The sequence below is a fragment of the Mangifera indica genome, chromosome 8 (assembly GCF_011075055.1).
Source record: "Mangifera indica cultivar Alphonso chromosome 8, CATAS_Mindica_2.1, whole genome shotgun sequence".
NCBI classification, from domain to species: domain Eukaryota; kingdom Viridiplantae; phylum Streptophyta; class Magnoliopsida; order Sapindales; family Anacardiaceae; genus Mangifera; species Mangifera indica.
In genome coordinates, this window is record NC_058144.1 from 93,957 (window position 1) to 610,771 (window position 516,815).

The 516,815-nt window shown below is 34.1% G+C and overlaps 79 protein-coding genes, 4 long non-coding RNA genes, 1 other non-coding gene and 6 pseudogenes across 153 annotated transcripts in view; 45 read left to right on the top strand and 45 right to left on the bottom strand.

Moving 5' to 3' along the window:
- The window catches only part of LOC123224056 (phragmoplastin DRP1E-like), a 4,001-nt gene extending 381 nt beyond the window's left edge, over positions 1–3,620 (bottom strand). The window contains 14 exon segments of the mRNA XM_044647560.1: positions 1–327; positions 425–475; positions 600–825; positions 1,280–1,350; positions 1,427–1,546; positions 1,626–1,820; positions 2,005–2,069; positions 2,195–2,285; positions 2,389–2,450; positions 2,546–2,596; positions 2,697–2,798; positions 2,919–3,026; positions 3,115–3,298; positions 3,301–3,620. The exon segment at positions 1–327 is cut by the window's left edge and continues 42 nt beyond it. Coding sequence (XP_044503495.1) covers positions 1–327; positions 425–475; positions 600–825; positions 1,280–1,350; positions 1,427–1,546; positions 1,626–1,820; positions 2,005–2,069; positions 2,195–2,285; positions 2,389–2,450; positions 2,546–2,596; positions 2,697–2,798; positions 2,919–3,026; positions 3,115–3,298; positions 3,301–3,327 — 1,680 coding nt within the window. The 5' untranslated portion in view covers positions 3,328–3,620.
- Positions 3,621–4,875: 1,255 nt separating this feature from the next.
- On the top strand, positions 4,876–6,191 carry LOC123224060. Its single transcript, XM_044647566.1, has one exon. It carries the CDS (start codon positions 5,142–5,144, stop codon positions 6,021–6,023), a length of 882 nt encoding a protein of 293 aa, XP_044503501.1. The 5' UTR covers positions 4,876–5,141; the 3' UTR covers positions 6,024–6,191.
- A 1,596-nt stretch (positions 6,192–7,787) lies between these two features.
- On the bottom strand, positions 7,788–10,304 carry LOC123224058 (probable purine permease 11). Of its 4 annotated transcripts, none has more exons than XM_044647563.1 (3): positions 10,189–10,304; positions 9,881–10,113; positions 7,788–9,022 (listed from the first exon to the last, which is right to left on the bottom strand). In XM_044647563.1, the coding sequence occupies exons 2-3, from the start codon at positions 9,885–9,887 to the stop codon at positions 7,926–7,928; spliced, it is 1,104 nt and encodes a 367-aa protein (XP_044503498.1). In that variant the 5' UTR covers positions 9,888–10,113; positions 10,189–10,304; the 3' UTR covers positions 7,788–7,925. The 4 variants fall into 4 exon arrangements, with proteins under 4 accessions (XP_044503498.1, XP_044503499.1, XP_044503500.1 ...); XM_044647564.1 differs by having other exon boundaries at positions 10,225–10,275; XM_044647565.1 differs by having other exon boundaries at positions 10,216–10,250.
- Positions 10,305–10,755: 451 nt separating this feature from the next.
- LOC123224061 (ras-related protein RABH1b-like) lies at positions 10,756–14,208 on the bottom strand. 2 transcript variants are annotated; one of them, XM_044647567.1, is made up of 6 exons: positions 13,927–14,208; positions 13,149–13,219; positions 12,808–12,896; positions 12,473–12,620; positions 11,826–11,916; positions 10,756–11,084 (listed from the first exon to the last, which is right to left on the bottom strand). In XM_044647567.1, the coding sequence occupies exons 1-6, from the start codon at positions 14,041–14,043 to the stop codon at positions 10,938–10,940; spliced, it is 663 nt and encodes a 220-aa protein (XP_044503502.1). In that variant the 5' UTR covers positions 14,044–14,208; the 3' UTR covers positions 10,756–10,937. The 2 variants fall into 2 exon arrangements, with proteins under 2 accessions (XP_044503502.1, XP_044503503.1); XM_044647568.1 differs by having other exon boundaries at positions 12,473–12,584; positions 13,927–14,202.
- Positions 14,209–18,017: 3,809 nt separating this feature from the next.
- Positions 18,018–20,262, top strand: LOC123222308 (acyl carrier protein 1, mitochondrial-like). 5 transcript variants are annotated; one of them, XM_044644995.1, is made up of 3 exons: positions 18,018–18,315; positions 19,343–19,527; positions 19,824–20,262. In XM_044644995.1, the coding sequence occupies exons 1-2, from the start codon at positions 18,127–18,129 to the stop codon at positions 19,517–19,519; spliced, it is 366 nt and encodes a 121-aa protein (XP_044500930.1). In that variant the 5' UTR covers positions 18,018–18,126; the 3' UTR covers positions 19,520–19,527; positions 19,824–20,262. The 5 variants fall into 5 exon arrangements, with proteins under 5 accessions (XP_044500930.1, XP_044500931.1, XP_044500929.1 ...); XM_044644996.1 differs by having other exon boundaries at positions 19,852–20,262; XM_044644994.1 differs by having other exon boundaries at positions 19,890–20,262.
- Positions 20,263–20,388: 126 nt separating this feature from the next.
- LOC123222307 (putative invertase inhibitor) lies at positions 20,389–21,128 on the bottom strand. The gene has a single exon (XM_044644991.1). The coding sequence runs from the start codon at positions 21,045–21,047 to the stop codon at positions 20,499–20,501; it is 549 nt and encodes a 182-aa protein (XP_044500926.1). The 5' UTR covers positions 21,048–21,128; the 3' UTR covers positions 20,389–20,498.
- Positions 21,129–22,604: 1,476 nt separating this feature from the next.
- LOC123223781 (protein TRIGALACTOSYLDIACYLGLYCEROL 4, chloroplastic) lies at positions 22,605–25,255 on the top strand. Its single transcript, XM_044647141.1, has 5 exons — positions 22,605–22,984; positions 23,093–23,342; positions 23,599–23,980; positions 24,279–24,592; positions 24,888–25,255. The coding sequence occupies exons 1-5, from the start codon at positions 22,710–22,712 to the stop codon at positions 25,083–25,085; spliced, it is 1,419 nt and encodes a 472-aa protein (XP_044503076.1). The 5' UTR covers positions 22,605–22,709; the 3' UTR covers positions 25,086–25,255.
- A 1,056-nt stretch (positions 25,256–26,311) lies between these two features.
- LOC123223782 (10 kDa chaperonin 1, chloroplastic-like) lies at positions 26,312–28,325 on the bottom strand. Its single transcript, XM_044647142.1, has 7 exons — positions 28,155–28,325; positions 27,999–28,057; positions 27,791–27,841; positions 27,034–27,099; positions 26,904–26,951; positions 26,756–26,785; positions 26,312–26,544 (listed from the first exon to the last, which is right to left on the bottom strand). The coding sequence occupies exons 1-7, from the start codon at positions 28,240–28,242 to the stop codon at positions 26,476–26,478; spliced, it is 411 nt and encodes a 136-aa protein (XP_044503077.1). The 5' UTR covers positions 28,243–28,325; the 3' UTR covers positions 26,312–26,475.
- A 7,190-nt stretch (positions 28,326–35,515) lies between these two features.
- Positions 35,516–37,281, bottom strand: LOC123222607 (E3 ubiquitin-protein ligase ATL4-like). Its single transcript, XM_044645459.1, has one exon. It carries the CDS (start codon positions 37,188–37,190, stop codon positions 36,111–36,113), a length of 1,080 nt encoding a protein of 359 aa, XP_044501394.1. The 5' UTR covers positions 37,191–37,281; the 3' UTR covers positions 35,516–36,110.
- Positions 37,282–37,743: 462 nt separating this feature from the next.
- Positions 37,744–38,762, bottom strand: LOC123223292 (annotated as a pseudogene).
- A 303-nt stretch (positions 38,763–39,065) lies between these two features.
- Positions 39,066–41,891, bottom strand: LOC123222608 (protein CLP1 homolog). 6 transcript variants are annotated; one of them, XM_044645463.1, is made up of 4 exons: positions 41,637–41,891; positions 40,639–40,713; positions 39,811–39,987; positions 39,066–39,362 (listed from the first exon to the last, which is right to left on the bottom strand). In XM_044645463.1, exons 2-4 carry the CDS (start codon positions 40,662–40,664, stop codon positions 39,200–39,202), a joined length of 366 nt encoding a protein of 121 aa, XP_044501398.1. In that variant the 5' UTR covers positions 40,665–40,713; positions 41,637–41,891; the 3' UTR covers positions 39,066–39,199. The 6 variants fall into 6 exon arrangements, with proteins under 6 accessions (XP_044501398.1, XP_044501397.1, XP_044501396.1 ...); XM_044645462.1 differs by having other exon boundaries at positions 41,601–41,891; XM_044645461.1 differs by having other exon boundaries at positions 41,562–41,891.
- A 6,882-nt stretch (positions 41,892–48,773) lies between these two features.
- LOC123222849 (probable serine/threonine-protein kinase PBL19) lies at positions 48,774–51,304 on the bottom strand. Its single transcript, XM_044645835.1, has 4 exons — positions 50,343–51,304; positions 49,769–50,029; positions 49,554–49,676; positions 48,774–49,452 (listed from the first exon to the last, which is right to left on the bottom strand). The coding sequence occupies exons 1-4, from the start codon at positions 50,697–50,699 to the stop codon at positions 48,856–48,858; spliced, it is 1,338 nt and encodes a 445-aa protein (XP_044501770.1). The 5' UTR covers positions 50,700–51,304; the 3' UTR covers positions 48,774–48,855.
- A 2,037-nt stretch (positions 51,305–53,341) lies between these two features.
- On the top strand, positions 53,342–61,158 carry LOC123222847 (eukaryotic translation initiation factor 4G-like). 4 transcript variants are annotated; one of them, XM_044645833.1, is made up of 11 exons: positions 53,342–53,588; positions 53,784–54,009; positions 54,109–54,236; positions 54,361–54,510; positions 54,670–54,725; positions 54,818–54,874; positions 55,081–56,161; positions 56,291–56,412; positions 56,508–59,563; positions 60,323–60,517; positions 60,594–61,158. In XM_044645833.1, exons 2-11 carry the CDS (start codon positions 53,834–53,836, stop codon positions 60,922–60,924), a joined length of 5,352 nt encoding a protein of 1,783 aa, XP_044501768.1. In that variant the 5' UTR covers positions 53,342–53,588; positions 53,784–53,833; the 3' UTR covers positions 60,925–61,158. The 4 variants fall into 4 exon arrangements, with proteins under 4 accessions (XP_044501768.1, XP_044501765.1, XP_044501767.1 ...); XM_044645830.1 differs by having other exon boundaries at positions 55,081–56,412; XM_044645832.1 differs by having other exon boundaries at positions 53,790–54,009; positions 55,081–56,412.
- A 1,439-nt stretch (positions 61,159–62,597) lies between these two features.
- Positions 62,598–64,131, top strand: LOC123222851 (60S ribosomal protein L37a). Its single transcript, XM_044645838.1, has 5 exons — positions 62,598–62,752; positions 63,197–63,236; positions 63,550–63,638; positions 63,753–63,835; positions 63,922–64,131. Exons 1-5 carry the CDS (start codon positions 62,750–62,752, stop codon positions 63,983–63,985), a joined length of 279 nt encoding a protein of 92 aa, XP_044501773.1. The 5' UTR covers positions 62,598–62,749; the 3' UTR covers positions 63,986–64,131.
- A 507-nt stretch (positions 64,132–64,638) lies between these two features.
- On the bottom strand, positions 64,639–67,700 carry LOC123222848 (alsin homolog). Its single transcript, XM_044645834.1, has 3 exons — positions 66,485–67,700; positions 65,567–65,828; positions 64,639–65,247 (listed from the first exon to the last, which is right to left on the bottom strand). The coding sequence occupies exons 1-3, from the start codon at positions 67,507–67,509 to the stop codon at positions 65,068–65,070; spliced, it is 1,467 nt and encodes a 488-aa protein (XP_044501769.1). The 5' UTR covers positions 67,510–67,700; the 3' UTR covers positions 64,639–65,067.
- A 2,566-nt stretch (positions 67,701–70,266) lies between these two features.
- On the bottom strand, positions 70,267–73,800 carry LOC123222850 (putative casein kinase II subunit beta-4). Its single transcript, XM_044645836.1, has 5 exons — positions 73,275–73,800; positions 72,167–72,385; positions 71,503–71,612; positions 71,248–71,413; positions 70,267–70,994 (listed from the first exon to the last, which is right to left on the bottom strand). The coding sequence occupies exons 1-5, from the start codon at positions 73,510–73,512 to the stop codon at positions 70,864–70,866; spliced, it is 864 nt and encodes a 287-aa protein (XP_044501771.1). The 5' UTR covers positions 73,513–73,800; the 3' UTR covers positions 70,267–70,863.
- A 2,314-nt stretch (positions 73,801–76,114) lies between these two features.
- LOC123223297 (uncharacterized protein At1g28695-like) lies at positions 76,115–77,891 on the top strand. The gene is made up of 3 exons (XM_044646436.1): positions 76,115–76,261; positions 76,340–76,732; positions 77,246–77,891. Exons 1-3 carry the CDS (start codon positions 76,115–76,117, stop codon positions 77,780–77,782), a joined length of 1,077 nt encoding a protein of 358 aa, XP_044502371.1. The 3' UTR covers positions 77,783–77,891.
- A 1,049-nt stretch (positions 77,892–78,940) lies between these two features.
- LOC123223025 lies at positions 78,941–84,201 on the top strand (annotated as a pseudogene).
- A 2,511-nt stretch (positions 84,202–86,712) lies between these two features.
- On the top strand, positions 86,713–87,382 carry LOC123223026. Its single transcript, XR_006503739.1, has 2 exons — positions 86,713–86,916; positions 87,026–87,382. It is a non-coding gene; the product is annotated as an uncharacterized LOC123223026 (long non-coding RNA).
- A 517-nt stretch (positions 87,383–87,899) lies between these two features.
- LOC123223196 (trihelix transcription factor ASIL2) lies at positions 87,900–89,799 on the bottom strand. Its single transcript, XM_044646291.1, has one exon. The coding sequence runs from the start codon at positions 89,192–89,194 to the stop codon at positions 88,160–88,162; it is 1,035 nt and encodes a 344-aa protein (XP_044502226.1). The 5' UTR covers positions 89,195–89,799; the 3' UTR covers positions 87,900–88,159.
- Positions 89,782–89,855, bottom strand: TRNAN-GUU. Its single transcript has one exon. It is a non-coding gene; the product is annotated as a tRNA-Asn (tRNA).
- A 2,583-nt stretch (positions 89,856–92,438) lies between these two features.
- Positions 92,439–95,911, top strand: LOC123223197 (pentatricopeptide repeat-containing protein At1g02150-like). 3 transcript variants are annotated; one of them, XR_006503768.1, is made up of 3 exons: positions 92,439–92,968; positions 93,599–95,036; positions 95,184–95,911. XR_006503768.1 is itself a non-coding variant. In XM_044646292.1 (2 exons), the coding sequence occupies exons 1-2, from the start codon at positions 92,600–92,602 to the stop codon at positions 94,844–94,846; spliced, it is 1,617 nt and encodes a 538-aa protein (XP_044502227.1). In that variant the 5' UTR covers positions 92,439–92,599; the 3' UTR covers positions 94,847–95,911. The 3 variants fall into 3 exon arrangements, 1 of the variants encoding a protein (XP_044502227.1); XR_006503769.1 differs by having other exon boundaries at positions 93,599–94,987; XM_044646292.1 differs by having other exon boundaries at positions 93,599–95,911.
- A 1,578-nt stretch (positions 95,912–97,489) lies between these two features.
- LOC123223198 (cyclin-U4-1-like) lies at positions 97,490–99,087 on the top strand. Its single transcript, XM_044646293.1, has 2 exons — positions 97,490–97,858; positions 98,529–99,087. The coding sequence occupies exons 1-2, from the start codon at positions 97,524–97,526 to the stop codon at positions 98,812–98,814; spliced, it is 621 nt and encodes a 206-aa protein (XP_044502228.1). The 5' UTR covers positions 97,490–97,523; the 3' UTR covers positions 98,815–99,087.
- Positions 99,088–100,657: 1,570 nt separating this feature from the next.
- LOC123223298 lies at positions 100,658–101,640 on the bottom strand. The gene is made up of 2 exons (XM_044646437.1): positions 100,946–101,640; positions 100,658–100,799 (listed from the first exon to the last, which is right to left on the bottom strand). Exons 1-2 carry the CDS (start codon positions 101,638–101,640, stop codon positions 100,658–100,660), a joined length of 837 nt encoding a protein of 278 aa, XP_044502372.1.
- Positions 101,641–103,264: 1,624 nt separating this feature from the next.
- Positions 103,265–103,867, bottom strand: LOC123223299 (ankyrin repeat-containing protein BDA1-like). Its single transcript, XM_044646439.1, has one exon. It carries the CDS (start codon positions 103,865–103,867, stop codon positions 103,265–103,267), a length of 603 nt encoding a protein of 200 aa, XP_044502374.1.
- A 5,671-nt stretch (positions 103,868–109,538) lies between these two features.
- On the bottom strand, positions 109,539–111,820 carry LOC123224337 (probable WRKY transcription factor 12). Its single transcript, XM_044647973.1, has 4 exons — positions 111,318–111,820; positions 111,149–111,216; positions 110,787–110,948; positions 109,539–109,756 (listed from the first exon to the last, which is right to left on the bottom strand). The coding sequence occupies exons 1-4, from the start codon at positions 111,537–111,539 to the stop codon at positions 109,585–109,587; spliced, it is 624 nt and encodes a 207-aa protein (XP_044503908.1). The 5' UTR covers positions 111,540–111,820; the 3' UTR covers positions 109,539–109,584.
- A 1,325-nt stretch (positions 111,821–113,145) lies between these two features.
- Positions 113,146–114,400, top strand: LOC123223936 (nucleoside diphosphate kinase 1). The gene is made up of 4 exons (XM_044647436.1): positions 113,146–113,314; positions 113,426–113,474; positions 113,798–114,029; positions 114,120–114,400. Exons 1-4 carry the CDS (start codon positions 113,264–113,266, stop codon positions 114,232–114,234), a joined length of 447 nt encoding a protein of 148 aa, XP_044503371.1. The 5' UTR covers positions 113,146–113,263; the 3' UTR covers positions 114,235–114,400.
- Positions 114,401–114,506: 106 nt separating this feature from the next.
- LOC123223935 (ELMO domain-containing protein A-like) lies at positions 114,507–119,621 on the bottom strand. Of its 6 annotated transcripts, XM_044647433.1 has the most exons (11): positions 119,454–119,621; positions 119,304–119,346; positions 119,056–119,207; positions 118,373–118,482; positions 117,641–117,709; positions 117,305–117,420; positions 117,149–117,203; positions 116,528–116,648; positions 115,173–115,220; positions 114,961–115,055; positions 114,507–114,851 (listed from the first exon to the last, which is right to left on the bottom strand). In XM_044647433.1, the coding sequence occupies exons 3-11, from the start codon at positions 119,138–119,140 to the stop codon at positions 114,738–114,740; spliced, it is 813 nt and encodes a 270-aa protein (XP_044503368.1). In that variant the 5' UTR covers positions 119,141–119,207; positions 119,304–119,346; positions 119,454–119,621; the 3' UTR covers positions 114,507–114,737. The 6 variants fall into 6 exon arrangements, with proteins under 6 accessions (XP_044503368.1, XP_044503369.1, XP_044503366.1 ...); XM_044647434.1 differs by lacking the exon at positions 119,304–119,346; XM_044647431.1 differs by having other exon boundaries at positions 119,056–119,346.
- Positions 119,622–121,651: 2,030 nt separating this feature from the next.
- LOC123223300 lies at positions 121,652–123,394 on the top strand. The gene is made up of 5 exons (XM_044646440.1): positions 121,652–121,957; positions 122,053–122,193; positions 122,278–122,733; positions 122,812–123,171; positions 123,260–123,394. Exons 1-5 carry the CDS (start codon positions 121,652–121,654, stop codon positions 123,392–123,394), a joined length of 1,398 nt encoding a protein of 465 aa, XP_044502375.1.
- A 7-nt stretch (positions 123,395–123,401) lies between these two features.
- LOC123223301 (ubiquitin-like-specific protease 1) lies at positions 123,402–123,979 on the top strand. The gene is made up of 2 exons (XM_044646441.1): positions 123,402–123,493; positions 123,581–123,979. The coding sequence occupies exons 1-2, from the start codon at positions 123,461–123,463 to the stop codon at positions 123,977–123,979; spliced, it is 432 nt and encodes a 143-aa protein (XP_044502376.1). The 5' UTR covers positions 123,402–123,460.
- Positions 123,980–125,110: 1,131 nt separating this feature from the next.
- LOC123224437 lies at positions 125,111–125,636 on the bottom strand. The gene is made up of 2 exons (XR_006503970.1): positions 125,399–125,636; positions 125,111–125,305 (listed from the first exon to the last, which is right to left on the bottom strand). It is a non-coding gene; the product is annotated as an uncharacterized LOC123224437 (long non-coding RNA).
- Positions 125,637–141,651: 16,015 nt separating this feature from the next.
- LOC123222554 lies at positions 141,652–144,168 on the top strand. Its single transcript, XM_044645397.1, has 5 exons — positions 141,652–142,199; positions 142,388–142,807; positions 143,037–143,129; positions 143,420–143,559; positions 143,647–144,168. Exons 1-5 carry the CDS (start codon positions 141,804–141,806, stop codon positions 144,089–144,091), a joined length of 1,494 nt encoding a protein of 497 aa, XP_044501332.1. The 5' UTR covers positions 141,652–141,803; the 3' UTR covers positions 144,092–144,168.
- Positions 144,169–144,752: 584 nt separating this feature from the next.
- LOC123222647 (protein mago nashi homolog) lies at positions 144,753–146,478 on the bottom strand. The gene is made up of 3 exons (XM_044645525.1): positions 146,205–146,478; positions 145,909–146,085; positions 144,753–145,003 (listed from the first exon to the last, which is right to left on the bottom strand). The coding sequence occupies exons 1-3, from the start codon at positions 146,418–146,420 to the stop codon at positions 144,944–144,946; spliced, it is 453 nt and encodes a 150-aa protein (XP_044501460.1). The 5' UTR covers positions 146,421–146,478; the 3' UTR covers positions 144,753–144,943.
- A 302-nt stretch (positions 146,479–146,780) lies between these two features.
- On the top strand, positions 146,781–149,860 carry LOC123222429 (ras-related protein RABD2a-like). The gene is made up of 8 exons (XM_044645192.1): positions 146,781–146,946; positions 147,462–147,534; positions 147,976–148,023; positions 148,116–148,163; positions 148,474–148,545; positions 148,645–148,800; positions 148,920–149,023; positions 149,591–149,860. Exons 1-8 carry the CDS (start codon positions 146,933–146,935, stop codon positions 149,685–149,687), a joined length of 612 nt encoding a protein of 203 aa, XP_044501127.1. The 5' UTR covers positions 146,781–146,932; the 3' UTR covers positions 149,688–149,860.
- A 534-nt stretch (positions 149,861–150,394) lies between these two features.
- LOC123224156 (RGG repeats nuclear RNA binding protein A-like) lies at positions 150,395–153,711 on the bottom strand. Of its 2 annotated transcripts, XM_044647719.1 has the most exons (8): positions 153,620–153,711; positions 153,167–153,523; positions 152,128–152,446; positions 151,967–152,032; positions 151,631–151,763; positions 151,092–151,247; positions 150,932–150,988; positions 150,395–150,822 (listed from the first exon to the last, which is right to left on the bottom strand). In XM_044647719.1, the coding sequence occupies exons 2-8, from the start codon at positions 153,360–153,362 to the stop codon at positions 150,640–150,642; spliced, it is 1,110 nt and encodes a 369-aa protein (XP_044503654.1). In that variant the 5' UTR covers positions 153,363–153,523; positions 153,620–153,711; the 3' UTR covers positions 150,395–150,639. The 2 variants fall into 2 exon arrangements, with proteins under 2 accessions (XP_044503654.1, XP_044503653.1); XM_044647718.1 differs by lacking the exon at positions 153,620–153,711 and having other exon boundaries at positions 153,167–153,613.
- Positions 153,712–157,375: 3,664 nt separating this feature from the next.
- LOC123222818 (nitrate regulatory gene2 protein-like) lies at positions 157,376–161,473 on the top strand. Of its 2 annotated transcripts, XM_044645789.1 has the most exons (5): positions 157,376–158,585; positions 158,666–158,850; positions 159,156–159,379; positions 160,381–161,137; positions 161,244–161,473. In XM_044645789.1, exons 1-5 carry the CDS (start codon positions 157,472–157,474, stop codon positions 161,445–161,447), a joined length of 2,484 nt encoding a protein of 827 aa, XP_044501724.1. In that variant the 5' UTR covers positions 157,376–157,471; the 3' UTR covers positions 161,448–161,473. The 2 variants fall into 2 exon arrangements, with proteins under 2 accessions (XP_044501724.1, XP_044501725.1); XM_044645790.1 differs by having other exon boundaries at positions 157,378–158,585; positions 160,381–161,473.
- A 1,172-nt stretch (positions 161,474–162,645) lies between these two features.
- LOC123222819 (serine/threonine-protein kinase D6PK) lies at positions 162,646–167,681 on the bottom strand. Of its 2 annotated transcripts, XR_006503719.1 has the most exons (4): positions 167,303–167,681; positions 165,060–166,393; positions 163,256–164,288; positions 162,646–163,087 (listed from the first exon to the last, which is right to left on the bottom strand). XR_006503719.1 is itself a non-coding variant. In XM_044645792.1 (3 exons), the coding sequence occupies exons 2-3, from the start codon at positions 166,340–166,342 to the stop codon at positions 163,403–163,405; spliced, it is 2,169 nt and encodes a 722-aa protein (XP_044501727.1). In that variant the 5' UTR covers positions 166,343–166,393; positions 167,303–167,681; the 3' UTR covers positions 163,095–163,402. The 2 variants fall into 2 exon arrangements, 1 of the variants encoding a protein (XP_044501727.1); XM_044645792.1 differs by lacking the exon at positions 162,646–163,087 and having other exon boundaries at positions 163,095–164,288.
- Positions 167,682–177,332: 9,651 nt separating this feature from the next.
- LOC123223768 (protein VASCULAR ASSOCIATED DEATH 1, chloroplastic-like) lies at positions 177,333–185,647 on the top strand. Of its 3 annotated transcripts, none has more exons than XM_044647128.1 (18): positions 177,333–177,656; positions 178,366–178,425; positions 178,631–178,681; positions 178,911–178,976; positions 179,075–179,170; positions 179,265–179,366; positions 179,803–179,903; positions 180,017–180,198; positions 181,300–181,340; positions 181,466–181,553; positions 181,684–181,770; positions 181,892–181,946; positions 183,503–183,569; positions 184,173–184,272; positions 184,471–184,532; positions 184,632–184,674; positions 184,771–185,072; positions 185,207–185,647. In XM_044647128.1, the coding sequence occupies exons 4-18, from the start codon at positions 178,917–178,919 to the stop codon at positions 185,450–185,452; spliced, it is 1,632 nt and encodes a 543-aa protein (XP_044503063.1). In that variant the 5' UTR covers positions 177,333–177,656; positions 178,366–178,425; positions 178,631–178,681; positions 178,911–178,916; the 3' UTR covers positions 185,453–185,647. The 3 variants fall into 3 exon arrangements, with proteins under 3 accessions (XP_044503063.1, XP_044503061.1, XP_044503062.1); XM_044647126.1 differs by having other exon boundaries at positions 177,342–177,808; XM_044647127.1 differs by having other exon boundaries at positions 177,347–177,808; positions 178,301–178,425.
- A 1,787-nt stretch (positions 185,648–187,434) lies between these two features.
- LOC123224545 (phospholipase A(1) DAD1, chloroplastic-like) lies at positions 187,435–189,123 on the bottom strand. Its single transcript, XM_044648268.1, has one exon. It carries the CDS (start codon positions 188,781–188,783, stop codon positions 187,518–187,520), a length of 1,266 nt encoding a protein of 421 aa, XP_044504203.1. The 5' UTR covers positions 188,784–189,123; the 3' UTR covers positions 187,435–187,517.
- Positions 189,124–199,864: 10,741 nt separating this feature from the next.
- On the bottom strand, positions 199,865–201,326 carry LOC123224527 (phospholipase A(1) DAD1, chloroplastic-like). Its single transcript, XM_044648230.1, has one exon. The coding sequence runs from the start codon at positions 201,275–201,277 to the stop codon at positions 199,979–199,981; it is 1,299 nt and encodes a 432-aa protein (XP_044504165.1). The 5' UTR covers positions 201,278–201,326; the 3' UTR covers positions 199,865–199,978.
- A 7,749-nt stretch (positions 201,327–209,075) lies between these two features.
- Positions 209,076–213,335, top strand: LOC123223256 (COP9 signalosome complex subunit 7-like). 4 transcript variants are annotated; one of them, XM_044646387.1, is made up of 9 exons: positions 209,076–209,405; positions 209,529–209,604; positions 210,613–210,701; positions 211,187–211,276; positions 211,515–211,559; positions 211,645–211,715; positions 212,136–212,274; positions 212,786–212,874; positions 212,961–213,335. In XM_044646387.1, exons 1-9 carry the CDS (start codon positions 209,247–209,249, stop codon positions 212,986–212,988), a joined length of 786 nt encoding a protein of 261 aa, XP_044502322.1. In that variant the 5' UTR covers positions 209,076–209,246; the 3' UTR covers positions 212,989–213,335. The 4 variants fall into 4 exon arrangements, with proteins under 4 accessions (XP_044502322.1, XP_044502323.1, XP_044502324.1 ...); XM_044646388.1 differs by having other exon boundaries at positions 212,967–213,335; XM_044646389.1 differs by having other exon boundaries at positions 209,077–209,405; positions 212,766–212,874.
- Positions 213,336–213,627: 292 nt separating this feature from the next.
- On the bottom strand, positions 213,628–214,165 carry LOC123223257 (ethylene-responsive transcription factor 13-like). Its single transcript, XM_044646392.1, has one exon. It carries the CDS (start codon positions 214,122–214,124, stop codon positions 213,684–213,686), a length of 441 nt encoding a protein of 146 aa, XP_044502327.1. The 5' UTR covers positions 214,125–214,165; the 3' UTR covers positions 213,628–213,683.
- On the top strand, positions 213,968–215,524 carry LOC123223258 (ethylene-responsive transcription factor 13-like). The gene is made up of 2 exons (XM_044646393.1): positions 213,968–214,104; positions 215,010–215,524. Exons 1-2 carry the CDS (start codon positions 214,090–214,092, stop codon positions 215,400–215,402), a joined length of 408 nt encoding a protein of 135 aa, XP_044502328.1. The 5' UTR covers positions 213,968–214,089; the 3' UTR covers positions 215,403–215,524.
- Positions 215,525–215,660: 136 nt separating this feature from the next.
- Positions 215,661–217,214, top strand: LOC123223253 (UPF0565 protein C2orf69 homolog). The gene is made up of 3 exons (XM_044646384.1): positions 215,661–216,008; positions 216,094–216,384; positions 216,590–217,214. The coding sequence occupies exons 1-3, from the start codon at positions 215,751–215,753 to the stop codon at positions 217,148–217,150; spliced, it is 1,110 nt and encodes a 369-aa protein (XP_044502319.1). The 5' UTR covers positions 215,661–215,750; the 3' UTR covers positions 217,151–217,214.
- Positions 217,215–217,467: 253 nt separating this feature from the next.
- Positions 217,468–223,252, top strand: LOC123223254 (palmitoyl-protein thioesterase 1-like). Its single transcript, XM_044646386.1, has 12 exons — positions 217,468–218,775; positions 219,610–219,694; positions 220,047–220,098; positions 220,196–220,216; positions 220,303–220,356; positions 220,752–220,802; positions 221,432–221,494; positions 221,574–221,639; positions 221,908–221,946; positions 222,172–222,294; positions 222,396–222,488; positions 222,803–223,252. Exons 1-12 carry the CDS (start codon positions 218,667–218,669, stop codon positions 223,085–223,087), a joined length of 1,041 nt encoding a protein of 346 aa, XP_044502321.1. The 5' UTR covers positions 217,468–218,666; the 3' UTR covers positions 223,088–223,252.
- Positions 223,253–223,734: 482 nt separating this feature from the next.
- On the bottom strand, positions 223,735–229,935 carry LOC123223252 (protein ARABIDILLO 1-like). 2 transcript variants are annotated; one of them, XM_044646382.1, is made up of 12 exons: positions 227,891–229,933; positions 227,449–227,607; positions 227,278–227,358; positions 227,022–227,153; positions 226,721–226,848; positions 226,397–226,484; positions 225,886–225,980; positions 225,497–225,560; positions 225,204–225,379; positions 224,863–225,084; positions 224,380–224,464; positions 223,735–224,244 (listed from the first exon to the last, which is right to left on the bottom strand). In XM_044646382.1, the coding sequence occupies exons 1-12, from the start codon at positions 229,235–229,237 to the stop codon at positions 224,062–224,064; spliced, it is 2,760 nt and encodes a 919-aa protein (XP_044502317.1). In that variant the 5' UTR covers positions 229,238–229,933; the 3' UTR covers positions 223,735–224,061. The 2 variants fall into 2 exon arrangements, with proteins under 2 accessions (XP_044502317.1, XP_044502318.1); XM_044646383.1 differs by lacking the exon at positions 227,278–227,358 and having other exon boundaries at positions 227,891–229,935.
- Positions 229,936–232,438: 2,503 nt separating this feature from the next.
- LOC123224332 (cationic amino acid transporter 9, chloroplastic) lies at positions 232,439–236,320 on the top strand. The gene is made up of 8 exons (XM_044647966.1): positions 232,439–232,747; positions 233,399–233,811; positions 234,029–234,205; positions 234,353–234,577; positions 234,657–234,833; positions 235,136–235,372; positions 235,782–235,871; positions 235,982–236,320. The coding sequence occupies exons 1-8, from the start codon at positions 232,498–232,500 to the stop codon at positions 236,120–236,122; spliced, it is 1,710 nt and encodes a 569-aa protein (XP_044503901.1). The 5' UTR covers positions 232,439–232,497; the 3' UTR covers positions 236,123–236,320.
- Positions 236,321–236,901: 581 nt separating this feature from the next.
- LOC123223792 lies at positions 236,902–237,481 on the bottom strand. Its single transcript, XR_006503865.1, has 2 exons — positions 237,214–237,481; positions 236,902–237,056 (listed from the first exon to the last, which is right to left on the bottom strand). It is a non-coding gene; the product is annotated as an uncharacterized LOC123223792 (long non-coding RNA).
- Positions 237,482–238,569: 1,088 nt separating this feature from the next.
- Positions 238,570–243,733, bottom strand: LOC123223790. 4 transcript variants are annotated; one of them, XM_044647155.1, is made up of 4 exons: positions 241,553–243,733; positions 240,163–241,449; positions 239,351–239,653; positions 238,570–239,243 (listed from the first exon to the last, which is right to left on the bottom strand). In XM_044647155.1, exons 1-2 carry the CDS (start codon positions 243,604–243,606, stop codon positions 241,380–241,382), a joined length of 2,124 nt encoding a protein of 707 aa, XP_044503090.1. In that variant the 5' UTR covers positions 243,607–243,733; the 3' UTR covers positions 238,570–239,243; positions 239,351–239,653; positions 240,163–241,379. The 4 variants fall into 4 exon arrangements, with proteins under 4 accessions (XP_044503090.1, XP_044503089.1, XP_044503091.1 ...); XM_044647154.1 differs by adding an exon at positions 239,855–239,942 and having other exon boundaries at positions 238,570–239,653; XM_044647156.1 differs by lacking the exon at positions 239,351–239,653.
- Positions 243,734–245,278: 1,545 nt separating this feature from the next.
- LOC123222878 (homeobox-leucine zipper protein HAT3) lies at positions 245,279–247,790 on the bottom strand. The gene is made up of 4 exons (XM_044645890.1): positions 247,369–247,790; positions 246,839–247,146; positions 246,670–246,749; positions 245,279–245,870 (listed from the first exon to the last, which is right to left on the bottom strand). Exons 1-4 carry the CDS (start codon positions 247,535–247,537, stop codon positions 245,534–245,536), a joined length of 894 nt encoding a protein of 297 aa, XP_044501825.1. The 5' UTR covers positions 247,538–247,790; the 3' UTR covers positions 245,279–245,533.
- Positions 247,791–260,528: 12,738 nt separating this feature from the next.
- On the bottom strand, positions 260,529–261,679 carry LOC123223302 (poly(rC)-binding protein 1-like). The gene is made up of 5 exons (XM_044646442.1): positions 261,655–261,679; positions 261,523–261,572; positions 261,259–261,432; positions 260,945–261,046; positions 260,529–260,741 (listed from the first exon to the last, which is right to left on the bottom strand). Exons 1-5 carry the CDS (start codon positions 261,677–261,679, stop codon positions 260,529–260,531), a joined length of 564 nt encoding a protein of 187 aa, XP_044502377.1.
- A 21-nt stretch (positions 261,680–261,700) lies between these two features.
- On the top strand, positions 261,701–263,948 carry LOC123223875 (transcription termination factor MTEF18, mitochondrial). The gene has a single exon (XM_044647331.1). It carries the CDS (start codon positions 261,761–261,763, stop codon positions 263,459–263,461), a length of 1,701 nt encoding a protein of 566 aa, XP_044503266.1. The 5' UTR covers positions 261,701–261,760; the 3' UTR covers positions 263,462–263,948.
- Positions 263,949–264,533: 585 nt separating this feature from the next.
- On the bottom strand, positions 264,534–266,140 carry LOC123222993 (28S ribosomal protein S33, mitochondrial-like). The gene is made up of 2 exons (XM_044646036.1): positions 265,962–266,140; positions 264,534–265,204 (listed from the first exon to the last, which is right to left on the bottom strand). Exon 2 carries the CDS (start codon positions 265,142–265,144, stop codon positions 264,836–264,838), a length of 309 nt encoding a protein of 102 aa, XP_044501971.1. The 5' UTR covers positions 265,145–265,204; positions 265,962–266,140; the 3' UTR covers positions 264,534–264,835.
- A 3,981-nt stretch (positions 266,141–270,121) lies between these two features.
- On the top strand, positions 270,122–273,636 carry LOC123223685. Of its 6 annotated transcripts, XR_006503831.1 has the most exons (7): positions 270,122–271,129; positions 271,240–271,311; positions 271,403–271,488; positions 272,257–272,332; positions 272,472–272,573; positions 272,989–273,044; positions 273,129–273,636. XR_006503831.1 is itself a non-coding variant. In XM_044646995.1 (3 exons), the coding sequence occupies exons 1-3, from the start codon at positions 270,362–270,364 to the stop codon at positions 271,406–271,408; spliced, it is 846 nt and encodes a 281-aa protein (XP_044502930.1). In that variant the 5' UTR covers positions 270,123–270,361; the 3' UTR covers positions 271,409–271,683. The 6 variants fall into 6 exon arrangements, 1 of the variants encoding a protein (XP_044502930.1); XR_006503830.1 differs by having other exon boundaries at positions 272,257–272,573; XR_006503834.1 differs by having other exon boundaries at positions 272,257–272,573; positions 273,136–273,636.
- Positions 273,637–277,596: 3,960 nt separating this feature from the next.
- On the top strand, positions 277,597–280,063 carry LOC123222638 (UPF0481 protein At3g47200-like). Of its 2 annotated transcripts, none has more exons than XM_044645505.1 (3): positions 277,597–277,754; positions 278,324–279,803; positions 279,897–280,063. In XM_044645505.1, the coding sequence occupies exon 2, from the start codon at positions 278,380–278,382 to the stop codon at positions 279,760–279,762; it is 1,383 nt and encodes a 460-aa protein (XP_044501440.1). In that variant the 5' UTR covers positions 277,597–277,754; positions 278,324–278,379; the 3' UTR covers positions 279,763–279,803; positions 279,897–280,063. The 2 variants fall into 2 exon arrangements, with proteins under 2 accessions (XP_044501440.1, XP_044501442.1); XM_044645507.1 differs by having other exon boundaries at positions 277,609–277,754; positions 278,374–279,803.
- Positions 279,724–289,224, bottom strand: LOC123222640 (probable mitochondrial import inner membrane translocase subunit TIM21). Of its 11 annotated transcripts, none has more exons than XR_006503682.1 (7): positions 288,767–289,020; positions 288,532–288,550; positions 288,084–288,247; positions 287,653–288,007; positions 287,040–287,123; positions 286,171–286,930; positions 279,724–279,833 (listed from the first exon to the last, which is right to left on the bottom strand). XR_006503682.1 is itself a non-coding variant. In XM_044645511.1 (7 exons), the coding sequence occupies exons 4-7, from the start codon at positions 287,719–287,721 to the stop codon at positions 282,025–282,027; spliced, it is 486 nt and encodes a 161-aa protein (XP_044501446.1). In that variant the 5' UTR covers positions 287,722–287,749; positions 288,137–288,247; positions 288,532–288,550; positions 288,767–289,188; the 3' UTR covers positions 281,664–282,024. The 11 variants fall into 11 exon arrangements, 7 of the variants coding, with proteins under 7 accessions (XP_044501446.1, XP_044501445.1, XP_044501444.1 ...); XM_044645511.1 differs by lacking the exons at positions 279,724–279,833; positions 286,171–286,930 and adding exons at positions 281,664–282,201; positions 282,690–282,809 and having other exon boundaries at positions 287,004–287,123; positions 287,653–287,749; positions 288,137–288,247; positions 288,767–289,188; XM_044645510.1 differs by lacking the exons at positions 279,724–279,833; positions 286,171–286,930 and adding exons at positions 281,664–282,201; positions 282,690–282,809 and having other exon boundaries at positions 287,004–287,123; positions 288,137–288,247.
- On the top strand, positions 280,366–281,265 carry LOC123222642. 2 transcript variants are annotated; one of them, XM_044645517.1, is made up of 3 exons: positions 280,367–280,677; positions 280,759–280,776; positions 280,884–281,265. In XM_044645517.1, the coding sequence occupies exons 1-3, from the start codon at positions 280,447–280,449 to the stop codon at positions 280,908–280,910; spliced, it is 276 nt and encodes a 91-aa protein (XP_044501452.1). In that variant the 5' UTR covers positions 280,367–280,446; the 3' UTR covers positions 280,911–281,265. The 2 variants fall into 2 exon arrangements, with proteins under 2 accessions (XP_044501451.1, XP_044501452.1); XM_044645516.1 differs by having other exon boundaries at positions 280,366–280,677; positions 280,759–281,265.
- On the top strand, positions 283,937–286,430 carry LOC123222639 (UPF0481 protein At3g47200-like). Its single transcript, XM_044645508.1, has 3 exons — positions 283,937–284,110; positions 284,666–286,142; positions 286,264–286,430. Exon 2 carries the CDS (start codon positions 284,722–284,724, stop codon positions 286,099–286,101), a length of 1,380 nt encoding a protein of 459 aa, XP_044501443.1. The 5' UTR covers positions 283,937–284,110; positions 284,666–284,721; the 3' UTR covers positions 286,102–286,142; positions 286,264–286,430.
- Positions 289,225–289,512: 288 nt separating the features above from the next.
- Positions 289,513–290,867, top strand: LOC123224328 (transcription factor DUO1-like). Its single transcript, XM_044647962.1, has 2 exons — positions 289,513–290,151; positions 290,242–290,867. The coding sequence occupies exons 1-2, from the start codon at positions 289,804–289,806 to the stop codon at positions 290,683–290,685; spliced, it is 792 nt and encodes a 263-aa protein (XP_044503897.1). The 5' UTR covers positions 289,513–289,803; the 3' UTR covers positions 290,686–290,867.
- Positions 290,868–292,084: 1,217 nt separating this feature from the next.
- LOC123223303 lies at positions 292,085–292,838 on the bottom strand. The gene is made up of 2 exons (XM_044646443.1): positions 292,583–292,838; positions 292,085–292,433 (listed from the first exon to the last, which is right to left on the bottom strand). The coding sequence occupies exons 1-2, from the start codon at positions 292,786–292,788 to the stop codon at positions 292,205–292,207; spliced, it is 435 nt and encodes a 144-aa protein (XP_044502378.1). The 5' UTR covers positions 292,789–292,838; the 3' UTR covers positions 292,085–292,204.
- Positions 292,839–293,715: 877 nt separating this feature from the next.
- On the top strand, positions 293,716–297,847 carry LOC123223330 (chaperone protein dnaJ A6-like). Of its 5 annotated transcripts, none has more exons than XM_044646477.1 (8): positions 293,716–293,872; positions 294,543–294,713; positions 295,094–295,259; positions 295,348–295,489; positions 296,086–296,219; positions 296,310–296,452; positions 297,014–297,212; positions 297,307–297,847. In XM_044646477.1, the coding sequence occupies exons 2-8, from the start codon at positions 294,564–294,566 to the stop codon at positions 297,630–297,632; spliced, it is 1,260 nt and encodes a 419-aa protein (XP_044502412.1). In that variant the 5' UTR covers positions 293,716–293,872; positions 294,543–294,563; the 3' UTR covers positions 297,633–297,847. The 5 variants fall into 5 exon arrangements, with proteins under 5 accessions (XP_044502412.1, XP_044502415.1, XP_044502414.1 ...); XM_044646480.1 differs by having other exon boundaries at positions 295,094–295,256; XM_044646479.1 differs by having other exon boundaries at positions 293,716–293,867.
- Positions 297,848–299,819: 1,972 nt separating this feature from the next.
- LOC123223331 (ethylene-responsive transcription factor ERF039-like) lies at positions 299,820–300,798 on the top strand. Its single transcript, XM_044646482.1, has one exon. The coding sequence runs from the start codon at positions 299,907–299,909 to the stop codon at positions 300,663–300,665; it is 759 nt and encodes a 252-aa protein (XP_044502417.1). The 5' UTR covers positions 299,820–299,906; the 3' UTR covers positions 300,666–300,798.
- Positions 300,799–303,668: 2,870 nt separating this feature from the next.
- LOC123223332 (E3 ubiquitin-protein ligase BRE1-like 1) lies at positions 303,669–313,250 on the bottom strand. Its single transcript, XM_044646483.1, has 19 exons — positions 312,741–313,250; positions 311,838–311,999; positions 311,557–311,641; positions 311,242–311,469; positions 310,980–311,141; positions 310,320–310,510; positions 310,161–310,244; positions 309,932–310,051; positions 309,649–309,835; positions 309,390–309,550; positions 309,237–309,308; positions 307,739–307,815; positions 307,128–307,322; positions 306,959–307,031; positions 306,786–306,872; positions 305,821–305,958; positions 305,541–305,743; positions 305,300–305,465; positions 303,669–304,461 (listed from the first exon to the last, which is right to left on the bottom strand). The coding sequence occupies exons 1-19, from the start codon at positions 312,846–312,848 to the stop codon at positions 304,330–304,332; spliced, it is 2,631 nt and encodes an 876-aa protein (XP_044502418.1). The 5' UTR covers positions 312,849–313,250; the 3' UTR covers positions 303,669–304,329.
- An 815-nt stretch (positions 313,251–314,065) lies between these two features.
- On the bottom strand, positions 314,066–318,147 carry LOC123223333 (annotated as a pseudogene).
- Positions 318,148–319,883: 1,736 nt separating this feature from the next.
- LOC123223334 lies at positions 319,884–321,325 on the bottom strand (annotated as a pseudogene).
- Positions 321,326–322,791: 1,466 nt separating this feature from the next.
- LOC123223335 (cell number regulator 6-like) lies at positions 322,792–325,329 on the top strand. The gene is made up of 4 exons (XM_044646485.1): positions 322,792–323,080; positions 323,493–323,607; positions 324,026–324,291; positions 324,797–325,329. The coding sequence occupies exons 1-4, from the start codon at positions 322,973–322,975 to the stop codon at positions 325,028–325,030; spliced, it is 723 nt and encodes a 240-aa protein (XP_044502420.1). The 5' UTR covers positions 322,792–322,972; the 3' UTR covers positions 325,031–325,329.
- A 403-nt stretch (positions 325,330–325,732) lies between these two features.
- LOC123223336 lies at positions 325,733–330,607 on the top strand. 2 transcript variants are annotated; one of them, XM_044646488.1, is made up of 6 exons: positions 325,733–326,027; positions 326,187–326,219; positions 326,547–326,656; positions 327,202–327,469; positions 328,560–328,704; positions 330,214–330,607. In XM_044646488.1, exons 3-6 carry the CDS (start codon positions 326,573–326,575, stop codon positions 330,230–330,232), a joined length of 516 nt encoding a protein of 171 aa, XP_044502423.1. In that variant the 5' UTR covers positions 325,733–326,027; positions 326,187–326,219; positions 326,547–326,572; the 3' UTR covers positions 330,233–330,607. The 2 variants fall into 2 exon arrangements, with proteins under 2 accessions (XP_044502423.1, XP_044502422.1); XM_044646487.1 differs by lacking the exon at positions 326,187–326,219 and having other exon boundaries at positions 325,735–326,027.
- Positions 330,608–335,776: 5,169 nt separating this feature from the next.
- LOC123222797 (squamosa promoter-binding-like protein 8) lies at positions 335,777–337,702 on the top strand. Its single transcript, XM_044645762.1, is given in 5 exon segments — positions 335,777–336,044; positions 336,152–336,813; positions 337,066–337,168; positions 337,171–337,234; positions 337,348–337,702. Coding segments are annotated over 4 exon segments (921 nt in total). The 5' UTR covers positions 335,777–336,044; positions 336,152–336,220; the 3' UTR covers positions 337,509–337,702.
- Positions 337,703–349,709: 12,007 nt separating this feature from the next.
- On the bottom strand, positions 349,710–351,112 carry LOC123223143. The gene is made up of 3 exons (XM_044646237.1): positions 350,995–351,112; positions 350,307–350,475; positions 349,710–350,095 (listed from the first exon to the last, which is right to left on the bottom strand). The coding sequence occupies exons 2-3, from the start codon at positions 350,402–350,404 to the stop codon at positions 349,822–349,824; spliced, it is 372 nt and encodes a 123-aa protein (XP_044502172.1). The 5' UTR covers positions 350,405–350,475; positions 350,995–351,112; the 3' UTR covers positions 349,710–349,821.
- A 2,567-nt stretch (positions 351,113–353,679) lies between these two features.
- On the bottom strand, positions 353,680–356,435 carry LOC123224535 (probable plastid-lipid-associated protein 11, chloroplastic). Of its 5 annotated transcripts, none has more exons than XR_006503987.1 (5): positions 355,864–356,435; positions 355,665–355,730; positions 355,314–355,428; positions 354,097–354,197; positions 353,680–353,974 (listed from the first exon to the last, which is right to left on the bottom strand). XR_006503987.1 is itself a non-coding variant. In XM_044648250.1 (4 exons), the coding sequence occupies exons 1-4, from the start codon at positions 356,361–356,363 to the stop codon at positions 354,192–354,194; spliced, it is 687 nt and encodes a 228-aa protein (XP_044504185.1). In that variant the 5' UTR covers positions 356,364–356,435; the 3' UTR covers positions 353,680–354,191. The 5 variants fall into 5 exon arrangements, 2 of the variants coding, with proteins under 2 accessions (XP_044504185.1, XP_044504187.1); XR_006503989.1 differs by having other exon boundaries at positions 355,314–355,466; positions 355,864–356,434; XM_044648250.1 differs by having other exon boundaries at positions 353,680–354,197.
- Positions 356,436–357,524: 1,089 nt separating this feature from the next.
- Positions 357,525–363,478, top strand: LOC123222794 (annotated as a pseudogene).
- Positions 363,479–363,807: 329 nt separating this feature from the next.
- LOC123222512 (RGS1-HXK1-interacting protein 1) lies at positions 363,808–367,508 on the bottom strand. The gene is made up of 9 exons (XM_044645333.1): positions 367,174–367,508; positions 366,814–366,880; positions 366,633–366,710; positions 366,328–366,380; positions 365,303–365,386; positions 364,619–364,671; positions 364,466–364,530; positions 364,332–364,390; positions 363,808–364,140 (listed from the first exon to the last, which is right to left on the bottom strand). Exons 1-9 carry the CDS (start codon positions 367,408–367,410, stop codon positions 364,051–364,053), a joined length of 786 nt encoding a protein of 261 aa, XP_044501268.1. The 5' UTR covers positions 367,411–367,508; the 3' UTR covers positions 363,808–364,050.
- Positions 367,509–370,005: 2,497 nt separating this feature from the next.
- LOC123223085 (CCR4-NOT transcription complex subunit 1-like) lies at positions 370,006–388,951 on the top strand. Of its 2 annotated transcripts, XR_006503749.1 has the most exons (52): positions 370,006–370,232; positions 371,506–371,803; positions 371,895–372,123; positions 372,248–372,587; positions 372,680–372,793; positions 372,882–373,010; positions 373,094–373,285; positions 373,382–373,576; positions 373,834–373,971; positions 374,100–374,222; positions 374,316–374,569; positions 375,141–375,244; positions 375,901–375,995; positions 376,068–376,307; positions 376,913–377,104; positions 377,189–377,270; positions 377,356–377,423; positions 378,103–378,248; positions 378,361–378,469; positions 378,555–378,701; positions 378,840–378,887; positions 378,965–379,093; positions 379,215–379,454; positions 379,551–379,691; positions 379,774–379,859; positions 379,954–380,059; positions 380,469–380,564; positions 380,695–380,847; positions 381,398–381,580; positions 381,669–381,901; positions 381,980–382,118; positions 382,206–382,334; positions 382,716–382,760; positions 382,867–382,944; positions 383,103–383,219; positions 383,314–383,440; positions 383,519–383,619; positions 383,700–383,819; positions 383,891–383,956; positions 384,425–384,571; positions 384,647–384,754; positions 384,849–384,899; positions 384,980–385,123; positions 385,196–385,257; positions 386,492–386,645; positions 386,734–386,925; positions 386,993–387,097; positions 387,259–387,393; positions 387,473–387,547; positions 387,627–387,709; positions 388,453–388,554; positions 388,673–388,814. XR_006503749.1 is itself a non-coding variant. In XM_044646152.1 (51 exons), exons 1-51 carry the CDS (start codon positions 370,134–370,136, stop codon positions 388,820–388,822), a joined length of 7,218 nt encoding a protein of 2,405 aa, XP_044502087.1. In that variant the 5' UTR covers positions 370,008–370,133; the 3' UTR covers positions 388,823–388,951. The 2 variants fall into 2 exon arrangements, 1 of the variants encoding a protein (XP_044502087.1); XM_044646152.1 differs by having other exon boundaries at positions 370,008–370,232; positions 387,473–387,709; positions 388,673–388,951.
- A 1,864-nt stretch (positions 388,952–390,815) lies between these two features.
- LOC123222336 (transcription factor UNE10-like) lies at positions 390,816–394,504 on the top strand. 2 transcript variants are annotated; one of them, XM_044645035.1, is made up of 6 exons: positions 390,816–391,258; positions 391,361–392,072; positions 392,223–392,324; positions 392,523–392,588; positions 393,674–394,030; positions 394,109–394,504. In XM_044645035.1, exons 1-6 carry the CDS (start codon positions 391,158–391,160, stop codon positions 394,196–394,198), a joined length of 1,428 nt encoding a protein of 475 aa, XP_044500970.1. In that variant the 5' UTR covers positions 390,816–391,157; the 3' UTR covers positions 394,199–394,504. The 2 variants fall into 2 exon arrangements, with proteins under 2 accessions (XP_044500970.1, XP_044500971.1); XM_044645036.1 differs by having other exon boundaries at positions 390,832–391,246.
- A 4,938-nt stretch (positions 394,505–399,442) lies between these two features.
- On the top strand, positions 399,443–400,499 carry LOC123224214 (cyclin-U2-1-like). The gene is made up of 2 exons (XM_044647817.1): positions 399,443–400,034; positions 400,115–400,499. The coding sequence occupies exons 1-2, from the start codon at positions 399,478–399,480 to the stop codon at positions 400,377–400,379; spliced, it is 822 nt and encodes a 273-aa protein (XP_044503752.1). The 5' UTR covers positions 399,443–399,477; the 3' UTR covers positions 400,380–400,499.
- A 5,739-nt stretch (positions 400,500–406,238) lies between these two features.
- On the top strand, positions 406,239–408,045 carry LOC123224354 (zinc finger protein ZAT1-like). Its single transcript, XM_044647992.1, has one exon. The coding sequence runs from the start codon at positions 406,565–406,567 to the stop codon at positions 407,903–407,905; it is 1,341 nt and encodes a 446-aa protein (XP_044503927.1). The 5' UTR covers positions 406,239–406,564; the 3' UTR covers positions 407,906–408,045.
- A 5,807-nt stretch (positions 408,046–413,852) lies between these two features.
- LOC123223081 (zinc finger protein ZAT4-like) lies at positions 413,853–415,934 on the top strand. The gene is made up of 2 exons (XM_044646148.1): positions 413,853–415,086; positions 415,513–415,934. The coding sequence occupies exon 1, from the start codon at positions 413,954–413,956 to the stop codon at positions 415,061–415,063; it is 1,110 nt and encodes a 369-aa protein (XP_044502083.1). The 5' UTR covers positions 413,853–413,953; the 3' UTR covers positions 415,064–415,086; positions 415,513–415,934.
- A 7,893-nt stretch (positions 415,935–423,827) lies between these two features.
- Positions 423,828–427,310, top strand: LOC123223694 (vesicle-associated protein 1-2-like). Its single transcript, XM_044647015.1, has 8 exons — positions 423,828–424,075; positions 424,168–424,238; positions 424,410–424,491; positions 424,575–424,690; positions 424,809–424,973; positions 425,127–425,177; positions 425,783–425,857; positions 426,935–427,310. Exons 1-8 carry the CDS (start codon positions 424,024–424,026, stop codon positions 427,043–427,045), a joined length of 723 nt encoding a protein of 240 aa, XP_044502950.1. The 5' UTR covers positions 423,828–424,023; the 3' UTR covers positions 427,046–427,310.
- A 258-nt stretch (positions 427,311–427,568) lies between these two features.
- Positions 427,569–430,135, bottom strand: LOC123223693 (uncharacterized protein DDB_G0283697). 2 transcript variants are annotated; one of them, XM_044647013.1, is made up of 6 exons: positions 429,635–430,135; positions 428,872–428,961; positions 428,656–428,769; positions 428,503–428,566; positions 428,222–428,346; positions 427,569–427,883 (listed from the first exon to the last, which is right to left on the bottom strand). In XM_044647013.1, the coding sequence occupies exons 1-6, from the start codon at positions 429,968–429,970 to the stop codon at positions 427,815–427,817; spliced, it is 798 nt and encodes a 265-aa protein (XP_044502948.1). In that variant the 5' UTR covers positions 429,971–430,135; the 3' UTR covers positions 427,569–427,814. The 2 variants fall into 2 exon arrangements, with proteins under 2 accessions (XP_044502948.1, XP_044502949.1); XM_044647014.1 differs by having other exon boundaries at positions 428,503–428,563; positions 429,635–430,132.
- Positions 430,136–430,835: 700 nt separating this feature from the next.
- Positions 430,836–434,822, top strand: LOC123224261 (phosphatidate cytidylyltransferase 4, chloroplastic-like). Of its 2 annotated transcripts, none has more exons than XM_044647876.1 (7): positions 430,836–431,236; positions 431,468–431,769; positions 432,402–432,592; positions 432,947–433,080; positions 433,446–433,579; positions 433,957–434,072; positions 434,292–434,822. In XM_044647876.1, the coding sequence occupies exons 1-7, from the start codon at positions 430,973–430,975 to the stop codon at positions 434,381–434,383; spliced, it is 1,233 nt and encodes a 410-aa protein (XP_044503811.1). In that variant the 5' UTR covers positions 430,836–430,972; the 3' UTR covers positions 434,384–434,822. The 2 variants fall into 2 exon arrangements, with proteins under 2 accessions (XP_044503811.1, XP_044503812.1); XM_044647877.1 differs by having other exon boundaries at positions 430,837–431,236; positions 432,956–433,080.
- A 5,745-nt stretch (positions 434,823–440,567) lies between these two features.
- LOC123224145 (scarecrow-like protein 6) lies at positions 440,568–443,241 on the bottom strand. Its single transcript, XM_044647698.1, has one exon. It carries the CDS (start codon positions 442,926–442,928, stop codon positions 440,772–440,774), a length of 2,157 nt encoding a protein of 718 aa, XP_044503633.1. The 5' UTR covers positions 442,929–443,241; the 3' UTR covers positions 440,568–440,771.
- A 6,442-nt stretch (positions 443,242–449,683) lies between these two features.
- On the top strand, positions 449,684–452,780 carry LOC123222576 (autophagy-related protein 8f-like). 2 transcript variants are annotated; one of them, XM_044645422.1, is made up of 6 exons: positions 449,684–450,217; positions 450,385–450,449; positions 450,548–450,603; positions 451,982–452,034; positions 452,187–452,305; positions 452,452–452,780. In XM_044645422.1, the coding sequence occupies exons 2-6, from the start codon at positions 450,413–450,415 to the stop codon at positions 452,541–452,543; spliced, it is 357 nt and encodes a 118-aa protein (XP_044501357.1). In that variant the 5' UTR covers positions 449,684–450,217; positions 450,385–450,412; the 3' UTR covers positions 452,544–452,780. The 2 variants fall into 2 exon arrangements, with proteins under 2 accessions (XP_044501357.1, XP_044501356.1); XM_044645421.1 differs by having other exon boundaries at positions 449,686–450,217; positions 450,363–450,449.
- Positions 452,781–456,192: 3,412 nt separating this feature from the next.
- LOC123224258 (spindle and kinetochore-associated protein 1 homolog) lies at positions 456,193–459,172 on the top strand. 2 transcript variants are annotated; one of them, XM_044647872.1, is made up of 9 exons: positions 456,195–456,388; positions 456,496–456,620; positions 457,037–457,149; positions 457,427–457,502; positions 457,608–457,675; positions 458,195–458,300; positions 458,387–458,416; positions 458,603–458,716; positions 458,905–459,172. In XM_044647872.1, the coding sequence occupies exons 1-9, from the start codon at positions 456,292–456,294 to the stop codon at positions 458,980–458,982; spliced, it is 807 nt and encodes a 268-aa protein (XP_044503807.1). In that variant the 5' UTR covers positions 456,195–456,291; the 3' UTR covers positions 458,983–459,172. The 2 variants fall into 2 exon arrangements, with proteins under 2 accessions (XP_044503808.1, XP_044503807.1); XM_044647873.1 differs by lacking the exon at positions 458,387–458,416 and having other exon boundaries at positions 456,193–456,388.
- A 1,655-nt stretch (positions 459,173–460,827) lies between these two features.
- On the bottom strand, positions 460,828–465,883 carry LOC123222375. Of its 2 annotated transcripts, XR_006503621.1 has the most exons (6): positions 464,406–465,883; positions 463,954–464,035; positions 463,798–463,879; positions 463,321–463,418; positions 461,748–462,863; positions 460,828–461,450 (listed from the first exon to the last, which is right to left on the bottom strand). It is a non-coding gene; the product is annotated as an uncharacterized LOC123222375 (long non-coding RNA). The 2 variants fall into 2 exon arrangements; XR_006503620.1 differs by having other exon boundaries at positions 461,748–463,418; positions 464,406–465,881.
- A 2,548-nt stretch (positions 465,884–468,431) lies between these two features.
- Positions 468,432–470,124, bottom strand: LOC123224284 (protein RGF1 INDUCIBLE TRANSCRIPTION FACTOR 1-like). Its single transcript, XM_044647901.1, has 5 exons — positions 469,752–470,124; positions 469,494–469,670; positions 469,306–469,380; positions 469,075–469,212; positions 468,432–468,974 (listed from the first exon to the last, which is right to left on the bottom strand). Exons 1-5 carry the CDS (start codon positions 469,752–469,754, stop codon positions 468,639–468,641), a joined length of 729 nt encoding a protein of 242 aa, XP_044503836.1. The 5' UTR covers positions 469,755–470,124; the 3' UTR covers positions 468,432–468,638.
- A 9,168-nt stretch (positions 470,125–479,292) lies between these two features.
- LOC123224087 (axial regulator YABBY 1-like) lies at positions 479,293–481,783 on the bottom strand. Of its 2 annotated transcripts, none has more exons than XM_044647615.1 (7): positions 481,491–481,783; positions 481,190–481,345; positions 480,969–481,095; positions 480,222–480,270; positions 480,016–480,091; positions 479,793–479,870; positions 479,293–479,630 (listed from the first exon to the last, which is right to left on the bottom strand). In XM_044647615.1, the coding sequence occupies exons 1-7, from the start codon at positions 481,581–481,583 to the stop codon at positions 479,559–479,561; spliced, it is 651 nt and encodes a 216-aa protein (XP_044503550.1). In that variant the 5' UTR covers positions 481,584–481,783; the 3' UTR covers positions 479,293–479,558. The 2 variants fall into 2 exon arrangements, with proteins under 2 accessions (XP_044503550.1, XP_044503551.1); XM_044647616.1 differs by having other exon boundaries at positions 481,466–481,590.
- Positions 481,784–487,886: 6,103 nt separating this feature from the next.
- LOC123224088 (Golgi SNAP receptor complex member 1-2-like) lies at positions 487,887–490,923 on the bottom strand. Its single transcript, XM_044647617.1, has 6 exons — positions 490,507–490,923; positions 489,622–489,818; positions 488,948–489,037; positions 488,776–488,847; positions 488,181–488,310; positions 487,887–488,104 (listed from the first exon to the last, which is right to left on the bottom strand). The coding sequence occupies exons 1-6, from the start codon at positions 490,637–490,639 to the stop codon at positions 488,007–488,009; spliced, it is 720 nt and encodes a 239-aa protein (XP_044503552.1). The 5' UTR covers positions 490,640–490,923; the 3' UTR covers positions 487,887–488,006.
- Positions 490,924–503,977: 13,054 nt separating this feature from the next.
- LOC123222898 (auxin-responsive protein SAUR36-like) lies at positions 503,978–505,100 on the top strand. Its single transcript, XM_044645919.1, has one exon. It carries the CDS (start codon positions 504,421–504,423, stop codon positions 504,922–504,924), a length of 504 nt encoding a protein of 167 aa, XP_044501854.1. The 5' UTR covers positions 503,978–504,420; the 3' UTR covers positions 504,925–505,100.
- Positions 505,101–506,660: 1,560 nt separating this feature from the next.
- LOC123223308 lies at positions 506,661–507,152 on the top strand (annotated as a pseudogene).
- A 4,020-nt stretch (positions 507,153–511,172) lies between these two features.
- On the bottom strand, positions 511,173–514,047 carry LOC123223309 (pectinesterase 2-like). The gene is made up of 2 exons (XM_044646449.1): positions 513,186–514,047; positions 511,173–511,957 (listed from the first exon to the last, which is right to left on the bottom strand). The coding sequence occupies exons 1-2, from the start codon at positions 514,045–514,047 to the stop codon at positions 511,269–511,271; spliced, it is 1,551 nt and encodes a 516-aa protein (XP_044502384.1). The 3' UTR covers positions 511,173–511,268.
- Between the last annotated feature and the right edge of the window lie 2,768 nt (positions 514,048–516,815).

Consider the following 516,815-nt stretch of genomic DNA (forward strand, 5'->3'; position numbering starts at 1 on the left):
TTGTCTGGCCTCCCTTACTTGACAATACACAACAGCCTTTGGAATTGTGTTTCTAAGCGTCTCTGACACCATACCCACGTAAGAAGATACATTTGACGCTATCCTCCTCAAGTGCCCTTCTGTATACCGATCCATGGTTGAGGTAGCAGGATTTCCTCCTTTATCCACTTCCTGCGGAAGCCTCCTAAAGAAATCAACTGTTAAGTATGAAGATTCCATATCCACCAGACGGATCACCGTCCTCTTGCTCTCATCAAGAAACCTCTCTAAGGCCTGATTTGAAGCAGCTGCTATCTCAGCTTGCAGAGTTGGATAGCGCTTCAGCTCCTGTTCGTCAAACAATCAGTAAAGACATAAATCCTTTTTCCTCTTTTATTGGTGTGATTTGCTAGACAAACACTCGCTCAACTTCTGGAAAATTCACCTGAGTTTCTCCTATTGACTTCCTCACAAGCTCTTTCAAGACAAAGTGAACCTGCATCATAATTTACCATTCTGTAAAGAACTTCTGATAATTCCATTAATGTTTCACAGCTTCCAGATAAACTGGAACATTCTTTCAGAGACTCCTAATTCTACACACGGCAAGACCAACTTACAGCATCTACTGAAGCTTCGGCTGGACCTCTAAAAAAATTTAGTGACCCGTCAATCAGGCATCTGTAACCTTGCTCTGGAGCAATCAAGTGAGGTTGATAACCATCTGCCTCTGATACCACTATCCTTACGTTTTGAAGAGAAAGATGCCTATCAAATGGAAGCTTCCTCAAAGCAGCTGGAAGTTGGTTGTCAAAGACTCCGTAAATACAATCACCTCCTGGCCGCCTGAGATGTTATATAATCAATTCCAAGCAAGCTATTAAGCATTAAATTCTATATATGCGATCAATGTTAAAGACATCAACCACATTTGGGCTGTACCAATAACTACAACAGATTGCTAAATAACTTTTTAAGCTGTAAATTTAAAAAAACCAAATCCAATTTTTCCCAGCAAGAACCTATCTCTTTGAACAGCATCACAAAATTTGTGTTATTATATCGGTGAGTGGCTAGAATAAAAAGCAAATGAAAAAAATTACCATACAAAGAATTTCAGTACATGAAATCAACTCAAAAGTGCATGACTTACAACTGCTCAAGCCAAAAATCATGTGAGAGATTAAAAGAAATGGAAAAGAAAAAGGGATGCGTTAACCAGCAGAATTAATCTTCTAAAAAACTCAAGCATTCAAAAAAATCACTAAGAGGGAAAGCATTAAAGATGATCGCAATTTACCCTCCATCCAGATGCTCCTTGAATATACGATCAAATGCTCGGCATAGTTCCAAGATAGTGTATAGTTGAGCCTACAATATATTATAAAAATAAAGCATAAACATACAAGTAAGTTAATAAAATAATTATGAGGTTTAAGCCACTCACCCCAGCATCAACAGCAATAGGCCGACCAAGATGGTCCATCTCCAATTCAACTTCTTCGATGCTTTTATTTATCAAGGAAATGATACTTGGTATCCGAGTCCTAATCACAGATTCCAAATGCTGAAAACAGAGCACATAATCATGACGATATTCAGGAAAACAAAGACTATCTCCAACTACTGGATGCTCTAAATCAAACCTTTGAGAGAAGCTTGGCAAGATACTCTGAACCCATTTTGCCGGCCAAGTGTCCATAGTCTGGACTTGTAGCAAAGTATTCACGCTCCTTGAGTCTAGCAACAATCATATCGACATTTCTATTTATATCCGCTTGTGAGCGATTAACAATTCCAACCCAAGGATGTTGCAGTTGATAAGATCTTCCTTCAAGCACCTTAGGACGGAACAGAGGGTAATACTCAAATAAGTTTCCAACATTTAAGTGGTTAAAACATAAAAAGAGAGACAAACCTGAAAATGTAATGACTCAGGTGATAATATAAAGTATCTCTGATTATATTCAATAGACCAAATATCACCAAAGACTCATCTCAACTACAGAGAACTTTAGAGCTTACATCTAATGCATTTGTTCCTTTGTCCATCAAATCTAGCTTTGTTAGCACCCCAAGCGTACGTTCACCTGGGCTAGTCATGTAATGTATTAGAATATTGAGGATCAAACTGCAAGAAAAAGTTTCTGCAAAAAAAAAAAATATATATATATATATATATTACTCAGATACTGAAACATTAATGGCTGCATACCAGTTGGATCAACATCCCTTGCCAGTTTGATAGCATCAGAAGTTGCTATATCTTGATTAGCTGGAGATATAGCTAGTATTATGCAATTAGGCTACAAAAAATAGCAAATGTTATACCATAAAACATTTATACACAAGAACCCACTAGAGAGAAATCACATAAGACAATATAAAGTAACAATGAAGCAGTGTTACCTTCTCAACATATGTTCGGACCATAGCCTCAATGTCTTGAACGATACTTTCAGGCTGCCCCTCTGCAAAGAATAACATGCGTGCTTAAACTGTCAGTAAAGTATAAAAATGCAGAAAGTGAAACTCATAGTGGATAATAAATAATTAGAAAGCATACCAACTGCAACTTTAGTGAGACCAGGTAAATCAATCAGGGTTAAGTTGACAACTGAAATCTAAGGAGTGGTGTTAGCAAGAAACACGTAAAAAATGATATATCGTAAAGATAGTGAAAAGTTTAAACTTTAAACATAATAATAATAACAGACCATTGGGAGAGTAGATACTAAGATGAATAGGAACGGGAGATATCTGTTTGGTCGTCCCTGTCATTCTATCTGTTTCCTTCTGAATTTCATTTCGAACCGCAGCTGTACCCAACAATAAAATAAAACAAGTGTGGATATTCACATGCTTTGGAAAACAAAACCAAAAAAAAAAAAAAAAAAGATTTTAATTAAATACGAGTAAAGAGATTAGATTAGACATACAGAAATCCATAAATCTCTTCTTAGGCAAGTGAAGAAACTCAGCGTACTCCTGTGAACCATCTTTTGTCTTGTGGAGCTGCAGAACAAGAGGCCGTCTAGTAACAATTCCTGCCATTAAATAAATAATTTTTTTACAATTAGTTAAACAGTCAGATATAAAAGCAGCGGACAAGAAATATAAAGAAAGAAAAAGAACCGGATCCTCTGGGAAGAAAGTCTCGGCCCACTATGCTTTCAAGCACCGAAGATTTTCCGGAACTCTGGCCGCCAACGACGGCGACAGAAGGAAGAGCTTCCCAAAGAGAAGAAAAAGCGTTATCAGCAACAGCTCCGTAATCTCCGAGCATAGTACATGCTCTCTGAATTCTATTGACCAGACCAGACCAATCAAGCTCTCCATCGTCGTCATCTTGAACTCCAATTAAGCCGTAAGATCAGATGACCTTGTGTGATAGTGGATATTGAGATTTTTACAATGAAACCCCTAGAAGAAGAAAAGGCTTTGACTGGAGGAAGTGATAGCATAGGACATAAGTCTTAGAGTCAGAGAAATATTGCCCGCGTGTGTCTTAGGCCGGTGAAAGATGAGTCAGCCTGCCCGGAATGGTATGGTATGGTCAGTCGATGTCCGCTGCCTGCAACTTGGAAGCAAATTAGTGGCTGGCGTATGGATTTTTATTTTTTATTTTTTTATTTTTTTTATAAATGTATAAACGGGAATTTGACTTTAACGAGTTCGAATTTTGAATTTTTAAAAAGTGGACCCCTGGAGATAACTTAAAACTCACATGTCATACTCATTATGGACGACTGTAAGCGTAAGCGACCCAAAAGGAATGTTTCAACGGTCTAAAAGTCTTGTTGTTCTGTTCTATTTCATCTACACACATACATACATACACTAGAATATTTGTCTGTTATCATGTTCAAATCTTCTGTTGTTGGGCAACTCTATTTTGAGAGGATATTTGGTCGTGGGAATTAAATAATTCTTCCTGGAAACCAAACCAATGTCGGGGCCTGGGTATTCAGGAAGAAGAAGAAAAATGATTGGATCTAGTCTAGTGTAAGGCCGACAAAGAATAACAAATTCGGCATATACAAAAATATCCATCCAATAGAAGCTAGCTAATTCAGAGAGAAGAGAACAAATGAGAATATATACCACTCTACTGCAGCCTGTAGCTAGCTAGCATGTTATTTCCCAAAATGATATGACCATTTCATTTCCTGCAAGACTCAACATACTAACCCTAAATATATAGTGGTTGGTTTGGTTAGCAAAGCTCTTAAAGTCATAAACATTTATGAGCACTTGAGGCTTCCGTTACCGCAAAAGGGCAGAGGGGGCAGCCTCTGTGTCTGTGATAAGACCCACCCTAATGATGGGTGATAATGTGGTGGATAGTCAATATAATAAACTTCTTCACAGTCGGTGGTGTTGTTAGTGGCGCATTAGAGATAGAGAAAGCAATGAAGAAGGGCAAGGAAGGCAACATGATATGTTGTTTGACCTCAAACAAATAAATAATAATATATACAGTTACAGTACAGATGATGTAACCCAAAATCAAATCACTCTTTCTGCAGCTGCAACCTGCAACCTGCAAATGCTTCACGCTGGAGCTGGATGTCACTAATACATGTATATTTGTGTACCTACGCTACACTTGACTAATAAACTCATTGCCCACCCAAGCCCAACACCAAGCCCAGTACACTAAATCCCTATCCACAACCACAAACAGGATATGTGTGAATATAAATAAATAAATAAATAATAAGCTCAATGTAATGTTGAAGAAGAATTCTCAAGAAAAGCAAGCAAGCAAGCAAGCAAAGATTAAATTACATTCATTCTCCCACCTAATACACACTTTTACAAAAAGGAAAAGGAAACAAATCTGGATTTTGATTTTGATTTTGATTGTAACCTAATCATTAATAACATCCATCCACCTCAATTAACATAAAATCACCATACATCTCTCAACTCAACTTTTAATATTTATATCTATATATGTCTACATAATACACATTCCTCATCTCCTCTCTCTTCTCTCTGTTTCTCAGAAACTTCAACTGGACAACAAAACACACACCCCCCTTCCTTCCCTTTTACTTCTTCATCAAAACTCACCAATGGACTACCTCTCCCTTCACTTCCACAATTTCATTCACACTTAATTATTTATTTTTCCATATTCAGTTTGCTCTAAGTAAATGAGGTGTAAAAAACATCAATCCGACCTCACTAGCAGCGTCGGCGTCTGCGCCTCTTGTCTCCGAGAACGTCTCTTTGCTCTTATAGCTGCACACGCCCAAGCTCAAGCTCAAGCTCAACGCGCCACCTTAGAACAAGATACCCGGAAACAACACGACCCTCCTCCTCTTATATTCCCTCGTTCCGTTTCTCCTTACGTCACTCGTCGAAAATCTGACGACACCACCACTCCATGGTCCTACCACAACCCTTTTTACAGTACTCCTCAAGTGGGTCCCACCTCCACAACATCTACTTTCTCTGCTAAGAAGAAATACGGCAAGTTGTCTATATTTTCCAATCTATTCAGGTCCAGATCCGAAAATTTCAATTCGGATCCTTCTGTTCCTTATACGGATTCCTGCGACTCTTCCTCCTCCTCGTTCCTTTCATCGATATTTCGTTCTCGCCGGAAAAAGCAATCGACTTTCTGTTATCCAGAAGAATCTACAGCCGGTGGCCAGAGAGATTCTCGAGTGTCAAATCGCGGAATGTCCCCGGCGAGAGGAGTAGATTATGACGAAGACTGCGTTCGGTCGCCGTGGGGTAGTTGGGAATCGTCGGAAGAGTGGCGAAAAACGCCGATGACAGCACCAGCTGCAGTCAGACGGACGCGAACGGGACAAAACAGGAACGTGTCTGGATTGGCGTTTTGTTTGAGTCCGTTGGTAAGGGCCAGTCCATGTCGGCAGTGGAACCAGAAGGGTGGTTTGCCACCAGACATTGGATTCTCGGGCGAGATAAGGGGTACGGTAAAGCCACAACTATCAACTGCGGCGTCGTTTTGTGCAAATCGATCGAGGAAGCTTGCTGATTTTGGGAGAGTGAATCAGAAGCGTTGAGTGTTGTGCACGTTGACATTCACCCATCCACCATGGTTGTGATAACGTGTTAATAAAATGTACGGTTCTTTTACCCTTTACTCCTTTGCTGTATTAAGATTTTATTATTTTTTTACTTATTGACATGGTTTATAAATGAAAAATACAAATCAAATCCAGTGAAAAGAAGAAGATTTGTTTGTTTAATGTATAAATACATTGATTTTTTTGGGTGCATTTGAGTGAGTTGTTGTTAGTTTTAGTATTCATCTGTAATGAAACAGTAGTGGATGATGATGAAGAGGAAGGAGAAGAAGAGCAGGTGGGTGGGTGGTGGTGGTGGGATCCGTTTGCCATTGATAATATATAAAGATATTAAAGGCAGGCATTGATTTTTAATGGCCGAGAGTGAAGAGTTACTATACACCTTTCCTCGAATTCAGTTTAAGATCACAATTCTAGCCGAGCAAGGGTCAGTTCAAACTCGGCAAAAGGCTGAAATGGTTAGCTCAAATTTGAGTTTTGGTCAACTTAAATGATGAATAATAATATCATATAAAAGAAAAAACAAAGGGTCTGATGGAGAGAAATAAGAATCATCAATTTAAAAAAAATATAAAAAAAAGCTCTGATGCAACAACGCCAAAGTTAAATTGTCAAATTGAAATTCAATTTGAGTTTACCTATTATAAGCCAATGGCTCTAATCCACCCCAAACAAAACTAATGCTTCTTTCACTCATTTATTACTCTTTCCTTTGGCCTTTTTTTTTTTTGTTTTAACGGTTATACAAATTCATATTATACAAGATAAGACTTAAACTTTTTTTTCCTTTTATTCATGTAGAAGTAGCGCCATTGATTCAAAATGTTGAAAACTGAAAAGAGCAAGAGAATAAATGTGGTTGTTGTAGTTTTAAATTTAAATTGACTGACTTTCCCCATGTGGAGGCTTGGACTAAGAAAAGAGTTAATAATAGAGCTTACTTTTTGGGTGGTTGAAATTTATGTTATAACTTTACAATGCCACTATTAACCCACTGGGGCCTAAAATTTAAGTATACGGTTGGCAAGATGTGACATACACACTAAGATGCATTCATTTCATTCATATCACCTTCACACATGGATGCCTTTCCTAGAGGATACATAACACTCAGTCAACAACAATTTCACATTTCAAAACATTGTTCAAAGCAAACATTCCGAAGCTTCAAACCTTAAAGCATTATGTACAAAACCGGGAACAGTTACCCAGTTATATTGAAGATTGTGGCTTCACTTGGTTAGTAGCAAATTAGGCGAATGAGAAGGGCAAGGTTGATACCAGCTCAACGCACACTCCAAGTCAATAGTCATAGAAAGAACAATAAACCCTTCTTTGTAAAACACATTTAATAGGACTGCTTTGAGGAACTAGATGGATACATGTATCTTCTAATATAAACAATAAATTTAGATTTTGGGGCTGACATCTTTGAGTATGTATATTAATCTATTTATTGTATCAACTAAGGCTGTTGGAGCATTTAAAAGATAATAAACCTCAAAGAAGATTTTCTGCAACCTGGAATTTATCAGCCCCATCACTACAACCTATCTTCCAGAAACCTAATTGCAAACTGTAGTGAATACATTGTCTCCAACTCAACTATCTAGAGAGATATTATTAATCACTGCACAACTAACTATTGAATAATCACCTCTACTAAATTCCTGAAACTCCAAATCATTGACATATATCCATCAGATCAGATTGCAACACATTGTTTTAAAGAATGACAACTGTAATGGAATTTTCAGCATTCTTTCTTGCAGTTTTAATTTTTATTCATCCATTGTCTTGTAAAAGAATGGCGTCAATAGCAGTTTTAAAAATACTACAAATTTCTGTGCAGTATTTCCACACTGAATGAAATATGTATCATACTCGGGACTGATCATTACAGGTTTCGCTAACATCACTCTGTAATTTCCTTACCTTAGAATCATCAAGATAATTTTGATAAATATATGTGGCAAAACCCCAAATAGCCATAAGCATAGCAATTACCTTCACACCATTCATCTTGTCATGGAAAAATATCAAAGCAGCAACAGGAGTGACAGCCAAAGCGACTGTGCTCATTACATTGGAGAAGAGAGAAGAAACCAAATAAACCAATCCCACAACACCAATTGAACAAACCTGCCAACACAAAGCTGACCAAACCACAGTCATCACATAAGATAATTTTCCTGTACCAAAAGCCTCCATTTCACCACCTAAACTCTTCCATTCTCCACTGGCAAAAAGACCCACAGTGGCAACACCAGAGGCAACAAGTGAAGTATAAATTTGAAATTCCACAACCACACCAAAGCTTTCTTTTTTCAAAACCTTCTGGAAGGCAAGCTGCATTAGAGAAAGGAAAAGAGAGTAAATTGCAGAAGCTGCAAGGGTACAAATGAATCCAATTGAATATTTCCACCTCGATACTTTAGAGGGTGTATCAGAATCCTCATTGACTGCAATGAGAGATGCGGATAATGAAAGGACAACCACGGAGTTAAAAATTAGAGCAGTGAATTTCTGAGAATTAATGAAGTACGAAAAAACAGCGTTAAAAGCTAATTGGCTCGCACAAATTAAGGAATAAGTAGAGGCAGAAAGGTACAAGAGCCCAACAGAATACAACATGTTGTCACCAGCCAAGATAACTCCAAAACTAAAGTAGACTACAACAAGAACTGCAACAGAAGGATATCTTGAAGAAGATGAAGCCTCCTGAGAAGAAGGAATAAAATAGAGGGGGATGAAAAGGAGTGGGAAGCCAGCAGTTTGGACAAGGGTAGCCAACCATTTACTATTTCCACCCTGGTCATAATAAAATCTCCCCAGCAGAACAGCAGCAGACTGGCCAGCAACAAGGAAGAATATATTGACTGCCACCAAAACCCACCATTGCCACCGCTTGAGTTTAAGAAACGGTAATTGATTGGTTACATCTTCATCCTTGATCAAAATTGGTTCTTGGTTATCTATACAGAGAGGTCTCACAAATGAGACACCAAAGTTAGTTTCACTAGAAGAAAATGGATATAATTTGATCATATAAATTAAAATTAGATAATGCATATGGCGAAAAGAATCATAGAAGAATTAATAAACATTATAAGTTAGCACATCAATTAAAATAACTTTTACTCCAACACCATGATAAAGATTTTAGACGCAAACACCACTACATAATCCAGAACTTAGGACCACCAGAAAATAGTTATAGTTCCTAAAAGTGATACAGTGTACAAGATGAAACATGGAAGCCATTCCATAGTTAAAACATACCTAATAAACTTAGGCGAGACAACGGTTTTATCATAATGACTAATAGAAGACATATTCTTAAGCAATCCATACTTCATCTCCTTAATATCACAGGCCACTCATACGTTTCATGCTTAAGGGACTGACAGAAAACAAACGGTAGCAACTTTATTCAAATTATTGGGACAACAAAATTTTATAAAATATCACTAGTTTTGATATCGAAAATTTTTAATTTTCTATGACAAAGAAATAAGTATTTCCATGACCAAATTACTGATTACAAGTGTTGAGCATAAAAGTAAATACACACAGATGCACAATTCTTAGAAGTCAAACCTGAGAACAAATACAAGAAAGCTAATAGACTTAGAAAATTGATCATCAAATGATCGGTTTATAAGAAACAAAAATATACCAGACAAAAAAAAAGACAAGAAACTAAATCCAGTTTAAGTCGAAGGTAACTGGAGGAGGCTAATAAATGTACAAGTAAAGCCAATAAAAAAAAAACAAAAAGAAACTCAGATTTGTATGTTGAAAAGTAAAGGAATGGAATAGGAGAGAGAAACCTGGCATAGTGGTTGTTGGTGTATAACCAGAAGAACTGAAAGGAGCTTCAGCCCTTGAAAAAAAAGAGGCGAAAGAAATTAGAGCAGAATGGTGGAGTCGAAGACTTGTAGGAGAGATTCAGAGGATGACGTAATCTGTGTTTTGTTTTTTATTTCCAGCTGGTGATTGACTGGTGCTGGTTCAGTTTATAACGGGTTCAGATATCCCGATCCAACCGAGATATGATGTGGATCTGTAAAAAAAAAAAAAAAAAATGCTGAGACTTTCCTATTACTATGATTTAGTTAAGAAATTATAGAAACCAAACCCTAGATCATGAGATTAAGTCACAGACGAGAGAGACCAAATGAAAGAGAAGAAAATTCTGGAAAAATAAGAAAATTGTTGTTATTAGAAAATGAATAGCAGCACAAACCAAATATTTTCACGGGTTTTTATAGTCAAGGGGCACAATTCCGTGTGCCCCTTGGCCATTTACAAATCTACATCAAGGCACAGACACCTTACAAAACTAGCACTTTCACCCTTACATGAACATGACAACATCCTCCCTTAAACTCAACCATCTCTACTTTCCAATAGTACTCCAACACGTGTGGTGCCTTGTTTTTCTGTTACAACCATTTACAATCAATCTTATTTTCTTTTTCCATTAACGTAAATCTTATCTGTACTTATTCTGTCATTGGCTGTATTATTAACATTAATATCTCCATTAAAACACCCTTGCGTTGCGTTTTTGTATGGATTCTGTCACTGATTTTGACATTCAATGGCATGATCAACTTAACCTCACCTACTTTTACTATTTTTCCCACGGCTAAACATACAGCCCTGCTGGACAACACAACAAGAGACAGGCATAATTACCTAATTAAGATGGGAAATTAATTTATTATACATTTCTAAGAGAAAATTAATCTCGAGTCCACAACAAACATATACATCTCACATAGGTTAGGACTAGCCTATCCTTTTCCAATTTTAAGGAGATCACAGAAGCATATTGGGAAATCGTAGCAAAGAAGAAAATGCTTCAGTTGACCATGTATATAATCAACAAGAACATCCTCCAGACTGAGGTTGTGACTGCGATGCATTTGTGTTGGAAGGCTTCAGATTAACATCAACCATGTCTTCTTGCTTTGTCGAAGAAAGTGTTTCCATCCCTGGTAACGCTGCAGCAATTTTCCGGAAGAGTGCCTGAAAGGATAAACCACAAAAATAAATGTACAGGTCACTTTGAAAGAGCAAGAAAATACTGTACTAGATCATTGCACAATTTTTAATGCTAAGACAGTTTATTATTAACCACATCTGAAGAGGCATTACCTATAGGGGAATCTTTAATTATCTTGATAATTAATCTTTTGTTATAATTAGTACGTATTATTGATAAATGCGATAAAAAATATAAAAAAAATCTCATTATTATATTTTCTTTAAACTTTAAAAGATTATTAAGATAATTTTAATTGTATTATAATTTTAATCTTACTAATTAAATTTTTAAGATAAAAATATTTTTATTTTCAATTAAGATAATAGATAATAGGGAGAAAATACAACTTAAAAAGATAATATAATTAATTAATACTATAATTTGACCACATAAAAAAATTCTAATATATTATTAACATTAAAAATATTTTAGAAAATACAACATGATACATGTTTGTTTAGCTTAACCAAACACAATATTAATTTATGTTCATTAGTCTCTTAAGGGCATACAAGTAAAATAATATCTTAATTTTTTTTATTATTGTTAATAAAAAATAATAATTATTTATACATTTCAATTATATCAAATATAATAATAATAATTTCAATTTAATAATTTTTTTATAATAAAATATTATTCAAATCAACCCATCCTTAACATATTAGGTTGGCTAAAATCACTTGCTGTCTAATCAGATAATGGTTCTAGGAAGTGATTACCTTTATATTGAAGCCAGCCTTGGCACTAGTTTCAATAAACATAACATTTAGTTCACGAGCTTTAGCTTCTCCTTCCTCAATTGAAACTTGCCTGTCAAGCAACAAGAACCAAAATGATAAGCCAATCAATATTTAGGGAAAATGTAGTTTCCTCTTGTTTGGTTTCACGTACAAACACACTAAACATGTTATTTCTGCACCACAAGCCATATTCCATGCTTTCGTTTTGCATTTTTCCTAAACAAGAATCCAGCATGTGCCTTTAAAACAATCTTTAAAACAGTGTTGCATCAAATAAATGTAGAGGCTCAATGTTTTCAATCAATGCCTTTCACTGACACTGACAGCTCGCTAAAACATTCTCTAAAAAGATCCAGCATGGACATCTCAAAAAACAGTTTCCATTCTGGCTTTGATTAATTAAACAATTTTTATTTCAATTTAAAACCAAGACTATGAAAGAGTCTTTAAAAAAAATCATCTTCAGAAAATCTACCTCTCACCATGGATTTCTCAACACAACTAAAATTTCCCACTCTACCGTACATCCAATGTCAGGTCATTGAAGATATAAACAAATGAAACATTACAAGCAATCCAGACAAGTTCATTTAATGGTAATTTCTACCAACACAGTAATATATTACCTTTTGTCGACAAGATCTGTTTTGTTCCCAACAAGAACAATGATAACATCACTGCCCCGCTCAGTGCGAACCTCCTCAATCCACTTGGAGGTGTTTAGGAATGACTGTCTGCCTAAACCAAATGCAACCATGAAATTAGACGGCAATTCTATACAAAAAAAAAAAGTTAGCACAGCATATAATTACCATGGAAAAAAAAATTCTAATGATCTACAAACTTTGACAAATATATAGTCTATTTCATCATATAGGTACACATAAAAAGGACATGAAAGAGCGAGCGGATGTCACAACCATAAGTCCCAGATCAGAAATAGAAGTAAAGAAAACCATACTTGCAATGTCGTATACAATCACAGCCACAGAAGAATCCCTGATATAACTAGGAATGAGACTCCTGAACCTTTCTTGTCCTGCGGTATCCCTGTCACATAATCCCAGAAATTTAAATTTCAAACTGGGTACCATAATAAAGAAACCAAGCATATCAATTTAAAAAGAATAATACTACACTTACTAACTTAGCCATATAAACTGTGGTGTATTAATGTGATTGGGTGCGTTAATTATTTACTATATTTCTAATTTAAAATCACTTAATCACATTAAAATATATCAGTTTGTATTTATTCATAGAAAAAACAATTGTAGTCTAGAGAAGGTACAAAAATCTCACCAAAGCTGCAATCGAACTGTTCGGTCCTCAAGATACATTGTCTTTGATAAAAAATCTATACCAATGGTAGCCTGAGCATCAATAATAATTAAGATAAAATAAGTGAGATTATAAAGGATAATTTAGGTGAAGAAAGGAACTAAGAAAAATAAATTGATCAAGGCTACATATCTGAAATCTAAAGGCAGAATAAGAAAAATAGAAAACGATGATTTTGCAGATTCATGCGAAGGAAGAACATTTCGTACAATGGCCCTGTATGTTCACCGTGGTCTAAAAAGAATCAAAATCCTAAAAAAACTCATGATACTTAAAAGAAAAATGTTGCCGATAAGTTCATAAAGCTAATAAAGATGGAGCTATTTACACAATCTATAAACATCAACTAACTGCAAAGTTCAACTACCACTCTATGAATTACTAGGTAATGCAATAGCCATGTCTCTTTTCAACATCAGATCAGCTTACACGACCAAAGACACTGGACAAACTGTCACAAAGTAAAAAGACGGCAACACAGTCGCTTCTTAACATTTTCAAAAATACGACATAGATCAACATATATAACATCCAAACTTGACACTATAATGTAAACACTGATATTCGTAACAAAGCCCCGGCAGATCAAAAAAACAAATGAAGGTTTAACCAACAATAAAGAAAATATCGAGTAAGAATAGCAAGTCAATCAGATCCACACAGAAAAGTAGAAATTAAATTCGAAAATCCAATCTGAAATAAAATAATAGGAGATTGATTGAGTTGAATAAACAAGAACCTGATAGGTGTTGTCGAATTTATCGTACATGAAGCGAGTGATAATACTGGTTTTGCCCACTGATTGATCACCTAAGAAAACTAGCTTATACTTGGCGAGGGCGGAAACCGGAGACATTATTTTGATGAAGTTAAATAAAGGAAGATCGAGATCTCGGCCGGGAATTTTGAGATGTTTTAACCGGAGAGATCGAGATCCGGCAGGCTCGGTCGATTTGAGCTAGCGTGCGTGCACCTACGAGGTTACCATATTTATAGGAGATTAATGACTGGAGTCTAAAGTAGAATTGGGTTGTCTTGGCTTGGCTTTGGCTAATGCTGGGACCAAAGCAAGTTAATTTGGGTTTCAAAATCCGTTTAATTTAATTTAATTTAATTTAATTCAGTTTAAGTTTATTTATTTCAAATATAAACCAAATTTATGTTAAAATATTTGATTTATTTTAAAATCAAATCGAATTTGAGTTAAAGAACGTTTGCCTCAGTTTAGCTTATGAATTAGATAAATGATTCAATTATGTTTCAATTTAACTTGTGACTCAATTCAAATTATATTAAATAATTATTAAACAATGTTATTTTGTTACTAGTTATGAATTCAAACCACGTATTTGAGCTATATATCTGAACTATGAATTTAAATTATAAATTCGAATTAAATTTAATATTGACTCAATAAATTCGAGTTAAACTTGAGACAAGAGATATTCAAACTTGGTTCAATTTATACCTATCCCTAATTTTGGCGTTGGTCTTTTTGCATGTGTCAGTTGTTTTAATTTTTTTGTTGAGTAACCCGAAATCAAATCCACAAGAGGAAATTTGGTGGCTTTGACATACTAAGAGTCAATGATTACTATACTATATTTGATACGCTCAATCACTCAGAGTCTTGCAATGATAAAAGGTGTGATTTTAATGTCACCATGTATGCTAAAAAAGATTGTAACCACCATGACGTCAAACATTGAAATTCACTATACCCACTACAATATCAAACAATGAGACTCTTTCGTTGAATCTTTGTTCTTGTCTTAAGACATGTTTTCCCAATTTTGTCATCTTCAATCACTATCTCTTCAAGTAATCTCAAGGATGAAATCGATAGTTATTCAAATACGTTTAATCATACTCACAAAAAAAAATTCTATTCTCAAACTTAATAAATTAAAAAAAAAATAAATCATTCAAACTTTGTTGATCCATGTGTACTAAAATTTTATACTTTTCTAGCTCTATGTGAAAATGCTATTATAGTTAGTACAATATCCTCTATTTGAGAGAAAGGTCAATTGAAAAGGACTATTATGTTTAAACAGATCGAAGGATGAGAGATTGTATTGATAAAAATATAGATATAATTGAGTAATTGGATTGTGTTTAGTCCTGACAAAGTAAACAAATTAATTATAAATATATGTCATAATTACATATACGAGTTTTGAGTTTTTATACTAGTACCCATTTAAGCTCATACTCAAATAAAACTTATTTATACAGATAGGTCAAACATACCTGTAGATACCCATGGTTTTCAAAATAAATCATTTAAGTAAAAAATAATTTCTTTGGAAAATATAAATTCTTCCACATATTATCTCTTCTTCAACTTCAAATATTAAGAATGTTTTTAAACATAGATTTTCAGATCTACCTTTTTATCCTCATCATCTCATGGTGGTTTTTGAACCTACATTCTACTGTTGATCTTTATCTGCAATGATTGAACTGTTGAAAATATAGTTTTTCTTACGGAGAAGTTTTGTGCAGAGACAAAGAAGAGTTATTTTAGACAAAGGCTTGCGGTAAAACTTGAGAGTTTCTCCACAAATTTTTACTCCGTCAGTATTTTTTTTCTTTTCATTCCCTTATGAAACTCAAATCCAAGTTCTTCTGGACTGATTTATTTAGGGTTTTTTTGAGCCCTCCTACCTATTATTATTGACCATCTGTTATGATAGGAAACTTAGTCAGAAGATTCGAGGCCAAACTTACCAAGAATTATTGAAGAGGTCTAATCTTTTTTGGCCAAGGGCTTCTCAATTAATTTTTTAATTCTTTTGCTGCCTTTTTTTGTCCCCGGATCTCCATGTTTGTATGTTGAAAATGCAAATCTATTTTGTTAATCAAGAAAAAAAGAAGTTAAAATTTCATGGGTATATGCAGGTTTAATGTTAACCATAGGGTTAGATACGGGTATGTATAATCCTTACACATATAAATCGATTCATTTCTTAACTTGTATCCATTTTGATTTAGTTTGTATCCGATCCTATCTATCCATTTACACAGTCTAATTGTGCCCTAGCCAATTCACTTGTGGATTTATAAGTTTAAAAGTTTAAGATTTTAGATTTATAGAATATAAATACAAACAAATTTTATTAATAAATCTTATAATATAATATGTGATTAAGTAATTAATTATTTATTTTTTTATCATTTCAAAATCAACAAATCAAATTAACATAATTATGTATAATTGAATTATTAGATGAAAAAAAAAGGCGAAAAGACCAAAAGACTTATTAGATGAAAAAAAAAAACGACTTACTCCCACCCTAAACCCTAAATCTTAAAAAAAAAGATTTATTTTTCAATTATTATTTCATCTATAATCGAATTATTAGATGAAAAAGAAAAAGCCAAAAGACTTACTCCCACCCAACATTTAGTGTAAACTCAAATTTACGCTCGCTAATATTTGAAAATCTAAATATTCATCCGTTTATTAAATTTTATTGTTACTGTAAGGGTAAAATTATTATTTAAAAATTTTATTTAAACTTATATTTTATGGTCACATTTAAATTTTAAAAATTTTATTTATGCCCCTCTAATATCATATTTTTCAAGTTTTAAAAACTGTTTTCCCCCCTCTCAAGTCTAGGATTGTAAATTCTCATCTTTTTCCTATATATGGTCGTTCCCTTAGCTTTTAAAAAGATATCAGTTTCACCTCTTTTTCTCTCTTAGTTTAAACTCTCTTTATCTATGGCAACTGTTCCCCATCTCTAACCGTTTTCTCTCCCCTTCCTAATCACTCTCCATGCTCTCTTCATTTGTTTTCGTCTGAAACAAAGACTCGTAGTCTGAAGAGGGAAGAGAGAGAAGGTGAGAGGAAGAGAGTTGATAGTCAAAGATTGTGAATGATAACTAGAGAGAAGGAGAGTTTAAACCAATGATTGAGAACTAGCCGATTCAACTTATTATCAAATTATAGTGAATTTTTTAAATAATATCATATTAACCAATAAATTTTATTTAAAAATTTATAAAAAAACAAAATCAATCAAAATATTTAGACCTATAATAATTAAAACATATATTTTATAAGGAATGATAATTATTCACTTGATTTCAATTAAACAATTAAATAAAAAAAATGTCCCCATCTCATGTTACAAAAAAAATATATAATTCTGTTAGTCATTATTTATAAAAAATATTTTAATAGATATAAAATACCTTTTTTCTTATTCTTTTTCATTTTTGAATTTATATTTTCCTTATAGACTTTTATAAATTTATCTAATCTAAAATAATCAAATTACTTAAAAATAATTAAAATTTCTAAAAAAATCCTAAATTTTAGTCAAACCCGATTTTATCGATTTTGATTTGTTTATCCAGTTCACTAAGTTTGATCAATTCAATAAGTAAATCATTTTTCAATATTAATCAAATCAGACTTGGAACATGTTTTTGGTCTAATCGATTAAACTAGTCAGTTTGATCCGATTTTTAAAATAGTGATTTAAATTGACGGACAAAAGGGGTTGAAATTGAAATTTTTTAAAAAAGTGGGGGATAATTGTAATGGGAAAAGGATAATTTGTAACCTTAGATTAAAAGAGAAAAAATCATTTTTTAAATCTAAAAAATATGAGGTTGGGGACATAAATAAAAAATTTTAAAATTTAAGGGTGATTCTAAAATATGAGTTTAAATAAAATTTTTAAGTGATAATTTTATTTGTTACAATAATAACAAAATTTAACAAAATTTAAATTTTTAAAAATTAATAAGTATGAATTCGATTTTTAACTAACGCATATGTGGGATTAAGTCTTTTGCATATATATATATATATATATATATGCAGCAAGTGGGAAATATCCTATCAGCCGTTCTACCCACTTTTCACTTGGAAGTTGGCCTCGCATCCAAAGGGAGTGAGCGTAGATAGGGACCGAGCGAAATGGCATTGAGAGCAGCCGTACTTCACCATTTTCGAATAACCGTTCAAACCCTGACCCTAAACGGATCCAAACAACAGCTATGGAGTCTACGGTTCATGTCATCCCACGACGATCACGTCTCTAAAGAAGAAGTCACTGAGAGAGTCCTCTCTGTGGTCAAGAGCTTCCCCAAAGTCGATCCTGCCCAGGTCACTCTGCCATTCAATTCGCGACAACATCTAATTTTGCTTAACTTATCTTAATCTGCCTAGTATTATCAATTTCAACAATAGGCTGTACTATCCGATTTATTTGAACAGTGCAGGCTGGCAATTTCTTTCGTGTAACCTAGGTTTGGGATTCGTTGAACAATTAGTCTAGTTCAGGATTAGTCAATTAGTTCCTCATTTTGATGCTTTGTTTTGGTTATTGATTAAATGTGGATCTACTTAGCCGCGTGATTTATTTTTGTCAAGCAAACATTTTAGGAATTATGCCTAGCTAAAAGCTTTGAATATATTGTCATTCCCAGGAAATTGAGCTACAGTACCATAATCATCCCCATAGAACAATATTCTATTCTAAGGGCTCCAATCATAATGGATGACCCAGCATTTGCTAGAAGTTAGGAGTTCAACTCGGTTGAATATGAAACACTCCATTAAGATTGTGATGCTTTTGTTTTTCCTGTCAGAAGCCTAGATATTGGATTGTTAATTCCAAGGCACAGCCCTTTATTGGTGCTTTAATCCCATTTCTTAATGCCAGTCTCACCATTGATTCATCCTTTTTTCCCCTACAATTCCTTACTCTTAAAATCCTGTTTATATGCACAAATTTTCTTCTCATTTCTTTTGTTAGTTGAAGCAGAAAATTGAATTACAGGACAGATCTTAGTTCCAAAAAACAGATAGATCTTATTTGTTCTTTGCTTCTTACTGTGTCCATTCTACTTTCGCTGTCAATTGCCCTGATAATACTTCTGTTTTGCTGGCTATTTCTTGCCACATTCATATGCTTTAGCTTCACTGCCTGGTTGCACACTTGTATCTAACTATCTATTAAGAAGACACATTCTCTGCTTTTATGTTTCCTTGTATCTTTAGTAGTCTAGAAATTATTTCCCTGGTGAACTCTCAGTGTTGTAATTATGCTTTTTGATTTGCATGTTTCCTTACAATTTTAATTTGACCAGTTCTTTTATTGAGATATTTTTTTTCCTTTAATTTTCTGCAGGTGACTCCTGAGGTACATTTCCAGAAGGATTTGCGCCTGGATAGCTTGGACAATGTGGAGATTGTAATGGCCCTAGAAGAGGAGTTTAAGCTGGAAATTCCTGACAAGGAAGCTGATAAGATTGATTCATGTAATCTCGCAATTGAATACATGTCTAACCATCCAATGGCTAGTTAATTTGAGAAGTGAGGTTTCACTCTTTGAATTTCATTTGAGAAAATAAATCATCATCCTTTATCCTCATTTTGATTGACTCTTTGGATGCTTGTATGGGCTTGATACATGTAATGTAGATGGCAAAATAATTGAAATCTGTCTGATAAAGAATATAATTTGCAGAACTAGTATCTCTTGGCTTTGTTAGTTTCTACCATAAACAGTTTCAATCCTTCAATTGCAATGACTTTGCTTGGGTGATATTCAAGATGCTTGTTTGTCTGTTTGTTATGTTGATTTCTAATTATGGTTTTGGCATGTGGAGCTGCATGAATTTTGTGTTGGAATCAAAGTGGTGGCCTTATTACATTGAATTTGTTTGAAAATGGAGTGTGTCTATACACAGATTTTGCTGCATCAGCACAGCGACTTGCCCTGGAGTGTTACTGCCGTGATCCAACTGTGTTGGTGTTGGTATTGGTTATAGTTATCATACGTGTAGGTAAATGTATGGTATTTAAGATCCTACTGTTTTGAAATGAAATACCCCTTTCTTACCACCATCTGGATGAAATTAATTTTCCATCATGTATTATGGAATTGTTTTCATATTAAATGAAGGGAGGCATTTTGTCATTCTCATCTGACAGACTCCTTTCCTCAGCTGTATCAGTTCATTGGCAAATTTGTCATGTAAACCATCAAATCATTTTTGGTGAGACTTAATATCATTAGAATCAAGGCTGACCCCATTTCTTATCTCATTAGCAATCTCTGCAAGACTATTTTATGTCAATTAATATTGCGTTTCCACCAATAGAATTGATTTTGTTGGTTTGACCAACCATCTGAAATATTATCTTACGACTTAAGAAGCTGGACAATAGATCTCTGAAAACACAACTGTCGATTATCAAAGAATCACTTTAAAGTTAATGAAAGAGTTATAAATATGAAACCAAATATACATAGCAATAGATGAAAAAAGACAGCAATGAAATCAGTGGAGCATATTTATAATAGAAAGGGCTATGGCAGACAACTGGAAGGTATTGTTATTTCTTTTTGTTAATGGAGAAAACGCATCCTCTTTTTCCTTAAACCCATCTTCACAAGTGGCGGAAGCATCCATGACTGAACTTATTTCAATATTAGCATCCTCATAGTGCTTAAATTTGCAGTCTTTGGTGGCCTGCTGGAGAGTAGGAATAGTGTCAGAGTAAAGTTCAAAACAATCAGTCAAGCATGACCTCATGAATGGATCCAATTTTTTCTTCTTTAAGAGCTCATTAATATACGACTTTGTGTCTGTGACGTTGCTTCGAATTAAGTTGATTGAGATCATACCCAGTTGACGAAGATTTGCACAGTGGCTACTTGGAACTGCTTCAAGAGAAGTTAAACAGAAGTTGTAGTTGAGGTTAGGGTCACCTTGTGCACATTTTTTGCAAGTTTGATTGACCAAGTTGTCGGCAGTTATTTGATAACCAGAGATGAAGAAGAAGAAGATGATGAAGAGAAGCGAAAGCGAAGAGAAGTTAAGCTTCATTGTGCTGTTGTATAGATATAATTCGTTGTTGCCTTGAAGAAATATATGCTTCAAAGGGATGGCTTGTTGGTTGCGGATACATCTTTCCAAAAAAAAAAAATGTCCATTGGAAGACAAAAGAAGAAAGTTGGCGCAGTTAAGTTTACAGAAATGGGCATGGACAATGACAACAACACAAGAAGATAAACTAAAGAAAGTTTTTTAACTTGAAATGGTGATAGATTTCCATCAGAACTAGCTTAAAAATTATGCAAAGATGGGTTTCATTCAGCTGATAAGGACAAATCAAAGGTTCTGGTAATTTAAAAGACACATTTTTAAGGAGTCGTCTGGCAAGCACCGTTGTAGCATCTACTTTCAATTTATATCATCTGAACGGTTTGAAGTGAAAGACAAGGTATCTAGAGTGGAAAGTTGGTATGTAGGCGAGACTTTTAAGTATTTGAAAGTTGACTGAGAACAAATCTTTTGGCCTTTCTTTTTCTCAGAAAATCTGTCATGCATATGCAAATTCAGCTCCACAAATTCCTCAATTCAATACTTGTTTTTCTCTGTCAAGTAGTGATTGGAACATAATTTATGTATATAAAAAAAAAATATATTATTTTAAAAAAATTATCACTTTTTCCCCCACCCTCCGCAGACCTCTACGGACTAATTAAATTTAATCCAAGTACTAAATTAAAGTTAAGGAAGTGATTTATAATGCTCACGTTGCTTTTACAGCAACAACGTCATTTCATTCGTTGAAGACGCAGAAAAGATTTGAGACGTTAACATCAAGCGTCCAAGTAGGCCAAGGGACTATACCCCACCTAAATTCAAGGGCGAGCTTAAAGCCATACTTATAAAATTTAAAAAATTTGAAAACTTATTTACCGATTAACTATAATTAAATTTTTTTATTAAAAATAAAAATAAAATTATTATTTCATTAATAATATTAAAAAAATAAAATTTACTATATTTTTCTCTTTTAAATTTTAAAAACTAATATTTTACATCTCTAAAAATTTTTTAATTTTAAAAAATCATATTCCTCCTAAATCTTCGACTATTTTTTCTGATGATCTGTAAAAGACGACAATGAAGCTTTTTCATCAACAAAGAGATATGAGCTTTGAAAAAATCTTAAACCTCTTTACTCAGATCTCATCAGATTTCTTAATTTTTTAAAAAGAGATTTATTCCAAATTTGTTTACGTATATCAACCAATGGTATAGAAGGGAAGTTGTTGGTGTAGAAAATGATGGCGGGAGAGATGAAGAGAAATTTTGGGAGAAAAATATAACTTTTCAAAGTTAGAAAACTTTAGATAGAAATAAAGTTGTTAGTTTTTAAAAGTTATAGAAGAACATATAATGAATTTTATTTTTTTAATATTATTAGTAAAATAATGATTTTTCTCATATTTCTAACCAAATATTTTCATGATAATTACATTATGGGTAATATTTCAGATTTCTTAAACTCCATGGGTGTAACAAAATTACACCTAAATTAGGGTGGGAAATAATGCTTTGGCCGTGAGTAAAACAAAAGCAGAGATGCCCTAAAACCTCGAAAGCCCCAACGGCAAAACTTGTTTGATTTGAAAACACAAGTAACAACCCCCCAGATAAGGATTCTCAAGCTGAACCACTGCTCATATCCTTTCATAAATGGCGAACTTAAGGACGGCAATGGACTCCGCCTTCTGGGACCAGCCAATCTCCACCCCACTAACCTTAGAAGGCACTGCTAATTCAGTCCCTGGACACCCATTTCCACTAGACGCTTCCCGAGCTAGCCGAGCCCTTAGGATTCAGCAACTCTCTCTTCTGGGATTAGGGTTTCCTTTGGGGCTCATTCCTTCTTACTCTAATATTCCCCAGAAGAAGGAATTGGGTTCTTTCTCAATTCAGTCTCTCTTGCTCAAACCATCCATCTCTAATTGGTAAATTTAACTTAACTATGGTGCTTGCTTGCTTTATAATGAGAATTGTTTTGCAGTATTATTATTATTATTATTATTTATGATTCTGTTTTTGCTGATGTTGTATAGGTGGCTTGGATTGGTAGGACAGTTTCGTCCAAAGAAGCTGATCTCCAATATTAAAAGAGAAATTTCAAATGCTGATGAGTTGGAGGCTTCTTTGTTCAGAGATACAACAAAGCATATCTTCGACAAGTCTCTTTATTCAATTGCTTTATGCTCACAGCTGGCTCTCACTCCCTCTTGTTCCTTGTTGTGGAACGCTGAAAGCCATGGTGAAAGGAAAGGACTTCGCCACAAGTTTATGCTTTATCACAAGGCATGCTTGTTTCTTTTATCTCTTACTTCCTATTTTTCTAAAGGATTTTCCTTTAAAAAAATCAGTTGTTAATATCACAAGCCATGGTGAAATGTGGGATGTAGTTTTCATATATTATGGGGAGATAACTATAATTTTTGCCAAAAAGTATTAAATATATGTGTCTCCGTTATATATTCCAGTCTTGAAGTTCAATTGTGGAGTTTTTCTTTGGTTCAGCTCACATTACGTTCTTCAACACTTTTTGTCACTGCAGCTTCCTAATCATGATATTACATTAGAGGCTGGATGGCCTCAGTTGTTCATTGACCATAGAGGAGAATATTGGGATGTTCCTGAGTCAATATCTTTAAATATGTCATCCATCGCAGCAGATTCTCCGTTGCAATATCGTTTTGGTTTGCACAAGAGCAGTGGTCGCCCCGTAAGTGTCAATACCATAAATGATGAGGCACCTGATGCTCTAATGCCTGGATTATGTGCAAAGGCTGCCTTTTCATATGAGCAGAGTAAAGACATATGGAGAGTAAAGGAGACTAGACAAGATTACTTTCTCAAGACAAAAAGGGGCAACTTTTGGTGTCCAGCATATGATGTCCGTCTTAAAGAACCTCATGCTACTGTTTCTGCAGTTATTGGTAATTTTTCTTGGCTCTGCAGTACACTTGGTGCTAATAGTTAATTTTCTTATTGTCCTAACATATAAATTCTCTATCCCTCTTTCACATATGCAAAACTCATAATTTCAAAAAATAAGGGCTCAGACTTGTATGAAACATTATAATGTTAGAATTGTTGTTTTTCTTACATAAGCCATATCATTTCACATAATGTAATAGGTGTCCTTTCATTTTCCTGTCATTTTTCTGTTTTTGAAGAAAGGCTGCCTATTTGATGAGCAGTGACTTTTATTACCTTTTTAATATAACATGTTAGGGGGCACTTGTGAGGCATGGTTTGGGAGCAGGGAGAACTCAAAGGCAATTGAATCTCAAGATGGAGATACCTCTATGACTGTTAAGAAGAGAAGTCCACTGAATGCTGATTTATTTGGTTCATTATGTTGTAATTTTCAACATGGGAAGTTTAGGAAACTATTTAATGATCTGACCCGGGTAGATGTTCGTCTAGATATATGTTCAGTTTCAGGTTTTGGCAAAAAGTTTCTGAACATTTTCAAGACTTCTTCAGTCAGCAATGCTGATAATTCACTGTCTTCCCCCAGATTAAATTTGATCTTTCAACAGCAGGTATATTACTTTTCCAAATTCTGTAGTTGTGGCTCAAATTTTAGATGCAAACTTTTGTCTATTATCTTCCTACACATGGAACTGGATTCATAAAATAAAAGGTATCAAGTTAGAAAAGCTAGATGAACTCTTTCACAAAAATTGTTCGCAAATGGGAAGAATTGGAAAATCAAAATCATTTTTGCCATCCCTATGCAATTCTACTTCCAGATGCATCTGATTTGTTAGTCCTCAATATGTTAAAGTACATGTGGCACATAGCATTATTACTTGTTACTATCTCTAACTCTTGCAGGTTGCGGGGCCCATTGTCTTTCGTGTTGATTCTCAGTTTTTGGTTTATTCTACATTAGAGAAGCATGCCCCACATATGGAGGATCTAATATACAGCTTGAGTTACTCCTTGAGGCTTCTTCGCTCTGGCAAAGTTGTTGCCTGGTACTCACCAAAAAGAAAGGAAGGGATGGTTGAATTACGGCTATTTGAGTTCTAACTCACATTTCCATTTGTTCTGTAGCTTAAACTAATGTTTTTTTAATGAAACCTCAGCTTTTTCATTAGGAAATTTTACGTCTTAAAGGAACAAGTGATTTTCATTTGTAACCTGGGTGGTCATTACATAAAAGGGCCTACTGATAAATAAGATTCAATTTTGCTAATCAATTATGTTGTAGTTAGGTGTGAGTAAAAGTCCTAGAAGGAAACTAGAAGTGTCAGGTACCTGACGTTTCAGTTTCAATATTGTGGAATCGGTCGGTTCTGATTTTTACTTTGATTTTAGCCCTATGAGAATCCAAAATTTCGGGAATCTGATCTAGTACAAGTTTATGGTATTCTATCAGGTTTTTTAAGATATTCTTTAAGACTTTCACAATGAGGGGAAATTCCTCACAACATGCAATCTGTGTTGTGGGTTTTCCAGAGGAAATAAAGTTGCCATCTTGACCGACCTCTATTAGACCTAGAGCAATCCTTGCCTATTGTTGACAACTGGGAACTTTGTTTTTTGTTTGTGTTGCTCTCACCCATAACATTGGAGCGAGCTCAGTTTGTCTAGGTCTTGTTGATTCTGTCACGCTGAGATGCCTGGTTGTAAGGGGTTTGGTTGGTGCCCCTACCTGAATAAGTTAAACCGGTTTTTTTTTTTCAAAACTTTTCCTTTGTGTTTCTTGAATTAAGGAATGTTTTGATTTTGACTTATGTTTTTCAGTTGTTGAATGGTGGGTACTTTTGTGTATAATGGTGGATGGCTTTATGATTGAGTGTTAATAGTGAAGTGTGTAGTGGGGTTAGTGGTGGCTTACGGTAGGGATTTTTAGGCGTGAGATGGTACCTTCAGTCACCATTAAAAACATGAACCATTGAAATAGCCCATCTATATGGTCCACGATAGGACTAAATTAAAGTTTAGAGCGATTCAATAGATATCGCTTATAGATGTACAAATATATATGCCCTTATATACACATAGTTTTATTGTAAAGTTGTACATTTAAGTTCAATTATGATTACTCCTTTTTCAGTTGTTCCGGCGGGCATTATGCTGAAAGGCGAAATAAGCAGGCTAATTGACAATTCCTACAGTCTAAAATACCAGAAACACATCCACTACACTGCCCAACATTTGATGATTATAGCCTAAATATCAGCACGGATACAACACTAATGCATATCACAGGGAAAATGGTAGAGGTTAAACCTTTGAATATAATCACAACATTGGCCGCATCAAATTTTTTCGTTTCATTATTCTAGAGTTCTCGTAGATTAATAATTAAGGAAAAATATCCCCCCAGATTATTACAATTGAGAACATTGTCACTGCAAAACCAGCCACAAGGGAAGCTAGCAATGGGCAACATCAAAATAAAAGCAATGGAACTTCACTCGACCAAAGCCAGCAAATCACTCTCCTTAACAAAGCAATGCCTGTCTTCTGTTCCCAAATCAACCTGATGCAAGCCCACAAAAATGCATTAGCTTAAGGTAATGATGTTACTGGAAAGATGTTGGTACACGCCTAAGCAATAAACATGCTTGTTATGTCCATGGTCCTAGTCACGGCAGAACCATGATTTTAAGTATCTCAAGAGCACAAGGCCCCAAGGAAAAATATCCAATATGTAAATATGATTAATCTAACTTTAAAGTGATGGTACTTACTTCATAAGCATTTATATCCGAGAAAAGAACCTGCGTAAGGAGGAGCACATAAATCTTTTAGACAACTACAAGGGCAAATGACAAAACTTGGGGCAAAAAATTATAATCAGCCCATGAAAACTGGAGTACATAAATCTCAAGGTATTACCTTCTTTCTGGCTTCCACTTCTCCAACATTGGCACCAACAGAGAGAATCTGAAGAAAGAATAGAGTCATTCATATCAACATCTTGAGAACAATAACACCAAAACATATTAAAAAAGGATTATCTTCTCACCTCCCCCATCAGATATCGCTCAAATTTAACTGCTGCTTTTGGCAGCAAAACACCCCCAGCTGATTTCTGTTATGCAAATAGTCCATCCATCAGAATGAAGTAGCAACATGCTAATTTTCACATAATTTAAGGCACACAAGTTTATCAGTTATGGAATACACTCTTAGCCCATTAATCTAAGATAAAATATTAAACAGCCAATCAAGATCTATCTCTCTTGACAAGGTTGAGTACATTATGATAACATCATATTTTTCACTTTTTTGTATCAGAGAATACTAACAAAATAACGCATGAAAGTGCTAACAATTGCAAAAAAATTAGGTTCATGTCGGGACTCAAGATTATATACAAGTAACAGGCTTCACAAATAGTCTGGGATACAGATAATGGCGTTTATTTTTTTGAAGGTAAATTAATGTGTTTGGCTTACCATTCTACAGGAAAACTACTAGACCTTACCAGAACCGTAAAGCATTATTAACACATTCCCATCCAAACGCTTTATGTCTTCTTCAGTTACAGGATATATAAGGTATATGAAGATTTCAAGTACATATGTGATAAAATAACATGACAATCAATTTCAAACGCAAGAATTGGTTTGCGACCAAATAGAAAAATAATAGCCTAGCGTTACAACAATACAACTTCATGATTCATAATAATTTATTGACCATTATCAAAAGTCTTATATATTTTAAGATAATTAGATATTTCTGAATTCCCAATAAGCAGGTAAAAGAAAGAGGCAAACCTCAGGTAACTGCTCCAGACGGACCAACACTCTATCGGCTTGAGGAACAACCTACAAACCCAAAATTATCACCATAACAATTAACCCCAAAAAAAAAAAAACCCCACCTTTGAAATTAAACACTTAAACTCGTTTACAATCTCAAAATTATCAAGAAGATGTTACCAATAATAATAATAATAATAAAGTTTGAAGAATAGATAGAAACCTTAGTGGGTTCCCATTTCTTAGAAATTGCACTTATTCTCAGAGCATGTGTTCGCAAACCTGTATACAGAAAAAAAAAAAAAAACAGATTAATTATTAGACGAAAAGAAAATAGAAAAAAAAAGAAGTTTATGAGGAAAAAAAAAAAAAGGCTTACTCAGTGGCTTCTGGTTAGAAGGCGTAGGAATGGTTGTTTTGTTAAAAGATAAAAAAGGGTTGGGCAGTGTAGCAAAAGTAGAGGCCATTGATAAGGAAACGAAGCAACTATCGGTGGACTCCAAGACCAGGCTTCAAATCAAGGCTGCGTTCGGTATCAGACATTTTGAAACCCTCGCTATTTAATAATAATACATACGTGTCACGCTCTAGTACTAGAAGCTTCTCTCTTGAACCAAATATGTCACACATATTCAAAATGGGAAATTAATTAAAATGGGAAATATGTCATACATATCTTTTTAAATAAATTATACTTTTTATTTCAAAAATACCCTTCATTTAATTTTTCAACGTTTATCATAGTTTTTTACTGATTAATTGCTTATATTTCAGACAATACACATTAAGATTAAGTTTTCTATGATAAATAAAATTTATAGATGAAAAATAGATTAATTTTTTATAAAATAATGATTTTTATATATTTTTATAAAAAAATACAAACAGATACGGGAAGGGGTGAATGAAAATACAAACGGATGTGTAAAAACACAAATGGATGCGTGAAAATATAAAAGAGTGTGTGAAAATATAAACGGGTGCGTAAAAATACAAACAAGTACGTAAAATATAAAAAGGGTGCGGGAATTATAAAAGATGTGCATGAAAATAATGAACACAAAAAGGTGCATAAAAATACAAACTAGTGCTTGAAAATATGAAAGGGTGCGTAAAAATACAAATGGGTACGTGAAAATACAAACGAGTGCGTAAAATATAAAATAAGTGCGGGAATTATAAAGGGGTGCAGGGGCGGGGGATCTCCCGCACCCCTTTCATAATTATAAAAGGGTGCAGGAGATATGTTTCTCTCGCACCCCCTTTATAATATATATTAATATATAATATATTATAATATTATATATTATAACTCTCGCACCTTTTTTATAATTTCCCCACACCCTTTTTGTTTCTCCCGCACCTCTTTTATAATTTATGCACTCCTTTTATATTTTACACACCCGTTTATAAGTTTACGCACCCCTTCACATCTTCACACACCCGTTTTGTGTTCATTATTTTCACGCACCCATTTTATAATTTTTGCACTCCTTTTATAATTCTCGCACATTTTTTTATATTTTACGCACTCGTTTGTATTTTCATGCATCCGTTTATATTTTCACTCACCCTTTTACATTTTCACGTACCCCTTTCAAGATTCCTACACCCCTTTCCAAATTTCCGCACCCATTCTTGCACTCGCACCCCATTCCAAATTCCTGCACCCGTACCCATTTCCAAATTTTCACACCCATTCCAGCACCCGCACCCCTTTCCAAATTTTTGCACCCATTCTCACACCCGCACCCCTTTTCAGATTCCTGCACCTCATTCTAAATTTCTGCACCCATTCTCACACCCAAACCCCTTTCCAAATTCCTGCATCCCTTTTTGCACCCTTTTTCAAATTTTCACACCCCTTGACATACCCACACCCCTTCACGCAACCTGTTTGAGAAAAAAAACACCGTTTTTGAGAAAACACACCGTTTTGAGAAAAACATACCGTTTTCAATATATCCATTATTTTCGATATATAACAATAAATTATTTTATAAAAAATTAATCTGGTTTTCAATCTATAGATTTTATTCATTATAGATAACTTAATCTTAATGCGTATCATGAAATGTAAGCAATTAATCGACGAAATGCTACGGTAAATATTGAGAAATTAAATGAGAGGTACTTTTGGAATAAAAAATACAATTTGCTTAAAAAGATAAAAAGTAAGAATTACTATCGAAAAACATTTATGCAGGAAAGCGGCTGCCTATTTTAATTAATATCTCATTCAATATATATATATATATATATATATATATATATATATATATATATATATATTATAGTATATTTTATAACATGTTTAGCCCTTTTTATTCATCGTTATACACCATATGGTTAATGATTGCAAGCTAGTCAAGTTGAATTGAGCATTATTAAGCTCGACCAGAAGTTTATTTGAGATGGTATGGGCTATAACAGAGGGAATTTCATCGTTCAAATCTTTTCTAAAAAGATTGTAAAATTAAACTCAAACTTAGAATTATAAACCAAATTTTATTCAAAAAAAATTATATTAAATTTAAAGTTATATATACCTATCCATTATTTTTTTTATATTCAAAGTTTACTATGAAAATATATGTACAAATTTTAAAAAGTGAGGGACCCAGCAATTTAGATATTAAATATAGTTTAGTTAGCTTAAATGTGTTGAGAATATATTGAGTTGATATGTCAAATATTTTAATCGATATGAATTGATATGATTAAATATTTTAATTGATATGGATTGATATAACCAAATATTCTAATGAATATAGATTGATGCAATCAAATATTTAAGTTATCTTATATATACTATAGGACTCCTATTTAATTGTTTAATTATCTTTTTGTATATTTTTTCTTCCTTATTAGAAAATATTTTGGTGGTATATATTCTTACACAATATTAAAACGAGCAATGTTATGTGTACCCATTTTTGATACACAATTTATGTACATAATGATGTGTCATCATGTAATTAAGTGATTTTAAAACATGTGTTATCATATGATAAAGAAACATTCAACCACATGATAATACCTCATCTGTGTATACAAATTGTGTACCAAAAATAGGTACACATAATTTTATTGTATTAAAATACACAAACTGAAAGTTTTATCCAATAGTTTTTTTTCTCATGGTATCAAAGTTTACCACATATAAAACACAAACCAAAATAGTTTTACTCAATATTATTTTTTCTCATAATATCAGAGTCTACCTCATATAAAACACAAACCAAAAGAAGCTATTGTTTTAGCCAACACCATGACAAATGAGATAGATGATTCTTCATACCTTCTCTATCCTTCAGATCATCCAAACGTAATCACTGTACCAATACCTTACAATGATGACAATTTTGCAGCATGGAAGAGTTCAATGGAGATAGTCTTATACGCAAAGGGGAAGGACAACTTCATTGATGGAAGTCTACCTTAACCAAACAATACGTCGAGATATTTTCAACAATGGAAAAAAAACGATGTGATAGTGAAGGTGTAGCTCAGAAATTCCTTGGGAAAAGAAATCCAAGAGAGTGTTTTATATGCGGAAATTGCTTGCGATATATAGAATGAGCTTTGTGAGAGATATGACCAAAACAATGCCCCTCGCCTATACAAAATTTGAAAGGAATTCTCAAATTTGGTCCAAGGAGACAATGAATCATTGACTCAATATTTCACCAAATTTAAAACCTTGTAGGAAGAATTACATATGTGTGATCCTATGCCAATTTGCACTAGTCATGCCGCAAAAGATCATTAACGATGTCTAGAGATAGAAAAAGCACATCAATTTTTGCTAGGATTGAATAATAATTTTGTTCGTCTTCAATCAAATGTTTTATCCATGGAGTCGACACCAACTTTAACCAAGATATTTTCTTTAGCCTCTCAAGAAGAGTAAACAATCACACAAAAACAACAGCTGCAACCCACATTTGAAGATGCAACCTTTACAGCAAAGAATGATCGTTTAAGAGGACAAACCAAACAAATTGGAAATAATTATCAAAAGGTATATGATCATTGTGGAAAGAATGGGCACCTAAAAGATGTGTTTTGAAATTGTAGGTTATCCACCAAATTGGAGGACAAGTCGACCAAAGGGATAACAACATAGACATGGTGCAAGTCCAAATAGCCAACGCACAGGAGTTGGCAATAATATGCAACAAAAACAAGGACACAACGACAGTATAGCTATTGCAGCAGACCAACAAAGCACAAACCTGCAGGGTACATCATTCCAAATTTGGGATTGACGTCAGAAGAGATGTCAAAACTAATAACAATGTTGGATTCTCAACATAACAATGGTAATGAGACCATAGCCAATTTTGCAAGTAAAAGCATTTTTATAATTAATCACTGGATCATTGATAGTGGAGTCTCAGGGCATATGGTTGGTAATGATAAATTATTTGATTGCACTAAACATGTTTCCTCTTATCCCTTTATTAATATACCCCAACGATACAACATTAGAAGTATTACAAATTAGACATGTCTAAGCCACACCTTTGTGGCATCAACGCCTAGACCACTTACATTTCAATAAATTGCATGGTTTACCAAACTTTTCCTTCTCAAATAAAATTGATAACATATGTGATGTTTGTCATAGGGCAAAACAAACTCGATTATCTTTTCTTTTAAGTCTTACATAGAGTATTAAACTTTATGTTCTTATTCATGTGGATATCTGGGGATGATATAATTAACCTTCTTTTAGTAGAGCACATTATTTTTTAACTATTGTTAATGATTTTTCTAGACGCACTTGGGTATTTTTTATGAAATTCAAATCTCAAACTTGTGATTATATGACCATGTTTTATAAGTTTATTGAAACACAATCTGGTACTAAGATACATGTTATTCATAGTGACAATGGTACAAAATTTTTGTCCTAAAATGACTTCCTTACAGAACATGGTGTTGATCATCATACATTTTGCGTTGGTACTTCACAACAAAATGGCCAAGTGGAATGCAAGCATCGTCATATACTTGAGGTAACCTAAGCATTACATTTTCATGTTTATTTGCTTTTGAAATTTTGGGGGGGAATGTGTTTTAACTGCTATTTATCTTGTTAACTTGATGCCTACACCCATTCTTAATAATAAAAGCCCTTATGAAGTTCTTTTTAGTAAGAAGTCTAGTTATGAAAATTTGAGAGTATTTGGATCTCTTTGTTATGTCTATAATAAAACACATGATAAATTCTCACCTCACTCTACAAGATGTATTTTCCTTGGATATCCCCATGGTAGGAAAGGTTTCAAGGTGTATCATTTAGAAAAAAAGAAAATATTTGTGTCAAGAGATGTTATCTTCTATGAAAACCATTTTCCTTTTTAGGCAAAGTCTTTTGTGACAACCTAGGAACCTATCATGACAAATAGTCCAATATCACCAGAAAATTCTGAAGAATTTCTAGTACCCACCATAATAGAAACACAATTTTATGAAGAAGTTCCTTCCCAGATAATTGTTCAACCAAACCATGAAAGCTATGTAGAAACTGCCTTGCATCAACTTGACTTATCGACATCACATAACATAATCAACACCAATTGATTCAAAATAGGTCTATAAGATCAAATATAAGTTAGATGGAATAGTGAAATAGTTCAAAGCACATCTAGTGGCCATAGGTTACCCTCAAGTTGAGGGGATTGATTACCATGATACATTTGCACCTATAGCCAAGATTACAACCTTGCGAGTCCTCTTGTCCCTAGTAGTAATCAGTAATTGGGAATTACATTAGTTAGATGTGAACAATATCTTCTTACATGCCAACTTAGAAGAAGAAGTATACATGAAAGTTCCCTTAGGTTTTGCAAAGCTTAGAGATTATCGAGTGTGTAAATTAAGAAAATCTCTCTATGGATTAAAACAAGCATCCCAAAATTGGTTTCAAAAGTTTGCCACTACTTTTCAAGGAGTTGGTTTCCACCAATCCAAGATTGACATTTATCTTTTTACTTTTATAAGAGGTACCTTCTTCACCACTATTTAGGCTTATGTAGATGATGTGGTTATTGCAGAAAATAATTCAATCACCATTCAAAAGGTTAAAGATCATCTCAATAATGCCTTTAGTATCAAAGATTTAGGAACATTAAAATATTTTCTTGATATAGAAATAGCTAGGAAAAAGAAAGGAATTGTGATAAGTCAACGTAAATATACTTTGAATTTGCTTGATGAAGTCAAACTCTTAGATGCTAAGCCTATAGACTTTCCAATGGAATCCAAACAACATTTAATTGAAGATGCAAAAGATCTAATTGAAGATGTAGGCCAATATTGACAACTTGTAAGGTGATAATTATATCTCACTATCACGAGACCATACATCACTTATCCAATCAAGTACCTAGCGAGTTTATGCATAGTCCTCGGACACCATAATTACAAGCTGCACATCATGTCCTTAGATACTTGAAACGAACATTGGGTCAAGGAATCCTTTTATCCTCATCCAGTTCCTTCCAACTAATTGCCTATAGCGACTTTGATTGGGCTAGTTATCCAAAGACGTATAGGTCCACTACAAGTTATGTCATTTTGCTTAGATATGGTCCAATTTCTTGAAAGTCTAAGAAACAACCCACAGTTTCTCATTATTCTACAGAAACTGAATATTGTACTATGACTAACACTACTAGTGAATTGTTATGGCTTCGGTCCTTATTTTTAGATTTGCAAATTTGATTCTCTCATCTAAAGTCTTTAATTTGTGATAATCAAGTTGTTCTTCATATTGCTGCAAACTTAGTTTTTCATGAACACACCAAACACATTAAGATTGATAGTCATTTCATTCGAAATCGATTGCTCACCAAGGAAATATGCACTGCCCACATTCCTTCTTCTCATCAAGTAGCTAATCTTCTCACCAAAGCATTAGGAAAAGCTGTTTTTCTTCATCTCCTTGGCAAGTTGGGCATTTGAGATCTTCACACTCTAACTTGAAGGGGGAGTGTTGAGAATATACAGTTGATATATTGAGTTGATATGTCAAATATTATAATCGATATAACTAAATATTTTAATTGATATAGTTGATATGAATTGATGCAGTCAAATATTATGGTTATCTTGTATATACTATAGGACCCTATTTAGTTGTTTAATTATCTCTTTGTATTTTTTTTTCTTCTTTATAAGGAGATATTTTGGTTGTATATATTCTTACACAATATTGGAATGCACAAGTTAAAAGTTTTACCCACTATTATTTTTTTCTCAAATTGAAAGATAAATTAAAATTGTAAGTCAAAAATTTTATAAGTCCATTGGTATTATAGAGTTTGTTTAAGCCCAAAAGTTCACTGAATCAAAAAATAAGGAATTCAAACTCAGTTTGATAATAAGTGTAACGAGTAACTTGAAATGACTAAGCTTGTTTGCATCCTAGCACAAGCAAGTACGATTCAGATAAGTTTTAAAAGCCTGCAAATGGACTTTGACAAACGTGATCATTAAGCCAAATTTAATTTTGATTAAGCCATGCGTTGAACCAATTGGTGACTCGGTCCTTGCTTTGAAGTGGAACTAGAATAATCAATGAAGTTGATTTTGAGCTTGTGGTTTGGTCTATGCAGAGATGATGCTTGAATTAAACTCTTGATTATCTAATGAACTAATTTCTTCCAAAAAAAGAAAAAAAACTCCATCTCTCAGACTCAACCAGGTTCTCTCTTGTCTATGATATTAGCATGAAAGCCAAATAAGGCTTGTTACATCAATTTTCTTGAATCATATTTAGTTGAGAGAATGCTCTGATTATGTATGGTTAAAGGAAAAAACAAGAGCTAATATATTGGACTAAAGAAATTGTTGTCTTGTTGAATGTTGTTTAATCTGCAGAAAACACTGCAAATGAGCTTGTTGACATCATTAACAGAAATCCAACATCTCCCACGCCACAACTAAACGACAGTCCTGCTCTCGGGTGCATGGCCTTGCAATATGTTGAATTATGAAAGGGGAACTGCATCTGCAGTGCACACTAGAAGATGATTTTACACAAGTGTTTGCTTCCAACTTTGGTGGCACCAGAACCTTTGAAAACGCTACTAATGGCTCAACATACATGTGAATTAATGGTTCAAATAAGTGATCTGTTTGACAAACAGACAACCATTTTGACTTTGCTTGCTGTATCCACACCCACACCATTCATGATGCTGGCGAATGGTTTGCTTGTGTAATGGAGTGGACGCCGCAAAAAACTTAACAACAGACTGACCCTAGCCAGAGTGAACAAGGCAAAATTAGAAATGCACCTAAACAACACGCATATTTACATTCATACCCCTGACAACCAACGAAACAGTTCGCTGATTTCTTCCCCCGCACGATTGGCTTCCAAGTCAGAATCTCCAACACCGGCCACATCCGTCCGGCGACTGCTTCCGGTATAGAACCTTCCAGAGCTCCTGAACGATAACGTTCGTGATGAAAGGGAAAAAGATAGCCTATCAACGTAGTCCTTGAGCCAGCTCCTTCCCACGGCTACTTCGGATGCTAGATTGGCCTCTGAAGTAGGTGAAACTGAGTCTGCTACAAAAGCAGTGTCCTCTTTATCAGAAATACTTCTCTGATATGTTCGGTCCATCGTGATATCGTAATCCCCCTCAACGATGTAATCAAATGAACCAAGAGAGTACGATCTTGGTTGTAGCTCACCTGATTCTGGAACGGCTTGGCGGCGGCTGATTGAGCCAATCTCAAGACGGAAACTATCAGTATCCCCAACCGCTGCAGAAGAAGCCTGTATACCTTTCAAAACATCAGATTCAGAGGAATGGATCGGCGATCGGCATAGAGGACAAGTTTGGTTGGACTTAAGCCAGATGTCAATGCATAGAGCATGAAACGCATGGCAGCAAAGAGGAAGGAGACGAAGCTGATCCTGTGGCTCAAACTTTGACAAACAAACAGCACAATCTCCTCCGGAAGAGGAAGGACGAGTGACGGAGGAGAAGGTGAAGAGCGGAAGCGAGTCAAGGATAGATAAGGAAGGATTTTCCGGTGAAACACGGCGAGAGTCAGCATTAGTAGAGACAGTAGTAACGGTGGAGAGATGGCGGAGACAGCGACGATTGAGATGACGAAGAAGGAAACAAAGAGAGATAGAACTAAGTAAAGTAATGGCTAGGATTAAAAGGATAACGATAAAACTTGGTTTGAATTTATCAAAAGAATGAGAGTGATGAGTGTTGGTGTTAATATAACTTCCAGTAACATAGAGATAGGGAGGAGGAGGTGGCATTGACATGACGGGCGGGGCGGCTGGGGAGTGAGTAAGAGTTTTATGAAATAAAATGGCGATAGCGGTGGAAATGATGGTGGTTGTGGTGGGGGTAAACAAGTCATTAAAAATCATTAAATCAAACTGCAAAATTCAGATGAAACAAGTAAATGCGGCCAGATTTTAAGAGACGACGACATAGCAAGATGGGTGTAGGTCTGGACTTGAATGAAAGAACCAACGTTGTCTCAAGGTGGGCCAATTCTCTCTGGAGTAGACAGACAGGACGTGGAATGGAATGATGGAAACCAAGAAGCGAGGCGTTCAATTATTCTATAATAATAAGAAAGAAGCATATAACAACCCTTATAAAGTAGTGGCATCATCTCTCACATACACTTGCTTTGCGCCTGCTTGTTTATTCTAATATTTTGCTTGCTTGCTTTCTTTACACTCTTGGCATGCACTGAAAGCTGATCAGGAATATGAAGATTTTGGTTGAAGAAGAAGAAGAAGAAAAAGAAAGTGATGTGGGTCAAGCTTTTGTATTTGGTTAGTAATGAATTAAAAACTCTGATGAAATGACAAGAATGGAACAGGAACAAAATTGGAAAATTTGAATTCTTCAACTAGAAATTGAATAAATGAATGATCCGTATAATAGTATTTTTATAGCAGTAAAAGGAAAACACTAGTTGCCACCTCTCTTCCCTGCTTTCTACTCTTGGCGTGTCCTTCAAAACCGTAACACTTGTAAGTTGAGTTCACAAACGCCTTATGCATGAGCTATTCTACAAAGGAAGAGACTTCTTGATGTGCTTAAATCTTTTTTTTTTTTTTTTTAAATGTTTGTATAAGATGTCGCCCTCATATACAAACATCACACAGGGAATTGAAATCAGGCGAGTTTTAGTCTCCATCTCAGCTGCCAAATCCAAGAATACATTATCCCTACTGAACAATATATTGACATGATCTAGAGGGGTACAAATGGAAGCTTGTTACCAAGAAGATACGGGTGTGGAAACTGACCCCACATCTCAACAACTAAAAGACCAAACAGATATATCTTCCCAATCCACCCAATAACAAATCCAACCTTTCTCAGAAGCACCAGCCTTCAAATTTGATTGAGCAACATTTTTCTTTGCAGCTGCAGTTGCTTTAGCTACTGCATCTTCTGGATGTTTTACAGAAAAACCAAGCCACATTAATACACGGTGCAACATCAACGGAAGAACTTTTATTGGATATTCTTAGGCTTCATGTAGCTGTAGGAATAGTGAGAAACAAGATACTGCATAACATATAAAATATAGCATTCCACCACATTAGCATATAAATTGCTGCTGCATGTAAGAAGTACATAAGCAAATTGCATACCTATAAGCAACATGAAGTAGTGTCTTGCATCCTTCAAACTTTGAGCTGCGACAATAGCAAGGGGAATCTCGAAGTGAAGAGATGCTTTCTCATGTACATGCCACCCAAAAATAAACCGCAAGTGTAGGCATAAGCTATTCATCTAGCCATCATCCCAGGTCTGGGATTCCTCCCACGCTACAACAAATTACATAAAACGTAATAAAAATTTTCGTCTCAAAAAATCAAAAATTTGTCATTGATTGTGCATTGAATTGAGACAATTTTTTCATCCTCAAATGTATAATGAATTAGGGATAAAATTTTTTGTATTTGATTGTGCATTAAATTGGAAACAATTTTTTTAGTCCTTAAATGTGTAATAAATTAGGAACAAAATTTTTCAACTTTAATTGTATAATGAATTTGTGACAAAATTTTTTGTCATTAATTATGTAAAGAATTTTTTTTATCCTTAATTGTGTTATGAATCAAAAACAAAAAATTTTGCCCTTAACTGTATTGTAAATTAAGGTCAAGAATTTTCGTTCTTGTTCATGTTGTGAATTTGATACAAGAATTCGATCATAAATTAAAATTAATAATTATATTAATCCTCAAAATCGAAAATTCAATTAAAAAATATTAATCATATCAAATTATTACTATTACAAATCAACGAATCACATTGTAAATTGTTACTATTACAATTGTATTAAAAAAAATTAATTAACTAATACTAGCAAAATATTGTAAATCTATAAATGTACTCATTAAAACATCTAATTATATAACCATCTTGTGTTACCACAGGAAAATACAGACCTACGCATGTAATTGTGCTTATGAATAGATTCTATGGCCAGCACACTCAGACCAATGTATAATCTAGCCACAGTTTCAGTCAAGGTCTCCTCTCCCATCAGCAATATCATCATGTCCCCACTAGGTAGATATTCCATAATTAATACAAGTAGTCAGCATCTTTAAAGGAATAAAAGTGTTTCACAATGCAGTGACTGCCACATTCAGCAAGCAAATCCCCTTCAGCTCTAACATATTCATCTTGTGGTATATAAGCAATCACACGTTAAGAAGTTCAAACAAAATAATAAAAGGACATGGTAAATTATTCCACTCTTCATATCAGGAAAGTTTGTTTTTACCATTATAGAAGAATCCCAGATCAGATGAGACTAACCATATTATTAACTTTTCTTTTATGCACCAATTCATTGTAGGACTTAGTAATTGCAGAGTAATTATGCACATTATCTCATTATGAACATGGAACAAAAGATAATAGATACCAAAATATTTCTTTCTTATATCCTGGTCAGGGGAATCACTATAATACCTAGAGAGATTTACCATTCCACTATGTAGCAAGTACCTTGAGGGAAGTTGATCAGGTTCTTTGGCATAAGAAATAGCAAGAACTGAATGCAGCAAATCCTGGTCAATATTCACAGGCACTAATCTCAGAGGGTTGGCAACAGGATCTGCACCAACTGGTAGAGCTGATCTAGGTGCCTGTGGTCCGCCACCAATCTTGTAGACAAGCAGATCACTGAAATTTGCAACATTAGCATGTGGGGAGAGATTGTTAGTGAGGCCATAAAAATATTCCTGGTATAAGTAACATTAACATATCAATTTCTGAGGTAGTAACATAAATGTTGAACTGACGACAAAACTCTGTAACAAAACACCCATAGAAACTCAGGAAACGGTGCATCTTCATTTCATGCTTTAAAAAAGTTGCCATGTTCTTCAACAAGGGGAAGAGAGGGAAAAAAAAAAGAGGCCTGAGATTCAAATCAGTTAACATACAATTAGTCAAACAGTAGACCAAGCTTAATTTGATTGCTTTCAAAAATATTTGTTCCTAAAACATTATAAATCAATCACCTAACCTCAAATTCAAAATACTTAGAAAAAGCACATCACCATAAATAATTATTGCAATTTGGTTCAGTGTCTTTAGTTTCAAAGTTCCCTCATAATTTGCTGAAGCAGAGATGTTAAAATCAGAGAAACAGCTTGAAGGTCATGGAATAAATTAAAAACTAAAATGGTAAATTTGAAGTGAGCGATATGACATAAAACACAAACACTAGATTCAACAATGATATTTTGATATACGCCATATATGTTGAAACTGAATAAAAAAGACAAGTTAATTTGTCATAATCAACTCAAGAGAATAATTCAAGCAAACCTTTCTGCATGTTGTAACTGGATCATCAGAATAAGAACTCACCTAAGAATCTTTTGTTGTTTGAAGACCTTATCCCTGCAAAGTAAAATAACAAACAGTGAATTAACATATCGCATTGCTTATCCTAAAAAAATGATATAGCCAGAAACTTTCTCTGGTTGCTGTATGATTGATACGTAAAGGTCAAACCAAAACAAAGATGGCAGATGTCTTAGCCTAAGCAGATAATATTTAACAACTGTTGATATGTCAATTAGATAAACAGAGAGAATTATATGTTGTAACAACACATAATTCAGACCCTTCATTTAACGAAATAATTTTAAAACAATTAATTCAGACCCTTCATTCCATTAGGTACTGCTTAATAAAAATTTTGGGCTACTAATTAGTTCAGTGAAAAAATTCTTTACTTAGCAATTGTTCATAAAAAATGTGAAAGCAATTGGTTGAGACTGACTAAAACTAGTACAAATAATTAAGCATTGAAATCTAGATTGCTCAGACTTCAACTATTAGTGGACACATATGCTGACACTAGATTACTCAGAGCTTAAAGAACAGACTTCAACTATTAGTGGACAGAAATTAAGCATCGAAATCTAGAAGATTTTAGCAGAAACTAAAACAATAAAACACAGAGATGATGACAGGATTTCACATGTAATACAAGCAAGTAATTATTCTAGTATGACAGGTTATACAGAAATCATGGATGAGAATGTGGAGACATTATACATAGAACTACATTTGCAATAATGCAAATTAATGCAATCATGAAGATAAACTAAGATCTATTTAATTAAATTCAAATAAAAAACACATCAAATCACAGAAAACTGAAATTCATAAATACATCCTATAACAGCAGAAATCATACACTAGCGGAAGAAAAAATTTAGAGTTGGTCAAAGAACAAATACCTGACTTAAAAATAACACATCATTTATTCAAATTAGAACCTGGATTTAGGGATCTTGAATCCAATGGAAGCCTACTATTAATCTTCACAGCTATGATTTTCAAAAATTAAAGCAAATAGCCATTCCAGCACTATGTTTTGTAAATGGAAGAGAGGAGAGAACGATCCTGGATTTACGGTTCTTCGGAGGATTGCGTGCAGTTGAGTTGGGAGATTGGGGGGAATTTTAAAAGTGAAAATGTGCTGTTGCTTGGGAGTGGAAGCGCGGTTCCTTGATTTTTATAAGAAGAGAAAGGAATCAAAATGATAGAAGTGCTCGTGTGTTACTAGTTAGAAATTCTTTTAATTCTTTTATGGTTTATGGATAAGATCGATAATATTATTTTACGTAAAAATCAAAATGATACACTAACTAAGCAACAGGTAAGCATAAATACTTTTTAGTTTGAGTTCGTTGTATCAAAATTAACTATATTTTAAGACCGGTTTGAATAAATAATTATTTAATTATAAATTTGAACTAAATCAAGTTAAATATTTGAACCATCAATGTATATTATAAATTTGAATTGAATTGAAAAATCAAATTTAAACTGAATCAAACCACGAATTTAAACTATTAATTTGAGAGTTAAACTGAATCAAATATCCTCTAAAACTACAAATAAATCTTAACTTATTGGAGACGAAATTAAGATTTTATTCCATAAAATAATCATTTTAGGACAAAATTAAGATTTTGTCCTTAAAAATAGTATTTTGGGATAAAATTAAAATCGTCCTTAAAAATAAACTCTATCTTTTTTTTGGGATGAAATTTTCATTTTGTCCTCTAAATTTATGATTTTAGGATAAAAATAAAATTATCCTTAAAAAAATATTTGGGATGAAATAAAAATTATTTCTAAAAATAAATTCTATATTTTTTGGAATGAAATTAAGACTTTGTCCAAAAAAGTAACATTTTGAGACGAAATTAAAATCACCCCTAAAACTAAATCCTATATTTTTGAGATAAAATTATTATCATCCTATGACAAAAATAAAATCGTCTTTAAAAATGACATTCTAACACGAAATTAAAATCGTCCCTATAATTAAATTTTATGTTTTTGATAATGAAATTTTTATTTTGTCCCCTAAAATTATCATTCTGTGATAAAAATAAAATCGTTTCTAAAAGCGATATTCTGAAACGAAATTAAAATCATTTCTAACAATAAATTCTATTTTTTTGGACAAAATTAAGATTTTGTCCATAAAAGTAACATTCAAGAATGCAATGAAATTAGTTTTTAAAAATAAATCTTACATTTGTTGAGACAAATTTTATTTTGTCCCTTAAAATTATCATTTTGTGACAAAAATAAAATCATCCCTAAAAGTAACATTCTAAAATGAAATAAAAATTATCTCTAAAAATAAATTTTATGTTTTTTGAGACGAAATTAAGATTATATCTTTTAAAATTATTATTTTAGAATAAAAATAAAATTATTTCTAAAATTATTATTTTAGGATAACATTAAAAATAAATTTTAACTTATTAGAGGAGAAATTAAAATCGTGCTTAAATATCCTGTCTCTAAATTAAATTTTTGTTGTAGTGCAAGCCTTATCAGACAAGGCAAGCAAAACCATGATGGAGGTTGTTACTGGGGTGAGCTGCCATTTTCATCATACTGTATATACAAAAATAAGTCTCACCAGTACTTGGAATATAAATGTGCAGATATGGCAAAGCATATTTTCTTCCAAACTAAAAAAAAAAAAAAAAAACAGAATTGTATTTCTTCTAGTAATTAAGAAACGAATATACAAGCATTGTCCCACTTGTAGGTCAGAATTTCCAAGCCCAATATAACAAAGCAAACATTGTCCCACCGAATGAGGAGTTTGCAACAAGGTGAACACTCTCCACTCATCAACAAGGGTAATTTTTATATGTCTGGCATCTTCAACAAGTTGATTGTTTATTATTGCCTGGGGAGTTCAGCAAAAGATGATGAATCCCCTACTAGCCTACCAGTGAAAGAAGCTGACGGTGACTGGACGCTGAAGCCTAGTTTCCTGAGAAAGCAAGCACGCCCTCTGTCTAACAGGTTATAGAAAGCCAAAAAATTTTGGAGCCCAGTAAACATCATCACAAAGTCCCCTGCCAAAGGGAAGCAGACGGGGACTTCTTGTATCTGAAAAACAGGAAATGCATGACTCAATTCATATAAAATTCATTCAATTCATTTAAATGTTCTAATAAATAAGAGGCCGAAAGATTTATTCTCATCCAAGGTATAGTGAAATTACAAACTCTAACTCTTCAATTTTTAAAAACTCAAATACCCACCTTTAACCAAATTTCTGTTAAAAATATCCATTAAGATTAGAGGTAAAACCGTTATTTATTAAAAAATTTAAAATTTTATCACATTTTCCTTCTCAGGTTTAAAAAACTTATAATTTCTTTCAATCTAAAGTTTGAAAATTAACAAATATCTCCCAAAGGTTTGTTCATCTTCTCTCTAACGTCAATTTATCGTCTCTGACTGTTGGTCATCCTCCCTCCGGTCACTCTCCCTTCCCTCTCCGATCATCTTCAGTCGAGACAAAGACCTCATTTTCATCTCGACCAAAGATGGTCGGTGAGAGAAGGGAGAGTGATTAGAGGGAGAGATAAGGTGGGAGGGAAGACGGTTGACGGCCGAAGACAACAAATCGACGTCAGAGAGAAGAGGAACAAACCCTAGGAGGGTATTTGTCTATTTCAAACTTTAGGCTTGGAGAAATTAGAAGTTTCTAAACTTGAGAAGGAAAATGTAATAAAACTTTAATTTTTAAATTTTTTTAATAAATAATAGTTTTACCTCTAACTCTAACTGAGATTTTTTACAAAAATTTGGTTATGAGTGAGTAATTGAGTTTTTTAAAGTTAGAGGATGGTAGTTTGAGATTTCACTATACCTTAGGTGGGAATAAGTCTTTTGGCCTAAATAAAAATACTATAACAATTCAAAAGATTGTTAAAATAACAATGTTTTGTTAAGAACACTGGAAAAATTATGTGGAATATGATTTCTACTTTCAAATTATGGTCTTAAGTTAAAAAATTAACTCAGGATTATACTTAGAAGTTGATGGTTTTAGAAAACCACAACAATGTTTTGGACCCTTAATGTTATCAAATCGAATTGGAGGGTTAGCTGGATTGCGCCTAGTAACTCATAGGTAATCAAATGATTCCATCACCTAAATACATAAATCCTCTGTGGCAAATGGAGTGAAGCTATACATATTTAAAAATCAACGCACATTCAGGCTAAAATTTCTCAAATTCCACATTATGATCAAAACTAAAGAAAAAAATTTCAGCCACAAGAAAAGTTAACTTACCTGCCCATGCTACACAAATGGCCCTAAGGCTGGATTCGAGCCGCGCTGAGCTCGGCTTGCAGCCAGCTCAAGCTCGGCTCGGTTCGGTTCATATATGAGCGGCTCGAGTTTGGCTCAAGTTCGATTCGAGCTCAGCTCGGCTCGACTTGTTTTGGGCTCGCGTTCGGCTCGGCTCATTTTTTTTTATCAAAACGACGTCGTTTTTAATATATATTAATCAAAACGATGCCGTTTTGTATAAAAATTTTTTTAAAAAAACTGAAACGAGCTCGGCTTAGCCGAGCTCGTTTCGGGCTCGAACCGAGCCGAGCCGAAACAAGCTCGGCTCAGATCCAACCCTAAATGGCCCATAAGCCCCTCAGGGATAAGACTGGATTCGGACTAAGCCAGTTCGAGTTTGGTTCGGTTGAGCCCAAAATGAGTTGGCTTTAGCCGAGCTCGGGCTACTCGTCAGATTTTCTAATTAAAATTTTTGATACAAAACGATGTCGTTTTGATCAATATATATTAAAACGATATCGTTTTAATAACAAAAAATGAGTTGAACCGAATTCGAGTCTAAAATGAGCCGGTCTTAGCTGAACTCAGTCGAGCTTGAGTCAACTATATATGAATCAAACTGAGCTCGATCTTGACTCGGCTCGACTCTAACCCTAAGCCCCTGCTAAAACCGCCACAACCACCGCACAATCTGTGCCTATTACAGAAAGGCGGCCGAATCCCCTTACCAATCCCTTCCAACAATGATGTCTCAACACATAAACAAAATAAACTGGAGCAGTTACAGCAAACAAGTGGTTGAAACATAACAATACCACAAAAATAAACCCGCCCATCAATTTAACCCGCAATCAAGGCAACTAATCGAGAGAGAAGGAGGAGGGCAAGTCGGCTGACAATAAAAAAGAAATCAATTGTCAGAGAGGAGAGAAAACCTTAAAAGAGAAAATTTACCACTTTTTAAATTTTAAAGGAAAATTTGAAAAAAAAAATTATAAAATTTTTAAATTGAAGGAAAAAATATGATAAAAGTTTAGTTTTTTTCTTATTAAATGATAATTTTATTCTTAATTATAACTGAAATTTTTAATAAAAAATTGTTTATAAATAAGTATTTAAATTTTAAAAAATTAAAGAATAATATCTTAAAATTTTATTATAACTTAGGTGAAAACAAGTCTATTGGCCTTTAAAAAAAACTAACGCTTCTCTTAAACTTTTTGCAAACCCTAAAAAACTTTTCTTCATATGCTTCTTCTACTTCTTTAAATCGTGTCAGACTGTCGACTTTGATTATTTAAATTAAATTTTACCTTTATCTAATCTCATTAACATTTATAAATTCAAACGTGTTGGAAAATCATGGTTGGGTTGTAAAAAATGAGCAATATTATGTGTACCCATTTTTGATACATAATTCATGTACACAGTGATGTGTCATCATGTAATTAAGAGATTTTAAAACATGTGTCATCATATGATAAAAAAATATCCAATCACATGATTACACCTCATCTGTGTATACAAATTGTGTATAACAAATAGGTATACATAATTTTATTGATAAAAAATTATCTAAAATTAATAAAAATGATATATTTTGAGAGGATTTTCATTGAATTTTTGTCCATATTTCCAATTTAAGATAATAAAACAATTAGAAACTGGAGGCACGACATTTGCATTCTTCAAAGTTGCATTTTGCTATGATTTCAAGTCTATAATTTGGTATTGTTGTGTAGCTTTGCATAATTAAGCGGCAGAGGATTTCCCTTTTTTTTGTCGAAGAAATGGTAACCAGGGTTATAAGTAGAAACAAAGTGCGTAGGTGTAGAGATTATGAGGGGTGGTCGTTATCAAAATGAATCAGGTTTCTTTGTGCTTGATACGTGAATGCGTGACTTTCTCCGTGTGGAAATGGCTACGGAGGCAATGGAGATTTTGTGCTGAACGAGGAAAGAGGGAATCAGGCCGAGCTCGTATGCAATTACTACACTTTTCAACTTGTTGCTTAGAGTGTGTGCTTATAACAGTTTGTGGAAGTTGTTTAGGGATATGCTTGGTAAAGAGCCTGGGCTTTCTAAGTATACTTTCAATGTAATGATACTTGGACATTTTAGAAAAGGGTATGTTAGCATTGGCGAGAGTTTGTTTCATACAAATGTGTGTACCAGACATATATGCCTATATCATTCTGATCAATACTTATTGCATTAGGGACAGACTTCAGATTGATGCCTTGTGCAAAGAGGGAGACGCGGTACAAGCAAGAAAGATTTTTTATGGGATTCAAGATGCTTGACTTTCTCCAAATGTGGTAACATATAATACCCTGATCAATGTTTATGTTAAAGCAAGGGACATTGGTCAGTCTAACATGCCTTATGGTGAAATGAAGAGCAAAGGTACAGCTCCTGATGGTGTAACTTAAAATGTTTTGTTTTCCAGGCATTATAAATATGACTGGGAAAAAGATGGGGGCAGGTTGTTAATGGATTTGTGGGTATTTTGGTTGCTTCCACATTGCACATTCTATGATGTTGCAGTTGCATGACTATGTTGGGCGGTCATTTGGATGAGGCCCTAAATTATTTCAAGGATATGTTTGAGAAAGGACTACCTCCAAGTGTTGTTGCTTTCAACTCCATTAGTGCTGCTTATAGCAGGGAAGGTTTAGAAGAAATGCATATGAAGGACATAAAACTATGGATAAGTTTGGTCTGACTCCATCCACGTGCAGTTCTCTGCTCCTTGGCTTGTGCAAGAAGAGGAGACCGAAGAAACCTGGGATCTTTGGCGTATGAAGATAGAGAAAGGTTTTTCCGTCAATAAAGTGGCTTTTACCATGCTTTTGGGTGGGTACTTTAGGATGGGGGATCTAGTGGGAGCCCAAAATCTGTGGAATGATATGGATAGTAGGAAAATGTTTCTTGAGACCACAATTTATGGACATAGATCGGATTGAGTTAGTCCCTGATATAATCACATACATCACTGTGATTGGTGGTTCTTTTAAAGCATTAGACAAGGATACTGCAGATGAGTTTGCAAGAAAAATGTATGCCAATGGTTGAGATCCATATATCACAACCTATAATATACGGATCCATGGTTTCTGCAATATTTGAAAATTGAATCTAGATGCGATTATGCTGGATGAGCTTATTACTGCCACGGTAACATCTGACACTATGATGAATGGTGTTTGCAGTTGCACACTGGGGATGATAATAGCTGCAAGATTGCTTAATATGCTGTCTCACTTCTGCAAGTAGGGCATGCCAGAGGGACTTTATTGTGGAGTCAAAAGCTGAGTGAGATTTCCTTCGATTTGTTGAGACTTCCTATATAATAATGGACAGAGCTTACAGTAACATCCAAAGAAATGCTGAATTTGCTAGAGAAATTTCTACAACAGCCTCTGTTTGGATTTCTTCATGTACATTACATATGATTATTTCTGACTTTCATTCTTTATGCCTCCCTGGTGCACTTGTAATCATGAATTGTGGGAGGTTTGCAGTGACAACAATCTCCACTGTGCATACAGTCAGCTTTCCTGAGCAATCGTAATCATGGGGCTTATCAAAATATCAGCATTTGCCTGTCGCAACCAGAAGGAGACTTTCAGAAGCAAATTGATGATCAGACTTTCAGGAACTACTTCATTCTTCTTTTAAATTTTTGTATACATTATGAGACATTGAAGAAGATTTAATTCAAATTTTATATTTTACCCTAATTTTCATCTGTGACTCAGAAAAATCATGGTTAGAGAAGTGTTATCTGTATATTTCTGCACCTTTGAAACGATAGAAATATTTGGTTCGCTACATGCCACAATTGCAAATTAGGTTAAAATTCTTCCAAATGAAACACTGTCATTACATAGCCTGTACAAGGTACGGTTAGGCGTCTAAATTGACATCTTCGTTTTCCTGCTTAGGGTTTAAAAGCACGTCGGCCCTCTGCATGATCATCAATCTTCTTTTACTTGCTTCATCTACGTGTTCACTCAGTTTAGCTAAGTGAGCCATCCGTCTTTTCCATGATTCAGGAGGTTCAGATTGAGTGGTCTTATTTTCTGTTACTGGGTCATTTTCACTTAGCTCCAAATTCTTATTAGTAGGAGAAGAGTCAACTTCTTCCGACGTTTGCACTATTTGCTTCAACTTCTCCACCACCTGACTCATCTTGGGACGGTCTCTGGCACTCTTGGACAAACAACTGTCAGCTAATCTGGCAATTTTGCGAGCTTCATTGATAATAGAATGATCATTTTCTAGTCGTTGGTCCATTATTAACCCAAACTTTTTACTATCCACTGGATACTGCTTCACCCAGTCCAAAAGATTCTGCTCTGATTTTGGGCGGTTTCTTTCCAGTGACCTCCTTCCTGTAAGAATCTCATACAAGACCACCCCGAAACTCCACACATCACTTTTTGCCGTCAGATGCCCTGTCTCTATGTAATCTGGAGCCGCATATCCATTAGTCCCCACCACCTAATCATCCATAGCCAAAGCTAAGTTATTTATCCATAAAGAAATCTACTATTATTTATGTCTGATAGGAGAAAATACATTGACTACAATAAGTTACTTACTGCTGTTGAAACATGAGTACGCCCAGCCAGAGGTCCTTCCCTTGCAAGCCCAAAGTCTGAAAGCTTGGACAAAAAATTCTCATCCAGTAACACATTGGAAGATTTGAAATCTCGAAATATCACCTTCACCATTAAAATTACCACAGTTGAGATGGATAGAGACAAATCCTGAACACAAAGTAAAGTTGCAAGTGTAATTTATATCTAAAATGAACCTGAACTTCCAATCCTTCATGCAGATAGGCCAATCCTTGAGCTGCCCCGAGTATTATTTGTAATCTTGTTTTCCAAGGAAGAGGTGGCAATGCCCTGCCAAAAAGATGATATTCTAAGCTCCTATTTGGCATAAACTCATAAACAAGTAGACGCTGGATTCCTCTCTCTCCATCCACAGCACAGTATCCTATCAGCTTGACGAGATTCGGGTGTTCCACAACACCAAGGAATTGAACTTCCGCCACCCATTGTTTATGACCCTACATGAGTCACCAATTAAGTCAGCAGCAATACAAAACCATAATGCTTCCTCAGAAAAGCAACTTCAATTTGAATCAAGTAATTTATTTAACCAGTTTCTGAATAAGAAATTTCTTGGACTTAAAACTTTTTCCCCCCTGTGAGAGGTTTTTGTCAAATGCTTGAGTTTTGAGATCACTTTTATCGTTTCTTGGTAGAACAAAACAATAGGAGCTCGACAGTTAATTGGATGGCTACACATGAATAGAATGGAAGAAAAACAGGATTGAATAACTATACTTCCAAATAAAATATGTATAAGTATAACCATACCTGTAATCCATCTCTGTTAAGCTTTTTAATGGCCACAACAATGGAGTCACCTTTCCCGTCGGCAGGCGTAATTGAACCTTTATAGACACTTCCAAATCCGCCCTCACCAATCTTAAGCAGCCTATTGAAATCATGTGTGGCTTGCTTGAGCTCGGAGAAAGAAAATACTCGGAGATTAAGAGCTTTCTCTTCATACAACTCTGGTATGCCACGAGGAGAAGCTTCTGAGCATGAAGACTTAACCACACGGTCACCACCCGAATACTCATAAGATCTTCTTGATTCTTTCAACTCTGGAGCAGATCTTTCTTCCCTAATTCTGAATTTCTTCTCCTTGAAGTAGTGAAAGCACTTCATCTTTTGTTTTCAAGAGGGAAATTAATATTTTCTAAATACACTCAATTTCGTTAAATTTTCATTAGATAACTCCTCAAATTATTTGCTTCTGGAAACAAAAGAATGATGCAAAAAACAAGAAACATATAAATGACTAAACTACTTTGCAATACCCAGATGGGGAAACAGAAATTGTTGAGAAGGCTAATGGTTTGTTTCAACTTAATTAGTAGACCCAAATGAAAGACAGACAAGGAGAGAGAAGTTTGGGAAAGAAGAAAACAGGTAAAATGAAGAGAGAAGAGATTAAATAGTAGTCATTGACCTTGAGTGTGCTTTCCATAAAAGAAGCTCTTGTTTGATAGGTGGCGGCTGGCGAGTAGTTCGGTGGGACTTTAATAGGTTAAATATTTGACTGCAGAGAAAGATGAAGACTTTCTCAACCTTAATCTTTTCCCAGCAGACAAACAAATTCTCAACTCTATTGAATATTTCCAGATTTAATACAAGAAGTTGAACCTTTGATAAAAAGATTTTTGCTTGTAAAAGATTTAGCAGTGAAAGTAAACAGATCTTAATCCTTCTTCCCTGGATCACAACCCCTAAGACTTTCTTCTCTCAACACATCATCTGCTAACATTTCAGACCCAAAATATATATATATATATATATATATATATATATATATATATATATATAAAATTACAGAATAACATAATATTTGACTTGAATTCCCCTTACATATTATAATAATGTTAAATCCAGTTCACGTATCGTTACAAAGCAGCCAGCCACTAATGAAACAAGCCTCCAACCTGGAGTCAAAGTCATGATTATCATCTGTCTCTGTTAAACTTAATAGTGAGTCAGCAGGCAGAGTGGATCCCACTTGAGTTGAGATTTCCATTCAAAAGTAGACCAGTACATGTGATAGTCCATTCCAATGAATGACCTTCTTAAATGCTATTTTCATAAACTCAAGTGAAGTGGCATTAGGTAACTTGTTTAACTTTCTCAAGGACACCGTCCATTGTCACCATCCGATCACGATATAAATTAAAAAATTTAAATTCTTATTTATAAATTAATTATTATCAAAAGTTTTTAAAAATAAAAATAAAATTATCATTTCATTTATAAATTTAAAATCTAAAAAAATTATATTATTTCATCATTTAATTTAGAAAACTCATATTTAACTCCATGATTAAACTTTAAAAATTTAATTTTTTCTTTTTTCAAGTTTCATATCCAGTGGTTTAAAGAATCGATTGACGATCGAAAAGAAACAAAGATTTTCTTCAACAAAGGATGATGAAACATCATCTAGATTAGGAAAACTCGACGAAAAACGATGTTTCGTCACATCGTCTATAAGCGACGATGAAACATTATCCTTTATCGTCGCTTCTAGATGACGTGACAAACGATAATGAAACATTGTCGTTTGTCAAGTTTTCAGACAACAAATGATGACTTGTCGTCTTTCGTTGTCACGTCTAAATAGTTGTCTTTCATAGTTAGATATAAAAGATAAATGGAAAGTGTCGATTATCAGTCAGAATGATAGTGGTCAGAGAAAAAAAAAAACCTTAAAGATGAAATATAAACATTTAAAATTTTGAGAATGTGTTGAAGTTTAGTTTTTAAAACCTAGGGTGGGAATAATATAAATTTCAAAATTTTAGAGTTTAGAGATAAAATGATGATTTTACTTCTACTCTTAACTAAAAATTTGGATAATAATTAGTTTATAAGTAAATATTTAAGTTTTTTATTTGTCGTAAATATGATTTTGAGATTAGAATAAAATGTAAGTGAAAAATAACCCTTTTCCTGTTTTTATAAACAAATATGGTAGAGTATAAGAGTTACTTGTTTTACTATCTCATCTATGAAAATATAACAACAATTTTAAAATTGTATTATTATTATTATTATTATAATATTAAGTAAACCACCCAACTTACGGGATTGCCAGTGAACATGTGATGGAACTGACAAGTAATTTTAAGGATGTAATCTTCAGTCTCCAGTATCAATTGGAAATGTAACTTCAAATCTAATTTTAGGAAACCAAATTGTCATAAGCTGGTTAGGATTGCGAATTTCAAACCTTTTGATTTCCAGGACTTAGTGATGGCTATCCTTGGACCAATCCAATGTCTTCACAAATCACGACGAAATTCAGGGAAACATCTCCTATTGTGACTTTGCTTTGACGAAGAACTTAGTTTCTACCATGCAACTGGATTCCACGTTTAAAAATATAAACTTATGATGTGATATGACTTTAGACTCAATTTTTATGACTCTCTTAAGAGGTGATTCTTCTCTCAAGCTTCCCTAGATAGATGTAATGTATCATGCTTAATTCCCGCATCAAACAAAAAGTATGGTATAAATTCATGAGCCCAAAAATCAATTCATCCATTAATTATTTATTTGAATTGGGTTTGGGCCTCTATAACGCATATTATGGAAATAGGCATATCCCTTTCTTACCAAAAAATTAACCCAATGAATTCAGCCCAACTATCTGAAACAATACGCCAACGAAAAGTGGAATGTCGTTGCGACGGCGCGTGGCTCAGAATACATGTTAAAAAAAAAAGAAAAAGAGGATCCAGATTAGCTTAGTAGTGACTGCCAGTGTAAGGGCAGGTGGGTAAGGCAGTAAAAGTGAAAAACCAAATGCGCGACCCATTCGATTTCGATCTCCTAAAAAACCTACGTTTTGACCACCATTTTCTTGATCAGTTTGTTAATAATTTACCCTCCTCTTTCTCTTCCATTTACCAACAGAACTTGTTTCTCCAATAAATATATATTATTTATTTTCGTTTTGAATTTTTTCATCTTCTCTTCTCTCTTCCCCGCTCCCTCGCCCTCTCTCTGTATCTGAGTACTGTAAGTAATGTTCACCCATTTAAAACCCTAATTCTATCGCTCTTCACTGTTCACTCTAACTGCTCTCCCTCTATGCACACTAACTATTTCTCAATCAAACCCTAAACTTCATTACATATTTATATATTGCTATCTATAATATTTATCATTTAAAAATCTTTCTTTTTGATGTGTGGATCTGTATTGTTTGTTTAGTTGCAGAGGAAAGCTAAACGATTCAAGGAATTATTTGACTGTAGGGATTTATGTCCTTCCATCAATCAAGGTCCGATAGAAGCGAGACACAGTATCGAAAATCAGGACGATCCGCCGGTTCAAATCAGCAGCGGACCTCCTCAGGCTCTTACGGTAAGGGCTCTGGCGGTGGGCCCGCCCCTTCACCGTCTATTTCCTTTTCTCCGTCGCTTTCCTCCAATCGCAGGTACATCTTTTTTTAATCTCGATTTTCGTTCTCCAATTACGGTTTCCATCACTATAATATTAAATTAGGGTTTGATTTTTATGGGATTGTCAATGATAGTTTTAAGAAGTCTCACAATGCACAAGGAGGTCAATCTAGGGTAAACGTGCCAACTGTCAATGCTAGTAGCAATGCTTCTGCATCGCGAAATATTCAGAATGGTGCACCTTTACAACCTCGGTTACGTGGTATGATTCCCATTAAGAAAATAACTATTTTGCTGATCTCTTACATCAGGAATTCTTTTAAATTGTGGATAAGATATACAGAAGTGAAACCATACCTGATTTTCTGAATCCATATTTACTATAGGAACAGCTGATGTACTGGTTGGTAGTGGTGCTGCCAAGCATGTTGAATCGCCCACCACTCAGAGTGGCACCCAAGCTGTTCCAAAGGCTCCAATTTCTCAACCTTCCTCCATGAATTCTGACCATACTGGACCTGCGAATCAATCAAAGGGTATTCTTTTATTTTATTTTTTCACCTGTGTGCTTAGTGTACTAGTTGCTTAAAGTATCAGTTAATAATGAGAGTGCTGCTATCTATTGCAACTTTGTATAATGTGTAACTCCAATGATCTTTCTGAATGTATGCTTACTTGTTCAACTTGTGGCTTAGGTCAGGGAGATGCATCCAAGGAATTCCATTTTCAGTTTGGCTCGATTGGGATGCAGGTAACTTTATATTACTTTTACAACTTATCTAAAGGGAAAACTTCATAGGATCAAATGATTGTTAAATTCAATAATAATTATATTATTTTTAGATTCCAGCTCGAACTAGTTCAGCTCCCCCAAATTTGGATGAGCAGAAATGTGATCAGGTATGTTCATTTTCTTTCTAAAGTGTCATTCAGTTATTTTCGCAATATAATCATAGGTTGAAGGATATTAATTTACTTCTTTTGTGTCTGGATGAGATTTTACCTGCAAATATATCCTGACGTTAATGCTCAGATAGTTATAGTTTATTGGACTTCTTATGTTTGATGCTTGAATCATGAAGTTAATTGTTACATTTGATTTGCAGGCACGCCATGACGCTTGCAGATCAGTGCAAACACAATCTGTCCCTAAGCAGCAGTTACAGAGCAAGGATGCTAGTGCTACCGATCAATCTAGTACTGGGGAAGTTCAACAAGTGATGAAACCCAAAAAGGAAGTACCAGTGTTGCATGCTCCCACTTCAAATCAAACACAGAAGCCTTCTGTTCTTCCTATGCCAATGCCTTCTATGCAAATGCCATTTCACCAACAGCAAGTATCCATGCAGTTTGGTGGGCATAGACCACAAATGCAATCTCAGAATGTAACAGGCACCTCCCTTCAATTGCCACTCCCCATTGCATTACCCATGGGAAGCGGTCAGCAGCATATGTTTGTTCCAGGTCTCCAACCGCATCCAATGCAGCCTCAGGGAATCATGCATCAGGGACAGGGCCTAAATTTCACAGCTCATATGGGTCCTCCCCAGCTAGGCAATATGGGAATTGGCATTACATCACATTACCCCCAACAGCAGGGAGGAAAATATGCTGGTCATCGTAAGACCATAGTGAAGATTACGGATCCGGAGACACATAAGGAGGTCAGACTTGATGAACGAATGGACACTCATACAGATAGTGGGGTTTCAGCCCCTAGGTCTCACACAAACATTCCTCAATCCCAGCCAATTCAAACATTTTCACCTGCTCATCAGATCAATTGTTATTCCAGTTCGTTCAATCATGGTTCCATGTATTTTCCGACTCCAGGTTCTCTACCATTAATGAGTAGCCAGATAACTCCCAATTCTCAGGCACCAAGATATAACTATACTGTTGGCCAGGGTCCCCCTAATGTATCATTCATTAATCCAACAACCATAGGCTCCTTGCCAGTTAGCAAAACTGGGATTCCAATGCCTTCTGTTGTGGAACCACCAAACTCAGATCATTCTCGTGATGAGCATAATATAATTTATTCTGCTCCTTCAGGAACTGTACAGGTGACAGTTAAACCAGCCAAAGTATCTGTTGGAGAAAAGGTTGCTGACTCTTCTCTTTCTGTTATCTCACCCGCTGTTGGAAAGGGTGGTTTGTCAAAACCATCAAGGCCGTCTGGGGAAGGTAGTGGATCATCAGTTTCTACGTCATTGCCGGCAGCTACTAAACAGTCTCTGGCAGTTTCTCCTGCTGCCTCTACTGACAACCTGACAACTAATTCTGTGTCCTCTTGTTCAACTGCTCCATCTGCAGAGCCTGCACCTGTTGCTACCAATGTGGAAGGCAGAACAACGGAAAGCTTGAGTAGGTTGAACTCTAACAAGGATCATCAAAAGAAGCCTGCCAGAAAAGAACTGATTCATTCACAGCAGGAGGTAATGCTGTTGTGTTGCGTTTACTTTTCAAGTACAATTTCTATTATAACCTTGTATGGTGCATTATTCCGTGAATTCTAAATCTATCTTTGCAGGTTGGTGTATCTACTTCAACATCAAGCTTGGTTTTGCGAGCTTCAGAACATGGTATATCTTCCAGCAGTAAAGTTTCTGATTCTGTAAAAACAAAAACAAATCCTATTACAACAACAACTAGTGAAGTTTTGTCAGAACTAACCAGAGAATTGGTTTCAACTTTTGAGGCTCCTGAATCAAAGTCTGAAATTTCTAGTGCTGCAAACAGCGATAATTTCTTGGATGCTGTTCAAAATGCTAATATGAAGCCTGGTGAACGTTCTTCACACGAATACTTGATAACAGAACGAGCAGAAGAGACATTGTCAGAAAGGTCCAAGAAAGATATTAATAGCCTTGATATTTCTCCTGAACCACTTACTTCAAAATCTGCCAATCTTGATGACCAAACTCAACAGGAATCTGTGTTGAAGACAGCGGCTACCAGCAATGAGGTTTCAATGGTTGCAACTGTTGAGGAGAAGTTTGATGAACCTGCAAGTTATTGCACAGAAGGTGGCACTGGCAGGGTATCTGATAACATGTCTATCTCTGGAGCCATGGGTTCAGCAGATGTTGAAAGTTTGCATGTTAATATGACATCAAGTGTGGATACCTTGTCAAGCAGAAGTAGTGCAATAGATGAAAACTCTGCTCACCCTTCAACCACAGAAACTCCAGAAGAAATGATGAGAAATGAAAGGGAAAGTCTTGAGAACAGGGGGGCTGGATTGGTGTCAGTTCCAGCATCTGGTTTCAAGGATAAGCCTGTACTGGAATTAACTGGGTCAAAGAGCACTACTTCTGGAGGAAAGAAGAAGAGGAAAGAAATTCTTCAGAAAGCAGATGCTGCTGGGACAACTTCTGATCTCTACATGGCTTATAAGGGTCCTGAAGAGAAGAAAGAGGTTGGCATTCCTTCAGAAACTGCTGACAACTCTTCTACTGTTATAAATTTAAAGCAGTCGTCTGTGGATGCTGTAGCAAGTGAGAAGATTGTGCAGATCAAAACGGAGCCTGACGATTGGGAAGATGCTGCTGACATCTCCACACCTAAATTAGAACCTTCAGGTGTTGGGGAACAGTCTTCGAGACCGTTGGTGCAAAATGAGGACAATGGAGATGGTAACCTGGGAAAGAAGTACTCCAGAGATTTCCTCCTGAAATTTTCTGAGCATTGTACTGATCTTCCAGAGGGATTTGAGATTGCATCTGATATTGCAGAGGTCATGATGGGTGCTAATATCAGTGTCTCTCATCTTGTTGATCGTGATTCATACCCTAGTCCTGGAAGAACAATGGATAGGCTGACTGGGGGACCTCGAATGGATCGTCGTGGTAGTGTTATTGTTGACGACGACAGGTGGGGTAGAATAACTGGTCCAAGTTTGGCGAGGGATATGCGTCTAGATGTTGGTTATGGAGGTAACGCAGGATTTCGACCTGGCCAAGGAGGCAACTACGGTGTTCTAAGGAATCCACGAGCTCAGATGCCTGTGCAGTATGGTGGAGGGATCTTATCTGGACCAACACAATCCATGGGTCCTCAGGGTGGGATGCAAAGAAATAGTCCTGATGCTGACAGGTGGCAACGTGCTACTAATTTCCAGCAGAAGGGTTTAATTCCTTCTCCAACTCCATTGCAGGTCATGCACAAAGCAGAGAAGAAGTACGAAGTTGGTAAAGTGACCGATGAGGAAGAAGCTAAAAAGCGGCAGTTGAAAGCTATTCTGAACAAACTAACACCTCAGAACTTTGATAAACTTTTTGAGCAAGTAAAAGGTGTAAACATTGACAATGCTGTCACTCTCACTGGTGTCATTTCTCAAATTTTTGATAAAGCTTTAATGGAGCCAACATTCTGTGAGATGTATGCTAACTTTTGCTTTCATCTTGCTGGAGAGTTGCCTGATTTTTGTGAAGACAATGAAAAGATTACTTTTAAGAGATTGTTGCTGAACAAATGCCAAGAGGAATTTGAGAGAGGGGAGAGAGAGCAAGAAGAAGCTAACAAAGCTGACAAAGAAGGTGAGATTAAGCAGTCTGATGAGGAAAGAGAAGAAAAGAGAATTAAGGCTCGAAGAAGGATGCTTGGTAACATTAGGCTGATTGGTGAATTGTACAAGAAGAAAATGTTGACTGAGAGAATAATGCATGAATGTATCCAGAAGTTGCTGGGTCAGTATGAGAGTCCTGATGAGGAAGATGTTGAAGCGTTGTGTAAATTGATGAGCACAATTGGGGAGATGATAGACCATCCCAAAGCCAAAGAGTATATGGATGCATATTTTGACAGGATGGTGAAGTTGTCCAACAATTTGAAGTTATCTTCTAGAGTTAGGTTTATGTTGAAGGATGCAATTGAGTTGAGGAATAATAAGTGGCAGCAAAGGAGGAAGGTTGAAGGGCCAAAAAAGATTGAGGAGGTGCACAGAGATGCTGCTCAAGAAAGGCAAGCTCAAACCAGTAGGCTTTCCAGAGGTTCCAGTATGAATTCTTCATCAAGACGGGCACCTCCAGATTTTGGTCCTAGATCAGCTATGTTGTCTTCCCCAACTTCTCAGATGGGCAGTTTTCGTGGATTGCCCTCTCAAAGTCGTGGTTATGGCGTTCAAGATGTACGAATGGATGATAGACAATCTTATGAGTCTAGGGTGGTAGCTCCCTTGCCTCAAAGACCTATAGGTGATGATTCAATTACTTTGGGGCCCCAAGGTGGTCTTGCCAGACGAATGTCTAGTGTTGGTGAACCTAGAATAACAACTGCTGGTTTGAATGGTTTCAGTTCTTTGTCAGAGCGAACTGCTTATGGTTCTAGGGAGGATCTAATGCCAAGATATCATCCAAATAGATTTGCAGGCCCAACTACTTCTGATCAAATGAGTGCTCAAGAGCATAGCATGAATTATGCTAATCGTGATACAAGGACCCCAGATCAAAGTTTTGAAAGGCCTCTTGCAACTTCGCTGCCCACACTAGGCCAGGGACAAGCTTCAACTGAAAATGCTCCATCCGAAGTGCGGCGAGAAGAATGCCTGAGAGATATGTCCTTGTCAACAATTAAAGAATTTTACAGGTACATCATTATCTATATGCTTGCTTATCTATATATCTGTTGACTGTATCTTTTATGAGCATTAAGTTTATATTGAATATTATGTATACATATCTTTATTAAAGTACTTGATTTCTTTCATGGGAGTCAGAGCTTCACTTATGTTTAGTCAAAGTTAGAAATCTGTCCTTGACTAAATGTGCATGTCAGTAAGTAGGAGTTTTGATAATTGTACTTCATGGTGTCTGATTTAGTGTAAAATTATCCCATTATTATTTTCTTGTGTTTTTACCATATGCTGCTAATCTTGCTGTATAATGAAAAGATAAGATATAGAATGTTATGGTCTCAATTTAGAGCACACATTGGCCGGGAGGCCAGATGGTTTGTTCTGCATCTAGAATGGCTTCCTCTGGGGCATCAGTGATGGGAATTTTGAGTTTTTCTTACTTTCCCATTCACTTGAATTGGAATGGTGTTTTGACCATGTTTCATTTTGATCAAATGAAAGTTTTTTGGCTTGCGTTCTGGTCCTTTTTTATGATTGACCTTTTTGGGATATTTGGCTTACCCTATGTATGGTTCTTTTGTTTGTTTTGTCAAACCTTTTCTTTAGTGGACTGCTAGCAAAGGAAACTAGAATAGCAGAGTCTCAACTTTGAACAGGACTTCCTGATAACTAGTAATTTTACACAGCTGAACAAGAAAATGATTTATGATAATTAGTTGGAATATTTTGGAAAGTCTGTTCACAGTTGCTACTTTTCCTCGATTTTTCAGTGCCAGGGATGAGAAAGAAGTTGCTTTGTGCATTAAAGGTTTGAATTCCCCAAGCTTCCATCCTTCAATGGTCTCTCTCTGGATTACAGACTCTTTTGAGAGGAAGGACATGGAACGGGATCTTTTGGCTAAGCTTCTTGTTGATCTTGCAAAATCTCCAGACAGCATGTTAAGGCCAGTTCAGCTTATGGAAGGGTAGGAAATATTTGTAGTGTTAATCATTCATGCAATGTATTGCAGAAAAATAATTAATTTTATTTCCATTGGGCAGGTTTGAATCTGTTCTCTGTAACTTGGAGGATGCAGTAAATGACGCCCCAAAAGCAGCAGAATTTTTAGGCCGTATTTTTGGGAAAGTCGTTCTTGAAAATGTGATACCCTTGAGAGACATAGGGCGGTTGTTGTATGAAGGAGGAGAGGAGCCAGGACGTCTTCTTCAAATTGGGCTTGCAGGTGATGTTCTTGGTAGCATATTAGAGAGTATTAAATCAGATAAAGGAGAAGCTGTGTTAAACGAGATTCGAATGAGCTCCAATTTGTGGTTGGAGGATTTCCGGCATCCAGACCCTAACAGATCAAAGATATTAGAAAAATTTATTTAGAGATAGTGATGCTGATTGTACCTTGTTAGAAGAAATTAATCTACATTGCTTTTAGGGTACTTATTAATTTGCGAAAATATCTTTCTTATTTGGTGGGGTGGAGTGGGGTGAGGTGGGTGGGATATGTATGGCAGCAATATAGGGTTTTCCTTCTCCATGCCTTAATATTATTTCTTCAAAATATCTACTGCAATTATGAAAAGGGTTCAATTCAGCATCAAAATCATTTGTTGATGTTGCTGTCTATTTTCTTCTGTGATTGAATCTCATTACCTACCTTGTGTGATGATGATCGAACATCAGGTAGTTTTGATATTCTAGGGTATATGGACATTCCTTACTATTACTTTCCCCCATATATTGTAAAGCTGTATGGAATTGGCTGACAAGTTGTGATTAGGAAGACTTTCACGAAGTTTGATTGGCCTATTCAAATAGTATTGGCGTGTGGAATTCAGGTAAAGAATCTGCATGAGTAGCATTAACAGGTATGGTTGGTTGATATCATGTCAATAATACAATATATATAATCTGTCATATGCTGTAACAGTTAGACAGGTTCATACCAATGGCCTTTTTTATCCTTGTGCAGATTGACAGTTGGTGTTTCATACAACCTTCTCTGTTAAAGGTACATCCAAAGCTTTAATATCAAACAAAAACTTGCATCTCTAGTTTCAGTTCAATCAGAAGATCTAAGGCTCTGAAATTTAGCTTAAACACTGTTTCAGTCTTTTGTTAAATTGTGATTGAATGATTTTGGTTATATCTCATGAAAGGCAGGGGCACCATATGTATTGTCAGTGTTGGAATGACATTGTCCAGCAAGTGATGGCACCAGTAGAGGTGATCTTTGACAGAGCCTGATGAATTGAAATGCGTATAACCAATTAACACAAACAAACCATTTCTACAAATAAATTTGTATTAATATTAGATTATGAGAGACTGATATATTGTGCAGTGCACTCCTGTTTCAAACAAGAATGTAAGTAATAATATTGGTAAATCAAGCATCAATAATAGCCTGGAGCTTAACAGAGGTGGCATTCCTCCTATCATCAGCAATCATACCTCAATAGGACATAAAGTTTGATCATATCCATAAGCTTCATCTCCACTGTGATTAAATTGCTGTGAACCATGACCTGAAACCAGAATAGGGAAACAACAGGGAGTCTCCAGTTGTGCAGGTTGAGAACCTTGCACATGCCATTGCCATTTGCCATCCTTATGTTGGAAATTTCCAAGGAAAGAAGAATAATAAAAGCAGAAATAATCATCCACGAGATGACGACTCTGATGAAGGGTCAATTTCTCAACAGATTTAAAGTTCAGCACAAGTTCAGATTGTAATTGATTTATAGTTTTTTAAAATTTTCTATTAAATTTATTTTTCTCATCTAATTATATTAATTTTATTATTATAATAAAAAAATTTTAACATTTGTTATCAGAAAATTAACAAAATGCGAACCCATTTATGGTTAATGATTATTAAAATAATAATTTAAAATTCCAAAAATTATTTTGATTTTTATATCTGATAATTCAAAACATACTATTCAATTAATTCTAATTAATTTTAATTTAATAGTTTGTTACAATTGAGCGGGTTCTAAAGGCCCAGTGTGATACGGGCCAATAGAATTCATAACAAGCCAGAGGATGGGTCGGGTCCTAGGGCAAAATCTGAGTGAAGGTTGAATGTTTTGGTAGTATATATATGTGCGGCGCGATAACGATTCAGATCATTTGGGTGGCCTCTTTGTTCGGCTGAGTGAGATTTCTAGGGTTCTGGTCTGCTTCTCCAAACACATCCAAAATGGTAACCCCTTCTCTCTGTGTTAGTGGAATAAATTCAATCCATCTATGTTGAACTTATGAATTATTTAGGTTCTTTTTTTTTTCATTGCACAAAATTAACTAGGTTTATAATTTGTTATTGCCTTTGAAAGAGTTGTGACATCTCGCATCTCTCTGAATATTAATTTTGATAACTCTACTAGATTCAACTGTGATATTTTGTTGAAAGAAAAAGAAACAAATATATACAATTCAAGTTCTGTTCATGGTCAGAGCTGGTTATTTGTTTTTGGCTAGTATATGTATTTTTGTTGTTTATGTTATATTATTGGAAAACCCCACGAATGGTCGTATTGATTTTTCATTGATAGTATTTTTTCTTCGTTTTTTTTTTAAATGCCTGAAGTTTTTCTTTAAGGTGCTAGTGAATATTGCTAATAGATACTTAATTTTGTATCTCATACAGACTAAGAGAACCAAGAAGGCCGGAATTGTCGGGAAGTATGGTAAGTGTTGAACATAGTTTTACGTTCCTTTTATATGTTTGGAATGTCGATTTAGTGGTGTAGGAAAGATATCAAAATGGTAAATTAAATTCAGTTTGGTTATTTGCCCTTCAAGTATGAGATGATATTATTAAAATTTGTCGTAGTAACTTTGTCAAGAAAGGTGTTTTTGCTAACCCCTTTTCATTTCTTTACCGTGTGGTTGTTGATTCAAGTTTTTAGGTATCTTCTATGTTCTCTTGGTTAAGATGCTTGTCTTTTCTACCTGTGTGACTTTGGGAAATTGGGCTTTTTAAACATTTTCTTATTTCAGGTACCCGTTATGGTGCTAGTCTGCGCAAGCAGATTAAAAAGATGGAGGTCAGTCAACACAGCAAGTACTTCTGCGAGTTCTGTGGGAAGGTAATAATATCGGTACCTTTTCCTCTGCAATCTCATCTCAAACCAGGTTCATAAGTTTTTTTTTCTCTTTCGCTCTTTGATGTGTTTGATCGGATGAACTCTTATTTGTTACAGTATGCAGTGAAGAGGAAGGCTGTTGGAATCTGGGGTTGTAAAGACTGTGGCAAGGTTAAGGCAGGAGGTGCTTACACTTTGAAGTAAGAAATACTCCTACTTTGATACTCAGGTACTTGTATTTACAGGTACAATAGTTCTAATATTTGTTCCTTGTATCTTTGGCCAGCACTGCAAGTGCCGTGACTGTCAGGAGCACCATCCGTAGGCTGAGGGAGCAGACTGAGAGTTAATTTTATTGCTGAATGTTTTGCTTTTGATATGTCATTGGACTCTATTTTTTGGTTCTAGATGTTCTGAACAGAATTCTTACTCCTGGTTATTGGTTTTAGAGCTATGTTGTTTGAATCTAGTTGAATCAAATTTTGGTGTTAGTATACTGCTTCTGGTGTGGTATGGTTAATATAGGACTTATTAATGTGCATCTATATATTTTAGCTAGATGAATGTTAGTTACTGATCGAGGATATTGATTGCAGTGGACTATAGTTTATTAGCTTCCTTAATAATCAAGTTGATGAATGTCTTAATCTGAAAGCTGTAAAGTTTGTCTGTTTTGAGGACATGTTCTGCAATATACGAATGAAGGTTTGGCAAATAATGCGTAAGTCAGATTGGAATCGTTATGCTTGAATAAAAGTGGTAATATGCTTCTGGCTTGACTGGATTGCACAAGTTGTAGGATTTCTGGTCAAAAGTGTACATAGATTATTATACCTCACAGGGTTTTCAAACGCGAATCATACTGGCCAGTTGGAGTTGGATCTGAATCTGGAGGCAAGCCTTTAGTTTGGCCACAATGTGCGTAGGGTATGTGATTAACAGCTCTATAAACACATTTTTATACTAACCTGACTGCATTTCATTGTAAGAGCCAGACATATTATTATATGAACATGACTATATTTCATTGTAAGCGCCAGAACCAATAGTTCAAATACAACAAAAGCTGGGTCGAGGTTCTTTTACCAGGGCTCCAGCATTTACGTTACATCTAACTTTACAAAAATGAAGGAAAGATACAAAAGCAAATATAAACTAGCCATGGTAAACAATTACCTCTGCCCGCTCTCTCTCTCTCTCTCCCTATTTTTGAAGGAATCCAACTTGAGTATACATGACGTTAAAAAGGACTAACTAAGATATGATCCTCTCAAACTGTCTCCCTCCTTAACAAGCAACAAATAATGTAGAACCTCACATTTTCCACCATTTAATAAGCATAAGACTCCGGCAAGAAGAAAATGCGTCAGCCACTGTCCTACTGCTGAAACCTTACCTAACTCTATTCATAATGAAGCCCTTCATGACAGTCTCACACAACTGGAATAGGGTTGTTGTCTTTATTATTATTATGATCCATTTGTTTCTGGACAGCCTTAACAGCTGCCACCCTAGCTGCATTTGCTGCCCTGTTGGCAGCTGCTACTGCCCTATTAACCCTCTCATCTACCTTGGCCACATCATAAGCTCTTTCTGCTGCTCGTCGTGCTTCCTGATTGTTAATCAAAATTTATTAGAAAGAGCTGAATAATTACATATGGGCTGGTAATCCAGTATAAACCAGTAATGTTTAACTCCTGCAATTTTCTTCTAGCAAGCCCAAGGTGCTTTATAAATAAAAAAATTTTAACATATATAATGAATGTCTATCTTCTACCACAATAAAATGCTAAAAGAAAATATAAATGCAAAACTGAAGATATCCAATAGTAGCATCTTAGAAATTTATGAGTTACAATTGTAGCTAACAATGTATGCCCTAACACTAGCAGAAGTATTGAATATTATTTAAGCTATAAAAAGTTAAATACCTGCACTGCATTAAGCACTTTGGAATGATTAACAGCGACAGGACAAACAGGCTGAGTGGTGTTCTGTGTACTTGGAATATCCAGAATTCCATTTTGCCAGTGACCAGATTGGGTTTCCCCATTTCTAAATGTGTACATTCCAAGCCCCTGTCTTCTTCCCTCATGCCATGCCCCTTCATACCGATGCCCATTGGCAAAACGATAAACACCAAACCCATGCATCTTGTCTGCAAAATATTCTCCAGCATATGTGTCTCCATTTCTGTAAAAGAAAATTACATTGTTGGAAGCCAATAAGTCAAGAAAAGAATCAAATAATCTTATGTATTAACATACACAACCACTGTCCATAGCTGCAAATAACATTATGTATTAATATACAATAATTATCCATCCATAACTGCAAATAAGGATAAGCTTCCCATTGTAATACAGGAGAGACAATGGTATTACTCCTAATAACTTAGGCCATGTGGACAAACATAAGTCCATTAGGGTCATAACATGGAAAATGGAAATGCAAAGTAATAATAATTTACAACTCCAGGAAATATAATGACAGCATCATTTTACTAGCCAAATCCCAAAAAACTTAGGAAAGGCTAGATTTGGTAGCAATAATTTGACTATTTCAAATTACAATAGTTAGCTCAAACATCAAAAATCCAATTATTGTTTACCAATGTGTAGGGCGATCAACTATGCGTTTTGAATTAAAAAACACCCCAAAATTCAGTACAAAGTATCCGACAATGCAAATTACTAACCTGCAATACACATTTGAAAGACCAACACATCTAGCACGTACCATTCAAAGAAATCTAATACCTAAGTTTAAAACGAAATAACACAACCAAATCCAAAAATAACAAAATTGCGGCAATTAAAAAGGGTAAAAAACAGAAAGAAGAGTTTAACCTGAAATGGTAATGGCCAAGGCCGTGCTTGACACCCCACTTGAATTCCCCAACATAACGACTTCCATCCTCACAAGTATGAACTCCACAACCATGACTCTGACCATTAGACCACTCTCCTCCATAAACATCTCCAGTATAAAACCTGTACACACCAAATCCATGCCTAAGTCCCTGCCTATATTGGCCCCTATAACGGCTCCCTCTTGCCCAAGTCTCAACTCCATACCCATCATATTTTCCATCAATCCAGTCCCCCTCATATCTCCCACTCATGTAATAATAATACACTCCACTCCCTGAGCATTTCCCCTTGTGATATTCACCCTCATACACGTCTCCGTTGCTATAAACCTGCACCCAGAACCCAGAATTTACCCTTTTGTCCAATTTGGAGCGTGACCCAATTGACCAAAACACAGGTAAAGGGGGTTTAGATATTATAGGAGATGATGCAAGCTTTAAAGGGAAAGAACGAGCGAAGAACAAGCGAATTGAAGGTAATCGAGGGAGTGCGAGATTTAGAGAGAATAACAAGGCTGCTGAAAAGGCAAAAGCCGATAGAAAATCAAGAAAAAACGAATGACTAGGATGCGAAACCAAGAAATAGAAAAAGGGAAGAGACAATAAAAGGATTAAACGGAGATGAACTCTAAGACGACGAAGGTGTTTAAAACGACGAAGAAAACGAAACGCAGCGGATTTGGCAGCAATTGGAAGGGAAATAAAATTTTGATTCTGTGGGTCAGAATTGAATTGAGGATTCAACTGATACAAAGTTGGGGATTTAGAAAGAGACGAAGAATGGTGAGGACGTTTATAAGGAGACGGAGAAGGTGTAATAGGATCATTTTGAATCAAAATCTGAGGAATTCCTTGTAAAGCAGTCGTCGTGGTTTCAGATGAAGATTGATGCTTCTGATGAATATTTGAAGGGAAAACAAATAGAGGGGGAGTAGGGTTAAAATCGGAAGAGACGCCACTGCTTTCTTTTCCGATCTGTACTTCTGATTTCTTCTGATGCATTACATAACCAGACCAAACCCGATACAAACAGACAAACAAACTTTAAATCTCGATCGATGGATAGATGAATCAAGTCAATCAAATCTGTGTTGAAACTCAGAAAGATAATTGAGAGTTTTTGTATATAAATAGAAAGGGGGTTTAGAGTTTAGAAGAGCGAGCGGCCTCTGCGTGGAGTTTATGGTAATCAACAACTCACAATTTTCAAACCACTCTTCTTAACTCTAAACTAGGGATTTCCTTCCTAATCTACCCTTGTTTTTTAATTTTATTTACTTATTCATGCCATTTTCTTTTTTTTTTTAAATATTAATTAACTTTAAAAATTTTATAATTTTATAATTTAAAATTTAGATAGATGTTTTCTTTTTTTTAATTCTGTCAGGGCACTGAATTTTTTTTTTTTTTGAGTAGATTGTAATATCAAAATTTTTATTCAAGAAATTGAAATTTCAATTTAAAAAAAAAGACCAAAATTTTAATATTTTTATTAAAAAACTGAATAAAAATAATTAAAATTACTCGTTTGGTTTTGTTTTTAAAATCAATGTAAACAGTTTGATACTGTTGACCAAAAAAAGTAAAAGTTTAATTTTTTTATATAAAAATTTGAAAATTTAATCTATTTAATTAAAAAAATTTGTAAATTTAATCAATTCACTAAATAAAAAACAAAGTTTCTTCCATTCAATAAAAAAAAAAAATGATACATTAGTTCCTTAAAATGTTATTATCCCTTTAAGGCATTTGCTTGTAATAATAATTCATTTTTTATTATTGTTATTACATGTTTGTCAAATAATAAATAATCTCATATTATAATAATATTAAAAATATATATTGGTAATAAAATGAAATTTTGATATTTTTAATTTAATTGAATAATTTCATAATTTAATAGGATGACAAAAAAACTTCAAATATTATTAACATTAAAAATATTTAAAATAAATACTTAAAACATATTAGTTTAATCAATAATTTCAAAAAGTATCTAAGTAAAATAATATTTTATTTTTTTTACTTATAATTAAACACAATAATTATTTATTCATGTTAAATTTATAAAAAAAAAATCTATATCAAGTAAAATTTCAAATATTTTTTATGATAATATTTATTTTAATAAAATCATATATATAATTTTTATATACAAATAATAATATATTATTATATAATTAGTTTATTTTTTAATAAATGATTACTTTGTAGGACTAAACACAGCCTTAAAAAATTGAATAATTAAATCATGTTATACTACAATGTATTTTACAGAGGCTACAAGTCATACTACAATGTGATGACTAGAGCGAATTTTAATTCAAGGACTATGTAGTTTCCGATTGGCCAAAGGACTATTTTCCAACCAAATTTTAATACAAAGACAAATATATATTTATGAGATTTCAAAAACTTAAATGCTCGTCGATGAATTAACATCTCTTAAATTTTTTTGTTAATAACAAGAGAAATTTGTCATTTTACTTTTTATATTAAAAATATATAATTAATCTCATTTTTCTCTCTAAATTTTGAAAAGTAACACTTCACCCTGACCTCAAACTCTGAAAAAATGATATTTTACCCTCACAAACCCTTGGTGTTCTTGTCTTCTACAACGACAACTACATGGCAAAGGAGACGACCACATTCTCCACCCTTCTCTCTCTACCACGGTTGACGACATCCCACAATAGACGAAGACCAATCAACGACAAAAATTAAAGAGGAAGAAGCCTCGACCAATTTTTAGATTTATCGAATCAGCTCTAGATGAAACTTCTGTTGTGTGATTAGTCTTTGTCTAAAGTTGAATTGACAAAAAACGAAGCCAGTGTTGGAGAATTGAGGCTTCATTGCACTAGTGTTTCTGTCGTTGGAGAATTGAGATTTTATCTTCAATTTTTGTTGTCGGTTAATCTTTGTTTGTTGTGAAATGCCGTCGATTGTGATAGAGAGAGAAAAGAGGAGAATGGTGTTGTCTCCGTCACCATGTAGTTGTCATTTCCAAAGAGAAGAAAACCAAAGATTTAAGAGGGTAAAATATCACTTTTTCAAAATTTAATGTTAAGATAAAATATTACTTTTCAAAACTTAAGAAAAAAATAAGATTTATTATATATTTTTTAATATAAAAAGTAAAATGATAATTTTATCTTTATTTTTAACAAAAAATTTTAACCAATATTAGCCTATTAATTGATGTTTGAATTTTTTAAACTCCATAAATATATATTTATTTTTGCATTAAAACTTAAGTGAAAAACAGTCCTCCGCCTTTTTGAGTTTGTAATCTTATTGTACTTACCCATTAAAAAAAAAAGTAATGGCTGTAATTGTGATGAAAAATGAAGGGTTGTTTATATGGACTTGGGGAGAAGAAAGAAAGACAAAACCAAAGAGATTGACTAAGACTCTTTCAGCAGCAGCAGCATCATTTCCGGTTTAGACATAAGACAACCAAACACAAACAAAGCAATCAATAGAAGAATAATAAATAAGACGAAAATACCCTATTACATAATTCTTTTGATCTAGAATTCCAGATGCCGTCCTTACCACTTTTACACCTGCCCGTCAAATATTTTAATTCCTTTCTTTGAATATCACTATCACTCATAGTAATAATATTTTTATATACTGCATTCAAGATTCAATTCGATTCAAACCATTCAAATTTAAATATCTCAAACTGCCTATTAATTTGAATTAAATCCATATTATCTCGTAATTCTTCAATAAAATTGATATACAATGTAATCAAAATCAACTACTTCATTGGTCACTCCATAACAAGATTTTGTAAACAAAGTTACAGCTTCACTGGTACAATAGTATATAAAAGAATTATAACCTGGGAAAATTTATAGCCACAATACAAAACCGTTCCTATTTCTTTTCCCCTTCATGGACTTCAACTACTGTGCCTGCACATTGCTTCAGAAAAATTACATTCATAAAAGGAACAGTGCAGGCACAGGCACACAAGATTCTACACCCAAGATTTCAAAGTGCTACTGTCAAGGGCGTAACGCATACAAAAACAAAGACAAACAAAAAACAAGAACTACAACGAAAAACACTTCAAACAATCTTCAAAGCAGTGAAGGAAATAAGCTTACAATCACTGTTAAATTCAGGAATAAAATTTAAAGATGGGTATACCGTACCAGTAGGGAATCTAGCATTTTAAACATTTTCACTTTCAAATCAATTGTTGTACTTCCGAAACTACCCCGCTTTACCTCACTTGATTGGCCTTTCATGCTTCAACAGAAGCACGTGATCAATTTGAATGCCACTGCAGATGGACAAGAGGACATCTCAATGCAATTGCACCTGGCAACGCCCAACTCAGGGCTTGTGGAGCTTGAAACCAAAAACTCTTGGGGTATAACTCTGTGTTGCCTTTTGAGGCTTTAAGTGTCCATACGACATAAGAAATAGGTGAGGAAATGTAGTCCCAAAATATGCACCATCAATATCTTAGTGCGTCAAGGAAATTCCACCATGGAAATAAAATGCAAATATTAACAAAAGCATGTGTTATGCAAAGTAATATAACTTCTAACAGAAAGTTATAATAGAAATTTTAAAAATGACAACAGAAAACTACAATTTGAAAAAACTCATTAGCATGAAGAAAGATTCATAGTAAGAAAATTCAAAAGTAAGCATATGCAAGATAAATGAAATTTAACTTCAAAGGTAAAAGCAATTGAAACATTTGAAGGATACTGCCTTGGTATTTTGATCGAGGATAGTATATATCTTCACATTTTGGACAGTATATTTTAACAGTACTTGAACGAGGAATGTCTGATTGACCAACAGGAAGGCATGGTTGTCCACAGCAGTAAACTCTAGGACATCTACCAAAATCATAGTTTTTATACTTCTCTAACTGCAACCCAAAGCAACATTTTAACCACAAAGGGAAAATATGAATGAAGGAAAAAAGCAACATAAAGGCAATCTAACTCAGAAGTTTACCATAGCAGACATTCCCTTGCTGGTCAGTATATATCGGACATGAATGAGACCATACAACATTTCTGCTGCTGATTCCACCAATTCATTCTGTTCTTCAGTGAACATATCACCTGAAGAGTTTCACCACACAATATCCAGAAAGTAAGGATTATAGCAAAAAATAGATCAGTGAAATTTTAAAAGTGGGCTGGGAGAAGAGAGAGAGATAACTATGATACTATAGACACAAAAGAGATTATAAGTGAACACCTTTCATATCCTATATCTGGATCATAAACTACCTCAAATGATCTAAAGCCATTCCACACTAATAATTACAAAAGTCACATTGCACATAACCATGCACAACTGATTGTGCCTATTTATATAATATTCTAGGAATTTCAGGAGTCAGGTACCAAATGAAACATCATCAGAGGTCATAAATGACTGCAACAGCCCAAGAAAAACAGGCCAGATATCAAGAGCATGATGAGGAGAAATGAATAACATTGATTTATTTTGAAACAAACTTTCCACCATAATTTGTCTCTTTAACACATGATTCTTGAACACAGAAGTAAAATATTATGTGGCAGTTAAGAAACCAATGGACAAGGAAGCCCATTTAAAAATTGAACATTATTTTGATACAGAATCAGGGAAACTAAAGGTAAATGCTCACCATGAGAAGATTCAACATCCAATATTAGATCAAGAGCATAATCATAGTATGGAACTTGGCTGCTCAGTCCACAGAGATTAAAATCATCTTGGATGTATTCATCATCTATTTCACAGAAGAATTCGTTTCCTCTTAAATTACAAAACCATGAGATCCATGATGTGTCATCTCCATCTGAACCACTAACATCCGATCCTTCACTGTCTGTTTCAGATTCCTCTGCAGTCAATGCAGAGAAACAAATGATCAGCAGAAACATCAGACAAAGATTTCCAGACGATTAGCAGTAACAAACTAAAATCTGATTATTATAAGTAAAGCATATGTAAGGCAGATGCCAAGTTACATGAATTTTCAGATATGATAAGCATCCAACATGGTAACCCTGGGAAATGTAAATGTTTCCCCTTTTGAATAGATTTTCATGGACATAACCCCTGTAATGCTTGAGGTACAACATCTTAAATTATTACAATTGAACAATTTATTTGATACCAAAATAAACCAAAGATATAGCTGTTAAAAAGTTCCAGAAATAAGAATCACAGCCCGCTAATACAGCTATAATTAATTTCCAAAATAGACATAAGCGTGAGCCAGTACCAATCACCGCTTCATCAATTTACACCATTTAATTAGCTGTAACGGATAACATAGTAGTTAATGGGATTTCAGCAAATTTTCTATAAAGGAAAATTTCCTATTCAATCTAAACATGTTTTCCATAAATGTCAGATTATTCTATCGGCCATTTATCCAAGTAGTAACAGTCAAAACGCTCTATCTAAGGCTCTAGAAAGATATGCCACTCGCACTCTTTAAACTACCAAAAAGCACCCCACCCCCCCCCCCCCCCCCCCCCCCCCGGCCCACAAAAAAAAAAAAAAAAACTGGGACTCAGAACCTCAATCAATCTAAGATGCCATTTTCTACTCTAAAACAAAATCATTCAGATACTCCATGATCCCAGATCCCATGTACAAAATAAACCCCATAAAACAAAACACTAGAGATCAGCGGACGATAAACACAATATTCAAGTAAACAATCCATCCTTAAAAAAGAAATCCAGAAAAGTAAAGTGAGGAGTCAGTATAACTAAACTTACCATCTGAGCACTTGTTCTTGGCAATCGAAGCAGCGCGAGAATCGCGATGATCGAGCTGCGATTTACCGGTGGAAGTAGAGGGTACGGACAATCTGTCCTTATCCCTAGAAGTTAAGGCCCTAGAAGTGGAAGGGGAAGACTTCTCTAGGTGCTTATCCAGCGCATCATTTATACGCTTTCGATCCAAAGATCCACCTACAATCTCCGATTTTGCTCCACCTCCCCGATCTCTATACATAACTCCCCCAATTCTTTTCTTTTAATTTTAAAAACCCTAACTAAAAATTGTCGATATCAAAGATTCAATCTTCGATACTGAACACAATAATTAACCCTAGATTCGTAAACCGAAAATATGGGAATAATTATTTAACGGAAGTAGCGATGGATATGGAAGATGAAGATATGGAAGGAATAGTGAGTTTGCAGAGAGAGAGACGGAGAAAACAAAGGTGTTTGAGAGACTTAGAAAGGGGAAAACATAGACGAGCTCCTCCTAGGTCTCTCCGTTCTCATGTCTGATTTTGTTTCTTTACTCCTTTAATTTTCTTTTCCTTCTTGGGCCCAAAGCTTAGCTTGCCAATTGCCAAGTTCCACGGCCCAGGAAGGTAACAGCGCAACAGTGGCTGCTTCATTATTTGATTCTATCTAATGGTGACATTGACAGACCAAGTATTTAGTACTCAATTGGAAGCATCCAGCTAATATGCATAACAGACATAGAAATGGCCAAGGTCGATCCAAAGATCTTGGGCCTCATCTATTGAAATATTTGCTGCGTCACTCAACAAATGTAATTCGACGGGAGAACAAACACTTTCCTACCTTGGGTCAGTAAGTCAAAACTTGTTTGTAAAGCGAGGTATTAGAGGACCTTCACCTTTTATCTTTCTTCATTGGGAAGAACTCCTGAATTGAAGAATATCCAAGTCCAAGTCCAACTTATATCAGAATAACAAAATAAAGCTGCTCTTTGACTTGCTCATAATTGGCCTCAAATGTCTTCCCATTTGTTGAGAAGTGGACTAATGAATACGGTATGCATAGGCCTTTCTATATCGTTATTTTTCTCTTATTATATTCTAGTATAAGAGATTAGACAATTACCAATATTATTTTGTTTGAAGTGAAATGGCCAATGTTCTTGTATTCAACTGGGAATATTATGCAGATGCTAGGTGTAGCAGATATTGAAATGGTGAAGGAATAGAGCTTGTGCACGTCGTTGTGCTTAGAGAAGCCTTCTTATCCAGGTTCCAATACCAATATCACAGCGAAACCCCGAAGGATTTGCAATGGAATAAGTGATGCTTGCAAGATTCCACAAGCATATATGCCATTTGGTGCATGCAAGATTTTCTTTTCCTTTTCAAGGTTTGATTGTGAGTCTTCTGTGTGAATGCATGCAAATTCTTTTTCTAAATAGCGTTTTTATGCGATAGCAGATTTGAGAGAAGACAGACAGTTTCAGTTGGATTATCCTGGAGCATGTCTATTTCTACAGAACAGATAGGCATGCATGCACTACTAATGTGTTTTTGACTTATATACATTTTTGTGGCACTTGAAAACTTTATGATTTCTGTATTCTTTATTATACTTTGCTTTGACATGGGGGATTTCTTCACATTATATTCTGTCTTACTGATTTACATGTTAACAAGCAACTAATTAATTAAACTTGAAGGGCGTACCTGTGATTATGACACTGTTTCTGGGTCAAAACGCCCATATTCTTCAATTGTTAGTTTCACTGCCTGCTAAATCTTGCATACAGATTTGAAGAAAATGCCCTTTTCACGAGGGTGTTACATACATTGTGTTATAAATTGGGATCTGTATGGTTAAAGTGGGTTGAAAATATGAATAAAATGGCATCATACATACTATTTTGCTTTAGCTTTGGTGGAAATTAAATGGCTTGAACTTGAGCTCCGCTTGTTATTAGCTCGGGACAATTCACTCAACTGCATAATCACGAATATTTTGAATATGTAAAACACTTTTAACCTGCATCTGTTTTTGCTATTTGTCTTTTCACGCTTGTTATATCAAACTTTTTCCATGACAGTAGCATGTTACTGTTCACTGAACGTTTTGGATTCAAGCAAAATTTAAACAAACTTTTATTCCAACTCAGATTGAATCCATTCCTACCTCTTACTCTCTTGGATAATGCCAATGGGACTCTTAATCTTAATCCAACTTATGATCGATCATTATTACCTTATTTTCATGTATAAAACATTCGGTCAATAAGACTTTTATAGATTTACTCTTATCTCTCTCTTATCAAGATAAGAATAAAGCCTTCTTCAATTTATCATTTACAACTCTAAATAAATAAATAAATAAATAATAATTTCCTGCAACTGACCTTAAGCACTCACTGCCGTGTTAATGAGGCAGTCCAGTGGTCCTAAAGTCTTAACTTTCCAACTTCATCGTGACGTTTACGAAATTTGCTTCTGAAAAATTCCAATAGGTTAATCCTTTTACAGTATTCATTTATCTCTTAATCAGAAAATCCTTTTACGTGGCATAATCTGAAACGTCCCTAGAATATGAAAACCTAGTTCATGGCGTATGAAAATTGTGAGATTATTAATCATATATAATATCCAATGTTATTCATGTGGTAGAGGTAGGTGAAGGATAGTATATTTTGTCTCTTCCAAATTTAGACTTTCAGATTCGGAACATCACTCGTTGGCTGCTCGTTCTATGATTTCACCTGCATTGCGTGACCATTCTACTCACCAACATGTTTTAAGTTTTAACCATCATGCATATTTATACAATAAAACCTCCTACATTAAAAACTTATCAATAACCCTCTCATGGATACCTCAAAGAATCCTCTCTATAATTTTGGCATTGTCGCTTTGCTCTGTGCCGGCGTCCTTTATATTTGTATTTGGTCTCCTCCAAATACCAATCCTTTGTTATCCTTTCAGAAATCCTCTTGTTTTCGCTCATCATACTCTGTGAGTCTTCTGTACATTACACTTTTCTTGTTTTACTATCCTGGCTTATAATCTAATTATGTATCTCTTTTGTCGCAGATTAATACAACAGATCTCGTTATAGATGATCTTGAACTGGCTCTGCAGAAAGCTTCAATGCCCAACAAAACAGTGATTATAGCCGTCGTCAATAAAGCGTACGTGGAACAAACCGTGGCAGCTGATACCACAATGCTTGATATATTCTTGGAAAGTTTCTGGTTAGGGGAGGACACCAGAGAATTACTTGATCATCTTCTTATAGTGGCAGTAGATCAGACGGCGTATGATCGGTGCATGTTTAAACGATTACACTGTTACATATTGGTAACGGACGGGGTAGATTTTGCGGGAGAGAAGGTGTACATGTCCAGAGATTTTATTAAGATGATGTGGAGAAGAACCCAGTTCCTGTTAGACGTTCTTAAGCGTGGTTACAACTTCATCTTCACGGTATGCCTTTGTAGATGATACGTAAGTTAGCATTAGGCGTAAATTAGCTTTATTTATTATTATTTTAAGGAAAATGAATTATTCCAGTTATGGAAAAATTAAAATGAATCATACTGGTTGATCAGATCAGATGCATGAAATCTCTCATTCATAAACTGCTAAAGCAACTCCATTGAAGGAACGTTAATAAGTTTTCAGTTCCCTTGAAGTTCGGAAACTGCTATTATAGGCGATTCACTGACACCACTATCACATGAAAAACCAGTTCTCATCTTGGAATCAATAAGGACGACGTGTGGTTGGTTATTGGATATATATTATGAGCATAATCTGGTCATTATCTTGATATAATTACGTGATGATTAATATTGAACAAGAAGACATCTGACATTATGACGTACACTGAATATATATATATATACACACACACAAAAATCTTTATCCCATGTGCTAAATATTATCATGAGAAATTGTATTTTGCCGTTTGTTTTGATTGATTTTTTGACTCTGTAGGATACTGATGTAATATGGCTGAGAAACCCTTTCACAAGATTAAGCGGAAACGAAACTGAAGACCTGCAAATCAGTGTTGATAATTACAATGGCAACCCACGATCCCAGAACAATTTGATTAACACAGGCTTCTACTTTGTCAGATCCAACAACAAAACTATCTCTTTATTTAAGAAATGGTATGGTATGAAAGACAATTCAGCAGGAAAGAAAGAGCAGGATGTGTTATTGGAGCTAATGAGACGTGGTTTGTTCAAGACACTGAGGCTCAATGTACGGTTTTTACCTACATTTTATTTCAGTGGCTTCTGTGAAAACAGCAAGGATATTTGGTCAGTCACAACAATTCATGCCAATTGTTGCCGCCATGTGCATGCAAAAGTGCAAGACTTAAAGGCTGTTCTTCGAGATTGGAAGCGGTTCAGGGAGGATAAAATTAAGAACCCAACAATGGCTCCTAATCGAACCGTGGTGACCGTGTGGTCAGAACACATAGCCTGTTCCAATTCTTGGAAACATAACAATTTGCATAATTAAGCACACCTTACCTTATCCAGGATTTTTTACTGTAACGTTTATGTTGAGTGAGTGAGACTACAACATTGTGAATTCAAGCTCGATCAAATCTCGACCAATCCAATAAATAAATATTTCAATTTAGGTTTGTATAGGCTCACACTAGGCAATTTTTTTTTTTTGGTCAAAACAATTATTATCCAAATGCTAAAATTCATTCCTAATCAATAAAATTGTCATGAGTTTGTATTTAAATAGTTTGACATTATCAAGAATTATACGTTTTTTATACTATATAGTAAGTTTAAAAAAATCATATATTAAAAAATATCAAAACCAAAATCAACACATAATATATACACGCTAGATTTAACTCAAAGTAGAATTCCAATTTAAATGGAATAACTCAAGTTTTTTCTAATTTTGGATATATCCAAATTACAATTTTTTAGTGAGCCGAGTTTAAACTTCAGGTTTTTGATCTTGAATTGAACTTACACTAAGTTTATTCGAATTCAATCTTATATATATTGCATGTTTTAGAATTTAATACTAACATTTTGAAATCACATTGACAATAGTTCAATTAGAACTTATTGATAGGACCAATTTTAAATTGAATATATATCATTAGACCATCAGGTTAAGGTGGTCATATGATTATGCTTTAAACTTGATGTTAACATAACATTTGTGAGTAAAAGATATGGATTAATTTAAGTTTAATGTAAATTATATATAATTAGTTTGAGTATAAACTTATTTAAAAATAGCGTTAAAGATTGTTAATGTATAAATAATGTTGTTAAGATAAAAAAAAGTTGTTGAGATGAACAGGGCTACCAAAAGAGGGTTTGAAGTAACTCCAGTTAAATCACTAAACTAAAATTACAATTAGAATTCAGTTTAAATTAAATCAAATATCTAACCAAACCAAGTTAACTTCTTGGTTCAAATGGAATCCTGTAGGTGGTAAGTCCCGGTTATTAAAACATTAATTAATATTTGAGTAAAATTGAAATATCTAAACTTTTTTTATCGTTAGCAAATAAAAAATCATCGGTTGGCTTGGCGGACTCAATCCTCTGTTTCAACTTTCACGCATCAAACTCCCCAATTAAAACACGTGTTCTGTAACGCCTTTCCGTTTGATACCTATAAATGATCGATCGAGTGTCAGGACAGAATACAATTATGCTGCGCTCTCCTTCCTAATGACACGTAATAACCAATCCCAACTTTTCTCTCATTGTCCACCTTTATAAAATTACTACATTTTCGAATTAGAATCAAATTCTAGGTTTCTGATCAATTAGGTTTTTTTCTTCCTCGTTGAAAGAAAGAATGCCACCACGAACATTGAAGAGAGGAGGACGGGCATCTGGCCCGAAGAGGTCGGCTAAAATGACGGCAGAGTCGACAAAGCTGCAGCTGGAAGTCGTGGAAGAGTCGGCGAAAGAGGTGCCGATTGAGGGAGAGGAAAAGCCGGTCGTTGAGGTTGATAATAAGCCGGTTCCTCTGTAGCCTGAATCAAATTCCAACGTCAACGGTTTGGCTCCTGTCGCGCGAAGTAAGTTCTATTGCTTTACTCCTTTTTTTTCTTAAGAAAAAAATGATTTAGATCTAATGGATTGATTAGGGTTTGGCCAGATAAATCAGGATTCGTGGCTAGTGCATGGCCGAATAATCTTATTTCGCCTACATGTCTTAGTTTGTTACTTTCGAGAATCTTTAGTGCTTAGTTTGTTTCTAGATAGTGGATTGTTCTGATGGATTTTTTATCAGTGTTTTGCATGTGGGGTAGTCTTCGATAATGTTTAAACTGTGGTTTCTTTGCAGGCTTGTTAGTAATTGAATGATCTTGTTTTGGTTTTGGTTTTTTCGCTGAGCTGATCAGCTTTTAAATTACTTATATGCGCTAATGGTGTAAGTGAAGCGCTTGAAGGGCTCTTTTTCTTAGTGAGCGTAAAGGATTGAAATATTGTGCTTGGTAATAATTCATCTGTAGTAGCGTCGGTAGTGCTTAACAGTTAATTTTTATTGTTATGAGTTTTCTAAAGGATGATCAGGAATTTGAGTTGTTCTTGGCTGGTCTAGTCAGCATACATATGTTTTTAATGGCAGAGGAGAATGAGGTGGAGGAGTCTGTAGATGAGTATGAAAAGGATGAGCGTTTAGAGTTGGATGATAACAATGCTGGCTATGAACCTGAAGAGTATGGTGGGGTAGATTATGAACAAGAGGTTGTTCAAGAGGTGGGAGATGAAGAGGAGGAACCTGATGAGGAGAATGTTGTTGAAGAAGAGGGTGATTTGGCAGATGGTGAAATGGAAGCTGTTCTTGAAGAACATGATGAGGGTGAAGAAGATCATAAGCATGCTGGTGAGGAGCCACCTCACCCAGAGATGGTTGATGCAGAGGAAGAGGAGCATCATGAAGTATTTAAGGAGAGGCGCAAACGTAAAGAATTTGAAGTATTTGTTGGTGGTTTAGACAAGGATGTCATTGAGGATGATCTAAAGAAAGTGTTTAGTCAGGTTGGTGAGATCACTGAGGCGAGGCTGATGATGAACCCACAAACAAAGAACACCAAGGGTTTTGCATTCTTGCGTTTTGCAACTGTGGAACAAGCAAAATGAGCTGTTACAGATCTAAAAAACCCTGTGGTAATTTCAGTCATGTAATTTTCTCAATGGGAAATAGTACTGTCATCATATCTAATAAATTAAATTCTTCTTATTACTGCAATTCCAGATAAATGGGAAACAGTGTGGTGTTACTCCCAGTCAAGATAGTGACACTCTATTTCTGGGTAATATTTGTAAGACTTGGACAAAAGAAGCAGTAAGTATTTTATTTCTTAGTGTAACAATCAGTCATCAAGTTTATCTTTCTTACATAATTGGTTATTAGAAGATGTTATGTCCTCACTGTTAGGTCTAGGGCTGGATTCGAGCCAAGCCAAGCTCCAGCTCGGCTCTGTTCAAATATGGGCGGCTCGAGTTCGAGCTCGAGCTCGACCAAGCTCGTCTAAGGCTGGCTTGTTTCGGGCTCGAATTCGGCTCGGCTCATTTTTCGTTATCAAAATGACATCGTTTTTAATATATATTGATCAAAACGAGGTCGTTTTATATGAAAAATTTTAATTAGAAAATCTGCCAAGTAGCTCGAGCTCGATTGAGCTCGGCTAAGCCCGGCTCGTTTCGGGCTCAACCGAGCCGAGCTTGAGCTGGCTCGGCTCGAGTCCAGCCCTAATTAAGTCTCTAACTGTTCTTTCAGTTGAAAGAGAAGCTTAAACATTATGGAGTTGAGAATGTTGAAGATTTGACTTTGGTAGATGATAGTAACAGTGAGGGAATGAATCGGGGCTTTGCCTTTTTAGAATTTTCATCTCGCTCTGATGCCATGGATTCTTTTAAGCTTCTTCAAAAGAGAGATGTTTTATTTGGTGTTGATAGACCTGCAAAGGTTTCTTTTGCTGATTCCTTCATTGACCCTGGTGATGAAATAATGGCACAGGTAATCTTTGGGTAACTCTTATACTTTGCATTGCTTGGATTAGTTTTGATTCTGGTTGGTTTAGCATTTTTTGCTTACCATTTGGCATGCGAGGAGTTGTAAGAATTCTGTTGGTGTGAAGCATGGATACTAATAATTTATATAAGAGTTGGTCCTTTGATGCATCCTATAATTGCAGTGCTAACCAAACTATTAATAATTCTGTTACTTTCCTGGAGTGGAGTTGCTGAAAGAAAGTGGTTGGAATCAGGATATGTGCTCTCTGGCTTTATTTGGTAATTGAACGTGGCTGTATTTTGTGATTACTGCCTATTTGTTTCTTTTTATGTGTGAATCCAGCATAATTGTGAGTAGATGCTTGAGTTTGGTGTGCATTGCTGTCTTGTAGTCCACTTGTGCTCTTCAACCTGACTTTATAACTTTTGCAAAAGATTCCTCTGATTTTATCTTAAATTTTCAGGTTAAGACTGTGTTTGTTGATGGTCTGCCTGCATCGTGGGATGAAGACTGTGTCCAGAAGCTCCTAAATAAATATGGGGAGATTGAAAAGATTGAGCTTGCCCGAAACATGCCATCTGCTAAGAGGAAGGATTTTGGTTTTGTTACATTCAATAGTCATGATGCTGCTGTCACATGTGCAAAAAGCATTAACAATGCCGAATTGGGTGAAGGAGACAACAAGGTTTTATCTTGGCTCTTAATGGCTTTTGCTTCTTTCCTTGTAAAAGCTTTAAATTATTTGAGTTGGTTCCTCATTGTTTGTGTTTTTTTTCTTATTTTCTTAATTAGGCCAAAGTTAGGGCCAGGTTGTCACGACCTCTTCAGAGAGGTAAAGGCAAACATGCTAGTCGTGGTGATTTCCAAACTGGACGAGGGGTGGGAGAGGTTAATAGGGGATCTTGGGGCCATCTGGCTCCTTGTAGCATACCTGGACGGAGTGTAAGAGGAATTGGAAGTCGTCTCCCACCGCCCAGTATGAAGAGGCCTGTTGGACTGTGGGATAGGCGTCCTATTATGTCCATGCCAACTAGACCTAGGCCCATGTTACCACCTCTCCCTAGGTCCTATGATAGAAGAGCCCCTGGTATGCATAATTCTTTTATTGGTTTTATTGGTGTTGTAATTGATAAGCCCATGAGAAATTATACTTATAATGTAATCATATTGTTCCAGTTCCTTCTTACCCAAAGAGTAGCTTGAAGAGAGAGTATAATTGGCAAGATAAGGTTCCTCCTCCAAGGAGCAGAGCTCCAGTAGAATACGGTTCCAGAGTTGTCCCAGACAGACGCCAATCGTTTTGAGATGACTATCCATGTCGGGGCTCTGGCTATATTGACATGCCTAGAAATGCGTCTCGTATTGCCAATACGAGACCTTATGAGGATGATGGCTATGGCCAAAGGTTTGAAAGGCCTCCTCCAAGTTACCGTGAAGGGCGTACCTGTGATTATGACTCTGTTTCTGGGTCAAAACGCCCATATTCTTCAATTGTTAGTTTCACTGCCTGTTAAATCTTGCATTATTCTTAATAAATTTTTCTAGATTTTATTGTGCTCATTAAATGTTAATGGCTCGTTTTTGTATAACATTATTTTTAGGATAATGTTGCTCCACATTATGCTGATGCTGGTGTCCGACATTGGTGGAGTTTCTTCTCAATATGGGGATATGTATGGTGATAGGTTTGTTATACTGTCAACGGTTTGTTACTTTGGATTCATTTAGGTGAAATGTTTGATCAGTAGCTCATAATTTTTTATTATTGTTGTCAGAATTGGGAGATCTAATTTAGGATATGGTGGTAGTAGAAGCTCTATTTCCAGTCAGGATTTGCATGGACTCTATAATAGTTGTCAGGGAATGGGCTATGGAGGAGGTGTGCTTTTCGGCTGCTGAGCTTGATTTGGATCACATGTTAGCATTGAATTATGTTTTACTGTTATTGGTCATCCAGACAGTGTGCTTCAATGTTGCATGGTTTTCAGGTTCTTTTAGTAGCAGTGATGTCGGTGTACTGTACTCATCAAGCTATGGTTGATTATATGTCTCGTGGATCTGACATATGCTTTTGGCCTTCTTTATTTATGTGACAAGTCTTTCTATCAATGTTTTCTATGTTTTGTTTTTTTTTCACATAACAGGTTGGTGGCAGCTCTTACTCATCACTATATCCTAATCGTGGTGCGGGTGGCAACAATTGCATGGGTAGTGGTGGTTCTAGATCATATTATTAATGTAAGTCTAAATCTCTATTTTAGAGCGGGTTCATATTCATGCTCAAATACATTAATCTTTTGCTGCTTAGTTATCTCTTTCCGGAGAGAAAATGGTTACTGAAGACTTTGACATCTCTTTATTTTCCTAAGAGCTATGATGCCAGAGGAAAATTAAAGGAGCTGAATGGTTACAAGTGAATTTTCTATGGAGCAGATTTGACCTGACAAAAAGAGGCTGCACTAGGATGTGGACTATATGAAGCTTTGCATTATGATGCCTACCTTTCTTGGAGAGGAGCATTTTGCTGAGTGTAGTAGCCTCTATTTATTTTATTGGAAGAAGTTACCTAATTAATGTTTTGTAAGTGGAGAAGGGTTGCACTGGTTTAAGCCATTCATGGTTCTACAGAGTGGTTCCTTTGTCAAATCTTTGAGTTTTTGCTGCAAGGAAGCTTCACTCGAATAGAGATGAAAACAAGAAGTGCTTAGTATGTGATATTTATGTTACTTCTTTTATTTTCTTTATATAAGGACTCCACTCGATGGACAATGTGGAGCTATCTGCACCACCAATTTGATGGACAGTATTTGATGAGAGATTGAGGGTTTTCTGTATGTGGTAAGAATTTTTGGATATTTTGCTCTGCTGAATTCATTGGATAAGTTTTGACTAAGAATTATAAGGCATTTAGCTGTCTTGGACTACATACGGATTTTCCTGCTGCGACTAGAAAATATTACAGTGAGTTAACGAGCAACTAATTCATTGCTGTAAGAAGAAATCAACAGGCACAAGTTTGCATGGCCATAACAAGTCTCTCATTTTTTAAAACCTATGGTGCATGGAACCACACATCGAATCTCATAGAAAATTATTGTGAAGCGTTTAGACAACTGCGTGCACCTGGCTATTGGTGTGCTTTTCTTATGGAATTTCAATAAAAGATCCAATAGGAAAAATTGAGCATGAGAAGAATACATGAAAATTGTTGACCCTTGGCCGTTTGCTTACCCAGTGTTTGTTGCTTTTTCAGAGTCCTGAGTTGATATCTTTAGCAATAAAATAAGTTTGCATTTGTTCACTTCTCATCTTCTGGGTTTGAGTAGGCCTTGTGGGTTATATCTGGTGAAAGATTGAAAATGCAATATTTTTTGCTCCTAACAGTAAAATCAACTGCCACAATTGGCTAAAGGACTGTTGTCAAAGTGGATTCTCCTTTTTACCAGACATTGCTATCAGCAACAATTTGTGATTTGCTGTCGAACCTCTTATAATTTGAAGGTCTTACTCCACAAAATAAGGGGACAGGATCTTAAAATGTTGAGTTTAGATGTTTTTGGCCAGTTTAGAAGATAATAACCATTGTTATAGCTTCTATTTTATTGTTTTGCAAATTCTGACTATAATCTTGGGGAATAGGATGGTATTTAGATATGGGCTGTATGATTTCTTGTATTGTACTATGTTAACCTAGATATGGTAGGATGAATTGACAGCCTTAGTAGTTGGTTAGTAAACTTGAAAGAATTCCATGTCTATGATTTCTTACTTATCCATGCTGTCTTGTCGTCTAGGATTTAGCATATGAATGTGTTTCTTTGACGGTGTTGGTTGTATTGTCAGTCTTCATCCTATGAGCTGTTCATATTTTGCATTGGGTTCCATAGATCTACTGTGTTGTGCCTGTTCTCTGCATCTTTTAATTCTTGCTGAATATCATTTATGCTCTAGATATTCGCCTCCTTTGTTTTGGATTTTGTCCTTATATTTTTCAAGTTTTGTTTTTTATTTTTATCTACATTAGTCCATATATCTTTTATGTTCACCTTTACAATGTAATTAGGCTATGTAAACAAAATTTGAGAAGCCAGTAATTTGGTTTTTTTGCAATTTTTTGTTGTCCATTGATAGTGTGTGTCACACGCAAATGTTTGCCTTTTGTGTTGTAAGTTTATCTATATCTACTAGATACTTGACTCCAAGAACATTTTTAATTTTGTCTGAGAAAAGGTACAAAAACTAAGGATTCAATGACAGATAAAGCTGGTTTAACTTGGTTGATTGGCCGGAATTTATTTGGAAAGCAGAGTTTATTGGCAGAATTCAAAAAATAATGTACTCGAAAGGATTTCATCTGAATTATGTTATTCTAAATATTTTATCAACCAAGACTGAGGATAAAACAAAAACGATTTTAACCACAAAGGGCTCCAAGCGTGACTGTCATAGCGGAATTTTCAAATTTAATGTTATCTGGAAGGCTAGAATCGTACGACTCTCTTTTCTAACACTTGCCCATCTCTGGTAACTTTGCCATGGCAGCTAAAGTTCCATGCCGCTTAAAGAGGGAAAAAATATAGTCTTCTGATTTTAAAAAAACTACAAAGCAATTATTGGGTTCTTCAATTCAAATGGGTCGTAGGCAAAACAGCTCAGAACTGGGTCGTTTTGTTCTTTGATCCTCCTCTTCTTCGGTGGTCTCTCATGTTTGTTGGTATATCACGGGTTTTTTGAGACTTATAATTCATCTTTCAATGAAATTGGGGGTGAAGGAGACAAAGAAATCGTGTTGTGGAGGAGTTCAGTAGTTGGAGCTGTAGGGTGAAGCTGTGAAAGTGGGTGGATTCTGAATACAAGGTGAATTTCCCAGAAGAATGTTGCATGGCTTGAAAGGACAGGTTTCGGGGCGTTGATTGGCCTTGTCCCAGTAATTCTTGCGTCTTCTGTAGTTATTAATAAGACTGTGGCTCCAGATTTGGTGTGAGTGACTAATTCTGTTGTTCTTGTATTTATGTTTTGTTTTCTATTCATCTTATCTGATTGAAATTCTGAAAGTTTTCTGGGTTAGGTTTGTGTTAAACATAACTGCAACCAATTTGATATCTGGAAATCGAAAGTTTGGTAGTGGTGTATGAGAAACAAATAATTCATGATTCGTAAAATTCCGTGCTTTAGTGTTGGCTGAAGGAGGAGAATGACCTATTGGATCCTGACCGACGGCATGCAGGCTATCCAGTTATCTACTGATACTTGGTATTATCCTGTGACTGTTGTATCATTCACTACACGTTTTTCTTTTTTCATGGCTGTGAAACTTCAATTGGTATGAGCATGCTATTCACTTTTCAAATCTTTTAATCAATATTATTGTTTTCACTATTTCTTGCAGTGTACCGTTGGACTGGAAATGAACAAGGCAACAGTGTGCTGTAAGTTTAGTCTAACGCTACTTGTGGTACATAGCAGTATGATGCAGTTTTGGGACATTTGATTTTTCGCAGCTTTTACCTGAATCTTCCCCAGTTTCTATTGCTTAATCCTCGAGCTATTGACATTACAACATTGTGCAGGCTGCCAATTTTTTTTGAGCGGAAAACCGAGGAGCCAGTTGGGATTCAAAAGGAAATCACATTGCATATGTTAGTTATCTTGTCACTTTGTACTGGGTTTTGTTGCTTCCAGTGAGTTGTTTTTACTCATTTACTACTGAAAATGAGTTCTGATCCAACTTTTTTTATTTGGAAACAGTAAAAGTTTGTCTTGGAAGATGATGCAAAACAGGGCCCAGGATAACATCATCTAATGCAAGAGTCAATTTGAGTTAGCTTGAATGCATGATGGTCAATTTGAGATTAAACTCAGTTTGTTTGAATCATCAGAGAAGAAAAAGAATCATGAATGAGCTGTTTTTCTGGTGATGTTGGCACAACAACAGGGTTTGAGGTGTAAAGAGTGTAATAATATAAAGACTTGATACCATACTTACTCTGTAGATAGGGTAATAATATTATGACCTGCAATTTTAAGGAGGCTACGCTGAAGGCTTCAAATGAAGATGTATGCATCATTATATTTTACTATAATTAGTTGTCCTTTTTTTAGTAAGGCACATCTTTAGACTTTCTTAATCTGGTGTGCTTATCAGTGAGGCTACCAACTTCCTCATATAATAATAAAGGAAGTTGGCATTCTACTTCTAGCACAAAACCACATGGTGGAGTTTCAGTTGGTGTAAGTTTATTCAAGTAGGAAGCCACAAACATAAACATTGCCCTTTCCAGTCACTCAAAAACTCATTCTATAGAATATGCAAGTATAGCAAATTAATTATTCACACAACGGCAGGCAGCTTACTTGTAAAACACAGAAAGGGGTCAAAAATAGAACCCATGGGAAGCACATAAAAAATAAAATAAACTGATTCGCTTCTCATCAATTCTATTCAAGATTGTTTATTTTATCAGTGATTCACCTTTCTAATAATATTATTTATCTTTCAGTAACATGTAGATTAACTTAAATGAATTCATTCACAATTGATATTATGAATTTGATTCCAGCCGGACCCATGCAAATGAATATTGCCTACAGTAACCCTAAGCCACTCCATATTCATAATTCATAACCATCAATCTCTACCACATGAGACATTGGCTAGATATTAACAAGAAACAACTCAGGTCTATGCCTTGCCCTGATCACAATATGACACCACGGTTATAAATATATATAAACAAAAGCTAATTAAGTTCCACGTTCGTCCCAAAAAAATGAATAAAACCATGAAAACACAACTATAATAATCTAACTTCAAAAAAAAAAAAAAAAAAGCTAGCACTCTTACACCAGAAAAAAATCAAAAACCATTATTGGGATCATCTTCTAAGCCTCGGGGCTGCGCATCCTTTTGGGCTTCTTATTCTTTTCAGAAACAGCCTTAGCAAAAGCCTCCACAATCCGCTGTTGAGATTCCAAAATCATCTGCGTACGCTTCACCTCCATATCCATACGCATAGCTTCAAGCTCTCTTGCCAGTTCCATCTTCATCTCTTCCGTTCTCACAAAACCATCCCCCAACATCTTTATAGCCGCCACCATCTCCGCCAACGGTTCCCTTTCTCTCTTCGCAATTGGCGTCTCTTCACATCCTCCCAAAACCCTTGTCCCATAATTCACCCCTGACCCTCCTGGACCCCCGAAATTTGGTTTAGTGTTATAATTAGGAGAATGGTTAGCATTAGGGTTTACGATCTTTGCATAAATCTTAGGCCCAGGTTGCGCTATACTAACTCCGGTGGGGATTCTGATTCTAAACCCACTACTATTTCCATCGCCACCACTAGCTCCCGTATTAATTCCATTACGATACAAATTATGAACACTCCTCGTGTTAGCTACACCGTCCTTAAAATTAGGCCGTTCCTGATACAAATCTTGATTAATATCATCATCATCTTCGTCATCATTGTCGTCCTCATCTGCGCTGTCAGAATTATAACCCGATTTCGTCGATGGACCTTTCTCCATGGAGTCCATCCTCTTGAAGTGAACCCAAGAAGATGAGAATCGAGAGAGAGGCATGGATCTCGCACGCTGGATCTCAGTACGATATCGTTTCCGCAGCTTCTCCATCTTGTGACGGCACTGGACGGCCGTCTTCGGTGGGGACGAAGCCGGGCATCGTCGACCTACAGCGTCGGCGACCTCTTGCCAGTGGGTGGCCTTGAGGTTACCACGTCGGAGAGCATACCACTTCTCACAGTAAGCATCGATCAAAGCGATGGTCTCGTCGTGTGACCAACAAGGCGGAGGAAGACGGCGGGGATTGACAGAGGGAGGTTGTATCGGCGGCGCAGGTAAAGCAAGAGGAGATGGGCCCTGGGGGATTGGATCTGGGGGTGGAGGAGAGGAGGACATAATGGAAGAGGGCGTAGGTGAAGAAGGGGGAAACTGAAATAAAAGGAGGAAAGAAAGATAAGAAGAATGGGAAAGTGGGTGGGGGTGGGGGTGGTGGTGGTGAAAGTGGGGTTTGGTGACATATTTGATTGGGGGGGAGGTGTGTGCGGCTGATTTTGAGATCTACTAGGATGAGATGAGGCCACCGCTTAGGTGTGAGAGGGGTTGGTATCTAACATGCGCCGTGGGTAATGGGTTGTCCACCAGAGCCAGCTAGGTCCACTTACTGACTTTGTTGTTGGCCAGTATCACAATAAAAAAAATGGGGAAAAAAAAAAAGAAGAAGAAGAGTTACCAAGCAAGCAAACCCGCCGCACTGGGTAGGTAGGTCGGGTTTGTTTAGGCGGTGATTGGGCTGTCATTTTAATTTCGAAGGTTGTGCTGGCTGTGTTTGACTGCGGACAACACATGGCGTTTTTTCTGTGTAGGCATGGAAGAAACTAAAGTGGAGGGTGCAACTTGAAAGCTATTCGATACAAATTTAGTCCGGGTCGCATGTTACTTCGGTGAAAAAAAGCCCAAAAAGGCATAATGGACTTTGAAAACACCGCTAGAAGGAGGGCTTGAACCTCCGACCTTGTGGTTAACAGCCACACGCTCTAACCAACTGAGCTATTCCAGCTTCTGATTGATCATCTCTACTATCAATTTAAGAGATAATATTAATTGACAGAGCAGTAAAATTTTATCCAGCACCAGTCAATCACTTTAATGCTTTATGGTATATAATGAGTTACTTGCCTCTGTAATTATCTTGCATTCTATAGTCTAGGTAGGGCAACTTTCATATTTTTCATGGTGTCTGTCCACTCATAATTATTCCAAGAAGTAATTTATGTTTACACATTTTGGCATATAATTTAACTTCACAAATGAAATATCATTATATGATTGGGTGTTACTTTAATTTCAAATTATTTAATCAAATAATGATATTTTATTTATGTATCTAAATTATATATATATATATATATATATATATATATATATATATATATATATATATATATATATATATATATATACACATAATTTTATTGTATTTGAATTGAGTTTGTTTGAATTGGATCCATTCTTACCTAATATGTGATGGATCCAAATGATATGTTTTTAATAATGGTGTTTTCTCACTCAAAAATTGTTTTAGATGGAAATGTCTTTACTGATTAAACTTCTCATTTGGCGTACACAAGTAGTCGTACAACAACTAAATATATAATCTCAAAAGCCTTTTCTATCCATAAAAATGAAAAAATAAATAAAACTTTTAAAAGTTTAGTAGTCCGGGGAAATTAATTAAAATAGACATCAAATTAGCTGTATAAACTTTTTTTTGATAAAATTTCAATAGTTTTATCTTTTTAAGTAAACTGTACTTTTTATTCTAAGAATACTTTTCATCCTATTTCTTCTTATTTAGGATAATTTTTATTGAAAAATCTTATTTTTAAGAGTATACAGATTAATTTTAGATTGATTTTTCTGTAATTATTAAGATTTATAAATTAAAAACAGGTTAATTTCTTATATAATAGTTGATATTTACATATCTTTACAAATTGATAAACATAACTATCACAGGTGTGAACGGATGTGTGAAAATACAAATGGGTATGCGAACAAATAAACGGATGTGCAAAAATCCAAACGAGTGAAAATATAAATAGATGCGTAAAAATATAAATGGATATATAAAAATGCAAACGAATACATAAAAATACAAACATATATGTAAAAATATATATGAATATGTGAAAATATAAACAAATACATCAAAATATAAACAGATACGTAAAAATATAAATAGATATATAAAAATACAAACAAATATATAAAAATACATACGGGTGTGTATATATATAAAAATGACTTCTTCGCACCCGTTATTTATATAATTATATATATATAAAATAATATAATAAAATATTAATATATTATATATAAATATATATTATATTATATAATATATATACGAAAGGTGCGAAAAATTGCAAAAGATGCGCGCTTCATTTCATCTTTATTTATATATATTTAATAATATAATATAATATATATATATATATATATATATATATATATATATATATATATATATATATAAAGTATATTATATTATATATTATATATATAAATATATATTATAGTATTTTATAATATATATAAGGTGTGAGGAAGCGTGCACCATTTTATATTTGTATGTATCTATTTATATTTTTATGCATTTATTTATATTTTTACGCACTTATATATATTTTTACACACTCGTATATATTTTTACGTACTCGTTTATATTTTCACGCATTTGTTTATATTTTTATATACCTATTTATATTTTCACATACCCGTTTATATTTTGATGCACCTATTTCTTTTTTCACTTACTCGTATGAATTTTTACGTACCTGTTTATATTTTCATGCACCCATTTATATTTTTATTCACCCATTTTTATTTTCACGCACCCATTTATATTTTCATGCACCCTTTCACACCCGTGATAGCTATGTTCATTGTTTTGTAAATATATATAAATATAAACTATTATATAAGAAATTAACCTGTTTTTTATTTGTAAATTTTAATAATTACAGAAAAATTAATATAAAATTAATCTGTATACTCTAAAAAATAAGATTTTCTAATAAAAATTACTTTGAATACGAAGAAATAGGATGAAGGATATTTTTAGAATAAAAAATATAGTTTGCTTAAAAAAGTAAAGTTACTAAAATTTTATCGAAAAAAAGTTTAGGCAACTAATTTGATACATATTTTAATTAATTTCCTATTTTAACCTCTTCACATTCTATTTTTATTTCTTATGAATGTGAGATAATCTAATCATTTCCTATTTTAACGAGACAACATAATTGACAAGTTACATTTAGATATATAGATTCAATATGGTTATTTCATCTTCCTGTCCTATAAATATTATTATTTAAGATTATAAAGAAGGGCAATTTTTACTTACATGTTGCTCTATGACAAAATTTCACTTATAAACTTAATAACATATCAACTTTAGACTCTACCAACCTAAATAAATACCTTGCTTTTGGTCTTAAGTATGCGTACTTGTTCCACAATGGATAATAAGAGGAGAGGAGGGGTTCATTAAACATTCTGCTAAGTATGCGTACTTCTTCTGCAATTGATAATAAGAGGAGAGTTACCTTGAAGTTTCTGCTAACCACAGTGGGTACGTGTAATTCTCCTTTCAAGCAAACGAGCCAAACAAATTGAGGTTATTTCGCTTACTTATCTTGAACAAAAGATCAACCCGTTCTGTGCAATCGAGAAAGAAACTTCTGTTTCTCTTTAACAAACTTCAATCTCCAAAGACAAGACTCGTATCTCAGAAACATGTTTCTTCAACCATCTCTTCACAATCACCACAACATTTCTCTCTCTTCAACCCTCTCTTATTCTCAACTTCTTACATGTAAAGTTCCTCCTTTTACCCTTCTCCACGCTGTAGAGTACCAGAAACTCCCCATCATAAGATGCTCTATTTCGCAAACTCACCACTATGGGACGGCGGACTTTGAGCGAAGACCCATGATCAAATGGAATGCTATTTACAAGAAAATATCCCTAATGGAGAACCCTGAAATGGGTTGTGCTTCTGTGTTGAATCAGTGGGAGAATGGTGGCAGGAAGGTTACAAAATGGGAGCTTTCTAGAGTGATTAAGGAGCTTAGGAAGTTTAGGCGCTACAAGCAAGCTCTGGAGGTATTAAACCAATCAAAAATAATAATTTCGGTGCTTTGTTTAGCGGTTATTTATTATTTTCAGATGAAATGAATTGGTTTTTTTTTATAGATTTGATGCTGCAAGTAAGGTTTTGACTTTTGAGACAAATGAATCTAATCTGGGGTCTTTGTTTAGTTTTATGGGCATTTTTCATTTCAATTAAAGTTGTAAAATCAAACCTCTTTTCAACTGCATAATGAATTTTAACTGTTATGAGCTTTCTGTACATATGAAGTTTACAAACTGTCTCAGTGGAAAGCCTAGTTTAAGCTATTTCTATTAGAAGGGTAGCTAGTGCAGGAGGAAAGAATCAATTTCTGCAGCAATTTTTTGTGAGCTTTTTGGCCCCAGAAAAATTTAGGGACAGAAATAGTAGAACACGTGAAGTAATTTCAATATAAAATATGTTGAAGCGGGTTGTTAGGAATTGTCTCCTAATTTTGAGGAAAGAAGAGAAAATATTTGTCCAAGTCTCAATAGGATACTGACGGCCTCTTTTGTAGAGTCGATTTGAAGAAATTGTGTCCTTTGGTGTTTCCTTGGCTGGGGTCTATTGGAATTTTTGCATCAGAGATTTGAGTTGCTAAGTTATGACTTTATTTTCTGCAGGTGTGTGATTGGATGAACAATAGAGGAGAGAGGTTCAGATTATCTGCTAGTGATGCTGCAATTCAGTTAGACCTAATTGCCAAAGTTCATGGAATATCTACTGCAGAAGATTTTTTCCTACGGCTCCCTGATACTTTAAAGGAGAGGAGAGTATATGGGGCTCTTCTGAATGCCTATGTTCGGGCTAGAATGAGAGAAAATGCCGAAAAATTATATGATAAATTAAGAGATAAGGGTTATGCTATGCACTCGCTTCCATTCAATGTGATGATGACTCTTTATATGAAGCTCAAGAAGTATGATAAAGTTGACTCAATGGTTTCAGAAATGATGGAGAAAGGCGTACGACTAGATGTATATTCATACAACATTTGGCTATCATCTTATGGGTCCCAAGGATCTGCAGAAAAGATGGAACAAGTATATGAACAGATGAAAATGGATAGAGCTGTTAATCCGGACTGGACTACATTCAGCACAATGGCGACAATGTATATTAAGATGGGACAGTTTGAAAAGGCTGAAGAGTGCTTAAGGAGGGTAGAGAGTAGAATGAACGGTCAGTATAGGATACCTTATCATTATCTCTTAAGTCTGTATGGTGGTGTTGGTAATAAAGAGGAGGTATATCGGGTATGGAAGGCTTACAAATCGAATTTTCCTAGTATTCCTAATTTGGGGTACCATGCTATGATCTTGTCTTTGGTTAAGATTGGTGATATTGAAGGGATGGAGAACATATATGAGGAATGGCTGTCAGTTAAGTCGTATTATGACCCTAGAATAGCAAATCTTCTCCTGGGATGTTATATTAACGAAGGAAATTTTGATAAAGCTGAGACTTTCTTCAATCACATGGTTGAAGTAGGAGGAAAGCCAAATTCAACGATGTGGGAGATTCTTGCCAAATGGCATATTGGAGAGAAGAGAATTCTTGATGCTTTGTCTTGCTTAAAGGAAGCTTTTGGAGCTGTGGGAGTTAAGAATTGGAGGCCAAAACCTGTAAATGTGCTTGCCTTCTTTAAACTCTGTGATGAAGAATCCAACATGGTTAGTAAAGAGGTTTTGGTGGGATTATTGAGGCAATCTGGGTATCGTAAAGACAAAGCTTATATTTCAATGATTGGCTTAACCGATGAGACTTTTAATACAAATGTTTTATCAGAGATTGACAGGACTGACTATAACAATGATAGTGGTGAAGATGAAGATCAAACACTTCTTAGCCAACTGCAGAGTAGCCTGTGATTTATCTTCTTTCTCCTTTTACTTCAAATATCACAAAATAGTTTTGTACCTTTTAAAAGTGGATGATTGTGCATGGGGTGAGGTGCTAAAGATTTGAGTTCGGCTCACAGCAACTAGGAGTCAGCTTTGCCGCAATAGAGGGTGCTTGTCATCTCTATTTCACCTGTTTAATATTGCTTTTATCTTTACGGTATTCTTCTGTAGCCTTTGGCTAGTAGAAATTTGGCCTTAGCCTTACAGTTGGTTCAGGGTTTTTTTTTTTTTTTGAGTATTATTAAATGTTTACCACATTTTAATCTGTTAGGTTTTCTTTCTGATGATTAAAGTCTTCCTTCAGGGCATTTGATGGGACTTTTGTTTCAGAATGAATCCTTCAGGGCATTTTCTAGGACCTGTCGGTTTCAGATTGAGCAAAGACATTGCTTTGCCTTGGCTGAAATTGTTTGTGAGTACTGTGGACAAGCTTTGCCCGCATTTTAAGAATAAACAGAAAGAAAATTGAGGACTGATACTTGCGAGGGACCAGGGCTGGATGCAATCTGAGCTGGTTTGAGCTCATTTTATAGTTCGGATTAAACGAGTTGAGTTTGAGCTCGAGCCAAGTTCTAATTGATTTGTACAATTGAGTTCAAATTCAGCCCAAATTGAATTCAAAGTTACTTTCAAGTCAAGTTTGTGTCTGGATATTACAGCTTGAGCTTGCTTTCAAGTCAAGTTTGAGTCTTGATAATACAGCTCTCTCTCAAGTTAAAAGAAGCTCCAGCTCGTCAATTTCAGGTTGATCTCCAGTCTGCTCTTGTTCCAGTTTGGCTTACATCAAATTCTGCCTAGAACTATACAAATAGAAACCTATACTCAGTCATGAGAACTTCCCGCCAATCCGCCCCTTCAAGAAGTAGTTGACTTTTGGGAACTTGATTAAGAACACAAAAGATGAATCTTGGACTTGTTGGATTCCAGTTCAGTCAAATTTGTCACCTTCTGAGAATGAAATTCTGTTTCCATCCTTGATTGAACACACAATGTTAGAATTACCAATAATGCTTTTGTTCCTCTCTTCTTCAACGAAATCTTTAGCTACTGTGGCGTGTTCTTTGCTGTTCAAAGGAGAAGAGATAGTCGGGCAAGGCCAAGTGTTTGTGTTGAAATCTTTCTTTGCGTGGATTTTTTTATTGCACTTGTGTTGGAGCAATTGGAAAGCCTTACCAACTTACCAAAAAAATAAATAAAATAAAATAAAAGCCCAAATGTACAAATCGCATGTGCCCTATCCTATGTTCTGAAAATACAATTTTGATGAAGAAGTGGCCTGACCTCAATGGTAGATCTCCAGTAAAACCTTGGAAAAAGAGATTACTATTGTTGAGGATGGTTGTTGAAGGAGAAAGACCCACTACACTAGCAGGCATTGAATAATGAATGGAAGAGCAAGTGAGGAGGTGTAGTAAAATAAATATAGAATTGGGTACAAAAGTAATGAAGGGAGTATTTTTTGAGGTAGAGAAGAGGAGAAACCACATGGATGGTTTCGGAATACGGTACAGATAAGTTTACATGCAAATGCAATTCAATAGAAATGCTTACTTATTTTGTTTACGAGTTTTACACATTTTACTCTAATTCTAATGCACAGGACAAGACATGCTTTGCTCCTGTTTCACTCCAAGGAAAGAATAACTCAACATGCTTCCAGCTTGGCTACTGTTAATTACAACACAAAGCTGAAAGGATAACTGTGTGCAGATTGCATATGTTATGTAGAACTAATTGCTGTAAAGTCACCTCTTCTCTTCTTTTTGGTTGTATAATAATATACTTTTGAGTTTGTGTAAAGATATGTCATCAATAATGCTCACCATTGCTTCACATAAAATGCCTGTAAATATATATCCCTCCACCTTCAATTCAAGACTTGAGCTGGAAATATTTGTCCAAGCAAGCGTTAATGATATTTTAGAATTGAAATGATGAGTTTTTTCAACCTTAATATTGGATTAGGGTCGGCTTTAGGATTTGCAGACAGATTATGTAGATCCAACCCAAGCGCCAACCGCAAATCGAATTTATTTTGTGTTATGATGGACCAACAACATTACAATTCCATTCATAGGGTGTTTAACTTTCCCACCCCGGATTAGCCTTAAATGATGTAAAACATGCTTTTTCTTCATCTAAAATTTAACTTGCTTAATGAAAATGATTTTCTTTGATACAGTATAAATTACCATATTTTCTTTAACTATTCATTTTTAAATATTAACACATGATGAGAATGGCATGCCATCACCATTCTCACATTTAATCACTTAAATCCCTAAAAAATTTAAGATTCCAATTTATTTTTACCTTTTTTTTTTTTATTTCTTGTATTCATCCCCTTTCTTTTCAAGAAAAAAAAAAACACTCATTAATCCACCATAATACCCAACTTTTGTTCCCTCTTTCACAGGTTAAACTTTGAATTCAATACTCATAAGCCAAAAACCAACTCAAACCCCACCTACTGGGGACATCCAAGTCATAATTCAAACCTTCGGGTTAATTTTTTTTAATTTTATGTAATCAGTCCCACCATTAGTGGCCACCTCACCCTGTTTTAATATTTTTATATGAACATAAAACCTTATATATCTCAACAGTGGCATTTACAAAAGCTAAAAAAGTTATTTGGTCATCAATGGCAGAGTTAGAGAACCCAACTGTGATGACTAATGTTATCACTTTTCTCTCTTGTCAGCTTCAAAGAGTGGCTGAATCCAACGATATTAACTGTCGACTTCAGCCCCAGAAAATTTCTGTTTTTCATGGCTCAACTCGCCCGTCTATCTCAATTCCAAGCTACTTAGAGAGAATTTTCAAGTACGCAAATTGTAGCCCATCTTGCTTCATTGTTGCTTATGTTTATCTTGATCGGTTCGCTCGAAGGCAACCCTCGTTGCCCATCAATTCCTTCAATGTTCATCGTTTGCTTATCACAAGTGTCATGGTTGCTGCAAAGTTCATGGATGATATGTAAGTCATACAAGTTTCTCACTTGTGAATTTTTGGATTTGATTTCTGGGTTATTAGTTTTCTTGAAAATTGATATGTTCTGTTTAGCGTTAAAAATTGGACGGAGCATGGACATTGAACTTGAAGCTTCTTTTAAATTGTTTTTGACTTGGTAAATTACTTTAAGATGCAAATTTTGGATTCTCGAATTCTTTTCGGGGATTTTCTCCAAAGAGATGAAAACTCAAGATCTTCTGGTGTAAAATTGCTGAATATCATTATAACATATATAGTTACTGAACAGTCACCAAAAAAAAAAAAAAAGGAAAAAGTGGTCGGCCAGACAAGCTCCGACACTGGAGCCGAGTTCAATTTTAATGAGCTGATACTTCTTCAGTTCAGTTCGAGCTCAGCTCATTCAAGCCAAACCCAAGTCTAATCTGGCTTGAATCTACACCTACTTGTGATTGCCAAGGAATTTCAAAGCATACAGACTTTCCAGATAATTCATTCTAGTCATGTGAAAGCCAGGTTATCTTTACAGAAAACAAGCCAAAATGCAGACGGTGAAGGAAGATTTTTCAGCCAATATGTTAATAGTTTAAAATCAATAACTCCTTTTGTCACTATACGTAGTCTATAACAAAACTTTAGTACAGTAATTTAGCCTCTTTGACTTTGCAACTGCCAGGTATTACAACAATGCTTACTATGCTAAAGTTGGAGGAATCAGCACAGCAGAGATGAACTTTCTTGAAGTAGATTTTCTTTTTGGATTGGGATTCCACTTAAATGTGACACCCAACACTTTTCACACTTGCTGTTCATATCTTGAGGGAGAGATGATGATGCTACAACCTCAACCACCTCTAAATATATCAGATTCATCTTTAAACGTTGGAAGATTACTAAAAGTCAACTTGTGTTTCAATGAAGATGAAACCTCACACCACCAAAAGCGGCAGTTAGCTGTTTAAGCTTTACTGTAAACTGTTAATTACTCTTTCAACTTTTTCTCTTTTTTTTGGGGTTGGCAAATTAAACTCATAAATTTCTGTACCAAACTTGTCTTGTGCTTTGTAATTTTTTACTTTTTCTGGGTTTTGGATTTTAATGATCTGGTATGTACAGATGGGAGATTGTCCTTTACAGTCTGGCAGCCAAAGTCCATTATGTACTCCTTCCTTAATTGTATTGCTTGATGCGTTCTTATCCATGTTATGATGGGCAATCGAATTATTCCCGTCGAAGTTTTGATGAATTCTTAAAATGAAATTTAAAAAATTTAAAATTTTATTTAAAAGTTAATTATAATTAAAGTTTTTTAATTAGGGTTATAAATAAAATTATTATTTTAATAATATTATTAAAATAATATAAAATTTATTAAATTTTTTTTTAAATTTTAAAAATTAATAATTTTAACTTTATCTAAAATTTTTTAACTTGCAAAAGTAATATTCTCCTCACAAAAGTTAAGATTTATTTTCTAGATACTTTTTAATTACCATCAACGTTTCAACCCACTTGATCTTTACTCTTTGATGTAAGAAGATTTGTTTTCGTCACATCTTTTAAAAGTGTCAGAGAGATGAAGGGTGACTAGAGATTCGTGGGTTGAAACGTTATCTCTAGTGATTAAAGAGTCTTTAAAAAATAAACCCTAAATTTTTTTTTTGCGAAGGGGGAATATTACTTTCGAAAATTAAAAATTTTTTTATATGGGTGAAGTTATTAGTTTTTTAAATTTTAAATGGAAAATATACTGAATTTTATATTTTTTAAATATTATTGATAAAATGATAATTTTACTACCCCTGACATAAAATTTTAATGATAATTGACTTATAGGTGAGATTTTAAATTTTTTTAAATTTTATAAGTGTGACTTTGAAATCTCATTAAAACTTGGGTAGGAATGAGTGGTTTGGCCTCTTCTGATTCCCTGGAGTTCTTGAGGAAGCATTAAAAGTTGAGAAATCAGAGGTGGGAAATGGGGAAAGAAAATGAGTGGTGACAAAAGACTAATAATGTAGAGGGAGTAGTATTTTCTGTTGTGGTTATTCAACAGTTTGTTGCTTTTGACAATTGTACTGATTGTTCAAAACGGGACATGGACATGTGCAATTACAGATAGCAAATTTAGACTTTAGAAAGACAGAAAGGGAAAGATGGCATTCTACCACTCACTCCAACTTGTGATATGGAAAAACTGGCTATGAGTCCCAATTCCAACAGTCTTATAATTACCATACTGACCATTTTAAGCCTATCATCCAAGCACCTGCAGCATATACAGCTCATAAAACACTTGTGTTTATGCCATTAATTCCAAATTGAGAAGAAAGAAGAAACTAAATTTCTCTTCTTTGGTCAGTTAGATTTACCAATAGGTTGACAGAAATGGGTTAGTGTCACGGGTCAAAAATGTTTTAACAGCTCGTGGAGGCGTCAACTACTGATACTTGAGAAATGAATGTGCAGGCAGAAGTCAATGGCTGCCGACTTACAGTAAGAAAACCACCATTAGTCATTAGGGCGGATTAATCGTGGTTGAGCCGGACTAATTACACCCAGTTAATCCAGCCAAACCATTACGGCTACTCAAATCCGTGAACTTAATTCAGCAATGCCAACGTAAAGTGGTGTAATTATCTGACGCCTAGACTTTCATGTCAGATTACATAAACAAATAGGTTAGGGATATTAATCTTCATCCAGGATATAAACAAAAGTGGCTAAGGCTAAGGAGACTGAAGATCATCCTGAATGCCATGCCATTGTCTACCTTGTTACTTGTACACTCGTTACACATCGGGATCAGACACCCAACTCCGAAAGGCACATCAGCCACAAACAAGATGAATCAAAATCCGACACATTCATTAAGCGTAACAGTAAAAACAGCAAAGTTACTATCATTGCACCAGTGGCAACCCATATCTCCAAATGAAAAGGAAACCTAATAATTAAAAAACCATTCAACTTTATTGATACAAAATTAATATTATATTTGGAATAGAAGGATGTAAATCATTTCTCCAACAGCAATTGGTAAATCTCCAGATTCAAATGCTTAAAGGGAGCTGGCTTAATGAGTTTAATTGCCTTTCAGCCACTGTGGAATTGTTCTGATCCCTTCTTCTTCTTGTATTGCACCCACTTGCAAACTTTCTGACCCATCTTGGAATCCATCGAAATAAAAGTGGTAGAAGAAGCGCAATTACTAGTATGACATACTTTCTGGCTCCCGCGGGTTTAACATTGTCCACTGCACAGCCGTACGTAAACATCATTGAATAAATAGCGATTTGAAGCTCTCTCTGGAAAGGGAATCTACTTGTAAGATAAATTATGATACTCAGGGAAGCTGCAAGGCTTAATGTATTTCCAAATACAAACAGATTCGACGTAACTAGAGTCCCTAAATTCCCTGAAACAGCCAGTACGCCAGAGGTAACAAGTGCACCATTTTCGATCGTTACAGTACCAGCCGGAGGAGGAGCAGAATTTGCAGTATTGGTCGTTGTATCCAGAAGAAAGCTGCTTGGAGGGTTCATCCCTGCTTGGAAAGTGACAGTTGCAATCAGTGCGGCTACGACTAACAGTGCATTGCGAGTATCACTTGGTGAGTCCCTTTCCATTTGAAATTGAAAATACTTAATCCAGTCTTTGGAAGGCTTTGGATTGCTTGATAGAGTATGAGGAGGAGTTTCTGTAACAAGGGCTCCTGCACATTGGAGGATTTCCTTTAGTCGATCATCATTCGGATTGTCTATGGGTGTATTATCTAAGAAATCCATTGCGGTCAAACCCCTCGAGTTCCTGGCATTCAGTTCCAGTATGCTGCTGATATTGTTGCTGCTAAGCAGGATCTCTACACACTACATGATGGAAATATCTTGTAAATTTTCAAACAAAACAAAATCATGATGCCCCTTGGAAAGGGATAACTAAGTATTAAATTATCAATTTCACTATTTCCTATTAAATATATCATGATGTCCCTTGCTAGTGAACTATATTTAAGGTGCAAAGAATTTCGAATTAGGGTCTAAAACAGAATTAATATTATTGATCAAATGATATACAATTTATAATATCATAAAATAGTTTGAATATAAATATGAATTTGAATCCTAATATGAGCAAGAATCTGAATCGTATGAGGATTTTGAATCCTGTGAAATAACTAAAATTAATGTACACATACCAACCAAGAGAGGAGATGCACTCCACGACGACATGTAGCAAAGGAGAAAACGCATTGCAGTTATGTTGGACGAAAGTGAACTTGCTGAAGACGACTACTTGGGCAAACGGAGGTGAACTCACCACAGTTGACTACTTGGACTAACAACGACTTAGTTTGTGGCAGATAGGTGACTAGAGATGGAGGGGATGGGGTGGATTTGGGCCGACCCGAGCCTGAACACCTCTCGGCTCTAGTTCGGCTCGCATTAAAAAATAAGTTAAATCTTTCGGTTCGAGTTTGATTTGAATTTTAATCAAACGAATTTGAATCGAGTTAAACTGAACCAAGTCAACTTTCAAGACCGAACCAACTTGGATTATATCCAGACTGTATTGAAAATTAGAGATCATTTTATTTCTGTGTCCAGTTGGAACATTTTAAAAATGACCTCCCTATTTAAAAGATGGTAAAACAAAAATGAAATCTAGAAAATATGAAAAACAAGTTTGAAGATAATTTGATAGAGTTCTTACTGTGGTGACAATTAAGTCTCTTGCAACTAGAGCAAGAGTATTTGCAGAAGAAATTATATCAGGACATTCTTCAATTGAGCTAAATCGAACTGTATACCCTTTGGCTCAAGTTCGACTCTAATTAAAAAACAAGTCAAATCTTTTGGCTCGAGTTTGATTCGAATTTTAATCAAACGAATTTGAACCGAGCTAAATCGAACCGAATCAACTTTTGAAACTGAGCCCATTCAGATCATATCCGGGCCTAGGGATGATGTCGGAAAGTGACAACAATTGGGAAGAGAAGTTTGGGGATTATGTCAGAAATAAATCAAACCCTGGGGTTGGCAAAGAAGAATAAAAAATATGTGGGGTGGGTAAAATTTGCCAAGGAAAACCTTGGATCCTAGGGAAAAAGTATATATATATATGTGGATGTTTTAAACTGATAAATACAGGAGTTTATACTACTGTTTTGATGTCATGAAAAATTTTGAATTAAGATTTTAGAATCGAATGAATATTATTAATTAATTGATAAATAATTTATAATATTATAAGATAATTTAAATATAAATATAAAATTGAATTCTAATATATATATATATATATATATATATATATATATATATATATATATATATATATATATATAAATTTCTAGTCCTATAAAATAAGTAAAATTAATATACACATAAAATAATAAAATAAATATTTTATTTAACCAGGTGAAGCTGAACTTGCCTCGAGTTGTTTTCTAGATACCGCGAGGTGCAAGATTGTGTTTCCATCTTTATCGACCCAATTCACAAGCTCTTCCAAACCAAGCCGTTCCAGCCATCTGATCAAGTTGGTAAAAGCTTCAAGTTTACAGTATTTCAAAGCCAGATGAAGCGCAGTTTCACCGATAGAAGTTACGTCCTTAACACACTCACCACAAGAGTTAAGTAATTCATCAATAATCTCAACCCTTTCATTCATGGTAGCATAATGAAGACACGTCCTTCCTGCTCTTCCCTTGAGACGGCATACATCAAGAGGGCAAGTTTTTATCATCTCTTTAACTATATCTACGTACCCAATTGCAGAAGCAATGTCCAGTGGCCGAAACCCATCCGCGTTTACTTGTCTGGCGAAATCAGGTCTCTGTGCAAGCACTTGTTGCATAAAACCGAGTTGTCCGGCCTTAGCAGCAATGTGTAAGGGGTTCTCCTGGGGAGAGAAGAGCACACAATCAGCTAGAATCAAAGGTTTTTCAAAAAGTAATTGGTGCAATAAGGGAACGTTGCCTGTTCGAGCTGCCTCGAACAATCTTCCATCCATTTCCAATCCTGAAACAGTTCAAACTTCAGAGACAGAACCGCCTTTTATTTTGGTTTTATGAGTGGCATCATTGAAGGGGTTAGGAGAAGCATAAGATACACTGCATGTTGGACTCAGTCTATGGGTCTGCAAAGATTCCTTCTAACAGATCTTTTAGAGAATAAATGTTTCTTATAAGACAAACTAATGAAAGGTGGAAATTTGTATACTATATGAAGGAAAGTCGATTTGTATGCAATAGGAAGGAAACATTTTCTCTTCGTTTTCTTCTATTTAATATTTATTGTTCTTTCGAAGCCGGCTCTTGGAAAGTAGGACGCAGACTAGGTCTTTAGGAGAGCAAAGAACTGTAACGGTACTTGGGTAGTACCACAACTACCACCACCTCCATGTTTCCTTAAAAATAAGTAAAATAAAATGAAACCCAAATACTGCTTCAAAACATGAACAGTTTAAAGCTTCAAAATAGGGGATGAATTTGCAAAGCTTGAATGGTGAACAGTGACCCCAAAATCCTGGAACTCAGAGTTAAATTAGAATTTCAGTTTGAATTTGACTCGGCTCGAAATGTTTTACTTATTTCATATTTCATAATATGAACTCTTTTTTTTTTTTTCAAATTACCAAAAAAAAGTTTTTTTTTTAATCACATCAACAGCATCTGGTTTTTTCTTGCAAATGCATGCAAGTAATTTCTTTCCTATATTATCATGATTGCCTTTCAATTAAAAGCGGCCATAATTCAACCTTAGGTTTTGTTGTATAAAGTGTACAAGGGAATGTTGTAGTTGAAATCCATTTCTGTCAAAAGTAGATGACTGCATAATCAATCGATTGTATTAGTTCCTCTGTTCTTGCTACATGCTAAGACCTTGATATGCTTTCACTTGACAGTATATGAAGAAGGAGGAGAAGAGGATTATGATTAGTGGGAAATACCAGATAAGGCTATTCCATGTCTGACATATCATCTCAACAAGGTTGAGCTGGTCAACATTTCAGGTAGGCGGATTCTTCCTACATCATCTGGCATCTGCAAATTTTGAGCTGACATTCGAGCAGCCTGATTGAGGAGTTGTAATTTTCAATATAATTGATTTTGTTTCAGGTTTTTGCTTTTGAACATAAATAGAATCCAATACTGCTTGTATATCAATATTTTACTATGTCTATACTATTATGATAGAAGGTGGCTTCTCACATGTGAAGGTAGTTTTCCCACCAAGAAATGGGTTGTGAAAATTAATTTCCTTCGGCAGACAATCTTAACTTTGGGTGGCATGCATTAAATAAGCTTGGAAAATGGCTTTATCTCATTGATCGAAGGGCAGTAGAAAATGTGCTTAAATATATTCTCCTCCCTTGCATTTGAAGAACGAAGACATACACCCTTTCTTCGCTTAATAAAAGTCTCACACATCCTTTAAGAAAACTTACTTCCTGTTTTCATTTTTAAAACTTCTAGACTTCCGGTTCTTTAGCTCATATTCATTTATAGTCCTTTTATTTTTAATTCATTTAATTATATTTATAAACATATACAAAGCAATTTAGTGGGGAATTTCATTATAGATGACACAAATATTACATGATGTGATTACCCACCTTAATTAATTTGCTTAATTGTAAATTTTGTTTTGTAATATTTGTCCACTCCTGTGGCCTGGACTCTAAAATGTAGTTGGGCTTATGTCTCCATTAATTTAAAAAAGTTTCGTCTTTTGTGCTACCATCGTGTTGGTGATCACACGCCGTCGCCAGGCAAAATGTTGAGGAGCTTGATCTCAATATGTACTCTTTCACGTCATTTGAGTTGCTTCACTGCCTAGTAACTTGTGAATCTTTGCTTGTTTTGAAGTTAAATTTCGACTTCCATTGTGTTCTAAAGCTCCCAACTTTTGCTGGTTTTAGCCGTCTCAATTCTGTGGAATTTGTCAGGATTAATTTTTCGGATTCTAATTTATTTAGAAACTTCATTTCAAGTTGTCCCCTCCTTGAGAATCTAAGTAGAAGCATGTTTATTCCGTGATTTTTAGATTCTTGATATTTCCAGGGCCAGTTTGAAGAGTCTGACTATAAATAATGGTGCTGAACACAACTTTGATGGTTTAGAAAACTGTCAACTCAAGGTAGCTTGCCCAAATCTTGCCGCTTTCATTTTCATTGGTCCATTAGCGGCTGACTACCTTTTGGAGGGTCTAAAATCTTTAACGAATCTATCCATTTATTTCGAATCCATATTTGAGGCAATTGATTTTATGGAGTACTTTGAAGGTGACTGTAAAATCTTAAAGCTTCTTAAAGGAGTTTGGAAAACAGAAGTTAACTTAGAGGTATAATTCCATGTTCCTTCGTCTTCGAAAATTCAACTTGAATGATTAACGTTTATGTACTTCATTATATTGTCTGAATTCTTTTGGTAATGCTTGTGCTTCAATTGCATTATGGTTTCTAATTTCTCTTGTGCCTACAGTTTGCTTATGAACTTGCTCTGCTGGCTAAATGGTTCCCGGTTTCTTTCGGTAATTTGAAGACTTTAACAATGATGGTGGGCGTTTTTGAGACGCATATTTTCTCCTTGCTATGCAACGCTCACAATCTGGAAACTCTTAAGGTATATTTAGCAGAGGTAAATTCGACTCCTAATTGAAACTATTATTCTTATTGGACGGTTTGTTTCTTTTTTGTTCGATTTTTACAGTATATGCCATTGGTCTAGTTAAGAATTAAAATTTCAAATGTGCAATCTATTGTTGGTATATGAGTTAGAGAAATGTTGTGTGTAGTTGTCTTGCAGTGAATTGGAGTGCTGCTCTTGATTTTAAAGCATCTCTAATCTTGTATGAAGTACCCTGCTCTTTGAGTGCCTTAGATACAACAACTCCGTGTTTTAAGATTTACATATTGAATCCGTGCTACTAAAAATAAAAGGAACTCTTCATCTAAACTCGATTACCCTATTAAAGATACACAATTAGAATGTGTCACAAGAAGGTAATCTAGATGGTTAGATATCTTGCTGTGGATGGTTGGATTGGGATAATATAATAACAATAATCTGCCATCTTGGATTTCTCCCAAAAATCATTGTACACTGATAGTCACACGTTGTTACAACTGTAAAAGTATATGATCAAATGGCTCTTTTTTACGTATACCATATTTGGAATGTCTCTTTGCATAAACATAATTGGTTAGTTGGTTATTCATTTTTTTAGTAAAAGAGAAGATATTGTGTCATTGTTACAAATTACCTTCTATTCTTCTTTGCCTATAAATTTCATTTCTTGTTACTTACCGATAATTGATATGTTTTCACTTGACAGACTGAATATGATAGATGGGAACTGCCAGATGAAGCATATTCATGTTTGACACTTTCTCTCAAGACAGTTGAGGTTTTTGAGGTTGCAGGTTGCAGAAATGAACTTGAGTTATTGAGGTATGGAGGTGTACTGCAGAAAATGAGTATACACTGGGTGAAAGGTTTTGAAATTGCCGAGGAAATAATTTCCAAGATAACCAAGCTTCTGAGATCATCTTCTGCTATTGAATTAACATTCGTAGAGTTTGTGTCCGATGTTTACTTTTATCAGTTATAATTACAAAATAGAAAAAACTAAAAATAAAAGAAAAGCAGTGTGGCTGTTGCTGGATTTTGATAGGTACCTGAACTGCTATTCTTACAACAAGACTCTTGCTGCCGTTCAACAATTTCCACCTGCAGAAATATTCACAACAACACAGCCAAAGCACCGCAACTTCCAACAAAGCAAATACTCCTACCACAACTCAAGAAAATCTCACAACAATCCATCCGGTAGCAAAGCAATAAGAGAATTTAGAAAGTAAACACAGATTTTGGAATTGTAACTTTGTATTGAATCTTCATGTAAGCACACAACATTGACATCAATACAGATGGGTACTGTTTCTAGAAATCAGAAATTGTCTCACACTCCTATTATATAAACAAAGAAGATAACCACAAATTCCTATTACATAAACTAAGAAAAACTAAGAAAAATAGCCAATATGCAAGACATTTGAAAGGTCTGCATTCTTCCTCAATTTTTCCCACTATCTCTGAAATTTTTTGATGTCCCTCTGTCGCTTTTTCCTTCTTTTTTATATACTGCTTTTGTGCTTCTTCCTTTGTTGTCTCCCCTACTGTCCACGTGTCCCTCCTTTCCATAGGTTGCTCGACCTCATCACAAAACTTTAATCCTCTGCCCTTACCCTTATATTTCTTCTTGTACACCATAGGGCCTATCAGATTATTTATATTATTAAGGGTTGTTGCATAATATGAAGCTTTTATATTTTTATATTTTATGTTGAGGACACTGATTTTTCTGTCTCATGTTGACTGAACTTGTTGAGAAATTATTATATGAATATTCTCTACTGGTTGTTAGTAATTACGATGAGGTAGGGTTGACTAGGTTGCATATTACTGCAGAATACAATTACCAAATATTTTCCCTGTGCAAATTAGTAATTGGTCAGGAAACAGAGAGCAGGTGCTTAAACAGAGATACGGTCATAGCAAAGCAACGGCAGTTAATTGCTTGATAACAGGCTTAGATCCGATCTGAAGTAACTCGAACTTGAATTGTTATTTGGCTTGGTTTAAACCCTCATGTCATATTGACCATTCTTCTTTTTTTTAACAATTCTTCTACTTTTTGTTAATAATTTATACAAACTAAACTTAATTTTGAATTGACTATTATAGATTCGAATTGAATTTGAAATGATCCTTATTTAGTTGCTAGTTTCTCAAATTTCAGTAGCATTTATTTTTTAAGGAGTAACGCTAACATTTTAGCTTAATCCAGCCCACTTAGTTTCTCTTGTAATAACACCGCACACACAACGTTGGAGTTGTCTCTTGACCTCCACATTGTGCATTTTGCCGATGTCGATTCCATCACAACTGTGTGTTGAGATGCCCTATCTTCTTTTATTCTGAAAAGAAAAAAAAAACCATGGCTGCGCTCTGAGATTTTGCAAGGGACATATGAGGGGATACAAATATGTGGATATATTGTTGCCTTTGTCAATCGATTTTGTGGAGATGGAGGCAGTTCCTGTTCTCAAGGTCCAAAGGCCAATTTAAGAGAGACATGTGAGGTGGGGTCGGATATGCAGTAAAATGCAAATCAAGTTGTGAGTAGAAATACGGAATAAAGCTGCTGCATTGAGCGTTTATGTAGGATAAATTTTTATATGGTAATTAGAGGCCTTTAGAAGGTGGCAGAAAGAGTAGAGTAACTTTAAAATCTTTGATAAACAGATGTGAATCTTATCCATCTTTCTCCATTCATATCCCCGTTTAGCTGGAGTTTAAGGGCTCACCCACAATTCTTCAATGTAACTTTTATTCATTCTTCTTCTCTTTTTACAACTACTCATCATCTTCTTTATCATTGAATCCACCGGTGTGCGAAAGGCTTTGGTGTTGTCATGTTTCAGCTTCATCATTGGCTTGAGAGAAGGCAAATGTTTTTAATTTCTAGCATGGAACTTTGTATATTATTTTTAATTTCAACTACATACAACGTCATAAATAACTGATGTATTAACAGATGTAGAGTTGTTAATTATAATTAAGAGAATTATTTCTCAGGCATGCATGCAGATGAATGTTATAGCTAGAGAGACAAAATAAGAAGACAATTTAATTATGGAAAATTAATGATCAATTGAATTCATTACAACAACGAAGTGAAGCATTGATGTTGAGATGAATTAGAATCATCATCATCACAAGGAGAGTGATTGTGTCTACCTTCATATGTTGTTATCACCATTCGACAATCCTCTGAAAGTCGTTCAACCCTCTTCTTCACTCGACAGCTATTGTGAGTGCACCGGTAATAACTCCTGTCATTTATAATGAACATGATCATGTAGAAAACAATCACTCAAACATTCTCTAAAATTAATGTTGTTCATGCTGCCTACTTTAAATTTTCGGTCATATCAACTGAAATTCACAAACTGCACTTGGTCGTCTCCACCATCAAATTGGTATAATTCAAACAGATTAGTCTAACTATAAGAGCATATTAGAATTAGATGGTGCTACTTTATGCACTTCAAACTATAGGCAATCTCAAGCCTGGCTCTTCTTACTCTAAATTTGAGATTTCGCATCACTTTTATTAACTGTTTACCCGTGATGGGTCATCACCTGCATGCATGTTGGTAATAAATTTCAGCAAACCAATGAAAACATGCAATAAGAAGATTCAATGGCTTGACCTAAATAAAACATGTTTAGAGAGCGTGCATCCTAAGACAGCAGAAGATGAAACATAATTGACTTGCAATGCAGTTGATAACCGTATCCGTATTCATCATTTTAGAAAATATCTTTGAAATTTTAAAATTTTTTATACTTATTATTTTGTTAAAGATGTTTATTTATTCATATTAATAATATATATAATATCATATAATACAAATATCATATTATATTAATTTTTTATTCATATTAAAATACATATTATTTTTTATATAATTATATCATACAATACATATATCATAGTATTCTCGTAACTATGACAAAGCATTGAATAATATTAATCAAAGAGATTTCTTAGATTTGAAGCAGCCAAGCCAACCTATCTGACATATTCAACCACAACCAACAAAGAAAGAATTGCAAATTTGTGTACATCATATTATGGAACTTTACCTAGCACTCGCATCGTCCTTATATTTCCTAATTTCAATTTTCAATGATTGAAAGAAGCCGAAATGGTAGTGACAGTGTACCATACATAAATATTCTCTTGTGGTTGTGATAATTCCCAAGAAACTTTGATGAATGTTGATCTTGACTATACTATCGATTCTAGTGCATATATTATATACACTGAGAAATCAAAGTAGGTAAGGTATGTATTACCTTGGATGAAGGCTGTTTTTGACAACTTTCTGACCATATTTTCTCCATTTGTAACCATCATCCAGCACATCTACATCACTCCTTGTTTGGAAACAGAACCTTGGTTCTCTAAGCTTCCTTCTAACTTTGACCTTGCCCTTCTCTGAGGATGAGCTCCTCCACCTGCCAAAATTAATCCAACAATGTAACTCTGATGGATCTGTCAAGACTTTGATAGATCAGGTAACTGTTTCTTCAACTAGAGACATGGATACATATCTTCTAGCTTTTTGTTAAAGGATCAAAGAATATTTTCTTTGGCATGGGTTCATCAACAGAAGATTAAACAAAGAAGAAGAAGGGGAAAGGTAATAGAAATATACCATGAACTTTTACCATCACTACCAGTGCAATTCTCGTCATTAACAGCCTTGAGATCTAACGATCCTACCTAAAATTTTAATTACAAAATGAAGCAAATCAACAACCAAAATAATCAAAATACGTAAAACAACAACATAATTATTCAAGAAAAATAAATATATGTATCACCTGGTCCTCATGAGCAAACCCTATGGTGGCAGTAGTAGAGTTGGTAGTATTAAGAGGCTGAGACTGTGATTGTAAGTTGGAAGCTGGGGCCAAGAAACTCGAAACCTGGGTTCCTTCAAACTGAGCAAACCCCATTTCATGGATGGCGTCATGAGGCGTAGAGAAAGAAACTTGTAGGTCGTAGTTTGGTAGCACTGAAGCTGATCTCTCTCCTTCCATCATACTATTTGAAAACCTAATTCAGTGAAGAAGCTGAGTTGGGGTTTTTGAAGGATTTTATTATTATTAATTATTGGGGGAATTTAAAACTGGTGCATGAGAATTGAGATGGTAAACATCCATTTTTTGGTAGTCAACTGGTCACCCTGAAGGAACTTGAGAGGAATGTTTCTTTCTTACTCTCAGTCTCCATCTTCCTTGAGCTTTCTATTTATTCTACCTAGCTACTCTCGGGTTACAAGATGCACACTACCATCGAATTATTGAGGGAATTTGTGGCTATCCACCAAAGATAATGAATGAGCATATATATATATATATATATATATATATATATATATAAAATTCATTTCTAGCTACAAATTTTTGTCTCAATTTTATTTATTTAATTTTTTATATAATTTAATTAATTTCTCTCATATGATTTCCTACGTGACCTATATACGGCTAAGGCTTGGTTACTTGTTATCCACATAATTACGAGTAAATCACGTATGTCAATCATACACTTTGATTTTACATTCTTTCAAAAACGGCTCTCACAAAATTAAGCTTCTTCAATTACTCTCTCTCTCTCTCTAGAGTTTAGTTTACCAACTCAGTAATATATATATATATATATATACACACACACACACACAGTGCATTTGAGAAACGAACACGTTATTATAAGTATGAAAGATGAAGATTTCAATTTCAAATTCAAAAGGAAATTAAAATGTGTATATATAGATAGAAAGTACTTTTTCAGTTCAGTTCAGTTCAATTCATTATACGGGAATTAATGCCAGGGGTTTCATAATGCAAATTGCTCCTCCACGTGAGTGAGAGATGAATTAGAAAGAGCAGATAGATATTATCATTTATATTCCTCCTCAGTTTTCCACTGACACTGATCATCACATTTCCATAATACAATTCCACAGCTGAATCTTGCTTACAATGAAAGAGAGGTCTCTGACTGTGATTGTCACTGTCACTCTGAGTGTGGAGGTCCCATCCCAGGGCTCCATGTGGGAGTGGGAGCCTCACTGAAGATTCCAAAAACATACAATTACAAACATTCAAATAAGAATAATACCAAACAATTCCTAAAACACTTCTACAATGGAGAAAAAGATAAATATACTTTCATTTCCATGATTTCTTTCCAGAATTCAAAGTTCAAAAGTGTAATTATAAATCTGCAAAAATGATTACAATTTGAGGCAATAAGAGAGGGCAGCTGAAGGCAATATACAAGCAAAATTCCATGCTACAATCATGGCCTTACAATCAATTTCTAAAGTCTCTGAATATCATGATGGTAGAGTCATGTATCAGATATTTCATTGATCCCACCATGTCCAGAAACGAAAGCAGGCCTATCCTCAATCCCATAAGTAAATTTTAAAGCCCAAAAACGTCAATATATTGGCCCAATTAGTTTCTCTGGACAATCATTGAGGCCCACAAACGAAAATATCCAGGCCCACGCAAATAGCACTTCTAGACAATAAATGACGACTCCACGTGTTTACGAGTTAACGGTTTTATCACTTTCAGCCAGAAATCGACGGTTCAAAAGCGAATATGCTTTCTGGTGATTAGGGTTAGGTTAACTCAGGACCAATCCCGATATATTCAACATTCCCTATTAACTCGCCGCACTTTACTCTGACTCAAAATCTCAACTCAGCAATTGAGCATCAGGCATAACCAGTAAAGGAAAGGAAAATCGGATCAAAATGGAGCAAACATTCATCATGATAAAGCCCGATGGGGTCCAAAGAGGCCTGGTAAGTCTCTTGAGTCTTTGGGATATCCCTAGTTGATGAGAAATTAGTAATTTTTTGAAAATAAAATGAAACAAATTTGATAGACCAGATGGCGTTTTTGACGTGTTTCAGGTTGGTGAGATAATTGGCAGATTTGAAAAGAAAGGATTCACTTTAAAAGGTAATTCTGGAGAAGATGGCTATTTTGCAGTTTTAGTTTTCTAATTATTGTGCTTGTGGAGAATTAATATTTACAATAATTATGTTTATGGCCGACGTGAGAGTGATTAAATATTAAAGATTCCAAGTTTAGTCCCAGTTTTTTTTTTTTTTTTTGCATACGAATCCTATTTTTAATTTAAATTTAGTATGAGAGATGTATGGTTTGTCATCACTAATGCTTTATGAACAGTGGGTGACTGTGATTGACACTGCAGTTTGTTTGCCCTTGTGAGCACGAGAACAGAAAGAATTATGATTTGGTATGTATTATTATGAATATAGGTTTGAAGCTGATGACTGTGGAGCGCTCTTTTGCTGAGAAGCACTACGAGGACCTGTCTTCAAAGCCCTTCTTTGGCGGGCTTGTTGAGTACATCATCTCCGGCCCTGTTTGCGCAATGGTTTGGGAGGGTAAGAAAGTTGTTACCACTGGCCGCAAGATCATTGGGGCAACCAATCCTCTCGAATCTGCTCCTGGAACCATCCGTGGTGATTATGCCATTGATATTGGCAGGTAACTTTCTCATTAATGGCTGTTCTTTGATTGAGTTTCTATCAAGTAAGCAATTAGATAACATTATGATGTTGATAAATCACTCTGCAGGAATGTCATCCATGGAAGCGATTCAGTTGAGAGTGCAACCAAGGAAATTGCACTATGGTTTCCAGAAGGCCCTGTTAACTGGCAGAGCAGCGTTCACCATTGGGTCTATGAATGAATTAACTTCCGTTTAGCTGTCCTTGGCTGTTCATCTGCTTCCCTGTTAGTGAACCTTCTATCAAGTTTTAAGTTAAATCATGTTTGAACTTGGTTTTGTGGCTACTTTCATATCCAGTCGCACAACATTGCGGATTTAAGTTAATAAAGCTATTTAGTTGCCATAATGGTTGTCGTTGTTGGCTTAATAATTTGATTTTAAACTAGTAAACGTTTTAAGAAATCAAAAGTTGGTCGTAGCATGAAAGCAACCAATCACTTAAAAAACTAGACTCAACCATACAAACTACGTTACCTTCATTTCACGTACAGAAAACATGGAAACTTAAGAACCCTTTCCTGAAAAATCAGAAGGAAATAAAGGGATCACCATATCGTGCACAAAGAACAACTTAGTTTAAAAGCGCTACGAAATAAATGGGAGACAACCAAAAGGAACAGAATATGCCCAATGATTGCGTGCACATCTTGCTCCTGCAAGCCATTTTGTTAACCTTGGAACTGCTAGCTGCTATAGTATCGGCTAAGAAGGCTGTATGATGGTAACTCTTCCAACCGTGTTATGTCATCGATTAGAAGCTCCCTTTCCAGTTGTCGCCGTGTGGATTTCATAACCGTCTGCGAAGTATAAATATTTGAGCTTGGATCACTATATCAATTTTTAAATGTATACATATTGACAAACAGCCAAAATCTACATGAAATTTGCTGGTTGAAGGATACGTACATTGAAGTCCATGTATGATGCACGCATCTCAAGCCATTGATAATCCATTAGTTTGAATGTGATGCAATAGAGAAGGTCAAATGCTGATTCGTTTTCTGTCGGAACAGAAGCAGAAAAAGTTCTATTAGAAAAATATGAGACAGCTCTCCCACCTATTATCTTAGTTTAGTTCCAAGTGAGGAAAAAAATGTTCACAAATAGTCCTAGATTACCTGAAAGAAACCTCAAGAAAGTTGCTCCCACCATTGTTCGTGGTTTGACTGTGAAAATTTAACAGAAGTGAAACACTTACAGTACCACAATGATATGCATAGCACATTCAGACACCTATTCATCGAAACTGAAATAGCTAGAACTGTCAGCAGACACATTGCAACAGCTGTCACTAAAGGATCCTACCCTCACTTTCTGATTTTAATTTCAAAAAGCGATAGTTAGGATTAGATTCGAACCGTATTGATTCAAGCTCATTTGCCAACTCAATTCGAATGAGTTCGGTTTAAGCAAACTAGAACTCAAGCTCAAGTTTGAAAGTGTTTCACTCACCAAGCTCACAAGCTTAGATAAACTCAATTTGAATCAACAAAGCAATATTATTTTGATTAATACTGTTAAAGTTTACAAGGCAGAGATGTTAAAATAAGAGCAAAAGGGTGCGTTTTGAATACATCTCAAAACGCATTGTTTCATTAAACTTTGATTGAAAGTCAAAGAAGGAGAGGAGAGCTCACTGGTGAAGATATTTCTTCTCATTCTAAGGCTTGTGCTTTCTCTGATTAAAAGGGGATCTAAGACTGTGATTTGTTTTCTTCAATCCGGCGTGATTTCAACAACGGTAATGCGATGATCGAGGTAGTATTGACAAAACCATCTACAGTAAGTTTTGTTTAAGCTGTCGTTTTCAATTATTGAATGAACGGTGTAAATTTCTGTTAACAGCCTGGAGTTAGCTGCATTTTTTTTTGTATATAAATGATGATTATTGAAGTTATCAAAGCCATTCAATAAGATCTTGAGGTATTGTTCATGTTCTCACTGTGTTACTTATGTTGCTCATGTTTTGATGATAGAAGTTTGGTTTAGGTTTCTCTTAGTTAGATAAACAAGACATTCAGACTGTAGTTCTTGTAATTTGAAGTATTTTGTTGATTTCTGGAAAAGTGTTCTTGGTGTTTCTTGCCGCTTGTAGTATTGAATTAGGTTCTTGAAGATTTTCTGTTTTAGAATCAGAGCCAGGTGTTTTTGTGTTTTGGGGAAAGTGTTTTGACATCAAAATGATGTTGCTTTGGTCAATTTTGACTCAACTATTGTACCAAATCAAGCCTAATTTGATATTATAGTCGAACTCAAGTCAAACTCTAACTTGACAACCCTCAAATTGAGTCAAGCTCAAACTGGTTTAAAATGAGCATACCAAGCTCGAACTTTACTTTTTCAAGTCAAGTCAAACTCAGGCTGACCCAAACTTGAACATAACTCAGCTCAAATCCAATTCCAGCGGTAATTTGTTGTCCAAAGCACAAGAAATAGGCAGATTTGAACAGTAAATTGAAAAGGAAATACAAACCTGCTTCAAGATCAAGCATCTGAATGAGCATGAATGTAATGTTCACGCCAGCTACAGCAAATGGATATTCCCACACCGAGCGATCACCTTCCTGCTTCCGAAGAAGATCTTGGAAGGACTTCTGAAAAAATTAAAAATATGGTTGGTCACACCCACTCTATCACATGCATAATTTCTTGCATAAGGCTAATACCAACAATCACATTCAAAGCAGCGAAGAGCCATGCTACCCAACGCACCAATCGTTCTTCAATTCATAAACCATTTTGGACTAGCTGTTACATTCATTGTACAAGTTTTTTTTTGTTTTTTTCAAATATAACAGTTGAGAGGCAACATGGTTGCTCAAATACTTTCAACTATTTTCCACATTGTGAACAGCAAACTATTTCATTTTTCCCATTTAATTAATTGTCTTTGCTTCCTGCAAACCTTAATCTGCAAACATATTAAATCAATTTACCACAAAAATCAAATTTTAGAAGCAATCAGAGAAATTTTTCATCAGAAGTTTATATATTTCCCAACATAGAATTTTCTATGAAACCCAAGCATGAAAGATATTTGAAAGAAGAAAACTACATGGGGTGAGGAGAAGAGACAGTAAGAGATAAGAAATACCGGAAAATTCCTAGCAAAGAACAACAAATTCTCCAATGATATGAAACCACCACCCCTACAAGATAAATTCCAAATATGAAACAACAGAAAAGAAAGGAACTTATTGTAAAAGCAATAGAGAACGCAATAAAAGACCATGGAAAACTTCTTATCTACCTAAAATCTGTTGATGGATCCTTTCCTTGCCAACCCATTTCCTTCCACTGCTCAGATATTAAACCACGGAGTTCTTCTTCCGGAAAAGCAACATTCCACAAAGCCCTTAAAGCTTCCTACAGCAAAGCAACAGTACAACACAATGATGAGAAAAAGAGTCCTAATACTCCCACAAACTATCATTTAACTATATAAAAAAATTGTTTATGATGACACAGGGCAAAAAATGATGAAAAATGTGGAACACTGAAATGCATTGCGATATTTTCTAATAATCTTCAAATAAGTATTTTGCACCAAAATTTAGAGTCCATGGAATCTTAGGTATAAACTTACCTGGTGCTCAGGGATTGAACTATCATAGGCAACATCTATACGATTTTGCAGCCTTTGCAAGCATTCCTCCTGACAGCACCGAGGCCAAAATAAAAATATAATGTGTTATGTTTGACTACATAGACACTCAGACAGAAGAAGATAAGACTTAAAAAACATTAAAAATAAAAGTTGGCTTGCTTTTCTAGAGTTGACCAGACTTAAACTGCACAGAAAGTTGCAGAAACATGAGCAAAGACAAAAAGGAGACACAATACTACAATAAAAGTGAAATCCAGACAGTAAACCAAAGAAAATAGAAATTAGGAGAAACTTAGCACACCATAAATTTGTTTAAATAACTGTCACTTATAGGTTCAACCATCTAAAATTGCACCTCTTCATTTTTTTCCCTCCTAATCACTCTTTTTCTAAACCATATATAATAGAGACCAATCTGATCAGACTACTCAAAGCAAACCAAGGCCTTGATACTTCAAGAATGGCCACTAAAGGATATGCAGGATAGCCAATAATGGGCGCTAGGTAAATAAAGAACAATAATGCATACACAATAAAGACAGGAAAGAAAAAATATTTTCATTTCAATCTTGACACATTGAAAGAAATCACTAGCAAAAAATTAAGTTCCTTGTATCTATTTCATAAAAACTTTGTAAGTTAAGGAACCAGGGCAATAAAAAGACAAGAAAACGAATGTCAAACAATTAAACATATGAAGATAAAAGTTACCTGGGCAGGGGTTAGATCAAACGAAGAACGAGGGTCACTCTCTCTCCTTTGTGCACAAACACAAGAAAGACCTCGACCCAGCCATGCAGCTGATCCTGCCACAGCCTCAGCTGTAACAAACAAAGCCATCCAATTATGAAAACAAAGATTTTGAACCTTCCAATGCAAATACACAGTTGCACACACATTTCTAAATTTCAAGCATGTCCACCATGATCACCAAGCACATAAATCTAATACCACAATCATAATTCATCAGTAAACAGACAACTTAGGCAGGCATGGAATTAAAATTTATTCTTATGGTGTAATAAGTAATCACCACCAGTTTGATTTTAAAAAAAAAAAAATGCTGCGCGACTTTTTATTAGCAACAACAAAGTGATTTTCAAATTTATCCTTCTCTCTAAATGTACATACGAAGCTAATAGCAAGGTAAAACTCTAAAGTGAAAAACTGGAGACCAGTATTTACGACAAGCTCACCGACCACAACAAATTTGAATCTCCGTAAACATGCACTTAGCGAGAGTTCTTTGTAAAACTCAAATCAAAGCATACAAAAGTTACCTCCAGATCCAAATTGAGCAAGTCAAAAAACAAGCGCTAACTGTAGTGAGAAAATATAACAAGTTATCGACAAAAACGACGGAAATTTTGATATGCAACAGAAAATATCAACACCTGAAGTTGAATGACACGTATTGCCTCGGTCGAGACCTTGAGAAATCCTCCTTACAGCTACAAATGAACCTCCTCTGTCATCCATTTTTCCACGAAACTATTGTCTAATCACCATCTATGATTTCAAAAACCCCTAACAAGCTCCTCCACAACTGAAAATACGCAGCGAAAAAAATCTAATCAAATTGCATTCAAATTTCTCCAAACGGTAACAAAACCATTGGAAACGCAGTCTCCCTCCAACGAACCGGAAACGAAAATGTAGATACAAGCAACCAAATCCCGTGGAAACTGTATTGAAATCAATGAAAAATCTAGAAATTCAGAAAAAAGGAGAAACTCTACTTCTACTCTTCCCAACGAAAGAAGACGAGATGTATAAAGGCGTAGAAGTGTACGCTAATTTAATGGAGGAGTGTTTCTTGAAAGAATCTTGAGAGCAATTCGTAGAGAATCTTTGAAAGATAAAGGTAGTGTTTCAAGATCTACAACAAGAAGAAGTCCATGAGAAGTTACAGAGACAGCACATACTCTCGCACTCTTTCTCTTGTATTTCTGGATCAGTGGCATTTGGGTCGGGTGGGTGGGGTTTGGTTTTTTGGGATAAAATGTGGGACCGACTCTTTTTGAGAGAAAGAGAGAGAGAGGGAAAGGAGTACGTTGCCTTTTAATTGTTTAATTTAATTGTATAAAAGCCGCTGAGGGGGTTTTTTGTGTGGCAACGGATCCTGAAAATGAATTATGATGGCGGCGATGCATGTGCTTGCGGGAGAAAGTTCGCTTTAATGTTATTGGTTTGGACTTCCTAACTTTGGGGTATTTTTTTGGTAACCTCACACATTAATATTTTAATTTTTGTAACTCGTTGCTATGTTACATGGAGCCAGGCAGGCGTCAACAAGGGCTCAATTGATCTCCTTAAATTTTGATATGAGAAACTCTACTGGATTTGGATTAAATTAATTATATTAGATAAGATAAATTTTAAATTTAATGATCCATATTATAATTATTTAATCAAATAAATTAAAATTTTAATTTTAATATGTCACTAAAAAATTCATATTTTTTCACACATAATTTTTTCACTCAAATTATTTTATTGTTATTTTAGTAAAAAAACCTTTTACATTTCATTCTTGATTTTACTCTGGTTATTTTTAGAAATGAATTCAAATGCATTACTATTAACATAAAAGAAAATGAAAGATTATTAAAAAGAAATTTTCAAATCCAAACCTTTTTTGGTAGGGTTAAGTGTGATATCAAAGTTAACCCGTTGGACTGGACTGGAATTTAAGGGGTAATTAATTAAAATAGGCAAAAAATTTGCCGCTTATACGTTTTTAGGCCAGCTAACAAATGTTTTACCAAAATAAGCAAACCAATATTTTTTTACCTGTTTTACCCTTACGTTAAAAACCCTAGTAAAACATATTTTGAAAGTTTCTTTGCCGAAAACGGAAAAAAGGAGGCCGAAAGCAGCAATCTGAAAATACAGAGCAAAAATCACCGTCACCGGCGAATATTAGAGGAAAAATAGCCAAAATCTGTTCGAAGTGATAAAATATATCAACAATGGCTTCCGAGGTTAGCTACAGTTTATATTTATTTTATTTATTTGGTTGATGTAATCTCCATTGATCGGTTGAAAATAATTTATTGTGGATATTGCTTAATATTGGGATGTTATGTTATTGATTGAATGATTATGAGAATGTGCGTCGATTTACGGTGGATATAAGGGTAGTTATAATGCTTGAGACGGTGGCTAGGGTTTGCACAGTAAAACCTAGTATATTTTTTTTATATATTTGCGTTTGGAATGGTAATAGATGGCTGGAAGTATGGCCGTCGGAAGACGAACGCGACGGAAAGTTGCAGACGACGGAACCGCGCAAACCGCGCAAAGCGCGCAAACCGCGCAAACTGCGCAAAGCGCGCAAACCGCGCAAACCGCGCAAACGCAAAGCCGCGCAGACCGCGCAAACCGCGCAAACGCAAAGCCGCGCAGACCGCGCAACGCAAACTGCGCAAACCGCGCAAACCGCGCAAAATCGCGCAAAATACGTTCTGCACTGCGATTCACCTGTTTAAATTTAAATTTATTGAATCAAACTTATATCATTTCATTTCATTTTTGACGTGTTTTTTTCAGAAATTTCCTATTAATAATCAAGTTGGTGAGAGAAGATTTAATAATGCGCATGATTTTAGAGTTACTATTAATATTCGAAGTCATAAGGATACGGTACAACATATAAGAGCAAAATTAAATTTACAGCAGAAAATATTATTTAGACAATCATGTTTTGGGCATTTTTTGGATCTTGAAGTCCATGGATATAGTTCAACTTTATTACATAGTGTATTATTTCGACAAGTGAATAAGGAAGAGTTGGGAGAAGTATTTTGGTTTCGGTTAAATGGGATTGATTGTAGATTTAGTCCGATTGAGTTTGCTATGATTACTGGATTAAGGTTTAGTAAAGAATTAGATATGATTGATTACATAACTACAGATTCATTGAATTTTAAAAATAAATACTTTCGAAGTGATAAATCGGTGACTTATAAGGATTTAAGTAAAAGTTTCATGTCTAAGGTGTGGGGAAACAATGATGAAGATGCTGTCAAGATGGCTGCATTATATCTGATACATTATGGATTATTAGGAGCAGATAATCGAAAAGTAGTATCAGAACTTATATTACAATTAGTAGATGATTGGGATAGTTTCAATAAATATCCGTGGGGGACTATGGTTTGGACGTTGACTGCAGAATCAATGAGCCGAGCAATAGAGAAACGATATGAAGAAGTTATGAATGATCATCGGGCATACGATCCAAAAATTCCAGTGCAATGTTATGCATTAATGGGATTTACAGTTGCATTTCAGGTATCATTCGTTTTAAATATTATTTATATTATTTTTTCTGTTTTGATGCTTAAGTTATTTATTTTATAAATAAATATCCTTATATTTGGGTGCAGCTATGGATATATGAAACTCTCAATAACTTAGGGGGTTTCGTAGCTTGCAAATCTACAGATAGAATTCCTCGTATGTTGAGATGGAAGACACTTGAGAGACCAGGGTGGGATCTTGTTAACTGCCTATTCGAAACTTCTCAGGTATATTAATATATTTTTTATATTAAAAATTAAGTTAATTTGTTATATATAAAAAATTGATACATTTAGTAAAATATTTATTAGGATGTTGTCACTCCTGTCTTGATTCCATCTATTGAGGAAAAGCAATCTGATTGGTTCAAAGAAGTTATGGATTATATGGGGTACACAGAAGAATCTGATGATGATCGTATGCTTATTCAATCTAGTGATGCAATCCAATCTTCTCACCCTACACGTCAAAGTATATCTGTACATAGTCCAGCAAGGTCTGAATGGACTCCACCACCAGTTACTAGGTCAGAGCATCAATCCACACATCGAACATCAATGTCTCCTCGGCAAACTACAAGGAGATCCCTTGGTGTTACACATGCTGCATCCACATCTTCTACTGGATATGTTCGTATTGAGGAAATGTTACGTGGATTCATGGAAACAGTGGAAGAACGTTTTAGACACTTTGAAGAGCGACAAACATCAATTGAAACAAAAGTTTCTGATATGCAACGTATGTTTTATGCCACCCCCGGAGATGAGGTTAGTAAAAATGCCTAAATGATTTTTTTTATATTTAAAATGAGATGATGATAATTATAATCTTTTATAATAACACAGGATGAGTCAGCTGAGGTCATTTTTGAGGTAGCACAGGATGATGATGTTTGTCCACCTGATTATAATGAGGTAGCTACTGAGTGTAGACCTACGGAAACACCACTTCAACCTCGGTCGAATACCCGAAGGACATTACGTGGAAGAATTATCAAGAAGGGGCGGGCACTACTCAGCCCTTTTACTGATCCTATGAGACCACGCCGGCCACGAGAAGGGAACCAACAAATAAATATTAATTTTGACCAATGGTTTGATAATGCTGACAATAACGACACTGCTTTGACTTATTTGCATGGGCCTTGTAAGAAGCTTGACTGGTGGGACCACATTTGCACTGAAAACAATTGGTTAACGGATGAGGTGCTTAATTCAATATATTTTTATATTTATACGATTTTATTTCTGTAAAATAAAGTAATTATAATTTATGTTTTTGACATTTTTTCAGCATATGGATAATTACTTAGTGATGTTACGTCATTCATATCCCACTGACAATTGGACATGTGTTGACACGTTTTGGGATGGTTGGTTACCACGTATTTTACAAGATCGAGAAGTGGCTGATGTTGACGACTTTTAATGGCCTCGACTATTATTAGATCCTATCGAAGGGAGCTGTCCACAGCTTATACAACAGGAAAGGGATATGAGATACGTTGCATGGGCGAAAGTTGATAAAGTATTTAAAATGTTATATTTTAGAGTATTTAATTTTAATTAAGATTATGTTATGTTATTTACTAGATTTTTGTTATTGTTTTTGCAGGTGTACATTCCTATCAATTATGATTGTCAACATTGGGCATGTGGGGAAATTGATCTCAAAGCGTGGACTTTTACCGTATACGACTCTTCAACTAGCTTCATATCTTCTACGGATAAGTTCATTAATATGATGGCACGATATCAACATCTTCCGGCTATCATTAATGCCACTAGATACTGGGAGGTTAGGGGTGATAACCCTAACTTGGAGCCATTCACGTTGATGCGATGTACTGATGTTCCACAACAAGGCAAAGCCTCTGGTGATTGTGGCGTATTCACACTTTTGATGATAGAGTATTTAGCCACCGGTCGGAAATTTGACTATACATCCTCTGATAGTATTACTTTGCGTAGGATGATCGCGGCTAAGATTTTTGCTCATGGATGCACTTGTTGATATTGTTTCTTCGTTATGTAAATTTATAGATTTTTTTGATTGTATGTGTAAATAGTACATATATTTTTATTATTCTGTTATGTTGTTTAGCATGATAGTAATTTATTGATGTTTCATATTATTCATGCTTTGCGAAAGAGTTACGTTGGATTGATTTTGAAGTGCTATTGAAGTGCATTTTCGGTTGAATTGGATGGATTGTGTGGATTGATTTTGAAGTGATTTTTGGTTAGATTGGTTGGATTGTGTGTATTGATTTTGAAGTGTATTTTTTGTTAGATTGGTTGGATTGGTTAGATTGATATTGAAGTGCAATTTTGGTTCGATTGGTTGGATTGTGTGGATTGATTTTGAAGTGCATTTTTGGTTAGATTGGTTGGATTTGTTAGATTGCTATTGAAGTGAATTTGTTGGTTGGATTGGTTAGATTGAGTTGAGTGATTTTAAAGTGTCTTTTTTGTTGGTTTGGTTAGATTGATTGGATTGATTTTAATGTGGCTTTTTGGTTGAAATGATTGGATTAAAAGTGTATTTTTTTGAATAAAATGTTAACAGGAGGAAGAAGATTTGGATAATGGTAATAATATAAGGGAGATTCTGTCAAAATTTTTTAAAAATTTAACCATTCACTTAATAATTTTAAAATTTTAAAATGGGATGTTGAAAGGTAGATTGTACTTTTTTAATTAAATGGAGTCCACAGTGCTATATATTCTTACAAAGTAAATGTTGTATCCCAGATAGGAATGTCTTTTCACTAGCATCATCAAGGATACTGAATAATTCTTGGGAAGATATAGGAAAGCTGGAAGGCCTAGCTTGAACAATATCCTACAAATATTCCAGGTATGTGGCATCCAAACAATGAGAATAAGTTATGGTGGGTCAAACAAATGGAAATACTAATAGATGCACTAAGTGGCAAAGACCAAATTGGAAAAAATTATATGCCAATATGCGTCATAATACTACCATATCTTAAATGCCCACGTTCAAAGAACATCCTAATGGAAATACTAATAGATGCAGCTGAATACAACCAAGACAAGTATAATTAAATTGTGCCAACTATAGAATTCTATAACAAAGTCATCAAACTCTTATAACAAAAGAAATCAAACTCAAAAAAGATTTTCAAAAACACCTAGTATATCTTCCCTTGGATACAAACAAAGTAAATGTTGCAAAAAATATCATTACACAACAATACAAAATAAAAACAAATCTATTGATACATCCAAACAGAAAAAATAATTTCCCTTAGTTCCCATTATCCTCAAATTGCGCTGTAGTGCCCAGTTTCCTCAAATTGCACATCCTAAACATCTGCAACAAAATAATATAAAATAAAATATTATAGACCCAAAAAAATAAAACAAAAAACCTGAAATGCAAATGTAATATATAGTAATTTGATACCTGGATGTACGCAATTATAAAGGGTTCGCACAAGTAAGTCTAGTATGCCCACGCTCGCGACACCGACTACAAACAGGTTGACGTACTTCCTCCCCCTGCGATGGTCTCCTTCTTTGTTCTGACGGTCGGCCTGAACGACGATTCTGTATTAGAGGTGGCTGGATCTCGGGAAGATTCTCCGGACGTAACCATTCAGAAGGATCTCCTAGTGGTTCAACACTCTCTCGATATACTGCTTGCCAATATTTGGTTGAATAGTATTTACTAACCCATTGATAACAATCCGAAAGATTCTGAAACCTAGCCACGGCTACAACGTGTGTACACGGAATATGTGACAATTGAAATTTCTTACAGCTACACTCCTGCGCACATAGATCCACTATAGCGATCGATTGGGCCACACCGTGGACTTCATATCGGTGCATACTTATTGGTTTGACAACCATGTTAGCTGATTTTAGGATATGACCTGCTATTTTCTCCTCAGCCCACGGAGTGAGTTTATTAGTAGAAGCCTCTGCATGATTATAAAAATATATATTATAAATGTATATTCAAACATCATACCCAAAAATGATAAAATAAAAAATCTATAAACAAACCTGACATAGTGCGCCGAGAGTAAAACCATTTCTGAATGGTAGAACGCAAAAACTCAAGTAGCATCATAACCGGTAATTTTCGTGCGTGTCGTGCTAAGGCATTAAACGACTCAGCAATATTTGTTGTCATTATATTATATCGAATACCTGGGAAATAAGCACGGGCCCAACGTCCATAGTCTATACCCTGTAAATATGCACCTGCTGAAGGATTTTCTTCATTAATCATTCGCATTGCACCCTCAAAATCTGGTAATCGATAAGCTTTCGCTGCTCGCCAAAACAACCCATCTATATGCTTTGTCTGTTTATACTTGCTTCGCATATTACCTTTTATATGGTGGTTACACCAACCGTGGTGTGCATTTGGGAATACTTCTCGCACGGAGTGAATGATAGCATGATGTCTATCTGAAATGATGGCCAAATCTGGAATATCACCTATACACCCATGTAACGCTCTCAAAAAAGGGGTCCAAGTCATTGTTTCTTCCTTTCCCCCTACACCAAAAGCCAAAGGATAAATTTGGTTGTTTCCATCTTTACCCACAGCAACAAACAGTGTACCCCAATAACGTCCTTTTAAAAAGGATCCATCAATACAAATAACAGGACGACAATATTCTCGAAATGCTCTAATTGAGCAACCTAAGGCCATAAAGACAAAACGAAACCGATTATCCATATCAGTGTCAATGTGTGTAATGGTGCCAGGGTTTTTTTGTTCCAAATTGTAACAATATACAGGTAATTGTCTGAACGACTCTTCAGGAGAACCTCTAATCTCATTCAACGCCCAATTCTTAGCACGCCAAGCTTGAGTATAGGAGATATCTATTTTGTATCTATCTGCCACATCCGTTATAATGTCTTTTGGCCTATAGATTCGATTAGAAGCAGTAAACACAGATTGCAATATTTTTCCAAGTGTCCGTTTACCTGCTTGTCTGTGGTGAGGCATTATCACATCCCGAGGACATGTGTGAGCTTCTAACTTTCGTAATACAAAAACATCTGTGTTATGTAATTTAACTCCCCTTGCCTTCCATTTACATTGAGCATGTGCACATTTGATATCCCATCTTTTTTTGTTCGAACTAGTCACCTTGATCTGATAGCCTTTTTCTAAGGCATCCCTATACATCGTATCTATCAACACCTGTTTAGATGTGAACTGATCATTTACTTTGATTCTCCCATCTCGTGGTGGAACTGAATGTAATACAATACCTTCATTTTCTATATCCCTGTAAGGATCTGGAACACCGAAAAAAGGATTTGTAACTTCTACGTTCAAAGGAATAGGTTGGTCATGCATTGTTGAAGTGTTATGAAATAAACTTTCCTCACCTAATCTACTTGGACCAACTCCTGCTTCATGTCCACTCCCATTATGACCTCTGTTTTCATCATTATCATCATCGGCATCACCATATTCCTCATCACCACCATTATCATTATCACTTCCATTATCCCTGAAATCATCACCCCTATTATCCCAATCAGTATAACCACCATATTCTTCCTCATCTGGTTGAAAATTTTCTCTCAGAATAGTATCCATCTCATCACATCTATCTGTTGTACCCCGTAAAGGGCGTTGCTGCCTTCTTATTTCATCATGTATCATAACCTCAACCCCATCACCCTCAGGCATACCCTCTGGCTGTGTCTCAGAATATATATTATCCACAGAGTTTATTGCATCATCCATAGGTTCAGTTCGCTGTTGTTGCATATTAGTTATACCTTCTGTAGGCCTTGTAAACACTGTAAGAAATAACGGATCCCTTTTATGTGTCTTTGATAATCTCATCATAATCCGTATATCAAAATCATCCTTCAACAAATATGGTAAATCACTGTAAGTGGTCAGATTTTGCATGTAAATTTTTACACTATTGCAACTTTGATTAATGGCTAAACGAGAGCATACTGCTTCAACAAATCCATCAAACTTTATTTTTTTACTAACTGATACAAATGTTTGAACTCCACCAACATATTTCAAACTATTATCACCTCGGTTAACCCAATGTCCACCGTATCCAAGCAAATATATTAGATGACCCATATTTCTGCACAAAGAAATTGTAAAAGAGATGAGCAGACATGCAAAACGCAAAACGGAAAGGAAAAAACGCAAATCACGCAAGACGCAAACCGCGCAAACTCAAACCGCGCATATCGCGCAAACCGCGCAAACGCAAACCGCGCAAACCGCGCAAACCGCGCATATCGCGCAAACCGCGCAAACGCAAACCGCGCAACGCAAACCGCCGCAAAACGCATACCACGCAATTAACCAGAAATGTACTGCGATTTCCATTTTTACTTAGATCTGGCTAATAAAACTATAGATTCTATAAATCTGAATATTTATAAAAAGATTTAAGCAGTTTAGAGTTACTGATTACAGTTTTAAACTTTTTATATTTGAGTTTTACAGTTTTCTGGATACAGATATTATTTATGTAAAAAAAAAACGAAAGAAACTTACTTGATATATGATAATGATGAATGCTAGAGAGAAAACACATAAAAATTTGTTGTCGTTGAAGTGTTGATAGAAGAATAACGTTCAGAGAGGAGACGATGGTGAAATAAGATGAAAGCTGCGCAAATTGATTAGTTATGTGAAATGAGAAAAGGGTAAAACAGGTAAAAAAATATTGGTTTGCTTATTTTGGTAAAACATTTGTTAGTTGGCCTAAAAACGTATAAGCGGTAAATTTTTTGCCTATTTTAATTAATTTCCCGGAATTTAAGTGTTATATATAAAGAATGCCAAACAAACTCCCAAAAAAAACTTGCGTGGGTGCACAAGTTACGAAGTGAATTTATAGTGTAATATTCGAGAAGCCCTTTAATCACATTGAATAAAAGTGGTGATGGATAACAAGAAGAGTGAGGGGTGGAGGTGGGATGGCAGCGAAGCCCGCCCAAATATGGACTTGGTTAAAGTAGGATTTGCATTTATTATAGTTACTTTAAATTGAATTTGAGTTGAGCCGGATGAAAACATGGTTGAAAATAAATTGTATTAAAAGTAAAATAAATAATATTATTAAATAAATAAATAAATAATATTATTAGAATAGGAAGAGAATTATGTTAAATTCTAATTGCTCTGATAATTTGAAATTTTAACTAAAATTTAATTCAAATTATTAATTTTAACTGGGTTGACTTTGTTCAAGTCCGTAGGATAGGACAATGACAAAATGAAATTAAAGCTTATTCTGATAAATAACATGCCATCTTTTTAAAAGCAAAACTAGGAAAGCTGTTTGGCATGCCATTGCCATCACTTTTTTGAAGAAGCAGGAAAGTAATTGTTTGGTAAAAGAAAGGAAAAAGATTGAACGATATTGTTAGGTAAAGCAATAGCAATGTATGATTTTATTTCTTTCCAACTAAGCACTCCACTGTGATGGTATAGATTTCGGGTGGGTGGGTGGACAGATTGCTTCTAGACAAAAACATCACGTTCGTTATGACCATGCCACAAGTAACTTCATTGAGATCAATTCTCTATGCCGATTTGTGTGAGTGAATTGTTAACTCTTCCATGCATAAAGCTATTAGTCCATCAAAAAAAAATGGTTTATGAAAATCAACGTTATATTCAAAACCAAATTAATTCAGTATCTAATTTGATTGATTGAAGTTAAGTTCAAACAAAAGTTTGAGTTCACCTCAAGTTAAATTTAAATTTCCTTTCAATGATAATGTTTTTCATACATATAATCTTTTGATTACATTTTTTATTATATTGAATTAATCATTATGAATTCATTATATTTGAGTTTGATTCAGTTCAAATTCAACCTTTATAAAAATATATTATATATGATTTAATTATTTAATTTGATATATAATTTTCATATTTAAATTTAAATTACTTTTTAATTGATCTTAAATTTGATCATACTCAGATCAACTCATATGAAAACAAGCCCTAATTTTAATCATAGAGGGAAGGAAAGATAAATATTATAAGGAAATCAAATCTCACAATGGTATTTTGAGGTGGGTTCGGTTATCAAGTATTAAATTGTTATTGGAACTTGATCATTTTCATATACTTTTGGGTTATGGCTAAAGCGGAGCATTGGTTAAAGTATATCAGAGAGTCAAATATGGATGTACCTACCCAGAATGTCATGTTTATGCCTCTCTACAAACGTATATTTCTATAACGTGGCAACGTGGAACTCTATTTCATCAAGACTTTGGTCCGATCATGAATCCATGAATCTAATCATTTTCAAATCTTAATACATTTATTTATAGATCTTTAATAAAGGTGCATTCAATCTGTTACTAAACATTGGTTAGAGTTTGATCAGAATTAAAATATCTAATTTGAATTCAAGTTAAAGTTCAAATTCGCTTGAACAAGTAATATGTTTGCTAAAAAAAATATAATCCTTTTCAAATCTTAATACATTTATTTATAGATCTTTAATAGAGGTGCATTCAATCTGTTACTAAACATTGGTTAGAGTTTGATCAGAATTAAAAAATCTAATTCAAATTCAAGTTAAAGTTCAAACTCGTTTGAATGAGTAATATTTTTGCTAAAAAAACTATCAAAGATGATGAAAAAATAATAAAAGTTGTCATAAAAATTAAATCTATCAAAGAATTTTCAATGACTCACTAAATTGAAACCGAATAGACTTGAACACATAAACTCAGTTCGAATTTAATTTTATGCAAATTAAACACCAAATCAATTCAGTTTGGATTCAAACCTAATTTTTAATTATTTATGTACAATTATTAAATTTTGAATAATAATGCAATCTAGGATATGAAAGTGGAAGGGAAGATGAAATGTTAAGTGGGTGATTTGGCATGGCCTTGGACAAGAAATGAAAGGTGTTTCGCTTTTTAGGAAACATCCACATTCAAAGAAAGAGAACGGGATTCGAATCTTTACCAAAAACTTTGTTTAGATTTTGCTCCATGAGTTGAAGTTAGGTGGGCTTTCTTCGTTGTAGACCAAACATTTGTAGGTCATGAAAAAAAGGCTTTTGTGTAATTGTGGCTCACAGTGTAGAGTATGACTCAAGTTGATCGGACTCAGATAGCTGGTTTGGCTTCAATTATTTCTTTAGGTTGAGATTGATGTCTTATTAGTTTTGTCACGCAGGAGATTGCTTCTTCTCATTGAGTGATTGTTCTAGTTGTGAATGATTTTTTTTTTTATGATTCATGTTCTTTTCCAATTATTTCTTTTTTTTTATTTTTTAAATAATTAATCATAAAGTTTCATAAATACAATAAAAATTTTAATACCTCATCAATTTCATTTATCTATCTTTTTAAAAGGAAAATGACTATTTCCTACCCAACTTTTGATACGTTCTTAAAATGCTATCCACGGTAGATGGAAATCCACTTTTCCCACCCATGACCAAACTGTCGTCCAATTTTTCAGTTGTCATTTTACTTTTAAAACCTTAAAACTTCAAAATTTTACCGTTTCCCCCCTCCAGGTTTTAAAAATTAATAACTAAGCCATCCTCAAAGTTTGAAAAATTTAGATTTCACCCCTAGGGTTTGCTTCCTTCTCTGGCCACCACCGACGGCCTACTCATTCGACCGATCTCTCATCTCCGACTACAAAGGACGACGAAAGACGACCCTTCATAGCCTAGATCTGGACGACGAAGCGTCGTCCAGATATGGAAAAACAGACGAAGGACGACGCTTTATCGTCCTTCGTAGTCGCGTCTAGATGATGCGACGAGCGACGAAGGACAGCGAAGCATCGTCCTTCATCGTCTGGGTGGAGCCTCTTCGTAACACGGTGGTGCGACGTCTCTTCATCGCATCGTGTGACGAAGAGATCTCCATCTCTTCGTCGCACCGTATGACAAGGAGATGAAGATCTCTTTATCGCACTACCGTCGTTGCACTAGGAGAAGGAGGAGACTAGTGATGACGTCGGAGACGATGTCAGGAGATGAAGTTGAAGAATGAGGGTGAAACTGCTAGTTTTGAAAGTTATGGGGGGGTGGCTGCATTTTGAAAATTATGGAAACCCTAGGTTTGGGGGTGAAAATGTTAGTTTTCAAAGTTTAAAAACTTTAGGTAAGGTGAAATGTTAGTTTCTAAAACTTAAGGGGGGTGAAGGTAAAACCCTCACGTCAATTTTGGGACGAATTTGACAAATTAAATTGAGGGGCATTTTTATCATTTCATCTAATAAGGGTAAAATGGATATTTTACTTTTATGTAAACAAATATCATCCATATTAACGGCTTATGGGTGGGAAAAGTAGATTTTCATCTGCCGTAGGTGACATTTTAAAAACGCATCAAAAGTTGGGTGGGAAATAGTCCTTCTCCCCTTTTTAAAACATATAGTGAATGGGTTAAACAATTTTGAACAGAGTAGTGGTAAGCTTGCCCACCTTACAAACCACCCAAGGTTTGATGTTCTGTCAAATATCCACTATTTAACTATGAAAACACCAAACACCCACCTATGAACAGTTAAAATTAACGGTGATAAAGATAAAATTGTCATTTTCTCTATAATATTAAAAAATAAACTAAAATATAATCTATTTTTACCTCCCTAAACTTTGAAAACTAAAATTTTTCCCCAGCCTAAGTTTTAAAAAATGGTAGTTTCACCCTAGGGTTTCGTTTTAAAATCTCCGGCGACATCTCTGGCTCCATTGCTGACGACCTCTCTCCTCCAAAATATCCTCTCCTTCTGGCGATCTCTTTCCCTCTATTTGGACGTCTGATCGACGTCGGAGAAACCTTGGGAGACAAATAACTTTGTCAGGGAAGACGAAGAGTCTTCCCAGAGGTCTTCTTCTGGGAAGACGATCATCTTCCCAAATGAAGACGAAGAACTTCATCCCCCAAGGCGTCTCTGATGCTGATCAGGTATCCAAATGGGAGGAAAGAGATCACCGAAAGGAGAGAATGCTTTGAGAGAGAGAGGTCATCGGCAATGGAGCCAGAGATGTCGTCGGAGATTTCAAAACTAAACTCTAAGGTGAAACTACTATTTTTTAAAACTTAGATTGGGGGAAAATTTTAGTTTTTAAAGTTTATGAGGGTAAAAAGAGATAAAATTTTCAGGCGTTAGGGTTCTATTAAATTTAACTAGTCATAGGTGGGTATTTGATATTTCCATAATTAAAAGGTAAATATTTGAGAAAATATCAAACCTTGCGTGGGACATAGTCCTTTGGCACAAGTAAATAACCCAAAACCAGCCCACTTTCTAGGCTGGCTTCTGCTGTAGCAGGTTTGGCCAGGACCATCTAGACCAACTCGTTTGTTTTGACTGAGTTGAGGATTCCCAGGGGAAACAAAACTAAATCACATATTTATCTTATATCATGACTTGTTGTTACAGACAGTAATTTTGGTTCAAATTTAAAAATTTACTCATAACAGAAAAGAAATTTTCCAATGAAAGTAAAAAAGAGATAGAGATTAAAAAAAGGGAAATTAAAATAATTGCCCCAAAGATTAAGGGCAAAAACGAAATTACCCCTAAATTTTAACACTAAACGAAAATGCCCCAAAATTGCGAAGAGACGAAAATGCCCCTCCACTCAAAATCGTCCAAAACCACACGCACAACAGCCAAACACACGAAACTGAAAATTTTGAATACACGATTCGCGCACTCGGCAACTCCGATTTCATCCGACGATTTTTTCGACGTTTTCCGGCAACGACGATGGACAAAAAGGTTAGTGAAAGAACCCTTGTCATCTCTTTATGCATTTCGTTTCACAATTTGAGCGATTTGATGTGGAATTTTGGTGTTTTGCGTTAGGGTTTACGGTTTGAAATTTTCGAAGAAAACGCTTGATTTCTTGCTGATTTTGATGAATTTTGTTAGGGCTTTTATGTTAGATTAGGTGTAGAGTTGATTGTTGTTGAAATAGAGTTTGAAAAACGAAGTTTGGAAGGTGAAATGTGGCCACACGAATTCGGCAGTCACCACGCGAATGGCGCAGTGACCACACAAATTCGTGTGGTTAGAATTCGTATGGACGGGGAGGTGTTTTGAACTTTTCAAACTTCGTGGACTACACGTGTTCGTGTGGTTGGGGGTGAAAATGTGCGTTTTCATCGTGTGGTGGGGCATAAAATAAATTGGAAAACTTTGTGGGCTGGCAAAATCGCAGTCAACCCCCCGAATTCGTGCGGTTGACGCGCGAATTCGCGTGGTGGGGCAAATTGCGATTTTCCAGAGTTATCCAACATGCGTTTCCTCTTGTTGGAATCAGGGGGCAGAATGTAATTCTATTAAAATTTACGGCTTTTTTGATATTTTTCATATGGGATCAAATGAAATTTAACCATCTTAAGGTTTTTTGACGTGTAGAATTCGAATTTGATATCTGTTTTTTCGAATAAGGCCTCTATATATAGAATTGAATAATTTATTCTCTAAAATTTATAAAAATTTAATATAATTGTAATTTAATTTTCATACAGGGAGCTGTACAAAAGAGAAAAAGAGACGAAAGCAGAGATGAACTGCGATTCCCTCTCGAAAAGCACTTCAAAGCTCAAGTTACTACACGTGGATATAGAGATGTTGGAGCCGTGATAAAAAAATTATTAACAGAGAGACAATTACAAATGTTTTGACGTACATGTTTCGGACACTTCCTAGAGTTGAAGGATAGTCGATTTAGTGGGGTCCTAATACATTCTTTCATCCTTCGAGCAGTAAATAAGGTGACTTCAGGAGAGGAGTTATGGTTTCGGGTTAATGACGTGGATGTCAGATTCAGTGCATATGAGTTTGCTATTATGACGAGCCTTTGATTCAGTCATTTGGTAGATATCGGCATCTACATTCCATCGAAGGCCACAGATCGGATCCTCCAGACATATTTTCACGGGTGTAAATCAGTTACATATGTTGATCTGAGTCGTGTTTTCCAGCAGAGACCGTGGGGGGAGAATGACACTGATGCAGTTAAGTTAGCATTGTTGTTTTATCTTCACATGGGGTTGTTAGGGAGTGACTTGAGAAAATCAATTTCCCAGAAGATATTACAATTAGCTGATCATTTGGATGGGTTTAATGCATACCCGTGGGGAGTACGAGTGTGGCAGATGACATATCGCTCTATATGCGATAACATCTCCCGAATTTTTATTGATTCCGGTCCGAAAAAGAAAAAGGAAAATCAGCTTAAGCAGTATGGCATTATGGGATTTCCATTAGCGTTTCAGGTAATTATGATATTTATTAATTCAAACAAAAAATGAATATTTAAAATAAAATTAGTTTAATATGATTGTAAATATATACAATAATCGATTTATATTGATATTGCAGTTTTAGATTTACGAGATGCTGAACTCGTTATTTTGATGGGTAGACGAGTCGCCGTATGTTAGAGCTGCCCGGATGTTGAGATGGCACACGAAGGACATTCCGGGATGGGATTCTATCTCAGCTATCTTCACTGGAGATCCAGTAAGTACTAATTTATTAAATATTAACATATACTCTAGATATGACAATAATGAATACTGAAAATAAATATCTTGTAGGATGATGTCAATTTTCCATTAGATTTGTCTCTTGTTGAGAGAGATACGCAGTGGTATGAGGATATCGTCCGATATACAAGGATGTCGGATAGTAGATCTTCTTCAGCGTCAGGAGATGCACCATCGAGTCCTCATGACTTTAGTTCTCCGATCGTTGCTCCTCCTCTTGTTGATGCTTCTGTTCAGCCCCCTCCCACGTGCCCGATTAGCGACCCTATCAAGGAGCTTATATCACCGGGTCCCGGGCCTAGGCCCTCTACCACTGAGCACATATCACCGGATCCCGTGCCTATGCCCCCTACCACTGAGCAGATATCAGATGATCCTCCTACCACTGGATCAGATTTCTTCATTCATCACTTTGATGCTGCATTGGCTCGATGGGGAAATCTTATCTTAGATCGACTTACTAGATTAGAGGCTAGGATAGAGGATAGGTTTAGGGTCATTGAGGGTAGGATGACTCTTATGGAGGATAGATTGAGTCGTATAGTGGATACGACGACTTGTACGGAGGTCGGACACTCTTATCACCACACAGATACTGTCGGACAGGTAAAAAAGTTAATATTTTATAAGATATTTCATCTATTTATATACGCAATCATATGTAATCTTATAATAATTGTAAATTATATTACAGCCTTCTCGGGACGATGGTTACAGACTATCGACAGGGGCTTTTACGTTCCCGTCTCCACCTGTTATCGATGTGAGTGTTAACTGCTTATAGTTTTTTAAGAATATTACTTTTAAAATAAATTTTAATATATTAAAATTATTACAGCGTCGGTTATTTGATGAGAGACCATCCCGAGAAGATATGATATTGACTGTTGATATTAGCGATTATATATCATCGCATGAGGTTTTCTCAATGGCACCTCATACGATGGTTCAGGTAATTAGAACGTCATTTTGAAATAAATGTTATATCTGAATTATTTGATTATACATTTATTAATCCCGTTAAATATAACTTTTCGATTAATTAATATTAATTGCTAATACTGATACAGGATGTTGGCGACGATGGATCACTCCACATGCGGTCTTCTCCGTCGACACCTTCTGTGATTATTCCGGTTAGTCAAACATAGATATACAATATTATATCTCATTTACATATCTGTAATTTGATTTTTTCTAAACTTGTTAATATCGTCCTTTGTGACAGCGACCTGACGTTTTTGTGGCTGCGTCGATTACGGATCCCATTGTGACGTCTGTTTCGACATTAGAGGTACGTACATTGTATAATGAATACTTTGTTATTTTTTTCTTAATAGTTTGATTTACTAATATTAAATGTTAATATTGTCATAGGATATTACTAATGTCGATCGGTCACCACATGCAGATGCTTCGATTACGGATTAGGAGGAGGTTGAGGTGAAGTGCCAGAAATTTCTTTTATCATATGTTACATTTGTTAATTTCAACAGTTGTTTAACCTTTCTATCCTGTTACAATAGGATCTTCGTTTGATCTATCTCAACACTCCAAGCAAAGAAAAACAGGTGATCGATATTGTTTTCCAGGATGATGAGATCACTGATGATGTTGTTGAGATCACTGCACACGAGGACCAGGAGTAAGTAATTGAATTTTCAATAAGTTTAATAACTTATTTTCATTGAAATAATTTATCATTCTATTTAGTCGATTCATGTATTTGAATATAGTCGGTCTCGAAAGAAAATATATTCGATATACCTTCACTTGCGGATTCTCCAACTATGAAACACAATATTTTTTAATCGAAAATGAGAACGAGATGTATAACTTAAAGGTGTTTCTTCCATTATTACAACAAGTCATTTTCTTTTTTATTTAATTTTACATAAATAATATCAAAATTTATTAAATATTGAGAATATTTGCAAGGTATATATATATATAAAAAATGTTGTCAACTTTCAATATATAGCCTTTATTAGGGTTGAATATGCATGTGATTCGATATAAGGAATTGTGAAGCGTAATCGAAGGATCTTTGTAGACTCAAAATAAAAAAATCAATATAAAAAGATAATATTCGCAGTAACAATCACAAATATTAGGTTTACAGAAACAGTTACAAATACAACATTTATATTAAAATTAACATCCATGAATATTAGAGTTACAAAAACAAGTGAAAAAATAACATTTATATTAAAATTAACAAGTACAAATAACAAGTGCATTTATTTCCCATTTTTCTTCTTTCTTCCTGAACTTGATGGTACAGAACTAAGTACTGGAATAGGGCTTCTGCAGTTTTGTCTTGTATGTCTAGGTTGATGACATCGACTACAGATAAGTTGTTCAACAATCTCTCCTTGAGAAGGCCGTCTGTTTTTATTTGCTAGACGTCCTGCACGACGACGATGCACATATGGTGGGTGGATAACAGTTGCCTCCTCCGGATGAAGCCACTCTGACTGATCTCCCAATGGATTGACTGCGTCTGCATAAACTGTTCGATAAAAAGTTGTGTTGTAGTATGAATGCACCCATTGAAGGCAAGTTATAAGCTTCATATATCTGGCTACAACAATAACGTGCATGCAAGGAATCTTTGATAATTGCAATTTTCTACAAGTACATGTATGCTCCGTCAGGTCTACCAGGGCATCATATTGGCATTGGCCACTACCAAGAACCTAATATCGCTCAGTTGTTATAGGACGCACTTCTAAGTTTGAAGACTTCCGTACACGTTTTACGATCTTATCTTCAACCCAAGGTGTGACTGGACTGGTACAAGCATCTGTAAATCATATAAATATAAATTCATCTGGTTAGTAACCAAATATAAGTTTGGTAACACACATTTATAACATAGTATAACAGTGAATATGAACTTACTAGCATGATTTCTTCTTTCATAAAACCATCGCTGCAATGTACCTCTAATGAACTCGATCAGCATAGTAATAGGTAAACCTCGAGCGTGTTTGACCAAGGTATTAAACGACTCAGCAATATTGGTAGTCATTACATTGTACCTATGACCTAGAAAATATGCTCGTGCCCATCGATCAAAACCCACTTCATGCAGGTATGCAGTTGCCTCAGGGTGCAAACGGGACAGTGACTTCATGACCTGTTGGAATTCAAATTCAGTGTACGCCTTGGCTGTTTTCCAGTACATCCATGCGACTTTAGCATTCTTTTTGTACTTGGACCGCATGTTACAATGGAGATGGTGACAACAATAACCGTGATGCACACTAGGGAAAACTTCAGCCAATGCAGAAAATATGCTGACATGTCGATCTGAAATGATGGCCATGTGTCATGATCTTCCCTGGGACCAATCCCAAAAGCAAGTGGATATATTTGATTATTCTCATCTAATGCGACAGCAATAAATAGTTGACCCAGATATCGACCCTTCAAGAAAGCAGCATCAATACAAATAACCGGTCGAATATGTTGCTGAAATGCACGGATACTACAACCGAATGCCATGTAAAAGTATTTAAATCGATCCTCCTCATCCGTTAGTATATGTGTCACCGTCCCCGGATTGCAACGCTCTAAATTGAGGCAATACTCTGGCAGGAACATAAACGACTCTTCTGGTGTGCCCCTCAATGATTGAAACGCCAAATTTCTCGCCCGCCATGCTTGTGCGTATGATATATCAATTTTATATCGATCGGCGATATCAGCAATGATCTCCTTCGATCGATAAATACGATCAACTAAAATGAATTTGGTCCTCAAAATTTGCCCCAAAGCTCGAGCACCTGCTTGCCTATGATGAGGTAATATTTGATTTCTGCAACATGTGTGACAGCTATCCATACGACGTAATTCAAAGCTATCAGTTTCTCCCACCCTAACTGCCTGTGCACCCCATTTACATTCTTTGTTGCGACATTTAAGAACCCATCTAAGCGTGCCTAATTTTTGCACAAAAAATTGATATCCCCTACGAAGCGCGTCTTGAGTTATCACATCAATGACATGTTGTTTACTAGGAAATAATATACCAACTTTTGGAGAATCAGTATCGGTCGATGCTTTAGAGTTTCTAGATGTAGATGGTTGATCAGGAAAAGGTGGTAACCAATGAAATGCATCAGTAAGAACATTCCCACCAGCAGGATTTATTTCTGGAAAATAACTTGTACCTCCAATATCGTTATTACCATAAGTCTTCTCTTCAATCTCTGGTTCTTCGATTGGAATATTTTGTTCAACCTTTCCATTAAATTCACTCCAGTCTGGAAAAGTTGCTTCGTTCCCATGAAGGAATTCTTCTGCGCGATACAATGCATCAACGTTAACTTCATTTATATGTGCAAAATCTTCCTCTAAGAATTCTTGTTTCAGATTGATCTCGATATTTTGAATCTCTTCTACACCAATAGTTTGATTTTCTAGATAACTGCTGGACTCCCCACCTTGAAAATCTTCATGTGCTTGTTGAGTCTCATAACTATCATCAGTAACTGTACTTATAACAAAAACTGGAACACATTCTTTGAAAAGGTTAGATAGACCGTTAAGAACCTCAACATCCTCATCATTCGAAATTTCTATCGGAGCACCGTCGTCGAGATGCCTCGGTTTCATACTCAACTGAATGTTAAATATCCGTCGATCTATATTACACTTGTCGCTCACTATTTCGATTAATTCTTCGAATGATGTGTGTTCTGGAATTTTAATCAATTTCCTATTACCTTCAACATATTTTATAACATTATCACCCTTTTCTATCCAATTTCCCCCATATCTAATTGAAGCATATCCAGCCATTTAGATTAATCCTACAATAAAATATATAATCAACATAAATAATACGACTGAAAATAATATTTACAGATAATTATTACATAATTATACTTATTCCATAATTCAATTATATATTGTGACTACTTAAATATATCATGTTTTGGTATTACCCTTTAAAAAATAATAATTTAGTTTAAAAGGGTAGTTTTGGTATTTAAGATGTTATTTGGGGCATTTTCGTTTAAATACTTTAATATAAGGGTATTTTCACTTAACTCTTAAAATTTGGGGGTAAATTGCATATTGCCTAAATCAAATATATAATCAACATAAATAATACGACTGAAAATATTATTTACAGATATCTATTACACAATTATATCTATTTCATACTTCAATTTGACAAAATAATATTATTAAACATACCCTACTAATTTTTATTATTTTACTTATTACACACAACTATAATTTATTATATAAAATATCCCATATAATTACATTATTAATAAAATAATAACGATTGAAGTAATATCATGTTATCTTATACTACTATAATATTTAAGACATAACCTATCTAATTTTTATTATTTTACATATTACATACAACTATAATTTATTATATAAAATATCACATATAATTACATTATTAATAAAATAATAACGATTAAAGTAATGACATGGATAAATACCTCGTAACGATAAACTTTTCTCTTCATGCCCGAAATCTTGAATACGAACTTATTTTCTCTCTTCAGAAATCTCTCTCAGATTTGTTAAAAATGAAGGAAGATATGTGGTTTATATAGAAATAGAGGAAGGGTAGTTTTGATATTATTTTGGGGCATTTTTGTTTAAATACTTTAATTTAAGGGTATTTATCTTTAGCCCCAAAATTTATGGTAAATTTGTTTATTACCCTTAAATAAAATAGTAATTTAAATTCGAAGGGTAGTTTTGGTATTTAAGGGGATATTTAGGGTATTTTTGTTTAAATACTTTAATTTAAGGGTATTTATTTTTAACCCCAAAATTTGGGGTAAATTTGTTTATTAGCCCACTAAAAAGGGCATTTATTTTAATTTCCCTTAAAAAAATTTTCATAACTATAGATAGATTAGAGTAGAAATATATGTGTTTTATCTCTACTTCATCCTATCTTAGCCTCAAATATATTTATTTAAAATATTAATATATTTTATAATTTTAAATTATTTATATTTTTTAAATTTATTTAATTTTTTTATATATTAAAATAATTAATATATAATATTTAAAATAATAAATTAATTTTAATTTTATTATTTAATATATTTATATTATTTTGAAGAAGGAAATTTTTTTCAGAGAAAGGAAAAGAAGTTTTTTCTTTACGAAAAATTTTTTTTTTATCATTCTCATCCCTAATTGTTCAATTCGAAAGGAAGGGTAAATCTAGTGCTAATTATCGGGGAACAGTTTAGAACTCTGCTTCTCTTCAAAATTTCAGACTGAAAATTTCAAATATGCAATCATCAGCCTGTATCCATTTCAATAGCACAGTTAAGCTAGGGTTTCGGCAGGCTCTAGGCTTGTCATCATCACGCAATACTGGGTATTTGAAGTCCAATTTCTTAAAAGCAAAACCTAGAAGGGTGTTGTTGATAACACAGAGCCACAACAAAGCTCACCAGCAACACCAAAGGAGAAGCAAAGAGAGAGTACATGTGAAGGGAAAGAAAGAAAATGTGTGGAGCATTGACAATGAAATGGCAAAAGCCAAAGAAAAAGAGTCGGAAAGGCGAAGCCAACAGAGAAGGAGAAGAGGGAGGAGAATCGTTAAAGGGAAGAGAAATAAGAGTGGTCTCGTCATGGTCTCTGCTGCCATGTTAGTGGAGGTTGAAACCGTTCTTCAAACTCAGGTACTATGCTTAATTCTTAGTCTGAATTGAAACAGTGATGAGATATATTTGAATTTTGGACCCCGTAATTCTTATATATCGCCGGCCTGACCTCCCCATAGCTTTAGTGTTAATTTAAATCACACGTATATTGATTTCTTCTGATGGGTGACTACCAAAGAGATTGATGTCTTTTTATTCATTTTCAGGAACCTGTAATAAAACCAGCATGGAATACGTTTACTAGTAGTGTGAGTGGGATATGGAAGGGGGTTGGAGCAGTGTTTTCACCCATCACTGCTGAAATGGAGCCAGTTGATATTGGAAACAAGAATGAAAACCTATATGATTGTTATATTCTCTCCTGCGTTCAGGCAATGCCATCTTCTGGAGGACAGACATCTCAAATTCAAAGGAAAGTAAATTGGATGACTTTAAACCCTTACGGTGAAATCTTGCAGCGCATTGGAGATGGTAGTAGAAGAAGTAAAGAGGGGCTTACCGAGGGAGTTGTTGATCAAAGTGTAACAAATCATGTTTTGCCTAGTTTTGAGTCTTTTAATTTTGAAAGAAGTGATGTGATGGAAGAAGATGTTATGGGCAATGAACCTGGTCTCGTATACTTTGAGGTACGCTGTAATCCAGTCATAATCGATTCATTATTGATTAGTTAAGAATTATCTATTTATGATTGCAAATTATTTCATGAAGTATAAGTTCCTATCTCTGGGTAGTAAGAGGTTGCTAAAACCTTTTCAAATAGGCATTAGCCCCTTTGATAATTGGATGTAGTACTGGTTTGAAAATCATATCCTAGGATGCTATTTCTCAGTAATAATTCAATCGCTTGGTTGACAGGACGGATCTTATTCCAGGGGTCCAGTTGATTTTCCGGTTGGTGAAGTTGATGATTCTAAATATTTCCTTTCTCCGACGTTCAAGTTTGAGCAAGTAAGTTTACAAATCTATCCTAATGCCTGCGTATATTTTAAATGTTTTACATGTATATTTTGGTATTGAAAATGAGAGTGGAGCAACAGTAATATTCAGAGATTGCAGCTTTTGCAGTGCGCCTTCTTGGTCATTCCATTTTATTGGCTTGGCCCTGGTTGAGTTAATTTTACTCATAAAATCATGTGGAAAACACTTCTTTCGAGTGAACTAGGAGAAATATGACTTCAATTTTTCAATCACTTGAAAGAAGAAACTAATTGACTAATTATTAATCTTAATTTGCTCAGTGCTTGGTAAAAGGTTGCCACAAAAGACTTCGTATTGTTCATACCATAGAATTCAGCGATGGGGGTGCAGACATACAGATAATGAGAGTTGCTGTTTATGAAGAGCAATGGCTCAGCCCTGTGAATCTTCATGACGAAAGGTATTCATGCTTCAAATCAGTGTACCTGGCTATTTTAACCAGTAAAAAATTGATCATCTTACTTACTTTCTCATAAATTATAAACAGTGATCTGGAGTTGGATGTAAAGCCATTCTCACAGCGGAAGCGGACCCAGCCATCAGAGCTGACTGGCTCTTGGAAGGTATATGAAGTGAGTGCCACTCCTGTGTTTGGTGAGGAGGAAATGGTGACTCTGGAAAGCAATGGCAGCCCATATGTGTACCTTTGTACCGAAACTCTGAAGAAGAGGAGTTTGCCTGAGAGTTCAACATACTTTGGAGAGGAAGAGATGCTAGATATGCAGGATGCAACAATTCTTTGGCTGCCGGGAGGCGTGACTAGTTATGTTGACATAAGCAAGGATGGAGTCCTTTGCATTGGTGCTGGATGGTATTCAGATGAGGGAATCAACCTGGTTATGGAAAGGGATTATGGAATGGATGGGAGGCTCAAGGAAGTCCGATATAAATCAGAGGTAAAGAGAAGGTGGCCGGATCAATTACCTGTGTAAATTTTCAATTCAAACATCTTTATTTTGTACTTGTATATTTTTACATCTTACAAATAAATCTTGTTGAATTGAATTAAGTCCGATATATATCTGACAGAATCGAATTAGGCCAAAGATTTTTAATAACCAATTTTAATTCCAGGCTGTGTTGTTTAGTTACGGTGAGAGCTTATTGAATTTTCAATTCGAGCATTACCGATTTTGAAATGGCCATGCAAGTTATCTACACAACAATATTTGTTTATGTTTTTAAATGGGCCACTTACACCGTTAAATAAATAGTATAGTTTTGTGTGTAGGGGCTGTGTTTAATTAAAATTACTGAGTTTAAATTCAAATTTAGACCAAACAAATTAAACTTAAATTAAAAATTGAACTCATTAAATTCAAATTAATCCAAATACTTAAATTTAAATTAATTTATATAGAATTAAGAGTTAAATCGATTTTTAGTGGGAATTGAAATTCAATACATTGATCTCAAACTGATCACACTCCCTGTATCAAATCCAGCCCTGTTCATGTTGACAGATGTGCCAAACTTCTTATTATTTATTGTTTTAGATATAACATTGGAGCTTTACCCCTAAAGCCAATTGTCATTTTCTCTGAAACAAGATAAAAAAGCTTAACGTTCCTAATGAAAGTAACTGCCAGAACATATAATAACAATTTCCGATTCATCCAACAATTCCAAGTCCACACGTCCTCACATAAACCACACAAAGGCCCAGATAATAACAAGGGCAAAAAAATGTCAGATGGCAAACCCTATATACTACAGAAGCAGCTGCTACAAGAACAAACTCGAAACTGCGAAATAGTCAATTTATAACAGAAGCCATGATGTTGTTATATGGGCTTGATCTTGAAGTGGAGTGAGATGAGAGAGAATACGAAGCACTTCAAGTCCTGCAACCACAACAATTGCCATAAAAACAAAAGCAAAGTAGGGTAGTAAAAACAGAAGTATTTTCCTCACCAATATGCTAAAGTAATGTTTGTCAATTGCCAATATCATGTTTTTGAAAGAACCCAATAGTTGGGAGTTTCAGAATGTTTATAAAATCATATTTGGAGAAGATGGAACAAGAAGCACAGACTTATTACTAAATACACTCTGGAAAAATCAGTTCCCCTTTCCCGGACATAGAAGCCAAATTTTGCTAATAATCAATCTATTTAATCACAAACCAGGTTAGCATTTTCACCAATATATATATATATATATATATATATATATATATACACATCTCACAAACTGCAAATACATGTCCACATGTATAAGAATTTATACTATTTGAAGCACCAAGCTCAACTGCAAAAGGGGAAGCATTAAGCAACAATGATATGGAAACATGATTTAGTCATCTAATAAAAATACCCAGGCATTCTCAAGCCTTTCCTTTTTGACAGTGGAATATTTCATATTCCACTGTATCCACACATTTTACTCGTAAATTGGGACAATCAACCCAAGATTAATCTGTTTAAAATATAGAATTTATATACAAGGACCAGCAAAGACTCTATTAGGATTGTAAGCCCCAAGGAAAACTTAAAAAAATATATATTCAAGTGCTCATATAAAGCAAGCATAAACATAGAAATTTTAAATGTAGGGTAAAAATATTGGAATAGCACATTGTTTTCTCATCCAAAGAGTTGCTACAAATACATTAATGAATCTATCCTTCTAAGCCCTATAAGAAAGCCAATTGTGTGCAATCAGTTGCCTTTCCATCAGCATATTTTCTCTTATACAATCAAACATAATTAAGAACAAAAACAAAGTAAAAACGTGTGGATGAACTGACCTGAACAAGATAATAAAAAATCCGAAGCCCTTCAGGGTCCTTACTGCTCTGGACATCAACAAGAGATCCAATCTTTGAAGTAGTGAAGGAAATATGTTCATTTCCCATCACAATCTCAAGCTCCTGTCGTCCGACACGATCAGGTTCTGGCCAGTTGTTGTCATCTTCCTTCATTATCTAAAAAAAAAAGCGCCGTTTTAAATAAAAACGAAATAGACTAGAAACCCTAGATCGGATAAATTATTACGGAATAACAAATTTTAAAAAAGCCCTAGAAGAGAGACTTAAAAAGGAACCTCGCTCTCGGAGATGATGCGGCGGCACTCGCGAAGGACGGCGGGGGTGAGGAAGACCTCTTTGCGGATCATGGTGTCATTTTTGTAGTTGGAATTATTGGCGTATCGGAGCTTCCCATCTGGCCGGAACTCGAATTCCAAAAACTCGTGGCCAAACTTCCCCTTGTGTCCCACGTAATAACGAAGGTAAAACTCTCCGTCTTCTTCTCCTGCCATTATTTTCTTCTCTTCTCTGTGTGGATGTCCCAATTCGATGCGAAAAGCCCGAGGGTTTGAGTTGAGATATTTGAATTTTACCGTCTTCGCAGGGACCGGGTTGGACTTAATAAAAGCCCACCTCTTGCCAGTCCATATAAATTTTTCTCATGGGCTTTGGGAATCACATTTACTATACACATTGATGATACAAATAGTCAATATATTTATTCAGAATAAATATTATTTAATGCTTGCTGGATTATCCACAGCCCTAGAAAGTTGGCTTAGTTTGGATTATTGGGCGGGCTCATTTGCCCATTCTTCGGCCCGTTAATGCCCAGAAAGAAAGAAGGAATTTAAAAACAAAAACGAACAACGCGATTTAAATTGTCCTCTATTTCTCCTCCTCTTACCCTCTCTTTTCTCGACTTTGTTTATTCTCCCGGCCGAAATCCAATTGAGAGATCTCGCCCGACGAATTTGTGGGCTGCTTTCGCTCCTCTTTTTCACTCTGTACGCACTCAATAATCATGAATCAGGAGTAGTAAGTTCTTTTTTCTTTTATTTTTTAAATATAAATTTGAAATTATTATGTAAATGTATTCTATGATGATGCTTATTTTTTGTATAAGGGTTTTGATTTTGATCCGAGATACCTATCGTTTCGCTTCCTTTTTAAGGAGTTTGACTTTGATGATCAGTTAGATGAATTAGATCCGTTGATTGTGTTAATATGATGACGCTTGCGTTGAATTGAACCTCTGTACCTTTTCTCTTTCGTTTTCTCTTAATCCTTATCTAGATATTTCACCTTTCTAACGAGCTTTTATGGAGATTTTTCACTTCTCTATGTGAATTAGACTTTGTAGACTTCCATGGAAATTGATTGTTTACAATTATTTTAACTGTGTTATCGATATATTGTGGAATCAATTCGAATATATCAGGCAAGGAAATTTGTGGGTGTGTTAATATTATAGGTTTTGGTTAGTATATATTTTTAGGCTTTGTGTTCTATGCGTGTTACAGATGGCTAATCTTGTAATGTTCTATTTGCAGCGATTATCTTTTTAAGCTTCTGCTTATTGGAGATTCTGGTGTTGGAAAATCATGTCTTCTATTGAGATTTGCTGTAAGCTTCTAGAGTTTTGTTTTTTTTTAAAGGAGCTGTTTTTTTTCTAAGTTAGTAAGTTGCATCATGCTATTTTTTTCAGAAGAAAACATTCTTCAAGTGGTTAACCTGTCTAAGTGCTATCTTTCTTATGCAAACTGGATTACACATGGGAAATAAGTATCGCATTAAAAAAGTTGAATGTCTTTCATCTGTACAAATGTTTTATCTGTTGTAATATTGTGACAACTTGCACTAGCAATGCAGGGAGAAGGTTGTAATTTAATTGTAATAGAGTTTCTAGTTGTTTTTTCAAGCAAGGGATATGGAGTAAAACAAATTATATTTTCCTATAAATAGAAGAAGTATATATAATCATGAAATAAAGGTATACTAATTGCACTCTGACTTTGTCAGGGTTTTGATCTGTGAACTTGACTGTATCCTTTTTCTTGTATTCAGGATGATTCATATATTGAGAGTTACATCAGCACAATAGGAGTCGATTTTGTAAGTGTGTACTTATTATTATGTAGAGTCCATACTGACAGAAATGTGTTAACTAGCGACACTAATATCAAGTTCTTTTCTGTTTGTGGTAGAAAATACGCACTGTGGAGCAAGATGGGAAGACTATTAAACTTCAAATAGTATGGTTTTATTTACTTATTGCTTCTTTTTCATTTTATTCATAATTGTTCATTTTGTTTTCTTTAGACATGAATTTAGTCAGGTGGCTTCATTCGTTTTAGTTTGAAAAATTGTCTGGTATAGGAGAGGGGTGCCCTTCACTTTTTCATGATATTCCACCAGGATAAAGACATGTTTTAATTTGATACAGTAATTAGTGCTCATAATCCAAAGCTTTGCATTGTCTTGGTCCTTTTATTTTGGATGAACCTTTTGCTAGGGGTATAGTTTTTCAATGTTTGTGCAGTGATTAACTTGTTTGGCATGCAGTGGGATACTGCTGGGCAGGAACGATTTAGGACAATCACCAGTAGCTACTACCGTGGGGCACATGGTATCATAGTGGGTGTCTCAACCTGATTTAAAGTTTTACTTTCTTTGGTTCAATTTCAATTATTGATTCTCACAAAACATTTTGTTTGTGGGTGCCTCCTTTGGTAGATTGTTTATGATGTAACAGACCAAGAGAGCTTTAATAATGTCAAGCAGTGGTTGAGTGAAATTGATCGCTATGCTAGTGATAACGTCAACAAACTTCTAGTTGGAAACAAGTGTGATCTCACTGCTAATAAAGTTGTGCCATATGAAACAGCTAAGGTATTGCTACTTTTCAAATTGGCAGGCTAGCTTTTCCCCTTAAATATGTATGTTGATGGGGTATTAAGAATTTATTTCTAATCAAGTTATATTTTGTTGTATTTTCTCTCCTACTTTAGGCATTTGCAGATGAAATTGGAATACCTTTCATGGAAACCAGTGCTAAGGATTCTACAAATGTGGAACAAGCTTTCATGGCCATGGCTGCCGCAATCAAGGATAGGTAATGATCTATATCTTTGTTTTTTTGGGAGCACATGTCGATCTGAAAAAGTAATTGCACTGCACAAGTATGGGAGAGAAAAGAGTCATTTAGATTGTGTCTAGATGTACACAGAGAGAATAATTCTTCCTTTTCAATTGTGCCATTTGGCAACTATGTTGGAGTCAGGAGAGGACTCTGGTGGTTAAACACTAATCCTTGAATGCAGTGTAGTTTGCTTGCTTTCTCAAGAAGCTTAAAGGCCTAGCTTATCAAAATGTATAATGAAAGTTACTTTTAAGTCAAGTGAAGTTGAAATTTGGAGTGTGATAAAAGTGAAAGCTGGTATAAATGTTCATCATATATTATGTATGCTTGAATTTTTATAATGGCCAGGTTAGCAACCTGTTAAATTGGTATGATACCTTAGATCTGACTTCATATTATCACATGATTTTCCTATACTCTATAATGCATCATGAAGTGAGCAGTGGCCGTAGTTTTGAAGAAACTGATGACTGCAAATTTGTAATTATGATAATATTTAAGCCAAAATTGTAATTGTGTGTAAATTTCTCACTGATGCAGAATGGCAAGCCAACCGGCCATAAACAATGCAAAGCCTCCAATGGTACAGTTCCGAGGTCAGCCTGTTGCACAGAAGAGTGGCTGCTGCTCCTCTTAAGTTACCTGAGTTTTCTCTAGTCTAGTGGCTGTCATGGAGTGTAAGATGTACGCTTGTCTTTTAGTCTTTTGAACTGAAAACATGTATCTTCGGGAGTCCGCTTGATGATCACATTCTTTCTATGCACTTGTTTAGAAATGGTAATGAATGTTAGTATTCTTCTTCTTCTACAAGTAATCTTGTTAAACAAGTCACTACACACTTGTTTATGCCATGCCGTTCATTTGTAAGCTTCATTTTATCTGTTTAAGAATTCAACGTTACTCTAGTTTTTTAAGGTTGGTTAAATTTAAATTTCGTTTGGTCATCATAAATATTTGTATCTATCTTGGTCTCTAAAAACAGAAATTGAGAACCCTCGTCCACATTTCACATGTACATCAACCGGTTAACACACAGAATCTTAAATTTGCAGTCTATACAATAGAGGGTTCAAGTTAAGACTCAGATTCTTGCAAAGCAAGTAGTTTTGGACGAACACAACACAACTAATACTCCAGATTTGTTTTATACATACATATAAATCAAATTACGAGACAGATCTGATCTTAGAAATTGTTTGATATTACACAAGGCATTAAGGGAAATTATTATACCCAATTTCAGCACCCAGAAATTCTCATTTTGCTTGAAGATATAATTAATTAAAAGTAACCAACCACAAAATAATCTATTATATTTTAAGTTATAAAATAAATCCTCAAAACTGCCAAGATAATTTCTAGTCATAAATAAATAGTTTTCACATGCCCCAAAATTTTAACACAGTTAAATCATACCAAGGCTACATCTGGGCACACATGAAGAAACACCTAAAATATACATTTTAAAGCATAAAGTTTAAAAAAATCTTTTCTGATACAGGAAACCACATTATTCAAGTCAATTTCCTGACTATGATAACCCAAAATTTCAAAAAACCCAACAGAGATTTAATGGGTTCTACACAAACTCATTTGGCCCCCAAGGTTGGGAACTGACCAGGGTCCTCAATGGAAGGGGCAGCTATGTTACTGATTGCGCTGCTCCCCCCGTATCCTCCTCTTGAACCACGGCCACGGCCACGACCACGACCACCTGGAGTGTAATACCTCTCCCTTTCTGTGGGCTTCAAAAACTCATTGATGCTGACAGACTAGAGCCAAAGCATTAAGTTAGAAGAAGTATATTCACTACAAGATGATCAATCTTGAAAAGCTGAAAGAGGAAGTCGAAAAAGTAGAACTAATAGACAAGTAATTTACCTTTTTTGCCTTCTCTTCCTTCTCAGCAGCCTCCTTTCGCTTGTCCTTTTCAGAACCCTTTACCAAAAAAAAAAAGTAGGATGATTAACTTGACATATTTTAGTTAGTTTCACAAGACCAATAACAGACGAAAATTTTCTTAAGTTCCAAAAGGTCTTACCAATTTAATAAAGACATCATCATTGCCCTTCTTGTTGAAGAGTGGTTGCATTGACTCAAACTCCTTAGCATCAACCTTTCTTTCTTCAGTCTTACGGGCCTGCAGGGCTTTCCTCTTTTTTTCCAGCAACTTCTCATACTCCTCAAGAGTCATCTCCTAAGTTTTAGGAACAATTGTTAGAGGCTACAGTAATAATCAGTAACTGCAATAAGCCTTATAAAGCTTGTCTGTATCCTTGTAAAGGGTGGACATGAAAATGAGCATGTATAAAGCTTGTTTTTATTCTTGTAAAGGGTGGAAATGACAATGAGCATATATAAGGCTTCATCAAATTGGCTAATAAGGCTTATAAATGGATATGGATCTGAATTTCTGAAAATACTAATATATCAAGCTATCTCAGCAAGGAATATTATTAACTATTGTTCGAAAAAACATAAGATACACAGGTAGACAAAACAAATAGAATGATAACAGAAGAAAATTGTAAGGGATATTGGAATATCCCTAACATTTACGAAATAAATTAAAATACACACCTTTTCCTCAGGTTCTTTCTCTTCAGGTTCATTAGCAGGACTGTCCTTGTTTCCATCAGCCACACCTTCCTCTCCTTGAGGCTTCTCATCACCGAAATTCTTCTCACTTTCATTGACAACTTCCTCATTCACCCTGGACATAGCAAACATAGGATATTGTAGAAACAGCAAAGTATTTTGGTCAACAAGAAGGCATATCTTATGAACACAAAAGCTAAATTAACAAGTATTCACACCTTTTTTTTACCATATATATATATATATATATATATATAGATAGATAGATAGATAGATAGATAGATAGATAGATAGAAAGATCATAAAGGATATACTCACTGAGAGATCTCATCAATTTGGGATCCCCAGTTACCACGGCCAGACCCTTCCCGTTTGATTTCATTTCTGCAAATAGAATAAAGGCAATTTTAGAAGCGTAAACACAATAATTCCAATACAACAGGACATATAAAAATAAGCAAAAATAAAATATATATTACCCACGCCCAGTGCCACTGTGGCGCTCAAATGTCCTACGAGGGCGTTCCTCGTCACCAATTTCACCATTACTAAAACCGCCACGACGTCCACCACGATAAGGACCACGAGGTGCACCATAGCCACGCCTTTCAGAGTTCTTCCCAGCCTCTCCATCTTCTTGAGCACCTTGACCACCAGGGACCCCACCGGTGCTGAATGAGTTCTCATCATTGGGATAATCACGCCTATATCCACCTCCACTGCCGCCACGACCACGCCCATAACCACGTCCACCTCCACGACTTCCTCCACGACCAGTATCACTCTTTGCCTCTCTCACTATACCCAACAAAAAAGGATAAAAATAAGTTCATCAAACACATGAGTCCACATATCAAAAGATCCAAGCAACCTCAAAAAACTCAGCACAACAATGTAGTTTCCAGATATCCAATGCATATAAAAGTAGTAAATTTTTTTAGCTTCGCCATAAAACAAAACCAAATCACAAATTAGAATACAATCACAATACATTGACAAAAAACAGAAAAGAAACACAGTGATGCATATTATAATCAAAAGTCTACTAAAAGACTTAGTCCATTCGATGTTCTTCAAGACTGATTATATTTGTAAATAAATCAGGTCTTTAGGATCATTACCGTTACTAATCTCTGATAGGAAATTATCAAATCCACACCGACCAATTACGAAGCATTCATACACAAAAAACAATGTTTTTATCCCAACTTAAACTTCCATTAACTTAACTAAAAAAATAAATTATTTAAATATCAACTCCACAGAGTTCACACTAAAAATTATCTTCCTATAAGGGCAATCAATAATTTCACTTTCATTTAAAATCCCTATATAATAAATGCGAAATAACATAATTAATAGTCATACAATCCATACCATAATCTTCAAATTATAATATCTTAGATTTCAAATAAATAAATTTAAACACTCAACAAATTCAAGCGTCACATATTAAAAAATAAAGATTATATAAATCCATAACGAAGTTCATATAATATATTAAAAAAAGTGGTTTACCAGCCAGAGCAGGCGGAAGGGGTTTTGAGGGAAGCTTAGCCACCTTGGTCTGAGTCAAGGGCTGCTGCTTAGCTTGATCCGTGGGCTGAGTCGACGCTTTTTTCTTAGCAACGACTTTCTGTTGAGCAGCGATCAGTTGTGATGGATCCTCGGTATCATCGTCACCCAACAAATCAAAAGGGTTCATGGTCGCCATTTCTTAAATATGATAACTCAATTAACCCCACACACACACACACACAACAAAATCTCAACTCTCAAAGAATCCTCCTCACTCAAAAAAGGCGCGACCACGAAACCCTAGCTTATCAACACCTCGTCCATGGATGTATGTTTGATCAGTGTATACGTGTAGATCTGTCAAAAGTGAAACTGAAAGTGTTAGAAGAAGAAGTTGATGAAGAAGGAAAGTGAGAGAGAAACCCTAGCCGCAACAAGAGTGGAGAGTGAGACCTAATCCGATACGCTCAATTTATTGCCGTTCTTTGTCGCTCTAAGGAGCTCGTGAGGAGGGTTTTGTCTATTATTATATTGTTTTTATATACGTGTTGTGATATAAGGAATTTAAGGCCTTTTTTAAATGACAGTTTGATCCTTACGTCTACCATATTTACGGATATGCCATTGGAGGTTTCATTTAATCCGAAACAAACTCGAATATGGGTTAACTCAAACTCGATTTAAATAAATAATGACTAACTTGAACTCATTTAAATTTGTTAGAGATGCTATTGAAAGGTCATTTAAGGGGTGGATACTTGCGTGATAAATAATATCATTAGAAAGTGATCCAAGCTAAAATAAATTTAAATTATCAAATTGAAATTCTAACTCGTAATTTTATTTCAATCAAGTTAAAAATCATATCTAACCAAACTAATTTAGCTTAGTTTTGATCTAATTCTAGTTTTGATAAAGATGGATTTGATCCCAAATTGAATATATATTTGATTGGGTTTATCTAAACTCAAATTAAAGCATCAATAATTATTCACATAAGGTTTTCTTTTCAATGATTATCCAATTTCTTTAACCATTCATCTTTATTAGTGACTTTTTTTTTTTTTTGATAATTTTATTTTTTCTCTTCTGTAATTATCCTTATTTTTCTTTCAAGCATTAATGTTTACTAAACATTTTAAATTCAAATTGAGCTTTAATTTACCTTGATTGATTGGGGTCAACTTAGTTAGAATGCATCTGGAAGAAGATTTAGTCAGGTTGCTTTGTCTTGTCTTCAGACTAATGATATTTAATACATAAATTTAAAGGATGGATTATTGACCACTTGGCTAGACAATAGCCGTTGATTTCGGGGGTTTGATTTATAGAGAGTTGCATCATTACCTTGGTGGCGGCTGTCTTGCAAATTCATAGAATTGCCCACTTGCAGACGGTGATGTGACGCATTCTTTTATTATTCCATTAGGGCTGAAGATTAACGGATTATGACAAGAATTTCTCCTCAAAGTTTGAGAAAATTAAGACACATCCCAAACATTTGACATCGATACGATAACACCCTTTGCCTAATGATATTTTTTTTCAATTTTTTATTTTAAATCTAAAATGTTGTTTCAGAAAAACAATTGATGTACCCTCTTTCATTTTAATTTGTTTATTTTATAATAAATTTATGATATATACTTTAATAAAAAGATACTACAATAATAATTAATAATTTTTGGGTGTATTTGTTATTATCAAAAACTCTTGAGTGCATTTGGAGTTTAATAGTTGGATTAGATGGACGTTGTCTGTTTTATTTTTGGACAAGAATCGATTGATTCTATACTGCACCAAATACGAATGATAAATTGTAATTTAAGATCATTTGAGTTTAGAAGATATAGCTTTATTTATCCCTGTTCCGTTCTTCGTTTCTATTAAGAATGTTTTTTCATTAAGATTGAAACTCCTAAATTCAATTAAAATTATCATCTCTCACTGAAGCGGCATGTTGGCAGTTTGACTGCCTTGCATCACTCAGATGCACAGCAGACGTAGCATATCTGATCATGAAAAAGGCCAAAAGATTATTTCTCACCCAAGGTTTGGGTTTACTGAAATGAATTACTGCCTTTTAACAAAAGCAATTTCAAAATATATTAGCCTCGAAGAATTGTTGTTGAAGGGACATGAACTTGAACATGATAGACAAAAAGGATTTTTTGAAGCTGTTGCGTCAAGAAGACCTTTCTATAAAATGCATTCCAGAAAGTTCTGATAGACATATAATATCTCTTATTCCTTTTGTTTCAGAGTCGTGGTTGTGCACTTCTTGGAATTTTTGCTGCACCAACACTACTTACTTGTAAGGGAGAAACTATTTATTGACCAGGGATGGCATGTGGTTAAATGTTCTTTAACAATGGCTGGCTTTTTTTTTTTTAAAAAAAAAATTAACACAAAAAGCAAATGTGTAAAATGTAGAAGATTGACACTCCACTCATCGATTTTCTTATTAATAATTCTGTTTGATTTTCTTATTTCATGTTCATGTAGTATGTACTCATTTTTTTTTTTTTCTTTTTTCATATATATATGTATATATAATTCTATTTGAGCAACAGAGTGCTGTTGCGTGAGACTGAGACATGCTGAAAGTTTTTATAGCAGTTTTATTGATGCTCAAGAGAGATGCAGGAATACTCCTCCTGATGCAAGCAACTTAAAAAATCTTTGCACCAGAAGTTTGATATGCTTAAGGAGCATTAGGCATTAATAATTGCTTATTTTTGGATACAACTTTTCTCTTTCTTTCTCCCTTGAGCACAAATATTACAGTGTTGCTTATGCAATCAATGATGCCATGGTCGTTTTTTCTCCTTATGATTTTAGACTTGATCTGGAAATAATTATTTATCGTTTTTGTAGTTTAACTTTTTCACATCATAAAATACAATTTCTTTGAGTACTGGTTGAATTGAAGGAATCTAAACAATCTACCCTGCAGTCTACACCATTTCATTTGTCTGGTCCCCTTGCAAAAGCTCTTGAGCTTTAATTTTAATTATTCTACTTAGCGAAATTAGTAGTGAAAGTGCTCTGAGATCAAATACTGAATTTTGCATATTTGATTTTCGACTGTAGTGATGACACAGTGAGGCATTATTTTGCTGTATAATCATATACTTGACACCAGAAGGATCAAGGTTTGATACTCACGTTGTTGATTCAGGAATTGTTTGGGAACTTCGGTTTTCCCAATGACCAAGGGCTGTTTTTCAATTCTCTATAAGCAGTATCAACATGAAAGCCTGAGGCTACTCTACACACCACGACTGTATTGCCAGTTAGTAGTCTTTAACTAGAAGATGTCTCCCAAAGGATTGATCACTTGAGTGAAAGCTTCTCAGGTTATTGTTTTTTTGACTCCAGAGAACAGATGCTATATACATGCTAGCTGTTTGGCAAAGAAAACGTGGTGGGAAGGAGCACCTTCCTAGGCTTTGTCATGTGGAAATATATGTGCATGGTTGGCTGGTTACTCTTTCATGAATTTTCTCTATCTTTACTTATCTCTTTATTTGTCTCTGGATTTCTATTCTGTTCTATCACCAATTTGCCGTTATGAGGGGTAGTTTTTTTTTTTTTTGATAAAAAACTAACGCGATGTGATTGTAATTGAGAAATATGATAATAGTTTTGATGGAGATGAGAAGTCAAAGTTATATCTATGTTTATACAAATTCAAATATATAATAATATTATACGATGATTTTAAGATAAAGATAAAAGAACATATTAATAGATGGTGATCCAGGTGGTTAAAATGTGTCAAATTAAACGGCAAAAGTTAAAAGCTAAAGCTGTAGAAGAAAATTGAACAATGATAATGCAATAAAAGACGAGAAAAGAGATGTGGAGTAGAGTAGATGTAGAAAATTGAACAGTGAGACAGACAATTGGGGGACGAAAAAAACTACCTTTCATTTTCTTTTCTTGAAAATAAGTATCCACTTATTGTGGAATATCTGCTGTGCGATATCCTCTTCCATCCTTCAATTGCTTTGATTAGAGCAGCTGATGACTTAAACAAGCAAAAGCGGTTTAACTTTGATTGTGATATTTTGCCAATGTTTAGTCCCATCCCATCCCATCTTTAGATTGTCCATAATGAAACCATTTTAAAAACAGTAGGCTCGGATCGGATCGGATCGGATCCCTGATTCAAACATTAAGAATACAATCAAATATTAAATGAATAACCCACTAAATTTCCCTAACCCAACTTTGTTTCTCATACTCCAAAATCCAACCATAAACTCACTCACTCTCTCTCTCTTTCTAAACTTTTCTCCAATGGGTTGTACGGCATCGAAACTGGACAACGAGGACACTGTTAGGCGATGCAAGGAACGTCGCCGTTTGATGAAGGAAGCCGTCTTCGCTCGCCACCAGTTAGCAGCGTCTCACGCCGACTACTGTCGCTCCCTACGGCTCACTGGCACCGCTCTCTGTGTTTTTGCAGCTGAAGAGCAAATCGCCGTTTCTGATGAAACCCCAGCCGTTTTCATCCAGCCTCCAAATCCAACTCCACAACCATCAACCAATCACATACCTCCACGTGTGACGCCATCTCCCAGTCCCACTCTCCACACACCTCAACCACCTCCCCCTCAGGTAGCAAACACAAACCTACCTAATATTGTTACTGCTTCTGCCAAACGACGCCGTAAACCACCGCCAAAACTCCCTCACATTTTGTCGGAATCGAGTATTACTTCGACACCTCGGAGTCAGATGTCTAATAATTTCTACCCTACTGCTTACAGACCGAACCCCACCTACTCAACCACGCCTTCACAAGCTTCCTCTGTTTGGAATTGGGAAAATTTCTACCCTCCTTCTCCTCCAGACTCTGAATTCTTCAACCGTAAAGCGCGCGAAAATATTCAAAACCAAAACCACCCTCATCCTCAATATTTAGACGGCGATCGAGATTCCGAAACCGAGAGATCGGAATACGACTTTTCCCAACCACATAAGGAGGGCCCTTTCCAAAACAGTAATATTGGTAACAAAACTAGTAGCTTTGTTGATGAGGAAACCGAGAGAGAGGAAGTCCATTTCAGCGAGTGGGGGGATAATTACAGTACTACGACTTCATCGGACGAAGGGGAAGACATGGATAAAGAATCAAAATCCGAGATGGGAAGCCACTCGAATTTCGGAAGTTCGGTGAAGCAACACCCTATCTATGCTGATAAATCGGAGGATGCGGCTTCCTCTTCAGCCGGTTACCGGGTTAGGGAGATTTCGGATATGAAGATGGTGGTCAGACATAAGAATTTGAAAGAGATCGTTGAAGCTCTTAAAGAGAATTTCGAGAAGGCGGCTGCAGCTGGAGACCAACTTTCTGATATCTTAGAAATTGGCAGCGCTCAGCTGGATCGCAGTTCTAAGCAATTGAAGAGTAAGTTACTATAATTATGAAATTATTTTATAACTTGTGAATTATTCTAATTTGTTAGATTATTAATCTTTTGGCTGCAGAGACGGTGTATCATTCTAGCAGTATGTTGAGCAACCTGAGCTCGAGCTGGACCTCAAAACCGCCATTGGCTGTTAAGTATCGGCTCGACACTGGTTCACTCAACGAACCGGGTGGTCCAAAGAGCCTTTGCTCCACCCTTGACCGGCTCTTGGCTTGGGAGAAAAAGCTTTACGGGGAAGTCAAGGTTCAATTTTTTTTTTAATTATTAAAAATTTAATTTTTACTTCATTTTCGGTTTTTTTATGGGTAACACCAATTAATAATATACCAACCCTACGAGTCTGTGATTTGACCAAAATGCCCTGTAGCATGGTGGGGAGTGGGGAGTTTAACCCCCCCACATAATCTGTTTTCTGTGGGAGTGTATCAATATGGAAGTATTGTCTTTAAGCATCTTTAAATTAAAAAAAAGGAGGAAACTCTTCATGGATTGGTTTTATAGTTTTATGGCATTTGATTTTTATGTTGATTATTTATTGTATTATATAGGCTAAAGAAGGTGTGAAGATTGAGCATGAAAAGAAGCTGTCATCTCTACAAAGTCAAGAGTACAAGGGGGAAGACGAAACCAAGATAGACAAGACTAAGGCTTCTATCAAGAGGCTGCAATCACTAATTATTGTTACATCTCAAGCTGTCAACACAACTTCTTCTGCCATCATCGGTGTTAGAGACAACAATCTTGTTCCAGAGCTTGTTGATCTTTGCCATGGGTAAGCTCACTTTTCCTCACCACAATCTTAATTTCCTTCGTTATAAACTGTTACAATGAGTTCAAACACATAAGTTCTCATGTTAGATTGACCTGGTTTTATATTGGAGAACTGAGTCATAATTATTGACTGGATTTGTGGCAGCAGTGGCCGTTTGTTTGGTTGGTGAATCATTAAGGGACAGATGCTCTCTAATAAGCATCTGCTTCAGTTTCTTTTTTCGAAATCTTGTTGTCCTGGACTTTTGCAATTCCTATCGACCTCTTAACAGTAACTAGTGCCCTGATACTGCACCATGCCTACGGTTTTATCACCTTTGATCTCCAGACAATTTTGTAGGCAAATGGAAATTTATGAGTGGAGTGTTAGGTGCATTAGATTATTTGATATGGCCTACCACCATTATCTATTTCTTAGACTAATAAACATGAATGTCCCATTCTACTCCTTCCCTCTTCTCTCAACCATCAGCAACTCTGCCCACCCATGCATAAAATAAAAGAAAATTGATTAATGGATGGTGACTGAATGTGGCAATGGATTATCAAATCATTCTTCATAACCAAGTTATATTTTTTTTTTTTTTAAAAAGAAACTATGCTAGCCTAGATTACCAAGTAGTCTTCTACTATTAAGCCGTACACTAGATTCTGGAATCTACAACTTTTGTACTTGCTGTTCTTGCCACCAATAACTTGTGAGCCATATTGTTAGCTCACTGTCTACGACTATTTGGTTTCTGGAAACCAAACTTGTTGGTGCTGAAGTCTTGAAACCTTAGACTGAACCTAGAAAGCTTTGCCGAATACGCACATGAAAGTAAACATATCCACAAAAACAAGACAACAGATTTAACAGTCACAATTTGGGCTAAAGTGACTTCTTCAATAATCATGATATTCTAGATTTCGTACTTTGTTCTCAAAATAGTGAATATATTGATCTTCTCTTTGATGTCTTTTTTATATAACATATTTTAATATATGAAATGTTGGATGCAGGTTCATGTATATGTGGAGGTCAATGCATCAGTACCATGAAATTCAAAAGGACATTGTGCAGCAAGTCCGAGGTTTTGTGAACCGAGCAAACCAGGGGAACTCAACTTCTGAATTACACCGACAAGCAACTCGTGACCTTGAGTCTGCTGTCTCTGCATGGCACTCTAGTTTCTGTTGCCTAATAAAATTCCAACGTGATTTCATCCGGTCCCTCCATGGCTGGTTCAAGCTTACTCTTCTTCCTGTCAGCAATGACAACAGGAGTATCAACAGGGAACCCTCTGAGTTGTATGCATTTTGTGATGAGTGGAAGCTTGCCCTTGACCGTGTCCCTGACACAGTTGCTTCTGAAGCCATCAAGAGCTTTATCATTGTTGTTCATGTGATATCTGTAAAACAAAGAGAAGAGCTCAAGATCAAAAAGCAAACTGAATCTGCCTCAAAGGATCTTGAGAAGAAGGCTTCATCTCTCAGAAACATAGAAAGGAAGTACTACCACACATACTCCATGGCTGGTGTTAAACTTCCTGATGCCGGTCCTGATAATGGACAGGTTTTAGATGCCCGGGATCCGCTAGCTGAGAAAAAATCAGAGCTTGCTGCATGCCAAAGACGGGTGGAAGATGAGATGCTGAGACATTCAAATGCGGTAGAGGTGACAAGAGCAATGACACTGAACAATCTTCAGACAGGCTTACCAGGGGTTTTTCAAGCATTAACCAGTTTCTCTTCCTTGTTTACTGAAGCTCTTGAATCGGTGTGCACCCTTGCCTATGCTATCAAATAATTATTTTAACTTAATTTTTCCACTTCAATTTTTGAGTGAAGTTTCAAATTCCTAAGAGAGATATTTTTGCCTGCAGGCTCCTATAATTATTGTTTTTTTTTTTTTTTCCCGCCTGTGGGGAAATGGGCAGAAGAAGGTTTTGATCAGTAAATATAAGGAAATTTTTTACCTTTTGGGGTTTTGTCCTTCATTTAGTATGCCAAGGGGAGAACAATGTGTTTGTACAGGAAATTGCTTCGAATTGTTGTTTCAGAGATTAGCAATTTCAGAAAATGAATAAATATACAACTGGTTTCTCTCTTCCAAGATCTTATTCTATATGTAATTATATACTAATTGAGCATAAAAATTGGTAGGGAAATATTATATGAACAAACACTATTAGGTATTAACGGTTTATCTGATATTATATGATTAAACGATTATGAATTAGATTATTTAATCATATGATGAGACTTAAAGGTGTTAAAATTTATTAGTATTTGTCAATTAGTACATGAAGTATCACTAGTTTGTAAAGAGCAATATTATGTGTATTCGCTTTGGATATAAACGTGTATACAAATTATATATATTATCACATGATTATATATTATGTTATCTTTAATTTAAAATTATTTATTCATATGATAATATATATAAGTATGTATAAATTTGTGTACTTAAAATGGGTGCATATAGTTTTATTGGTTTGTAAAATAATTTGATGTTGGAGCTTATTTAGGAGAAAGTTTCAATTCTTCCTCCTTCACACTCATAATCAACTATTTACACAAGGATTAAAATGATTAGGTGTTTGTGTAACAGTAGAGTTGAATTCAAACCGAGTTGACTCGGTTTTGAAAATCGGTTTGGTTGAATTCATTTAGTCGAAGGCAAATTGGACTCGAATCAAGATTATTTTTTAAATTGAGTTAAACTTAAACTAAAAAAGAGTTCGATTTGATCTGGTTTACAAGCTGAGTAAATCACTTGATTTAGTTCCAAGTTTAGCTTGTAGTTTAATTTAAGTTATATTAAGTACTTATTAAAATGATATCGTTTTACTCATTATTAGATAAAAAATGACATTATTTTGTTAATAAATAGTGAATTCAAATTACGAATTTGAGATATAAACTTGAGTTAAGTTTTAAATTTAGGGACTAAATTGAGTTAAAGATAATATAAACTTTGGTTTTGAGACAAATTCAAGCTCCATTTTTCATTTAAATCGAATTGAGCTATGAGTGTCCACGTTTGATTCGCTTTGTATCCACGCTTATTTGTGTTGGATAAATTGCTCATCATTCATTATTATTACCCTGATCAGACAAACATTATTCTTATCAAAAGAAAGACAATCGTGTTCATGTTCAACCATCCACCTACCTTTAATGGCCACTTCGTAATAATAGCAGAAGTTATCAGAAAGATATGAGGAGGTTAAAAAGACAAGTTAACAAGATATAGAGATAGATGCATGCATTGCAAAATAATGCAAAAGATGAAAGGAATGTAATTGTTGAAGATTGGGGACAATTCTTTGAAGAAATCAAATTTGTAAAGAGCTAGCAGCTGTGGCTGTGGGCCTCATTTCTCCCTTTTAATCGGAAAATTTACGAGAGCTACATAAAAAGGTTTGTATCGTATGTGTTACCTACTATGACTATTCATCCCTTGGTGTATTTAGTAAAACAGAAACCAACCAACAAAAAAAATAGAAAAACCCACTGATTGTAAGATTCAGATTGATTCATCGGTGTCTCTCAGTCTCTGGTGCTTCCGAAACATAGAGTCAGGCCAGTAGCTGAAGGTTTCCCATTTTGCAAAATGGAATAAATTGGCCCGGCATATAGCTTTTCCAAACGAAAACTAAATTAGAATCATACGGTGCGAAATGGTCCGTTCATTCCATTTGATTTACACCATAGATCAAGTCTGCATATTGAAAAGATAACACGAGGAGCGAAATTTCCATTATAAATTCAGATTCACAATATTAGCTCTATTGAAAAGATAACAAGTAGTCTGCTTGAAGAGTAGTTTCTGGGTTATCAGTTCTAAAAGTCTGATCACAGCATGATCCCTAAGCTTAATCCAACATACCTTGTAAACTGAAGCTATTCATTTCCAGTTGTGATGAATTTTTTTCGTCTTTCAAGTGATTCAGCTCAGGTTAATGCAAGAATACTCTTGCAGAATTAACAAATGATGATACACATACAACACAGCACAGCAATCCATTCACCCCAACTAAAAGAACTCGAAGTCCAGATATGTACCCCCAGACTTCATCATGTCTGTCCCCACCATCCTTTTACTGCTGCTACTCATGCCAACCGAGTCAGCAGGCCCAAATTTCCCAGGAAGCTCGGTTTCCACTGGTCTTGGTACCTCTGGTGGTGTACTGCACCGTATCAGAGCCCAATTCACACCTTCAAAGAAAGGGTGCTGTTTGATCTCAGTTGCACCCCTCTTCACACCAAGCCGATGTTGTGGTTCCTTAACTAGCAAGCCTCGTATCAGATCACGGCTGGCATAACTGGTTGCTGGTGAATCTGGGAATCTAAGTTGTTGCCCCACCACATTGAACAATGTAGCTCGATTTCCAGAGCCTTTGAATGGGGTTTTACCATAAAGTAGTTCATGCAAGAAAATCCCAAATGTCCACCAATCAACTGCACTACCATGACCCTCCCCCTTGATAATTTCTGGGGCTAGATACTCATGCGTTCCAACGAAGGACATAGACCGGGCTGCAGTAGGCTCTGCAACGAGCTCTGGTAATGTACTAGATGTCATTCCAAGGTCAGAACGAGGTTTTCGGGATTTCTTCTTGCTCTTCTGAGGGAATATTCGAGGGATAAAGCAAGCAGGCTGTATGCATACAGATGAGGGCTCAATACAGGCTGGCTGAACACAGAATGCACCACCAGCTGCCCGCTTCGAAGGATCAGAATCGAATGATGAGGTCTTTATGAGGGTGGGGGAAACCGTGCATCTCAAAGAAAGGTCAAAGTCTGAGAGCATTATGTGGCCATCATCACGGACCAGAACATTTTCAGGTTTCAAGTCCCTGTAGACAACACCAAGCATGTGGAGATATTCAAGCGCCAGCAAAACCTCTGCAGCATAAAATCTGCATATTAAGAGGAAAGAAGATGAATTCTTAACTTGTCTGATTAACATTATCAGTTTCAGCGAAAAACAACATTTGAAGGCTGAGTGAACAAAGAAGTGTCACACCAGCTATACTAAAACTGTAAGGATGATTTAATACAGTGGCAAAGACGATTAACCTTCAGAAACACAGAGCAAGCACATTGAGAGATTCCGAAAAACTGATTGGTTAACCTAGTGGGTATCTGGTCATGCTTAAGTCTTCAGTTTAAATTTTTTACATCTCCATTAGCTCATGGTTGTCTTTGACTTTGCATTGCTTCCCCATTATTACTTGCTAATAAATGATGAGAATCATGTATAAATAATTCTTCTAGTTATATGGAACACGGATTACTTTTCCAGGTCAAAAAAACCACTCAACAACTGACAATAATGTATAAAAATTAGCTGGCTACTCTGTTCAAAGTTGTGACATTATAATGAAAACTAGAACTGTTTCATACATGCAGTAGATAAAACCAAAGTCTCCTACCAACATCTGGTTCTTTGTTATTTCCTTCAACTTCTAAACAAGTGAAAAATAAAGTTACACATAGTAGTCATGGAACATTGTGCAAGGTTGTAGCTAAGACATAATCGACTAATTTCCCCAGGAAGTCTGAATATGGCAAGACAGGATTGTGCAACAAGAACTTATGAATACCAAGGGCCCACAACCCCCCCCCCCCCCCCCCCCAAAAAAAAAGAGGATAAATAGAGTAGAATGCTATAATGATATAAACCATACCGTGCAGCATACTCGGAGAAATGTTTCCCAGGCTGCCTTTGCCTCAAAGTGTGCAGATCACCTCCTGGACAATATTCCATGACCAAACATGAGAACCTATCAGTCTCAAAATGTGTATACAAAGTAGGCAGAAATGGATGGTCCAACAACTGCAAAATCTCCCTTTCTGTCTGAGCTCTAGTCAACTTTTTCCTACTTGCAAGGGATGCCTTGTCCATTACTTTCATTGCAAAATAACATCGAGTACTGCTCAGCTCAGAGAGATACACACTGCCAATGTCACCACAACCAAGCCTTTTGAGTAATCTAAAATGACTCATGCCCAAGATTCCATCCCGTGCTCGAATGGCAAGGATAGCCTTCCACCTTGGATCATTTCCTTTATGAGGTTTATTAGCACTGCCAGTAATGTTGCTCCAGTTACTATCATCACTTAGGCCACTGCTGTCACTTGCTCGACTAATACTTGTTTTTGCACTCTCAAGAGAATCCCCTCTAATGCTGCCTTTCGTACTCTCACAGTTCCTCTCCATACTAAGCATGCCATCACTTGTAATGGCATCACTGCGATATGTACTAGCACAGCTATTGACAATGCTCATAGCTGTGACAACACCAGTACTATCGATGCTACTATGTGGACTTACATTGCCACTTGGAGGCAATGAAGCATCCCACACACATTCCTTCTCCTCTGAATCCGGAGGGAGTGAGTTCTCTGTATTTTGTGATGCACGAGGAACTGAAAATGGAGAAGACACTACCCCTAAGTCACCAGGTTCTTCAACCAAGCTTTCTGCTGGTGAAAGAATAGCCAGGCTTGGTTTCTTGGGAGGAACCCTGATAGAAAGATCTTCTAGAAAAGGTCCCTTCCTTGACAAGTTTTTCATCAGACATGCAGCCTCAGATTTGTTTTGACCAATTGATACATACACTGTTTCAATCAGATCTGTATCAACTGGCTCTGCAGGATGACTAGCCCCAGAGAAAGAACTAGAGCCAGCATCCTCAAGCAAATCATCATTGCTCTTAAATGTCATGATATCAGTCATAAGTTCTTCCCGTTCAGGCAAGGAATCTTTTCCCTTCCACATCCTTAGAGGTGCAGATGAGTCTAAATCTCGGAAATCTCTTGCATTAGATCGAACCACTTCTCTCAACAATCCTCTATGCACATTTGAAACCTGACCAACTTCCATTCCTGAGGCCATTAATGAATTTGATACCTGGACCGCAACAGGATATTTTCCAGGAAGTGACTTTGATTCTGGAACTTTTTCCATGTCTGATGACCATACAACTTTACATGGAATAATCTATCAGCAAAAAAAACCCTGCAAACAGGAATAAGATTTGAGTTCAGTGACTACTTTTATTTCCCGGTTCAATCAAAGAGCTATAGTTTATTCCTCCTTTAGTGAAATCAAACCATTGAATCAGCATAAGAAAAATCCCCTAACTTTAGTCTACTCAAGCAGCATAAAAAATTCTTAACTAGTAACTATCCCACGTTTCTTGGAAGAATTATGCACTAAAAGTACAAAAATCATCAATCAAATCACACACACAAACAAACATAACTCTGCTTTAGCTGGCATATAAAGTACCATAAGTTTCAATTGAGTAGAGATAATTCATATTCTTACACTTAGATTTTCTCTAAAACGATTTGTCCACAGAAAGGAATAAAAGAGAAATTTAAAAAAAACTAGAATTCGTTAGAAAAATAAAAAGCGGCCTTAGGATGTCATTGAGTTTGTAAATATACAATATATCAAACATAAATCCCAAACCCTCTTCAAACCAAGTCACAAAATCATTCTGAAAGTACAAAACCCTAATTTCATACATGCTCAAAAACCTCACCAGAACAAGCAAATGAACAGCAAAATCCTTAACTTCGCTAACAATCAAGTAATATAGAGACAAATCCGGAATATTAAATCAAAACCCCATTTAATAAATTAATAAAAAAGCGGGAAAAGACCAGAAGCTCAAAAAAGTGAAAAAATACAAAAATTCTCTCAGAGCACATTCTTAACATACACACTTGAATTCTACGCAAAACCTTCAACAAAAAGGAAAACAAAACGAATATGAACAATTCAAAGTCAGTAAACGGCAAAAAGAGTGATCTCGAAATAACAAAAAAGCAAAATTAAAATAAAAAGTATGCGAAAACAGAATATTCATTTCACTCAAACAAAGAAAGGAAATATTAAAATAAAAAAATAAAAACGCACCAGTAAAATCAGTAGTAAGAATCACTACGGACTAGACCAGCAAATTTTTAAAGGATCAAACAAGCGTTTTAATTAGGGCTTCCATTGAGCTAAAGCCTGAAGCCCCTTCCTTCCCTCTCTAGAAACTCCAAAAATAAATTTAAAAGTAAAACTGGATGTTTATAGAGCCCGAGCGATGATGGCTCGAAGCTCCTTTTTCTTTTCTTTTTTCCCTCTAGACTGTGGACAGAGTCCTCTGCAACTGTGACTAAAGCTCGAGTTAATGGCGATGGTAGCTTTTGCTTTTTTAAAATTTTAAGGAGAAAATCAGGATTTGCAGTGCACTTTAGCTGTGGAGCTGTAGAGAGAGAAAGGGGAGAATGCAATTGTGGAAGAGGTAGGGCCCGCTGGCCCTTCTGTTTCTTCTTTGAACTACACATCTTTTCATAGGTGGGGACGCTTTAAACTTACGTGTGTTGAGAAACGATGGAGTGCTTCTGCGGTTTTATTTGGTGTGGTGAATTCAGCTCTGATCAAGCAATTAGCTTCAATTAAAAATTTTTTGGTAATAAATAAATATGGTCAATTTTTCTGATTAGTGGGGTTTATAAAAAAATATATATATATAATTTTATGTATAAATAATAAAATATTATTATATAATAAAATAATTTTAAATTAGAAATTAAATAATATAAAATGATGTAATAATAAATTATTATTTATATATGAAAGTACCATCATTTTTTTCATTACTTTTATAAAAATAAATAAATAGAATTGGTGATGATAGTCCTGGCCACGGTTTATGAATCAGTGGTTTCGGTTCGAAATCATTGGTTCACGATTCGAAAAAATAAGAATCATAAACCGAAACCGTAATAGGACGGTTCTAGTTCATGACCCTGGTTCAGAATCGACGATTTCGATTCGAAACTGACAGTTTTGTTTTGAAACCGACATTGAACCATCAATTCTAATACATGATCTTGATTTAATACATTAAACCTCTACATATTGGCTTTCACTTTTTGTGTTAAAAAATCATCTATAAATTGATTTTTATTCACATTTGATATATGTGAATATTGACCAAATCTCCTATTACCGGAAGAATTTCTACTACTTGTCATTTTTTGATAATAAATAAAATTAATTATATAAATAAATTATATGGTTAATTATGAAAGATAATAAAAAAATAATAAATAAAATTAATTATAGAAATAAATTCTATAATTAATTATGAATTGTATAATAAAAATATAAATTGAAATTAATAAAAAATTAAGAAATAATTTAATTAAATTTAAGAGAATTTGATTGAATTAAAAGATTGAGAGAGTATTAAGAGTTGAAAGAATGAGAATAAGAGTTTGAAGGATTGAGTAAGAGAGTGGAGAGATTGAAATTTGAATGAGAATATATATAGGAAAATTTTTTTTGAAAAAAATAAAAAAATAGGGGGGTGAATTGTGATTTTAAAAATTGCAGGGGATTTTCTTTTGCAAGCCAATGATTCCCTATGCAGGAAACCGTTGGTTGTTTAATAAATTTAAAAAAAATTCAAAAATTTTCGGTTTAGCACAGTAAACCGTCAGTTTACATGTCGGTTTATAAATCAGGTGTGAATCGGCGGTTTCACGATTCAAAATTAGCTAAACTGAACCGAACCATTAAAATTCGGTTTCAGTTCGATTCCGGGTTTGTCGGTTCCAATTTCGATTTCATCCGGACCGGTTTCAGCCCGGTTCACTGGCCAAACCGGCCCGTGGCCAGGTCTAGGTGAGAATACTCGTAATAGAATAATAATCAAATTATGTGAGTGTGTTTTTTTAACCTAATTTGAATATATTTACGATATATTATTATATAATTGAATAATTTTAAATTAAATATAAAATAATATTTAATTAGTGATAATATATTATTTATATACTTAAATTATATATCAAAATTATGTATATATAATATTACTCATAAAAAAAGAGAAATTTGTCGATGAGGAGAGTGTGAAGTCACTGGTAAACCTTAAGTTCAAGCAACTTAATTGAGTTTATCTAGTTTAGTTTGAATTACCCCTAAGTTTAGTATTAGTGAAAATTCGATTTAAGTTTGCTTGAATTTGGTTAATAGTTTGGATTGAACATATTTTGATCAAGTTTTAATAGATCAAACTGGATTCAAGCATGATTCAAGGGTTTTAGTTTACTCTTATAAATGAGTCAAGTTCAAATTAGACTTTATTTAGTTCATATGAGTTTACTATATTTTTTATCTAAATTACAAGTTGGGCTCTAGTTATTTTTTTATGGTAAGCATATATATATATATATATATATATATATATATATATATATATATATATATATATATATATATATATATCCAACATAGACTTGCAAACTATTTGATTTTAAATTTGATACAGATAGTTTGAAATTGGTTTGATTCAAGTATAGTGGTTATTTAAAGCTTGATCAAGATTAAAGATAAATATACGTACATACACACACACACACACACATATATATGTGTGTGTGTGTGTATGTACGTATATTTATCTTTAATCTTGATCAAGCTTTAAATAACCACTATACTTGAATCAAACCAATTTCAAACTATCTGTATCAAATTTAAAATCAAATAGTTTGCAAGTCTATGTTCGAGTTTATATTTTACTTATCTTACAACACTCAAGCTAAAAAAATTTAGGTCCATCAATCTCAAACCGATTTTAAACAACTCCTATGTGAACATAGGGCTAATGAGTAGAATTAATACTAATCAAATATAGGGTTTACCGCGCTAAAGAAAAGTTATATATCCATAAAATATAATTGAATTCTCATTGCTTTATTTAGTGACTGTGGATAGCTCTTTCTTTGTAACTTTATTATTATTATTATAATCGTAGTAGTCCATATATATCATAGGCAATATATTATATTTAGAAGTTGGTGGTAAGATTAAATTTAAATAGAGTTCAACCTAAATATTAAACTTAGACCAATTAAAGTTAACTTAAATTGAATTTAAATTAAATTTAAATTGATCAATGATATTATTAAAAAAGTATCTATAGAATAAATAGTATTATCAATAAAATAAATAGTATCTTAAAAGATGAATTGCTAAGGTTTCTAAAAATTTTATCCCTGACTTAAAGCACCGCTGTATACTGTATATAATGGCTAGGCATCTGTTCCATCTAATTTCCAAGAGTTTGTAAATTGACAGCATGACAATTTCAAACAATTTAAAGCAGAAAATGTTGACCAGAGAAAGCCGAAAAAAATCCCATTATTCTTAAGGTAATCAGTTCCTTTATTAATAAAGCTTTAAACTGAAGAAGTTGTTGGCAATAATTCTTTTTTTTTTTTTTTCTTTTTCTTTTGGCGCAGGGGAGAGCACATCCCAGTTCCCACTTTGCTTAGAAAGATTCGCAATGATGCAAGTGTAGTCCAGTTATGAGCAGTAGTTGACATTTGGAAGGTGGCGATGAGAAGCATCTAAAGGACATCGACAATAACATAGCAAGAAAATGCGTCGAGCAATGGGTAAGGATTTGGACAGTCAAGAAAAGGACCCGTGCGCGTGCATGGTCAAGCGGTGGCTGGCACTGGCAGTGTACAATGGGCAAGAAGAGGGTTGGGCTGGGGACGGGGATAAGGACCAATAAAAAGAAAGAGCGACCAAGTAATAAACCAAGTCAGTGAAGGGTCAGCTTCGTCTCCAATCTGCAGTCCAACATGAACAAGCTTTTATTAATTAGAATCCAGTGAAAAATATTATATGAAAATGAAAGGAAGTAAAAATGTTATAAAGTAGATTCGAGATGGGCTGAGTCGAAATAAGGATCATTTTAAACTTTAGTTTAAATTTATAGTAGTTAATTTATATTCAGCTCATTTGAGTTTGTGAATGATAATAACAGAAAAAATAAATTATCGGTAAAAGAGAAAAATTATATATACAAAATAAATTATTAACTAGATAAACTTTATTATAATGATATAAACAAGATATTTATCACAAATCGAGTTCAAATTCAATAAAATAATCATTTTTTAGCTTGAACTTAACTTGTTCAAGCCACTAATAAGTCAAGCCAGAGTTAGTTTTACGTGAATTTACTTGTAACTAGGGTTGGATTTAAATTGTGCTAACTTGATTCGATTTGATTTAAGTTTCAATTTTAACTCAACAAATTTAATTGATATCCCCTTTATTAATACTATTTATCTCACTAATTATACTATTTATCTTATTAGTCATGTTATTCATTCTATTGATAATATTTTGATGATATTTTTAATTAGTTTAAACGAGTTTAAATTAACCATTATAAATTTGATTTAAACTCAGGTTAAATTATATTTAGGTTTTATTTAACTCAAATCTTATCCTTCTGTAAAAATTATGATATAACAAGATAAAATTTAGAATTTTACTTAATTGATATAGTGGGTCATATCCTAAAAGAGTAATTTAGTTATTATAAGTTTTTTATTAGAAAGAAAAATTGAATGAATGGCATAGAGGCTGCTTGTAAATTCTAAGAAGGCTAAAAGACTTTCCCCTGTTTAAGGTATAGTAAAAACCTGAAGTGACCTTGTCTAATTTTTAAAAACCTAAATATCTATCAATTCATTAGTTTCGATTGATATACTCAAGAGTAAAATCATTATTTAGAATTTTTATTTAAATAAAAAAAAATTGATTTCTTTTTAACCTTATAATAAACTGAGTGGTTTTTCCTGATTTATTTAAACAAATAAAAATTAATTTCTTTTTTTCTTTTTATTTTTAAAAATTGACTATTTATCTGTTAATTTAATTTTAAAAAATTAATCTTTTAGCCCCACTATATATGATTTTTAGGGTTTTATATTTTAGAATGTACTACGCCCCTCAAACTTTGAAACACTGATTTACACCCCAAAATTTTTATTCTATCTTTTCGATGACTGTTCTTCGCAACTCCCTTGCTGGTGACATCTCCCCTCATCTATAGTGGTTTTTGTTGTAAAAATCATCAAAAATCTGATTGAAATAGCCAATTTTTTTGTGCATAAATCTGTGCAAAAATTAAATAGATCTATTGGATGACATCGCACAAATGTGGGCGTCATCCATGTGACACCGTCTGACTAATCTATGCATCTGTCGACGCATAGATCATCACACGGATCTATGTGATTTTTGCATAGATCTATACACGAAAATCCTACTATTTCAATCAAATTTTTAGTGGTTTTTTGTGTTGGAAAACCACCATGAAAGAATGAGAGATATCACTAGCAAGGAACATTGGTAATAACCGTCGTTGAAAAGATGAAATGAAGTTTTTAAGGTATAAATGTAATATTTCGAATTTTGAGGTGGGTAACTCATTTTAAAATATGAAATCCTAAAAAACCATATATAATGGGGGTGAAATCTTAATTTTTTAAAATTAAGTTATACAAAAAATGATTAGTTTTTAAAACTAAAATAAAAAAAATAACTTTTTTAATTTAAATAAAAATCTTTAATTGATGGTTTTATCATTGATTATAATAGTTAAAACTAATAAATGGGTAGACATTTGAGTTTTTAAAAGTTAGTTAGGATCACTTTAATTTTCGTTATCCTTTGGGTGGTAATAGTCGTTTCGCTTTCTAAGAATTAGACGGTCACGATCAATTATTGAGGTGGGCATGTGAGACTCAAATCCCATAAAAGGTGTATATGGTGATTCAAATGATTAGCCCAATTTTTTACTACTTATACCCACATTTTCCGAAAAAGAAAGTGTTTTGTAATTTCTTGGGGTTGTGCTGTGGGGATATCAGTTGTTAATTGCTTTTTGAAAAGGGCAAATTAGGGGATTGAAAGCGTAGGATTTGACTGAGCGTTGGAATTAGTAAAAGACAGTCATTCAAAGGTCGGTTCTTCCATGATCCCTTTGTCACTTAGCATTCGGTCCACTTTAAACTTTTCTTAGTGGCTATTTTGGTTGTATTACATATAAATTTATTTATAAGATAAAGGGTATTTATCTTATATTAGTATTAGACACACAATTCTTTAGTGGAATCCATGTTTTGAGTTTGTAGTGTAAATTTATCTCTGCCTATTATTAGCCTTAAAGATATTGAGATCCAAATTTCTTAAAGTGCCGACTTGTTTTCAAGATTTTAGAAATAGTAAAAGTGGAATTAGAAAAATATAATTTAATCTTTTTGACTTCAATTGTCTGCTCTTTATTATACGTTCCATCATAAACGTTACGTGATTCATCTCACCCAACCCAATCATGTGCTAGTGTTGTGTGCACTATTTCTACATTGTCTTGGCTCCAATAAAGTACCAATTTTTGTTGGCCGAAGGACTTATTCCCCTCTCACCCTCGCCCCAACACCGCAACACTCATGCTGTTTTTTCAATTTCTTTTTTAACTTTAAAAATTTTAAATATCTACCCATAATTAGTTAAAATTAACAATAATAGAGATAAAATTATTATTTTATCTATAATATTCAAAATAAACTAAAATATAATTTTTCTTTCCTCTTCTAAACTTTAAAAACTAAAAGTTTTTCCCTAATCCAAATTTTAAAAAATGACAGTTTTCTCCTAGGGTTTAGTTTCCAGATTTTTAGTGTCATTGCCAATAGTTTCTCCCTCTTAAAGCTTTTGCTCCCTCCAACGATCTTTTTTCACTCATTTAGATGTCTGATCGACATCAAATGAGACTTCGGAGACAAAAACGAAGCTCGTCTTCTTTGAGGAAGATGAAGAGCTTCATATTTTTGACAAAACTGTCTGTCTCCCGTCATCTCCCAAGCCTTATTCAGCACTAATTAGACATCCAAATGGGTGAAGAGAGACCCTCAAAGGGAGATAAAGCTTCAGGAGGGAGAGGTCGTTGACAATGGTGTCGGAGTTGACGTCAGAGATATGAAAACTAGACCCTAGGGAGAAACTATCATTTTTTAAAACTTCGGTTGGGGGGAAACTTTTAATTTGTAAAGTTTAGAGGAGGAAAAAAAGATAAAATTTTAAGGGGTTAGAGTTTTATTAATTTTAACTGCTCATCGGCGGGTATTTGAGATTTTCAAAGTTAAGGGGGGCATTCTTAGAGATGAGTATACTTTGGGTTGCAAATAGTCCTTTGGCCTAATTAATATAAAAAATAGAGGTAGGATATTTAGTAATTTAATAGGTTTGATAAAGTAAATCTAAGGAGAAGGGGAGAAGTTGGGCTTTGGGATCACGTTTTGGCGTAGAATGAGTTAAAGCTCAATCAACCACGGCCCGTTTGAGCAACAAAAGATTAGATTTCCTCAGGGCTGCACTCAACCATGCAAAACTGGAGTTGGATTTGATCTATGCCATGTAAGAATAAGCCCTAGCTTAGAAACCAATTTAAATCTAAAGAATTATTTCAAGATCATCAACTAAAGTTCAATCTTAGTTTAAAAAACATTAATTTTAGATCCGATTTGAGTTTATCCAATATGGATCAGTCTAAACTAATTATTGGTTCAAATTCAACTTATTTAATTTGAGCTAGAATTTAATGTCAAACAGTTCGGATCTTCCCCATTGATCCCATCTCATCGGTCAATGAATCCCGATGGTTTCAAGTAGAGTTCATGTGAACACCTTACGTTTTGTTCGTGGATAATCATACATGGCTGGCTTATTGGCTTATTGGCTTATTCCCCAACTTCAACCAACTTGTCCATAAGTATTCATTTGCAGGCATATCAGAACTTCCAATCCATTCAACAATACATGTAGTCCACGAACGGCTTCTTCATGCTATTGCATGGAATTACGAAATCATAATATGAAACGTCGTCATCATCAGCCTTCATATATAATAAGTATAACATACTCATACGCCGTGAGAAGAGATATGGAAGTGATGTGAAGTAAATATACGTCTTTCCACTATTCATCTTCTCACTGCAGTTAAGGATAATGATATCGTTGTAGCGTAAATTTCCTAGAAAAATTACTAGTTTTTGGTAAGTTTTGCAGAAGACAAATTTTAAGTCAGATGATTGGATACCACAGAAAAGGCGAAGGAAATGACGACGATCAACGGGTTAAGATTCCAGTCAAAGAGACTAACGCTGGTGTGAACTTAGAAGTTACCAATGAGGATTTTACTCAACGTTGAGGAAGATGCAGACAAGAAAGAAGAGCAGCTAGAATTAGCCATCTCCACTGAATTATTGCATTAAATTTTGTACTCAAGCTTACGCGGGTTCGGATTTGATTTTATAGTCTCTACGAGTTTCACTTAAACTTAATTCGATTCAAAAATATATATATATAAATTCAATCATAAATCAAATTGAATTTAAATATTTGAATTAAACTCAATTTTAATATTATAACTAAACTAAAATCAATAAAAAAAATATTATTTATATATATATTATTCAAAATGATAATACTTTAATTTATCGAAATTAAGTTCTTCTAAACTCTCAAGTTTAATGAATGAAACACGTTAAAAAAATATTTCAGACTCATCCCAATTGAGTTCGTTTAATACTCAATTGACCAAGTCAAATTGACAACCAAATTCAACTCAATTGGATTTGGATCCAACTCTAATTGCATTTAAGTATTCTTCCTTTATGGGGTTTAGCTGAGACTAGAAAGCAACTAAGTTTTAGGTATTATATAGATGGGTGATGTCATCGTTTTCTGAACAAATCCTATTATAGATTCTGTTGCAGACGTGCTTTATCCATGTGCAAAAAGTTTTTCAAGTTGTGAAGAGCGCATTAAACGTGTGCCTAATGAGCATAAAAAAACACAATGGGTGGCTCAGGGAAGGAGAATAGTCAGTTTTTGACATGATAAATCTATTAGAATTCTATGTTTAAAATTCAAATTTTATTTTAAAATAATTTAATTTTAAATCTAATTTATAATGTATTTAAATTAACCCACTTGATTTAAATTACTATTTAAAGTCTGATATAACCAAATAATTTATTCTCATCTAAAATATTTTCTTATCTCAAGTTTCTATCTATTAATTTTAAAAATTTTAAATATTCACTCATGAGTAATTAAAAATTAATAATTTTAGAAGTAAAATCGTTATTTTATCTGTAATATTAAAAATAAACTAAAATTTAATCTCTTTTCCTTTTCTAAACTTTAAAAACTAAAAGTTTTTCCTTAACTCAATTTTAAAAAATAACAGTTTTCCCCTAAGGTTTAGTTTCTAGATCTTTGATGTCAAATTCAATGTTATCGTTGACAACGAATATCGCTCGATGCCTTCTCTCCCTTCAATGATCAAGTTTCTCTCGTTTGAAAGCATGAATAACGTCAATTAATGTCAAAAATAACTTAGCTTCGTCTTGAAGACAAAACTGACTTCGTCTTCCCCAATGAAACATTGTCTTTTGTTGGGTTTAAGATTGTCAACTAGAGGGAAACAAGGTAAGGGAGTGACTACCGGAGAAAAAAATGATATCGAATTTTGAAAACCAAAACCTTAGAAAGAAAAATATTATTTTTTAAAATTTGGCTTATGAGAAAAATTATTAGTTTTAGGGTTTAGAAAAAAAAAAAGAAAAACAATTTTAAAGAATAGAATTTCGTTGACTTTAATTGCTTATAAGTGGATAAATAGAATTTTTAAAGTTAAAGGGTGAGAGCTTGCATAAGAGAATACTTTGGGCGGGAAACATTTGGCCTATTAATTATAAAAATAACAATATAATAAAGGCCTGATTTGACCCGCGCTGACTCTGTATAAATACAACTCCGGATTGGTGTAAATTAAAAAACCAGTTAAAATTTGGCCTAAAATTGATGAGTCAAGATTTGTTAAAAACAATTTAATTATTAATTTGATCTTAAAAATAAACGTAATTTAATTCGTTCGATTCAAAATTAAATAATTCAAATCAATCTATTATCTTTTACTGAAAAATTTAAAAATCAACAAATTAAATGTCACCAAGCACATTTTTTAAATAAATATTTTAGGGAGCCAAATTCAAAAGCTGACAGTCTGACAGTCATCCGCTGTGTCGCCGATGGGTGATATGCGGTCGGCCGTGATTGTAATTATCTGCTTCTTATAATGAATGCCACGTTTGTATAAGTCAAGTCGACATCTTTGTGTGTTTGATTAAAAGTAGACTGAAATTCGACTCAAAATGAAATGACGGTTCCGTTCTTTGTCCGTTACTGAATCAACCAACTACCTCCCTTGTGATTGACGCGTTACTTTCTTTTTCGCATAACAACTACTCCAATTCTGTTGTGAGAAACCCTAGATATTTCTTTTTACGGTCTATGGAAGTGGTTTCAGCTACTGTAGAGGAGAGGATCAACTTATCTGGAGGTATGGATCCATCTCCCTCCCGATTATCATCTTCTGATTTAGCCTCTGAATCACCTTCTCCCGCCAATATTCCATGCACCGCCGCGGATTCACCTGATCGCCACAATCAGTTTAGTTCCTCGCCAAACCCAAATAAAGACTCTGAAATTCAGGTTACTATTATGCTTTCTTTTTGTTGCCGCTTTATCTGATCAATTTGTTACACATTTTTGTAACTAGTTGGGAAAACAAGGAGAAGTACCTTTTTATTAGTTGACGAATATTGAACTCTTTTGGTTCACGTTTAGTTTAATTTGTAACTCGATGCTTTCTGCTTTCTGCTTTTTAATCTTTTATTTTCATTTTCAATTGAACTAGATGTTTCTTCCCCTGCCTTCATCTGGTTTTGAATAACTTGGTTACACATCTGTTCGGCCCTAGGAGATTAAACTAACTCTTGAATTTACTCATAACTTAGATCTTTGTATTAGTTTTTCTTAAATAATTATGTTGAGTTGTTGAGTTCAAACCCGAGTTGTAATTTGCTTTATTTCAAACATAACGGAAGTGTTTATTTATTTTATTGCTATCCTCGTTTTTTTTCCTTTTTGATTGCTTTTGTGCTCTGGCCATTGATGCTATTGTGTTGTTTATTAATTGTGCAGAAAAAGCAGATATTTTATGAAAATTGTGGACTCATGTATGGCACTTATGCTTTTGTCTATTGCAGTCTTCATTGGCGTTAAGAAGTGAAGAGTATCGGCAATTGTTTCGTCTTCCACCTAACGAAGTGAGTGATGTTAGATTATCTCTAACTTTTTGCATATAAATTGATAGGCATTTTTGTTTATTGAAGAACCTTTGATGCATATATGTCAACCCTGAAATTTGATAGAAACTTTTTTTTTTTAATTTCATACATGTTTCTAACAAAAAAATATATATTCCCCTCCCTTCTAATAAAATATTGTTTTATTATATATTTTCTAATATAGGTTCTTGTTCAAGATTTCAATTGTGCATTCCAAGAGAGCATTCTTCTTCAGGTAATCTTTAATTTGCCTCTGTTCTTTGTTTGGGCTTCCTTCTCTTTGAAGAAAATTTGCTAAGACTGTTGTAGTTTTTCTTATGCCACCTTGCCTTCCTGTTATAAAATCATGACATATTGAGTTCTCTGCCACAGTTTTTGCAGCTGTACTCTCTTATTAACTTTGGTGGGTGTGATGCCTAAGTTTGTTGGTTTCCTGATATTTACAAATTATTTATCTGTTGTAGGGGCATATGTACCTGTTTGTCCATTATATATGCTTCTATTCCAACATATTTGGATTTGAGACAAAGGTAATCTTAAAATTTCAATTGTATATATATATTGATAATTGCTATTGAATATTGCTGATATCAGTTGCCTCCTGAAATTTGATGAGTATACGCTCTAGAAAGTTATCCCATTCCATGAAATTACAATTGTAAGACGAGCAAAGACAGCTGGGATCTTTCCTAATGCTATAGAAATTCTTGCTGGGGAGAGAAAGGTTATTCTATATCCAAAAACTTTCTTTTGTTCTATATTATTGCTGTGATTGTCTTTATTATTTTAAATTCTAAATTAATTTATCGGTTTAACAGTATTTCTTTGCATCATTTTTGTCACGGGATGAAGCTTTCAAGCTCATTAATGATGGATGGGTACAACATGGGAATGGTTCACAAGGAATCTCTGAGCAGCAGGTATTTAACAGATAAGTTATTGTAGCTGAGTTTTGAATATATTGAAAATTCTAGGCATAATATTATCATGATGGGCTATGAATTGGAATATAATAACCCTATGAACAACTGCCTTATATTTTTTCTGTTCAGTTATTATCAAATATTTATTATGATGTCTAATGTTAACAATTATAGGAGCAGTGTTCTAATAAAGGAATTAATATTGGTACTTAGTGGATCTCATTGTTAACTGTAAGTACTGCAAACTTTTTTGCTTAGATTTCAAAAATCTGATGGTATTCCAGCTAGTTTTGTTGGTAAAAACCGTGTCATCACACAGGTCTTAGGGAGCAATTCCCACTCACATCAATGGGTAAATATTATGTGCATGTTCTATTTTGTTTAGTTCTATTTTGTTTAGTTCCTTTTCTCATATGTTTTGATCTTATCTCAGGATTTATCATCTGAAACTAGTAGCCCAGAGAATGGACCTGTTGTAATTGAGAAGGTCAATAGCTCTAATCATCATATTAATAAGCAGATTTCTATCAGAAGGTACTCTTGTAAGATGAATCTATGTTATCTATATTGGTTTTTGAATCCTATGAAAATGAATTATTGGTTTTGATTATTTGGAATTAATTATAGATCTTACCTTTGTAATGCAGGGATGAGGATGTTTCAGATGATTCCAAGCAAATATCTGATGTTGAAAATGATCTATCAACAACACAATTGGAAAAACACGATGACAATGTGGAGCAAGATGCTGAACCAGTTGTAAATGTTGACGCTTCATCTTCAACAAAGACTTTGTATTGGAAGATAGAGAATTATGATGCACCTAAGAGTTAGTGAACTCGTTTTAGCTCTGATTTATTTATTTATTTATTTTATTTCATTAGTATTTGTATGTAACATGCCAGAGATGAGTATAGTCTTACTATTTTTCAATATTGTGATTATCAGATGTGTTTTTGTTTCCACATTTACCACTACAGATCCTTGTTTATATTTTTACCAACAATTTAACTTGTCTTGCCCGGTGCCCTTGGACGGCGGAGACCTGTTAATGGGTTGATGAGTTACATGTTAGTGACTTATGGAAATGGATGGGCTATGCCACTGGACGTAGACATTGGATAATGTTCATGGAGGCAGATTCTCCTTTCAAGTTACTGTAGATATGGCCTTCTTGTTTAGATGTTTAGATTGTATATGATATATCCTGCCTTATCTTTTTCTTTTCTTAATCATTCTGGTTAACTGCTGTAGAGGTTCTTCTTGTGGTGATGTATAATGATAAATTTTTCCTGGCTCTTTTGCCTGCTGTGATAGCTTTTTGAGTAGGGTTCTTACCATTTGGTAGCCCTTCTAATTTTACATATGCAGTGGATCTAATTTTGGGGAGTTCATGAGCTTGGGGTTTGTGATAGTGGAAATGATTTTAAGGTTTGTATGCAGATTGGTGTTCAAATAGGCTTAAGGTTAGAGGGTTAGAAGTTGATGAATGGTTATGTATTGGAGGACTTGTGAACAGAAAATTGATTGTTTCCAATTTGTTTAAGGTCTAAAGATGGATTGTTTTTAGGGCAGTGGTCGGAGCCTCTTTTTTTTTTTTTTGGAAAAAAAGAGGATACTCCTTATCATGTTGTCTCTCTGCTGTACTTAATGTTTGATGCTAGAAAGGTTTGGGCACTCTAAGATGGCATTTAAAGATCTAGAAAGATTTGTAAAGTAGGTCCTGTTTTGTGGACTGGAAATACCATGCACACGCTATTGATTATACTAGTTTTGGTGTATGTACGTCATGTGGGATGTGTTATGGGCCACGAGGTGGTCTTGTATCAACTGTAGTTAAATTTGCATTCATCATTCTGCATATGTTATTTTAGAAAGGAGGAATTCATGTCTTCTTTTAGCTTGAACTGGCTGTTTCTTTCTCATGCAGTACCAGAATGTTTTACCAAGGTTGCTGAAACCAAGTTTCTGGTAATGTTAAAATTTTCTTTATTAAAACTGTTCTAAGTTTTACCATATTATAGAATTTCTTATTAACACTTGCAGGTCGAAAAATTGGTTCTTTTTTGAATGTGTTTCTTCTTTATGGACTGCAGATGAAGGTAGAGGAGTTCTTTTATTTGTTTTTTTCGGATGACGCTGTTAACTTTACTGAATCTTTTCATAGAAAATGTGGAGATAAAGGTAGTCTGCTTTATGATCATGGAATAGTCTTTCCTTGAATATGCAATTCATAATTTTATGTGATGGTTCTTTCTATATCAAGGGAGATGTAATTTTATATCTTTGCTTTTCTTTTGCCGAGTGCTTTCAGAATTTCGGTGCGCATCATGGAAACCACATGATGAATTTGGGCATGCCCGTGATGTTTCATTTCAACATCCTATAAAGATATACTTTGGTATGTATTTGTATCTCCTTTTGGTTAAAATGAGGTATGGATTTAAGTGGCTTTTAGATGTGACTCTTTTCAGATTCTAATGCTGTTTAGTCTTAATTCTTTTTTTTTTTTTAATTTTAAGGTCCTAAATTTGGCAGCTGCGCGGAGATTCAGAAATTTCGAGTTTACAAAAACAGGTTTCTATATATTTTTTTTCTGGCGTTTCCTTTTAATTATGATTTATATCGTCAATAGAAAAGTTATCAATTTCAACGACTTCATCAGTCTTAATGTTACTTGATTCCACTGGAATTAAGGAGAGTAAACACTCCTCTCTAGGAATTGAATTTTGTTGTATATGAGAATTTTTTACAGATGGAAAATCTGATCACAGTAAAACATTGACAGCTTAAGCCAAAATTTGTATCCACTGAGCAATAATGATGAGGTGTTGTGCATGCATTTTAGCTTATATTAAATGGGCCAAAAGACTTGTTCCCACCCAAGGTTTGATGTAATTCCAAAGTCCCACCTGCTAACTTTCAAAAACTCAAATACTCACCTATGAACGAATTTCTGTTAAAAATTTCAGTTAGAGTTAGAGGTAAAACCATCATTTAATAAAAAAATTTTAAAATTTAAAGTTTTATCACATTTCCTCTTTAGGTTTAAAAATCTATCATTTCGCCCTTACATAAGGTTTGAAAAATAAACATTTCCCATTTAGGGTTTATAGTTTTGTCTTGTTTCTACTTCTCCGGTGACCGGAGCCGACTAACTTTCATATTGGCACTCCTCCGTCTCTCGGACAATGATGAATCGTTGACGGTAAGACAAAACAGTTTTATACGTCGCATAGATTTGTTTCTTCTGACGCACAGATCTGTTTCTTTTGACCCACAGATTGGTTTCTTCTGACGCACAAATCAGTCGGAAGAATAAAATCTTCTTTTGGTCGATCTGTGCATCAGCCAACGCATAGATCGGTTGGAAGAAACAGATCTGTGTAACTCATATTTGTTTAATCTTCGTATTGATAAATCATTGATCCACCTTTGATTGGCCGACGATTCGTTATTGTCTGGAAGAGAGAGGAGCATTGGTATGGAGGTTGGCAGACTCCAGTCACTGGAGGAGTAGTAGCAAGGAAAAACTACAAACCCTTGGGGGAAATATGTTAAAACTTTAATTTTTAAAATTTTTTATTAAATGACGATTTTACCGCTAACCTTAACTGAGATTTTTAATAGAAATTGGCTTAAGGGTGGGTGTTTGGGTTTTTGAAAATTGGTAGGTGGGACTTTGGAATTATATCAAACCTTCGGTGGGAACAAGTCTTTTGGCCTATTAAATGCTTAAATTTGTACCCACCACAGTTGGTTTTGTTTTATTATTCTTTTTGTATGTAACTATGTATTTGTGCTTTGTGTAGTTATTCTTTTTGTATATAACTCTATATTCATTTTTTTTTTTTAAATTGACGGACGAGACTTTGAAATTACATCAAACCTTGGGTGGGAACAAGTCTTTTGGCCTATTAAATGCTTAAATTTGTACCCACCACAGTTGGTTTTATTTTATTATTCTTTTTGTATATAACTCTGTATTTGTGCTTTGTGTAGTTATTTTAATTGTTCTATTCATTTCTTTTTAGGTCTTAACCATGGATTATCCCTCAAATATCTTGTGTATTCTATGATTTTGTCACCAATTTATGTGTTATTATTGACATAATGACATTTATTTTTTCCAGTCACTTGGTTATTGCGACATCACAAGAAATCAATGATGTACCTTATGGAGATTATTTTTGTGTAGAGGTACAAACTGTTGTTTAGTTTTTAAAAATTTAAGTTTCTTTCCTAGTTTCCAGCTAATGTAAATGTTCCATCATGTTTTATTTAGAAGCAGATCATGGAATCAAGTCTGAACAAGAATTATGCAACAAGCTGATGTTATAATTTAAGTATTAAGTTTTGTCTTTTTATCTAACTGCAACTGCTAAGAATTGATGCATGTCTGTTAACATTTGACTGTATAAAATAATGCATTATGTAAGATGATGCATAAATTTTATTGTGAATCTTCTAAAATTGCTCATCACTTGCTTCCTGGCTTTTTGCCATGCTAAATTCTTACGGAGTTAGAATTTGATCTCATATGATATTCATTTATAGTGGGTGATCTCTTTGTTTTCTTTGTCTCTCCGGCATTTTCATATCTATTATTCATTTTCATTCTTTCCCTCTTTAGATGGTGCTCTCTGTCCAACGGCCATATTAACTAATATTTGTAACTGTGGGCTTGTTAGATACGACTTGCACAATAGTTCAGTAGCAGATATTCTAATTGCCTTGTTTTACTGGTTGCTATGATTCAACTTTAATTTGCCAAAGAATGTGGCCTTTATTTCTGTGTAATAGGGGCTTTGGGATGTAGAAAGATATGGAAATGAATCGAAAGAAGGCTGCATTTTGCGAGTTTATGTAAATGTGGCATTTTCGAAGAAAACTGTTTGGAAAGGTTTGCCTCTGCTAAAAAAGTACTATTAATGTGTACATCATCTTCTTGTATGTTAGTTTATTAGATGCTTGTGTGTAAACAGTATGCTTTACAGTTTCAGGGTGATGGATGGCTGGGTGGTATTTCTACAGTTTATTATGTGTTTGCTAGTTGAAATATATTGAATATGTGATGCCAAGTTGGTGTACATGGTTACAGGAAAAATAGTGCAGTCTACTCTGGAAGAATGTCGAGAAGCTTATGAAGCATGGATAGGCATGGTATTATCTTTATCTCTTTTTTTTCTTTTTTGGTGTTGGTCTGCAGTTACGTTGCATGGACATACTTTCAGCTATTTGTATATTATAACTGTCTTTCAGGCACATGATTTGTTGAAGCAGAAGAACCTTGAAAAACAGGAAGGTTAGATTGTAGTAGATAATTTAATTGTTATTGGTAGTGTTGTGAGCAATGAAATTACTAAATGTAATTAATTATGTGTACAATGTCATGAAGCAGATGTTGGTCCTACTGATAGCAGTATTCTGAATGGTGATGCCTATTCTGAAAGGGAAGTGAAAACTGGGCAATCCTTGGAAAGGTTAAGCAATATCAATGACCAAATACAGACAGTACCAACGTCATATGCCATAGATACTAACCAGCAAGTGGGCAATCTCTTGCAAGGAAGCTGGATTGGCGCTACTGCCGTGACATCTTTGTTAAGAGAATCAATGACAAAATTCTGTGCATTTCTGAGGAGGCAAAACCCTGTTTCATTGATCTTAGTCATTGCTTTTGCTGTGATCATCCTGATGCAGGTGTGCAATTCTGAACCAGCCTGTTACATTCTGTCAGTTATTGAATTGACAACTAGTTAGATGTTTCGCTTTGTCAGTCAGCCATGTGTAGGCATGAATTGTGAGATTTTGTGTTGGTTAATTTTAATTTTCAGGTGAGCATAGTTGTGCTATTAAATAGACCCCAATATATTCATGTGGCATCTCCATCAGAATATCTGGGTGTTATGGGTGGTGGTTGGAGAGGAGAAAGATCAGCTGAAACCACAGCCTGGTTGGAAAAACGGATGCACCATCTTAAGGATGAGATGCTTATGGTTGAGGCTTGGCTGGAGAGGATGGGGCGTGAATATGCATTTTTGAAAGCTCAATTTAAAGACCTCGGGCATCTTCATAGGTAGTAGTCAATAACTGTTTCTTGTTACAGAACAAGGAAAAAAAATTCTATATTGTATATTTTTGTAGTTCTATACCGTGCGTGTATATGTGTAATTTATATGTTTGGTTCATTACTACGAAACAAATTTTGATCATACTAGTGGGTCAATTGGGTGTTTACTTTCGTGAATAAAAAAAAAAAAAATTGGGAAAAACAATGACTGGTCGCAGAAACTGATGATTTACTAACAAGCGACTAGGTTTCAAATCTCAGATCGAATGAATTGATGTGAAGTTGTAGTTTGTTCATCTGTTGATTAGAGTGTCCCTTTATTGTTAAGGAGAAGTTGAAATATATATATATATATATATATATATACACACAGAGAGAGAGAGAGAGAGATTTTTTCATATACGTGTTGTGACTCTTACAAGGAACTTTTGTTTTGGTCCGGGATTCATTCAATGAAAGCTTAAGTGGGAGGTGGAAGACTTTGAGGTTTATTTGATTTAGAATGGACCACCGACTTTCAGAGCTTGTAATTCCTTGCACGCAAACAGGAAATAGAGAAACTCATACATACAGATGCAGTGTATCAATGTCCCTCACTCACTTGAATGTTATTGGACAGAAAAGATTCTGACAAGGATTGAAGAAAATAAAGATGTATGTAGTGGGGCGGAGAGGGTAAAATAAAGTTGAATTCAGGAATTTGCAGTACCACTTATTTAAGACTTGTGCTTAATTTTGGGTGTGCATGTTCCACATTGTTTTAATTTTCTCACTAACAACTGCCCTTCAATGGAGTTTCCTACTTAATCCCTGCCATACACCAACTTCAAAACTTTCAAACACACACACACACACACACGCCACACACCCTTTAGCCGTCCACCTCTTTTCAATTTCTCTACAAATTAATCTGATTATTATTCAACACTTTTGTATAAAATCATAATAAGGGCAACTCAAGTCTAACAAAAACCAATTCGAGTTTAATTTAAATTTACAATAATCAATTTGAAATTAAATTTGACTTGTTCAAATTGTTAAATAAGAGAAAAAGAATCATCAGAGAGAAATAATAAGTATCACTGTAGAGACAAACTCTGATATAATAATGCTAATAAAGTGGGTTTGAGTCAAGCCAAATAATGATTTAAGCTTGAAGTATTCTAATCAAATCTAGTTTTACTAAGGAGTTATGAGTGAAAGTTGTCAAAACCTAATAACAATGTATAGGTTGTGCTGCACAATATTCTCCTACTTGTGGGACAAGTATCATTTCAATAAAACTTCTCTAAGCAATTATAATTTGTGATTAATTGCAACACCAATGATCAATCACATTTTCTAACCAATTACTCTTCCTATGTATAAATATATCCTTTTCAAGATATCCTATAACATTAAGCTAATAACACACCATGACCATGAACATAAGTTTTGTAACCATCGGAATGAACCATACTAAAAATCCTTTTGTCTATTTTAATTTTCCTTTTACTTTATTCAAATCACATTGTAATAAACATAAGATATATCTTTTGTTGGATCTTTTATAGTTGAATTGGTGATAAATAATCTGTTCAACACAAACATCAAGCTAAAGTTCACAATTTTGATGCACAAGACTTTAGATATCAAATGTTTTTATATATTGAAGGGTTGACTTTCGCCAAGAAGGCAACCATAAGGTTTGTGTGTCTGACCACCGACTATTATGCACATGCCTTATTGTTACTTGGAATAAAATCCATCACGAAATGAAAACTTTCTCTCTTATAAATAAATAAATAAATAAATATATATATTTAAATTAAAAATAAAATAACACATTAATATTTATAAAAATAATTTAAAAAATACGACTAATCACTAGCCAGATCTCATCTCCTTTACACTCCATCTTATATCACTACTTCTCGCATCCACACACAAAATAATATGAATGGGAAGACCAACAAACGAAATTTACACCCCTCTCTCTCTCTCTCTCTCTCTCTTCATATACACACACTTGTATGAATTTTTTTAAAATTCAAAAAAACAAGCTCTTGCCGAGTCTCTAAATGGACACGTGGAACTCACGATACATTAACTAAGTGGAGATACGTACTGAGCTCGTGACAAGTCACCACATTAACATTACTGAGGTAAGGAGAATCCCTGCTGCAAAGTCTCAGCTCTTTTCCCACGTCAGCATAAACCCACTGTGTGTCTTCCACGCGCTTTTTAAACCAGTTTGGAATTCCTGCCACGTTTACCGCCTCCTTGTTTGCCACTTCATTATTATCAATCACAAATCCAGGTACTTTCGTTATGAGATCATCTGAATTCACGATACGAAGAATCTTGGTCCCACTTCTTTCCAGCTGGCATCTAAAGCTTCTGTTGCCTACACGTGGCCCTCCGAATGAAATAACAGTCACCATCTGTGCACTGGGAAAGCTTGAGTTTATATCGTAAGCTGTAAGTGTAGCAAGTGCAGCTCCCAGACTATGACCGGTGATGGTGAAACTAAGTGGTTCATCACCGTACATTTCAATAATCTTTAAAATTTCTTCTCTCACCGTTTCTTGTAAACTAGGACACGTGTCTGTTCTTGAAGAGTAGAGACTCAGAAATCCGCTCTCCACCATGGCCCTGCATTTTTTAGGAACATGATTATCACGAGCCATATCATCGGGTAAACCCGTTAAGTTGGCTCGTAAATTTTCGAGCCATTCTAAGCAAGTAGCCGTTCCTCTGAAGGCAATCACCACGTCACGTCTTCCAAGCCTCGCAATCTCTTCCCTGTCCTGGCAAACTGCCACGTAACCAATCCAGCTTGACCGTGTGGAGACCCAGCTTGGCGCTCTATCAACCCAGCTTGGTAACTGTACTCCAGCAGTGGCTCGTAGATTCTTTGTCATTTTATAGCCAGTTTCTCCGATTCCGGAGCGTGTGAAAAGTGAATTCCTGGGGTGTTTACACATAGCAAAAGTCGGAGAAGAAGTGTCAAAATCGAAAGAGCGATAAGCTGCTTCAACGAATTGCCCATAACGTAGAATTTCAGTTCGTAGATTATGGTCCAGTGGGTCGAGCAAACCTTCCCAATTGTTGCTTCCTTGATATTCCATCCAATTCTTTCCTAGTTTGACTGAGTGAGTGAGAGAGCCATATTCAACTGAGCTCAATGAGAATTTTGGGTTTTTAGCTGCTAAAGACTTAGTGTTAATCTGCTTCAGAGAAGAGATGTTACTGGCGGCGGCGGCGGAGGTGGTGGTGGTGGTGGCCGTGACGCAACATTTCGTGAGAACCAAGTCTTTGTAGTTGCTGCATGGCTTCACCACGCCAATAGGAAATTTCATACTGAATTAAAAGAATACAGAATTATCGTTAGAGTTTGAGTGGAAGCTGAGAACTGAGAGAAGAAGAATCAATGAAAGAGTATTTATAGAAAGAAGTAGCCAATCAGCGAGTGGACGGCGGTGCATGCAAAGTTTTGTAACAGTGGAAGGGAATTAGAGAGTGCAGTTTCAGTGGGTTGGCCGATGATTTGATTGATGCAAATTAAAGACGGATTCTCGGGAAAAACGGCTGTTGGACCCACCGTAGGTAACGATGATGATGAGTGGACCAGATCTATTCTTAAGCTGGAAGAAGACTTTTGACCACACAGCGCCACTGCCCCACACTCTAACTATCTCTGTCAATTTTACAAAATCACAAGTCTGTCTTCCGACCATGGAACGACGCGTTCTGGCACGTTGGATGCATTTCTCATCCACTTAGGGCTCTGCTCAAATGAGTGAGTTAAGGATTGAATTCTTTCTTATAAATGAATAGAATTTGAATTGATTGAAATATTTAAGTTTAAGTTGATTTAAATTAAATTATTTTTTAATTAAATACAATTTTCAGTTTATTAATATCAAATCTATCTTTTTAAATTTGAATCTCCAACTCTAATTTCAATTGATATGATTAATGACTAAAATCATAATCTAATAATTAATTGATGGATAAGGATAAATAAAATTGAATTGAAAAAAAAAAAAAAACTAATGGAATTGGCGTCGATCAAGACACAGGCTATTCTTTGATTCAATAATCTACAATCAATAATGGAATTATTAGATTAACATAAGTAAACTAAAATGATACCTTTTAGGGGTATTTAGGTTGGGTAATATTTTATTATTAAAATTGATAGATTATTTTATTGGGTATAAATTATTATTATATTTTATATACTTCGATAAAAATTGATAGACATAAATAATTATTGTGTTTAATTAGAAGTAATAAAATAATACTAGTATATTATTTTACTTAAATTATATTATCTATCACATATCATAATTTTTTATTACTAATAATATAAGTAATAAATGATAAATTATCAGAGTAATTTTTATAAAACTCTAACCAAATACCCCCTTTAAAGTATATGGATAATTCTAGGGTGTTTTTGTTAGTTTTTGAAATTTATGCTAAGTGTTATTTTATTCAACTCTATTGGTGTTGTAGTAGTGTCCCCTTTTTGGGGTAAACATATTATTTTCCATTTACTTTTTGTCTTAATAACACTTTCTCACCTTAAAACTTTTATAGACATTTTTTTATAACCTTGAGTCAAAAAATCAAATGTTAATTTTAAACGCTCGAGATATTTTAGATAATTAGTAAAACATACAAATATTATAAAATGAATAATATTTATGGCCAAAAGACTTATTCCCACCCAAGGTATACTGAATTCTCAATTCCCACCCATCAATTTTTAAAAACACAAACACCCACCCATGGTTTGAAAAATTAACACCTACCCTCCAAAATTAAGATAAAATTAAGGGTAAAATTATCATTTAACAAAAATATTTAACATTTATATCATTTTACCCCTTTAATTTGAAAAACTAACAATTTCACCCAAAATTAAGTTTTAAAAAGTGATATTTTACCCCCTACCTAGGGTTTCCAATTTTGTCGATGAATTTCTGGCCAACGATGGCCGATCTCTCTTCTTCCCGATATCGTCTCTCCCCCCGGTGTTCAATATTGGATTGACGATATCTAAATTCAACAAAATCCAGACGAAGAGTCGAAACTCTTATTCTGGATTTTCGTCGTCTAGACGACGAAGTCTGCTTAGTTTGGACGACAATGACTGTCTAGAAGAGACCGATCTCCTTATCTGGATCATCGTCGTCGTCCAGACGAAACTGACTTCGTCGTGACAACAAAGATCTAGACGAAGAGTTTGGACTCTTCGTTTGGATTTCGTCGAAACTAGACATTGTCGGTCTAATATTGAACACCGGAGGGAGTGACAACACCGGGAGAGAGAGAGATCAGCCATTGTTGGTAAAAAATTCACCGGTGAAATTGGAAACCTTAGGTAGGGGGAAAATGTCACTTTTCAAAACTTAATTTTGGGCAATATTGTTAGTTTTTCAAATTAAGGGGGTACAATGATATAAATGTTAAACATTATTATTAAATGACGATTTTAGCCTTAATCTTATCTTAATTTTGAAAGGTAGGTGTTAGTTTTCTAAACTATGAGTAAGTGTTTAAAAGTTGGTGGATGAGAATTTGGGAATTCACTATACGTTGGGTGGGAATAAGTCTTTTGGCCTAATATTTATAATTGTAAAATACAAACAAATCATATTTTTTATTAACTAAATAATACTACTTAAATCTCTATCTTTAATTGAAAAAATAAAACTCTAACCCTAACCTCGATCAATCTCACTAATAATCGTATTGATTATAATTGAAATTACAGTTGGATTTCAATTATTATATTGAGATTTCAACTAAATCGTATAAAACTCCAAGTGAATTGCACTATCCTTTGTGATTTGACTGGAATCCCATCAAAATCAATGTGATTCCAACTATAGTTGTACCATCTCCATGCAAATATTAAGTTGGAACTACACTACAATGGTGCAATCATGGTTAGAGTCTTCCTATCTAAATGCAATTAAGATGAAATCACATCAGAACGATGAGATTCGAATTATAATTGACCAAAATGGTGCGATTCAATTAGAATCATACCATCTCAATACATTCTAGTCAAATAGCACAATCTTTGATGTGATTTTGCTAAAATCAAATTCATCTGGATCACTAGTATATTCACTATTGATTACAAGGAAAAAAATTGTACTCATATTTTTCAGAGATGTGGTATGAAAAAAAATAATAAAGAAATAAATAAAACGCAAAATAATTTGGCAATTGTCTGGATAAAGTTGGTAAGTAAAGTTCCTCCCTCTCTAGATACCTTTGATAAAAATTAAAGCACTCTTTTGCTTCGATTCTCTTGCATACAAGAAATGAGACAGTCCACACAATTCTCTCTCTCTCTCTTTTTTTTTTTTTTTTGGTCAAATTATATATAAAGTAAAAACTTATTGAACGTTCCTGTTAGTCTTTGTCTACATTGGATTTGTTATGGGAAACACCCTATTAAAAAAGAATATTTCCTCTCCACAATCATTTCAGAGGACGATGTTTTTTAGGTATGAATTAACATGTTACAATCCCACAATATAAATATATGAGATTTAGATCTTATGCCATATGTTTCTGTTGTAATTTTTATATGGTTTTGGACTCCTAATCTTAAGAGTCAGTTTTTGGGATATAATTCTCCCAAGGTTGATTGAGCCTTTAAGAATGACTATAATAGTAGTGTTTGGAGCGCTGAAGTATATAGATGCTCTCGACTTGAATTCTATTTGGCATACTAAGAAAATTGTATGTGTTTTATGCTTGGGGTCTAGTGACTTGAGACACCTCGTCTGGTGGCCGAATAGGATGTCACAGCAAAGTGATAAGATAGGATTGACTTTGACATATGTGCCTTCACTAGTGTGACATGGTGTGCCGGGATAAGACGATAAAATTGGTAATAATATCCCAATTTCAATAGTGCAACACACATGGTGACTCTAACAATGCATTATTGGTATGACATTGGACTCCGCCATTTCTCTAACTAGATTTTGGGTTGTCATCGATATCAGCCTGATGATCATTTGTCTCTAACATTTTGTTGTTTTATAAAGTTGAAAGCTCAAACACCATTCACTTACAATTTCATTTGCATCAGGCCAAGGTTTAACTCTGTTGAACTTACCATCAACCAGACCAAGCTAGGTAATACCGAACGATACATCACGCAAATCACAGAAAAGGAGTGAAGCACATCGCAAGCAAGCTGAGACACGACATGCACGTGACAAACATGAAAACGAGCAAGAATTATATATAGTCCCACCATGATGGCTAAGGGAGAATATCGGAACTTCCAAGTACAATATTTTTCAGATGAGGCTTGTTATTTTCCTCTAATATATGATGTGACTTTTGGCATTTTCATCACATATTTTGCATTTTAATCCAAACTCCAAACCACTATACTTCCAACCTTTTTGTTTTTCTCTTGAGTGAGCCAAAATCCCCACGAAGATTTGGAGATAATATGGTGTGGGTACCAGTTATTTCTTTACCTGTGATAATGCTTGGGACCCAAAACTTTTATTTTTTTTATTTTTTGGTTCATGTATTAATTTTAGCCATTTTAACCAGGAGTTTCAGCTTGATTTATGCACAGTTTAATATCCATACCCATATGAAATATTACTGTTTCCCTCAAGTCAAAAGATCAATGATGTTGAGATATGAACACATACATAAAGAGTACTGAGAGTTAGGCCATGTTCGCCATCAAAAGCGGTACCGGTGGTCAGATTTCTTCTTCTATATTTGATTTCTTATCTAATCTAATCTAATCTGATCTGATCTAATCTAATCTGAATCTCTTGTGTTACCTAAATTACAAATATATCCCTCCTTCCTAGCTGAAAAGAAGGATTTTTCTTATTTTTCCGGCAATATAACAAAGGAGCAAGATGGATACGTGTTTCTTTCGAAGCATTTTAAGTCTTCAATTCTTGAAAATTGAAAGCTTTAATTTCTGAGGAAATTTTGATTATTTTCAATTACGTTTTGTAATTGTTTCCCTAAATACATTGGTGCAAATTCCCGCACGTAACATTATCCAAGACTATTATATCTCTGAGACTGAGATGATTTAATTGAAAAGTCTAATTTTCTAATTTAATTTATATATATTATATAATATTGCTGACAATCTGTTTTATATTTCGGGACAGTCTCTCAGCCCATTTGGCGCAAGAAAAACATGGAATTTCCAAGGAAAGAATGAGTGATGTGAAACACATGGAGGGATTAGTGGAGTTACTGTACAAATGCCCTGATTGATGGGCCTTATTATGGAGTACAATTTTAATGATTAACAAAATGATTAATCCGCAAATTTAGACCCAAGTTACAAAACAGAGAATCAGGAGGAGATGCATGAACCGATGAAAATAAAATTGAATTGAATTGAATTGCATGCTGAACCTGTCATCTTGAATTGAAGGAAAATAGTTCAGAAGGAAGGAGATGCATGAACCGATGAAAATAATCTTTACTGGCCAGAAAAAATTTATTCAAGTTTGAATTTAAATAATCAATTTCCAGATTATAAAAAAAAAATAATTTTATGTTGGATTTCATCACTTTCAATTTGAACTTAAATGACTCATATCTAAATAGCTCCCATTTATGAAGTAATATATATATTTTGTAGAATAATAAGTTGATCCCCGTATGATCTAATTCAATAAATATTCTTCAATGATTGGTGTGGACGAATTGAATATCTCTGTGCCAGCAGTCCCAAGCTTTATGCTGATGAACTTGGCGGCTGCTTGGTTTGGTTAGTTCAAAACCAACCCACCAGGGGACGGACCAATGATGATGATGATGATGATGTAATATATAAAATAAAATAATTGGCCACGATCTCGGAAAAGAATCTCACAGTACAACTATTTTCATATTAAGAAAGCAGGTTATTCCCTTTTTAATTTAGTACATCACACATGGCTGACTCCACTCTTGTTTGAAGCAACTCATCACCCTTGATTTCACCATGACAATAACTTTGTATACTCATTGCTGCTCATGTAATGATGATATTGCACTATAAGACGTGACATTGATTATGTCTATCAACTCAACTCAAGATTGACTTATAAGTTTCACATAATAAAAAGATTGAACTCTCCGTGTAACTACTATCAATTTCTCTTTCAATAGATTTATCGAGACTAATCAATAATCCTAATCGACTTATTAGAACGAAGATTGATATTCAAATTTGCCCCAATAGTTTTGGGCTCCTAATCTTTTTCAACAAACCATGCCACTCAACAAGTGGAAAGTGATATAATCATTTTTATGACTTGGATAAGTTGAACAAAAGTTAGAGATGCAGTTACAAATGTTATCTTCATTGAGTTTTATTGTAGATGACATAGATTATAATAGCACCAAATTAACGAACAGCTTTGACAAAATTACAGCTCTATAAATATTATTCTTCCACTTAGGAAGGATTACTAGGGCTTCATCTAGCTTATCTCTATGTATGGAGTATGAATATACACTGGCCTAAGCTTGTCTTGAATTTATAATGATTAGTTTGAATTTGTTGGAGATATCACTAGAAGAGAAGACAAGAGGAAAATGATGAAATTGAGACATGGTACAACTTGCTCTTCAATAGTTAGCTTTTGGAATGATAGATCTTGAACTATTTTCCTTCAATTCAAGATGACAGGTTCAGCATGCAAGTAGATTTGGTGATAACTAATGAATATTTTGTTCTGTGTTTAGGTGCATGGTACAGTAATTTTAATTCATTGTTTTAGGTGGGGGCTCGGGCTAGCTACTTTCCTTACTTATCATCTCATTCTGTCTGTTTCTACCTACATATTTTTTGTAGTAAGAAATCCGGTGCACCGGCATGACTACCCCCATCGCCTTCATATATAACTAGGGTCTAGGGTTTATTCATAACTGCATTGTTTTTTTTTTTTTTTTTTTTAACTTTAATATTTTTACTTACCGTGCAACCTGATTTTTAATACATATAAGCATGGCTTCTCGTTGGGTCTTACTTTCAAATCTGAAAGCAGCCACGAAGGGACCACCACTGGCCACAACTCTGGCCGTAGTAATTACATACAACACGTTACGGCACAGGCGTACATGCAAGTAGAGTTGACTTAGATTTGAACTACTGCCATTTATTATTGAGCCATTGATTACCATGCCAAGTCCTTCCCCCTCTAACAAATGATCTATCTCCCATGGTTCTTGATTTCAAACTTTACCTGAATTACTTTGACTCCCATCCCCCCATAAATTTATTTCTCACCTAATTTTGTATTAAAAATAAAATCATATACAATTATATAATAACATATTATTATTTGATTTGACACAAATATTAAAATAAACTTAAATTTATGATGGTTAACTCAATGAGATTGTAAGTTCACAATTCAACTAAAATAAAATACCAATAAATCTAAAAAAAATTTGAATCTTAGACTTACAATTTTAAAATCTCATTTTTTTACTTAATTTAAATATAATGAATAATTAATGAATAAATAAGTTATATAATATAAATGTAATACTTTAAAAATTTAAAGGTGAAAATATAATCTTATCTCGAGTTTGAGCAAGAGCTTGAACTCACCAACTCCTCTTAATTGAGTCAACCACTATTGAGATCAACTTGGGTTTGTTATGCCACTACATCTTTTGATGTAAGCCAAACTTAAATGGGTCCTGTTGTAGATTATATATTTGATTGAAAGAGCAAAAATAAGGTAGAAATTGACTGCAATAGTATATGAAAGCTAGATTTTTCCACTACAACAAAAATAACATTTATTGGCATTTTTTTTTTTTGGTGGCATTTGATGAAAAATCACCAAAAAATATAATAAGTCAAAAAATTAATAACTTATTATGACATTTATTATAATTGACGCTATAAAAATAACTGGTTGTATTTTTGTTATGACATTCATATTAAAAGCTACTAAAAATTATGATAATTTATTGTGACATTTATAATAATTGTTACTATAAAAATACTTTCTTATTATATTAATTTAAAAATGATATATTGACATAAATTTCTGCCTTTTTTTAAATAATTATCATTGAATAATAGAGATAAAGTTTTGATTTAATTTATTTCAGAGATATTGTTTTAAGAAGAAAATTATTGCTTTCTTGGTTTCTTAAGATAAATTGCATAAGAGAGAAAAACTATGGTTTCAATTGATTTTCAATTAATTTTAATAAAAAAATTTACTTTTTTATTTTATAAGTTTGATTGGTTCCACAAATTTTAGGGTTTTGTGCAAGTTATGAAACTTAGTTTTTTTTTTTTTTTTTCAAGTTTGAGTTTTAATTTAGGCCAAAGGACTATTTCCCAACCAAAGTATGCGCTTTTCTCAAGTTTCCCCCTATTTCCTTTGAAAATATCATTTACTTACTCGTGACCTGTTAAAATTAACGATTTCAAGAGTAAAACCGTCATTTTGTCTATATTATTAAAAATAAACTTAAATTTGATTCTATTTTCCCTCTCAAACCCTAAAAACTAACAATTTTTTCCAACCTAAGTTTTAAAAAATGGCGTTTTCCCCCTTAGGGTTTTCAATTTTCTGAGTTAGTTTTTCGACGTCGTTTCTTCTTCTCAGACGACCTCCAGGCGACTCTTCTTCCTCTCCGGTGCAGCCTCCTTCTAATGGTTGTCCTGGGAACTGTCGTCCATGAAGACGAATCGTCTTCATCCAGAGACGAAGACGAGGTCTTCGTCGACGACGAAGACTCCTCTTTGACGAAGACCTCATCTTCGTCTCGACAAAGACGATTCGATGATCGTGCCTAGCATAATCGTCGGAAGGAGGCTGCGCCGAAGAGGAAGAGGAGTCCCCTGGAGGTAGTTGGAGAGAAAGAAACGGCGCCGAAAACTAACTCTGAAAAATTGAAAACCCTAAGGGGGAAAACGCTATTTTTTAAAACTTGGATTGGGAAAATTTGTTAGTTTTGAAATTTTATGGGGGAAAATAAGATAAATTTTTCAAGGATTAGAGTTCCATTAAATTTAACAGCTCATGGGTGGGTAAATGGTATTTTCAAAGTTAATAGAGGGAAACTTGAGAAAAACGCATACTTTGGGTGGGAAATAGTCCTTTGGCCTTTAATTTATATAACATTTCTATATTTTAAGATCTTTATTCTGTTAGTTGAGATCATTTTTATTATCTTTTTTTTTACTTTGGGGTAATGTTATGGTTTTGCAAGATCTAATAGTTTGTTAGTATACATTACTAGTAACTTGTTTGATGACTCTTCTTTTTATTTTTATTTTGTTGATTTTTGTTTGATTTTAATTTGGTTTTTTTCCATTCTAATTGTTTTTTAATCTTAGGTAGGTCTAAATTTCTATATTTTGATTATATTTATGTTTTTTTGATATGCTTGATATTGTTTTAAATTGATAAGTAGTTTTTTATTTTGAAAATTTTGAGTTATAGTATGAAATAATTGTTTTAATTATATTCTTCTAACATTAATTTTTTTCTCCCTCTTTTTTTTTAGGTACATAATATGAAAGTTATAAAGTTTCGTTTTTCATTCATCTACTTTTGTGTACAAATTTTGATCAATTATTTTTGAGGTTTTAGTGACAATTGTAAATTTCAGTATAAGGTATGTTAAAAATAAATAAATAAACTTTTGTGACAATTGTAAATATCATAAATAATTATCACTATGTTGATAAGTTTTTAATGACAATTATTTCGTAGTTTTTAATACCAATATTGCAAATAATTACCGTTAAAACTTATAGTGATACAACATTCAACGGCATTTGTCCAAATACTAATAAAAGTTATAGCGACATTTATAAATGCCACTAAAATTTACAAAAAAAAAAAAAAAGCCACTAAATAATATCTTTGGTTTAGTTTTGATGTCTTTTTCTTTGAATTTGTTTATGATTTTCTTTTGACTTCAACCTCATGTATAAATAACTTCAACTGCATTGTTCAAGTTTGGTAGTGACTCTGAATATTCGGAGATTAATTAGACGTTGAAGTTTCAAATTGACTTGGATGGATATAGTATTGGCAATTTCCTTCATCTGCACTGCAATCTGGAGTGGATTCTGCACCAGCTGGTAAGGTTCCCATCACTCCAATTTGTTCATCTCAATTTTACCGTTTCATATACAAACTTTACTATTGGCTGATTCCTAAATTTTTGCCTTTATACTTTGAATTTGATCTTATAGAAGATCCCTTGTTAATGATATAAAATTACGCTAGACTTCGATAGATATGACTAGCAATAAACTGTCTTCCTCCTGACTGATCAAATTTTCTATGCATAAATGCCGTAAATGCTTATTGTCGTTGTCACGGGCATGAGAAATGTTGGTTTCAGTGAGGCAAAATATGACTTGATTTTTTTCGTAATTAATGGCGAATTGAAGATTCAATTTTTTTCTGACTAATACTTGCATAGTTTCTAGATGGACTACAATTTGACTTGGGGGTTTATTTTCCTAGGTTAACCAGGTTGATTTTAGTCAGAGAGCTATGGCATAACGTTTTGCTGCATGCATTTTCTTGTGGGTTAGAGGAGAACGTGTATGTATTCATGTGTTTTCCAGTGTGCATACGGTTAAAAGAGAAGGTTCAACTCTATGCTCTTGTAATACATTTCTATTGAAGTGAAAAATCCAAACGATAAATTGTTTGATTAATCTTTTTGAATTATAATAACTTAGTGGTTAGACTCATTCTCAAAGGAGTGGTCAAACTCCAACAAGTCAAGTTATTTATCAAACAAGAAATTATAAAATTTTCAAGACCAAAGAGAAGTAATGAGAAGGGAGAAAGATGAGAAAGTAGAATTGTGTTGTGTTTGACAAAAAATTGTCAAAGAAAAGAAATGATCCATTGATTAACAGTAAAACTATATATAATTAATTAATTAATTAATTATCCAAATAATATATTATTATATGATTAAGTGATAATATTTAATTTTATGATAATACATAATTTAAGGAGCAATTAAATATTTAAATCTGAAAACACTTCAAATTATTATCTATTTTAGGGTAGCTTGGACAATATATAATACTTAAGTTAGTTCCACGTAGCTCTACCAACCATTGTCAGCCTGCTATAAAGTAGCCCTTCCCAGTAAAAACTCTGTTATAAATAAATCACTTGCATAAGTGAAGGGCAGTTTTGACATTTTGAGCATGTTCGGCATCGACAGCCGTTGATTGGTTAGGCAATTAGGACCCAGCCGCATCTGCCGGTAGACCAGTTAAGTCCAATCCTAACTGTAAACATCCTAGGCACTTAAATTAACAGAGGCAATGCCCTATTTCTTTCTGACTCTCACTCAATCTCATTTTCAAGGCTTTCAGTTTCTTTCCAAAGAAAATTAATTGCATTTCTGGAATATCATTTAATCTGTCTACAAAATTACATGATTTATATACTTTCTGTATGACTATACACCTTAGAATCACTTTCTTTCTTTTTTTTTTTGTAATTTGAATTTAAATTCGGTTGCTCTAAATCTCAACTTTTGATCTAGCATGATTGTTGAGGACATTTCTAGCAGTAGCTCTAAATGGACAAGTGGAGCTCACAAATCCATTAACCAAGTGAAGATACGTCTTCAGCTCGTGACACGTGGCAAAATTTATACTGTTAACATAGGGAGAGTCCCGGGAACTCAGTCTCAGCTCTCTGCCAATCTCTGCATATGTCCATTGTGTATCTTCCACCTGTTTCTGTATCCAGCTCGGTAAGCCGGCCATTTTGACATTTGATACGTGATCATCTCCATCTATTACAAAACCAGGTATTTTGGTTATTAGATCATCTGAGTTCACAATTCGTAACACTTTTGTTCCTTGTTTTTCAAGGTGTTGCCGGAAGCTCCTGTTACCTACACGTGGACCGCCAAAAGAGATGACAGTCACCATTGGCGCATGGTTGAAGTTGGCTTTTATATCGTAAGCAGCCAATGTAGCCAGAGCAGCGCCAAGGCTATGGCCCGTGATGGTTAAACTAAGAGGCTCTTCGCCATAGATTTGAAGCAACCGATTAATCTCTTCACGAACCATGTCTTGTAAACTTGGCGAAATGGCGTTTCCCGAAGTGTACAAGCTGAGGAACCCACTTTCTACCATGGCCCCGGAAACATTATTACCCGGTAGGTGAGTAAGTCTAGCACGCAGATTCTCTAGCCATTCAAGACACGTGGCAGTACCTCGAAAAGCCATGACAACGTCGCGTCTTCCTAGCCGTGCAATCTCTTCTTTGTCCTGGCAGACTGCCACATAACCAATCCAGCTGGACTGAGTCGACAGCCAAGTAGGCGCCTTGTCCATCCAACGTGGCAAATTGATACCTGATGTTGCACGTAAATGTTTGGTCGGGCGATATCCGGTTTGGGGTAGACCAGAGCGGTCAAGCAATGTGTTTTTTGGGAAACGGCATGATGCATAGGTAGGTGATGAAGGGTCAAAATCGAATGACTTATAAGCAGCTTCCACGAACTCACCATATCGAAGAATTTCGTCCCGCAGATTATCATCTAATGGGTCAAGGAGACCTTCCCAGTTTTGAATGCCTTGATACTCCTTCCATCTCTTACCAAGTCTGACAGGTCTGGGTGAAAAACGGCAAGTGTTTAATGAGTTGTAGTCAATTGGGTCAAGCAAGCGCTCCAAATTATTCATGGTTTGGTTCTCTATCGACTTTCGGAATGCTATATGTGCTGTTGGTTTTGTTGTTGTTGTTGTTGTTGGGGTAGCTGCAGATGAGAGTGTGCATGGGCGTACGGCTTTCGTGGAGACGCTCATTTTGTTTCTTGAGCTTGTGATTAATGGCTCTAAGCGTGATATTAAAATGCTGCAACTGGAACTGCGTTTAGATGGCTTTTGCGGAGCCTTTTTATAAGTGCAAAATATACAACGAGAAGACATGAATGAACTTGGAGGTGGCGTGGAGCAGAGCTATAACTGGAAAAAATCATACAATGTGGTCCTCCGTATTACTAATGTATCATGCACCCCCTTGACAAGATAGAATTGATGTGAGACGACAGCAGTCAAAAAATTAATAGGTTTTTCACTTTTATGGGAATGAATTACAACCAAGTTGAGACTTGGATATTCTGATTTCTTTAAGAGATTGTAATTTTATCTTAATTTATATACAGAGTAAGATTACTGTAAAAGATGTAGTAATTAATTGGAGTTTAATATCCATGTGTCATGTTGCGACAAACAAGGTACCAACGCAAGTTCTCTTTATCATAATATAATCCTGTTTGTTGGTTTACAAATACATAGTTGTAAATTGATATATCACTGTCAGTCAAGTTTAAATTTAGCCTTAAATCCATATTTAATTCAAATAATTTAAAGTTTCAGTTCAACAATTTACTTCTTCTTCTTCTTCTTCTTCTTCATGTATGGTAGGTATCACTCTTCCCCATTTTATTTTTTATTTTTTACAAACTTGAATTAGGCTAAATATTCAAGATTCAAACTAAATTTGAGAGGACCTTTATTTCTTCTGTTCAGTCCCTTTTTACATGTTAATCTGATGCTTCAATTGTGCATGTGCATGTGCCTCATGCACATTTGAATTTTCCACCTTTTTCATCTCTGAAAATTTGCGAATAAGCTTCGTGAGGTATGTGTTTTCATGCCTTTATCAGAGTTTCCATGTATCTCTTAATTTGTAAACAAAGTGCATGTTTTCATATTATTTTTTATTCGACTTTTTACTTAGTTGAGCAATGTGTTTTCCAAATTTCGTAATCTTACTAGTTAAATTGTATATCAAAAATCTAATTTTTTATATTGTTTATTGTACCGTATCATATGATACACATTTTAAAAATAAAATAATAAAAGATTTAAAAATTAAATTAAAGGTTTTTTTTTTTATATTTTATATTTTGTTTTTCATTCAATTTAATATTACCAATATTTTTTAAACATAAGTGAAAAACTAAAATCATCTTATCAAATTGTTACTAGCTTTAGTCAAGAAAGAATATAGACTAAGGATTATAATTAAACTTTATCATCCAAAATAAATAATGCAAGAAAAAATAAATAATATGTAATTATATATTAAATATTCAATTACAATAAGAAAATTATTTTTGTTTTACAAAAAAAAATAGATTCAGTTAAGTGAACCAGTTTGGTTGTCCTATAAATTCACGTTATCTTATGATTCTCTTGCCACTTATAAAGTATTATTTTAAGTTTGATCCTAGTATCGATTCCAAATAATTAAGAATGGAAAACAAGTATTTATATTTTCAAGTGATCTGAAATATGTTTAAAGATAACAACACTTGGAATTATGAATTATTATTATTATTATTATTATTATTATTTAATTAAAAAGACTAAATTTTGTTCTTTAATTTCTATCTCAAGAACACAACTCTTAAATTTTCCTATTTAAAAAATTAAACTTAATCTCTTCTCCCACAAATGTCTATAACTATAGGCCTAGATAAGAGAAATCTAAACACTTGTCAAGCATGCTTGCATATGTATATATATGTAAAGTAGACCAGATACTTTTTAACACCGATTGAGTTGGGATGAAATTTTTTTGATAACGACCCGCTCTTGTTTCTGTCCATTATTTATAATAATTCTTCTTACTGAATTTAGCTGGTACAAGATTTTTCTCCATGTCTAAATTATTTGATGTATGATTGAATTATGTTTCAGTCAGATAAATCTCAGAATTTAGTGTCAGTTTATGAATATTTGTAACAGGTACATGTATATGCTTACGTTCACTGCAATAATAATTAGTAAAAATGCTAGCGAATGAAGTATATTGTTTAGTGTATAAAGTATTATTATATATATTAAGGTTGAAATTGAATTGGGTTGGCTTAAGTTTAGTTTAGTGTTCAGTTTGAACAAACTCAAACTTGATACTCATCTCAAGTTCTCAAACTTGATACTCATCTCAAGTTCAAGTGATTAAACCAACTTGATTTCGTCAGTTGCCAAAAATTCATTGACAAATTCATTTTTTTCGATTTTTTATTTAACAATTTCTCTTCTTCTTTATTCCTATCAATTCTTATTTTTCTTCTTTGATGATTTTAGAATGATTTATCCCATAACTCATTATTAGCGTAAGTAAGCTTAAACTCTAATTTGAGTTAGATTTTTTGGCTTCGAGCCTTTTGATGTTGGGTTTGGCTCAGTTTTGAATCTATCCCTAACGTATACAATATTTTCACGTTGGAAAACAAATTAAAGCCAGGAAACCAACTTGGATATAATATATATTTATATACAAATATGTATGTAGGTGTGTATGTTAGTATATATTCTCTTTTTCTCATAATTATAGCGGGGTTTGGCTATTAGCCATTTAGCCAGCCCCTAATCCATTGGTTCTGAGATTGCATTCCTGGGATAAAATATTCATCTTTCTATGCATGGAAAAGCTGATGAGGGAAAAAGGAAAATTAGGTAATGAGATGACAAGGCATATTACAATTTTTAAACTATCTTTTCTTGTTTTTAAAGGAAGAAGAGATATTAGTTTGGGGAACTAAATTTGGCATGAATTTTTAAACGGGTATTCTATTGAATGAAACAATTGTTCCCTTACAGGCATAGATAGATAGGTACGTTTAGAGTTTTAAAATTCTCAAAAGCTAACCAGTTAGTATATTCAAACAAAAAAAAAGTAATTCAATGTGGGAAAATAATATTAATACATCCTCATAAAAAAAGAAATAAAAAATACATATAAACGTCTTGTAATTAACCAAGGAGTTACAGTATATTAACAAACATGCTTCAATAATGAGACATACAAAAGAAAAGTTGCCATATGATTGTAACTATAAGAAAAAAAATAATACAAGTATGAAACACATGCCAAATTCCATTTGGCAGACGAAGGCTTATTCTTCTTACTCTTCTTGCTTTTCACGTTTATCATCAAGAAATACCTAGGTTGGATTTCAACGGTGGTAAAATCGGAGCCAGCGCATTGGGGACCCAATCCAATTTTTCCATATTCCTAAAAACGACCTTGTAATTACGCCTGTATATCCTTTTAAATGTTCAACTCTACATCACTTCACTTGCTCTTCTAATATTGTAAACACAAGATTCCACAACAAACAGCCAAATAAATCATGTGCCTGCACCCATCATGCAAATACCTTATTGCCCTTATAAATCTTTGGGGTGAATTCGAATTGAATTAGCTAGAGTATAAAGGGTTTTGTATTGTTGAACTCGAGTCTAGAAGTGTTATATTTGTCAAACTCGTAAGTTTGAATCAAATAAATCAAAACAATCTCATCTTTTGGTCGATTTAGTTGAACTTGAGCCAATCAACATATACTTAACTTTTATTAAGCCAAGTCAATCTCAAACTGATTTCTGTGAAGCTTGTTAAGCTCTATTTTTTAAATTGAACCAAATTCAAGTTCAATTAACTCAAATAGCACCATCAATACATCACAAAAATACGCCAAAACCAAGAAGCACAACCGTTGTATACAATGTAGAACCCTAAATGACAATATTGTTGGTGTTTTGTTCCTTCATTTATGCCATCTTTAGAAATAAAAAAGACTTGGTGATTTATCAAGTTTTCTTTGTGCTTTGTCTCGATCATTCGCCTTAATAAGCTAAATTCTAAAAATAATGCCACTTGGTTGTTGAATTAGACGTATTTCATACATAAAATGTTTTGAATCAAGTTACAATGAAATTGCAAAAAGCCCTTTGATTGAGTGCATGCATTTCCTTTTATTATAATAGTTTATGTATAAACAGTTAGACACCAATGAATGTCAATTTGTAATTGGTGATTATGAATTAGAAATGAAAAAAATAAATGATTAGATTATATAATCATACAATAACAAGTCAATATGTTTGTACCTGTTAATATCTATCATTTATACAAATAATAGGCCAAAGGACTATTTTCCGCCAAAGTTTAGATGCGTTCTGAAAGTTACATCCGTGGGATTTGAAAAGTCAAAAGTTTTATTCATCTATTTAAAATCTCAGTTAGAATTAGAGATAAAATCATCATTTATTAAAAAAATAAAATTTTATTACATTTACCTATCTCAATTGGAAAATCTCACATACTGGGATTATTCTTCGTTGGAGGAAATCAGGTTCTCCGGTGCTTGAGATTTGATTGATAGGGAGAGATAAGCTAGGAATGAGAGCTAATGCAGTCGAAGAGGATGAACTTCATCCTCTCCAGCAACGATTTCCAAACCCTAATAGAAAAATATTGATTTTTTAAACTTTGGGTTGGAAGAATTGTGGGATTTTTAAATTGAGGGGGTAAATGAATAAAACTTTAATTTTTTTATTAAATAATAATTTTATCTTTAATTTTAACTAAGATTTTAAAGGGATGGGTGTGATTTTTAACTTTTCAAACCCTATTGATGTGATTTTGAATCTTGGGTGGCAAATAGTCCTTTGGCAAAATAATCTTATCGTTCTTTTAATTTGTTCCCATTTGATTGGTAACTAATTATCCTGATGTCTTTTTTTTTTTTTTAACAGGGTAATAAGTATCAAGGTGAATTATGTCGGTGGCTGTACAAATTGGAGACAAGTGACACAGACTTACTGGTTTATGGATGGCAAATATGTATCAAGGTGAATTATGTATTAGATGTACGAAGTTTGAAAAGCCAACTTTGTAGTCGAAACTTGCTCTGGTGTTCTTCTTATAGTTTGTTGCCTCTTGATCCGATTTTGTTTGCAGAATGATGTAAACTTATCAGATAAAAATTTTCCTCCCCTATTGGTTTGAAAAATTTTTAATTGATGACTAGATTCTTTTTCTGTGAAGGCCTTGAATGCATGAAACTTCTCCAACGCTTCTAATTTTTAAACCAGGAAAAACACCAGACTCATCCAAGTAAAACACCAATAAATAAATAAAAATATCTACTTTTGTTCAAGGATGATTTATTCATTGACCCACAAATATTTGCATACACCAATTCTAAAGGTTCTTTCGCTTTTCACGCTTTCCTAGTCAGAAATGATTGTTTATGTTGCTTTCTATAAATACAACTTTCACAAACATCATCAGTAAAAGAGATAGAAGGGCAACCCATGAACCATATTTTTCTGACTTAATAGCTTCAACCCATGAACCATACAACCTTGCCAAGAATCTCTATCTTCGTCTAAAAGGCTTGCTCCATACCATTCTCTTCAGACCTGTTCATCCTCTTTTCATGTACTAAGAATGAACTCATCAACTCATAAAGAGAATAAGTAGAAAATTTTTTTGACTCCTCAATAGCAACAATAACATGATTAAATTTATGAGGTAAACTTCTCAAAACTTTTTCTATTATTGTTTGATCTTTAATCTGTTCCCCATAAGTTTTCATTTGATTCACAATGATAGAAACTCTACCGATATAACCTTGAACTGACTTACTACCTTTCATACATAGATTCTCAAATTCTCTATAAAGAGTTTAAAGTTTTACAACAGTTGCCTTATTATTTTCGTGGAACTCTTTATGCAGACTGGTCTAAGCTTCATTTGTTTTTGTCGCATTAGCAATATGAGGAAAATTGAGTCTATCATTGCTTGCTACAATATGAGTAACTCCTTTGCATTCTTCTTCCGCCATTCTCTCATCTCTACCTCCCTTTCAGGTCTACTAAATTCTATATCCTCATTTTCTATAAGATCTCACAACTTTGGGGCAATGAAAAACATCTTCATCTTTATGCTCCAAAATGCATAATTTCCTCCATTGAAGACGGGCACCAATGTTTAAGAAACATTTAGAGTATTCACACAGTTAGACATGATGAATACAAGACTCTTCACTTGCTTCAACAATAATCTCAATCACACAGTACACCCATTCTAATTGGAATTTGACTTTAATACCACAAGTGTTGGAATAAAGTAATGAAATATAGATAGATGAACAAAATTCAGAACAAATATAGTATCTCAAGAATTTTATCACACAATTTGTAGGCAAAGAAAATGAACTAAAAACAAGATACAGAGAAAAAAATGCAGCTTCAATTAACTATTAAATCTATCAACAAAACACATATATATAGGCAAACAAATGAGAAAAAAATGTCATTTTATGATTTAGTGGCTAATAACTACACCCACTAAATTAAAGATTAAAATAAATTCAACTCATTAACAACACCCATTAAGCTACAGACTATGATAAATTTAATCTACTAACAATATTCATTAAACTAAATATTAAGACATGTTTAACTAACCCAAATCACAAATAAAAATTAACTTTGCATCAATTTTAACATTAATAAATTAGTTGTTTTAATAGTTGAAAGTAAGGTTGGATTAAACAAATTAAGTTTCAACTGATCTAAATATTTGAGTTCGAACCGATTTAACTCAAATCTAAATAAGTGGAGAATTCAAGTGTTTGTGCCATTGCTAGTCAAGACCTTTGGAGTGTATAATATCAATACAACAGAAAATAGTATTAAAAAAACATTAACATAAAAACGGACAAAATCATAATTAGAACTTGCTAATTTAAAGGCAAGTATACTTTAGACATAAAATTTTACCCTAAACAGTTGATTGAGAACTAATTCAGTCTCGTAGCAACATGGTAAAATATCATCTCAACTGTATAAGATGTACATGAAGATGTTATTTGTGAACAATTACTTGGGTGAAACAATCAATACTACATTTCATCACCCAATATTTTCCGTCCAAGTTTGCTGAATGGACATAGTCACATGGTCTTTTTTTCTTTTTCTTTTCTATTTTATCTTTTCAAAATATTTATATTTGATAATAAATTATAAATTTTGAAAGGCCAAAGGATTTATTTCCACCCAAAGTTTGTTGTATTCTCAAATAGATAACCGTTAACTATTAAAAACTCAAATATCCATTTGTGAACTATTAAAATTAATATAATCAATTAAGTTTTAAAAGTAAAATTGTTATTGAACTAATAATATATTAAATAATAAAATATTTTTTATTTTTCCTCTAAATTTAAAAAACTAATAATTTATCTTAGAATTAGACTTTGAAATGTTATATTTCTCCCCCTAAAGTTTTTTTCTTTTCTCTCTCTATTTTTCGGGGCCATCTCTGACTAACTTCTCTCTCCCTTTCCTTTTCTAACGACATCTTCTCTTAGTCTTTGACAACGATGTCGTCTTTGTTCAGAGATAACATTAAAAAAGGAAAAAGAGAGAAAAACCAACCAAATATGACATAAAAAAAAGGAGGGAGAAAAAAAAGAAATCCTAGAAGAGAAAATATAATATTTTAAAGTTTAATAATAAGAAATTATTAGTTTTCTAAATCTAGAAAAAGTTGATAATATTAATTGGTTTCGTTAATTTTAAATATCTATAAATAGGTGTTTAAAATTTTAATAGTTAACAAATACCAATTTGAGAATGCAACAAACATTTCTTTAGCCATTTTTAAAATGTTAATAATATTAATAAAAATTTTCAGAAGGTTAAAGTTTCCATGAAAAATTGGTGGCGTTTTAAAATTTGTAAATATCAATATGCCCCTACTTCTAAAAGCAACAGGTGTTACGGAACAAGCAAATACATCAGGCCTATCGAATCGCCACATCAGTTGTTAGGGAACCTCGGGAAGGTCTGTCTCACAAAAAAGCACAAACCAGAAACAATTCCTCTTTAGCCCCGAGACCCATCTATTTCATCAGCCAAATTCGAAACCCTAGACTTTGAAAATTGGGTGTTTGTGTGGATATTCAAGATGGACATCGAACAAAGACAGGCTGAGCTAATTGATCACTTTGTTAAACAAGCTTCTACTCAGAAGGGCTCCGCTCTCGGCTCCGTCATCGTCGAAGCCACCTCGCAGCCTTCGCTCTTTGCCTTTTCCGAGATTCTCGCTGTTCCCAATGTTGCTGAGGTCTGACCTAAGTTTTTTCCTTTCAATTATATCTACCACTTGTAATCGTTTGGGTTAGGTGTTTATAATTTTTATTTATTTACTTTTGTGTGTTTTATGGTCTTGACCAAAGAATTTGTGCAGCTTAGAGGAACTGAAAATTCTGCGTACCTGGATGTGCTTCGCTTGTTTGCACATGGCACATGGAGTGACTACAAGAGTAAGTATACTAAGTTTTATTTTGTGAAACCATTTTTTATTTTTCCTCTTTATTTTCTGTTACTCAGTATTCCTTGTTTCGATTTTCAATGCATTTGTATTGTGTTTTATTATTCTTTCTCATTCTTGCAATGATGGTCTGCTTGATTCTTTGCGGAGAAATATTTGTTTAGCTTATGGATTGATTTTTTGTGTTTGGGAGGTGATTTTGAAACCATCTAGGATTGGATGCATATTTTTGTGCAATTGGTTGAAGCCGGTGTGTTCATCTTTGCAATTACCAAGGAATAAAATGAATTCTATTTTATTTATGAATTTGTGCCATCTGTGTTGATAGATGAAAGCTGGATAGAAATGCTACCATTTCCTGGGCGTGTTTATGTAACTTAGTTCTTGCTCATTAGAATGTGTTCTTTAATTTTTATTGATGATTTTGAATTTTCATCTTTAACTAGTTTTTGGTTTTATGCAGTGGGAATTTTTTGTATGAATTCTTCCAGAAGGTTCAACTTTAGTTGAAGAACAGTGTGCACTATTTTTTTAAAGTTTCCCATTTGTGTCTCATATACATCCACATTTGACAGTTCATATGATCTCAGGCTTTGATTGAGGAGCTTTAGGGACTCTGATGTGCTTGAAACTCTTTTTTGCTTTAGATGAAAACAGTGCATGGGGTTTTGTAAAGAATTACTTAATTCCTCAGTGGGTTGTTATTATTCATTTTTTTCCAATATTAGAAAAGAGGGCATGTCTATAATGTGTGGGTAAACATTTAAGGGTACAATGATTAAAGAATAGATATCAAACTTTGGAAATAGAAAGTTGCGAAGGAATGAATGATGATGCTTTTAGTAGCCCCTAAAATGTTTAAATGGGTGTTGGTTTTCTAGGTGCTTCTTTGATGAGTTTTAACAGAGCTGACTAGCTGTTGTTATTGTCCTCTCTTATTAATGCTTATCTAGTGCATTGGATTTTGTAATTTTGATTATTGAATCTATTTAATTTACAGATAATGCTGGTCATCTTCCACAATTGGTTCCTGATCAAGTACTCAAGTTGAAGCAGCTGACTGTGCTTACACTTTCTGAGACAAACAAGGTAACTTCTTATTGATGTGATAACTTGCAAGTTATCTGTGTAATTGGTATCTTCACCTGTTTCTTTTAACTCCTGAAGGAAAGCTGAAATTAATTTTGTAACAGGTGGATTATTATGAAACTGTGTTTTTTCTGCAGTTATAATCAAAATGGATTTTTTATTTGGTCACAATTGACCACCAGAAGTGTTAGTGGAATCTCTTGTTATTTTTTCTAATCTTTTTGTGTGTGCTTATGTTATTGGTCAAAATATTGGACTTATCTGACTTAACCTTTTAAGGGCAATTAGAATCACAATATTTCCAATTATGTTCTATAAAATAACAATAATTGAACATGTTTTAATACCATATAATCTTTTAATTTTTATATTTTATTTGGCATCATCCTAATGATTATCATTGATCCCCTGGGATATATCCAGTGTCTCTTTCTCTGATATGCATTTGTTTTTTGTAGATTTTAATTACTAGGCCTTTTTTTCAGGTACTACCCTATGATCGACTAATGCAGGAGCTAGATGTTTCAAATGTACGTGAACTTGAAGATTTTCTTATCAATGAGTGCATGTATGCAGTAAGTATCCTTGTACTTGGTTCAGAGTTGTGCCCCATTTAGTGGCCAAATTTGTTTTTGTTTTAATGTCTTAAAACACCCTTATTGATGAGAAATGGCAAGCAATAATTCTTGAAGGATGTGTGTTTAATATTTTACATATGGAAGAATGATAGTTTTTGTTGTTATGTTAATACAAAAATATTATAATGGTGTTTGAAATTTGAAATGCCACCTTACATTTTTTTCCTTCTATTAGGGCATAGTTAGAGGAAAGCTGGATCAGTTGCGAAGATGCTTTGAGGTATGGACCTCCTCATCAGTAGTCATTAACTCCTTGATTATTTTGTGTAGAAGCTGACTGGTTTAGTGCTTAATGTAAAATGCAGGTACAATTTGCTGCTGGCAGGGATCTGCGGCCTGGACAACTTGGGAGTATGATACAAATGCTATCTAATTGGTAATGTTAATAAGCCAATGGGTATTTAAATTAATTCTGTAGTTTTTCATAGGACCTCTGTTTGCTAAATAAACACTGTGGTTGCACCTGAAGGACGGTTATACTGTGCATACAACTGCAAAAATTCCTGTTACATATTTGACCTTAATATCTAATCTTTCCACAGGGATGCTATAGTCTCATACTACATAGATTTTAGTCACTCCTTTCATGAATAAGGTTTTTTAATTCTTTGTCTAAGGTTAGCCTTTGCTTCTAACTAGTAAGTTTATGGAAATTAGAGTTCCATTATTGTTCTCAAGTATGAATTTTATTTTATTTAATATTTAAGATAAAAAATCAGCTGGTCTATTGCATAAACATCGTTGTGAAAATCTGATGTGCTCGGTATCTAACATATATGTATGAATGAAAACCTAGGTTGTCAACCTCAGATAATCTACTGGTATCAATTCAAGAGAAGATAAAATGGGCAGATACTATGAATGAATCAGACAAGAAGCATCGGAAGGATGTTGAGGATAGGGTAGAAGAAGTGAAGAAGTCGCTCTCACACAAGGTCTGTTGAATCCAGTTTTAAATTTGAATGATTGGACAGTAGAAGCATATAAGTTGGGCGACATGGCTTGAATTGTCTAATTTCTGAAATTTTCTCTTTAATTTGGATTTGACTAAGTTTTCAGCCTCAGGTATCAAATCTCATATAATTGTAGATTTTTTTGGGCAAAATAGGGCATTTCTAAACATAAGGGTGAAAGAAAAACCCATTACATGAGATGGGCATTGGAGGGAATGTGGTCTCTTGTTTTGCTCTCTGCTTTAGTTTTGGTTTAATTATTAGTTTTTCCTGTCTTATACAGGGAATAATTACACTTATTGCAATTTTAAATGCCTTACTTTATTCCTAAATGGTGGATCAAGACATGCATATTTCTGAGTGGGGGTGGTAGAGAGTTATTCTAATTTTACAAAATTATGCATAAGTTTGGGATTAGAACCATTCAAATACCGAGATATGTTGGTCGATGTGTCTTACTTACATTGTGGCAGAAGTTACACACTGTAAGCAGGCAGACGTTGACTTCCGAGGGCACGAGGAGATCTACTCTGAACCCAGTGGACTGATGGAATATGAAGAAGACCGTAGCCGACCCAAGAGGTAATTAAAAGCATGTAGGAAGAATTCTAGTGTATGATTTTGTAGAAGTAATTACTTCCCTTGTTGACTGACAACGACCTTGAAAGATGCAGGAGACGACATCCAATGTCTTGATGCAAAAGATGGAATGTGGACTCATTGGATGTAGTAGGCAACCTGCCACATTTTTGCCCATAGCAACATTTCTGCTCTTGGGATGAATACTTCTTTGCTAGTGAATTTGTCATTATTGCTTGAGGTTGATATCTGAAAATCATTAGCCTGTCTTGAACCAAATTCTTCTTTCTGTTGAGTTAGCAAGCAAGAGCAAGACCTGATTTGCTGGTGCGGCCAAAAGTTGGGGATAGATACTCAGCCATGTAATTTACTTTATTCCGCTTTGTTGCTGCACTTGATGTTACTTTTGTGATGATAATGGCTGTGGCTATAATAACGTGGCATATGCTTCCTGCATTTTATCATCTTGGTAGAATTATAACGTTTTGCAAATGGGGAGGTTTCAGTGTACATTTTGGTGGTAATCTCAGGTACTTTGCCTTTCTATGGAAATTGGCTGCTAGATAAGAATTACAATAATTTCCAGGCTAGAGTAGTTCAAGTTTGTGCTTGTTCAAATTGGTGTACAATTTCGTTAGAGGATTATTAACAGTATGAACAATATTATCGATGTAATAAAGAATATTATTAAAGGATAAACATAATGAGAGAGAGAGAGAGAAACAGGTCAAATTCGAACTGAGTTATGCAGGTAGATTTTCAGTTTGAATTCTGTTTGTTTGAATTGAATCCAACTTTAAACGCATGAAAAGCTACATACTAGATAATCCCTTTTTCCATTTAAAAGAAGAGTCTGGTGAGTGGCTCTTATGTTTAACCCTAATTGGTGCATAGTGAACCACGCCAGCGAGATGCGGAAAATTGAGCTTAGCTTTGGAGCCGCGCATTTTAAAAGCGGCTTGGTCATAAGCCAGGGCAGCTTTCTCAGGCCTTTCGTACGTACCAAGCCAAACCCTAGCGCCATTCTTCTTAGGATCCCTAATTTCTGCAGCAAACTTTCCCCAAGGCCTTCTCCTCACTCCCCTGTAATTCCAATCCTTGTTTGGCGTTTGAGACTTACTCTTCTTGCAGACGTCTGTGGTCGCCTCCTCTGAAAAATTCATTGTAGATTCGAAGTCACTGGAAAGAAGAAACTGGCGAATTGATTCTAGAACAGCCATGTCTGATATTGAGGTACCGTTCAGTCCATTCATTTTCTTTCCTGATGAAAACTTCCACTTCGCTTGTTTATATAGCTTTCACTTTGGAGTGTACTTGAATCACCATAACATAAAGTATTATTATAATTTATTCAGAATGATGTTTTGGCCATTTCTGTGAAACTTCATTGGCTCATTCTCCAACTTTACATGGGATAAGCATATTGTTCACATGTCTGATTTAGATTTGTTGGAGTTGGTACTGGGTTCAGGGGAGATTATTCAATTCACCAGATGTATCGGAACGACGAGACATTTTTGACCTAAAGATTCCTTTCAACATTAATTACATAATAATTAATTATTATTTTTTCTATACCTTGTGAAACTGGTGTTTTTTTAATATTTTATCCTCTCCATTTCTTTAATACTGAAACATTAATCACATTCACATATATTCTTATTTATTCGGAGCTTTGAGTTTCAGATTTACATCCTCCACCTGTTCTTCAGCTTTATGCTCCATAAACGATTTCTTCAAATAATGGAATCCATAATATAACCAAACGATTCTCCATTTATAAATTCCAAAATTTAAACACGTGCATCTTTTTCAGAGAGCGAACTTTCATAGGAACAAGGAAACTAGAAACACGAAGAGGATTCATATATTTATATATTCCATAGCCATACCCGCTAAGCTACTCAAAAACATATACCGAAATCAAAACAAACGAAAACACTACCTAGCTATCTTTACATCATCAAGGCATGTATGGAGGTTTAGATTCTGACATGGCTCTTTTAGAGTCCATTCGCAATTTTCTTCTCGCTGATGATTGTCACGAATCTCCTGACACAACTCATTTACTTTGCAACCCCAGTTTAAGCTTCAGTAGCAGTCTATTCTTGACGGAGAACTGGAGTGATCTTTTGCAGGCCGCAAACTTCGGCTTGTCTTCAAACTTAATGACTGTGAAAAGAGAGACAAAAGAGCAGGCCACTGTTGTTGTGGAGGAGCGTGCTTCAAGAGGAATGGGTTACAGAGGCGTAAGGAGAAGGCCGTGGGGGAAGTACGCGGCGGAGATGAGAGACCCAAAGAAAAATGGCGCTAGAATTTGGCTTGGAACATACGAGACAGCAGAGGACGCCGCGTTGGCTTACGATGGAGCTGCTTTCAAAATGCATGGTGCCAAAGCCAAGTTAAATTTTCCTCACTTGATCGGCTCTGCTAATAACATTGAGGCTGTTAGAGTGAAGCGGAGACGGCGTTCCCCAGAGCCTTCCACGTCAGATACTGGCTCTCCTAACCTTAAGAGAAGAAGAAACTGAGGCTAGCTCAGCAACTGTTGCCTTCCTGTTGGCAGTAAATTAAGTGTTCTGAATTTTCAAGTCTCATGACTCACGAACGGTCGGTTATTTTTGAATGTCAAACGTTTCCATGTGTTTACTTAGTTACTTTCCTTACAAACACTTTACGAATTAATTATATAATAATAATAATAATAGGAAAAAAGAAGAAGAATAGTGAATAGCGTTCTAAATACCAGGAGTCCATTTGATAAAGAATATGCAACATGTATTATATACTATCATCCCACATGAAGATACAAAACCCCTCCCTCCTAATTCTGAACGGGCTACAGCCATAGGCCATCATAAAGCTGGTCTAATTTTTGTATGGGTTTTCTATATGGCCTTGATTCTCTAAGCCCATCCCAGGATTACGGTTACTTTAAAGCCCAAAACGTTCTGTCTTCCTCCCTTCCATTTGTATGGGAGTGGAAAAGTGTGAAGCAGAAGCCGGTACTCTGTCTGACTTCTCAAATGGAACGATGGAGTGGTATTTTGAAGATTCCGCTATGCCCAAACAACAAGAGCTTTTATAGAGTTGGGGCATCTCTCTGTCTCTCTTCTTCTTCTCCAAAAACCCTAACTGTAAGTTTTCTTTATATAACCAGCTATAAAGACAACCATCAACAACAGAATCGTAATTTATTTTTTGCTATTAAATTTCGTTCAGGTGCCTTCTGCAAATGCAATATTCTTTCATGGAGACCGTGTCGCAGGGACAGGAAATCCTGTGATTGAAAAGCTATCTGATTTACAGAAAGTAGCTGAAATTCTTGTTTCTAAGTTTGGTGCTTCTGTTAATGCCTGGGTTATTGAGGCTTCTGTTTTCAATGGCCCTTTTGCTCTTTACAAAGAATTTATCCCATCTATGACTTCCACGGGAGAGCCAGAATCGTACAGCCCAATTGGATACCCTGCTTCAACAGTCACCGTTTCTCTCTTGTCAAATTCTCTTCAGGAGGTATTTTTTCGTTAATTTTATCATTTACGTATGAACAATAGGATATGGTTATTCAAATGTTGATCATTGATCTTTCGAGCAGATTTCTCCCACTGAACTTTGTATCATATAATAATCGATTTTATTTTCTGCATGATGTTAACAATTGAGACATCCACTAAAAGATTTCATTTACTCTTGATTATGTAAATATCACAATTCGCAGGCAAAGAATATTATTTCAACAGCAGTGGGAGAACCATGCTCTGCTAACACTTGTGAAACATATTTTTATGATTATCAACCCAGAACACTCATCCTGGGTTTTAGTAAGGGCGGTGTTGTTCTTAACCAGCTCATAAGTGAGCTTGCGTTCTTAGAAGGAAAATCCATTGGAAGTGGGGCCGCCATCCAAGAAGAGATTCAAATTGTACCAACAACTAAAGAAGGCCTTTTAGACAGCATTAAAGAGATTCATTATATAGATGTAGGCTTAAACTCTGCTGGTGCATATATATCTGACCCTAATGTGATTGAAAGAATCTCCAAACGCCTTATGGAGAGTTCTAGAGGACTCCATTTCATCCTTCATGGAACTCCTAGGCAATGGTGTGATGGTAGGCGTGCTTGGATTTGTGATGAGAAGGATAAATTGGTTCATCTGCTTGAACAGGAATCTCATAAGAATGGTGGGATTTTACAGGTGTGTGAAAGATTTTATTTTGCTGATAGACCTCCTAATATGCAGATGCATTTTGAAATCATTGAGAGTCTGAATGTTAATTGAGTGTTTGTAAAAATGAAATTGTCTTAGCAATACATTATATATGTATATAAAAAAGGCTTGCATATGACTTGATCTCATTTTGTGTGGCACATCATTATCTGTTCTAAAGATTTAATTTTGATACACTTTTTACCTTATCAGTGCTGTTTACATGTGAATGGACTCATTAACCTGTTTTCTTGGAATGTGATGATTGGTGGATATTACCAAAATAAACAGCCCCATGTAGCATTGAAGTTTTTCCATGAACTACAAGCAAGCAAGGAGATTAAGAGCCTGATGAGGTAACCATTGTAAGTATTGTTCCAGCTATTGCTGATTTGTATGCTTTGGATTTGGGCAGTTGGGTTCATCAGTTTGTTTGGAGGAAACTTGACAGATCAACCAATGTTTGTACTGAACTTGGCTCAAAAACTGAGCAATATGGTATGGTAATTTTATTAGGGAGGACAGGATGCTTGGAGGAAGCTGAAAAATTAATCCATAGCATGCCTTATGAGGCAAATGGAACAATTCTTAGTTTATTTATATGTGCATGTGGGAACTGAAAGGATGTTACAAGGGCTGAGAGAGTCTTGAACAAAGTTTTTGACATGAAGCCATGGAATGATGAGAACTAAGTCATGTTGAGAAATTTGTATGTCACAGAGGAAAAATGAAGAGGAATTTAAGGATCTGATGAGGAGAAAAGGGGTAAAAAAAGGAGGTAGGCTGTAGTGTTACGGAGGTTGATTGCAGTATTTCAGAGAAGCGATAGAGTCTACCTTGCGGCAGTTATGGACGCACATGAAGGGACAAGGGAGCCATCAATATTTGTACAGATCTTGAACAAGCGGATGAAGGAGATCGGGCTGGCTGCATTGTGATTGCCTATTAAACCGAAGGCTGCAGATCTCAGGAAATAATGGTTTTGAAAAGAGAAGGGGGCAAGTGGAACTCCCATGCCACAATGTGATGCCAGCAGACATTAATCTCAAACTGAGTTTATCAAATCGAAACTTCAATTTGAAATTCGTTTGTTCAAGTTGAATTTTACAGATACAAATAATACTGCTTCATCTTATAAATTATAAAATAAAAATAATATTATATGCACAAATTCTTTATACAAATTACATATCAAGGAGTGACCCTGCATAGAACATATGAATCGGAAGAATTATCTTAAAATAAGGTGAAAAGATAGAAAATTTTAAGGGGGCGCGTGCTTGCACGGCTACACAGTAGCGTGAAGGTGGCGAGGCGTGGCACGGTCTAGACTCTCGATAGAATTTAGTACATCGGACTTATTCTGAACGTGGATTTATCTTGGAAGAAGACCGAACAGATATAGAATGGTAGTTGGCGCGTGACAGCCTGGTCATCTAATCAAAGTCCAACGCCTCGCTCTCACTTACAGTTTTTGTTTCTTCCAGAATCCCAAGAACATTGTAGCAGGTTCCTTAGATCGAGCTCTTTCTGCAAATTACTAATGTTGTTGGTCAACTAAGAATCTTCCGCCTTTTTCTATACTTAAATGAATACGGCAAAAATGGCTCATGTACAGTTATTGACCATCTTCATCGTCCTCAGCTTCTTCTGTCTTATCCCACTCTCGTACTCTGTTCCTTTCATAGTTTTGCATGGTAGTTTTCTCTCCTCTTTGTTATTATTAGCATGTAAATTCTTGATCAGGTTTGTTGTAAGTTTATAACGGATTGTCTTTTATGAAACCTGTCCTGCTTTTGTTCTTTATTATCTATCATAATATCTTTTTGCAAATAGTTATTTACTATCTGGGTTTGCTTGGAATTTATGAAAGGGAAGAACAAAATTTGATGAGTTTGACTTGCTGATATGTGGTTAATTAGTTTTCCACTTGACTACTGTGTTCTAGTTCCAGCAATTAATAAATGGTCTGTTGGTTTCCTCTGAAATTTTGTGACTGGATCTTGTTCTGAAAGAAATAAGCTATCAGTAGGCTTGTTTCGGACTACAGCTTTTTTATTAATGTCCTGTGAAGAATTTATCTCACATGTGCTATTAAGTGTATGAAAAATGGTTACATGCTCGGTTATACCCATATTTCTTTTCTGGGTCTGATAAAAAATTTCATCTACTATGCCTTGAATATTATATTCATATTTTCAAGGGTATGAAAATTTGTATTATGCTATTGCAAATGGAAATTTGTTGCTCCAGTATTTGGTTCAGTGCTTCTCACTTCCTCTTTAAACCACATACTATCAATATATTTTTTTTTCACGCAAGTATTGGCTTGTTAAAGAAGATTAAATGAGACATATTTTATAGAATTTTGCTTTTCTATTATTCATAGATGCATCATTGTAATCAAATTTTAGGCTACTACTTGATTAGCAGCATGTTTTTCACGCTTCTGATAAGGAACTATAAGGAGGCAATCCAATGTGCGAACCTTTATTGTACTGTACTGACCTTTTGTATGTGCTTTGTGGCAGGCATTAGTGATAAATGCAGTAACCGAGGAGTCACAAAGTTTACTGAGCTTTTAAGCAATTGGTCTGGCTCTCAAGGATACTGCATGTATGCTTTCATTTTTGCATTTTACTCTTTTCCAACTTAAGTCTAACTTACAGAGGCTAGATTTCAACCATGAAGTTATTAGCTCTGTGTGTGTGTCAAAAATTATTGCTAACTTATACTTCTGGCTGGAAAACCATAAAGAGATTGAAATTTAGCATTTATGTTATCAAATCAAGCTCAGCATACCAGATAAACAGTAAATTTGTCCACATGCCTGCATTTGGTGTAACGTTTTCCTGTGTACTGCTGCTGCCTTCTTCCAATGTTTGTGTATGTGGAACTTTGATTCCTCTGACCAGGCAAGTGTGGAGCAAACTGAATGAGTTTCCCTTAATGTTATGCTTCTCTGTAGAGAAATTGGAGATGGATCATGGGACTCTTGGACTATGCCCCTTAAGGAACAGGTGACACCTGAATAGATTATATGAGGGGTCTTTTCATTTAGAATGTTTATGTTTTGATAAATTCAATTCTAATGTATCACACTTACTGTTCTTGCAGACAAAAATTGCTTGTGAGAAGGTCATAAAGCCATTTGGTAATATGTTATCACATCATTGTTCCGCACTCAAGTTTAACTTTCTTCTTGTCAAATTTCAACATTACAGGTGAAGGGTATGAGTGAACTTAGTGAGGGTTACAACATAGTGGGACTTTCTCAGGTAATTGACTTTGTAAGGCTGACAACAGTTTTGGACCTTTGGAATTTCCCGTGGAAAATTTCATTTTATTTGTATTTTCTGTCCATAAGAGGGCATTCTCAGGACCCCAATCCTCCTGGTTTTCTGTAATCGATAATTGTATGACAGATTATATGTCAACAAACTCAATTCTCTCTCGGACCTTTAAAACATAGATTGGCTTATATATTTCGATTCCTTGGTTCATTCTCACTGGCATCTAGAAGTCTTTTGTTGAGTTTATATATGATTAAATTCATAAAGTTGGATTTCAAGTACCTTAAATTCCAATCTCTTGTTATTATTGGTGCTAGTACTAAAACTGATGTTTAACTAGACTGCTCGCTTAACATTTTACATTATCTTTTTTTCCATAGGGTACTATGATTGGTCGAGGAATTGTTGAATTTTGTGATGGAGGACCTTCTGTAAGAACCAATTTCATGTTCCTTCTCATTTTGCACCTAATTTTCTTTATTTTTACACAAACATTGTTTTGACTCATTTGAATATGCCACCATCATTTTCTTATGCATCTACACTCTCTATGGGCATCCAAATTTCTGTACATGAAGTATTACACAAACATATTAAGTATTGTATGATATGCTATAAATGAAGTATCTTCGCAGTATTGAGAAAATTCACCTTGACAAATCAATGTAGTATTGAGAAAATTCACCACATGAAGGACCTAGTTTCCTGCTTATATATCTCTACCCAGTTTTTATACTCATTTCTGCTTCTGGCTATTTAGCCTTATGGTAGTTGTGGGATCAGCTATACATACAGAACTAAAGTGCTGTCTACTCAAAGTGGTTTCATATCTTTCCAAAAGAAGAAAAGAAGTCTACTCTTGTTTTTCAACTAAGCTGTATGTTGAGAATCAACATTATATTTAATACCGTATGATAGTTTGAGCTCATACCTTCATCTCATCTTAATTTTATCATTGTCTTCTTCACTTTGCCATTATTTCCTCCTACATTGCATTGTGTTACAACTCTTTTGAATTCTATATTGTTTATTGCAACCCCTTTTTTCTATACTGGAACAGGTAAAGAATTTTATATCACTGGCAGGCATCCACGCTGGTACTGCTTCAATTCCATTTTGTGGTGTAAGTGATCACCACAAATTGACGTTGGTCTTTTTTCAGCCTATTAGTGCAGTGTGATTTGATATTCTCCTTTTTGCAGTCTGCATTGATATGCATTCTCCTGGATAGTTTAATTAAGTCAGAGATCTACAGCAACTATGTACAGGTGTGAAATTTTACTTAAGCCTTCAAGTCCTCACCTTTCATTTCAATCACATAAGTTGAGATGAAAGTGAAAGACCGTGTTGGAACAAATACAAACAGTTAATCCCACTCCCAACCCAGTAACAGCCTATTGAATTTTTAGGCCATATTGACATTTTAATTCATTTTTACAGATGGATTCTTCCTTCACAACTCCAGTTTTCTTTCTTGCTTTCTATCTCATATTGCAATTAATAGCGTTTTGGTGTGTATCTTTGATAAAATTGCAGGAACATTTGGCTCCCAGTGGCTATGTTAAAATACCAACTGTGAGTACTATGGTTTGGCTTAGCTTAAAATATACATGGCTGCCTATTCTTTCTGAAATGTGAAATAATTTTTTTCTATAATAATTGTTGCATATATCTTTTTCTTGATCAGAAGTGTACATTTATGGGGATTATTCTTTGCCTGTCTTAATTGCACGTGTGCTCAGTTTGTGCAACTTATCTAAGTTTGCTTTAACTATTTTTCCTTATTTTCTCTAAATCCAGGACATTCCTGATTATCTAAAAGGATGTAGGTTTCTCCCAATACTTAACAATGAACTTGCTGATAAAAGAAATTCCACTTACAAGGAACGTTTTGCTAGCTTGGAGAATTTGGTGCTTATCATGGTGAGTTCAAGAGTTATTGTGGTGTGTCCCTCTTACATTCTTTGGCCCTGTGGATATGATTGTTGATTCTTTTCTCATTCTTTGCCTGCAACATGACTCAGTTTGAGCAGGATGCAGTTTTGATACCTAAGGAGACCTCCTGGTTTGGTTATTATCCAGATGGGTCCTTTGATACTATTTTATCCGCCCAAGAGGTAATGTATTTTATCAGTGACTGGCTACTGAAGATGATAAATTTTGCATCTTTCCTGGTTTTTGTAACACCCTACATAAATCTTACATCGACAAAGTATAAAAAATATATTAGTTATATATGAGTATATCACATAACTTGGGGATGATAAGAAAAGATTGATCAAATAGTTTGTTTTTATCTCCTGATCTGTCAAGACACTGTGGCAGACTTCTTAAGTGACTTATTGAACTAAGATGTTACAGTTTCCCATAAAACGAGAACATAACAATTGTTCCCATATTTAGTGAATTTTTTTATGTGATATATGTGCAGACACCACTGTATATTGATGACTGGATTGGTTTGAAGACCTTGGATGAGGCTGGGAAAGTTAAATTCATAAACGTTTCTGGGAATCACCTTCAGATATCGTGCAGTGATATGAAAACATACATAGTTCCTTACTTGGAAAACCAGACATCATCAACAACACAGATTATGATAACAGAATCATCATCTTCATCTTATACTCACGGATGGCTGTCATCAATGTGGAACTTGTTTGTGAATATTGGTGGGTTTAGCCAGGATCAACATTTGCTATCCGTTGTATCCTAAATGATATCACAGTCCTATAAATGAGGATGGACAGTGTGTCACTATTTTATCAGTTTCTCGTGGATCATTATTGATTTGACTGTCAAATTGTGTGACTGCTCACTGATTATTTTCTGTTGGAGTATATGGTTGGAAGATGAGAAAAGTTTTGATTATTGACTGTAATATGTCGTGTTCTGCTCACATTTTTCTCTGGAATTACTATGCCAGTTATTATATCAAATTCCAAATTCTGAAATTTAATGTCAGATCATTAAATAATCAGAATACATGCTGCACAATCTTGGATTCAAACTTGAATTGAACTATCCGAGTTTGAACCAAGTATTGGACTTGTTTTCATAAAGTGAGCCGAGTTCAAATTGATTCTAACATTTGAATCCAAACAGACTCAAATCAAATTCAAAGTTAAATTGTTTTTGAATTAAATCCAAATTTTAAATTATGAATCTCAAATTGACTTTTTTAAGTTCAAACTAATCTTAAGTTGAGTCTTATTTAATTTCAACCTAGGTCGGCCTAGTATCAGTTCCCATGCACTCAAGCTGCCAACGAACACGCAACCAATATTAAGACAACAAAATATAAGCATACCCTTAAATTTCCAAGATACTGGTAAATGGTTAAACCTAACTGAAGATAACGTCTAAAACAACTGTAATATCTACGCTCTTTCAGCAGATATTGTCATAAAGAATACAAAGAAAAGAATTACGTTTTCATTCTTAAACAATCCCCCACCCAAAGTACCTTTTACATGAAAGATTTGTTACAAAAAGGGGAGAAAAGAGGAGAAAAGATTAAGCTGTATGCTAGCTTGGGCACTTGACTTTGGTTCACTTATATATAGTTACAAAAAGCAGAAAAATATTCTTACAGTTTCTGACACCGCTAGCAATGGGATCCATAGCTCTACTATATGAATAGCCACATTGACTATTCTGGGTAAATATACATCTGTAAAAGATGCTCTTTTATATTGATAGTTCTACATACTGGTTGTGGCGCTCAAGGTTCCGAAGTACAACTCTAGCAAATATTTTAGCTTCGAGTGGGGCAGTTGCAGCTGCAGCTGCAGCACGAAGAACCCGTGCTGCCCCAACACCCTGCATAAGACTTGCATGATGTACTGCATGCCGACCACCAGGAATGGTAAACTGCAATAGAGAAATTAAGATACATGAACACCCAGTCAAGCAGCAAAATGCCTATCAAACTCTTGAATTAGTAGGACAAGGAACCAAAAGGGCCTATAATGGAAAATTTTGAGGACCCTTGGAGAGTGGTACTACCTGGAGAAGCGCAAATGCTGCACAGGCCTTCAGTATAGAAGATGGGTTGCGTAGCATGGCTATGAATCTTCCTATTTCAGCTCCACTGAGACACATAGGGCAACACAACATTAAACAAAAAGAAGAGTTTTTCTTTTCTCTTTTACCCTATATATAGAGGCATTGCTAGTCTATCCCTCTCTTTGGCTCACAAGTAATTAAAAGTGTCAAAGTTAACCTGCAGAGACAAGAACTTTGCTCCCCATTTCCTTTAGTGAATTCACAGATATTTCAGAGACTTTCAAGTGTCAAATGTATACAGCATTATGAGTTACCAGTTTCAGAAAATTAGCAAAACATATAAAGGCATTCTAGGGAAGATTTTAAACTCGTAATTCCATTAATTAGGGAGGGTTAGACAAACGAAGTAAGTAGCTGCAAAAATTCTTCTACTTTAACTCCCTCATGTTGGATGGAAAATGTCAGAGAGAGAGAGAGAGAGACCTGCATCTTAAATGTCCTGCTTCTTGAATACGAGCTCTTTCTGTTACTTGTGACAATGCTGCTGGAGCAGATGATGCAGCAGCAGTAGCAAATGCCTGTGGATCAGAAAATGTAAGAACAAAAGCTTCTATACGCTTCAAAGCCATCCTTCTAGCCCCATCTAAGCTCACACTCTTTGAGGTGCTTTCTGATGAAGTTCCTATCAGCGCAAATTCATCCATTCTGTGCAGTTCATAAAATTAAAAAAATAAATATATCTTGAAAGAATTAGGAAAATAGATGACAGAAAAAAATGAAAGATAATATCAGATATTGAAATAGGTTAAGTTACACAGTAGTACCTGCCATCAAACATGTAAGCCAATGCCAACGCAGCCATGAAGCGTGCCATCTTTGATACTGAAGAACAACATAAGTGAACAAGGGCAGGAACTCCCCCTTCCTCCACTATACGTAAAGCATTCCCAGGATTAAAAGCAAGATTCCAAAGAGCTCCTGCAGCAGTTTCATGGACATCCTGGAAATGAAATACAACGTCAAATCAGGTATCATAATTGAGTTGCATTGACTATACCATGAAGTACAAGATACTTAGGCATTTTCTTTTTCAGACATCATTAATAAAATTACTTACTTCAGCCTCTGAACGTGCAAGTGCAATCAGAGGCGCAACACCTCCTTCTCGTCCAATAGCAATGCTGATTAAGACCAATAATTATGTAAAGCATTAGTATGTAAGTATATAATATTATCAGGTAAATGCCCCACATCACAAGAAAAAAAGCATTATTAGCCATATTATATAACCACCCAATGACTAATAGGGAAGCATGATTAAGGTGTGGAGGGGTTGAAGAAAATAATGATTAATAACTGAGTAAGTTTAGAGTCCATGCTGTAGCACAAAGCATGAAATGTGTCTCAATCTGAAGAGCTGGATGCCAGAATAGTCAGTGATTGGATATTATAAAAGCATAATTTCAGACGTGTGTATGTTTGAGATTATGAAACTCATAGAAATACCAATTAGCTTCAGACACAGACAATCCCCAAAGAGCACCAGCTGCCCTCTCCTGCAGACCTAGGGAGGCATTTGAACAGGATTGTGCAAGGGCAACCTACATACACAACAAAGTTTCAACATGTGGTGAAAACGAAAATGAGTCCTGACATCTCTGCTCTTATAGTTGCATAGGAGAAACAACAGTTTGCTTGCAGGAAGGAATAAAAAATATCATTACAGATACAGATCAATTTCAACAAAAAGAAAGCCATGACATGTGCTCTTTTAGTATGTAGGTATTCCCATAAAAATGGTGTTTACTTTTATGTGCTCTTGATGTATATATAGCGTCCACGAAAATACTGGACTGTCACTGAATAGCTTAAAGAACTTCTGCACAAAGCAATCTCTTTACTATCGAAAGTAATACTCCATTAGGAGCCACCTAAACATTCAAGTTGTTCCAAAGACTAACCTCCTTGGATTACAAAATATTACATATTTTACATTTGAACAAACTAAAACACATACCAGAGCCTCTACGCCACCAGCTGCTGCTATTGCTTCTCGATTCCTGTCATCAAATGACAAATTCCATAAAGCACCAGCAGCTTCTTGCCTGTTGATGAACAGATGTAATGATGCTTAATCCATTAAAAACAAGACACCTTCCACCCTATATCAATATGTTTTTACAGCTTAAAACTTTTTATAATGTAAATTAAAATGCAATTGCAATATCTAATAATTACACAAAGACGCAAAGCATAATTATAAAATGACATCAATCAAAAAATGCATCAGAGAAATTCAAGAACAGCTTAAGAGATAGCTTCTGGATTAGTTATAAAGTACCTAACACCTTCATGGGGAGAGTGTGTAAGTTGAACAAGGGCTTCAAGAGCACCTGCCTCTTGTCCAACAGCAGAATTGTTGCTATTGCTATCTCCATGAGCAGCCAAGTTAGCCAACGCGCGGGCAGCCTGAAGTATAGTGGATGAGACATCAAGGAACAACAAAATCACAAAAAGAGAGCACAGAAAATAGACCAATTTATAAATGCAAGAAAATAAATACAAAAGCAACTAAACTGCACTTGAAACATGCTATGAATATAAAATTATTCAGATTTCTAAGAACACTAAACTAGTATTACCTGCTCTTGCACTCCCTCAAACTTGCAATTACGAGCAAGCATCACCAAAGCATGTACACCACCTGCCATAGCAACTTCCATACTACACTTGTCATCAGCTGCCAAATTTGCCAAAGCACCAGCTGCACGCTCCTATAAACACAAATTGTGGAACCCAACCAACAGCATAAGTTCATAAAACATCATTCATATGCAAGTAAAAGAATACATTACAAATAAAGCATTTAACCTAAGCAAATAGAAGTTAGGAATATACCAGAACACCATCACCACTAGAGAACCATTTATCTATAAGTTCAACTAAAGCTTTTATTCCACCAGCCTCAGCAATAGCGCCCTAATAAAGAATCTCAAATTTTCACAAAATAAATTTTAAGCACACACCATAAGATGATGAAACCAATGAAAGTGTAACAACATAAATAACCTTATGCTCTTCTCCGACAGATAAATTCCATAGCCCTCCAGCAGCCTCTTCAGCTACCAGCCTATTCATGGACCCAGCCAAATATGCAAGGACATCGATTCCTCCATCTTCTGCAACAGCTTTTGCAACATTGGGATTCACAGACAAGTTTGCTATAGCCTACACAGTTTAAGAAAATGTAAAAGAAAGTAAAATTAGACTACTACCGGATTTGCAGGAAAATCATGCTCAAAGGTCATCTATTACACTGATAAATTTAGTCATAGATAATGTAGATGGACTAAAATAAACTGCTGAAAGTTACTGTGGCATATGTTTGTCATCAGTTTAATCAGACCAATTTATTAAGTTAAAAAATAATAATAATACTGAATGAAAATTAGTTTAACACAAACTGCACAGGTGGGCTAAGTCATTGCTAGTTCTCCATTAAAGAACTTACCTTTGCAGCCTCTGATTGAAGTCCTTCCCGCCAGGATTTTGCAAGGTGCAACAGAAGACGTATGCCACCATCTTTCATGACTGCTTCAGCCCTTCCACAATCTATGCTAGCACTTTCATCATTAATGACAACAAAGGTAGCAAGTCCAGTGGCTGCTCTTTCTTGAACATCCTCTTGTGAGCTCTGCATTAAACTGAGCAATAGGGCAGCACCCTGCGTAAGCCAGAAATTCTTCAAAGCAAGAGGATCGCTCTCAGCAGTACGCAGAAGTGTATGGGAAAGAATCCATTCAAGCCAAGTCATAATCTCATCCAATTTTTTATCTTTATTTTTTGAGTTCCTCCAATCCAGAAATACATTCTTCTCTTTTTGAGTAGTATTGGCATATAAAGAAGCTAGACCTTTAAAAATGTCAGTATAAAGGGAATGTATGAATTGGTCTTTATTCTTAACTGTGCTAAAGCAGGGATCCTCTTCAAGAATTGGACAATTCAAGGCACAGACAACCTTCAAGCTCTTAGACGATAGCAATCTGCCAATAGTAGTAGGACCAACATCAGTTCTTGAAACATCCAACCCAACTAAGTTAGGCAGCTTATGCCAAATCTGTGCAACCACACGCCATTTCATATTTGAGGTCCCAGCAATTGAGAGAAAATGAACAGATGATACATTTCCCAATGCCACCTCATCAATATTCAAGCAGTCTAAAAACCCAACATCTGCTAAATTCGGACAATGCTTGGCCAAAGCGTTGATGGCATCGCCACAAATATCCCTAATCCCAGACAGTCGAAGTTTCTTCAATTTGGGACAGCAAAGAGCTATAGCTTTTATGGCATCACTAGTGATCCTCTCACAGAAATCAGGCCCAAGTTGAAGGCTTTCCAGTGCTTCATGACGAGCCACAATCATAGATAAAGTAGCATCAGTTATCTTCCAACAGTAATCACCACTTATTTCTTGCAAATTCCTAGCCTGAAAGCATATTATTGCATCTGCAGACTCTGCACCACGAAATCTAAGCTTTCGAAGATTCACACATCTGGAAGCAAGTGAAGCTGCCATAGTAGCATCACATTTATGTGCACGAAGGTCCAATGAACTCCACAAACATGGAGAAGCACCTAAAGCCCTCCATGTTCTACATGTTTTTGACAAGTTTGCCCGGTCTCTATAATTCAGACTTGAAAACAACTGAATCACTGTGTCATCAGGCAAACTAGTCCAATCAACGTCCCCACTTCGCTCAGCTTCTAAAACCTCGTCCTCAACTTCAGGGAAACGTGGTACAAAAACCTTTTCCTTTCCCTTATTTGCCACTTTACGCCTCAATCTACGACTCATATCTCAATCAATTCGCAGATGTCAGCTACCAACACCCTTTAACCTTAATTTCATTAAGTCTTTAGTCAATTAAAGAAAACAAAATGGCCCATTAATTAATCAACCCTCGACCTCCAATCCGGCTCACAACACACTAAATAAGCAGAAAACAATAGACTTTGACCTCAAAAACCCTAATCCTCAAACAAGTAACAGAATTGAATACAAAAGACTAATAATTTATAAAAATCCAACCACCTGACAGTAGAATTTACAATGGTAAACGCATTGTAGAGACAAAAGTCAATTCTTTCATCAAACCTCGGAGCTCAGGCTTTGTGGGTTTGTAGGTAAACCCTTAAATCTTGAATCTTGTGAAATAAATCACTTGCCTTTTATGAGATTGCATTTGCATACAACAACTTCAATGGAGAAAACTATAAAAGAAAAACAAAAGATAGTATAATATATATATATATTAATAGAAAGAAAGTGCAAGGAGGGTCGGAGAGAATTCAGGTTTAAATGCGAAGAAAAGCCAAAAGCTTAAAGCTCAAAGATATATGGTTCACTTTTGTCTCCTAACTTTCTTTCTTATTCTGCAAAAAACCTGAAAGACACAAAGACACTTGATTGTGATGAGTTTACAGGGATAGGGCAAAATTTTTGGAACAAATTTACAGCACAAAAAAAAAAAAGATCAAAGATTAGAGAGTTGTAATCAAATTTTAACACATGGTTTTGCAGTTTCTACATGTATTTATACATTTTTTTGTACTGCTGCCTGATATATACTGTTATATACCCATATTTAAATACAAAAACAATATTACTATAAGATAATAAGACTATATTTTTTGCCTTCCTAAATTTCATAATTAATTTTTCTTTTCTTGTGTATATGAGGTAGTTCATCTGTTGGGATAAAAACAACCTTACGTATCAAATTATTATTTTTAAAATGATTGAATTCTCATCTTTTCTTTCTAAAAGGAATGATTTCTCAGATTTTATCATTAAAATCCTTTAACTTCATATTTTAATATAAAAAAGACTAAAATTTATGTATTTTTTTATAAATATACCAAATAAATGTAATTATAATTGCTTATTTTATATATTTTAAATTTTAGAAATAATATGATTAGTTTGATATTTTTAATAGAAAATAGTAAAAAAATAATTTTTTAATATAAAAATTTGAAAATTCAATTCTTTTAATTAAAAAAATTATACCTTATCAATAAAAAAAAAAAAATTGATCCTTTCAAGATTGTTATCTTTTTTATATTATAGGTTGAAAAAATAAAAGGTTGGAAAAAAAAAGGATATATTACATTCACATAAATGCATATAAAGTTAGATTTAATTCAAACTACAAGAGTTCATACATCAAATAAGCCAAAATTGAGTCTAATGATGGGTTTTATTTTCAGTTAATGTTCAGATTGATCAAAATATTTAAGTTTGAACTGGATTAAATCAAGTTAAAGGTTAATTATTATATACCTGAGTTCAAATATAAAGTTGTCAATCCCAAATTAACTCATTTATATTTGAATCAATCTCAAATTTGATTATTTAGATTTGACTTAAATCGAATCTAACCCTAATTTTTATAATAAAAAATCAAAATTTATTTTCCAAACTAAATAATATGATAGAGAAAGAATCAAAATTTGCGTAGTCATTAATAGGAATGAATTCAACATAAGTTGCTCAAGGTCGAATCGAATAAGTTGAACTCAACCCCAATTATAGGACTCGGTTTTTTATAAATTGTAATTAGTCATTTGACTATATTAACTTATAGTTGAACTAAACGAATCATATTTGTTTATTGTTTTACTATTGGTTAATCTATTGTATTAACATCATTATAACATATGTTGTAATTATTGGGACTTGAACTAGTATTGCAAGGTACGTTTAGAATTTGTCAAGTTGATGAGTGAAAATTTGTACAGTATTTGGAACTTGAATCAAGTCTAACTGATAAAAAATATGTCTCACATATTATTAGAGTACAATTTTGTTTAGCTTAATAGTGTTCTAAACTATCGATTAATCTGATTGTTGGTTAGACTGATCAAAACTCAAACTAGTTTCTTTATTGAATTAATACTCAGTTTGGGTTTCAAAATATTGTTTCTGTTCATTGCGAATGTGAAATGCAAAATTAGACGATCCTAATTCAGTTTCCTATAGACAATCATGTCAACTAAAATTTATTATTATTTTTTGAATAAATAATAACATCTAGATGTATCAAATTATCATATATTTTTTTCATCAAATGCAAAACTTTATTTTTTTAATTGAAAATATTGGATTTTCAAATTTTAATATTAAACAAACCGAACTCTTATATTTTACTATAAAAAAGACTGAACTGTCAATATTTTCTATTGAATATATCAAACAAACACTATTAAGATGATTTGTTTTATTTTTATTTTTTAACATGATGATTAGTTTGATAAATTTAATAAAAAGTAGTGATAATTTAGTCATTTTTAATATAAATTTTTGAAAGTTTATCGCAGTTCAATCAATTAAATTAACCAAAAAAAAAAATAGTTTGATAGGGATAGCAACATCTGAAAATATTAAACTATTACATTTACTCTATTGAATGGGATTAATTTTTTTTATTAAATAGATTGAACTTTCAAATATTTTCTATTAAATAGACACACTTTTAAATTTTTCTATTGAAAAGATTAAACTTTTACTATTTTTTATTAAGGTGCCAAACTAATTATTTTGATTCTAAAACAAAATAAAATAAATAATAATAACTGTGTTTGTTTGGTATCTTTAATAAGAATATACTAAAAATTTGATCAATTTCATAAGAAAATTTATAAATTCAATTTCTTTAATAAAATTTTTTAAAGTTTAGCTCTTTTATTCAAAAAATTAAAAATTGTAATCTTCCAATAAAAAAAAAATCGGATGCCTTGAAACATTGTAATCCCTAAATTAATAACTCTTATATTATTATCCCCTTTTGAAGCATTAAAATTAATGGAGAAGGTAATTACAATTAGGCTGTTATTAGGCTGTGTTAAGCCCATGATTGAATCTAGCACAGCTAGGCTGAAGCTCAAAAATAAAATCTGAAGCCGGGTCAAAACTTCACGGACTTCACTGCAATCAAGCCCGAGTCCAATCCAAACAAAACAATATTTACCTAACGAATCGTACTTACCAAACTGGACTAGTTCTGACAAATAAATACACTAAATGCGCTCCAAATCTTGTCAGGTCAGGCGAAGATGGGAGGTGGAGTTCTGACTGAAAATATCAACAGTAATCCATCTCTTTCTTCATCATCATCAACCACGTGCTTTTCTCATTTCTGCACCTCAGCTCTCAGAACCAAGGCCCTAAACTCATCCACGAATCACCGCGATGAACTTTTGCGACGTCTTGGCCTCTTCCAACTCGTACTCATCGGTGTTGGAGCTTCTATCGGCGCCGGTATATTCGTTGTCACCGGCACCGTTGCTCGTGACGCCGGTCCAGGTATCTTTTTTTTCTTAAATTATTCGAATTCTATCCAGCATCATGGAGGGAGGGAGGGAGGGAGGGACTGGGAGGGATTAAAAAAATCCAATAATTCCCTATTTATTTAAAATTGCAAAACAACCCAGACTTTCAAGGGTTTTCAAATCCGGTTAAGCTAACCAGTTTATAATATTTTGAATCGAACTGAATTGAAAAATAGAGTAAACTAAAATTAAATCGATTTATATTTCTTTTTCAGTAACCGGTTATATATTCATCTTGTTTCGAAATGGAATTTTAAATAGATGAATACATAAACCGGTTCAGAATTATATTATTAATTTTGTTTAATTTTGTTGAAAAACAGTTGGGTAAACGGTTAAAAAAAAGGGTAAGGGGATAATTAAACCGGTTTTTTTTTAATATTTTTTTATCTGATTTTCAAACCGATTTTTTAAATGATACATTTTTCTCTTCGGTTTACTGTTTATATTGGTTCGGGTTCCGTTGCTGATAATTTTTTAACATCCCTGCTGGAATACACTGAAACTTCCGTCACTGGCTGTACACAAGAAGTGTTGTTTTTGTAGTTTCAGAAACCATATCGGGTTTATTTAAGTATTCCTAAAATTCATGAGTTTAAACTGTTGTTTTTTTCATTAATCTCAGGGGTTACAATTAGTTTCATACTTGCTGGAGCGGCTTGTGTGTTAAATGCACTGTGTTATGCTGAGATGGCGTCTCGTTTCCCTGCTGTTGTTGGTGGAGCATACTTGTATACTTATTCAGCTTTCAATGAACTTACTGCTTTTCTTGTTTTCGCTCAACTTATGCTCGACTATCATATTGGGGCAGCTAGCATAGCTCGAAGCTTGGCCAGTTATGTGGTTACAGTGCTTGAGCTCTTTCCCTTTTTCAAAGATAATATTCCTAGCTGGATTGGACATGGGGGTGAAGGGTTCCTTGGAGGAACTCTCTCTATCAACATTTTAGCTCCAATTCTCCTATCACTTCTTACCATAATACTATGTAGGGGTGTTGGGGAATCTTCAATTTTGAACTCGTGCATGACTGCCATAAAGGTGCTCGTACTTTCTCACATTTTATATAATGTAGCTTTTGCAGTCTGTTGCTGGCATCTGATGTTTTGCGACTTTAACAATATAGGGGTGGAGGGGCAGAGGAAGTTTCATAGTGAATATATTTAAAATTGAGGATCAAAATTAAGGAAATATAAAAGTATTAGTGACAAAAAGTTGTCCATGCTTGGTGCTGATATTCACTCAAATTCTGCTGCAGGTTACAATTGTCATTGTTGTTATCTGTGTCGGTGCTTTTGAGGTTGATGTTTCCAATTGGTCTCCTTTTGCTCCAAATGGCTTTAAAGAAATATTGACTGGAGCTACTGTAGTATTCTTTGCATATGTAGGGTTTGATGCTGTTGCAAATTCAGCTGAGGAATCTAAGAAACCTCAGGTTTGTAATATTAATCTGATTGATGTCTTCTGCTGTGACATGTGTTGGCTGTGAGTATCTTTTGTAATTTTTTCTATGTTGATTATGTCTTTACATTCTATTGTGTCCATTTATTTGTTCCCTTTCTCTCCAAAATTGACATTTCAGCGGGATTTGCCAATTGGCATCTTGGGAAGCCTTCTAATATGTGCTGCATTATATATTGGGGTTTGTTTAGTCATCACTGGGATGGTACCTTACAAGTTGCTTGGTGAAGATGCTCCTTTGGCTGATGCCTTTTCATCCAAGGGGTTGAAATATGTTTCTGTTTTGATAAGCATAGGTGCTGTGGCTGGACTTACAACCACCCTTCTGGTTGGTCTTTATGTTCAGGTGAGTCAGTTCAGACTTTTTTTATTGCTGACCTGCCTTTATTATGTCCATGTTGGTAATGGGATATTTCTATGAGCAGTCTCGATTATATCTTGGGCTTGGAAGGGATGGTTTACTGCCTTCTGTATTTGCTGAAGTGCACCGAACACGCCACACTCCTATCCACTCCCAGATTTGGGTTGGTATTGTTGCTGCTCTTCTGGCAGGGCTATTTAATGTGCATGTGCTCTCACACATTCTCTCAGTTGGTACATTGGTATGACCTTGTAATTCTTTTATTTTTTCCTGGTTTATTTTAATTTTTACACTAATCTTTTTTCTGAGTGCAAACATAGGTTTTTATCTTCTGATTTTGCATTACTTTCTGACTTTTAGCTTCATTTAATAATATTATAATAGGATATTCGGGAGTGCCCTGAAGTAGCGCCTTGATGATTATTGTTGAAATATATGCAGTATTAATTGCTGTGGATATGCACCTGTAACTAAATTTCTCATATATATGGATGATATCAGATTGGCATGCGGAGCTCACATTCTGTTTTGGTTTGTTTTCAGACAGGTTATTCTGTTGTTTCAGCATGTGTTATAGTTCTTCGATGGAACGATAAAAAAGCAAATCAAATTCCTTCAAGATGGACTTCAGCCTCGCGGGAAGGTGTCATTTGTCTTGTCATAATCGCTGCTTGTGGTTTCAGTGGTGGACTATGTTACCGCTTGAGTAGTGCATATTTTTTTCTGCTGATACCAGGAGTCATTGCAGTATTGGCTTGTGCTTCTCTTTGCTTCCGTCAAGTGAGTATCAATCTGCACACTGTGAATAAGGGATGTTCGTTGTGAATTATTGCTTACTGTCTGAGCATGAAAGATAGAGTAATAATTAGTATGAGTCTGGCCATATATGTTATTAGTTATTCTGAACCATTTATCCCTCTAGAAGGCAATACTCTTAGCAATTGCAGCAATAATGTAGAGCAGTGTTGGGGGGGGAGAGTGTTCAATTTAATTTTCATTGGATATGATTAATCCAGTGCTTATTAAGTCATAAATGGTCTTGTTAATGTGCTATCGGATTGAGAACTGCAGTCACTGGTTGATATGGACTGTGAACATTGCTCTTCTGCTTGAAAATCATCACACTTTCTGAAAGCATTGTGGCTATTATTTTCTCTATTTGACCTTCTTCTATATATCATTGTTTCAGGCTTATGCAGATCCTCCAGGTTTCTCCTGTCCTGGTGTTCCCATTGTGCCCTCTGTTTCCATATTTTTTAACATGTTCCTTTTCGCCCAGGTATGATTACGAACAATGAACCTAATTTGATATGCTGCACCTTGTATCCCTTAGCTGTTAATTCAGTATTGCAAAGTTATCTATAACATCATCTCCTTCTATGCATGCAGTTGCACCATGAAGCTTGGTGGAGATTCATCATCCTCAGTATTATTACAATTGGTTTTTATGCAGTTTATGGACAATATCATGCGAATCCAAGTTCAGATACAATTATCTATCATAGGGCACCTGCCCAAGAAGCTCAGTAAGGGCATGTTGTAAGTGTTCAATACCCATTGCTTCTTGATATGGCTTGTACCCTGTTTGTAATATGGCACTGTGTAGTGTTTAACGAAATTTAAGAAGCAATTTGTATGAAAGATATTGTTGAAACCAATTATTGTTCCAATACTTCAAGGATCTCTTGCCATTGTTCTCTTTTCTTGAGGCGGCAATAGTATTCTTCATATTCACCGGTCATGCATCTTAATGTAAAGTGATGATTATGTTTAATTACGAAAGTGAACAATTAATATATATTTAGGCTATCCTTCGAAGGTTTAATACCAAAAGACATGTGACCATTAGTAACAATTTGGGTAGAACTTTAAGGTGGATTCAAATCGGATTTGCTCAAACTTGAATCCATAATCGATTTGAATAAGTTAAACTAGATTTGAAGATTTAGTTCAACAGTTTGGCTCCAATTTGAGTCGTTGACATCGCCTCACTTGAGTTTTTTTTGTTTTGTAATTTTTCATCTTTGGTGATTTTTTTGAATTCAAAATATTTTAATTCTTCTCTAATAATTTTTTTTTTACTAGTGATTCAAACGAGTCAAATTCAATTTTGAACTGATTGTTTTGAATTTAAGCTGAGTTTGAGATTATTCTTTTATTAGAGTTATCTTGGTTAATATTCATCCCTAGTTTTGCCTTTGGAAGCTCCCCTAATGGTTCTCACAATCTCGCCTTTGTTTAGATGTGATTATTAATGGGTAAATTAATTAGACTTCCCACTTGATATAAACATCTCATATAAATCTGTATTTTGACCAAATATTCGATATTCTTCTAAGATTTGTTGGAACTTATAATCATTCCATTGTTTGAAATTGAGCTCGACTTGAAAGAACACATTGCATTGCTTGAGAATCAGAACCAGATTATGGTTTTTGGCCAGTTTCACAAACTGACTGATAAACTGCCAGAAAAAGATCATAATAATGAGTCACAAAAGAGAATAAGAAGAATGTATTCCTTGAGATGATTTGTTGGCTGATTAGAAAATCATGAATTTTCATTGAATGAAACTCTGATTCACATCCAAAGATGAGAAAAGGCAAAGGAATCATATTAACCTGTTAACTGCACACAACATCAGAGTAAAATCCGATGGTCCTTTGACAATCCTGAACGCTGAGCATTTCGACATCAAACACTTCAAATTGCTTTGAACTGAAAAATGTAGAAGGCCCAACCTGCCTGAAACAAGATGGTATATTACTAAGGCCAAATGACTATTTCCCACCCAAGGTTTAGCGTATTCTCAAATGTCCCCCCTTTAACTATGGAAACACCAAACACCCACCCATGGCTGGTTAGATTTAACAGAACCCTAACGCCTAAAACTTCTATCTCTTTTTGCCCCCCTAAACTTTAAAAACTAACATTTTTTCCCAGCCTAAGTTTTAAAAAACCGCGGTTTCACCCTAGAGTTTGGTTTTGAAATCTCCGGCGACCTCTTCGGCTCCGTTGCCGACGGCATCTCCCTCCCGAAGCAACCTCTCCTTCCGGCGATCTCTTTCCTCCCATTTGGAGGTCCGATCGACGCTCGGAGACGCCGTGGGAGACGAAGACAACTGAGCCGTCGTCTTCGTCTGGGAAGACGGTCGTCTTCCCAGAGGTCTTCTTCTGGGAAGACGAAGAACTTCGTCTTCCCGACGAAGTTCTTCGTCTCCCACGGAGTCTTCGGGCACCGATCGGACCTCCAAATGGGAGAAAAGAGATCGCCGGAAGGAGAGGTTGCTTCGGGAGGGAGATGTCGTCGGCAACGGAGCCGGAGAGGTCTCCGGAGATTTCAAAACCAAACCCTAGGGTGAAACTGCGATTTTTTAAAACTTAGGCTGAGAGAAAATTTTAGTTTTTAAAGTTTAGGGAGGCAAAATTATATTCTATTTTAGTTTATTTTTAATATTATAGCAAAAATGACGATTTTACCCTTACCACCGTTAGGGTTTTGTTAAATCTAACCGGTCATGGGTGGGTGTTTGGTGTTTCCATAGTTAAAGGGGGGATATTTGAGAAAACGCTAAACCTTGGGTGGGAAATAGTCGTTTGGCCTATTACTAATCAATTTCATAGAAGAGTAAAAGGAGATTAACAAAAATTTGTCACAGATGGGTGGTCCAAGTTCTAGAAGTATGATGATCCTTCTTTTTTCCCCAGGTCTCATGTCTTGAATTCCTTCCTCAAATCGTGCACAGGTTTTCTCTATTTCAGCAATTTTCACCATCTAATGAAAAATATAATTCTATAGCATTCTCTTTGGACCTGGAGCCAATGCTTTAGTTTCCATGCGGATTTTCGCAGGAGAACCCTGTAAAGTAGGTGCTATCAATCCATCGACCAGACAAAATATAATTATGGCTAATCCTGCAATAGTGATAGATAACTGGCTAATTTTTAACTGAAAACAACAAAAAAAACACAACAAATAAAGAAACAGAACTATTATATTAGTGAAAGAGGATTTTGTGGTAGATAAACTGGCAATTTAAGGAATAAGAACCTCTCAATTCCAGCCATTCAAAGCATCGGAAAACTCCTAAATCAACTTAAAAGGCCAAACCCTAATTTCTTTCTCTTCCCTTTTACAACCTTAACTATCATTTATATAACATTATATACTAGACCTTAAGTACGTTTTCCCAAAAATCCTTAGTCCTAAAAAATAGATAAGCCTACAGCTTCAGTAATCTAATTCATCCTTACTTTGCCTCCCTTTTCAAGTAGTTCATGCAGAGTTTAGGTCCTTGTTGAACTACTCAAAGTCTGCATTAACAAAACTAATATAGGCTGCTGACCGCCTAATAAACCTTCTACACTTAATAAGAAATACTTTTTTTCCTCTTCTAATTCCTGTAACAGTGAAGATGTCAAACATAACTTGCAAATAGCCTCCATCTATACATAATAAGGAGAACCAGGTGAAATATCATAATTCATGGCAAAATTAAAGAAAAGGAGCCCGCAGCTTCCAAAGACAATGAAAGAAAAACCTGCTGACCAGTTTTTGGCCAATCACCTTGACCAACTTCAAAATCCCAATATATAAGTCCTGAGTCACGCTTTATGTAATTCTCCGACCCTACTACCTTAACTCCGAAACCTGAACAGATTCACAAAGATTAATGTCATTGTCGCCTGCCAGTAGCATGGATAATATTTACACAACTTGCAACAATTAATTGTAACAAAAGCTCTAAATCATCGTACAAGAGAGAAGACTCCAATTTCAGAAACATTATATTGTGAAAAAAAAGGCCTCTAAAATTGAAATTGGCGATCTTCTACATTTCCAGAAGAATGCACAAATCTTCTCTAACAAAGTTTGGGAAGTCTTCTGGTGCATTGTTTTCTCTCTGTATACGTTTGTTTTGCTCTAGCAACCGTCTCTCATCATATGGGTTCTTACTCTTTGTCTTCCCAGAAGAAGATAAAGTTGGGAACAAGCCTGAAGAGAACAAAACAAGAAACAGAAACCTGCGTTTTCATTCCCCAGTGCACCCATTTTTTGCTCTGGCCAAAATTAAAATCAGAACGGTAAGAAACTATCAAATCTCAATCAAAATTGTAACATCTCTGAGCAATTCACGTTGGCAAAGTACAGAAAAGATGTTGGTATCACAACGAGACTGTTTAAATGGCTGGGTTGCAAACTGTGTACAAAGGGACAATATCTTAAGTGTGGGTGCAAAACAAGGAGCTAATGAGTCTCACCCATCATCATCTTTCGTGTTGTGACTAAAGCGGCAAAGTACTACATGCTTCTTCTGAGGCCAGAGCAAAGATGCTGAAGTGGGAAATGCTGAAACAGTTTTTTCGAATTACCCAGAACAACAATTTCTTCATCACCAGCAAATATATGGGATTTGAAGACATGCTAATTGAATACAAAGTATAATCTACCACTAAAATTTATATTTACGGAATAATAGAATCAAATGACTTGTAAAAATAGTTGAGTTCAAAAAAACCAAAGGAAGAGAACGATTAAAACGATTATAGTCCACAGAAAGAGAACTTACAAGGTGAAAAGGAAATCAAAGAGTGGAAGTTGAGAAAATCATCAGCACAGCTCCTATGAAGCACAAGTACGCCCGTTCCCCTGCGCCCTGCCTGTTCTCTTTAGTTGGGTTGAGCGGTTGAACACTACTATCAATTATGCCGCTGCTGTTGTTCAGCATTACTTTATGCACCCTCATTTTTGTCATCTTAATTTTTTTTGGTTAATATAAGAAAATGAAATTTTGATTTAAATGTTTTTAGATCTGAACCAAACTTGATCCAGTTAAAAGGCTACAGGTTGATCAATCCAACCAATTAATCAAACTAATAATGCCAACATAATATAATTAAAAATTTAAAATAAATTTTAACTTAATAACATAAGGATGACATTTATAATAGATAAACTTGTTTGATTTAATGATCACAATTTGACACGATTCACTTAATTCAATTGTGAGTCAATTTCATCACTAAAATTAGTTTTAACCCAATCTCAAATCAACGTATCGAGATATTACTAAATAACCAATTTGAGCATGTAAATGCCTTTTATGGAAGCTTTTTACTATTTCTACCAAATCAATGATGCAAGAAAATCTATGGACAGGAATGGTATCATTGGCGCCTCACCGGTTTGTCATTACAACGCTGCCGTTTTGTCACAACCACACACAAAATTCAACCCCATCCGCCGTATCAATCATTCTTCAGCCATTCCATGGTGACCAATAGCAGTGTTTATTGTAGATTCTCCATGAGATTCACATCAGGTGACAGCGTACGGTCAAACAAAAGCAGCTATTGTTATTTTGTTTTATATATATATATATATATGCAATGGCTTTTCAGCAGATTCTTAACATCAAAAAGCTTGTTGACGCAGAAACCAACTTATCTTTCCTGAACAATAGTGTCGTCATTCATTAAATGGGCAACAGTGTTAAGAGCTGTAAGCATGGCCATTCATATTCTCTTTTTCTAGTGAACGTGTACAAAATAAATTGGGGACTGTAAACCAGAACTACGATTTCATTAGTGGGAAAAAGAAGTCGTTTATTGACCAAAGAGACAGGAAGAAATAATATAAAAGTCGAATTTTAAGGCTTGTAGGCAGCATAAAACTGTTCAAACTAAGGTGCTTCTCAAGTTTAAAGCATTGTATGCAGTAGGAAAGTACTGTTATATCTGCTTGTAATAATAATAATAAAAAAAAAAAAAAGCATCATCAACCCATTCATATGAGAATCAAGAAAATTCCTGCGGAATTGGAGGATGCAGAGGACAAACTTCCTCCTAACAAGGCACTGCAGGAAATATAAATAATGGTAAAGCTGGAGGATCAAAATTCATAAACATCATAATAGTTTATCCACTTGGTTAGAAATTTGTATAGGAGCTAATAGTCACCTAAAATAATTTAGCCCTTTTGATTTGTCTATTGATGACATTTTCTGAAGTCTAATCTGCTCTCTAAATCTGGCTATAAACTCACCAGCCTTCTTATCAACCTCGTTAGAGTCAGGCTCAGCATCATTTACGCACTTGGTTACAGCCTTTTGATACAAGTTTAACTGTAAATTTTCAACCTCACTTTCTGGTTCTTCTTTAGACTCCAAGGCAAATTCCTGTGAGGATTGTTTGTCTTTTCTCTTTTGAAGCTCTGCGAATGTTGGTTTTTGCAAAGGGTAGTGATTATCAACATCCTGCTTTCTAGCAACGGTGGACTGATTATCAAAGCCTCCACTTTTCATCTCATTTTTTCCCTTAAGAATTCCCTCGATTTCATCATTTTCTGCCTTCCTGATCTTATCTTTGATGCGGTTCCCATCTCTCTCTCCAGCACTCATTGCCTCTTCTATATATTGATGAGTCCTAACAGATTTGCCCCTAGATGAAGCCTTAACAGGATTTGTAGGTTTTTCATCCAATTTCAAAGAACCTGTTCTCCACTCATTATGGCCTAATGGATACTCTCTTTTGCTTCCACTCCTATCCTTCAAATCATCTTTAAGGCTTAATAGATACTCTCTTTTGCTTCCACTCCTATCCTTCAAATAATCTTTAAGGCCTAATAGATAATCTCTTTTGGTTCCACTCCTATCCTTCACATCACCTTTAAGGCCTAATAAATCCTCTCTTTTGCTTCCACTCCTGTCCTCAAAATGATCCTTAAATCCTAATGAATCCTCTCTTTTGCTACCACTCCTATCCTCCAAATCGTCTTTAAGGCTTAACAGGTACTCTCTTTTGCCTCCAGTCCTACCCTTCAAATCATCCTTTTGTGGATTCTTCCTAAACAAAGAACCATCGGTGTATCTTCGAATACGTAATGCATTCAATGCAGTCTTACCATTCATGGGGATAGAAGTTGGAGGATAAGAGTTCCGGAAACTCTTCTCTTTCAATGCCGCATCCTTTTTCAAGTTTGCCACCATTGAAGAAAGAGTGCCTGAGGAAGAGAGCCCATTTGGTGAATTGGACATTGAACAGGGTTGCGAAGAGTATGAATCACTGGACCCAAAGGACTGTGACTTCAAGTATTCAAACTGAGATTCATCAACGGAGAGAGGCCTAAAGTGTGAAGGATGAGTGGACATATCTGCATCTCCGCTGGTTTCCATTCTCCCGGATCTGGAACGCCATTGAATTGATGAAGATAAACCAGCAGTTTCATTGAACTTATTCTCCCTATCCAAAGGACTCAAGTAACCAAAGTGATCATCAATAACGACATGATCAGAAGGACTACTTGATGAGTCCGTCGGAATTGAACTAGATTCACTTCCATTACTAATCTCAGGACTACCTTGGCTATTTAATCCTGATCTCAAATTCCTAACTGGTAAACCCAACTGTTTATGACCTATAATTAATCCAGATTCACCATATTCATTAAATGCGTGATTTGTTTGATCTACTACAACCATCGATTCACCCCTAAAGTATTGAGAATTCCATGCTTGACTGACATTATCCTCACTATTTAAAGATCCAGTTTTGGTCTGTTCACTATTATTCACAGCAGATTCCCCTTCATGGTTATCAGAATACCAAGTTTGGCACACATTCTTGTCACCATACCCATATGAATTATCACAATCATCTCCAAAAATAGACGAAACATGAAGAACGCTAGACACATATGACTCTGTATTATCATTACTAGAGTGAGTTTCAATGTCCGTATCCACGTTCCGGCGACAAAACAAGCCATAGGACACAGCAAGACCAATGAAAAGAAGGTGAAAAAGGTCCCCAAACTTGGTCGTGGGTATAGTTTGGTTGATAAATCCAGGAGCTTGAGAAAAGAAAAACAGAAGAGCAACAAGAAAGAGAGCAAAGAAAAGAAACTTACTGTACAAGTGAGTGAAGGCCTTAGCAGCTTGGCCAATGCCAACAGGCTGTCTTGTAAGGTCTGTTGGAAACTGGGTATTGCCGCACAAGTGCTGCGTTTCAGCCATTGATGAAGAACTGGGTAGGTTTATTTGAGATTAGGGTTTTGTTTTTGAGAGTTGAAACTGATGAGATGATGATTGATGAAGAAAGGAAGACTTTGAAGGCAAGGAACGGAAAAAATGGGATGGGGTAGAGGATATTCAATTAGAAGTGACATAATAATGAGTATGACCGTTGAATTAATTGACCAAATTACCCTCGCCCCTTGTCTTTTTTTTTTTACCTATTTTTTGTCCTATTGGCAAATTTTGAGGCAACGGGAAGAAAAAATCAGAAGAACATTAAAAAATAATAAAATGACAAGCAAGCTCGATCACGCATTGAGGGCCCACCCTCCCATGGCTTCTATTGTCTATGATGTCTACGAGCAAAGCTTTAATACGATAAGTTTAGGTCGATGTGGGTCAGTTTAAGTTGATAAACTTACCAATATTGAATTTAAGTTTTATTTAGGCCAAACGACTATTTCCCACCCAAGGTGTAGCGTATCTTCAAATGTCCCCCTTTTAACTATAGAAACATCAAACACCCACCCATGGCCGGTTAGATTTAACAGAACTCTAATGTCTAAAACTTCTATCTCTTTTTACCCCCTTAAACTTTAAAAACTAACATTTTTTCTCAGCCTAAGTTTTAAAAAACTACAGTTTCACCCTAGGTCGTTGGAGATTTCAAAACCAAACCCTAGGGTGAAACTGCGATTTTTTAAAACTTAGGCTGGGAGAAAATTTTAGTTTTTAAAGTTTAGGAGGACAAAATTATATTCTATTTTAGTTTATTTTTAATATTATAGCAAAAATAACGATTTTACCCTTACCACCGTTAGGGTTTTGTTAAATCTAACCGGTCATGGGTGGGTGTTTGGTGTTTCCATAGTTAAAAAGGGGACGTTTGAAAATACGCTAAACCTTGGGTGGGAAATAGTCGTTTGGCCTTCTTAAATTAATGTTTGTTATAATTGCACCTAATATTATTATTTCTAAATATAAATTCTCTGAACTTTCAGATCCTTACTACTACTCCATATAAATTAATCAAGTTTACGAATATACCCTATTAGAAAAAAAAAAAAAAACCCTTCGGCTGTGGATGCTGAAGGCTTCGGTATGAGACAAAATCCAACGGATGACATGTACAGTCTGATTGGGCCTTGCGTGATAGGGGCGGCCACCAGTGGATTCTTTTCCGCGGGCTACTGCATCATCTTGCAGCCTGCAGCAGCGGGATGTGATTATAAGGCCAATTTGAGATAGAAAAGCTAAAAAATAAATTTGATTAAAAATATCATTTTACTTTATGTTTAATTTAAGTAACTTTAAACTCAAATATTTGAATTTATTTTATTTTATAAAAAATGAATTTAATCTTTAATTAAAATTCAAACTTAAACAGTTAGAATACTATCTTTGTCATCTATTGCTGCTTGCAACCTGTGGTGGTTTCTAAAATTATAGAAATTGTTGCTGTTAAAACTGAGTCAGAAAGGAATCCACGAGTGTAGCGCAATAAAGGCCCAGATCAATGTCGACTTTGGCTTACTTTTGATTCAATTAACAATATCTACCCATTAACTCGAATTCGGCAAATGATAGGTTATATACCAAGCAAACTATGTTTAAATGATAATACATTATTTATTTAGTATTAGAGAAAGGAACAAGCTGATAAAGTTGAACATGAACAGAAAACCTTTTTAGATTCCAAAAGCACCAATAAGATAAAGTTGAATAAGCTGATATTGTTCCTTACTTCGTTAGAATCACAAAGTACTGTCCCCGTCAATTCCCACTAAAACCTACATTCTCTGCATCAAATCTAAATGATAATATCTAAAATAAAAGATTCAGATTCACTTGTTTATATGAACAAATCCTAACCTTAATCATCACTCTTCATTGATTATTTATCTTCTAACCCTTATATGTCCTTTGACTACGATCGCGAAGCAGGGGCATCAAAAGGACGATGGTGGATTGGCAATGCAGCCCAGGGGCTAATGGGCACTGGCCTCTGATGGTTAGGACCCATGGGGAGGCGAGCGGCAGCTGCAGCAGAGGATGATGACGAAGATGAGGAGACAGCAACTCGCTCACATGAAGGGCACATAGTGAGCGTGGTTGGAGGATTCATATGCATGTAAAGTTGTGGGGAAAGTTTCAATGCCCTAAGCTCTTGGACCTCCTTCTGCAATCTCCTGTTCTCCTCTGTTAGAGTGTCGCAACACCTCTTCAAGTACTCGCAATCCACCTCTGTCTGCTTCAACTTTGTCCTGGACCAATTTCATCAACCCACTTAAATTTTCTTTCACATACAAGGCAACCACATTTATTGCATTGAAATTGAAAGCTAAGAAACATATGACATAGCAAGTGCATCTGCGATGGAAAAAAATAACAAAATTCATAAAGAAGCAATAACGGATAGATACGAACTAAACCAAAACTGAACACCCCCTCCAGTCAAATATGGTTCAAATGAAACATAGGATGATTGAGTTTGATTCGAATTGATTGAGCCAAAGTTAAGGTAACTCGAGTTTGAAATTCGAAACTTGAATCAATATATGACTCAAATTTGTAACTTAAGTTCATATCTCACTAACAAAACAATATTATTTTGCCCAACAATAGGCAAAACAACATCGATTTAATCATTGTTTGATATGACTGTAATTGGGTTTTGAAAAAAACTAGACTCGAATCAAGTTTAAAAATAAACTCAAACTGAATCAAGATATTTATTGAATTGCAAGCCAGGTGAGTCAAAATCACCCTAACTCAAGTTTATCTCAGTTTTAAAATCAAGTCAACCCTACTGGTTCAAATTTGACCCAAGTGAAATCAAAATGAGCCAAACAAATTTTCAAGAATGTGCTAACTTGATTCGAACACAGACCTAGAAGTAATATAAACAAACGGAAACAGTAAATACCGAAGGTATAAAATCCCTTGAAATACTCTTTGTTGAAATGGACAACAAATTCCTAGTCGACCTATAATTGTGTAAATTGGCAATTTATTAAATTACAAGAATACCTATAAGGAAATATTATAATAACAATAACTAACCTTGCTCTTCTGTTCTGGAACCACACTTCAACTTGTCTAGGCCTCAGATTCAACTGCTTTGCCAAAGCCAACTTTTGCTTCTGCAAGAAAAAATCAACCAATTAACAAATTTAAGTCCATTTTCCAAGCACAATCCCATCAAAAATTGCCATAAAATATTGCCACTCACAGGATTAAGAGTGTTATGCTCCTTGAAAGTCTCTTCAAGCAAGAAAGATTGTTCTTTTGACAGCCTCAGTTTCTTTCTTGATGCGTCACCAGCACCACCTCCGTCTTCATCGTCACTACCACGAGAGCAAGAAGCCCTCTCAGCTTCGGTCTCCTCTCCAATGGGCTCTCTCTCACTTCTTTTGCCGCTAATGCTAGATACAGTGCTGTTTGGAGATGAAACGCCGTTTTCTTCATCACAGTCCACCGTTGATGGTGCCATATTCACATCTATTCCTCCTATAAATGATCTAGTATCACGGGTTCGATCTGCAAAGAGTTCATTTAGGAAATTGTCACAACAATCAATACATGTAGCTAACAAAAGAAGAAACTTGTGAAAAATAAACGCCAAAGATCACAGATCTGGGGACATTTTTTATTTTCCAGGATAAACTTGTAAGATAGAGTGTGTGTGTGTGTGTGTGTGCAAGCGCGCGTGTGTACATACACACACATATATAAAAGATAATAACAAGAACAAGAACATACTTGATGAATAAAACAGCTCGTTCCAGGAAGTTTTCTGGTGAGGAATCTGCATGTTATGATGAGAAGGCATAGCCATGAGATTCAACTTAAAAGAAGGCTGAGTTGTTGGACTTGCACTTGCACATCCCAAGCTAAGATTCAACCCCAAACCATCATCTTTCTCACCCATCTTCTTCACTTTCTCACTGATGAAAAAACACCAAACAAACAGCCTTACCTTGTCTATCTTTCTAAACAAATCACCCTCACAAAGTGCACACTTTCCCTCCTTTATCTGGGTTTTTGCCCCGAATGCCCTGGTGTTTGGATTCTGAGAAAACGAAGTGGCAGAGATGAAAAAAAGTATGCTTTAAAAAATAGCTGGGTTTCGCAGCCAGAGAGAGATATCACAGCCTTTTGCTTTATGCAGTAGGGTGAAAGGATGGGTGGGATGGGACTATATATAAAGACACTGAGAGAGAAATTTAATTATACTTTCGTGTCAGTGCCTCAGTGGCCATATTGGCTCAATGATGATATGTGCATTGTTCTGTATGGGATGGGCCTGACTTAACCTTTGGTTAAAATATCATAACCATGGTTACTTTGTATTTAACCATGGTTAAAATACATTGTAACTGAGTTCTTTTAATGTATCAAGTAAATGTAAAAGCCCCTGTCTAGGTTTTTATAATAAACTTCCCTTAAAAAGAGGCTTTCTTGCACGTTGACTATTGACCAACAATATAAGGCTACGCGCGAGGCCACGCGCTGAAATCATCAGATCATGATGTAAATCATGTGCCTCCAATTTTATGTGGGACCCTATCTAAACCATGAGGGTTCAGTCGCCACTACCGGGGACCAAGACATGTATTTTAGCAAACTAAACCCTTTCGTCATGGGTGGAAGCAAATCAATCTTACACCGAATAAGGGTAAGTTTGAAATGGATTTAAATTTATAATGATTTATTTAGAGTTTAGAACCATTTCAGCCATCAATAATGGCTTTAAGAAATAACAGAAAAGTCATTAAAAAAATTTATAAAAGAAAATAACTAAACATTGAGAGTTTTGAGTCAATTATGTCAAACAATTATTTAATTTGAACTAAGTTATTAACTTAAAATTTTAGTTTAAATTTAATATATTTAAACCTTAATTAAGTTAGCATACTTTAAATATGAGCTTTTCTTAAGATGATTTAAATAAATCAAACTCTATTTAAATTATTTTTAACTCAAATTAAAATTAAATTGATTTAAATCTGTCTAATCTTTAAAATTTTTTTAACAAATTCATTTTTAATGATGTTTTTATTTCTCAAAAAATAAATTCTTTAATTTTTTTCTTTTATAATTCCTTTTTCTAGACATATTCATGTAACTTTATTAATAATTTTATTATTAATTCATATAAATTTAAATTTAAATTTAATACTTTAAATTTAAATTTGATTTAAATTCAAGTCAATTTTGTCCGACTTAGGTTTGGGTAGAATACACAACCATCCCTTTCCACCACGCCAAACCAAACCAAACCAAGTGTTTGTGTGGAGAGCGTGATGGCGCGTGGGATTTGGCTCTGGGCTCAATGTTGAAGAAATAAGTAACCGAGTAAATATGGGAACTCCATAAATGAAACATGCAATTGGTTTTCAGTTTTCAAGGCAATTTTAATATCCTTTTAATTGAATGATTTGTAATGTTCTCGTCTCATGGGTCAAAATTTCAACGTCCAATGGGTATTAACTCATGATAATTAATGCCATTTTCCAACTGAAAGAAAGTGAAAAAAAAAAAAAAAAAAGTAAATTTAGTAGAAGGAAGGATTGGCGACCTTTTGATTTTTACCAAGACAATCTTTTTCAGTTTCTTGGTTTATATTGGCAAATATCATTATTGACAAAGACATGTCATATCTGCATTGCATATTTCCCTCTGTACCTTATCGGGGAACGGGATTAGACGTTGACTCAAAAATATCAGCTTTTAATCTCCCTTACTATTTACAATAAATCAGTGGTAGGGATAGCTTTAGATTCTAACAGAATCCAGTCAAAATATGAATTGATTTGGGTTTCCCCCGTTTGAGCTTATCAAGTATGTTGTTAAAAGATGACCACTAAAAATAAACGGTATCATTATGAGATAAATACTACTATGGTTATGATAAACAGTGTCTTTTAGAGATAGTTGGAGCCAAATATTAAAACTAAACACAGCTAACTTAATTTGATAATTTAAGATTAAATTCAAATTAAATTGAATCAAACTCAAATATCAATTAACTCAATCTCAATTCAACTATATAATAGTTAATTTAATTTGAGTTTGTTTAAATTGATTAAAAATATTATCAAATAATCTTTGATAGTCTTAATCAGTGATTGAAAAACCGAATCAGATCATTCGGTCGAACTGGCCGAACCGTGAACTGATACTGTAGATGAGTACTATAGATAATAGAATGGTTTTAAGTTAAAAATTGGATTAGACCGAGGTCAAACCACAGATTTGCACTTGAACCGCAGTCCAAACCGGTTTAGGCTACTTGCCGGTTCAATGTTTTGCATATAAAACAAAAGTTTTATTCCTTTCTACTTTCTTCTTCTTTGTTGTGCACGCAGAAGAGTAGTTCTTACAGCTGACGACATCTTCCAACTTCGCAAATTCAAAGCTTCATTGATTCAGCTCTTGCTGACGACTGTTTAACGAATATGATTCGATATTCTAGGTATATTTAACTTGCATTTCATGGTGCAGCAATTTTTTTCTGAGGAAAAAAATATACGGTATCATTATCTAAGATGCTAGGTTTTGTTATTTGTTGCAAGTTCAAAAATCTTTTCCTTTACAGGATAATCTGGGTGGTCGACGACTGTAGCTAAATTTTGGTATTAGCATGGAAATGGAGGATAAACTTAAAGTTTCTGGAGACAAGGACAATGAAAGTCATGATTTTGATGATAATATTTTTGAAGTTGATTCTCATCATAATAATTCAGTTGATAAAGAAGATGAACCAAGGGCTGAGGGCTAGAGCTAGATGAATGCAATGCTAGAACTGAAGAGGGTCAGTTCATAGAGGATAGAAAACAAGACAATGATTTCACTAATGATTTATCTATTGTGCAAGTAAATGTTGAGTTGACTGAAACTGTTAAATTCACTGAAAAAGTTGTAGAATCGGGCTCTACAGCGCATGTTCAGAATGGCTGCCTTAATTCTCCAAATGAAAGTCCCATCTGCAACCATGTCATGGATGTTTGTTGTATCCTGTTTTAACATTTGAATCCTAACTTCTTTTTCGATATGAATCCTAATTTCATGACAAAAACGGTTTAAATTTTGAAAAAACTTTGAACTTTGCTGCCTATTGAGTATTGCTATATATACGTTCAAACTATATATATTTACAGATTACTATTTTGATGACTCAACCAACAATACTGTTTATAATATTAAGCCTGCCAACAAAATTCTACTACATAATTTACTCAAAATTTCTATTTCAAATGATAGATAAATGCTTTAGAAATAATGCATATATTTGTTGAATTGATTTTATTAATATATATGTTTTGTTTTGATGTAAAGTTAGTGGTTATTATTTATTAAATTGATGTTTAATAATATATATATTTTGTTAATTATGAAAAGTATACATAATATAAAATTTAGTATGTAAAATACATATAATTAAATATAATTTTTTTAGGTTATTATATACAATTAAAATTTCGATCGAACCGGTCAGTCCAAATTGTCCAACCAGTCTAATCGAAACCAATACTTAAAACGGTTTTTACTTCAATCCAGTTTTAAAAACTTTAGTCTCAATAATGTTAGTAATAAGATGAATATTACCATAGTGAAGGGATTTTGCATATTGAATTATTTGATAGGCAGTAGATTTTATTTTATTTTATTTAAGTTACATAGAAGGAAGGGGTGTGTACGATTTTCATCCTTGAATGCATCTGGACCAATATCATTGAAACTCAGCGCCAACTTGAAAATGTATATGTCTGATCCACCAAATCTTTATGTAAATCTATGAATGTGACTGTCACATGATTCTCTTTCCAATTTCAGCGACAAAAAAGTCCTACCAATTAATCAAATATCATTTTATTATATACTTTTAATGTCTCATGTTATCATTAATTCACCACTGATACGAATAAATTATAGCAAAGTTACGATATAAACGTTACAAAATATGGTCTTTTTAACCTTTACACATCTTTGAATTTATAGAAAAAGAGTTATTTATGTAATTGAATAGAAAATCATAATACACCTAATGCTCATAACTTTTACAATTGAGTAATTGTGTGCCAAACATGGAAGTGATCTCATGATAATTATGGAAAATAATAATTATAAAGTAAAAAGATTGGAAGAATTACAATGACAATCAAATTTTACTCGTTTATAATATTGAAAACGTTAAATCGACATACATATAAATAATAAGTTTGATATTTGATTGTATATTTTACCTTAGCTAATAACTAATTGTTTCTTATATATCAAATTTATGAGTTTAAATAAAAAAATTCTAATAATAAATATTATTGTTTCTTATTAAAAAATAAAGATAAATGTCAAATTGGAAATTGACTTTTTAATAGGAAATTAAGATGTGAAGGTATTAAATTATTACTTTTTATTTTGTTGAAGAGATTTGAATTTTGACTTTTTTTTTTTTAATAGAGAGACTATAAATTATCATATACTCTCATTGGATAGATTAAAATCATAAAGTTTTTTACTAAAAAAAGAAAACTGAAATATAAAATTTTTTATAAATTAAATTAAATTTTTACTATTTTATCCCTTAAATAAAAAAAAAACGTATAATTAAGTCTCCTTCATATAATTTTTTTTAAATATCTTTTAATTATGTTATTAATTATTTTTAATATTATAAAATATATATATATATATATATATATATATTTTTTTGTATTGCATCATGTATGCAGTATATAAATGTCAATGATCTTGGTTTCTTTGAGAAGACAAATACGAATTGGGCACCGCCACATACAGCTAACCTGCGAGGGCCTAGCTAGGATGTCGTAGTAATGACGGGAGGGACAAGACAACGAAGAGTGGAGGGTCACGTGAAGAAGGCAGATGAATTTCATGTGCATGAACATGTGATGCATGGGCAACTTGAAACACGTGGTCCTACAATCACACTCGTGCGTGTCATAGTGTCTCTTCACAACCAGACAAGAGCTTCTCTACAATCATTGGATCTTATCGTCTCTTCCACGATTTCATGCTACTCTCACTTTCCAACCTCCACGCGATCTCCTATCATGCATTTACTATTAAAAAACATAATAATTAATACAAAAATTATTGACCAAATTCACCGTATATATGAGATTAGCCATTAGTGCTAGAGATGTTACAAGAGGGTCTGACTGTTTGGCTTGTAGCCCCAAAAATTTAGAACAACCCACATCGGTTTGGTATTTAAATATTAAAAAATACTTTAAAAAAATTATAATTTAATAGAGGGATACGTAAAAACATGTTAACCGACTTGTTAAAGATTTATGGGGACACAATCTAGAGGGTTTTAGATCGTGCCCCAGGCCTGAGTTTTTGTCAAGTTGACCCAATATATTGGGCTATAGCTCAACTCAACATGTAGACCCAATAAATTAAATGCAAAAGGATGATGTACATAGTAGATTTTTAATTAATGTGACTCGGTGTGTTATTAAGGATTTGATGTTTGTGATTATGATATTAATGTATTATAGGAGAGTGTAAATAAAAGTTACAAAGAATAATGTCATAACAGTTGTAAAAAGGATTTGATTCTAGATAAAGGTCTTGGAAACCGTTGCTTCTTCCGTAACTTGGACGATGATTGATTATTGTAATTTTTCTTTTAGCTTTTTTTCTCGTTTAATAAATAAATAAATAAATGACGTATGAAATATTGCATCTTTTAAACATGAGAGATTTATACGTGTATCAATGTGTGTGTTATTATTATTATTATTATCATTTTTTTTTTTTTATAGTCAGTCACTTGTCAAAAAATTACTCCACAGGTAAGAGGTTGTCAAATGATTAAATAAATTAAAAAAAGAAAATTTCAATATAATTACTAAAGTCAGTCTTGATTGATATTATATTTTCTTTGCTTTGCTTTGCTATTGAAGCAGGGATGTGTTTTGTGATTAGACTTGTTAGGATTAAATCAATTAACAACTAGTTTTTATGTAAAGAGTATTTTATGAGTAGATATATCATTTAACACTTATCAGGTCAGGTTTATTTCAAAAATTTGTAAAATTGTTTTTATCTAAAAATAATAATGATTTTTGACAATTTCAACATTTATCATAATCATTTTAACATGTCATTTATATTTCTTATTATTACAAAATCATGTTTCATCTCTATTTCTTATTATTGTAAAATGACCCAATTATTCCATGATGTCTGTCTAGTCTTGTCTAGTCTATATACATTATATTATAATTTAGATATATCATTCCATGTAATTACAACAATAATCTATCTCTATGTATACATGATTCTTTTCTACCCCAAGGTAACAAGGGGAATTTTACATTTCATATCATATTGTTATTTTAGTGAACTTTAAATCTTTAAAGTACCGACAACATAACGGTAATGTAGTAACTACAGGTTTTTAACCCATTTTATTCTTCTTGCTTCTGAAAGATCATCATCCCATCCCACTAATTTTACGAATTTTTACCATCAAGACCACTGTCCATCACGTGAGGAGAGGAGAGATGTGCGTAAAACATGAAAAGCCGATAAAAATTTTGTCAGAGCTCACGTGGACAAGCATGTGGTTTTAGTACGTGTGAATAATATTATGACATGTGGTCGGTCCCAACTTTACAAGGCCTCAAGTGCCTAGACACCCTTCTTTACCAATCATTGAGCACCCCCACCACCTCAAAATTACCAAAATAAATATATAATTAATTAAACCTCTTTTTACTAGCTTTTAAGTTGCTCGTGTCATGTTTGTTTTTTTTTAATGATTTAATCACTACTTGCATTGCAAACATGCGGTGGCACTATAGTTAACCTTGTGCGTGCTTTATCAGTCATGTCAATATTCTATTATATATTATGAGTATTTTATAATATAATATATATATATATATAAATAAAATAACATATATTATAAAATTTATCAAATTAGTATAATACAATAGATATATTATATAATACGATATATGTTTTATGATACAAATTAATACATTTTTTTTAAAAATTAATAATGTAGTAGTATATATATATATATATAATTTTAAAATTTTGAAGGTATTTATAATAGATTGATAATGTGTTAATTATATTTTTATTATTTAAAAATTATATAATATAATATGATATATAATTTAATTACTATGATAGGTGTCATATATAGTATAATAATATAAATACAAGTAAAGTCAAACACAAATGGAATATAAAATGACCAGTTCTAGTTGACTCGAGTAATAAACAATAATATCATTGAGAAAAAGAGAAGAGTTGAATTAAAAAGAAATCAAAGGAAAATAAGAATAAGAATAGTTAGAAAAAATAGAGGAAAAAGAATTTTAGAAAAAAAATTGCTGAAAAAATAGAGAAAAATGAAATACTAGATATAAGAATTATGGTGTAGTGATGCTAGGAAACACTTAACCTTGAGCTAAATTAAAATTTAGTTTGAATTCAATTTATTCAATTAAATTGAATATAAATTTTAATTCAAGCTAACTCAATTCAAATTTATTCATAAATAGGAATGATATTGCAACATTTCAAAATGAGTCTCTAATGGAGATGAATTAAATCTCTATAATTGGAGATATGATAAAAATATTTTCACCCTAAAATTTTAATAATTCACCCCCTTTCTTATATATCTTTTAAATATTAAATTAATTTTATAAATTTTGATTTTTTTTTTAAATATGATTTTCCATTATTTTTATATCAGGGATAAGATAAAAATTGAAAAAAAATTTTTAAAGAGAGAATTAAGATATTCAAGCCTTTCCGTGGTGGCCATATGAGAGTTGAAGAGTGCCCACGTGTCTTGTCTCCACACGTGCAGGGCAGATGCGGAATTATGAAAATAAATGATGGATCCTCCTCCGACAATTCGCCTAGCACCGGGTCTCCAACCGTACGACAATATCTATAGCCGTTTGTCTTCCATGTGATCCACACGTGAAATTGCTGCCAAACCAATTGACAATTTTAATTTATTCTGAATAAATTGCATGCTTGGTAAAAGTAATCCGTAAACTCCCCTATGCAGTACTAAATTAGGCAATTGAGAGGAAGTTCCCTGTGTGGTTGGGATTGTAATGTATTTGTATATCTATAATAAAATTATGGGCCAGGGCTATCTTCCACCCTAGTTTGGCTGCTATCTCAAAATTATATATATATAAAAAAATTTAAAATTTCATTCCATTATTATTTTATTAATAATATTATAAAATTTATTATATTTTTTAAAAAATTTTAAAAATTAATAACTTCATCTTTATCTAAAATTTTTTAATTTAAAAAAATCATATTTTTCTTCAAAATTTTTGTTTCACTTCTTCGATTACCATCTCTGGCACCAATAACTTCCTCTCTCTATCCTAAATGATTGATCGACAAAAAGGTTTTGTCATCGTCCTTTCTAGATCACCGAAGAAATTGCCTAGAGGAAAAAAAGAAAATTTTAAGGTTTTAGAGAAGAAAATATAATTTTTCAAAGTTAAAAAACTTTAGAATTGGTGAAATGTTAATTTTTTAAACTTAAGAAAAAAAAATATAATAAATTTGATATTTTTTAATATTATTAATGAAACGAGGATTTTACTTCTGTTTCTAACAGAAAATTTTAACTTCAATTAATTAATGGATGAGACTTCAAATTTTTTAAACCCGTAAATATGACTTTAAGATTGCACCTAAATTTGGATAAAAAATAATTTATTAACTTATAAAATTATATATATAAATATATACATATTTATATAATTAAATAATTTTAAATTAAAAATAAAATAATAAATATTTACATATTTATATATATATTGATTATAAATTTAATAATATAATAATAAACTTTAAAATTAGACCAACGGAGTACAGCATGGCACACGTGTGCCCACTTGCAGTCAAACTTTTAATCCGGTCAAGACTCATAATAATCCAGGAATCCAATCATTTGCTTGGAAACTTCACACACATGTCATCTTTCCAAACAAAAACAGCTCACCGTCGTACGGTGCAATCATCACCTTCTGATGAAATGATTACCACTTCAGGGATTTTTATCAACATTCAGTTGGGCGGTGACTGCACGTGCGAGCTACAAATACGGAAAAAAATCTAGTAACGCAAGGGTAGAAGTGAGAAACACGTTTGAGATTGGAGATGGTAGCACGTTCACATGGGTTGTGATTGGAGTTAAGCATGCCCTTGTGCAAGTCAGTTCCACATGGCTAGCTCTGTAGGATTTGGCGCTTAATATGTTATCAAATCTTAGCTCGCATATATTGTTTCCCCGTGGACCCAGCAATTACAAGAGGCTCCGGGGCCACACTTTTTTTTATTTGGTTAAATATTCTGTTTCAGCTCGACCATTTTACTGAATTGATGCAGAATCTAAGGCTGAAAATATCGCTTGCATATCGTCCGACTCAGATAATTTTAACATATGTGTTTAGTATCATGTATGATTTATTCTTTATACATTTCGCATCAAGTATGACACATTTCATGTATTGCAAGACGCACACTGGATCAATGTAATATATATAAAATAGCTTAACTTAAGAGGTGACGGTTAATAATAATAAAATATAGAGTCAATTGAAAAGAAAAAAAAAAAAAAGGGGAAGAGTCGATGAAAATTTGACGATATTTTTTATATTAAACATATACAAATTGGGTACAACGGTAGAATAGAGCTGCCTGCCTCTACAATTAAATTTAAAAATAAAAACACACTCAAGAACCCCGAAATTTACCACTATCAATTGCCATACCGGCTCATCTTCATGGTATCACAAATCCGACAAAAAGAACAAGAGAGAGAAATCTTTGAGTTCAACTTCATCATCTATGCATGAATGCATCTTCATTAGCTATCTATATAAACATAACTCACAAATAAAAATATCTAACTCAAAGGAAGGGCATGGAAATTTACACCGAGTGTTCGGCATCAGCTTCTTGTATCACCTGGGAATACATATATTCATCAACTCTCTGCTCTGCCAATGCTACCTATTCCATATGGTAGATAATAAGCCTAAAAAATGATGAGCGCCAACATTCCAGTTGTTAATAGGGCTGGAGTTGATTCAAGTTCATGCAAAGAATTGGTTTCGTTGTCATAAAACAAACCAAATTTGATCCGATTTGAACATTTTTGTTTGTATTGACTTGGATTGAATTCAAGATAAAATTGTTTTGAACTAATCTCAAACTAGATCCTTTTTTATTCGAACCAATATAGAGCTGGAACTTGATTGGGTTTAACCCATATTAAACCCAACCCTAGTTCTAAACCAAGAACTGGACATAACTACTAGCACTGTTTTTTTTTTGGGTAAGTATAACTAGTAGCACACCGGTTTCTTCATTAATGAGCATGAAATTTTGCAATTACAAAATTTAGGCAAACTTCAACCAAACCAAAGTTTTTGATCTCGCTATCTGGATACACCACATTTTTTGTCACCAATTAGAAAATGATTCTGAAAAAAGAAACCTCAAACTCTTAATAATGAAGTTACTAATATGATATGCATAAATTTGACAGAAGACATGACTCAAATACATTAATCAGTTCTAGAAACAATTTTAGACACATGAAGATCATCTTTTCCGCCCTACAAAAGAAAAGAACGGATTTACCTATTGAGCACTATCACTAAACTGAATATGCCCGTGTTTTTGTTCACCTTTTTCACTGTTCACCTAAAAAGAAGTAGGATCAAAGAGCATATAAGAAATGCAAGGAAAACAAATGAATTAAGAGCAGTATTAACTAAAGAAATTAAAACAGCTTAAGAATTAAAGATAAGCCTCCCCTAATCATTGCTGCAGATTCATTTCTGATCCTTGATATGCTGGAACCACATCTTCCAATCAGCCCACTGATCAATGTCACCAAAATCATCATCTCAAATGTCATATATTCAGCTGCAAGATTGGTCGTCCTAAAGATGATGTGGTTATATTAGGTCTCGGGTTTATATTCCACGCAAAAGGAAGGCCCAAATTGGCAGCAAAAAGGGAGACAAGAAAATGAGTACACCTGGCAATTTGAAACTCAAACAGGTGGCAAGTTTACAAGAATCAGTGCAGCCAATCACAGTGAAGCAACAGGACGCTTCTGTGAGAGGGTTGGTAGTTGGGAGCAACAAAAAGGAGAAAAGGCAGACTGAAGAGTCAGGAGTGAGTTCAGAGGGGAATAGCATTGGTTAGAAGGGAGAATAAGGCCTCTCGCAGTGCCTAGGAGACTGCTGCAGGGTTATTTTGATGGACAGCAGTTTATTTGCATTTTGGGAAAAGTACTGTACTGTTGTAGTGATTTGAGCTTCTGTATTTAGCATTTCATTGATACAAACATATATACATGTAACTTTTGGAATGTGATAAATGAATGAAGTCTTTTGCTGTTGAGTGTTTGTTGTTAACTTATGAATCAGACCTGGGAATGTTTGAATGAGTTGAGGAGAATGGAAGAATATCGAATATCATAGAATATTCAATATAAAAGCAGATTTTCATTGCAGGGAATCCGTTTACATTGATCTGGAAATACATTGTATATACTGGAATCACCATTATTCAGGGGAACTGCTGCCGGAATTCATTCAGGTACCTAACACTATAACAAAAATAACTATATATTAAACCTTAATGCAAAGCTGAAAAATGTAGCAGTTCAAGATTAAGAGTACTTGACTTGAGAAGCACAGAATAATCTTGAGTAGGATCCACAAATGGTTGTGCTGGTGTTACTGCAGTATAATTGCATGTTAGGCTGATGGTTATCACTTGTCAGGGTGGGTTTTCTTCACACAAAATGAATTTGAAGAATATATTATACATAGTTAACCTGTCCCAAAGCATAAAAGGTTACCACACTGAAAAAAACTTATATGAACCTAACACAAATTTTATTAATATTAAAAGAAAACAAGCTGACAATAAGAGAGGTCAATTTCCCTTAAACCTCCTTATCAATCAGAGGCTGCCCAAAATACCCAAATAACAATATTTCTTTCCTCCTCTTTCTTTCCATCCAACACTTCCTTTATAATAACCTAATCTCATCCCAATCGTTAGGATCAAATACCAAATATCATCACATATCAATTATTTTTCAAATCAATCAAATATTACTTAAATCATAAATTATCTTCATAATTGATATCTAAAATTATTTTCCTAATATATATTACAATATTATATTAATTCATATGGATGACAACTTGACTCTAATGCCCCATCCCACCTTGTACGACAGTAAAAGGAAGGAATCCCCTGACATAAGCAGGGATGGGGACAAAAACAATCCCTAAAAATGAGGATGAGGATAGGTACATCTTGCCTCACCCCATCCCCTTCCTGCCTCGCACTTATTTCTAAAGTTGAATTTACGAAGATATCCATTACACTTTTAATTATTTACTAAAATGACATTATTGTAGTAGCACTCAAGTGGAGGGGTGAGGAAAGGGAAGGATATGGGGAGAGAATTATTTCCCGTGGATAGGGGACCGAGATTCCCCTACATCCCCATAATGGGATGGGGATGTGCCCCACCTATGAGGAAAGGGAACCCTCCCCTCCCCATCCCATTGTCATCTCTATTAATTAAATTAAATTCCTGATTAATATTATTCTAACAACAATCAAGCAATGTCAAAGTTCAGTGGAAGACTTGAGCTGATAACCAATCTCTATCAATGCCTTTAACACTACAGGAACATCACCTGATATGAGTTTAACAAATATTTTATCATTATTCATCAACACAAGAAAAAAAAAAAATGAATATAGCAAGACAAAAGGGATTTCCTGACTTTGTATATGATTCTTGCATGTGAGAAAAAAAAATTGAACACATAACATCTCACCCGTACAACTCAATGAGATTCATGAGCAGGTGCAAATAAAGGTAATTGATTTGGAGCAAGAATCACAACTGTGGCACTGGAAGAATTCCTCAATTTAACAGTATTTTGACCGGACATCCGCATTAGACAACCTGCTTGTGATCCAGCAACCAAAACTCTTGTAGCGTTAGCAGCCATATGCCCTGCAGTTACTTTTGAAGTTACTACATTGCTATCATCATCCTGTTATCTACGGAATGAAGCAAAAGTTCCATTACTCAGCTCATAATCTTTTAGGGGCCAATAGATGTTATGTCTAGACGAATAAAGATACTTCACAGCAGCAGTTTCCTCTCACCTATGACAACTTCTTGTAATTCGCAATTCAAATATGAAGTAGATACAGGTTTCTAAAACTAATTCTTAAATGTAAAGCAAAAAATTACCGTTAGAATCAATGTGGCAATTGGTTGGAGCGCATTTTCAGCATCAGAGACCAAGTCGTCACTGTCATTAGAACTTATAATAATCACTCGCTCTTCATGTCGCTGTTCAACACATTATTCACTTGTAAAACTTCACATTAATACAGTCGGTCTCCTCCGTGCATTATTTTTTTAGGCGGAATTAGAACTCTACCACGTTATTGGATTTTGAGTTCAGAGTTTTAAGAAAATGCTGTGGATTTTAGCACATAAGCAAATGAAAACCCTAATTTAAAACACAATCATACAATTAAAAAAATAATCTAAGAACGTACGGCAATAGCATCAGCAATTTTAAAAGTGGCCATGGTTTCTTCTCGAATCTTATGGATTCTATGTCCTTGTTTTCCAATGGCCTTTCCGATCTGCCTAGAAGGCACCACTATTCGAAACACCACGTCTTCTGCTTTAGCACTCCGTTTTGAACCTGTCTCTTCGCACTGTCCATCCTGACGATGGCGATTTCCGGTGAAATCAGGCTGTGTTTTGTATTCGGTGCCGGCGACGATTACAGTTGCGGGGGATTCTCAGGGATTTACTGGAATTTCGCCTGGATCGGCCACAGCTCGAGAGATGAAAGAGTAAAACCCTGGCAATGGCAATGTCAAGCAACTTGTGAAATTACTCTATTGTCCTTTCAATTTTCGTACACAAAAGGCGGGCAATTATACCAGACATTGGGTGGGAATATGTCATTTACTCTTAAGAAAATTGAAAAATAAAAAAAGTTTTGTCTGAAACAGGTTTTAAGACCTCCGAGTAAAGCCCCAAAATCCAATGAAAGCCAAAACCCTAAACCTCGTTACAACAATGCGCATCTCTGAATCTGTATACTCAATCTTTTCCCGCCGTTTGAGCTCGCTACCAAAGCTTCCAAGAATCCCAACAAAGTACAAACAACGAGCCATCAAAGAAGCGCAACAAGCAGTTACCGATTATCTCCACCACACAAAGTTCATACCTTTCGCTTACGCAGATCACATTAGCAGGAATTCTGTATACAATCTATTCAGTCTCATTTCTAATGCCGTTATTGCTTATAAAACTTCTGATTTCTCTAAGTCCATCGTTAGATTCCTCAGGTACTACCCCATTAACGAATTTGAGTTTTTCTTTGAAAGTATTGGAATACACTATAGTGAAGTAGGTAAATTTTTGCCTGCTAATAAGTTTTTCTTTTCGGAGGATCGGAGTGTTTTGGATGCTGCTGGTGCGCTTTCGAGTTTTGGGTTTCCTTGGAATATGTTGGGGAGGTTGTATAAAGAGGAAGTATTGATTTTTAGTAAGAGCTGTGAAGATATAACGTCTAGGCTTTATGGTTTTAAAAATGATCATGGGTTTAGTAATGTTATTGTGATTGGTGTGTGTTTGGCTTTTCCTCATGTGTTGTTGGTTGATGATGATGAATTGTTTGATGATTTGAAACGGGTTTTTGTGGATTTTGATTTGGTGAGTTGGGCAGAAGAAAATGTGGATTCTTGGTATGAGCTTTGTAGGAAGATTCGCTTGTTTTATGATTTGGGTTGTGAGAAGGGGAAGTTAGGTGAATTGTTGGCTGAGAATAAAAGAATATTAATTGATCATTCAGAAGAGGTATTGGCTCAAAAGCTAGAGTACTTTTGTAGATTTGGGGTTAGGAAGGTGGATGTAGCTTTGCTGCTTCTTAAATGCCCAGAGATCCTGAGTTTTGATTTGGAGACACCAGTGATTTCTGTGGAAGGATTATTCAGTCATTTTGGCCTGAGTACAAAGGAAGTGAAATCTATATCCGAAAAGTACCCCTATATATTGGGAAGAAATAAAATGGCTAATTTGCCTCATGTCATGAGGGCAGCAAATCTGCAAGATTGGTTCTTTGACAAGATCAGGAATGGAAATCATCAACTGTTAGGAAATTATGCCTTAAGCAATCCTGATGAAGATTTCAATAAGGAATTTAGGGATGGCTTGGAGAGGGTCCAATCTTCAAAACTGCGTCTTTATACTATGAACAAGTTGACATTCTTGCATGGAATTGGTTATGGAGAAAATGCTTTGACTATGAAGGTATTAGCTCACTTGCATGGATCTTGTAGTGAGTTGCAAGATAGATTTGATTGCCTTCTCCGCTGTGGGATTGAATTCTCGAAGGTCTGTACAATGATAAGATTGTCTCCAAAGGTTCTGAACCAGAATCCTGAAACCATAGAACAGAAGGTGGACTTCCTCTGCCAGCACATGGGTGCTTCTTTGGATTACCTTGATAAGTTCCCGACATTTTTGTGTTTTGACTTACAGTACAGGATTAAGCCCAGGTACAAATTCCACATGTGGCTTATAGAGAAAGGTTTGTCATCTAAAAATTACTCCATTGGAAGCATGGTTGCTACTAGTGAAAAGAGTTTCATTACTCGCGTTTATAGAATTCACCCAGCTGCTCCAAAGCTGTGGTTTGAGTGTTTCCTGCGCAAAAGACCTCATAATAATAGCTTAAAGTAGAAGGCATTTTTGTCAATGATGAAGTTCAGTAAATATCATTGAGGGTATCATCCATAATTATTTTTATTCAGTAACAAGAAAATCTTAAGCCAAATCACCCATTTCGAGTTTATTCAAGAGCTGCTTTTTCAACTGAGTCAGCTCTCAATAGACCACTGCACTAGTATCGTCTAGAAATTATTATGTCAACTTTCTTGGAAAGTTCTGCCAATTGGTATCTGACATGCCGCAATAGCATTTCCAATTTTTTGCAGATCCTCCTTGTAAACCACTAAGATGATATTGAAGCTGAAGACTATGTAGATTGCTTGTCATCAATATAGGCACCAATGCCGGCTTATAAGTCATAGCACGTTGAGTGGCGTCCACTGAATGCAATATAACAGCTGCTAATTACGGCATTTTATACTTATCATTGATTCTATTTGTTTATGATGAATTCTTTTATTGGCGAATAGAAAAATAAAAAGCGAAATTGATTGGCGCCTGCGTGAAGAAATGCAAATATTTTCCCTCGTTTTCTACCTGTTTCAGTCCATGTTTAAAAACCCGAACCAGACTGGTTGGGAGAATTGGTTCAACTGAGTCTCCATGGTCGGTTTGGTCTAGGTCAATATCTAATGTTTAATTAGTGATTAAATCAGATTAATTTACAAATGAATTAAACAAATTATATTAGATTGTAGATCAATCATTGAATCAATTCAATGAAATTGTCATGTTGACATTGACATGTTAAACTTTGCAATTGCTAGTACCCACCAAACAACAATTTTGTTCTGTTTGGTTATATATTGTGTCTGGTCAAGATTTGAAAATATTGTTTATATGCTCACTTCAAATGAAGGTCAGCAAATTTCAGAAGATCGTCTGGGTTATTACGGGCCCAGATGCAGACCAGGAGGCAAAAACATTAACAAATGCAGCATTACATAAAAATTCTTCCACCCCTGCATTCTTATGTTGTTTCCTGGACATGATTGCTCTGGAAGCTTAAAAAATGATTGTTTTTGTAAATAATTATTTTTCCCCACACTAAAAAGTACAGTAAAATACTCAGAAGATGCAGAACTGATGGCAAAGACAAGAATGGGTTGAGCATTACATAACTTTAAAAATATTCCACCGATCTAATAGAACCCTAGACCGCTGCAAACCAGGATAAAACAGTTGAAAGAAAAAGCATCATGACTAACAAACAGCCTTTCACAGGAGCGGGGATGCCCACAGAGAATTGTTGCTTTCCCCATATTCTAAAATCCGATCAAAATTAGTAAAATCTACAAATGTTTTTGGAGTCTATGCAACATTAAGCAAAGATTTCCTTAACATCAACTACATCCAAATTCGAATGGCACTCAACAGGGACCATCTCTACTTGTTACGTTTGGCAGCACGCTTTCCTTGACCCTTCTTGGGTGGTCCCTTGCCACGCCGCTTCAACATTTCAAGCTTGGATAAGCGCTCTTGTTCCTGTCTGGCCATGACAAGGGGGTCGTCCTTCTTGATGTCATATGGGTACCATTGTGAAACTTTCTCACCAATGAGCTTTTTGCGTAAAAGCTTGTGGGGAGATCTCTGTCCCGTTGGGTTCAGTACATGTCCAAAGATCCTTGCCCTAGCTTCAGTCACCCCTGTTACAACTGCTGCAGCCAACACATTCTTAAGACTATTGCCACTCATCTCCTCCAGTATTCATCTAAATTTCTTTTTCAGTGGTTTTTCCCTTCAACACCTCTGCCACTACAAGATCAAGGATAGAAACATTTGGAGAAGTTAGAAGTCTCTTTAGGGTAAAATTTATTTACAACAATGAAGGTTTCAGTTGAGACCCTTGCAAATTTCAAACACAGCGTTTGAAATCAACTCGGTTATCCCAGTAGATAAATGTTGATTTTATAGAAATACTAAAGGACAGACTACTGGTTGATGTAGCCAGGACAGACAATACCTAAAAGCAGATTTTTATCCAAAATGTGTTTCAGGGCCTGGCGTATAAGTTGAGTACATTGATTACTCAAATAAAGTACAAAAACAAAAGTATAAATAGAATACAATTGAGCTCATTTTTTCTTTGTATGGAATGAATCAGCTAACATAAGGTAGATTTGATCCAAGTTGTATCAGTTTGAATAAGCTCAAACTAAAGCTCTAATTAGACTCAAAATTGGTTCTAGATATTAAACTAACGTGTCATTGATCTAACTAATTTTACCATTTAGAATATTTAACCCTCTTCCATGAATAAGTTGTTTATGAACCAACTAAATCCTTTCACAATTTTAAGTTCCAATTCAAATAAAGTTAACCATGTCCATAACAAAATCTAGACACTGCAACAAAAATTCTGAAAACGTTCAAACAAATCCAGTTGACGAGAGCTGATCAATCAATCAACCAACTTGAAATTAGAACGGAAATAATCTGTTCATGTTATCTTGAGAGTTAAAAGAAACAAATTGATAAGATAGAAGAGTGAAGAAACAAAATCAATGCTTACATATTGCTGCCGGCAAGGACTTAAAACGATGTTGCCGCCGGAACGGGACCGTAAATGAAGAGATTATGATAGAAGAGTTTTACGATGTCAAAGAATTCGGATAGGGCTTAGGGAAGGGCCATCAAGATTCATTATTTCTATGGGTTCCCATGTTAAACAAGGGGTGAATTTATCGCGTGGTGGGGGTATAGGGTGAGTTCTCAGTTCACTGGGGTAGCATCTGAATTTATACATATTATTAAGACGATAGAAAATAAAACAATCACTCACTTTGGTTTGTATATCAAGATTAATAATTAAACTTCACTAAAAAAAAAATTAAATCTGATGTCTAATTTAAATTCAAATACCTAAATTATTTTGAGTTTGATTTATTTAAATCCAAATAAAATAATTTGAATTAAATCTAATCCGACATATAAGTGGTGCTATTAATAATAGCATACATTGTTTACAATTTTTTTGAATCTTCGATAAAATTTATTAGCATGCCACTAACAATGTTACATCAAGTAACTTATGTACCAAAGCTTACATAATTTATATAAAACATTAATAGTTTTGGAGAATAATATAATCACCACGTAGAGATGGATTCAATGAGGTTTTTTTTTTTTAACCTTTTGTTGGATTTTAATTTCTTAGTAATTATTTTGTTTTAACCTATTAACGATAGAAAAGAAGGGATCAAATAAGATATTGATTATAAATTGACATGTATGACATCTTGATATTAGTGTAAAGTGGGTTGGCCTACCTATGAGCCATCCCATTTGTTTGACATTTATTTGTTTTATTTGTTTGACATCTTGATCAATGTATACATGAATAACTTAATCCTTTATTCATTATTGATCATGAAAAACTCCTCTCTGACTTGGTCATGTACCTCTCTTCCACACCCAATTGTGCGCATGTGTTAGTGGATATTATCCTTACAAACATCCATATGATAATCTTCCAAGTATTTGTATCATAACACAACTTTATAACTTGAAGAGATGTTAATTCATTTAACATGACTCTATTGTTATGTAAATTCATTTGACATCCTTAAAGATATCTACTTTCACCTAATGATATATAAGTGCGAAAGAAAAGTCAATACCATATTTTGGAGAGGGGAGAAAGTGTAGAGATTGGGTGAAAAGAATAAATGCAAAACAAATATATATGTCAAAAGAGAAAGAATCAAAACATGCATTTATAAAATAGAGAAAAGATAAACATTTTATTTACTTATTTGCTTTCTATATAGATATAGGACAATGAAATCAGTCTTTCACTTGTAAAACCTCTAAAGAAAGTTTACTACCAAGCTAAAAGATAACCCTTGTTGTGAGGTAGAGAGAGGGGAGAAAGTTCTGCAATTTTAATGAGATAATTTTTAATTTAAAATTAACTAATTTATTTTGAATGAACTAACTTAATTCTTTTATTACTTGTAGTTTTCTAAAATTCTACTTTTGCCCTATCAAAATATTGATTTAAAAACTTGTCATGCATATATATATATATATATATATATATATATATATATATATATATATATATATATATATATATATATATATATAAGTCACATTAATTCCATCTCATTAACACTTAAACATTTAAGATGTTATTTTTGCATTCATGTAACATTTTATATAATTTTTATTATCCTTTAGAAGGTGCTAGCCAATCTCGAATAATTAATTCTCACTCTCGTAAGCTTGGTTTATTGGTATGACCCTTTAGATTTATCGTGGCATAACCATGAGTTTTTTTTCGGATGATTCGAAAGTGTATTTGAAAACTCAACGATTATGATAAATATCTAGTAATGTGTCATAGCATTTTAACCAAGAAATAGTTTATCAAACCTAAAATCTCCAATAATATATTTTATGTAGGTAATATATTTCCGTTATCTAATTTAGATCAATTTCAGACTCATGAATTGTCAAAGTCCTAATTTCGATTCTTTACGAAACATAGATTTAAATATTCGAAACATATCATAACAAACGTCTTTTGTATAACTTATATTATACTTTGGTAAGAGATTCGATTTCTAATATTTATCGATGTTCGCTTTAAAATTTAAATTCGGGTCAAATAAATAAATATTCAGAATCTAATACTTTTCGAGTCAACAAATCCCATTTTGACCATCATTCTTCTTCTTATACAAATAACAAATGACCAATATGATTTGTTTTGCGAGATGTGATTCATCCGGTATATATTCATCACATAAATCACACATATTTGTCTCGAGTCCAACCATGACATATTAGGTAAAAATATTATTTCGTACATTAGTACGATCTTATGATACGTTATTAACTACGATTTAATGACCATGTAACTTATCATTATTGGTTATATTTGAAAAACAGTTCTCTAACTATTAATCTATATAAATACTCTAATGATATAACTATCATCGTCACCTTTACTAATGTTATCTTATGATAATTAATGGAGATAATCAATATATTTATTATATAATATAATTGTCTAAGTTATATCACATTCGTAGAAAACAATTTGATAATTTAATTTGTATTAAATGAATTATCTAAACAGTTTAAATATATATATATATATATTTTGTATTATCGTAAAATAAAGGAACCAACGGATATATATAAATAAGAAAAATTATTTTTTATTAATATATTATTTAAAAAATTATATACAAAATAAAATATCTTGAAATTGATATCACAAATAATTTCTTGGACATACACCAACAGAAAGTCAATTCAATTGATGAAGATGAATAAACATGGATTAAACAAGAGTTAGAAATTAGGTAAAACAAAGTCCAGACCACACATCACTGAGAAAATTTGCTCAGTCACATTGGTCATAATATAGTGAATCTGAACCACACAATTCTTCTGGGATAAACCCACTTCACATTCATATCTGATGCATTGCATGGCGGACACGTGTCAAATTCCCAACAAAATAATACATAAAATTGGTCTATTTGCCAAATGGTTAATATAGATTGGGTCGTGTTATTCGATTTGATAAATAAATAAGGTGGAATTATATCGCAACCAAATACATACAAATAATGAACTTTGAAAGGAAAAGACTGTTCTACCCTCACTCAAAACAAAATTTTTGAGTCTTCGTCATGGACACATGGCAATGCAACTTTATTTTAGTTTAGTCTAAAGAATTAGTGTTTCAATCCATTTCAATGTATAGTTATTTTTTTTTACCTCAGTTCCAATGTTGACGCAATCAAATGATAGGTTCAGATCCATCAACTTGATGGATTTAATCATTGCTTGAGCCTAGGCTATGATAATTAATCTAACAAAAATTAAAAAAAAAAACATTTAACTTGATAAAATAAAATAAAATTGGTTCGATGAGATAGTTGTTACCATGCAAACTAATTGAAGTTTCCATTCATTATTTGCATTTTTCTTCTAATATCCAGTTCAATTAAAATATATTAACTAAAAAATAGAATAATATGTAATTAAATAGAATTGTAACCCAAAACATGTTAAAATTAAATCAAAGTAATTTGTCTGATTTAACTGTAAATTGATTTAATCTAATAGTTAATGTGAGTTTAACTATCACAATGACTAATATATGTTTAAATATTGATTCAAATCAAACCAATCTAATAGTTAATATGAGTTTAAACACTGTAATGAGCAATATGAATTTAAATAATGATTTAAATTAAACTGACTATCACATTCTACTCCGATCAATTTAATTAATCTGATCTAAAGGTAACAGTAAATCATGTTATGTCCTGCTGCCAGGCCAAAAATGAAAAGGCTGACGTCCCATAAGCTGTACTAGCCCATGAAACCTTACCTTACGCCTCAAAGCACGATAGGGTTGGTTCATAAAATCAAATTTTTATTATTTTTCGGTTTGTTTTGCACCGACCCACAAACCTTCCAATGGAAACATCGCACAACCCATTTTATTCAGGAGTCTTGGTATGTCTCACAAATTTTCTGGCCATGTCAAGCTTTATCTGCGCTCAAATTTTGTGGGCTGTGTCAGCCCATTGTATGTATGACCCGTCAGAGAGACAACCATACACGATGACACTAAATAAAGAAATAATCTAAGGGTAGTATCGGAAAAAAAGATTGTACCTGTTGTTTTTCATTCTAGTGTCGGAGTATGATACCTGCGTCTTCTCATATTAATATATTATACATACGAACGCAATCGCAAAAATCTTTCTCTGTTTCTAATTTTCTTCAGATTCGATTCTCTCACTTCTTGAATTCTACTTGTCTTTTTTTTATTTTTTTCTTTTCTGGGTTTTTCTCCCATTGAAGATTTTAACACAGCCATACAATAGATAATAATATTTCAATTGAAGTTTATGAATAGTAACCTTACCTTTGAACTCTTCAATGGTGTTTCATTCTCTCATTGAAAAGAAGGAAACGCCGGAGCAACCCCTTGACGTTATGGCTTCTTCAACGACAGTCAAATCTCAGCCTCTTCATAACTTTTCTTTGCCTGACTTAAAATGGGCCATGAACCATACAAACACTCATCGTTTTCGTAAACTCTCCGACTCTTCTCACAAATCACCCTCAAACGACGCCGATGGTGAGTCCGGGTATCCAAAGCAGAACCCGGTTCCTGAAGGTATGAAAATCGGTGATGGAATTGACAAGTCCGACAAGAAGAAATCGACGGTGCTTGTTTCAACGGATGATTTGGTTGAGAATTCAGAGAAGAAACCGAACGATTCATCTGATGGTAGTAGATCGAAGGTTTTCTTAAGAATTCGTACTAAGAACACTAAAACTGCTGATGAGGTTGCGGATACAGGGGATCATATAGACGCCGCCGAAGAGCCAGTTCCGAAGACGTGGAACTTAAGGCCGAGAAAAGTGATCGCTAAAGTTAGTAATAATGATGCGATCGGAGGAGGTGCGGTGCCGGATAACAAAGCCCAGCCATCGAGTCGCCCTGAATTGACTCGCAACCGGAATATCTTAACCACCGAGACGAAAGTTCCGGAGAAGAAAGAGAAAGAAAAAGAAAAGAAGCAAAAGTTCTCGATCTCGCTTTCGAAGGAAGAGATTGAAAATGACTTTCTTATTCTAACTGGGTCCAAGCCCGCCAGGAGACCTAAGAAGAGAGCGAAGAATGTGCAGAATCAACTCGATGTAAACCAAGATGATGTTTTATTTATTCGTTTTAAAAATATTTTTGTGCATATATTTTTTTTTTTTGGATTTCAAGTCTGCTGATTCTTGTTTTTGTTGTTTTTTCGCAGTTTGCTTTTCCGGGTTTGTGGTTGGCTTCCATAACGCCTGATTCTTACCGGGTTAATGATGGTCCGGCCAAGGTATTATTACTATTATATTCTGACCATCTGATTTGTTGACTTTATTTGTTAATGGAGGTAAAGATGTGATTATATCATATGTTGTTTGCAGGGTTAGATGGGATATTGATGTTTTATAGTTTGGGGGAAAATGGAAGGTGGATGACTGCAGTTAGAAGGTTTTTATGTCTGCTGAAGGTATAGCGAATTATGAACTTGTAAAGGTGAAGCTGAAAGGTACAAATGTATGTTATTGTTGTGCCTTTTGTCTGGTAAATGTGTGAGGAACTCAGAGTTCGGCGGAGGGGTTTTATCATAAACTGTATTATTAGTAGTTGCAGTTGTACATATAAATCATCAGTTGAATGAAATCCTTTTCATTTACCAATTCTATGAAATGAAAGTTCCTTACATGCCAGTTCATGAGGTTGTTTAGCTTTTAGTTAAACAGGTTGCTACATCAATCAAATACATATTGTATTTCTCAAATTCTCCGATCGGATGCATGCTTGGGAAAAAAATTGACAGTATATTGATTCCTGAATAATGTTAGGAAAGTGTCATCTTTCATGGAGTGAAAAAAGAAAAAATTCTTTGGCTTTCCTGACTTACAAGTCCATGGAAAAATGTACATGTGGTTGCCTCTCAATCAAGATATGTTTTATTGGATACGCTGAATTATGTAAATATGTTGGGCAACCCTGATAATTAGGATAGACACTTATGATCACTCTCTATTTTCTTCTTTTCAACTTGAAAAACAAGAATGCTTAGTTCCCATCTTTTGTTTCTGAAATTGCATGTGACAGAACAAGAATGCTTAGTTCCAAATCTTTATGAATTCAATGAATCTGTCATTCTCCATAAAATAATTACGTTGTTTTTGTCTTGCTCATCTTTCCTATTTCAAGAGCATGGGAGATACACATAGTGTCACTGACTGTTACTCGGGAATATGCATTGCAGGTGTGATAGTGGTGAGACAAATAATCTATTCTCTTCATATGGTTGAGTTATTGAAGCATGGGAAATTGAATAATTGGTTAAGTTTATTTTGATTAGATATCATTGTTTTTTAAGTCTCATTCCCAAGGGATGGCAATAAAATAACAGAATTCATTTTCAGTATCATGATTCTAATAGATTTTCGATGTGTTCTTTCTGGGCATGTTTATTATCAGCTTGCAGGTATTCTCTAAGGAAGTAAAGATGTATTTGGTAGATGATGTGAGTATGAGCATTAGGTGTTATTGGCTGCCGATTTTGAGGACGCTGTATGTCTGGTATAAAATGACTTTTCAACCTGCATGGGCAAAGATTCCTTTTCAGTAAATTGTTGATTTTGTTAGAAATTTAAATGTTTTGCAAGGCTTGAGATTTGGCTATTCAGATCTAGTGCATTATGAAGTCTCTCAGCTGATATCATATTGTCATAATCAACTGTGTCTATGGATTGTATTGTTCATAGTAGTTACCTGTATTGAAAAATGGGCTTCATCATCGAGTTGCATCTGATATCTATTTTATAGTTAAGTTTACTGCTGACAGATGCTCATTTTTTGGCATGAATCTAGTTAAGATTTCTTTCTACAATTCAGCATGAAGCATATGATTAAGCACTTTATCGCAACCTTGACTCAGTTGAATTTGTTATTTCATATCCCCTTGCTGTAATTCATAGAACGTCCTCATTTGCAGCTTGATACATGTCTTGCTTTGCTGAATAGCTACAAGGGCAGATCTCAGCATGATGGGTAAATGATGTGATGATTCTCATGTTATTTGAATTTTTGTGGCAGAAACATATGTGCTAATAAAATTACTTTTCTGCGTAAAAGTGTGCAGTGGATTGAGTCAAATTACAAAGTCAGTTACATTGACAAAGGTTCTGAATGATCTGATCTTAGATATTTTGTTCTGCTATATGAAAGCATAGATGCTTCACAAGAGTGACGCTCTGTTGTCAGCCTAAGGGATGTTACATGAAGTGAAAGCTCTTTGAAAGTTAATAAAGTTACTCTGTATTCTGAAATGCAGTCAATGTTCCTCGATGCATTCTGCCTTGTGCCCAACTGCCAAGAAATTGAATTCTCAAAACTGCACGTTCCAATTTCTTTGCACAGGCATTGTAGACTAACGTGAGATAACAGGATGCATATTCATTGCTTGTTATTCTAGTATGAACAAAGTTTCCATATAGCTTCCTTGGTTTTAGACAAATTGGATTGACAATTGTCTTTCATTCCAAGGCATAATTTTTTTTCCGTACCTTCATATTTGTTTGGACTTTGCTCCCAGCAACATAATTTGTATCCCACTGGTTTAAATTTGCCAGGAGTTTGCTCACAGTGTGCTTTTAGACCTAGAATTGTTGGAGGAGAATTCAAGTCAAATTATCTAATTGAAATTCTAACTCAGATTTGGGTTAAATTAAGCCAACCACCGGTTCAAACCGAGATCCTGCCTCAACTGTAGGACCGGTTGAATAGGATATATTCAAATAGCAATAAGGACTGAATTAAGATTTGGTAATAACATCTTATTTGAATTTGCAATGCACTTCAAGCTCTGAAGCCCCGATTTGACGTGTCCCTTGGAAAATACAAGTTCCTCTGCTTTCACCACTCTTTAAAAGGCAACAACAAAGTAGTCTTCTTCCTAGTTCAATATTGAGAAATTATATGTTGATCAAATATTTGTTTAGAAAAACCTCAATAACAATTCTTGAAAGCACTTTGCCATTAAAATATGCTCACAAATTCTGGTTGAAATGGAGCTCCTCTCAAATCAAATGGTCCTCTCTCCTACCTACATAAATACCAATGCGGCGGTAGAGGTTCAGACTATAGACGGAAACAAATTGGAGACGAGAGCAACCGCGTTGGACGATGGAGCCCAAGTAAAAAAATCGAAGTACTATATCAAATAAACAGGAGGCAAGGAATCAAAGCTTTGTATCAGATAAACAGAAGCAGAAGCGGAGATTCTCGATTTCTCTGAGTAGGGAGGGGATGGAAGCGGGATGGTAAACAATGACACTGGAGAAGGTGCAAAAAGGAGAATATTGACGGTGAGATTAACTGAACTGAATTGTTTTAGGTCTAGTTTGACAGAACTGTTTTAGGTCGGTTCGAGTACGGTGCGCTTTAAAAGAGTCTAATTTTCCCCAAACCAAATTGGGGTTTGATTTTAATAATGGGCTGATTCAGTACAGTAAACAATTAAAACGACGGACAGATATATATATATATATATATATATATATATATATATATATATATATATATATATATATATATATATATATTGATTGGAACAAAATTATTTGACTATTTTGAATCAAATTATCTTAAATTTGTGATTTAGTGAGTTGCACATTTTTGTACTCAAGCTCAATAATGTAGGACCTTCCAAGCTCTCAATTAAATTGAATTGACAATCAATCTCAAATTAGTGTGACTTAAATCCATCTTTAGAATTTAGTTTGTTTAAATCAAATCAATATAAAGTCAAACCTGAATCGATTTGTTTTGCGCCTAATACTATATCACCGTGCAAATAATTAGAAAAGAAAGATGCTAACTGGTAATAGAAAAAAGTTGGGTGATTGCATTTACATATTCTATGAGTCTAAGGTGAAATGTGTTTGTCACATGATATACATGGAGGATAATCATCAGAGGGGACTTCTGCTGATATGATATTTACCAACTTCCTTCCATTGAAGATGAGCGTCTACTAGTATGTATCATATCAAACAGAAGTTGCAGTGAGCCTGTGCATGATAGATAGCGACAAATTAAACAAATATTCTGTATTTGTTACTCTGAGAAGCGATAAGGGCCTGAGTCTGAGAGTGAAATTCTAAGTGACTCAGTCATCCGTCGATTCACTCTTTTAATGCATAGCCCATGGAGTTTATTTAGTGGTTTGTAATGTCAAATTTTCTTTATATGATTGTTTTCTTCGGGTATTTTACAACAACTTTATAAATTTTTAGGATAGCTGAAATATAACTTGTTAATACTGTAGGTAATGACGGCAACTCTTGTCAGCTTAGATGACTAAGCTTCTCAACCTGACTTATATCCACGGGTGGATTTGAGCCAAACCCAAAAAGATGGATAGCTCCTCTGGAGGTGATCCTCCAAATATAACACAGTCTCACCTCTTAGATTGATTAAGTAAATGTAATCAAGCTGCACATTAAAGAGAAACATTTTTCTATGAGTAGTGATCATCTTTCCTTTCTAATTATTAAATATGGAGGTCCCCTCCCTTACCCCGATACGATATAGACTTAAACCTACTAGTCTGAACAATTCAGGATAAATAAAGACCAAGACAGAGATATATTTTGAATAGCTTTTGAGGGAGAAGGACTATATCCCACCCAACTTTTAATGCGTACTTAAAATGTTATCTACGGTAAATAAAAATTCACTTTTCTCACCCATGACCAAACTGCCGTCCAATTTTTCAGTTAAGGATAGGGGTAAAATTATTATTTTACTTTTAAAACCTTAAAACTTTAAAATTTTATCGTTTTCCTCCTCCAGGTTTTAAAAACTAATAACTAACTCATCCTCAAAGTTTAAAAAATTTAGATTTCACCCCTAAGGTTTGCTTCCTTCTACGGCCACCACCGATGGCTGACGCATTCGACCGATCTCCTATCTCCAACTACAAAGGAGGATGAATGACGACCTTTCGTCACCCAGATCTAGACGATGAAGCGTTGTCCAGATCTGGAAGAACAGATGAAGGACGACGAAGCGTCATCTGGGTGGAGCGACGAAGAGATCTCCGTCTCTTCATCACACCGTGCGACGAGGAGATGAAGATCTCTTCATCGCACCACCGCTGTCGCACCAGGAGAAGGAGGAGGCCGGTGACGACGTCGGAGATGACGTCGGGAGATGAAGTTGAAGAATGGGGGTAAAACTGCTAGTTTTGAAAGTTATGGGGGGCGACTGTATTTTGAGAAATATAGAAATCCTAGGTTTGAGAGTAAAAATGTTAGTTTTCAAAGTTTAAAAACTTTAGGTAAGATGAAATGTTAGTTTCTAAAATCTAAAGAGGGTGAATGGTAAAACCCTCATATCAATTTTTAGATAAATTTTATAGATTAAATTGAAGGATATTTTTATTATTTTATCTAATAAGGGTAAAATAGATATTTGACCCTTATGTAAATAAAGATCATCCATATTAATGATTTATTGGTGGAAAAAATAATTTTTTGTCTATCGTAGATGGTATTTTAAGAATGCATTAAGAGTTAGGGGGAAATAGTCCTTCTCCCTTTTGAATATGAATAAGGTGTGGCCATGCGGTAACAGGATCAGGAAGAAGAAGACCGCGCATTCAACTTTGGTCAGCTGGAATATCAGACGTCAGCGTCAATCGTCATGCATGATTCAGGTATACAGACAAATGAATAAAATATGAGCTCGTTTTACAAGGCAATAATAAATACAAGTCTTCCATTACTGGTTTGGGTGCACAGGATATAAAGTAAAGGCCAAAGAACTTTATCCCGCCCAAGTTTATGTGTGCAGTCAAAGTCACCTCAGTTAAGTCTAAAAAATTCCAATCTCGCCTGTACCCTAATTATTATTAAATTTTTTTAATAATAATAAGAATAAAATTATTATTTTATTAATAATATTAAAATAATAAACTTTATTTATTTATTTTATTAAGTTTTAAAAACTAATAACTTTATCTCTATATAAAGTTTTATAATTTAAAAAGTTATATTTTTTTCTTTTTAAAATTTTTTTTTGTCTTCCCTACTACTATCTTTAGTATTAATTAACTTTTTTTTCTATCTTAAACTGTTGCTTGACGTATAAAAAAATTTTAGAATAGATATTTTCATTGAAAATGAAAAAATCCGAGAAAAGAGATTCTAAATTTTTTCATCGATAAAGAGATTTTATCATCGTTCTTTTCAGATCGTCGGAGATAGTAGTATGAAAGAAAATTTTTTTTAAAGTTTTAAGAGAAAAATATAATTTTTTAAAATAAAAAAACTTTAAAAGAGATAAATATTAGTTTTTAAAATTTAGGAAGAAAAATGTAATAAAATTTATTTTTTTAATATTATTAATAAAATAATAATTTTATAAAACTGTAAATAGTGAATGGGTGGGATTTCAGATTTTTCAAACCCCATTGGGTGACACTGTGATGCAACTAAACTTGGGGTCGAAACACTCTTTTGGCCTCAAATTAGTGCTGTGCGGTACATCTGTAAAGGTTGTTGAAAAGAGACAGAAAAATTTAACTTATTGAAAATAATCAGTGTGTGAAAATTGGCCCATACTAGGCCAGTGGACTAGATGAGGACTCAGGAAGACCATTTCTTTATATGGGTGGAATCCATCTGAGAGAAACATAAACATGTGAAAGTTTCAGACGAAGAAGTTCTGTGAGTAATATTTGAAGCAAATTTCCAGGTTTTTCTTCTGATCTTGTTATATAATATTTTGAGCTTTTTAATTCTGTTTTTTTTTTCTCTGATAAAATCGTTGATAGAATTATCTGATTTAATACGTTTGAGGAACCTCTAATGCGTGATCTCAAATGTCCTTGCTTTCCTTCACGTTGTCTGTTTTTGTATAGAGCTATGATTCATTGCAGAGATGTCATTTTGAAACTCTTGTGAGAATACTTTGTAGGTTAGCCTGACTCCTGAATTTGGAAGATGTAATACTAAAAGTATCTTTATGTAATACAATGAACTATAAAAATTGTACTCGATTTTTAACTTAATATTTTCTATTTAGTGTGTCTGCTCTAGCTTAGTAATTTATGCTGAACATACTGTTGTCTCAGAAAATATTACAGGAATAAAATTAAGATACAGTATTAAGTATATCATAATCTATGAATACATTTGCATAGCATCGATCATTCATCGTTACAATCAGATCCGATTCCAAGATGGAAAACAATCACCTGATAAAAAAATTCAATTTGGTTTTGAAAGTTTTCTCGTGATCATTAGTAGTCTATTTACTTCCAGGAGCCTGAAGCAGTTGAAGGTGAGATTGAATCGCTGAGGAATATTTTCAGGTTAAGATGAATGGGTCAGGAAGTTCCTCTGAAGATAAGCATCAAAGAGAAGATGAGGTTATTGTTGATATCAAAGACAATCTGGAGCCCCTGCCTCCATGTTGTTGTATTTATAAAGTTCCTAAGAAACTTAGGAACATAAATAATGATGCTTACACTCCTCACGTAATTTCAATCGGTCCTTATCACCACGGCCAAGGAGAATGGGATGCCATGCTGAGCCAAAAAGAATGGAAATGGGATGACATGCAGAAGCAAAAGAAGAGATATAAAGGGAAGTTCGATGAGAAAAGATTAGAGAAAATCGAGAACTTTGTCAAAGAAGAAGAACAACGTATCCGCCATTGTTATGAAGCAAACTTGGAGCATTTCGAGTCAGATAAGTTTAGAGAAATGATTGTGGATGATGCTGTCTTCATCATTGAACTCTTGATGATGAATTACCATGATGATATTAGAGATTTTTTCCTCAGTAAACCATGGCTGACAAATGCTATAAAACTGGATTTGCAATTGCTTGAAAATCAGCTTCCATACTTTGTCTTAAACGAGTCTTACGAGTTAGCCTATAGAAGCTGCAATACTAGAAAAGGGTTACCTCCCTTCATTACTCTTTCTTGCAGGTTTTTCGGTTATAGGGAACCATATGGTGACTGGAATAACAAGGAAGTTAAACATTTTGTGGACTTGATAAGACATACCATGCTGGTCGAAGTCAAAATCGATCCAAAGTTGACCAAGTCTCCAGGCGGAAAAATTGAAGATTTACCAAGTGCAGTGAAGCTAAATGAGTCTGGGGTGAAGTTTATGTCAATTAATAAAAAAGATGCAGTGAAGCCAGAAGAGTCCGGTGACAAAGGAAAAGGAAAAAGCTTACTGAACATAGAATTCGGAACGAGGGAAGACTCATACATTCCATGGCTTAGAGGAGATGTGCTAAAGATTCCACGCCTTAAAATTGAAGATGGTACAGAATGTTCGTTTCGAAACCTGATGGCCTTGGAGCAGTGCCATTATCCATTTGAAACTTATATTTGCAACTATATTGATCTAATGGATGCTCTGATCAACACCAGAAAAGATGTGGATTTTCTTTTTGAAAAGGGCATCATCTCCAATTGTGTGGGCGACCATGATTCAATAAAAGAGATGATTAACAAGCTTTGCCTGGAGATTACTCCAAGTGCTTCCTGTTACCAAGACATGTGCCAGAGGCTGAAAGACCACCATGGAAAATGGTGGAATCGGACCAAGGCAACATTGATAAGTGTGTACTTTGAAAATCTCTGGAGAGGCACTGGAACTGTTGCTGCAACTATACTCTTATTGCTCACTCTGTTACAAACCATCCAAAGATTCTATCCGGCCTTGTTTGTGTCTAAAAAATAATTAAGTTTGTGTGTTTTTATTAGGGATAACTCCACGCAAAGGTACCCATTTATCTTCTGCTTCTTCTACTTCTTTTTTTTTTTCCTTCTTCTTCTTCTAATAAAGGCACTAAATTTTCAATATGTCTTTTGAAGGTACTAAACAAAGGGCGAGATATCACATTGTTCGAGGAACTCTAGATGCAGTTGGAGTAACGGATCGTCAATAAGGGCATTCTAATGCGTTGTAGATTCTTATCCCAAACTTGTATCATTTGATGATGTAATGTGAAATGCTAGAAATATTTGGAATTGTCGTTTTATTTTGTTTTCTAGAATAATGTGATTAGATAGATACTTTATTATAAAAAAAATAAAAGTTTAGTATTTTTAATGAAAAAAGTTGAAAATTTGATCGTTTTAATAAAAAAAATTTTAATCAGACGGCAATCTGACCCAATCCAATTCGGATAGCATCCACCATTGACAAGTGACATAAACATATGTAAGCTTCAGTTGACTTAGACTTGACAAAGCTTTGGGCGGGCTATCAACAAAATATGAAAGCCCAAGGTGATTTCAGAACAAATATGAAAGCCCAAAATCAAGAGACGGACATATACTTTACAAAGTGAAACTGGAAGCGAAACAAAAGGGGGCAGTCACACTCACGCAAGAAGGAGAGGAGAGGAGAGGAGAGGAGGCGATGGAAACGGAGGAGAGTGGTGATCGGAGTGGAGTTAAGGAGATCCAGACCCACTGGTGGTGGGTCTTGGCAAGCACGGTACAATTAGGATGGGGCATATCATCTTACAGAAAAGGCTACAGCGGCGACTCTCGCCTCATGCCCGTTAAGGCGTTCGGTATTGCCGCCTTGTTTGTCGGTTCTGCTGCCTCCGCCTCCGTCGCTTCTCTTCAAGCTTCTGGAATTCACAAGGTAGTCAGATAATTTCTGTTCGTGACTTGTTGGTGTTACATTTTACTGAGTTTTAATTATTTTGGAACAAAATAATTACAGGTAGAAGACCTAATGGAGGTGGGTTCCAATATAAGAAAAAAACTTGGCATCGCATCTCGAACAAGTGCCAAGTAAGTTGAATAATTTATATTTCAGTTGAAATTATAATACATTTTTCGTGTCAGACTCTTGATGAGGAAGAAGACAGATGACCTGTTAGAAGCAAGAGAATATAGTTTGTGGCTATGGGATAATTGGTTGTTCAGTGAAATTTGAATTACTACTTATCTTTGAGCAGTAATGTTGATTACCATGGTATCGAATGAATATGAATAACTATGTTGATAACTAATTTATTACATTTTCTAGTAGAACTTAGTCTGTTGTACAAGAAAATTATTGACACAACCTACAAATACGGATACAAGCATTGATGGGTCATTCAAAATCAGAATGACATGTCAACGTTATATTTGTATATTTATACTCTCTGTCTGTATTATTAAAAATGTAATAGAGAAAGAACAAAGTCTTGAGCATTTCTAATTGCCCAAGCATTCCATTTAAGCATTAAGATCAAACGAGGCAACTTGTTTGTGCTTTTATTTCCATTAAGGTGACATAAATCGAAACATAAGCAACTACTTGTTTGTTCTTTTCTTTCCATTAAGGTGACATAAATCGAAACATAACCAACTACTTGTTTTATATGCAATATGCTTCATTGAAAACAAAGAATTACAAACAATTTTCTAGCAATATCATATGGAAAATAAAAAGAAGGCAACTTTTCCAGCATCCCTACTCACACATCGGTGACATGCGACCATTCTGGGTTGCACGCTATAATCATGTACAATAATTTCCTTTCTCGCACAGCTCCTGCACTATCTCTCCTACAATACAGCCAATCAATCCAGACACACACTGCAGAATTCTCACAATTTTGTAACAGACACAAGAGATGTGATTAATACTCCTGTAAACACTCTTTGTTAAGAAATTATTCCATAAAACACGAATTGTTCCGGTAGTCAACAATTATTCTAAACACTCAATTTAACAAGAAACAGAGAAACAGTTCTGGCAATCCTCCTCCCAAGCAGGAGCCCCCAAATCCCAGAATTAACCTTTAAGCCCTACTCCTTTTCTCTTCCATTTGCCTTTCAAATAACTGATTTGCTTCTTATCCTGTCTAGCTGCCAAGTGAGCCAATATTCTCCTTTATCAACTGATTCTAATCCAATTCTCAGAGTTTTTCCCCTGCCTTCCTTCCCTTTTCCCTTTGGTATACCTGTGTAATATGTGGCCTAACATATACATCTTTTAGGTCGGTGCTGATGCTGCTGCCGGCATGTAAGACTCCAGCATCAATTGTGCTTTCAAAGGCGAATTAATCTCAACAATTAAGTATGTAAATTTCCACTGCTTGTCCTCTTGATCTTTGAACATCTCAGCTAAAACCTTGCTGGCTCCATGAGGTCCACGGATGTAGAAATTAACCTACACCCAATCAATACAGAAAACAGAACTAAGCAACTTTAGATTGAAGTCAGAATTCCTAGTAATTTGTTGTGCAGAGTTAATGAACAAAATATGTTTTGGTTTTGACCTCACTAGAGGGTTGGGAAACATATTAAGCACAAAATCAGTTCACTAACATCCAACATTATTCACTTGAGTGGCTGGTTCACCTCAGTCAGCATAGCACATCATAACATGGTAATGACATCTGAAAAAGGGAAATGGGTGGCCCCAAGTGGCAGCTTGAGTGGCTAAGGTGGGGGTACTCAAACAAGATGACATGGGTTTGAAGCTTGCTAGAGTCGTATAAAATCAAATTCTAAACTTACTTGATGTAATTGTTGTAGGACCAGTCACTAGATCGAGGGTTTCAGTTTGGTGTGATCGGTTCAAACCAAACTAGGTTGGTTCATCTCACGTAATGGTTCCTCATTCCCCAAAAAAGCTAAAATTATTTGGTAATTTACCTCAAAATGCTCTATGCCAAATTCATCAGTATACACCCTATTGGGAATACGTTGACGGGCTGCACAATTTCTACTTTCCTGACCATAGCCATTTATAGGGGATCCAAGCCTCACTCTAACCTGATACAAAGCAAATTCAATCCAGGTGAAACCAAAGAACAATCACAGAATGCAAAATGCAACAGAGTTTGTATAATGCTTAAACAGTACAACATCATATGAACCATGAGCAACCTTTTGCAAGAAGTAAAGAGCATTTGATTTTTAATGTTACTGGTAAATAAACTAGAAAGTGAGCATACAAGTGTATTCATCATCATTTATATGCATCTACTATAATTTATAATAGAATAGAGGTTCTGGTTCTCTGTCTAGTCTCATTTTTATACCTGCAAATTCTGCCATCCCAACACTGGATTCTCCTACTTAAAAATGTCTAGCAACTAAATTATCTCTCCTCAGACCAGCGCAACATTACAATTAGAATTGACTATTTCTACAAATTCAAGTTACAAGATGAAAACATGGCGAATTCGGCAAACCTGACCATCATCTTGAACTCTTTATGAATTTTACAACATTATAAATTTTTAGGAGCAATAAAGCATAGGACAGCTCAAATATAACTTGTTAATAATGTAGGTAATGACTGCAACTCCAGTCAGCTTAGGTGACTAAGCGTCTCAACCTGACTTACATCCACGGGTGGATTTGAGCCAAATCCAAAAGATGGATAGCTCCTCTGGTGCTTATCCTCCAAATATAACACAATCTCACCCCTCGGATTGATAGAGTATGTACATGTAATCAAGCTGCACATTAAAGAGAAACCTTTTTCTATGAGGAGTAGTTATCATTGTTTTCTAATTATTAAATTTGGAGGTCCCCTCCCTCACCTGATACGATATAGACTTACACCTACTGGTTTGAACAATTAAAGGATAAATTAAGAACAAGAAAGCCAAATCTGCATGATATTTTGAACAGGGTGGGGCCATGCAGTAACAGGATCAGGAAGACGAAGATCACACTTTCAACTGTGGTAAGCTGGAATGTGCGACGTCAGCGTCAATCGTCATGCATGATTCAGTTATAGACAAATGAATAAAAATTACGTGGACAATGTTAGTGGAGTGATCAACGTGCCAACTACCGGATATTAAATATGAGCTCGTTTTACAAGGCAATAATAAATACAAGCCTTCCATTATTGGATTGGGTGGACTGGATATAAAGTAAATTAGTGCTGTGGGATACATCTAAAGGATTGTTGAAAGAGAAAACAAAAAACTTTAATTTATTGAAAATAACCTGAGGTAGACCATTTATTTATATGGGCGGAATCCATCAGAGAGAAACATTTACATGTGAAAGTTTCAGACGAAGAAGTTCTGTGAGTAATATTTGAAGAAAATTTCCAGGTTTTTCTCCTGATCTTGTTATATAATATTTTGAGCTTTTAAATTCTGTTTTTCTTTTCTCTGAGAAAATCGTTGATAGAATTATCTGATTTAATACGTTTGAGGAACCTCTAATGCATGATCTCAAATGTCCTTGTTTTCCTTCACGCTGTCTGTTTTTGTATTCATTGCAGAGATGTCATTTTGAAACTCTTGTGAGAATACTTTGTAGTTTGGCCTGACTCCTGAATTTGGAAGATGTAAAAAAGTATATTTATATAATACAATGAACTATATAAATTGTACTCGATTTTGAACTTAATATTTTCTATTCAGTGTGTCTGCTCTAGCTTAGTGATTCATGCTGAACATACTGTTGTCTCAGAAAATATTGCAGGAATAAAATTAAGATACAGTATTAAGTATATCATAATCTATGAATACATTTGCATAGCATCGATCATTCATCGTTACAATCAGATCCGATTCCAAGATGGAAAACAATCACCTGATAAAAAAGATTTAATTTGGTTTTGAAAGTTTTTTCGTGATCATTAGTAGTCTATTTACTTCCAGGAGCATGAAGCAGTTGAAGGTGAGATTGAATCACTGAGGAATATTTTCAGGGTAAGATGAATGGGTCAGGAAGTTCCTCTGAAAAAAAGCACCAAAGAGAAGACGAGGTGATTGTTAATATCAAAGACAATCTGGAGCCCCAGCGTCCATGTTGTTGTATTTATAAGGTTCCTAAGAAACTTAGGAACATAAATAATGATGCTTACACTCCTCACGTAGTTTCAATCGGTCCTTATCACCACGGCCAAGAGGAATGGGATGCCATGCTGAGCCAAAAAGAATGGAAATGGGATGACATGCAGAAGCAAAAGAAGAGATATAAAGGGGAGTTCGATGAGAAAAGATTAGAGAAAATCGAGAACTTTGTCAAAGAAGAAGAACAACGTATCCGCCATTGTTATGAAGCAAACTTGGAGCATTTCGAGTCAGATAAGTTTATAGAAATGATTGTGGATGATGCTGTCTTCATCATTGAACTCTTGATGAATTACCATGATCGTATTAGAGATTTTTTCCTCAGTAAACCATGGCTGACAAATGCTATAAAACTGGATTTGCAATTGCTTGAAAATCAGCTTCCATACTTTGTCTTAAACGAGTCTTACGAGTTAGCCTATAGAAGCTGCAATACTAGAAAAGTGTTACCTGCCTTCATTACTCTTTCTTGCAGGTTTTTCGGTTATAGGGAACCATATGGTGACTGGAGTAACAAGGAAGTTAAACATTTTGTGGACTTGATAAGACATACCATGCTGGTCGATGTCAAAATCGATCGAAAGTTGACCGAGTCTCCAGGCGGAAAAATTGAAGATTTACCAAGTGCAGTGAAGCTAAATGGGTCTGGGGTGAAGTTTATGCCAGTTAATAAAAAAGATGCAGTGAAGCCAGAAGAGTCCGGTGACAAAGGAAAAGAAAAAAGCTTACTGAACATAGAATTCGGAAAGAGAGAAGACTCATACATTCCATGGCTTAGAGGAGATGTGCTAAAGATTCCACGCCTTAAAATTGAAGATGGTACAGAATGTTCGTTTCGAAACCTGATGGCCTTGGAGCAGTGCCATTATCCATTTGAAACTTATATTTGCAACTATATTGATCTAATGGATGCTCTGATCAACACCAGAAAAGATGTGGATTTTCTTTTTGAAAAGGGTATCATCTGCAATTGTGTGGGCGACCATGATTCAATAAAAGAGATGATTAACAAGCTTTGCCTGGAGATTACTCCAAGTGCTTCCTGTTACCAAGACATGTGCCAGAGGCTGAAAAACCACCATGGAAAATGGTGGAATCGGACCAAGGCAACATTGATAAGTGTGTACTTTGAAAATCTCTGGAGAGGCACTGGAACTGTTGCTGCAACTATACTCTTATTGCTCACTCTGTTACAAACCATCCAAAGATTCTGTCCGGCCTTGTTTGTGTCTAAAAAATAATTAAGTTTGTGTGTTTTTATTAGGGATAACTCCACGCAAAGGTACCCATTTCTCTTCTGCTTCTTCTACTTTTTTTTTTTCCCTTCTTCTTCTTCTAGGAAATGGTATTCTTACTCTGTTGAACAGATTGAAGTTTCAAAATTTTCCATATGTCTTTTGAAGGTACTGAACAAAGGGCGAGATATTACATTGTTCGAGGAACTCTAGATGCAGTTGGAGTACCAGATCGTCAATAAGGGCATTCTAATGCGTTGTAGATTCTTATCCCAAACTTGTATTATTTGATGATGTCATGTGAAATGCTAGAAATATTTGGAATTGTCGTTTTATTTTGTTTTCTAGAATAATGTGATTAGATAGATACTTTATTATAAAAAAATAAATGTTTAGTATTTTTAATGAAAAAAGTTGAAAATTTTATCGTTTTAATAAAAAAATTTCAATCAAACGGCAATCTGACCCAATCCAATTCGGATAGCATCTACCATTGACAAGTGACATAAACATATGTAAGCTTCGGTTGACTTAGACTTGAGAAAGCTTTGGGCGGGCTATCAACAAAATATGAAAGCCCAAGGTGATTTCAGAACAAATATGAAAGCCCAAAATCAAGAGACGGACATATACTTTACACTGCTTGTCCTCTTGATCTTTGAACATCTCAGCTAAAACCTTGCTGGCTCCATGAGTGGTGATCGGAGTGATCACCACTTACTTGATGTAGTTGTTGTGGGACCAATCACTGGATCAAAAGTTTCAGCTTGGTGTGATCGGTTCAAACCAAACTAGGTTGGTTCACCTCACGTAACGGTTCCTCGCTCCCCTCCCCCTTCCGTTTCCGCCCCCACCCCCCCACAAAAAAAAAAAGGTGCATAAATAACTAAAATTATTTGGTAATTTACCTTAAAATGCTCTATGCCAAATTCATCAGTATATACCCTATTAGGTATATGTTGACGGGCTGCACAATTTCTACTTTCCTGATCATAGCCAGTTATAGGGGATCCAAGCCTCACTCTAACCTGATACAAAGCAAATTCAATCCAGGTGAATCAAAGAACAATCACAGAATGCAAAATGCAAAACAGTTTGTATAATGCTTAAACAGTACAACATCATATGAACCATGAGCAACCATTTGCAAGAAGTACAGAGCATTTGATTTTTCATGTTACTGGTAAATAAACTAGAAAGTGGGCATATAAGTGTATTCATCATCATTTATATGTATCTACTATAATTTATAATAGAGTAGAGGTTCTAGTTCTCTGTCTAGTCTCATTTTTATACCTGCAAATTCTGCCAACCCAACACTGGATTCTCCTACTTAAAAATGTCTAGCAACTAAACTATCTCTCCTCAGACCAGCGCAATATTACAATTAGAATTTACCATTTCTACAAATTCAAGTTACAAGACAAAAACATGTCGAATTCAGCAAAACTGACCATCAACTTGAACTCATTTCAGAGCCTTGTTAAAAATTTTATACCTAAAACAGGCAATGGTGCCAAATCAGAATGGAGGTGAAAAGGAGACACAATTCTTTACCCAAAAACACAGTTCAACAAGAGATGTCTTATTCTTTTGGTACAAATATGAGTTCTTTGAACACAGCATAAGCAGCAGCAAGCAGCAACCCCAAGCCCTGCAAGAATTATAACACTGTAGGAGGCCCCCTCAGTAAATGTTACTGGCTTCTCTGGGATATTTTAAGTAGGAGCATCAAAAAGATCCTTAACAGTAGAGATGTCTTTTTTGGGCTGTAAGGGTGTTAGAGGATATGTCAAGAGAATTAGAGAAACCTGATGTCAACATATAATCAAAAGGAAAAAAATATGGATGAAACACTTCCTCTCCAAGGTTTGAATGTTGATTTTTCATAGAAAAGAGAAATGCAGGACTCCTGTCAACAAAAGTTCTGTTCAATAACAAATCTACAGAAAAGACTTAAGTAAAACTATTTCAATTCAAAGCCATACTGCAGATGATGTTTCTGACAATTTCTTTGAAGCTTCTGATGCAAAGGACCTACCACAACAATGAGTTCTGGCATTTGCTACGTGGTTCTCAATTAGTTTATATCGAGAACGAAAATTAACCATGCATCCTCCAGTACAAGGCCCTCTTACCAGAAGAGAGATTCCTGCCAAAAAAAGGTCATCAATTATAGTCCACAAAAGGGAACCTAGGGCTCCCAATAGAATCATACACCCACTAAAATGGAGACCAGAATGCAGCTCATATATTTTAGAGCGATCATACACCAAAGGAAACACAACAATGCCAGCACCACGGTGAAGGGGCTCTGATACAAAACTAAGCACACCCTCAAATCCATTGCAACATTTTTCTCGTAAAAAACATACATAATCCTCACAATAATCTAAACCAACATAAAAAATGAATATCAGAATAGTCATCACTTACCATTAGCTCCAAATACATCCTGTAGAACAAAACAAAGGAATCATTCAGCAGCTATATACTAAAGAAAAACAAAGGTAATCGAAAGCAAAATACACATTGATGAAACTAATCAGAATACGCCAACACAAAAAACTGCACGACCATCAAGAAAGCAACTTAAAATTGATACACTAAATCCCAAAAGGCTAAAACAAATAATAGTTCTCATCTTCTGTGAAACGAAAAATCATTATACCCTTTTTGCTATATTCCACTGTGGATTTCTCATTAGACGATGATGAAAAACGAGCCAAAGACCATGTTTTCCGAACCGATGTTGTTGCTGATCTTCTAAAATTGTACGTCTTTACTGAACTCAAATGGCTTCTTCGATGACACAAACACAATAATCAAAATTTTCCCCAGGTGTTCATCATATATACAACTATCAAGTCAAAAGGAACACAATAATAAGACCTGCCCTGGTGATTAAATATGAAAATTTTCAAAACCCACGAATTATAGGTGTTTGGGGTCTATCAGACACGTGCCAGCGGGAACACATGTGTGACAGATTATCTGGATACGCCCAATCGAGAAATCCAATCGTACTGGGCCATTTAGATTGGGTTTTGATGTTGTAACACTCACTTTATCCAGGAGCGGCCCAAAAGTAAAAGGGACTTATTGTAATTGACCGGCCAAGCCAACCCATGATTGGACCAGTTCACAGCAATGGATTGATATATTGTTTAAATAAATATTTAAAATGATTTTATTTATTTAATTATTAAATATTTCATCCAAATTACAATTAATTAGAATAAGATGAATTGTAGATTAAACAGTGAATTAATGGTTTTGGGTTGATTCGATTGCACTTCCCCTTGTTTCAAAATCCAATCAACGAAAACAATGAGGGGCATATGTGCAATTTGAGTAGCTCTTTTGAATGTCAGAAAAATTAGGGGATGTGGGTTGTGATATGGGGGGTTGTGACAGTAACCGCCTTTTAACCGTCGTCACTGGGAAAACAATGTTGAAAAATATAACACAAGTTGAATGTACTGAAGAAGAATTTTGGTTTTTCAATCAACAATGGAAGGAAAAAGAGATGAAATAAGGAAAGGGCCATGGAAAGCAGAGGAAGATGAAGTGTTAATAAACCATGTGGAAAAATATGGACCAAGAGACTGGAGCTCCATTCGATCCAAAGGCCTTTTACAGAGAACTGGCAAGTCTTGTCGTCTTCGTTGGGTCAACAAACTTAGACCCAATTTGAAGAAGTAAGTTATGATGTTATTGTTATTATTATTATTGTTATTTTTGAAGTTTCATTTCTCGCCATGCATTATGTTACATGAGAAAGTGATCTGGTTCTGTGTTAGTGGGTGTAAATTTTCACTAGAGGAGGAGAGAGTGGTGATAGAATTGCAGGCACAGTTTGGGAACAAATGGGCAAGAATAGCCACGTACCTGCCTGGGAGAACTGACAACGATGTTAAGAATGTTTGGAGCAGCAGGCAAAAGAGGCTGGCCAGAATTTTGCAGAATTCAGCAACACCCTCTTCCTCTTCCAACTCCGAATCCCACAAAACTGCTAAAGAAGTTTCTGCTTTTCATGATCTTCCAATTGTAGAGGTAAATAGGCTTAATGGCTAGATGAGATGTTGATTTTATCTGCATTTTGTAATGTGTTTATGATACAAGCATTTTTCTTTTCACTCTTAGGCTTCAAGATTCAGTTCTTCAATGGAGGAAGAGTCATCCTCAAAGACTCAGTCTTGTTCGTCATCCAACATGGAGAAAGCTCGAAGTATTATTAAGATGGTTCCGCTGCCAGATTTGGTAAATCCTAAGTTACTTCATTTCGACTCCCAATTTGAGCTTATCCCATATGAGAATAATGATCCTTGCTCTGATTCTCAATTACAAAATCCGTTTCCTGAAATTACACAACCTCAACAAGACCTTACATTTTCACCGGAAAGCCAAGAGCTCTTGGCTGGGCTTGACGACCCTCACTTTATCGATTTGTTTGGACCAGTAAATGCTCCTCAACTTGATCCGAAGAATGAAAATGACAACCAAGTGAACCCAGATGCCTTCTTTGATGACTTCCCAAACGACATGTTTGATCATACTGAGCCACTTCCCACCCCATCGGACTGGTGATTCATAGACTACAAGGCTGGTGTCATGTCCCGGCAGACGATAAATGTATGATTAGTTTCTTGAGCTGGAAAATTTGATGTAATCCTTGTGAGCTGGTAATTCTGGTAACCTTTATTCTTTGTACTAAGGCTCTGTGAACTACATTGAAAGCAAGTTTCTAATCATTTACTCTATTGTTTGTCGATTGGCATCTATTCTCAGGACAATTTAATTATTTTCACATTCATTCAAGTTTTTTCAATCAAGTAAAGCCAGTAGTCTAACCAACTTGTGATGTCAATCAAGCTATAAATGATCATGCAAGTACAAGGACAATAGTCCACATATGCACAATAGTCCTGCAAGTACAAGGACATTGTTCAAATTTTAAGTATGAGGTTGATATCTTCAATGTACACTTTGTGACCTTGAGTTTGGAAGGATCGATGGAGGACACGTCTTTGGAGGACAAGTTGTTGGGATCATCTTCATCGGCACAGAGAGCACATACAATCCGTCTGGATGCAACGGAGAAAAGGTGAAACGAAGAGACATGGTGGATCGGGAACCCAAGAGCGTTTCGGATCTTCCAACCAGTACAGAATACCCTAACCCGACCCTCCTTTGCCAGGTGCAGGTCCCAAGGTCTAGCGGCGGACACTGTCCACATCGGTTCGAAGTTGTCGGTGCGGTCTCTCTGTCGTATTATGACGACTTTTTGATGAAAATTGAAGGGATTCTATCGTCTAATTGTTCTGCGCGATTTGTTGGTTTGCAATGAATCCATTTGCTTTCGAAAACTAAAATTTACGACTTAGATTCCAATCTTGTTGCGACTTTAAGTTTACAAGGCCAAACAACTGAGTCCCGCCTAAACTTTGATGAAATATTTTCCAACCCCTTTTTTTTGTCAAAGTCAATTTCGTATCCTAAAGAAATAAACAAATTATATTTTTATTTTAAACGCTTTATAATTTTTTCATCTATTTTCCCTTTTTTTCTCTTCTATCTCATTTCTTGCTAGAGAACATGGATGAAAAATTTTGTCTTATCAAAATTCATGTGAGAAATAGTCATTCAGCCTATAGTTTACTTAAATTACCTTGTTGTTAGTATATTTTCTCTTAAAACGAGGGTAGGTCCACTGAAATGGGATTGGATTAGGGTGTGCGAGTCACTGGTTCAACTGCTATTCGAAGTGATCCAATTCTCAATCCTAAAATAAAATGTGATTTGATTGGGGCTAGACACATCTGAGATTTAAAACCATGCAAAATGCATTTATGTGCTCTAAAACTGTAAAACAAGTGTAAACCCAGGCCATGTTTTTGAGCTTATCTCGGCCTCCGTTTTATCAGATTGGTCAGGCTTGACAAGTTGAGCCTTCTGGGCTAATGGAACCTTATTACTGTGTATCCATTTAGTATTACTCAAATAATTGATCCGTACAATCATATAAAACAAAATACAATGAAACTGAAGTTTACGAATACATTACTGTGTCCTACTTAGGGATCAAATTCCAGGCAAACAAATAAAGTTAGTTGTTAGAGCCATCGGGAACGACTTCCTTATGCTTGGCTTCAAACTTCTTGCACCAAAGAGGCTTGCCATCGACCTTGAACTTGGTCTGCTCATGTCCATTCAAAATCCAGATGGGTATAGAAGACATTTTGAATACCACCTTCCCAAACAACGGCGGCGGGGCGTTCACAGTTCTCGGAACTGGCCAGTGAACGTACACCCTCTCCACGCATGGCCCATACTTGCTGATCACCAGGAACACACATATAATATCAGAAAAACATATACAGCAAATGCAAAACTACTGAACAAATAACAATAATATTTGGACACATGACAAAAGCATGGCAAACCAAAACGTTGATCATGCATGGTATAAAAGTAAGACATATACTCGTTGAAAAATCTGATGATTTGGTCCTCGGAAAGGGGATATCCCTTGGAGAATGTCAGGAACAAAGTTCTATCTTCCTCGGGTGTCCTTTCAATCAAAGGATTCCACTCTTTAGCATCAGGGTTTAGTTTGGAAGATTTAGCCTTTGGGCTGCTTCCACCTGCGGAGGGTGTGGGAGCAGGAACATCCTTACTTGATGGGTCCATAATGACAGATGATCAAAGAGCCAATGAAGGACTGTGTTCTTTGTGCTGCTGTGTACGATGAATCTGTGGGTGGATTGGGATATTTCATGAAGTTTAGGCATATATATACTGAGGAGATTTGAATCATTATGTCGTTTCACAGAAGTCTTAACAAGAAAAAGTAAGGATTACAGTGTGTTTGGCGCGGGTGCAACGGTACGTTGTAAAGTTGTAACTGCTTATCAACTTAATTGGAACCAGATGGGATATATTTCTGCATTTTGCCCTGATCATGAACCAGATGAGTCTTTTCACCCTATGCTGTGATGTTTATCTGAGGATATTAAAGTAGCTTTGAGACCAAACCCAATGAAAGTGGCTATATTATATATGCAACTAACCTACTATTAAGGATTATTCTAAAATCAAAATAATAGAATAGAATGTGGCTAATTTGAGTTCCAACTTTCTTGGATAATAAATTTAAAAAACAGTGGAATAAGAACAGTAAGTCGACTTGAGTCCTGTCCTGTCTCATAACTCAAGAGAATATTCTTGTAAATATATTATCTTGGAAAATTAAATCCACTGCAAGTATTAACAACACTTTTAGATGTTGGTTTATCAATTTTTACGTTAGAAAAACCAAACTTTGTTTTTTAAATTGAAATGAGTCAATGACTGAACCCTTACATTTTTATCATACAAACAAAGAATTAAACTTTTAAATTTTTTTATAAAAGAAAATAAACTTTAATATTTATGGAAGATATTGGACGAACTCGTTTAATAATTTTTTTTTTAAAACTATGATAATTAATTTGTCCATTAAAAAAAAAATTTAAAAGTTTAGTAACTTTAATATACTGAATACTAAATTTAATCCAATCCCATTAACAAAGCACGGTTGTCTTTCTCAGTTCCACGTGGCAAATGATCACTAGTTGTCAAAAACGTCAAAGGCTTCTCTGCGCTTTGTGAGGATATTTGAGAGAGAGAGAGAGAGAGTTTGAGGGACGATATCGTACTTACGTCATGAGCTTCTGCTCTCTGAGGACTCTCTCTTCTTCATCCCAAGGACTTTCTACATGCTTCGATCCGTAAAGTTTAGATCTTTCCTATTTCTTTCTTTCTTTCTTACTAAGACTTATTTATTTTTTTAATCTTGCCAGATTTTCAAAGGTAGGGTTTTCTTTTTCTCTTCTTAAGAAATAATGAATGATTCCGATATTGTGTCACTCTGGTTGCATTTAGTGAATTTTTTTATTTGGGATTGACGATAAGATTTTGTAATTTGATGCCAGGGTCTGGCCGGATCAATGATTTAGCAATTTTCTAAATTTTTGAACATTCAATTCCTGAAGAAGATCGTTTGTTTATAGTTTTATTTTTATTTATATTTACTCTTTCGTAAATAGAGATTACTTAGGAACAATAATACTTTACCCACTAAAAATGGGTACAAACACATCATGTGATGGGGTGGATTGAATTAGAGATAATGTAACCGATAAAACTACGTGCCCAAATAATGACATGTTTCTTTGAGTGTTATTTTATTTCTAATTTAAAATTACTTAATTATATAGTGATATGTCATTATTTGTGTATATACTATTACTCTAATGTAACAATATATATATTGTATATATATTGTTTGTGCATGTATACTAACCTTGTGGATTAATTGTCTTTTTAGCTTGTAGAAGCAACGAGCACATGTTTATTATTATTTTAGCTTAGTTTGCTAGCTTGTGCTTTTTCTAAATATGCAGTATTACTGAGGTGATTCAATCATGTTTGGGCGTGCTCCAAGGAAGAGTGATAGCACTAAATATTATGAGGTTCTTGGTGTTTCAAAAAGTGCAAGTCAAGATGAGTTAAAGAAGGCGTATAGAAAAGCTGCTATAAAGAACCATCCTGACAAGGGTGGGGATCCTGAGAACGTGAGATAGTGCAATCTGTGTGTTTTTCCTTGCATGTTAATCTATGGGTTCTGCTTCTTTTATAATTTCATGTAGAAAGCTTTGGGTGGTAGAGCATTGTGTTTATACTGAAGTGCTTTTACTGATTTGGAGGACACTATCCAGATGTTTTGGGCATGAATATTCTCTCTTTTGCTTCAAGACGGTGGGTAGATGTAGATAAGAATATTTGCAATAATTTACTTTGTTAGAAAAATTTTCCTTGATATGTTTGATGAGTACTCAGTAGAAGCTCTTATGCGAATGAAATTAAAATATTTTAGTGGGTAAGCATGGAATTGTACCTGTGCTTGGGGTTGCATGATTTTTAACTATTATTAGCTGCTGTATTTCTGAATCAGTTCAAGGAGCTGGCTCAAGCTTATGAGGTTCTTAGCAATCCTGAGAAAAGGGAGATTTATGATCAGTATGGTGAAGATGCTCTTAAAGAAGGAATGGGGGGAGCTGGGTCTTCGCATAATCCATTTGATATATTTGAATCATTTTTTGGTGGAGGAGCCTTCGGTGGTGAGACCACTTGCGGAATATTTTAGTTCTTTATTATTCATATTTTCTCTGGGAAAAACTCTCTTAGACAAGTATTCTGATATTGTAGGTGGTGGTCGCTCAAGAGGAAGAAGGCAAAAGCGTGGTGAAGATGTTGTGCATACTCTGAAATGTTCTCTAGAGGAATTGTACAATGGAGCAACTAAGAAACGTTCTCTTTCAAGGAATATTCTGTGCTCAAATTGTAAAGGGTATGTCTTTATTTTGCTATCCACTTGAACCAGAAGAGGAGAGTTTATGTTTATTGTTGTTTCATATTTGGCTTGTTTCAAACTTTTGTTGTTAATCTTTATCACTTTGGATGAGTAGCAACAAATTTCACATTTTTAGTTCTTTTTTAACTTTCTTTTTGACATGAGATACTTGTGTGTGTTATTGTCTTGGATGCCAGATGCATTCGTCTTTCCAAGTTCCATGATAATCAAAGTTTACTATATGGACTTTTCATTTCATGGTAATAGTTGGATTTTCAACACTGGTATATTTTTTCAAAATGCATGCATCTCTCATTTCTGTCTTTCAAGTATTTTCATTATTGTTTATTCATATTAAATCTTTGGAGGATCATTATAGATTATAATGGCTTTGGTGCCTAAATTTTCTCAGGATAATATTTTAGGAGCTTTTGGCAATACTCATGTGAATTATGATTTTAAAATATTTATTTCATGGGCCATGAAGACTTTTCAACTCCCTTGAATGAGATAAAAGGACTTCATTTTTTACATCGAACTGGCTAATGCTTGAAGATGGTTTATTGAATTCTCTTATCTCATATACATATCAGGAAAGGTTCAAAAAGTGGGACCTCTGGTAAATGTTATGGATGCCAAGGTGCTGGAATGAAAATAACAACAAGGCAGATTGGACTGGGCATGATTCAACAAATGCAACATGTCTGTCCGGAATGCAGAGGCTCAGGTGCTTGACTGTAACATATTTGTTGCAGTTTTTTCATAATTTTTGTCACTTGATAATGTCTGTTATTTTAACTTTTCCTCTTTGGTGCAGGTGAGGTCATCAGTGAAAGAGATAAATGCCAGCACTGCAAAGGAAACAAGGTTTCTCAGGAAAAGAAGGTGCTGGAAGTGCATGTGGAAAAAGGGATGCAACATGGCCAAAAAATCGTCTTTGAGGGGCAAGCTGATGAATCTGTAAGTTTGATCTTAAATTAAATTTTGATAAACTTTAGATTAAAAGGTTAAATTGGATCTTTTTGCTGGATAGGTAAATTCACGGATTTGAAATTAGGCATAGCATGCTCATCAAACCTTTCAAGCTCTGGACAGGACTGCTTTTATGTTAAGCTGATGGATGAGGGTGACCTCATCCCTTGTTGGCCATTGGGGAAGTTGGTGCCCTATGGATGTGTAATCATGGGTGAAGATTGTTAGCTCGGTAGTGAGTTAAAAACTAGATATGTTAGAAGAAATGAGACACTATAGTTGCTTTGAGAGTAAAGTTGAATGCATTCTTAGATTTAGCATTTAATTAAATATTGCTATCTGATGTGCATTGTGGGTAAGTCTTTAGTATTTCTTATCTATTTATTCCTCTCCTAATCCTTTCTTAAGATTTTCGAGGCAGTGTTCTCTTCTTAACTTAGTGGTCCATGGCATTTCAAGATGTTGATTTTATTCATTAAATTTCAAATTGCTTTTGAGTGTTGACGTGTTCTGGATTGTGTTCTAATGTTTTCTTTCCCTTCCTTGCAGCCTGATACAATTACAGGGGACATAGTGTTTGTATTACAACAGAAGGAGCATCCCAAGTTCAAGCGGATGATTGATGATCTGTATGTAGAGCACACCCTTAGTCTCACTGAGGCTCTCTGTGGGTTTCAGTTTGCTCTGATCCATCTTGATGGCAGGCAGCTACTTGTCAAATCAAATCCTGGCGAGATTGTTAAGCCTGGTATTATTTGGGAACCTTTTTAATTATTTTGGTACGTTTTGTTCCTTTCCACTTTTTTAGTTTTCTCTTTGCTAATTGTTCGTTATTAATACAGGTCAATACAAAGCAATTAACGATGAGGGAATGCCTCACTACCAAAGGCCCTTCATGAAGGGCAGACTTTACATCCATTTCGATGTGGAATTTCCAGATTCAGGGTTTCTTTCTCTAGATCAGTGCCGGACTTTGGAGACTATACTACCCCCAAGAGCAAGCAAGCAATTGTCAGATATGGAGGTGCATGATTGTGAAGAGACCACATTGCATGATGTAAACATCGAGGATAAGATGAGACAAAAACATCATCAACATCAACAGGAGGCATATGATGAAGATGAGGAGGAGTCATCTATGCCACGAGTTCAGTGTTCTCAGCAGTAAGGCAAGAGTTCTTGTCTTTCCTGGTCGCTGATGTGGAAGAGGCTGTAATCTGCGCTCTATATTGGTGATGTTGGTGTCAAGTATTTATGTGTTGTTTCTGCCCTTGCATTTTTGTGTTTTAATTGTTAAAACAGATTATTGACTCGGGATAAAAATTCATATGCTACAGTTACCTATTTATGATAAATTAAAAGGCTTTGTTGCTTAAGAAATTACTTCCCTGGTTCACCGTGTTTCAAATCTGTGGTTCTGACTTTAGAAGCGGACAATCTCCCGGGATGCAGCATTTAAAAGTTCTTTTTCTTGGCTATCTGAACTGAAAGTCCTTTCCTCCTCTCGAGAGAGGTGATTACAATAAACTGTTGTTGATTTTGTAATTGACTGATCCGTCAGACAGGGTTTGATCAGAGCTTGAGTTTTGTTCAATTTCAGTTTGAATGAACTGAGTTTGAGATGAAGAAATATTAACTCTAGCACGGTTTAGTTTGAACATTTTTGTTGTATTGGTGTTGGTGTTGTTGCATTGGAAATTTGGTTCATCTGTGATTCTTTTTTTCTCTGATGATTTTTCATCACTAGCAATGATTCATTTTCCCATTGACTTTCCTTCAAAAGGGATGGATCTCAAGACACATCCGGAGGAAGGCTTTGCAGCACAAGAAGTGATAGCAACAGGCATTTACGCTACATCAAAGCGATAGCGGACGGCCTCTGAGGCACTAGACTTTGAGACTTTGGGAAATCGATGATTTTCGGGTAGTTGCTCAGAGAGAATGGTCCGTGCGCCCAGAAAGACAGGGGGGCTTGAATCATGAAGTATGAGATAACTTTTGTTTGGATTTGATTCAACTCTAATACAATAGGCATAAATTTTGAAGTCAAAGTAGTTATTCAAGACAAGCCAAGCCACTGAATTAGTGCACCACAGATTTGGAGCCTTGGTTAGGGGTGAGTTTGATCTGAGTTTCGGATCAAATTCATAGCTCGACACAAACATGTCAATTTTAAGTTTACTATTTATACTAACCATATTTGCACTGTTGATAACCCACTTGTGATATTGTATATAAATTCGAATGAGTTTGCTGGACATTATGTCTTTGATTCGAAATTAAGTTAGCCACTAATTCAGTTAGGATGGAATCCACCCTTATCCTTGGTTACAATCAGTCTTTTATGTTTGGATTCTCACTTTGAGATTATAAGTCGATGGATGCAATCAAGATCAATGTCTTCATTTTTATTGGTGTGTGATGGTTGGTGTTGCTATTGACTCGGGATAAGGCATAAGGCAAATCTGGACACGCAACACAACAATTATATGAAGGACGGACAAATGAGAAACTCGTGATGTGGACATTTAAGCCGCCAGCTAAATCAAATCAATCTCCTAATTCTAACTGAAATCAAGCGCATGGCCGTCCAAATTCTTGTCAATGTGAAATATGAACTGGCGTAATTCCATGCATAACACGATTTATTATGATATTATAATAATATATTTAAAACATTCATCAAGATTTTCTAAACTAATAAGAAATGGAGTAAACCTACAAATTTTCAAAATCACTGTTTCCTCTTTCCCTTTTTAGATCAGTAAGGCCATAACATCAATTAATGTTTGGCAGTTTTCAAGAAGGATCTCTGGTTGTTGTGCTATGAAATTGAAAGGCGAAAGTTGCCATTATTATTTCAATGAAACGTGACTGATTATAGAAATGGAAAGTAGAGTGATCTAGGTTCTAGGACCACAACCTTCCAAATCCATACTAGCTTGCACTCAGAATTGAAAACAGACAGAGACGACATCATTAAGAAGATGGCCCGTCTTATATATTTTCCTCACCTCTTATTTATTGCTACGGGAAGCCATGGCGAAAGAGCTGTTTTGCTCATATAAAACTACTATACAAGAGTGCCATCCTTGCACCAGAAAATAGTTTGAGTGATAAGAATAGAGACCCCCAAATAAAAGAGTTTCATTTTAAATTTTTTTAAAAAAATTTTAAAATTAAACTTTTGACTTAAATAATATAATGATGCTAAAGTTTTCTTTTATTTGGTATAATAATCGAAATCTGATTAAAAATGGTCTAACTTTATAAGTATTTGTTTGTATTATACACTTTTTCTTTTTTGGTTATGAACCACCAAGTTTCTTTTCATTTTTGTCTTACTCTTTATATATTATTTAATTTTCTTCAAGAAATACAAATTTCTTAGAGAATCTTAAAAGCTCAAACACTTCATTCTTCCGTTAGCTCAGCCTCTGTGATGGGAAAGCATATCAAGATAAAGAACATTGATGCTGATGGCCATAATCATCAACACAGTTTATTTATCTCATCTTCCTCCTCCACTTCTTGCTCACCCACCATTACTTCTTCCCTCTCCAAACACAATTCAAAAACTCCTTCTTGGACTTGTATTGCTAAAAAAGCTTCAAGAAAAGCAGAAGATGATGAAACCAGATATGAAGCTGACCAGAAACTACTCAAGGGTGATGACAATGTGAGACGCCCGCCCACCTACAGAGGAGTACGTATGCGTAGTTGGGGCAAATGGGTTTCTGAAATAAGGGAACCAAGAAAAAAATCCAGAATATGGCTTGGAACTTACCCTACTGCCGAAATGGCAGCTCGAGCTCACGATGTTGCCGCTCTAACTATCAAAGGCCGCTCAGCTTTTCTCAATTTCCCTGAATTTGTCCATCAACTTCCTCGCCCGCTCACCACCTCTCCCAAAGACATCCAAGCTGCCGCCGCCAAAGCAGCCGCTCTCACATTTCAAGACTCAGTGACCCCTTCATGTACTCAAACTGAAGCCCGACCGAGCCAACCTCAGGTTCCTTCTGTTTCTCCTTCCATTGATATCGATGACGACACGTTGTTTGACCTGCCTGATCTCTTCATCAATGGCGCCTCTGATCGAAGCGACGATGGATTTTGCAATTACTTATCATCAACATGGCAACTTTGTGCAGTCGATACAGGGTTCCGTCTTGACGAGCCATTCTTGTGGGAGTATCAGTAGAGAACCAGAAAAAAGATTGAACCCTAGTTGGAATCATATTTGGTTTGTCAATTTCTACCTTTGTAATATTATGAAATAATTTTCGATCATCATCTGGCCGTATATATACATAGTAACTCATTCCTTTTTACAATTATATATTTTCTTTGAATTTATTTTACAGGGTTTTCATGGGGTATTGACTTAAAGTTAAAAAGCTTGCCAAATTACTAAATCTAGCTTAGATAGCCACCACATTTTGATGAAACAATCTCTATTGTGATATGATTGACCTTCAGATATAAAGCCAGCTCTTTGGCCCTTCGGGTGATATTGGGATACAAGTTTCTTTCACTTTATTTGTATGTCTACCTGCAGGTAAAAAGAAGTTACTTCTGGTGCATTGCATGCAGGGTTGGACTTCATTCGAATTCGAATATAAAAGAATCTATTTTAACTTAACTTGAACAAGCTTGAACTCATATGTTTAGATTTGATCAACTTAGGTTGTTTCATGAAAACAAACCCAATCACTGGTTCCAATTTGATTAGAGTTTGAATTCAAACTAAAACAGCTTGGATCGAATGGTGGAATATTTTCGGCAATATCGTCACTCTGTCTAGTGACTCCCATATGATTGACAAGGAGAAAGTGACAAATTCAAACTTGTCTGGACACACGCAAGTACTCGAAGAAAGTGACAATTTCATCTCACCCAAGACATTTTTTTCAAGCAATAGATCTGTAACATGTATATCCCATTTAGCTAAGTCAAATCCAAAAAATAAAGATGGCATATCTGATGGTTGCGGTCCACCGAATGGACTTACTCGTAAAAATAAAGACAGAATATTTGAAACATGGTGAATTCTTTCAAGTTGTAAAGCTTGAGAGAATGCATCAAGTTCTTTTGCTCAAATTGTAATACACTTGTATGTTTTTTCATTAAGGTTAGTTTCATTGCCAAGTGTTTGAGCTTTGATGAAACGAGTTGAGTTTGAATCAAAAATTGAGTTTATTTTTTATAAAATAAATTAAACTTAATCTAATTTAAATATATGAGTTTAAATGGTTTGGATATTAGATTTGAGTTCGAATGGGATTAATCTAACCTTACTTTTCATATTATTATAATATAATATATCATTATTAATAGAATAAAGAAAATTTAAATAATTGTTATTTTTTTTAAGTATTTAAATTAATTATTATAAATTTGAATTAAACTTTAATCGAATTTATTCTAGTTTAATTGAAGTCGATTTGTGTAAAAATAAAACAGAAGAGGGAGAGGCCTGCGATGCATGGAGAGCATGTGCTATATTTTAAAACACAAATTTCTGGTACAAAAATTAAGAGAAAAGAACGAACGCCTAATCAAACAAATACACCATGCCTTTTTTTATTATTTTATATTGGATTTAGATTCAAATTTGACCATAAATGACGACCGTGCCCTCTTTTGGAACCCATAAATATCTAGGAATCCTATGCTCCCCAACCCATAATCAACCACGTGTATGTATTTTTTTTTAGGGTGATTGTCGGTGCTAACAGCAATGAATGCGGAGGTCTAATCAAATACAAACGAACCCACTTAATGGCATGTTAGTTTGAGCTTTATTGCAACCATTTCATCAAAAGCTCCAAATTCAATGCACCCCGACAGCAGTTTGCTCATGGTTTGATTTGTTTCAAATTAGGTTTGATTTGATTATTATCAAATCAAATGTAAGTTTGATTTTTTAATTGAATTCAAGATTTTATAATTTTATAAATTTATAATTTTATTTAAGTAAAATATTAATAAATTTTTAAAAATTTATTATGACCTGTGTCTCCCAGGGACCACATTAAAAATAAATGCTACAAACGACAAGCTACATTTTGAGTTTTGGCTTTGGCACGGACAAACCCCTCCAACTTGGTCATGTACGAAGCGTTACCTGGACACATTTCAAGCCGATTTGGGCACGGTCACTTTCACCACGTGAACAACGCGGACATTGAACTCTGCAATTTTCATCATCTGTTTTATCAATTTTTAAAGACTGGATTCTATATAAGCCCAAAAAAATAGAAGAAAAAGAAAAAAAAAGGCAACCTCAAGTTTTGTCTTTGTTAAAAAAATCGGGATTCAAACTTTTTTTAAAAACAATTTAATTTTAATCCAATCCAAATTAAACTCAAATTTAACTGAAAATAAGTTAGAATCTTTAACTCAAGGCGAACTCACCCACTCGATCTAGAACTAAATCCAATCCTAATAATTCCAATAACTTGGTGACAAAAACTGGAAGTTTGGCCCATGAGGGTCCTTCAACTTATTGCATTAAATCCTTTACAAAATGACAATACATGAGGCAGGAAAAAATTTATGTAAATCAATTGCATTGTAAATAGGATTAGACTGAACCAAACTAATTGAGATTAATTTGAATTAGAACTTTAATTTGATAGCTCAATTCAAATTTATCTCTCTAACGATATTACTTTATCTCATTGAAAACGCTACTTATTCTATCAGTAATACTATTGAATGTACAATCAGTCCTCCAATAACATCTTAAACTATAATATATACAAGATTAATAACACCTATCTAGTGTTTCAAAATCAAACAGTTTCCTCTCTTTAAATAGTGTGGTGATATTATTCAAACAAAAAGAGAATAATTAAAAAAAGAAAAGGGGGTGACAAGCTATCAGAGATGAACTCGATCCCAACCAAGGGCCAACCAGAAACTCGACTCAGATCACTCATTGTAAATAATAATACTAGAGTAGAGTCATCAAGAAAAAGAAATAATCACCCAAATAAAAGTGTCATTTAAATAAAAAATAATGAAACAAAAGAGCTCTTCAGCCCAATACAACTCTATCGTATCCAACCCTAAGGGCAAATGTATTAAAAGAACCAATCTTACACATAAATACAGATCACTGCAACATTTTTCTAACACAAGCCAACCATTCGAATTACAATTATGGACAAACAATTACCATAAACAGAGACGCAGCACAAGCAGGGAAAGGACTCGTTTCCAACATTATATCATTTATCATTATTCACTTCCAAAAACTTTTACATCTTCCGAACAAATCGAATTACATCTGGGCAAACAATTACTATATACATTACTTTTTTTTTGGGGGGTGGGATAAGTACATAACTACTCTTCGCTAAACAAGAAAACAAACAGAAAAATGACAAAAGCTTCAAATCATCACAAATATTCCATTAATGTTCCAGATGTTATCATTGGAAAGATAAGTATCAGAGAACCTCTTATGTACCATACCAGGATACTTCTTTTTCTTTTTGTCATAATTTTTAATCATAATAATGTCATGCAACCTCCATGGCCTTTGAAAATATAATTGGATCATTCTGAAATCTGCAAACAATAAATTGAAAGATTCCAGAGGCTGTGAAATGAAGGGGGGAAAAGAATAAATGCTGTAAATTCAAAAAAAAAAAAAAAGAACAACCAAGAACCAACCGGCAAATCTCGTGGTGATTTGGCCAGCTAGTAAATTGACAGGGAAAACCACTCTGGCTCCCGTTGATATTTGTTTTACCTCCACAATTCTCAAATACAGTAATACATGTAAACCTCAGGCCATCATTATGTCAAACATCTAAGGAACCAGATCAAAAGTGCCTCATGTTGGAAGCAGCAGATCAGATGTAAACAGGTTTGACATCATTAGGATTGAAACTTGCAGCACACACTGGACACTTGCGGTGACGACATTCAGTAACTTTCTGTACACAGGGGCTGCAGAACAAGTGGTAGCACTTTGTAATGACAACCTGAAGGTGGAAAATATCTTAGTACTGTGACAAGGAAGATGAAAACAACTGCTCAAAGTAAAAGAGTATTCAGAATAACCATCTCCAATCTAAGTCCAAACTGGAGCATTTACTCGGTAATTCAATCATTTTGAGATATATATGGCCCCCCATCCCTAAGTCCTATACTATGCCATGAACACATTATAAGCTATTATCCAATAGTTTAAATCCATCAGTTAAAAGAATGGTTTCTTTTCTTCTCTTCTAGTTATTCCAGGTGAAATTCAAAATAATTGACTGTCACATTTGGAATCTAAAAGACATGCCCACCTAGGGGTGGACTTGAGCCTAGGCTCCTGATAAATGAGTTTTCAAAAACTTGAGCTCAAGATTAATTTGATAACCTGAGCACGAGCTCGGCTCAAGCTCAACTGAAAAAAAAAAAATTAAGATAAAATTTTTCAGTGAACCCTCCCATGGCTTGAGCTGATATTTTCTTATAACTATGGTAGCTTGTTTTGAGCTCGATCAAACTAAGCTGACAATCGAGCTCGAGCTAGTTCAGCTCAAATCCAGCCTTTTGCCTTGCATACATGTGCACAACTACCATGGAACCACCACATTGGTGTTGCATTGCTCAACTATAGTTCAGCATGCAGCAACAAATTACTAATCATCAAGAATAATAGTGAACACATGACATTGCACAGTTAAAAAGGAAATTGTTACATACAACAAAAGCTCACAAATTCACTCATCAAAACTAACTCCACTCCAATCAATCATTTCTTGCACTAAGCATGCACACACACACACACACATATTCAAAATACTACAAGCACAGCAGCACATGTACCTCTTTTGGCCTTTCAAGGCAGACACTACACTTGAGTATTTCTCTGTATTCTCTAAGTTCCTGTCGTAGCTCTTCTGCAATTGAGGACTCCTCTGTCTGGGCTTGAAGACATGAAATCTTTCTCCTGGCAACTTCCAATTCCTCCTCTAATCTCTTCTTGGAAAATCTGATATAAAAGAACCATTAATCCATTTCATCCACTTCACATAAAATTATGGGAAAGTAAGACCGAATACATTACCTTTCTCTTTCTAACTCTATCTGCAGCTTCATAAGAGCCATACGACTATTATCAACCTTCAACTGAGATTCTTCCAATGACTCCCTCACTTGTACAGATGACCTTCTCACATCTAACAATTTCTTTTGGGTATTTTCCACAGTAACCGAATTTTGGTATCTGTCTTCTGTGAGTTTCTGAACCTGATCTACACAAAATTTCAACTGCAGGGGACCGACAACATTAAGCTTTAAATTCTGCAACAGTCCAGATTCTATTTCTACAAAAGATAAAGGCACACCTGATCTTCAATTCTTGCAGCTTTCATGTCATAGAAATTAAAAGATGCATTCACTTGCTGAATCTCCCTTTCCATGGTACGCTTTTCCATAACTAGAGCATCCTGCATTTGTCTTGCCCGCACACCCTCTAAAACAAGCTGAAAAGGAAGAGTAAAAGCCACAAAGTCAATTTCTGAAATTGTATAAATGAAAAAAGTTGACAGTTTAATCAATGTACACATACACATAAACTTGGACAGATTTATTTTGTCAAACAATTTTTTGGTGAGGATTATTTTCCCTTTAGTAGGAACTGCTATTAATATAGAAGAATATATAATAAATATGAAAAGTAGATAGCTATCTTTTTAAATGCTTAATATTATTGTATATTTCTGTTAATTAAATGCATACATTCTTCCATAGAATTATACTCTTCTCTGTTATAAATTACTGTAAATTATCTTTAATCTTGGGGAAGCGGAAGAAAATGGACAAAATTTTTGCCGCAAGAACTTTTATTTCCGTTATACAAAAAAATCACAATTTTTAGGTAATTAGTAAGTATAACTATACGAACAGGGGCGCTGAGGTTTAGGTAATTAGGGAATATGAAGAACGCATAAGAAAATGAAAACCAATGTTGACAATCTAATACATCAGTAAAGATTACAGATGAACCAAAAAAAAAAAAATTCCTAAAATCCTATATTTTAAGTTTAACACAAGTTAGACAATAATTGAGCGCTCTACCAGTTCCAAGCCATACAGTTCCAAAGCCAACATACTCTGGAGAGAAACAATTGGTATCATCTCCAAAAAATATGTCCATTCTTACCAGTGAAACCGCTTGTATTTACCAAAAAAATCCCTCCATCTTAATGTGTAATTGAATCAGGTTTACACAACACTGTTGTCAGAATTTAATGCCACACATTAAAGGGAAAGTTAAAATATACCAAAAGGGTTGAGCCAGAATCGTTACCTTTATGTTATAGTCATCTCTTTCTGTAATCTGCTGCAACAGTTGTTGGTTTTGTGTTTGCATGTCATCATATACCTGTCCAATTGTCTGACAAAAAACCAAACTAAGATCCTTAAGACAAACTCTGCAGTAGAACAAAAGAATGAAGCTAAATGAGATAACACGAAGGCAACCTCTATTTCCGATAAGTAGGCTTCAATCTCTTCATTTTTGGATTTCAAGGCATCAGAAAGACTAACCATTTCCCTGAAACAATAACAGCTAAGTATTAATATGTAAAATATAACCAAATAATTCAAAAGAATAAGAGTACATTTCTCATGAACTACATCCATGGTTAACCTTTTAAAAGCCTCCAGCTTCTGTCTCATGTCAGCAATCTCAGCTTCTGCAGCAGCTAGCCTTTGCTGGGATATGGCCTCAGCTTCATTGGCTGCCTTCACTCGTAATTCCAAGTTTTGCTCATCAAGAGAAGATTTCAAACTTTGAACATGAGACCATGCTTTGTATTCCAAATCCCTAGCTTCCATGACATCCCTGCAATTGAGAATTAAATTCATCAGAGCGACAAAATTATTTTGAGCTGCACATCAACCATCTGTATCAACAATTGTGTAAGCCTCACAACAAGACAAAGAGCTAAATTAGAGAAAACCGTAGCAATAGATTAACAATTCAGTCCTATAACCCAATTGGAGCGAGGAATGAAAGCACAACCCAGAAAAATATAGCAGGTGCAACAAAACAAAACAAAAAACACTTGGAACAATTAATCTAGTGAACTGTCAAAAAGCTACTGAATATAACTGATACCTAGAACATGATACAGATACAAGTTTTTGTCTAATACAAGCAAGACTGGAGAACATTCAACTTATCAAACACAAAAATCTAAAATCTACCAGCATTTTGTTTCCAAAACGAAAAAGATATTTTTTTTGAGGTTTTTTAACCTTGAATCTGTGGATTCATGTCTATACATATCCAAAATCAATTTCAACTCCAGATTACCATCTGTGAAATCTCGAACCTGCATTCAAAAAAACAAGTAAACAAGTGAATAACAGAAACCAAAGGGAAGAGCTTACAAGCTTAACTATTTGTCTTAAAAAAAAAAACTGCAAAAAATTAATTAAGTGTGAAATTATCACTTGCAATATTGTTACTCCACTTAAGTAGCAATAGATAAACTAACCAAAACATATGGTTTTCAACACAAAATAAAAAATATGCTATGCATCCAGGTCCATCAAGATGCAGCCTAAACCTTCTCTAGCAATCCATTAAAAGAGTATACCACAACCTTAATTTTTTGGTGACTGCTGCTAACCACTTCTATTTCTCATTTTACACATGAAAAATGCCTTAAATGCCAAAGATGGGGAAAGGAAAATCATTTTACTTCATAAGAACCAAATATTGATTAAACAAGATAAGAAAAAGATACATGATTCTGGACCAGCAATCAACTAAATACAATATAGGGAAAAAATGTAACAAATTGTTGAAGGCTTCCATGAATGACTATTTAAACAATATCATAATTTTTGTTTTTTATGTAACATCAGGGATAAATCGTATTCACACAAATTTAAGATCTAGCTGGCTATCTTGGTATTAAAAATTAACTTTTCATCCCATTGTGTCTGATCTTCTTTCTACTTTATGTCAATCCAATAAGATTGTCTACTTAAAAAATCAGAGCAAAATTTAACAACATTGACCTGTTGCTAAATCATGGGATTTTTTTACTTTCCAAATTAAATATTCAACAGTAAAGAGCAAACAATTTTTTAGAGCCTCAAGTCACTTGCATGTCTCCTAAATAGGTTTATTTGTCCCTAAGAAAACACACAATAGAAGAAAGGGGAATTAGGTATCACCAGTATGCGAATAGATATAGATTATCATTAGAACAAAGAAAGCCAGTTTTTGTTTTTGGATAAGAAACAGAAGACATTGAGGAGTATCAAGAATGATCAGTGACAGTTGATATCTACCTGTGTGTACAGACTAATCTAACAGTGAATCAGGTGAATGACAAGGGTGATTCAAGTTTCACCTATTCTAACTGTCAGTCCCCACCTTTTAACAGCATCAATCAATACAGATATTCTCTTTGAGTATGAGCATTTGATCATCTGTTTTTCACTTTCTATCATTATCCAATATGCAACTTTATATAGTGTTTCATTCAACCCATGACGGCTGTTACACAATTATTTTCTTCTTGCTGCTTTGCTTTCATCAGTTATTTGAATGATGATAATCACATGACCAAAAAATTAGATATTATATCTATAACAGATACATGAATATTGAAAAGGCATACTTGTGAAAGCTTCTCAGAACTAAAAATCATAAACTTCTGGACCCCTTTTTTCACAACCGTATTTCAAATATCTGTCCTGAATATAATCAGATGTTAAAAAGAAACAGAAACACATATACCATAGCTTGGAACTTATGTATTTCAGCAACTTGATCAGCAGATCTTGAATATAAAGTTTCACACTCTTTTACCTGTTCCAAAAAAATATTACAATAAAGCTTTTAAGTCTATCAATTGAATCTGAGGATATGAGTACATATAGATTCACCAACCTTCCGATTAAGTACATTAGAAAGAGACTGCACATCTGCCCGTAATGTATGAATATCCGAAGCAGTCTCTTTGTACTTACTTAATTGACATTGCATAGAACTCATTTCCTCAGGAAATGAAGAAACCAGGGCTTTAAATTCTGCAATAATTTCTTTTCTTCCTAAAATGCAGATTATTTCTATTAGATATTAAGCATAAAAGTAGAAATAAGAAAACACAGATTACATAATCAAAGGAAAGCATCGCATGATTTCTTACCAGGTTCTCTTGATGCTTCTTCCAGTTTTGTCTCAATCCTAAGTTTTTCATCAATAACTTTTTTAATATCTGTCCTTAGATCAGCAATTCTTGAATGTGAAACAGCTGAAGATCTTTGAAAAACATCAACCAAATCATTTTTCATATCTAATTCCATCTCCCTCCATGCAAGATTATCCTTCTCAACCTACAATTTCCATTGAAAAGGTCGTCAGCATCACAACAAATTCCTATGACAAAAGGATGGACAGAGGCATAAATGAAAGTACCGACCAGTTACAACCTGTAGTTTCTCAAATAATGCCTGGTAGTTGATAACTTCAGATTTAGACTTCTCTAGTTGATCTCTAACCAATAAGAAGGCTTGGGAAGAAGTAACAGATTTCACACTTTTCAATTTGTTCTGTAAATAAAATATCCTTGTTCAATGCATGTTACCAAAAAAGTAGAGCTACATCTCAAAACTCTTCATAAGAAAACCAGTAAATTAAATTCAGCATTAAAAAGCAAACCTGAAACTTAAATAACTGCTCTAGTATTTTTATTCTCTCATCATGAAGATCTTTCAGTTCCAACAGTCTGTGTGAAGCTTGGTCCTGCAGTAGCAAAGTTAATTACATTGAGGGGTTTTCTCAAGCATAAACCAAAGAGAAAAAGTACTTATAAATTACCATTAGCTCTTTGAGAGCAGATTCCATTTGGCGCAAATCTCTTTCTTCATCTCTGACCTTATCACCAGGAAGCTTATTAGCTCGGTTTAAAACAGGGAAAAATGCCCCTTTTGTTGCCTCTTTTTCGGCCTTAAGAGTTGCCAATTTACAATTACTTTCTTCTAATTCTGAAACCGCTCTCTCCCATTCGCCTTTAGAAAAACCAATCATATCATTCACAAACCTTTCATATCATGAAAATCAATGGATGTTCAAAACATAGTAAGTCAGGTTCAAAGAAATGAAAACAAAGGCAGAAATCAACACTTAAAAAGGCTTGAACTTGATCAGTTCAACGTCTAAATCGCAAGCTCAAGACAAAATTGAAAAAAAATATTCCGACAAGAATACGGAAAACAAAGTTCTCAAAACCATCAAAGAAAAATAAATCGGTGCACAGAGGCATTAAACATTCAGGAAAACAAGTTTTGAACCATATCTTAAAACCTTATAATCCAAGCATAGAAATTAATTAATATGAGCAACAAAAGATAGCTATTCAAGTATATTTAATGTGCAAATGCATTAATATAGAGGAATGCCACATTTACATATATAACTGTGTTGGGTCTAGGTTAATATGCTGGAGCTCAACAAGATGAAATACAAATAAAAGATTACCTCTTAAAAGTTTAAGCTCAGCTTTATTTTTTGCATCGATGTCTTGACAGCTCTGCAATTCCCTTGCCAACGATTTGTGCTTCAAGTGAAGATCACTTAGTTCTAATCTCAGATTTTTAACTTCAGACTGTAAGTCAGTAGATGATTTCAGCCTGCATGAACCTAAGCAAAAAGAATAATGTACATTGGAACTGAGGAATAAATCTTGCAAGTAAAGTTTACAATTGATATTACACAATATGAATTTTGCCATAATACATACCATCCCCTGTAGCCTCATTCAAAACAGCAGCATATAGTCCATCCTTCAGATGACAAAGGCTGTTAATGGCAACTAATATATTGCATAGGATGTTACTAGTCTTTTCAGATGCAGTTTCTCTATCTTCTTCCATCTGACTAGGCCAGTTATCAGAACAGGAACTTTCAGTTGCGCCAGTTTCTGTAAGTCGACTAAGAAAAGCATCCTCACCAGGAAAACGTGCCTCATCTGACATTAGAAAATAAGCAATTCCCTCAGAAAATGATAATAAAATAAATAACAATAATAATAATAAAATGAGTTCTTAAAACTCACTCTCTGAAGTTGATAAACATCTAAAATCTTGTCCCTTTTTTGACTCTCTTGCTCGGATGGAACATGATTCCAGATCAGTGATCAGCTATTGTAAAAGCAAAAATTCAATTTTCCATCAAGCAAAACACAGCACTGTAAGAATAAAGATAAAAGGTACCATATAGACTTGGCTTGTTTCTTTTCTTCTTTTTCTACTTAACAACTTACTACAATATTTTGACAACTATCAATGACATAAATCATTGAAAGTAAAAAGAAGAAATGACAACTGAAGGCATTACCTTTTCCCAAGACCTGTTCACCACCTCTAATGTGGAATTATAAGGCTGTTGTCTCTCCTTCAGTTGAGTGAACTTATTATCAAGAGCCGAATACTCAACCTTCTGTGCCTCTAACTTCTGTACAAGCTTTTGATTTTGGAAGTGAAGAACTGCAGTATCAATCTGCATTATGTAAAGGAAAATAGGTTCAAACAAACATGTTCTATAAAATAGCAAAATACTCAGTCAGACATACTTCTGTTATTTTGATCAAGAGCAAAGAAAAATAAATGTATTCTGCCAACAAGTGGCAAGCACAGTAGGAAGTTATATTTGAAACCAAGAATCAAACAATCAGGAGATTCAACCAACTACAGTACAGAATCAAAGCAAAACATGCAAAAGGTACACAGTAATTGCAAACAGTTTTGATAGGTATTCAACATTGCTATACTAGATGTGTCCCATATCATCATGCTAAAACATAAAAACGATACAAGATGCACCATGCTCTGGAGTACGCTAAACAGAACTTACCAGTTGATAACAACATGGGTTTAACAAATCAATATTCAATCACTATATTAAATGCAAACAAACAATGCCATTGTTAAACTGAAAACAGGCATTCAATTCACAGACCAGAGAAAATTTGACACCACAGCAGTCTTTCCAACATTAAAAAATACATTTCTATAACAGCCAACATTCAACCGCCAACAAATAGGTATTCTAACAGAATCAAATATGCAAATAATCAACACATGACATTATTTCTTGTTCTAATATCACAGATGCGAAAACCAATGAAACCTTTCAAATAATGCTTAGAAACTAAAATTTAAAAACAAAATAACAAAATTACACGGACTATAAAGCAAACCACGCAAAATTAAAGGTAATCACTACGAAAAAAAATCATACTTTTCTGTCCTCAGAGGAAAAGAATGGTTGTTTCTTAGTGGTAGCTGCCGTTGGAGATATGGAGTTAAAGTGACGCCGTTTTCGGTCTGGCTCACCCATGCTCCCCATAGAAACTACACACAAACACACCAAACCCTAGTACCAACCCTCATAATAGCCTCACTTTCATTAGAAAAAAACCCACTAAGAGGCTGTACGAAAATGAATTATCAATCAAAAGCACTACTAAATTAAAAACCCTAAGAATTTTACACCAAAACTTGGAACAATCATTTACCAAAACCCTAATTTAAAAGCTCAACCAAGAAGCTTATTGTGGGCTCAGAAAACCTAATTTTCAACAGGTTTTAGGCTCTATTTCTCTTTAGCATCCACCTCTAAGAAAAGTAGTAATCTGATCTCTCCCCTTGTCTCTCTGCATCTGTAATACTCGGAGAAAGAACCAGAAAACGGACTTCGTAAATCTAAATAGAATGTAATGAGGAAAATCTTGGAATTTTGTAATTGTTCTAAGGGTATTTTTTGTAACATATGTTATTTATAATTTTTAGCGCACATGGAATTCTAAATTACGGGTATTAGGATGTTTCTCTCTTGTTTTTACATGAACCAGTAGATTGGGTAGTCTCACTTAGCAGGTAATTTAAGTAGTTGGAATTCCAATTATAGCTCAACTTGAGTAAACTAAATTTGGGTTAAAATTTTAATTTATTTTTATCAATAAATGGTATAAAAAGTTTGAATTTGATTTAGATTAAATCTAATATTAAATTATTTTTAAATTAAATTCAAATGGCAATTTATTAATTTCTCATTAGTTTTTAATTTAGACCTAATCTAATCTTATTTTAAATACAGTTCATACGCCCCTTTTCATTTAAAATTACCTTGATCCAATACTTATTAAGCCTCTTGTGTACGACTTTGTTGTAATATGTATTTGATAATATAGCATATAAGATATTATACCTGATGTGTTTAACTTTTTTTAATTAGTAATTACTAATTTTAAAATTATGATCCTAAATTTGTTTGTAGATAGTTAAATTATTCTGCGTAAGTTTAAAAAATAACAATTTTACTCAAATTTATTGACGAAAATAAGAAAATTAATTATTTTTTTATGGGTTAATTTATTTTTGGGGGTAAATTTTTAAAGGTTAAGTTGATTAAATTGTTATACTAAAATCAATGGATGTATAATCAAACTTTTTTAAATCAACAAATACTTCCCAGAAAAATACCATAAAGAGAGGTAATAATCACAGTCTATCCACTCCAGAAAACAATAATTCATCGACTAACAATAAAAATAAATTCATATATAAAGTTCGAAATAACATGTCCTTATTCATAATCATTATTAATGGATAAAATATTACTCGAGTTACCACATCAAATCACAATGCTGAAATACAAAAAATTCAATCAACCTGGTGCTGGTTTCAGTGTAAATTTCTTTTGATTTTTACATTCCAATTAAAAAAAAACAAGAGTCCTTTTATATACTCAAGCTAAGTGCCTAATTCAATCAAAATGACGCCATGATGATAAGGAAAGAAGATATCGGATAATAAAATAAAAAAGGGTATAACAGTTCACCACGGCATGATAACAGGAGATTTTGAAATGGAATACTTCATGTCATTCATCTTTCATTGCAAGTTCATGCCTCTTTTTCTGCCCAGCTTCCACAAGCAAAGTCAAAAGTGCCTCACAAACCTGGGAAGCATCTGCCTCAGAAGTATCATCATTCAATGAAGAATAAACCATCCAAGCATGGTCAAGTTTACGTTTTGGCCGCACTACAATGGATCCAGGTACTTCTGCATCTCGACAGGTGACAAGCCCATCACTCTTCTCACCTGTAAAAGTTGGGCACAAGCTGCCATTGCAGCACCAAGAAGCATTACCACTGGGACTTTTGCAGGTTGGCCTGCGGATAGGGAGGGTAGCTCTGCATGAGCAACAGGAGATAATGTGGCAAGAATTGCAGGAGTAATGCCAGCTTCAGTATGGAATGAGACAACAGGAAGTTCTCTGGGCAGTCGGTGTTTCCTCAAAAAATCCTTCCTCCTCTCGTAAGTCAAGTCTTCTAAAGATTGCAAATCACCCTTCACGGTCACAGATAATAAGTAAAAATAAGACAGAAACAACTGGGAAAAAAAATGACCCCACAACAGGAGATAATGACAAAATCAAAAGCTAATAATGAACAGACACCTTCAAATACCTTGATCACTTTACAGATCAGAATCTCCATAAGTTTCCGTAAATAAACATAATCACCAAGTTGTCCTTCTCGTAAAATATCCGAAGCTATGGGGCTCCCACCATATGGGCTCTGTGCTAATGCCAACCCGGCGACCTTATCTTTCAGGTCAGGCCAGTACAATGATAATGCAGCAGCTGCATCTACACCCCCTTTGCTATGTCCAAGAAGCAAAACACGTTTCTTTGAACCCCAGCAGATTTCCTCAATGTACTCTTTTATCTCTCTAGCATTTTTCTCTACTGAAGCCTGATTATAGATCATTTTATTTTCAGGATAAGATATTAATATACAGCAAAAGAATTCAAATTAAAAAAAAAAAACATAAGTACCTCGCTGTGAATCTTGGCAATGTGACAGGCCAGACCCAACTTTGAGAAACTCATTTTTGTATTAACAAAATAAAGTGGACCATGATTACTAAACATACCTGTCAGATATAAAATAAGCCTCCAATGAGCATATAGGTGGAAAAAACTGTAAGCAATTCTATGCTTAAACTACCAAATAGGATCAGGATTCACTGCTACAAGGGGTCAACTTGTGCAGGTGACGAATTTGGTGATTGCTAATTTCTTTTAAAGATATTTTAGCAACTTTATTTGATGAATATACTAATTCATAAAGGTAAATTGCAGTGGCTACCTGGAACTAACAAGTAGACCATTGAGTTTGGCAGTTTGTGCAGACCATGCCTGACATAGGCAAAACCAACTAAATCATCAATTTTCATAACCACGCCAAGAACAGAGAGGCATACGAAAGATAAAAATAATTTACCAGTACCTGATATTGTCAAGAATTTCTAAAAAAATTTCAGTTCCATCTTCAACTGGAGGCATCTCTGGATCATGCTGTAGCCATCCTATATCATCTGCCGAACCACGAACAGTTCTTCGTGCCCGTTCAATAAGCCTGAAAGTAACCATCACATGACTTCCACTCCAGGAAAAAATAAAGGAAAAAAATGATGATTTTTCACCTATTTCAAGGAGCGATTACACAGAGAAAGCTTATGCATTAATACTTTGCAGGCACGGAAACACACACAAAAAAAAAAAAGGATTTCACTTTTCTTTGGACGGAAGTTTTCTAGTAAGTGAAAAGAAATGTTGCTTATTCTGAATCAACTTATCCTCAACTATAAAATCAAGACAAAGGAAAGGATCAATGGAATGAAATTAATGATAGGGACCAGAACAGAGTACAAGTAACTAAAACTTTACAACAAATAACTAAATCTTTAAATCATTTGCCCATAGTATCTCACACAGTTTTGCAACTTCACATGAAAGACATTCATTAACACTGCAGAATCAATGCATACCCTTTAAAAAGGGGTATTCCATTTGGACCAGTATCATTTGATTGTACAAGCTCATGACTAGAATTAGTTACACTGTCAGGATTAGGCAGAGAGGAAGTTGCAGAAGTAGATGGTTCAGATGATGATGAATTACTTGTATACTCCAGAGATTGCCCAGTTCGTCCAGAAGAAAAAGTAACCAGTTCCTGAGCATGTATAATTGAATCCTCAGAATCTCCCAAAGCACGTTCCACTGCAAAGATATTCATTAAAAAAAAACTATTATTCATTAGGGGATATATACAGCCCTGTTAATGCTTCTGAAGGTATTGTAACCATGAACAAGTTAAAATCAAGAAATTTAAATTTGGTTCAAAATTTAGAGTTAAAATATTTTTGAGGAAAAGGCAAGATATTCATCACTAGAAGAGTATATAAAAGTCCCTCAGCTTCTACATCAGCTTCAAATACAAGGTCCAGTCATTAAACTATGAATGTATAATATTCTCTATGCCAAAGTCCCATAAACGATAACACCGAGCCAATCCCACCAACTAAATACATAAAGACGATAATGTAAACTAAGACAGAAGGAATAACAAAAGAGAATGGAAGAAACACTTAGTTTACCAGAATAATCAGAGAAACAGCCAGTTATCAATGAGGTTGTTTGAGCAAGATAAGAAGCAGCTCCATTAAGAGATGGTACAGAAGTGAAAAGTTGAGGAAAGAGTCCATTTCTAGTACTATCATTCTGTCCCTGATAAAGGAAGCAGTTTTCAAAAAGTTAAAAATTATAATTTCAACCGAAAAAGAATCCATACAACAACGGAGAAGTTGATTAAAGATCACAATGCCAGGGAAGTGTTTCTAAGCACATTAAACATTATTCTTGTGCCCTACAATACAAAAACCTAGAAAAATATCCAGTGGGTGCTACAAAATATCTCATAGGTCCTCCTTAAACAGATATTTCTCTAATATGTGATGAAAGCTTCCCTTCCACAGATAAATATTTTAAGTACTCGTGCATCATGTTCAAATCACAGCTAAAATATCCATGCTTCTTCCATCACCTTCAGTTTCCACCATTCCGCTTTCATATCTTCACCTCATCTACTCGTACATCGTGTTCAAATTAGCAATAGACTTTCAACTAAAATCACAAAAACCTTATCAATAAAATTATATGCACTAGGTATTCACTTGTATACTAACAATAATGTGTTAATGTGTGATTGGTTGATTTTGAATTAGAGATAAAATAACACTACTGACCTGTAATTGTTACTACACAAATTAATACTCATTTTTAACACTAATAGGTTTTCTCATATAAAGTAAACCCTAACCAATGCACCAGTAAAAACATACCACCAATTGCCTGCTGGATGCTCTACTCATAGGATTTCCAGCTTCAGCTTCCCTCATTGAAAACAATTTTCTGACAAACAAAAACAATAGTAAGCAAGTAAATTTGTAAAACCGTCATGCATTTGGCAATCAAAATACCTTTTCTACCATTTCTATTTTCACTTAATAAGAAACGTGTATTGGCCAATTTTCAGTTGACAATCATATCATTCACAAATTCAAAGGACATATTCATCAATTCAATAAAGTTCTTAAGAAATGGAGATATAAAAACCCTAAATTAGAAACTTCCGGTAGAAAATCTTACCTGGAGTATTTAATATAGCAAAGTAACGACGATCAAATCTAAGCGCTGTGTAGTGCTTCAGTGTATCGCGAAATTCGCTTTTAGAGAGACAGAGAGAGAACAGATTCCCGTAACTAGTTATTCTTTTCTTCAATCAGAAGGTAACTGATTTGGAAGAAACTACGTCGTTTGCTTGACATCTGTTAGTATTTATTTATTCCGTTGTTTATATGAGATATTAATTAAAATGGATAAAAAAATTTACCCTGATGTTTTTCGACAAACTTTTTATATACTTATTTTTTAAGCAAATTTATCATCTTTTTTCTTTAATATACCTTCCTTTTGATTGTATTTTTTTGATACAGTCAATAACGATATACTTTAATAGTACATCATTATATTGAATACAAGATAGTATAATAGCTGACAAGTTTTAATGTCAAATAGAATTAAAAAGCATAAATATGATTTCCTAAAAACTAAGTGAAAAATACAAATGTGAGAATGTTTTTATAAAACTATTTTTATAAATGCATGAGTGAGAGAATGTGTGCGCATTCTCATATTTGTGCTTTATAAAAGCATTCTCACATTCGCACTTCGCACTTTCACTTGGTTTTTAGAAAATTACATTTTTTCTTTCTATTCCGATTTGATAAAAGAATTTATTCAACTTTTACTAAAACATTTCTTAGAAATCAATATTTTAAATTTTAAATTTTTATTCGTGAAAGTTTCCACAATAAGTTTTAAATAAGAGTTTGAATTTATTATAATATAAGTTATCAGATTATTTTGTATTCAATATAATAATGTACCATTATAGTGTATCATTGTTAATTGTGTTAAGAAAAAGCACAATTAAATAGAAGATATATTAAAGGAAAATTACATTATTAGAATAAATAATGAATTTACTTAGAAAAGTAGCTACATTAAAAGTTTGTCTAACAATATTTAAACAAAAATTTTTTATTTATTTTAATTAATATCTCAATTTATATTTCGTAAGTAAAGAAATTATCTTGTTTGATTTAGTAAATTATGATAAGACCTTTTATTTATTTTCATTGTTACTTACAACCAACTTTTATATTTTTCACTCTTAACTAGAGTGAAAATGCTCTTAGTTAGATCCACTAATAGGTTCGAATGATTAATTTAGAGTTAAAGTTTTAATTTAATGATTTGTTATGAGATTAACTTTATTTTCTATTCGATCATATTATTCATTTCATTATTAGTTTATATGATATTATACATTAATTTAAATAAGTTTAAATTGAATATTATAATTTTTATCTAAATTCAAACTAACCCTGACTTTAACTAGACCGAATCAATCATTAACTCTAAAAACTATTAGGATTAATTGTGCATGGTCATGAGTCAACCATTACGTTATTTTAGTTAAATTGAATGTTGTTTTAATATATATTTTATCACTTAGTTTGAGTTAATCTAATCAAGATCACAACTTAATTAATTGAATATTATTTTAATATTTATTTAATCACTTAATTAAAGGAGTGAAAAAATTTTTACGATTACTAAAACTCTAATTGAGTTTACCTTCTAAGAAATATACTCTATATCAGTAGACCATATGTCAATTTGGTGGTATATTATTCTAATGATTATTTAATCAATCACATGTCACATCAGTCTAATCGTACATTAATCCCCTGATTGGGTCCAATCAATCAATGTCTAATGTGAGTCCGAAAACAATTACCAGGTTATTGTGGCTAAGGGATGTTTTAGTCATTTTAGGATGCAAAAGTTGGAAGCTCAACTTAAAAATAAAAATTCTTGAATATGGTCGATCCTCGGAACTACTACTGAATTCACATGTATCGAAGGGTTGATAATAAAAGACTATTAACTGCAGCATGTGATTGATTAAAGGCTACGAAGAAGAATGCCTTCGAATGTAATGCCTGGCCCAAATGCTAAGCCAAGTCCCCATTCTTCCACTTGTTTATTCTTCAACTCCTCTCTCATATAATCCATGACATAAAAGATAGTGTTGCTACTTACGTTTCCATAGTCCATTAAAGCCTTCCTGCTACACTCCAGCTTCTCATTGTTTAATTTCAATGTGTTTTCCAGGCGGTTCAGAATTGTTGGTCCACCAGGATGGACTGCCCAAAAAAGATCGTTGAATTCCTTCAAACCATCTTTTTACATCAACTTCTTGCAGAAATCTTCTATATTATCTTCAATCTTCTGGGGCAGGTCCTTGCCAAGCTTGAAGTTTATCCCCTCTTCGGAAAGGCGCCTATCGATAACATTTTGTGTCCCGGGCAAGAATTGTTGAACTGCACAGTTTAATTCCATGAAAGGAGACTCTTTATCAATTAATGGGTTGGCTCCAATGATTACACCCGCAGCTCCATCACCAAAGAGAGCTGCCCCAACAAGATCGTAAGGGCAAGCCTTGTTTGGGGGACGAAAACCAAGTACGGTAGTTTCAGAAGTAGCTAACAAGACACGGCTCCCTGGATTGTTTTCAGCAATATCTTTAGCGACACGGAGGCCAGTGACACCACCATAACAGCCTAGAAAATACGGCATTACGCGGCCAACATCGCTTCTAAGGCCAAGCTTGCTAGCAAGATAGAGATCGCCGCCCGGAAGGCGAATCTCACTTGATGAAACATAGACAATATGAGTGATGTCTTCTACAGGTCTTCCCCATTCCTTTATGCAAGCAAGGCTTGCTTCCAAGGCCATGTCTACAACAGCTGGGTTTGCTATATCAAGTCTTTGTTTGATAGTTGGCGATCCCTCCGTCACAAGTTCGGGATATCTGTCAAGGATCTCCTTGGAGATTACAGTGTATCTTGTCTTCACAGTTGTGGTTTTACCTAACAAACAGCTTTTTTTTTTTTTTTTAAAAAAAGCACGCAGTGAGCCTAGAGTAAACCATTGGTTGACCCGAGAATCAATTTGTTTGAGCCAGTTAATGGTGGTTCATCTTGGTTCAAGTCCCAAGCCAAGTTTATAACTTAACTAGACCGAACTAGCTTATAATTTTTTATTGAATCAGTCAAACCGTTTGATTCGCCATTCGAAACATTACGTAGAAGTAATAAAGTTACTTTAGTGACTGAGCATGAGTAGCAGTGAGTTCACTTACACAAGCTTTCCAATTTTTCCTTGATGGAAACATCGTCGCATTTAGTGCCACGAGTGTAACCCTCGACCAAACAATCCTGAGGAACAAGTTGGCTGGGGAAGGCCTTTCCTATTGCAAGAACAGTAGCCTTCCCAGGAGTAGGAATCCGCCTGACTGGCGCAGAACAGTGTCTAGTAGTGCCAGTATTGTGAATTTTTGACATCTTAAAACGGCGTAGCAGCAAGAGAAACTAGTTGGTGATAATGGCGGAGAAGTTCAACAGGACAGGGGAATATAAATAGGAACTTAGTTGTGTTCTGGAGAAAGGTTGTTGTCAAGGAAGAGTAGCGTGATAAGAGAGAAAATGATAGTTTATCAGGGTCGGTAATAATTGGGTTCTTGGGTTTTTAGAGTGAAGGCTTCTGGGAGATGAACAATCTTTTCGCCTTGCTCGGCTAAACTCCTCACAAAGACAATGTGAAAATTTAAATGTTTTTGGGAAACTAACAGCTCCAAGTGCATGTCTTTCCCATTTTTAACCTCCAGATAGGATGGGATTCCGTCCAAATCATTCAAATTTGAATCAAGTGAACCTAATTCGGGTTCACAAATTGAAGAGCAAATAGAGTTTTAGCTAATTTAAGTTAAATTTTGAGTACAGATGAATACATATTAGATAATAAAAAAATAAGTTTATACTCAAATATTGTTAAAAATATTTTATGCAATTGTATGTGATAAAAGATTCCAAACTATAAAATCGAATTGTTAAAAATATATTTGAAACTTTAAAAATTTTAAAAATATGATTAAAATTGTATGATTCTTGTGTTTGTAATACATATTATATGAGTTTATATTTTCTATGTGCAATTTTTTTCTTTCTATTGGCTTAATTTTTTTAAGTGAGTTATTTAATAAACGATATCTGTATGATTATCAAATGATATTTGTATATCACCTCTCGTATCATTTTCTAGAATACAGATCAAATGATAATAAAAAAGTAATTTAGTTACAACATATATTTTAGAAATGAGTAATATTAAATATATATAATTTAGATATATAGGTAATACTTTATCACATAATTAAGTGTTATTTTATCTTTAATTCAAAATTATTTAATCATACATAATATATTATTATGTATAAAAATTATATACAAAAAAATGTATAGTTTTATTATTTGAAAATTATCACATAACTTTTTAAACTATGAGCAATATTATACATACCTATTTTAAATATACAAATATGTATATATTTATACATATTATTACATGATTAAATATTATTTTATATTTAATTTAAATTTATTTAATTATATAATAATACAAATAAATATATACATATTTATGTACTTAAATTAAATAGACGTAATTTTATTATAAGACTCCAAAAATTTACCAATACACTTTTAGAAGGTGTTTACCATATTTTACAAATTTAAAATTATATATATATCACACTAACAATAATTTATCTTGCTTGTATAAGTATATTATACACTTAATAATATTATATGTACGTATATAAATATTAATATATTATTATATAATTAAATAATTAAATATTAAAAATAAAATAATATTTAATTATATATACTATAATTTGAATATAAAATTACACCAAAAAAAAAATTTATATATATAATTTTATATAAATGTATCCTCTGTCTTAGCGCAAGAAGATAAAGGCCATTGAACAAATCAGGAAAATAGTTGGTCGAAATTCAGGGAGTGATCAGTGATCTTCTCGCGACGCCTCTCATATCTCTCCATATACAGACATGTGGTTCACAGTTCCTCTCGTGTACACTAATTAATGCATGAATTGAATTTTCAAACTAAATGTCTTGTTGGATCAGATGGCGGACAGACATACGCAGTCCCGTTACGTTAAGTTGACGCGAAATCAGAAACCTTCTGAAGATATCACACCTGGAGAACTCAATCAACCTGTGGAAGTTCCTCAGGTTTTGTGTTGTTCTTTTTGTTTTCCTTCTTGTTAAATGTAAATCCGATGCCGTTATGAGACGATTTCTTTTTTTCTATTCGATCTGGTAAGATAGGAGTTATCAATGAATATAATGTGTATGAACTAATGAAAGTGAGAGGAAAACATGGAGATGATGATGCACATGGATCCCACTGCCCGGCCGGTGGACGGGACCTGTTCCCGGCTTAGCAGGAGAACAGGGACAGTGCCCCCGGCTCGTAAGCTGTTTGGACCTAAATAACAAAGATTAGGAATGAGAATGTTTATCTAGGGGCAAGATATAACGATTAATTGGGAAGTAATTTTCATTTGTGGAGACATTGACTCTACTAGATGTACTCTGTTGAATGTTTGTTGCTGAATGATTTTACTTACTATATATTATGCAGTTGAATGTTCAAAGATGCTGTGAATGTGGACAAGTGCTACCTGAAAGCTACGAGCCTCCTGCTGATGAAGATTGGACAACTGGAATTTTTGGATGTGCTGAAGATACTGAGAGTTGTAAGAGTCTCTTAGCCTTGCTGTTATGAATTTACGGTCAAATGCTGACATATCACCTAATTTGTGAATATTAGTTTTTGTCATCAAGGAAAATATATAATCCTTGCTTCATCAACTGATTTCAGTTAGACTAAGAACTATGAAAAAGCAGCATTGATTGAATAGTTGGAATCACAGAGATGTGTTGAAGCAGCAAAATGAAGCATTTAGGAGAATTTTAAGGATTAGAAAAGAATCACAGAATGGGTTGAAAGTCACTGATTGAATTCACTGTCCAGATGATGATATTACAGTTTTTATTTGGGATAATGTTTACTGGAAAATATTGACAATATTCCAAACTTAATTCCTTACTAAAGCACATTTGATATTTTATCATGATTATTGATCACATTGAAAATTTTACCTTGTTTGACAGGCTGCACTGGACTCTTTTGCCCATGTGTGTTGTTCGGTCATAATGTTGAAACATTGAGAGAAGAAATTCCTTGGACTAATGCATGTGTTTGTCATGCCATGTGCATTGAAGGTGGATTGACACTTGCAGGGGCCACTGCACTCTTCCATGGAGTTGACCCCAAGACTTCATTCCTCATATTTGAATGTCTGCTTTTTGCTTGGTGGATGTGTGGCATCTATACTGGCCTGTTTCGACAATCATTACAGAAGAAATATCATCTCAAGGTTATTTTCTTAGAGTTGATAGTTAAGATTTTAATACTTTAAACAACAATGGTTTTGTAGAAGAACATGAGTAAGTGCTTGAACATGAATTATCTGGAAGTAGCATTAAGGCCATGGACTAAAAATTTTAGTTTGTCTTTGTATTCCGAAATTTAATTTTTGCAAGTAGAGTGAACTAGCTGGTTTATTGGTATAGACTTAAAAAATCCGTTGTCTTTAGTCTCTCCTCTGGCATCAATTCTTACCTCACATTATCATCTTTCTTCACTGAATGCATTTAAAGTAGGGTAGCATAAGATATATCCTTCCAACTGAACTTAAAGGTAAACTTCATTTATCAGTCATTCTTGAGAAAGAGAGGATATCTGAGTCTTTATAGTTTCCGGTCTCCTATACCTGAGTCTTTATAGGAGCCAATGACCGAACTTAATTTTTAGGTAGCTACAAAATTCAAGACTTTGATGCATATACTGTTTGCTTGCTTATTAATGCTGCTGCTTTGCAGAACTCACCATGTGATCCATGCATGGTTCATTGCTGCATGCATTGGTGTGCTTTGTGTCAAGAGCACAGGGAGATGAAAAATCATTTAGCAGAGAATGCAGCTAGTGAAGAGGCTGTTGTTAACCCTCCACCAGTTCAAGAGATGAACTCTGGTGAGAAATCTGAGTCTGCTGAATCTGCACCATCTTCAAATGATGAACATCACTGTATCGAGTTGCAGTTGCAGCCAGTGTAGGGTTTTACCGTCAATATATAGAGAGGTCACAGGAAGTTGCTGCCGGAAAAAATGATAAATGACAGGTTACCTTGTGCAGGAACTCCAGATAACTGCTAGTGATGTAATTCTTTTGTTTGTTAAAATTGCTTGTTTGTTATGCTAGGTAGTACCAAGATTAAGGTCCTTATTAAAAAGCCATACTTTAGATAGTATAGTATAATTCTGTTATGATGGCAAATCCATCGTTAGGGCAATTCGGTATTTGTTGAATTGATTCAGTTTAATATATATATAAAATTTTATTTATAATACTAACATATTGATAACTCTATTAATCTGATGTTAGACTAGTCAAGATGTAAACCTACCTCTTGATCAAGTCATGCATAGTTCAAGTTCGAAAACATTGATTTCATGTGAAAAATTGCTTCTCAACTCATATTAACTAATCTTGAATTGAAGAACGATTAATTTATCAAACTGAGTTTAAAATTGGTATCAAAACTTATACATTAAAAATTTTTTCTTTGACAATCGTTTTTCTCAAAAATATTGTTCAATGCACCAACTTAAACTCGAGTTGTAATAAATTGTTTTGAATTTAAGTTGGGGCTCAAATCCACCCATGGATCATTCACATGCCCTGTACTAAAACCATGCAAAGGGATATTATTAAAAATAATTTTATCATTTTTTATTTTTTTAAAAAGCCACCCGAGACCGGGATGCTTTGCGTTCATAACCACCCGCCCCAAAATTTCCCCCACTCAGGGACGGGCAAGAGACCGGGTTTGATGGAATTCTCTAGATCAGGCTCAGATTCACTGAGTGGGGGAAATCTTGCAATCAACCGTAAGAATTCGCGCGTACGTTTCAAAATCATCTCCCTGCCATTTAGGACTATAAAAGAAGTGCATTTAGCGCCTGCGATAGAAAGAAACGGTTTAAGAGTTTTACCTTCCTTTTTTTCTTGTCCCTGATTTGAATCCTCTTCGCTGTTCCACGCCACGCCTCGGTAATTTAATTTTTATTGGCTTTTAAATTCAGTTTATTTTGCATTTGAAGACGTGGGTGTTGTGATTTTGCGTAGAGGGTGCATGTTTATGTAGAAATTTTTGTACTTGTCTTTTATGTCTTTGAATTTCTATCTCAGTATTTATGTTCTCTCTTAAAGTGTAGGAATATTTTTGGATTAAAAGGGTTTTGGGTAAGTATACGGAAGGTATCATGTATCAATAATAAATATTTGTTTTACCTATTCTTGGCTCAGTTCATAATTAATTTGTTATTTTCTATTTTTAATCTCTCTCCTTATCTTTTGTATGAGGATTCGAATCGATATGTGCTTTTCACTTGAATTTATAGTCAACATACATAGCTCTTGCTGCAATTCATCTGAAAAAAATTTAGAAAGCAAACATATTGTTTCTTGTAGATTTAAAAAGTGAGTCAAGTAAATTTTGAAGCTACTGTAAGTTGGTTGAGTGTTTGTTTCAACTTTTCTAATGGGGAAGATGTCTGAATGAACAATCAGGCGATAAATATATTGACGAGTGAAAAATGGATGAGACTATAAGGCAATTCCAGCAAAGTTTGATTGAGCTTGAAACTGAAGCTGAGCATCTTCTTCTAGCCCGACATCAGGTAATTCCAACCAAACATGTTCTGTTTTCTTAACACAAGTTAGACATATTTGTTTGAACTCCCGTTCTCTGTTTGCTTGCTGAAGAATGTGTGGAAGTAAAATGATTTTCTGACAGCAGCTATGAACTTTCTTTATGATATCTGAAATTAAAATATTTGGCCTCTCAAAAAGAAGTTGAAAATTTTTTAAGTTGGGATAGTGGAATTTTTTTTAACAGGGGTGAAGGATCAAGAAACCGTGATATATTTATATATGAGCCTGATACAACCACTTTGTATGACTGGGTTTTTTACTTTCTGGACTTAAAGTATTGTCATGAATACAACATCTCTTATCTTTTATTTCCCTTGATTTTCTTGAGCAACGAATGGGATTTCACTTATGTGTTTATATGTGAGCCTGATACAACCACTTTGGGTGGCTGGGTTTTGGATTTTCTGGAATTGTTGGAGTATTATCATGAATACAACATCTGTTATATTTTCTCCCTTGATTTCTTGAGCCACAAATGGGATTTCACTTATTCCTGCTTATTAAATTTCAGTTAGTTGAAAATGATAAAGTGAGGAATGGGAACAGGGAAACACTAACAGCTTTGAGGAAGAGGGCTAGGACAATGAAAACTAGTATTCCGTCTCCTTTTGAGTCAATAATGAAGGATATCGGGAATCCTGGATCAAGGCCTTTGGTGAAGGAGGTATGTGCAAGCTGTGGTGACCATGACGCAAGTGAGCACACATGGATGATGTTCCCAGGAACTGATATCTTTGCTAGAATTCCATTTCATGCTGCCCATACTATTTTGGAGACAGGTGTCTTCTTGAAACTTCTCAGTGTAATTGAATAATGAGTTTAAATTAGTTTCGAAAATTGTTATCAGTTTATATATGAAGTGGTATTTTCTTTTTCCTAGTTTGCATGGTTATTTATTGAGTACAACTTTTTAAAATGCTAGGAAAAATATGCTATCTAACTTGATTTAAGGATAAATTTGACTGGTGATTTTGTGAGCATTTTGGTTTTCAAGGTTGGCATGCATGATTTTTACTTGAAAGAGTTTGTTGGAATTTTGAGAAGTCAGTGGCATGATCAATAATGCTTAAATAATGACTAAAATATATTGATAATCAAACAGTTAAGCAGATGATTGTCTGACATTCTAAAGATCCCTAGCCACCCTGAAGATTATCACAGAAAAGTATGGAATCTAGGTCCCCTGCCACCCCTAAAGATTACAAGGGATAGTATGGATTTTAAGTTTCTGTTTGCAATTATATTTATTTATTTGAATCATAGTTTCTCGTGAAGGCTACCATCCTTGGTCGCCGGTTAGTAGGTAAGTTTCTGTAAAATTATTTATTATCTAACTGATTGTCACTTTAATATTAACATCTGTCTTGCATGTCAAAGAATGACGATATGGGCTTTCTTTCGGTACCCCCTGCAAGGATTAGTTAAGGGTAATGGAAAGGCTTCTTAGATGAAACTACACAAATATATTGAACTCAATTGAATTCCATGCATGGCAGTTCACTGGTCTTCCTGGATTTTGGTTTTAAGAAAAGGGAGCATTCTGGAAGGCCATTTCTTCGCTGACATAAAGTTGCTAAAATAATTAAATGCCTTGCCTACTTTGTTCTCTTTTATTTTTATTCGGGGAATCACTTCCATCCTTTGTTCGTTGCAAAATTTTTTGAAAAAGTAACACATATCTTTTATAATAAATTACCGTGCGAGGTATATGCTTTGATGCATTGAAATGCCGCCAAAATGCCAAGTTCATTTAGTACTAGTTAGATGTCTTCTTATGTTCAATGTTATTCTTCTACTGTTATTTTGTTTTCTGCTATATTGTTCTTCTGCTGTTATTTCTACTGTTATAATATCTTTATTTTAAAGCAGATCAAAAACGACTTGATTATGAAGCAAAAAAATTGCAAAGCTATGTGAAGGAGAAGTCATTTCATATCTCAGAAAAAGGTGCCCTTGCTGACAAGATCAGTCCTGGTGTGCTCCGATCTCTAGTAGCCTTGTCAGACAAACCAAAGTAAGTCATTCCTGTGGAAATTATAGTCTACCTCTTTATTATTTGGTCTCATTTTTCTTTTCTACCAACTGTATCTGTTCCCATGTCACTCAAACTGAGGTGAAAATATTGAACTTAGTCCTTTATGTTTAAGTGACAATTACAACATCATGGTCACCAATTAGGTATTGAATAATTTCCACTATATTTGTAGCCCATAGGGCTAGAAATCACATCTTTTTCATGTCCCTATTGATTATGATGGAATATCTAGAACTTCTTCTGTGTATATTCTACTTTCTAATTATTAGTGTTTCATGTTTGTATAGCTACTCATGGTTAATCATTATTGACACCTGTCAAAATGCTTTAAATGCATCATCTTTGCTTTTGAAATGTGTAGGGTTTAAAAATGAGTTTGTAGTTTTCTGACTGCAGGATGCATTGAAGAATTGTTACATTTTTGTTTTCAATTTCTTACCATCCAAAGGATGCCTGCTATATTTAGTTCATATCATAACTGTTGGTCTAGACTTGGATACTGAAATCTCCAGTGTTCCTTGCCTGCACAGAGGATTATGAGCAAACTTGACTTGATAGTATATGTAGCACAGGACTCTGTTTCTGTATGAAGAATTTTTTGAAAGTTTTTTCCTAGGCCTTGAAAATCTGCATAAATGTGATAGTTGAGTTAGTGGTGAAAGTACATTTTGGTTGTCCCCTTTTCGACTCCTATGCAGCAGTTTCTTCCTCACTACTTAAATAAAGTGTAAGAAAAGCTTGGTCAGCTCTGGGACCATTTTGTTTTATACTCTTAACTATAAGTATGGAAGTTTCGTGGGGACAGATCGAGCATTATACCATATAACATCATTTTCTGCATGTTTTTATGTGGTCCTGTTTACTGACTCTCCACATGATCTAGATGGCCTTAAGAAAATTGTTCTCCTTAGTTGTTTCACATGGCTTATCCTCACCCTTACACTCTATCTCTTATTGTTGACTCCTTTGTTGTCTCTAAACTTAAAACATTGATAAAGTTTTGAGTAACAGTAAATGTAAAACGCAAGATTTCTCCTTGCTTAAGAAAAGCAAGTGTCATAATAGGGCCTTAGATATTAGAGGAAAGTCCTCAATTTTCCCTAAATTTATTTTAACATAGGAGGGATTTTTGGGTTTTCCTTGAAATCATGTGACTATCTTCTTTCCTTTCCAAAAATCTTACACTCGATGCTTGTGAACTAAATCTTGAAGATATACATGTGTGCCTTTATGATTAGGGTTGGAAATGATTTGAGTCGGCTTAGGCTTTCTGTTTTATTTTTCTTCGATGAACTTATCATTACTTGAATGAATTGAATACGATCTTGAATTGACTTTTTTAGGATCAAGTTAAGTTCAAACTTCAAACTAACATTTGTTGGGCTCAGCTTAACACGAATTTATTCATATTTCTATCTTTAGGTTATGATTTATGTGTTGTTGATCTAGATTTTATTTCTCATAAATGTTTTTCCCTTTTTATTTCAGAGAGCACGGCAATAGTTAAGACTGGCTGAAGATGCACAGATTTTGATGATTTTGACGTTAGACAAGATTCTGAGGATTCACCTTTTATTTCTTTGTTAACACGTTTGTGCTTTTGTTGTGAAGGCGTCAAATTATGGTGCAACAGTAAGTTCGTGTGGAACAAAATGAAATGCCCAGAACTGCTAGCTTCTCTGCAAGGTTATAAACGGTGGTAATTCATTTCAAAATGAGTCATTGGCATGCCAACGGCTTTATACTAGTTTAATTATGTTTATTGGGGCCCAAAAAAAGGCCTTAAAATTACAGGTGATAGTTGTTTACAGCAGCAACAGATTTGAGCTGATGGAGGCTTGTATTTATGTTTGGCTCAAAAATGAGTCGCATTAGTGCTAAAGTTCTCTGGGTGGTGCGATGTTGACAAGGCAGAAAGAAGGCGTAAAAAATTGGTGGACTGTTGTGCCCCAAATTTCGTCTTCTTTTCTTCTATTTTTCACCTTTGCTGACCAATAATTTACTGCCACTAATTATGACTATTTAGGCATTTAAAGGGTAACCCAGCTTCACTTCGGTAAGGATTTTATTTTATCCATGTATTTTATGGATAATAGACGGAAAAGAATATTGTGATTTATGAATATTCCTATAATTAAGATTGGACTGTTAATGGAGTTTTAAGAGTAAGAAAATTAATAATTCTCCTTGAAAATTTTATAATATATATATATATATATATATATAAAACAAAAATTCTTATCTAATTTTAATAATCAAATTAATCAGTAAATCAAATTTTAACTAATGTGCCCTTGTACATATCAAAACCTCTATCAGGACATGTCATGGCATATTTGACTATGAATGCCTTGCCTACAATGTCACTTCAGAAGAGTCAACTAATTTGTCAGTTTTTCACCCAATCCCACCAGACTTGTACTGTACTCTTCTCCTCTCTGTATTAATTGACTCCGTCTCTGTTTCATTTATTCACACACCAATTTTACACGCATTGCTGCGCCTGTTACTTTTATTTATGTGGGCAGAGTTGAATTAAGTTTAAAGTTAATTTAAATTAGAATTAAATTTAAATTAATATACAATTTTATTAAAAGAGATCAGATGAACTGATCTCTCTCCAAAATAATAATTCTGTCACTTTTTTTTAACCATTTACCCCTTGTTTTTTCCTTTATTTACAGCAATTGCCCTCTCATCATTCATTCGCTGGCATCGTCAATCTGTTTGTTTGTTGCGATTTACTACGAATGTCTAAGCACATCACACGTGTTTCATTCGTGGCCATCAGGAATAATGAAGCCTATTATTACACCCGATTGTCAGTGCAACTCGGCACAAATAGCCAATTCGTGTGTTTTTAGAGTAATTCGCCCTTGGCTCAAAATTTTATATCCAGTGGTACCGGTACTGGTACTGGTATATTATTTACGTGTGTAAAAATAGAAAAGTATTGATGGTTGTTACAAAATAATGGATCCTTTCATCTATATACAATTTTTCCTTTAGAAGATAGATCCATCCTTCAATTTCAAATAAAGTGTCTGAGTTCTTCCATGTTTGTTGAAGATTAATACTGTCAGGAAAAAGCAAACCAAATCCTACCCGTTAGGAGCAGATCTGCAGTTAAGTATTTTTACTGTAGTTCCAGTACAATTTGCAGATATCTACCGGTACAATTTTCACCACCTTTAAACTCTTTTTTTATTTTGCTCAGGTTGAAGAGTAAATGTTGAACATGATAAATTTAAAATTCAAAGTACAATTATTATTAGGCCAAAGCACTCCTCCCCCACCCCTCAAAGTATCTCTAAACCCTTAATTTTAAAAATCTTATTTATTCACTTATAACTATTTAAATTTGTTAATTCTAAATACAAAATTATTATTTTATACTTAATATTAAAAATAAACTTAAATTTTATTTTATTTTTTTCATAAACTCTAAAAATTAACAACTTTCTTTCAACCCAAAATTTTAAAAACTGTATTTTCCTCTTAAGGTTTTCAAACTTTCATATTTAATTTTTTCGACGACAAATACAATATTGTCTATGATCTCCAGGCATGGTCTCATCCTCTCCGATGAGCTCTCCTTCTGGTTGTCCTTTTAGACGTCTTTCTCGACAACGACATCAAGGAGGATGACCAGAAGGAGGGTGCGTTGGAGAGGATGAGACTATGTCTGGAGATCGTCAACAATGTCGTCTTCGTTGTCATAAAAATTAGGTTTGAAAATTTGAAAACCCTAAGAGAAAAATACAATTTTTAAAACTTAGGTTGGAAGAAAATTATTAGTTTTTACAGTTTATGAGAGAAAAATGATATACCTAATGGACTCGATTAATTTTAACCATTTATAAGTGAATAAATGAGATTTTCAAAATTAACGAAGAAAAACCTAAGAAGTCAAGGGGTGGGGGAGAGCAATAAGTCCTTTGGCCTTATTATTATTATTATTATTTTACTAAAAACTCTCTTTTATGGAGTTCGACACCAAACATAATAAACTTCAATGACATTGACCTAACAACCTATTATTAGAGTTTTTCATTTTAATGCAAATATATTTAAAAAATATTAATATGCATTCTCAAATACATTTGTGAGAATGTTTGTCAATGCACTAGCTTTCTTAATTTTGTAGTATGTTTCGTCTAGGGATGGCAATGGGGAGGGGCGGGGAGGGGATATCAATCCCCGTCCCCGTCCCCGTTGCGGGGATAAAAAATAATCCCCGTCCCCTCCCCGCGGAGGAAAATCCCCTCCCCGTCCTCGTGGGGAAAAATCCTCTCTCCGTCCCCGTAGAGAAAAATCCCCTCCCCATCCCCGCCCCGTCCCCGCAGGGAAAAATCCCTTCCCCATACCCATAAATATAAATTTTAATTCTTTTATATATTTCAATAAATAAAATAAATCATATTTTTCCAAAATATCACTTGCTACAAGAGCTATAAAATATTCTTTGTTATTTTAGTTCAAATATAAAGTTTTCATAAAATCTAACAATATGCAATAATCAATCTCTTCATTAGTAACTCTTCATGTATGTGATTTAGGGTAATTTTATAATAACATTAAATTTAACACTTTTCATTCACTTCAATTGATTTTATTAAGTTTATAATTTATTATTTTTTGTGTGTAAAACCTAGTGGATTGACTAACTAAATTTTGAAGTTGAAATAAAATTAATTTGGTGTATTTACATTTTATGATAATGAAATTCTAGGTTTTTTTTAATATATTAGATTAATAGTTTAGAAATTAGTAAAAGCTAATAATTGATAATTCAAAAATTAGTAAAATTAAAGTTATAGTTTTAATAAATCATAATATAAAAATTTCTAAAACTTAATAGTTTAGAAATTATTATATTAATATATTAGATTTAGGGGGTGGGGAGGGGATGGGGAGGGGAGGGACGGGGCGGGGCGGGGCGGGGACACATGTATCCCCGTCGCCGATTACGGGGATTTTTTTTTGTCCCCATCCCCGCCCCTTTCCCCGTTTTTATCGGGGAATCCCCTCCCTGTTAGGGTCGGGGAGGGTCGGGGTCCCTAAAGTCGGATCCAAATTGTCATCCCTAGTTTCGTCATTGGACTAGAAATGAATAAAAAGGGGGAGAAAGAAAGAAACATGGATTAAAAAAATAATAATAATAATAATAATTTTTTAAATAAAGTAAATGGACTTTTCAATTGGAAAATTGTTATCACTTCTTTCACATATCTAATAGATGTTAGGACATAATATGATTTTAGAGAATTTAAGACAAAATGATTTTTTGTCTTTTTAAATAATGGTTTTTACTAACTGAATTGACAAATAGGAAAATAGACTCTTCAAATTTAAAAGTGATAAACTGTTAGTTCATCAAAGTTTAGGTGGGAAATGGTTGTTTGGCTGTTTATAATAGGCTAGAAAATAAAATTTGGGTGAACAAGCAAATAAAAATCATATAATCACGTTTGATTAAGGTGAGACTCAAATTGAGTTTATTTAATTCAACTCTAATTGGTTTAAGTTGAGCTCAGTTTGATAATATTGACTTATTTTTTAAATTGAGTCAAACTTGAATTGAAGAGACATAGTTTAAATCGGTTCGTACTTAACTTATAATTCAATTTAAGTTATATCAAATAATTGACAAAATGACTTTATTTTATCAATAATCCATAAACTTGAGTTATAAATTTAAGTTATAAATTTGAGTTAAACGTCACATTTTGAACTTAGAAACCAAACATCATTAAATTGTATTTAATTTCAACACGGCAAATTTGAATTAAACTTAAATCCTCTTATTATTATATTCAAATCAAATTTGAATCTAAAAGTGTATGGGTTCGGCTCTATTCATATTCCGACTTGGGCATGTGGACCCCGAGTTTATTTATTTGCTTTAAAAATAAGAAGAAGGCCAAAAGACTTATTCCCACCAAAGGTACAGTGAAATCTCAAACTCATATCAATCAATTTTCAAAAACCTAAATACTGACCTATCACATAATTTATATTAGAACTAAGGGTAAAACTATTATTTTATTAGAAATATTATAAAAATCATATTTCTATCACATTTTCACCCCCCAAGTTTTGAAAATTAACATTTTACTCCAATCTCAACTTTTTCAATTTTGAAAAGTAACATTTTCCCCCTCAAAAAAAAAAAAAATCCCTAAGTTTTGTTCTTCCTCTCCGGTGATAATCTGACTACTACAGCTCATCTCCAGCCAACATTCAGCTATTGCGGCTCATTTCAGTATCGTCTCTTCGTCTCCATCAACGAAAAGAAGAAGAAATGTCTTTTTTTTTTTACCAAGATGAAAAAACAACTATTAAAGATGAACTATCTTAATTGGATGGTCATCAAAGATGAGTCATTATAACTAGATCGTCACTGGAGAGAAAGAATGAAACTTAGGAATTTAGAGGAAAAAATGTTATTTTTTTAAAACTGAAAAAATTGAGGCTAGAATAAAATGTTAATTTTTAAAATCTAAAGAAAATTTAGATAAAATTATATATTTTTTAATATTTTTGATAATATAATGGTTTAATCTTTACTCTAACAAAAAAATTGTAATAAAAATTGAGTAATAAGTAAATATTTAAATTTTAAAAAATTGAAAGATATGAATTTACAACTTCACTATATCTTGCTGCGATTAAGCCTTTTGGCCTAAGAAGAACGACGTGGCCCTAGACTGTAGAGAAATGAAAACCACAGGCTTATGGTACAACTTGTGGCATCTCTGTTGCCATTCGTCCTAACTTGTTGGACCAGGATGCACAAGACCTTACACTTCATTTACTTTTACACAGAAAATAATGGGTAAAATTGTAAAACTAGTATGAGGGTTAAACTCAATGTTTTCACATCCGAATCGGGTTGTTTAAACCCGAACAACTCTTTTTTTTACACAGAAATAATAAATATTTCTGATTAATTTAAAAGATTTTTTGTCTCTCTACATTTTAATCTCCATTGGAAAAACATCAACATGACAGTCCAAATTTTAATATATTGATTAAACTTAGTTGTACGCTCGGCCAATCACCTACAAGTCTGTTTCTCTCCGAGACAGTGTCTCTTTCATAGAGAGAGAAAAGAGAAGAGTTGTTTGGGAATTTATATGGTTATGTTAAAAGAGGAAGTCAGGAATGGGCTGAAGAGAGAGAAATTTTAAAAAGACAAACAGAGAAGCTTATTGTCTACGGCAAAGAAAAGAGTGGACTGGACTGCCCAAATGGCGAGCTAGGGTTTCGAAATTAGCATCGCTTCTTCTTCTTCAATGAGTTCCATTCTGCCATAGGTGAGTTCAACTGCTTACCCTAATACTCCTGAACAACCAAACCAACCAGCTTGTCTCTTCGATAATATATATATCTTCGTGAAAGCTGACTCTTCTTAATGTCACAGATCAAGAGCTCTCATAAGTAGTACAACTAGACGACGCAGTTTTTTTCTCGCGGACTTTCCGCTGTAAATATGTTGGACTATCAATGGGGAAACCCAGAGACAATTATGTTAACTGGAGATGAACCCACTCAAGAACCAAGCCAAACCCACTTCACCTCTCAACAATCCTTCACTGACAACAACTTCTTTCCTCAACCGCCTTCTAACAACACCTTCTACCACCATCAACATCCCCATAATGCTCCTTCACTCTTTGATCCACGCGCATATGGCGGCGCGTCCCCCTACGCTCCCTCACACCACCCCAGTATGCTTTCCATGGACCAGGTGTCTAGTGGAGGTGGAGGCGGTTACTTTGTTTTCCCCAAAAGTGAAGAAGTTTCTCGACCAATCGATTTTGCTTCGAGGATTGGGTTGAACTTGGGTGGAAGAACTTACTTCTCTTCAGCTGATGATGATTTTGTGAACCGGCTTTACCGTAGGTCCAGGCCAGGCGAACCCGGTCTTTCTAACTCGCCCAGGTGCCAAGCCCAGGGCTGTAATGCCGATCTGACCCAGGCTAAGCATTACCACCGTCGTCACAAGGTCTGCGAGTTCCACTCCAAGGCCTCCACCGTGATTGCTGCTGGGTTGACTCAGCGTTTCTGCCAACAATGTAGCAGGTTTTTTTTTTTTTCGTTTTGGCAAATTTACCCTCCCCATGCATTTTCATTTTCCGTATTACTTCTGTTTACTCATAATCCGGTGCAATAATCAGTCAATTACTGCCCAAGATTGATTTCTTTCTTGTAGTACATGTGGTGATCCCGAAGGCATTAACGTCCGTAAAAAAAATTCTGCCATTTCCGTTTTACGTCCCTACATGCATTCATAATATCTGTTTATCTGAAACTGCATTTTGGAAATTAAAATAGATTCCATCTTCTCTCGGAGTTCGATAATGGAAAACGCAGCTGTAGAAAGAGATTGGCAGATCACAATCGTAGAAGGCGGAAATCTCAGCAACAACAACAACAAATCCAGAAGGTCAAAAGCCACAGCTGCTTGAAACTGCAGCTTGCAATTCGTCTGAGAATCTTGCAAGTATATATATATAACCCCAAATTATAAACTTAATGATAATATTTCTTCTTCTGGATTCTGAAATTCTCTATTTAAACCTAAAATTTGTAAGCATTTATGCATTTTGTGTATAGGGTCCCCTCCAGATTCAGGAGTTCATTCGTCATCATCGGTCATAGTTGCTGTATCACCGCCACGAATGGCATTGGATTGTTTCAAGCAAAGACCTTGCCAAGCAAATGCAGTTTCTTCATCTTCAGCTTCACAAAGTTCACTTTTTTTCTCTACTGGATAATAAACGTCACTGATGAAAGGTCCAGGGAATTAGCTAGCTTATCAGTCAATAACATAGTTATGAACTGTCTGCTTTCTTCTTCTTCCTCTTCTTACCAGCAATATAAAGTACATTAATGACCTATGGAAGGACTGTCCTTTCTTTTTTATTTTTTCCCCGGAAAATATATAAATTGTCAATAGTTTCTGTCTTTATTTTTTACTGTTTGGAAATCACAGAAAGAAAAATTGAAAGGGAATTGGGATTTTTGGCCCCATCCAAGCAATAATGGCAGATTTTAAACCTATTTGGTATAATATCAGTAAAATTAATCGTTTAACTGAGTTTTTCTCCTGTATGGTATGATAGGTTCATACTTTTATTTTGAGGTTATCTCTTATTTGATATGATTGATTGAGTCCCGTTAAATCCAAAAGGTATTTGATGCAAAAGGATAATCCGACTAAGTTAAAAAAAGGTATTTTCCGGTAGAAGTAACTGTTTAGTTACAGGGATAGTTTGGACAGGCGCAGGTGTTTCTATTCATTTTTGGAATTGCATTATTAATTCATCTGCTGTCTGGTCCCGGGTCTTCGCTGCATTTGGAGTAAAAATAGATGAAAATATTGAGGTGGTAAAAAAATTGAACGAAGAGAAGATAAAGAAAGAAAGAGTGTAAGGATGGAGTCTGTCTCCCATATGGGGACTGTACGAGGCAAAGTAATTATTTATAGAATCAATTTGATGGCCCAAATAATCTTTCTGTATATCATTATCGCATCGTGGCGGACCTACCCCTCTTGTTCGTCGGAGAGTCAGTCAGCGACGGCACTCTATATCACCACAACAACGCATTCTTACACTATTTATTTAGGTCGTGTATTTATAATCTCATTTCTTCCCATTGCATTCGGCAATAGTTATAGAGTTGTCATCTACGTACATCTGATATAGGAGAAAGAGAGAAACAGGACAGTTGTTTCAATGGAATGGTAGTATTAAATGCTGAATCAGGGTGGGGTTATAGATGGCATTGAAATATAAATAGAAATTGAATATCACTTAGCCACTCTAACAAAGTACTTGTTCTATAACCTGTTGATGGAGAAAATTAATTCTTCAATAACAAGCTTAAAATGGTTCCGTTTAATACTCCGAAAACCTGCGTCTATTTTCACTAGAATTTGGTTGTAACCCTAAGCGTGTTTTCAAAATCTCTTTTGCAAAAAATATGTTTAAAACATAACATAATAATTTTATGATTGTTTGTAAGAAAGAGATAAGACGAAAATTAATTCACTTTATGATCATATAACTTTCAAGATGGAGAAGTTTTTATCCCTTTTTTGAGTGGAATCACAGTTAGTAACATGATTAGTTATTTTATATATATATATAAATAATCATTATATATACATATATATACATATATATATATATATATATATATATATATATATATATATATATATATATATTTATGAGTTTGATTAAGGAGAAATCTTGAAAATATAGCATTAGTTGAATTATCAAATCAATTTTACCTGTATTTGGACTAAGCAGGAAATAGCTGAGCTCTAGCTGCAACAAAAAAAAGGAAAAATGAAAAGCCAAATCAAACCAAATGTTACCCTCCCATGCAAACGTTAAAAAAAAAAAAAAAAAAAAAACAAATTGTCTATGTAGATGATGCTGATATCTTACATTTGTTCCTTTGTCACTTCAAAAGTCATATCTATGAGATCAACATAATTGGGAAACCTCCTTGCACCTTCCAGGAAATTGAGTTTGTGGGTCCTTGCTTGTTACTTCTCCTGTCCACTTTCTTCTTTTCAACTTCATTATCCACCCTTGCTTCTGGTAATAAGATGTGACCAAAACGTATATTTTCTAATTTTTGATATATAGTCAATTCTACTATCCAAAACCGATCCAAGTTTGAAATTAGTTTTTAAAATTTAGATTGAATTTATAATATTTATTATTTAGTTTTGAGCTTATTTAAAATTGATATATAATAATATTATATAAAAAACTTTTAACAAAATTAATAATATTGTTTATCAACAAGATAAATAATAATTTTATTGAACAAAAAAATAAACCAACCATGAATTAAGCTAACTAGAATCAATCTCTTCCTAATAATTCTTCACATTGAATCAACCCCTATAAATTCTCCTTGTAGGTTACTTCAATATCATCATCTGACTCCACCAATGCCTTATCGTCTTCATCATCTGATCATGAGTCAGTCAGATTGCAAGTCTAGGGTTTGTACCCTTGATCTGACTCTTGCGAGTTCTCATAATTTGAGACAAAAAAATATGTTTTAAAATTTTGAATTTGGATATTCAATCTTTTAATAATGGCAAACTGGTATTCCAACTGAAAATTCAATTTCCAATATTTTGGGTATCAGTTGACTTAATTCTAAACACATCTACCGGAGTTGCACCAAATTCCTGTGCCTTAGCCTTCTCATGCTCATAATCTCAGCCAAAAGCTGCATCATCCCTTCGTTTGAGTCATGGTTGATTCTCTTGACGCCAGAACAAGTACTACTACTACTACTACTGCTACTTGCAATATCAAGTGAGATTTACAGCATTAATTATTATTAATATGAGTAATATTATGTGTATCTATTTTTGGTACACAATTCATGTACACAGTGATGTGTCATCATGTAATTAGCTAATTTTAAAACATGTGTCATCACATGATAACACCTCATATATATACATAAATTGTGTACCAAAAATAGGTATACATAATTTTATTGTATTAATATATACTAAACATAGTTTATTAAAATCATTAAACTCGTATTTACCAACTAATTCATTAATATTAATGCGAAAATTTCGGGATAATAATTAAAATAGGCAAAATTTTTTCCGCTTATACTTTTTTAGGCAAACTCATAGTAGTTTTATTTTTATAAGTAAATTTTTTTATAATTCCAAAAATACCCTCTCAGCCCTGTATACGTAGGTGCTGGAAGGAAAACTTGAGTGCGTGCAGAGTGCGCGCGGTGCGTGCGTGAGTGCGTGCAGAGTGCGCGCGGTGCGTGCGTGGTGCGTGCGGTGCGTGAGCAGTGCGCGCACCCTAATTAATATATATAAACAAAGTGTGAGGGTGCGCGCACTAGGGCTGGATTCGAACCGAGCCGAGCTTGACTCGCAGCCAGCTCGGGCTCGGCTCGCTTTATTTAGTGGCGGCTCGAGTTCGGCTCGGTTCGAGTTCGACTAGTTTTTGGCTCGACTCGTTTTTCATATCAAAACGACATCGTTTTGTGTATATATGTGGATCAAAACAACGTCGTTTTGTATAAAAAAATTTTAAAAAAATCTGCCCTGCCAAGCCGAGCTAGCTCGAGCTCGATCAAGCCGAGCTAGCTCGAGCTCGATCAAGCCGAGCCCGATCTCGAGCTGGCTCGGCTCGAATCCAGCCCTAGCTCGCACCCTTTCTTTTATATATATATATTGGTGGTTTCGTTTTGCGGTTTATGACCATGTTCCGGTATGCACAATGGAAAAATTCAAAATACAATAAAATTGTGTACTTATTTTGAATAAATAATTATAAACACATTTATATATATCATCATTTAATTAAATAATTTTTAATTAAAAATAAAATAATATTTAATTATATAATAATATATAACTATATATTTAAAATAAAAATACATAATGTTATTCTTAAATTAAAAATAATGATAAAATTTTTTTTATGGATTGGTTCACAAAAACCCACAGGCACAGTCGGTCTTGTTCAGAACCACGCCCTGGGTGTTAAGGATTTGATGGACCGTAATTATTTTTTATTTTAGTATCACTAGTCTAACCCAAACCCTGTAACCGACCGGCTAAATGTTGGGTCCGAATATGGCATCATTGCTTATTGAAGTGAAACAAAATATTAAATTGGCTAAAAGAGTTGTTCCCCTCAAAGATACAGTGAAAATTAAGGTTTTATCCTCCAATTTTTTAAATTTTAAACACTTATTTATAAGCAATCTTTGTTAAAATTTTTAATTACAAGGTAATTATCATTTTAATAATAATATTTAAAAAATATGTAATAATATTAATTTTTTTTTAGGTTTTAAAAACTAATCTTTTTTACTCATATTTAAAATTTTTTAACTTTAAAAAATCATATTTTACCCCCCAAATTTAGGGTTTTTATCTTTTTTTAATTTCAATCGGTCTCATAACTTTTAAAAACTATAGTTTCACCCTCTTGTTAAACTATCCACCGTCAATGTCGACAACAAGAAATACCATACAATGAAGAGTTTCTATCTCTTCATCACACCAAAGATGCCTCTACAATGAAATGATGGAGATCTCTTCGTCACAAAGACATCTCCTATCAATGTTGGATAGCTTGGGCAATGTAAGACGGACGTTGGCTTAACTCAGACAAAAGAGGATGTTGGAGATGGATGGAGAGGATGCTAGAAAAATATCATAAACTGAAGCTCAAGAAGAGAGTAAAACTATAGTTAATAATTAATTATTAAAATTTAAGAGAAATATATAATAAAAATTATATATTTTAAATATTATTATTAAAATGATAATTTTATTTTTAATTTTAATTTAAAATTTTATTTATATATAAATATTTAATTTTTTAAAATTAAACCAGTAAGAGTTTGGATTTCTACTACTCCTTAGGTGGGAATAAGTCTCCTGGCCTATTAAATTTGTAAGGAAAGTTCAGAATGCAGGGTCCACTTAAATTGAATGCTAATGGACCTTACAAAGATGATAATTAATAGAACAGATAGTTGGCGAGGATGGGTGTCGGCCAAGGAATTTGAAAATTGAGAAAGCCTAAAATAGACCAAGGTATAAATATAAAGGTGCATTTGCCTCATTAACCACATGCTGTACTACATTAGTTTAAAAAAAGGGCAAATATTTTTTAATTTAATTAAATTAATAACTTTTGTGAGAGAAATGCATTTTATGAATGGGTCCACTAATTTTTATTGCAACTACTAACTCAACAGTGGTCGTTTTGATTAATGTTGATGTCGGAAAAAATAAAAAAGTAGATTCCAGTTAAATTAAATAAAAACATAAATTAATTTAAGTTCAATTTAAATTGATAATAGGTTTGTCTGAAAAGATGCTAAAAAAAAAGGAAAAATATCAAAGATGAAAATAATGAATTTGTTAGTATCCTCTTAAATAATCTTACAGTTTCATCACTTTTGGGTCATTTATTTCATTATTATTGTAATTTTAGTTTTATTCTCGGTTTTTCTTTTAATATTTTTACCATTTTTCTCTTTCTTATTTTTAACATTTATAAAATCAATAAAATATTTAATTAAATTTACCTTGACATTAATAAAAACTCTTTATGAATTTTGAGATAGATAGAAAATTGATAATGAGAAGTAAATTATTAGATAAATGAACTAGAGAGGGACAACCCTAAGATGGGAGCTCTCCTTCGACCAAATATAGATGCATTTGCTCGTAGAAAAGGGAACCAACCCCTAGTGCGTATTGGTGCTTATCGAGTATAGAATATATTTGCTTCTTTTTTTTCTACAAACCGAACTGTTCCATTTTTACTAAATACTAAAAGAATAGAACAAATATTAATACCTTTTCCGAGCTAATCAGCTGAAAAAAAAAGGGCGGTCCATAGCATAGTTTTTTTCAATGCAATAATGAAATAAAGTTACATAATATCTATTTTTTGGTGATAAAGGGGTATTCCCGTGGGTTTGCCTTGCTATTGTGTTCATACCATCACATTGAATGATCTCGATCGTTTGCTTTTTGTCCATATAATGCATGCAACTCTGGTTGCCGGTTGGGCCGTTCCAATGACTCTATATGAATTAGCAGTTTTTGACCCCTTGGACCCCATTCCTGTGTACAATTGTATGCTTGACTTGAAAATTAATTTTTGGATTATTTCTCACGTTACATGAAAAAGTTAACACTGTTTTCATTTAAGAATTATTAAAAACAATTTAATGCTGAACCTAACCATAGAGTCTACATCACGGTTAATTACTTTAAACTTCCAATATAATTTTATGTGTCACTTGTGGGGGAGCAAGTATTCCTACTAGCTTATAGCCACAAGCCTTAGCTGAAGATTGTGGGTAAAGTAGGAATCAAATTGAACTTAATTTGAGTTAAATAGATATTAGTGTGAACTAAGTTCAAATTGATAAAAAATCAAAGTGAGCTGGGTTTAAACTGAAGAGGGATCAAGTTGAATTCAAATTGACTATTCTAGATTAAAGTTGAGATTGAATTTACTTTTGTTCAGGTATCTCTAATTGTTAAGAGTTGCTAGTTTGGTGTTTGAAGTGTAATTACAACATATAAGCTATAAGATTAATGCATGCTCGAAGGAGTAGGAACTGCAATTACGTCTGCAAAAATTGGTAGCCCGGTTCGACCTGCTGCCGATCACTTGTTATTTTCTAGTGCAGATTCTGCACAAAAAGATCAGAAAATAACAAATGCTGCATGCCACTTGAATTACCCTCAGAAAAAGGTAAACATTAGAAGATCTCTGAGCTTAGGATGGCGATAACTGGAAGGGAAGCTTGCTTTTGTTTTCAAAGTTGATAATGGTCTTGTAACATTGTCGATTTGATTTATAATTGCGTTTAAGTTGGGACGTCTGAAACTTTCACTGCATGTTTTGGGTCAAGCCCATGCATGTGCCTTCATAATTTCTTTATGTCTCGTTTCATTCGATGTGATAGTTAAAACTTATTGACCCATTGTTAGTTGTTTAAATCTTGGATTAATTTTGAGTTAGATGGAACTCAAATGTTTGAACTCGGGATGGGGGGCCTAAGGTCGTTCCGGCCCTGGGCCAATAGTTATTTCTTAATCTCATTCTGAAGCAAGGCAGGCTGCCGTTATTTGATTAGACTTGCCTTTTCGAGCACTCCATCATGAAATCTCTAGCCATGCACATGGCTTATACGGAACTTGTATTACTGATACTGTTAACTTTACAGATAAAAACAATTCTACATATTTGATTGTACGAAGAAAATAATTGTTCTCATCAATTAGATATCAATTATAATTTTACATTTTTACTGTAATTTTTTTTGTTGATAAACTTAAGTTTTGAATTAAAAAATATAATTGATGTATTATTATATAATTAAAAAATTTTAATTTATAATAAAATAATACCTAATTATCTAATAATATATACATTTATATATTTAAAATAGAATTTCATAATATTATTTTGAAATTAAAAAAAAAAACCCACCTTTTATTTCATTGGAACCAACTTCTGCACCCGGTAGGCCTCCAAGATATCGCCATGGATACAAACAATAAAAAAACCATGGGAAAAAACTGTTTTCTGGGGCCCCGATATTGACCCTGAGAGGGACCATTCTCTCTGACTCTCTGCGTGTAAAACACTGTCTCTCTTGTCTGTTTCTCTCTTTTCTCTGTACAAGACTACAAATCCATTTCATATTGCCCAGTTATAAAGTCACCATACTGTACACATCGTCATCCAACCTGCTGATTTTCTCCGTCTGGAACAAGTTGCAGATCCCGTTCAACGAACCTTCAAGAAAATAATAAATGATAATGATTGTGATAATCTTTATCATCATTGGGCAGACACTGAAGAGATTACACTGGCTAAGAGTTGACATTGTTCAAGTTAATTGTATCCACGTGTTGAGAGAAGACAACGCCCTTGTGCACATGTAACCTGTGATTCACGTTCAACAGTTAACAAAGCTAAAACTTGAGCAAACTGGTTGAGTTCCTCATCCATGGAAACTTCAGGTGTTATTGACGAAATCAGTAAGGAATAATTTAACCAAGAAGATGATATGAACTTGAAGTAAGAGGGCAATATCTACGATCTTCTTCAAGCTAATATATAAGTCTCTTTCAAACGGATTCTCCATTGATGTTGATTTCACCCCATTATGGAGGATATAAACATGCAGAAATTAAAAGCCATTCAACCATTATTTCTTAGTAGAAGTCATTCAATTCTGTGTTAGAAAATTTCTTAAGTATGACTAACATAAATTAGATTTTAATTTGTTAAACAAGTAAATGAATAGTCTAATTAAAATACATAGATGAGCTTAATGTGATTTTTCTAGCAATACATTCGATGAATTTATTAAACCTTTTTAATGGTAGTCTCTAATAATCCACTATATATTAACTAGATTAATAAGAGTGTCTAATAATATATTATATATTAGTTAGATCTTCTTTCCAAAATTAAAAGCAATATTATAAAATACAATTAGTTTTATCATTAAAAATCGTCATTGATAAATGTTTAAAAAGATGAAAATCGGTCACCATAGATGAATTTTGGGAACTCTATAGATTCAAAATGTATGATACATAAGGTTTTCCTATAAACCTAAATTTATTTAATTCGATATTCTATAGTTTGTGTCATGATCCTACCGAATTATAACTTTGCTCTAATTGAGATATGTATACAATGTCCTGAAGTTGATACATGTTGATTTATGTGGGCTTGTGAAAACTACATCACTTGGCGGGAGTAAGCATTTTTTGTTTTTTATTGATAATTGTAGTCGAGTGAGTTGGGTGTACTTCTGACCAGCAAGTCAAAAACGTTTGAGAATTTCAGAAAATTTAAGGCCTTTATTGAAAAGCAAAGTGGTGCTTGTACAAAGACATTTTGCATAGACCGTGGTAGAGAATATTTATCTAATGAATTTGGTCTTTTTATAAAGAAAATGGCATTCACAGGGAGTTGACTACACTTTACACCTCATAGCAAAACGGTGTAGCCAAACAAAAGAATCACACGGTCATGGAAATGGCTAGAAGTTTGCTACAAGTTAGAGGACTACCAAATCTTTTTTTGGCTGAAGCAATAACAACATCAATTTACCTGTTGAATCTTTCTCCAACAAAGACCGTCTTGAATCAAACACCATATGAAGCTTGGAAAGGTACAAAGCCGTTAGTAAGTCACTTAAACTGAAAGCTTGGTAAACTCTCAAGTTTGTTATAAACTTGAGGAGAAATCTGAAAAATGTATTTTTGTTGGATATTATACTCAATCCAAAGCATATTCATTATATAACCCTTTTAGTGGCAAAATTATTATAAGCAAAGATGTAGTCTTTGATGAAAATGCACGTTGGGATTAAAATAGCAATATTGAAGCAATTTAGGGGTAGAATAATGAAGCAACTCAAAGGTAGGTTCCATTCGAAAGTAAGATGTCACCAACTAATGATGTTGAACCCACTCTTATGAATTCTTCGGCTTCATTCTCTTTATCTCCAACTTCAAGAAACAACTTATTTTCATCAAAAGAATCCTCTGATGAAACTTCACCAAGAAAGTTCAGATCCTTGAAGGAGATTTATGAGACTTGTCAATTTGCTCTTTCTATCTCAGATCCTACAACCTTTGAAGGGGCAACAACAAAAGAAGAATGGTAAAATGCAATGAAAAAAGAATTAATGACAATTCAAAAGAATGAAACATGAGAGATGGTTAACTTACCTAAAGGCAAGAATGCAATTGGCCTTAAATAGGTATTCAAAACTAAATACCACGTCGATGGAACCATCCAAAAGCATAAGGCTTGGCTCATGACTAAAGGATATTGGAAGCAATAAGATATTGATTTCAAAGAAACTTTCTCTCCAATTGCTTGATTTGAAACAGTAAGAATTGTTTTAGCTTTGGCTACACAATTACATTGGTGTGTTTATCAGTTTAATATCAAGTTTGCATTTTTAAATTAACACTTAGAAAAAGATGTTTATGTCAATTAACCTAAAGGGTTTGAGGTTAAAGGCAAAGAGATGAACGTGTACAAATTAAGAAAGACACTTTGCAAGCCAAAGCAAGCTTCGCAGGCATGGCATAACAAGATTAATGGTTAATTTGTTCAAAATGGTTTTAGAAGAAGTGAAAATAAGTCTACCCTTTATGTAAAGAAGGAAGATCGAGATAATTTTATCATTGTTTGTCTTTATGTTGATAATATTATACATATGGGTTCTTTTGATTTTCTTGTAATTGAATTCAAGTATGCAATAATAAAGAAATTTGAGATATCATATATGAGTTTATTGCATTATTTTCTTGAGCTTGAGGTGAAGCAAGTAGCTGATGGAACTTTTATCTCACAAGGAAATATGCAATGGATCTTCTCAAGAGATTTGGTTTGAATAGTTGCAAACTAGCTGCTACACATATGAATATAAATGAGAAGTTTCAACCTAAAGATGGTACAAATGCAACCAATGCAAAAAAATTTAGAAGTTTAGTAGAAGGTTTAATTTATTTAACTAATACTAGATCAAATATTACATTTTCTATTGGCATAATGTCCAGGTTTATGTAAATTCCCACACAACATCACTATGAAGCAACAAAAGGGGTCCTACGATATATTGCTGGAATTACAAATTATAGGATTTGGAATACATAGGTTACTAATTTCAGTTTGTGTGGTTTCATGGATAGTGATTGGACAAGTTTGTTGGATGATAGAAAGAGTACTTCAACAAGTGTCTTCAGCCTTAGACCAGGTGCAATCACATGGAGTTCAAAGAAACAAGCTACATCAGCATTGTCTTTGTCAGAAGCGGAGTATGTTGCAACAGTTTTAATAGCTTGTCAAGCAGCTTGGCTTAGAAGAATTCTTGTAGATCTTCATCAATAGCAAAAGTTGTAACTGATATTTTTTGTAACAACAAGGCAACTATTGTGATGACAAAAAATCCAGCTTCCATAAAAGAACAAAGCACATAGATATACGTTTTCACTTCATTCGAGATTTGGTTGCAAAAAAATGAGATTTTGTTAAAACACTGTAGCACACATGAACAAATGGCAAACATACTCACAAAGTTACTTTCAAAGGAAAAGTTTTTGTACTTCAGATCACGCCTTGGTGATTGTAATTTTGAATCAAGAGGAAGTGTTGAAGAGTGATCCAAAATTACCTATCCATGTTTAGGAATTTGTTTATCATATACTAGTGGTTTGTTATGTGACTGAGTGTGGTTCATATTATATGCTTTCGGTTATTTACGTGTCTATTTTTCTTCTATATAGTTGAGTCTAAGTAGTTCTCTATAAGCCTATTTAGAGGCACTCTTTGAAGTCAATAAACATAAGAAAAATTACTTCAAGAAAATTATTCTACCTTTGCAACTCTGTCCTATTCTGTTCTTTTTACTTTCACAACATTTTTTTTTTTTCTGGTCCCTTTCCCAACAATTATGCGTTTATTTATAGCGAGTTTCCTTGGTCTTTAAATTAGGTTCACATGGAGATCAAACAATAAGATCAGATTAAAGATCAGTAGAAAACGAAAGAAGGTGAAGTATTTATGGAGACTTCATTAGGAGAGAGAGATAGAAAAAAAAAAAAAAAAAGCAGAAGGAACGAAAGGAAAGATCTGGTTATAGATAGAGGTGGTGGTGGCTTCATTGTCAATTCAAAAGTTGCAGTAAGAAAGGGTTTTTGTTGGTTTCCAATAAATGGCCAAAATAGAAAAAGTAGATCAGAGCTTATCAGTTTGTGTACTTTGAAGATTTTTCATCACAACACTACGCGAGTCGGCACAGTACAAAAACATGAGAGAAATGAAATATCGATGTTAGATGAAGATGAATTGCCCTTAGCTTGGCCTTGGCCCAGCTTTTTAAGTTTTTTCTTCGTCAAAACAATAATAGAGGGCCTAGCAATTTAAAGACCTTCAATGAATCTGTAAAAGTTATCAGCTTTAGATTAAATACTATGAATTCTTCTGCAAAAAGTCATCCAATTAAGTGCATTCAATTCTTCTTAAGAGACTCAACATACCAAATTGGTGGAACTCCTCCCGAGAACCCTGTTGTGACTGTGACACAAACAAACCCTACTGCAACTACAAGCTGTCCTTTCCCTCGAAGACTACTTCTAAATGGGTCTATCATACAAATAATATGCATGAAATTATAGCCTTTAAACTTAAAGTGCAGTATGCATAATTTTTTTCAATTTTTTCAAGCCATTCTCGTGCGCGAAACCTAGCTAAATCATGTGTCATGCATCACCTTTTTGCGCTTTTGAAATATAGAAACTGCTTGCTTCATGTAAACCAAAGTAGAATCATCAAGAGAATTGAGGAGCGATAATCCAAAACGTTGTGCTATGCTAGCAAGCACTCGAAAGATTGATAAAAGTTACATTATTTTATTCACAACTTGCCAAAAACCACAACACAAACTAACAAAAACGCTTAACATGAAAGCAAATTATACTATGAACACGAAACTGTTGTCATTTTAACACATGACATCCTTGAGAAGCTTGTACCTGCGCGTTGTAGACCGTGGAGAAGGCGTACCACTCGGATTCTTTCCCTTGTCGGCGCTCGCTTCACGATCTTGTTGCTTGATTTTCTCACCCGAATATTCGGATCGGCTTGAGATGCCCGTTGCATATACGCTGGAAGATTTCTTGGAAGAGCTGCCATGCCTTGAGCATCTTTGTTCAGTGTGGCACCAATCACACATCTCTATTGATTCAGCATATTCGCTGGAGTAGTTACTGCAATACCTGAATCATCAAGGAAAAAATTTTAATTACCATATTATAGTTTCATGAAACAATGCAAGTGAGCAGAAATAAGATTATAAAATCGTTGAGAGATGTGATCATAATAATGATATAAATAAAAACAGGTGTATGTATGTATGTAAATATGTATGCATATGATGTTTTTTTTCTGAAATTTTATGTGAATAAATGATGATGGTAAAATCCATACGAATGTTGAAAGCGATTGCGGCATTTGTTACAACGAAAGAGCTTGTCAGGGAAACCAACGTCGCCGCACATGCAACAAACAGTTTGAACATCCACCATTGTCGAAGAGCTTGAAAGTGCTAAAACTGGAGACAAAATGAAGAAGAAGGGGAACCCGACAAGAGAGATAACTGCGACAGGGACTGAGACTGAGTCTTTTAGACACACACACATATATAGGGATAAGAACATGGCACCTTTTTTTTTTTTTAACTGAATCATAGGTGATTAATTTGGTATATATAATTGGAAATACAATTTGAACTTTAATTTTTTTAATAGAAAATATAAAATTACATAAAATTCGAATTTATTTCGTTTTAAATTTAATTTAGTTTGAAAAAGTTTAAACTTAAAATTGACAAACCATCCTTAAACCAATTTAAATTTATTTTTATTTGAAAAGAATTAAGTTTGAATTTAGTTATGATATTAAATGAAACTCAAAATAAACTTGATTCAATATAATAATTAAAAAAAATCAATCAAAATAATATTATTTTACTTGATTCAAATTAAATTTATTTTAAACTTACAAATTTAATGAATCAAACCTTATCTAAACTTGAGTTAGACAATATAAATATTTTAAACTCAAATTTAAATTCAATAATATAAAAATTTACACTCAAACTTAAACTTCGCCATACCAGAATTAGTTCAAACCAAATTTACTCTGTTCGAATCTGCCCCTGCTTCTCAGTCCTGGCCTGGTCAGTCGGTGTACAATTCCCATACGTATGAACGGGTAGACTACAGGTAGTCGTTTTCAGTTCGGAGAGCGAGAGATGTGAAGCTTAAAATTTAAATGGAAAAATGACAGTTGTATCCTGGGCTCAGCTTGCTTTATTATATTTCCTTTTTTTCGTCTTTATCTGCATCCTCCAATCGCCATTTTTAATTGACATGTTAATAAACATATCCCAATCTCTACAATGACGCGTGACCTTCACTTCCTACTTAATCTAATGGAATTATGCCTCAGGAGTCAGGACAAAAGTGCAGAATGCCAAATCCTTTTATTTGAGGAAAACTTTTGACAGCTTTGATACAAAATAAAAAACAAATTTTATTTATTGGGCATATGTCTGTCCTGCCTTAAATTTGATTTGTTTGAAATTTAAACTCCAATAACTCAAATTTACTATAATTCTAGAAATGAATAGGATTAAATGTGCCGAAAACCCCAATAATTTAAATCGAGTTTATCACTATTTATTTTATTGATGACTTTTTAAAGATATCTTTGTTAAGGTTAAATTTAGGCCAAACGACTATTTCCCACTCAAGGTTTGATGTTTTCTCAAATATCTCTCCTTTAACTATAGAAACACCAAACACCCACCCATGACCGGTTAGATTTAATAGAACCCTAACGCCTAAAAATTTTATCTCTTTTTGCCCTCCTAAACTTTAAAAACTAAAATTTTCCCTCAGCTTAAGTTTTAAAAAATCGCAATTTCACCCTAGGGTTTGGTTTTGAAATCTCCGACGACCTCTCCGACTCCGTTGCCGACGACTTCTCCCTCCCGAAGCACCATCTCCTTCCGACGATCTCTTTCCTCCCATTTGGAGGTCCGATTGATGTTAGAGACTCCTTGGGTCTTCGTCTCGGAAGACGAAGAACTTCGTCTTCCCCGACGAAATTCTTCGTCTCCCCCGACGAAATTCTTCGTCTCCCAAGACGTCTTTGACGCCGATCAGATCCCAAATAGGAGGAAAGAGATTACCGGAAGGAGAGGTTGTTTCGGGAGGGAGAGGTCGTCGTCAACGGAGCCGGAGATTTCAAAACCAAACCCTAGGGTGAAACTGCGATTTTTTAAAACTTAGGCTGGGGGAAAATTTTAGTTTTTAAAGTTTAGGGGGGCAAAATTATATTATATTTTAGTTTATTTTTAATATTATAGCAAAAATGATGATTTTACCCTTACCACTGTTAAGGTTTTGTTAAATCTAACTGGTCATGGGTGGGTATTTAGTGTTTTCATAGTTAAAGGGTGAAAACTTGAGAAAACATCAAACCTTGGGTGAAAAATAGTCGTTTGGCCTTAAATTTAATTCAAACTTAATTTAAATTAGTTATAATAGATTCAAATTAAATTTAAATTAACCTATATCCAGACTCAACTAAATCCGAATTTAACCTTTCATACCACAATCCACCACCATTTTGTGATTTATCATACCCAACATCTAAATTGACCCAAGGCAAACGTTTTATTCATGTACAATTGGGCCCATGACCCGCAGTACATGTGAATCATTCACAGTTAGTGCCCCTCAATGGATTCGGCTCACTTAAAGCTGGGGTCCGGCCTAGATTTTCCTTTCAATTTTGCACTGGAACACTCTACCAGCAATTCCCAGAGAGTTATAGTGAAAACTCATACGTAATTAGATTATGAAATTTCACTAGTTAAGAAATAAAAATTAAAAAGAAAATCATATGTTCATGGTAAGGCTGGCAGGTAGCTGACTCTAAGGCCGGTTAGGCAGAGGTGTACATTTTTCTTTTTTGGGGTGCTATTTGTATTGAAAAGAAAGTGGTGTGTATTGGATTTATATCAGTTTGAGAAATCTGGTTTTAGCGTTACGAATACACTGCACATCAGAACCACGTGCTTCATGTGCTTGGAAATGCAGGCACTGCCAACCGGAAAGCTTCTACAAAAAGCTGCCAAATTCAGTGGAAACCAACCCACCGACAACTACCATTTATATTTGCCCATTTATACCAAGCGAATGGTTTTCTTAAAATCATGCCCCGTAGATGCCCACACCTGCTGCTAGGCCTTGAATCTTAATTGTTCAACTCTAATGGAGGCTTGTTTAAACTGATCAAAGATATTATCAAAAGTCATTGACAAAATAATAATATCATTGATGGGATAAATACAAAATAAATAGTATCATCAAAAGAAGATTAAAGTCAAACTTAAGTTGAACTATTAAAATAAAATTTTAACTTAGATTTGACTCGATTTGAGTCTAACCTTGCCTATTACTCTTATACACTATAGCAATTTCTTTTTCTTGCGAGTTAAAGACGGAATTAAGGTAGAGACGAAAATACATTGAAAGCCCAAAACTATTTGGAAGCCAATACCTTATTATAATCATATATCATTTGTCATTCGTGAGGTGGATTCGAATTAAGTCAAGTCTGAAAAAAGGTCAATTCGAGCATATAAACAATAATGTCAGAGAAGAAGAAGTTAGTCAAAGAATAAAAGAATCATCAAAGAAGAAAAAAATTATCTTAAAAAAACAAAAAAATAGGCATCAATCTCGAATTGAGCTCAAGCTAAAAAGCATTGTGTGGAGAACATGAGATGTAGATCAAAAGTATAATGAGATGATAAATACTTTGATGAAGAAAATGACATGTTGGACCTGAGTTACTCATTTCAGGCCTACCAAATGTAACATTAACAATAGGGTGGATTTGATTCAAGTTGTTTGAGCTCGGATTGATGTTTAGCTCAAACCCTCTCATCGCATCAACAATGCCACACCAAAAAACCGACTCACTGGAAAATCTTTCTTCTTCCCAATGATTTACTTCAAGTTCCAAGGAGTTTTTAAAGTTTAATTTCAGGAGCTATGGCACCTTCTCTCAGTTCCTGGTATCTAGAGAACAAAATATGGGTGCAAGAAGTATAAATAACATATTTGTGGTTACATTAGAATTTGTAAGATGATCAAAATAAAATTTTGCTACAGGAGACTGATAAGATACAATTTATCACCACCTCACTCTTTCCATTTGTATGGAGCACGATTGACAACTAAATAATCTCCACGAATATCCTTCGCAATTCGAATGTCATCATCTACGTAAACAGATTCAAACCTGCAAAGGTGGAGAATTTTAAATTTTATCACAATTTATTCAAGAAAAAAAATCTAACAATCAGAGACAACGAGGAAGATAGGTATCAAGAATAAAATAACTAGCAACTGCTGTTGGTGACTTCAGTAGAAAATTTATTCTGAAATGGACTCTCATCATTTTGCCTTTGGATCATAGAATTCACAGAGTATCTATAAAGAGTTTCAAGTTGTATATTATTGCTAACTTGAATGATAAAGTTAAAAGCCAAAAAAAAGAAATGGAGTGGAGTATAAACTTGATGAAATTAAGATCAAAGTCAGATAGTATAACGAGAATCAAAAAAATTTAAGATGAGGTGGCAATCAGTTGAGGACAAAGTGAATGAAGTTAATATCTGAGTATTTCGATAACTTAAAAAGTTACTTTGGTCGCAAGGACTTCTGATTTTATAAATAATATCAAATATGCCAAGGACATGAGCTGGTAAGCAAAGTGCAATGTACAAACAAGCACATTAGTTACTCTTCAACCTTTCCTCCATGTTCATAGAGTTATATCCAAGGATCATCTAGAACTTAAAAACCTTGATGATACCTATAAACTAGCAGGATATCATATACCAATTAGGTGGTGCCAATGAACTTGGAACCAGCTCTCTTGGTTGGAATCAAGTGCTTTAAACACTCATCCTAGCCCCAGGGTTTCATGTGAACCTGTTGATTCAGCAATGCCTTATGACAGTTAAAAGATGGAACAACCCTATGCAACATTTGAGATATATGTTAATAATATATTCATGTAGCTAACCCAGTAGTAAAAATCGGAGCATACCAAAAAGTTGAACCGCATGAGGAAAAAGATAAACTTAATAAGGGGTTGACGAAGAAACAGGAAGAATTATTATTGCTATCAGAAAAAGGATCAAGTACTTATTCCCTACTTAACTGGAGATTGTGAATATCAAGATGGAGGCCTAATTGGAAGAATAGGACTAGCTAAATGAAGACGTACTAGTGATCTCATCTAGTATTTCCTCAAATATATAGCTACATGGGAACATAAAAAGGAAATGCACAAGGACAGTATAAATAATGTAACACAAAATCTAGCTGGTGCAATAAAAGATGGACTCACATTCAACACCCGTAACTGTGAAGTAGAGCAAAAGGTGAAGTCACCATATAAATCTACTCTGTCCAAGCATAAGGAGCGCAGTTCACAACTAAATAATCTCCCCTGATATCCTTCACTACTCGAATTTCATCATCAAGGTACACAGATTCAAACCTATAAGATGACAACACCCCTTAATACTACAGCAATAATTAATAATATTTATAAAAAAAACCAACATATTCGCCTCATTCAAACTCCAATGCAATCACATGGCAACAGTATTGTTTAAAAGTATTACCACGTCTTAATCAACAATGACAAACCAAAATTTGCAGGAATTGTATTAAGCTCACAATATCAATTACTCACCAGCCTTCCCCAAATGGTGGCAACGGAATTTCCCAACTTTTTCCCCGCAAAACTGCGCTGGTAAATCTAACAAAAGACCTTAGCGATTAGAGCTCAAAGCGACAATTTACACCTGAAGTTTAATCCATAATACAATAAATCCTGGTGTTCCATTTTGTAAAATAAGCTCCTGAACCTAAACATCCAACTAATAAATTACCTGAAATTCACTCTCTGGGGAGAAGCAATTTCAATATCCGACCTTACAAAGAAAACCCCATCTGGTGGAAAAGTAATTACATTGTTCAGAACCCCCTTTTCCACATCAATTACCTGCAAAACGTCACCGGCTTGAGTTCCAAACAAATAGGCTTTCTCGATGATGAATAGTTGTTCTTTCTCAGTGGTCCAGAGCAACCGCCACGTGGCAGAGAGGGAGCCATCGGTGGTGACCATATCTCTTCCAATAACAGCCATGGAATCGATAGCTTTGATGATTGCGGAAAGCTTGGTGGGATCTTTTTGCGTTTTAAGGCCTCGTTCTTGATCGGAGATAAGATTGAGCAGTTCCCGTTTAGCAAATTGTGATTTGGCCGTTATAGACGAGCAGGTGATTTTTGAAGCGCGAAAGTGTTGTCGTTTTGAAAAGTCAGAGTTAGGGTTTGAATTTGCAGGCTTCAAAGAAATTGGGAGGAGGAGAAAACATGTACAGGAACCCATTATTGCCGACTGTTTACTGTAATTTGCAGATAATTGAAATTGTGAAGGGAATTTGGCGGCTGAGGTTGCGTGCAAATCACGTGCTAATTTCTTTTCCATTTAAATTTATAGAGTAAATGACATGTTTCCCATCGAGGTTTGACCGAAACCATTGACCACCTTTTGATTGCATTAAGCACTTTTTTCCCACCCAAAATCAAATTTTGTTAATGATAAACATTCTAACAATATATTAAAAAATTAAATTGTCCAATTATTCTTAGCAAGTTCATTTATAAAACTACCATATTACCTAAAATTAAAACAACTTAAAAAAGTCATTTAAATATAAAATTTATATTACAACATTGATTTTCTCCTTTTATTTCACTCTCATGTTATTTATTTTTGGAGTCCATCAAACCTTAGCTACCAATATCATTTCTAATGACTTTTCTTTGACACTGAATCTACTTTCACACCCACTTTCAGTGTCGATCTCATTATTTTTTACTTATTTATGCATCGATATCATCATTTTTAACTAATTTTATGATAATAAAACATTTAGTGCACATTCTACATGTTGATCTCCCTTTCCATAGCTCCATTTGGCATTGATTGTGATTTTTGGTAGCTAATCCGACCAATATCTCTCTTTCTTACTTCATTTGACATCAACTCTATCATCAGTTACTCCTTATTTATGCTCAAATAGAGATTTAACTACTCTTACAATTTTAATGCATGACATGATTTGATCTTTTTCAAATTTTTATCATACCTTACCCCTTGTAACATGATCTTATTATTCTCGACAATCTTTATATTGTGATGAGATTGTTTATGATAAAATTCTAATTATATGATAACTAGAGTTTTATGGATTAAATTATAAATTTTTAAACTCATAAAAAAGTTAAATTATCGTATTTAAAATGCTAAGATGAAAAAATATATAAGATTTTTTTTTCAAAATCTTTGACGGTGAAATTACTATTATATTTTCCAACGTTTGTTAATTTTTCTTTAAATAGAGCTGGATTTTGGGTAAAAATAAGTGATTTACGTCTTTAGGGTGGGAAAGTGTTCATTGGCCAAACCTTTGAGTGAGAAACGGGATGTACACAAATTTAAAGCTACAGTTAAATCCATTAATTTATTCATATGGAACCCTTCCCGTCCCGTATCAAATTGAACTCTTAAAAGCCCCGGAGCCGCTTGAACAGGCAAGCTTCTCTTTGAAGATGCTTTGAACAATCCAGTTCCAGCTACATTTTGGAATTTCTGATTTTCTGTTTCACTGCAGAAGATAATAACTCCTAGACTCCACTTACAGATTCTAGTCTAAGGTTTGCTGTCTCGTAAAATAGAAATGGCGATTTCTTCACAAACGCCTGATATTTTAGGCGAACGCCAATCCGGCCAAGAAGTTCGTACCCAAAACGGTAAATCTTTTTTCCTTTTTTTATTTTGTAAAATTTGCGCGCTTAACTGTTCATTTCGCTTGATTTTCTTTTTAAACTGAAGATTGCTTATTTAATTTTTCGGTGTGAGTGCAGTGGTGGCATGTCAGGCAGTTGCCAACATTGTTAAATCCTCGCTTGGACCTGTCGGACTCGACAAGGTATTGTTACTAAGACAATGCTTTGTGTTCTTTCTTTTCTATTCACTGTTTGGTTACAATGCTGAAATCTTTAAAGTTGGCTGATTATTTTATATGAGACTATCCGGGGTCCTACTTGCAATCCAAATAGTTTGGTATAGGTATATGTATTTAAGTTGTTTTCAGACTGCTGTAAATATCCTATCAATAATTGTAATATAGTCTTGTATTGAACTTGGCCTTTGCTTGTGTGATAAGATTTTATCTTGCTCTTTGTTTTTGTGTGTGTGTGTTATTTAATTGCAGGTGCTTGTTGATGATATTGGTGACGTAACCATAACTAATGATGGTGCTACAATTCTCAAGATGTTAGAAGTTGAGCACCCGGCTGCCAAGGTACATAGTCATATTTTATTCTTGTTATGTCTTTGTTGTTGTGTGTGCTTGTCTCTATAGGTTAGCTCTTTTGCAACTCCTACATGTTTGAATTTTCTTTTCTGTGCTGGTAGGTACTTGTGGAGTTGGCTGAGCTTCAGGACAGAGAAGTTGGAGATGGAACGACATCAGTGGTTATTGTGGCTGCTGAGTTACTGAAGGTAACATGTGCCCTTTACCAGATACATGTCTTGGAATCTCTACTTCATGTGGATTAGTAGCAATTTCACTGATATGAGAGGTACTAAGGCTTCGTTATCTGTTGATCTGATCATAATTTCTACAGAGAGCAAATGATCTGGTGAGGAATAAGATTCACCCTACATCTATTATCAGTGGATAGAGTGAGTACCTCTTTTCTTTCAATTTTTTGTCCTTCTTTATAGATTATTGCTCATGTGCTTTTTATTTTAATTGTGGACAGCTTGCAATGAGGGAAGCTTGCAGATATGTTGAAGAGAAATTAGCCGTGAAGGTAAGGCTCCACTGGTGGTCTCAGTTCTTTAAATGTCTTTGTGACCCTAGGATTACTCTAGTACTGGTTGCATATGGTATATTGTGTACCATTGCTGTAATGTCATGCTAGTATAAGACCTAATTGTGAGGTCAATAATTCCTAAGTTACACTCCCCAGATACCATAAAGAGTTCAATTGATGGTTTATTTCTTGGTCTTTGTGATGTGTGGCAATGCTAGGATTAGGTTCCTAATTTTAAGGGTGTTCTTAACATGGTGTTTTTCTTGATTTATTTCATAGGTTGAGAAGCTGGTAAAAAATTCTTTGGTGAATTGTGCTAAGACAAGCATGTCCTCGAAATTGATTGGCAGTGACAGTGACTTCTTTGCCAATTTGGTATGTGTGTGCTTTAGAGTTCTGTTCATTGAAACCCTTGTATTTCTTATATTATTACTTGATAGAATTTTACTGTCATTAAATGCTCACTCTGGACACTTTGATCTGTGTTTTTCAGTATGTTTTGTAAAAGCAAATATTGTTCGATGTATCTTAGTGAAGGAAACCTTGTCTTAAAAGACTGTCTTGGGTGAGAAAAAAGTTCTCATTAGTGAACTTGATTGGATTATACTTTAAGTTATCGGTTTAGGTTGTAGATGCAGTACAAGCAGTGAAGATGATTAATGCACAGGGAGAAGTCATATACCCAATCAAGGTTGGTATTTGCACATTGTTTTATTGGTCATTGAAATTCTTGTATGTAATTCTTTATGGAATGAAAACATTTTACATTTTCTATCTGTATCTGGAGCTTCTTTTTACCCATATTGAACTAACAATTTACTCTCTTTTTCTTCAATTGGAAAATTTATAGTTCCATGGCTTATCTTCTCATATTGCCGGGAATCAATATTTTGAAAGCTCATGGGAAAAGTGCAAGAGATAGCTACTTGTTGAATGGGTATGCACTGAATACTGGCCGTGCTGCCCAAGGGATGCCGCTGAGAGTTGCCCCTGCAAGGATTGCTTGTCTTGACTTTAACCTTCAGAAGACAAAAATGCAGTTGGGTGTGCAAGTCTTAGTCACTGATACCAGGGAGCTTGAGAAAATTCGTCAAAGGTGATTGGTATATGATAGGTACCTGAAGGATGCTGCGGTGCGCAAGTGTTCTTCTCCTCTTCTGGTGTCGTGGAGATGGAATTCCTGGCTACGGCTGTAAGACGACTGAAGATTGTTTCGGCTTTCTATTTGGATGTAACAGTGTAAATTGCAAATAAACAGAACAAGAGAGCCATTAATCTAACTGAAATATTTTATCAAAAGTTGAGTTTGGTTACATTGCATATTTGCTATTCCCATCAACACAATCAATCAACTACTCCGATAACCAACAACAAGAAATTTCCCAACTAGCACAACAACATTCATAAGGTAACTCATTACAATAACTCAAGCAAAATAGAACCCACACACCCACCAGCATTCGAGAGGCTGGGACTCTCCCTACTCCCTTCCTTTCTTTGCTTCACAAAAGTGCCCACTCCCCTCTCCCATCTCCCTATTTCTGTCCTCCTCACTGTCACCCAACCAATCCTCAGATGCCAACTCAGCGTCCCATGTTTTCACAATTTCCATCTCCTCCAGCATACTCCTAAACTTTTGCTGCCTGTCTGCTGTCCTTTCCCCCACTGGAATGCTGCCATCTGGAGCTCCCCTGGGCTGCTTACTAATATTGCTACCAACACTATCACCAACAGCTTTTGGACTGCTGCATTCCGCTCCAATGCTCTGCTTCCTGTTATTGATATTGCTGGTGCCTTCCTTCACGTTCACTTTTCTTCCTCTTCTCTTCCTTTTCACATAGACCCGAGCCCTAACAGTATATGGTTTTAAATTTTTTTAACTCCACTAAAAAAATGATACTATTGTCTGTATCCATATTTCATGTTAATGTCTATACATTTGCGAACTTGGTTACTGATGATACTGATTTCTTCACAGAGAAGCTGATATGACAAAGGAACGCATTGAGAAACTTCTAAAAGCTGGTGCCAACGTTGTTTTGACAACAAAAGGAATTGATGACATGGCACTGAAGGCAAGCCTTTCTTAGTCAAAAGCTTTTATTTGTGCCATTGTAATGTCCATGTTAATTCGGTGTAAAGCACTTTTGAGTGTGCTTAGGGTAACTCCCTGCTTAGATTGTTGTACTTAATTGGTTTACTTCAATTCATTCTGTACCATTTGAGACATTTATTATGCTATTGTGATTCTGTTGTCTAACTAGTTATGGATTTTTGTTGTTAATTCAGTACTTTGTGGAAGCTGGTGCTATTGCTGTTAGATGTGTTCGAAAGGAGGATATGTGGCATATTGCCAAGGCAACTGGTGCAACCATGGTATATTACCTCGTCTTTTGTCATATCATATATGAATCAAGGATTGTAGTTTAAGCTATATATGATTTTTTTTAACTTTTTTCTGAACCCATTGATTTTAATTAATTTTGTGTGGAAAAGCACCAATACTTTGCAGTTCCATTTAAAATAGTTTATAACAACATTTTTTGTATTCAGGTTTCAACATTTGCTGATATGGAAGGGGAAGAAACATTTGATTCCTCATATCTTGGATCTGCTGATGAAATGGTAGAGGAGCGTGTTGCCGATGATGATGTGATTATGATAAAAGGGACTAAAACTACAAGTGCAGTGAGTGATTTACTTTCAATTGAAAGTTAATTTTAAAATATAATTGTATACACTGCTGAACATGACCTGGATATTGCCTATTGGTAAAGATGGAGTGTTTGATTTTGATACTTATATTCTCTAGGTGTGAGAGTTGAGGTAGCCTGCTTCAATTCCATCTCACCACTTTTATCAACAGAATTAAGCCCATGACAACTGAGAAGCATGTGTTCTGTGCACTTTAATCTGTGCAAAACTAGAAGCAAAATTTATCAAATTTGAAGTTCGTTTAATATAGCAAAATATATCATTTTCTCATTGGTTTTATTCGTGTTTCTGATTCTGCTAGTATTGTTATTCCCCAGGTCTCACTGATACTTAGAGGAGCAAATGACTATATGCTTGATGAGATGGATAGAGCTCTGCATGATGCTTTATGCATAGTCAAGAGGACACTTGAGTCAAGTATGGTGAGTTCCACCTTGTGGATTAGTTTCTTAGTCTATTTTTATTATCTTCCCATTGGTACATTCATGTAAACTTTGGACTGATATTCTTTAATGGCCAACAAATCGCCACATATTCATTTATCTTTGTATGGCTCCAAAAATGGGCTTTGAATGTTGTATGCATGGTGCTGTCTCAAAATATCATATAAAATGACACGAGGAATTGGGAGTTGTCATTCTAATTATATGTGCTCATGTTGTGTATAATATAGGTGGTAGCAGGTGGTGGGGCAGTTGAAGCTGCCTTGTCTGTGTATTTGGAAGGCCTTGCTATAACCCTAGGATCCCAAGAGCGGTTGGCAATTGCTGAGTTTGCTGAATCTTTATTGATTATACCACAAAGGTCTGGGATTTTTATTCGAAGGCTTGATTCATTCCCACTGGGTAATTATATTGTTGACACTAGTGGCTTTTATCCAAACAGGTTCTTGCTGCAAATGCTGCCAAGGACGCAACTGAATTAGTTGCAAAACTACGGGCATACCACCACACTGCACAAACTAAGGCTGATATGAAACATTTATCAAGGTATTCAGATTTTATGAAATGTGATTTGTTCTAGTCACATAGGGGCATGAGATATATTTTTTTAAGAACTATGATTTAACTGTACTCTTATGTTTTGCGATAATACAATTCTCTTCAGTTTCCTATCTGAATTAATAATGTAACCATGATTAAAAGAAAAGCATTAGTAGAATACTTTAGGAATTTTATCAATGACTATTTCACTCTTAAATTGTGTCATGTATTTGAATTGGTTTTCCCAAACTGATACAGCATGGGACTAGACCTTTCAAACGGCACCATTCGAAACAACTTGGAAGCAGGAGTTATTGAACCTGCAATGAGCAAAGTGAAGATTATTCAAGTAAAAGTCATGGCTCTTGCAGAAGCAGATCAATATAGGTTTTGTTTCATATTGCTCACTAATTTTTATTCCTAATTCATTTTCTTGACATTTTGCAACTGAAGTAGCCATAGCCATTCTTCGAATTGATGATATGATCAAGCTTGTCAAAGATGAAAGTCAAAATGAGGAGTAGATTAGCTTGCTTGAATTTTGACAGCCACCTTTTTGGGTATCAAGCATGAGGTAGGGGGGTGCTTTGTCATTGGTCGGAATTGAGGATGGCTCTCTGGTTTTTTGTTGGCTCCTCTATTGAATTAAATCTGGAGACAGGATTTGTTCTGTTTTGTAATGTTTGTTCATTTTCTGAAGCCTTAGCCATTTGGGAATGTGGGTGGTATTTTTAGGCAGAAATTTATGGTAAAAGAAATCGTATCGTACTGATATTAAATCTTTATGAAAAAACCCTTGGCTGAGCCTGAGAGTTCTGAAGCCTCCCAAAATCGATTTTAGTTTTTCAGTGTACAAAAAGTATGTAAATCATAAAACGACTTAGTTTGAGTCTCTTTAATAAAATAATTTAATTAAAAGTAGATGTACAAATAAAGAGTTCATTACATTTTTGTATTCAAGGCTTGACCCAAAAATACTTTTCGACTCCAATAAAAAGTCAAGCTAACATTTGTATTTAACCTTTTTATGAAAAACAAAAACCTACGAACTCAAGCTTCTGTAAAATTCACTATCGCTTTGTAAACAATAGAAAGCTAACTCAAGATAGATCTGGCTAAAGTGACCGACAAGTTCATTTCCCTTTTAACATTGCAGATTACAAATAAAAATAAAACGTGAGAATTTCAAGTAATGTCATGCTACATAGCTATTAATGCAGGAAATTATGTGAATTCATGCATCCCTGCTGAGCAAATCTGCGATTTATTTTTAGATGTTAATGCTATAGTTGTGTATAGCATGGTTTATAAGCCCCGGTACAAAGAAAAACTGAAATACACGAAAAATACTTCCAGGTTTCTAAAATATTCCTGGTGCAACCAAATCGCAAAATTGAATTTCTAAAATTAAAAGGAAGTATCTCTACATATTAGAGATGCTATATCTGCTTTAATACTCGTGTAATGATAAGAATACGGATGTGAGAATTCTCAGACAGAGATTCCATAATTACTGATTTTTGCAACCTCCTTTGTTAAAGCATTGCTTTCTCGTTTTGCCTCAGAAGCAAGGTTGGAAACCTGCAAGCAGAATCTCAAATTATCAATGCTCTAGGCAACAAAAAAGGAATACAAACACACAAGACCATTCATCTTTCCACTGAGCCCATGCATTCATACAAGAGAAAGCATCAGAAGGTAATTCATATGACAGTGACTTCAAACATACTCTCTATCATGATCTCCAATTTATTTGCATTAATGTAACTTACATGTGACCGAAATCTAGATGCTTCTCTTCTAGGGAGTTCTCCAAGAATATCTTTCAAGCCTGACACAATAGAAACAACTTCAACTCAACATGAGCATCATTCTTATCTCTGAAGTTTTAATGGTAATTACATACCTGCTGCTTGTCTTTCAATTTTATGAGCCGAACGAATCACACCTTGGATCTGCTTGCCTGCTTGTCTGAAAAAGATACAAATTTTCTGAATAAAAAAATTCAGTTGCAGGAAAAATATGACTAGAAGGCTACCATTCATCTAAAGTCATGTACCTGAGTTTCATCCTTCCACGAACAAACTCATCTTCTGCTACTGATGCTACCCTCTGATACCAGAGATGGAAAATCATGAATTAAATGAAGAGAAATGCTTGGTTGGGACTCAATGAACACTAATTTGATGTACAAGCAGCCAAAGTTTAAGTTATCATACTGATTTGTTAGGCAATATACAGCTTTACGAATAAAAGCATAATGCTTTTTCCAAGGGATCAAGGTTCGTGGAAATCCATATATAATTTTAGAGAGGATGCAATGGACATATTTTAGTACATTGAGTTTTGCAACTTGTTCTTGCTGTACTGAATTGACCCATAAAAACAAGAAAGAAATTGTACTATAAAATAGAATGCAAGAGAATGAGAGTCATCTCTCTCTTTCTGCATGTAAACTATAGCTCATAAGGGAGACTAGTCAACTAGGGAGAAGTTATCTAGTTCACACACATTCCATTGTTTGTTATTAAAATAAGATACTAGATCAAACATTTTGACTCGAATATTCCAGAACTAGGAACAGACTCTTCCACACACAAACACATGGGATAAGTCAATGCATGAAACAACATATAATCATTCACTTCACTATCTGTACCCTAGAAATAAGTGAGGTAAGAAACAATGGAAAGTCCATTTGTTCTACATCCTACTGCAACATGACAGATAAGGGAAATGTCACCTCCAATTTCTCACTTTCAGCCTTCAGGCGGTCAATTGATTGCCGCAATTCCCTTACTTTAGCATCAGCTCTTGAAGTCAAGGTCTGCAACCAGAAACATTTTGCAATAGATTTAACATTTGTATCATGCTTGAGTTATTGAGAAAATTATAATCACTGTGTAACAATATGATAGACCTATACAAGAAGAAAATCCTCCATGTGAAGCGAAAGAAATGAAAACAAAATCAAAAGATGGAAATCTTTTGTTTACGCAGTCAACAAATAGCACAAAATATTGAGATGATCAATAACAGATCAGTGAAGCCTGATTTTCCAAATTAAAATTTTGCCAATACAGGGATATTAAGACATTTCTTCTCTAGGAAACTTATTATAAGCAAAGATAAGGTTCCAGGGATGCGAACCAAGCTACTCATGGTAAATTTTGTTTAGGTTTTACAAGGAATATGATGCATAATATTTGCATGCAGACACCAAAATTTAGTTTAACTTCTTTCCGGTAAATATCTAGCCAGCAACAGAGCCAGATATGCTCTTGCTGATTGGAGTCAGTTTAGACTTCAGTGAAACTGGCAAAGATACCACCAAGTTCTGAACAAGCATATTACATCCTGGCAACCCCAAGCAGAATAGAAAGATCGTTGTCCTAATTCCTTAATGACCAAAAATTGTTAAAGAAAGTTTGCCTCCTGCTTGAAATCACAATTTCTTATTCCTGTGTGCAACTTCCAAATCGTTAAGGAACAATGTTACCTACTCTAAACCATCTCTGACTTCTAATTTAAAGAAGTCCTTAAATAACTTTCAAGGTTAGCTTTTTAAACACAAAAAACTCAAAATTAGGGGTAGGGTTTCAGATTGAGAGACAGCTATTAAGGCGCAGACACCTAAGAAGCTATCATCCTAGTGGTGTCTCCTCCCCTAGTAAGAATGGGAAGGGACAGGTCAGGGTTCAAGCCTCCGCTTGAGAGCATAAGTATCATTGGTCAAGCATTAACAGAAGGTAATATTATTTGGCTCACCTCTTCACTCATCAAAAGACGCAGGGTGTTGTAATACAAGAAACGTCTTGGCCCTGCATGTTATGACTGAATTACATGAAAGCAATCATAAAAATTAATCAACTCAAAAATAAAATATTATAATGTAAAGAAAATGGTTTTTGTGAATATTTTTAAGCATAATGAAGTCTTTACAATTAATGGGCCAAAATCACTGAATTGAAAACGGTTTAGAAACTCATTAACCAACTTTACAGGATGTGAAACGTAACCCACAATGATATGATAGGCTTAAAACGGGTGAATATATGCATTCTAGGACATACCCTTCAATGCAACAGATCCCAAACCAATGGCAACTCCGCTCGTAGTCAATGGATGAGAAGCTGCAACATCAATACCCTCTGCAAGAAAAAAGTTTAACACATTATCATTTTTTTATAAAATAAAATAAACGGTTAATTAAAAAAAAAAAAAAAACTTAGTAACAGGGCAGGTAACACAGACCTTTAACCTTTCCAAAGAGGAGGCTCTCATAAACAGCGTACTCGGATTTAAAATCTTGAAGAGAGTCCTACATTCAAGAATCAGAAAAAGGCTACATTTTATCTCTTGAAAATTTACATGCTGAAATTTTGACTCAATTGCAGATAGCAAATAGAATTCCAGATTATAACAAATTGCAACTCAGTTTTTCTTTTTTTTTTGTGTAAAATAAAACAATCCACCCATTTTAATTTCTTATATAAACGGAAAATTTCAAACATTGCCGCTTCATCTACAATTCGAAACCTTAAAAATACAATTTATCTATACTTTCGCATTCACTTCCTAAGGAACCAAATAAGAGAGCTTCTAGAAGTTTACGATGGTTTGATGAAAATGAGCAGAAGCAGTGAGACGAATTTGAGAAAGGCGAGATCTGAAGGTTTGGGTTGCAGAATCGATCGACTCTTCAAGAGTCTTTTGATAAATCATAGCTTGCTGCACTGAGTACTCGATCCATCGAGCGACATTTTCTAGGGTTTCCGATCTTATAACAAAATCAGTAGGCCGTGACGAGTTTGGATTCTCTCCATCTGACGATTCTGCTACGGCTACCATTTCAACGTGTTCTAATATATTCCGAGAAGATGTTCTGGCTCTCAAACTAAAACGATCCGTTTATTTTCTGTTTTAATACATATCCGTGGCGGTCACAGCTTTCTGGCTTTTCGATGACCCGACCCGCAACAATAAGTGGGTATAAATGGTTAAAAAATATTTAGGGCAAAGGACTATTTTTCACACAAATTTTAGCCCAATCTCAAAAGTATATATACAATAATTACAAATTTTAAATATCTATTTATAAACTAAATTCTGTTAAAATTTTTTGTTAAAAAAAAATTAAAATTATTATTTTCTCCTAAATCCTAAAACCCTGAAAATTTATAATATTTTTCACCTTATTTGGAAAACTAATATTTCCTTCATATAATTAAGTTTTGAAAAGTGATATTTTCCCTCTTTCAAATTTCCTAATGATTTTTCAACAAATGATGATTGCTCTCTCCCTCTGACACATTCTCTCTGTCAAAAGTTATCTTCCTCTAATTAGATTTTGTCTGAATTCAAAGAATTCAAATAAAACCTTTTGTCTGAACGATGAAAATGTCATCTAAACAAATTATCGTCGTCTAGATGACAATGACCTATCCAGACCAAGGGTTCATCATCATCTAGAAAAAAGGTTTCATCTGAATTCTTTGAATCAAAATGAAATCCATTCGGATGGAAAGAAGGCACCAGAGGGAGACTCATTGTCGGAAGGGAGAGTGGTCGTCACTCATCAAGAAATTTGAAAAGGATAAAATATCACTTTTCAAAACTTAATCATAAGGAAAAAAATATTAGTTTTTCAAATCAAGAGAGAAAATTATTATAAATTTTTGGGTTTTAGGGTTCAGGAAAAAAATGAGATTTTATCTTTTCCTCTAATAAAAATTTTAACAAAAGTTAATTCATATATAGATATTTGAATTTTTCAATTACTATAAATATGTTTTTAAAATTATACTAAAACTTGGATAAAAAATACTCCTTAACCCAACTATTAAAACACATGCAAATAATATTATGTAAAAATTAATACAAATAGGAATAATCTTCTTGCATTACTGTACATAATCATTGGTTATATATTACCCAATGTTTTGTAGGGTTAAGTTTTAAAAGTTGGATTGACTTATTTTAATTCGATTTAATTTTGTTTAGGTTAAACTTTAGATAAACTCAAAACAAAAAAGTTAATTTGCATTTAACGATAAGTCAAACTCTTTCTAACTCAATATTAGCTTGATTTGGTTTGTGGGTTTGGCTTGTGACTTGTTTCTGATTATTTTAAATAATTTTTAAAATAATACCGTTTTATCTAATATTATATACAATAAATAATTATTAAAATAATATCTTTTTTTTATTATTAAATAAAATAATATCATTTTATTAATAAGTCTCAAACTCAACCCATAAATTTAAACTACAAATTTTAAGCACAAACTCAAGAGAAAGTTTTAATTTAAAACTTACAAATTAAATCAAGCTCAAACTACCTTTAACTCTAGTTTTAAAATTTTGATTCAAACTCGAGCTATCTTATTTTTTATTCGAGCTAAACTCAAGTCATATGATATTTAAACTCGATTCAATTTATATCTATCTCTAATGTCATCATCTGATTGTATGTTTAATTTAAAATTACTCAATCACATAATAACATGTACACGAAAAGGTTAAAATTGATGAAGCTATCTATGACTCGACTAGTTTCAAGTTGAGTTCAAACTAAGTTTAAGTAAACTATTACTCAATTTGCTAAGCGTGTGAGTTCTTTAAACTCGAGTGAATAAAATGAATTGGAGTATAATTTATCTTATTTTATGAAACCCGAATAATTATGTAGACCTAAACTTACAAAAATACATAATTTTAAGGTACAATTATGTAATTTATTCCATGTGTGTAGACCAATATTATAAATTTATAAATAGGGTGATGTTATGTGTATTTATTTTAAATACATAAATTAATATATATTTAATATATATTATCAAATAATTAAATATTATTTTATCTTCAATTTAAAATAATTAATCACTTAATAATAAATATCGAAATTATATTCGATTTGGTTTGATTATAATAATACTCAAAGAGAGAGTTTGGTTTAAAGTAATGAAAAATTATTTTAATAATTTATTTTTTATTATTAACATTACTTTATTTAGTTTATTAATTAATAAAAGATTGATTATAGTAATCTTCTATTAACATGTGATATTTAATATAATATTAATTTGATTATCGTCTACATTAATTATTAAGAGGCATTTAAATTAATAATAATATAAAAATATTTTAAAAAATTATATTAAGAGACATTTAATAATATTATAATATTATTTTATTATATTTAATAAAATATAATAGTTATTTATACAAAATAAATTAATATACATAATATTCTAATTAGCGTATTAGCCTTTTATTTTTTATAATAAAAATATTACCTTATAACATAATATATATTATTCTAGATAAATGTTTTAAATTTTGAATATTAAAATAAAGGAAAATAATCAATATTATATGAAAATAAAAAGGATATGTTACCGTCACCGCTTACACCTCTCTATAAATATGAACGTGATGCCATTTATCCCCCATTTTCAGCGCTTAAGAGATTACCGAAGTGTAAGAGTCCGAACTGTCTCAACGTTCCTAGTCTGGGCAATCTCTTGTCGAAGATCCTCCGCCATTGCCAAATCTTCGCCCCTGCAGTTACCATGCTTGGCCTTTCATCTTTGATTCCTAGCCAGATTCGGTTCTTGTTCCAAAGCTTGACCGAAGCAAACGCCGATTCTGTATTGCGAGAGCTCTGTCAGGTACCCTGATAGAACCCTAATTTTCATGCTAAATCGATTGGCTTTTTAAAACCCTAATTGTAATCCAGAATCTGATTTGTTTTTTCGTGAGCGTAAAATTGATATTATATTATCTTCTAACTTATTATTGTGTTAGTTTTGAAGCATTGTGTGGCTGTAATTTTGAGTCCAGAGTAAATTTAGCAAGTATAGATGAACACCGAGTAAAATTTCGACCAAGTTAATGTCCTTGAGTTAAATTTACCAGGGGTAAATTTAATTGGTGTTTTCCCACAATAAATTATAGATAAGTTTACAAGAATAGTAAGCTGGTCTGCAGTAGAGAAAAAGAAACCCTAATGGCAGTTTAGTTTCAGTTTTTGAAGGTTACCTTGGTAATCTATCTTTTATTTCTTTGTTTGATTTGTTAGTAATAAAATATTACAGTAATCTTATATTACTAATGCTGACGTAACAAACAATATAGGTGGTAATCTGATTAGCACATTCACCTTAACTATTTAAAGATTACCAAGTAATCTTGATTTTATTACCTTGATTTTATTATAATTATATTATTATTTATTAATTTTTTGAGACAAAAATAAATTGATTTTTAATTAATATAACAAATAATATAAAAAATATTTAAAAATAATTATATTCAAGATCATTTAAATAAAATAATTTACTAGTAATATTTTATTACCTTTATCTAAATACAATAATTATTTATACCTACCAAATTTTATCAAACATAATAATAATTTATGCTCATTAATCTTCTAAGTAATGTAATCTTTCTATTTTGATAATAAAACATTACCCAAACCAAACGCACCCTAAAAGTATACTTCAACCTGTGGTTGATGAGTTTGGTTGGAAGGGTATGCGATTTATTGTTCCGGAATCTGATTGATGAGTTCAATTTTTTTGTGGATTTATTTAGTAATTATAAATTGAGGAGTGTACACTTTGTTTTAACGAATTTGATCACTTTGGAAGATAGAATTTTCTGATACAGGGAATATAAAATTATGAAACTCATTTACTTTTGACAATTTTGTTGCTATTTGTCTATCTCAACTGACAAGGAGTTGTCTATATGAAATTGTTGTTAAGTAATACCTATGGGGAAACAGCTCATTAATCGTGATCTCTAACCGTCAGAAATTACATGGTTTTAGTGACCTCAGCCATATAGTAAGTTTGGATGATGCCTTCCTTTGTTATATATATTTTATGCATCTGACTGGATTATTGTTATTTTTCTTTTTGGCCTTCTGCTTGGCAGTTTATTGAATATGGAATGGCGGAAGGCATTATTATGCTTCAAACTTGCTTGGATCACTTGAATCTTCATGGAACTGACTCAAGGAACCCGCAGCTTGAATCAATTGTAGCATCAGTTCTCAAATACATCATGGATAAACCAAATTTCGGTACTGTATTCTGTGAGTCACTAAGGAGTACTGAAATCAATGAGCAACTGCTGGAGAATTTATCAAATGTGTTACATTTATCTGTATCTGAAAGGATTGGGATTGGTTTTGCGATGTCTGATTCAGAAAATCTTGATGTAGTAATGTGTGGTAAGTTGCAGGTTTTAGTTGTATGATTGATGCCAATGCAGTTTTCTTTGGCTTTCAATTTGGTAGAAATTAACAGTTTGCTGCTTTCTAGGGAAGAACTATTGTATGGCTCAGATTGAGAAGTTATGTGCCAATCCTGTTCCTGTGAATTCTGCTGAGCAAATTCAGAATATTGTTATGTTCCTTCAGCGGTCAAGTGACCTTTCCAAGCATCTAGATTCTCTTATGCAGATGTTGTCTTTAGTGCAATTGAAAGACCTTACAGAATTTGCCTTAACTCCAGTGCTTCCTGACGATCTGCGTGATGCTAAGTGTTTAAGGTGCTAGGCCTTCTAGTTTTTTTCAACTTTAAATGGCTTTGATTTGATGGTATCCTGTTAACACTACTGTTAAACGCCACTTGAGAGAAATAAGCTTCTTAATTAGCTTTTGCTTTTGCTGCAGAGAAATTGATTTGTACCATGAATGCATAGATAACGATTTTGATGATATTTTAGCTGAAATGGAAAAGGAGATGAGCATGGGAGATGTTATGAAGGAACTAGGATATGGATGTACGGTTGATGCCACTCAGTGCAAAGAGATTCTTTCTCTTTTCTTACCATTGACTGAGATTAACCTTTCTAAGATACTTGGCACAATCACACGTACTCATGCTGGGCTGGAAGGCAATCATAGCACATTGTCAACATTTGGCCTAGCCCTTGGTTGTGACATTCATTCTGATCTGCCACCCTTAAGCTCCTGGAATGTTGACGTCCTTGTGAAAACGATCAAGCAACTTGTGTGTACTTCTGTTTTTCTCTTTGAATGTGATTGTTTCAACCTTTTTGTGATGATTACTACATAGTTCCTAAATTTTTATGCTGAACACAGGCACCTAGCACCAACTGGACTCAAGTTATGGAGAACCTGGATTATGACGGTTTCTACATCCCGAATGAGGAGGCCTTCTCTTTTTTCATGTCTGTATATAAATATGCATGCCAGGTATGTGCATGTCAATATATAATTAATTACATGTGAATTTATGGAGTCCCTTGCTTGTTAGTTATCTAATATTTAAGACTAAATGCAGGATCCATTCCCCCTTCATGCCATCTGTGGGTGTGTTTGGAAGAATGCTGAGGGCCAGTTATCTTTTCTTAAATATGCTGTAACTGCGCCACCAGAAATATTTACCTTTGGTCATTCTGCAAGGCAGCTGGTATGGTGCTATGTAGATCCTCTTGGTTCTACATTCCCTATGTTATCAATCTGATTGTTGTTGTTAACCGACTACTCTTGCAGACTTATGTTGATGCAGTGCATGGCCATAAGCTTCAACTTGGGCATGCAAATCATGCTTGGTTGTGCCTTGAACTTCTAGATGTGCTCTGCCAACTAGCTGAGAGGGGTTATGCTAGCTTTGTACAATCAATTCTCGAGTATCCTCTCAAAAACTGCCCTGAAGTCTTGCTTCTTGGATTGGCACACATTAATGTATACTTTTTATATTTCATCTATTTGGAACACATTTGCTGTCATGCTATTGGATATTTTATTTTTGTTTGATAAACCTTTTATTTGTTTTTGCAGACAACTTATAATCTCATCCAGTGTGAAGTATCTTTCACTGTTTTCCCAATGATAATTAAAAGTACCATGGGCAATGGAATGATTCTGCACCTTTGGCATGTGAATCCCAATCTTGTATTGCGGGGATTCATAGATACTCACAACACAGAACCTGACAGCTTGATTAGAATATTAGACATATGTCAGGAGCTGAAGGTAAAGTTAGGGTGATCCTAAGAACATGACATTGATTATTGAATCCGGTTGTGTGTTATTTGATTGATGTAATGTGCCCATTAGTGGGCTCATTGCACTGGCAATTATTTCTTGTGCATTAAGTGGTCTCTCCTTTTCATCTTAGTTATTCATTGCTAGGAAAGAATTGGTCTGTTATTTCAGTTGTGCCCATTGTTTATGCTGCTATATCAATTTCCGGTGTTAATCCAGTCATATTTCATGTGCATTTTGTTCAGATCTTATCATCAGTTCTAGAGATGGTCCCTTCTCTTTCTGCTATCAGATTGGCAGTTCTCGCTTCACAAAAAGAATTTGTAGACCTTGAGAAGTGGCTGAGTGGTAACTTAAGTACATACAAGGATTTTTTCTTTGAGGTAATTATAGTTGTCCCCAGATGCCATATGGCCTGTTGGTGGTCTTGCGCTCTCATTAATAATAAATAAATTGTAATTATAAATTGTTATAAAGATAAAAAGGCTGACTGCTTACCGCAAAATTTCAGGAGTGCCTCAAGTTTGTCAAAGAAATCCAGTTTGTTAGAACAAAGGATTTTTCGGCCAAACCTTTCCTTCATTCTGGTGCTCTATTGAATCTTTACATGAAGAAGATCACCACTATTATGAAGGTACTATTGACAAAATTGAGCTGTTCTAATTTCTACGTGCAATTCATATTTTTCAATGATTTTATCTTGTTACCTTTATTCTCATTTTTGCAGGTTTTGAAATTACATACTGGCTTGATTTCTTCAACCAAACTCCTTGATGAACTGGAAAAGTTGCATGCAACAATCTTGGATTCTACTCCAAAACTACAAAATAGTGGAGCTTCAGAATCATCAGCAACTGATGGATATGCAGATGATATTGAGACAGAAGCAAACTCTTACTTTCATCAAATGTTCTCTGGTCATTTGACTATTGAAGCAATGGTTCAAATGCTTGCACAATTCAAGGAATCTTCAGTGAAAAGGTGTTGTAATTTTCCTGTCTGGTTGCTCTTACACTGTAAATTTCATTTATTATTTTGTTGTCTTTAAATTCTTTAAATAACAGATATACTGTCATGTATGGGGATAGAAGGAAGAGAGGAGTCATATATGTGATGACAACTATTAAGTTTGGGGTTGAGGCTTAGTTGTATTGGCTTTGTGAGTTTACAACCACTGTGACCTTTTGGAACGCAACTTCTTGTCCTTTATATATCTTTAGCCTTAGAAATCCTTATTAGATAATATTTTGTTCATGATGCATATTAAGGATGATGTAAAACTGAATTCTTATTTTTACTTTCCTTAATAGTCCGTTATGGCCCTTTAATATGACTTCTGAGAAGAAATTTTTTTCCAATGCTTTATCATTTATATGGGTGCACTTCTAAAAACATATTTTTGTTAGTTTGTAGTTTGTTGTTACAATGCAGTTATTGCTCAGCTAGACGTGGAATTGTTATGCTAAAATTTGCTCATGCCATGTATAATTTTGTTAGTGTTCAGCATCTGTTACAAATGTTCATTGCTATTGATTGATTTATGAATTGACAGGGAACAATCAATTTATGAGTGCATGATTGCAAACTTGTTTGAGGAATACAGGTTCTTTCCAAAGTATCCTGAAAGGCAGCTCAGAATTGCTGCTGTTCTATTTGGTGAGTCTCATAAGCAAATTTAGTGTAACTACCCTCACTTATGTATATCTATCTTTTTTTTATTTCCCTTTTTGTTATACCAAAATCATAGCTGAGAAGCTTAAATTTTATTTTGTCTCTTTGCTTGGGTATGATAAGCACTTTTTTTTATTTGATGACTGGAGAATCCTGCCTGACTTAGCCGGACAGGTAAATCTCGGGGTACAGTGACTGGACCCATGCACCAGGTAATTCAGGGTTTGGGCATGTTAAGTGCTGCATATGTTTCCTTGCTTGGAAGATGATCCTGTCAATGCCAAGAAAGGAAAAGAATCCTTGTTTTAGGATTCATTCTCTTTGGTACTCTGGAATATGGTTAATGGTCAAGAACTGAATATTCACGGTTTACCCGCTGGAATTTATGTAGTCAACTTGATGGTCATAGTTGATGTGCTTGACTAGATACTCATTATGAATATTTGAGACAAGGCATTCTTCATCTTGTATTTGTTTTGTAGTGGTCTTGAAAGTGTGTGATTATGTGAATTGTTTGAACTTGTATTTATCACCTAAATCACTGCCTTATCATTTTTTTTCATTATAGTTACAGTAATTTATCTTTAACTTGATTTTGCTTTCATTTTATCATATTTAAGTCGTTGCCCTATAAATTTCAGGCTCCATTATAAAGCATCAACTTGTAACTCATCTCACCCTTGGGATTGCCCTGCGTGGCGTTTTAGATGCGTTGCGTAAACCTGCTGATTCTAAAGTGTGTATCTTCTTCTTCTTGAAATTTCTATTATAGTTCCATATATACTGCTGATGGCCTTTCTGTATGCAGATGTTTGTGTTTGGTACAAAAGCATTGGAGCAGTTTGTGGATCGTCTGATTGAATGGCCACAGTATTGCAACCATATTTTGCAAATATCTCACCTGCGTAGTACACATTCAGAGCTGGTTGCTTTCATTGAAAGTGCTCTTGCCAGGATTTCAGCTGGGCATTTGGAACCAGATGCAACCAATAGTGCTTCAAGTATTCATCAGCTTGGTTCTTCTCAGACTACCTCAGGAAATGGGGAGGTACATGGTGATAATTTTATGGAAAGGCAATTAGTAAGGAAATGAAATAGGTGCTATTGTCAGTGCGAAATTGCTGAAAATTAATTTGCATTCGTTATTTTATTTTGATTCCTCATATTTGTTATATGATATTGTTTGTTATGTACTTAGATCTTAATTTTTGTGCACTCCAAAATAATGGTAACTTTATGTAGCACAATTATTATTATCCTCCACCCCTACATTCTCCTACCCATCTTGTGCGGGCTAGAAGACCATCAATACTGGTATCTTTATCACTGCTGTTGCATTTACTTTGACAATTCTCTTACTTCTAACTGCAACTGTTCCAATTGCTACCATAGTTAGGACCACCACCTCACCACATTCAGATGTCCTTTTACCATCCTAGAATGGTACCATGAAAATGACTGATGTTGTTGACTGTGTTAGTATTAGTGTATTGTGATCTGTTTCTAATATAAATGACTTGGTTTTGATTTTAGTAGACACGAGACCACTTTTTTTGAAGTAATAGCAAAAATATCAAGTTTTTGTTGCTAAACCAGTGTTGGTTTTTGCATTGTGAGCTGTCTTTTCTGTTACTGATTATCATATTTTTTCAGGTTAATAGTTCTAGCATTGCACAATCTGGGCCACAACATTCTACTCAAATTCAGTTTCAATTGAGAAATGAAAGTTCTCTTGATGAGCGTCATAAAGTTTCTTCAGCTTCATCAAATGATGTAAAACCTCTTCCATCTTCCACTGGACAACCTTCTGTTGTTCCATTGGGTGATAATTCTAGTGTTCAGAAGGTGTTCTTGGCTCCAGTACTCTTATTTCAAAGTTGAAATGCCTTTTTTGCATTGATGTGATCAAAGTTATTTCTAAAATTGCAGTTGCAAAATACAATCAGTGCTTCAGCAATGCTGTCAGCTTCTCCTGGTTTTGTTCGTCCTTCCCGAGGAGTTACATCAACTAGTAATTACATGTCTAGCGTTTTTTTTTTTTTCCTCGTGTGTGTGTATAATTTCTTCATTCAAATTGGTTGGGTATTCTATTACAGAATTTGGCTCTGCTTTGAACATTGAAACACTAGTTGCTGCTGCTGAGCGAAGAGAGACTCCTATTGAGGTAATTACTTTATTTTAACCATCTTTCATAAAACATTGGATGGGACATTTGTGCAAGCTGAGAATATGTGCCAGTCTGTGACGTGGAGTGAAATTATAATATCTTGCTCCTCTTATCTTGTTTAGTTCATATTATCAATCTGCTCAAGTTAATTCTACTGTGGCTGTCACAAACTGTGTTAAGTGGGCTGCTATGTTGGACATGACCTGGACACAGATTTTTTGCATGATTGTTTTGAAATGCTTTTGTGATGAATCTGAGGTTATAGAATTAAAGGAGCTTGGTTGAGTTTTTATGGATATCTAGGGCCAGCAGTTGTGCTGGGCTAAGGCCTGCCAAAATGCGGGCTGTGCAGGCCAACAAAATGTGAAGGGCATGGTCCACAGCAGTGGGCCATGCAATTGTGGGCTTCTTGGTGGGCCAGGCCAGGCTGCAAAATATATATTTTTAAATTTTTATAATTTTTGCAGCCATGCTTCCACAACCCACATCTGTCTGTGCTGATCTTCTGGTATAAAACTTCTACAAGCTGTGTCAATTACCTTTATCATGATGTTGCTAGTTGCATGTGCCTTTAGTACTGATTAAAATTTTTTATATCATCCTTTGCTTCCATTCTAGTTCAATAAGGTTTTATCTGTGGCACAATCGGGTTATATCTGTTATATATTGTTTACAGGCTCCAGCATCAGAGATTCAGGACAAGATATCATTTATAATCAATAATATATCTGCTCTAAATATTGAGGCCAAAGCTAGAGAATGCACTGAAATATTGAAGGAGCAGTACTATCCATGGTTTGCACAGTATATGGTTATGAAAAGGTCAGAAGTGCTAAAAATATCTATTGATATTCTTAATATTTGTTTGCAAATTATGTATTGTATGCTGCATTCTATGAATAGTGTATTAATGGTGAAGCCCAACTTTCAACAGAGCGAGCATTGAACCGAATTTTCACGATTTGTACTTAAAGTTTCTTGATAAAGTTAATTCAAAGGCTTTGAACAAAGAGATCGTCCAGGCCACATATGAAAACTGCAAGGTTTATATCACCTTAACTTTGCTGTTAATATGTTTACAAAAACAAGGAACTGAAAATAATGGCTTGCATTTATAAATTCGTTTAGGTTCTATTAGGATCAGAGCTTATAAAATCAAGTGCAGAAGAGCGTTCATTGCTTAAAAATTTGGGTAGCTGGCTTGGGAAGTTAACAATTGGAAGAAACCAAGTTTTAAGGGCTCGTGAAATAGACCCTAAATCACTGATTATAGAGGTACTTGAGCCACAATGTCTCGATCTTTGAATTTAACTATTCCTTGTTATGTCCTTTGTAGATATTAATTCTTATGGTGCATTTTAGAGCTGTCTATTAAATTTTATGGATATTTAACTTCTTTGTTCCTGTTGGTAGGCATATGAGAAGGGATTGATGATTGCCGTTATTCCATTTACCTCCAAGGTTATAATCCTACTTATGGTGGTTTTGCATGTTCTGGGCTTAAGTGTTGCGCATTGTACTTATATTACTTGCTGCAGATTCTCGAACCATGCCAAAGTAGTCTAGCATATCAACCTCCAAATCCCTGGACTATGGGAATTCTTGGATTACTTGCTGAGATCTATTCGATGCCAAACCTGAAAATGAACCTTAAGTTTGACATAGAGGTGTGTACATATAATATACCTTTGTGCAAACCTAGTATTTCTTGAATTTGTCTTATACATTTACAAGATCAGTGATGCATGGAATTATGCAATTAGACATTTTTATGGTATTTCATTTCAGGTTCTATTCAAGAACCTTGGAGTGGATATGAAAGACATAACACCAACTTCTCTTCTCAAGGACCGGAAAAGAGAAATTGAAGGAAATCCTGACTTCTCTAATAAAGATGTTGGAGCATCCCAGCCTCAGATGATTCCTGAAGTTAAACCAGGAATTATTTCTGCACTAAATCAAGTTGAATTACCACTTGACGTTGCCAGCCCACCTAATTCTGTGGGCCCTACGCAATTATTATCTCAGGTTTATATTGGTTTTGTGTTCTGTTGTTTAGTGTCAGCAGTAAAGGACATGTGAATTGAAGTTCTAACTCTCTTTCACCCGTTTCACTGGTTTTAGTATGCTGCTCCTCTTCGTCTTTCTTCTGGTACTTTGATGGAGGATGAAAAATTAGCTGCTCTTGGCTTGTCTGATCAGCTTCCTTCTGCTCAAGGACTGTTTCAAGCTACTCAATCCCACACACCCTTTTCTGTTAATCAGGTATGGGATTCATTATCTCTTTTTTTTTTTTCCTTTTCTTTCTTTTTGCTAGAATTGATTGGCTTCTAATTTTTTTTCACAGCTTTCCACCCCAATACCTAACATTGGAACTCATGTTATCATCAACCAAAAGCTTAGTGCCTCGGGCTTGCACTTGCCCTTTCAGAGGTCAAAATCTGTCACCCTTTTACTATATCCTTTGCTTATTGTGTTCATTGGTTTGTACTTCTATGATACACTCTATACCTTTTATGTATTGCAGAGTGGTTCCAATTGTGATGGACAGAGCTATAAAAGAGATAGTATCAGGCATTGTTCAGCGAAGTGTTTCTATAGCAACTCAAACAACAAAAGAGCTTGTGTTAAAGGTTTGCTAACTGAATAAAATTATATATATCAACTTGGAGTGGTTACATGAATTGTAGTTTAGTTTGGACAAGTGCCGTGCCTTCCGCTCGATCATATGTTAAGTGTTTTATCATTACTTCTTCCTGTTTCTTTGTTTTCCTTTTGGAAATTGCAATTTTTTTATTTGCAGAAGCCATTATTAAAACTTTCTGTTGCTACTTATCTGATGCAACATTATGGTTATTAATTTTATTGGGGTCGTCCTCCTTAACTTTGACTTTTATCTTGTCAGCTAGTCTCGGCCTCCCAACAATTCATACTAGCCCATCCAGCTGATAATCTACCCAAGCCCCGCCCTTTAGACAAATATTTTTTTTAATCGCTATTTGTACATATATTTTTGCTTATTTTAGTTCAATTTAATGTCAGGATTATGCGATGGAATCAGATGAGACACGCATCTATAATGCAGCACACTTGATGGTTGCAAGTTTAGCAGGAAGTCTAGCTCATGTGACATGCAAGGTTTTTTTTTTAAATGCATCTGACATGACATTTTCATCCCCTTAGTTTTCTGAACAATGCCCCATGTATTTTATCTCTTTAGAGCTTCAACGTTTGACATCTTTTCTTCAATATGCTTGTGGTTTGCTAGGAGCCCTTACGTGCTTCTATATCAAGCCACTTGAGGACTTCACTGCAAGGTTTAAATATAGCGAATGAAATCCTAGAACAAGCTGTGCAGCTTGCTACCAATGATAATCTTGATCTTGGCTGTGCGGTCATCGAGCAGGCTGCTACAGATAAGGTTTGATCATTAACTCTGATCTATAGATACTTGTGTGTGATGATTACAATTGCAGTATCCCTCGCTACAAATATTTTCCACGTGGTGACTTAAACAGATAATTTCAACTTTTTTCAGGAATGTTAAAGATCCATACCAAAATGATTAATTCAGTCAAACTGATCCAATTTCTATAGAAGTTAATAAGTTGGCAGATTGGGGCTGAAATTTGAATAATCAATCCAACTCGATCCTTTGGTGATTTCCTTGTGAATATTTGTTGAAAAGGCATCCATACTTTTTTTGGAAAAATTCCAGACATTGAAACCTGGTTAAAGGAGCTAAAAGATAAAAAGACAAGAATTGAGACTTCTCCAAAAGTTTCTCTATGACCTGCTTGAGTAAATTTTTTTAATTTGTTACACATCATTCCAGACCTGTGGACTGCCTTCTTAATACATGTTCTAAATATTTAGGACTCTTGGATGAGTAGGCGTCATGGATTTTGTTGTCCCAAATAGTTTTTGTTTTACTTGCTTGTAGGTTTCTAATGTCATTTTAATTTATGCAGGCAATTCAAACTATTGATGGAGAGATAACTCAACAACTTGCTTTAAGAAGAAAGCATAGAGAAGGTGTTGGCTCCTCATTTTATGATCCAAGCATGTATGCACAAGGTTCTATGGGTGTTGTTCCTGAGGCCCTCCGCCCTAAACCAGGGCATGTGTCTGTTTCTCAACAGCGAGTTTATGAGGTAAATAATTGATGGACAGAGTTATAGAGGTGTGATTTATTTTGAGGAGAAAGCACTTAATGTTTGTTTACTTTGTGTCTTATTTCAGGATTTTGTTCGACTTCCTTGGCAGAACCAATCTAATCAGAGCTCACATGTGATGCCTGCTGGTTCTCTGACTTCATCCAATGATGTTGGTCTGACAGGTGGATATAGTTTGGCAGCAGGACAAGTCAACCCAGGCTACTCAGCAAGTGCTGGAAATACAGAATTTAAAGCAGTGTCTCGCTCATTGGATGTTTCTTCTGGGTCAATTGCAGCTAGTTCAGCTGCACTGTTGAGGTGTTTTCTATTTTCAAGTACTTTTGCTTCGTTCTATAATTCTGTCACTGATAAACTTAAAAATGTGTCATGTTTCAGTGTATCATCAGCCAATATTGTGATGGCTGATAGTGGTGGTATTCAGCATAATTCTGAAAACGATTCTGTCAATGCTTCTTTTACTCCACCTGCTCCAGCCCCTGAATTTCTTTCTGTGGATTCAACTGAGTCTGTAAAAGTGTGAAATCTTACCTTCACTGGCTTTATGCTGCTGAGCAATTAAAACTTTTTATTGCTGCTATTTACTTCTAACTTTTGTGTTCAGGAATCAGGAGCTGCTGCTTCACAATCATTACCATCACCTGTTACCCCTGAACGCCTTGGAAGTAGCACCTTAGAACCTTCACTAAGCACAAGGGATGCATTGGATAAATACCATATTGTTGCAAAGAGGGTCAGAGATTGCTGTCCTTTTTACATACATTTTTATTGGTTTCTTAATTATTTTTGTCAGAGGTGATATCTATCTGATGAGCACCTGCATATATATTCAAATTTCTGCACTATGATTATACAGTATTATCATAAACACACCTATTAAGTGAATAGCTAAAGTGATTCTGCAAAATGTTATTTGGGTTGTTTATGTTTGTAGCCTGAATATCTATTCTGCTTCAATTTTGCTTCTTGTGGGTGGTTGGGATTGTTGTGGGAGTCTTATGAGGATGTGAATTTGAGCCACGAGCTTGCAGCATGCTTTTCCTTTTCCCCTTTTATCTATTTTGTTTGAGTTCAATCAGAATCTTATTAAATTGTCTTGTTTAAATGTTTTCAGTTAGAAGCTTTGGTAGCCAGTGATGCCACAGAAGCTGAAATTCAGGTATTGTGCATTGCTGTCATCTCAGTGTGCACCTGGTCTCTGGTAGTTAAAGTAACATTCATGTTAATAGAGATATGTATTTATTGGTATGTTTTTCTTTGTTCAGGGAGTAATTTCTGAGGTTCCTGAGATAATACTCAGATGCATCAGCAGGGATGAGGCTGCCTTGGCTGTTGCTCAAAAGGTTTACTCGTTTTCATTTATTTTTTCTTTGAAGGATTGAGATTGGCCTTCCTCTGTTGTGTCCATTGTTTTCATATTGATGTCTATTTGCAAGTCTTTTGAATGATTTTGCTGGAAAATTTGTATATGGTCTTAAGGCTGTTCCATATTTCCTTACAGGTTTTCAAGGGGTTATATGAGAATGCTTCAAACAGTCTTCATGTTAGTGCTCATCTTGCAATTTTGGCAGCCATTCGCGATGTTTGCAAGCTTGTTGTTAAGGAGCTAACCCGTTGGGTATGCTCTGATCAGCTTTTCTGTATCTTGGACCAGATTTAATGGTTCCTTTACACGCATTTGTTCATAACTTGGTTTGCAACTTTTTATATAGGTTATTTACTCGGATGAAGACAGAAAGTTCAACAAAGATATTACGGTTGGCCTTATTCAAAGTACATTGCTAAACCTTGCAGAGTACAATGTTCAAATGGCAAAACTTATAGACGGGGGAAGAAACAGTATGTATAAGAAGTATTCCCTTCTCTTCTAATTCTACTGTTGATGAGAAAGCTGACCTGTTGCATAAATATGTGCAGAGGCTGCAATGGAATTCACCATTTCCCTTCTACAAACTCTGGTTACAGATGAATCCAGAGTCATTTCTGAACTACACAATCTTGTAGATGCGTTAGCTAAGGTTCCAATTATTTTGTTTGAATGAGTGGATTCATTTACAATTTCGTTGTGCAGTTTTTTTACAGTCATGGCTTTGTCTAGGTTGCTGCAAAACCTGGTTCTTCGGAGTCACTACAACAGTTGATTGAGATTGTTAGGAATCCTGTTGCTAATACAACTACTGGAATGGAGGATAAGGCTAGGCAATCCAAAGACAAAAAGGTTAATATAGATATTCTGGTCGTACACTTCTAGAGTATTATCGCTTATGATCTTGTAACTTTTTTGAACAGGTTCCCAGCCAAGATTATAACAGCATAGAGCCTGCTGATCCAGATCCTGCTGGTTTTTCTGATCAGGTATCTTGCCTTTTTATATTTTTGTTCTAAAAAAATCTTCTCATGAAGACAAAAAATGATAGAATGATCATTACCTGTATATTGTCACTTAAGTCAGTTCACTTTTAAGGCTAATAATCTGCCTGAAGACACTAACAAAATGTCATCTCCATAGCTGAGCTAATATGATCCTTTGTATTGATACAATCAACTATCTTGATGGCCAATTATTCTGGCCAAAGAAATCAACTGTCTCAAACTGACTCAATAACAGAAGCAACCACTTGGTTTCCAGTCCCTCAACAGAAGGCAACATATATACTTCTATTTTTAGTGATCTTTGAACATTCAACATTCAACATAATTCTTTCTGGTTTCTTCTTTAACTATACTCATCTATGTTAAAATAGATCTGAATTCTTGCCAATACTGGACTCTTATTGTTTTTTAATTACATACACTCATATGTGGTACATGAATGTTTCATAGGTCTATGTGTTGTTCAAGGAGTGGTACCACATATGTGAACTTCCTGGCACAAATGATGCAGCTTGCACTCGTTATATCTTACAATTGCATCAAAATGGACTGCTCAAAGGGGATGATATGACAGATCGTTTTTTCCGAAACCTTATGGTGATTTTTCTTTCATAATTTGATTTTTCCTTTGTTAAGGGTGACAGCTTTTAATTCCTTCTTCCCATTTTTCAGAAAATTGCTGTTGAACATAGCATACAATCTGAATCACTTCAACAAGTGCAGAGTGTATCCTTTCATGCCATTGATAGTTATGCAAAGCTTGTTATAACAATCCTGAAGGTAGGTATATGTCCTCCTGAATATGTGGTTTATTTTCATTTAGTTTCAAATCACATATCATTTCTGTAACTGCTGGTTTTAAAATATTATACAGTGTTTGCCCGTGGAACAAGGATCGAGTAAAATCTTTCTGTTTTTTTCAAAGGTTATCCTAACTATAATTTGTTCTTGAGTTTTTCTTTCCTATAGAACATGATTTGAATGGCAATTTTGTATGTTTCACAGATTCTGACCGTTACAGTAAGATTTATTCAAAAAGATGAGGAGAAAAAGGCATCTTTTAATCCAAGACCCTATTTTAGATTGTTTATTAACTGGCTGCTAGACCTTGGTTCAGTGGAACCTGCTATTGATGGCTCAAACTTTCAGGTTTGGCTCTTTTGCATTTACTGGGGGTTCATAATATTAATTGATTGGCTGATGTGGTTGCTTGTATTGCAGATTTTGACAGCCTTTGCAAATGCATTCCATGCTTTGCAGCCCCTTAAAGTCCCAGCATTCAGGTTGGTATCAGAACTTTATATACTTTTCAGGTTATAGTTGAAATGATTAGATTGTTGTTAAAACCTGAGAACATACCGTATTGCATCATATCAAGTACCATTTTGTAGGATACCTTCTTTAGGAGCCTTCATTTTCATTGGCATCACAATTCACTGGGATAGTTTAGCGTACATGACCATTGTGCTGGCTGAGATCAATAGCATGTCCAAATTTATTAGTCTCAAAGACCTAGGCATTTATGGAACTCCATGGTGAGCTTATGGGGGGTTACTAAACATCTTCTCCTAGGAAATGCAGATTCTCTTGTTCTGGGGTTATAACTATTTAGCTTGTGTTCAAGATAATTTGACAATGAAGTTTCTATTTAACAGTTGTGGTAATAGTATCTTATAATGTTGGAGCTAAGGTTTTAACAGGAATTAATTACTCAGGTATCTATGTTTTCCCTTGACGTTTATCCGGGACTATTTATTTGCTGCAGAGTATCTGGGGAGTCAATGGGTTCTTGCTCTAGAAGTATAGAATATCTGTCCTTTTGCTGTTCATTGATGCTATAATTTGGGATGTTAGATACACTAGTTTGGAGGCTAATATGACAATGCGCTAGGGAATATCCTTCTTGTTCTTTCGGATTTTAGTTGAATAAAACTATACGCACAAACAAATTGTACAAATTTATATGTACAAACTGAGGTGGCAACTTGTGATTGGATAATATAATTGTTTATTTTTTCTGTCACTTTGAAATTCCCAAATCAGATATTACCACATCAGTTTGTATAAATAAGTTGTACAATTTATTTGTACATATAGTATTTGATTTTATGTTTGTTTTCTTGTAGTATTAGGGTTACCGGTTACCTGATTTTAGTGCTCTTCTGGGAGTATTTTTGTTCTTTCCAAGTCTCTTCAGATGTTGATGAGTCTCCTTAATAATTCATTATTATCTGAGAGCCAATCAGATGATCATGAAAGTTGTGGGATTTGGTCATCAAAATGTTGAGCGTGTAATGTGTTACCTTAAAACTAAACCCACTTAACTTCTCAGAGAGAGACAACCTGATGATCACAAAGACTACAGGAGATTGCATTTGTTCTAGAAAATGATAAAAAATAACTGAATGAAATGCCATAGCTGTTTCAGCGTAGACGGTGATCTAGGAGAATTCTGTGAAGAATTCCTATATATAGTTTCAATGGTTTTGCTAACATTTGTTGAAAATGTTTGTCCAGCTTTGCATGGCTTGAATTGCTGAGTCACAGGACTTTCATGCCTAAATTGCTCATAGGAAATTCCCAAAAGGGTTGGCCTTATTTCCAACGTTTGTTGGTTGATCTGCTCCAATTCCTGGAGCCATTCCTGAGGAATGCCGAACTCGGAGTTCCGGTTAGCATCTCTTGATTGCTGGTTCTTTTATACTTTTATGGCCCATATAAGACAAGTATAATGGGTGCTCATTTCATTGTTTGTGCAGGTTCGATTTCTGTATAAAGGTACACTTAGAGTGCTGCTGGTACTCCTCCATGATTTCCCAGAGTTCCTGTGTGATTATCATTTTACCTTTTGTGATGTGATTCCTCCAAGCTGCATACAAATGCGCAATATTATCCTCAGTGCTTTTCCCTGTAATATGAGGCTACCAGATCCATCAACTCCCAACTTAAAGGTGCATTTCTATCATTACTATTTTTTATTAATTTAAAAATGGAAACTAAGTCCTTAAGTTTCATCAGATTGATTTGCTTCCGGAAATCAGAGATTCTCCTCGTATTCTCTCTGAAGTTGATGCGGCTCTTAGAGCAAAACAGATGAAGGCTGATGTAGATGAGTATCTCAAGGTACTTACATTCCCTTTAATTGTGTGTTCCACTGAAGAACTACATCAACGTGGTCTAATATATCAATATTCAACATTGCTACGGCTCTACTGTCTCCTAGATGGGAGTTCTAGCACCTTTTTTTTGGGTCATCCTTTTAATATAATTTCATATTATTTCAGACGGGACAGCCGGGCTCCTCATTTTTGACTGAACTGAAGCAGAAATTGCTCCTTCCTCCTAGTGAAGTTGCCGCTGCTGGCACTCGTTACAATGTACCATTGATCAACTCCCTTGTGCTTTATGTTGGCATGCAGGTGATTCTGGTTTTGAAGCTTGCATGTTTTCTTCTCCCGTTAATATTACTTTTCTCTTCACTGAGAATTTGTTCTCCAGGCCATCCACCAACTGCAGACAAGAACACCACATGCACAGTCAACGGGCGAAGATGGTTCACTCGCTGTGTTCTTGGTCAGTGCTGCCTTGGATATTTTCCAGACATTGATACAGGATCTAGATACTGAAGGGCGCTATCTCTTCTTAAATGCAGCTGCAAACCAGCTTCGCTATCCAAACAACCACACTCATTATTTTTCCTTTGTCTTACTTTATCTATATGCAGAAGCAAACCAGGTGAAAGCTCTCTATCTGGTTTCACGTATTTTTCTATGTTTAGTGGCTGTCCATTTTTTAATCCATTGGCTTAGTGCCACTGCTCTGTGCGAGTATTTCATGTTTACTTCAAAATTCCTTCTGTTAGGAAGATCTTCACTTTAGGATCAAGGCTAGATTCTTTAACTGTGGATCAATCACTTTGGCCATTATGATTAGGCCTGGATATTAGTCACGTCCAAACATAAGTTAGCTCGAGTTTCGCTTGCATGGATAATAGGACAGTTCAAGTTTGTTTAGTTGTATTGGAAGGAAGCTTGAGCTCGGTTCAGTGGGAAAATTCAAAGCTTGAAGCTCAACTCATATTCGTTGCTGAAGTGTGGCACTTAAAATGACATCGTTTTTCCTATTGTCAAAATGACATTAATTTCATGATAATCAAAACAATGTCGTTTTGACAGTTGTTCGATTCAGCTTGTTCCAAGCCACAAGTCAAGTTCAAATTGATTTGATTTTAACATTTGGCTCACGAATTAGATTGAGCCAAATACTCTCTGGCTCAAGTTTAGCTTGTTTATTATGGACTTTGGCTTGCCAGCTCAGCTCAGATCCACCGTAATTGTGATTGTGATTTCTGTTTTAAGAGTTTAGGAAGTTCCTGAAGAGTGAAACATTTTTTTTGGGAAAGTCCCTTTTTGGGTTTAGTAACAACAATTAAGACGATCAGTATAGTTGACATTATTTATTTTGGGGGGCTTGTGTAGGAAATTATCCGGGAACAAATTACAAGAGTACTGTTTGAACGTCTTATTGTGAATCGACCTCATCCATGGGGCCTCCTCATAACCTTCATAGAACTGATAAAGGTAACCTTTTTTTATCTCAATCTTGACTGTTACAATGTTCATTATTTAGTAGTAGTTGGACTTTTCAATTGATTTTTTCTCGTATTGGATATTATTAATTATTATTATCATTATGCAGAACCCCAGATACAACTTCTGGAACCAGTCTTTCATTCGGTGTGCGCCAGAGATTGAGAAAATGTTTGAATCAGTGGCTAGATCATGCGGCGGTCTAAAGCCTGTGGAAGATGGTATGGTCTCAGGGTGGGTTTCTGACAACACACACTGACACAAAACTTGTTATCCTTGTATTATTAGTAGTATTAATTTTTATTATTCTGTGTCTAAACTATTTAACTTGTATATTTAGTCAGCGTGGTATTAATAATTTTTATAAGATTTACGTCTCTCTTCTTCAGGTCAAGCGTATTTTTAGGATTAGATTCGATTTGGTTGAATTTGAATCTGAACAAGGACCGTATTTACAGATTTACGACTTAAGGATTAAACTTGACTCATCCTTGGCTCAGAAGGAATGAAAAAAAAAAACAAACATCACACTAGCAAGGCCAACCACATCATCCTTCAATCCCAACGGTGTTTTAAAAATCTGCCTAACGTTCTTAGAAGCCAAAAACAGAGCTTCAATCTCATGCGGGAGTTCACACCGCTGCAGTTGCAATTCCTCAAGACTCCATATGCTAAGGCGAAAACCTAAATGAATCAATACTCTTCTAACATATGATAGCCCTGACAAATGGCTTAAGTCCCATCATAGCTTCCTTCACATCCACTTTACTATAATTTAACTACTCTCCCACGGCCTTGCGTTGCGCCAATAATGTTAAACCAATATCTGAAACAACTGAACTGTATGGTCCAGAAATTCAACCAATCATTAGCTCCAATTTCAATAAATCCCCACAACAACATATCTCCGATTCTCGCAAAGCATGACACATCAGCAATACTCTACAAAACCTGCGCCAACAACGACTATTCTCCTCAAATCCGGATACTTTTCAGCCACTAATTCAAGCACTTGATCAACTGAATTTCAAGGTACAAAAGTAAGTTGTGGTCAACAAACCCCGTTCATTGGTGAAAGTCAAGTATCGATATGAAAAGATTTGTGAGTCACCTTAATGCTTGAATTCAAACAAGAATGATGTTTGCGTCTGAAAGATTTAAGAACTGTAGAAAGACCCGACCTTCACTATTTCAGATATTATTAATTTGACTCAAACTTTAATCCAATCCAATTTTATTTGCCACTTCGTCACTTTGGGGCCAAGCAGGGACAATTGATGTTTATGTAATGTATGTAAAATGTTACCTTAATATCTTTAGATTTTATTATTATTTTACCTTGATCCATAGGTTTAATTATTATTCTGCCTTCACTGACATTACTGGCAAACTCAAAGGGCTTCTGTAGGCCCATGATCCTTCAATATGCAAGCCCAATGCCTGCAGACTAGTTTTGTACTGGGCGCCCAGCTTTAAAATGGAATAGAAGAAAATAAAGTCAAATATGCGTACTGGGCGCCCACTGCCTGCAGAGCGCCTTAGCTATATCATCTCAAGCTTCATTTAATCACGTCGGATTAGGACCCCACTTTGTCTACCACCATACAGCGACATTGCAACTTATAATTACTCGTTGCCGCCAATTTTCTCCCCCAAGATTTTGACCAAGTCTTTGATATTAGCACGGTACATTGAAGTTTGAGGTAAAGAGTAGAGCCGTTGATTCTGCAAATTCATGAATCTATGATCTTCAAACTTAGTCTAGCTGAGCCGAGCCGAGCCGTCAGATTTGCATTACAGCCCTGGCGTGTCAGGGGGGGAAAATTGTATCCTTCGTAACGGATTTACACGTGTGTAGTGTCCATGTCATTTGCTAACATTTTCCGGCAATGTTGTCCGGACTCTGGTATTACGGGTCCACTTAATTATTACTTCTGTATCCGTGTATTTACTTATCTTTGCACCGCTTATACAAATAAATTTCATCCATTTCTTCAGCTTGATTTCTGTTTGGCTGTCATCGGAAATTCAGACAATTAATATAAAAATAATAAGCTTTCTACTCTCGCCTTCATGTTTGGATTTGGAGTGTGGAGTCTTTTCCAATTCGTAACCAGCCCGAAACGGATTGCTTGACTTCGCTAGAATTTTCGTGAAGAGTTTATTAATTGGTTAGAGTAATCTTAATTTGAGTTTAACCTGTCCCCTGTTTTTTAAACTCAAATTATCCATTGGAGGCGTTCAAATTAAATTCACCTCCCCTTCTAAGTCTAAATGGCTATCTTTGCAGGGTTTCCAAATTTGTATTCAACTCACTTAATTTTCTCTCTCCTGTCTCTGTCTACTTTCGTCAGCCTCTCCTTCTCTGTTAGATTGTTCTTATCTTGTTAGCAAAGATTTGGAGGGCATTCTTTAATTCTTCCTATTGACTTCGTTTCCACGAGGCAACACCATAAAATTGACCACTCAATTGCTCCATCAATATTCATCCTCCGTTAAGCATGAAACTCATTTTACAGAAAGAGTTTGAGAAAAGGCCTATAACATTATTCTTTCTTCTCCTTCCAAACTAGCAAAACAAAATCGTCTGAAAAATGAGCCAGTGTGTTCCCAGTTGGGATCTCGATGAAAATCCCACTTACCCTCATCTCTCTCACCGTTCCCGTTCAAATTCCACGGCGCCGTATGTCTCTATGTATTTCTTCTCTTATCTTTTCTCTCTTTTACTAATAAATATTTACCCACTTGTACTTTGTATTCCGAATTTCTGTTAAAATATATGGCTGGCGTGTTGCAGGTTAGATTATGAAGTAGCAGAGCTAACATGGGAGAACGGCCAGCTAGCCATGCACGGATTAGGACCACCACGCGTACCTGCGAAACCCGTGGCCACCGCTTCAACCACCAAGTACAATTGGGAGAAGCCACGCGCCAGTGGCACTCTCGAGTCTTTAGTCAACCAAGCCACCAACTTGCCACAACAACGCAACAAACAACCCCCATTTGAAACCGCCACCATTAACGAGGAAATCGCGCCTTGGTTTAACCAACACCACCGAGCTCCAGTTGCTACCGCCGCCGACACCATGACTATGGACGCTTTGGTTCCATGCTCAAACCGGTCCACAGAGCGTACCACCACCACGCACGTGATGGATGCGGCGCCAAAGCTTGGTGGCACGTGTGTAATGGATTGCTCTACTCGTGTGGGGTCTTGCAGCGGGCCAGCTGCCACTCAGGATGAAGATCATCAAGTCCTTCTGAAGAGAGCGAGGGTGGCGCGTGTCCCGGTGGCACATGAGTGGAGCAGCAGGGACCAAAGCGTTAGCGGTAGCGCCACGTTTGGAAGGGATAGCCAGCACGTGACTCATGATTCTTATGATATGGACATAGGTGCCGATTTAACTTCTACTTCCATGGGTTCGCCTGAAAACACTAGCTCTGCTAAACCTTGCACCAAGGCCACCACCGCCGATGACCATGACTCTGTTTGTCACAGCGCACCACAGGCAAATTTCTACCCTTTAATTTTACTATAAGCTTATAATATGTATAGCATGCATATAAAATTTCTTCTGTTTTTTTTTTCCTTTTTTGACGATTTTAGGAGATCTATATTAATTATATAATTTTTCTTGAATGTTATGGTATTTCCAAAGAGAGAAGCAGGTGACGAGGGGGAGAAGAATAAAGGAATTGGGAAATCCTCAGTTTCTACTAAAAGGAGTAGAGCTGCTGCCATTCATAATCAATCTGAACGTGTAAGTTTCTACTTAATCCCCTGATTGGTTCTTTGGGTCAGCATAGCCTTCTGGATTCATTACCAATTTAAGTTTGATAAGTTAAAATTTAGTGCAATTTTTTGTATAACATTTGGGGCATCTCACTCTCTCTTGTTTGGCCTTATTAATAACTGGCCTCCATATAAGAATAATAATGTGCACTTTTATGACTTCCAGAAAAGGAGAGATAAGATTAACCAAAGGATGAAGACACTGCAGAAGCTGGTCCCTAATTCCAGCAAGGTACCGAGTTTCAATGGCTAATTTCTTGTTTCATGTTAATCTTATACTACTATTATTTAATAGGGATGGGTTGAAGCCGAGCCCTGCTGGCTCAATCCCATGTTTAGCTCAATAACTTGGCTTAAGTTTGAGGGTTTACTAATGTTGCCACACCAAAGTTTGTCTTTTATGGCGATTCTTTTTTTTCTTTTCGGTGAATCTTTTTCTTTTCGGTGTCACTGTTTGCCATTTGAGCCAATTCAAGCTTGAACTTGAGCTGTCTACTCTGAATTTGAACCAAGTTTGAAATGGCCATTGTTTGGGTTTAGTTCAGCAAGAATCCACCCCTAACTAGATATTTAGTTTAAAATTAGAAGGTTTATGTTATAAACATGTTAGGCCCATACCTCCTAATGGTGAAAACTTTTCAATTAAAAGAGGAGCCAAACGGGAGAAAGAAAGGATACCCAAGCAATAAAACTACAATGATGAGATGACGAAAAGATAAAGAATAAAAGTGTTATCCCAAAAGCTTCCTAGCCTTCACTGTCACTTCACTTATTCTCTGCATGAGGAATATAATTTTTGAGGCCTTATCCTTAGTATATACTTTATGTTGGTCTTCCCTTTTTGACTCATGAAGGTCATATTTTTAGGTGTTCAATAGGATACTAAATTCATTCACTCTGGTTAGGAACGTGTTGCATTAAGATAAGGTAATTGTGCTAACCAGAATAGCTTTTTAAAGTTCACTGAAAATGGAGAATGGACAGAGGTGAAGTGAGTGACTGTGGTCCAAGACCCTGTTTGCATTCAAATGGCTGTAAGTATTTTTTGACAAGGATCCGATTTTCCTAGTGCACAAAAACAAAATTGACAATAGGTTGTTAGGTATGAAGACAATCACCTGCCACCACACAAACCTCCCTGCGCCTCCTCTTGTAGGTCCTAATGCACCTTCTAGCTCTTCTTCACGATTATACAATCTTTTCTTTATTGCTTCAATGGAAAGAGAGACAAGAGTGTGGGGGTGAAGAGAGAGAAATTTTGGTGTCTTATTTTTACTGAATTATTAATGGTGATTCTTTTTTCACTTTAATTTACAGACTGATAAAGCTTCGATGCTTGATGAAGTGATTGAGTATCTAAAACAACTGCAAGCTCAAGTTCAAATGATGGGTCGAATGAACATGTCACCGATGATGTTGCCAATGGCAATGCAACAACAGCTTCAAATGTCAATGATGGCTCCGATGGGAATGGGAACGGGAATAGGAATGGGGATGGGAATGGGGATGGGAGTTGGTGTCATGGACATCAACACCATGAACCGTCCCAACATCAGTGGGATGCCTTCTGTTCTTACTAATCCTTTCATGCCTGTCACTTCCTGGGATGCCTCAGCGGCACAACCAGCTGTTATGACTGATCCTTTATCCACATTCCTCGCCTGCCAACCTCAGGTAAATGTCTCTCATTCGAAGTTTTTACCAACATTTATATAAATTTTATAAATTATATGTTACATTTAATTTTTGCAGCCAATGACCATGGATGCTTATAGCAGAATGGCTGCAATGTACCAGCAGCTGCAACAACCTCCGGCTTCAAATTCTAAGAGCAAAGAATAAGAAAACAGATACATGGTTGCCTATCATATTAAATCTGGAGTTGGTATATGTTTGAAGCAGAAAATCTATTCAACTTTGTACCCTCTATTATTATGCCAACAGCTTTTGGCCAAATTGTCACCCTTTTTTCTTTGTGTGTACAAGTATGCAGCTTCTATAATTAATTTATAATTTGTATAACTATTTACAAGCTGTTATGTTTCAGTCATAAGTTGGAACCAAAGTTGGGTTGGATTCGACCTAAGTTGTTTGAGCTCCAATTGAACGAGTCAAATTCGAGTTAATGATTAGATTCATTTTTTTCAAGTTTGAGTTAATTCAAATATTTGAATTCGAATTGATTCTTATCGAATTTAGAGTTAAATTGTTTTCATAACAATTTTGAGTTTTAATTGGGTGATCTAAAGTGAATCTTTAGTTGGTTTTGTTCCATTAGAGTTGATTCAAAGTTGGATTCAATTTGGAAAAATCTCAATCCTAATTTAAAGCAATGAGATTAAAGGGGGATTTGCTCTTCTAAACTTAGTTAAATAAGGTTGACATGAGTTCGATTTGAATCTTTAATAAGTATTTTGAAGTGGTATATAATATCGAATTTATAATTAAATTTAAATTTAATTTAAACGAACCAACCATAACAAACATAAGAGTCTTAGGATAGATTTATGGTAGATTATGTGGTTGAAATTATCCGCAGAAGTGCAAAATAATATGGAAAGGTTTGCATGGAGACATATAATTTGAAATGTTTGTTAAAGATTGAACATGTAAATGATTGGACACTCATTTGTCAACTTGGATTAAGGCCTCACCACATGTTTCATTTCATATCTCTTGTTTTATGAATGACTTTTTCCCTTTCCTTTTTCTCTTTCATAAATTGACGGAAAAAAAAAATTATAATCAATGAAAAATAATCATAGACGACTTCTTTGTTAATACATGTAAAGTTGGTTTACTTTTGAGAATATTAATTAATTAATTAATTAATTAATTAATTAATTAATTAATATTGTGCTCTTTTTATTTGTACTTCTTTTTCTTTTTTAGAATAAAACAAAAGTGGTTGGTTTAGGTCGAATTTTGTGTTGAATTATTTTTAATCTCAAGCTAGATTTTTTCTATTCAATTCTATCTCAAATTGATCATTATGTAAGTTTAATTTAGATTGAATTTAATTCTACCTAAATCTCAACTTTCTTAAATGCAAAAAAATAAGTCTTTTACATAGTATTAGACATATAAATTAATCTAACTGGATTGACCCTTAATATGATTTAAATTAAATTTGGTTAAATCACATTTGGAAATGTATAGATCAAAAGCTAAAATAATAATTATATTATTATAATCTTATTAGCATATGATATAAATCATACCTTTTTAAATGTTATTCGATGATTTAGTGTAAACCAATTTTTTTTTTTTCAATTCAGGAAACAAATATTACTTTTATAATTTAAAAATTCAAAGAGGAAATTGATCTGTATCACTACAATTGTAATATGACTCTACTGTACTGTATTACTACAATTGTAAACATTTGTATAACTCCTTTTTTAGAGAAAGGGTCCCCTCCCTCCCTCCCTCCCTTCCCTTACATACTTTACAACTAGCTGCCGTAACATCAATCTACATTTGTTCCCCAAGCTGTACATTGATTGAATTGATTTGAGGATAGAGGAGAGCCCAGTCCATGATTGGAGTGGAAAGCAAACGCTTGGATGCTAAGATCACCACATGCTTTTTGTTCGAAATCTCCGTTCTCATTTGCCGGCAATCAAATTTTATCCCCTTTTATCTCTTGCTGCATGAAATCTCTATTATCATTACAAGTATCTAATAAGAAATTTACGGCAATATTGAATGAACCAAGGCTAAGGATAATTTCAATTCGAGTTTGATTATCAACTTAATTCCACCAAACTTGAAATAAGCTCGGCTTAGGTGAGTTTGACTTCGAATAAAAGGATTTTATATTATTAAATTTGAGCTTAAGTTTAGAGATGTTTGTCTTATTAAATTTGTAAACTTGATTCAAATTAGTTAAAATAATATTTTTTTTAATATGTATTAAAATGATGTTGTTTAATCGATTTTAAATTGACTATAGTTGTGAATAATATAACCAAACTCGAACTCTATTCCTCAAAATTGAGTCAAACTCGAACTAGATTAATAAAAACCTATCAAATTTAAACCTTCAAATTAAGCCAAATTTAAGTTGGTTAAAACTCAAACTTGATTCGATTTAAATTCCTTTCTGACCAAAGAAATGGAGAAAGATTGATAAAAGAAAAGTAGAAAAGGTTAAATTTATGACCAACTTGATCCGAACACTTTTTCGTTGATCCAAATAAGAGTTTTATGTAATCATTCAAAACTAGTGTCTTTATCGATGTTGATAGGTAGAGTTAGATTCGATTATGGGTAAATCTTAGTAAGATTTAATTCGAAATTGATGAATTAAAATTTTAATTTAGTTTGAAGTTAATTTAATTTAAAACATCTCAAACTCTTGAATTTTTTACCGGCTCAAATTAAACTTACTCTATCTGAATGACTCAAACAGTGTCCAATTCTATTGAAATGTATCAAACAATCGCCACATTTCTTTCTTTTTTTTTCCGATTTATATGATATTTAATAGGATAATATGAACCGACGAATTGACTAATTTCTGCAAGGGACCAGAAAAAAAAATTGCATAAAAAAAAAAAGTTTTATAATAGAAAAAATATTTCAAACTAATTAAATCTTACAAGTGGTTGTACTGTACCTAAGGTGAACCCATGTTCAGCTGCTCGGCAACAATATGCCGGAGAAGCCCAAGATAGATGAACGGCCGTCCAGGTTAGGCTGATTGGGCTGGACCATGTTTAGACTGTTGAGTAGCTGAACCTATATAATGGGCCTCCAAAATTATCTCTCTTACCCAGCATCATTCGTTGCAAAGGTGAATACAACTCAAACTAAATTCTAATCAGGTCAATCTCAAATTTGGTTCATATATAAAAGAATTAGTTTAAGATTGAGTTTAGTTTATTCATACCATCAAAGAAGAAAAAAATATCATTAAACAAAAAGAAGACTTATTGAATAAAAATAAGAAGTAGAATAATTGTTGATTAACTAGTTTTTTAGTTTAGTGGTGTAGATGTAACAAAAGCATTTAAGCTAAGTTGAAAATCAACTCAAGCTCGAATGACTTGGATTAAATCTACCACTTATTAGTTAACCATATGAATATTAAATTAAAGTGTTGGTTCTCAATCAAATCTACCTCAAATTTTTTCTCTCTTAAACATAACCTTTGTAAAGGTGGACTTAAGGCAATTCAAACCCAAACAAGGGTCAACCAAAACTTTTTGAAAACAAAATGACCAATTTAAGATTAAACTCGATTCGGTTAAGTTCCAAAAAAGAAGTTGTCATCATTGAATAAGAGAAAAAAACATTGACCAATCGGTTGTCAATGCGATTATATCAATGGGAGAAAATAATCTACTCCAAATCAAACATTAATTTAAGTTGGAGTTCGAATCTACCCATTATTAGTTGGGCAGATGGATATTGAATTTTCCTTATAAATGTGCTCTGCTCCTTTTGTTGGCATTTCAATGAGGGCACTCGACTCAGTAATTTAGGAATACTAATAAGATTTCACTTGATATCTTGCTAACTATAATGGTGACAAACTTTTAATTATATAAAAAGCCCACTGAACGACTTTTATTCGAGTTCAACAAACAAAAGTAGTACCAAGAGAATAAGAGAGTTTATTGAAAATCAACACGATAAGTAAGGAAAATTAAAAACCAATATTTGTGAATAGATCAACCGAATTTGATCTAATTTGTTTGAGTTTAAATTCAAGATCGAGCCACTGTGACATCACTTTCACCTTCTTTCCATTTATCTCTCGTCTAGTGCCACCGAATTGGTGCTCAATTTCTTCCTTCAATTCAACAAATTAGTAGAAGTAGAAGTCATGTCATCGTTAACCGTCGAAGGAGAGGTTGATGATGACCTAAAATTTGTGGATGAATCTAAGACGAACAAAGCCATAAGTCATCTCTTTCACATTGTTTCAATCGACGAGAGCTCTATGTTCAACTTTCATCAATCATCCATTGATTCGAGAGTGAGAGGGCACCAATGAAATGAAAAACAATGTTGAAAAATGAGGTGCAATCGAAGAAGAAAAGGGAAAGTGAAGGTTTTAAAGTGCAGGGTGGCGGTTGTAAGAGTAAAGAATATGGGAGGATTAGCGTAAGGTTTCCAAAGTATTAAATATGAAACCCTAAAAATGAGGGGCAAATGTGAATTTTGTAAACCTTAAAAAAAAATTTATAACTAAATTGAGTAAATTGTTACTTTTTTAAATTAAGATAAGAAAAGAGATAATTTTTATATTTTTTAAATAAATTTTCTAAATAAAAATTTTATCTTTCACAATAACAATTAAAATTAATAAACAAATGAGTATTTAGATTTTTAAAAATATAAATTATCACAAAGGCTTAGCTGTTTTGTTTGTACTTTCTCTTTACACACAGGAAGCACTCTAATCTTATCATTCGATTTCATTTTTGCTTCCACTAGCCTTCCTTTAGCCCCAAACCGGCGTCGCTTCCTTCTATAATTAATCATCACAGCTATTTATCTCGACAAGTGTTTTGTCAATAAAATATTATACGACAAACATTACGTGCAAACTGTGGAATACAGGCATGTTGATAGGGTAATTTTAAGGTAAGTGTTAATCATAATAAATAATTAGAACATTTAATCAGATATTATTGATGTAATTGAGTTGAGTTTCTTGTGAGTTACTAGTGATTAATTTGTGTTGAGTTAGGTTCAATTTGATAATTATCAAATTAAGCTTAAATTCGAGTGATTCAAGTTTGATTCTAAAATCGAATTTGAACTACTTAATACTAAATCAATTAAACTAATTTCTTAAATATAATATAAATAAATTATTTTTTTATAATTGAATATCCTATTTATATTTATTAAGTGAATAAATTTTAGATATAATAATCAAATCTATCATATCAAATAAATCAATTAAAGTTTTATATGATATTAAATAAATTAAAGTTTCATAAATATAAAAAAAAATTTAAACTCAAATTTTTACTTCAAAAATTTTAATATTTTCCTAATTTTATTAACTTTTAGAGATACAAATTATCCATATTTTGGGCTCAAGTAAAAAAACTTCGTAACTTGGCAACTTCGCGAACCCAAACTTTGTTTTCATCCCCATTATGCCCCAAACCGACGCTACTCCGCTAAGAATCGATTCAATTTCATCTCTAACCTACATCCTTACTATAAAATCCTTGTCAAAACCTTCGTTGTCCTCAACTGAAAAACCCAACCCCCCATTTTTCTCTCTTCAGTCGCTTTCACTACTAATGGCTTCATCTGCTCTTACGATTTCTCCAAGAAAGCTCCGATCAGATGTTTACTCGTATTCTTATCAGAATGATTCAAACACTCCATTGGTAATATCAGTTCTTGCCTCTCTAATTGAGAGGAATATGGCCAGGAATGAAAGAATTGCGAAAAACTGTACGTGGGCATTGTCGAAAGACATGAGAACTCGAGTTTTTGATTGCCATGAGATACCAGACATGGCAACTCAATCTTATCTCGAGAGAATCTTCAGATACACTCGCGCCGGACCATCAATTTACCTTGTTGCTTATATTTATATCGATCGCTTTTGTCAGGCCAATCCAGGATTTCGAATCAATGCCAGAAATGTACATAGACTTCTCATCACAACGATCATGGTGGCTTCTAAATATGTAGAGGACATGTAAGCCAGAAATGTAGCCTTTTTTCTACAATTTTCTGATGCAGCTTTTAATTTTGTTCCTTTTTACCCCTTATGAACAGGAATTACAGAAACTCATACTTTGCTCGAGTTGGGGGAATTGCAACAAATGAGTTGAACAAATTGGAGCTCGACTTTCTGTTCTTGATGGGTTTCAAATTGCATGTGAATGTGAGCGTTTTTGAGAGCTATTGTTGTCATTTGGAAAGAGAAGTGAGCATTGGAGGAGGCTATCATATAGAGAGGACATTGCGGTGTGCTGGAGAAATCAAGTCAAGGCAAAATGAAGAAAAAAGATTCAGTCAAATCGCTCGTATTATGTTGTAAATAAATCAAGCAAGATTCAAAGTTTTACTCAGTGCTATTTTGTTTGCCATGGTGACAGAATTACTGATGTACAGATAAAATATATGTTATGGCTTCTTCAATTTGACTTTGGAACTGGAATTTCATGGCTGCTTTTGCTCTGTTATTGAGTCTAATTAAATTTGTATGAAATTTGACTTAAAAAGAAGAGCATTTGACCATGATTTTGACGGCAAAATTGAACTGCAGTGATCACCAATAAATAGAAACATCTCCATAGCAGTGTACTTGAGAAAGAAGATTGGGCAAGTTAAAGTTTGCACCAGCAATAAGTCCAGACACACAAAACTAACATTTGATCATTTTTATGGACGTCGCACCTGTAAGTTTGACGGAGAAATAGTAATATTTTCGATTAATAACCCTACAAGTTGTAGCAGGGGAAGGCCTGCACTGCAGCGATTTACATTCTCAACTAAAATATAAGAGCCCACCAGTTTGGCATTCTTGTAAACTATAGCGAATCAGCATAGAGGCATGAAACTATGCAAAATTTGACCTTTTTAGATGTCAATTCGGCAGTTTATAAATATACCATTAAATAATATAAAAATATACACATAAGTTGCTTCAAGGAGAGGGCAACTTGCAGCAGAGGAAAGACAGAAAAAGAGCTATCGGATAAGGCAAATAGTTGACAGGAGAGGAATCTATAAGCTGCTTAGATCTGGGTTAAGCTTGAATAAACCTGGTTTAAGAGTGGTTTCAATCCAAAGTAGTATGTTTAAGTTTAATTCTAAAAAAACAAGATAATTTAATTTTAAATTTAATCTGAATATTTGACATATTTATGAAAACAATTTAAATTGAAGTCATTAAGTTTGGATCAAATCTGACCTTACCACAAACTAAAGATATGAAACAGTATGTCTTGAAAATTAATTCTACCTAATACAATTGGTTTCAACTATGGTTGTCTTATCAAATTGTGGAAGTGGGCTCTAACTCTCCATCCTGTGCCTCATCTAATCAAAATATCAATCACTTTCGGTTAATCAAGAACCATTGAGTCGATGATTAATATTTTCCACCTAAAATTTGGGAAAATAATATATTCAAATCCAACTTTTTCCAACACAATTCAAGCTAAATCGTGCTGGGAAAAATTTAATTTAATCAGAATTGCATCAAGCAAGGCAATCAGACAGTATTATATCTTTGTTTTTGGGTAACTAAACAAGAAAAAAACCCCGAATGTAATGATGGATCCAGATATATCAACAGTTTTATCTTAATAAATAGCTTTTTTTTTAAATTAATCATGAAGATGCTGTAGTCGGTGAGACGCTTTTAGTCCTTTCTTACCCTCCTTTGATGATCTGATGTACGGACTCCTCATTTTATTTGATTAAATTGATGGGCTATCCTATACCCGAAACGATGATTCTGACCCGTCGATATAGTTGAACTTCGGAAGCAGTCATAATAGCCGTCCACACAACTGATACATTATTGAAGTACCCAGGAGTCCAGGACGAATAAATAAAATCAGTAGCAAAACGACAAAGATAACATTAGAAAAAAAGTACAAACCGTAGAAGATGGGCGGTGGTAGGGCTGGATTCCATAAGTGCCGGGGACTAGAGCTGGCAAATGGGTTTGGGTGGGTTGGTGGGTGGGCCATGTGCGAATTGGATAAAAATGGGTACCTATAAAGGTGGTGTGGGTCAAAACAGAATGATATATTAGGATGATAATCTTTAAAACTTATATTTGATCTGCGGTGATCAAATAATATTAATTCTTTCTATTTTTTATTAATTTAATTTATTTATTTCATAATTTTTAATATTTTTTTCTTTAAAGATATAAGTATTATATCAAAAACAAAAATTTATCAAAATTTAAAAAAAGTTTTTTCTATAGATTTGATTTAAAAAATGTTAGCATTAAATATATAATAAATATTTATAATAAAGTATTTAATGATTATATTCTTTAAATTTGTTTTGAACACAATAACATTTTTAATTTTAAAATAGATTTAAGTTTATTTTATATCAAAAAAGAGAAAATATATAAAATTTATGTCAGATATACTATAAATTTGATATTAAAGAAAAAGAATAAGATGAATAAGAAAAAAATAACGGTAACTTACGGGTGCTGTGACTTGTAAAATTTGTAAAAATTACTTTTTCAGGGGCATTTGATTCGTGCATTTAAAAATTACTTTGGTATTTTTTTTCTATAACTAATTGTTAGATTACTTTGATAATTTAAATTATTTTGATAATATATTTTTTCTTCTTCTAATATTAATGATATAGTAAATAATACAAGAGATAATCATATTATATCTTTTATCTTTTATATTAAAATATTATTTAAAAATTTTTATTTTATTATAATAATACCATTATTTATTAATTATTTTTTCAATAATTATATCTAAAAATATTTAAATATCTTAATATTATGAGAAATATATTTTTATGATAATATTAATTTTTTAAGTAATAACGTTCTTTGAACCAAAGACAACCTTAAAATTATAAAACATACGTTAACTTGGGAGTTTAGATTAGATCAATGGGTTTTGCTTATGAGGTTTAACAATTTCTAAATAAGGGTATTTTCAATGTGTAAAATCCGATTTTGCTATATTGTTAGAGAATTTTCAAAATATAATTTTTGTTTGTTGTGCTATCTCCATTGATCCTATTTCTTTTTGTATTATTTGTTCTAGTAAAATGTAATAAAACATGTTTTTTTAATTCTAAATCCCAATTTTGAATTTAAGTAATGTAACTATTGATATAAACAAAACTTTACTAATAATGATATTTTGTGAAGAGATATGTTTTCTACCAAAAAAAATGTGAAGATGGAATTAAACTGAGAAAATTTTGAATAAAAAATCAACTTAAATAATGTGTTCGATTTGAATCTAGAACATAGAAAACACGAAAACGTATCAAAGGGTGTTTTTTCATGTTTTTGAAATGTTCCGATTTTCAAAACAGTTTAAAACCGATATGAAATATTTCTATATTATTTTAGTTATTTAAAAAAAAAAAGGAAACGCATTTATAGTTTAGAATTATATTCTCAATTTTTTTTAGTAACCTAACATTCTCTTCATCCCAAATGTATATTTTAATATCTTTTTCATCTTTAATTTAGACGTGTTGTCTTAACTATGGATTTGGTAAGTTATTATTCAATCTTAATATTCTTTTTCAATCTTCAATCTAGCATTTCAATACTCAAATTTGTGTGTAATGATAAAAGATTACGTGCGAATACTTAAAAGAAAAAATTCAGGCATTGCGGGTTTTCTTTTAAAATAATGAGAGTGTTTTTGGGTGTTTGAATGGCAAGACTCTTGGAGTGAAACTGTTGGTTCTGCTATGAGTCATATGGTTTTGCCTTTTTATTCTTTATGGCAAAAGCCAAAGATGAACTTAGCAATGTTGTGTTGTTTGTTGATTATCTAGCATTTGTTTTCATTTAAGTTCATAGTTAACTGTAGGATTATCTGTGGTGTCTTCTTAGGACATGTATTAAATATTGCAGCATTGTGAGCGTTAAAAAGTCTGGATTTTTACAATTTCTTTATTAAATGCTATGTACTTTTTTGCCTTGTAAAGTTAGGATGATTGAGGATGTGGTAAATTGGCTCTTTGATTGATACAAGTGCCCCCCTATTATATGTGATAATATTAATGCCCAATTACCCATGTAAAATTGATATTTATAGAAAAATCTTATATTTTTAATATTTATGTATTTTTTAATATTTTTGTTTTCTATATTTTTGAGAAAATACATTTTGTGTTTTTCGTTTCAATATTTTAATGTTTTCATGCTACAAATTCTAAAACTTAAAGTTTATCTTTCCTCATTTAGTGAATAATATTGTTAAAAAGGAAAAAAAATATATTTGAATTTAAAAAAAATTATGAAAGGAAAAAAAAAAGAATCATCGGTAAGATGAACTCCGATGTAACCATACCAATAGAACAAGAGGGTTCGAGCTGAAGTGATCCTAGCAAAGATTCTCGTTTGAGCAACCATATTGGATCTATCAATGTGATTCAATGTTGACTTTAGCCGAAAAAATGATCATAATTTGGTGCAACGGCAACAAGTTCAGTGCTGGGCAGAGGTGGTTACAAAAATACTGGGTCCATAAGCTTTCTGCGCCTCCACAGAAAGCCTAGTTCCGCCTGCAAAATGATTCTTTTGGGCCATTTGGAAGTAAAGTCAAACTCATCGAGTTGATGGTGAAGACACTGGACCAAAACAAAAGCTTGTCAGTGATTTATTTTTGGGCTCGACCTGTAATTGAATTGAGTTGATCGAATTGGGTTACGGCTGAATCTTCAGATCAATCCGATCATTCCGTCGAGCATGAAAAAGACCAAGTTGTTTTGTAAAAATTTTGTAATATTTGGGACTTAGAATTGAAACTTTGGCAAGTGAAAAATTTTACAGTTTACAGGATACAATCGAGTAAGGAATATACATCAGAAAATTTTATTTGGTTGAGTATTATTCTAATACTTATTTAATTTATTACTCATCCAACTATAGATTAAATCAATCATCATCCAAACCAATCTTTTAATCAAGTTAATATCAAATCCAGATTCAAAAAAGGATGAGAAAATGCTGAAGATTTAAAGATGAACGATGTCTTTGTTTATGATTAGATCTTGAAATTGTAATTAAGCGACGGTAATCACAATGTGAAAGGTGTCCAATTAAAATATGAACAGTCCTAACATTTCTTTCATTCTTCTGTTGCCGCTTTAATTTGAAAGTTAGCCATAGAAGAATAGAGTGGGGTGCTATTATTATGGATGGATTTCAGATGAGCTAACTCAGCGTCTAATTTATGTTTGGTTTGAATGTGTCAAATTCGAATTAAAAATTTAATTTTATAGTTTAATTCAAATTTAATTTGTTTATCTCTTTAATAATATTATTTATCTTTCGATGATTGATATTACAATTCATCTAACTGATAATCTCTCAGTGATATTGTATATTAATCTGAACAAATTCAAATTTGGATATTAACATTCAAACAAAATTCAAATTAACCTTTTTGAATTTGGTTCAAATCTAACTCTAGAATTGCTTTTCAAATGTGGTTCCTTCTAAGCATGCTTGTTTACTTGATCATTTTTCTCAGTGCAAAAGTAGTGAGTTGCTAGGTACAGTTGCTCTCGAATCTCCTTTGCTTTGAATCAAAGCAAAAAAGAAATAATTGATTGATTTGAGACTAAACCCACTACATTGATGGAAACAAGTATTCGTTAGTTCAGTCTATTGGATTATTCTCGAGTGGATACCTATTAGGATTGCTTTAGGTTTAGACTGAATTTAGACATAAAAAACTGAGATTTGAATTTGATTAAAAAATAATTTACTTATAAATTCAATTTGAATTAATTAAAACATAACTCGTTTATGTAAGTAAGTTTAATTCTTGAGTTTGATTTTGGGTTATTTGATACGAGATTGAATTAAATATATATTAATTTTAGATTTATGATTCCAACTTTTATATGTTTGATATTATCAAATAAATAAATAAATCGAGTTTTTGAATTGAAATTTTAATTTAAGGTTAACTCTTTTGAGAAAAGAAAGATGATAATGATAAAAATATCAAACACACGAGATTATTTTAATAAAATATGGATGGGAAAAAAAAGAAAAAGATGAAAAAATGTGTGGAAAAGCATATAGAAGCCAACCGACAGAGAAGGAAAAGCATTGGGATAATTTTCTTGGCTTAGAATTGAAGCGATATGAATAGGTATGTATGGAAGTTTTCTTTTTCCTTATTTTGTTTTTCGCAGACAACTCACTCACTGAGTTGAACTCTAATTACCCTCACACACTAACTGTTTGTACGGACAACCGTTGGTATAAGTTTGACCGGCGGCGCCACCGCACCACAAACGCAAAATCACCGTTGTAGAAAAAGTCTCAAAAGCCTTCTGCAATCCTATCCCTCCAAGTGCTATTTACACTCCCTAGACATTACTCTTCTTCTCTCTCATCCACAAAAATTATACTGAAAACTAGGACTAGTAATCCTTCTTCCACCATACAACCTGACAACAAAGTTCACTACAAGAACAATCGAACACCTCCCCTTCCATTTCCAACCTCAACCCATTTCATTTATGGCTTTGATTCTGGATCAGCATTCAAACTATAAGCATTATTGTAAATTTTGCAGGAAGGGATTTGGTTGTGGAAGAGCGCTTGGTGGGCACATGAGGGCGCATGGGATAGGAGATCATGAGAGTGATGGTATTGACGATGAAGATCAGTCTAGCGATTGGGAGGATAAACTTGGAGGCAATAACAATAAGCGTATGTATGCATTAAGAGCTAACCCGAATAGTTTAAAGAGCTGTCGGATTTGTGAAAACTGCGGGAAAGATTTTTTTTCTTGGAAATCTTTTCGTGGACATGGTAAATGTAGCTCTGAGGATGCCGAGTCTCTTGTTTCTTCACCAGGAACAGACGGTGATTGGTCCAAAAGAAAAAGATCTTTGAAAGCTGAAGTTGGTAATTTTAACTCGACTTGCCCGTCCAGTGAAGAAGAAGATCTCGCTAATTGTCTTATGATGTTGTCTCATGCAACTGTTGAGCCTGAGGAGTCTTGTGCTTCGGCAAGTAAAGATGAGGAACGAAGAAATACAATGAATTTTATTGCCATGGATAAGGCCAAAGGGGTCACCATTGCCAAAGGCATGTTTGAGTGCAAAGCCTGCAGGAAAGTGTTCAATTCTCATCAAGCATTGGGCGGACATAGAGCAAGTCACAGGAAAGTTAAAGGGTGTTTCGCAGCCAGGCTCGATCATGTTGATCAAGATAGTCTAGCTGATGAAGATCATGATGTGATCACAACACACGAAGAGTTTTTTCCTACTAAATCAACGTCAAATTTTCATTTTGACAATGGCACACATACTCCATCGCCTTCTTCATCAAAGAGAAAATCAAAACTTCATGTATGCTCAATTTGTCATCGGGTTTTTCCCTCAGGACAGGCCCTGGGTGGCCATAAAAGGTGTCACTGGATTACTTCAAATTCACATAATTTTCATCACGATACCATGAGGCAAATTCAGCAGCATAGACAAAAATTTATCGACAATTCTGACCCACTTGATCTTAAGCTTGATCTTAATCTTCCTGCTCCGGTTGATGACCATGATGTAGCAGCAAGAAAGTCGCGTGTAAAACCATCAAACTTTCAAGTGTCAACGGAGATTTACTCGCCGCCATGGCCAGGCAAAGAAAACAAGGAAGATAATCACGAGAGCCATCTAGTCAACAGTGACCATAACAAAAATAATTGTAACAGTTCAATGCAGAACGTGGATGATGAAGCTGACAGTAAAGTGAAGTTAGCAAAGCTAAGTGAACTACAGGATATGAACATGAGTGGAGGTTCGTCTCCATGGCTGCAAGTAGGGATTGGTTCAACTACTAATATGGAAGCTGACGTATAAACAACATTAATTTTTTTTTTTCTAGTGATCTTAGTTGCCTTTACGACCCAATTTTCTTTTTCTTGATCTTTTGTATTAAAAAGGTGTAATTACAAAGTCAAAAGGGTATAAATATTAGAAGCGACGAAAATTTGTACCGTTATAATTACAAATCAATTTTTTTTTTGTATAAATTAAAAATCATTAAAGAACTATTATTTCAGCAGTTGACCTTCTTTTTTTTCTGAACATTCTAGCCATGCAATTTTTTTTGGGTAATATTTTATTATCAAAATAAAAAGATTATCGTAAAAATAAATTATTTAAAAAATTATTTGATATAAATGATTATTATATTTGATAAAATTTAATATGTATAAATAATTATTATATTTGATTAAAGGTAATAAAAAAATATTAGTAAATTATTTTACTTAAATGCTTTTGAATATAATTATTTTTATATTATTTGTTATATTAATTAAAAATAAATTTATTTTTGTCTCAAAAAATTAATAAATAATAATATAATTATAATAAAATCAAAATTATCTCGGTAATCTTTTAATATCTAAGGTGAAAATGGTAATAAGATTATCACTTGTATTACCTAACACATCACTATTAGTTATAAAAGATTATTATAATTTTTTTATTACTGACAAATTAAACAAGGTAATATAAGTAATAAAAAATAGATTACTAAAGTAATCTTTAAATTTCCGAAACGAAACAGCCTTTTAAGTATATTTGGTTAGGGAGCATTAAAGATTACTCTGGTAATCTATTTTTCATTATTTATATTTAGTTTATAAATAATAAAAGATTTCGGTAATGTTCTATTACCAATAGTGATATGACATGTAATATAAAGAGTAATATAATTATCACTTCCGTCTTAGGTATTAAAATATTATTAAGTTAAACTTTATTATATTATAATTATATTTTTATTTATTAATTTTTTAGGACAAAAATAATCTTATTTTTAATTAATATAATAAATAACATAAAAAATATTTTAGAATAATTATATATAAGAATATTTAAGTAAAATAATATACTAGTATTTTTTATTACCTCTAATCAAACACAATAATTATTTATATTTATCAAGTTTATCAAATTTTATCAAATATAATAATAATTTATATTCAATAATCCTCAAAATAATCTATCTTTAAAATAATTATTTAATTTTAATAATAAAACATTCTTCAAACCAATCGTCCATTTAATATAAGATTTGGAAAATTAGCTCAAGAATCTAAAGTCCGGCCCATTCACTACAATTGTAAAATCTTGTTTTTTAATTTGAAGTACACAAAGTTAATCCATAAATTTATATGTTATAAAATTTAAAGCAATAATTTAAATTTCATGCACTTAAATTAATTTTTTGAACCAGGCTCTAATCAACTCGTCGTGACACAAAGCTCGAGTTGAGCCAAGATCTTATCGGTTCAATTTTATTTTAAATACAAATATATCATGAAACATCTAGGTGTGCACTTAAGATTTATTTGTGAAGGTGTAAAATCAATATATAAATCTTTCTAACTTCAAGCTTGAGATTCACACCTTAACTGACAGATTGAATTTGAGTATTGTCATCGAATTTAATAGAAAAAAGATAAAACATCTTGATTAAGGGAAGGTTTATATATCATGGAAGAAAAAGAGAGAAGGTAATTCAAAAAGTTGCTGGGTGGGTGGCTTTCCGTCTTTGAAGATAAAATTATAATGCAGGAATTGAAAGAATCGCAGTGTCATCTTCATCTTCAACTTCAAGTCGAATCACGCATGCATGCTCTCCAAACTGCCTGCCATTACAAGTTTGACTTGGCGAAGCAAGTTGCCCACTTCTTCAATCAACAAACAAAATTTTATTGAACAAACACCATCTCTGCTGCCACTCCAATATAATAATAATATGCCCGTATATATAATATACGAAAAAAAGATTATTTGTACAAACAAACTATACAAAATTATATGATTAGTTATTTTTATCACTTCAAAATCATTTAATTAAATATATTCACCTTAATTTATACATATAATTTTGTATAATTTATTTGTAAATATAATATTACTTAAAATATATAGTTTAAAGAATTTTTTTGATGTGTCATGACATAATATATTTCGTGAGCACGATAATTTACATAAAATATAACCTGATACAATTCATGACCATGTTTGATTTGATGGAAGGTATTTATAATGTTATTATTTTGTAATTGTGACAATTTTTTTTTATGAGATATTTTATTTTACACAGTTTTAAAAATTTAATTGGGTTAAATAATAATTATATATTTAATTAAATATTTAAAATTAGATATACATAGTATTAATTGTTTTATCTCTTTGAATACAAATATTAATATGTTTGATTATTCACATAATTCTCCCATTACAAACCATGCAACCCCATAGAAAATTTTGAAATTTCTTGCTGTTTACTGATAAACTTCTTTAAAAGCAAAAACTTGTGCTTCTCCCAACTCTGCCCAACACCCAAATAAACCAAATCTCCTTCGGCTTATACGGGGGCATTTGACCCCTAGTCCCTAGCTTCCCACTTCCCACAACTCTTTGTTTTCAATGTAATAAATGTTGCCAACAACTACAATGCTATTCTTCTTTTAGAGGTGTATCTTCAAACTACCTAAATTAACGAGAAACCGTCAAAAGTTTCAAACCAACTAAGATTGTCTTCAGTGTTTTGATTCTAGTTAAGTTGTTTAAATTTGAATTTAAGCTTGGATCCAAATATTTAAATATGGGTTTCAGTTTGAATTTATCAATTTTCAGTTACTATTCGATTGCATGATCTTAATAATTGGTCACAGTGCATGCAGCAGCAACCGACCCCATGTTTTTGTAGGCATTCTCCTTGATCATGCACTCGTGGCTTTCGGAATTAACTGGTTCAATTCACATCATAAACGACAATTACGTTTCACGTAAATGGTTATGATTTTTTAATCTGATGAGTTGAGTGGATGGCTTTGATTTGATGTACGGTTGAATTCGGTGCAAAATGAATATTAGTTTAATCAGATGAATTAAGTTAGATTTAAAAATAAGTTAAATTTAAATTTGAATTAATTTTGATTAAATGTAAAATTAAATTATTTAATAATTAAGTTTAATTTTTAACTTATTAATTTCGAATTGTTATAAAATTGATTAGTTTAAATTCAAATTAAATTTTATCTCAATTTGATCCTAATCTAATCCACCCTTCTTAAAATACAGACTAAGATCCTAGAGCTCTTCAACTGGCATGGGGGATTAAGATTTGTCAATCTTACTGGACAATTAACGTCGGAGCCACAAACTCTGGTTCCAAGCTTTAGGATCAATCCCAAATCAAAAGTCCCAGAAATTGATTCTTAAACTACTACTTCATCAATAATTATACACTATAGGAGGACCTGGTGGGTAATTTACTAAACTTGAAATCAAATTGAAGGAGGAAAGTTATAATTAATAATTAAACTCGTTTCATGCATTAATAGAGTTTAAATTAGTTTAGATTAAATTTAAAGTTAAATAATTTTCTAATCAAGTTTAAACTCTATTTCATTAATCTCAAATTGATTTCAAATAAACTTATTTATATTTAAATTTATTTTAAATTAAATCTTATTCGAATTCAGCTCTGATCTGACTACCCTTCAACTGGTCTCTGTGATTAAGATTTATCAATGTCACTGAACAATTAACGTTGGAGCATTCCAAGCTTTAGTATCAATCCCAAATTAACGGCCTAAAAATTGATTCTTGAACTACTACTACTTCATCAATAATTGTCCACAATTGGAGACCCCAGCTGGTACTTTTACGCTTACTGTAGTAATATTCCAAATCCCAAGCCCACCCACGAATATGTAGAAGAATTCAATTGCTAAATTACCGACATTCAGATTTGTTTATTTGTTTTGCCACTTAGAGGGTAACGTTATCCCTGAATAAGAATTTGATTATCCCAATAGCCAACCATAAGTAAGCCCAAGCTTTAATAGGTTTACGTAAAAATAGATTTAAACCAAATTTATTTAAACTTAATTGTTAAATTGATTTGATTAAACTTAAAATTAGCCCTTTTAAACAAACACCAGCCTAGATTGTATTATATTTAAGCTCAAATATATCGAAAACGAAATATTATTTTATCAACCAGCATCATAATAGTATTGTTTTAACCGTCAATTATACGGTTCGGATTAATATTGTAACTGAATTCGACCGCAATTTGTTTGTTGAGTGTCATCATTTCACCTATCTTCCGATGTTCCAAAAAGAAAAGCAAATCATGCAATGATGTACTGCCAAGATCGCAATTGTACTTTGTTGCTGCTTATCGTGCTGCTAACTTGCTACCACTAGACAACTGAACTAATAATCAGATGAGCTCCATTTTACACGAACTTCATTGCCACTACTTGGTCAAAAGTTAATGGATTTATCATTATTATTATTATTGTTATTATTTTGATACGGTGATTACAGCGATATAAATTCATTTTTCTTTTCCTGAATTTCGGATATTATAAAGTTTAATCCGTAGATGAACTAAGGCAAATTTATTTAAGTTTAATCCAAATTTAAGATATTCAATTTGAATTTATTTAAATTATTGCATAATACAATTAAGACAAATTAGTTGAATTATTACACCAAAACTTTAGATCAAGTTTAATTCATTTGGGTTTAAGCAGATTTCACTCCAATCTATTCTTATTATATGAGGTTGTCATTTTGTCCTTGTCCAAAAATCATGTGACTAAAATTAGGATTGGTTGTGATCCAAACCAAACCCAGAAGCATTAAACGAAGATTAACAAATTGAAAATTGAATTTAATTAAAAAATAATTTATCTAAATATCCGATCAATGTGACTCTGACTTAAATTTAATATTTAAATTAATTCAAACTCGATTTATTTTATTCAAACTTAAATACAAGTTCGAATTAAATAGAACCCTAACTAAAATGTGGTTCCAAATGCAAGCTTATTGCCTAAACATTTTCATGAATTAATTCCAAGTTGGACTAAAATTTTATGCGCATCAGCTATGTGGTATAAAATATGGCGACATTAAAACCATGCCAAACTCGAAAACCCAAACAAATAATACCTAATCAGTACAATTTGAAATGATTTTTTTTTTTTTTAATCAGAGACTTTGAAAATTAAAAGCAAGGCGTGGAAATGGAAAAAGGCATAGATGGATTTTGCATGGATTAAAATGGAAGGCATATTCGGAAAGAAAAACGTGTACATGGGACTGAAGGACCGGACTGGCCGGGTCTTCGACTAACCCCTAACAGAACGGCATTTAATCCCCATACAAAACTCCCTTCACAAAGGGATATCAGTTTTTTCCCACCCTCCATTTCCCATCAGACATGTCAACCAAAGATCCAATTTTGAAGGCAATCAAAAATAAAAAAGCCTACTGGCCGGTCCAGCCAGCCACTGACAGTTGGCTTTATGATGATAAACTGCTTACGTGGAGCGTTTTTATTTGGTAAAACAAGCCCGTCAGGTTATATTCTGTCACAGCCAGTGTGCAACAACTTTAGTGGGGTCGTTTTCTATATATGGGGAACACTGTGTGGTTTCTTTTTTATTGTGCTTCGTCGTTACAACAACCACCAAGAGAGCCACCGGTTTATTCTGGTAACCTAGCTGTAATACCTAAAATACCCTTTGGCATTCTTATCATTTATGAAATAACTATCGACGACTAAGAGAGGGCAGATTAGGAAAGGTAAAATGAGAGATAATTACAAAAAGGGGCAAGACTCGCATGTTACATGTCGTTCCTTCTCCCTTCATGCATACGCTTTTATTACATTTATATTTATTGATTTTTTTCCGTTTTAAAGAAAATTAATTACCTTTTTTATCAAAAAAAAAAAAAAATTGGCATCTCTGTATATATGATCTCTTGGTGGAGGAATGCTTGTCACCTACTCCCATTGAAAGAGAAATCCAGAGCTCACAAGCTTTGTGAGAGAGAGAGAGAGAGAGAGAGAGAGAGGGAGAGATGGAGAAACATGCGTGTAAACTTTGCTTGAAGAGCTTCTCAAATGGAAGAGCTTTAGGTGGGCACATGAGGTCTCATATGTTGAATCTTCCGGTTCCTCCAAGACAACGTGAGGAAGAAGAAGAAGAACGGGCGAATCGAGTGAGTGATGATACCGAGTCAACTTCATCGTCAGACGAAGAAGAAGGAGGAGGAGGAGAATTAGAGAAGGGTGTGTTTCATGGTTTAAGGGAGAACCCGAAGAGAAGCATTCGTTTGGTAGATTCTGAGTTCTCCTTTGCTCTTGATGCAGGGTCTGTTGTTCTTCAAGATAGAGAAAGCGAGACTGAGTCGTCAAAGAACCCAACTCGTAGACGATCCAAGCGGACTCGGAAGTTGGATTATCAGTATCATCATCATGAACGACAACAAAGACAAGAACAAGAGATGGTAAATAGGTTTAAATTTAATAAACTGAGTAAGACCGAGTCATGGGCTGAGCCTGAACCTGTGAGTTCCATTTCTGACACAACTACAGAAGAAGATGTCGCTTTCTGTCTTATGATGCTTTCAAGAGACAAATGGAAGAGAAAAGAGCAACAACAACAACGACGACGACATGAAGTTCAAGAGGAGGAAGAAGAAGAAGAAGCAGAAAAGTCAATGGAGGAAACAGATGAATCTGATCAGTTCAAATCTTCAAAACAACGAAGTCGAGGAGGAAAGTACAAGTGTGATACATGTAAAAAGGTATTCAAATCTTATCAAGCTTTAGGTGGGCATCGAGCAAGTCACAAGAAGATTAAATTTTACTCTCCGACTCAAGAACCTGAGATAGACCAAGAAAATGCAGGTACTTCTACTTCTGTTCCAATGGTGGATAGAAAGATCCATGAATGTCCTGTTTGTTTCAGAGTTTTTTCATCTGGGCAAGCTCTTGGTGGGCATAAGAGGACTCATGTAACTGGTTTAGTAACAACAACAACTAGTACTCCTGCTAGAAGTTCCTCAAAATTAGGAGAAAATCTGATAGATCTTAATCTTCCTGCTCCAATTGATGACGATGATATCAACCAAATTGAGCTTTCCGCCGTTTCTGATGCTGAATTTGTGAACCACATCAAACGATGAAATGCTGCTTGTTCCATCTAAAGGTAAAAGAATTTTTAGCTTCTTTTTGTGTGTTTTTGGGATCTAAAATCATGCCTTTCGTTGCGGTCAACTGGGTTTCTTTTTTTTTTTTCCTAATATATAATTAGTTTCTTTATATTCTAAGACTGTTCGAAATCATCTAACTGTAACTCATCTCCAGCAAATTTTCTCTCATGGCTGTAACAACCGATTCAAGAGTATTTTTATTAATGGAGAAACCATGGATATTTACTTCCTTGATTGATTATTTGTGGATAAAGTGCCAAGCATATTTTTTTGTTCTGAAAACGTACCTTCCACCTGCCATTGTTACAATTCGTGAAGAAGAAACTCATTCTGCAGTGTACATCTACTACTGTTCCATATCTGTTTTCTTCTGTCTCTGTCTCTGTCTCTTCTCACACTGTTTCATACCACTTTACCTACAGATAAATCTGGCAGTAGAGATTAGGAGGTTCATACAGCATTAATTGATGACGGTTATGGCCTTCAAATTACACCCGATTCATATTCAAATTCAATAATACACTTCCATTTCTAGAATTCTTTCTTCTTATTTCTGTTCTTCTTCTTTTAATAAACTTTCGTACAAGTCTGAAGTGGATCGAGAAATTTCTTTCCGAAAATAAAAAGGGTGTCTCAGTTTAGTGGAAAATAACGTGTTTGGTTTGTCTTGGGTAAAAGGGATCTAACCATGTCAGGTTGAGTGCATCAAATATGGAAGTTTCAGTCATTTTCATTGAATTTGTAATAAATGAGTATATGAATAGCTATCTTTATGCCTCCTTTTGCCAGTTCTAATCGCAGTCGCAGCTCGATTATTGTCTAGCTGTTGAGTTTGAGTGGTTAAGTATGTATTAATCAAGTTTGAGCTTGCTAAAGTTAGCTGTAGTTTAGTTTATTAATGAACCGTTTAAAATTTAATATATTTTGCTTCCATTTTTAAAATATTGTTCCGGAAATTTAAATATATTATTCTCAAATGGCCAAATGACTTATTTCCATCAAGGTATAGTGGAAAACAAAAGTGATATCCTTTTAACTTTTGAAAATCTAAATGTGCATTTATTTATTACTTTTGCTTTTTATAATCGGGAGTAAAATTATTATTTAAAATTTTTTATTTAAATAAAGAAATTTTTTTTTCTCTTAATTTTAAAAACTAATTATTTTTCTATAGCTCAAACTTTGAAATATTACACATACACCTTAAAAACTTCATTCCATCTTTTTGGCAGTATCTCTCCTCCCTCTATGGTGGTTTTCCATAGCAAAAACCATTAAAAATTTGGTCAAAATGATCGGATTTTCTCGTATGGATCTATGTAAAAATCGCACAGATCTATACAATGTTTGTGCATTGGTGATGCATAGATTAGCCAAACAGCGTTGCACGGACAACGCCCATGTTTGTGCGACATCGTCCGATAGATCTGTGCGATTTTTGCATAGATCTATGGGCAAAAATCTGATCATTTGGATCAAATTTTTGATAGTTTTAGCGTTGGAAAACCACCAAGGAGGAAGAAGAGATGTTGCTGGAAAAGAATGCTGGAAAAAATGGTTATTGAAAAAATGAATGAAGTTTTTGGGGGGTAAATATAATGTTTCAAAGTTTGAAGGGGGGCGACTGTTTATTATAAAATATTAAACTCTAAAAATATATATAGTGGGGCGAAAGATTAATTTTTTAAAATTAAGTTAGGAAGAAAATGATTAGTTTTAAAACTAAATGAGAAAAAAAAAATTAATATTTGTTCGTTTAAATAAATTAAGAGGAAAATAATTAGTTTTTAAAACTAAGAGGTTAAAAAGAAATCAAATTTTTTTATTTAAATAACGATTTTTTCTTGACTACAATAATCAAAACTAATAGACGAGTGAATATTTAAATTTTAAAAATTAACTAGGGTTACTTTAAATTTTCGTTATACCTTGGATGAAAATAAGTCTTTGGGCCTTCTCAAATTTTAAATATGAGATTAATTTATAGATCAATAAATTATGAGATTTAATTGTAATTTTTTAAATTAAAGACATCAGGTTAGTTGAATTTGAGCTCAAATCTTGTACCTATTTAACCTAGTAGACTCAAATTCAAGTATTACTCAACACTAAATTATGTGTATCTCTGTTTACTAATGCATGATGTATTAGCAATAGATATTAAAAGTAAATTCAAATCGAATTAATTTAAGTTTGATTGTAAACTTAATTTGATTAAGTTCAAAACAAGTTTGATTTAAACGAGTTCAGATTTAAAGAATTATTGAACTCAAATTTAGAATTGTCGTCAAGCTTATAAATTAAAAAAATTAATTAATATATATTAAAATAGAGATACTTTTTGAATTATTTTGTTTTGATTATAATATTAAGTTAAATTTAATTCAAGTTTGATTTTACATTATAATAATCAAACTCAAATTCTTTCTTTTTTTTTTTTTGAGATTGATCTGAGTTCTAAGTTTGTTTTAAAAAAGCGCGTTAAACTCAATTTTTTCTTTCTTCTATGTGAAAGAGCTACAACTGATCCAAACCTAATCGGAATAGGATTATGCCCACTCTTAAATGCAACGGGCACCGACAAAAAAGAAAAAAAGATCAGTTGTAATAAAACGATGTCTGGTGATCTTTACTGGATGGAAGAAAAGGATGGCTAAACTGGTCATGGGAAGCTAGTTTAACAGGAGGTTGAGTATTTGATGTTTGTCAGTTGAATCAGATTCACAAAATCTGTCAGAATGCATCGAGTGGTGTTGTGATCAGTTGGTACATGGAAAATGAATGCCCCTTTTTCACGTATTATTATGAGATGACCAATTGGATTGTCAGCTCTACAGCCTGACCACTTGTTACTTTTAGCTTCTTTTTTTTTGGTTTTTTAAATGTTTGGTTATTGTAGGACTCGATTTGGGGGGGATTTGGTCTAAGCCTTGCCGGAATAAAGAGTAACTTGAGATTCTATGTGAATGTAGAAATGTCAGTCTGGGTCAGAAGTGAAATTCATTAACTTGATTTCGATAAGATTTAGATTTATGTAAATTATAATCTAACATCGGTGCCACAGGTGCTTTGTGGATGTCATTAATTAGAATGAGATGCGTGCACAAAGGAATAGGATTCAAACAGCCCTTATCTTCCTCTGCTGTTCATACATAATGTCTTTTGGCAGAAAGTTAGAAACCATAAAAATTATTAAAAATAGGGGAAAAAAACAAGAGAGAGCATATTTGCTGATCGAGATTGCATTTTCACCTGTATCTTTATAGAAATATAGAGGTAAAGCACCCGTGGATTCAACGCTGGTTTAGTCAAAATTATCACACTGATTGATTCTGGTTATATAATTTGGAATATTGCCAAGTTTTATTCCAATTAGAATGATTCTATTCTAATTAAGTTGGAACAAATTTTAGTTCAAAATCTATTTGTATTTAAAAAATTATATTGAAAATTGTTGGAAATTAATGATTTGAGACTTAAACTTAATCTAAAATTAAGAAAATAAGATTCAATTTAAGATAATTTGAAATTAAATATTTAACTTGATTAAAATTTAATTTGTTTATAAAAATGAATCTAATTTTTAACTCGAACTTTGACATATTTATGAACTTGACCAACATCTCTTATCAAAATCCAATAATGAAGAATCCTCCCATATTTATTCATTTGTCAAGAAAAAACCTTCAGCTTTATACTTTGAATTCACCACCCTTTATTTCTTTGTCCCTTTAAAACGGGTAAACGTCCATTTCGACTCAATTAATGGAACAATTAAGTTTGTTTAATGTTTTAACGTCTAGCCATTTGAATCTGTTCATCTTTGATGTTGACCTAATCAACTTGATGAAGCGCATGAAAAAATTGGAAGGAATAAGATTTAGATGAGATATATTCATGCTGAAAAAGAGTCGGTGAGTTGGTTCTTCTTCCCTTCTAATCAAACAGAAAAGAGTATGAAAAAAGGAAAGTAGTCATAGTTGGTTTATAAATAATGGTAATATGTAATAGAGTAATCTGATTATTATTTCTATTTTAGGTATAAAAAAATAATTTTAATTGTATTATTATTATATCATTATTTATTAATTTATTTTAAAATAATTATATTTATATTTAAATAAAATAATTATTAAAATAATTTTTAATCCCCTACAATCAAATGCACCTATAAGATTTTCTTTACATTCGCACACTCAATGAGTCAGTGGTGGGGAACGTGCTAAGTTTGAAACAAAAGAAGAAACAATCAAAATCCAAATCGGAATCCGCTCTTATTTTGCCGGCTTCCCAAAGAACCAGCCAACAATGTCATCCTTTTTCAACTGTGCCTTTTTTCTCCTTGAACTTAACAAAACCATTAATTAATGGTTGGATTCTACCATGATCCACTCTAAACAAGACCTTCTTTAAGATTAGTTTCAATTTAAAAATGTTTGATTGAGATTATTAAGCTAAAATTTGAATTCATACTATAAAACAGTTTAATTTTAAATTTCACAGGGGTTGATTTAAATTTAAATATTTAAAATGATTAAAACTTAATTCCTTTCTATGTATATAAACTTAGTTATTGCTCTAAACTTAATTTATTCAATTTGAATTTGACATGAAACTCAAATAACAAATTTGAAACTTAACCTTATTTATTTATATGTTTTAAAAAACCCAATTTTCCATTATGAGCTTCCCACCTATCATTCACATTATTTATTTATCTTTGTATTGTAAAATCATAAACCTTCTGTGAATCGAGCTAAGTGCTTCATAATTAGCATTATGTTTCAGGTCTTTGGCTGCTTGCTCGTAATTGCAAAGGGTGAGAAAGTAATTTAATATTCATCGTGAAAGATACACCGATGATCCATTATAGTGAGTGTTGAATTCAATATGGGTTGATTGAATTTAAATCAAACAAATTGAATTTAAATTAAAGATTAAATTTATATCCATAAAAGTTGTGTTTAAATCAATTCAAACATTCAAATTCAAATTTAACTAAAATGAATCTTGATTTATCTATCTTAATTTAGTTTCTTTAAACTCAATTTGATATTAAGCTTGCCTTTATTAGAAATTTGATGTAAATTGAATCTAACTCATAAAATGGTGAAAAACTCCTTCCTTTTTCTTCAAAAATAAATAATGGAGTTGTGCATTGCCAACTATTGGATAGTGATTCAATGTTTACTTAAACTATATTAACAATTTCTAGTTGTTTAAATTTGACACAATATCATGTTGGCTATGGAAGAACTCCTGCTAACCCCATGCGAATGCCTATCAAATTATATTGACAACTGCTAGATTTTTAAATTAGAGAACTTTATCAATTTTACTATTTATTCAATCATATCATAATTATTCTCTACTTTTAATGAGCTATTATGTAATTACATAATTATCCCCTCTTTCTGTTTTATAAATATAAGATTATACAAAAGACAGATGATTATACAAAAGGCATACAAATGATTTTCCTGCCTTTTTATGAAAAGGGCATAATCATGTTTTGATTGGCAAAAACCCAGGGAGATCAATGCTTCTGTGATCTTAGCGTTCCATTGTCGAGAAGCTTGTTTCAAGCCATACAGGGATTTTCACGACATACCAATGTCTCCCCCTGTCTACGAATGTCAGGTGGAACTTCCATGTAAATTTCTTCATCTAGATCACTATGAAGGAATGCATTGTGGACATCCATCTGGTGTAAAGTCCAATCATAAGAGGCAACAACAACTAGGAGTGTGCGAACCGTGACATGTTTGGCAACGAGAGAGAACGTCTCTTGATAATAGAGTCCTTCTCGCTGGGTGAATCCTTTAGCTACTACTCGAGCTTTGTAACACTCGATGGATCCATTTGCACGATACTTGATTTTAAAAACTCATTTGCATCTTATGGGTTGTTTGTGTAATGGTCGTGGAACAAGTTCCCAAGTTTGATTGAGGGACAAGGCTTAGAGCTCATCGACCATAGCTTATCGCCAATGAGGAGACTGAATAGCCTCGGAGTATGTCTCAGGCTCATGGTGCTTAGAAATATGGCTAATATAAAATTTGTGTGCAGAAGAAAGTCTATCATAACTAACAAATTGAGAAATAGAGTGTGGTATTATATACTCGGAAGAGGCCATGCTGACATAATATGTACTCCAAATTGGTGGTTTGATTGTTTAAGTGGATCGCCTAACTAGAAGTGTTGTAGTTGGAACAATTGTTGTGGGCTCAGAACTATGAACTATTGAAGACGGATCAAATTCAGCTGTAGAGGTAGGTTCAGTGAAAGAGGAGCCAGGGAACGTATCTGTAACTAGGATAATGACATACTTTAAGGAATGAAGAAGAGTGTCATCTACCATGACTGAAGGTTGAGAAGATAGAACTGTATCTGAAGCCATATTAGCAAAGGAAAAAATGTCTTCATGAAATATGACATCTCTACTGATGAAAAATCTGTCTTCCTCGATGTCATACAAATGATACCCCTTTTGTAACATAGGGTAACCCATAAAGACGCAACATGTTGCTCTAGTATCAAATTTGTCTGAATGTTGTAGTTTGGTGGCATAGCAAAGATACCCCCTCTTAAATGCTGGATAATTGGTGATTTGCCAAACAGAAGTTCAAAAGGTATTTTACTACCTAAGGCTTTTGTGGGCATTCTATTTATCATATAGGCTATCGTGACCACACAATCGCCCTAAAAACTAAAAGGAATGTGTGCTTGGTGTTTCAAGGCACGGGCTACTTCTAAAAGATGTTTGTGTTTTTTTCTACAACACCGTTTTGTTGAGGAGTGTAAGAACAAGAACTCTTATGAAGTATATCGTGGGAGTCTAGGAAGGATGTGGTGAGGTTATTAAAGAAGTCCCAAGCATTATTTGTGTGAATGCGTCAGATTTTAGTTTGGAATTGTGTTTGAACCATAGTCACAAATTTTAAGAGGTAAGAGTGTGTTTGGGCTTTAGACTGACTGATTTCCTTGTCTGATTCCACCAAGGTTTTGTCTTATTGTATATATTTTTGCAAAGTCCAGTGTGCCATACATGTCCTTAATATATGCCCATAGTTCTCTAACACCTTCTATGGGTGGAAGTCCAACAACTACTTCTGCAGATACACTGTTGCTAATCCATGCCCTCACCAAAGTATTGCATCGAGTCCAAAAGCGCATAAGATTGGGTTCAAATGGTATGAGAACAGTGCCATCAATGAACCCAATTTTGTCTTTTGTGATTAGGGCTCGTCTGAAATCTCTTGCCCATTAAGCATAGTTTTTAGCTCCAATCAGTGTTTGTTTGATTAACACAAGTTTTGGTCCGTCTGAAGGAGGAACGTATAACACATCTCCGGGTTCTGGCTTATTTTTGTTTGTGGGAATGATGTGGAATGTTTGTTGGGATGCATGATTTGGGTCAGAGCCTTACAACATTTCAGACTCTTGTGTGGGTGATGTGGGTTTGCTTTGTGTGTTGCCAAGTGCTGTCATTTGTTCTGTAAAAGAAATGAGAACTAATCAATGTTTTGTGTTTCCCCTTTCTGCAGGTTATGGAGAAGTAGGAGGATTACTATAAGACAACAAAAAGATTGCTCCAGGAAGGAGGAATGATACAAAAAGTGCTTGGGTTTTCAAACCTACTTTGATACCATGCCAAAATTATGAGTGAGCAGAGATGATTCAATCAAAGATTGATCAGAGAGCTCAAGAATAAGTGAAGAAAGAAATTGTATATTGGTATATATTTTACAAATTACAAAGCATGATTTTATACTGTAAAACAAACCTATTTAAGAAAATAAAATCAATCAAATAAAGACTATACAAAAATTAGTTCGAAGTATGAAATAACAAGATTATTGTGTATCAATGATCGACTTTTCAGTAATTCTGATTCCTATCCAATGATTTTGATTTGCTTTCAATAATTCTAATTTCTATCCAATAATTCTGATTTGCTTTCCAATAGAATGTTAATGGTTTATTTCATAATAATTTGTCAATGAACATTTTATTTATTTGTACATAATTATGAAAGCGAATTATCATGAAAATGAAATTGGCCAGTCTTCCATGGGCATGGGCTGTCTCCAGTCCAGATTGGCCTAGTGAATAGGCGTTGGCCCCGCAGGTAGATCCTGGAAGCACATATGTAGAACCTTATATGGGTTCCTCTCTTGCCATCACACTCACCACAATAAAACAAAAATAAAATTCATGTGCATGTGAAAAATTATATGACATTCAGTCAACTTTGATATGATATAAATAAGCAGGATTCCTTCCTGGCTGGAACAAAGACAAATTCCCATGAAATGTGACCTTTATAATAGTTGAGACTTACAAAAATAGACTATTACAAGAATTGTTATAATAGTTGAGACTAGTTTAAAATTAAATTGTTTGAGTCAAACTTTGAATATAATTTGAATCAACTAAGAACCATATCCACACATATTCAGTAGTAATCTCTGTTCAGTGATTTATTGTAAATCCGATTGGGCAATCTAATTAGATTGGATTAAATTGAGGTTGAACTGGAGGAATCATGTTGCGGTTCAGTTTATGTACCTTGGGTGGTCCATAGTCCTTTGCCCTTTAGGAATTAGTAATTTACTCTTAATTGTTGCTTAAGCGTGAAACACTATGACGCAGAGTCAACCGACCTGAGTTTGATTGTGGGCTTTGTCAAAGGGCAATAATAGCCCCGCTACGAAGAGTAGAAACTGAAAATTACCGTACCAGGAATTACAATAAAAACAAGAACCAAGTTGGAAGGAAGTCAGTAGGACAAGCATCACTGTCTCTCAATCTCTCTTCGCCTTTCCTCTCGCTCTCTGAGAACCAGGATCATCCGCTTAACCGGCGCCTGAGATCCGATTTCCCTCGGCTGAAACTTCCAGTGGCCGTCTGTCTGAATCGATTGCATCATAATGAATATCGGCGAGCTTCTCGGTATCGAACCACAGGAGCTCCAATTCCCCTGTAAGCCTCTATTTGCTTTCAGATCCGTAATTTTGTTTTTAGCGCTTCTTTCAACTGTTCTAACTTTTGTTTTTCGACAAAAAAACAAAAAGTTGAATTGAGGAAGCAGATCTCGTGCTCTATACAGTTGTCAAATAAGACCGATAGTTTTGTGGCTTTCAAGGTATTTAATTCATGCCATTTTCAAATTTTACTCTATTTAATACGAGGTCGGATTCTACTTATAAGCTTCGTATAAACCTTGATATTTGAAATTAATTTGAAAATTATTGTGCCCTAGAGGTTTGTAGTCTTGATTTCTTTATGTGTGATTGTGAACTTTGTGGGCTTTTAGGTTAAGACTACAAATCCAAAGAAGTATTGTGTTAGACCAAATACTGGAGTTGTTTTGCCCAGGTCTACATGTGATATCATAGGTATTTCTAGACTTATAATTATCTGTTTTTTAAAATTAATATCATTATTTTGAATGGAAGAACTGATAAAAAGCATGATTTAGTTACAATGCAAGCACAAAAGGAGAGACCTCCGGACATGCAATGCAAAGATAAATTTTTACTTCAGAGTGTAATCACAAGTCCTGGAGCCACTGCAAAGGATGTAACTCCAGAGATGGTATTGACATGCAGGAGTCTGGTTTTGTTTTGAGCATCTATTTAGGCTTAATTAGTACAGCTTATTGGCTTATGGAAATGGGGGTTTTTAGCTTTTTTGTTATTATTTTATTTTTTAGTTCAATAAGGAGGCAGGGCATAATGTTGAAGAGTGCAAATTGAGGGTTGTTTATGTGGCTCCACCTGGCCCACCATCACCCGTTCGAGAAGGGTCTGAAGAAGGTTCTTCGCCTAGAGCATCTGTGTCAGACAATGGGAATTTGAGTGCTTCAGAAATTTCAGCTGTAAGTATTTAAGGTTTAGGTTTTTATTAGAATAATAAGTATAAGGTTTTGGTTATTAAATTTATGTAAGTATTGTGTTGTAAACTTTATTATTTCTTTTTTGGTTTGTTATGGTTTGGTTTTCATCTTGAGGTTTTGCATGTGCTCCTGTAGGCTTCAAGAGCTTTTGTTGAGCAACCTGAGTCACAAGATAAATTAACAGAGGTATTTCCTTTAGTTCTCATCTTTAACCCATTTATTGTTTTATTCCTCAAAATATAAAGGCCATTTCACTATTTAATTTAGATTCTATTTAACAAAACATGTATTTTATACTCAGTGGTCAGTTATTGTGCTTGATTCAGATTTTCAGAACATGTGTGCATGTTAGATCTAGGAAAATGCTAACTTATCAACTACCATAACTTAAACTCAACGGTTGACTGGATTTTGGTTAAGTTTTTAGTATCTGTAACTGAGCTGACGTATAATAAATATTTTAGCATTTTATGAGTTTTCTAATTTCGTCACTAATTAAAAGGATAATTTCTTTATGTATTGGTGTTCAACTTTTAAATGGAAACATTAAGTTTGCCTAATTGCTTATTGTCTGCATGTCCCATGGGGGCCGTGCATCATGTTGCATGTTAAAATGTCAATTTGCTGCTTTTTTTTTTTTTTTTCCTGTTTATATAAAAGTAGTTTGTTAGAAATTTTGAGGTGTGCATGCTGCCAAGAAATGTTTTTATACGGATTCAACTTTCTCAATGATTGCTGTAATATCTAGAGTGCTTCTTGGTTCTGTATTCTAAATTAAGCTTGCATTTCAGGCAGCTCTCATTTCAAAGCTGACTGAAGAGAAAAATTCTGTTCTTCAGCAAAATAACAAGCTTCAACAAGAGCTGGTAAGTAAGGTTCTTTTTATGTATTTTTTCCTTTTGTTGGAGCATATATATTTGCAATATTGTTGGTGGTGGTCCTCAAGTGGCCAAGCAGAGTCTGGCCTTATTTTGCAACGCTTGATCTGGTACATCTGGATGGGCATAATTAATTTTCCATACTCTGATACTTCCCCTTTTTTTTTCATTTGTTGAATTAGCAATTGTAGAGCCTAGCATTGCCTGCCTGTTGGCCCAGTTTGTCATGGTTGACACTAAGACAACCACCAATTTGTATGACATGTCTGGATCTAGTTTCCTTTGACAGTTATAAACCCCCAAAGCATTAACTGATATGTGCAACATTAGAAATTCTTGTTTATTAAACTTTGTATGTTGCAATAACGTGTGGAAGATATTTCAACACTGTAGCTTCCACCACTCTGATTGCCTAACTGTACTCATTAGAAACCATCAGAGTTCAGCTTTACAAGTTCTTATGTGTAACATAAATGATAAGTGAACTTTTTTGCACCATGAACCGTGGAAGGGGGTAGAGGGTATTTTTTGCTTGTTTGTTACAGTTTGAACTAACCGTGCGGTATGAGGAAGAAGATTTTGGTCAACTTACTATGATATTTACAGCATTTTCTTCCTGTAATGAAAAGGGACTTGACACGATTTGGGAGGGAGAAATAGGATAGCAATGTTAGGGCTGGAACTACTGGATGTTGTGGATTAATTTTCCACCAAAAAATAATACAGTGAGAGAGAGCATGTCCCAAAGAATGTATAGGTTAGTGGGCATTTCCTATGCACATACAATGATTGCAACAGCTAACTTTAATCCTTTCATTTCTCTCCAAAACTTACCAACCTACCGTGTTTTCATTCTAAGCCCCACATGATGCCATTTAATTTCATTGATACAACATTTGGTTGGAATCAGACTGTTTGATGGGCAACATAATAGTGGCCTTCATAATTACAGATTGTTTACTCTGGTAATTAATTATGAGTTTATTCATAAATAATTGCAGCATCATAATTCATAGCATGATTAGTGTTAAACACGAGCATTACTTTGAGATGTTTTATGTGCAGGAGCTCTTGAGGCGTCAAGCCAACAGAAGCAGCACCAGTATCCCGTTAATGTATATTGTTGTAGTTGGTGTGGTTGGCATCATTTTGGGGTATCTTATGAAGAAGATTTGACCTTTTAATTTTTGTTCTATAGAAATTTGAGAAGGCAGATGTGATAGCAGGAACTTGTCTTCAATGTGTTAGTGGCCTGTATCAAAACCAGAACAACTTATCGAATGTGTGAACTACCGTTAAAAGGTCACCTTTGCCCATTAAGTTACCAGGTCAAAAAATCTGTATTTTTCAATCGGTGATGTTTTAACTGAATTTTTAAGACTTTTCAATATGCTGTTGTAGATGGTAATGTAATTTCAGAGGAAAGCTCTATTATGATTCAGATGTTATGAGATTGCGAAACAGCCATGCCACCATGACTGAACACAAAGTTCACAAAATTGCAATGCTGCAAGGCAATAGTCTGTACTTAAGTAGCATATATTGGTATTTTCAATTAAAACATTTTAATAACTGAGGGTAAACTTCGGTAGATCTCAAAGCGGTGAATCTTTGCAGATTGGATTTGATCCGGACTAAATAAGAATAAGGATTCGTTTCCATGAAGATCATGGAACATCTTTCTCTGCTTAAGTTAAAATAAAGAAACAAAAACAACAGTTCCATAGAAATATAAGACTAATTATACAAATTGATGTATTTGACTCATCAGCTCGTCTAATGAGTAAAGTCCTAATTTAAAATCACCCATCAATATTGGAACGTACCAATTTGTATGAGTGGGCTTGTATATAAGTTTATATATTTAGTATTATTAAAAACATAATCACTAGTTACCATGAGTGGAAAATGGACACTGCAACTAGATTTTGTGACCTTAAATCCATCAAGGATTATCAGATGCTCTAATCATATTGCACCGGCTGACGATCCTCCAAAAATCATCAAGATTTAGCTGCAAAAGAATTGATAACATTAAAAAGAAATTCAATAAATGTAGTATTACTATAAAAATCATCCTAAGACAATCGGTAATGAAGCTTTTTAAGTATAACCAATGAATTTTCCAAGGAGCACCTTGTTTGCGACTCAGTCCACCAAATTACTACTGTCCCATTCTGCCCATTTAAAGAGGAACCAGAGAAAAAAAAAAAAATTAAAGGAAATTACCACTGCCTCCCCTCAGGTATTCTGATATCCCAACTAGACCCCCAACATATTTGAAAAACCTCAAAAGTGATGATTTGTAATTGCCTTTAAAAATTATAATAATAAGAAGCAACAAGTACTGACCTTCCCATCTCCATCACTATCAAAGAAATGAACCATATCAACCAACTCTTCATCTGTCCACAAAAAATCATGTGCAACTGCTACTCTTTGTAAATCTCTCTTAGTTATGCTACCTCTTCCTGCTTCTGCACACCAACAATGACTCATCAATAACCAAAAAACTCCCAGGGAAAAATTTGCAGCAAAGCTTACAATGAAAGAATAGTACATTAACAAACAAATTAGAAGTATATACCAAATCCATAAAGGAAAGAAAGAAAACCAGCAGTATCACAAATTACCATCAAACTGAAAAAAATGTAAGATCAATTCATCTTCAGTCATTTGTACCCGACTTGTGAACTGCTGTCCAAAACAATACACAATTAAGAAGGCTATAGTATGCAAAGCATCTCCTCATGATGAAAAAAATAGATCTGGAACCCTAAACAAACCGATTTTTTTCTCTTGCCCCTTCCTGCATCTTCCTTAGTGTGGGCTTTTCCCTTTTTTTCATTTAGAGTAGAACCTGGAACTTCAGCAGAATGTTGTAGTGAAAGAGCAATTGCCTGTATATAAATATTGATGAATTAGTGTAGCTCCATTCATGCAATCATCCAGAAGAGTAGAACCCAAATGTTAATCGTTCAATAACAAGTGATTAAAATTACCTGCATCAAGTCAGTATCTTCATCAATGTAATCTGCACTACTCAATTGCTTCTGAGAAGTTTTCTTAGATCTTGGGCTTTTACTCTTCACCTGAGTAAGATGTAAGTAAGGAGAAAGTTATTCTCTTCAATACCAAAATTATATCCAAACTTGAGACAACCAAGCGGTAACATATAGCTTCAAGAAATGACGTTCAAGCCTCCTACACATACATCATGACTAGGGCTGTTGCCCGACTTGGTGAGCTTGTGAGCACACAATTTAAAACATGCTACTGACACCTATGAAATCGTATTTCCTTGACTTTGAAAACAAGAGTAATCAATAAATATATATGATATAAGGTTAAACAAATTGTATTAGTTGAGGTCGAGCCCACAGCAATACTTGGTGCTCGGCACAGCTCAATACCAGCCATAAGTCCATGTCATTGTCATACAACAACTCCTAGGTATGCATCTTCCTAATTCCAATTCAACTGCATAAGAAATACAACTCTTCCCGAAAGACTAGAAAAACTTTTAACGTTTCCTACCGACTAGCTAATAAAATCAGCTATCAAACTAAAAGCATTACATGTGATGCCGGATAAAACTTTAACCGTATAAGAAATACAACTCTTCCCCAAAGACTAAAAAAACTTTTTAAAGTCTCCTACCGACTAGCTAATAAAATCAGCTATCAAACTAAAAGCATTACATGTGATGCCAGATAAAACTTTAACTGTAAAAGAAAATAGGAGGAAAAAATCTTCAGAGCACACCTTCCTTTTGTTAGATCTGGAACCTTTATCATCATTATCATTATCACCATCATCATCATCATTAGGCATATAATCCTCATCGTCTTCAACGACCTTGCGTTTCCCTTTACACTTATTGGAGTTCTGAGGTGAACCCATGAAAGAAGATGCCAATTTAGAGAGTCCCAGGGCTTCCAGTTTGGCTTTGTTCTCAGCAATTCTCGATAGCCTCTGCTTCTCGTACTCCGATACTTCGGGCTGTTTTTGCCCATTGCAGTTAGCCTCATCGATTTCTTCTTCTGAACTTGAATTGTCACTTTCTTCCGCTTCTGAATCTGATGGATCGGCTCGAACCATTTCGGGATCAGCTCGATTCAACAATTGAAAAGAGGGTTTCTTGGCGGTGGTTTTTGTTCAGAAGGTTTTCCTTACGGTTACATTCGCCCGCCTTTTAAACTGAAATTCCAATTTTACCCTTAACCCAATTCTCAACGACTTGAGTATTGAGAACCTATGTTGTAAAATCCGAATCGGTCCAAATGTTTTGAGTAGGACTCGGTGTTAATTAAAATGTCATTGAACTTTAATTAATTGTAAAAGTTTAATCAAATTACCATATTTATGTCAATATATTCTTGTTGGGACCATGGTTGAAAACTAAATTAATGGATCAAATCAAATCAATTCAATTGATATGTGCTGACCAATCTTATTTAGTAGAATGATACAATGTTTTACCTATAAAACTGTTTTGAATCGCAATTTAAAACAATTAGTTTTACTGTAATTTAAGATTATGTTCATCTTACTTGTCACCATATTTTTGACAATTTGAAAGTTAAATCAAAACCCTTAATTATTAAGGCTCATAAATATATACAGACCCTATCATCAAATTACATTTTGGTCAGTGGAATATCATTTAAATGTTTTTTTATTTTATTTTTTCTTGAGACAAGATGTGACAAATTTTGGTATTTTTAAATTAAAGAAATTAAAATTTTCAATTTTTTTATAAAATAGATAAAATGTTTAATTTGTTTATTTTATTTTTAAAATTAAATTATTTCAATTCGAAGTAATAAAAGTATAATATCTTCGATTAAAAAAAAATCCATAAGGAAATGTAATGGTTATGTGCAAGTATTATTATCCACCCGGATTTTGACCCGGTAATCGGCCTAGCCCACGCGCAATGCTAACACGTAAACATGGATGTTGGATCATCGACAATTCAAAGACCACTTAGAACACCTCACTCTCACAGTATTCGTTCATTCTCCTCACGGAAAGCCACAAGAAAACATGCGTTCATATTCACTATAACTGATTTCACCATTCCATTCTCCTCTTAATTCGATGGCCTCGTTTGTGGAAATCGGTCGGTACAATGTGATTCCACTTTCTCTGGCTTCTCTTTGTACTTGTCCATATCGTCCCACATTGAACAAAACCCTAATTTTCAATCAGAAACGATATCCGAAATTTAATCTCCGTATAGTCTTTGATGGATCCAGACCCATGTTTCGATTTCGCCAATCCGGCATTTCCACTAACCGCCACTTCATTGTCGCTGTTGCGAGAGCTCAGGCGGACCGGCTTGACGAGGACAATGCCAGAGAGGTAATAGTTTCTTTGGTCCTAACTATGTAAAAATATTTGTGTGTGCTAATTGTTTAATTTTAGATCTTTAATTTGGATATGGTACATGGCACGAATTTATTATGATTATATGGTTTAGGGTAATGCAAATTATTTGGTAATTTCAAATTGTTGTTATAATGAAGTCGCTAAATTTGTGTTAGTTTACTTTTTTAATGGTAGAATGGAATTATTGAAATGAGTATGTTGTAGGAAGTTGACAAAGGCAATAATTTACTGGTAATCGAGGATTCAGTTTCAGAACGTCAACAGAAAGCGAGTCAGTTGAAGAAAAGGATTGTTTCTGGACTTGGCATTGGAATCTCTTTCGGGGGTATCATACTGGCTGGAGGATGGGTTTTCACAGTGGCCTTTGCAGCTGCTGTTTTTGTTGGTGCACGTGAGTATTTTGAGTTGGTAAGAAGTCGTGGAATCACTGCAGGAATGACTCCTCCACCTCGATATGTGTCACGAGTTTGCTCTGTTATATGTGCTCTCATGCCCATACTTACCTTGTAAGATTATTAAGTTGCTGTAACTTGTTGTTCAGACACAATCTAAGTGTCTAACAATGGTACAACTGAATCCCTTTGCATGTAGTACATCATGGGATATGTTTTTCTTCAAAGTTTTGCTCTGTTTGGGATGCATATTTGTTGAGGTTGATGTAGCTGACAGTGTGTTTAGCATTTTCTTGAGTTGAGTTTTGTATCTTATGTTTGTGGGGACAATGTAGATCCTTATTTTATCATTCAGCTCCCAAGCAAAAGACAGCTTGGGCTTTCTTAGAAAACGAATATAGGGTAAGCATAAAGTGTAGATTAGGGAATACTGCAAATTTTAACTCGTGCATGAACCAATTACCTTCAATAAGTGAAGCTGAATTTCCGTCTATTTGTTATAGAATATTTATATACTTTTCTTCTTTACTAATTGTAGTGGGGTGTGACATATTGATCTTTTTTAGTTTTGACTGTATCCAAATTATTAGTTCTTTCAACAAAACATTTTGTTTTGTTTTAGGAGTGCCTGTGAAACAAAATATATTTTCACTTGTTTTTTTGCATTTTTGATTTTGCATCTTGAACAATGGCCGATGTTGGTTGTTGATAAATGTTGCTGATTAGTTTTTGTAATACATGGGCAGGTACTTTGGCCAAATTGATGTTTCAGTTACATCAGCTGCTTTCGTTGTTGCTACAGCATTACTTTTACAAAGAGGAAATCCTCGTTTTGCTCAGCTGAGTAGCACCATGTTTGGACTGTTTTACTGTGGATATCTTCCTTGTTTTTGGGTTAAGCTTCGATGTGGTTTAGCAGCCCCAGCCTTAAATACTAGTAAGTTTCTATGCTATTCCAATTGTTAAGTTAGGTATCATAGAGTTTTATTGAAAGATGCACCAGTTTCTGCTATTTCATTTCACTAGAATAAACTGCATGTATTTCTTAAGTTGGGAATGTAATAGATCTTGAAACTATTGAAGAAGACTGGTTTTAGGCCTCTTGACTATAAGTTTTGTGGCTTCTTTATCATAAATGACTGGAAAAGTGAAGTATTGATTTCTGCCCTTTTAAAGTAAATGTTTATGGGCCTTAACATATGCCAGGTTGTGCTTTATCTTTCTTCTTTCTTAATTCCTTCATTTCATTTTTCTTTTGCTTTTATTAATCTGTGTTCCCTAACCACTTAAGGTTTTGCAGGAATAGGTGCCAAATGGCCTGTTCTTCTTGGTGGTCAAGCTCATTGGACTGTTGGTCTTGTGGCAACCTTGATATCTGTCAGCAGCATAATTGCTGCAGATACATTTGCTTTCTTAGGTGGAAAGGTGTCTAAGCATTTGAGTTTGTCTGTTGTACCTTTCAATTCTCTTATGTTTCTAAATGACAAATGAGAACTAAAATATCTGTTGTCTTTGTGCATTATGATCATAGCCTGCAAGAACTTTTTCTCCTACCCGTAAGATCAGTTTTGAAGAAGAACGCTAAATATTTTTACATATTCAATGTTGCATGACAGATATACTTCTGTGGTTTTTTATAATAATTGCTGGATTTGAAATTTCTGTATTTTGTCATTTCACATTTTCATCTTCATATTTACCATCATTTCGACAAAATTGAGGAAGATGTTGCCATGCACCCCCCATATATTATTTCAAGACCATGAGATAGCTTTTATACTCTAATGCAGGCTTTTGGTAGGACACAACTTACTAGTATCAGTCCAAAGAAAACATGGGAGGGAACCATTGTTGGCTTGGGTGGTTGTATAGCCACTTCTGTTGCATTATCACAGATTTTTCGCTGGCCAACATCTCTGCTAAGGTATTTAATCTTCCTTGTGAGTAGCATTCAAGTTACAGTAAAAACTTTTTTATTCTTTTAACAGATGCAGGCTGACATCTGTTTATGGCACTATTAGTTTACGTTATGTGAAAAAAGTATTAGAGAACACTAATATAGGGGAAGTTTGATTGACTATCCTTGTTGCAGTCGTTCATGCAACTGATACATCTGTTGAAATTGAATTCATTAAGCTTTCAACTCATTCATCTGTTGTCCGTGCAGATCATACATGTGTAACTATAAGTTTGAAACTTAGGATGTGACCCATGTTTATTCTTTTGCTTTTATGTGAGCATACATCATACACCTATGCAATTATCAGCAAGTCTTACTTTATGTTTCTGGATGGTTTTCAGTGCAGTAGCTTTTGGGTTTTTGAACTTTTTTGGATCTGTTTTTGGTGATCTTACGGAGTCGATGATCAAACGTGATGCGGGTGTCAAAGACTCTGGATCCCTGATACCTGGACATGGTAATCGCCCTTTCTTCTTTCTTGTTTTAGTTCTCTAGTAGACATAGAATAAATATAAGCTGTCACCTCTTTTTGCAACCATGGCTATAATCTATACATGATCTGTAACTTGACCTGGTAGCTTTTACTTTGCCTCATCTATTTCTGATTGTTTGCAGCTTTAAAGAAATAAGCATGCTTTTTTCCACTAACGTGTGAAATCTGAGACATGGAATGCAGGTGGTGTACTGGACAGAGTTGACAGTTACATTTTCACTGGTGCACTCGCATACTCCTTTGTGAAAACCTTCCTACCGCTTTATGGAGTTTGATAAAAAAAAATTTGTGAGCAGTGGCTGGAGAAGATACTAAATAGACCCAATTATGGTTTTCCCTTAGCGGAAGTTGGGAGCAAACATACATTCACTCAGAATTCAGAAGAATAGTGTGAGGGAAATTTTTTATTCTTGCATTAATGAACCTCAGAGAAGGTAAATATGATTAAATTTTCAATTTTACCTTCTCCAAATATTTCTTTGTAGATCCCAAGTTTCTGTTAATACTTGCAATATGCATGTCCTGAATTACATAGGATCCATCACCTGTAGTTACTGGCAAATGAAATTAGGCTTATATCTGTAATACAGCCACTGTAGCATTGTAGTTTTTTCCATTCTAGGGCAGTTCCTGCTTCTTTGGCCGACCTGTGAATATTGCATATCAATTTCCAGTACATTTTCTATCTGCTTTCCTCTGAGCAGTTCTCAATTATATTTATATGCGTGTATTCAACTGGTAGTTCCAAACAAAATGACTATTGATGGGTGCTAACAAACAGCTTCGAACTTTCTTGTTTTTGCCCAAAACTTCTCCATTAACAACCAACGAAAACTTTGCCAAATTTTCACTGGAATTTTGACCCAAATCATTGAAGGAGGAGGTTCAAAGATGTCAACTTAGTTGAGGGAGAAAGGTCAACTGGGGCATACATTTAACTGTCAATGCAGAATGTAGTTATCCAATTATAATTTCTTGAGGCTACAACCACTAGAAACATGGCCCAGACAAAAGATGACCGACCTTGTGTTTTTTCCATTCTGGGGCAGTTCCTGCTTCTTTGGCCCATGCAGAAGGATTTCTCTGCTATTTAGCTTCTCTTGTCAACCTTGTGTATGTCTTACATAATATATCGAGTTACACATGTCCAAGATTAGCAATTATGCTTCCAATTAAATGTATTTGTCATGTGTTTTATGTTGTCTTTTGTCTGAGCCTAGCTGTCTTTTTTTTTTTTTAAATTTGGTTTCTCATTTAATTCGAAACTCTGATCATAGCAATTATATTCTTGCCTCCATGTACTCATCAGAGTAATTTTACATGTACAAATGGTAGATATTAGATCTAATTGTTTATCTATAGTTCAAAATGATTCAATTATAATGACACATATGTATATGGAATATTGCCCATTATTGTACATATAATATTTACTTGTGCCCCTTGTAGATGAGAAGAAAAGGGAAGGTAATAGTATGAGGGGTTAGGAAGAAACTATTAAATTAAATCAGGGGTCAATTCAGTTAGGATCAATGTTAAAACTTGTTTTAGTGATATGATTGGATCAATATGAAGTTAAATTGAATAAAATCGTATTAAGCTGGCATTTAATAGTCGAGTCAAACCAATCAGATAGTTATATTAACATCATTATGGCTAAAACCCTTTTAAGGATGAAAGGACTCAAACCGAACCAAGGGACGTCAACATTAGGTTATTGTTGCTATTTGATTAAACATTTTCTAATAAATATATTTAGTATATAATTTTATTTAATTACATTGATGTCACTAGTTTGATTGATGACAATCCACAAACAAACCGACCCTTTGACCGGGATGGAGGGGTTGGAGTGTTTTTTGTTAGTTAATGGAGGACCTACCATAATTGGCTTTTTGACAAGTATGAGTGCTTACTTTTAGGTTTTGTACTACATAAAAAAAGATGACAAATGTGTGGGATGCAAAGAACGCGTTGGTTTTAAGCTGACTGAGAAGAAAATGGAGAAAGAAAAGGATAGAATAGAAAAGAAAATAAAAACAAGGAAACCTAAAGAAGAGTTGGAGAAGAAGAAGATATATATGGTGGGCAAAAGGCATCCATAAAAGTGTAAAAAGAGAAAGAGAAAGAGAAAGATATATATATATATTGTACTGTATTAAAGTGAACAAAAACCCTAATTTACTTTTCCTGCATACGCACAGCCATGCATGTGTCTCACACAACACAACCCGCCTCATCTCATCTCCTTCTCCTCACACCTTTTGCTTTTCTTTGTATTACTTCTCTTACTTATTGCCTTGGATGCTCCTCACTACCTTCTTGGCTTTAGCCTTAGATTTTCTTTCTTTTTCTTGTTTGTTATCCATATATATTATTAACATATTCCCCTCAAACAGGAATCATAAAAAGCTGCAAAATATATATATATATATATATATATATATATATATATATCTGAAGCAAAGAAGATTATTCAGAATTCCAATGCATGGATGCAGTAAGACTTTGGGTTATAGTCATTTAAAAAGCTTAAGTAAAATGGTGATTGAGTTGCAAAATTATTCTCAATTGTGCATAGCAATTGGAGTTTTAAGGTGTATTGAACTTTGTTAGATTCAATATACTTCTTTCTATTAAATTCTAACACAATTGTTATTTAAAAGATTTTAACAGAAAAAGTGGTTTACTAAAATTCAGCTGAATTTCAAATGCTTGTGGATTCAAATAATATGGTTAAATCAAATATTTATATACCTTTTTGAAGGTTTTTGAAGAAGACAAAAGCTGGCAAAAGTGTTATCTTTAGCGTATCTTTGTTTTTCAAAATCCCTTACTCCTAGGAGGAGGCTTCTTCAAGACAAAAGTGCTTACCTCTCAATTCCTTGATGAAAAGTTGTTTATCATTACACTTTACAAGCAAGGCAAGGCAAGGCAAGGCTCATGATTTAATTTAAAAAAAAAAAAAAAAAAAATTTAAGAGCTTCAAAAAATTGTTTTACTTTTGACATGGGTTTCCATATCTAGAAGATGCTTCAATGGTGATGTCTAACTCTCTTTACCTCTTGGAATCTGCTTTCAAGTGTGTTGAGGTGACTGAAGGCAGCAGCAATGCTTGCCAGGTCCATCCAAAATCCACTTCAAAATTAGTTTGGTGAAAAATAAGGATAATGAAAACAAAAAAACAAAAAAAAAGGTTTCCTTTTCTTCTCCCACAAATGGGTCACATTGCAGCAAAAGAGAAACCAAAAATTAAAACAAGAGAGAATCTAATATACATGTATTTAAAAAAGTTGGAACGGATTAATCTATTGTTCAATTTTGGGATCAAATGTAATGTTGATGTCATTCATTTGACAAGGTTAATGCTCAAATCTAAAAACATTAAATATGGTTTCTTAAGTTTTAGTTGTCAATTCCTTTTAATTAATTGAGATTAAATTCCCTTTGTTCATGTGGAATACATAACTTTGAATATTCAAATTTTTAATTTAAAACCATAACTTTGGTTGGTTCAAACTTACTTGAATTTTAGATTGAATAATTCATAACGAATCCAACCTTATCCATATGTCCATCTTTTGTCAATGAACAAGGACATTGTAGATTAGTGAGTGAAGTGCCATCAAAATAATATTCAAATATGTGGTTGCTTCACAACTATGAAAAAAAAAAAACAAACAATCACAGACAACTCAATTATTTATCACCCATTTGAATGATTTGATATGAACCCACTTCAGAGAAACATCGTACGGTGACCCTCCAAAAACCGCAATCCCTTCATAAGATCAAACGGTCATGATCACTTCACCCAATGTGATTTAGACGTTTCACCATCAAGAGGACACCTTTCTTCCACTGCCTTTAAACCATGCATGGTCAGGCAAAGAGGGCCACCTTTGTTATCTCCCTTCTGTCCGTCTGACTTTCGTATTTTATCATCTAGCAAATTAGATTGTATATCTACCATACGCGTGGTAGTCAATTGTCACCATCAATGGGAGTGTCCCCGAACACTGCAACACAAGAGACAATGCGTCACAATCGTAGACTTGGTGCTTGGTAATTGGTCTACACTAGACTGAAGTTGGAATAGTTAGTATTGGATCACAGCTCATTCCTCCATTGATGATGCACATCGGCAAATTTCCCTCTGCGATCCAAATTTTATGTTTTCAGAATTATATTTTTCTCTATTTTTCCAGTTTTAAAATGAAATTTGAAGGAAAAAAATAGAAGGATTCAAGAACAAATAAAACCATAGATATACATATATTTTATATTAATTTATTTATACAAATTAACTAATTATATTTTATCGATCACATTATTTTAATGAAATTGTATGAATAAATTAATATATTTGTACACTTTATATTCCTTTTCAAAAATTTATTTGCTAAGAGGTTAAGGTCTGATAAGCTTCATTTTAAAAGTTGAATCACATTGGCGCATGCATTTTGTTAAAATTTCAAATATAAAGTATAAGATTTAAATCAAGTATAAAGTTTATATCGTTTGGGCTCTCTCATTTCAATGAAGAACTTTTAAGATGTAATTCTCCTAAAGTTCATATCATTTGATATTAAAATAATCACTATATCTCTCAGTTACAATCGAGCGACATAAATGATGACATTGGAATAACAATGTTCCCTCGAGGCATAACAGAAAACTAACGCACAACTAGCTCACGTAAAGGCCAAGGCTATGCAAAATATAAGACTTAAATCCTGTATTGAAAAGTATAAACAACCAATATGAGATTTTATATAATCTTACGCTTCCCCATCTCAATAACTAATCTTTAAGATATGATTCTCCTAATATTCATATCACATTTTCACCCATCTAAGAACATGCATCTACTCTTTGCTCAGTGACTTTAGATTATACTTTCAAAGTAACATTGATGGAGCATCAAAATGCTAAAATGAGTAAAATTAAAATAATCCTCAAAACGATATTGTTTTATAACTATTTTGAATACATAAGAACCGAAAACTGAAACCTACCCAATCGAATGAGTTCCAAGTAGACTTATGTCCTCACATATTTCGATTTTGATTCTTAAATCCGAATTCTACCCGAATAAATCTCTCCCCCGTTGGAAGGATAGTGCTTTTGTAGCAAAATAGAGCAACCGTTGCTAGACAATTATATAAAAATAAAAAAAATATATAAATTTTATTACCAAAAATGACAACAAAAATAAGATTGTCTGGCGTAGTAATATAGTATTAGTATTAATTGTCCAGGAAAAGCCAATGCGCTGTTAATAGAGATAAAGCTGTTGTAATCACCATAAAGCAACATGAAACATGATGGCCTTTTGTGTATTGTAAGTGTGTTGAGAAAAAGAAAAAGAGTTGTAGGGGTCCAATGATACAACACCCATGTGAATTCATTACGGACCAGAGGAGCCTAACACCAAGTTCCATTCCATGCATGCATAACAAAATTAATTAATAATAACTAAACTATAATTTAATTATCCCCAATGGATAATTTGAGTAACAAAGGTACAAAAATGGGGCATCTAAACAAGAAAATATAAATTTTCAAACTCATTTTAAAATATGTCAAGATTTAATGTATTAGTTACATGACCCGAGTTTCCAATAAGATGCAAAAGGGAACAAAATTGTTGCATTGAATAGAATTGAATTCAATCCAAACTACTTAACTCAGATAGAGTTCAAATCAAAAATTAAATTTGTTTTCATAAACAAAGCAAATTCAAATATTTAAATTCTAATTTAATCAAATCAATTCCAAAATTAAATTGTTTATTAATCAGATTCGGATCTTGTTTCTTTTAAATCCAAGTGGTTGTGTCAAAGTAGATTTTGTTCTAACTGAATTTTGCCTTAATTACGAGTCAAACTGACACTTTGGAAGAAATAGGAATGCATGTATTAAAGCAAATTAGGTTGAGCATCCTATTATTGAGACAATACAAAACCAAACAATTACCAATTCGAGCTCGGCTCAAATCTAGAACAGCCAGTTGAAGTTCAAATAGACACAAATGATAAACAATAACATGAGAAAAGACGATAAGTATCTGGAAAATGAGATGAAGATTTACCAAAAAAGAAAAAAAAAAAAAAAAGTCTAATTTGAAACCACAGAAGAAAATGAATTGCCCAAGAAGAGCAGCCCTGATAAAGAATCATCGACAAAATTTTGATCTTGAATCGAGCTACTGAGCCAAACATGCCCAAAATGGCTCAATTCAGATCCACCCATAGTTGTAAAGAAATTGAATTATGGATCATACAACAAAGAAACAGATTTGCATCAAAAAGGAGGTCTGGTTTAATCTTTGCTCAACATGTTCTTGTCAAATCACAACAAAAAAATAACAAGCATGAACATGAACAGATTTTAGAAAAGGAACAACCAAGAAGTAGCAGGCACAGACATGTTAAGAAACTGAAAATAAGAAAAGACTGTACAAAACCATGCATCCAATTACTAAATGTTTGGTTTCAATAAGAAACAATAGGCCTAAATAAATCACATAGTCAATTAGCATAAGAGATCCACAGACAACAAAATTCAAAAAAAGATCAGAAACTAAAGCAGTAAGTTATAAGGCACCTTTGCAGCCAACGGTAATTGGGCATTACAACAATACCCAAATGCTACTACTCCTTAGCACCTCCATGCCGAAGCTGAGATGAGCTCCTTCCGCTGCCAACAGAGAACAAGCGAAGACTGTCTCTTCTCAACATGAAAACCCCGAGCCAGAGTCCGTTGCACCAAACAATCAGCTTGGGACTCGGTGAAGTTACTAAATGTCAATGGAGAGAAACCAGATTGCACAAACAGACCTCTCCAAGGAGGCAAACACTCAGGCGCTCGGTGGCGACCCAGTACAAGTTTCTCAATACAAGGGTGAAGCAAGAACCTCTCAATCTTTTGCTGGGTATCAAAATTCATATTGACAGCATCAAGTGATTCAAGCAGGCCAGAATAAGATTGAAGAGCGTGAATTATATGGTGTGGGAAAGGAACATCTGCTCGATCGCAGCCTTTATCCAAAGAAACAACAATCTTGGGAGAGAGTTGCTTCACAAAATGAAGGACCAAAGGAAGGGTGGCGGGGTAATTAGAAAAGGATGCGATTGGGAGATTCACAGCAATTGCTTCGTTTTCCAGAACATGAAGAGGCAGAGGACAAGAAGCAGAATTTATGGATTCAAGGCTTAAAATTTCTATCTCAAAAGGTATATTGATTTCACTGGCAAAGTGTTTGAGGTTTTCTTGGGTGAAACAAAGCTCTAGCTCATCATGTGAGGAGGGAGATGCAAATGCTGTAATTTTAAGCGACGGTGGACCCTGACTTCGAAGAACAAGCTCTTGCATCAGAGAAGCCCACTGACCACCATACCCAATATCGAAATCTATAATGTGGATTCTGTCAAACCCTTCAGAGGCTTCAAGAAGAACTTGGTTGCAAGTGAAATTAGCAAACTGAAGAATGGGCGAGACTTCGGAGAAAGATTTATAAGCACTAATCTTGAAAATTACGTTATAAGCAGAAAAAGTTGAAGAATTAGTGGTATTCATATGGAGAAGAAATTGCAAGGCCTCTTTGAAGTAAAAAGCAGCCCTTTGAAAAGGCTTACCAATAGGTGAGAGCTGGTGATTGAGCCGCGCCAATATCCCTTGCGCGAGTACAGGATTACCAGTTTCGATCAGCTCTGCCGCCTTGAAAACCTGGTCAATTATTTCCTCCTGAAACTGCTGGTTAGCCAATTCATCGTTCACCATCTTTTGCTTCGTTGCTGTCACTGAAACTCCCATTGTTTGACTTGGTTGTTGCTGAAGCATTTGAAGCTGCTGCTGTCGCCGAAGAAAGAGCTCCTGTTGACCCAAATCCGGAAACGCTACTTTTGGAGCCTGATTATTTGGTCCCAAATTAACCCGCTTCGGTGGTGGTGCAGATAAAAGATGATGCTCTTGCAATTGAGGGTAGGACAGCGAAAAGTATACAGCTGGATTCTGCGTAAACTGAGCTTGATTTTGGTGGATCATCAACTGAGGATTGAATATCTGAGGCTTCTCTTCCAGAGATTCCATTGGTGGTGGTTGTTGCTGCTGAGAAACGGTCGGAGCAAGAGGTGGAACAGGCAATTGATTTGTAGCTGAAGCTGAGAAAATATGATTTGGATTTGGAACCGAACCAACTCTTGCATTGTTGGCTTGAACGTTATGAGTAAAATCAGCGACTTGTAAAGAAGTATCAATATTAGGGTCAAAAGCAAAACTTGCTTGATCGACAACACCAAAACCCGCATTAAAGTCCATATCTTGATGAGACAGACCTCCAGTATGCAAAATCTTGTTCAATCCTAAAGAAGGGTCATCCATATCACCCATAATTAGCCTCACAATGGATGGTTCTTGACTAGGTGAACCAGGCAACACAACCTCCCAATCTTCCACTCCCAACCCACATTTTTCTGGGTTGCCCAAGACATAAGCCGCTGCAGTCACGCCGGTGGTGTCGGTGGAGGCAATGCCTCCACCACCGCCGTTGTTATTACCGCCGAGAGACGAAGACAGTGTTGAGGAAGATGTGGGCGGGCTTGGACTTCTTCTACTATCGAGCACAGATGTGGGCTCACTGCCCACATAGCACCAACCTTCTTTGTTGTTGTTGAGCCAGTTTTGTTGTTGTTTTCGCTGCTGCTGCTGTTGTTGCTGTTGATGTGGTGAAGCTAGCGAATCTGAAGAAGATGAAGAAGAGAAATCTAAAGGCCCCTTCCCTTGAAACCCCTCAAAGGCTAAGGGCATGGCCTTCATCTAAGAAAATCAAGAGCCAAAAAACCCACAAACCCAACAACCTAAAACTCTCCAGTTTCCAAAATCAAGGGCCACCGACCGAACCTAACCTTCTCTTCGGTTCTCTCCTCCTTTCTACAACTCTATTTGCTCTGTAAGTACCTCAGAACAACATGTTCGGTACAAAAATTTTATCTGCTGGTTCTGTGGTTTAAATTTGGCCCTCTTTCTTTTTTCTCTTCTCTTCCTCGTTGGTCCTTGTAGCCCTCTGCCTTCCTTCTGATCTTCTGCTATGGATGCGTGCAACATATAAAAGTGGTGAAGCGCCCTTCATCCTTTCTCTCTCAAGTTTTTACCTTTTTTTATGTGGCTTTTGTCTGCTGACGTAGTTATCTCTGTTAGGTCTGTTTCACTACCGCCGCACCATTTCCACTCCCAACTTATAGCGCGTGCAGAATACTTTTAAAAAAAAAAAATTAAAAACAACACCCTAACAAAAACTCAAACACAACTAATCTTTTAGATGGAAAAGATTGCACAAAAGCTTGAAAAAAAAAATCCAAGTTTGTAGAATTTATACAAAAAAAAATCATAAATTCTATTCTTTTGAAAATCTATCAAAAATTTTATAATGATAAAATTCAAAAGAAACGAAGAAACAACTCTATTACCCACAATCTTACTAATATATAAAGTCAAACCAAATCAGAAAGTACACTAAACAAAATAAACATTAGAAAAATTGTTGACATAACGTGAAGGAAACTTTTATTAAGTAAATAGTGTTAGTTTTTCTCATATAGTTCAAATTTGAAATTAAACTTAACTCAATTTAAATTCAAATTGAATAAATATAGTTTAAATTAAGAATTACATTTTTTTAATGATAAATAAAATAAAGTTTAAAACTATTAAAACAAACATATTTGAGTCCATTAATATCAAATTTAAAATAAATTATAGTTAAAACAAGTTTAAATCTTCACTAATTAATTTTGAATTAATTCTATTTTTTTTAAATCGTTTTAGACTTAGACATTATTTAAACTAGATTTTGAGCAAACAACTCTAAATATAGATTCTATGTTAATATGGGAAGAAATGTATAATAAATTAAATTATAAAACAGTTAGATCCAGTAGCTTCACAATAATGTATACATTATTTAATTTTTATGATTTATTATAGGAATAGATCATTTTAATATATATTTATGATATAAAATTAAGAGGGCTTAGCATCTTGATTGAAGATGTGTGATTCACGCTCTCAAGAGGAGCGTGAGGGTTTGTTAGTGAGTCCTCTCAGGTTTATTATTTTCTTTTACAGTGACCAATGATACGGAGAAAGGGTAACTGGCTCAGACAATTTTTGCAATTTACATCCATTCCTAAAATGACCTTGTTTGTTAGGTTTATAACTCGCAAAAGTAGGTGAATTCGTGGGTGTTCTAGTAATTATGGAGAAACACTATCCGCTGGCCTGGTTTTCGAAACTGAATCTGACGGCACGAGATCATGAGTGGGGCTTTTACTGATATTATAAATATCGAGACAGTTTTTGACGGTTGTGATATTTTGTTTGCGACAAATATGTGTGGCTGTGATCGAGCGCTGGTATTTGCTCCAAAGAAGCCGTAAATTGTGATCAGGACAGTGACGTCACAAATTTTATTACCAAATGCTGGTTTATAAGTCTCAAATGGTATCTCCCCCTAAAACTCTGTAAATATCCACACAAAAGTCCACATATTTCCTGGTTTCAGGTCACCATTGATTTAATCCTCCTCTCCTCCTCTCTTTCTCGGACCCTTATTCCTATTCTTCCATTTTTCTATGATTTTTTATTTAATTGATTAATACATGGATGATGAAATCAATTAAAGTTTGGTGTTGACTATAATTCTTATTACAATGAAATAAATTATCGGACTAGTGCAATAATTATAGGATTGGTTATTAAATTTAAAATTTTTATTAATTTAATATAATCAATCCAACTTTAAGTAAAAGTTGTTGGAAAAAAAATATCTTCCAACAAATTATGGATTTTAAACAAATCAAATCTTGTTAAAAGGTCTTAATATGAACACCAATAAATAGATAACACTGGAATAATATTTAAAGTTTGACACTTGATTATTAGTCTAAAAACAGGTTGATAAAAAAAACTCGTTTGATATGAGTTATGCATAATTTCCTGGATGTTCAAGAAAACATAATTAGTGTAACAAATCTCATTGTTTTAGCTTTCTGTGAGAAAATAAGTTATATTTCAATTATTAATTAATTTAATTTAAATAATTGTTTAAAAGTCAATATTTGTGGCCATTTATAAACCAAATGTTATGTCCATCAACTAAAAATTACAATTATTCAAATCAATAAAATTATCGAGGTAATTATCTATAACTAATACAATTGTTGTTGTTGGTGTATTTTCTCCCGTAGTTGTTCTAAAGTTAATGTCATGGTTCAAATCAAAGAATAAGTTCATATTAGTTATTTAGATTCTACCTTAATTTGTAAATAATTTATTTTAAATTTAATTAAAATAAATTAAATTTATATATTTAAATTGATTCAAGTTTAATTTATTTTATAAAAATAAATTTAATTATTATTTCAAACTTAACGCATATGAGATAAACTCGAATTAAACATCTAGCAACTTAAAGCAACTCCAACCCTAAGTAGTAAGAGGGAAGAGCGAGCATGCCTAGGTTTGAGATGAATTGTTTATTGAAACCATGACTTGGACATGTCAGTATGAGGGATTAGTTTATGTTCTCCACCCATGTGAACAAGTTTCCCTTCTTCTCTCTCATATGAAGTGTAAAGTCTTCCAAATCAAACTCACTTTGCTTCCCTCTCTTCACTTTTCCAATTCAAAATTTCGGTTTTTTATTATCCCTTTCTTTCTTCTTTCTCAATATTTATATACGTCTGTCTTTGTTGTCTAAAAGGACTGGACTGGACTGGATTCTTTATCACAACTTCTTTTCTCTCTTCTCAAGACACCCCACACCGCAAGCAACATCCTAAAAAAAGGCCAGGCTAATATTTCTTATTCAAGTTTTAATTTAATTTTAAAATATATTTATAATAATTTTAAATTTTAAATTATTATTTATAGGTTAATTTTTATTAAAATTGTTAGTTTAGATAAGAATATAATTGTTATGTTACTACTAAATCTTATAAGTTAATATCATTTTTTTTAAATTTTAAAAACAACAATTCACCGAATTATTAAAGTTTAAAAAGTTAACATTTTATCTTTATAGTTTTATTTCTTACCATCCATTATTCAGCAATCGTTTTCCAACCAATCTCCTATCTATTAGTGCACCCTTACTCATCTTGGATTACAATACTATGATAAAGATTAATAGATAAAGCGACAATGATGCTTCAATTCAGATCCACGATAGAGACATTTGGAAGACATTTCGATTCAACTAGGAACGTGATGGAGATACTCAAGAGATATTATTGTTGACCGAGATTTGTCACGTGATGGATTTGAATGAATAGGCACAATTCGTCATGTTCATGGCAGCTTCATCATTGCATCATCATTTGGGATGCAAGAGGGTACGCCTATAGATGGAAGGTTGATCGGAGAACCGTCTTCGAAGAAGGAAGGGGAAAAAATGAAAACTTAAGGGTGAAATGTTAACTTTTTAAACTTTAAAAATGAAAGTGAAATATTAATTTTTAAAATATGAGAAGAAAAATGATATTTTTTATGATTTAATTATACAATGATAATTTTATTTTTATCTATAATAAAAAATTTGAATAAAAATTAATTTATAAATAAATATTAAAAATTTTAAACTACTAAAACTTCGGGGGAAAATGATCCTGGTGTGTGTATATGTCACTCAAATACGTACAGTCAATTGTTATATGCACTGAATCACTTGGAACGTGGAAGACAATGGATGGATATATAAGAATTAAGAGCGGCTCGGGTGACTGTCCAGGAAACGAAACTGTACGTTGAATCAAGATATTCATTTATTTGATGTAAATACGTGAACTTGCTGTTCATCCTTTCTGATATTCGATATATACTCTCTATATTTTTGTAATCTGTCTTTTGGCCTTCTGAAGGTTGCTGAGGATTTTAGTTTATTTTATCTTTGACACCTTCTTCATGAAACCGCATTAATATCGAATGAGTCCAATCCAATTTATAAACCGCGTACAAAACTTTTTCAAGTTGTGCTCCAGGGATACTAATATTATTAATTTATATATTAGTATTAATGTGTCGCCATTTTATCTAGGGAAAATGACTGTTTCTCACCCAAATTTTAGGTTACTCTCAAACCTATATCCATAAAAGATGAAAAACCTAAATTCTCATCTATAGTCAATCTTTTGTTAATTTTTTCTGTTAAAAAGAGGGGTAAAATAGTCATTTTATTGTTTATATCAAAAAGTTATAAAGTTTATTACTCTCTGCCCCCTCAGGGTTTAAAAACTAACATTTTACTTTTACTTAAAGTTTTTAAACTTTTAAAAGTAATATTTTCACCGCTAAACCTATGGTTTTCATATTTTTTAAAACTCAGCCGGCCCCCATAACTTTCAAAAATAGCATTTTCATCCTCATTTTTCAATTTCATCTTCCACGTCATCTTCGACCTCCTCCTTCTCCTGGTGTGACGACAGTGGTGCGATAAAGAGATCTCCATCTCCTCGTTGCATGATGCGATGAAGAGACGCAGATCTCTTCATCGCACCACCCAAAAGACAAAAGACGACGTTTCATTGCTCATTGCGTCGTCCAAAAGTGACAAAGAAGCGTCATCCTTAGTCTATTCTTTTAGATTTGGACGACGCTTAGTAGTCTAGATCTGGGCTACAAAAGGTTATCCTTTACAATTAGAGATGAGAGATTGGTGGAATACGTTGGTCGTCGGTGATGGTCGGAGAAATAAGCAGACTTTAGGGATGAAATCTAAATTTTTCAAACTTTGAGGATGGGTTGAGGTGTTAGTTTTTAAAGCCTGGAGGAGGAAAATGATAAAATTTTAAAATTTATACGTAAAATGACGATTTTACCTATGTTTCTAACTAAAATGTTGGAAGGTAGTTTGACTATAGGTGGAAATTGAGATTTTTCATCTCCTGTAGGTGTAAGTTTGAGAATGGCCTAAAATTTGGATGGGAATTAGTCATTTTCCCTTTTATCTATAGATAAATCACTAATCGTAATATGTCATGTCACCAATGGAATATAAATTAGTATTGTTAATGCATTTAGTTATATGATTATAATGGTAGGGTTACACTCATACTTCACATTAGCTTTTATTTTCACCTAATTAGAATATGAAACCATGAATCTCGCATGTGAATGATTGATAATGAAATTTGTTATGCCCATTAAGGTAGTTGTGAGTATTGGATTCGATTTAAATTGTTTAAGCTAAAATTAGAGATAAAATCAAACTTGAGTCGAGTTTGAATAAATTTTAATATTCAATTTCAAATAAATTCAAATAGTTACAAAAGTTAAATTATTTTCAAGGTAATTCCAACCTTAACTGGGTAAATTCAAGTTTGTTTTCTTTTGCTTTCTCTTAAACTATTATTTTAAATTTTTCGTCTTGACAATTTAATTGGGCAAAACTAAGCCCATTAGATTACTTTCAAGTAGAGTTTGATTTAAGTTTGAGTTTGAGTTTGAGTTTGCTTTAAAACTGTTTAAGTTTTATTTTATATTAAAATGATGTTATTTTGATTTTATTAATTAAAATGATATCATTTTAATCAATTTGTATTAATTTTTTTAAACTCATAAATTTTACAAGCTAAACACTTTTAAAACTCTAGTTTGAGTTTTAAAATATTAAACTCTCAAGCTTAAACAAGCTTGAACTTAACTTGTTTTAAGTTTGTTTAAACCGAATTTGAACTTGAGCTCAAACAAACTTAATTTGAATCTAACCCTTCCTCCAAGTAGAGTTTAAAGAGAAACGCAGTGTTTTAAAAATTGTAAGCAAGTTATCTTTTCTTCCTTGAATTGACTCTGGGGCTTGCCAACATGTGAAATTGGGCCTTTTAGAGAAATGCGTTCACTGTGATCTAGCCCAAAACAGCTTAACACAAATCACGACAAGAAGCATGCAGCGAAAACTTAATGCCAAACGAAAAGGTAATTAAGATTTGAGATGAATAAAACTAATCCGGACAGAAAAAAAAAAAAGAACAGATTGTTTATATAAATTGATATGATAATATCTAATTAGATAATATAAGTTTTTTATTATTATTATCATCATCATTTGATAACATATAACAATATTATCTTATATGAATAATTTAATAAGATTTATAATAAAATATATAAATGTGGATTACATAAGGGTATATTAGTTTTTAATATATAAATATGCATCATTTAGTTTACAAGTATATTGAAAGAGCATTGATAAGTTATATTTTTATTGGACTTTATTTTTATTTTCAACCCAAGGTTTAAGGAATCACATGCTGCCAGCCTGCCTAGTCACTCAATAAGATTCGTTAGTGATGTAAATTTATTCTAAATTTGTTGCCATATAAATTGCTACAATGTAAATATTCATCGAAATTGACACAGCATAGCATAGCATAGTGGTAACAAATAGATTTGAGTTATTCAAGTTTGGATGTGACAATTCATATTCAAAATAAGGATTTGATTAATTTTTATAAAATAAATCCAATTTAAATTAGTTTAAATTGAATATTGTTTAACTTTATTTCAAATCTCTAACTTATCAATATTAAGTGATCTAAAACTGAGTAAATTAAATTGGAGGCCATCTCGATTGGAACTTGATCGAACTCCATCAGAATCTAATCAGTCATTCTTTATGATGTTTCAGTTGAAACTGATTTAGTTTCGTTCACATCCCAGCCAACTAATCGTATGAAATCATTATCCAACGAGGTCATTTTTAATATTGAAATGGATTAACAGGAGAAGCTAGCCATCCAAAATGAAAAGAGACGGTTATAGCAAGAAAGATCAAGTCTGGCAGTAGCTGGCTTCTTTGTGAACGGCTGAAACTCCTCCGCCATGAGCGGCTTTTGCATATTTTATAATATATTTATTTAGAAAAAATTTACCAGTAACACGTCACTTTATCCATTATTTATCTGCAACTGCAAGACAAAGCTATTACAAGTTCGTCTGCTTTGGTGCAAAACGAAGAGTATTCGACAACTGATTTGAGAATCGTATTCGGTCTTTCAATTTCTAGAAATTGAATTATTAAATCTTTTCAGCGACTAACAGCGCGTTTGGTAATTGCTGTGGATACTTTTGCTATTCCCTTTCAATTTTTGATATTAGGGTTTCGTTTCTCTTTAGCCTGATTTAATTTAACATATTTTTTGCACGGTTTTGTTATTGATTTTTTTTTTTTTTTTGGTTTTACTTTCTATTTAGATAACATAGAAGCTTTCATCAGTGTTCTGCAGTTCAGTCGACAATCAAAGATGACTAAAAGTTGCTTCAAGATAGAGCATGATTTTCGTAAGTCTTTGATGATTATGTTCTGTTACAAGAATCTTCTAATTGATTGGTTTATTTTCTTTGATAGCTTCTGTAACTGATACAAATTGAGTCTGCAGAAAAAAGGCGCGCCGAGGCTGAAAGAATTAGAGATAAATATCCAGATAGAATTCCTGTGAGTACTGAGCTTTGGCTTTTATTTATTTTTTTCCTCAATTATATTCATTGAGTAATATACTGGGTGTACTACCAACGAGTACAAACGTGGGTACAGATGGATTGGTGTTATTATGTCTCTTATTCAAAATTACTCACGCATATGATGATACATGGAATTTTGTACCCGTATCCATTGTTTGTATGTGAAATAATATTGATTATAATTTGGTGCACTCCTATGCTGATATGTCAATTATTGTTGTACTAAATTGCTTCTACTTTAAATATGTGGTGCCTTCCTTCTTCAGTTAACCGTTAGTTTTATGTTTTTATGTGCTAAATACGATGTGTTTTGATAATTTAATCTGCCTCTTTGTAACCTTATACATATTTTAAGCAACTTTTTGTGGAAAAATGGGAATGTTCTGCTGGAATTCTTCTCTGTCATAGTCGAACCCTATGATATCTGTTCTCTTTTGTTGAAGGATATATAGTCAAGTTTTGTTTAAACCATTTGTACATGGTGCCAACGGTGTTGCTGCTAAACATTACTGATCAATTTTTTCTTTTGAGAATCGAGTGCCCTCCTATTATAATCTAAAAAAGTTTACTTCCATTGATGGTGAATTACATCGGCATGATAGGTTTATTAACTACTTTTACTGTTTGAAATTTTATGTCAGTTAGATACCTTCAACATTTTATTGCTATTTTATGCAATTGAGAGAGGAGCTTAATAATTCCTACATCTATTATTCTTCAAGTCAAAATATGAATGTTTTATGACCCTCTATTATAGACAACTATGATGTTGTCCCTTCAATCTCTTGCATGTGTCATGTGGTGGTGTTGGGATTCCTGGGATATGTCTTTTGGAATTGTTTAGAAGGTGTTTTGAATTTGTTGATGCTGAGGAAGTAATATACTTGTGACTATAGTTTTCTGTATGGTAGTTTTTGAACCTCTGCTTGTGTTTCGGAAGGGATCATATTGTTGAGACAGGAATTCACATTGATGGAATTTGTATTTCCCTTTCTGTTCTTTTGAAAAACGGTTTGACTGGTTGGTGAGTGTAGCTTGAATACTGAACATAATTTGAAATAACTAGACAGAAAATGGGGTTATCCCAATTCTTCACCTTAAATTAAAACTGAACAAGATCTTAAAAGTTCCAGGCCCCATCTGAAACAAAGCATCAATTTAAGCTGTTTGTTGTATGCTAGTATGGAAAAAGCCTGTGGTTAACAATATTGGATTACTTGTGCAGATAATTAACAGTGCTTGCACATATTTTTATCTGCCTATTGGATAAGTCTGGTTTTGTGGATAAAGGCATTAATTTCTTTGTGTGGTCACCCTCTTACTCATATCAATGTTTTCTATGTGCTTTATAGGTGATTGTGGAGAAGGCTGAGAGAAGTGATGTTCCCTCTATTGACAAGAAAAAGCAAGTATCAATTTTGTGCTGTATAAGTTTTTCTGTGTTTTTTTGGTTACTGTATGCAAATTGTTCACTATAGTTAATATCCGTTTTAAGGGCCTAATACAAAATTTGGATGCTTGAAAGGAGTATGTATTAACATGGTTATCATTTTGCAGATTTTTAGTACCGGCTGACCTGACAGTTGGTCAGTTTGTTTACGTGATACGGAAGAGAATTAAACTGAGTGCAGAAAAGGCAATCTTCATATTTGTTGACAGTGTCCTCCCACCTGCAGGTTTAAAGCTCTCCTCCATTGTCCTCTCTTCTTTCATTAATCTGGTTGTTTGCTCTTGAAAAATTATGGCAATTTGAAAGCAGTGGAATTTTCAAAAGACTGATATTTTCCAGTGTAGAGGTATCTAAATACTTTTGATATCGCAGGAGCAATAATGTCTACCATTTATGATGAAAAGAAGGATGAAGATGGATTTCTGTATGTGACATACAGTGGGGAAAACACATTTGGTTCATAGATGCTGCAATAGCCTCGGTGCTTTCTTCTGGTATCTGTGCTTTTCTTATGCTTGTATTTATTTCCTGCATTTCCTTCCGGTTATATTCCCTCACCTTTCTCCACCAGTATGGTTATACTTTGTATAGAGCTGGCTTTATCTGCACAAACTATGTGGTATCATAGCTGTGAATAATTAATTCCCGGATGGTTCCGATAAATTTGCTAATTTTAATATAAAAAATAATTTATCGCTGAATTCCATTCTGGCTGGGTCTGAATAATGCTCAATTTGAGAGTGGTTATAATATAAAAGAGTTTATTTGATATTGACAAGTTGAGGTTCAAATTGGGTTAGAAAATAATTTTACTTTGAATTCGATTTGAATCGGATTATATTTGAATATTCGGATTGATTTAAATTTGATTCATTTTATGAAAATGAGTTCAATGTTTTGTTTAAACTTGGTGTGATCGAATTGAGTGCCAATTAATCGGTTGAATTTAACCCTGCCTAAACAAGTTGGATTCTCCCCCAAGAAGTCTAATAACCAACTGATGTGAAAAGAAAAGGGCCTCATCTTATCTGAAAATTGTAGCTGCGGGGCGGCCTGGCATCCAATATGGTACATGATGTACTCAAATATCAATAATAAAATTATGTTTTCACTGTTAAATACTTAATGAACGAGTAATATATAACATTAGTTTGATATCAATGTTTAAACAGTAAAAGATTGTTTCAAATATATAAAATAAAAAATATAAAGAGGAAAGCGCTAGCGCTTTCTAGGATCATGCTCCAAGGTTGACCATAATCACTTAGACGAAGATCCAAGGGCAGATAGTAAAGTTAATCAGATCTCATTCCTATATTATACTTCACGGAAGTAACAGTAGATATCACAACGAGTGGCAGATTAAGCGAGAATGGCCGAGGGGACAACGAAGTCGAGTTGACCAAGAATGCTTTACTTTAACATGAAGCACCGAGTCGAGCCAATTGTCAATGCCAAGCCCGAATCCCCAGCTACCTTGGCAGCCCAGCCTGTTGTGCAGGCACTCTCACACCAACCCAAACATGTTGAAGTAGCCGGGCAGCCCGGCCGGCTCCCTCAATTCTGTCATTGCTTGTGAGACAGGCTTCGCAAAATTGTGTATCATACAGGAGATTTTAGAGTTCGGATCGATATAACTTAAAAAAATAATAAAAATTTAAAAATATATATAAAATGGTGGGTTAAAGATACAATATAGATCTTTTGAGTCATTCTTGGACCTTGTCATATTACAGATTGGTACAACCAGTAAAACCCACCATTGACAGGCCATAAATCGATATGAACCCATAAGCACGATAAACCATGTCTAATCCGTTTTATGCAACCCATTATTGTGCCTAATTAGACTACTTATATTTAAGTAGCTCAGTAAAGTAACGTTGGTTGTATCTTCCAGAGTTTGTTACAGAATCCAATAACTTACAAAGCTGTGCCAGCAATTTTGCTACATAAGATCTACTTTCCTTGATTGCCTTTCAATGTTTTTGGGTTGAAACAAGTTTACTTCATATATTATGAGTAGTTATAATATTTAACTTATAACTACACAATCCAATCATATTTGTTAATTTGACCGTAAAAATAACAAGGATGCCACTAAAATTAATAAAAAATATTACTAAAACGTTTTATTGTTACAGTGTTCATTTCTTACTTCTCCTCATCCATACATATGCATGTTCTATTAATAAAACCTCGTAAATCTCTTTGTCAACCTGCCTGCAATGTTTGTACTACATATACATAATTGCCACCATCAGTACCATAATTCCAACACTCTCCAAAACCACCACCCCTTGCTATATATACATCTTAAATCTTTTGGCACTTGTACGTCTCTTTCTATGTCGATCTCGTATTGTCTCCCCGTTTTCCTTATATGCCTGATTTCATATGCATGAAATGCTTGGCGTCTTGGTGACACCCTTGAAGAGAAATTTCACACCCTTATTAAGGTCCGTTCATATGGCTCTGTTGTAGATTATCATTGTTATTTTATGTTGAACAAATTTCAGCAAACCCCGTTTTAATCTTTACGACTTTTTCGCAGATTGATGAGAAGGAGGGTATGGACACTGTACCATTTGTACCGAAGCCAAATTCATTGTTGACGTCCAATGAACTTGCGACAACAAGAGTAGAGAGAATCGAAGACAGAAAAGACGCCAAGTTGAAGATGCCACATGAAGAAACAGGAAAGATATCAGGTGCTGGCCAAACTGATGAGCCTACAAGTTCAGTTTCTTGGCATGTGCCTCACGGTAAACATCCCCAAGAAAACCCTGGATTTAACTTGGGCTACTCAGCCAAAGACACATCCTCCTCATGACTATCTGAATACGGGTGTAGAAATACCAGTATCAAGCTAGTAATGCGAGCCTTAATATCTCCAAAGGAAAAAAAATGTTAAACCTTTGTTGCAGGCAAATATATGACTTTAAAACATAGGCCTATAATTCTTACGAGGCCCTTTTTAATTTCTTATTCTACGTGTATCATATATACTGCTACTTCTCAGCTTAACGGATCTTTTCTTACTTAGTTGACTAATTATGGCATTAATTCTTCTATCTCATTTTAATTTCCTCATTTCTTCCTTACACTATGATCGTTATCACCGTCAAGATTATGTCATTAATACGATATAAGGTTGATTACTGGACACTAGCTAGATACATATACATGACTTGCTTTCTATATCAGAAGGTTAAGTGCAGAGAGAGAGAGTCTTAGGCAATCTCTCGACCATTACTACTGATAAATGTTCCAACCTTAATGCTTACACGGTGATTTGGTGAATACAAACTTATTAGAATAAAGACCACACAAGGTTCAACCCATGGGTCAACTAATAACAATAAAATCTTATCCGAATACAAGTTTTATATGCTCTTCGATTAGGGTTGGATTCGGCCATCACACTGAGATTGAGTTAAATGATAGTCGTAGACTCATTTTCAAATCGGAGCTAAATTTAAATTATTCTTAAATTGAGTTTGAATCACAACTTGTTAATCTCAAACTAATTTTTTTAAATTCGAGACAATCTCAAACTAATTTTGTCGATATTTGGTTTGAATTGAATTTAACCTTATTTTTGTTAATCAATTGTTTAAAAAAACAATTTATATAATAATTTGGTTTTTTTAACCCTTTTTTAAATAAAGATTTCTTAAGACCCTTTGGTAAAAGTGGGTTCAAATCAAATTGAACACAAACATAAACCAACTTGAGCTAAGAAAAAATTTTAAAACAATGAGGTTGTCGAAAAAGAAGAAGAATCAGTGGAGAAAATGAATCTATTAGTGACTGTTCAAAAACTTTTTCAATTTGAGGTGATGCTATTTCAGTTTGAATTTGGCTTGTTCAAACCTAAAACCGAACTGGCTTGGCTCGGTTTATCGCATGCCCAGCCCATCCGTAATCGTTACAAGGCCTTCTCCAGAATCACTTCAGCGGGTCTCGTTTAGGGCCTATTGGCCCATCAAATTTTCAGGCCTTAGGCCTGGGCCAGCCAGATTGTTATTGATTAGCAACGCATCTCTACTGATATTTGAATTTTGTTACAAGTGCTTCCTAATCTTCCCGCCGAAACACATTTATGCTTTTCAAGATTCAAATCAATTTCAAGTTTTATAATCTAGCCCAATTCCTGTAGATTTCCCTAGAATAAACAGAGTGCGGGAGAAAAGACAGAGGATAGGAGACATGGATACGAAGAAAGCAGGATCTTCGCTCGATTCTCTGATATCTTCCTTTAATACGCGAATCGCTGAGATGCAGGAACTCGTAATCGCCCGAAACAGTGAGTCTACTGGGAATCCAATTGCTTGACTCGTCTTTCACGTACCTACGTTGTTTTAGTATTTGTTCACTCAATTTTAATTTTGTGGGCGCGCCTTTGCCTTGCAGTGTACCCAGCTAGTAGTGTCGTTGATTTGTCGGCAGTGGACGCGGCAGTGAAGACATTGGAGCTGCAAATACAGGCGATCAAGGACCGATTGCGTGAGGAGACCGAGGCTATCCCTAAAGCCAAAGTAATCGGCTCGGTTTTTTTTGTTTTTTCAATTTGGGTTTGTTTGGTTGCAATTTTGTGTTTATAATTTGACAAAGCTGCCATTTATATTCTTCTATAAAGTTTGTTGATCCGCTTTTTAATCAACCAGTATTGCTTCATTTACGTGTTAAGAACATGTAGGAAAACAATAGAATTCGAGTTTTTGCTGTTCCGGTATTCAAATATTTCCAATTATTTTACGACCTAGAAAAAGCCTAAAAGCTTCTTTTATTTTCATATGAAAACTCAAGAACTAAGCACGGCCAATTAAGTGGAGCGTTTTTGTTTCTAGTGTTGGGATTTTAACTGGAAAGTAATCTAGAATGCATTATGCATATTGAATGTTTGCTCTCAAATTGTTAGTTGATATCAGTTGGGCTGTTGCACTGATTACAGAAACTCATGGATGCATCACTGCGGCAGCAGAAGATACTGCAGGACATGTCTGTCCACGTTTCCTCACATCTGCCTCAAAGAATGCCCATGTTAGATTTGGCTACTAATAGATGGTAATTCTGTTCTTTCTGGCTCTATAGTAGATCACCAAAATTGGAATTTGATTCTAATTTTGTATTCGAGTTCATGTGACAGCAGGCTGATTTGAAAGTGCCGCCTTAATTGTAAGATGATATAATAAATGATTGAACTTGCTCAAATCTGTTACCACACCACCTGGGGCAGGAAGCTGGGATCTAAACTTTGTTTAGTGTTATTGTAGATTTGTTAGTTCAGCTATAATTGCCTTGTATAGAAACTCAATACTTAAACCGTATTTTGATATTCCAGTTTGCTTCCAGTAGCCCCTAAACACCAAGCTGATGGTGGATCTCTGAAACAAAACGAGCCAGCAGTATTACCTAAGGTGTGGACTTTCGTAGAATAGCACTAATAAATGGTTTTACTGGACCAGCATTAGTACCAGTGTATATTCTCCTGTCTAAAATCCGCTTGTTTTGGTCAATTATAGGAGAAAAGGGGTCGTGCCTCTCCACCATTGTGGTACATAACTTCCAATGAACTGGATTCTCTGTCCTCGTAAGTACATTACTCTTTTCCGAATATACAATTTTGTTTGTGATGAATGAACTCTTTCAACACCTTCTGTTTATCCATCATATTGGTTAACCAGCATGATGTAACCAGTAGTCTAAGGCTGGTCGTGAGGACAAGAGTTTCAATTCGTTGTTGAATGCTCCAGTGTGACATAAATTACTAGATAAAGAGACTACTGTGTTTCTAAGATTTTCCCTATTGAGCATATGTCATGCATTTCAGATTGTTTAGGTAGGCCAACTTTTTTAAAGATCGGAAACAGCAAGGATGATAACATTCTTAACTTCGCATGGAGATACGCGCTAGTAATTGATCACGTGTTATTTTCTAAGTGTACAAGCATGCTCTATCCTAGGAATTCAAATCAAAATGTATTGTACAATGGAATGCAATTCTTTCCCTTGTTCTCTTTTCGGTTCTTTTTGTTCAAGGATTAGATGCAGTTTAGGACACTTTCATTCTATGGTTATGTAACAGTATATTAACTCCAGCGAATTTCAGATACATGAGAGGAAGGCTCACACTAGAGAAAGTTAATGCAGCAATCAATGACATGGCAACATATGCTGAAGCAAATACCCAACTTATTTCAGCCCCAAAGAAGAAGGTTATGATCAAACTTAGTATTTTGATTATTATTCTTCAACCTTCCTCCTTACAATTATACTTCCCATTTTACCTTTCTCCATGAAGTTGGCAGAAAATCTCTGGGAAAAAGCCCTAGTAAGTGAACTTAACTGTGTCACAAAAATACTTTTTGTAGTAATTTCCTTGCAAAAAAGGCCCGCACAGAAATAGCAATATGAATTAATATTCAGTGCTAAATTTCTAGATATGTGAACCTTTCTTTAATTCAAGCTGCTGACTAAATAATTTTTAATTTATGGAATTGATTTTTGCCACATGCAGGAGCTAAGAGATATTGCAACAACGGAACCAGTTAAGGGCAAACACTTTTTCCTTGAAACTGACATGAAAGGACCGGCATTGAAGCTTGATAATACTGGAAAAGCAATACTGACTGTGAGTGCTTTCATTTACTTTGCCATTGCCTCATGCAACTTCAACCATAATCTGCAAACACATATAGTTTTCATCATGTTGAATAAATGCAAAAATAATTTCATAGTTATATCACTGTCCTTGGGCGATGATATTTGCAACTGTCTGCATAAAATATGTATCAACTTAACGGCGATGATGTTTCACAGGTCCTTCGTCACCTTGGGCGCATCAGTGAGACTCGAATTGGGCATCACAGAGTGATGATTCTTTTGAAGCCCCAGTGAATGGCTGTGCTTTCCTGGATACCCTTGGTAATATTATTGATCATTTATTTTTATTTTCAATTACCTGAGTGAGAGTAAATGTTTCAAAGCTTAGAGGTGCAGAAACAGAGAAAATATACTAGCTTTCGAATTAGGCTTAGAATATTACTGAAAACTACTATCAGTTGAAATTCAGTTCAAATTACAACTATGCTCCATCGAGTAAATGTTATACATAAACAATAAAACTATGAATACTCATTTTAAATATAAAAATAAATATATATTTAATATATGTCATTAAGTAATTGATATATATTATTAGATAATTAATAATTTTAAATTAAAAATAAAATATTATTTATTTTTATAATAATATATTAATTTATGTATTCAAAGTGTCACATAGCATTGGTCGACCAGGATAATTATGGATTGAGTTCCTAAGGCCTGGTTTGAATATTACCAGAAGAATAAAACTCTGGTGGATTTTTTTGCTTTGATTATAAAGAGTCAATATTTAGCTGGATCATCATTTTGTGCTTAGGTAGAAGCTGTTTTGTTTTGTTCTTTTATTTTTTTTCGTCAAAGTCAAATTTAAACCCAACTCTATCAAGTTAGAGAAAACTTAAATCCAACTACTGATGTATAACAATTTATTTTGATACGTGTTCAACAAGTTTTAAATCCCTGTCCACTTGGATGGCCACCCTATTGTTTTACAATTATTATTATTTTATTATTATTATTATTATCTCGGCCTTGCCTTCCATTCAATGGTGACAGAACTTTATCAGATCTTCGAGGGCCCCGCGTTGAGTGCTTTTCAATTTTTTGTCTTGTTTCTATTGGGACCTATTTTCAGAAAATAAAGAAATAATTATTGCTTGACATTAAAGTCGTGCTGAACAAACCCAGGTGTCGGAATACTATTGAAGTTTCCACTTTCTTGAAGAGAACGTTACCCTTTGTAATTGAGCGCACTTGTCAACAAAGTAAGCTAGAAGATATTGAAACAACCCCTTTGTTCAATTGACAAGGTCATTTTTTGTCATTTAATGAAGTGCTTGGAAGTTGTTCATTAAGTGTTATAATAGTCAAATGAAATTTTATTCATAACCATATGACCTGGGTTCCCCAAAATAACAAATGTTCAATTTATCAGAAACAAACCCATCTTCCAATCTACATTAGTAGAGTTTCAATCTAAGTCAAGCCGAGACTAATGCTAGCTCGAGTTTGCACGGGAGTCATAATATCCCATTCAAATTGCAAATTTAAGCATCTTCAATGTCATATAATATCATTAAAAGATTATTTTTACAATTAATAGTATTATTAGAATAACCAATCTAAAATTAAATTATCAAATTAAAATTATAGTTTAAAATTGATTCAATTCAGTCCATTAGATTTAAATTTGTTTAGATCTGACCCAATCTACCCTTAATTATAAAAGCTGCTCTAGTACTGTACAGACTAAAGTAATAAAATTTCCCCAGTTTGCCAGCAAAGACATTAGGCTTGCCTTGGTCACCACGCCACTTAAAACTTATAAATGGAATCCCGCATTACCTAGCGATCATCCAAATCAAAATTGACATTGCGTTCTTCCCATCATATCGTATCCTAACCATGAGCGCTGCGAAGACCGGTGTGACGTTTATGTTAGGAGCCATGTTCGGCTCCTTCGTTACTAGAGGAGTATTACATCGCCGGTACCATGATGACAAGACCGGTGAAGGCCGGCCTTGTCCTCGCCACGCAAAACCAAACAAGTCCACTCCAAGTCCAGAAATGGAAGCCACTACAACAACAATGCCTATGGCAGTGCACAGTTAAGCCTATATATATATTTTGTTTTAGTATTATATGTAATATCTTGCAGTGCTCAGTCAGCCATATGTATTCCTCCTATTGTAATGAATAAAAGCCTTTTGTTCTAGGAACTCGACAGAATATATTTTAGAATCAGGTAGAATTGCACAGCGAGTTCCAACACCGTTAGCAGAATAACTTTCGGTACGCGGCAGACAAGTTTATAGGATAAATCGGATGGCCTTCTAATTAACCAAACCCATTTTCGAATAGAGGTGAATTTCTTCCAAACAGAATCAATTTAAATTTAGTTCGAATCCAAAATGATCTCCACTCAAGAACAAGTTTGGTTCAGTCAAATTGTCTTAAAAAATAGAACAAGAATTGCCGGCAAACTAGTTTTCCAAAGCAGTGACACAGGCAAGACGAGAAGGTTCTGGCCGTGCTGATCATTGATCCAAACTGGAGCGGCTTGGATGAAATTCACCTCTACTTCTAATCACTAATAAAACAAAAGCTACTACTTTTTGTTCCGTCATCTGACCTGCAAAGTTAGGCTCCACTAGGAGCATGAAGGTACCAAAGTCTCTCGATGACCTTATTCCTGAGCCCTGTCGTGCAGATAAAATTAAGTTTGCATTCGTCTTTTCTGCTCTGTATCCAGCATGGAACTGGGCAATGTCAATCAATAACAAAAGAATCAGTGGCCAAGGCCAATGGTAAATAAATTTATATTCATAGCGGCAGTCCAAGTTATAGGCCCATCAATTCGTTACAGTTTTTGGGTTAACATGAACCTGAACCTATCTAAGCAGACACTCTTTTAAAATGAGGCCTTCCTCAAACTAAAAACAACTCAATAGTTGAAGCAGAATAAAATGCAAAACATGATCCACAAATTATGCACTCTAAACAGAAACTGGTACTGAAGATATTCAGATACCCAAAACATTGATATACACATTTACCTATGAATATGCTTGTTTGAACTGCAGATTCTAACCTCTCTGTGCTAGATAGCCGACCAAAACACCAAGGAGACCAATTAGTAGAACAAAAACTAAACAGAAACTGCCAGCATGAAACCCTGTTCTACAATCATGGTGAATGACAGCAAAATGAAAAAGCATAAATGAACGTAAGGAATAAAAAGGGCTTCAACTTAGAATCTAGTATTCACTTTCCATCAACACATATGGGCAAAAGTATAATTTTTCTCAATTTAAGGATGAATAAACTTTTGCATTCGGCATTTTACAAGCCCAGATGAAAATCTTACGAAAAATCAAGAAATGCAATGAGCATTTAATTTGGCCTGAAGGGCACCATTTCACACCAGGAAAATAACAAAAGAGAGAATGGCAACAAAAAATAGAAAAATTGACATAAAAATTCATTCCTAGAATTCAAATTTCCGGTTATTTGGTGGCAGCATCGCCTCTTAATTCAATCACCTGAATACAAAATGGAAACTCCTGAACAAACCATAAAATAAATCACTGCTATAAAAGAAAATCCTAGATTGCATGTACTACACTTCAGCACTTCCAAAGACACAGTTTAGGGCTACAATTCTAAAGAATAATACAGATACGATCATTCATGATTGTGGTCCAATTCCACTTCAGGGAAATAAGGGACATTAGGGAGACTAAAGACTGTTAAATAATGTTTCAAATGCCATCGTCCCAACATACTAATAAGCAAATTCACCCCTAAAGTACTTTTTATATAAAACTAGGTACAACAGCATGCAGCAATTTGTTGATGGAAATGCATTATATAAGACAAAATAACTCTAGTGCCACAAAAACGATATGGTTATTTATATCATTAAATCAAACACAGAAGTTTACATCAGTTGGAATAAGAGGAAGAAACACACAAGCCATAGCAAGCTGCTAAAAGAAATATTATTGGCATTAGAGCATGAAAAAGATTAAACTATTTGAAAACAAATCACAATAATACAGAAACACAGTCAACATAAAAATAATTAAACCAGCCAGTTCTTCCTGTAAATTCTAATTTTGTCGCATGGCAGAAGTTTTCTCCTGTGTCAACTTAGAAATCACAGACAAAGCCTACAAAAGAAATGCACATGAGAGAATTGGCAATCAAAGGAAAATAAATATAATCAAGGATAATACACATAAAAGTATAAATAAAGGTAGGCAACTTCAGACAAAAAAAATCAATTCCCACCACATATTAATAAAATGGAATCATTATATGTTTGTTGCATACTTCAAAAAAGGCTAAGGTGCAGCTGAACCAATTTTGTCAGATATTTCTAATATCTAACTCATGTGCCTTCCATTAAATATTACATTTCAATAAGCTTATGCGGTCTTGGACACCAACAACATTTGACAGCCATCAAAAAGAAAACTTCTATTGCTAAAGTTAAACACAGTCAAAGAGACTAGTTACCTCTGAGGACTTCTCTTTACTTGCCTACCTGATTTTTTAACAAAAAACTTTGAACATGCAAAAGGTAAATGAGACATTAAGAAAAACAATAACAGCAGCAAAGCACACCATTCCTGTCACTATATCTGGTGCAATAACACTTTGTAGAAGGAACTTGTCCTTGCACTGCAAATCAGGGGGTGTCTCTTTTTGTGCTTGCATTGTAACTGCCATATGAGAACAACCATTATACAAAGCAATTAGTTAAAATTTGTTGAATCCACCAATAAACAATTCAAACATAAACTATGTAAATAAATGATGATTTCAGTGAATAATAAATGCCAGACTGCAACAGTTAGTGGAAATAACAACTAAAAGAATTAGATTAATTCATCACGTTGAAATGTGTAACTTAAAAAGGTGAAACAAAAATTGCCAGGCCAGATGTCACAGTGCAAATATCTGTTTTAATCACCATACATAATTACAAGCTAAAAAGGTAAATCATGCTAAGACAATAAAAATTGTTAAGATTTCAGATTTAGAAAATCGCCATGAAGAATGACTTCAACACCAAAGTCAAAAATTACCGCATATACTTACCCGTAACGTTGCATGTGGTCCTGGGGACACCGGTATTGGGCCGAACACAGTTTTAACCTATTCAGTTACAGTGTTCAATGAACTGCACAAAAAGATAAAATTTAAAACAATAACAGATGACTATAATAAACAGCGATTACAGCTTAAAAAGAGTACCTGAAGGCTGAAGGCTACATAATCATCCGTCTTGTTGGTCAATTGCATGGAACAAGAACTCTGCTTCTTCAACACAACTTTTCTATCAGGTGCCAGAAAATGCAAACCGAAAATCAGTACATAATAAAAAAAATGCGGTATACAAAATGAAAATAAGAACCATTAACTTAACAACCAGCTATTTATGAAACTGAACAAACAATTTATAACTCAAAAGTTCAATTTCAGTTTCTATAAGAGTGACTCCAATTTTCTCGGCAACCAAACAGAAATTCGTGTGAATCACGAAGAGTGCACATAGCAGAAAGCCTAATTCAAGTGATCGTCGGGTAATTTAACAAAAACAAGATTGAACACCATATTATATTTCCATTACTAATCTTTCCTATGCGTCTGGATTTTCTCGCAAACCAAACAGAAAATGATGGAAATTCGTATACAAATATACTTACATGCAAATTTGAGCTTCGAGGGCTGAATATATACAAGATCTCCAGCACTCATGGCTCTATACAAAACACTTGTTTTTCAACTTTTTTCTTAATTAAAAAGATCATAAAATCAGAATAATTATAGATTATGGCTTGGAGAAAACAGACAAAAAAGGGTAGGATTGCGAAAGCTTGAAGACAGAAGAGCCAGGAAGGAAACGGATTGGACGGTTGCTCTGACTGTTATAACCCGTGGTTTCGAATGAATTCGAGTTCGAATCGGACGGTGATTACGGAATTGTGATGAATGTGGTCTGACCGACTTTGGACGAAGATTTAAATGTATGGCACGCTTTTTGAGGTTCGTGATTTTGAAAGGACGATCTAATATGTAGACAGTGTTATAATGACATAATTGCCCCTATTCATAAGAAAGATATTATGTTAAGATACGTTGATTATGATGGGTATCGAGGGAATGCTGGAAAAAGATTGTCAAGAGACCAAGCGTTCGGGAGATTCAGCGTCGAAGATACGGAGGAGCTTCAAAGAACTTGTCATTGGAAAGGAAAGGAAGGCGTAAATGAGCTTCAAATGTCTTCGAAGTAAAGTTGGAAGGCGGTGATTTTAAGCGTTCGGAAAGGAAAGGAATGGATTCGACGGGAAGTACGAATGGAAACTGAGATAGGGTTGACAGGAAAATTTCACGGGTGACTGAGATTGAGCATGTGCTTGGCGGGATGTAGTTGGACGACTGAGATTAGGGGAAGGACTGATGAGGAAGAAGAGTCTCTGAAGAAGCATGATGCAAGCAGCATGATACAGAAGAACTTCAAAGAACAAGTGATCTGTCCATCACAAGCTCTTCATCATTCGTGATCTGACAGTGGAAGAGTTATTGAAGAGGAGGAAGCTTGATCTACCTACAGGCCTGCAGTCAAAATCAAATTGCGGCGGGGCTTCCAATGTTTAATCATGCATGACAGTGCTCCTTTTGAAACGAACGGTTAACTTGAATTTGAGTTTGAAAGCAGAGCCACGGGGAAAAGAAGAGTCCATGAAAAGAATAATAATTGTTGAACAATAGCTCCTCTAGCGCGGTGACTCAGGTGGCCTTCAAACTTAAACCGAATTGAGTGGAATTAGACTATAAGTTCGAATACAACTGATTTGAGCCGGTTCGAATAATAAATGGGAATTATTCTGCTTTCTAATCCAAGTTTCAGTTTGTATTTGGGCCATAGATGGAGAAAATTGCAGACATTACGGAAACAAAGTCATTCAATTCCAAGGGATTGACTGAAAGTCGATACAGAAATTAATCCAAACAATCAATTAGATAGAGAGAAAATGTGACCCACCAAGTTGATGATGATGGGGATACTACAATCACCGATCAACAAGTTTTTTCTTGCTTTTGTTTCTTTCCTGGGGCAGGAGGAACAGGATAATGATTGTTGAGGAGTCAAATAAAGAAGAGTCTCACATCTAATAAACTTAAGTAAAATGAGTGGTATATAAGTGTTGTGGATTGGACCTTAACATAAGTCAATTGGTTTTATGTAACATAGGTTTCAATCTATATACTTGTAAGTCCAATTTATATTTTTAATATAGTATCAGAGTGTGAGCCAAACGGTAGGTTTAACAGCCTAAATGTTCTTGGATACAAGTGACAACACACCCAGTCAAAAAGCAGGTTTAACAGCCTAGGTGCTTGCACTTAAGCGGGGATGTTGAGGACTCAAATAAAAAAGAGTCTCACATCTAATAAATTTAAGTAAAATGAGTGGTATATAAGTGTTGTGGATTGGACCTTAACATAAGCTAATTGATTTTATGTAACATGAGTTTCAATCTACACATTTATAAACCCAATTTATATTTCCAACAATGATAAACTTATTTGACGATTCAATTATCATTCTGCCCTCTCACTCGAAGTGTCTCTTCATATAACAAACTTCGTGTTTGAAGTTTGGCAGCCTTTATAATTAGACTACGTACATATCGGAAAATATCCGAATTCTGACAGGAGATAAGATCCAAATTTTTCTATTAAATGAATAGAAGATGATAGAACCGCCGTTTCTCACCCAAATATTCAAAAGCCAAGAATTGTAATCTTTTTTAGTCAAAATTTTTCTATCTTCCATCATAACAGTCAACAATTTTTTAAAATTTTTATAATAAATTATATATATAATTTTATTATATAAATAATATATCGTCATATAATTTTAAATTAAAAATAAAATAATATTTAATTATATAATAATTTATTATCTTTATATTTAAATTATATATTAAATATATATATAATATTATTCTAAAAATATAAAACAATATTTTTTATTTTTAGTATTTATTAAAATTAAATAACAATTTGTTCCTGGAACTTTATTACACATTTTAATCCCATTTTATTATAAAAATCTTGATTTATGGCAGTCTAATATCCTTTTATTCACATTACAACGGTGCGTGCACTTCTCGTCAGAATTACACTGGTTCCAAGTTGTATGCACAATATTAATATAATTTTGAATGAAAACACATGCGAATAGCACCATTTCCAGTATGATTCTAATTAAAAACATATCAAAATTGTATAATTAAGTGAAAACGTTATTGAAATTGGGTGATTTCAATCAAAATTGAATCGAGATGGTGCAATTCAATTAAATCACACCTAGATGTATAATTTTGATTGGATTACACAATTCCAATGAAATTTTGACTTAATGCATCATTCTGGTATAATATTAACCCCATTTTAATCACAATTGACTTGATTATGAGTTCGTGACTGATTGAAATTAGGATTTGAGTTTTGATTTTTAAGGTTGCCGAATGAAGATATAATTTTTTTCACATTTATCTGTTAAATGTATTAGTCCTATGCATATAAAGTCCTATCATAAAGATAAAATTAAGGGAGAAGGACTATTTCCCACCCAACTTTTGATGCATTTTCAAATTGGCACTTACGGCAGATGAAAATTCAGTTTTCCCACCCGTGACCAAACTGCCGTCCAATTTTTCAGTTAGGGACAGGGGCAAAATCGTCATTTGCTATTTAAAACCTTAAAACTTTTAAATTTTACCGTTTCCCCCCTCCAGGTTTTAAAAACTAATAACTAACCCATCCTCAAAGTTTGAAAAGTTTAATTTCACCCCTGGGGTTTGCTGCTTCTCCGGCCACAATCGACGGCCGACGCATTCGACCGATCTCCCATCTCCGACTACAAAGGACGACGAAGGACGACCCTTCGTCGCCCAGATCTGGACGACGAAGCGTCGTCCAGATCTGGAAGAACAGACGAAGGACAACGCTTCGTCGTCGCGACTTCCAGATGCGACGAGCCACGAAGAGAGAAGAGAAGAGACCTTCGTCGAAGCAGACATCCCAGATTTGGACGACGAGCGACGAAGGGAGGTCTCTTCATCGCATCGTGCGACGAAGAGATCTCCGTCTCTTCGTCGCACTCTTCATCGCATCGTGCGACGAAGAGATCTCCGTCTCTTCGTCGCACCTTGCGACGAAAAGACGGAGATCTCTTCGTCGCACCACCGCCGTCGCACCAGGAGAAGGAGGAGGCCGGTGACGACGCCGGAGAAGACGTCGGGAGATGAGGTTGAAGAGTGGGGGTAAAATGCTAGTTTTGAAAGTTATGGGGGGCGACTGTATTTTGAAAAATATGGAAACCCTAGGTTTGGGGGTGAAAATGTTAGTTTTTAAAGTTTAAAAACTTTAGGTAAGGTGAAAATGTTAGTTTCTAAAACCTAAAGGGGGTGAATGGTAAAACCCTCACATCAATTTTGAGAAATTAAATTAAGGAGTATTTTGGTCATTTCATCTAACAAGGGTAAAATGGACATTTTACCCTTATGCAAACAGATATCATCCATTTTAACATCTCATGGGTGAAAAAACTGGATTTTCATCTGCCGTAGATGCCAATTTGAAAATGCATCAAAAGATGGGTGGGAAATAGTCCTTCTCCCTAAAATTAATACAAATAAATAATTATCTATGGTAGGGGATAGGCCAATTCAAAAGTGCGTTGTAATTCTGTGAAACAAAAGAAATAAAAAAAAGGCCCGTTTGTACTAGAATCCACACAAAAGAGAGAGGCCATATGCTTTACAAAATTGGGAGATTTGAATCTCGTACGCCTGATTTCTTCTATCTCTCCTGCCACTCTCGTTGGTGATTGGTGGCTGACGCCGTCATCACCAACCTGCACAGAGTCAATAAAGCGGGGCCCTTTGTGGGGTTTTTTTCCTTCTATTAATTAAGCTCACTGTAGTTTCCGGTACTGGAGAAGACACCGAGCGACAAGCCGTCATGCTACTCCTCTTCTTCTTGGCAATCTTAGTTGTAGCAGCAGTGCAACCTAGTGTGCTGCACCCGACTCCACCATACCCTCCTGATTCAGAAGATGTCCGGGTAGACCCGGTTGGCTGCTCGAGCATAGACTCAGGTGTCACGAGGCCGTTGTCAAAACCCGATTCCGGTAAGGGCAAGTACTTGCACTCAAAGAAAAACTTAGAGAGACCACCTTGTATGCTTAAGAGATAATTAATCTGTAATAATTTTCAGTGAAAAGGTAAGCGAGATCCATGTTAAGAAAACAAAAAGAGTTGAAAGTATGAGATGATGAGATGCAGGTGATGAAAAAGAAACCTTGCAAGAAAGAGAACAGAAGAGATAGGAATCTTGTAGGGCCCTGTCACAATTGCTGCATATGTTGCCGGAACTTCTGACCCTTGTCTGTGGCCTCTGGTTTATAAACACCACTTTTGCGCTATTTGTTATGTACGGCTGGAGAGAAAAAGAGAGAGAGAGAGCATAATTGGGTTATGAATATGCAGAGACACAGAGATGACATGATGGAAATTAAGTTACAAAACTTGCCTGGACATGGTCACAGTCAACTAATTTGGCAGCTTCATCCAACCTAATAACATCATGGTAAACATACCTTCTAATCTGAAACATGACAAAAAGTTTAGAAACCAAGGAAAAATATAAGAAAGAAAGATGGAAGTTGGAATACATAGAAGCAGAAAGTAAAGGGCTTTTTTCTTTTCAATTGTGAGAACCTGCAACAAACGATGAGAATTGTGAAGTGACAAGCAGTGAGGGCATATACTGGTGCAACAGTCCAAACAATATATGTTTTTTTCGTTCTTCTTTTCTTCTTCATGAATTATGCAAGCGTTGAAAAACTTTTCTGTGAGAAGTGCTTCAAACCAGCGAGGTAGATGTGAAGAAACCAACTGAAAACATGGTTGAATAAACACAATTCAATTAGTTGTGAAGAAAGAAGTAAACAAACAAGAAAAAGAAGAAAAGCCCACCATGGTGTTTTGAATCTTGATGGGAGAAAAAGGTTGTCTGTTTAGGATTTGTGGAGGGATATAGCTGGATTAAGCATTATTTCAGAGAGGAAAGAGCGTTAGAAAAGAGAACGGCGCCTGCAAATGATACTGGCTGGGTGGTGCAGGTACTATTACCAATGAAACAACTGGACTGGACAGAGAAAGAGAGAGATTTTTGGCCTATTTAAAGAGCTGTTTAGTGTTATATGTCTAGCCTACTCTATTTGAAACCAAGATTGGGAAATGGGATCAGACTGCTCTGAAAAATTATACAAGAAACTAAAACCAAGATTAAAACTTTGTTTTTCTATTGCTGCTGCTGTTTACTAAGAACCCAATCCCATGTCCCAAAAAACCCAAAAACCATAAACATTTGTCTCTTCGTGTATGGTTTCACTTATTGGTTCTGTTTCTCAGCGGAGCTAACTGCTAAATGACAAGACTAGAAACACTGACATTTCTCAGTTTTTTTTTCCTGTTAAAACCTGTAAAAAAAAATATGGGTTAAAAAAATGAGTATGCTTTTTCTATTCAAATTGAATCTGTCTTGCAAATTGTTTGTAAAAATTGCACTGCTTCCAGATCCGTATACAAATTTTGCTCTGGGGATCAGTGGTTGAAGTTTAAAACAATGAAAGGTCATGATAATTAATTTGTGTTCATTCAATTCTTTATAATGATAGTACAACTCAGAAATGTTTCAGCAAATACGGAATATAATAATATCTAAAAATGATGAAGTAAAATAAAGGTAAGAAATCCACAAACTTCTTATATGCAAGGTGATACCTAAAACTGTGACAAGTCAACGTTCAGGCAATAGGCTACAAGAATAGCTGTAAAATACATCCCTTACAAAGGGGTTATGTGACATACGGGAAGGAGTCCTTTATCTGAAAGAAATAATGAGAGTAGAATTTGACACATCCAGCTTCCCAAGTTTCCCATGACATAATCAATTTTCTCCATAAAGGATTATTTGAATATTTCATCAAGTGCTTAAAAAAAAAAAAATTTACTTTCTCCCAAATCAAGGTTTACCTATTTTATCTTATGTCCCTTTAAGAAAGTGGGTATTTCTTACTAAGGTAGGATGGCGTAATTATTCTACTTCCATGTAAAGTGAAATATGATTAGTGTCTAGATTCAATCTACCATGACTCATGGAGATTTAATAAAACCTATAATTCTATAAATACATAATCATACAAGGTCATGGAGGACTAATCTTTTCTTTTTAATAATTCTCAACATAAATAACATAATTATAAATATAAACTTTTGGATAATAAATTATATTATATTTAAAAAAATCATTATCCTTTAATCTCTAATCGCTCTTTAAATCAGTCCAATCAATTATCACTTTTTATATAAGATCATATCTTTGATTTTATATTGAATCAACGTGATCTATTGTTATTAACCCCATGAAGGATTACACAATAAAAAACAGTACGAGATTAGTTCATTCTAGTTTATCAAGCATGATGTGAATGGTTTATAGAACATTAAAAATGGAAAAGAAAATGAGCAAGAGATTCGGTTTTTATTTTTTAAAGAATCATATTTATTAATTCTTTTAATATATAATACGTATTATGCAAAATCTATTAAAAATTGATATAATATAATATAATATACATTCATTACCACTATGATTCTATCTATCTATTAAGAGAAATGTTAAATGTGATAAAAAGCGTCTCTTAAAAATCTTATAACTTGAGATAGTGAGTGCAATATAGTCCTAGTCCCTAGATAATGTCTTGTTAGATAGGCTTGCTGCTTCGAGTTGAAAATTAAGGGCCAAAGGACTATTCCTTACCCAAGTTTAGGTGCGTTTTCAAAATTATATTTACGAGATTTGAAAAACTCACAATTTCACTCATAACGTGATTGTTGTTAAAATTCTTTGTTAAAGGTAGGGGTAAAATTATTATTTTATTAATAATATTAAAAAATATTAAATTCATTATATTTTCTCTCATAAGTTTTTAAAACTAACAATTTCATTCCTATATAAAGTTTTCTAACTTTTAAAAATCATATTTTCTCTTCAAATTTTGTCTTCACCTCTCCATCTACCCTCTTCGACGCCAACGATCTTTCATCTCTACCCTAAATCATTGGTCTACACATGTAAACAAATTTAGAATGGATCTCTTCATCAGAGACGAAGAGATTCGATAAGATCTGGGTAAAGAGATCCGAAACCCAAATCTCTTCGTCTAGGAAGAGATCCAAATCTCTTTGTTGATAAAAAGACTCCGTCATCATCCTTTTCAATCGTCGGAGAAAGTGATAGGAAAAAAAAAATTATAAAATCTTAAAAGAAAAAATATGACTCTTTAAAGTTTAAAAAACTTTATGAGGGATGAAATATTAATTTTTAAAATTTAAAAAAGATAAATATAATAAATTTTATATTTTTTATATTATTAATAAAATAATTATTTTATTTTATTTTTAATAAAAAAAATAACCTTAATCAATAAATAAAATTTTAGATTTTTTAAATATCGGTTATGAGTTTGGGATGGCCCCTGGGCAAAATTAAGCATGCACGTAAGCAGAAGTAACAGGCTGTAGGGCATGGCAGGCCTGTGGCACAGAGCAGGAGGCACGGCTGCTTGTGTTTTAAACAGTAGATCATATCCACACTGTACTCGCCGGATCTTCTCCTTTATTGCATGAATTGACTAAAGCACACTCTAAACTTAAAAGTTTTAGGTCTTTGTGGTAACTTTTGCACGCGTTTTCCCCGAGAAGACAAAATGTGTTCCTGCAAATTTCACACCCAAACTTCTGTTATCTTCTTTGACAACCTCTTTTTCTTTGTTATGGTAATTTTGACTAGCGTTCTTCAAATTATTTTGCCATCTACAACATTGCATTGTTTGAAACCTACTCTCGACGGTTTGATTGGGACCTTGTGACAAGTCTAGTCTCAATAAAATTTTATGAACATATCTAAATTATTGAACCACTTCAAATCTTAATAAATTTAATTTTAATTCAATAAATTTGACGAAGTTAACATAATTTTTAATTTCTTTTAAATTATTGGGACTCCAGTTATAAGGTTATCCAGGTATATATAATGTACTATTATATCAATAGTTTTAATGTTTCGGTTATATAGTTAATATTACTAATTAGGCTAGGAAAGACTTGAATTAGTCCCTTGACCAAGCAAAATGTAAACCAAGTTTAAAAATATTGTAACAAGGACAAATTAACCGGTGAATACGAGTATAAAAATATTATAAAAAATGATTAATAAATTGTAAAAAGAGATTATTTAAAATAATAATAAATAATAAAATTATTTATATTTATAATATATTATAATTTAAATATTATTAATAATAATTTTTTATTATTTAAATATTAAAAATAATATTTTATTATAAAATAATTTTTAATTAAAATAATATAAAAATTCATACTTAAAGTAATACATATACAGACAATCTTATTATATATTTATAATCTTAATATATATATATATTTCTATTACATGCTAAAATGTTTGAGGAAGACAAATAAAGACAAAAACAAAGACTTCACAAAGCCCTATGAGAACAAAAAACACGACAGCGTATCTCCTGCAAAGTTCACATCAAATTGAATGTTGACAAAGACAAAATCTGACTTCTCTTTCCAACTTAATCTATACAAAAATTAATTTTTTCATCTTTATCGTGACTGCATTTCACAATTGAATACTACTGCATAAATTTATTTTAAATAATATATATTAAGCATTAATATTGTATTTATCCGACGATGAGATTTTTTGCATTCACCAAGTTTTAGAAATACATTTTCCGCTCTCACACCGTTACAACGTAGACGTTTAACAGATATTTGTGATTCTGACAGTTTATTAATATGTATAAGGCTAAAACACTAATCTCACCCAAAATTTGTTTCAGACGTAAAGTTTCGCCTGTATAGTTTTAAATTTTCAAAGTCTCTCCTATTAAAGTTAATAAAATTTATTAATTTTAAAAATAAAATCGTTATTTTATTAATAATATTAAAAATTATAAAAAGTTATATCATTTTTCTTTTAAAACCTTAAAAACTAATTTTTTTTATAAGTAAACTTTGAAAAACTATATTTTTTCTTATAGTGTATTCGTCTAGAAGAAGACGAGTATTATTTGAAATAAGACAAATCATCTTTATCTAGAAATTTAAGGCACTAGAGCAGAAATCGACAAAGACGCGAATCATTTCTCGTTTTCATCGATTTGTTTTCATCTAAATAAATACTCGTATTTTCCGATGAAAATAAAACTGGAAGAAGGAAGAGAAACGACTTGAGGGCATCAATTGCCGAAGGGGGAGATGTTTGCTTTAAAAATTGAAACCCTAAGGGAGGGGAATATAGCTTTTGAAAGTTTAATCATAAGATAAATTATTAGTTTTAAGGTTTACGAGAGAAAATAATATAAATTTTTATATAAATTAATTTTTATTATATAATTTATGAGTTTATATTGAAAGGTTTTTTTGTTATTTTATTTTTTAAAAATAAAATCATTATTTTAATTTTATCATAACAAAAATCATCCATGTTAGATGAAACTTTAGAATTTTAAAATTAAAATTTTGGGAGTACATCAAACGTTGGGTAGGGATAAGTCTTTTGGCCTATATATTATCACTATATCTCTGACATGCAAGTTGTTAATCTTTAAACTTTTATCTTTAATAATAATTAAAAAAAAAAATTGAGCCGATTAAAATAGTACTTCAAATTATAAATTCAAGGATCACACATAACAATAATATAATTTAACAGAAATCGTAGTTAGAATTATAAGATGCAACCATATAATAGTCAAAATATTGAAACTTAGACCAAATCATAACATCTTAGATGCAATATGGTTGAATTATATTATTCTAATTTTGATTTCTAATAAATCACATCGTTTTGAATGTGATATGGTTAGGTTAACGCCTAGCCAGGGTGTTTGTGGCATTCATTTTGACAAATTTTTTAAATTTTAATTATATTTTTTAACTATTATTTTTCTTATTAATATAATACAGATGTGGTAAATGCATTAAACAAAATTTCAATATAATACAGATGATAGGTGGGAAAATGTCTTACTGAAATTTTATGGACGGGAAAATTTTAATCCTTTTTGGCAAAAATCAAATAAAAAAAATAGAAAGTCTTTGGGAGCCAATTACCCATTATGGATGGCAACAGGAGGGACCTTAGTCTCTTTCCTCATTTTCGTATCTATAAATTATATTAATCTCAATTCTTATTATAAAGGTGATAATAATTTTTTATTTTATTCTTATTTATTAAAATCTTTTTTTTTTAATTTTCACAGAAAAAAATCTTTATTTGTACTCGTAAATAAAATCTATTTTTCATCTTTTTTAAATATAACATAAATATAATAAAATTAAGTAAAATTAAAAATAATTTACTAATTCAAATATCACAAATATCATATTAATTATTTTAATAAATAATAAAAATTAAATAAATTAAAAAATATAAATAATCTAAAATTATAAAAATAAATTAATATTTTAAATAAATATATTAATATAAAAAAACAAAAATATAAATATAAACTATGACAAAATAAAGAAAGGATATATATTTACCATCACTCTCAATTATATAGAGTTTAATTTAAATTTTTTCGCTTTCGTTGAAAAATTCTCTTCCCATCACGGTCAGAAAGAATCCAAACTTTAAATTACCTTCTCTATTAGCAGTTGTCGTTTCATATTTAATGAAAGTCTTCGATAGCCTAGCTAGATAGACTCTTTTGGTGGGGTAAATATAGACAGGCTATCCAGCATTGCGCCTCCTGCAATTAGTTTAGCCAGTTAAATTCAGGTCCAGATATTTAATATTTTGGGCCTGTAAAGATTATTGCCGGGGTAGCCTTAATATGTTAACTAAGGGTGAATTAGTCAATTCAAGCATGGGACCAGTTTGAACTCGGATAAAATTTATAATTTATAATTTGAATTTATTTAAATTAATGTACAACATCTTCAGAGAGATAATAATATTATTTATAAAACATAAAATAAAATAATAAATGATAACTCAAGTCCAGTTAACAAATTAGAATTATAACTTGAGCTTGATTAAATCAAAACAAATTAATTCAGATAAAATCCACCATATTGTTAAAGGCATCTCTAGAGTAGGTCAATTTGAGTTATCTTAAAGACTGGGAATTTTGACCACAGGCTATGTTTTGTTTCGGCCTGCCAGATCCATGTCCAATTGTCAATGCAATTATTTTGTACAGTTCTGGTGGGCCTAAGTAGGCCAGCCCCTGTCTTCCCAACGCGTTGTGTTTTATTCTTCAGTATTCGGAGTCATAAAGAGAAATCTGTGGGACTAACAAATCTCCAAAATTGTTATTTGATGTTAAAATTAAGGCCCTGACTGACCTCCTCTACATCCATATAATATGGTTTAAATCATGAAATTAATGTAAAAAATGAATCAAATAATATGATGAACTATAAATAAATAAATAAACAAACATATATATAAAATGAAATTGACAGAAAAAGTAATAAGATTGAAGTAAAAAATAAATCAAATGATAAGGTCAATATCCCGTGAGATGAAATTGACCTCTCTTTTTTTTACTTTTTGAAAATAAATCATTTTGGTCTATATACCAAATTAAAAAGACAAAATCACCACTTGATATCCGAAAACCAAAATTTGCCCCAAATCAGGTAATCGGACCTGCGGTTAGGGACCCATCTCAACGACAATCCTAAAAATTCCGAACGAAGATGCGAATACAAGTGAACAAGATACTGCAGGAAAAAAAAAATCATCTGGTTTGCCGCATGTTTAATGTAGTCATAAATAGACAGATTACATGCAACACACTTGTGGAACTGGTTGAAAATCAACCATCTAGAACATAAGATGAATGCCATGGGAGACGTGGATATGGAATTCATCAAGGAGCTAGCATCAGAAATACTCCCTGAAGGCCTGCTTGCAGAGGAAAGGCCAGGGAGTTCATGGCACCACAGAAGACTTGCGCTGGAGCACTTATAGAATCTCTGATTACTGATTAAGGTGGAGCTATCAGCAGCGGATATTGCTGAGTTCCTGCATTATTTTAACAAAATGCATAACAAAGAATAAATAAATAACTATGACACAATTGCCTCATTATATGAACTGTTTTGAACATCATTAATGGAAATAAAATTTATAAGAATATCCTAGGAACAAGTCTAAGGGGTATTGTGAGTGTTTGGCAAATCGTGTGTCCCAAAAAAACTTGATTTAAATACACATTAAAACAATATTGTTTTAATTGATTTTGACTTGATTATAATATCAAATTATGTTTAACTTGAGCTTGATCTGCTAATACAACTAACTAAGACTCATTTCCCTTTAAATTATGTCAAACTCGAAGTGATTTAAGGAGAAGTAGAAAACTTGTCAAACTCAAAGTTAAACTCAAGTTTGACTCTTTCAAACCAAATCGAACTTGAATTGGTGTTCAAACTAGATTAGGTTTGAATCTAAGCTTAATTTTAATCTGTTATCACATTTTATTATTTTCCTTTTGACTCACTGCCTACCATGCCTTAAATAGAGTTTTTTGGGTGCTTTTGGAATATTACGAAGACAAACAATTATGACTTCGGCAATTCTACATTCGGGCTCATGTAGGTGCCTAAACCAAAGCCCAAGCGGAATCCTGGTGCATAGTTTGAACCCAATCCAATCTCTTGGCCCCTTCTCTTTCATTTCAGATTTTGTAGAAAACTTTAATGCGTGCTACCAAATAGATGTATGTAAAATAAGGGCCTTGTGAAGATGGTTAGGTAGAGATAATAGCAACGGAGATGAGTAATATGATGGCTTTTATTCGGTGTATAAGATGATTAATATGGTTGGTGATTTCTGTATAAGAAAACGGTGAGGGTTTGTTGTTTTGGGAACCTACGTCTCTTCGAAGTGCTTATAGAAATCAGCCATATATGGATTGGCTAAGCAGGTATTTTCTTCCCTCTTATCTTCATTCAATCATTTTTATTTATAGTATAAAAGATATGGTTACATCCAATAATGTTGCATGTAATAAATTACAGTAAATGTAAAATTATACTCCTAACCTGCTGTTACATATAGGAGTGGGATGTATGTTATCTAACCCCGATTTTAGTGAAGATGACTTTTCTATGCTAACACAGAAGTTACGTTCATTCTATGCCATTGCCTCTGATTGAAGGAGTTTTACTCGCTATATATCTAGGCTTATTTGTGAGAAGATGATGTATTTGTTCGCTAAACAAATAGCATAGTATTGTTTGACAGATTGTCGTATCTATCTTTGTACTAAGCTCAACTCTAATGTAAGTTAACACATTTAGATTCAGATTCGTATGTATTGAAAGTTGAAACCTGTTTACAAAGAAATAAACTGCAAAGTTCAACCACGACTAGCAAAAACAACTATTGATCTCATGTAAGATTGGATTTGATTTGGATTGAACTTGAATAAACCCTAACTTTTGATCATCTCAAACTAAAAAAAATAAAAACTAGTTTTAAATCAAATCAACTTAAATTTGACTTGTTTATAAAAATGAGTCAAAAATAATCTTTGGCTTAAACTCAATTTGTTTTATCAAAACTCAAACTCGATTTCGAATAACTTGAATTAAATCCAACTTTTGAGATACTAAACTTCGTTGAAGACCAAAAATATTCTTGAAACATTTCAAGATGGCTTTTCCTAAAGATATTAATTTGCATCATATATGCCTACTTCTTTTATTTTCATTTTTTCAATTACATTATTCAAATGTTCTGGTTGAAATATGTTCAATTTATATATTAATTTTCTGGTCAATATATATTCGTTAAAACCGTAATGAGGTTCTCGTTGTTGTAAGCTAGCTGTTGTAACATTTAAGAAATAGAATAGTCAAAATCACTGATCATTAGGATTTTACAGCACGTTACTCAGACATCGACCTTGCTGATAGCCACTGTCTTTGACCAACAGAAAGAAATTAAAAAAAAAAAAGTTAATCCAAACTCTGATCATATATATCTTGAAAAATAAAAAACAATAATAACAGTGAAACTATGTATCTCAGCCATGTTCTTGTTCTGTTTTCATAAAACTATTGCCTTCCTTATGGTAGAGTAACATTATGCTAGCAGCTAGCTGGTTTGAGATTTTACGATGAAAATACAACAAAGTGAAAAACCTAGAGGGATCAATAAAGAAAAAAGCTTGAGCAGAATGTTATCCTGTATATCAGGAGGAGGAACAGTAAAAAATAAATAAATAAATAAATAAAATATAAAACCTATGTTATAGCAGCAGCACTTAAATAATGTGGGATCCGAGCCTTTAGAATTAACTTCCTTACTATATATACAGAAAAAACTAGAAAGAAATGAGAACGACTGATGATCAGAGTTGCTGTGAGAGAAGAGAAAGGATAAAGCCCTCAAAACTTATGCCATAAGAACATAGTTTTTCATTTTCAGGTGGATTCTGGGGAGAATCAGTTGTTAGGATTCACTAACATTCAAGTTTTTATAAACCCTCCTCTTCCCACAACATTAGCAGCAGAAACAAGCAAATCCAAACCCTTAACAGTCTTCTAATAACAAATATTTAACACGAGCTAGATTCCTAAAAAACACTTAAAAAGAAAATAGACAGCGAGAAGAAGAGACAAGTACAGAAATAAAAACCCTAACAGCTTTCACTTCTTATTTTAGTAAGGGGTGACACCCACATTTGCTTGAGTACTGAAGAAACCATCTTTCATGACCACGTCTTCGCCGTCCTAAAAAAATGAAACAAAGCTTCTCAAGTTCCAGCCCATGTACTAGCAATGTAAATAGCTTACTTGACTACTGTTGAAAACAAATCCTGTTGTGTGAAATGTGTGTTGAAGAATTAACCAATTTATTTATTTCTTTGACATTAGGATTTTTTGATTCAGTACCTGTTGGAGCATGTTGGTTTTCTTCACGGGTTGATCAGATGGCATAAGACCAAAACGGATGTGTGGAAAATGAGCCCACTGGATAAACAAAATGAAAGTTGAAAACTTATTCAGGGAATAATGAATACAAACTGAAGTAGAAAGTCAACAATTACTCTAAAAAATTAAACCCTAGAAACTCTAACATCGTTTGTTGGATTTTAATAGTATTCTTGGATCTCACATTTTTTGCAGCAGCACTAAAGGCCTCTCTGTGACTTATATCAGGATTTCCAGCTTTGATACGTTGGATCTCGTCCCTATACAGATTGGTGGATGCATGTCAAGACCATGAAAAGCAAATATAAATCACCTGTTTTTGATTTTTTTTTAATCATTTTGTTTTGTTTTGTTGTGTCTTATAGAAGTGTTAGGTTAATGAACACTTACTTGATGAAGCGGTTGTAGGCAGATGGGACTCTCTGTCTCTTCTCCGGAGCTGGGCATGGAACAGAAAGACAAATACACAAACAGAAACGTTAAGAATACTCTTCTGGCTTTTTGCGAGATTGTGCTCATTTTGATATCTTTATCTCTCTCACCTTCTTCCCTTCATTATTATCTCCAGTAACAATCTATCTATATGGATTCCCTATCAATATATGTTGCCGGGGCATTTTATTGCTCTCTTTCTCAACTTCACTACCGCAAAATCAACTATAGTTTTCGATAAAGTAAAGAATAAGTCCAGTCTAGACATTGAAAGATCAAAGAAAAGAAAACATCTCTTTGAGTGATATCATTATAGATTCTGGGACCAAAGACAAAAAAAACATTCATGCACTTTGATGTAGCCGAAGATCTGAAGTGGGCTTTCTTGTATATAGAAGAAGGCTAGGCATGACATCGATACACTGATTCGCATCCTTCGAGGAAAATCATAAGCAATGTGTAGAAGCAAAAGCTGAGAAATCATAAATTTTAACTTTCCAAACTCTTTTTCTTCAAAAGCAAAACGTCTTTTGTATATTAAAAGGACTTTTGATTCAAGGTTCTTTTAATTTCACTTCTCTAGACGAAAAGTAGGTTAGCAAGAAAAGCCATAGACCTAGAAAAGCCATGGGTTATGCTGCTTGGAATAGCCATTGGCCATCTGTAAAATATCAATGAATAAGAAATAAAAGTGAAGAATCTCACGTCTGTTAGCCACTGGGGGTTTGGGAATCTCCTGATCAACTCCTCGAACAGACATAAGCGATTGAGATTCAGTTGGATTTGAGTGATTGATCATCATCATGTTAGCTGGCACGTTTCGGATCTCCTCCTAGTTTGTATTCCGGTCAAGAAGAGTAAAAATATAATCAAATTAAAGTTAAATTACACACCAGAAGCTTACAATTGTAACTTATTTTCTGTACCAGAAGATTCTGAGGAGTAAAGAAAGGGTGTCCTAGGTGAAGTTGATTAGCCGTAGCAGGAAGCAGCAAGGCACGCATGTTGACAGACAAAAGGTTGGTGCAATGACCGCATCGAACCATCACAGTCTTGAACAAGCTAGAGCTAGGAACGCTTACCTAACCACACGAGTAAACATGAGAGAGAGATGATTAAAAAGCCTCTGAAGAGAAAAGAGAAGAGGAAAATATATGCATGATTCCAGGAAAGATAATAAGAAGAAAGGAAAGCAATAGCACAAGAGAAAGAGAAAGAATATGAAACCGCAAGGACAGTGTCGCAAAAGTTGCAATGGACGTAACAGAGTTGCTCGGAGGAAGAGGGGTCCGGTGAAAAAGCAGGTGTTGAGGAAGACATCCTTTTTCTGATTACTATCCATGAGTACTCTTCACCAAAGATGAAAAGTTTTTACTAAATTCAATAAGTAAAATTATAGATTTACTATTTGAATAGATTTGTAAATCATCTGTAAATTTCAAACTTATACTAATAATCAAAGGTTGAGGTTGAGGTTAAAGAAATGGATGGTACGCAATAGGTATTCCCGATGGATTTGTGTGTGTGTGAGAGAAAAAGAGAGAGAGGACAGAGGCGGCAGAGGTGGGGGAGAGGGAGTGAGAAAGGGACGTGTGCATGGGAGTGATTAGCTTTGGTTCATTCACCAGTTGTTTTCACAGTAAAAAGAGGATCTAATCGATGCCTTTTTCTTGGTTTACTACAATTCCATAGTGAAGCTGAGCCCACTATTGGCCACGATATGAAATCTTTGTTGACTTGTGTTTTTCAAGTATAAAGCCCTAAATAACGGGCACCTATCCTCTGTATGGTTTACTATAGATTTGGTGCCCTAGTCAGCTCCTGAATCACTAATCAACACTTGCCACCTAGCCCTTTTGTGGCTCATCTGACTTTTCATTACTATGTTAAATGAACTAATTGATGGACCATCATCAACAAGGAGATTTTATTGATCAAGCCGAACATAATAAAGCCTCATGGAGTCTTGTGAAAATGAAGGGTTTTCCTTTCATTTCCCTCTTGATATTCTCTCCAACCAATTTCAAACTTATGCCCTCTTGTTGCTTGAGTGAACCAATTTCTGTCAGTCAAACTATCATTGAAAGTTTAGCTTCATGTTTTATGTTTTAAATGTTGGAACCTTCCATTTTTAATAGTTGAAAGTAAAAAATATGTTGGATTTTGGTGACCACTTTAGTTATAAGACACTACATTGACACATATAAGGTCTTGTTGCTTGGTTGTAGAGGTCTCGCTTCACGGTGAGCAAACGGAGGTGCAAGGGCAATGCCTGCGAACTCCTAAACGGTGTTTAATTACTCACTATCCGCTCTTTGTCTTGTAGTTGAATGCTAGAGTACAACCCACAGTACCACGCGTGTGTCGGTGTTTATATATATGCAATGATAGAAGATTGCGCACTAGAACTAGCAGGATTTAATCATTGTTCATGATTTTTTTGAAAACTGTTGAAAACTTTTTCGGAAGAATCTTTTTTAACCATGATTGAATCATTGTTCATCGACAATTCGTGATAAAGTTACTCTCAGAGCTAGCACGTTTTCAGCACTTCGAATCCTCTTCAAATTAAGTCCAGCGTTTTTCTCATAATTTATGACCAATTTTCATCCTTCCAGTTCCAGCCTATCCTTCGGCGTGATATCTTTTTTATATTTCCTCATATACAAGCATCTAATTGGTCACACGCTGCTTAAAGGGAGGTACTTAATGACCAATACATGTAAATTACTTTCGGCAGTTTTAATTTTATGTTGTTTTACACCTTACAAGATTGGATTTTATCTAAATTAAGTTTGAATGAAACACAGCCTAATATTGGTTTAAATTTAACAGTCAATTTAGTATCAACCAATTGAAACTCTAATTTGATTTGAAAATTATTTAATTTTAAATTTGAATTAAATTGATCCAAAATTGACTTACTCATACTCAAAACTAGAATTTGATTTCTGAGTAGTTCAAATCAAAATCAATCTTAATGTTTGGTAATTCTTATATATAACTAGAAGAGATTTTCATATATTATGAATATTTCTTTTTGTAAGAAAGAGCTATTATTAAGGTCGGACAACCTTGTTATTTCTAATCAAGAGTTTTTTTTTTTTTTGACATAAGTAAAATTGAATGATCAAACATGATAAAACTTCAATCCAATGATTGATCCTATACACTTAATGTATATTAAACTGATATCCTCTTTATTGAAGAATGTCTTTGCATAATATGACTTTAATAGTGATGCTAACGAAAGTATTAAAGCTTTACTAACAAAAATTTTTCCGATTTGACCGCTCAGGTATTCACTCTTTCTCTCCCTCACTATTTTTTTCTTATGTGTGCAGAGATAGGTGGTTGTCAGTGACAACAGAACTACAGACTGCAGAGATCTTTCTTCAAATTTGATTTATTTGTCCTCTCCTCGCATAGATTTGAATTTTTTAGGCTATAACAAGCTGTATTATAGCTAGGCTTTCGGGCTACATTTTTATCTGCTCTCCGTAGTTTGTTCTTTCATTGCAAGAATGTTGTGTGATAACCCTAATTTTACTGTAAAAAGGCAGCAGTCAATTCCCTAACATTTTTGAAAACTATCACAATCCCAACCTGATCATCAAGGGTTTTTCTCTGCCCCAAAATTTCCCTTAAAAGTAGGCGTTATGGCAACTAATTACAAATGACCGTGGGTCTCGTATAGTAAGTATTCTTATTAGCACCTTGGATATATATATATATATATAAGCTTGTGACTTATGAGTGACCAGTAGCTCTAGCAGTACCCTCAATAATTATCGTACTAGATAATGTAATGTTGCATGACTTGACATCTTGATCTTCAACGCATACATATTACAGCCAGTCTTTTCGACGAGGAATATTTCGTCCAATGATTTGTGCTATTTAATAACTTAATAAGCAACGATTTAATGAGCTGATTAAGGAGAGACAAAAGATATGTATAGTGTATTAGTTTATTGGTGACATATATATGGACATCTTATGTTCGTACAAAGTAATTTGTCATGCGATGGGACACAGCTGAGAGATGGGGGATTGGACTCAGAAATAATTAACTGTATCTCCTGCTAAGAGACCTTCCAAGAGAAAAAAAAAATCTCTCTAATGACTAATCCAATCCAACATGACCTACTATACTTTCAAAGTACATGATTTCCCCCATCACCTATGGCTAAATTTTCATTTATTGTAGTTGACATTCAATTTTGAGATTCCGTAGCAGGGACTGTAAACAAGTATTAAATATGGCAACCAGCACTCCACGTTGTTCATTCATTCATTCATTTATATGCACGTACAGCACAAGTGCGTGTCCATTAAAATTCATTGAAGTTTCTTTCTCCTTGAAGAAATACAACATAACCAGTCCATATCAAACTTAATAAGATTTTTCTTTTAAAAAAGGAAATCGAATTCCCTCTTATCGACACAAGTCCTTTAAACGTGCAAAAAAAATTCTTGATGATTGTCAGCCTATGTCGTAATAACAGTAAATCGATCAGTGGACAGTCATCAGAAAAGAAGAAAAAAAATTTAGTTGGGTTTGATGTAAGCGAGCAAATATTGCAACTTAAACATGCAAAATAGTAAATATGATACCCTGTAAAAGCCTGTGAGAAAGTTGTCTTTCTTTCTTTCTCTCTCTCTCACACACATGATTCAGATTCAATCGATTCATTGGGTAGAAACCCAATAAAGATGATATATATATATATATTTAGAGAGAGCATTGGGTTCTTCTGCTTCTGGGCATGCAAGTTCTGCGTGTATAAATTTACTGTGGCTGCTCACAAAGTACGTACTGTGCTAAATAGTGTCGATAAAAAGTAAAGATTTATGCACTGATCAGTTGGGACGTGGCTATGAGCCTGATGAGTTATTTAGTATGTAGCTAGACTTACCAGATGTCTCTTCTCGAGGAGCACCTCACTGAAGCCAAGCCGTTCATCTATTTTTCGTTTCGGTTTTACATCGCCACTGTATCACTTCCCAAACCGGGCAAAATCGGTTCAGACTTCAGATGAGTTCATTTTCAGCCATATATAGACCATCTCTAGCTGGTGCTGGCGCTGGTTGTTGGTTAGCTTTTCGAGCTCCTCTTCATAATTTTAATGTCATAAACTTATTAATTTGGCAAAACCAAGAGTTTACACCTTTGAATTTAAAGACTATAAAATACTTAAAAAGAAAACTCAACTCCTATAAAAAATTAAAACAAAAAACTGTAGAAAAGCATAAAATGTCTTCTTCTTTCACAAAATTTTCAAAAAAAGAACTGAAAAATACTTCTATTACCAGATTGTCTGATCACACTCGAAAATATGCGATACGAAGGAAATTGGTTTTCAAGTGTTATTTGAATAGAATCGCACCAGGTGAAGGTGCAATGTAGTGAGATCATATCTTGATTGTGATTCCAATCACCAGATTGGACTAGATCATCAACAACCCATTTACAGGTAATTCAATAATTTTATAGAAATGAAATGATTAGAAGTAATATATAATTTATTTATTTATTTGATATTGTGTCGGGAAACTCTCTTCCGTAGTTGAAAACATGATTTCCCCAAACCTTTTATTAGTTTAAATTAATATATATAGACTCAATAGGGTAGGACTAGTAGGAGCTCGAGGATATATTTTTACATCTTGAAAATAATAAGCACAAATGATACGATAACATATTATTATTTATATATAAATTTATGTTTATTATTTATATATATAATTTTATTGATATATCTCGTATGATGTGGTGCTTAATGACAGTTATAGAATATTTTTCTGTGCAATAATACTATAAATACAGTAACACTTTATCGCTATTTATAAAAACAAGTGCATGTTATTCATGTAAAAATTAGGCTAAAGGACTATTTCCCACTCAAGTTTTTATGTATTCTTAAAGTCATATTCATAGGTTTTGAAAAATATAAAATCTCACCCACAAGTTTTGAAAACTCAAAGTCTCACCCATGATTAAATTGCTATTAAAATTTCTATTAGAACTAAGGGTATAATTGTTATTTTATTAATAATATTAAAATATATATAATTTTATCTCATTTTCCCCCAGGATTTTGAAAACTCACAATTCACCATAACCTCAATTTTAAAAAGTAAATTCTCCCCACCCCTAACCCCCCAAAATCACTGCAAACTCTTGTGATGGCAATGATAGTTGCTATAATCTCCGCCATTAGCTTGACAAAAGAGGGAGATGACCAACGACATCAACAAAGACAAAAAACTTTGTTTTCATCAATGAAGAAGAGACAAAAATGAATCTAATCTCTTCCTCTACAGAGACAGAAGATGACGAAGATGAAGTTCTTCATTTTTGTCAATGTCATCAACCATCTTCTTCCTTTGTCGAGCTAGAGGTGAAGATGGTGGCAACCACCATTGTCGTCACCGGATTTTGTAACAAACTCTAGGGTTTGAGAGAAAAAAGTTATTTTTCAAACTTGAGGTGAGAGGTGAAATATCAATTTTTAAAATCCAGAGAAAAAAATAAGATAAAATTATATATTTTTTAATATTATTAATAAAATAATAATTTTATCCCAAACTTTAACAAAAAATTTTAATGATAATTAATCCATAAGTAAGACTTTGAATTTTTAAGATCTCATAATCAAAATTTGAGTGGGAAATAGTCATTAGGCCTAAAAATTAAAATTAAAAAAAAATCTGTGAGCTAGCCCAGATTTTCCATGAATTAGGGCAGGAGATGGGCCAGGGTTAAAGGTTGGAGGTTCATTGTCAATTCTAGTCCTCCTCAGAACCCGAAAAAAGCGTGCGCACGCTAACACAAGTCCTCTTTTGCGTAGGCATACAAAATTAACTTTTTTGTGCTACAGTTCTGGAAAAAAATATGCCTTTTAGTAGAAGGAAAACCAAAGACCAATCTGAAGCACATGGCCTTCAGTAATTAAACAGCCATGTAAGAAATTAATCACATGGATTTCAATTTGGCAAAACTTGGAATTTCACCAGCCACCTTGCATTTTATGAGAATAAGAGCTTGACACGCGGCTAAAACAATTAAATTTTATTAAGTTAAAAAGATTGTGACAAGGCCAAAACAGTAGCGGCAACAAAGTTTGACGGAGCTACAGATTTTAGGGCCGCATATACTAATTTAGAACACAACAGGAGGAAGACATGGATAGACCATTCAACAGTTAGAAACCCAGAACTTCTATAACAAGTACAATGCCTTAGGAGTCACATGCAGCAGCAGCAACACCATTCAGCAAATTTTGTGCGTATTGAATATAAGAGAAAGACACAAAAGTCATAGCACATGCATATCATAAATTTACCCTATGCAACATGGTAAAGGCAGCTCAGACCAGGCCAAAACCCGCGACCACAATTGAAATTGACACATGATAAGGAACCAACTTTCAAACTAGTGGTTCCAATGCACTTCATGCTGACTCTTTTTCTTTATCTAGTACCTAATTTCCCTACACAATTCCTCCATGAAGATACCAAACAATAGTAACCGTCTGGAATAGTAATCACATCTTTGTGTATTCAACAAGATTCGATTTTTCATTTTCTAGGAAATTGAATTGGGAATGTACCACAAACTTCAGAAAAAGAAATTCTTTTTTACTTGAAAAAATGATACGTAAGTAAAATTCCTATGGAAAAACACCATCACTATAGATCTGTGTATGTATATCAACAAATTATAAATCACATATTTTGTTATTTTGATAGCCAATAGATGATAAGAAACAACGTACAAGCAGCAATAACTGCAGATAGAATAAGAGTGTCTCTTGAACGCCTCCTTCTGATGGAACCTAAAAAAAGGGTCTGGATTAATGATAACTAACATTAAAAACAAAAAGTGGTAGTATAAATTGTTCAATAAATTACCAAGTAAGTTTCGAATAATAGGGAACTTGTCACTCAAAACCTTCACTTTTCCCTGAACATCCCCAAACAGAGCTCTTTGCGAGCCCAAGGCAGCTCTTGTCGATTGCGCTTGATTAATTACATCATCTATCTGCACAAAGACGAACCCAGGATTGTCATATGGACACATATCAAAGACAGGTCTTGTCAATTCTATAAAATTTATGTCTCCAAGATAAAGGATGGTTACAGCCATGATAAGGCAATCAAAATACCAAAAGGATTTTTAGCCAAAATTTTCCCAATGCATTCAGGCACCTTGTCCAAAATCGAAGTTTTTAGTTCACTGAATTATTTGAACCCTGCCATTATGCATTATCACAAGCCAGCTCTACAGTTTGGCTTGTTTACAGCTTTCTTTAGGCAAGTGGGTACCATATAGAAAACTTAATGGTTATTTTCAGCAGGCACCGCATATTTTTCTTCAACGACGGCTATACTTGGCCTCATCTATCCTCCACTTGTTAAACATTTTTATATTTTCACAAAACATATAGGAAACTACTAAAGCACTGTAACATATCATTTAACTATAAGAAAACATTTTGAATCTTACATGAGTTATGCTTCCATGGATGGCAGCTCTTTCTCGCAATAACTGCATTCTTGATGACATACTCCCAGATGCCTAAATAAAGACAGATACATCATATTTATCTTTGAGGGGAATAAAAATAATTTTTCACATTTGTAAGGATGATGAAATGTTCAGTTTCAGTCATGCTCACCTTATACTCACTGATATCCTCCCTAACAGAACTGAGAAGCTCTGCATGTTCCCTCATTGAGTTTATGTTTCCTTTGATTCTTCTAAATTCCTAAAAATAACGTAATTAGTTCAACAGGACAGAAGCCACAGACCAAAGAGTTAGGAAATAGCATCTATCATTAAGAAAAAGAAACAGATAGGTCAGGTTTACAATGCTAGCAGCAGTTAAGAAATCACCAATAAGCCAGATTTAAATGAAAGATTGTATCTGAAACTGTAAGAAAACACTCCGAGCACTACCATATTAATGTCTGCCTGACTTAGACCAATTAATAAAAATACAAATGCATACAATAACTTTAAAGAATGTTAAGATAGCAAAAAGAAAATGTTAAATAAACTTAAAATCCCAAGGTTGCACTTAAGAGATATTACTAGAGAATGCAGCTGATGAGATATAAAGTTACGATTCAGATAAAAGTGAAGTAGTAGGTATACAAGATAAAGTAGGGTTCACAAAAAAAGATTCCAAAACTGTCTCTTTTGCTTCTCAATATAAGTTGCAGCCAGTTGTTGGAAAAGTGATAATGCTCAGTAAAACAATGTCAATTTAGTAGATATAAAAGACTTTTTCAGCAAGTAGTTGATTCCCAGCCAAAATGAATAGTAAAAACAAATAACAGAATATTAAACTTGAGTAAACTCATGAAATATGTCTCTGTGTCTTGCTAGCTTCTGAGTTACTGAAGTAGTTGGTGCAGCAGATGCCGCACATCTACTCATTGCATCATTAACATCTAACAGCTTCTCCAGCAATGACTGGATTTCCATTTCCATAGACTTCCAGGACCTGCCAGATCCAACTGTTGGTGATCCGATATCCACATATCCTGAACAGAACATGAATACCGTCAAAAAGAAAATAAACCCCAGATATTGAAGAAAATAAACCCCACATAATTTCTGACAGATACACTGGGCTGGCAGTGACATATCAAGAAACAGATCCAATGTTCTCCGGCCTGGCCTTTGAGTATTATAGACATAGTATCCTAAAAATTATACTGCTACTGTTGCAATACAAGAGATCAAACATTCTAAAGAATCCAGTTTGTACAAAAAAAAAAAAAAAAATTCAATAGTTGTATATTAAGAGTGTAAGGAAAAGTTCCAGTCTGGAGAATGTTTCAACGTGTTAACTTCGTCAAGAAAAAAACTACGATTAAAGCAAACAAGGTGTCACGTAATGCCAATGCTTCTCATTAGAGTAATACTATAATTGTGGTATTAGTTGTTACAAACTGATTGTCCTCATGTGATTAGTTAATTTAATTGTTTACTTTTATCTCTAATTTAAAATCAACCCTATCACATCATTAAGTATTGTTGATTTCATTGATGGCTTATAATTAATCAGCGATCAACAATCACACTCTTATTCGAATGGATGTATGCTAAAGCATACAAATTTACACTAAAAATACACAAACATAAATAATAAGCATATTCCATAATCAATTCTAACATTTATTAGAAAATTATATTATCAAGGCTAATAAAATAGTATAAAAAACAAACCTCCTTGGGCGAACCTGGCTCCGAGCTTATCGTACAAGGAGAGCTTAACATCGATATCACCCTCGATCTTACGTGCCTCCTTTCTGAGTTCCTCCCAACCCGACTCCTGTAGATACAGATTCGAATCTGTCATTTGGTGTTTGCACGATTCAGTTCCCGATTTCTTTGCGTTTCTTCAGTTCTTCTATGATCCAACGTCGGAGGTTGATTCAGTTTTTACAGTTGAAAATTGAAATTATCCTCATTCCATGCATTACCGATGTTGCTTTATTTGCACAATTACAGTATCGATCGACTCTCTTCTGCAGATCATTGCCGAGCATCGGGAATTTGAGTTGACTTTAGTCGGTCGACGAAATTGAAATCATGACTGGTCCTGGTCCTCCAGGTCCACACGACAAACGATCCGGTAACAAATTGGGCATATAAACAGAAACTTGGTCCAACCGGCTACAGGCCTTTTGAGCAAATACAGCAAAAAAATAAAGAAGAAGAAAATGGAGAGAATTCCAGAATATTCTCCTTAGAAGAAAACAAAATAGAGTTGTGTTTATATACAAAAAAAAATCTAACCAACCTGCTGCCAAAACTAATTACACGGCAAAACTATGCTAACAGAATAATGCCAGCTCAGCAACAAAATAAAAAAGGAATAAAGGAATAAATAAAATAACAATCTCTACATCCCCCCTTCAAGTTGGAGTTTGGTGGATGTCAAACAAACCCAACTTGGACATGAGAAGGCTGAATTGAGGACCAGAAAGAGGTTTTGTAAAGATATCAGCAACTTGCTGGTGAGTTGAAATATGCTGAGGTTTGATAAAACCTTGCTTGAACTACTCTCTGACTAAGTGACAATCAATGTCCAAATGTTTTGTTCTTTCATGAAACACTGGATTGGCAGTGATATGTAAGGCAGCTTGATTGTCACACCAAAGAGGAATTGGAAGCTGTAAATAAATGCCAAAATCTTTGAGAATATAGGAGATCCATTGAAGTTCACAAACTGTTGATGCTAAACTCCTATATTCGACTTCTGCTGAGGATCTGGAGATTGTAGTTTGTTTCTTGGTCTTCCAGGAAATTAATGCAGAACCTAAATAAATACAAAAACCTGTTAAAGATTTGCGAGTTTCAGTGCATGATGCCCAATCTGCATCACTGAAAGCTTCCAATTTGAGGGAGTTGTTTATTGGGTAAAACAAGCCTTTAGATGGACAGCCTTTTAAATATCTGAGTAAGTGTAAGGCAGCCTCCCAGTGTGACTGACATGGTGAGTTAACAAACTGGCTAAGTTGTTGGACCGTGTAAGTGATGTCTGGCCTGCTAATGCTGAGATACAATAAACGCCCAACTAGCCTTCGATATCTGTCTGGTTCAGTCAATAAGGAACTTTTGTTTGCAGAGAGCTTTTGACCTTTAGGAAATGGTGTTTGTGCTGGTTTAGCCCCTACGAGTCATGCATCTGTCAAGATGTCTAAAATGTATTTCCTTTGATTAATAGCAGTACCTGTAGAACTCCTTGCAATCTCCAAACCAAGGAAGTATTTGGCATAGCCTAAGTCTTTGATTGTGAAGATTTTATCCAAGTACTGCTTGACAGAGATAATTTCTGCTTCAGAGGTACCTGTTAGAAGCACATCATCTACATATACCAACAATGCAAGAAAAGAATTAGATGTGTGCTTGACAAATAAACAATGATCATGTGCTGATTGTTGGAAGCCAAAATCCTTAAGTTTAGCACAGAATTCAGAGTTCCATTGCCTTGAGGCTTGCTTCAAGCCATAGAGTGACCTTTTTAGCCTGCAAACTTGACCTTTATTAGCCTTGAAATATCCTTCTGGAGGCTGCATATAAACCTCTTCATCCAAGTATCCATGCAAAAATGCATTGTTTATATCTAGTTGATGAATGGGCCATGATTTGGATGTGGCAATAGCAAGAAAGATTCTCACAGTCACTAGCTTTGCTACAGGAGAAAAGCTATCAAAGTAGTCAATCCCTTCCACCTGATGAAAGCCTTTGGCAACAAGCCTGGCTTTATACCTCTCCACACTACCATCTGGATTCAATTTCACTTTATAGACCCATTTAGAGCCTATTGCTTTTTTTCCTTCTGGTAAATCAGTAATTTCCCAAGTTTTGTTCTGCTCAAGTGCTTCTAATTCCTTATTCATGACTTTAACCCAATTAGCATTAGTACTGGCTTTCCAATAAGAAACTGGTTCTTGAATATGTGACACATTAGCTAAAAAAGATAAGTAAGGTACAGAAAGTAAGGGTGACTGAATGAATGGATATGTTGGTGGTGTGTGAGGTGTTGATGCAGAGACCTGTGATTGAGTAAGGATTCTATCAGTAGACTTAACAGTAGTACAAGCTAAATTGGTGACATAATCTGTAAGCCATGCTGGTTTATTTCTAATCCTAGTACTGTGTTTAGAAGGAAGTGAAGAGTCAATAGGGATTGGAATTGAGGGTGTAGAGTTTATTTCTTCAGGCAGAGAAGCAGAGGATATGTCTGTAATATCTGTTGTAGGTTCAAATATGGGCATATCTATAGGTACAGGAGAATCATGTTGTACATTTGTTGCAGGTGTAGGTATGGAAGCATTATTGTTGGAATTAAGCAAGGAATCTGAATCTGAATCTAACACAGGCAATGGCAAAACAGTTGTAGGATTGACAACAAGAGAATCAGAAGTAACTTTATAAGGAAAAACCAATTCATGAAATATCACATCTCTAGAAACATATATCTTATGATTTTCTAAATCATAGGCTTTGTAAGCCTTTTGACCAGGACTATATCCTATAAAGACACATTTAAAAGCTCTATGGTCAAATTTATTCTTATGAGGAATGGTATTTGTCACAAAGCATAAGTAACCAAAGCACCTTAAATTGGTATAATCAGGTGGTTTATTAAACAAGACTTCAAATAGAGATTTCCAAGCTAACAAGTAAGTAGGTAGTCTGTTTATAATGTGAGTGGCCATGAGAATTGAATGTCCCCAAAATTTTTTTGGTAAGTGAGATTGAAACATAAGAGCTCTTGCGATTTGCAAAAGGTGCTTATGTTTCCTCTCAACAACCCCATTTTGTTGAGGAGTATAAGCACATGATTTTTGGTGTAACACCCCTTTGCTTGAAAGAAAAGATTGAAATTCATGATTTGTGAATTCTGTTCCATTATCAGATCTTATGGTTTTGATAATTTTATCAAATTGTGTCTGGATCATGTTGAAAAATTGAATGAATATGGTGAGTGTTTGGGTTTTATGCGACATCAAAAAGGTCCAGGTGGCTCTAGAAAAGTCATCCACAATTGTTAAAACATAATGTGCCCCACTGATTGAAGGTTCTTTATATGGCCCCTAGATATCTAAATGCAATAGTTCAAATGACTGTAAGGTACTGATGTTACTGACTGTAAAAGGTAACCTTTGTTGCTTAGATATGTGACAAATTTCATAAATAGGTTCATTTAATATATCAAGATGATTGAGGAAATTAATATGTTTTAAAGCATTTACTGAGGCATGCCCCAAACGCTTGTGCCAAAGAGAAGATGAGGAATGTAATGAACTTTTATTACTGGAAACAGTAACAGTACAAGGTAATGAAGTATTTGAAAGATTGGAAAAAATTCGGTCACATTTAAGCTCATTGTTACAATTGAACTGCCTAAGACAAGAGTTGTATAATATGTATAAGCTTCCTATGAGTTTGCCTACTGCTAGAATCCTTTCAGTCTGCAGGTCCTGTAGCAAACAATGGTTGGGTAAGAATATGAACTTTATTGTAACAGATTTAGCAAGTTTATTTACTGATAACAAGTTAAACTTAAAGCTGGGTATATGCAGGGCATCTTTCAAGCAAATATCTGGTGACAAACATATATTTCCAATGTGATGAACAAATTTGACAGATCCATCAGGTAAGCAAACAGGTAGTGGGTGTTTAATTGGTCTAGGTTTATCAAAAAATGATTTATTTCCACACATATGGTTTGATGCTCCTGTGTCAATTATCCAAGTACCAGGTTTCAACAGGTCAATAGTACTTAATGCAAAACTTAAAGCACATTCAGTATTTAAGGAACTACCTGCATAATTATCTAGGTTTGCAAAATTGACATGGCTTCCTTCCACAAGCATCTTGCCTTTCATCAGTTTTAGCACTTCTTGTTGCACCATGCTAGCCAGATCCATTTGCTTATCTGCCTTACCAACAAGCTTCTTTTCAGTTCCAAAATCTAATGGGGTATCCACCATATTAGCCATACTTCTGCTTACTGACTTCCCTTGTTGCTCTTTAAGTTCCTTATACCAATCTGGGTATCCATAGAGCTTGAAACAAGTCTCCTTCATATGCCCTTTCACATTGCAATGATCACAGAACTTACTATCCTTATCTTTCTTACTAAAGTCTGTCTTCTTTGTATTTCCTTTATTAGTTCCATCTCTTTTGTACGATTGTGTATTACTTTGGGTTTTAGCAAATAACCCAGTAGATTCAATGTTCTCATTGAAGGTCACATGTACTTCCCTCTGCTTCTCAACTCTGAGAATTAATGAATAGGCACGGTTCACAGAAGGTAAGGGCTCCATTACAAGGATTTGGTTTTTAACATTGTCATAACAGTCGTTAAGACCCATCAGAAATTGCATCAGTCTATTTAATGTATTAAAATCAGCAACAGCCTTAGCAGAACCACAAGTGCAAGTAGGAATCGGCATCAAACAGGTTAATTCATCCCATAATCTCTTATGTCTAGTATAGTATTTAGCTACTGAATCATTTCCTTGAGATATTGAACTTATATCTCTTTGGATTTGATACAGCAAGGGCCCGTTACTTTCACCATATCTTTCAGCAATTTCATCCCAGAGTTCTTTAGCAGAGGTGGTATATAGAAATGCATCTACTATATCTTTAGAGATTGAATTAAGGATCCAGGATGTTACCATGTAATTTACCCTCGTCCACAGCTCAAACTCAGTTGTTCCTTCATCTGGTTTGGAAATCCTTCCATCTATGAAACCCAGCTTCAATTTTGCCCCTAGAGCTATCTTCATAGATCTGCTCCAGGTGAGATAATTATTTCCAGTCAATGGTACTGTCACAAGCACCATTCCAGGATGATCCGAACCTTGCAAAGAAAATGGATCTCCATTCAAGTTATAAGCCATCTCCTTAGTGATTCCACCAGAAGCTACACCGCCGATTGTATTCTGGGTATATTGAGTAACAGAAACATCTTGCTCTTCTTCCATTTGACAATAGAGATTTACTCTAATCGATCATAAAAAAAATCACAAATACCAGATCGAATGCTCTGATACCATGAGCAAATACAGCAAAAAAATAAAGAAGAAGAAAATGGAGAGAATTCCAGAATATTCTCCTTAGAAGAAAACAAAATAGAGTTGTGTTTATATACAAAAAAAAATCTAACCAACCTGCTGCCAAAACTAATTACACGGCAAAACTATGCTAACAGAATAATGCCAGCTTAGCAACAAAATAAAAAAGGAATAAAGGAATAAATAAAATAATAATCTCTACTCAAAACCCATGTTGAGCCCGAGTTTTGTGGTGGCCCATTTTTTTTTTTGTTAAGTAACGAGGAACCCGATTTGGCTGGTATTTGTACTGGTGATACATTAAACACATATTTAACCAATATTCAATCAAATAAAACTGTGTAGGGATAGACTTAATTTGAGTCAAGTGGAGAGCCAGTTCGAGCTCAAATCAAATATATAATGTTTAGCCTAAACTCATTTGAATCGATACACAATAACATCAAATGAAAAACCTAGATTGCAAAACAATATACTGACATTAGCAAATTTGTTCAATACGATTCATTTCATTTAACCGTAGATCAATCTATTCCAATAAACATGACTGGCTTATTTATTGGGCTGTTAAGTTTTAGCCTCATGAGATAAACCCAAAGGCTGGCAAAACACTGCCCCTCCAAGTATTGTGGACCTAAAAATAGCCCAAGTAGTTCAATATCCAAATCGGCCTAATGGTCACCATCTTCCTTCCCTTATAAATTTTCTGCTAAGGAGTCTTTAGAGCATGAGATGATTCGGATCAAAGTTAAATTACTTTCTTAGTCAAGTCCAAGCCTCAAATCATCAATCTTGAGTTGTTTTTTTCATTTTAATTAAATACATTAATTTTTAATTAAATTTAAACTTCAAATTTTTAATCTTGAATTATCTTTTTTGAATTCCAATTGATTTTATATCGAACTTTCTTATCCAAGTATTATTGCTTTCTATAACTCCCACCTATTAACTTTGTAAACCTAAACTTTCACTCATTAAGAGTTAAATTTTAACAGTTTTTATTACTTTAAGTTTTAAATGATTAATTTACCCTTTCTCAAGAAAATGAGAAAAATTTCTCTCAACTTACATTATTAATATAATATATTAATCAAATGATTTAATTTTACAATTTAATAATTTTATTCTTTTTTATATCTGATTTGACACTTTGAAAGATGTCTTCTTATTTGACGTCAAAAGTTAAATTTATTCTTCACAAAATGTAGAACAGAAAAAATATTCTTCATGAATTGAAATATACATCTCTTTCCAATTATCAATTTATTAGCATAATACATTGAATTATAGCACACAAATTTTCAAAGATATTATATATCAACATCCATGTTCTTCACAAAATTAAAAGACAATACTCATTAAATGAGTATAAATTTTGTTTATGTCGATAGAATAAATAAGGAATATGGGCAACAGTTTCGTGTCATGTAAGAAATATAAAACTTTAAACTATCAATCTTTTTTCTTTTAAATGAACATAATAATATAGAGGCCAGATTGGTGGATATAAATATGTCGGAGTCGTCATTATTATCATAAAAAGTTCATCGATTATTTGACTCTCGTTGTCATGAGGTTTATAAAAGATATTTTATTTATATTGTTTGAGATGTTATCAATGATTGTTTCACAGTTTTACTAATAAATTTTTTTATAGCAAAACTCTCTTTTAAAACACTGAAAACGAAAATGAAAAGCCAAAAGACTTCATTTTTATTGTGTATGTAAATGGCTTTCTACAAAATCAACTTAATGTAAATTCGTTAATTATGATACAATGTAGGAGGAAGAAAATCTTAGTAAAGGTGGAAAAATGAAAGAGAGTATTTAATGCTCCTTACGGGATTGAGTTAAATCGTGTAAATGTTTTGAAGGAGTGGACGAAAATATTTGTATAAATACTCTCCCTCATCTCTCACCTTTGGTGAGAACTCCTTTCTCTTGTTAATAAGAAAGCTTACTCACTCTCTTAATTTGTAGCTTCCATATTCTTTCTCATGATATCAAACAATCTCACATACATAACCCATTCATCTTGTCCTTTATTTTGATTGTATTTATAAACAATTTTTCATTCGTCCACATTTTTGCAAATTTTAGTGTTAAATGACCCAAAAGACTTCTAGGTGTCACAAGTTTATTGGGTTAAAAATTCAAACGTTTCCTATGCCGTTGATTTTCGTTAAATTAATTACAGCCGTTGATGTAACGCAATATGACATTAAATATGGCTGACAGGGCCTGCAAATGGGTCAATTATGCGCATTAATTCCAACCGCCGATTAAAAAAAAAAAAAACCTCCTCATTTTTCATTATGCAGCGCACGCGTTCAACGTTCTTTCCATCATGCCAACATTTTCTTAATAAATCGCCGATTCATTCCACTGAACCGCCAAAATATCGTATGACGTAAACCGGCGCTCCGCGTGTTGCAATGGGACGAGATAACGTTAAAAAAAAGGTTGAAAGTCCGTCCCCACATTTAATGCTTCGCTGCACCCATTTGAATAAACGAATATTTTATTTGTTTAACTCATTTTACAAAATATTTGAGTTTTTATTTTATTGCCTTTTTCACTTACGATTTTCGCTAATTTTATTTTCTGATAGATGGGGGTTTGAGTTTTATAAAATTAGTGAGTGGGAGTTTGGGATAAAAGCATCATTGGCCGGGAAAAAGTCCTTTGGCCATATATATATATATATATATATATATATATATATATATATATATATATATTTATGATGCAAGAAGATTCTACAAGGAATTGATCAATCCATGTAAGGTTGAATTCAATCAAACCTTTCAATTCCTGGTAGAATCTTCTTGCATCATATATATATATATATATATATATAAAATATCAAATTCTGGATGAATATAAATAATGAAAAAGACATTATCTAATAATTGTAACTTATTAAAACAGATTTGCAGTTGAAATGCCTAAAATTCGAACAGACAAGTCCAACATACAGCTGGGAGTTATGATTTGTATTCGTGAAGTAAAGAAAAATAATTTGAAATAATTGTTACGTTGGTTGCGAGATGTCTATCACAGTATTATTTTGTATGATTATTTGTCCAAAAAGTAAACTTTACTTCACCCAATCAAAGAAAAGTAAAATCAATCTGATGAACGATGATCCATCAACAGCTTCAAATTCAATACATGGTTTTTAACTCATCGGAGTCGGATATGACACCATGGAGGTTACCTCAGTTTAAAGCATAAAAGCCAACCCAGATCGATATCAATTCACCTACGCCTCCACAGTGACTGCATCATCACTCCAACTCCAACTAGACTATCAGCTCTTTGACTGAAATAATCGGACTGGACTCACTCAGTTTAATCTGAGAGTTCAAGATAGAGAGAATCCAATCCTAATTTTGTATGTCACTCAACTCAAGTACATGAGTCTGTACAAAATAATGTAAATAAGGACGCAGATTCAAACGTGATCAGAATGCAGCGTCAGGAATTGGAACACTTTGTTGTGTCGGCAGTTGTTCTGATATTTTATTAAGGCCCGGAGTATTTATCCTGGTCTAAAATATCTTATTTTCTCAAATTTTTATTTCTTATTTTTTAAAATCTTAAACATTTATCTATAGATAATTAGAATTAACTGGTTTAAAAATAAAATTATCATTTTATCTATAATATTAATAATAAACTAAAATTTAATATCTTTTTTCCTTCGTAAACCTTAAAAATTAAAAGTTTTTCTTTAATCCAAATTAAAAAAAATGATATATTCCCTTTAAGGTTTAGTTTCTAAATCTCTGATACCAAATTCGATGTCATCACCATTGACGAAAATCTCTCAATGTCTCCTCTCCCTCCGACAGCCAAGTTTCTCTCGTTTGAAAGCTTGAATAGTATCGATTGATGCTGAAAAGAATTCCTAACTTCATCAAGAAAATGAAATTGTTCGTTTTCCTCTATGAAAACGAGATTTCTTGTTTTTGTCTGAGAGACAATGTTTCATCTTCTTCAATGAAACATCGTCTCTTATTGAGTTTAAGACTGTCAGTCAAAAAGAGAGATAATGAGATAGCGGTAGTTGAAAGAATAGAAAAAAGATGTCATTGAAGTTTGAAAACTCAACTCTAAAGAAGAAATATCATTTTTTAAAATTTGGTTTACAAAGGAAGTTATTAGTTTTTAAGATTTAAGGAAAAAATTTTTAAGAAATTAGAGTTCTATTAACTTTAATTGCCTTTGAATAGGTGAATAAGAGTTTTAAAATTAAAAACATGAAAACTTAAGGGGGCGTTTGATTTGGGTAATGTTTGATTACTAAAATAAAAAGATTACCTTGAAGATAGATTACTCAGAAGATTATTAGGTATAAATGATTACTATGTTTGATAAAATTTGATAGGTATAAATAATTATTGTGTTTGATTAAAGATAATAAAAAATTACTAGTAAAATATTTTACTTAAATGCCCTTAAATATAATTATTTTTAAATATTTTTATATTATTTATCATATTAATTAAAAATAAATTTATTTTTATCTCAAAAAATTAATAAATAATAATTTTTCTATAATAAACTCAAGATTACCCCAGTAATCTTTAAATACCTAAGGTGAAGGTGATAATCAGATTACCACCTATATTACCTGTCACGCCAGTATTGGTAATAGAAGATTACTGTAATATTTTATTAATAACAAACCAAATAAGAGAATATAAGATAGATTACCAAGATAATCTTAAAAACTTTTAACCAAACGCACCCCAAAGGTAAAAAGATACTTGGAATGGAAATTGTCCTTTGGCCTTTTATTAAAAGTATTTCTACTGTATTAATGTAAAGAACAGAGAAAACTATGTGAGCATGAACGGTAAGAGTTCCAAACACTGCTCATTGAGTTGATATAAACCCAATAAATTTAGCGACTTGCGTTTATATCTAAATTCTAAAGCAACTAGCCAAACATTTCATTATCCAAAGCCCCACAAATAAAACAGTACCGTAAAGATAGCCATTTGACAAATATGATATTCCCACTCCTCTTCAAACCCACATGGATTCATTTGTCCGATTTGTTGTTTTTACACCGACCTAGCCCCACCTTAATACGACGCTGTCCACGTGTCTTCTAACTGAACCAAGAGTTTATGGAAATGATAAATAATAAATGGGCCCTATTGTTGAAATACGAAAGGTACGATGCACGGTGGTGTACGGAATTGGGTTGACCTGGGCTATGCGATTTTTATATTTGAAGGGACCGCTCACAAATAAATGCATGCCTTCATCATTTTTGAGCTAACTCGTGTCTTTCTCTTGCGTGTTGGATTCGACTGGGGTCAAGATTGAATTCTAGACCATATTAAGAGTGATAAATTGAGGTTCCAAATCAATTTTAAAACAATTTAATTTTTTATTTTATCAGTTTTTATTTAAATTTAAATATTTAAATTAGTTTAAATTTCGTTTTATTTAAATTTAAATAATTTAAAATAAATTAATCATAATATCAACCTTTATATTAAAAGGATTTAAACTATTTTTTTTTTTGAGTGATATTATATATTTATTATGAGTATTAATTACTAATAATAATATAATATCATATGATTAAATGTTGATTTATAATTAATTTAAAATTATCTAATAAAATAATAATATATCAATATTTAATATATCAATTAAAATAATATATTTTAATCGTTTTAAATATTAATTATGATATTCTTTCAATATAAAAGGAAAACCATGAAGCCTTATTTATTATATGCGATAACTTGCAATCCTAATAAAATTAAAGACCAAAAGATTATTTCCCACCATGGTTTGTTAAAACAACAAATTCTTATTATTTAATTTTTAAAAAGCCAAATTATCATTCGTTAATATTTTTGTTAATGAATTTTAATAATCGAAAGGTTAAGATGATTATTTTTTATAAATATTTTTATTATACTTTCTTTTTCAAAATAATATATGTTTGAGGTTTATAATTTTTTAAGATAGAAAGAATGTTAATAAACCTTATAAGGGTTTTAAAAATTCAAAAAGTATTTTAAAATTAACAATTATATTCTCAATAATAAATAAAATATAACATTTTATGGTTGATTAGGATTTACCTTTTTAAAAGTTTAAATGATAAATTTTTAAATTTGATAAGTTAACATTTATGTTAAGTAATAATGATAATTTTGTGATTTCAATAAAATAGTAAAATAATTATTTCATAAAAAATAAAACAAAATTAAATGATAAATTAAAATTTTAAAACTTAAAATGTAAAAATTTAACATTTTATATAAAGTTAGATGGGAAATAGTCATTTAGTCAAAATTAAATTAAAAAATTGAATCATTCAAATATAAACAATAACCATCAGATTACCAACAGGCCTGAAAAGAATGGAGGGAGGGTTTCGAGGAAATTGATCCAGTATACACACGTGTGCAACAGAGACGATTCAATGCCATAAAATGCCAGGTCTACGCGCAATACCTTCTTAACTACCTCAGAGTTGGTCGTTCTTTGTCTGTATACTTAAAAAAATAGTACACTCTTTCAACGGTGTACTTGTCCATACAATTTCTCAGAAGCCACATGGTTGAATTTTGAGGCCAAATTTCAGATTCCTAAGCATCTAATATTCAACGACGCACGCACTCCTATGCATTGACCGCAGCCACAATTAATATTATTTTAATTTATTAATTAAGATTTAGAAATCAAATTGCAAATCCTAGTCAGATTCTATACATTATTTCTGCTTCCCATTAAATTACGTTATTGTACGGTGAGGTTTACGAGCACCCTCATAGTTATCTTAATTAAGGTTGAATTTGAATTGAGTTAAATTCAGTTTAATTTATTTATGGGTGGTTTAAGTTCGATTCGAGTTTAACTCTATTCGACTCGAGTTTGACTTGTTTTCTGCTCAACTCATTTTTCATATCAAAACGACATCGTTTTTAATATATATGGATCAAAACGATATCATTTTTTATAAAAAAATTAAAAAAAATCTACTGAGCTAACTCAAACTCGATCGAACCAAACAGAGCCCAACTCGTTTTGGGCTCGAACCAAATTGAGCCGAGCTCGAACTCTAACTGACTCAATTCGAATCTAACCCTAATCTTAATAGTATTATTATTTAATTAAATATTATTTAATTATTAATTTTAAAATATTTTATTATTAATTTTAAAATATTTAATTATTTATTAATATATTATTTAATACTTAATTAAATATTTAAAATTAAATATATATTATTTTATTGTACAAAATATATCATACATACATATGTTATATGTATACAAAGATTAAATTTCTTATCTTTACATACATCCATGTAGGATATAAATAAAAGGTTTTTTTTTTTTAATTTTGAAAGAATGAGAAAAATGATTCTTATTAATTTAATACAAATTATCTAATTTTTTTTCAATATTTTTAGATTCAATTTATTAAAATGTAAATATATACGAAATTATACCATAATCATTTATTTTTATTTATAAATAAAAAAATTGTACAAAGGAAAAATATAAGGAATTTATATATCTCATTATGCTTATAAGCCTAAAATTTCAAGAAAGACTATTCTCTTTCAAAATCTAATTATTTTATATATAAAATTATGTTTCTATGGACACATTTGGTTCAATTAATTTTTTATTATAAAAAAATTAATATAGAAATAAATTATCTGAAAAATTATGAATTTAAATTAATACTATATTTAATAAATTGACATGTATGAAAAATATTATATTTGGTTGATAAAATTAAAAAAATACTAACATATATATTTATGTATTTAATTATTTGCTCTAAAGTATCTTCCATTAATTTTATTGAATAGGAAGTTAATTGCACATATCAACCATGCGGCCCTTTATTTTATCTAATTGTTGTTGGTGGAATATTTACCGTCCACCTGTGTAAAAATCAATCAATCAGAATGAGGTTGAAAATCGAACGATCCACATAACTGTCAGTTAGCGGATGCAAGTACTTTGAGTGGTATTCTCGCCGCAACTACTTCATAATCTGACCCTTCTTTTATCTGTCATTTGACTTCTTCTAAATTGCACTCTCCTCATTCTATATAAATCACAATTTTCCCCTCCCAACAATCGCGTTAGGATTATTCCTCTTTACAACTTCCCACTTTTGACTACAAACTCTCCCAATTTTTTTATACGAGAATCAAATTCTCCGCCCACCACCGCCACCGTCCGTCTTACGCGTATGAACGAGAGAATTTGATTCTTAGCAGATATTCAAGCAGTCCTTGTTAGGATTTCGAATGAAAGAATCGTTTTTTGAAGGAAGTGAGGATGTCAAATATACCAACGTCGCTCTCTGAAGTGTGCCTCACTGTCTCTCGTCTTACCATGTCCATCGCTGATCCGTGGCCTTTCTCCTGAACTCCTCTTTCCTTTAACAAAACCCGTCAATTAGCCTCATCCGAAAGGATACTGTTTTTTGTATTTGCATATTTGTGTTTGTTTTTTGTGTTCTGTCAACGAAACGAAAAATCATGCGAAAGATAAGAGGATTCAAGATCGGGAAACGCTTGATCCGGCTTACGAGATTGCTCATCCGAAAAACAGGGACTAGATCCGGTTACCATCGTTTAGATTCAGTGGAATCGTCATGTAAAAGCAAATCGATTTCGAAACTCATCAACTGGGGTCGTCAGTTAACAAACGGAGCGAAATCTCTCTGCTTTATGAAACGCAAGTCGGGTTGCATTCCGATGGAGACCGACCGGATTAAAAATAAACCCGTTGAAGTACCGAAAGGATATTTGGCCGTTTATGTTGGACAAAAAGATGGCGATTTTCACAGGGTTTTAGTGCCTGTGATTTATTTTAACCATCCTTTGTTTGGTCAGCTTTTGAGAGAAGCCGAGGAAGAGTACGGATTTAACCAAGAGGGTGGCCTTACAATCCCCTGCTGCTACTCGGAGTTCGAGCAGGTGCAGAGCCGTATAGCTGCAGGCTCCCGTTCCCGAAAGCCAACGTGGAAACGCAACTATTAAGTGTTTTGATGGTGATTCTGATGATGACGAAGATAAATATTACATAATATAATAGTGGTCATGGTGTTTTAGGATTTTTGATTAAGTAGTGCTTTACTTTGCTTTTTTAACTTTTTATTTTTATAGCATAATGTAATTTAGATGTAAGCTTATACAAGTTTTCCTTCTGGTTTTAATGGTGTTTTGCTATTATACTTAGTATTTTAAAACTTGATTCTAATCAATCAAAGAACAATAATATGTATTCATTTTAGGTACATAAATATATACATACTTATACGTGTCATCATAAAATTAAGGGTTGTTTTATTTTTAATTCAAAATTACTTAATTATATAATGATATATATAAATGTGTATATATAATTTTGTTAATCATATTATAATTATGTTGATTATTTTCATTTAAAAACTCATTAAAAAACGCTCCTACATGGATTATTTATCAACCATAGTGTTTTGAACTTAAACAGCTAATCTATTACCAGTAATGGTGGTAAGAATCAAGAGATATGATTGTGGGGGAAAATAGTTTCTCATCGGACAAGGAATATTAGGAAGTTATCATTTTCAGGCAGAGAATGACAATTTGATTCCGTTATGAGTTGCACCATAGGCGTCTCTTTCACACAATAACTTGCTATTAGTGGAGAATCTTTTTAATGAGAATCATTGGATAGAGGCAAAGCCACTACGAGTTTGATTCATGGGAGATATCTTGATGGTTTGTATTTGATCTGTACTGCTTGAGCTCAAATCAAACAAACATTTTTCGATCCACGGATCAAATAATCCAGTTCTTTTAGATTCGAACTTGTTTTAAACTGGGCTCGGTCCAGATAGAATCAATCCCTGCCCACATCCCATTTGGGTCGCATGCATTTAAAAGAATTGGATGGTCTGGTATAAGTAGAATCGTGTCGCACTTGCCTACTGAAAAATGAATTTGACATAAACGCATTTCTTGGTAAGGCAATTAATGCGGTGCATAAGATGGGGAGGGTGGTCCATATCTTGCTCTTTCGTCACTTAATACACGATTGAACCAGTTTTCAGTTTTTTTGGTGAGGTTCTGGGAAAGGCTTCTTCTTGAAGAAGTAATTTATATTAAATCATTTCATCACGCATGCTGATGTCAATTATTAAGTGGTCATATTAGACCCGATCACTGCAATAAATTAAGCTTGAATTTATTGGTAATTATAATTTACTGGTAAATCTCAACTTCAGTTTGTTGTTGACAAAGAAAGTTGACGTAGCTTCTTGTTGAAGAAGGCTAAAAAATTAAAATGCTGTTGATTGCAGGTTACAGCGGCCAGCTCTTGACTGGAGAAGAGAAGGTTATCTAACTATAAAACCTTGAAGGCTTTTGTGTATATTTTGGGACTAGATGACCACATTGTTTATAAGACGTTACGCTGACTAATACGGGTTAGGGAGCAATTTGAACTATCAGAAAACATTGTTAAGATCTTATGAATTGAATGATGCAAGAGCATTTGAAGTATAGTGGCTCAGAATTAAAACTACTAGCTAGAATATGCTGATATTTATCACAATTATTCAGTTAGGATAGAAAGTAGATAATTAGTTCCCTGAAGACCAATGGACCCTTTCTTAATGAAGATTACAACATTAGAAGTCTTCAATTATACAACAACAAAGCCATTCTAGCTCTTAGACTTTCTCCACTCTCATCATTCTCTTATTTTCTCTGATCGGTTATAATGGCTGCTTTTCTCGTCTTCTCATGCCGCATACAATTGCTTTGCCATTGGTAATGGAACCCAACGCCACCTGAAGCCAGCATATATGGTTTATATCTGTGCAGAGGTGACTTGAAGACTATTGACTACTGCTCTAATTGTATTGAAAGAAAGTGCTGTTAACCAGATTGGTTTGGATTGTCCATCCTGTTATGGGGCTTCTTTGCGACTAGAGGGGTGTTATGTAAGATATGAGCATACAGATTTCTTAGGAAAGCTTGATACAAGTCTTAGGCATTGTACACATGTAAATACTCGTAGAGATGATGTTTTAGCTGATTTTGAAACAGCTATTGGTTTTAAAGTCAGTAGTTCTGGTTTACTTGAAGGTTTTGCACAGTTTTTGGGTGATTTGAGCCCAAATGACTGCACTACTTGCCTTGCCGAATCTGTTGCCAAGTTGAAGAATTTATGTGGGTGTTCAGTGATGAAGGCTGATCAAAATTATGTTGAAGATTGGTAATGATGTTGTAATTGTAACAACTCTATTATCTTCAACTTTTCCCGTTTTATAAAATGTGATTGTGGTATATAGAACTAGCAGTGCCCTATAATCTCCAAATCAAAAGGGCTGCCGGTTTTCCTTCGTTCAACCTGTACACAGCTTTGTAATTTACATTTAAGTTATGATTTGCTTTACTTGCACATTGTTATTTGTTGGTGAGTTATAAGTGACGGTGATATAATTAGAAGTAGATTCTAATCGAGTTAAATTCAAATGAAGATCAGTTTGAGTTTGACTAAAATCCAAAACATTCAGTTCAATATCAAACTTAGTTTGAATCTAAAACGATTAATTTGAGATTAAATTTGACTTTTTCGATTAACAATGAATTTATCAAATAAAATACTTAAAAGTCGTAAAAAAAAAAATTAATAAGGAGAATCGTTGAAAAAGATAAAAAATTATCAAAAAAACAAATTTGTCTATGATTAGATTGAAACGAATTGATTTAACTCAAACTCAAATTAAAACTATTTCTATTAAAGTTTGGCTCATTCAAACCAAGCTGCGAGTCAACCTTAAACAACTTAATTCAAGTCAATCTTAGATATGACCAATATAAAAGTTTTTTGGTTGTGGTTTAAAATCTCAATCATATGCTTCCTATTTAAAATAAACTACCTGCAGTGTTTCGGTATGCTTCCTATTTAAAATAAAGGGGAAAGGACTATTTCCCACCCATTGTTTAGTCTAATCTCAAACACATACCCACACCAGATGAAAAACCTAAAAACCCACCCAAAGTTTAATCTGTTTGCATCCACCCACAACTGCCGTTAAATTTTCCGTTAAATAGAGGGGTAAAACCGTCATTTTACTGTTTACATTCTCCTGATTTAATTCTATCGCATTTTCCCCTCCGATTTTAAAAGTTATACTTACCCCATCCCTAAACTTTAAAAAGTGACTTTCACCCCCTCAAATCCCTAATTTTTTTTTCATTTTTCCTTCGGCCACCGGCGACGACGTGGCTGGAGGGAGAGTGACGAAGGCTCGTCCATTCTCTGGACGACGGTTGTCCCTGGAATGGACGACGGTCGTCCATTCTCTGGACGATGCTAGTCGTCCAGACTGGACGACACTTCGTCGTCCAGATCTGGACGAAGCGTCGTCCAATTCTGGACGATGATCGTCTTCCAGAGGTGGTCAACCTCTGGACGAAACTTCTCTGCCGTCGCTGGAAAAATTGGCTACATTTCAGGGGGGAAAAGTGAATTTTTTAAAACTTAATTTAGGGGACAAATGTTAGTTTTTCAAATTAATGGGGGTAAAATGAAATAAAATTTTAATTATTTAATATTATTGGTAAAATGATGAAATTACCCCTTTATCTAACAGAAAATAGGTGGGTGGAACAAACAGATTAAACTTTGGGTGGGTATTTAGGTTTTTTATCTGATATGAGTATGCTTTTGAGAATGGGCTAAAAAATGGGTGGGAAATAGTCCTTTTCCCTAAAATAAACTACCTGCAGTGTTTCGGTCTTCTAAATTCTCCCCCCCCCCCCCCCCCCCCCCCACACCAATTTTTTTCCAATTTTAAAAATCTCAAATACTTATCTATGATTGATTAAAATTAACAATTATAGGTAAAATCATTCTTTTATTTATAATATTAAAAATAAACTAAAATATAATTACTTTTTTTTCTCCTAAATTTTAAAAACTAAAAATTTGTCTCTAATCTAAGTTTTAAAAAATGACAGTTTCTTCTTAAGATTTAATGTTCAGAACTTTAATACCATTGAGAGACCGTCGGAAGGAGAGGAAACTTCTTAAGGAAAAGGATGTTGATAATAGTATTAGAGATCTAGAAACTAAACCTTAAGGTAAACTGTCATAATTTTAAATTTATGTTGGAAAAAAACTTTTAATTTTTAAAGTTTAAGGAGGAAAAAGAAATAAAATTTAAAAAAATTAAGATTTTGTTAATTTTAACTATTTATAAATAGATAAATAAAGTTTTCAAAGTTAAAGAATGAAAACTTAAAATTAAAGGATATATTAAGCGAGAAATAGTCCTCGGCCTTCTAAATTCTCCAATCCTGCTTCTACTTGACATTTTTGGGTTATCGGAGACCAACCTTAAAGGCCCCAAATGTATATCTCAATACAGTCATCTAAACATGGATTTTTCATGGGCCTCAACTTACCAAGAAAAGCCTTACAGACCCAATTGATTGGACTGGTAAAACATTGGCGCTTTTCCAAGTATCTTCTGTCAAAGCGAGGAATAGGAATATTGTGTACAGAAATAAGATGTTAATTTGGTATAGACAATGATGAATGATAAAAATGAATGATTTTTTTATTTTTAATTTAAAATTAATTAATTATATAATAATATATAAATGTTTATAACCAGATTTATACTCATTATTTATATATATTGTATTATTATTTAAAAATATTACCCTTATTCCATTTATAATAAAAGAAAAAAGAAAATAGAAACACGACATTAATTCATAACATGACACACATTAATTATTTAATAAAATTATATATACTCAGTTTTAATATCTAATTAAATATCTAAATGATGTGTCATTATGTGATTGAGTGACGTTGAATTAATAGTAAAATAATATTTAATCACATAATAATATATTATTTAACTATTTAATTAAATACTCAAAATAAGGTGTATTTAATATTTTTTAAAGTTATTATGACATTATATTGCTGTTCAAATAATTATCCTATTAAATCTTTATATGAAATAATTGAAATTTGAAAATGTCTTATGAATCCAAATGAATTGCTCGTATATTTTTTAGGGTGTTGATACGAAAATACTAACATTTATAAGTTTTTTTTTATTAATTTATTTATTCATATTAATATATCATTATGTAATTAGGTTACAATTAGAAAATTCTATCATATAATATTATATAATTTTGTTGGAATAAATTAATAGCATAAATTCGGCCATGAAAGATGCCGACAAAGTCTTTTTTGTAGTCCAAGGTGTTGATAGCTTAACAGACTGATTGGAATTGGAATATTTTAAAAAAATCATCACGACTCGAAGCTGGGGAAATTAATTAAAATAAGCAAAATTTTAAGCATTTTTACATTTTTAGGCCACCCTAGAAAAGTTTTACTAAAATAAGCAAACCGTATTTTTTTTTAATCATTTTTACCCTTATGTTGAAAAACCAAGTAAAAATATTTTTTCTGAGAATGTGCGTCGGTTTATGGGGGTTACGATGGTGGCAAGAGATTTAACACTGAAACCCTAAATATGTCGAATTATGTATATGAATATTTTTGAATGTTTCGAACGCTTAAAATGATGTAGTTTCGATGTTAATGGATGTCTGGAAATGTAGTTGTTGAGAGACAAAAGAGCGCAAATTTACAGTGTCACGCAAACTACGCAAATTTACAGTACTGCGTAAACTGCACAAATAGCGTAAATACTGTTTATATAGCGTAAACACTGTTCATATTGCACAAAGTAGATATTATAGTCTGTGAACAGTATTTTTGCGCGATTTTGCAAGCGGTTTGTGTAGTGAACAGTGTTTGCGCGGTGTGAACAGTGTTTACACAATTTGTGCAGTTTGCATGACACTGTTCACTTTTTGCGCTTTTATCTCTCAACGGCTATACTTTTAGACATCCATTAACATCGAAACTACATCATTTTAAGCGTTCGAAACATTCAAAAACATTCATATACATAATTCGATATATTTAGGGTTTCACTATAAAATCCCTAGCTACCATCGTAACCACCATAAACTGACGCACATTCTCAGAAAAAATATTTTTACTTGGTTTTTCAACATAAGGGTAAAAAGGGTTAAAAAATTATGTTTTACTTATTTTGGTAAGACTTTTCTAGGATGGCCTAAAAACGTACAAACCCTTAAAATTTTGCTTATTTTAATTAATTACCCCTCAAAGCTGCAAGAGGATAATATTAAAATAGACATCGGTGTGTCATTTAGTATTGAACTTTCATCACATTGATTCCACAAAGAAATATCATACTTCGACGATGACAGTTGCATGTTAACAACCTTATTGATCTTTTCAACTGTAAAGAAAAAAAAGATTCAAATCAGAGACCGGAAGTGTAAGGCACGTTGGTGGCTGGCAACCAAGAATTTCCGGCAATAAAGCTCCCGACGGTGAACTGGTTGACTTGGGAGGCACTAGTAAGAACATGATAACCAGCCCACTTGACCCTATTTGCAGTGGATGAACCAGGGCCAGTGTTTTGGTACTCTGCATAATACAAAGTGCTGAGGGCAAAATTACCACTCCACTGCATCCACCCAGCTGGGTTTATTAAGCTACCAAGATACGTCGTCATGAAAACTGTTCTTGAATATTTTTTCCATGGCCTTCCAAGATACGTGTTAACCGAGCTTTCCACTGGCTTCAAATCGGAAGCAGCGTCGACGACGCAGTTTTGAATAATGATTCCAGTGTTTTGGTTAGGATCGGTCCTTCCTTGGGCAGTAACAGTGTTGATTTTGTTAGGAGGATCGCGAGCATATATGTTACAGTTTTGGAAGACAACGGCGGCGTTTCCAAAGATGAAATCTACGGTTCCATAGATGTTACAGTCTTTGTAGAATTGTCTCTCTGAATAAACATAAAGAGTATCTTGATATCCTTCAAAACTGCACTGGTAAAACACAGAAAGATCTGAACCACAACGTAAAGCCACCGCTTGGTGATTTTGAGCACCGGCTGTGTTACGGAATGTTATGCCTTGGCCGATGAACCCGTCTCCTAATAAACCTAAAATGCCACACAATAAAAAAATTTCAATCTGATGTATAGTTCATTGAATGTTGCACTGTGAGACCTCCCAATTAAGCAATAAATTACTTTTCTTTTTTATCTTGCATCATTCAAGTTCTCTAGACACCTTTTATATTATTTTTGACTAAATCTTAAAGTGGCAACAACATCCCGAAGAATCCAAGTATCACAATATTGAAAGAAGCAAACTTTCTTTTTTTTTTTTTAAATGAAAAGAAATGAATTTTAAAATTTTCCATGAAATTAACCTTTTACTATTTCGAAGGTATCAAATTAATCAATTTATTTTTAAAGCAAAACAAACAATTTTAATTATATTTGTTTAATACCTTAAAGATAAATACTGAAATTTTGGCTCATAAAAGTATTCTAGAGTTCAATGCTATCAAAACTCCACCTTCATAAAAATATACTAGGGTTCAATGCGATCAAAAGTCCACCGTCTGAATAGAAAAAAGTTATAGTATGATTCATCATTTAAGCTAAATGCAATGATCCCTATTGACGTCCCTATCAAAATCCAGACAGACCAACTTAACCTCTAGATTACAAGCAGTAGAAAATTTTGATTTGATTATAAACATATCTATATATATTTAATATCAATCTCAGTTAGACATTAAATTATTAGTTTCCAAAAGTCACATCAGATTATGAGACTTTTTAAGTGGCCACAGTTGAGTAGCAACTGAATAAATTAACAATTTAATATTCTTTCTTGTTGTCAAAGCAAATTTATCGGGCAACACAACTGTTCAAACTCTGGACCATACAAAGCTATGTCTACGTATAATTTGAAACTGTATGACCTCACTTGATGGATGTATATTGAGTTTTTAACATGCAAAACTAAATCAACACGTCTCCATTCGTATTCACTTTTTTTCTTAGCTTATTGAAGTTCTCAAAGCTATCGTCCATTGCCTTCTCAGCGTTCACATTAGATTAATTTATGAGATGTAATGGCTTATGTCAGATTTATATTACGACATACCAATACCAACTCGGCGTGCAAATTCACAAAATAAACAAATAAATAACCAATTTGATCGAACTCAGAATCAGTCAGAAAACTCATTCCGTTGAATTTTCCTTATGATGCTTTGGTCGAGTAATTTCGAGCTTGAGTTTAATTTTATCTCTGTGGTGACGTACGAGAGCATACCACATATGTGTATATATAATTAAGAAGATGATGACTCACCGACAGTGGCTGAACCGAAGGTTGTGGATCCCCCTCCAGCACTTTTGCTCCCAGTAATAATAGTATCGCCAATGCCATCTCCCACAAGCATAATATTTGTCAATTGGGTTCCAATCTCTATATTCTCGTTATATGTTCCTGCCTTTATGTAAATCACATATCTCCCACTACCTGAACGGGATGAAGCTGCGGTTATGGCCTCGTTTATCGTTTTAAAATTCCCAGAACCATCCTGGGCCACCACGATATTTGCCTGAGAAGCCGGTGATGTAGTCTCCAATAGCTTCCTGTCACCGGGCTTCACCCATTTTGGAAACCCATCTTGGTAGCTGGGTTTACTAAATGAAACTTTGTTTATAGACAAAGTGTTGCTAATTAACTTTGACACATTATTTGACATCAAGGGCAACAGATAATCGGCCACCCCAAGTTCAATGAAACCGGCTCGGCATGTCTCTAAGTTGGTCAGAGCCGTGCTGAGCCATGTTTGTTGATCATCTTGGACGCACTTGGTGCTAGGGTCTATGGTTTTGTTGAGCTTGAGGATTGTTAACTCGTACAACTTAACACAGTCGGCCCATGCAGCCTTTTCAAGCTCGTTTCGGCACTTAGGGCCTAGATTGTATGTGTTTGATTGGGCATTCTTGGCGCGTTCTAAAGCAAGTTTCACGGAAATTTTATAAAAATCGAACTCATTATCAATAGGACTTTGATCAAGGTTCTGAGACAGATAGTACTCACATGGCTCAGGGTTTGGTGTTTTGCTGCACCATGACTTTACGTCATTTACACTGTAGCAAAAAATAGTCGGGAAGAGAAAAAGGAGCACAGCTGAAAGTGTTATAAGAAATGGAGAAGCCATCATTGATAGAGAGCTCAGGGGTTAATAAGGTTTGCTTGGGAAATGAGTGCCAAGCTCTTTGCTTTATATAGAGAAGAAACGTTGCTACGAGCAATGGATCATGACATAATTAGAGAATGATAAGTCTAATAATCTAAGAGTTTTAATGATTGACTTTTGTGTGCGTGCTGACTTGATCGGGGGATGATGAAGCAGTCTGCAGCCAACTGGGGAGGAATTTATCCCATAATATAATGATTAAAATGCCAAATTTTATATCAAAGTTGAGTAGACTTTTCTACCAATTTGGTAAATAATAAGTATAAATATCATTGAATGGGAATTTCTTGATCATATCTTCTCGTTTTTTAGAGTTTGTACAATCTAACACGCCCTCCCTGCCCTGGCCTGGTCGCACTTGCAGTGTATATACATTATCCGAATAGTATCCATAATGGGAAACGCCCTGGTTGATAATTTTTTTTTTTTTTAAATGTAATTAGTCTTTTATAAATGTAAAATTTTATTCAAAACCATATATCAGGTTTAGATTATGAAGAGAAATGGAGTCAATTAATGGCAGATAAGCGAAATTTATAGTTTAATAACAGAAAAAAATAATGGCAAGCCACTCGAAGTCGCTACCCAATATGCATACCTATCCCTTAAAAGCTAAGAATGCTTTGTACTCAATACTTATGCCCTGCCACAGACAACTACATTGGATCCAAATTACTCAAGTTTAAATCAAAGAAATTGAGTTTAAAGTGTTTTTATAAATTTATAGATTTTAAAGTAATTCAAATCCAATCTAAAATTAAGTTATTGTTAAACTGATTTTGAATGCACTCATTTGGATTTATGTTGATCGCTCGAGCTTGGTCTTATTCAAATTCAATTTAAATTGAATTCAACCTTGCATCAAGTTTTTGTGGAATAATATATACAACTAATTAATACTATGTATAAATACAATTGAACAATACTATGTGTATCAAAATAATTTAGATATATACATAATATGTCATCATATAATTGAGTATTACTTTATTTTTAATTTAAAATTATTTAATTACATGATGATATATCATATATGTACCCAAATTGTATACTAAAATCGTGTACATATAATTTTATTAAATACAATTTCCTTTCACAAATATACTTTCGTGTACACATAATTTTATTAAATACAATTTCCTTTCACAAATATACTTTGTTTCATATATAGATTTTCTTCTGAATCTAAATGTACAAGTGAAGGATGAGGCGTAATTTATAGATAGATGTTATATTGTCACACGATTAACTATTTATTAATTGAAATAAACTTGTATAAAAAACAAACTTAGATTCTGACACTTGATGGACCATCTCATCTTGGCCGGCCGGGATGAAATTCGGAAGACAACTCCGGTCATAGACATGCAGCTCTCTTGTCTATCTTTACATTTCTGATCAGAAAGACAAGCTCAAATGGTTGGATTCCAAAGCCTGACCCTTTCTTAATGAATGTTCTGGGAAAGAGCTTCTTCAGTATTCAAAAACCACGTCCTTCACAAAGCTAGGTCAATATTAATATTAACATATTCCCCATGGCTAAAAGTGGATTTTCCAATACCTAATGAGTTTGAAGTCAAAAACTCTGGGTTGGGAATGTAATGGAATTCTGTTATACGTAATCGAAACACAAATGAAATTGGGTTTTTATATAAAGTATTTATCACAATAGTCGTATAAAACCAGCAAATCAATATTATATTGCATGTTGCATACTTAATTATTCTCAACTATATATAATACTCAATAAATATGTAATCATGCAATGCTAAATCAGCAATTATTCGTGTCCATCTGAATCTAATTTATGTAACAATTTGCGCGGTGATATATGGTGCACATATACATATTAGTATATTACGCATTTGCTCGAAAAGGAATAATACAAGTTAAGGTTGGACCCGAACAAAGATGGCTTGGGCTTAAAAGCTAATTTGACTCAATTCAGTTTGATTCAAATTCATTTACTTCATATATGAATGAAGTTTGAGTTAAGGGGTTCAACTCGTTTTAAAACCAAACCGAACTCGAACTATAGAGAGTTCGGTTCAGTTTGGCTCACGAGCTAAATAGATGATTTGATTCAATTTGAATTTGACTTGTGGTTCGATTTAAATTATGTTAAATAATTATTAAACGATGTCGTTTTATTAATAAGCCACGATTCAAACCACAAATTTGAGCCGCATATCCGAGCCATAAATTTAAGCTAAACTCGAATTAAATTCAAACTAAACTATTTTCATTCGAATTAAACTTTAACCATCATTAATATTGACTCAACAAATTCGAACTGAACTTGAGTTGAACTATTTTTTATTTGAATTGAATTTGAGCTAAAAAGTGTTTGAGCTCAGTTTGGTTCGTATCCACTCTTAATACAAATACATTTGGTGTTAAGTGTAGTACAAAGTTTCGTATAAATTACTTAGCTTTCAATATTTCTTTTTAAGAATGGAGTTCTACTCCTTTTTAAGGGTGGAACTCGACCACTAAATTAATAAATTTTGAAAAAACTAACTTAACAATCTATTTTCATGATTAGGTTTCAAATGAGGAAGTCATGAATAGCTTGGCTTGATTATTGTTGAGCTAAATTCATAAGACTTCAAAATCCTACACTTATACTATATTACTCTCTTACTTTAAATATAAAGATAATTATTAAAATATATTTTATATAGTTTAATTATAATTTATTAAGCCGAACTTGCATTCTAATCTCGAGC

What these genes read in the sequence shown, in the direction of transcription:
- LOC123224060 (XM_044647566.1), top strand. Translation starts at nt 5,142, where the DNA reads ATGAGGTGTAAAAAACATCAATCCGACCTCACTAGCAGCGTCGGCGTC.
- LOC123224061 (XM_044647567.1), bottom strand. Translation starts at nt 14,043, where the DNA reads ATGTCTCCGGTTTCCGCCCTCGCCAAGTATAAGCTAGTTTTCTTAGGT. An exon ending in AATTCGACAACACCTATCAG is followed by an intron (nt 13,220 to 13,926) that starts GTTCTTGTTTAT and finishes ATTGATGCTCAG; the next exon opens with GCTACCATTGGTATAGATTT. An exon ending in ACAGTTCGATTGCAGCTTTG is followed by an intron (nt 12,897 to 13,148) that starts GTGAGATTTTTG and finishes ATTATGTGACAG; the next exon opens with GGATACCGCAGGACAAGAAA.
- LOC123222308 (XM_044644995.1), top strand. Translation starts at nt 18,127, where the DNA reads ATGGCATTGAGAGCAGCCGTACTTCACCATTTTCGAATAACCGTTCAA. An exon ending in CCAAAGTCGATCCTGCCCAG is followed by an intron (nt 18,316 to 19,342) that starts GTCACTCTGCCA and finishes AATTTTCTGCAG; the next exon opens with GTGACTCCTGAGGTACATTT.
- LOC123222307 (XM_044644991.1), bottom strand. Translation starts at nt 21,047, where the DNA reads ATGAAGCTTAACTTCTCTTCGCTTTCGCTTCTCTTCATCATCTTCTTC.
- LOC123223781 (XM_044647141.1), top strand. Translation starts at nt 22,710, where the DNA reads ATGGCGAACTTAAGGACGGCAATGGACTCCGCCTTCTGGGACCAGCCA. An exon ending in AGTTTATGCTTTATCACAAG is followed by an intron (nt 23,343 to 23,598) that starts GCATGCTTGTTT and finishes TTGTCACTGCAG; the next exon opens with CTTCCTAATCATGATATTAC. An exon ending in TACTGTTTCTGCAGTTATTG is followed by an intron (nt 23,981 to 24,278) that starts GTAATTTTTCTT and finishes ATAACATGTTAG; the next exon opens with GGGGCACTTGTGAGGCATGG.
- LOC123223782 (XM_044647142.1), bottom strand. Translation starts at nt 28,242, where the DNA reads ATGGCCTCTACTTTTGCTACACTGCCCAACCCTTTTTTATCTTTTAAC. An exon ending in AGAAATGGGAACCCACTAAG is followed by an intron (nt 27,842 to 27,998) that starts GTTTCTATCTAT and finishes TTGGGTTTGTAG; the next exon opens with GTTGTTCCTCAAGCCGATAG. An exon ending in CGGATATAAATGCTTATGAA is followed by an intron (nt 26,545 to 26,755) that starts GTAAGTACCATC and finishes GGCTTGCATCAG; the next exon opens with GTTGATTTGGGAACAGAAGA.
- LOC123222607 (XM_044645459.1), bottom strand. Translation starts at nt 37,190, where the DNA reads ATGATTTTTAATGACTTGTTTACCCCCACCACAACCACCATCATTTCC.
- LOC123222608 (XM_044645460.1), bottom strand. Translation starts at nt 40,754, where the DNA reads ATGCGATATGTTAATTCACTGTTTGTTATTTTACTTTGCAGGGATAAG. An exon ending in AAACAACAAAAGATTCTTAG is followed by an intron (nt 39,988 to 40,680) that starts GTGAGTTCTTAT and finishes TGCAAATTTCAG; the next exon opens with TGATCTGCTTGTCTACAAGA. An exon ending in CCTGATCAACTTCCCTCAAG is followed by an intron (nt 39,363 to 39,810) that starts GTACTTGCTACA and finishes ATATCTACCTAG; the next exon opens with TGGGGACATGATGATATTGC.
- LOC123222849 (XM_044645835.1), bottom strand. Translation starts at nt 50,699, where the DNA reads ATGAAGTGCTTTCACTACTTCAAGGAGAAGAAATTCAGAATTAGGGAA. An exon ending in ATGAAGGATTGGAAGTTCAG is followed by an intron (nt 49,677 to 49,768) that starts GTTCATTTTAGA and finishes TTAATGGTGAAG; the next exon opens with GTGATATTTCGAGATTTCAA. An exon ending in GTACTCATGTTTCAACAGCA is followed by an intron (nt 49,453 to 49,553) that starts GTAAGTAACTTA and finishes ATGGATGATTAG; the next exon opens with GTGGTGGGGACTAATGGATA.
- LOC123222847 (XM_044645830.1), top strand. Translation starts at nt 53,834, where the DNA reads ATGTCCTTCCATCAATCAAGGTCCGATAGAAGCGAGACACAGTATCGA. An exon ending in ACCTGCGAATCAATCAAAGG is followed by an intron (nt 54,511 to 54,669) that starts GTATTCTTTTAT and finishes CTTGTGGCTTAG; the next exon opens with GTCAGGGAGATGCATCCAAG. An exon ending in TTGGCTCGATTGGGATGCAG is followed by an intron (nt 54,726 to 54,817) that starts GTAACTTTATAT and finishes TATTATTTTTAG; the next exon opens with ATTCCAGCTCGAACTAGTTC.
- LOC123222851 (XM_044645838.1), top strand. An exon ending in TCTGCGAGTTCTGTGGGAAG is followed by an intron (nt 63,639 to 63,752) that starts GTAATAATATCG and finishes TATTTGTTACAG; the next exon opens with TATGCAGTGAAGAGGAAGGC. An exon ending in GGAGGTGCTTACACTTTGAA is followed by an intron (nt 63,836 to 63,921) that starts GTAAGAAATACT and finishes ATCTTTGGCCAG; the next exon opens with CACTGCAAGTGCCGTGACTG.
- LOC123222848 (XM_044645834.1), bottom strand. Translation starts at nt 67,509, where the DNA reads ATGCATCAGAAGAAATCAGAAGTACAGATCGGAAAAGAAAGCAGTGGC. An exon ending in CTTGGCCATTACCATTTCAG is followed by an intron (nt 65,829 to 66,484) that starts GTTAAACTCTTC and finishes TTTCTTTTACAG; the next exon opens with AAATGGAGACACATATGCTG. An exon ending in AAGTGCTTAATGCAGTGCAG is followed by an intron (nt 65,248 to 65,566) that starts GTATTTAACTTT and finishes ATTAACAATCAG; the next exon opens with GAAGCACGACGAGCAGCAGA.
- LOC123222850 (XM_044645836.1), bottom strand. Translation starts at nt 73,512, where the DNA reads ATGTATAGAGATCGGGGAGGTGGAGCAAAATCGGAGATTGTAGGTGGA. An exon ending in GGATGTTGAATCTTCTCATG is followed by an intron (nt 71,613 to 72,166) that starts GTGAGCATTTAC and finishes GAAACTCTTCAG; the next exon opens with GTGATATGTTCACTGAAGAA. An exon ending in GCAAGGGAATGTCTGCTATG is followed by an intron (nt 71,414 to 71,502) that starts GTAAACTTCTGA and finishes TTTGGGTTGCAG; the next exon opens with TTAGAGAAGTATAAAAACTA.
- LOC123223297 (XM_044646436.1), top strand. Translation starts at nt 76,115, where the DNA reads ATGGATACCTCAAAGAATCCTCTCTATAATTTTGGCATTGTCGCTTTG. An exon ending in GTTTTCGCTCATCATACTCT is followed by an intron (nt 76,262 to 76,339) that starts GTGAGTCTTCTG and finishes CTTTTGTCGCAG; the next exon opens with ATTAATACAACAGATCTCGT. An exon ending in GTTACAACTTCATCTTCACG is followed by an intron (nt 76,733 to 77,245) that starts GTATGCCTTTGT and finishes TTGACTCTGTAG; the next exon opens with GATACTGATGTAATATGGCT.
- LOC123223196 (XM_044646291.1), bottom strand. Translation starts at nt 89,194, where the DNA reads ATGTCCTCCTCTCCTCCACCCCCAGATCCAATCCCCCAGGGCCCATCT.
- LOC123223197 (XM_044646292.1), top strand. Translation starts at nt 92,600, where the DNA reads ATGTTTCTTCAACCATCTCTTCACAATCACCACAACATTTCTCTCTCT. An exon ending in GCTACAAGCAAGCTCTGGAG is followed by an intron (nt 92,969 to 93,598) that starts GTATTAAACCAA and finishes TATTTTCTGCAG; the next exon opens with GTGTGTGATTGGATGAACAA.
- LOC123223198 (XM_044646293.1), top strand. Translation starts at nt 97,524, where the DNA reads ATGGCAGAGTTAGAGAACCCAACTGTGATGACTAATGTTATCACTTTT. An exon ending in GCAAAGTTCATGGATGATAT is followed by an intron (nt 97,859 to 98,528) that starts GTAAGTCATACA and finishes TGCAACTGCCAG; the next exon opens with GTATTACAACAATGCTTACT.
- LOC123223298 (XM_044646437.1), bottom strand. Translation starts at nt 101,640, where the DNA reads ATGGATTTCTTAGATAATACACCCATAGACAATCCGAATGATGATCGA. An exon ending in AATTCCACAGTGGCTGAAAG is followed by an intron (nt 100,800 to 100,945) that starts GCAATTAAACTC and finishes TTTAATTATTAG; the next exon opens with GTTTCCTTTTCATTTGGAGA.
- LOC123223299 (XM_044646439.1), bottom strand. Translation starts at nt 103,867, where the DNA reads ATGGATGGAAGATTGTTCGAGGCAGCTCGAACAGGCAACGTTCCCTTA.
- LOC123224337 (XM_044647973.1), bottom strand. Translation starts at nt 111,539, where the DNA reads ATGATGGAAGGAGAGAGATCAGCTTCAGTGCTACCAAACTACGACCTA. An exon ending in GGTTTGCTCATGAGGACCAG is followed by an intron (nt 111,217 to 111,317) that starts GTGATACATATA and finishes TTAAAATTTTAG; the next exon opens with GTAGGATCGTTAGATCTCAA. An exon ending in AAAAACAGCCTTCATCCAAG is followed by an intron (nt 109,757 to 110,786) that starts GTAATACATACC and finishes TATAAATGACAG; the next exon opens with GAGTTATTACCGGTGCACTC.
- LOC123223936 (XM_044647436.1), top strand. Translation starts at nt 113,264, where the DNA reads ATGGAGCAAACATTCATCATGATAAAGCCCGATGGGGTCCAAAGAGGC. An exon ending in ATGGGGTCCAAAGAGGCCTG is followed by an intron (nt 113,315 to 113,425) that starts GTAAGTCTCTTG and finishes GACGTGTTTCAG; the next exon opens with GTTGGTGAGATAATTGGCAG. An exon ending in GAAAGGATTCACTTTAAAAG is followed by an intron (nt 113,475 to 113,797) that starts GTAATTCTGGAG and finishes TTATGAATATAG; the next exon opens with GTTTGAAGCTGATGACTGTG.
- LOC123223935 (XM_044647434.1), bottom strand. Translation starts at nt 119,140, where the DNA reads ATGGATGACAGAGGAGGTTCATTTGTAGCTGTAAGGAGGATTTCTCAA. An exon ending in GATCCATCAACAGATTTTAG is followed by an intron (nt 117,204 to 117,304) that starts GTAGATAAGAAG and finishes TTTATCTTGTAG; the next exon opens with GGGTGGTGGTTTCATATCAT. An exon ending in TCTTTGCTAGGAATTTTCCG is followed by an intron (nt 116,649 to 117,148) that starts GTATTTCTTATC and finishes TAATTTTTTCAG; the next exon opens with AAGTCCTTCCAAGATCTTCT.
- LOC123223300 (XM_044646440.1), top strand. Translation starts at nt 121,652, where the DNA reads ATGTCTAAGGTGTGGGGAAACAATGATGAAGATGCTGTCAAGATGGCT. An exon ending in GATTTACAGTTGCATTTCAG is followed by an intron (nt 121,958 to 122,052) that starts GTATCATTCGTT and finishes ATTTGGGTGCAG; the next exon opens with CTATGGATATATGAAACTCT. An exon ending in ACAATTGGTTAACGGATGAG is followed by an intron (nt 123,172 to 123,259) that starts GTGCTTAATTCA and finishes ACATTTTTTCAG; the next exon opens with CATATGGATAATTACTTAGT.
- LOC123223301 (XM_044646441.1), top strand. Translation starts at nt 123,461, where the DNA reads ATGAGATACGTTGCATGGGCGAAAGTTGATAAA. An exon ending in CATGGGCGAAAGTTGATAAA is followed by an intron (nt 123,494 to 123,580) that starts GTATTTAAAATG and finishes TTGTTTTTGCAG; the next exon opens with GTGTACATTCCTATCAATTA.
- LOC123222554 (XM_044645397.1), top strand. Translation starts at nt 141,804, where the DNA reads ATGCAATCATCAGCCTGTATCCATTTCAATAGCACAGTTAAGCTAGGG. An exon ending in CGACGTTCAAGTTTGAGCAA is followed by an intron (nt 143,130 to 143,419) that starts GTAAGTTTACAA and finishes TAATTTGCTCAG; the next exon opens with TGCTTGGTAAAAGGTTGCCA. An exon ending in GTGAATCTTCATGACGAAAG is followed by an intron (nt 143,560 to 143,646) that starts GTATTCATGCTT and finishes AATTATAAACAG; the next exon opens with TGATCTGGAGTTGGATGTAA.
- LOC123222647 (XM_044645525.1), bottom strand. Translation starts at nt 146,420, where the DNA reads ATGGCAGGAGAAGAAGACGGAGAGTTTTACCTTCGTTATTACGTGGGA. An exon ending in GCATCATCTCCGAGAGCGAG is followed by an intron (nt 146,086 to 146,204) that starts GTTCCTTTTTAA and finishes TTTTTTTTTTAG; the next exon opens with ATAATGAAGGAAGATGACAA. An exon ending in TTTTTTATTATCTTGTTCAG is followed by an intron (nt 145,004 to 145,908) that starts GTCAGTTCATCC and finishes TTGTGGTTGCAG; the next exon opens with GACTTGAAGTGCTTCGTATT.
- LOC123222429 (XM_044645192.1), top strand. An exon ending in GTCTTCTATTGAGATTTGCT is followed by an intron (nt 147,535 to 147,975) that starts GTAAGCTTCTAG and finishes TCTTGTATTCAG; the next exon opens with GATGATTCATATATTGAGAG. An exon ending in GTGGGGCACATGGTATCATA is followed by an intron (nt 148,546 to 148,644) that starts GTGGGTGTCTCA and finishes CTCCTTTGGTAG; the next exon opens with ATTGTTTATGATGTAACAGA.
- LOC123224156 (XM_044647719.1), bottom strand. Translation starts at nt 153,362, where the DNA reads ATGGCGACCATGAACCCTTTTGATTTGTTGGGTGACGATGATACCGAG. An exon ending in CAAATTGATGAGATCTCTCA is followed by an intron (nt 151,764 to 151,966) that starts GTGAGTATATCC and finishes TGCTATGTCCAG; the next exon opens with GGTGAATGAGGAAGTTGTCA. An exon ending in AGGAAGAGAAGGCAAAAAAG is followed by an intron (nt 150,823 to 150,931) that starts GTAAATTACTTG and finishes CTTTGGCTCTAG; the next exon opens with TCTGTCAGCATCAATGAGTT.
- LOC123222818 (XM_044645789.1), top strand. Translation starts at nt 157,472, where the DNA reads ATGGGTTGTACGGCATCGAAACTGGACAACGAGGACACTGTTAGGCGA. An exon ending in AGCTTTACGGGGAAGTCAAG is followed by an intron (nt 158,851 to 159,155) that starts GTTCAATTTTTT and finishes TGTATTATATAG; the next exon opens with GCTAAAGAAGGTGTGAAGAT. An exon ending in CTTGTTGATCTTTGCCATGG is followed by an intron (nt 159,380 to 160,380) that starts GTAAGCTCACTT and finishes TGTTGGATGCAG; the next exon opens with GTTCATGTATATGTGGAGGT.
- LOC123222819 (XM_044645792.1), bottom strand. Translation starts at nt 166,342, where the DNA reads ATGGAAAAAGTTCCAGAATCAAAGTCACTTCCTGGAAAATATCCTGTT. An exon ending in TTCTCCGAGTATGCTGCACG is followed by an intron (nt 164,289 to 165,059) that starts GTATGGTTTATA and finishes CTTAATATGCAG; the next exon opens with ATTTTATGCTGCAGAGGTTT.
- LOC123223768 (XM_044647126.1), top strand. Translation starts at nt 177,608, where the DNA reads ATGGAAGTGGTTTCAGCTACTGTAGAGGAGAGGATCAACTTATCTGGA. An exon ending in TAGAAAATGTGGAGATAAAG is followed by an intron (nt 181,554 to 181,683) that starts GTAGTCTGCTTT and finishes GAGTGCTTTCAG; the next exon opens with AATTTCGGTGCGCATCATGG. An exon ending in GAGATTATTTTTGTGTAGAG is followed by an intron (nt 183,570 to 184,172) that starts GTACAAACTGTT and finishes TCTGTGTAATAG; the next exon opens with GGGCTTTGGGATGTAGAAAG.
- LOC123224545 (XM_044648268.1), bottom strand. Translation starts at nt 188,783, where the DNA reads ATGAAATTTCCTATTGGCGTGGTGAAGCCATGCAGCAACTACAAAGAC.
- LOC123224527 (XM_044648230.1), bottom strand. Translation starts at nt 201,277, where the DNA reads ATGAGCGTCTCCACGAAAGCCGTACGCCCATGCACACTCTCATCTGCA.
- LOC123223256 (XM_044646387.1), top strand. Translation starts at nt 209,247, where the DNA reads ATGGACATCGAACAAAGACAGGCTGAGCTAATTGATCACTTTGTTAAA. An exon ending in CTGTTCCCAATGTTGCTGAG is followed by an intron (nt 209,406 to 209,528) that starts GTCTGACCTAAG and finishes GAATTTGTGCAG; the next exon opens with CTTAGAGGAACTGAAAATTC. An exon ending in CACATGGAGTGACTACAAGA is followed by an intron (nt 209,605 to 210,612) that starts GTAAGTATACTA and finishes TTTAATTTACAG; the next exon opens with ATAATGCTGGTCATCTTCCA.
- LOC123223257 (XM_044646392.1), bottom strand. Translation starts at nt 214,124, where the DNA reads ATGAATGGACTGAACGGTACCTCAATATCAGACATGGCTGTTCTAGAA.
- LOC123223253 (XM_044646384.1), top strand. Translation starts at nt 215,751, where the DNA reads ATGGGTTTTCTATATGGCCTTGATTCTCTAAGCCCATCCCAGGATTAC. An exon ending in CTTCTCCAAAAACCCTAACT is followed by an intron (nt 216,009 to 216,093) that starts GTAAGTTTTCTT and finishes AATTTCGTTCAG; the next exon opens with GTGCCTTCTGCAAATGCAAT. An exon ending in TGTCAAATTCTCTTCAGGAG is followed by an intron (nt 216,385 to 216,589) that starts GTATTTTTTCGT and finishes CACAATTCGCAG; the next exon opens with GCAAAGAATATTATTTCAAC.
- LOC123223254 (XM_044646386.1), top strand. Translation starts at nt 218,667, where the DNA reads ATGAATACGGCAAAAATGGCTCATGTACAGTTATTGACCATCTTCATC. An exon ending in CAAAAATTGCTTGTGAGAAG is followed by an intron (nt 220,217 to 220,302) that starts GTCATAAAGCCA and finishes TCAACATTACAG; the next exon opens with GTGAAGGGTATGAGTGAACT. An exon ending in TTTGTGATGGAGGACCTTCT is followed by an intron (nt 220,803 to 221,431) that starts GTAAGAACCAAT and finishes ATACTGGAACAG; the next exon opens with GTAAAGAATTTTATATCACT.
- LOC123223252 (XM_044646382.1), bottom strand. Translation starts at nt 229,237, where the DNA reads ATGAGTCGTAGATTGAGGCGTAAAGTGGCAAATAAGGGAAAGGAAAAG. An exon ending in CTAGTGGTGATGGTGTTCTG is followed by an intron (nt 227,154 to 227,277) that starts GTATATTCCTAA and finishes TTGTGTTTATAG; the next exon opens with GAGCGTGCAGCTGGTGCTTT. An exon ending in TCTCCCCATGAAGGTGTTAG is followed by an intron (nt 226,485 to 226,720) that starts GTACTTTATAAC and finishes GTTCATCAACAG; the next exon opens with GCAAGAAGCTGCTGGTGCTT.
- LOC123224332 (XM_044647966.1), top strand. Translation starts at nt 232,498, where the DNA reads ATGGGAGGTGGAGTTCTGACTGAAAATATCAACAGTAATCCATCTCTT. An exon ending in CGTGCATGACTGCCATAAAG is followed by an intron (nt 233,812 to 234,028) that starts GTGCTCGTACTT and finishes ATTCTGCTGCAG; the next exon opens with GTTACAATTGTCATTGTTGT. An exon ending in TGGTTGGTCTTTATGTTCAG is followed by an intron (nt 234,578 to 234,656) that starts GTGAGTCAGTTC and finishes TTCTATGAGCAG; the next exon opens with TCTCGATTATATCTTGGGCT.
- LOC123223790 (XM_044647156.1), bottom strand. Translation starts at nt 243,606, where the DNA reads ATGGCTGAAACGCAGCACTTGTGCGGCAATACCCAGTTTCCAACAGAC. An exon ending in AAAGGGCTAAATTATTTTAG is followed by an intron (nt 241,450 to 241,552) that starts GTGACTATTAGC and finishes TATTTCCTGCAG; the next exon opens with TGCCTTGTTAGGAGGAAGTT.
- LOC123222878 (XM_044645890.1), bottom strand. Translation starts at nt 247,537, where the DNA reads ATGGGTGAGAAAGATGATGGTTTGGGGTTGAATCTTAGCTTGGGATGT. An exon ending in CGAGCTGTTTTATTCATCAA is followed by an intron (nt 247,147 to 247,368) that starts GTATGTTCTTGT and finishes AACTCTTTGCAG; the next exon opens with ATCGAACCCGTGATACTAGA. An exon ending in TTCCAGAACAGAAGAGCAAG is followed by an intron (nt 245,871 to 246,669) that starts GTTAGTTATTGT and finishes AAATTGGTCCAG; the next exon opens with GACAAAGTTGAAGCAGACAG.
- LOC123223302 (XM_044646442.1), bottom strand. Translation starts at nt 261,679, where the DNA reads ATGACATATTCCCACCCAATGTCTG. An exon ending in AAATTGCTGATGCTATTGCC is followed by an intron (nt 261,047 to 261,258) that starts GTACGTTCTTAG and finishes TGTGTTGAACAG; the next exon opens with CGACATGAAGAGCGAGTGAT. An exon ending in TTGCCACATTGATTCTAACG is followed by an intron (nt 260,742 to 260,944) that starts GTAATTTTTTGC and finishes CGTAGATAACAG; the next exon opens with GATGATGATAGCAATGTAGT.
- LOC123223875 (XM_044647331.1), top strand. Translation starts at nt 261,761, where the DNA reads ATGAAAGCCAAAACCCTAAACCTCGTTACAACAATGCGCATCTCTGAA.
- LOC123222993 (XM_044646036.1), bottom strand. Translation starts at nt 265,144, where the DNA reads ATGAGTGGCAATAGTCTTAAGAATGTGTTGGCTGCAGCAGTTGTAACA.
- LOC123223685 (XM_044646995.1), top strand. Translation starts at nt 270,362, where the DNA reads ATGGTGTTTCATTCTCTCATTGAAAAGAAGGAAACGCCGGAGCAACCC. An exon ending in ATGTGCAGAATCAACTCGAT is followed by an intron (nt 271,130 to 271,239) that starts GTAAACCAAGAT and finishes GTTTTTTCGCAG; the next exon opens with TTTGCTTTTCCGGGTTTGTG.
- LOC123222638 (XM_044645505.1), top strand. Translation starts at nt 278,380, where the DNA reads ATGAATGGGTCAGGAAGTTCCTCTGAAGATAAGCATCAAAGAGAAGAT.
- LOC123222642 (XM_044645516.1), top strand. Translation starts at nt 280,447, where the DNA reads ATGGAAACGGAGGAGAGTGGTGATCGGAGTGGAGTTAAGGAGATCCAG. An exon ending in AAGCTTCTGGAATTCACAAG is followed by an intron (nt 280,678 to 280,758) that starts GTAGTCAGATAA and finishes AAATAATTACAG; the next exon opens with GTAGAAGACCTAATGGAGGT.
- LOC123222639 (XM_044645508.1), top strand. Translation starts at nt 284,722, where the DNA reads ATGAATGGGTCAGGAAGTTCCTCTGAAAAAAAGCACCAAAGAGAAGAC.
- LOC123222640 (XM_044645511.1), bottom strand. Translation starts at nt 287,721, where the DNA reads ATGCTGTGTTCAAAGAACTCATATTTGTACCAAAAGAATAAGACATCT. An exon ending in TTGTTGAACTGTGTTTTTGG is followed by an intron (nt 287,124 to 287,652) that starts GTAAAGAATTGT and finishes GCTTTGTATCAG; the next exon opens with GTTAGAGTGAGGCTTGGATC. An exon ending in TTGGCATAGAGCATTTTGAG is followed by an intron (nt 282,202 to 282,689) that starts GTAAATTACCAA and finishes GATTGGGTGTAG; the next exon opens with GTTAATTTCTACATCCGTGG.
- LOC123224328 (XM_044647962.1), top strand. Translation starts at nt 289,804, where the DNA reads ATGATGTTATTGTTATTATTATTATTGTTATTTTTGAAGTTTCATTTC. An exon ending in ATGATCTTCCAATTGTAGAG is followed by an intron (nt 290,152 to 290,241) that starts GTAAATAGGCTT and finishes TTTCACTCTTAG; the next exon opens with GCTTCAAGATTCAGTTCTTC.
- LOC123223303 (XM_044646443.1), bottom strand. Translation starts at nt 292,788, where the DNA reads ATGGACCCATCAAGTAAGGATGTTCCTGCTCCCACACCCTCCGCAGGT. An exon ending in ATCATCAGATTTTTCAACGA is followed by an intron (nt 292,434 to 292,582) that starts GTATATGTCTTA and finishes CCTGGTGATCAG; the next exon opens with CAAGTATGGGCCATGCGTGG.
- LOC123223330 (XM_044646477.1), top strand. Translation starts at nt 294,564, where the DNA reads ATGTTTGGGCGTGCTCCAAGGAAGAGTGATAGCACTAAATATTATGAG. An exon ending in TGGTGGAGGAGCCTTCGGTG is followed by an intron (nt 295,260 to 295,347) that starts GTGAGACCACTT and finishes CTGATATTGTAG; the next exon opens with GTGGTGGTCGCTCAAGAGGA. An exon ending in AGGGGCAAGCTGATGAATCT is followed by an intron (nt 296,453 to 297,013) that starts GTAAGTTTGATC and finishes CCTTCCTTGCAG; the next exon opens with CCTGATACAATTACAGGGGA.
- LOC123223331 (XM_044646482.1), top strand. Translation starts at nt 299,907, where the DNA reads ATGGGAAAGCATATCAAGATAAAGAACATTGATGCTGATGGCCATAAT.
- LOC123223332 (XM_044646483.1), bottom strand. Translation starts at nt 312,848, where the DNA reads ATGGGGAGCATGGGTGAGCCAGACCGAAAACGGCGTCACTTTAACTCC. An exon ending in AGAAGCATCAAGAGAACCTG is followed by an intron (nt 309,551 to 309,648) that starts GTAAGAAATCAT and finishes TCTGCATTTTAG; the next exon opens with GAAGAAAAGAAATTATTGCA. An exon ending in AAGCTGGAGGCTTTTAAAAG is followed by an intron (nt 307,032 to 307,127) that starts GTTAACCATGGA and finishes TTATTGTTTCAG; the next exon opens with GGAAATGGTTAGTCTTTCTG.
- LOC123223335 (XM_044646485.1), top strand. Translation starts at nt 322,973, where the DNA reads ATGGCGGACAGACATACGCAGTCCCGTTACGTTAAGTTGACGCGAAAT. An exon ending in AACCTGTGGAAGTTCCTCAG is followed by an intron (nt 323,081 to 323,492) that starts GTTTTGTGTTGT and finishes TATATTATGCAG; the next exon opens with TTGAATGTTCAAAGATGCTG. An exon ending in AGAAGAAATATCATCTCAAG is followed by an intron (nt 324,292 to 324,796) that starts GTTATTTTCTTA and finishes GCTGCTTTGCAG; the next exon opens with AACTCACCATGTGATCCATG.
- LOC123223336 (XM_044646488.1), top strand. Translation starts at nt 326,573, where the DNA reads ATGGATGAGACTATAAGGCAATTCCAGCAAAGTTTGATTGAGCTTGAA. An exon ending in TTCTTCTAGCCCGACATCAG is followed by an intron (nt 326,657 to 327,201) that starts GTAATTCCAACC and finishes ATTAAATTTCAG; the next exon opens with TTAGTTGAAAATGATAAAGT. An exon ending in CCATACTATTTTGGAGACAG is followed by an intron (nt 327,470 to 328,559) that starts GTGTCTTCTTGA and finishes ATTTTAAAGCAG; the next exon opens with ATCAAAAACGACTTGATTAT.
- LOC123223143 (XM_044646237.1), bottom strand. Translation starts at nt 350,404, where the DNA reads ATGGTGGATGTTCAAACTGTTTGTTGCATGTGCGGCGACGTTGGTTTC. An exon ending in CGCAATCGCTTTCAACATTC is followed by an intron (nt 350,096 to 350,306) that starts GTATGGATTTTA and finishes TTGATGATTCAG; the next exon opens with GTATTGCAGTAACTACTCCA.
- LOC123224535 (XM_044648250.1), bottom strand. Translation starts at nt 356,363, where the DNA reads ATGGGTTCCTGTACATGTTTTCTCCTCCTCCCAATTTCTTTGAAGCCT. An exon ending in CCCCAGAGAGTGAATTTCAG is followed by an intron (nt 355,731 to 355,863) that starts GTAATTTATTAG and finishes GTCTTTTGTTAG; the next exon opens with ATTTACCAGCGCAGTTTTGC. An exon ending in CCACCATTTGGGGAAGGCTG is followed by an intron (nt 355,429 to 355,664) that starts GTGAGTAATTGA and finishes AAATTCGAGTAG; the next exon opens with TGAAGGATATCAGGGGAGAT.
- LOC123222512 (XM_044645333.1), bottom strand. Translation starts at nt 367,410, where the DNA reads ATGGTAGCCGTAGCAGAATCGTCAGATGGAGAGAATCCAAACTCGTCA. An exon ending in CGTGGAAGGATGAAACTCAG is followed by an intron (nt 364,531 to 364,618) that starts GTACATGACTTT and finishes TATCTTTTTCAG; the next exon opens with ACAAGCAGGCAAGCAGATCC. An exon ending in CATCTAGATTTCGGTCACAT is followed by an intron (nt 364,141 to 364,331) that starts GTAAGTTACATT and finishes TTCTGCTTGCAG; the next exon opens with GTTTCCAACCTTGCTTCTGA.
- LOC123223085 (XM_044646152.1), top strand. Translation starts at nt 370,134, where the DNA reads ATGCTTGGCCTTTCATCTTTGATTCCTAGCCAGATTCGGTTCTTGTTC. An exon ending in CGTGATGCTAAGTGTTTAAG is followed by an intron (nt 372,124 to 372,247) that starts GTGCTAGGCCTT and finishes CTTTTGCTGCAG; the next exon opens with AGAAATTGATTTGTACCATG. An exon ending in CCTTGGCTGTTGCTCAAAAG is followed by an intron (nt 382,945 to 383,102) that starts GTTTACTCGTTT and finishes ATTTCCTTACAG; the next exon opens with GTTTTCAAGGGGTTATATGA.
- LOC123222336 (XM_044645035.1), top strand. Translation starts at nt 391,158, where the DNA reads ATGAGCCAGTGTGTTCCCAGTTGGGATCTCGATGAAAATCCCACTTAC. An exon ending in TGGTCCCTAATTCCAGCAAG is followed by an intron (nt 392,589 to 393,673) that starts GTACCGAGTTTC and finishes TTTAATTTACAG; the next exon opens with ACTGATAAAGCTTCGATGCT. An exon ending in TCCTCGCCTGCCAACCTCAG is followed by an intron (nt 394,031 to 394,108) that starts GTAAATGTCTCT and finishes TAATTTTTGCAG; the next exon opens with CCAATGACCATGGATGCTTA.
- LOC123224214 (XM_044647817.1), top strand. Translation starts at nt 399,478, where the DNA reads ATGCCCCAAACCGACGCTACTCCGCTAAGAATCGATTCAATTTCATCT. An exon ending in TCTAAATATGTAGAGGACAT is followed by an intron (nt 400,035 to 400,114) that starts GTAAGCCAGAAA and finishes CCTTATGAACAG; the next exon opens with GAATTACAGAAACTCATACT.
- LOC123224354 (XM_044647992.1), top strand. Translation starts at nt 406,565, where the DNA reads ATGGCTTTGATTCTGGATCAGCATTCAAACTATAAGCATTATTGTAAA.
- LOC123223081 (XM_044646148.1), top strand. Translation starts at nt 413,954, where the DNA reads ATGGAGAAACATGCGTGTAAACTTTGCTTGAAGAGCTTCTCAAATGGA.
- LOC123223694 (XM_044647015.1), top strand. Translation starts at nt 424,024, where the DNA reads ATGAATATCGGCGAGCTTCTCGGTATCGAACCACAGGAGCTCCAATTC. An exon ending in GTCTACATGTGATATCATAG is followed by an intron (nt 424,492 to 424,574) that starts GTATTTCTAGAC and finishes AGCATGATTTAG; the next exon opens with TTACAATGCAAGCACAAAAG. An exon ending in CACAAGATAAATTAACAGAG is followed by an intron (nt 425,178 to 425,782) that starts GTATTTCCTTTA and finishes CTTGCATTTCAG; the next exon opens with GCAGCTCTCATTTCAAAGCT.
- LOC123223693 (XM_044647013.1), bottom strand. Translation starts at nt 429,970, where the DNA reads ATGGTTCGAGCCGATCCATCAGATTCAGAAGCGGAAGAAAGTGACAAT. An exon ending in GGGGCAAGAGAAAAAAATCG is followed by an intron (nt 428,567 to 428,655) that starts GTTTGTTTAGGG and finishes TGTTTTGGACAG; the next exon opens with CAGTTCACAAGTCGGGTACA. An exon ending in ACATTTTTTTCAGTTTGATG is followed by an intron (nt 428,347 to 428,502) that starts GTAATTTGTGAT and finishes GTTGGTGTGCAG; the next exon opens with AAGCAGGAAGAGGTAGCATA.
- LOC123224261 (XM_044647876.1), top strand. Translation starts at nt 430,973, where the DNA reads ATGGCCTCGTTTGTGGAAATCGGTCGGTACAATGTGATTCCACTTTCT. An exon ending in CTCATGCCCATACTTACCTT is followed by an intron (nt 431,770 to 432,401) that starts GTAAGATTATTA and finishes ATACATGGGCAG; the next exon opens with GTACTTTGGCCAAATTGATG. An exon ending in TTGCTTTCTTAGGTGGAAAG is followed by an intron (nt 433,081 to 433,445) that starts GTGTCTAAGCAT and finishes ACTCTAATGCAG; the next exon opens with GCTTTTGGTAGGACACAACT.
- LOC123224145 (XM_044647698.1), bottom strand. Translation starts at nt 442,928, where the DNA reads ATGAAGGCCATGCCCTTAGCCTTTGAGGGGTTTCAAGGGAAGGGGCCT.
- LOC123222576 (XM_044645422.1), top strand. Translation starts at nt 450,413, where the DNA reads ATGACTAAAAGTTGCTTCAAGATAGAGCATGATTTTC. An exon ending in CAAGATAGAGCATGATTTTC is followed by an intron (nt 450,450 to 450,547) that starts GTAAGTCTTTGA and finishes TTGAGTCTGCAG; the next exon opens with AAAAAAGGCGCGCCGAGGCT. An exon ending in CCCTCTATTGACAAGAAAAA is followed by an intron (nt 452,035 to 452,186) that starts GCAAGTATCAAT and finishes ATCATTTTGCAG; the next exon opens with ATTTTTAGTACCGGCTGACC.
- LOC123224258 (XM_044647872.1), top strand. Translation starts at nt 456,292, where the DNA reads ATGGATACGAAGAAAGCAGGATCTTCGCTCGATTCTCTGATATCTTCC. An exon ending in ACTCGTAATCGCCCGAAACA is followed by an intron (nt 456,389 to 456,495) that starts GTGAGTCTACTG and finishes TTTGCCTTGCAG; the next exon opens with TGTACCCAGCTAGTAGTGTC. An exon ending in GAACTGGATTCTCTGTCCTC is followed by an intron (nt 457,676 to 458,194) that starts GTAAGTACATTA and finishes AGCGAATTTCAG; the next exon opens with ATACATGAGAGGAAGGCTCA.
- LOC123224284 (XM_044647901.1), bottom strand. An exon ending in ATTCTCATCGTTTGTTGCAG is followed by an intron (nt 469,381 to 469,493) that starts GTTCTCACAATT and finishes GTCATGTTTCAG; the next exon opens with ATTAGAAGGTATGTTTACCA. An exon ending in TTGACTGTGACCATGTCCAG is followed by an intron (nt 469,213 to 469,305) that starts GCAAGTTTTGTA and finishes TTTTCTCTCCAG; the next exon opens with CCGTACATAACAAATAGCGC.
- LOC123224087 (XM_044647615.1), bottom strand. Translation starts at nt 481,583, where the DNA reads ATGTCTTCCTCAACACCTGCTTTTTCACCGGACCCCTCTTCCTCCGAG. An exon ending in TTACTCCTCAGAATCTTCTG is followed by an intron (nt 481,096 to 481,189) that starts GTACAGAAAATA and finishes AATACAAACTAG; the next exon opens with GAGGAGATCCGAAACGTGCC. An exon ending in TTAGTGCTGCTGCAAAAAAT is followed by an intron (nt 479,871 to 480,015) that starts GTGAGATCCAAG and finishes TTGTTTATCCAG; the next exon opens with TGGGCTCATTTTCCACACAT.
- LOC123224088 (XM_044647617.1), bottom strand. Translation starts at nt 490,639, where the DNA reads ATGACAGATTCGAATCTGTATCTACAGGAGTCGGGTTGGGAGGAACTC. An exon ending in TATTTCATGAGTTTACTCAA is followed by an intron (nt 489,038 to 489,621) that starts GTTTAATATTCT and finishes CGTTATTTTTAG; the next exon opens with GAATTTAGAAGAATCAAAGG. An exon ending in TATTATTCGAAACTTACTTG is followed by an intron (nt 488,105 to 488,180) that starts GTAATTTATTGA and finishes CCCTTTTTTTAG; the next exon opens with GTTCCATCAGAAGGAGGCGT.
- LOC123222898 (XM_044645919.1), top strand. Translation starts at nt 504,421, where the DNA reads ATGCGAAAGATAAGAGGATTCAAGATCGGGAAACGCTTGATCCGGCTT.
- LOC123223309 (XM_044646449.1), bottom strand. Translation starts at nt 514,047, where the DNA reads ATGGCTTCTCCATTTCTTATAACACTTTCAGCTGTGCTCCTTTTTCTC. An exon ending in CTTCGGTTCAGCCACTGTCG is followed by an intron (nt 511,958 to 513,185) that starts GTGAGTCATCAT and finishes GTGGCATTTTAG; the next exon opens with GTTTATTAGGAGACGGGTTC.